General features: G+C 40.2%; 9 protein-coding genes across 29 annotated transcripts in view; 5 read left to right on the forward strand and 4 right to left on the reverse strand.

The window, feature by feature from the left end:
• The window catches only part of NEFM (neurofilament medium chain), a 4,551-nt gene extending 3,844 nt beyond the window's left edge, over positions 1-707 (forward strand). The window contains exon 3 of the mRNA XM_049831464.1: positions 1-707. This exon is cut by the window's left edge and continues 982 nt beyond it. Coding sequence (XP_049687421.1) covers positions 1-399 — 399 coding nt within the window. The 3' untranslated portion in view covers positions 400-707.
• A 5,955-nt stretch (positions 708-6,662) lies between these two features.
• On the reverse strand, positions 6,663-11,531 carry NEFL (neurofilament light chain). The gene is made up of 4 exons (XM_049831218.1): positions 10,405-11,531; positions 9,596-9,720; positions 8,333-8,652; positions 6,663-7,244 (listed from the first exon to the last, which is right to left on the reverse strand). The coding sequence occupies exons 1-4, from the start codon at positions 11,455-11,457 to the stop codon at positions 7,066-7,068; spliced, it is 1,677 nt and encodes a 558-aa protein (XP_049687175.1). The 5' UTR covers positions 11,458-11,531; the 3' UTR covers positions 6,663-7,065.
• A 40,499-nt stretch (positions 11,532-52,030) lies between these two features.
• On the forward strand, positions 52,031-383,110 carry DOCK5 (dedicator of cytokinesis 5). 3 transcript variants are annotated; one of them, XM_049831223.1, is made up of 54 exons: positions 52,031-52,131; positions 69,818-69,901; positions 78,809-78,849; positions 79,872-79,927; positions 80,736-80,832; positions 84,667-84,815; positions 85,664-85,799; positions 85,942-86,099; positions 86,794-86,875; positions 87,637-87,766; positions 88,480-88,552; positions 90,069-90,211; positions 90,820-90,945; positions 91,494-91,618; positions 91,995-92,093; positions 92,245-92,317; positions 93,182-93,285; positions 93,963-94,155; positions 95,565-95,662; positions 96,616-96,705; positions 97,838-97,938; positions 100,354-100,488; positions 101,231-101,342; positions 102,499-102,569; positions 103,566-103,672; positions 104,122-104,258; positions 104,978-105,073; positions 105,996-106,094; positions 108,855-108,949; positions 109,990-110,068; positions 110,612-110,712; positions 111,793-111,851; positions 112,336-112,490; positions 114,122-114,207; positions 114,752-114,908; positions 115,462-115,502; positions 115,613-115,703; positions 116,582-116,701; positions 118,037-118,126; positions 118,923-119,027; positions 120,353-120,494; positions 122,939-123,020; positions 123,218-123,302; positions 124,089-124,175; positions 124,646-124,822; positions 126,910-126,993; positions 127,809-127,946; positions 128,054-128,220; positions 129,010-129,187; positions 131,559-131,697; positions 133,192-133,307; positions 135,313-135,802; positions 137,732-139,123; positions 383,100-383,110. In XM_049831223.1, exons 1-52 carry the CDS (start codon positions 52,089-52,091, stop codon positions 135,412-135,414), a joined length of 5,634 nt encoding a protein of 1,877 aa, XP_049687180.1. In that variant the 5' UTR covers positions 52,031-52,088; the 3' UTR covers positions 135,415-135,802; positions 137,732-139,123; positions 383,100-383,110. The 3 variants fall into 3 exon arrangements, with proteins under 3 accessions (XP_049687180.1, XP_049687183.1, XP_049687181.1); XM_049831226.1 differs by lacking the exons at positions 137,732-139,123; positions 383,100-383,110 and adding an exon at positions 145,172-145,234; XM_049831224.1 differs by lacking the exons at positions 137,732-139,123; positions 383,100-383,110 and adding an exon at positions 141,642-141,886.
• Positions 142,315-145,392, reverse strand: GNRH1 (gonadotropin releasing hormone 1). The gene is made up of 3 exons (XM_049831250.1): positions 145,118-145,392; positions 144,334-144,429; positions 142,315-142,347 (listed from the first exon to the last, which is right to left on the reverse strand). The coding sequence occupies exons 1-3, from the start codon at positions 145,256-145,258 to the stop codon at positions 142,315-142,317; spliced, it is 270 nt and encodes an 89-aa protein (XP_049687207.1). The 5' UTR covers positions 145,259-145,392.
• On the reverse strand, positions 148,570-157,466 carry KCTD9 (potassium channel tetramerization domain containing 9). Of its 2 annotated transcripts, XM_049831245.1 has the most exons (12): positions 157,356-157,466; positions 156,328-156,449; positions 155,632-155,675; positions 155,356-155,452; positions 154,803-154,861; positions 154,096-154,224; positions 153,387-153,454; positions 153,197-153,292; positions 152,578-152,727; positions 152,097-152,202; positions 151,689-151,822; positions 148,570-150,870 (listed from the first exon to the last, which is right to left on the reverse strand). In XM_049831245.1, exons 1-12 carry the CDS (start codon positions 157,401-157,403, stop codon positions 150,754-150,756), a joined length of 1,170 nt encoding a protein of 389 aa, XP_049687202.1. In that variant the 5' UTR covers positions 157,404-157,466; the 3' UTR covers positions 148,570-150,753. The 2 variants fall into 2 exon arrangements, with proteins under 2 accessions (XP_049687202.1, XP_049687203.1); XM_049831246.1 differs by lacking the exon at positions 154,096-154,224.
• CDCA2 (cell division cycle associated 2) lies at positions 157,763-180,689 on the forward strand. Of its 3 annotated transcripts, none has more exons than XR_007509853.1 (17): positions 157,763-157,978; positions 158,902-159,488; positions 160,034-160,164; positions 160,783-160,933; positions 161,737-161,939; positions 162,920-162,998; positions 163,849-164,084; positions 164,466-164,553; positions 165,071-165,291; positions 165,738-165,816; positions 166,473-166,525; positions 167,520-167,660; positions 168,378-168,552; positions 169,076-169,290; positions 169,694-171,846; positions 172,334-177,533; positions 180,110-180,689. XR_007509853.1 is itself a non-coding variant. In XM_049831227.1 (15 exons), the coding sequence occupies exons 2-15, from the start codon at positions 158,963-158,965 to the stop codon at positions 170,531-170,533; spliced, it is 3,138 nt and encodes a 1,045-aa protein (XP_049687184.1). In that variant the 5' UTR covers positions 157,763-158,010; positions 158,902-158,962; the 3' UTR covers positions 170,534-172,327. The 3 variants fall into 3 exon arrangements, 1 of the variants encoding a protein (XP_049687184.1); XR_007509854.1 differs by lacking the exon at positions 157,763-157,978 and adding an exon at positions 158,001-158,068; XM_049831227.1 differs by lacking the exons at positions 172,334-177,533; positions 180,110-180,689 and having other exon boundaries at positions 157,763-158,010; positions 169,694-172,327.
• Positions 260,216-404,231, reverse strand: EBF2 (EBF transcription factor 2). 13 transcript variants are annotated; one of them, XM_049831236.1, is made up of 18 exons: positions 404,101-404,231; positions 401,322-401,478; positions 400,260-400,323; positions 399,908-399,963; positions 399,460-399,533; positions 392,867-392,935; positions 296,590-296,671; positions 285,804-285,921; positions 285,600-285,613; positions 285,259-285,268; positions 283,884-284,014; positions 283,183-283,309; positions 274,114-274,202; positions 272,908-272,973; positions 272,622-272,799; positions 270,999-271,184; positions 268,854-269,021; positions 260,216-260,328 (listed from the first exon to the last, which is right to left on the reverse strand). In XM_049831236.1, exons 1-18 carry the CDS (start codon positions 404,229-404,231, stop codon positions 260,297-260,299), a joined length of 1,752 nt encoding a protein of 583 aa, XP_049687193.1. In that variant the 3' UTR covers positions 260,216-260,296. The 13 variants fall into 13 exon arrangements, with proteins under 13 accessions (XP_049687193.1, XP_049687198.1, XP_049687196.1 ...); XM_049831241.1 differs by lacking the exon at positions 270,999-271,184; XM_049831230.1 differs by lacking the exon at positions 260,216-260,328 and having other exon boundaries at positions 267,842-269,021.
• A 39,648-nt stretch (positions 404,232-443,879) lies between these two features.
• Positions 443,880-484,481, forward strand: PPP2R2A (protein phosphatase 2 regulatory subunit Balpha). 3 transcript variants are annotated; one of them, XM_049831244.1, is made up of 10 exons: positions 443,880-444,074; positions 446,603-446,677; positions 474,545-474,642; positions 478,005-478,170; positions 478,736-478,848; positions 479,124-479,301; positions 480,254-480,418; positions 481,020-481,189; positions 482,029-482,120; positions 483,445-484,481. In XM_049831244.1, the coding sequence occupies exons 1-10, from the start codon at positions 444,068-444,070 to the stop codon at positions 483,722-483,724; spliced, it is 1,344 nt and encodes a 447-aa protein (XP_049687201.1). In that variant the 5' UTR covers positions 443,880-444,067; the 3' UTR covers positions 483,725-484,481. The 3 variants fall into 3 exon arrangements, with proteins under 3 accessions (XP_049687201.1, XP_049687200.1, XP_049687199.1); XM_049831243.1 differs by lacking the exon at positions 443,880-444,074 and adding an exon at positions 444,501-444,561; XM_049831242.1 differs by lacking the exon at positions 443,880-444,074 and adding an exon at positions 445,891-445,942.
• Positions 484,482-490,773: 6,292 nt separating this feature from the next.
• Positions 490,774-505,268, forward strand: BNIP3L (BCL2 interacting protein 3 like). Of its 2 annotated transcripts, none has more exons than XM_049831249.1 (6): positions 490,774-490,967; positions 496,572-496,758; positions 498,254-498,326; positions 500,147-500,250; positions 501,040-501,189; positions 502,461-505,268. In XM_049831249.1, the coding sequence occupies exons 1-6, from the start codon at positions 490,877-490,879 to the stop codon at positions 502,507-502,509; spliced, it is 654 nt and encodes a 217-aa protein (XP_049687206.1). In that variant the 5' UTR covers positions 490,774-490,876; the 3' UTR covers positions 502,510-505,268. The 2 variants fall into 2 exon arrangements, with proteins under 2 accessions (XP_049687206.1, XP_049687204.1); XM_049831247.1 differs by lacking the exons at positions 490,774-490,967; positions 502,461-505,268 and adding exons at positions 491,549-491,641; positions 502,111-502,454.
• The last annotated feature ends 28,770 nt before the right edge of the window (positions 505,269-534,038 follow it).

A 534,038-nucleotide genomic window follows, 5' to 3' on the forward strand; every position in this document is an offset into this window, starting at 1 on the left:
GAGACCATCACTGTCACAAAGGTAACAAAAATTAGTGCAGAGGTAGAGAAGGAGTCCAGGAAAGAAGACATTGCAGTGAATGGTGAGGTGGAGGAGAAAAAGGAAGCGGAGGAATCCAAAGAGAAGGAGGTTGAGGAGGAAGACAAGGGAGTTGTCACCAATGGCCTAGATGTGAGCCCAATTGATGATAAGGGTGAGAAAATTGTAGTAACCAAAAAAGCAGAGAAAATCACTGGTGAAGGTGGGGACAGTACAACCACATATATCACAAAGTCGGTGACGGTCACTCAGAAGGTAGAGGAACATGAAGAAAGCTTTGAGGAGAAATTAGTGTCCACCAAGAAAGTGGAGAAAGTTACTTCACATGCCATAGTAAAAGAGATTAAAGAGACCGAATAAAATAAATCATAGCTAAATTTAAAAAATTAAAGAGCTTGGGTTGGTGCAAAAGGTTAAGCCATATGACAGCTGCAAAATGCATGTGAGTGACGGCTTCAAAGCAGAACGGGTTCTCTCATGGAGGCTCCAGACACACAGTATTTTACTTTTTTGTGCAATATAGGGGAGGGGGGGGGAATGCATGCAGGCTCAAGATGTACTCCCTCCACAGAGCTTGGGGATCTAAAAAAAAAAAATAATAATACTAATAATAGTGCATGAGATGAAATGTGCAAAGGAAGCTTTTGAATTTCCTGAGCTGTTGGAGGGACATATCTGAGGAACGACTTAAGATGTATTATGCAAAGAACCAACTGAGCCAAAAACAAACAGAAAACAGTAATAGAATATTCATGAGAACCAGAACTCTCCTAGCCTTAAAAAAAGCTACTTATAAATAATTATGTTTACCTCACTGGTGCAATTAGGGTGGACTTTTTGCTCCTGGGAGAACCTAGTTGACATGCACAGTATGCAACCTTTTGTTGTTTGATGTAAAACAGTCACAGCAGTTCTTGCTCAATAAAGGTCAATACTGAAAATGTGACTTGTCTGGTGACTTTTTTTTCCAACTCCAATACTTCCCTTAAGTTCGATACTTTGTCCTGAACAGGAATGCGGTTGCATGGGTTGAAAGGTTGCTTGAGTTTTTCCTTAGTGTCCTCATTGAGAAAGCAAGTTTGAATTGGGTATGATGAACCAATTTCCTGTAACACAACACAAATACTTGAGGTGGTTTAAGCAAATACTTAAGAGCCATAGCCCATCCTTTCCAGGGCAAAGATTCAAAATCTGTTGAATTCTGTTGCCTGGCCTTTAGGTGCTTAGAGGGGCTGCAATTGCTTTTGCTAGCAAGGGGGAGGTCTGTAAGCCATGTGCTGCTAACATCACTCACCCGAGCAATCCTACTCGTAGTAAAAGTGTTAAACTCTGCTGCAAGTATAATTTTCTTCCCTGCGTGCTAGCCTCAATGTGTAAGGAGAGCCTTAAAGATGTGGCGATTTCTAGATCGTTCCTTGATCTTCCTCTGAAGAGCTGCTGACTGGTTCACAGACAGGCTATCTTCTATGACACTGGTTTGTCGCTTAAGTGTGCAAAGACCCATTAAATATGCTCAACCAAGACGCCATGTGTTCATCAAGAGGGGATAGCTTCTGCTTATTTTTTCCCCCTCCTGCCTTAATTATATGGCAACATCCTTATCAAGTGTCTGCCTCAAATGATCAACAGGTGCAATCTGCCTCTAAACAGAAAATGCCAAAATTGAGAGCAAATAAATTCCTGGAAAAAGGAAACTGTCTCGGAGATTATACTGGTATCATGTATCAAAAATACTCCTAACTCATTTTTTACATATTTGTCCATTTGAAAATAGCTGTAGAAATGAGACCCTTCCAGAGTCTGAACTGAGGCTGGGTAGGGCTCGGGTTATACCTGGCATGACTGAGAGATAAAACCAAATTAAAGCATTTTTTAATTTCCAATAGAAAGGCCTTCTGAGCATTGGCCTATGTCTACTGCCACTTCCAGGTTGGCTTTATTAAGAAGAAAGCCAATTAAAGGGCCCTCTAAAATCCCACTACGTGGAAATTAAATGGAGATAAATGAAACAAAGGGAAAAAGAGGAGGGCCCTGACTCCAGTTTGGGTAACTAATATGTCTTATTATGGGATTAATATTGTGTTTATTTCCATTGCATTTCAAAAGGAAAATGAAGAGCACTCTACGGCCTTACCTCCCATAACTAGCAAAGAAATGCAAATAAATTTTAAGCCTGGGTTCAGTACATGGACTGAACTATGTTGACTAATTAGGGTTCTGATCAAGATCTATGATTTGCATATGCCTTCCAATTCTTTACCCTATCAATAATTGAAGATCAAGTAGTTTTTACTTGAAAGGGTTCTGCATGTTCTTCACCGGAGAAATTGTAAAAAGTCCACAGCAGATAAGCCTTTCAAATAAATCTGAGCGTCTTTGTGTAGCAAAGTAATGAATGTTTCTCCTGCTGATATCAATAATGGAAATCTGTGCTCAACAGCTTGCTGCTTGAGTGACGTTTAATTAAAGCAGAGTTAGCAAATTAAATGGCAGCTTCTCTGTAGTGAGCTTATTTGTGAAAGTTACATGTGTAGGTGACACAAAAATAACTGTACCTTTATGAATAAGAAGTTAAGTAGCCCAGGCACCCTCATCTATTGTCAGTAAGTGTTTGCACCAAGTGATGGTAAAATGCAGAAATGCCCGCTGGTTTGTGAGCGTTGAAATGATTTTTTTCTTGGGTCTAATAAAAATTTTCAAGAGAACACCACCACTAAACCCAAAAACTAAAGCAGAGACCAATATTTAACATAAAACTTTCTGTTTATGCGTTCCAAACAAGTTCTAGAATCTGCTAAAATGTCACAAACTGCAAAGCCAGCAGGCTACCACCCCTCAGCATAGAAAGTCAGGCATCTTCAGCATCGAGATGAAGAAGGGTCACCTTGTACAGTGAATTAAATTGCAATGTCAGCGGGAGACTCAAGAACACTGTTAACGTGGGCTTACGCAGGTGCAAGTGGGATCCCAAACTGGCTTGCTATTTTTCATGTTATGCTTTCTTTTCAGTTCCAGTAAGATACAGCTACGAGGACCTAGAGATTATTATTTGTGTTGGTTTAGTTCCGCTTGCACATCGGCAGTCCAACCAGGATTGTGGTTTCTTGTGCAAAGGGGCTGTATCAACACTTCTGCCCAGGCTACATTGACTTTCCTGAATGGTTTTGGGAATTCACTGCATCGCCTGCGTGGGAGGTAAACTCCCGGGCTACCCACTGGCACGCTGTATTTCAAAATATCCTCATTTCCCCCTGCTTTTCCACCCAAAACATATTGCAGCCCTTAGTTATTACCCACAACTGCTTTTTTTTTTTTCTCTGCTTTAACACACAAAATAGATTTTGAGTTCAGCCTATTTCCTACTGCAAATGTTTCCATCAAATCCTAAGAGAAATAAGCAACTGGTTAACGCATTTCTAAATATTTATAAAACTATAAGAACTGATTAACATTTAATGTTGCCAAGAGGTTTTGTCTACTGACATCTGCAGTCAAACAGTTTCAAAAGATAGCATAATTCCAGGGCAGAGATGCATAAATAGTATGTTATTTGCCTGTTCTGCACCAATTACTTCTTCAGACTGTGCATAACCAGTGAAGGGATTAATTACTTTCAGACACAGAAGTTCATTAATCAATACGAAAGACTCCATGAAGGGAAAAACAATAATTAAAGGAAGTTCCTGTGAAGATTTATGCATCTTATTTAAGGTGGGCTACCAAGACCCCCATGACTTCAGGAGCTGGAGGGCTCTAAACCAGGATCTTTTTGCCATACCGGGATGTGGAGATGCTACGAGTAAGAAATGTTCAGCATCCCAGAACTAAATTCCAGGTGGAAACAAACTGGGAAGTGTTACAAAACACAAATAGGTTGCATCTGCCAGGGAGCTGAGTCAGGCACTAGAATTTTCTCCAGGCATCAGGGTCTGTGCTTTTCCCATTCGCATGCGGGCTTTCTTCCTTAAACTGCCCTGAAGTAATCTAGGAAGGCGGCAGATGATGAATTGTCAATTATTTAGTTACTAGAAGGTAAGTTCCTAGAATCTGGGTGTTATTCCTGTACAAGTTTTCCTCTTGCTGAGTGGGAGTGTGTGTGTATCTCAAGAAAAGCATTCAGGACCTCCTTGTATTTGTCTTCCCCGTGATGAGATCGCAGCCTGATCTAGACACCGTCTGCCCAAATAGCAGGAGAAAATTCAGGGACAGACTCGCGGCTTTACTTACTTGCAGCTGCAACTTGGGTTAAAGTTTCTATCGTGCCTCCCTCTGCCTGCTTTTACTGCATTGCGTCAAAGGGAGCTTCTGGATTTCCAAAGGTAAAACAAGTGTTGGCAGTAGGATCCCCACAACCCTGAGAGCATTTCAGCAACGCAAACGCACGCTTCCATCCTCCCTCCCACCAGTTTACCTTAGCAGCAAGGCAGGACTGGGGGTGACAAACCAGGCTGGACGGTCACTGCAGCTTGTCACTCTCTGCAGCTCATTGCCATGGCTGTGACTCACACATTTCCCGTGGAGTCACAAAATCTCTTCTTTAGCTGCAATACATTAAAAATAACATAAGGAATGGGGATCAGACGGAGATACACTGCAAGGAGGAATGTGTTTGCTGTTGTATCTCTGAGCGTGCTGGTTTGAGAGCATCCCTAGCAGCCTGGTTGCAACACCCTGGAGAGCTGCAAGCTGTATTGCTTCCCAGAAGAGACAGGGATACAAAGGACTGAATGAAGGAGGAGTTTATCTGCAAAGAGAGACATGAAAGAGGAGGCAAAATCAGGTATCGAAAAGTTAAAAGGAGCTCAGAGCGCTTGCAAAAGGGCAGGATGGGGCAGTGGTTTTAATATACACCAAACTGTTTAACAGTGGCTTGGCTTTAACGGCTGTGATGAGTTCCGATCTGGTGTATAACGTGGTTTTTGCTCCGTACGAGCAGAACCTCTCTCCCAGCTGAGGTGCCACGCTAAGAGTCTTCTGATAGGGCACTTAGGTGAATTTCCAACTGCCATCTCCCAGACTCAGTATTCTGCTGTTTGAACTAAGGCTATCGCATACCAAAAGGAGCAGCTGTCCTGCAACCCCATCGACAGCTTTTAAAAGCGCTGAGCAAACAGCATAGTCGAGTCTCTGGCCCATGGTACTGCAAGTACCCCCCGTGGCTCACCACCGTTTTCCTGGAGATAGAAGATAAAATCTGCTCTGTAAGAATAAGTCTGCATAAACATCTGTAGAAAAAGCACCATTAAAAACAGAAGGGAAATGTGAAAAGAAAGACTTAAGAGATGTTGAAGAACGGGAAAATTATTTATCTTTGTCTTTTGGTTCTCAAAAGCACCAAAAACCTCAAGAAAGTGGCAGGGTGGGGGTGGGGGTGTGGGGGTGAGGGAAGTTAAGCATTTGGAAATGATACTGGAATTATTACATATGCATACAAGCTCTGTTTCCTGAATGTTTTTACCAAAGCTGCTTTTTCTTTTTCCTGCTGTTTTTCCTGGGAACACAGAAGGAAAGAATTGTTTTAAGTGCTTACCTCATCCATCATCTTCTTTATAACTCTTCCAACACTGAAAAGGCAGGTGCTTTTGGAACACACCTAAAATTTGTACAAATGGGCACTTCCTTTCTCTTTGAACAGAGCCATCAAGGAGAATCAATGCAAATCAACTGATAGCATGAAGTCAGTGGATGAAATTTAAACTATGCAAAATCCTATGCAAAACTCCATCTAGCTACATGAGACTGTGAAGTTTTAGTGCAGCCACGTAATGCCTCTTTTAAGATGGGTTTCCATGGGTTTATCTAAAATGGTTTAATGTGCAGCACTTGTCTAGTACTTGCCCTTAGCACAAGGTTTAACTTTATGCACCAACTTCAGCTAATTGAAAATAAGTAGGCTCAGACCACAGGATATTAACATTGCTTTCAGAATTGCCAGGCTTTGCTGCTCTTTCAGCTGTTCCTATTTCATGCCCAATCACAGATCAGACCTTTCTTTAGCTCACACTCAAAATTTTAAAAGGCCCTGACAAATTCTCAGAAGAAAATGAGCCTCTTCAGTCCACAGTGGACTGACTTTAAGACAGCACCCTGGAAAGGCAGCTCATTCAAGTAGCAGAGAGAATTCACCCTACATTGTCCTTTCTTCTTAACACCTCACCACAGCTTTTTTTTTTTTTTTTAATATACAGACATTGCTCCAAGTCTCAGCTACACCCCATCGTTCTTTCAACACTGATCTGTCAAACATTGGTAGGAAGTTGTTCAATGTCTAACAGCCACGCCTGTGTTTGGCTTCTGTATTGGTTTGTTAAAATTTCTTCTTTTTCCGAAAAGGTAAAAAGGAGCTTGTGCTTGCATGCATACGACAGCCCAGTGAGACCCACCACAAAGCTAACAGCGCATTTGGACACCAGTGTATTTTTACCATTGCAAGCCTTCCATGTGAAATTTTACAGCCCCATCAAGAAATTTTGCCCACCTACTAGTCCCCCAAGCATAACAGCTAGAGACAGAAACCAGTATCCCATATCCTGGTTACACAGGCTTGAAAGATGAATGTGATACACCACTTTATCAACCTTTTAAGTGCATTAGTGACACATGACACGTACAAGGAATCAGTGTAAGCATTTCTGTAACTTTATTGACTAGCTTTATTGCACATACTTATTGAAGCCTCCGTTATTTTACCCACCCAAGGTTTCCATAATTATTTTAAATGCAAGTTAAAGATAACTTTCATTCCCATGACTTATTTTTTTTTTCCCCCCATTTTAAATTTTAAGGTTCTGAATCACCCAAGAAAGACATAACCCCTGAATTCATACGTGTAGACCATGCGGCATTCAGGGAGCAAGCCAGTGGGTGCTCTGCAAGCATACTGATACTCTGCACAGAGAGAAACATCATAGATCATTAACTTTAAACCTCAGTGGTCACTGAATTAAATATGTGAGACTGCAATTTTAGCTCAGTCAATCATCTTTTACTCTGTTGACCTGATGAGAAAGGTAGACTGCCTAAAAATCAAGCCTTCTTCTTCACTTCACTCTCTTCCTTTCCTGCTGCTTCTTTCTCTTCCTTCTCCTCCTCACCAGTTTCCTCAGCAGCTTCCTGAGACTCCTCCCCTTCTTCAGCTGCTGTTTCTTCCCCTTCTCCTTCCTCTTCCTCACCCTCTTTGGCTTCTTCAGATTCTTCTTTAGCACCTTTGAAAGACAAAAAGAGGTGTTTCACATCTATGTACTGTTCCTAATCCCAATTTAAGGGGAGCCAGCACACCTGCACCCTTCAACCCAACACATTTGGATGGCAGCCAGCTAAACATGATGGAGCTGGCAACTGATTTTGCATGAAAGCAGGGACATTTATCTGGGACTTGCAAGGCAGAACAACAAATCTACACAACCAACTTATCCTGGACTTCAGAGGGACTGAAACACTTCATAGGTCTTTTCAAAATCACAGCCTTGAAAAATATTGACTCTGGACTCATTGTTTTAAGCCTTATCCAAAGGCTTGAGTTCAAAATGGAATCTTGCCATTGCTCTCCAATTGGCTCTTTAGCTATCATTTCATTATAATTAATCTTTACAACTAATAAACTCCTAGAATACCTCAATGGCAACCAATGCATTTCAGGTATGTTTAGGTTAAATCCTCCAGAGCTATGCAACTGAAGTTGGGGAAAGGCAACCCTGGGTCATATTCCTTCTCATTTTCTTTAAAATGAGAGTCTGGCAAATAAATTATGGTGCAGCAAGGAAGTGGCATATGCTTTACTTGAACAAGAAAACTACCTAGACCTCATGCAACAGATATTGCTATCCACTGAACCCAACAGTTACATCCACAGACATCAGCTGATGTTCCTATTATCACAGGCTACTCTCTGGAAATTAGTATTTAGCCCAGGATGTCCTCATCCCTTCTTTTTGAGGATGCCTGTAACAGCCAAGTACTGTTTGCTGCTGCGTGAATATAATATTACATGCTGTTGAAGTATTATCATTCTTGGGTTTGGAAACTTGAATGGAAAAAACCCCACCCACTGATTTCAAAGGGAATATAATCAGTCCTACAATCCACCTGGTATTGAATGTTTACCTTATCTTCCATTCAATGTTCAGGCTTTCCTGCTTAAATGCTGTGTGCTTAATCCCATGATCCTCTGCTCACATGAGCAGACAAGGAAAGAGGTCTAATCACTAGACTTAATCATCAGGATTTCTGGGTTTTACCCCGTATGAGCAGGGTGAAGCATGAAAGAGAGGGATTTGAAAGTAACTATAAGTACCTTCCTCCTCTTGTTCAGCCTCTTCACCTCCTGCTTCTTCCTCACCTTCCTCTTTCTCTTCCTCCTCACCTTCTTCTGCAGGCGCTGCCTTGGCTTCTGCCACTTTAGCAGCCTCAATTGTTTCCTCTATTTCAATCTGCTCTTCCTGAACATGACTGGAGTAGTATGTGGGGAAGGAACGGGTTGTCATCAGGTAGGAGCTGGACTGGAGACCACTGTAGGCAGACCTGCCAAAAGTCGGGGCAGTCTGGGTGTAGCCACTGGTGATGCTTCCAACACTAGTGAAACTGAGTCGGGTCTCCTCACCTTCCAGCAGTTTCCTAGCAGACAAAAAGCAAGCAGAAATGACTTAGTTGTGCTGCAGCAGTATTCAGCAGATTCAGCTAAGGACCGAGATACTATGATGTTTTGAGCAGCACAAGCCCTAGAAACTGCACACTTAAGAGTGCAAAAACTAGCCTATAATGAATAACTATGTGGCAATGCTACCCTATCGTCTCGGAAAGAATTGTTTCAGATGTGTGCATTACTAGTGAATTAATACTTTTCCTTGTTAGAAGAAATAATGGGGAAAAATTCTCTAGGATTAGGTTCCTATAGCAGGTGAGGTTAGAATTGTATATTGGTAACCTGTAGGGTTGCAGAGAACGATGCAGATCTAACAATTTGATGTTATGTTCAGCTATTAGACAGGGTTTATAGCCACTTTCTCAATATTCCCCCTTGTGGCATTCATGGAAATTCCGTTTCGGCGTTTGCCGTTTCTAACAGTATCTGGCACAAAACGTTAAACAGCTATTTAAAAGCAATTCTGCTGTAAAATACTTGCTTTGCAGGAGATTGCTTCTGCGAGTTGGAAACAAAGCCCGTTCTTAAAAGCATGTAAGAGGCTTCCAATTTTGAGAGCACAGCCATCCGTATTAAGAAGTTCCACTGACAAAATCTCTACTGTATGTACAGAACAGGTATTTTTATCTGTAAAGATGGAGAACTGAGATCATGTATTGCTGAGCTAAGAGTTCTGTATGCATATACATACACACCATTATACTCGCTTAGGTTTGCTCCACTGAAGATTTTGCTTTAAGCAAGCATTTTACCTCAAAAGCACTGCTTCTTCCAATAGCAAGACAATGGAGAGGACCCGATTAAACTGACACTCATCTATGAAAATTTCTGCTGGAGGAATGGATAAATAAAATGAATTCTCTTGAAGAGAGAGCAGGAACCTGATCCCTTACTAAAACCTTCCCCCCATCCTACCTATATGCTGCAATTTCAATGTCCAGGGCCATTTTCACATTGAGTAGATCTTGATATTCCTTCAAATACCGAGCCATTTCACTCTTCGTGGTTCTCAGCTCGTTCTCTAATTTGTTGATTGTATCCTGTTGGAAGTAACAATATCGACAGGGTAAAATTCTTAGTTCCTCCATGCCTAGCAGTAACATCTTGCAAGGAATTTCTCCAATCCTATTAACTTAATCTTGCTCTCGCAGACAGAAAGCGAACGTCTCCAACTCCACCCTCAGCCAGAAGGGCATATACATATACCTTCCCTGGCAGGGTTTCCCCACCCCTATACCCGCTCCCTGCTGTTCCATCCTTATTTAAGGTCAAGAGCCCCGTTTTCTGCTGTGTGAGGACTAAACACCCCTGCACCCACACCCTGCTCTTCCATCCCCATTTAAATGTCAAGAGCTCAGTTTTCTGCCGTGCGAGGACCAAACACCCCTGCCTGTACCCGCTCCCTGTTGTTCCGTCCTTATTTAATGTCAAGAGCCCCGTTTTCTGCTCTGCGAGGACCAAACACCCCTGTACCCACAGCCCCGCTCTTCCATCCCTATTCAACCTTACGAGCCCGGTTTTCCGCCACCCGAGGACTAAAGCAGGCACGCAACTCGTTTGGTTTCAAGCCTCTACTTGCTTTTCCCAGTTTTAGCTTAAGGACGTGCCTTTTTCCAGAGCGACACAGCTCAGGATTTGCGGGCAGGCAGACGAACGACGCCCGGCGCGCCGCAGCGCCCTGAGCTCGAAGCAACGGCCCCCCCCCCCCCCCCGCCCCCCCTCACCTGCAGGGCGGAGATGTCGGCGCTCTGCTTCTCTTCCAGCTCCTGCAGCTGCTTCTCCAGCGCCTCGTTCATGCCGCGGGTGGCCTCGATCTCCAGCGTCTTGGCCTTGAGCAGGCGGCGGCTCTCGGAGACCTCGTCCTTGGCGGCGCGGACGGCGTCGGTGTTCTTGGCGGCGCTCTCGCTGAGGACGGTGAAGCGGCTGCGGAACCACTCCTCGGCGTTCTGCATGTTGCGAGCCGCCAGCTTCTCGTACTGGGCGCGGATGTCGCGCAGGGCGGCCGAGAGGTCGGGCTTGGCCGACACGTCCATCTCCACGGAGAGGTGCGCGTACTGGATCTGCGCCTGCAGCTCCGCCAGCTCCTCCTCATGCACCTTCTTGAGGAAGGCCAGCTCGTCCAGCAGGCTGTCCACCCGCTTCTCCAGCTCCGCCCGCGCCAGCGCCGCCTCGTCCGCGCCCTTCCGCACCTCCAGCAGCCGCGCCTCCGCGTCCTCCCGGCTCAGCACCTCCTCCTCGTAGCGCGCCTGCAGCCCGCGCAGCGTCTCCTCCAGGCTCTCCCGCTCGCCCTGCAGCGCCTGCTTCTCGCTCGTCGCCTCCTCGGCCGCCAGGCGCAGCTCGCGGATCTCCTGCTCGTAGAGGGCGCGGAAGCGGGAGGGCTCGGCGTGCTTCTGCCGCAGCACCAGCAGCTCGGCCTCCAGCACCTTGTTCTGCTGCTCCAGCTCGTGCACCCGCTCGATGAAGCAGGCGAAGCGGTCGTTGAGGTCCTGCAGCTGCGCCCGTTCCTGGCTGCGGATGGACTTGAGGTCGTTGCTGATGGCCGCCACCTGGCTCAGGTCGAGGCTGTCCACAGAGTGCAGGAGGGAGCCCGAGGCGCTGGACGCGGCGTAACTGCGCCGCACCGACACCGAGGAGACGGGCGCCGACAGGCTGGAGTACGCCGAGCGCGCCGAGCTGTAGCCGCCGCCGCTGCGCATCGCCGAGACGTGGAGCCGCGGGCTGTCGGCGTACCGCCGCTTGTAGGAGGGGAAGAACGGGTCGTAGCCGTACGAGCTCATGGCTGCGGGAAGGCGGACGGCTGGAGGAGGGGGGGGGGGGGGAAGGAGGCTGCCAGCGGCTGCTCTGCGGACCGGCGCCGCCCGACTGCCCGTATTTATCGGCGGTGAGGGCGGGCGGGCGCAGCCGCCGGGCGGGGCGGGGCGGCGCCGCGCTGAGGTACGGCTCGCGCCGCGCTGAGGTACAGCCCGCCCCGCGCTGAGGTACAGCCCGCCCCGTCCCTCGCGTAGCTCCGCGCCTCAGGGCGGGCTGTGGCGAGGCGGGTGGGTGGGTGGGTGCTCTCCGTCAGTTTGTGCTGGCGTGGCCCCGTCGGTAAGTGCCCTGGGCATCGCCATCGCCTCAGGCCCGCTTCGGGCTCGCCGGGGGCTTCTCTCGGGCCCCTCTTCGGGCCTACTTGGGGCCCACCTTGTTTCAGGCCTAGCTGGTGCTTTCCCCCCCAACCTGCCAGGCTGTGCGTAACACCCCTCTCTCCTCATCCCCCGCTTCCCCACAAGCGCCCCTGGCAGAAGCCCTGGGGAGGTCGTGGCGGGGGTCTCCGGGAGGCTCAGTGCCTCAGCGAGGCTGGGGTGCGCGCAGCCCTCGCTGCACCTCAAAACCCTCAGACCGCCTACGTAAAGAGCGTGTTTTTCTCCTTCGATTGGCGGTTTTCGCAAGGTGTGTGTGCTCTTCGAGTTCTCGCTGCCCTGGCCGTGTCCTTTGTTGCAAGTGGTTCCTGACAACCAGGTAATGACGAGAATGCAGAAACAAATATGGCGTGTGGTTTGCAGTCCTAGCAGAATACATTAATATCTAGTTACCTAGCTTTGCTTCCTCCGTTCCTTGAAATCTCCAGAGGCAAGCCTGTCTGAGACTTGGACTATGGAGACTGAATGTTTATCTTTGCCTAATCTGGCTAATCCAGGGACTAAAGCTGGGCAGCAGCGTCACAGCTATGTCTCACCCAGATTATTAACCACTGGTTGATTAAAACAAAGCAGTATTTACATAGTAGAGATTTATCAGAAGCAAGCGGGGAATGTATTGAGCACAGACTTCACTGGATGCTCAAGAAGGCAACAATAATTTGTCTCTCAGAGTCAGAAGGGCAAATACATTACAAACCAAACTCTTCAAAGTTTTCTTGAGGAAGGAATAAATGTAGGCATGGGTTGGGGGACGTTTATTAAGAGAGAGATACCACAAAAATGCTTGTTGCTTCCTAAAGAAAGGGGAAGGACTTAGTAACATGCATAAATTAATCTGTATGCCTGTCACTAATTGCAATGGTACTTAAGTAGTTCTGGCACAAAGGTGTTTGCTTAATACCAGTCATCTACGGAAGGTAGAGCGGGGTTGACTTTATCATGTTTCCTACTATCTTCTAGTGATCTCAAACAGAACGTTACCTGTTGTGTGGTGTCATTTCCATATGTTTCAGGGTACTTGAATATGAGGGATATTGAGCTGTGAGGGGCAATGGCTCATCAGAGGTACAAAGCTGCAGTCTCTTTTTTTCTTCTGAGCTCATGCTAGATGGAATGAACTATACTAAGAGCTAGTAAAGGCTTATGCGTGACTATATCACAGTAGAGCTGATGAGAGATGTTACTTTGCAAATCTAAAGCATCCCCCCGAAGATCAATGGAATCGCTCTTGATTTATAAGCACTGCAAGTGAGGCTTCTGCTCAAAATTTTATTCAAAATTTGCGATTTAAATTTCCATAGCAATTGCATTCATGCATGTTAGAACAGCTATCCATTATTCAGGCACTGAATATGCAAACTATAGCAGCACAGGTTTAGTTTTGTGTGCTAATACATTTTAGCTTTATCAGAGATTGGTTTTGTCTTTTGCCCCAAAGAGGTAGCTTGTGTGGCTTGCAGAGCACCCCGGGAAGAAATGAGCAATATAGACATTATCGCAGATGGGAAGATGCACAGTGGGCTTGGCCAGAGGTTCAGTGAGCTTCTAAACACAAATTGGGCTGGGATACTCAAGTAATGCAAACTGGAATACCTTGTTTCATGCCAATGGATTTATGCCCATCTCCCCTACATTCAATTTGAGTGTAAGATGTAATTATTAATCGTATCATTTATTATACCGTGTATTAATAAATGAATATACCTCAGCTTCTAAAAATAGCTGCACTTCATGTCCCAGGAAAATAAGCTTTGTAATTGTAGGCTGTTAATATTCTTTCTCATGTTTTTTTAGAGAGGGAAAATGAGCAGAAAACCCCTTCCTCTCTGCCAGCAATGTGTGCCAGAAGATGGGACAGTATGTCTGCAGACAGCCCTGCAGTGTTGAGTTTCAGTATGACTCAGAGGTAGGGATGAAGCTTTGTTACTATAAGGAAAAGAAAGCTACTACTGAAGGCATCCTGCTTCCGAAACTCGTATTTCCAGGTACAAGGTAGTGCTGACTGATTTCCCCATTCTCTTTGTCTCCCTTTTGTTGCTTTTTGCCATTATGCAGAGTATAATCTCTCCCCTTGATATGTTATTGTTAGAAGAATCATTGAAGTAGTAGTGAACAGAGGAACGGGATAAAGACTGGCTTCCAACTAGAATGAAATGGTCTGTGCCATTTGTCTCATTTTTGTTTAAGACTGCATTGAAAAAAGCAGGCAGGCAATCACTAGAGATGAGCTGAGTCACCCAGCAGCTTAGCATTATGTCCCTTTCCATGTCCTGAAGCTAAAGCTGCTCTCTTGCTGTTTTAATTAATTGTGAGTGTTGTGATTTCATCTAACGCAAACTTCAGGTTAGAAGAACCCCAAGTCCAGGTTCATCCCTTGAAAACCTCCCCTATGCTGGCTGACCTAAATAATATGGATTATCATGATGAGTGATACAGAATAATAGTAGTGACGTGCTAAAATGGCAGGTGTGCAGTCACATACTACTGCTGCATAAGCAAAGCAAGCAACTCCATGAAAATACATTCCTGTTTGTACATTTTCCTCTGCTACCTTCTATGTAATTAGCACGTACTCGGTCTAGGAATGGCATTTCCTCAAGGAAGAGTTTACGTCTAGGCCCTGTGCTAGGGCCTCACTGAGCACCAAGAAGTGAAAATTCCCCTATGCTGCAAAACACTTAGGTGTTGAAGTCTAGTGGGGTTTCCCTTTTTTTTTTTTTTTTCCATCACAGAATGGTTTCCTCAGCAGAAAGTGTAACAAGTACGATTGGGGTTGAGGTGGATGGCAGAATGAAGGCTGCACTGTCTGCTCCTGGTCTTATTTCAGGAGTATAAAATTGAGAAGACTTAAGTCAGAAAAGCAAAAGCATTGTTCATACTTTTTTTTCTTTTGTTATTGTTTCTACTCTATAAAGGCACAGCTTTGGGAGAGTGGGGAGTCAGGCACTCCCGCTGTTGCAAATGTTATGTAGCTCTGATGTGTTGCACGGCGTCATATTTTTTTATACAGTATATAAAATGAGATCGTAGGAGCTGATCTATGCATGGTACCTATACTCAGAAAAACAGGCACCTGAGAGATACTATGCACAGTAAAGTATGATTAAGGCATTTCCTTTCCCAGTGTTCTGTAATGGTTTATAAATTTACTGCAGATTTAAAAAGTAACATATTGGCATTCAGTGGCACCATGTTTTATGGATTGATTGATTTTTATTGATAAGATTGATAGAGCAGTTATGAAGGAGAAAGCGGAGAGCTGGAACAGGTCCATTGTAGCAGTCAACACTTTGTGCCAGTATTTAGTGCTACGGGAATGCAGTAGAGCATGCCTACGGCTGAGCTGTCCCTATAGGTCCTTTTATTGATCTTACCACAGAGAGGTGAGTTGCAAAAACTGAAAAAGAGAATTCTCATCAGAGCGCCTGGGAACTACATCTGAGAAAAGTCTGGTTAAGGATTTTGGAGTTGCCCTACAATGCCTTCTGTGCTTATAGCTACTTCTTTCTTTAAGACTTCTAGGAGCAGGGGAAACCCTGAAGAAATTTCTTTGGGATTTATTCTCATGTGTGCTAGAATTTCTACATCTGTCTGGGCTGGTTTTAAGTTCTGACCCTATGCTGAACACACTTGAGAATTGCTGTTGGATGTCACTAATATTCTACCTATCCAGGGAATATTTGAACGTCACAAGCAGGAGCAGTGGGTCCCATTTACTTTCCCTTTTCCTGAAGTTAGGAACTTATGTATATGTCTAAAATGATATCAGAATCTCTGAGTGAGTTGAATTGAAATGTGCAAATGAAAATGCTCTGTTCTACTTTGATTCTCTTAATCCTGCCGCATTTTTCTTTTATGAATTGGAATGAATCTTGCATTTTAGGAAGCCTGCTTCCTATATTCCAAACAGCCCTTTTAATATGAGACAACACTAACATGAATTTTCAAAGCCCACGCAGAATTTTGTCTGCAAGGACTGAAATGCAGTATCTGGAAGACGCAGAAGAAATGCTAATAAGTATTTTAACTTACTTCTTTTGAACTGTTATTTGCTTTGTTTGTGCCATATATAGTAAGTGCCTGAGCAGCTTTTATGATTTTATTATCGCTTACACCAATTTTGTTCTGCTGTGCACAGTAACATTAATTTGCTCACTTTGAGTTTGTTCTGCCTCTTGATTACAAGAGCCAGAGGAAACAGCCAGCCACTTCTTTCATCTGAGCTCTATCAATGAATGTCTAATTAGAAGGTTCATTAGCTTTGTTTACTCTTTGGATCAGGACTCCAAGCTAGGCCACAAAACCTGATGGCAGATTCCTCCTTGCAGTTTCAAGGGTTAGTTCTTAACTCCCAGAATCAATTAAATAGATGTTCTGCTTTTGTTTGATTCCAGCAATTAAACATAAACAAAAAGGTTCTTGGACAAATAAAACTCCCCTACCCCGCCAGCTGCAAAGCAATGTATGTGGTTTGAAAAAGCCTACTCAGCCCATTTTGAAAGAGATCATTTACTCATTTGCAAAGTCTCAGTGCTTTGAACAGGTCTTCTGCCAACATGAGAAGTAAGGGGTTAGACTCCAGAGACCGAGGGCCACATCAGAAACGTGTTGTAAGTTGGCACTGGGCTGTAGGCTTCACTGAAGTCCTGCCACTTAAGGCTGCCTGTCTTAAAGCTGTCACCTGAAAAGTGGTATTTTATGAATTGTGACAGTTCTCAGCTGAATCAACTTCTAATGAATTGCAGCAGAGATTCCTTTTCCCGCCCTTCACATGATTTGGTGAGTTAGAGAACAAAATTCTTACTCTGTATTCATTACTTTTAACTCATCAATCTTAATGGTTGTAACATCCAGTTTACACTGGATTGTGCAAGATTGGAATCAGTCAATCGGATCTTACGGTAGATCATGGAGCAACCAATAGATGTATCGTGTAGGTATCCCATAGCAGTAACGTGCCGTGGTTGGAAGAAAGCAATAGAATCAATGTCTGTCTCTTTACCTTGCTGGCATTTGTAACCTCTAGCATGTTTTTTTTTTCCCCTTCCAATGGCTTATCTAAGTCACTCATTATATTTTTTATTTTTTTGCCTTGGAAATCTTTTCACCACATTAAAACGTTCTTCACAATGTGGTTGTAATAGTTTTCAGTCTTCAGTGTGCCTGAATTACTGTTCTTACCTGATTCCTTCTCAAAGTAATATTAAATTGAAGTGAATGCAGTTGTTTCAGCTGACTGAAAGCAGAGTGCTCTGCCCACATATCTAATATATACCAAGCATGATGATTCAAATGGAATTTTCACATGTCTCTGAATGCCCAATTCCCATAGAATCCCAAAGGAATTTGGACACAAAACTCCTTCAAACTCCTTTGAAAAATTACAGCTTGTTACAATTGTTTTTGCAGAAAAAGATGAGTTACATGCCTTGTGTCATGCATGTGTAGGGCAGCTGAATATGTATGCCTACAAATCTTAATTTCCCTGTGCCATTATACAGTGGTGTTTTCTACTTACAGGCTGTACTCATGCATGTTGAGTAATGGACTCAGTTAAAGACTTGATGTTCTCATCAGTACAGTGAACTACCTGAACATTAAGGAGCAAAGACAAAGTGGACCCTAAGTGTTGGTATGCCTCAGAGAGTTGCTCTGGGAAACCAGCCCTGTGACTACTGCAAAGTTTTAAATGCTCAGTGAAAATAGCTATGTATATATAGTTTTGTTTGAGGGATGTATGCTGTAAGAACATGTGCTTGAGCAACTATAAATGATAGGAGAAATTTCATATCCCTCATATTTTTGACGTTGAATACTCATATCAGCAGCAATATCCAGAGGCAAGCAGTGTAAATATTTCCCTGTTTTCCCATTTCTGCTGACCACATACTGAAGTTAGTTCTGGTGGTGATAACAGTGGGTAGAAGAGAGGAGACTGCGTTTACAATACAGTTGAGAGCATATGAAGGGCTCATCATGCAGTCAGAGACTCTTATTTCTGTCCAAAAACTTTCCAGTATGAATGACAAAGATAAAATGTGGGTCAAAAAGAGTATTTATTTGTGGACTGCATACACAGTTAAAAGGCAGAGAGATCTTATATCGGTGGTCTGCAGGGAATTTAAGCATAGTCTGAATTCCCGATTACCAGGGTAAGTTCTTCCTTTGATCACAGAATCTGGATGAACAATTGAGGAATACTTTCCCTACAACTCAGTTTTTCTTTAAACCTTTCAGAGATTTTTCTCCTTGCTGCATATGCAGCAATAAAATTTATGTGGGGTGTACACAAAGCCACCTCTACCTTTTAGTATGTGTATAATCTTCCCCCACGCACATGTGCAAGCATTTCTTAGCAAGATATAAGCATCCCATTATTTAATAGTCTGGCAGGTACTGCTGACCATAAAACACAGAAGGAAAGTGAGCAATAAAACTGTCTCACTGTTGTACTGCAGTGTGGTGACTGGTTAAGTTTCACAGCAGTGAGCTGAAGTTGCTCAGCTCTGCAGTATATGAATAAAAATTACTAAACTTCTGCAGCCAGTGCACCTAATTTCCTACATCAGATCTTCTTGCATGCATCAGATTATTGGTGTTATATTTGCTTATTAAGGGTGATAGTCAAGGATTTATGCATATGTGGGATAGAATACGAAATGCAGGCTATTGCTCTGGTTTTACGCTAATATAACTTAATTGAAACACTTGCAGAGGTCTGCAGGGGTTTAATCTCTGGCACTACTCCTCCTAGAGAGAAAATGGCTTTGCACCACTCTAACGCATAGATTAAATTGTAAATTATACAGTGTGTTTGAGAGGCTCTCATGGCATATATTAGCTGTGAGAATTCAAGTGTTTTCTTGATACTACTACTAAGGGCAGATGAGAAGTTGCTGCTTTTTCTATTTGTTTGTGCAATTTTTTGAGGGAAATAGAAATATTTCACTTCCATTAAAACTGCTGTTGTTTGTTTGGTTTTTTGTTTGGTTTTTTTTTTTTTTTTTCATTTTGAGTGTGGGGAGTGAAAAGGGAATTGCTCAAAACTGGAACCCTGCAACTGAGTCACAGGCAGATCTTGTGGTCTTTCACTGCTGAATAATAAAAAAGATATAATTTTTCAGGGTTTGGAGTTTTGACAAGCTCCCAGGCTTTTGTCTTACATTACTACATCTGAACAGCTATAATGTTATGTGACAGCCATTGCCTTCTATGATTATGAAGTCTAAGATACAGTTAGTCCCATAGTGTGGGAGAATCAACTCAGCCTGGGAATAGTCTCTGTTTTGCTGTTGGTAGCTAGAGCATGATACGTGTTTCAGGGAGCCCTGTGCAGGTACTAAGCAATGCCTTCTACCTTTAGGCATTCCATGATCCTCGCAACAGAAGGCAAGGCTTGGTTAGATCAGGATCTGTCATACTCAGTCTTCTAAAATTTCTACTCTCCTGATGATGAGCTCTTAGACCGTTCTGTGACTAGTGGTAAAAACTTAAATGGTGAGCTAAATTTGGCTGTTCCAGACATTTTGTTTGTATCTTCTAAGCATTTGCAAACCGTTTACAGGAGTAAGTCTTTACTGATTCTTTTCAGTTGGCTTAATCGTCATAATCAGATTTTTCTTGTTTGTTAAATGTACATTCATTAACTCTGTTCACAGTCTTACCCTCTGTCTAATCCTATTCCCAGCGTATATCTTTCCTTTATACTTAATTGATGCCAGTAGCAGTTCAGAGCCTATGTTTTTCTGGAGATCCTTAAGGACTTTCAGGTTTAGTATTTTCAGCACTTGTATTGTCACTATCTTAGACCCTTTAGAAGCGCTCAGGTTAGTAGAAACTTGCAGCATAAATCTGGCTTTTGTATAAAAAGAAATGTATTACTGAAATAACAACTTCAGAAGCACTTAGAATCTATAACTAACCAGTCACAGTCTGTTTATTCGGCATTGCCAAAAGCTAGTCAGTCATTTGTTTTAGTTACTCCAAAGTCTCAAAGGGCTGTTGTGGCTATTGAGCAGATGGTTTTAAGTGTTACTTTCTAAGTGATTGTCTGCTTCGTCTCTGACAGTAGAAATGGTGAAATGTGCACATACACTGGCCCCAGTAATTAACCAACAGGGTGTGGGAGATAATTTGGTTTACCTAGCTCATCCATTGCAATTGGAATGAAATTCCTGCAGCAGCTGGAAGAAGTGGAGTTTCTAGGCCTCTACAGTAAAAAAAAGAGATAAATCGTCAAGGGTCTGCTGGTTCTCAAACACGACCATCAGAACTGCCTAGAAATGGTATTAACTTTGCTTTTCAAGGACAATAACCTGGCCATTTATTACGAGGTAGGATAAAGCACTTGAGATGGTGCTGTAGAGAATAGCTCTGAGTAGACAGGATTAGGAAAGATGAGGTAGCCAGATATATCCTTTTAGCTCCCATTTTTTTGCTTCTGTTGATGGAATCCATAACAGGATGTTTGTGAAGCTATAATAAGCATATTTCAAATACTGAAGCCAAACATGAAAAGTCACGTTTCACCTTTCAATGCAGCAGTCTGCACTACAGAATAATGCAGCTGGGCAGCAGTGTAAAAGCTGTTAGTTTGCAGTGAAGAGTTTTACGGCTAGATTCTCACTGCCTCCTGGTTTGTGCCTGATTGCAGATGGGATGACCTTTGGTAAAGCTGAGAGAGCTCTCTGACCTACAGCACATCAGTATAATGGTTGTATGTCCTTCAACAGTGCTCTTTTCCTGGTATACAGGTATCGAAATGATAAAATGGATGGGTACAAGAAATGGTGAGAAGACAAGAGATTGTGGCAAAGGGTTCTCAAGTATGTAATTCACTAAACCATCAAACCAGGAGTTTTTGTGCCAGTTTAAGTTGCTATGCTTGCATCAGTTCATGCATTAAAAATACAATGAAGATTATCTCTTCCAGTTCCATGCTTTGAACTGGAATTCCTGGAAATTTTCACTTGGTGAAGGATAAAACCACAGGATAAAACAGTTAACCTCTTTGTGTTACTGCACCACATACTGTAACGTTAAGGAGAGTGTATTGCATCTTTCAGCAACACCTCAGAAATGGTATTGAAGAGTTTATATGCTGTCACTGTGTTCAGAGGAACAATCCTTTGTGCATACATTTTTGTTGTATTGTTGGGAAATGTTTCCTTTATGTTCATGGGCTAAAGATCCCTCTCATATCATGAGAAAAACATATCTATGCGTGGTCCATAGACACAGACCAAAAATGGTTGTAACCAGATTTAAGGAAGTCCTTGTGCTTTGTGTAATCTTGGGCAAGTCAGGCACTACTCCTGAAATGCATTTGCAGCTCCTTTGCTCTGGAAAGCAACGCCTTAAAGGCTGAGTCTTCGATGCCTCGGATTTCTAGCTAACATTTTTCCTTTCCTGCTTTTGCTTGCCTCATTACATTGCAAGTGCTTAAAAGCAGGCTCACTCTCTGAATTTATGTAGATGCAGTATCTAGGAGACTGATGTGGCTCTACAATGTGTGGCATAATCAATAAAAGTAAAGCATAGAAGTAGCACTTCTTGATCACTTAAGACAGGGGTTTGTTATCATAAGGAGGAATATGCTTGAAAAGATTTCAGTGAAGACACTTGTACAAGCTCTGATATGTACTTGGGCTTTTGAAGTAGTGGGAAAAAGATTTCAAGATAACTTTTTATGATTTCAGAAAAAGATACCTAGTTTGTTTGTTATATTCATTGCATGTTCAACATGGAAAGCAGTTTCATTAATTCCTTTTGGTTTTTTGCTTCAAGAGTGGCTAAATGCAACCTATTTTTAATCTTTCTTTTTCTTTTGAGTGTGTCCATGAAGATAACAAAGAGGAAGTTGTCACATTATCCACAACATCTAGGGACGTGTGTAACTTTCTGTAAGTCTGGGATGCTCTTTCTATTGTATTTATTCAAGTGATTTGTAAGCATGACAGTGCTCTTGTTTCCACTAATCTGAGCAAAGGAGAAGTGGCACAACCCGGACTATTCCTGTAACAAATTTGATCTTTACATCTGGTAACATCTGAAGTTTAGGTTAAGACCAGTAATTCTGGAGATCAGATGTTCAGAAAACTGATTAGGAGCACCTAATGAGTCTGCAGATTTTGCTGAAGAAAGAGAAGCTGTTCTGTCAGCTTGCAGCCCTGGAAACAGCTGCTCCTGCAGCACTGCACAGCCAGTAGGAAGCAAATGCCTTTATCTGTAGGCACAGCACAGTCAGAGAGGTGAAGGTGCATTTTTGGGCTGTCTCCTCAAAGTGCATATGTGTGGGATAGCTGAGGGGGAGGAAAGAGAAAGGGAGGAGTTATTTCTTACAGTAATGCAGCCTGATGAGCAAGACAGGAGGCAAGCTATTGAGTTCAGTGCCCCCTGAGGTTTGATGATGCTGTGTTCAGAGGCAAAAAAAACGCATTGCAGATTTCATTTTGCCTGGCCAAGACTGTACAACTGCATCTAGGGCTTGCCTTGAGGGGCAGAGTTACTATCCATATAATCTGACCTAAATAATTCCTTCAGGAAGCTTGCCATGCCTCAGAGCAGCCTGCAGTGGATTGAGAAATGCTGGGAACAGTGGGAAGGGAAAAGGCTGAAGGAAGGTTTAATTCTGGATTTGCAGTTCCCTGGGGGAAGACTGCAGTAGTTTGGTGGTCTGTGTACTCTTCCAGCGCCTCCTGCTGGGAATTTATCCCCATAGAGCTGCAATTTAGGGGGACAAGGGAGGGCAGAAAGGGAGCAAAAACTTTTTCTTCTGGACTTTTCAGGGAAGGAGGTTGAATCTGCCTGCATGAGGTCTAATAAGGGCCTAGGATTGGTGTGTCAGGGATAGCAACAGGGGCGGGTGCAGCCCAAGGGAAAAACTTAAGTGAAGTTTCTCTGGGCATCCTTAGGGAGGGATGGGACATGGCAGAGGGGGATTTGACCTTTTGCAAATGGAAAAGGAGGGAGCAAACTCTCTTGCATCAGCCCTTGGCAGTGTCCTCTGCCTGCCACTGCAGGGACGTGATGGTAGGACTCTGTGCTGTGTTCTCTGTAGTGGGAATTTATGGGTTGATAGAGGCTTGCTATCAGCAGAGAGGAGAAGGAAGAGGCAGAAGGGATGGTTTGACTAGCTGCTGTCAAGAGGAGCGTAGAGAAAGCATTACTCAGTCTGCCTCCTCCCTCCTCCCTCTGGGAAGCTGCCGCTTCTGCAGCAGGTCCAGTTTCTGGCAAAAGTTCAACACTGCACCAACTTTCAAAGAGAGAGGAGAAGGGAGGGAGAGAGGAGGAGAGGCCCGCATAAAGGAGGAGCTACCATGTCCCAGGCTCCCTTTGGCCAGAAGCCTAACTGCTGCAAGCAAGAAAAGAACCAGTAAAAGCAAGCCTCCTCTTTCCTGTTCAGCAGCAATGCCTGCTTTGCCCCAGCTTTCATATAGTTAACAAGCTTTCAGTGGCATTATCACCTCCAGACCTCACCCCAAGAGCTAGTGTTTGTGGTTTATACTACATAAAACTCTTCCCCCAAGTAGCCAATAATGATGCAACAAAATAAGGTCATTGGCGTATCCATGAGATCACAACAATTTTCTCCCAGGGAAGGTGGTTTTATTTTCCTAAGTGTTCTGAGAGAAGGGCCCAGGTAAAATTTGGTGACGGGAGGGGGAAGAAAAAAGTCCATTTACCGCCCCCCCCCAAAATCAACAACACTCAAGAGGAAGGTGTTAAATAAAGAATAGAAAGTAGGATGGGTACAGATAAGAAATCAAGACAAACCTAGCAGAACATGAGTAAATAGCTGAGGAGCAAACAAGAGTGGGCTTTGTACCAGCCGTAGGTCTTGTCTCCTTCGCTCTCTTACGAAAGTGCCTTTGCCAAGGACTAACTTACAAGGCACTGTCTGTGGACACCAAGTGCTTCTCCCCACCAAGTCCAGATGGCAGGAACTGGGCCCACTTCTGCAGTGGGAGTGGGAAGAACCTGGTTTCCCAGTCTGGTCAGCATGAGGGGATCAAGTTCTCTGCCTGCCCTTGCACACTGAGCAACTCTTGGGTGACTGTCAAAACAAAGCATGAGATTCTTTTCCCATGTGCACCTTCATATGTATGTCCTGTAGGAGAGCAGCTTCAGTTGTGTGGGTCTGGACATGCAGTAGTATTTGGTCATTTTTTTTTCTCCTTTTCTGTTCTATGATGGTTATTAAAGTCAGTGGTATTTAGCTATGTGAGAATGAGATGGAGTGCAGGAGAGGCAGAGGAATCAGCTGCTCTGCTCCTCCCGGTGAGTAGGAGGTGGATACGGCAGAGAGGGAGTTAATTGCATTTCTGGAGCTCTGAGGGAGTGCGGTGGTCTCTCTGGATTGCAGTGGGGAGATGGGAATATGGCAGCTTTGCTGATGCTCTCCCTGGAGCCAGGCTCTAGGGAACAGGCTCCATGGGTGCTCTGGGAAGACAATGGCTATGGAGGGAGCTGTGGCTCTTGTAGTTATCTGCAGGGGGATTTTTTGGCAGAAGGAGACCGGCTCTCCGTGGGAGGGGGTCTGGCATGGCTGCAGTGTCTCTCCTGCAGCTATTGCTTGTGGGGAAGGGCAGGCCTTGTGCTTGCAGCCAGGGAAGGGCGGTGGCTGCTGACATGCTTCTCTTTTGCCGCAGAAGGATGCTGAGTCACTCCTGCAGCGCCTGCTCCTCCGTTTGAACTTCCAGTCTTTCCTAGCCTCCTGCAGTAAAACTGATGGAGACAGCTCAGACTCCTCTTTTCCTCTAGCCAGACTTTTCTCTCTCCCTCCTGTCTCATTTTTTTGCCTTTCTGGGTCCCAACCAAAAGAAGGCATTGATTTAAAATAAAAATGTATCACTGTAGCTACCATAAGGTGATGCTGAATCTATTTCTCCATTGGTGATGGATTTTCCTGTTCCTCTAGAGAGCAGCAATAATGTTTGATGAATACAGTGAATGCTGCAGCAATTTTCTTCTTTAAAGGAGCCCTCCTGGGCATTGAATTAGCAATGATTATCCACCAGGCAGACATTTCTTGGAAGAAGGGCTGGGGTGGGGGAAACATGATTTTATTGTGTGTGTGTTTTGCTGGAATAGGCAGCAATAAAGCACTCTGTACTGCTGCTTTCCACTGCCTCTACTGTACAAGCTATTCCTTTAACTTCTTTTTCTTCAGAGATTGCTACAGAACATCGTAGTAAAACTCTCAAAAATCACCCAGCATGCAGCTTTGCGGAGGATACTCTGCAGGAAAATAGGAAGGTGAAAGATCAATCTCAGTGCAGGACTGTGCTTGTTTCACAGAGGCAGAGACTTGGGGAGAAACGGGTACTGGCTGAACACTGATGGCTGGCACAGAAAAAACTTCCATCAACATTTCACTGTTTGTCCTTTCCAAACATTAGTGGCAGTTAACATCTGCAATACCGGATAGGAATTTACTAAATGAAGGGTCCTGGTCTCCTGAAAATCAGAGCGCTTGTTTGAGCAAGCTTTCTTGTCAGTGGATGATGATTTGTTGCTTACAGCTCTGTATTGAACTATCCTATAATCTTACTTCCTTTGTATTATTACAAGGAGATGTTAGCACTGCGTTTTAAGATTAGCTCATACATCCTAGTCTAAAATCCTGCTTTCATTTGTTCAGAACTTCTATATTTAATATTAAAAAGAAAAAAACAAAGCCCAACTTTTGCTTTAGAAGCTCTTTTGCCTCCCCATGTTTTAAAGCAGGGTCTTGAAATTTAATAATGGTGAGCATTATTGCACAGTTGTATCTTGTTTCATTATGATGGGTTGTGATGAAGTCTTTTAATTAAGTGATCGTGCACATTTTTTTTCCAGAACACTTGTAGATTTATACAGTAAACTGAAGTTTATCTATTAATATACTTTTTTTTAATCCTCTTCTTGTAGTGTTTGACCCCATGGACTGTTAACAGCATGCAACCCAAATTCTATATGGAGTACCTTTAAGTTTTTATATGTTTTTTTTTCCCCATGGTGATCTCACTGTAGTTAATTCTAAAATACCTAAAATAGTGAAATACATGCAAGAAGCAACATTTTACCATTTAACAAACCATTAAAAGCCAGTTCCTCCTCCTCCAAGTTTTAGGACAAAGTAATGCCAATTGTGGCCAGTCCCACAATATATCTGGCTCATTAGGTCTTCCTGGTCTGAAATCTAACTATGAGCTTAAAAATAGTGGTGATGAGACCAGCAGGGTACCTTAGCTACACACACAAAAAAATCTTGATCATTAGTCCCTGCTGCTTCTAACTAGCATTTATTATTTTAGTTCAGTGGCCACTGCTAGCCACAAATCTAAATCTAGCCAGCCGTCCTTGGCACAGATGTGCTCTAAATCTCATCGAGTCCTAATCCTAACTTGTTTGGGAACATGACTTTTGGGGAGAGTTTGCTAGAAGAATAAGAACTTGAAAACTTGTTTCTGAGCTCTGAAGTTCTGGCTTCTAGTGAGCTGCTGGTCAGATGCAGGAAAAACATTTTCCTTTTTCTCAGTCTGTGTTCCACAATCTAATCTGCTGACATACTTACTGCTTCCTTTTTCAAATCTGTTTTTAGCTCAGCCATTCCTAGCTGCATGTCTTCAGGGGTATGCAGATGTTACATAATGAATAAGTTATTTTTCTTGTAGAAAGACAAGAGGGTTAGAGTGGAGGCTTGGAATTAGGAAATATTTTTTGTCAAGTCCTGCAATTTTCATAAAGTTATTTATATAGACAGAAGTATCTGTCTGTTTCCCTGCAACATCAGTTACATCAGGCTTCAAGATTTCATTTGAATAGCTTTAAGGGGATTACTCAAGTTAATAAGGAGTATGTGTAGGAAGGCTGCCGGTCTTCCCTTCTCTGTGTGTCTCTGTCTTCCTCCCACACTTACCATTAAAGTCTCTGAGGTTAGTAAACTGCTTTAGAACATTTGGAACTGATGCCTGTGAATCTTCTCTGGTAGCCATTGGGCAGATCATTCCTAATGCACTTTGTGTAGCTACAAAAGGAGTATTAAAGATCGGGCCTTTGAAATGCAATAGTTTTATCAAATAAATAGAATTAAAGGATGGAGGAAAATAAAGGGGAGAGGAAGCATCAAGGTTTTTCCAGCGATTTAATTTCAATGTGTGTTTGTATATGTTTGATTGACTAATAACAGAGTAAAACATTGTCTTATTCTGGAGCTTTTAATCTACAGATCTCAAGATGCATCACAAACACTAATCAGATAGCTTCAAAGGAGATTTGGGTTGTTCTAGCTAAATATTAGCTAAAGAACGTTTAAGTGGTACTGACAATGTTTTCTCAAGATGGTCCTGTTGCATTTGCTCATTATAAAGACCACGGTCACCTAATGGCTTCTCATGAGTTGCTCCAAAATTACGCCACTGCAAAGTGAAACCAAAATGAGGACATTTTTGTTAGTGTCTTATGTTAATACATTTGATTATTGATTCTGGTTAAGAATCTGATTAGTGTCTTTCCGAGTGGAAAATACTAGCTGTGTCTTTCCTGCAGTCTGACAACATTCGGAATGATTATGTGCAAAATGAAAACTTATTTCCCCAGGCTAGTACTCCAGATATGTAAACCCATCCTATTAAAGGAGTAATTTACTTAACAAGGCACAAAATTGGCTTGCCATCCCATGAATAATTGGAATAAGTATCTGCCATCTGAGCCCTTGCTGCAGCCACTAATACAGATTGAGATTTGCAAGGTTTGGCCAGACAGTGTGTTAAAAGTGCTCGCATGTACAGACTAAACTGCCTTGTGGGCTGGGGAATTACAGATGGGCCTCATCAAATCTCTGAACATGCCCAGTGCACTTGTATGGCAAAACAGGCAGATGTGAACAAGGGGTGAGCAGGAGGTAGAACAGGCCATGTTTATTCTAGCCTCTTATCAGCTCGACTTAGTAGAAGCTTTATGTTCTGTTGGGGTCTGAGGATTCTGTGTGTGTAACATCCTGTGTTGTGGAACAGTATATATATGATCAGCTATGTACCCTTCACACTTTATGGGATCAAGGGTCTGGAAATGGAACAAGAATGTAGAAATTACAACTTTTCATTAAATTAATCTTTCTAATTTCAGTAATAAAAAGTAGCTTTGTTTTCCATAAGTCATAAATCTGTTATGGTCAGGAAGGAAAGAGAATACAAAATATACCTGGGCTATGGCTCAGTCCCACCCTAGCTCTTTATCAGGATAATATTGCCTAGCTTAATATCATAAAAATGTTTAGCACAGGGACCTAAGTAACATTTCATCCATGTCTGGATTTCTTCTGTGTGACTTCACCCTGTGAAACATTTATCTCCCTATCTTCCACCACTGCAACCCACACACCAGAGACCCACTCTCAAGGAGCTGTGTTTAAAAATGATTCACTGCATGTGTTTGGATCTGACACATTTAATTATAGTGCTCCATCTGTATGAGATAATACAGAAGAGCAATTGAGAAGAGTCAGAGAGGTGCTAGGATTCAGATTGGATCCCAGATGTTTTGTGTGTGAAAGAATGATAGAGGTTAAAAATTGGGGAGTTTATAAATGGGCATCAGGAGGCACATGGTGATTGAATGTAATTACTTCATTGAAAAGGAAGGAAGCATGAATTAACAATACAAAGTTAGGGGTCTGTCTATCAGCATGTTAAACAACAGTCATTTGTTAACATCTAAGGTTACCTATACATTATGGATATGACTTTGTTACTTCCTGCTGCCTTGCTCAGGGCTAAAATTTGAATCTGTGAGCTTCAGAGCCAAAGATGTCAATGTAAGTACTTCAAGGTAATGAACTTGGTCCCAAGGCTGGTGTTATCAAAGATTTATTTCTGTCCATCAGGCAGTCACTGAACAGACAGCTTTACAAGTTTGAGTAGTGAGACCAAATCTTCACCCATCCTCAGAAAACCCAAGTGTGAATAGTAGTTTTAGGAATAGCAGCAGTATTATATAGGGAAGCTTGCCAGACAGTAGCACCCTCCTCACAGGGACATAAGCATTGCTTCTAGACCTCATGACCCAGACATGACAAGAGTCTGGCAGACACTTGTACATTAGTTCTCACCAAAGTTGTGTGTTCATTTGGGGCTCTGGCTAAATCTTTCAATTTACTATTGTCATAGCAATAAATAAATACAGACACTCAGCATGATTGTTTTTGTTTCAGACAGGTTGTCTTCCAGTTCTTCAAATGTTACCTTCCATGATGAGATCATTCCAACCAATACTTTTCAAGATCTAGTACTTAGAAGTCACATCGCTGGACTAATACGGTATCTAAGTGGATAGGTAAGTGCTGCAGCTTTGCTGCTTTTCTTGGTAACATACTGTGAATTATTTATGCCAACTCTTTGTTGTCCCGGAGGCTTTGATGAAGGGAGAAAAATGCCTGAGTATGCAGCTTCACTTATAGACCACAGTAAAATGGTTTCTAAAACAGATGTGTCAGCAGGTAGTAGAGTTGGTTACAAGCTGTTGTAAGGATAGGCTGACCACCTACATGGATGTCATGTATTAGCTGAAAGTGCAGCAAGAGAAAATTTGCTGGATCCTATCATAGAGGATCTGTTATTACCTGGGTATAATAAGTATATTTTTCTCTCTCTTAGATCTCTGTGAATCTGGTGTTATATTGGCAGTATAGCTTGGGAAAACGATCATGCACATCTTGGTTTAAAGAAATACATAAGCAGTAGCCTGACTTTAGAAAAGAATGTAAAGCTGTTAATGAACACTTTTCATCAGAGCATGAGCCAGCTGGCTCCCATTTCTGTAGTATCTGAACTTCACAAAACTTTAGTGCATGTATCCTCTGTACACGTCTCTGTAATGGCACACCATTCCCTGTTTAGCAGTTGCGAATGGCACACACATTTATGGACTTCCAAAGAGAGCTAGTCACGTAACACACTTTTATGCATTCCTGCGAGTGCCACAGTGCATCTTTTAGCAATTTTGTACTTCTGAAGATCTTTGTAGTAAAGGGTGTAAGTGATTTTCTGAGGATGTCCATGGGAAAGCAGCAACCTGAATTTAGTTACATTGTTACCCAGAAATACCCTGTTGTTATGATATCTAACTAATGTCTCTAATAAAAATGAGAGAAGACAAATGGGTGTATAGCTACATTCATCACAGAGACAAGGTAAGTGTATTTAATTGTTTTTATGTATGGTATTATTGTGAAAGGCAGGTGTCGTCTTGTCCATTGCCCCAAATTCTGCATGTCTTTGCTTATGCACCTTCTATTACTACCTAAAACAATTGCCTGTAATAAAGTAGGCTGCTGAAGAACATGTAGATTCTATTACATATGCAGCTACTGCAACATTTTTAATTCAATTTGTTAAGGGATATGGACATCAGCTCTATTAAATTATCTGCCTATGAGAAATGTGGGATAGAAGGGACCATTAGCAAATGCCATATGCTAACCTCAGCCCTGTCCGCACCATAATATAAGTTATGAACAAAGGCATATTCCCATTTGTAGTTACCTCATACGAAAGAGACTTATAGGGTCATCACATCCATTGTTCATGCAGACTAAGGGATGAGGTTTGGGCGAGGGAAAGAGGACACAGACAGATGCAAAGCTGTGTGATGGATATGCCTGATTACAGCATGAACAATAGCTGAGGAGAGAGGATCGTGCTGAGCTTGCTGCTGTGAACTTACTCAAAATTTAATGAGCCCAATCTGCCACCTTTGCATCCAGCAGGAATTTTGTCATTGATTGGAAAGACAGCAGAATAAGGCCCAATATCAGACATCAGGTAATGTCATTGGTGCACAGTTTTGCTGCTATTCTTTTTAAGAGATGCAAAGCCACTGGTAACAACGCTTGCACATGCTCTTGTCACTGCTTCACAGAAAGGTAAGCTAGGGTTACAACATTTTATCCTCTGCTCTAAAATGACTGCTGTACAGTTACACCTTGAGAAATACCCATCAGCTGTCATGACTTTCAGTTCGCTTCTCCCATGTAGTGGCCTAATTACTAGTCTACCTTCCTGCCCAGAGAGTAAAACCTAATCAAAGGGTTCTGAGGCTCCTCTAATTAGTCCTTGCCTTCCAAAAGCTGGGAATAAAATCCAGGATTTTTTACCAGCAGACGCCCGTTCTAGCTATTCGATTATACTGTTTACTTCAAAAGCTTTTTATTGGAGTGTTTCAGTCCAGTTTAGACTACTTCTTTTCAGACCACCTTATCTTGCTTTTCTTTTAAGAAATATTCAGTATCTCACATCATAGTTTGCTGGCTTAGGACTAGGCTTTTGTGTACCTCCGTAGTAGAAGTAATATATAACGTCAAGAAGGAAGCTGTCTAGAACATAATTACTTGCAGTCTTACTAGTAACTTGGAGTCATATTTAAGGTTAAATTTCACTCTAGGTAGTCATGAAGGCCAATCTGATTAGTAGTGTTTGTGCACAGAAGTCATCTTTGATATTAGATTATCGCTGCTTTTTCCCTATCAATTTTTTCCCAGTGTTCATTGATTAAGTGTGCTGCTCCAGGCACAAATACATAAATAAATAGAATCACGTCCTGAAGTCCTGCAGCTAATCAATGGGCTGGTTTTTAAAAGTTTGCAGATCACATTACAAGGGCAAGTGCTATTGCAGGTTCAGCAGATGTGGCTGCGAGCTGTGATTTTGCATGCAAATGTGATTTAAAAATAAAACAGTGTCTCCCTGAATTTCAGCTCTCTGGTTTCAAAAATGGCCTGTTCACTCAATGTTTTGCTAGAATGCATTTATTTAAACACCTTTATATGTGATGAGGCTGGCACAACCAGAAATTTGTTCCAGCTTTTCTTACTATTCTGTTCTTTGCACAAGGCAAAAGGAATTTCACGTCAGAAAAGCCTACTTTAGCCCATCTTCACTGATCAATATCATTGGACACAGTGCCCTAATATACACTGGCAAAGCAATTAACTCTTATTATTTTGTCCGATTTCTAGCCTGAAGGGACTAGGTGGAAGCAGTGTTGACTCAGTGCAGTTGTAATGGAGATGAGCAATTCAGTGGATCTTTTAACATGCCATAATAATGATTTTTTTTGCTTTTGTTTGATGTACAAAAGTTTTTGGTTTTGTCAATATGTCTCTCTCTTTTCCCTTACTGACATTCTTACATGTGGCATTTTGACATTCTAATAATATTCTTAAGGGTCCTTCCAATATTAAGATGATATTAAAAAGCTGAGAATGAAATAAACAGGTTTTGAAAGTTTTGTAGGAGGAACTGTACAAGCACAGATTCCCACAGATACAATGTTTTAAATTGATAAGGTAAGTAAATAACGGAAGAAGTTTTGCCCAAAATGGCACAGTGCAGTAAGGAAGACCAATCTGAACCTGGCTGTTATTTCCAGTTATCCGTTAACTGATGCTACTGTCCCTCCTTACAATCTCACATAATAATGTACTATCCATATAAGAAAGCAGACTCCAGTGCTGACTGTGATCTCACCCGTGAGTGTTTAACTCCATCTTTATCAGCAGTATGTCCTAATATATTACTATATCCTAAAGTAGTTAAAGTGGGACTCTTTTTATTGATTTCTATAGACTTTTAATTAGGTCCTCACACAAACCTGCCTGAATCTGTTAGAGTTACTGGGAGCTTTGTCAACAATTCCACCCAGTTCAGAAGAATATTTATGCCCCTAACTTCTTAAGTCAGCAGGAGACTTGCTGTAGAACAGGGGACATCTCTGTGCACCCCCATCCTCCTATGGAAGGGTCATACATGCTTAGAAAATTTTGAGCTGTCATACCAGTGCTTTTAAGTCAATATCAGCAGTGGCTGAGGCCCACAGATACTAAACTAACCTTGTGTTCTAAATACCTGTCTATTAAATACTGTGTTTCAGTGATGCTTATTTCTGCATACCTAAGTGCCCTTACTTACTCTGTTTTCCACAGCTAATACTTCCTTATAGTTTACTCTTTCACATTTATAACAAATATGTTCTTCTGAAATGCAAAACACTGGCAGAAATTGTTGTGTGGAGAGAATTCTGAGTAGAGTCTGTATCTGTGATGAATCTTTATTTTAACAAGTGGATTAACAAACATGAAGGGAGAAGCTTTTGAGGAAGAGAGGGTGGTCTTTTTCTCATCAGGCTGCTAATATACTCATTCTCAACCACAACTGCTTTGAACTATCATGTTCCAGTATACATTTTAGCCCAAGCTTTTTATAGATCTTGTGATTTTTAAAGGAAGGGGATATCTGACCACAGACCACAGGATTACTGTAAGAAAAGTTACAAAATGTTACATGAAAAATCAAGAATCATCCTGCAGGATTTAATTTTTTAGTACCAAGTCACCATGGGCCAAATCCTGCTTACTTATGTTATAGCCAATGGGTGTTTTTTAGGGATAGGTTCAAGAGGGATTTGGCCTCATCTCTTTCACAAGATCATTTTTGTCTAGCCTAGCTGGGGCATGTCTGCACAAGTGCCACTGTCTGCGAGTTGTCTAGCGATCAACAGTGACAGCAGAACATGACACTGTTGTGTGTTGGCAGATAACAGCAAACAAATTGACCTTATGTATCACACATGTCAATAAACCAAAAAACTCTATTCGTTTGAAAATAACTGCTCTTTCTCTTTTTTCCTGCTTTCTCTCCTCTTCCTGCTCCCCCCCCTCCCCCCCTTTTTTTTCCAGTGGGTAGAACCAATAGTGTGTAATGTAGACATCTCAGTTTTGATTTAGATAGTCTTCACGTACCAAGCTACAAATCTTCTGGGTTTGAGTGCCTATTCTGAGGACACAAAGCCAAGGGCTGCTGTGTGTTATTCCAGGTTCTGAGACCAATAGTCCAGTAGTTAGTTGTTTAGTACATCACCTGAGCTTGGGGTATCTTAGAGCAGAATCCTTTGCCTTTTATGTCCTTTATTCCTCTACAAAAGACTTACAGAATTGAGGATGGTTTATTTTGTGCAATGCAGATTCACTCTTTCTCTACCACATTCTCTGTTTCATACTTGTCCTATATGCTGTATACTCCTTCCTGTACCAGTTACCTCAGCGTACTAGCTGACTTCTTCCTGAACAGTTCCCATTTCAAATGGAAGTACATAATGTCATGTCAGTTCTTTGGGATTTTTTGTTTTCTTTTTAGAACAAGGATAAATAAGGAAAAGGCTAAAATGCCTAAGAGCCTGCATACCTGCAACTTCAGGAGTTCAGCATTGAAAGGCATCTACAACACATTGTTCAGAAAATACTAGGCAGACAGCGTACCTAGTGAGTAGGATCAGGGGTATCTGGACTCTAATGCCAGTACCTTTGTGCTTTTTGCTAGCATGATTTACAGTGCCTTAAATGAATTAGTACCTGAGCTTTACTGGTCTTGAAAGAACACCTATGCATCATCTTAACTTTGACAGAGCAGGTAATCACATCCAGGAGAATTAACAGACATGTAGCCGTAAATTCTGGCATTTAAACTTCAGATAAGGATTGGAGGTGAAAAACTGGGTTGGGAGCTAAGTAGATGCTGTAGCTTGCAAAATATATCCTAGGCATTTGAGCAGAAATCTGGAAATCACAAAGTCAAAGTGTACAGAAGTTGTTTTTAACTCAGATGATCAATAGTTCCTGCCCTAATCACTTGTTTGCACTCCCAAAGCTTATTAAAGAAACCAGGAATATTTATCTCTAGGTCTCTTTCCTCCAAACATTAGATCTGTGTTCAGATAGACCCCTTTCCCATTCAGCTTACTAGTGAAGTGACCAGAATTTCCAGTGGTCAACTCCACAACATTCTCATAGTGAATGCCCAGAGGTGAATTATCTAGTAATGGAAGCCAGCTTTTCAAGTATCCAGTCAGCAGCTGAAATGGAACAAAGTAAGGGTCTCAAGCAGAGCATCTTTAGCCAGCAGAGGTTAAGGGCGCTATTTTTTTAGTGTCGACAGTAGGAACAAACCAATTTCTAGTCCAGTTAGCTTTGTCCGGTCCAGACTAGAGGGGAAGCACCAGTGACAGAGGGCCTTTGAGGAAGGAATAAAACAAGATGAGAGAAACATAACCTTATCTTTGCTTTCTTCTCATAAATCACTAAATGTAATAATGTGTATCATTAGTTGCTGTGAATTAGGAACACTCTGCAGAAATCCTCTTTTTACCAGCTTGAAGGTCTGGGACAAAACACCGGTTCTGTGCTGTAAGTTTATATTGGTCAGTACCAAATAACTCCCTGCAAACATCCTTGAACTCTGAGTTAGTTTGGACCTTGATTTTTCTGCCTGTAAAATGTAAAGAATCTATATATGCAAAAGTAAATGTGTATGTGTAGCCTGGATTGCAAGTGCTCAAGTGCTCAAGGAACCCTCAGTTGTTTTGTTTCCTTTCTGTTCCAGCCTACAACATCAAGTCCTATATCCAGCAGTCTCTGTTACTAGACAAGGGGTTTGCTTTCTTTGGCACAGTTCCTGAGAAAGGTATCTGTAAATATAGGTATAAAAGTTGTACAGCAGACTGCTTTGAATCTCTCTCTCTCAAATATATATATACACACACATGTCTTCATACTCACCAGTGATTCCACTGGCTTGACTGAATCATTGCTAAATTACCTGAGTGTAAAAGGAGAATCAGACCCACCTGCTTAGCAGAAACCGCTGTACTTTATTTTCATTCTGACTGAAGTGAGAAGGATTCTGTGCTTCAGCTGTCAGCAGTGAGACAGTAGATATCACCCTTGGAGCTGCTACAGACAAGCAAGAGCACTGAAAATCTACTGACAGATTTTTATTTCTGTTAATGGGAGGTTTAGGCATTGATGTGAATACAAAAGAACGTAGTTTTCTCTATTAGGTACACATGCCTGGCTTATGCATAAGGGCTCAATGTCACTCTTGTTTGCATTTTCAAAGGGGATCTGTTTTTCTTCTATAACTGGACACTTTCTGAAAGGAATGTTTCACTGCTTTCCTCTGCACTGTACTATGTTTGGCTTGATTTTCTTTTCTTTCCCACAGCCTCAGGCAATTAGGCTGTTAACATAGTTACTTTTGATGAGGAATGGGAGGAAGGCAGAATCTAGGCTCTGAAACAGAACAGCAAGCTGTATGATTCTGCAGTGCATCCCTCTTTTCCATACTGCATAGTCATTAATAAAGTCCCATAGGCTTCTCACCATGTGCTCTCATGCTCAGAATCTGGGCTGCCCTTCACAGGGGAGTAAGGATAATGCTGGTTTGGCTCTTCCCAAATTCAAATAGGTCTAACCTCTGGGACTGCTCTAATTTATTGTCTACAGCAGCTCTCTTGCAAGCCAGTGACAGACAACCTAGAATAGGTGAACCTACAAAATATTTTGTGCGGGTTTCCTCAGATCCTTGCACAGTAGCTTTATTTAGTGGCAAGGAAGAACAGCAATCAAAGATAAATATTTGTGTGTAATAGATTGATTTGTTTAGTAGTCTGATGCAGACAAAATTTTGATCTTGGAAAGAAATTCAGGTTGGTTGTGAAATTAAAAGTCTAAGGCATTCCTTTAGAAAATGTTTCTCTGCTTTAGCTTCAGCAAAGTTCCACTTTTCCTTCATTCTTCTGACTGAAACTGTTTACTGAAGTTGACCTGGATTTACAAATAGCTGATTTTTCATTAAAAGTTTAATCAAAGCCTGCAAGAGAATTTGTGTGGAGCCTGTGCCTCAGTTTACCATATAACCCAGATGGGCTTGGGAAAATTGCACTGTCATGCTTGCCTGGTATTGGATCTTTGCAATGGAGATCCAGGAATTAAGATTCTCAGGCAGGCATTTGCAAACCCTGTTCTCTGCAGCAAGCACTGCCTATGTGAAAAACAACAAACCAAGATATTCTTTACATATACATGCACATATATATTGAAATTTTGTTTTGAGGAAAGAGGGTATCTATAGTGAATACAGATCACTTATATCCTCTACTTTTCTAGCTTAAATACTGCACAATTTGATGCCTGCTTTTTTGAGGCAGTTTGCTCTAACAGGAGTTAAGCTTTGTGTTTGTCGACAGCATTGCAGCAAAGGGGATGAAGTAAGCTTGAAGGGCAGAAATGATGTACTGCATCTTTAATAGGGTGTGTCCAATCCACTTGCTGCAGTCTTTGCTGCAGTGAGGTTTGAATTGGGCTCTGACTGTCTGTCTTGTTAACCCTCATTATTTAATGATAATTGGAGATAGTGACCATATTCAGATAGAGTGCTAGTATGGCTGTTAATCTGAAACCGACAATCAGCCCCTGAAGGGTGGGAAACTTTGTACAACATATATCCCCAGCCTAGTCACCCGTGACTTGACTTAGTCCAAAAAAACTTTTTCACCAATTCTGTGCTGCTTTAGTGAGTTAAAAGGTTCTCTTGTACATAAAAAGGAGCTAGCCAGAGATTTCAGCATTCCGTATGCTGCCCTGTTAGTAACTTCACATGGTCATCAAACATTTTCTGCAGCAGTTTCTGAATGTTGCTAAATCAATTTGGCACGTAGAAGAAAGAGATTATCAGGCTGCTGAATTTCCTTGAGATTTTTAACAGTCCCTTAACCTCATTCTACATGTAGTCACAAAAGCCGCTGGCTTTTAAAAGGACTGAGAAGCAGTTTTTAGAGGGTGAAAAGACAGAAGTGGTTTTGAAATTGTATACTCTGCCTTCACAACTGCAATGCTAGCTCTACTGTGCTGGGCAGTCATTGATGGGTTATTGCTTTAGTTACAGGAGGCTTTCCATAGTATCCTGAGTGCTTGTTCTCTTCATGTAAAAACATCCATCCAAAACAGAAATACCATATTTAAATCTTGTGAATTTGTGTATTGCAAACTTGGTAGACAGTGTTTGCAGTTATTTTTATGTAAAAAGATGACACTTTCTTAGCTGACGTTGTAATTTATTACTACTCTGACACAAAGTGCTGCTGTAAGAAGAGTTCCAATGTCACCAAATGTTACTTGCTGTTTCATGCTCAAATGTCCTCCTTTTTTAATTGAGGTTTTGAACATAATATGTATCTAAGACTTGATCTTTCTTCTAAGAAACTGAAGTAATGGCAGATGTTTTGTTAACCTAAATCGAAAGGTAATACTTAACCAAAACAAAACTATAATTTAGGATATTGGTTTAATAGCAACTTGCACATTCTTACAGATTCATGCTGCTAGCTCATTTGTATACATGGGCTCCTGCAGAATATGTGGAATCCAGATAAAACTGATCAGGCTTCCTGCTAATATTAAGGACTGATTGCAAGATCAGCCTCTGTAATTGTAACATGGCAGATATAATTTCTGCTTGTCTGTGAAGTGTTCACTGTACTTTTGGCACTGGAAATGAGATAAGTTGTTCCATTTCTTCTGATGACGTGAGAATTCACAATTCTAAATCCTGTGGAGACTTAAGAGAAGATTGCAGAAAACTATAAGCAGACAGAATTTCACTTAGAATTATACAGCACACATATTTTCAAAGAAAGTGCAGAGCCAGACTTCAGAGCTTATTGAGCGATGTTACAGAGCAAACAGTTTTAGATGACACTGTGCATCAATTACATGAAGAGTGAAATGCTGCTGATTCATCTGTATCTTTACTTTCATTTCCATGAGCTCTAGTGCCACCAAGTGCCAGTCCACAGTAAGAAAGCAGCCCTGCCTGACACAGACAACTTCCAAGTGATCTTTTTCAGGGAATGCAGTGATCTGCAGCAGGTGGGATCAGAGCTAAAATAAACTCTGACACATAGACATATGAAGTCTTGAAGTTGGGATTTACAGCATGGATTCTTCCAGAGCCTTAAAACTTACTGCAATTTAGCTATTAATAACAGATTTAGCCACATTCTCAGCTTAAATTTGTTGACTGACCTGATAGAAACAATGATTCAGCAGTTAATATACCAGACATAGATCCTACAGCACAGTTCAAACCAAAAAAGTACCAGATGCTTTGTTCGTGATCATGTCCTTTTCCTCACAAGCCAGAGATTCAGCAGAATCGTGAAGGTGTGGCCTGAAAGCCAATGTGAAGTTGCTGGGCTGGATTTTGCATGGAGGGGAAAGAACGGGAAAGGATCTTACTCTGTTGGCCTTTGAAATGCTAGTTCTGCATGTGACAGAAAAAGAAAAGGAAAGGAGAAAGGATACTAGTATGAAACTGTGGCAGCCTTAAAGCGGTGGTGGATGAGACAATACATCATATGAATGCATTAATCTTATGTAATCTTAGAGAAGCAAGCTTGCCAGAACTGACGTAAATAGAGAGCTGGAACATTTTTAGGTATATACTCTTCTTGATTCTCAAGTGGACTGTATCTGCCAGGACTCACTGTGCTGGTATGTTTTTTTTCTATACCACTCAAGGTGATCCAGATTTGTCCTGCATTCTTTCTGCTGTGTTACGAGAAGGGAATAATGCCTGGGTTTTAGAGCTTGGGTGATATAAACTCTTGCTGTTCTTTTCCCATTAGTAGAGCTTTGCTGAATTGCACCATCTCTGGCAGTGCATTATTAAGAGGTGGGTCTTTTTTAGTCCTTGATTTCTTTTGAACAAAATTTGGAAGATTTTATATTGGCTAATTATACTACTACAGCAGTCTATGTACTATGTACTACTACAGCAGTCCTGTTAATGACTGGAATACTTATATAAAAAAATTAAACATATTGACTGCAGTATGAGTACATAGCCTTGAGTCTTTTGCAGGAGATCCCCCTCAGAATGGAGACTCTAGCCCGGTGAAGAACTGTTCCTTACAGTGTATTTTCTAATCACTACTTGCATATGAATCTAACTAACATTTCCTAACTAGGCAAAAACTGGAAGTAGCCAACTGATAGATAAGGCTATATGAATTTTCCTTTTCTACCTTAGAAGAAAGAATGCAGACTCCCTTAGCCCAGGGAAGACGACCATGCACTTCACCAGGAGATCAGCCTGTTTCCTGCAGTGCTGAAACAGTTTCCATGTTCATAGGGCTGGGGGTGGCTTCATCAAATTGCAGACCAAGTCTGCTTCTGCCTTCCCTCCCATAAAACAATACATTCAACTGCTACCTATGAATCAGTCATCCCATCTGGTACTCACTGAAACCAAAGAGAGCTGAATCACCAAATTGAAAAGATTCAGAGCTGGTCCCTTAACTGATGGATTTATATCTTAAGATGTGAGAAACATTCAAAGGCCTGAGCGGTGTCAGTATGTCATTGAAGGCAGCAGAGTGGTGCTGATTTACAGCAACTGAGATCCAGCATTCTCATTTGCTTTCTAATGCAGACTTTGGACTAGTAATTACAGATTGCACACAAGCACACGTAAGAAATGCACGTATTTTCTCTTAGGACAAAAGGCAATTTTGTGGGTTTTTTTCCCATTTCTTAAGTAGTTTAAGTAAGTCTCTGTATCTCAAGACTGAACTAATGTTCCAGGCTAAAGGCTGTCATGTCTCTATTTCTGTTATTGCATAGGCTTATAAAAGAACATGTGCCTGATTCTGGAATCCCACGGTACTTAATCCTCCACCCTGAAAGCTGGTGTTGGATCAAGCACTTTGTCTTACTCTGATTAGTCTTTGATGTCAGTAAAGCAATAATGTAATCAAGTCTTCCTGCCTTTCTTGTGGTGCAGTTTTGAAGAACAAATTAGTTAATGTTCTTAGACTGCTGTGTTAGAGATAAGTATTATTTGGGCTGAATTACTTGGGCAGGGTATCGACAATCTGTTCCTTTTCGATGTCTATACTGAACTCACTAATTAAAATTCAGATGAATAGGAAGACAGAGGGAAGCTTTTTCTTACCTACTACAGAGAGTTACTAGTTGCCACCAAGTAATTTTACTTTCTTTTGCTTGGTTGGTTGATTCTGCTTTGCTACAGGCAGTGCATATATTTCTAAAAGCCTGGCAACAGTGATCTGACGTCAGTCCAGGCACACTCCTGAGCAACAGAAATAGAGTGGCTTGTGAACGTGTTCCCCTTGTGAGTGAGCTACATTATGCTATTGCAGGGATAGACTGTGTCTTAGGATTCCTGGCTGCATAGAGAAGTGAAAAACATGATGCTTGGCCTGGCTAGAAAGGGGAGTTATAAACAGTGCTGGTGTTGGATGCTTGGTACGTGCTACGTGCTGAGGGCATGGATCTGAGCACAGCAATAGCTGTTTCCCTACAGGAACAAGTGACTGCTTGTCACCTGATGGCAACTTCTGTGCATAGCAAAGTGGCAGGGCCGCTGTCTTCATGGAGCAAAATACTATTCTATGCAAGGCAGTGGTTCCCAGTTCCTGTAGGACCTGTGAAGCGAACTACTGTAGTGAGTTACCACTCAGCCAGTTGGCAGTATTTAATCTCACTGACTCCTGGTTCTTCTGGGCTCCCAGTTACTCAGAATAGAAAGTTTTACTAAAAAAACTAAATGTATGACATCTTCAGAATAAAATGGGATTGGCACAGTATACAGGGGGAAGCCTGCAGAGGGTATTTATTACATTACTGTGAAGATTGTCTTCAGAGTGGATTTTAAAAATCCAATGACCATTTGATAACTTTTAAAATTTTAGACTGCCACATATGGCTTTGAAAAGTTAAGGTGTGTTGAGTTGTAGTTCATGTGCATCTCTATAGAGAATCCTTATAGAATATGACTCTGCAAAGGCACTTTTTGTTCTCACGCAGCAAAATACCGAGAGCGTAACTGAATGAAAATTTTATTTCATCTTATTTCTCTGTATTGGAGGAGGAGGTAGTTTTTCATGTAGAAGATTAAATCTCTTCTTGTTTGCTGTTGATATCTGCTGCAGAAATATTTGAGGCGGGCAAGGACTTTAGTAGGAAATAACTTTGCAGAAACCGAAATACTGCACACTAACTCTTCAGTTGTGCAAATTGCTCCTTCTTCATGGATTTATGTGGAGCTGTTTTCATTTGCTTTGCTTTTACTGCTGCCAAGGAACCAGCCCATTGGTCCCAGATATCACAAACTGTGCTGTAGCCTTGCCATAAAATAGTCCAGGGCTGTGTCCGTTCTGCAGCAAAGAGCATTCTCTCCTACCAGAGGTTGGGCTACTCCCTGCTGAGTCTGGGCTAGCGCTATTGTTTTCCATGTTGATCTCTTAGTGGCATCTAGTGTTTAACATATGTAATAGCATCTTCTCGCAAACGTTTGGGGCTGCAGTAACCTTGAGGACTTCCCCTGAGATAAAGCATTTGTAGATCTCTTTTTATGGAGAATATCCACTCCCACGTGAGGGCTGTAGGCTTAGGCCCTTTGAAGGAAAGCATTTCTAATACCATCCTACTCCTCACATCCCAGTGCTTGCCTTTGATTTTGGTATTTAGTGAGTCTTTTCTTAAACTTTGATATATTTGTCATTAATTCTCACTCCTAGGGATTTAGGATCTCCACAGCCCTCAGTACTAATCTCCATTTCCCCATAGCAGAGATTTTTCCCTACCAGTACAGTTGTAAAAATTGCCTTTCTGGAGGGATGACACAATCAAATGGATTCTTTGTTAGAACAAACATCATGCTATAGGAGCATCAAGACGCCAAAGAGTGTGTCTGTAAATGTTACTGGCAGAAAGTCTGCATTCATGTTCTGTACCCCTTTTGTTAGGTTTGTATGGGAAAGGGAGGGGAAGAAGGCAGTACATAGAACAGCCATGAACAGCAGTGGATAAGTTAAGAGATACCCTAAGGGTTAATGCCAGAGGTCTTCACACCCCTAGACTATACTGCTGTTGCTGTTCTATGTCCATCTGAATCTACATCTCCCCATCACGAAGCAAATGTCTGTGACTTTTTTTGTAAGGAAGCAACCTCCGAACCAAGGCAAAACAATCATTGCTTTTTATAAAATGTATCTGAACTCCTTAGGAAAAAACACTCTACTCCTGCATGTAACAGGGTTCCAACTTAAATAGGTGTTTTTAGCTTTCTGGTATCCTGACTGCCAAAATCAGAGGCTTGATTTTGTAGTAATACTTTTCATATAGACTTCCCTGGAGCAGAGGAAGAAGAGTACTGCTTTTAAAAAAGGAATTAATTGATTGCAGTCAGCTGAAGACAACTCCTAAGAATTATTGGAAGCTCATTTCCAGCCTTGGAAATTTTGATTAAATCTGACCACATTACCCCCTGCTGAGGACACTTTCGGGAACAAGCTCTTCAGACATTAAAGATGTAAGAGATACATTAAATATAAAATAGTCGATATCCATGATTCAGCTGTGATGGATAGATACCACAGGCATTGCAAGAGGGCTTCTACTAATAGGCACTTTGGAATTAGCCAGTGATTCTTAATGAAAATGCCTGCCAGCACTTCCTCCTTTTAATCTTTCACATGATCTCAAAAAGGAGGGAGGAGCAGGATTACTGGCACAAAAGTAGAATATAAATTCAGGGTTTGGAAGCCTCTTCGTACTTGTTTTATTGCAGTTGTGCCATAGTGGCTCCAGTTGATGGTTCTGGTCTATGTGATAGCAGAGAAGCAGCAATAAGAAAGATAAAAACTCAACCTGGATTCATACTGGTGTAAATAAGCAGAGTTTCTGTCTAAGATACTAACTTCTGGCTAGAGCAAAATGTATCCTTCATTGATTAACACTACTTGCAGTTCATGCTGTTACACCAAGAATTTTGCTAAAATATTAATCTTACTAAAGTTAGTCTGACTATTAAGTACTGACTTTGTCTCTCAGCTCCTCAAATGTTGGCAAAACACCTTTCTATCTGTTTTTAGTGCTAGAACAAACTTTCATCACAGCTTTCCTTGGCTGTTCCATGCATTGTAAATGTAGAATAATTATGCATTCAGTAATCTTTTCCTTTATCCTTAGTCTTTTGCAATGAAATGTCTCTTATGTGTAGGTGAAGAATGCTACAATAGCAGCAATAACATGGTTTATTCTTCTATCAGGAAATTAACTGAGCTCTGTTATATCTCACTGATTATAAAACTGGTTTAATTTTCCGTCGTAAATGGGAACAATATAACATAATAAACCCCACAGCACGTTGGCATTGAAATTAAGTATTTTATCAGCAATACATTTCTACAAAACATTTATCTTCACAATAATTATTCAGTCAGATAGCACAAGGGGGCCCAGGCATATTCATGGTGTGAATGGTGTCATAAAACAGATACTGCCCTGGGGACACTTTTTTGCTGTACCAAATCTAGCAGAATTCTATGCTTCCTTTTCACAGTTTCAAGCCATTCAGGGAGCTGCTATATGCAATTGCTTACATAGAAAACAGTATTACAGTGTGAATATGTCTTTTAATATCATTAGGAACAAGGGGCTGAAAACATAAGCCTATGACTGTTTAGTTCTGTGGAAATCAACAACTAGATGGAAGAAAAGCCGTCAGTATTACAGCTTTTTCAGAGACATGTACCAGTTTGAGAGAGAGGAGTTTAAATCAACCCACCAGTTGTGAAAGTGATCTTTCTTGAATTTATGGAGTTCTTCCTCCAGCATTAAATGCTCTTTAATAAAATAGCAAAGAATAAAATACAATGATTGAAACAGAGTGTGGGAATTTGGAATCCCCAGGCTATGTCCCAAGCTCTGAAAATTTGTTTAACACAAAGACTGAAAAAAAACCCACAGAGATTTTGCTTTTCCCTTCACAGCAGTTAGCCATGGAATATAAACAGCAATGCCAACTCAACTGTTCTTCCTCTATGAGTTCAAGTCTCCTTTTAAAAACCAGTGAAATCAGTTCCTTTAAGCTCATTTTCTTTATTTTCCTGGGCCTGTTCTTTAGGCTGATTTACTGTGAAAAATTGAAAGGAAGTGAAAAATGGAAAGGAAGTGACTTAAGTATTTTTGAAGGAAGAGTTATTTGCTGTTTGCTTTTCATCATTCTTAATTTGTAAAGCTCAAGTCAGTAGCTGAGGGAGTTTAAAATAACCCAGAGTTTAAGTAGATACAAGACTCAGACAGATACATAGATTTCCTTCTCTCTAGTGATCTAAGGATGAGTTGATAATGGTCATTTCTTGTGGAAGTTTCTGGTCTGTTTCGGTCACCTACTAAAGAGATCTTGTGTCTGCCACTCTGGCAATAGGATCAGAACCTCAGTTAATGTAAACTGTAGAAACACTGACATTGGTGGAGAACTGCTCATTTACAGCAGCTGACTGTATTCTGCTGTTTCCTTAAATCTGCTGACTTTGCTCACGTAGTTTTATGGCAGGCTTCATTTGGGTAGCTCATACCTCATCAGATCAGTTGTTGACAGGACAAGGTAATAGAGATCTTTATCTTACTTCACAGATTTTGTAATAAAAGCTTGAAGTACTGAAGGTCTATTTCTGTCAAACTTTCTGTTATTCCCTAGAAATAGTCACAAATTCCAGTCCGGCATTTTGATTATGAAATTTTACCTAAGGCCTCTGACTTGCAAAACCTTCATCAAACAGGCAGCAGTCTTTCAGACAAAGGGAATTGCAAGATAACCTCTGTCTATGCCTTCTGCTGACCTTTTTAAAAGAAGCTCAAAAGCAAGATAAAACAACTTAATATCCAGCTATTGGGAAAGGTCTTGGCATCATGACTTGAAATACATCAGTCAGATGATCTCCAATTGAAATTAATGTCACAACCCTTTTTGATGTTCCTGAGACCAATGTTTGGGTGAAAAGCAAGCAAAACAATTTCTTTCAATGAGGCTGTACTGATTTACATCGAATGAGGATCATGACCACTGAATGAATTACTAATATGAATAATAAAGTCTGTCTTCCAGCAGTTATTCATTCCTGAGCTGAAGAGTTGAATTTGCTGCTGGCCCATGAGGCTCTTTCTCAGTGCATGTGGCAGCAATAAATGGACTTAAGTGAATTATAGATGATGGAGATAGTTAAAAGCAATTTTACAAGCGAGATCTCTGAATGCTCTACCACTTGAGGTATCACTTCCCATTGTGTTTCATTTCAGGAATATTGGATTTGGGACTCAACAGTACCTACAGGAGTATCTACACGTTGAGTAGGTGGAGATAAGTAAGCGACGGCATACATTGTGCTGGCATTTGCAGCATTGAACATACTCTTAAGTGTTGCAGCTGTGGTTTTACACCTTGCATTTTCTAATGAAGCAAATACCCTACTGAGCTTTGCAACTAATGCAAAAGTTGATTGCATGATTGATGCTTTGATTTGCATGGATAGAATTCATGCCTGAACAAAGGGAGAGATTACCATCTGGATAAAATGCAGACTAGATGGGAATATTCTTCTATCTTTCCTTAAAAAGAAACAGATGGAGGAGGGGTAGAGAAGCTAAGCTTTGAAATTTTAATAAACTCAGACATAAAAATACAAAGCTATTAAAATGGAAACGCCAACTAACTGATTACTCAGAACCTGTTCTTCTGACTTAAGGATACATCAAGGCAGAAATTTTCAAAGCTGCCTAAGGGCTCTTGTAGTCCCCATTCCTGTTTAATTGAAAAGGAGTCAGGTTTCAGTAGTCAGATGGCTTTGGAAAAATCTTCACAAAATCATGAAACAGAGATGATTACATTTCATCAAGAATTTCTCCTAAGAAAAAGTGATAAACCTGTCTAAGAAACTATTACCTTACTCAGCACCGTATAACCACAACTCATCAGCAGCAAAATTGTATTAGAATCAACAGCTCTACCCCATTTGGACTGCAGAAATGCAGGGCTGACGTGCAGGGAATCCAGGAGAACTACATAGCACTGTGTCTGCAGACATGTCCCTTCTAGGGGTACCAGTCATGCCAGTTGCTGCTGATAAGGGGAAGTAAAGTCCTATTGACCTCCCCAAGAAATCTGTGCCTGCCTATTATTTGATTGCAGATCTTGAATTCATTAAAACTGGGAGATTTTGAACATTGCTGAACCCAACTGAGTAAGCCATGTGAAGACAGAATCTACCCAGCTTCTGGATTTGAGCTGATAATCTTGTGTGGCACAGTGCTGGGGACATGCAACGTTGGGTCTTTATTAACTTAGACATACCCTAGCAAATCTAAGCCTGAATGGCTTTCTGCGAAACTCACCGTTCCTACATTAATTTCAACAGGAATTAGTTTCTAAGGTAGTTTTAAATTCCTACTAGGCACCTTTCAGCATCATTAAGCATCTAAATACCTTTACAAATCTGTCCCCAAGACATATATCAGTTTTGGACAGGAAATCTCCTGTCCAAATCATGTAATTGCTTTTCGTATTTTTACATAAAAGCAACAACTTGTACATAGCATCTTCTCCATTACTTGTCTTCTCAGAAACATTGTTTACCCACAGTTCTGCTTGTTTGTCAGTGTAGAATACCATGAAGAATAACGGTGTGTTATCGTATAGAGTTAGCCTCCTGAGGAATTTGTTACTCTGTCCTATTCAGAGAAATACTATATACCCTGCTTAAGAAGCAATTTGTACTGTATATAAATAAAATAAGGGAACAGCGAACACCCATTCATGTTAGACCTTGGGTCAATGAGGTCTGCACAGAGCTGCTATATATTTCTTCCAATGAAGAAATTATTTCCTTCCATCACTGCAGGAAGATGGAACATACTGAAATATATTTGCAGAAGACAGAGATCTTGCAATAATGCATGAGATGGTGTTGGTTACACAGTCTTTCGCTTACTCTTTAGCTGTATATAGGAGACAGTACTTCCGTACAAGTTTGTCATACCTTAGCTCCATGCGATAATCAGAAGGTAAGTTGTAGTAGCTGTATACCCCTGGTTTAGTTAGTGAATGGTTTGCCCTTTCTCACAGCTGTGCTGGTGCAGAATAATGCAGGAAAAAAATAGTGTGCCAGTGAAATTTATGGCAGGTAAATAGTGGTTTTGTTGAAAAATTGTTTACAAATATCCCTGTTACTTTAACAGAACAACAAAATGAACTGACAATAGGGTAATCCAAACTAAGTAACAAAACTAGCATTATCATACAAGCGTTTGCCTTATTTGGGTAACAAAATGTGCAGTGAAATATTCAGCTATAATATATCTGGGCTATGAGATTTTCAGATAATATGTTAAATATTGTTCCATGATAAAACATGTACAGGCAGATGGAAAAAATCACTGTTTTCTCCAATCTGCGGTGTATGTATGTATTTGCATATTTAATTGCTTATCTTGCTTACTCAACTGCTTTTTCTTTATGGTTTCTGCTGGTGATTGGAAAATAAGAGTCCAGTTCTTAACCAGACCTGATCATTCATCGGCTAGAAGGACTGTCTTATTAAATTAATTAACAGATGGCTTTAGTTGTAGCAGTAGTAGTTTTTTAGTTGGTGTGCTAAAACTACTCACTTACTGTTTTGCTGAACGGCATAGTTATTTTATATTTTTCTCCATGCTGTTTCCATGTCCTTTCTCTTGCTTTAAATGTAAACCAACCACTTGATGCAAGTGCCATCTTTTTTGTTTGTGTATGCACAGAACCTAGCTAGATAGGATCCAGGCTTGTGACTAGAGTTCTTAAGTGTTATCACAGGGAAAACTTTTTTTTCCTTCTCTTTTCCATTCATTCAATGGAGGCTACAATTTAGCTATTGTAGTTCTTATTTGGAACACAGGAGGGCACTAGAACTACGTTTCTTAAACTTCAGTTAGGCCACACAAAAAAAGAGGTGCAGTTAGTAGTTCAGAAATGTTTCTAAGACACGGGCTTCTTTTTAACGACCCTGTTAACTTCACATTTTGAAATGCTAAGTTTAGATAAAGGTTTTACTTCAGCAGTCTGATAATTTGCAAATATGCTGTTCTTTCAACTATGAAGTAAAAGACCATGGGGTAATACGACTTTCTTAGTGCACTAAAAATGTGAATGAACCTTAGCCACCCAAATTCTCTCCAGCTCTGAATCTGTAACCTGACCTCAGGTTGTGGCTTTGATGTGGTATTTACGTAAAACGAGTTAATCTCTGATACAGCCTCAATTAGAATTTAACTACCTATCCTGCTCCTCTTTGAGGCAGAGAAGAAGAGGGTCCAGACTGTGCACCATTAATGGTCCTGGTTAAACAACACTTCAGCATTAAAAGAAAGAGAGAGGGAAAAGAATTTATTTGGTAATATTATAAAATTAAATAAAAGGCTTTCTGAAATAAAATCTACTTCCAGTGATATCTGAGATTGCTTCCTTCATGTGCCCCTGACATTTGCAAATCATTATATTTAACGAATCATTCACCAACTTTCCCTACTTCAGTAATAAAACCAGCTACTCTAGTTACTACTTGTCTATCTTTCATGCTTTCCTCTGTTTTTCATTTGCTGCCAAGAATTTGCTTTACCTGGGTTGGAAAATACTGGCACAGCTCAGCCAGCTTAACTACAAAATCAAGATTCTTAAAGTAAAATCAAGGTTCTAGGCTGTCAGTAAGACTCTTGATCAGAGAACCTCTAGCCAAAGACCTTGGCAGCCCGAATACAGGTGGTCTTTCAAAATGTCATTTCAGTGTCTCCATGAATACTTTTCTTCTTTAATAATCTGGCCTCAGATCTAAGCATGTTGTACGGCCCCTCTCTTGTCATCTACAAGATACTACTCATCGAGCTGTTTCTCTTCTTGGTTTGGGATGATGCCACAGAAAGCCATGGCTAAGCATAAGTAAAATGGAAAGAAAGAAAACTATCTTTACCAGAAAAGAAACAGATGTTTTTCTCTTTTTAAGGAGGGTCATTGTAACTAAATTTGGAATTTAGCACCTTGAATTGCAGTGAGAAATGTTTAGCTCAAAGCACTGAAACTTTTACAAGACTAAGACTTCAGGCATTGCTAAAGCAGCCCTCCAGGGGCGGATGGAGTATTCCCTGGACAGAAGGGGATGCAGGGCGATGCAAAAAAAGCAGTCTTCTCTGCATCACTTGTTCTGCCACACGCTGCAAAATGGCCACAGAAAAGCCACATCCCATTTGTAGCAGGGAGTATTTTGGAATCCAGGTGGTCCAGGATCAGAGCAGAGACGCCTGTAACAACCGTCACCCTGTTTAATTGTCTTGATGGCCTAGTTACATTGCTCTTTGTGTTAAGGTCTCAAAGCACTTTGCAATGTTAAGCTTCCATTAAAAAAGTCTGGGTGAATCTCCCAGAGTGAAAGGATTTGCAAAATATCTAAATATTTGCTCGTCATACAAGCTTGGACGTCCCCATCCTGTGGTGAGGGGCCTGGCTCTCTGCAGTGCCCTGTACTCTCTGTGAGCTCTCAGCTCTCTACAAAAACACTACAAGGACTACGTTTAGTGGCACTACTAAATCTTTGGCTAGAGGAACTGTAGGTTTTCAGATATGTGCCAGAACACCATCTGATCATGGTTGGCTGGGTTGAATTATTGTTTTATAAATAACAAATGAGTTAACCAGTTCCAGCTTGCAAATCTTTTCTTTTTTTCTTATAGCTTGTTCTACATATTGACATACTCTGTGGTGAAGCTTCAGGTGCCATTTCAGTACTGAAAGAGCCCATGTCCATATTTAACCCCTAAGCCGCAGTGTTCGCATGTTCAGTGGTTCATATGTACACATCTGAATATAGTTGGGAGCATCTCAGTCATGTCATCAGCAGCCCTTGGGAGCAGATAAAAACGTCATTTTAGAGAAGGGTTTGGCCGCCTGGCGGAAACTGGGTGTAACGTTACTGCACATCACAGCTAGATGAGTAACACACTGTGTGTGTAACAAATTCATGGGCCACGCATTCTTGACACATGACAGATCACCACGTATTGTTAAAAAAACAGTATATTGTACAGTATTGTACTATGATACTGTGGCTAATAGTGATAAAGTGTCCTTATGTTTAAAATTCTGCTTGCAAAGAACAAGTTTATTTGTTAAGGCAAATTACCAGTAATTAATTCTTATTTATATTACTCTGCCACTTAGAGGCGCCAGTGAAGATCAAGGCAAATTAAACTTACTAGAAACACAGGTGGGAGAGTCTATAGTATGGAAAGCTGTTCTGAACACGCAAGAGGGATGTCGGCTGGGAATTGGAGAGATACAGAGTGATCTGCCCAGGGCACCAGAACATCTGAGCAATAGAGCTACTCCTAGTGCTACTCTTTGTAATGTAAAATAATAAAAAATATTGTCTCCCCAGATTTTCATGCTTTAGTGCAATTAAACAGGTGGTTAGGTTTTAAGATATTCTGAATGATCAGAGTTCTCATTGCCTTCCATGGGAGATGGGCATACAGCAAAGATCAGGCACTAATAAAAATCAGATCTGGTTACTTACAGCCCCAAAGAGATGATGAGAACCTGGATCTCCTGAGTTTGGACCTAATGTCTTGTAAAGAATCTGCCACTGTGCTTTGCAATGGTGCTGCTTAATTAAGGGCATAAGTAGTAGGTGTTACTGAATATCCCTCTCCCAGACAATTTGCCACACCACAGTTGACCTAACTACAGAAGCCAGCCAGTCTGGTTCAGGCCCGAACATCAGACCAACCTTGCAGGATCCAGGTTCGTACACAGCTTACGCCTCTGTATCACCAATTTGAAATACTTTTATCAAGTCCCAGTTCACAGCGCTAGAGTCAAGTGGAGGTTTGCGTCATCGAGTGGCCGAGGCAATCTTATAAACAAGAACATTGCGTCTTTTGCAAAGTGCAGTCCCGTGACGATTTTTCCACATGCTTGGAGTACTTTTAAAATAACCTTTTGTTTTCTTAGTTATTAACGAATTACTTTTTTAAAAAAATAATAATCTGTATTTATGCCAACAGCGGGAAAGTCCCTGCGTGCTCCTACCTCGGTATATTCCGTAGCAATAACGGGAGCCGTTACCCGTAGCCGCCCACCCTCCCCATTAGCGTCTGTCTCCCTTTCTCCCCCGTGCCCCATTAGCACCTCGCAGCAGCCCCGACGAGAGCCGGGGTCGGTTCCCCGGGGCGGGGCGGCCCGGGAGCAGGTGATCCCCGCCGGGGCGGAGAGAGCCGCCTCCCTCCCTCCCTCCCTCCCTTCTTCCCTCCCTCTCCCTCCCTCTCCTCCGCTCAGGCTCGGCTCGGCTCGGCGGGGGAGGCAGGAAAGTTGGGCGGCTGCTGGGAAGTTTTCGTAGCATGGCGGAGCGGCCCGGGGCGCCCGGCCCCAGGCAGCGCGGCGGGGCGGCGGCGGCGGCTGCGGGCGAGCGGCCGCGCTGAGCCGGAGCCGAGCCGCCCGGGGGGGGGAAGCTCCCGGCCGCCACCCGGCATGGCCCGCTGGATCCCCACCAAGCGGGAGAAGTACGGGGTCGGTGAGTGCCAGCCCGGGCCGCTCGGACACCCCCGCCCCGGGAGCCCCTTCCCCGCTCGCCGTGCCGGCCCTTCCCTCCGCTCCTGCCTTTGCGCCAACCCCCCCCGGCCCCGCATCCCCTCCCCGGGAGTCTCCTGGCTCTCCCTCCCCCGGATCCCGGCGCTCTGCTTCCCCCGCTCCGCCGCTGCCGAGTCCCCGGTGTCCCTTGCACCGCACGTTCGTTTTGCTTCCCTCCCCCGCCCCGGGCAGAGTCGTTCCTTTCCTTTAGCGCACCCTTGACTCCTTCCTCCGCCACGCACTTTCTCAGTTCTTTTTTTCAGTTTGTGCTCTCGTCCACTTTCAGGCTTCAGCGGCGGGTGTTCACTCTTTGAACCCTTCGCGACGGAGGCAGTGGTGTGTGTCCAGTGCACGCCCGGGGAGCTCTGGGTTTCTGGAATCCTGCAAGTTCGGGACTGACCTTGATAATTGTGCCTCTCCAGCATGTTTTACAGTGGAGAGTGCTCTAACCTAGCAGCAAAAAAATGCCTACTGTTGTCCCCCAAAGGAGATGCGGCTAGAAAAAGTGATGACAGGATAAGAAGGTTGTAATGAGCGAATTCAGGACTGTGGGTGACATCTTTGCAGGGGATGGAAATCCTGACAGTCACAGGGGGAGGAACGGTAAAAGCTTGACTGATACCTTGTACCTTCTGCCCTGTCCTCTCCTTTAGGTTTGAAAGGAGATTGTTGAATGCAGGCTCGCTTTTCTCAAGGGGCAGATAACCAATGGTGTCGCTGATAAGCTCTCCTTTTCTTGAGAGTTTGACACTGAAAATCACACGATTTTGAGGTTGCTTGTGAGAATTGGGCAGAGAACAATAGGCAGGAAACCGCTAATGCCACAACTTCTGATAGTTTATTTTAATGAGGCGTGATCTTCTGTGCGCCTTGTGTTCCATAGTGGACTTCTAGATGTGAGAAAAAACGTTAAATTCATGCTTGCAAGGTGTTAATTGCCCCAACTCCCATGAGGTCGCTCATTCAAGTTCGGTCCATGAGTTCAAAGGTGAAGAACCTCATCCTGCACCAGTTTTCACAGAGTGAATTTGAAATAAGTTACCCACTTGATTTCAAAGTGGCTTTGCAGAGAGGCAGCCCGAGACGAGGCAGTTCTTGCAGGACTGTGGCTTAAGCTTCAGAGATACTATATGCAGCACAACCTTATCTAGTTTCTGCTCTGGTAACCGGGAGGGTGTGGAGTATTGTACACCCTGAACTTTGTTTCTTTCTGTGTAGGTAACAGCCCAAGCTATTTATATGGGAGCCCATATGTATGACTTGGTGAGATTACGCTGAGCATCAGGAATTTAAAAATTTTAGTATTATAATCAGGTAAACTATATAATGCTAGTATGATTGGCTGTGCTAGATTATGGTAGAGTTTTGTTAAGTACACCAGTGAGCAAGGCTCTTCTACCTCAAGAATGGCCTTGGGCAGTAGGATGAATCAGAGGCACTCCTCTGGCTTCCTTTTTATTAGCTTCCGGGGTGAGTTTTTTGTGCTGGCTTGAGCTAACTGCTGCTGCTGACAGCTCCTCTCCCAGAAAGGGCACTGGCTCGTGAATAAGCAGGGTGGAGGGAAAAACTGCCTCTTCCCTTACATTACTGATCAAAAAGTGTGCCGTTGGGAAGTATCCCCTTCCTTCTGTGTGTTTGTTCAGACAGCTGTGTGAAAAAGATACTTATTTCCCTCGTATGCAGACACATGGACCAAACTGACGGAGAGTCTGTAATGCTTCAGCTCTTGCATTTAATTTGCGACTGGGACTGATAGGGTTAATCCACAGGCAGTAAATTATTTATGCAGTGATTAGCTTTATCAGTCAGTGTTTGATACATGGCATTAATGGAATAATAATTTTGTCAATTTGATGTTTGCAGACTTGTCGGTTTCCTGTCTACAGTTGCATCCTGTGCTGCGTTCAAGCTTTGCACTCAGATACCAGTCCTCATTGGTTTTGTGCTTACTTTGAAGAAGTTAATGAGGATTGAGAGGAAAGTGTGAGCTTCTTGGGCCATTAATCTGCCTGCTAACCAAGATGTCTGTTAGTACCAATTATGAAGGTGGTTGTAATGAGGGTAATGCTGCTGATTTGTATGATACAGGCCATTAGATGGTAACAACTGCCATTCACCGGTAGCATGGATAAGTTGATAGTTCTGAATTGTAAAGATACAAATTCATTCTTTTCAGAAAGAACACACACACATTGTGGCTGTTAGCAGTCTGTGCTTTGGAACTACTTGCATTTATTTTAAACTCAGCCATGTAAATAATACCAACGCAGTAAGAAATTCCAGGAAGTAGACGATGTGATTCAATGTCACTTGTCTGATTTGTTCATTTCAGTTCAGAATGGTTTATGTCCTGGATTATATTCTACAGATTTGTTGGCTGTAGGTTCAAATTGATTTGTTGCCTTCTAGTTTTGTCCTCAATTGGTTAAACCTGGAGACTGCTACCTTTACCATGGATAATACAGATGGCATATGGGCTGAGTTTGAAATGGCAGACAGCAGAGAGTGCAAGATTGGAAACTGTAGCATTTTTAGGGAAGCATAAGTGAGAGACAAATGGCTTGCAGTTTCTCACTTGCAATGAATTTTCAACCCAGTAACAGATGGGATTTGGGAAGCTTCAGCCTTGTAAAGGGACAAAAACACTGCTGATCATCTGATGGGCAACATCTTGCCTTTTTAAGCAACAGGATTTTCTGGGTCTCGCAAAGCTTCCTTGCAACATGCTTCACCTCTGATTTGGGAAGAAAAGACACTATCTGGTGCATCTTCCTTGAAAGCAGGTCAGTTTCAGGGCCAAACTAAATGAAGTAACCTATTCTTGGTCAAGTGCTTCTCTCAAAAAGAAAGGGTCATTTGCAGAATGCCTTTCATGCAGACTCTTTTCAGTCAAAAGAGCCAGCTCTGAAGAATACCTGAATGACTCCCTGCAGTTTTGAACTTTTAGTATCTGTTTTAAAATTATTAACTTAGAACATAAGGAATCAACAATGTAATTATTTTCTTTTTCTGCTGGCAGTAACATGGGTTTGCATTAAGTGTTACCCTTCAGTTGTAAAAGCAATTCTTTCATTAGTCATCCTCTGTTCTAACATGCAGGTGTCCTTTGTGGACTGGAGAAGGCTGTATTAATGGTTTCAGTACCAAGTATGAGAGACTGTGGAGCCTGTGGAATCATAAGCTATTCTATTCTTCTATAAATCCAGGCTGCTATCAGAACAAGCTATCGGACCACTTTTTCTGATTCCTTCCTTCGGGCAGTAGCAGTGTGGTAAGCCAGGGAACTGACCCAGTTCAAAACCAATTCGGAAATGAAAAGTGCTGAGTTTTCAGCCAGGTGACTGTAATGATGGATCAGGTACACATGCTTTATATGTTACCTTTGACTGCGAACTAACAGGATGTGAAGTGTTTGTTTATAATTACGTAGTTTGATCTGTGTATGCACCTATTGTTCGGCCAGTCCACAAATCTGGTCTTCCAGAATAAGAAATTTTTAGCCAAAGTTTTACTGAAAGAGCTCTGAGACGTGAGGTCCAGAAGAGTTTGCATTTTGGTGAAGGTGCTGGCTTGCACCTGCATGCACTGGTATGACTCTCTCTTGAAATGTAAATTTACCCTTATTTTTGGGGTAGTGGCTGTTTCATAGAGCTTGTATGGTAGGAGTGGGGAAGGACCAGGCAGATTATTGTGACGGGTCCGCTGCAGTTGCAGGCCATAATGCATAATTCACTCCACATATCACAAAATGCTTTAACCAACAACAACCAACAACAAATTTGGAGCTTGCAGCAAAACACTGAAAGCCACAAATTGTGATGTTCTGCTTAGAAGGAGCAAGTGAAAGCTTAAGCAATATTTGATGCCTATGATCTCTCCAAATTGTTAAATGTGTAACTTAATATATTATTATGAGCCCACAAAAACTTCACTGGTCAGTGAGGTAGATCAATGCACTATTTGTATTTTAGTAATCTTTATAAGCTCTGAGTAAAACCAGAGTCATGTTTTGTTTAGAAAATGTCTTAAAATGTTGGGTTGAAGGGAAGCTAATTAAACAAAGCAGTGCAGTTGCTCTGTGGAAAGTGTTTTGATCTGGTGCATTTTTGAAGGCAGGGGGCTGGGAGGGAAAGGTTGAGAAACTTTTGGGCAGCTTTAATTCCCAAGATTTCCCTGCCTCTTCACATCCCATTCCAGGGATTCCCATTTTGCACTTCAAGTATGCAGATATATGGGTGGCTATTTGAAGGGAACGGCTCAATTTGACCTGGTTCCAAAAGAAGCATGGCCACTTGCTATGGCTAAAATACCTTAGCCATACAAAAGAAGTTGTTTGTTACAGTGGCAAAAAGCAGCCTTTGAGTTTCAATCTGTCATCTTTTATTTTGTTGTTTGTTTTCTTTTTTAATAGAGGTTTTGTTTGGGTTTTTTTTTTTGTAAACTGACAGGTAATTACCCTTAATAGTTACTGGTGGCCTTTTAAATCCATTACATTTTTTCCCTGCTGGAGGGACCGGAGCATAGGACTATTCTTGTCGCAAAGAAGTATTTACTTTGTCAAAATACCATGTGGTGGTTGAGTTACAATCAGCTGCGTCATGTCTTAGGAATGGCAGTAATATTTCAAATGTAAACCAGTGCCTGCCGGCTACATTGGTGATTTATGTGAGCAGAAATGCAAAGGATCAGAGAGGAAGAGAGAGTGCTGCAGAATAGGATTTTCTTACTAATGGTTTGATTTGTGATAACTTCTGATATGCTGGGCCATCAGGTCTTGGCTTCATGTTCAAACCTCATACATCTTCTGCAAAGTTGTCTCGAAATACAGTCTGTGATCAAAGGAGGTTCACGGTACTGATAGCAGTACATCATGTCAAATTAGAGCAAAATTCGTATTTGTTTCAACTTGCTGCTTGCCTTATGCCTACCATTCCTGCAGAATGCTTCTAACTTGAAACTTAAGTCCACTGTTGCGCGACAGGTTCCTGACAAGGGCTCTAAAAGGATGGAAGAGCCCATTCCTACTGCACTGATAGAAACACTCTATAACTACTTATTTTTCCTTCCATTTGCTTTATTCTGATTTGTGTCTAAGAATTGTCATATTGATGGCAATACCAACAAAACTTTAAATGGGGAAAAGTAAAAACTTGGCATAGTTGACAGCAAAAAGTTTTGAATCTTCAGAGTAGTATACAATCCTATTTCTGATTCAGTTCCCCAATTTTTACTGCTGTGTCTACAGTTTATTTCATGTGAAAGTTGGCTGTGTTACTACTTCTTGCTTCCATAGTCCTTTCTATTTTTTGTTAATCCATATTAGCCCGAGTCTGTCTTCTCTTTTGGTGATTACTACTCTACTCCTTAAGCAGTTCCCTGTGAAACTAATCCTGTGGACTTCAAAGGCATTGCTGACATGAACAAGACTTGTAACCGTTCCTTTTCTTATTCTTACTTTGAAAAGCAGTATTTCTAGAAGTGTCTTGCGACATCTGGGTGCTTTAGCTCTTGGGAATCCACCTTGAAACATCACCAACAGTCCTGATGTTTAGGAACTATCATACAGTTCATCATACTGACAATCAGGTCCCTTTGTGGAGGCTCTGAATCCTATCTTGAGGCATCCAGAACTGCTAGCTGCCTTCTAGAGTTTTGGCTGATCTGTCTCCTGCTAATTAGATGTGGACCTGATTGTTCAGAGGTGTCAAGATGCCTTAAGTACCAGCTTTCACTAGAGCTGGGTGTGCTGACCAGTTCTGAATTTCACATCAGTCTCTTGCATATTCTTGTGGTTCTTCTTTTGGCATAGGACTGTATTTGCTAGCACAAATGCAGATAGGAACTATGGAAATTAAAAGCAAAATAATAGAAGTTCATGAGCTGGAAAAACTTAAACCAATAGTGTATTGATCAAGAAGCAATAAATGTGTAATAATCTTTCTTTATCATTTCAAAGTTGAAAAATGTACACCCCTTCTACATGAAAACTTGCCAAAGCTCCTTTAATTGATAGTCGACCTTGCTTTTTTGCTATTTGACTTCACTTAAACTTGACTGGTAGGACATTTCTTTCAATTAGAGCTTTTAGGGAAAGAAAAATCCTATTTATGCTACCACGCTAAAGACACAACCATGGCCAAGCTTAAAACTACCTTAGTCTAAAGTCATAAACACATTTATCCCTTTGCTACCAGAATGAGACTGTGTTTTTCAGGTCCAATGCATTTAACTTATGATTGAATGCCTAAAATACTGTAACGAATTTTGGTGCATTTGCCAGGAAACATGTGCTAATAAAACTGGAACATAGTATGAATTACCAAACAGCTTTCTAGGTGGCCAGTTCATGGTTGCTTTCAAAAACGGAAGGTGTTACAGAGTGCTAGCTGGACCAGTTGCTTAAATGATAAAAATGTCTTTTTGGTACAGACTGTACCTCCTAGGAAGATCTCCCAGGAATAGAGCGGGGAGCATTGTTTAGAGGATTAATTGCTCTGGCAGCCTCTTGAAGCTTTCAGATGGGTGTCTGGCACATTGTCAGAATGTATCTAAAAAAAGTAGTGATTGTCCTGTGGAGATTATTCTTTGGCCACTTCTACTCTCAAATTTTTGGAGGTGTTGCTGCAATAGAAGTGGACCTCATTCTGGAAAGTGCTGAATCTGGGCAAAAAGTTCATTGAGATACAATGGAGATAATAATAGTTTTCTGCTCTTGGGAAGCTTGGTACTTTGATCCTCTGTAATAATAAAACAGTTTAACTTCAGCTCTAAAGTTCTAATAATGTTTCGGAATGTAACGAGCAAATAGTGGCCAATTAGTTCTGAAAGAGTGCTTTTTTTCTTTTTTCTTTTTTTTTTTTTTTTTTTTTAATGCAAGAGTAACTAGCTTAAATATTAGAGACCTGATTCTTGCAGCACCTCCATTCTCATTGCTCTGATAATGTAGTGGGGGTTTCAAGCTGCAGAGAGATGGAGCTTAATCTAAAGGAATAAAGTAGCTCTAGGAAATGAAGGGAAGGCTACAGTGTATGCTGCCTGGTTCCATATTCTTTATCTCCTTGCATCTTGTGCAGTTTAATTAAAACTGATATGCTTACTATAAATCTGGGAGTAGGTCGTTCTTCATTCTTCTTGACAACAAAGGGATCAATATTCTTGTTTGGCTTTTTTCCTTCCAGAGTAAGACCCTTAGTTCCCAGCCAAGATTTCCTGTTCCTCATTTCAACGCTATTCCCCTGTTTGCCATTTGCTTGTTATGTGAGATAGGTGGCAAGATAAAAATGCTTTGGAATTAAAGGTCTCTGGAAATGTGAGAAACTCGCTGTGCGGTGCCGGTTTTCTGATAGGGGCTTGTGTCATTTTGCAAACATGAATCAATGAAACCACAGGCATCCATTATGGGAGAGTAATCTGTTATGAAGCCCACATTGAATGAGAAGGACTGGAGGTACAGAGGCCAATCGAAATCCCTATGGTTATGCATATGAGAAATTCTACTTGTGTTAGCTCTGCCAGCATGAGTTAGCTCAAGTGCTAGTTCCCATAGAGGTGCTATCCAGTGGAGGTAAAGAGTTTCTTGGCAGTATATCCCAAGTTTCTTAAAATGCAGCGGGCCAAGCCATGCTATGAATTCTTCTCACGCAAATCGTGGGAGAGCACATGGATGGAAAGGGGAAGGTGTGAGAGGCCTGAGAACACTTGTACAAAAATTTATGGCTGTAGTTCAGGTGGGTTACGTTTGCAGCTGATGAAGTGGGAACCCTTTGTTTTATATTCTCTGTGGGTCTATCAGCTTGAGTTTAGCGTTGACACGTGTAGGTGTGACGCTAGCAAGGGACAATGCTGAAGTTTTCACTCAAGTGAACTTCATGGTGAAGACTAGCCTGTGGGCACAGTTGGGCTCAAGTGTTCTACTTGTTAGACCTCCTCTCATCTCTCCACTCCCTCTGGAAGTAATGCATACAGCAGAACTTATTAGATAGTAATACTCACAGTTCTGTACAGTAGTATTTCCAAGTTTTCTTTATACGTCCTTTGATGTTTTGCCCAGTAAGAACTAGGACAGTAATTTAAAGCCAGTGGCAAATTCACTTAATTATTTTGAAAGTGCCACGCGCTTTCAAGTTGCGAATTAGCTGAGTTGTCCAATTTATCAAGTGATGGTTTTGGTTTTTCACTTTTACAAATCTGCTTGAAAATTTCATTGCAGAAGTTACTCTTGTACTTAATGTATCCAAACACAAGTTGCATGTTTGCGAGCTTGGAGGAAAAAATGTGATTAGAGACAGACTTGGTAAAATTAAGTTGCAATTGTATGCATATTGTAAATGAGATCTGTTTCTTCACAGGCCATAAAAATGGAAAGATTCAAAATCGGAGGTTACTTTTGTGAAAACTGTATTTCAAACCTCTGGTATGTATATCCAGTTGTTAAAACCAGAATGTAAGTACCACAATACTCAGAAGGCTCTAGGTGTGAACCCCTTCTTTTGTAGAGGACAGCCCAAAGAGTGGTTATGTGCCCATTTTCTTCCAGGTCTCTTTTTCTAAAATGCACAATACTGAGAAGATGCATAATATTTTAAGTTTATTGGATTCCTGTGATACCAGTAGGCTAACCTGAATACAAACCAGATTCTGATTCAGCTAAAGCCAATGGCAAAACTGTTGATTTCTGTGGCCATATGATAGTTGAAACAGTGTTACAGGGTAAGAACAATTGCTCTAAAGGACAAGACTATGATTTAATATATTTTGGGGAGAATACTAATTAATTGTTCAGGCTAGATGTTACTGCTCAGATTTCAAAGAGGCAGAATAAAGCTTCAGGGCTTGGAAGATACGCACCTTACAATAATATCAAGCACCCTTTAACCTAATAAGATCTATAAGCCACCTGTCATTATGGTATCTAGTTCTTGTAGCCTCGCCAGTAGATGAAAAGGAGCAGTCTTGTCTTGTATCCTGCATGTTGAGAAGGTCACTGTGTCACAGTGAAAGCAGTTGAACGTGTATCTTGGTAAATGAATGAAGTAATTAAACACACTAGGTAGATATGTTTTGTGAAATTAGAGCTGGTAGAAGATGCAGCTTTGATAGCACCAGGATGTGAGGTTTCTCTGTAGCGTAGCAGTAATAACAACATTGGCAGCTGTTGCTGCACCTTTCCTCCCTGAGCCAACTTTATACTGCTCACAATTGAGCACCACTAAAACAGGGATAGCAATTTGGTGTCACTGGCTTCTTTTTTTCTGTGTCAACTGAAGGAAGGTTGGGCTCGATGAAACTGCAAGATCTTCCAGCAGCTGGGTTGAGAACCTTAAGTCAAGGACCACCTTCCAGACCCAAAAAGCAGTGTGTTGTCATCTTTTTACACTTGGAAGCTGCTTTTGGCACAGGAGTTCCAAGTTGGGTGCTCCTGCATCTGTTCACTCCACTTGAACACTGACATGCTATTGCATGTTGTTTAGTTTGAATCAGCCAGACCTGAAACAGACTGTAGGCTTAAAAACTGTTTTACACTGTGGCTAGCACTTCATTATTTTATCTTCCCTTTTTATGTTTGAACACTGTTAAGTGGGTAGCATTCTCACTGACTGCAGGAAGTAGATGGAGGCTGGTAATGAAGCAGGAACAAAAGCTAAGGGGATTCCTCTAAACCACACCCTAGGTAATCTTGCAGGCAGCCTTAAGTGGTTATTGTAGAAAGATGTATCAAGGCAACCTGATAGAAGTTTACAAAAGTGTGAGTCTTCAAGAAGAGAGGCTAGGCTATTTTCTTTTTTCATCTGTGTATCTGCAAAAGTGGACATTTAATGACGTTCCAAGGAGACTGGAATTGCAGGTCTAGGTTTTGGGGTTTTTTGTTCTTTTTTTTGTTGTTTGTTTTTTTAATCAAGCACTGGATTAAGTTGGGTGTAGTATATTCAGGAGCAGGTTGGCTCCTACACTGCTAGTACTGATTTATTCCTCCATTGGCTCACAGCACTCCCTCTTACTCCAGACATAAGCTGAGACGGCTAATGTAGATTAATTCTTTATCTGAGCTTAAAATCCCTAAGGGCCCTTTAGAGTGAAAATAATAAAAGGAAGTAGAGAGCCTAGTGAAGAAAATTACACAGCTAACGATTCGTGTATGTATTACCCATATGTAAAATAAAACGCATACTTTCTATTATGTACTGTGACTGTGCTATATGTTATTCTTGTACATGTTTTCAGGAAAATGGTTTAGAAAAATCGCTGCATGTCTGAAAACAGAGCTTTAAACTCCATGTTGAGATGGGTAGAAGGGAAAATTTGACTTTTGGAGATGAAGGATATTCGTGTAACTTTGGGGGTCAGAGCGGGTTATTGCAAATCCTAGAAGCTCTGAATTGAGTTGAATCTTTAGTCAGCTGGTGAAGTTCAGTGCATTCTACCTTAGCAGGCTTTTTCCCAGGGTGTCTGTATGAATGCCTGAGTGTATTTGGAGAGACTTGTTTTCTGGTGGTTTTCCTACTGTAGGTTTTCTCTGCTGTTAGTTTCCATGGCCTAGTTGTGAGGAGGAGGCAGGGGTGGGGCCAAGACTTTAAAGTTCTTCCATCTGGGCAAAATGTGGAGCTCCTTTAAAATGTGCACTTAGTGATGGGAGGAGAGAGATTTCAAGATTTTTTCAAGTGTCTATCTGCTTGTATACAACAAAGTCTGGGTTAGTACACCATAATGTGACAACCAATGCACCAAAGCCTCGCTGTGTTAGCCACTGACATAAAAGTACGTCTGGAAAAGTCACTGGTCATCAAGAAAACTTATTTTAGAGTCTCATCAGTGTAACAGAGGGTTTCTGTGTGGTTCAGACCAAAGAAGCAGCTACAGTTGGTCTGCTTCTACCCCAAGCACACTTACAGAGAGACAAAACGGCTTATGTTGTGATGACGTTATTACTGGTATCCAAATCAGTATATGTTTAGGATGTATATCTCTGTCCTATATTGCAATATAGATGCACTCCGAGAACAGAATCTCCTTTATTTTCATACAGCTACTGTGGTATAAACACTTAGCAATAAATATTTGAGGGGAAGATGACTAATGGGAATTCTGCAGATGTGAGAAGATGGAGATTATTTCTTTTTCCTTTACAATCAGTACCTCTCTTGCCTCAACAGTTCTGAATCATCTCAGTTTGCCTGATCTGAATCTACTAAGAAGCTCTAATTAAAATACATGGGCTAATTTGTCATTGGGTCTGCCACTTGCTCCAGAGCATTGTTGTGGAACTGACTGTGGTTTTAGTCTGTAGAGTTTAAAGCCATAAGAGACGATTAGATCATCTAGTCGGAGCACTTGTGTAACTCTTGTGAAGCCATCCATATTCCCATGGGCTGAGGTTGTTAAGTTGGTTTTTTTTCTAAAGCAATCCAGGCTTTAAGAGATTAAACCATTGATCCTAGAATCTGATCCAATGATGGAGAGAGAGACAGGAATATCCAGAAGTTGGTGATGGCATGACTGAAAGAGGAAATCTTCCCCAGTCCCAAATTTGGAAATTAGTTTCATTTAGACTGTTTGTGCAGGACAGTCTCTGCAAAACCTTAGATTATTTGCCTATCCCAGCTCCAGCATAATATTCTGTTATTCAGAGGAAATCAGAAAATCTTAGCAGGCTTTTGATCAACTGTGCATCTGGCAGGTACACTTCTTTGTCCTTGGCAGGTGAGCAGGTAACAAACACCCTTTGGTTTGCTTAGTGGAATAGGCTTAGGTTGGAACTGCAAGTGTTGGAAGCATGCTGAGGACAGTGGATCTTCCTGCTTTTCTCATGGTTCTCAAAAGAAAGGAATGAATATAGAAACTGACAGTTACAGAATCCAAATTAGAAAGTCCATGCCATATCCTCCCACATAGGCAGACGGTATAATTTCTCAGTCGATTTAATGCCCGTTTTTAAGATTATCCAGCTTAAAAATTTTAACAATAGGTAGAAGTCCTTCCAAGTATATTGCTGTTTGTGAGGTCAGCCTGAAACAGTAAGTACACAAGATGTTAAAGGTCCACCTTTAGCTCATCAGATGTTTGACTCTGAAGTCTGATGACGGCTGTTAATTAAAGCATTTCCATCTGCGTAATCCTGTTATTCTGGATTATTTGCATTCAAAATGCTACGCAGTCACTTGGAACTCTGTAGAATTGAAACTGAATGTCAGCATCAACCAGTTCAGGAGTAGTATTTTTTTTCATAACAGTCAGTTAATGTGCATGTTTCACAGTGTTGAACCATGACTGCCTTTTTTTTTTTTTTTTTATTAAGTAGTCTGACATATAAATCTTAATTATGCTGTTCTCAATTTTTCAGACACAAATTCCTGGGAAGTTACAAGAATGTTTTTGCTCAAACATCAGAAAGTCTTTGTTCCTATTAAGAATTAATTCCTTGGGCAGTTCCTTGTTTTTTAAATAAAGCCACTGTTTTTTTGGTTATATCTTGGCAACAGATAGCATACCAGGCTTCTCCAAATGGGGCTGTCCAGCATAAATGCCATTTCTTAATACAGTGTTGTTGCAGCATAAAAGCACATACTTCTGTTTCCGTACAATAGTTTTTGACTCTTCGGTTGAAAGATGTAATGAGATGAAGTCTGGTTATTGCAACAGCACTGAATGTGATTCTTTGTTCAGAGGAAGCAAGCCACAGCCCTCTCCTATCAGATAGTGGTGAGGGCAGACTTCAGAGAAGTGGGACATGGTATTTGGAAGCGGTTATCATGTCTTTTGTAATGGGTGGAGGGGTGGTTATTTTGAGCCAAGTTAGAGATAACGGATCTTGCAGTGGCTGTGTGTTTCAGGCCAATAATCCACATTTCAAATGCATTTAAACAAGTTATTGAGGGAAGGATTCAATTTCATTCTGCTTTGAATTACACACAAAATAGTATGGGACAGTTTCTGCCTCGTTCACTTCAGTTGCAGACATTTTAGCTGAGCTTTGCTTTGAGAACAGTTTTGAAAATGAGTTACAGTCTTGTGGTTAAAATGGGTCTAGGAATTAATATTTGGTTGTCGTCTCTGAATGTGCTGCAGATGAACAGGATGGCATTCAGCTTTTCTGTCCTCAGTTTCTCTGCATGTAAAAGAGAACAGTTGCTACCTTTCTAACGTGTTGGTGGCACTGTGTGAAAGACACCGCATTAATGAGGGAGATCACTTGTCCAGATGTGTACTGGCTCTTTAAAGCCATTTACATATGTGGCATCAGAACTGACTGCGTCACCTTCCTTCCAGATGAATGTTGTTGGTAGACACTGAAGAAGTAAGCCTGACACTGCTTTCATGGAAACATATGCCAAATCTCTCACTGGTTTCACTAAAAGCTAGATCAGGCTCAATGAGTTGCTGACAGACCTCTTGCAAATTAAGGCTTCTCCCAGGACTCTTCGACAAAGTGAAGCTTTGTGGTTTTTCAAAGTGTGTCTTGGGGTTTGGGGTTGGGGTTTTTTTGTAATATAATTGTGCTGCTTCTTATTTTCTGTCCCATGCATGACATTGAGGCTTCTTACTGTTTTAAGAGCCACTGTCTGGTGTTTCACAGATCAGGAACGTGTGGTGTGATTAATCTTGTGTCTTCACAGAACTGGAGGGACTGACATAACTAAACCTGTTCTTCCCATCATAATTCTGCCATGTGCCAGCCCGCATCAAACTCTGGCTTCTCAGAAACTTCTAGCTCACCGTTAGCTATTACTCAGAGCCCTGGCTACCCTGGAAAGTCCAGGCTATCTCAGGTTTCCTTTGCCGTTCGTGTAGTCCTTGTTTCTGGTGATGACTATTGCGTGATGCTTCCGAACAGAACAGTGTATCCCCCAACATCCAGTGTGCACACCCAGTTGTGCAATGCCTTTAGAGTTCGTTCTCCATCCGTTTTGAGGAATCACCTTCTGCCCTGAAGCATGAAAACTGCTTCTCCTTATCTTCACCTACATTACTCTGGCTGCTGTCACCGGTCATAAAGTTATCTGTTGCCCTTTTCAAACCAGCCCCAGTGATGACTCCTCTGACCTTCCCTCCTAATGAATTCCGTAGGCTGGATGCACTGTTGAAAAAAACATTTCTTAAACTTTCCACTAATCAAACTGGGGGACTGCAAATTAAATAATATGATAACATCGCCTCTAGTTATGCTCAAAGAATAGGATCATTAAACCAAACCCAGTATCTCCTTCTTACGGATCACGTTTTCCACTTCTGCCTCTTTATTTAGATCAAATTTGCTAGACTTCAGTGCTGCTTTTCATTCAGGATGATAAAAGGAACAGGATCACCATTCTAAAGTGAATTTCAAAGGACAAAATCTCAACTGAAGTTTAACTTGAAGTGAAAAGACTTTAACTTCAGATATTCCTGCAAATTTGGGGGCAAAAGCCTCTGTAATTTTTTTCTCCTTCTTCCTTTCTTGCTGCTCTGTCAGGGTTTTCTATGAAGGATTTTTATTTTTTCATGCCATGACCATGTTTGTTATGTGCAGCTTCATTTTTCTTTTTAAGTCTGAAAGAGGTCAGATTAAATACACACAATGAAAAAGAGGCTAAGCAGTTCAAATAACTGCAGATGGACTATTTCGGACAGGACTGACTTCAAGGAGCAGGAAGCATCAGTTGCAAACAGTAAAGCTCCCAGGGAAAATATGCGAGCAATTTGTCTTATAACCTTGCGCATAACCATTGGGTAGGAGATTTTATATACAGTGACCCTCTGTTGTTGCTTAATTCAATCTAGCAAAGCAAGATACTACAAATCTTGCCTTTTTTTTTTTTTTTGATACGCAGAGGCAGAAGCGTGTCCCTTTAGCTTGTAAATGCTACACATCGGGATCTGAAACCTTTCTGGTAAAGCAGGGGAAGAGAAGGGAAGGGAACTACAATGTTTAGTTCTCTGTCTTGTGGTTGTTGTGATCTTTGGTGAGTGGAAGGGAGCTGCAGTGTTTAGTTCTCCCTCTTCTTGTGGCTGTTGTGCTCTTTGGTTTTGAATTAACTGTCTGTGTTCTCAAAAGAAAGGCTTGTCTGATGCCCGCCCACCTTTCTGTTAGACACTTGGTGCTGCTCAGACTGCTTTTGTCTGAAGCTAAAGCAGCAATTTATGGAAGAATACAGACTGGTATTTATATAATGTCTGTTTGTCCCAGAGAAACCCAAGGCATCTAGCAACCGTATGTAGGAATCCCTATACATATAAGCACACGTGCATTTCTAAACAGCAGCCATTTCTCATGGTGAGCACAGCCATGAAACAGGAATCCCAAACAGCATTTTAGGACAGAAACTAAGGCAGTCCAGCTGTAACCACAGGAGGAGGCTTCAGTAGACAGAATGTAATCAGCCAAGTTAGAAATTGGCTAAGGAGCTCTGCTTTAAATCTTCTGAGTCTGTTGACAGTGCTATAGGATTATTAATGTTCATAGACTGCTTGATGCCTGGACTCCACCTGAGGAATGACACCTCCTCTGTAGTGCAGTTTCCCCAGAGCACGTTATGGGCCAACAGTTCAGCAGCAACTCCAAAGGAAACCTGGATTTTTTTATACATCCACACTGCTTCCTGCTGCTCCTTGGGGAGGTTTGGAGATGTCCCATCCAAGTAACGGATTGCAACATCCCCGCTTAACGTTAGCGATTTGGCAGGTTTACGGCAACAGAAGGCATGGCCGCAGGGAGTTTACTTTCCTTTGGGTCGGGTGCTGCACTTTTATGCTGACCTCCGCAAACCCTTGCAGAATTATTTTCTCTATCTGGCAGAACGGTTTCTTTTTAACTGAATCGAATACGGTATTAACCAGCTCTTCCGTCAAGTTATGATCTCGGCGTCTGTCAATACAAAGTAGTTCATAATGGATTACTCTGATCTACTCCTGTGTATGGTCATGTTTGGCCATAAACATTATCCACATTTTTCTGTAAAAATGTTGGTGGGATTTTTACTTTCAGGCCTATTCTGGGGCCTTGAAGGTGTCTAAACTGAATAGCCACATCACCAGTCGGTTTTTAATATCTTGGCTTACAACACCATTGCGGGGAGGGAGAGGAAACTGGAAGTTGCAGCACCTAGTGCCTTAGGAGCAAAAGTCCACTGACATTCCTGTAACCCTCTGGAAAACAATGTTAATAGGTTGAATGCGTACTCTGTGCCTGTGTATCTCTGCAGGCACTGAAGTTATGGTAGGCATGAAGTAGGGCCACCGTGAACAAACACTGCCCCTGCAGCATAAGAAAATAAGTATCTGTGATCAGGGTCTATTTCAGATACTGCAGGGAATTCAGATTGCCTGCCTACTTCTGTTGGATTATTTATAGTTACAATATTTTAAAGAAAGCTAGTATATATGAGAGAATTTCCGGTGTGGTAAGCCACAGTCATTTGTTTATGCTGGATCGTTGCCAGGAGGCAATATACCTCATCTTGGTGGAAATGATAGGCATTTGATGCGAATTTCCTAACATAAGAGCTCAATTTTAATTTATTTATTTAATTTTCGGAGTCAGTTCTTCAAATACAAACCTCTGAAGTCTGAAGAATTTTCCCAAAGTCCCCTGAAAATGTTTGCATGGTTTATTTGCCTTCTTAAAAATAAACATTGTGCTTACTTCACTAATACACTGGGGAACAGATTTGGCTATGTAAATATGACACTTATGTGCATGAGAAGATTGCATTGCTGTATTTAAGATGTGATCTGTACTTAAACCAGTGTTCTAAATAAATAAATAAGATAATGTCATTTTTGTAGAGGAGTGGCCTGTTCTGACTTAGCCGATCAATTCATTGAACCATAAGAAAGCATTTTCCCGACTGCTTTATTTCTTTTTACTTGCATTGGTTTGAAAGCAAATTCAAATTAAACTTTCTCATCTTGACAAGCCTCTAGCAGCTCTAAGGAGGGCTCTTCTGCTTTGCGCAGTGAAACTGTGCACCTCAAGAAAGTTCCAGAGAAAAGGCAGTTTAGAAGCATGGGTTTCTGGACTTAATCCTATTCCCACTGGAAATCCGATAAGCATTCAGATTAGCTTTGTCTTTGGTAGGGATTAAATTTGCAGAGAATCTCAAGTTTTTGTGCTAAGATAGGTTCTTGTCTGGGAAGAGCCTTTAGTAACAAATAGTCTGAGGCGTTTAGTATAGAATAGTGGCATTTTTTCTTATGACATCCAATTAATATTGTTTTGCCAGTGCTTGCGAGTGCCACATTGCAGTTAGTCCTGTGAAATGCCAATAAAAAAATGTCAGTTACCTAATGGATCCATAACCTCTGCCTGAGGTAACAGTGACCTTTGCTGGCCAGGTTGTCAGTAAAGTGGGAAGATACAGCTTCTTCATATAGCATCACATATGTGTATTCTTAAAGGTAAAAGAGAAACTTTGTTGGCTGTTAAGAATAATGTTTCTTATCCTTGCAGGAACTAATGGTAGAATCTGGAAATAGATATGCTACATACTTTTCTGGTGTATTATATACACAAGATAGCTTAGTAACTTTACAGTGCCTTTTCAAAACCATATTATACCTTTGACAGGTGCCATGATATCAGATTTCAAAATCTGATTACCTCACAGCTTTCACGATTGTGTTTTTCATCTCTCTCTCCCACCTTTTCCCCTTTTTAGCAATCTACAATTACGACGCTGTCCAAGATGTGGAGCTCTCCTTGCAAGTTGGCGATACTGTTCACATTTTGGAGATGTATGAAGGTAGGTTGCACATCACTTCCAAGTACTTTAGAGTGGTTTTTGAAAGTAAATATAACAAATCAGGATTTTTTTTAAATAACACAAATTTTAGATCTAGACTTTCAACTTCTGATATGCCCAAAAGCGCAAAGCGTGCTATGTAGTGTTTGCTGTATGCACTTTACTTTTAAAACGGTATTAAAAATGCATGAAGTACAGAAGTGGCAATCATATCTACACTGTTCCTGGCAGAGGTTTGTCAAGGTAAGATTTCAGTGATATCTCAAGGCAGCACTGCAAGAGAAAGAAACACTTACTTCTTGCTGTTAATTCCTGTTTTCACACCACACCTGTTTACCTTGGCTCCTCCTTGTGCCGGGCCAAGTGCTTGTATAGTCATGTGATGAACTGATCCAGCTGGAAAATAATAGTAATTTTTTAAAAAGTAGCTTTTAACCTGAATTAGTTCTTTGATCTGAGACAACGGAGGCAGTGGATGAAAGAAAAGGAGAGGGCAGGTCTAATTGTTTCAAAAGTAATGTTGGTTTAAACCATAATATCACGAACTGGCATTATGTGTTTTAAAAAGCCTCCAGTTGTGGAGCTTCCATGCCTTTTTTAGGCTGTTTCTCCCAGTACTTTACTGGGAAGTTTTTTTGTGAAAAAACATACATACCTTAATGTAAAACATCTTGAAGAAAGGAAAACAAAATGCCTATTTTAAACAAGATGAAAATTACACTTGTGTGTTTCATATCCACTTACCAAACCAGACTGTTTAATGAAGATTTCAATATCAGGAATGGAACACAGCCATTTAATTATTTTAAAGAATGTACTAGTCACTACTTCATTTGGAAGGCTCTCCAAAATTTAAAGATTCTTCCCAAAATATAAACTCAATAATTTTCACAAGCAGCATCAGTCTGAAAAAGACTCAATATACAAAAACTCTTTAGTATCTCTGCTGGGAGCACCAAGCTGTGTGTTTAGCAATTTGTTCTTAGCCAATTGTTCTCTTTCCACTTCTCTTTGACCTTGACACTGGAAACAGCCAGCCAGTTCCTACATGTCAAAGCAGATTATGTTGCTGATGTGTGTTTGTACACTGATGTGTGTGATAGTGGTGAGTGTGGCAGGGGGGTAGAGAGAGAGGGAGAAGAGGGAGAAAAGGAAGAAAATCCCTGTGTAATAATACTAATTTTTGAACTGGTTTTGCAAAAAACACAAGGAAGGGGGAGTGTCAGGGATGAAAATTGCCCTCATGAAGATGCATCTTGTACTTCCCAAAATGTTAGGGTATTTCTTCCTTTTTTTTTTTTTTTTTTTTTAAGCCACATCACTGTTTAATCCTAGTACTTGGTCTATAATCAGCTGTTTAACAGAGAGACAGTCAAGAATAGGCAATGAGTACCCAAATGGCATCCTTGTTTTTTACCTGACATGTCCCAGTCTGGAACTTCAGTGTGAAAAGATTGATTGTAAATCGTTTGGGAAAGTGAATGTGTTTTCATTGTTTTCATATGCTGAGCCACCAATGTGGCATCTTAATTTGTGACTGAGGCACCTAGGAATTACTGCAGTAAAACTAAAAACTTTTCTGGAAAGACCAGTGAAAAATTCAGGCCAGACATTTGTGAATCTAAAGGAAAATATGCAAATTGTCTCCAAGATGGTAACTTCTCTGTGGGTCTGGTCTTATTTCCCATAAATTCATCTTAAAAATACCAAATTCTGGTGTTCTGTCTGCTTGGGAGGAAATTCTCATGTCTTATTGTATCTATTTTTCTTTCTTTTGTGACGTCAGCTTTCAGCTGTTTCCAGATATGCGGGTTGTGTTTTTGAGAATTAGTGTTCTCACTAGAAGCTTTTCTGTTTTTTTTCTTATGCTAATGATGTATGATTACAAATACAACTCCAGTCTGATAAAAGTGGGGTTTTGTTCCACTAATCACTGTTCTTATCTGGATACACAACTCAATTTAGAAAAAGGTTCCATTTAACCAGGGTGTTGGTTTTGCAAGAAAAAAGGCTCAGGGATGCCTTGTGAAAACCTTTTTTCAGCCAGTGTAAGTTATCCCTGCAGCTCCCAGCTGAGGGTGTTCCTTAGGCTATTGGTAATATTCTTTAGGGGTTTAAGGCGGAGTTTTTCAGGATTGTCCAGAGGCTGTCAGGTAATGGTAATAGCCACTTGGAAAATCTTGCTCCTTGCTATTGTTCCCTACCTCAGGATGCACAGAAGCATCTTTTGTGAGTTACCAGAAGGTTCTCAGGGCTGTTGCAGCCCAGTTTTCCTGCTCTGTCAGTCATCTAGAACATGCCTCTTTTTTCCTCCTGGTTGAAGTCAGCAGGTACTCATTCCTCAGCCATGTTCAGCAAAGGCTGGCTGTGTATCAAACAGCCTTCACTTGAAAGCTCTTTATATTGTGCATCTGGGGTTTTGGCTGGCTCTGCTCTGTCTATAAGAATTGAAGTGCACAGTTTGTTCCTTGACAGTGAAGCAGCAAGGTTGAAGCTTGCACTGGGTTTTGCTGTTAACAATAAACATTATCTGATTCTCAACAGGCTGAATAGCTTTGAGACATAACACTGATACAGCTGAGCTACTAGGGGAGGTGTGTGAGAAGCAAAGAGCACTAAAGTGAATTAAAGTGCAAGCTAGAAGGTATGGATGCATTTTGGTGCAGGCCTCCATGGTACATGAAGGTTACAGTTATGTGGCTTTGCCAGAGACTGTAGTGTCTCTCAAACTCTTAAGGTGGAGTGCCTGCAGTCAGGTGCTGCTGTTGTACTGCCTAATGGCCTCACAATGAGAGAAAGTACCTTTAAATTGCAAAATCCCTGCTCATTTATGCTAGTGCATGCTATCAGGAATTAGAGGCTTGTTGCAAAGACTGGAAGTCCTTGGAAAGTTGGCCCAGTTTGGGGTGAGACTCTGGCATTGCACTTCTGTTGGTAAAGCTTTCTAAACAGATGCTTTGCCTGATGTTTATAAGTCTCAGTTACAACTACACAGTTAGGCTTGCATTGTGAGTGAAGGTTATCAGAACTGAAAACGCAGACTGAGCAGTTTGAACTAAAGGTTTCAAATATTTCTAGTACAAGCTCTAATTTGCTGATGTCCGATGCAGCTCAAATCCGTACAGGGACAACCTGAGAGCTGTTTGCTATTGGGCTGTATAACTCCATAGTCTAGACTGTGCAGCGTTTCCTTCAGTCCAGGAAAATGAAGATTGTGGCATACTGCATCTTTGTCGATCTGCCATTAGGTGCAGGTGTAAGTGGGGTTTGCCCTGTAGATAGGGTTTAAATTTGCACATTCAGTGTTTTACTTTGAGACTGATTTTAAATAACTTTTGAAATGTCTTAGTTGGGCTTCAAGCGTGCTTTGAAACACCATGGTGTATTTATTATACATGAAGATCTGGAGGATACCAGTTTTCTTAGACTTACCTTCCCTTTAAAACAAATACACATATACCCTCTGCAAAGTGCAGTTTTGTTAGTTTAGGTGTCTTGGACATCATACACTCTTGTAAACTGCAAAGCAAGGTATTTTTTTCCTCCTTTCTCTGGTTGGCTGTCTGGTTGCAGAAGACCATAAGGTCTTTGTACAAAATTACTTTTTCCACTTGATAATAAGGTAAGCAGTGCATGCTTATCCTGTTGTTTGCCAAATATTGTCAAGACTGGACATATGCTGCAAAATCCAAGAAGAGAAGGAACCTTGCTGCATCCAGTAATTTGAATGTTGCTTCAGTGCAGGATTTACTTACTCTCTGGGAATCTGACCTTGAGCAGTGAGCTGGGGAGGATAAATTTCTGTTTAGGGAAATCTTTTCTAATCTGCAGTTGCAAGCTGTGGGAAATAGCCAAATCGTGGGTAGAAGGAACGTGTGCCCACATACCATGATTCTGATCAGTTTCTTCTCCTGATGAAAATAAGTTTGTATTGAATTTGTTCCTATTTTCAGTCTTTTATCCTTCCTCTGACCCTTGTAGGTAAAGGAAGCAATTCCTTGTTTTATTTCAGTACAGTGCAGTGGTGTACGTTGTGGTACTGAGCAACAGTACACTACAGTGGAAGAGGAACAAAGACCTTGTGGTTAAGCATGTGACCTGGGATTGCTGTGTATAACTTTTTGTTGTCTAAACTATTGTAAGTTGAATAATTTTTCTTAGATTTTCTGATCTTTGATATATTGCATAAAATCCATTTAATGAAAGGTACAACTGGGGACCTGTGTTCTATTTAAAAACAACAAAAACAAAACCAAAACTTTATGACCTTTCTTTGCAAGTCTGCTATCCTTGTGGTCTTAATCAGACTTCAGTTTGAAAGAGTGTTGTAGTAGCTGAAACTTGCCATGTCATCTTCAACTGAAAAGCCCTTCTCCATTTAGCACATCTCTGCTTGGGAAAAGTACTCAAGAGAAACACTTAATTAGTCTTATCATTCCTCTGAAGCTTGAGGCAGATTTTGGTTTTCTTTAAGAAGAAATCAAGTAATCAATTGACCACTGCCAAAAGCTTTTGTTCCTTTTAAAATGATGGATAAGATTATTGAAAATTGGAGCAGAATTCTGAAAAAACTGCATGGGATACTTGCTGAAATAGTTTTGCGTAATAATATACAACATGCTTTTATGCAGTGATTGCAAAGTATTTTACAGGAATGTGGTTAATGCCAAGAAGCCATTTTAAATATGAGGAAGTGGTGGTGTAGAAGGGCTGAGGGACTGTGTCAAATGGAATTGAAATCACTGGAAAAATATTCTTAAGTTCCATGAGCTTTGTATCGCACCCTAAATAACTTCTACTTGACCATTCAATTAATTACAACTTAGATAAAAATAGAACCTAAATCTTCTCATCCCTAATCCAGTACTTTATCCATTGGTCCATGATCAATGTATAATCTTATCTTCATCCTGTGGAAGGAATGGAATATCTTCTTTCCTCCTAACTCACTACTGGAATATTGGGGTTTATGTGGTCAAGCTGATTTACCTTCTTATTGCTAGAGAAAGGGGACAAAACTGTGCTTGAAAACAAACAAAACCCAAACAAACACAACCCTCCCCCCTCAAAAAAAAACCAACAAAACAAAAAAGCCCCACCCTAAGCTATAATTTATAGAATCATAGAATACTTTAAGTTGGAAAAAACCTTTGAGATCATTGAGTCCAACTGTCAACCATGCCCACTAAACCATGTTCTGAAGTGCCTTGTTTACGCACTTTTTGAATACCTCCAGGGATGGTCACTCTACCACTTCCCTGGGCAGCTTGTTCCAATGCCTGACAACCCTTTCAGTAAAGAAATTTTTCCTAATATCCGATCTAAACCTCCTCTGCCGCAACTTGAGGCCATTTCCTCTCGTCCTATCGCTATTTACTTGACCGAAGGGACCAGCACCCACCTCACTACACCCTCCTTTCAGGTAGTTGTAGGGAGCGATCAGGTCTCCCCTCGGCCTCCTCTTCTCCAGACTAAACAACCCCAGCTCCCTCAGCTGCTCCTCGTAAGACTTGTGCTCCAGGCCCCTCGCCAGCTCGGTTGCTCTTCTCTGGACACACTCCAGCACCTCCATGTCTTTCCTGCAGTGAGGGGCCCAAAACTGAACACAGGACTCGAGGTGTGGCCTCACCAGTGCCGAGTACAAGGGGAAAATCACTTCCCTAGTCCTGCTGGCCACACTATTTCTGATACAAGCCAGGATGCTCTTGGCCTTCTTGGCCACCTGGGCACACCGCTGGCTCATATTCAGCCAGCTGTCAACCAGCACCCGCAGGTCTTTTTCTGCTGGGCAGCTTTCCAGCCACTCTTCCCCAAGCCTGTAGCTCTGCATGGGGTTGTTGTGACCGAAGCGCAGGACCCGGCACTCAGCATTGTTGAACCTCATACAATTGGCCTCAGCCCATCAATCCAGCCTGTCCGGATCTCTCTGTAGAGCCTTCCTACCCTCAAGCAGATCAACCCTCCCTCTCAACTTGGCATCATCTGTGAACTTGCTGGGGGTCCGCTCGATCCCCTCGTTCTGATAATTGATAAAGATATTAAATGGAACTGGCCCCAATACTGAGCCCTGGGGAACACCACTTGTGACCTGCTGCCAACTGGATTTAACTCCATTCACCACAACCCTCTGGGCTCGTCCAGCCGGCCAGTTTTTCACCCAGCGAAGAGTACACTTGTCTAAGCCATGAGCCGCCAGCTTCTCAAGGAGTATGCCATGAGAGACAGGGTCAAAGGCCTTGCTGAAGACCAGGTAGACAACATCCACAGCCTTCCCATCATCCACTTGGTGGGTCAGCTGGTCATAGAAGGAGATCAGGTTGGTCAAGCAGGACCTGCTTTTCATGAACCCATGCTGGCTGGGCCTGATGCCCTGGTCATCCTCCACATGCCACATGAGCTCCCTCAAGATGAACCGCTCTGTAATCTTCCCTTGTACCAAGGTCAGGCTGACAGGCCTGTAGTTCCCCAGATCCTCCCTCTGACCCTTCTTGTAAATGGACATCACGCTGGCCAGCCTCCAGTCGTCTGGGACCTCCCCTGTTGACCAGGATTGCTGACAAATGATGGAGAATGGCTTGGCAAGCTCCTCTGCCAGCTCCCTCAATACTTTTGATCCCATCTGGTCCCATAGGCTTGTGAGTGTCCAGACAGCATAGCAGGTCATTAACTATTTCCTCCTGGATTATGGGGGGTATATTCTGCTCTCCATCCCTGTCTTCCAGTTCAGGGGCTGAGTACCCTGAGCATAACTGGTCTTGCTGTTAAAGACTGAGGTAAAGAAGGCGTTAAGTACCTCAGCCTTTTCCTTATCTTTGGTGGCAATGTTCCCCTCTACATCCAATAAAGGATAGATATTCTCCTTAGCTCTCTTTATTGTTAACATATTTGTAAAAACATTTTTTGTTGTCTCTTATGATAGTGGCCAGATTTAGTTCTAGCTGAGCTTTTGCCTTTCTACTTTCCTCTGTGTATGATCTAACAAGATCCCTGTACTCTTCCTGAGTTGCCTGCCCTTTCTTCCAAAGATTATAAACTCTCCTTTTTTCCCTGAGTCCCAGCAAAAGCTTCCTGTTCAGCCAGGCCCATTGTCTTCCTCGGTGGTTCGTCTTGCTGTGCATGGGAACAGCCTAGTCCTGAGCCTTTAAGATTTCCTTCTTGAAGAATGTCCAGCCTTCCTGGACCCCTTTGCCCTTCAGGACTGTCTCCCAAGGGCCTCTCCCAACCAGTGTCCTGAACAGGCCAAAATGGTCGAGGGGTCTCAGATCCATGGTTCTATATAGAACCTTCTTTGCTAAATATATAAATATATGGAGGAAAAAAACAAAAAGAAACAAACCCCCCCAAAACCCCACCCAAAAAACCACCCTCACCTCCTCTCTTCCTTGCCTCATTATTCCCTTAAGTCCCTTTGCTGCCTTGATGCAGCTCCCTCTGCCAGTCAGCTGAACATAACTGTCTTGGATCAGTGTTGTCTGTCTTGATAGCTCTGAACATCATTCGTGCATTATAGACCATAATCTATATCCTTCATGTTTGCTAAGAGGTAGGGTCAGTGTTTTCAGTTTCAATGCAAGTAGAACCTTAGGAGAAGAGTCAAAAAACGGTGCTCTAGGAGCATGGTTAATTGAGAGTTGGGGTCGCAGAGAGTCTTCACATTTGGAACGATGTTTTTAGTGGCTAAGAGTCAGTGAGAAAGAGCAAGTTTGCATCCTATCCCAGAGCAACACAAGTGACATTGTTTGCACATCAGCATTTAAAATGGAGCAGATTCTTCTTCTAAAATGTTTAGTTTGTTATTTCCAGTAGAGTAACTTCAGGAGGACTGAAGGTGAGAGAAACTGTTGCTTATGGCAAGGAACAGGCACCCAGTGGAAAGAGTGCTTGATCATGCATAGCTCTTACATAGCCAAGACAAATGATGAAGGTGAGGGTGGAGAGAAAAAACCCTTTGTCTCACAGTTTGGAGGTGGTGAAAGAAGAGGGGGAGTGACTTGCCCACAGCTTTTCTTCTCTCCTGTCTGCTCATTAAGGAAGGCTCACTTGAGAACATAACAAATACAGCAGTTTTTTCATACGCTTGCATTTCATTGACCTTGAAATCAAAATAAATCTCAGGTGCTGGAGTGAGAAGAAATGTACGTCTGAAAGTGACATATGCTTCTGAGTCTTGGGAACCACAGTTACTACTTTGTATCTTACACTTTACTAGATCTTGTCAAGATAATATCGGGAAACAATATCTGTACATGGGCAAGCAGTTCAGGGTGGGTGGGTTTTTTTTTTTTGTCTTACCTAATAAAACATTCTCTTTCAGCTTTCCTTTGAAGGAAGGCATTAGCCCGAGTCACAGAAGAAAATAAAGAACCTATACAATGTGAAACTATAAGACTATTTGGATGAAAATGTACTTCATAGAAAAGAAAATTTTAAAGGAGTGGAATGGAATTGATCTTGGGACACTTGAATATTTCTCTTTGTCGGATACATGCTACATGACCTTGGGCTGGTAGTTCTGTGTGCATGTCTGTGTGTCTGCCTCATCTGTCAAATGATCATAGCAGTAGTTCAGTGCTGTGTATATAACTTGCAAGGTTTATGGAACAAGGATTGTCACTTTCAAAATGTATAGCATGGAGTGGCCTGCTTTTCCATTGAGCCCTATCAGTACAACCCAAATGGATCTCCAGAGTAGAAGTGAGGGTGTCAGTTCATGGTAGGAAGAGACACCCTTCTACTCTACTCTTAGGAGCCAAGCCTCCTACAAAAAGAGCAGAAGTGTCTTCGAAACAGTAGATCTCAAGTGAGCAAGATCAATAGATTCATGTTGTAGAAACGTGGTGAGAATGACAAATGTGTATTTAATTGCTGTAGACAGGAAAAAAAAAAAAATTTGTTTCCCTTTGACAGGCTGGTACCGAGGATACACACTCCGAAATAAATCTAAGAAGGTATGACTTCACTTTTCAGTGACTCTGATTTTCATTTCACACCTTGCCAGACCCCATCCGGTGCTGTAATCTGCTATGCTTCTGCTGTATTTCTTGTCTTAATACTGTGCAGGTCTCCTGATCACTATGTCCTTTTCCTTAGTGATAGAAATAAATGCCCTTGAGCTAATGTGTCAGAACCATTAACTGGGTACTCCTCCATTGTAAGCATGTGTAATGTAGTTTGAACTAGCAAAATTGACTGTTGCATATCTTCATACACTAGCTTATTGCTTTATTATTATGGTCTTGGACCTGTACGCATCCAGCATTAGTTATATGTAGTGGTTAGATTAGAGTTTTGATTTGACTTGGAAAATATTCCAAAATTATGCATGCATGTAATGGAGCCAAACCTCCAGAGGTTTGTGAAACCAGGCTGAAAACTGGATGGAAATCTGGTTTCCCTTTGCAATCCTGGCACCTCTCATGTGGTAACATCTTTCACAGTCTCCATTTTTCAGGCGTAAAGGGGAATGAAAAGGAAATAGAAAAGGATTGCAGCACTCCTAGAAGGTTTCTTTTAAATAAAGGAGACTTGGGACTGGTGAATTTCTACAAATGCTGTCATGTGTTGTGAGCTTTTCTAGAGAACCACAGGTCCAGGGCAACTTGACAAATTGCTCCAAGAGTATTTCGTAGCAAGGGCAAATGAGCATGACTGATAGTTTGCAAGAGTTTACATTTCATACAGGAAGATGAGTGTCATTACAGTGAAACAAGGAATTGACTTCTCTGAGGTGCTAATATAAAATACAGTGTTCAAGCATGCAAACTGATGCTCCTTACCATCTTTCTTCCTGTGATACTCGGGCTGGTGGACCTAACACATATCTGGTATAGGTAAAGAGTAAACATCAGTCACAGTTACTGTTCTGCTGATCATGCTGTTACCCCTTTCCCCTGCTTTCTGTTGAATGCATTTTTATCATGTCATATCCTATGGTGTGGTTTATTTATTTTATTTCTGTATTGATTTTCAGGGCATTTTCCCAGAAACATATATCCATTTAAAAGAGGCAATCGTGAAGGACCGGGGGTAGGTTGGCGCTTCCTGAGATGTAAAAACAATGGAATGCTATTTCAATTAAAAACAAACAACTTAAGTAGTGGTGGTTGTAATGAATGCTACTGGTCCGTGTGTGCAGCAGGGCATAGCACATGTGGTAGATTTCTGAGCTGCATAACTTCTTTTTTTTCAGAGCATTGTACATACAAAAGCAGTTGTAGGCATAGGTGCAAGAGAATATTATTTGCAAAAATAAGAAAGCTCTGCTAGACAAGTTACTAGTGAGTCAGGTCAACCAAGCTACATTTAGCTCCTCTAGGGACTCTTGCAACTCATAACACACTCCTGCTCGTAGCCAAGTAGCCAGCAGGAGTGTGGATTCCTTCCTGTCTTGGAAAACATTTGAGGAAACGACTCCTCATTTGATTCTTAGAGCTGATTCTGTGATCATTATAGTGAGAGGAAAACAGCAGTTGCAAAGGAACAGACTTTAGAAAGTACTTTTTTTTTTTTTTTGATAACTGTGGCCAAGTTACCGTTGCAAGTGGTGATTCTTCCAAACTTAATTTCTGTCTATTTAGCATGTTTCTGGAATGGATCCATTGAGAAGAACAAGACTGAAAGAAGCTTGAAATGTGTTTGCATTAAAAATGGGTAATGAATGTGTATGTATGTGTTGGAGAACCAATTGAGCACCTGAAGAATCTTGGTATTGTGTGTGAGTGAATTGTGTGAATATCAAGCCCTCTGAAATTTTGATTTATGTTTTTATCAAAAAAGGATGTTTTGCTAGTAAGTTTCAATCTCTTTTTTTTCTGTTTTCTCCTTTTTTTTCTAGACAACATGAAACAGTGATTCCAAGTGAATTGCCCCTTGGACAAGAACTCACTTCTACCCTGAGGGAGTGGGCAGTTATCTGGCACAAGTTATATGTGGTAAGTTTTCTTCAGTGCTTGGTATTTTATTACATGACCTCATATGAGATGAGACTGGGCTTTTTGCAGGGCATTCGAAGACTTTGAATAGAACGTCATGCAGAATTGTAAAACTATCATTATTGTAAAATTGGTCTTAAGAGAGGCTAAAAATGTTCTGCTCTCCACTGAACGGGATGTGTGATCACAGACAGAACTGTGGTTTGGTCTGCGCTACAGTGTTCACTGTATTTGAATAATTGTGTGATGACACAGCACTGATGAAGCACTCACTGGCACAAGTCACTCAGTGTCATGTCAGCTGGCTGGGGCTGTGTGTGTGAGTCACAGTTCACTAGTAAAATAAGAGTTCCTGTTTTGCCTGTCGTGTGTCTGTCCTGTATGGAGGCGAGATATCTGTTGTGCAAGAAAGTTATGCGAGAAGCCATGATATTGTTTTAACAGAATTTTTAGCAAGTGTGAACTCTGTTTTTCTAGAAGTATTGTAGGTACTTAATAGAATGATTGATCCTCGCCCCAGCGTGCCTACAGCTCAAATAGGCAAGATAGTCAAGGAATGGGAACAGATTTAGGGCCGTGTGTGATGGGGGAAGATTTGACTTGTCAGAAGTCACATAATATATTTAGTTCTCAGTAGGGTGGGGGAAAGACCTCTCATCTTCTAAATCTATTTAGAAACCTGACCATATGATAGTCACCTCAGAAAAATCAGAAGCCAAGGTAATGCATGAATTTGGTGGGTTTGCTGAGGTAGGTGCATTTTTGCTCAAAGAAACACAACTGGAATTCACAACGAATTGCCTTCTTTTGAAGGTGATTATTAAAGCACATTAAAGAGAGTCAAACTTGATTTTTTTTTTCAGTTATTAGAGAGTTCAGCCTGCATAGTATGTGCTCTGAGACTTTAATTAAGATGAGAGAATAGTTTTAAATTAGCTCTAACCATTCAGTTTACCCACAGCAAGCTTTCCTATTGAAAATTTCACTAGGCCACAAGTACGTTTTGTCTGTGTGCCACGAAACCACAAGAATTTGTTCCACCCTCTTAATTTAATGAGAAGCTATATGTGACGTTATTACTGTGTGAAAAGAGAGTTTTGTTCTTGGCTTTTTTTTTTTCTGAATAACTTTAGGATCCCAGCCTCAGAATCTATTTTTCTTAAGAGCAGAAACCTTTCATGTTCCTATGCTTAACCAATATAAGTCTTAAAATAGTCTTGGAAAATGCTGTGGTTTGAAATGGATTTGAGTTTATTTTATTTTCCCCTGCAGTGTGTTTATTAAAAAAAAAAAAAAAAAAAAAAAGCTAAATGAGGAAAAGAGGTATTTGAGGAGAAAAAGGGAATACAGGGGATTTTTTTCTTTGGCAGCACTTCATTTCACTACTTTAATTTCTGTGTGTTTCAGCAACCGTTGCACCAGTGGCTATACCTCCACTGCAAAAAAAAATATAAAAATGGGTGAGAGTTTTTAACTTCATTTAGTTAATAGGAGTTAGCTAATGTAAACAGCTGTAGAGATAACTTAGCTTTAGCTGTCAAGTTGAGATCTGCTCTGTATTTCCCTGAAAGCTAAGACAAGTTGTCTTTTCTTTGCAATTATTTTTACACAAGTTAAGAACACACTTTTTTTCTTTGTTGACTAAGTATGTCTCTAGTATCTTCCCTACAGGAACTAAAAGACTCATCTAGCCTCTGTCAGCCCCTTCACATTCACCCCAATCAAAAGGAAGATGGCTATTTATAAATCCCTTTAGATTTCTGTTCTTAGGGGGAAAATTACAAGTGGTTTATATCATTCATGTTCTTTGCAGAGACCAGAATGGGGGAATAATTGAAATGAGTCTCTCTTTCTGCTGTGTGGGAGCAGTTGGGGTTCATAGTTAAACATTAACAGCTTTCATACAGAGAACTGACGCTAGTCAGCTGCTGCCTGAATGTACCAGCAATATACCACTGGGCAATTCCGGCTAGCTGTTGGGTGAGATGTAGTCAAAAACCTCTTGACAGTCATTTTGGAGCTGCATAACCATAAAAGTTGTCCCAGTAGATTAAAGTTTCATGTCCTTTGATTTGTGGCACTTCCCTCTGCAAATGAGCTGCACTTGACACTCAGTGCAAGCCAGGATCATGCTAGTAACTGGCTCAGTATGCAGTGGTAAAGAGGATGAGGCCTGGGTTCCCTTTCTAATGGTATAAATGGTATGGCTGACACTTTTAAAGGCTTAATTACTTATCTAAGCATATATTGCTACAAATATGGTAGGTTGCCACATAGCTATCCACTTTGAAATTACAGCATCAGCCTTGGAGCCTGAAACTACAGGAAGGAGCTGTATAGGTGCGTGACTAATTTTATTAGGGTGGAACCAGTAAATAGCATGAGAAGTATTTTCATTAATTAAAGATAACAGTAGAAGTGGCAAGAGGAAACTCTTCACAAAGCAGGTTTTGATGTCCTGTTCAGTCAGTGCTTTATAATTACAGTTGCTGCATTCATAGCAAAAGATGAAAATGCAATGACTGCAGCAAACTGGAGGGAGTAGCTGGCTAGATAGTGGAGGCAGTGTCTGGGAATCCCGACACGATATTTTTATTGCATTTTTGGACAACCTCTTGCATGGTAGGTTCTGAGCAACTACTGCTGGGGTAGTCCTTAAAAGCATGGGATGAGTCAAGACTGTGTTGCATTAAGTTCTGGACAAATGTAAACAAAAATGAGTGCTCTGACGAGCAGATAATCTTCAGCCTTATTTGCTGATAGACACCAGCCAGAGACATTATCGTGTTTCCACAGAGCTACTCTGGTTTCCATGAAACTCTTGTCTGGAGGTCAGACATGGACATGACAATCCATGCGTGAGTTAACAGTGGGTAGAATATGAACCTTGAAATATAATATGCATACTGGCAGGAAAGCAGTGTATCCCAGATATCACTATCACTGCATTTTGTTGCTATTCTTTTTTTAATGTAATGGATTTTGGGTGTATGATGAGACAGGACAAGAGAGCAGGCAGCCATAGAAATGAGTCCATGGATTCAATTTGCTTAGTGTTCTGGCTTTAAAAAATAATTCCTAACACTGTAAACAGCGGTGAGGGCGGAGATTCCAATTAACCATGTTGTTCATGTTGTTAGTGTTGTATTCTGGTGACAAGGGGCCTTTTATATGTAACAAAGAGGCTGAAGAGTTCTTAAGGCTGGTGAAAGCTGTAGGAGGAACGGATGTGAGAAAAAGCCTATGTGGGCTTCAGTGTTGGTCATCTGTCATTACTAGTTATGTGTTGGTATCTCCTTTAGACTTCTAAAAGCAAATGAAATGTTTGCCCCAGAGTCTTACAATCTAAATAAGAAGAACAAATGGGAAACCTGCATAAAAAATTACTTGTCCAATGTCACACATTCTGAGAGTGGTAGAGGTAAAGAGAAAGAGCCTTTGCATATTAGGTTGGCATTGCTCTCTCAATCTGCTGGAACACAGTTACGATCATTTAACATCATCTCTCTGTCCTTTATATAAAAAGCACTCAGCAGTTAAAGTGCTGGAAAACACAAGAAGTCTATTTTTTGTCTGTGAGGTTTTTCTGAAATAACGTCCTGAGGAAATGGTGAAGACCCCGAATCTTGAGACACTTAAACATTGGCAGTGCAAAGTACTGGGGAATTTGTTCCATGGGTCTAATCTTGTAGTGTCACGTGGTGCCAGTTTCTCAGATATTTTTAGTTAAATACAAGTTGTATGGTAGACTCAGTTGAGTACATTTTGGAAAGGTTACTGAGCTCATTGTTTTCAGGCTATCACTAGCTTAAAATTGATCCCTTTTTCCTGTAGGATAACAAGACAACACAGTTTCGGCATGTCCAACAAATGACTTACAGCCTGATAGAATGGCGGTCGCAGATACTGTCTGGGACCCTTCCCAAAGATGAGCTAGCTGAGCTCAAGAAGAAAGTCACTGCTAAGATTGACTATGGCAACAGGTAAGCTCCAAACTATGTCTTGAAGGCAGGGAGGAATCCCAAATCCCAGTAAAGGCTCTAGATGGCTATTAATACAAAATGGTGTAAATGACCACACAAGGGGAACACTGAGTTAGACTTTACATTTTTCCTTGGAAAGGGGATAATTACAGCTTTCAGTTCCCATCAGAATGTGACTAGCCTGGCAGGTGGGCGTGTAGCAGTTGGTTCTTCATATGCCAGCAATCTCTTTGACTTGGCAGAAAACCTCACCTGTCTTAATTCTGCAGAAATGCTGGCGCATGATCATATTTCCTATGGAGGACAATTTGTGCCTGGCTAGCGGGATTTGGATGCTGGTTATGAACAAAACTGCTTTATCAGCAACTGAGTAATACGATTCTATAGGCCACCAAACCTCCACCTTTCACTCATTTGTACAGAACAGGGATTGTCTCCAGAACTCATTTATCTGCCTGTCAGACTTGATTCAGGTCAAATAAGTCTATTATGAAGAAAGCTTATGGCAAAGAATAATAATTAGCCATAATCTATAAGCCTGATAGATACACATACCTTTTAAAAAAAAAAACCAACACAAACCTTTAAGTGAGAACAAAGATGATGTAATCTTAGAATTAAGTCATCTGACTAATTATTTTTCCCTTTAATGGGAAAATGAAGGGTGAGGAATAGAAGTATTTTGGGACAGGAAAACCAACAATGTGATTATTAGAAGGAATGGAGTTGGTGTGCGTTGGCTGCCTAGTGCAGTCCACAGTCTCTTTTGTGGTTTGTGCTCTTTCAGTCACCTTTGCTTTTAAATATGGTGTTGCTTCTTTCGTCCTTGTGACTTGCATGCTACTCAGGATCCTAGGTTTGGACCTGGTTGTACGAGATGACAATGGGAACATCTTGGACCCAGATGAAACCAGCACAATCTCTCTCTTCAAGTCCCATGAAACTGCATCCAAAAGGATTGAGGAACGAATCCAGGAGGAGAAGGTACATCTCGTTGCTGGCTTTTTTCTCTTCAAGTAACTAGTACCTACTGTATTTGTACATTCTTCTTAAGGATATTGTGCTACTTTGGCAGCAGAACTAAATTCTTCTGTGTTGTTTTTAATGGGAGTACTCTTCTTTGCAGTCCCTGCAACAGAATTTGGACCTCCGAGGGCAGCCAATATTCAACACAACACATACGTATAGCCTATATGTAAACTTCAAGAATTTTGTCTGCAATATTGGAGAAGATGCAGAGCTGTTAATGAGCCTTTACGATCCTGATCTCTCCAAATTCATCAGGTAGGTTTTTTTGTAGGTTCATAAGCAGTTTAGTCATCACAGTGGTCGTTCTAAAGAAGCCAGTATAGGTTAGAAAGTAAGAGCCAGCAGATAAGTTTTTCAGTTCTGTTGGTTGCTGCCCCAGTGGTGATTTGGAAGGGGGTTATTTAATTTCAGATAAGTTAGGAAGTCAAGGTTCTGACCCCATGCGCTCCCCTTCTTAAAGCTGGACATTTCTGTGACACAGTAGTCAAAATCCCAGATTGTCTCTTTACGTTCTTAAATTTCCCTACTGTTGTCACTAGGCTTGATGCATTTGATTAATTGCTTCCTGGTAAATCATGTATATGTGTGACATTTGCTGTCAAGTCAGTATGAGTTCACATCTAAGGGTTGGGCATCTTGTACTGGTAGGAGAAGATATGAAGAACTTTATCAAGGAAGCATGTACATGTCAGGCACCCTCTGTCTCCATCATTGAAGTTATCAGGTGTGGACATGCCGTCAGTTATATAGGGAAGTAACTGAGAGTACCCATTCACATCGTGCCTGCCTTCACTGAAATGGGTCACTTCAGAATCACTTTGGTATAGAAGATTTTAGCACAATTTTTCAAATATTCTTAAAAGATCAAAATAGTTTTGAGCTTTTGCCCAGGTAATGGGAATGTTAGGTGTTGATTTATTTAATATCTTTTTTATTCCTTTATTTGCAGTGAAAATTACCTGGTTCGTTGGGGCAGTAATGGGATGCCTAAAGAAATTGAGAAACTAAATAACCTTCAAGCAGTCTTTACTGTAAGTTATTGCATTTATGTCCCAGAAATGCTTCTCCTACACTGCAAACATTGAAGTTTTGGGTTCTTTCCCTTTCCCCTCCCCTCTCCCCACCCAGCAGAGGGGGGTCACATGGCATTTTGGGGCGTTATCGTGGACACTTAAAATCTTACAGGCAGCCTCAGAGGAATGCTTCTGAAAATTTTTTTTTTTAATATGTCAAATCAAAGCAGTAGTAAAGGTGCGTTATTTTGCAATAGTACTGTCAGTGGGTGTTGCTTACCCATGCATTTCTGAAAATCCTATTAGGCACATCTCTGTTGGAGCCTAACTGTACCGAAAAACCTAGGCTTAAGATCATACTTGTTTGTTGTTCATAGCTTTGCTGATCCTACTCTTCTTCTTTGCAACAAGTTGTTAATGGAAGAATTGCACATGAATGGAATAATTTCTGACAAGTGGCAAAGGTGGCACAAACTAACTGCCTTGTCATCAGGATCTAGTATTTTGGCAATTAACGCCACTTACTCTCCTTTCAGTACTGTTGCTGGGATTTGTTATCAAACAGTAATGGGATGTTTAGAAATTGCTGTGTGGAAATTGCTAGTGTTTTTATGGTATGTTTTCTTTTTCCTAGGGCTCAAAGGATACTGGGTTTACTTTTTAAAAAAAGTAATAATTTCTTTATATATGTGTGTACAATCTAACAGAAAAGTCTTTCTCTGTCCTCTTCTCTTCCATTCATAAAGCAAATTGATATACCTGTTTTAAATAATTTCTAGGATTTAAGCAGTTCTGACTTGATCAGGCCGAAAATCAGCTTGGTGTGTCAGATTGTGAGGGTGGGGCATATGGAGCTGAAAGATGGGAAGAAACATACCTGTGGACTCCGGAGGCCCTTTGGTGTGGCAGGTATGACAAATTCAATCAATGGAGAAAATAGCATGGCCCAGTGGCTGGGGCAGTGGGCTAAGGAATTGGGAAGTATATGCTTATGTCAGCAAAACTTGCTAACCTCTTACCATCACCATCTCTGGCTTCAAAGTGGAGATGTTGATACTGAGCTGCATAGATCTTTTAATAAAAGTTGTATATGAAGATAAGATACTGTTACTACTGTTCACTTTTTGTTTTGTCACCCCCTAGAAAGATAACACACTGCCTTCAGTACAGTAGACTTTTCAGATCTTTGTCAAAGAGGGATTTGCTCCTCATGACTAATGGGATGACACTGGAGTTCTTAAAGGAGCCTTGGTGAATGAGACATCCAGTTCCTGTTCAATTCCCGTGATCTCTTGTGAAAAGACTTGCTGGAAATTTGTGGTGGAAGAAAATTTCAAAATAATCAGCATTTGAAATCTAAGTGTAATTTCTTTGCCTTGAAGTGCTTGAGTCCCATCTGTTTTTTATCAGAGACTATATTCACATTCACTACCATAGACTGACTTATGCATCAATGAAAAGGTGCTTTTTAAAAAGTTGAGAAGGCAGTGGTGCTCTCTATTGCTGTCATGAGTGGCATTGGCCCAAAATAAGCAACTGTTGTTTCCATTCTGATAGGGAAAGCTCCCTCTGTATTCTTTAGCAACTTGGCAAACCTATGTGATGAACTTGTGTTGTTGCAGTGATGGACATAACTGATATCATACATGGAAAGGTGGACGATGAGGAAAAGCAACATTTTATTCCGTTTCAGCAGTAAGTACTGGTCTTTAGAGTTCATCACATCTGGCTTGTTTAAAGCAGTTGTCCTTTGGAGAAGGACAGATTTGTATGGGAGCCTGGCAGTGTACCAAGGTCTCTACAAATAGATTAGCTTATGGCACTAGTCAGCTCTTTGAAGGAAAAGATTTTTGTCAGCCCTCTGAAGCCTTCGTTCCCCTTGATTTATATGTCTGTATGATAGGCTAAATTGCTTAAGGAGTTTTGGCAACGCAGCTCAAATTACTAGGTACCCATATCATCTGAGGTAAGAAAGAAGAGTACAGTGCAAAATCATGTTGTGGGGTCTGGGGGATGTGACCCTCAAAACTATTAGGGGGTTGAGAGGCAAGGTTTTCAGAAACACCTGAGCATAGAGAACACAAGTCCTCCTTGTCACTATTGTGCGGTACCCTCTGTATTGTCTGCCTCTTAATTTCCAGATTACCTTGTAAAGGTGAGTCGGAGGACAATAAAAAAGGGATTTGTCCCTCTTTCTGGGGAATAAAGTCAAACCTAGTGTGTTTTGCATTTCTGTATTGCTAGTTAGACTTGTGTGTTCTGCCTGCTCTCTGATTGCTCACTTTCTCAGCACGTTACAGTAACTAAAATGAAGCTTGTTTGGGTAAACTCAGCCATGTTGTTACAGTCCTAAAAACAGCGATCAATTTGGTGTAGCCATATATTATTACAAGGTATTTTCAGGGGAGATTGTGTGGGTTTTTAAGAAGGATGTCTCTTCCTTTGCAGAATAATGTTAGTCTGCTATCTTTCTTTTTTTTTTTTTTAACATTTTTCTTCTGTTCTAATGAGGCTGAATTTAGATCCAAATCTGGATGCATCTACAAGGATGGGGAGCCAGTGAAGACATCGTTTTCTATACACTTTGGTTCATTATTGATGGTGTGGGTATAGCAGTGAAGTCAGGTTCAAGATCCAAAGCTTGACAGACGTGTTTGTGACTAGGGATAGATTCATCACTTGTGAGATCTCACAGCAGTCATTAGTTATGTTAACTTATCACTAGTTAATCTACATAGTCTCTTAGGGACAGCTCTGAGGCACATCTGAAGATAGGGCTCAGCTCATCTGATGGGAGTGCAAGGCTCTATGTACTGAGCTGTTCCTGCGTGGTAGCCAATAGCTGGACTTGTTCTCACAGGTCTGCAAGGCAGTCTGTGGGTGGAAAACAAGAACAAAGTACAGCTGGCTATGTTTATGGTTGTCCTGAAGGCTGCTATTTCAGTATGATACAAATGTAGGTAGTCATGGAGGCTTTAGGTCAGTGTTACTTATCCTAAGCCTGAGCTAGCACTGTGATGTGTTTCCTGGTATGAGAGTTTAAATGTACTTCCATTGGGTTTGTGCAGGTGAAGAATTTAAAAAAAATTCCCATGGAATCCTTTAAAGAAAAATATATCTTTGGAAAGCAGTCAGCTGTTGGCCAGCCCTCTTCTTGCAGAGCACGTTTGATGTTTGTCTGGTACCTAGTCTCTATTGTTGTTCTTCTCAGGATTGCCATGGAAACATACATCAGACAGCGACAGCTAATCATGTCCCCACTGATAACTTCCCATGTGATTGGAGAAAATGAGCCCCTCACTTCTGTCTTCAACAAAGTCATCGCTGCAAAGGAAGTGAATCATAAAGGGCAAGGTACAGCAGTTGAGTGAGAAGCTAATGTAAAAACCTGGTGTGGGGAAGGGTTCCTCTTGCTTACAAAGGAAAATAAATGGCTTGTGAAAGTCCAGAGATCAAGGCTTATTGGAGTTTGCTACCTTCTCTGAGCCAAATGTATGGTCTTTGTAATGGCTGCGACCCAGCACATTGGGAGCTAAAAAAAAGATCAAAACAAGAGCTTCTCTAGGCGATGACTCATTTGCTAGTAATGTGATATTTTTAACATATTTTAAAATATTTTTAAGTGAACATGGCTGGTTGCGTAGTCTAAATGGCTTTGGGTTTAAACTGCATTATTCAGGATTCTTCTGCTCCTGCTTGTGTGTCTGGCCTTTACTCAAATACACTGGTGGATTCACCTCAGAAAGGTTTGTATTTTACTTCAGAGAATCTACTTGCCCAGTAAGGTCTTATTCAGCATTAGGGAGATAGAGAACTGGGCAAGTGAGAACCAGCTTGGGATATTTAAAGCATTGTTGCATGGAGATCACATGAAGAAACAGTCTTCTGTTAAGCATAGCCTTAAATTTCATGTTTTCATACTTTTTTTTCAGTAAAGGAGTGTTACCTTTTTTTTTTCTTAGGTCTTTGGGTCTCCCTGAAACTGCTTCCTGGTGATCTAGCACAGGTTCAAAAGGATTTTTCCCACCTTGTAGACAGATCAACTGCTGTGGCTCGCAAAATGGGATTCCCTGAGATAATCCTTCCTGGTAGGTCCCATATGCATCTATACTTCCATGGAGTGAAAGAGGTGGTTGAAATTCTAGAATTTCTGCTACGAACAGATTTATTTTAAAGCTGTCTGAAAACTTGCTTTCATTTTTCTTGAAATTCCCAGCTGATCATTTATTTTTTGTCAAAGAAGTGAAAACATAAGCTTCCTTTCTTATACTGAAAAATGATAGTGTGTGTACTTTTTGGAAGAAAACTTCTGTTTATTCAAAGAGACATTTTTGTTGCATATGTTTGACTCTGCTCTATTTAATTCATTCAAAGTGGATTTAGCCTTATAGAGCTCATTACATTTTAAAAGTTACATAAAGGCAGAGGTTTATAAAAAGGAGAATGGTACATTTTAAAAGATTTTGTATAATTTGAGATGAAGATGAAATGGTGTGATGTTGGGTGTCATTAATTAGGTGGCATCAGTAAAGGCTAAGAAGACGAGAAGGATAACCTGGTACCCAAGGATGTTAAATGTTAACCTGTAAAACTGTCTGTATGAGAAAGACAACTCATTAAGCGCTATGAATTTTAGGTGATGTTCGAAATGATATCTATGTCACCCTGATACAAGGGGAATTTGACAAAGGGAAGAAGAAGACTCCCAAGAATGTAGAAGTCACCATGTCTGTACATGATGAAGATGGAAATCTCCAAGAGGTATGATGTCCTCTGCAGGAGGTCACAAGGCTGCTGTGTTTGCTAGATGGTAGCTGTGGTCCATAGGATCTTATGTATCAACTGTATGTAAGAACTGTGTGATAATGAACAAAAGATATTATAGGTGATCCCAGTGACCAAATTTGAATACTCAGTGATATTTTTTTTAATTAATAAGGGATGTGAGCAAATTTTTGAGGATTCTGTAAAACTTTGGAAGAGGTGACATGTATTGAGTTCCCTTGACTGTGAAGCATAGACCTTGAGTAACTCTGACAGTTACTTGCTCTGAAAATTTCTGACCCAAGATACTTCTTGCTTTCATTCTAGACCTTACCTTTTCTTTCCCCCCCTCCCCTTGTCTTTTTGTCCAAAGAAAGCTATCCATCCTGGTGCCGGTTATGAAGGTGTCTCAGAATATAAGTCTGTTGTTTATTATCAAGTCAAGCAACCTTGCTGGTATGAAACTGTAAAGGTAGGAGTGTGTAATTTACAGTCTTGCTTCCTTTGTGTAGAAAACAAACTAATTTAAAATCAGTAGGCACATCAGTAACAATGTCCTGTAAATTGACTGGAGATAGAGAATGCTGGTGCTGCATTTTTTCCTTGTGTATTGTCATGTGCAGGTGTCCATTGCAATAGAAGAAGTCAGTCGTTGCCATTTAAGATTCACTTTCCGTCATCGGTCATCACAGGAATGTAAGTATCAGAAAAGAAGATCTGCAGGAGTACTGTGCTCTTATTACTCTCATTGAGATTTTCTGAGTATCCACCAAAGGCGTAATGCTTGCATTTCTACTTCCAGTCTTGTGGATTTTCTTGCAAGCAAAGAAAAATAATTTCAAAATTTTTACAGCCTTAAGAAAGGTGTGGTGCTGGTTTTGTTCTAAAACTAAGATTAGATAGGGAGCAACATGTTAGTCCCTTTGAAAGACAATTGTCAATGCTTGTTGCTTCTTTGGCTTCTCAGTGTATGGTGTTGTTTTCACTTTATTTCAAGGCCTTCACAAAATTCAGTGCAAGGGCTGGTGGGCTTCTAATGGTCTTCCTATAGGAGGATTTCAAATTAGGTTAATGAATGGCAAATGAGAAAGTTAGAGCCAGAAGTTTTATCAAAGGACTTCAGAGTCCTGAAACAAAATCAATAATTTGAGACGAAGTCCTTGAAAGGCTCTGAAAAAAATTCTCTTAAGGTACCTGGGAGATGCAGTGATATAATTCCACATCCATAGCTCACAAGCAGATTTGCGAAGTCCCAACCAAAATATCTATATGATTATATATGTCCATCCAGCAGCACAATTAACCACTAAAGTTGTGCAGCAAGAGATGCTTCAGAGAGGACATTTTTCTGTGTAGTTGCAGATACTTACTAAGTGCCTTGAGATGAGAGGAAAGAAAGAGGGCTCTTTCCACTGTGGATCATGAAGTTTGCTAGTTCCACGGCATTATCGTGTGATGCTATTAAATAAAGAAAAAGCTGCACATAGTCAGAGCTACATTATGGATCGTATGGGCATAAATAAGACAATTTGTAATAAAGATTTTTCTTTCTGTTTGCAGCTAGGGATAAGTCTGAGAGAGCTTTTGGCATGGGCTTTGTGAAGTTGATGAATGCAGATGGAACAACACTGCAAGATGGCAAACACAATTTGATTGTTTACAAGGTAGCTTGGGCATTTGCAGCCTTCACTTCCATTTAACTAATCAGAACAGCTCTCTTGGCTGATTTTTTTTCCTAGCAATGTAAACATCATAATTGCAGAGATTTTTAATAATTTTTCTAGGATAACAGGACAGTTGGTTGTTTTGTTGTTTGGTGTTTTTTTTAATAAGTCACCCTCAGCTCTCCTTTCACTGATGGGTTTTCTGACTGCAAGTACACAAATCCAGTACATCCTTGTATGTATCTGTATAGAGCACTTTTCCTGTAACATCATTCATCTAGACAGTGTGCAACAAACAGGCCTGGTGAACACCTGCTTTGGAGTATCAGTGTGTGATGGGCAGAGAAACCTGGTACCCTTAATCACAGTAAGAGGAAAAAGTTATTGCATTGCAGTAGAAAGCTGTGGAGTGGGGCAGGGGGGAACCCTCCTAAAGTCTGTGGCTTGAATCGCTCTGAAAAGAGCTTAGTTCATTGGCAGTATGAGCAACTTCTGTTCCCTGAAGTTAGAGACCCAAACAGACAATGTGAGTAAATAACTATAGACATGAAAAGGCATTTAAAGCTCTCTCTGGCTGTCACTGGGTTGAAGTGTGTCTGCAGATGAGAACTGCAAGAAGTCAGACAAGGTGTGCTCAGTGTGAGATAACCCTTGTCTTTGCTGTGTTCAACCAACAGGGTGATAACAAGAAAATGGAAGATGCTAAATGCTATTTAACTCTTCCTTGCACCAAAACGGAGATAGAGGAGAAGGAGGCCCCCTCGGGGAAAAACCTGCACCATCTAGCCAACTTCACACCCACTAAAGATAGTACAAAAGACAGCTTCCAGATTGCCACTTTGATCTGCTCCACCAAACTTACCCAGAATGGTAGGTTTTGCATTAGCAGCCTAGCTATCATGCTGTATATTTGAAGTAAAGGCAGCACTTCCTTTATGCAAAATTTTTTGCCATGTGTGGGCATAGTGCTTTAGCTTTAATCTTGCGGTTTCATGTGTCAATGGCAGTCCAATCCCAGCATTGTTGGCATCATGTTGCCAATACAAGCTACAAAGACGTTTATGCAGCCACTAGAGACCATGTCATGTGAATATTTTATCCAAACTACCAATGTTAAATCGAACAGGTTTGTCAGCAGGTATAGAAATGGCACCCATCAGTGACAGTGTATGTGTGTTTTCAGAATCATAAATGTTTAAGGTTACTTACCTTCTTTCCTCTGCCTATTAAGAATGTAGCAATTAGGACTGAACTCTTTAGGATGCTATTATGCATTAACTCTGCTTTGCATGTTGCCAAAGTAGTCAAAATGAAGAATGATGTATATATGCGAATAAATACAGTTTATGCTGGAAACTGCTGATAAATGATGTGAAGTTTCCACTAGATCTGGAAGGCTCTTGGTATAACATACTCTCCGGCTTTGGGAAAGAAGCTTGTGAAAATGACACCAGCTGTGGCTCCATCAAGGTGTACCTGTGTAGCTGCTGGGAGATGGGCATGAGCTGTTCTGCTCACTGTTTAAGCTTGGCCAGTTAGCTTAAGTTAAATGCCATACTGATACATCCATGTGCATGAGGACTGAATCTGACTTTCATTATCCTGTCTGATGTGCAGGCCAAGCGCAGTTGCATCCTTCTGCCCTCCTGCATGTAACCTCTGTTTCTGAATGTGGCATTCTTTGTCAAAGCTGTTAAGTTTCACATGTATTCTTACATCTGAAGGTAGTAAATTAATTTAGTTTCAGAACAGAGATGATATGTACATATTTCATTAACATGCAAGATGTGTGTGAAACCTGCCAGACTCCTTTGAAAGCCTCAGCTGTAGTTTGTAACTAAACTTGAGGTCCTGGGATATCCCAGAACTGTGATGAACTGCTCTGCAGCTTAATGTCATTTATACAAGAGGTTTAACTTTAAGAACCATCTCAAAGAGGCTGCTCTAAAGTAAACACAAGCATTAGTAAGAAAAGTCATGGACTTTAATAAAATTCATAGCTTGAGATACCTTCTCTTGAGTGAATGAGAAGCGTGTAAACATGTCTACCAAATGCCTTGTATTATCAAATTACACCCGGGTTTCCATTCATAGCAAAACTTAAATTTCTTGCCAAGACAAAAGAACTATCTCAGGGTAATATTCTGTGCATCAGTGTGACTTTTCCTTGTAAGCTGATTCTAAAAATAACCTCTAGTACTTCTGTATTGTTCTGCAGCCATTAAGTCAGCTTTGTTGTTGTGATCTGTTTCTAATTGCTGATGTTCTGTCCTTGCTAGTTGACCTGCTGGGTTTGTTGAACTGGCGTTCTAACTCTCAGAACATATCTCACAACCTAAGGAAGCTAATGGAGGTGGAAGGAGGAGAAATTGTAAAGGTATGCATAGAGATTTGGGTCTCTTTGTTACGCAAACACTTATGTTTGTGCTTGATGTTGACCTTGAAGGGTTGCAATTGTGTTGTACCCAAAAGTTCTCTATATAGGCCAGGAGAGCCATTCTAGCTGCTGAGCAACAGGAGAACAAAAGTTATACTTTGCCCCAAGAGCTCTCATTAGTGGAATTCACCAGAATTACTGAAGCTAAACGTTACCGGGATTGGGGAGATAGTGGTGACTTTATTTTCCCCTGTATCCTTACAAAATAGAAGATACATTCAAAACCTAACTTCTAATTTTCAGTAGTGGCTCTGGGCCTCCATTGTGATTCGGGACTTGCTGTCAATCTAGGAACAGAGTGCAGGGAAGGCCCAAAGAGCTTGTAGTCAGAGTACTGTGGGGAATAGACCTGAAATGTGGGGAAGTGCCACAGAAAATAGTCTGCTGAAGGATTTAGGAGGTAAGACTTCCTGTGGTTCCAAGTGTGGATCTTTCGGGATTATGCAAGGCCATGGTTTTACTTAACTGCTGAACAACTAAAGTAAAGGCTGTGTCATTGCAAACCAGTCTTTACATAAAATGTCCTGCCTTAGTACAGTGTATGTAGTTGATTTGGCCCAGTAAGCTTAAACTATATGGACAGAATTAAGTGTATTCAGTAGGCCTCTTGCTAGATAAAAAGGCAATAAAACATAAAAGTGGGGCCATTCAGAGCTGATAAGAAAAGATCCTCCTTGCTATAGTGAGGGAGAATAGTGTGATGATCATGACAAGCATGTGAATGAATACAGGACTAAGATCTCTTTTTAAATGTTCTTTCATGGACAGTTTTTACAGTCCAACTGGGCTAGGCTGGAAAGGGAAAAATGATCCAAAAGAGTAGGCTCTTGTGCAGGATTCCAGAAGTAGTCATATTTTCCCACCCTTTTACTATTTATTTTTTTCCCCTCTAGTTTTTGCAAGACACCCTTGATGCACTTTTCAACATAATGATGGAAATGTCAGAAAATGAAACCTATGACTTCCTTGTGTTTGATGCACTGGTGAGTGAGTCTTTTGTGGATTTAGGGTGTTTGTTTTTCAGCCACGTTTTCAGTCTCTTCCTCATGCTTCCTGTAGATGAGTGATGGGTATTTTGCTCTGAGAAATAAATTATATTTAAACACTTCTTAAGGCATTTTCAGGAGCTAGGACTGAGATACGCATTGAGCTTTTTAGTAACCACAGTGAAAACAGCAATAAACGTTTACATAATTTATAGTAATTTCTTCAGATAACTTCTTGCATTAAGGCAATTTACAGAAGAGGAAAACCATATTATCTATGTGAAGCACAAAGCGAAATGATTTGTTCAGGGTCATGGTGTTGGAGGATTTGTGGCTGTGGCGGGAGTAGAACTTATGCACCCTAAATCCTAGCCCAGTACTTGGGCAGTAGGGATGACTGCTCCTCTGAACCCTTATAGAAGGATTACAATGACTGAGTAAAGGACTTCACAAGGATTTTTCTGCATCTTTGGAGAGGCTGCTTAGTATGTGTGTGAAAGGTACTGCCTTTGGTGTGCAGTGCAGTTACAAAGCTCTGTGCTTCATGCTGATCAGCAAATACATACTTGACAGTTCAGGAAGAAATATGAATTCAGATGTGTCCAGCTGACATTGGTCAGAGGAGTGAATGTAGGGGGACAGGATGTCCTGGCTCTAACACATCATTGAAGTAACAGGACTGAGTGTTTGCTGAGTATAAATCATCAGAATCTTGAGTTCTAGCTTTGGAATGCATCGTTTCTTAGCTTTGTAAAACGGCCTTCAGCAGCTTTGTGCCTATTTGACCTGTGCTATGACAATGTCACAGAAAGACTGTGAGTAGTGCTGCTTCCTGTATCACTGTTGTTGCTTTGAGAAGTAGCTCACTTTCTCTCTTAAGATTTTCTATCCAAATGCTGCTATGACCTACCTTCCCTCTGAGCAATGATGTAGTCGCACACACCACAGTATTTAGTGACTATTAGAATATTAATAACGCTACCTGTAGCATTAATGCTGTTAGAAAAACAAACAAATGAAAACTATGACCCAGCAAAACACATGACATGCAATTAGAGACTGAGTTATGTTCGAGCTAGTTAGAGGTTGTGTGGCTCTGTACATCTGTTTCCTTTTGAATTTTTGGCAGGTATTTATTATTTCTTTGATCGGAGACATCAAGTTCCAGCATTTCAACCCTGTACTTGAAACTTATATTTACAAGCACTTCAGTGCAACCCTGGCATATGTGTAAGTATTGGTAACCACAGACCCCACAGGCTGTCGTTCAGACAGTGTCTCACTGATAGTTTCAGTAAACTACGCTAATGTGGTAAAGGCAGCATAGACCAGACAAGAGTGTTCCACCCTATTCTTCTGTGCTTTCAGGAGAGAAAGAAACCCTGTAATTACTCTTTTTACCCTGTAAAAAGTTTCCGTTTTAAGAATTTTTTCTGTAAGGAAAAGACACTGCTATCGTGGAAAATCCTGTGTCAGAGAGCGTGATTCAGACTCTCTTTTGACCTGTAGTTCTCTGTGTGTGTGTTGGCATTGTAAAAGCATATTCATGTTTTTCAGCCTGATTTCCTATTGAAAACAGGTTTAATGCAGTCGGTCTGTATACATCTCTCCCTTATAACTTTTGAGTGCTTTGGTCTAGTATTGCTGCTAAAAGACTGGTGGGTAGGGGTGGTGGTTATGGGTATATGCAGAAGGCAATGGAAAATATTGTTAAGTTGGTACATGGTGGGGGCGTGGAAATTGATGAAGGAACACAAATTCATAAGAAATCTGGTCTTATGGGTATTGCTGCTCATGGAACTGTTTTGTCTTGCCAGTACCTGTCCTACCCTTTTCAATCCACCCCACCCCAAAAGTACTTTGAGCAGAATAAAGTTTGAAAGAGTCTGTATACTTTGTGCTACAGTTTTAGGGGTATGTTTGAATGCGGTCACAGGGAGCAGAAGCAGAACCATGCGTGGCTGAAATAATACAAGTGACATTGTGGTCAATAGTAGCAGAAATAAGAGTGGTGTTCACCTCCACTGCCTGCCTACAACCAGGCAGGTTGAGGGGGCCACAGACTTCAGAAAAGGCTAAATGTCATGGTGGGGCTTAAACATGCAGATTACATGAGATTACACTTTTATATTGAAACTCTCTCACATAGACTGTCATTTGTTTAGAAGTTTGCAGTTCTTCACATTTGGATGTGTGGGTATGGACAGTAGGAGTAATTGTGTTTCCCTGTAGCGTTTTTTTATCTGTGGAACTCAAAGCAGTTTAAAAAATTCAGCTCACAATTGTTAGTTGTGTTTCATCAGGGAAGGAAAAAAGCTGGTGCACAGTTTATTTAGGTACATGTGAAAATTTTAGTCATTTAGGTCAACCTGTTGACTTCATGTGCTTAAAAACAAGGCATTTGTTTAAGTGCTACAGGTAGTCATGGCTTACATGCCTAAGGATACTCAGGAAGTTGGGGGAAAAGCCAGGAATAACACCCGGGTCTCTTGACTTTCCAGCTCCTTGATCTAGCGTGCCTCGGCGCAAAGGTCATTACCCTCATGGTAACAGGCAACTAAAAAGTTAAATCTGAGGCCAATAGGGAGGGCAAAACCACAAACCAAACTCCTTTTTCTCCTCTCAAAATCTCTTCTTACTTTTCCTGATACGCATGAATTCCTAGTCCTGAGTATTCAGCCTCTCTTGATGGCTGTCAACCTAAAGATAATCCTGTGAGGAAGCACTATTCCACAAAACTCTGAAGTCCCCATGTGCTGGCCTGCTTTCTTCCCTGACCTGGCCATGCAACTACTGCTTGCATATGATTTCCTTTCCTTCTTCCCTGTAACCTACAGAAGAATCATCCTTTTTATTTCTCTTCGCTATAAATAAACTTCTTTGTCTGATTAATGAGCACAATGTATCTTAGTTTTGTTGTTCCCTTGCCTTTCTTTCCAGCTTAGCTTGACAATGTGCTATCTGCATAATGCCAAGTGGACTATAACATCATATAGCATCCTTCATGTGCTCCACATGCCAGACTTAGACAAACTAGGGAATTATGCTGGCACTGTGGCAAATAGAGCAAGCAAGTGCAAAAGCTGTTGAATACTTGGCTATCACTTACTTGCTGCTTTGGGTGCTGCGAGTTGTTTAATGAAGGGAAGAGGATTTTGCCTGAATATTAGCTGCCATAGCATTCACAGAAGATCCTGATCTTCTGATTTGGCAGAGACTAGATAGCAAATACTCATAATGTGTTTATGCAACTTCTGTCTGCAGTTCTCAAAGCACTCAGTAAGTATTGCTTCAGAAAACCTTTGTGCTCCACACATGAGAATGCTACACATGGAGAAGGTGTCAGTCCACTTTCAATAGTAATGGGTTTTCCAATTTCCTGAACACTTCATTCTGGGGAAAAAGAAAAGCAGATCAAGAAGCTGGAGTTTGCAGACAAATTTGTAGACTTTTCTGAGGATTCATAAACTAGTTAGGAAAATCTTGCATCCCATGAAGCCAAAGATTTCAGAAGGCAATAGACTGTGAAGAGGAAGCCCTGTCTGTTATCTCTTTATTAGACTGTAGTTCCTGTCTGGAATAAGGAAGCTGAACTTACACAGAAACTTAACTGTGTCTATTCTCCTTTTTGTTTTATTTCCAAAGGAAACTCACCAAAGTACTGAACTGTTACGTGGGAAATGCTGATGACTCCAGCAAGACAGAATTGCTATTTGCTGCTCTGAAAGCCTTGAAGTACCTATTCCGATTCATTGTTCAGTCACGAATATTGTACCTGAGGTGAGACCAAGGTCACTGCCATCCTTAATGCCTCCTTTTGAAGGTCAGTGGAGTTACTTCCAGTCAACACCACTGGAGGGGATATTCTTCAGCATATCCTTTATCCTTGAATTATTAGGAAGAGTATCTTTCTGCTCTTTGTCTACAACTGGAGCAAGTAAGCTGAGTAAAAATTGAAGTACCTTATTTGAAGAGGAGAATCCTTTTAGTCACCTGTAGCATGCTATAAGCAGCATATGGTAGTGCTGAAAAGGAACCTGTTGTTTATTAAAAAAATGAAAACGTGGAATGACTTGCTCATTTTAAGAAACTTTGAGAAACAAATGCACACACAGTTACTTGTTAGGTGAGGTGAAGATGACACGTTGTCCAGTTAGGGGTATGGTCAATGACAGTGGTTTTACTGTAGACTCAGAACATGTTTTCAGAGATTTACAGTGAGTGTTTGGAATCCTTTCCTTATGTTCATGCTGGCTTTTTTGTTTAATACAGAATGAGCTACTTGATTCTTGGAACCCAAGCAGAATTTGATGCAATGGCATTTTAAAAACTGCAGCCCTTCCCTTATAACAGATTTCAGCAGGAAATTACTACAGGATCCCTAATGCCATTTTTACACTCATGTCTTTGTAGAAGAAGATTGCATTAAGATGTTGTTCCACAGGATAAAATCATATTTCAGCTACTATGACACTGTTAGCCTAGATTTATGTGTATAACTAGCTCATTCTGTTCTTTGTAGGTTTTATGGGAAAAGTGAAGATGGGGATGAATTTAATGATGCAATACGCAAGCTGTTTCTCTCCTTCAATGTCCTCATGGATCGGCCTTTAGAGGAGGCTGTCAAGATTAAGGTATGCATAATTTGCAGGGAGAGGTAATATCTTTTATTAGATCAACTGATACAGTTGGGGGGGGGCAGGCAGAAAAAAGGACAAGCTTTGAGGCACATAAAACCCACTCAGATGAGTCACACCACCTCTGAATGTCTGTTTTAATGAACTGTGTGTGGCAGGAAAGGAATATTTAAACCCCAAAGTTTATCAAAGGAAGATGAGAGTGGTGGCTTTGCTGAAAACCCTTCAGCACCTGCTAGGATGAAAGCTAACAACCAACGAAGGTGTAATCTACTGCAGTGTGGAAGACACTTAAACCAGTAACACCAAGCTTGAGGGTGATGGAGACAGAAATGTTAAACTGCTGCAAAAATCAGTGTAATGCCGAGAATGAAAGTAATGAAAAAACAAATGGCTTCTAAATGTATCTTAAATTTTATACTTCCTTGTTTTTCTGTTGTCAACTGGATTACGAACCTTCTGTTTATGCTCTGAGGATTTGCGGAGCAGCCATGCAATGAGGCTGCTAACTTGCTACAGGCAATGAGGCCTTTAGATTGCTTGCAGTATTTCAGTTCTAGCCAATGTACTTTTCTCTGCTTGAAGGAAAGATTGAATCTAAACTTTTAATTAGCACTTCGGTGATTTAAAGCCCAACTTTGATTCTCATGCAGTCAGAGTGCCTGCTGGCAGCAGCCATAGAACATCCCAACGAGACCTTTAGTTGCTGTTGCACCTAGTTGTCTGGATGCTACTTTTATGAAAGGCATACTACTACCTAGATAACTTATTACCATCTATGTGGACATGCTAAAGTATGCAGAACACTGAGTCAGTTTAACTGACTAGTGCTTTTCATGTCAGGCTATAAGCAGCTTAATCCCTGGAACTGCAGGATGTTTGCAAAAACTAAAGAACTTGGCTACAAATCCTTCCTCCTTCACCTTTTACACTCTGCACTGCAGATGTGTGATTGCTGGAGGCTCTTTGGATGCATAAATTTGAACTTAAGACAGTTGTCTACAAGTGTCCACATAGTTGCTCTTGACAAAGACTAGATTTGCCATGTTAGCTATGCGCATTGTTGTTGAGACTTTACACCCTTATAGAATGAACTAGCTAGTCTAACTCGGTTTCTGTGTGTGTTTCATGTCCTTGTTTTTTTTTTTTGCAGGGTGCAGCTTTAAAGTATTTGCCAAGCATCATAAATGATGTCAAACTGGTGTTTGACCCTGTTGAGCTCAGGTAACCATATTAAGTTTGTTTGTCCTCTAAACCCAGCTTGTCTGTTGGGAAGAATTTTGGAAACTTCCCTAAAAACAGCCACCCTGATTATGACATGATGGTGCACATACTGTGTATGAATTTGAGGAAGCGCTTGCAGGGCTTTAAAGGAAGTTAGTTTAGTTCAAAGGAGTCTATGCATCTCAACTGCGCTTTCTGAGGCGCTTTGAAATTTTACTGAAAACCAAAACTTGAGGACTGGGGAGTGATATGTTGAAACATTGTGCAAGTTTCCACCAATTCTTAATGATTGCTTCTGAGGTAAACCAAAATGTATGGCAAAGGCACAGCCTTGGTCGGGAAAATGAAAGTTTTATTTATTCAGGAAATTCACAACACTGTATGGATTTCTGTTCTTTGGTGTTCATAGCTTTGCCCAGAACCTCCCAACCATGCTTCCTTGTTCTGACACAAATAATTTGCTCGTAAACAGTAGACAGACAGCAAATGTACATGGAATTTAATTTAATGGAATCTCAGATTGAAATGAGTCATCACTCTTGATGAAAGGGGCATCTGGAAGGATGTGTTCTTGCTGTTGTTTATAGCTGTGTTTTAAGTTTCAGCAGTGGTCTGCTGAAGCTTTGCAAAATTCTGCTTTCATTTTGTATGAAAATAAGTACGATTATCTTATGCTGGCACTGGAGGGCAGATAGTGCTGCCTATTTATAAGCTTTTGTGATATATCTAGTGTGTCTTGGGATGCAAGCTTCATTTTAAGAGGCTTAAGCCTGCAGTTTCTGAATACTGTTCAGTTTTACTAAAAGTCCTCTGCTAAGTTTCTTGAAAATAAGTTAGGGCTCCATAGGAATTTGCATGGAGACCACTTGCGGGTAACGTGTCCACATAGTGACAAAACTGCTTGACTTGCCCAGGTGTAGGACAGTGTAAGTGTAGGATGGAATCACATTGGGTGAAAATGCTGACCATCTGCTTACTTTGTGTTTTGCACACTAGTGTCCTCTTCAGCAAGTTTATCCAAAGTATTCCTGACAACCAGTTAGTTCGACAGAAGCTAAACTGCATGACCAAGATAGTCGAGAGTGATCTGTTTAAACAGTCTGGTAAGTAGCAAATTGAAGTCCCTGGGTTCTGCATGGGGCCACGCACCCTTACAAACAAAAATGTCTTTCAAGTTCACAAGCCCTTTATGTCAGTCATCAGTGGTAGTCTACCATTAAATCCATCTTTAGAAATATTCCTTGCCATGGAACAGCTGAAACTTTTTTTGCTGTTCAGTCTTTATACAATGCCTAATGCTGTAGGATCCTGATCCAGTGTGTTGATTTAGAAAGAGGCAGAAGGTGAGAGTGCACTGTTTGATGCAATACATATAATTATAGGTTATTTATGACTCTCTCTAGTCTGTTAGTGGTAACTTAAGTGGATTTAAGCATGTTTTGGTGTCCAAGATAAAGTTATGAGCAGAAAGCTACTGTGTGGTATCCATGTATATTGAATGCTGAAGAACTTCCTGAGACAAATAAGGTGTGGTGCTCTTTCATTTTTTTAGAATGCAGAGATGCTCTTCTGCCACTGCTAATAGATCAGCTAAGCGGCCAGTTAGATGACAATTCAAACAAGCCTGACCACGAAGCCTGCTCACAGCTACTTAGCAATGTGCTTGAAGTCCTGGATCGGAAAGATGTGGTGAGCATAAACTGTCAAGGGTGCAAATTAAGGTTAATTCTTCTTTTGAGAAGTTATGGCAAAGAAATGTTCTCAACTTATGCTTTAAAGAATTACAAAGTTCTGATGTTTACAGAAATTGTGTTGCATTGCTGCATGGTTCTTTGAATCTCTTTGCACATAGAGTAGCTGTGTCTAAAAAGGAGCCATGAAAGGTTGAATTAGCAGTTATCACTACAGTACAGAAAGCAATTACTTTTCTTTCCAGGGACCAAAATGTTATTCCCAGCTACATTGGTGGCTTGTTGAATTATTGGGAGCAGGTCATAAAAGTATTTGGTTTCTCGTTTTCTCTGCTATGAAGTAGGGACAATGATCATTATTCAGTCAGGAGAATACAGTTACCTCATTAGTCATGGAAATTGATTCTAAGTTGCTGTGAGAAGAATAGTTTGAGCTGAAGAACTGTTCAGGGAAAACAAAGCCGAATCAAAGCACCAGCTTTGGTTTAGCTATACCAGGGTGAACTAATGAAGCTGGTATAGATCAATTACATTAGCTCTCCATCAAGTGTATACCTACAGTATTTGAATCGATTGCTCATGTGTTTTAAATCTCCATTTTTTGCATCCTCTAATTACAATTAACCACTGTCAGGGCAGTCCTCCCACACAGGGAGCACTCTATAGAACAGTATACATTAAGAACTGTCTCAAATTTTCATTATTGAATATCCCCAGGGGCCCACTGCTGTCCACATCCAGCTGATCATGGAACGCCTGCTAAGGAGAATAAACCGCACAGTGATTGGAATGAGCAGACAGTCTCCACACATTGTGAGAGCCTTTTACTTGCTTCAGTTATTACTTTGCCATTTGTTATAGTGGAATTTATTCTCCTGGGAGATTTCGGTGTGTAGCAGTGGTTTATGAAGTCATCTTTCCATTTCCTGCAGGGCTTCTGTGCCACTAAAACATGGCTTTTGGTGGTTTTCTGAGACCAGGTATTAGGATACAAATTGTCCTACTCCAGCAGCAGTTTGAACTGAGTCACAGTTGGCTGTGATTTCAAGTTCCTTTGGGCCCTTGTGCACAGAGAATTTGGTTTCAGTGCAGTTTCTAATACACAAGGAGTCTTTGCTGAAAAAATGCTCTTTTGTCACCTTAGCTGAATAGGATTAAATGCTGAAGGGTGACGCATCTCTAAAGTGTAGTTCTGACTACTGTGTGGCATCTTAGAAGGTGTAAGCAAGTTGGTATGTTTTAATTTGCCTTGTACTTCATGTACGGAAAGAGGGGAAAAATCAAGAGCTGGGCGAATATAGCGGTATCTTATTTTTTATAACTCTTATGGTCAAATTAATGCTACTACCAATATGTCAGCCGTGAGAATTACAGTTGGCCATAGTAAATCTGAAAATCATAGAATCATATAGGTTGGAAAAGACCCTTAAGGTAGGGTGAAGTGATTCATATACGTATCTATATTCCAATGTTTGGAAGATGGGTTTTTCTTGCAAACTGTGATCCCTGGGGAGAAAACAAGCTATAGCCAGACTTCATACTTGAAATTTAGGAAGTCTTGAGTGGTTTGGCGTAGAACACTAAACAGTCACACAGACTGATGTCAGGACATAGGTAAGCAGAATTGTGATCGGTGATACTTGATTAGGCAGAACTCTGAAAGCATATGCCACACTTCAAACTTACAGTGCTTAATACAGGAAAATAATAAAATGTTTTGTTTTTCCTATTCTAGGGTATTTTTGTGGCCTGCATGACAGCCATTCTGAGGCAGATGGATGATTTCCATTACAACCATTACATCAATACTTTCAAAACCAGGCAGGACATTATTGTAAGTCAGCCTGGCTGGGGGATTAGCTCGGTCCATAAAGAATTACACTCTGCTTCTGAAAGGTCATTTCAAGTTACTGTATTCAGTTTGGAGTGATTATACAGCATTCATCAGCAATGACTTATAGGCATCTAATGCCACAGCCGCTGGGGATATATTCACATCACCCCTGCTGGGTATACACAGTGGATGTTGCTGACTCAGTAATGCCCGAGAATAGCATTTGTGGCATTGAGTAAAAACATGTTTAATGAGTGTTTAATTCTGTGCAAGTAAAAGGTCAGGAGCTAGAAGAGTGAATGAAGATGAAAAGGAAAAGCATTTTCCCTCTCTTGCTCTCACTGTATCTCCTTGTGATCCTGTTCTCTTTATCTCATTCTTTCCCCTTCTCTAGAGTTTAATTAAATGCTTTAGTCTTGCTTCAGTGGGCAGCAAAGCAATAGTTCCCTCCATGTTAAAAACTGTGTACAATTCACGTCCCTAAAGGCTTTCAGTATGAAACCAGGTGAAACATTAGGTTGGGTTTTTTTTCGTGCCCCTAGAATTAACAGCTGTGCCCAGATTTTTCTCCAGACTGCCCAGAACAAGTCAGAACCATAACCACTATTTGTGCAAGTCTCTGAAGCATGACATGGCAACTGCTCTGGCTTTTTTGTCCCCACATTCCTCATTTTGCAACTTAGAAGTGCTTGCTTATTTAAATACTGGCTGGGGAAGAGCCTGGAGTTGTGTTCTTCCTGTAAAAGCTAGATCAAAACCCACAAGAAGGTGTTTGTAATTAATTTTGGTTGGCAAGGTGATCTCTTTTTCCCTGTGCAGTTGGAATTGTCTGCAATCTGTTGAGCAACATAGCCCCCTACAGGACGCACACATTTCTGTCACTTCTGCATCTAAAAGGCGACTCAGCTGCATTGTCCATAGAGAGCACTCATTGTCTAGTTTTAGAATTACTTTTTCTATTACCGGTATTTTTTTGTGAAGGAAAAAGAAACAAAATCAAGTAGCTTCAGGAATTCTGCTCGTGTTCACCAAGTACATGAGTGAAAAGGTTTTCAGCAGGGTTATGTAGAAAACTGTGTCTGAGGAAGAAGGGTGCTAGGAAGATAAATCTGATGGATTTCAGAAAAAGGTGGATTCAAGGCGGAATTGAAACAAATTTTATGTTGAGTGGTCCTCAATTCAGAATTTTTTTCTTTTTCCTCAAGAGCAGTTGAGCTTGTAGGAGACCTTCATAACTTTAGTTCAAGGTAAGGTTAAACAGGTGCTTAAAAGCTTCCCTGAAATGTAAACTTCAGATTGAAGCTCAGCTTGCAAGTTGAAGATGTGTTGTTTTACCATGTAGTTCTGCATCTTCTGACTCAAATAGGAGAATATTTCATTTGTGTTTCTGTGTGTATACATAAAGCTTCTACACGAAGACATATCAAGAGGGTGAATTATGTAATCATTAGAACCACCTGCATATCATTTAAACAAATACCGACTGAAAATACCAATTTGTAATTTAATTTTTACAAATCCTTAAACCTACAGAAGCAAGCCCACATAGGTGGGGGTATAGTAGTTGTTAACACCAATCGAACATTGCATTTTGGTTTACTGCAATAATTGTTTTTATTTATTGTTTATTGTTGTTTTTTATTTGCTTTGGTATTTTCAGCCCTGGCATTGCATCATTAATTGGTTGGTTGAACACTGTTGTAGGTTAATTCCTATCTTCAAGGTGCCCCTTGTCAAGTCCAAACCTTTCCATCAAGCTCGGATTTAATAATGCCTAAAAGATTTTTACTGAGGCAGCACCAAATGCCCATTTCTCTCTCTACATCGATGTTGCTTGCCAATTCTTGAGAGCAAGCTGTTCAGCTCAACAGAATGTTTTTTTGCTGGTGATCTTTGCAAGGTGGCGATTTCTCATGTGACCTTCTTTGTGTCCCTCTCATTTTTGAATGCTAATTTGCTGTCTTTGTAGAGAATAGAATCCATTTAAATGCTCATAGGTAGCATTTATATCTGTAGAGACCACAATATAGAAATCAATATTCTTGATATTACCTTCTTTTGCTCATCTCTCTTCTTTTTTCTTTTCCTTTTTTCTTATTCTACAATTCAACCTTGAGTTCCCCAAGTCTTAAGGTGTGATACAGCTTTGTTTAGAACAGTTTAGTGTTTGCGCAAAACATGTAGCTTTGTTTGGAGCAGTTTAGTGTTTGCGCAAAAAGTGTCTTTTCTACAGTAATGATCTAAACCATGTGTCTCCGGCGGCATGTTCACTGCCTCTTTTTAATTACCCTTCTTAAACTGGACTAGAAAAGACTTAACTAATTGGGGAAGTGAAAATATATTATAATTTCCATCTTTATAGAAGATACTGCATAGGGCTGTTACACTGTCATCATTCAGACATTTGGAAACAAGTGCTTGAATATTGGTTTTACGTTTTAATCCAGCTTGTGCAGCAGAGCTCCCTACAACACAGCTTAATTCAAAACAGTAAAGACTGATTTAATTAAACATATCAACATGTTCTGTGGAATTATTTCTCCTTCTGTAGCTGAATGGATGAGATGTCAGAAATAATTTAGTTATTGGAATATACCCACACGATAAGAGATCCTTCTTAGGAAGTACAGTGTATTGATTGCTATTCAGTGCAGTTGTTAATCAATGCAATTGCAAACATTTGCATTTCCCTGTATTTTTGTGTGGATAAAAGACTACCATACTGAACTTGATGAGCTGTGGTTTTTATTTTTCCAACAGGACTTCCTGATGGAAACATTCATTATGTTTAAGGATCTGATTGGAAAAAATGTCTATGCAACTGACTGGATGGTCATGAATATGATGCAGAGCAGGTATATAGTTGCTGCTATTTTAAGTCTTGCTACTGCTTTGGAGCCTTTCTGGTTCTGAAAGGAGGGTGACTCACACAAACAGGCTTGCAAATCACCAGAGTTACATAGGCTTATTTTCTTTTAGAGTTTCAGGGTGATTTAAATTGAATTTCAGTAAATTGTAGTGCCTGTGCATTTCTGCTGATGGCACTGGAAATCACACAATCAAAACCATGCAGTCTTTCATCCAGTCACTTAACTGCTGCAGAGTGCAACATAAATCAGAGAAGACTTTTTGATTTCAATTCGGGGGGAATTACAGGGCAAACCTAAAGCTAGTTGGACATAAGTTTGGCCTAGGGTTTAGTTTGCTGGTCTGTAAACTACAACTACCCAGGTTCTCTTCTGCTCTGCTGTGGACTTGGTTTGGTCTGGTGTGAGTCAAGTCTCTCCTGCTAAGTCTGTACAATTTGAATGGCTTTGGCTCGCTGTCTACTGTGCTAGGTAGCAAAGCGTGGCCAAAACCTGCTATCCACAATGCAGCAGGGCCTGTATGCCTGTGAGTTTAATGTTCCCACGGGCAGTATTAACAGAAGTGGGGAAAGAATGAAGAAACAACAAGCACGTAACTCCTGTTTGCATAGCACAGTCATGCAAGTCATCTTCAAAATGGAGGCAGCGTAAGCTCCACTGTGTTGTAGGGGCGCAGTGTGAAGAAGGACATGAAGTTATTTGAGTGCTTCAGTGATGAGGATAGGATAAACTTAAGAGAAGGTACCATCTGGAATGGCACTGCACTGTCAAAGAGATTGGATTGCCCGAAAAGTGTTTTGCTTTTCATCTGCCTCCAGTCAAGGTTTCTTTTGTTCAGAAAGAAGAGTAAGTTTACCTGAATGTCCCTCTACTGGGAAAGAGGTGAAATAGCATTCTAGAGGAATACCTCTCTTGTTTGGGAGCATCTATTCTTGTCTCCAGAGCTTAGATGTAGGAGTCATAAACCCGGAACTGCAATGTTATTTTTTCAAGAGCTACCTTTTATTTGATGTTTTCATCTCTTCCAGGGTTTTCCTTCGGGCAGTGAACCAATTTACCTCTGTACTCAACCGTTTCTTTCTGGATCAAGCAAATTTTGAACTCCAGGTAATAGTTACATTGTTTCTGGATTTTCTTACTACACCAGTCCTGAAAGGCAGGAAGAACAAACAAATCCCACTGTTAACAGATCTGTTGATAGGGAGCATGCCTGTAGAAAATGTCCATAGCCTTTTACAGAAAAGCAGCAGAATGCAAAGCAGTTCTGAATTACAGATCTGTGGTTAATGCAGCAATAAATTGCAAGCATATACAACTGTTGCAGGCTTTACAAGGTCAAGTTGAGCAGCATGCTGACTATAGCTGATTTGTGCTTGACTAGTTAAGAACAAAATGCTGCATGGGTGTACCCAGTGTCACTTGCTTTAGTTGGAAAGTACAAGCTAAAAAGAGGGAGAAATTTTAACTTGCTATATGTTTCTGGCTTGCCTGCTATGGCTGAGAGCACAGACTCATCTACCAGCTCACTCTTGGTACGGTTCCTCATTAACACTTACCTGGGAGACTACAGCATTTGGGTAGTAGCTCTGTTGTGCTGGTTGTTGCTTTTCCTTTGTCTTCTCCTATTTTAGACTTGTTTCTCTTCCACAGCTCTGGAATAACTATTTCCATTTGGCAGTGGCCTTTCTCACTCATGAATCCCTCCAGCTGGAGACCTTCTCACAAGCCAAACGCAACAAAATTATCAAGAAGTGAGTTTACATTTTAAAAGTTGCCAGGCCTTTTTGCTTTTAAGAAGCTTCATTTGTACTGTTCCAGACATACCCCATACAATCTTAGAATGAGATGAAGCATGCCATGGAAGTGCTTGATTAGTGAATGATGATAAAGGGAGGAGAGGCACTAGGACAGATGTCAGGTCTTTACACTGTGGATATCTAAGTCTGGTCAGACAGATCCTGAGTTGTTTGAGCTGAACTTAAGCATCTTGCCAAAAGACTCTTTCCACTGTAAGTTCTGTAATAGAAGGCTTGCCATAGTTCCAAAAGCAGTTGCACCTGATGCAATTCCTCAGCCATTACATAAGGTAGGTAAGCAAGAATGCTTAAAGCCCTGCAACTTTTTAGTCCCCTCTCTTTGCTTTTTCTGTTTTGAAAGCAAGAGCACTTCAGAGGCATTCATCAACCCAGAGGTAGTAATTTTTAGTAACTTGGCCAAATTCACAAAGACAATGAGCAGCTTTGACTTCTGCATTTAGCTGGGATCAAGTGCCTAAATATCTTTGTAGATCTTGACATAGAATTTTGTTAGGGCATACCTAGTTAATGTTTACCATCTTTTTTCTGCAATAACGAGAGCTTTAAGAAGCCTGGTAATTAAATATTCATGCATTTTCTCAATGTAAGCGGTTAAAGCTTTAGGGAAAAACACCAAATACAACAAAATTCTGGGTAGAATTGCGTGAAGCAGCAGGGCTGCAGCTTTAATCTGCTCTCAGGGAGTCTGCAGTCTTCTGTCATAATGGCACATGGTCATTCTCTTCCTCTGTGCATTAAGCATTGATGCTGGGCAAGGTAAGGAAGAAAAAAGATTAGTTGAACATCTAACAAAAGGTATGTAATATTGAGGAACTTCTTGGTAGACCCTTAGTAGGGAACATAGTCTGTGAGACCCCTTGGTATAAATGCCCAGCCTATTTAGGTTTGTGTGGTGTTTTTTTTTTAAGGAGAGGGTAGTAATATTTGTGGGTTTGCCATTAAATTTCTTCAGCAACTTTGCAAAGGTAATTTCAATGCATAAGCCTTTTTCATCTTTTTCTTTCTTTTTTCTAGGTATGGTGACATGAGAAAAGAAATTGGCTTCAAAATAAGGGATATGTGGTATAACCTGGGTGAGTTCCTTTATTCAAGCTCTCAAGCTGGGTTTCATATCTTTTATTTCTTTATAAAAGCTGCTCATGTTTAACATGGGGAAATACACTTAAGGTTCAGCTGTTTCAGGGCACAAAATCTCTTTTCCTTTTCCTATGAATAGCTCAAAAGCTGATCTTTTATCATGTTAGCTGCTGAGATAATTTCTTAGATTCCTTATAAAGGATGTTCTGCCATATGAAGGTCAAGAGTAGAATTTTTCAGAGAGCCTTTGTGATTTGCAACACTGCATGCAATTTAGTTCAATTATTTTCTTGGACTGTTCCTGAATTTCGGAGCTGTAACGTGTTAATTCTATCTTAAGTAGCCATTATCCACATAAAATACGCATTCTAAGCAGAATGTCTGTGTTTTATGGTCTTAACTTTATATGAATAATGTGCTTAAACATTTGGATATCCAAATCCTGCCATTAGGACATATCTGACTTTGACTTTCTTGCAGGTCCCCACAAAATAAAATTCATTCCAGCAATGGTAGGCCCAATCCTGGAGGTAACCCTGGTCCCAGAGCCTGAGCTACGGAAAGCTACTATTCCCATCTTCTTTGATATGATGCAGTGCGAGTTTAACTTCAGTGGGAACAGAAACTTCCATATGGTAAGGGAGCCTGGTGTCTTCAGTACAGATGTTCTGCAGTATGCATGGGGCAAGAAGGAGAAGAGAACATAAAAACTAAACAAACAAAAAACCCCAAACAAAACAAGCATTGTGCCAGACACTTTGGGAAGTTATTGTTAAGTGGTTTGTAGGAGGCAGGACTCTTCAGTTCTGTCCCTGACTGTGCCTTTGCGTGACTTTGATAATTAATGAATTCCTCTGTTTTCATACCTTCTGGATTTGCGGGTGTGTGAATACCCACATCTAAATTGTGAAGCAATTTGGAGACCCTAAGAGAGTACTCTAAAAAATGATGTCTGTTTACATTTATAATAACAATAAAAATTCCCCCAAGACAGATCTTTGGCTGTAAATGTAAGTTACTATAAAGAAAATTGCTGGACAGTCAAGTGTTAGGATTATGTAGTTGCTTACATACTGACTAATACCTCATTAACTTCAAATTTGACAACACGTTTGTGAATACTGATGCCACCATTATGGAAAGGAGAACACTGATACAAAGGACAGACACAATTTGCTTGAGGCTACACAAGTAACAGGACAGAGCAGGAAACAGGACCCAGATTCCCGAGTTCCAAACCTGTGCTGATTTCTCCAGAAGTTACCTTTTATTGCTACTGAGAAAGCACTAGAAAGTAAGGCAGGAAAAAGAGGAGCTTTGCTTTTGCCCTGAGGTTAAGTTTTCACTGCAGTTTCTAAGGACATATTTTTCCAGCTTTCCTCTGGGGATATCAGACATAAACATCTGAACTGGCAGGCAGGGGACACTGTAGTTATGCTGTAGACAGTCTTCTCCCTGGAGATGGGTAGGAGCCATCCATCCAAAAGGCAGCAACCTTGGCATTTCAGACTGTTGTCAAATGTGATGTGCATCTCCCTAAGCACCATCCTCACACCAGCTTAGACCCCAGCTTCAGTGTGCATATGGGATCTTTCTTCCCTTGGGGTCGTCAGTCTTTGGTGTGGTTGGCCCCAGGGTCTCAGGGGTTTTTGGAATCGGCAGAAGGAAGCAGGATGTGTGTGGCATGGATTTTCCATTCCAGTGGTATTTATATACTAGCTGCAGCTATAACTGAGACTATGTACTTGACCTGCGTGCATGTATAACAGGGCATATCTTCATGGCTAGACAGATAATCACACAGGACTTGGTTCTTGCATCATAAGAAGTTACTTTAATTAGTAGTCACAAGTGTTTATGATGGCCAGAGAGTTGTGACTTGCCCTTAACTGATGGTAGTAGGTCAGTTTCTTTAGGGTGAGTGAATCACCGTTCTGTAAGCTGGCTGCTAGAATGCTTCTCCATCCTAGCAAAACTGAACTGCTAATGGATGGGGGAGAAGGGGAAGAATTACCCCAGAGCGTGACTTACCAGTGACTGTAGGATGAGAGAGGGAGGACTTGTATTTCCTTGCTCCAATCTTGTCATTTTGGCTTTGTACCATTTGTATTCTGCTCCCAACAATGAAAGCGTCCTCTAGCTTGGCTTGTAAAACCAGTGTCTGATGGCAGGGCAGTTCAGAAATGCCGGCCACAAGTATTACTGATATTCAGACCACACTCTTGAGAATTGCTGTCTATTTGATTGTGGTTTTTTGCCTTTTCAGTTTGAAAATGAGTTGATAACCAAGCTGGACCAGGAAGTGGAGGGTGGCCGAGGGGATGAACAGTACAAGATTTTACTGGAGAAACTGTAAGTTTTATAAAGAACATAGAGGCTCTTTTTTACAGCTTAGTTGGCTATTTTTCTAATGCAAAGAAATGCTAATTCATTACTCCAGTGAATAGGGAGATAGTGCAGTCAACAGTGATCTTAATGCTATACAGGTATTCTGCTACTGATTGCCTTAAAATAATGCTTTTATTGTGGAGCAGCAACTTGCAGAACTACCCTATACTTGCAGATGAAACCCTAGAGGCAGGTACCAAACTGGCAAGGGGGTTGTAAGTGGAAAAGCTTGGCAACAGCAAGCTGACAGTTAAAGCAAAATCAGAGCCTTCTTTTAGCACCGAGAGTAGAACCCAGGTTTTTGATCAACAAGGCACGCTTTGACCTGCCTGACTTTGGTATCTCAGGTCTGCGGATGTGCTGTTTGGCACTGTGAGAGTCTCTGTTGAGGAAATGTATTTGACTGTTAGCTGAGTGGCTGTTTGGGTAATTTACGCTGAAGTTCTACTTACCACTGCTCAGAACCATAATTGAGTGTTCCCTTCTGTCTCTCTGGGTATATCTGCAGCCTCCTGGAGCACTGTCGGAAGCATAAATATCTGTCTGCTTCCGGAGAAGTGTTTGCTTTGCTGGTCAGCAGCCTGTTAGAGAACCTGTTGGACTACAGGACAATCATGCATGATGAAAGCAAGGAGAACCGCATGAGCTGCACTGTCAATGTGCTGGTATGGGGAAGGCTAGATATGGATATGGATGCTTCTTTACTGACCTGGCTTTTGTGGATTCTGAAGGATTTTTTTTTTTTTTTTTTCCCTTAGGATTTTAAGTAATTCTTCATGCCATTTCTGGTTCATGATGGGCCCAAATGAGGCTACCAGCTATTGTTAACTATAAAATTTAGAAAGACTTGCAGTGCACAATCAAGTGACTTGGCTGGTCCTTGTCTACATGGTAATCTGAAGCCCTGAAATACAGGCAGTAAAGATGGCTAGCTGATAGTTTGAGAAATGTGGGTTTAAGTCTCTGTTCTACTGCAGAGCCTGTATAACTTTGGACAAGTCACTTCCTCTCTTTGACTTACCCCTTTTCTAGAGGTGACAGTAGTCCCACCTTATGTTAAAGCAATGGTTGCAGGGACATATGCACCAAGGAGGCAAAATGACAGCAAAGATCTTTGAAATATCTAAACCTGATGCTTAAGTTACTTGTCTAGAGATGATGATGTAAATCCATGGCGCTTTACATCATGAAAGTTTGACTTTTTTCTATTCTTGGCAGAATTTTTATAAGGAGAAGAAACGAGAGGACATTTATATCAGGTACAGTGTTTCCCTTCATAACTGTATAGAAGCCTTTATTTCTCTTGGTGTTCTGTACACTGATACAGGAGTCCTTCACATCAAGTAACAATTGCTTTTCGTTTATTTAGGTATCTATATAAACTCCGGGACCTGCACACAGACTGTGAGAACTTCACAGAGGCAGCATACACTCTCCTCCTCCATGCAGAGCTGCTCCAGGTATTACACTAAAGACAATGTTAGTTTCCACTTTTAGGTTATGGGTTTTGAATGAAGTTCAAACAGCTCAGAATAAAAAATTCACTTTTTTTTTTTTTTAAGTGACTTTGCATTACCTAGGTTCTAGTAGTCATTAAGGAGCTTCACAATTTTGCAAATTGCACAGCAGCTAAATGGATGAAAGCAAAAATGTTACTAGCATCATTTTGTTACATACTCTTGGTGAACAAGAGTGCTATAGTGAGCTGGGGGAAAATGTCCATGTTTGGGGTCATAGTACAGTTTTTTTCCACTTCTGTGTGAACAGTATAACATGCATTAGCCTAAGCCATCTTAATTTGGATTTGTCAACCTCTTCATGTCTTCCACAGATGAATAAAGCATACACATTCAGTTAGTGTCTCTGCATAAGACCTTAAGCCAAAATCACACCAGTTTTGCAGACACAATTAAACTTTTATTAACATTTTAAAGTGATTTTGAAATGTGACTAAAAAAAATTACACAAGTTCAGATGGATTCTTAAACTGATTTAAAAATGAACTTCTAATGTAGAAAAAAATTTGCACGGAACTGAAGCTTTCTGGCTGCTTATGTGTGTAGTGGGAGAGCATAATCAGAAGTTATTGCTTACTGGCTACTTGTTATTCTAACCGTGCTGCTGAGATGCAGTGCCTTTGTGTGCATTCCTAGTTTACATTAGTCAGCCAACTCAGCTTATATCACTGCAAAACTTCCTTGCTCTCCTTTTTTATTGATGATGGATTTGTCTTGAATGCATCCCTGCAGAAGGTGAGTCTATCCACTGCGAAGCTTTGTTAATCTGAAAATGTTCCAGTTCTTTCAAGTTTGCCTTTTTTTTTTTACCTCTGTACTAGTGGTCCGAGAAACCATGTGTCCCTCACCTCCTGCAGAGGGACAGCTACTATGTCTACTCGCAACAGGAACTCAAGGAAAAACTCTACCAAGAAATTATCTCCTTCTTTGACAGGGGCAAAGTGAGTGTCCGCAGTGTTCTTACAGTTCACTGGTAAATACTTGTCGTAGTGAATGTAGCTGGCTGAAGTTGGTTTCAAGCGTAAAAGCAGCTGTGATTCCATAACGGGCCTTTGATGCTTAGGCCTGGCTTTTAAATAGGGACCACAGTACTGGCATGAGCAGGGCATGTATTTGTCCTGGTGATATTTGAATCCTTCCATTCCCTTGTTAGTTGAAGAGCATCTGAAAAATTAATCCTGTTCAAGATACTGGGTAGATGAGAAAACTATAGGTGGTTTCCTTTCGTCTTCTGGGTAATGGCTTTTGTCAGGTTTTTTGCACTGCAGGAAGTATGGCTTGTCTGGCTGATACTGAAATTGCATTAGTTGTATGTTGTGGTTTAACCCCAGACAGCAACTAAGCACCACGCAGCCGCTCACTCACTCCCCCCTATCCAGTGGGATGGGGGAGAAAATCGGGAAAAAAGAAGTAAAACTCCTGGGTTGAGATAAGAACAGTTTAATAGAACAGAAAAGAAGAAACTAATAATAATGATAACAGTAGTAATAAAAGGATTGAAATGTACAAATGATGCGCAGGGCAATTGCTCACCACCCGCTGACCGACACCCCGCCAGTCCCCAAGCGGTGATTCCCCGCCCCCACTTCCCAGTTCCTATACTAGATGTGACGTCCCATGGTATGGAATACACCGTTGGCCAGTTTGGGTCAGGTGCCCTGGCTGTGTCCTGTGCCAACTTCTTGTGCCCTGGCTGGCATGAGAAGCTGAAAAATCTTTGACTATAGTCTAAACACTACTGAGCAACAACTGAAAACATCAGTGTTATCAACATTCTTTGCATACTGAACTCAAAACATAGCACTGTACCAGCAACTAGGAAGACAGTTAACTCTATCCCAGCTGAAACCAGGACATTGTACTTTGGATAGATGGTTCTACCAGGGCTAAAGGAGACAAACCCAAGGAAGCCTGATGCAGGGGATGAAGTATTACTGTAGGAGGAGACCACCTGGGCTTCTCTCGTTTGCTGTTTAGACATGTCCTTCTGCCTCTTTGTGCCTCAGTTTTCCCTATCACAAGTAACAATAGAAACCTTGCTTTGTAAATCACTTTCAGATCTACAAATCAAAAGAGCTGTGCGACTGTAATAATTATCGCAAAAAATGTACAGCATGGAGTCTAAGGGAAAGTTGGCAGTGCATTAAAGTACTGCCTGATTTAAAATCAGCTGAATTTTTTGTTTGCCTATCTGTGGTAATGAATGCTTTTAACTGAGTCTTTCATTTTGCTTGTGCTCTTCTTCCCCCACCTGCCTCCCTTCACCCTCCATGGAGATGTGGGAGAAGGCCATTCAACTAAGTAAAGAGTTGGCTGACATGTATGAAAACAAGGTTTTTGATTATGAGGGACTTGGTAATCTCCTGGTAAGATTTTTTTTCTTCTCCATTTTCAGCAGGCTGCTGACTGCTTAAATTAATATTGTTGAGCGGGATAAGCCCAAAATACATTTATGTTAAAGACAAACAAACCAACATAACCTCCATGGTTTTGTAAAGCTTAATATTAGAAGAATGTTTTCATAATTTTTTTTTAAAGTGTGTGGTTTTGACCTTGTAATTAGCATGACAATATAATGTGCAGATGTTTAGCATTCTTGGTGTTAATCAAATAAGGTAACATTTGCATGGCCTATTTTCAGGCTCCATAAATCTCATCACCTTGTTATTTCTGTGGTAATACTAGCGTGTATGAACACAGAACTATAGACTCATCTTGGTTCTGAACTACATTTTTTAGTGGTTAAAGATGTAACCAGATGGTCTTTATGTTCTTTCATATGAGAATCATCTGCCCAGTTTTATTTCTGCCAGTTCTTTGACATTTGTCACCATTTGTGTCTGCTCAGTTTCAGAACATATTTATTTTTAATTTGTGTTGTAGTAGTTAAGGATTTCAAGTATCCTCCTGGAATCCTAAAAAACATGGCATTATTCTCGTGTCTGCAAACCAGGAAATGAAGTTGATTCTGGTCCAGACAAACCAAATATTTAACCGAGTAAATGGATAAGTATGAGTTACTGTATCAAAAAAACAATTGTAAAAAGTGTTCTGTACAGGAGAACTAATAGATCAGGAATGGTCACTGGGAGTGTGAGCTACAGTCTGGCAATGTCCTTGAATACTCCCAAGTGAAAATGCTGGTGACTTTTTCTTTTTCAGAAAAAACGAGCTACTTTTTATGAGAATATTATGAAGGCAATGAGACCTCAACCAGAGTACTTTGCTGTTGGATACTACGGTCAGGGTTTCCCCTCTTTCCTCCGGGTAAGAATTCTGCAGCACTCAAGTTCTGGAGTGGTGGGTACCCTAAAAGTCACAACTTTTGCAGAGCTTCCAAGAAAATTCAGATGCCAAACTCCTTTACCTTTAAATGACACTGAGAGATCTAAATTGCTTAAGTATTTCAAAGCATTTTGGCATATAAAAAGAGACAAGTAAGAGACTAGGTTTTTTGTATTACCAGCTTTAATAAAGTTGGTGGGTTGCAAGATGATTGGTATGTTCTTATATGGACTTAAGCAGAATCTACCTTTTGTATTTGTGCCCTATACACTTCCTCAGAAATATGATTGTTGCCGTTAGAAAATGTTTAGCTTGTAAAGAGTTTATCCCATTGCTTTTCAGCCTGAATCAACCTAATTTTCAGGACATGGATCATTTCAATGCTCAAGCACATTAGTGAGAGTCTGTCCCATGCAGAAGAATTAATATGCAAAGATGCTTCATGTTTGAGATTGCTGCTAAGCATTACTGGATCTGTACTAGCTATAATACAAGAATCTAGCCAAAGTGAGTGAGATGAGCAGGGTACATCATACTAGAAAATAGTCCTGACTATTATTTAAAATTAAGGAACATTTACATTTTCAGACTGGAGTTGTTGGAAGTTGCTGGCCTTAAATGGAAGCCAAGCTTAATGAAAAAGAAAAATGTTAACTTAGAACTGTGTAACTGGATGGCATAGAAGGCTTTCCCCTCCAGGTCATGTTTTTGAATCCGTCCTTTCCGGAAACCACCACCGCTTGGTGGCCAGTTTGGAAAAATAATTGCCCATGGTCTACTGTTAAGCGTGTAGTGCAAAACTGCCATAGCTGGCCATTTTGTTAGTGGTAGCTGAAGAGAGTCGGGAGTGGAACGGAGGTAAAACTCATGTCTTTGTGCATAGAGAGATCCCTCAGTTAACGCATACTGTAAGTGGTCTGGCAAGGGGCATGCAGTTCCCTGCATTAAAGAACTTTCTGGCACACATGTTCTTTTATTTAAAATCAGTCCCCTGACTGAGATTTCATGTGTTGAATGTGTGAGTTCTTAGAGTGCTAGAAAGTATGAACGTGTTCAATAACACTTGTATGTGGAACAGTGAATTTCCTAGACAAATGTGAGGTTGCCATTGCAGGGCCTTGCTCCTGAGAGTTGCTGTGTTCTCACTCCAGCCTGTTTTTCCTCTTTCACGTGTTCTGACTGTCTGTTAAGCTAGGGGACAATCCTTCATATAAACTAGATCTCTGAGACTACTCTGTGTATGTTTGGAAAGCTCTTTCTCATTGCTTTGTTTAGTGTTAATTCTCTTTTTCTTCTGCTACCCACAGAATAAAATTTTTATCTACCGTGGCAAAGAGTATGAACGAAGGGAGGACTTCAATCTGAAGCTATTGACCCAGTTTCCTAGTGCTGAGAAGATGACCAGCACTGCCCCTCCAGGAGAAGAGATCAAGTCTTCTTCTAAACAGTGTATCTTTTGGTTCTAATAAGTTTTGGCACATTCAAGATCTGCCTTTTTCCTAGAGTAGCAGAATTGGTAAATAACAATAATAAGCAAGGAGCTTACTGCTCCAGGGGGGCTTTGAAGGCAGGCACTGGGCATGAAAATAAGACTATGCAGAATTGCAATAGTGAACTTAAACATACTGAAAAAGAGAGACAGTTTGATATTGTCAGAGTTAAATGAGTTGCTGTTGGGATGAAACCGTAACAGATTGCAGGTCAGGATTTCTTGTACCTTTTTCTTAAGCAGGTGGTGCTGACTACTGTAGTATAGGTGTGATCCCGTTTGGTATTTCTAGGTGAAAGAGGTAAAATACAGGTAATGAAAGTTAGGCTATAAAAGTATGCTGTCTTCTTGCTTGCAGTTAACTAGCTTTTATGAAGGGGCTGGGTTTTGGTTTTTTTCTTTTCCCTAGAAGTCACTTGGTAAGAAGTGTGAAGTGATTAGGTTGATGAAAGTTGTTGGGGGAACAGCCCTCTTTTTTATTTTTTTTTTTGTTTTTTTTTTTTTTTTTTAATTTTATTTTGTCTTTATGCTGGTAGAACTCCAAACTGTGTGCTACAGCACACCACTAGGCTTAAGATCCTCTTTCTCTTAATTGTGAGCATGACTAAGTGCAACCTAGTGAAGATGCTTCAGATTCTTGTTTGTGATTTCCAGTCAATAGCAGGTGTGCTCCTGGAAGATGTACATCAGTAAAAACCAAGTTACTGGGCTTCTAGCCTGTGTTATACAGGCCAGTGTTCTGCAGGTCAGACTAGAGAATCTGATGGTCCATTTTGGCCTTAAAAGTCTGTGTACAAAGGCACAACCCAAGCAGTGATACCAGATGCTTCCCTTGCAATAAGCCTGCCAAGCACTAAATCCACATAGGAAATTAAAATTCGTTCAAGACCAAGCTTGGTATCAAAAAATGCCTCTTCTATTGCTGCTTTGTTTCAGCTACTTCCTTTGCATCTGTTTGTGTTTGTTGTAATGTTTTTGGCTCAAGATGAACCTGAACTGCAAACTTTGGATATAGATCTGAACTCTTGCAAAAGTTTGGGGGTGTTTGGTTCCGGGCCTTTGGCATAGCCCCATTATAAAGGGGAGCAGCTGCATAGCTTGGATTTGGTACAGGTTCTTCTCGGACTCTTACAAACACCTTCTGAAAAGATGAGGAGTTTGAGTGCCCAAATCACTGTTGTGTTAGGCAGGGGTTGATGGTTCTGTAGTTTGTTTTAATTTCATGCTTTTTTAACCTCTTTTGTCTCAGGCTCCTTTTGACTTTTGCTTAGAATCTGTTTCCTCACTCTTCTATGACAAAATGCCTTGTTCTTCCTGTGGTTGTTTCATAATAGTGTACAGGAGATATCAAGCGAGCTGTACACAGTCTCGGGGAATGCCTACACACTTAAGCAGGCTAGTCTTCCACCAGTTCTGAACTAGAAGCTGTATAGCAAGCTTAGCATGGCATGGAGCCTGAGCTAATAAGCTCTCCTGAGAGAAAGAATATATTAGCTTGGGCTCAGCGCTTGATCTAATGTGGCTATGCAGTTTTGGGTTCAGATTTGGCTGGTATCCAGCTGGCTCTTCAATGCAGACAGAATGACCTTGCCTTTGCTTTCAAAATACTGTTTAGAACTACCCTCAGTGAAATAAAGGATGCATGGGGCTACCCTATCCAGCCGTAAAACACAGCCACTTCAGAGTGCAATTGGCAGGTGATTGGCAGAAATAATCTCTTAATGTGGGTCAAATTGTTTATGCTTTACTTTTCCATACAGGTTTTTACTTCTGTAAAGCCTTCATTACAGTCCTTAAAACAGAACTCTGGAGGAACAACATCATAAGCTGTTGTGCTTGGGGATACTATTACTAACTTCTTTTTTTTTAATTTCTATCATGGTTCACAGGTGCAAAAAGCTGACGATGAAGTAGATATTCACTGATTAAAAACAGCCTACTTTATTCAGTTAGCTTTATTGATCTAAAAAGTGGGAGGGAGGGGCAGCTTCACTACACTGGAGAAATCTGACAAATAACAGTGGGGTGGTGCAGGAGAGAGAAGAGACAGGTGCATCCATTACAGAACATAGTACAGAATCTTGTTTTCCTGTCCTCAGAGTAGAAATCGGTAGCACCCAGGCTTCGCAAGCATTTCACCAGGGAATTTCAATAGTTGGAAGTACTTGTACAGCCCTTATCTTTTGGGGCTTTTAGTTCATGAGTAGCATACAAACTACAAGAAGCAATATAATGCCTGTGATTGTTGATGAACTGGTAAGTATTTTTTTTCTTCAAACTTGACAAGAGCACAGGGAATTGTTGAGAAGTCTGACATTTGATGAAAACAGGAAGGGTATTTCTCTCCCTCTCCTGTTTTCCCAAAAGGATTCATAGTTTTTCATCCTTAACTATAGCTGCTCAGATGTGCAATGCTTTATTGTGAAGCCTGTGATGAACCTGCCACCTAATTATAAAGATAAACCTGTTCCTGAACAGATCTTAAAGTAATTTCTTTTCCCTCAACTTTTCCTCTGTATTTTTCTCAACTAGCCTAGGCACAAGGTGGAGTGCCTTTGTGTCTTGTGTAAATTTGTTTCACAGTCCAGTTTAAACTTGGTTGTTTTTGAGAGGAAACAGAAGAACATTTATGTAAGGAGGGTGGGAGGTGAGAAAACTCACCGTTTACTCTGCTTCTTTCTAGCTACTACAGAGCAAATGAGGTACAGCAGTTCACACACTCCCGACCGGTCAGGAAAGGAGAAAAAGATCCAGACAACGAGTTTGCCGTGAGTACTTTGGTTTTGATGCCAGTCGGCTTGGGTGTCTGTGCTATGAGAAAATGGTTCTATGCAATTATTTATTTTGTTGGTGGCATTTTGAACAACACTGTTGCTATTTTTTTTCCGTCCGCTGTGGCAATGGAGTTTTGCTATTAAAATGTAGGAGAAACAAAGGGCTGCACTTCACATTGCAATCTTTACGTAAAGCCAGTGTGATAATGTCAAGGGGCTCTATAGCTGAAGTTGAAACGTTCAAAATCCTTGGTGTAGAATCCATAAATATTGTGCAGTCTAACCACAGCTTCCTACAGAGTACAGCTGTGTGTCTGCTAGATTGCGAATGATGTAGCTGTCCTTAAGGAGGCCAGCCTCTAACTATGAAGGATCAGTTCAACTTCAGGCCAACTTTTAAGATTTGCAGTGGAGAGTGAGTCTCGGGTGTACTGCTATAGCATGTTTCCTTGCTGCCTATGACGCGTACTGTTGCTTATGTGTAGTGGTTGGGCACGTTGCATATAACTGGCTAAATATGCCATAATCGCAGTCCTGCTAATACTGATCCACATGGAGGATAACAGCCTACTACTGCTAATGTTGATGCCATTTAAATAGTAGAGGTGGTATTTCTTGCCAAAAACACTGGGTTCCATCTCAGTTAGTGAAGGTGAAATCATTGTGTAGGTTCTGCCAGCTAGTCCTGGAAGCCTGGTTCTGTGCTCTACCGCAGAAGAGTATTGAATTGCAAGACCAATATTTTCCTTACGTCTTGGATTTTTTTCCTTCTTTATCTAGAATATGTGGATAGAAAGGACAACCTACACGACAGCATATTCATTTCCAGGCATCCTCAAGTGGTTTGAAGTCAAACAGATTACAACGGTGAGTTCTGCATATGGGCTGGGTCTCATCCCCTCCAATCTTTCATGAAATAGAGAGTCTTGCAACAGTTAGGACTACTAGTCCTTCCACTGTTGGATGTGGCACATCAGTAACTTCTGCTTCAGATAAAAGCAAACGTGTATCTTCTTCAGTGTGCTTGTCTTTTTATGCCATTCTGCAGACAGCTCTACCCAAGGCAGCAAAGGTCTACGTTGACTGCATAATGCTTGGCAGAGCGGTTCCTTCTGTAACATATTCCGCAGGCAGCAGCCAAGTCCTAAACTGTTGTTCCTGCAGGTTAAAGTGTAAGATCATTCTTGCATTCATATCTGAATGGCAAGCTGGTTAGCACAGGGGGTCCAAAATCCTCTGCTGGAAACTATTGGGCTGCCATTCATACATGAGGAGTTACTTAACTTCATATTCAGTGGAGGCGAATGAAGGTTTATTCTGTTTCTTCTTTCCATCAGGAAGAGATCAGCCCCTTGGAGAATGCCATAGAAACGATGGAGCTAACCAATGAGAAAATCAGCAACATTGTCCAACAGCATGTCTGGGACCGGAGTCTTCCTGTACATCCTCTCTCTATGCTCCTGAATGGGATTGTGGACCCAGCGGTCATGGGGGGATATACCAACTACGAAAAGGTCTTTTTCACATTTATCTGTAGCTCAGTCTGTTGACCTCTGCAATGTTCAAGACCTGGATTGAATCATGGGAGATTCAAGTTCAGTTTTCAGCTATTACTCAGATGTAGTGTGTTCTGTAGATGTATCTGTGTGTTTGGAGCTCAAAGAGGAGAAAAGAACAAAGATAAGAGATTTCCACTAGACTGCAAGGTGGAAACCCCCCCATCTTTAGCGTTTAGTTTTAGTTTAGTGCATTGCCGCGGAGATGAATGATCCAGCTCTTTTGGGCCTCATTTACAGTGGTGATAATAACATGAGCCTACCTCATGGGGGCATTGAGGTGCTTGGTCAGCCCAATGAACTGTGCAAGTAGCAAAGAAAAGCAAAAGAACTAGCGTTTCTCCATTGTATTAACATAGAATGGTAAGGCAAATGAGGATTTCTCTTTCCAGCAGATAATCTGTCTTTGGAGTCTTGCAGCAAAGAGCATGTATTTCAGGGAAAAAGCAGTATTTCCTATCCGGGTTTATTCAGCTGACTTCAGTTGAACAGTGTATGTTCTTTTTTTGTGATGTTTAACTTAAGCTGTTTATTCCCAGTATCTAATGATGGTATTCCCAGCACAAAATAATATTGCTTATTTCCATAAATTGAATGGATGGTGTTAAAACACATTTAATTCTTCTCAGATGTGTTCCAGTCACATGAAATGAAGTGCAAAAGTTAAATGGGAGAGGGTCTGATTTATTGGGGGTCTAACTCTGCAACTCCTCTGGAATCAGCATACTTTGCCAGGGCTGAATTTGGCCCTAAATCGTCCCATTTTATGAATTAAGGTTGACATAAAGTTTAGAATTACGAAAGTGGGAAAGCAGTTGAAACTAGGAAACACAAAAGTATCTGTAACCACATCTGGAAATACTCATTTCTGGTTCATATTTTCCTATTTCAACTGAAGATCAGTACAGAACATTTGGCTTTTGTGGGCGGCTAAAATCTTGAGTTTTAATTGTTTCATTGTAGCCAAAAGCCAAAGTCTGCGTTTTTAACATGCGCTTTCTTCTTGCAATAATTAAACACTTTCAAGAAAAATCCGCTGGGACCTACCCGGCAGTCCTTTCACAGGCTAACCTCCTCTTGACATCAGCCTTTTTCAGAATCATACCACTAGGCCTATAAACACTTGTGCATACAGTCGAGTTAATGGAACGCAGAACTCAGAAATATATGCAGAGGCTGAAATAGTTCAGAGACACGTTTTAAAAACAAATGAAAAGTTACTAGGGATTTTATCTAGGAAAAAGAAAAATTAAATTCTTCTCCCCAGGAATTGTGATACATTTCAATGCAATACACTGTAGCGCATAATGTGAATTGGCACATTTTTAAGGCTTCAGTCCAGGAAAGTGTACTTGTGTTTGTTCAACTTTAAACCGATACCAGATTCTGTTGATTAAAGGTAAACACATAAGAAGTGTAGACTAAAGGTCCTTTGTTGAATCAAACTGTGAGTCAAAAATCTCAACACAGTCTTTATTTCTACTGAATCTTTGTAACAAGCCCCGTGTGAAAATGTTGTACTTAAGGGCTTAAATCATAGAGCTTAAGGAAATTGCAGGCAGGAGATGCCCTGTTCACCTTTCTGCAGCTGAGGTTGTCTGCGTGTCATTGTGTACTGTAGGTCCCTGAATGCTAAAAATTAAAGAGACTTTTTGAAATGAGAACTCAAGAGATGAGATCTGCTACTCACATTTGAGTGATAAGTAATGTAACCTTGGTTATTCAAATTAATACTGCTTTATGAGAAGGGTATTGGAATTGAAGAAAACCCTTCAGATAAAGCAACTTTTTTTTTTACCTGTTTCACTGAAAAAAACAGTTTGGTTTGGGGGTTTTTTAAACAAAAAAAGTATCTTTTTATTCCCAGTTCTCAATAAATAACCATGGTTCTTTGTCCCTCAGCTTTATGTCAGGGACATAGCAAAATTTGTTTTAAATATGAGGAATAATGGCAATGAATTGCTTTTAAAGCACAGGGATCTTTCATTCAGAGTTAACTGTGAAAGCAACGTAATGTCTCTATCAGCTTCTCTCTTTGCTTTCAGGCCTTTTTCACAGAGAGGTATCTTCAAGAACATCCTGAAGATCAAGATAAAATTGAACTGCTTAAGCAACTAATTGCTCTACAGGTATTGTATTGGGAAAGAAGTGGAAGCACTATGTGTGAGTGCAGATGTTTTTCCAGCATCATTGTTTTGGAGGATGATGCAGATAAATGCTATAAGAACAATCTGGACATGTGTACAATTGGTTTTATATTTTAAGGAAACTGCTGTACTCTAAAATTGTGGTCTAAAATGTTCCACGTACCTGTGTTGCTCTGAAATGTTATTCTGAAATATTTGCCAACGTGGCATAGATTTTTTCCCTCATGAGTGTAACAAAATATCTGTTACTTTTCATGAAATCATCAGATCTAATGTTTTGTCAGTCTCACCATTGAAAGTTGTCTATTTTGACCTGCATAGCAATGAAACATTGCCCTGTTTTCTTGTAGTGCAAATTGCATCCCTGCAGACCAGTTTTTACATATTTCCACACAACAAAGCCCAGTTAAAGCTACCTCACAATCATACAGCTTTGGGGGCTAAGAAGTGATACTCCAACATTTAACATGCTTTTTTCCAAACACGGTGTTTTCCAAAGCAGGATATGGAACCTGAGTGGGGAAGAGGGAACCATAGCTATAGATGGGGAAAGTGTTCATGTTTCTTCAACACATGGAACTCAAACAAACAGTCAAGTTACTGCAGTGTCACAAGTTATGAGTCAGTAGCTGAGCTTCCCTACTGTATGATTGCTTTTTTTTGCCTCTGCAAACTCAAAACACGTTGATTTAAGTCCTTTGAGTGTATCTGAGATGTGTAACATACATAGAAAATTCCTTCCTGGAACAGGACAGGTGATTTGTCCTTCTGTAGCTTAATTTTGTTCCTCCTTTCAGATGCCGTTGTTGGCAGAAGGGATTAGAATCCATGGTGAGAAGCTGACAGAACAGCTGAAGCCTCTGCATGACAGACTGACAGCCTGTTTCAAAGAGCTGAAGAAGAAGGTGGAGAAGCGGTATGGTGTGATAACTTTGGTAAGCGTACCTGGTTGTTTAGTGTTTTGCCTTAAACAAACTCTTCCCTTTCCCACTTGTGAGTGAGTTAGTGTTACATGATTTATCGCAAGCATGTTTGTCTGCAGCCTCCCTCCCTCACTGAAAGGAAACAGAGCAGGTCAGGCTCTGTCGTGTTGCCCTATATCATGTCTTCCACGCTGAGACGGCTCTCTGTCACATCTGTGGCGTCTTCTGTGGTCTCTACATCTTCCACATCATCTGATAGCGCTTCTTCCAGACCAGGTTCAGACGGGTTAGTAATCAGCCTTTACATGTGATTTGCAAGAGTTGGGATATGCCTTTGCCGGAATTACTTACTCTTAAAAAAAGATCTATTCCATACACAACAGTAATACCTACACATTTAAAACTTTAAATGGAAGCCAATGTTGTTATTCCATTTTACAGATAGGGAATTTGAAGCATAGTTAGGGATAGTTCTGGGAATTGAACCCACACAACTGTCTCTGGAGTTGCAGTTACCTAAATGATACTGAAGAGGGCTGGAGGCAGTGTATTTCAGATGCACACTATTTCTGTTTCCCAGGAATGCTGGAAAACAGGTGTAAGATACTACAAGGTAATTTAGTTTGTGGTCTGCAAAGAGGTGCATAGTCATATAGTAGTTGTTCTGCTTACCTGTTTGCAGCTGCATTCATGGCATTAAAAGGAGCTGCCACACATGGAAACATTTCTGGATGTTACTTCTCTGTACATCTAGTTTGCATCTGTGATAAACAGGGAGTCTAGCTGACTTGCTTAAGGTCACACAGCAGATGTGGTGGCAGGGTTCAGCATAAAATGCAGGTCTGGCTCCCTCTACTAGTAGATCACACTTTACCTCGTACCTAAGACATAATCCTCAAAATTGCTAGGGTAACTTAGAAGCACAAATCTCACTGAAGATTCCATGGTCATAACTCAGTTTTTCACAATAATCTCTTATGCAAACTAAGAGATCACAGCTTTTTAACAGACAGTGCTTTAAATGTCTGATGGAGTAATGTGGCATGTTTTTTCACTCTTTTGGTGTGGGCCACAGATCTATTCTGGAGCCTCTCTTGGAAAGAAGAATATCAGCAGCTTCCAGAGCTGAGGAAGTGCCTGTGAAAGATGATGGTGATAACCGGATTAGCAAACTCAAGCGGAAGGACTGGAGTATTAGCAAGTCTCAGGTTATTGTAGAGAAGGAGCCAGAAACGGAACTGACTTCCAAAATGGTAAAAAAAAAAAAAAAAGCAATAATAAAATCCACAGCAGGAGGTTTTAGTGCTTCCGTTGCTTTCAGCCATGCTTGTCATTGGGAACTTCATTAAATAGTGGGAGAGGTTCAAATACCAAAAGCCTTGGTCATCTGAGTACTTCTTGCTTTTTTATTTGGAAAACTTGAGTCACAGACCGAACTGCAGTTTGGCTTAAAGTATAAACTGGAAGCATGAGGCACTGGTGTTTCATCTAGGTGCTCAGTGCCCTCATTTCTTGTAGGAGTGGAAGACTGCAAGAATTCAGCATTCAATTCAATTCAGCATCATGCAGAATTGTTCTGTTTTTGTTGGAGCAAGCAGATACTGCTAGCCCACTCAAAAATCCAGCTGGCAAGCCAGATGTTCAGCTGCTATCAGTCAGCATCACTGCACAAATCAAATGTACTGCAAGGTGAAGATCAGTTTGATAGACTGGGGAGTTGAAAAGAGTTAGGTCACCAGCTTGGGACTTTGAAAAAATGATTCTTCCAGTGTGTACCCTGCTCCAGACCTCCTGCGTGAGGGCAGGAGTGTTTACTCCTTAAGCAAATAATTTGCAAAAGAGGAATAAATCTATACCCCAACAGGAGTGTTGTAATGAGGAATGTATTGGAGACTGTTAGGCATTAAGGTTGACAGTGGGATTCAGAATGATCACCTCATACAAATGGATAAGTTTCAGCCCAAAAGTAGAGTTGCATGACCTTGGAGTATTATCCTGATTTATGCAAAGACTATGTTACACTGTCAGAGAGTATGCAAGAATTAGGCATCTGAGTATTTAAGCTGGTGGCTCAGTGATGCTAATTTGACTTAACACAGGCAGCGTAAATAATGAGAAAACATGAGTTCTTCTATTTCCCTTTCTCTCCCAAGATCTCAACTGAATCTGGCAGGAACAGGTTATGCTGCTATATATTCAGGAATTCTCATCAAATCTGAGTGATGCTGCCAGCACTTGGAGTCTGCAGAATATTTATAAAAAGGGGAACTGTGGTTCTAGAATCATGTCATTTGGTATTGACAGGCTTTCCACTCAAGAGGAAAATCTGGGGTTGTAAATATTAGTGGTTCAGGAGGCCTGGCCCTCTGCCTCTGGAAGAGCTGCTGTTGAATTAAATGGGTTTAACCCACAAACTGATGTCAGCTGCTGATCACTTTATTAAGTAAAACTAGAGGGAAAAGATCTGGGAGAAAGGCCATTTTTATTGACCACTTCACTAGGACAGTAAGGCATGTCTGTCCAAGACTTTGCATTGCAGAGAGCTGAGAGATGCAAAACAGAACACCCACCCTCCCTTCTCTCCCCATATCTCTGAGGGGAAATTACATGTGTGATCAGCTTACTGAAGCAAATGAGTAGTCAAGGGTTATATTCATGCTTAAGAATATTGCAAAGTACAGAGAAAGCTGTTCTTTATAGCTGGCCTGTTCCATCGCTGCATAGTGCAGCACAAGAATTGGACAGACTGATTTTATGCAGCTCTTGACTAAGGTGCTTAGGAGCTAGAAAGCCAGAGGGAACCAAAGGCTTGTTGTATGTCCAGCAGCTTTGGTCTTTCTAAGTTTTATGTTCACTGTACACCAATGGGTGGTCCCTTCTGCACAGTGAGAAATACTGAACTGCTTAATGATGGAGAGTTGATCTCTTAAAGAGCCCAGTGAGTTTAATTACATGTGTAAGTGACAGCCTTCTCTATAAAGCAATAAACTAATATTTAAAAAGACCATAATATTAATGCACCAGACTCTTGGAACCATATTCTGATGGCCTCATAATTTGAGTGAAGAGCACAGAGGACATGGGTGACACTGGAAGGAACTGGAACAACATCTCCCGAGTCCCAAATGCAACAGATTTGCTCTGTAAAGCCTGAAGTAGACTAGTTTCACAGCCCTAAGGCGCTGGATGATACTAGTAGTCCTGACTTGCACCCAGAATTTCATCTTTTTTTTTGTTCTTGGAAAGACTTCCCCCCCATACACACACACTCACACATTCATTCATTCACAGAACTGCTAGTCAAATGCAGCTGTTTTTCAGCCTGATGTCTTCCCTTCTTAGTTAATACACTAAGGTTGTTAAAAACAGTTTACTATTGCTACCCAGTTAGTAAGGTCTGACAGAAAACTAGATGTGTCATAGAAGCACAGTGTATGCCTTTTGACATGGCTTGGCTTAACCAGTGCAGTGGCTTCACTCATGTTTCACCTGAATGCACCTTTCTGTCTTATGCATGGCTTTTCTAGAGCATATTGATGCTTTTGTGACAGGTCTGATTATCTGATACGTGTGCAGCAACCTTGCTGACTTCTAAAGGTTTTGTTTACTCTTTGTTTAAACCAGGGCATGTCAGGAAAAGCACAAAGGCCAAAGAGTCTTCAATTAGGAGACAACAGACTGACGTTGCTTCAGGGTTCTTCACTCCAGCAGTCAACGCCTTGCAGCCCACCACCGATCACTCCCAAAACCCCAAGAACCCAAAGTAAGTTCTTTTACAGGGTGACTGCCACATCCTTCAGGGCAGTACCTGCAGTAGTAGGAATTACTATATATTTGCTGAGATAACCTCACTGGGGAGGGAAAGAAGGAGGGAAGAACTGCTCTGAAGTAGTTCACAGAAAGTGGCTCTAGGCTGTTAATGTTTGTAGACATTTTTGTCAGATAACAGAATTTGGCAGTGCTATCAAAGGCACTACAATTGTACTTGTGACTTACATATCACTTGTTAAAATGAGTATATCAGATGAATTCCAGAGAACAATTTTTATCTTTTTCAATTTCTTTCTTGGTTTCTGCTGTATTGACTTGTGGGAAGTTATATTAAACCTCAAGGCGAACATCACATGCAGTCGATGTAGATGCTTGTAAATGCATCGAGTCAGGTGGTTACAGCACATACTAGAGGAGTATCTCCTGTGAATTCACTGGATGGAACCGCATCAATCCAGCATGGTATTTCTGATCAGCTCTATGGCTAAATTTTCTGGGCAAGCCCTGAAGGCTTTATTAATTAATGAACAATAATTCCCATCATGTGGCAGAAAGTTTCAGGAGAAGTTGCTCTGCAGCTTGGAAACTCAGCTAATAAATGTTGAAAGAAACCGAATTTATCTTGAAGAATTGGCAAAATGAATACTATGTGCAGTTACCTTCCTTGCATATCCAGTAAGCTCTGTGGTTAATTTTGAAGCAACGTATAAATACGGCTAAGGTAAAAATACAACTGTAATATCACCACTGACAACTTCCTTGCTTGTCATTGCATTTCTCACTCTACTGCTCTTTTTTTAAAGGACCGGAAGTTCATATGTAGGACCTGACTGTCATTCCTCTTACATGCATATAAATTCAGAATCCAGTGTAGATAATGAACTAAACTAGCATAAAACTGCTGTGAGAGGATTAAAGCCAAAGAATATGTATCAGGCTGGGGTACGGGGTGGGGAGACAACCAGAAACACAAACAAATGCAGGAGTACTATATGAAGAAAGATCTGTGGAAGGAATGTGAAACCTTACTCTTCTACTTAGCAAGCAGTTTTAATTGCCATTAGTAGCAGGACAGCTTCCCAGGAATTCTTCTGAAGTTTGTGTACTTATCTACTCTATCAACTGGAGTTAAAATCAAAGTGAATTCTCAGGCTGAGGCCCAGGCTGAAAGGAAACCCCACTGAACATTGCAGATGTGATAATGGATTCAATTTTCTGTTCTCTCAGGCATGTATTTTTCATATAAGCTTAGATTCATTTGATGAAGATAGAACTGTTCTGGGCATTTTGAACTCAAGGGAGATACAACTGTGACTCTACTTTGACATACCGATTCAGGTTTAGCTGCTAAAGCAGAGAACTGTTAGCAGATGGAAAGCACAAGATATTAAATGAATCTCTCTTAAAATTCGACATGGTCAATCCCATTTCCCGTTCCTTTTCCGTCTACTTTAATGTCTTGTCTTGTTATTGTTGTTGCTTCTAGGTTTCCCCTCGTTGCAAGCTGATGGATTGGCAACTGCTGGCTTACAGAGCACCCCACCCCCACCTCCGCCCAAAAGCAAACCCTATGAGAACAGCAACCCGAGGAATTCTGTGGAGGTAAGGAAATGAGAGCTGACATTTTTTTGGAAAACAGCTTTTGAGAAAGAGACAACAGTGGAATTTTCCAAGCTGCTTCTAGGGTGGTGCTACTTGAAACTTGTCTAATCATTTTACTGGTTCACTCCCTGAAACCACAAAAGAATAAAAAGTTTTTTGCTTCCAGAGAACGCTATTAAGTGCAGCCCCTTTTTCTGAAGTGGGAGTTATGTTGTCCTTGGTTAGGCAAACTGTGTATGGGGGTGGGAAGATATATTGAAAACAAACAAGCACAATGATTGAAAAGTTTAAAAAACATGATCGATGTAAAATAGCGCAGTAATCTGGTCCTGAAAAAGAAGGGAAAAAATTTACACATTTTCAGAAATGATGTCTCTTTTTGAGTCCTCAGCTCAGAAGAATCTGATTTTTCAAGGTATGCATTATCAGTCACTTAAAACAGCCTGTATTATATCACCATCTTAGCCACAGCCTTTTTCTCAGTTTCATGAAGTTGGTTTCCTTCTAGGAACATCAAATTGCCACCTTTTTTTTTTTCCTTTTTTTTTTTTTTTTTTTTTGTTATGCTGTATCACTAATGTTTCTCTTATCCTATGGGATTCCAAACGGCTTACAGATATTTAACATGCAAATAGTGTGGTCATTGGGTCAGAATCATTTCATCTGCCCCTGAAATGTAGGTGCTTCTCATATGAGACTGTAATTCCTCACCAGTGCGCAGCAACAGAAAGCATCCTTCTGTAACTGTGAAAGGGATGGATGTCTTCCCCAGTCCAGTTTGCAAAGAGGATTTATGGAGTACCTTAGTGAGATGAACTGGAATTTGACCAAAAAGAATTTAAAGAGTGATCACACGTAACAAAATATGTTGCCTTTGACAGCACAGGAAGAAAACAAAACAGCTGATCACTTAATTCTGTTAGAGAGAGATACAACACTGGTATAAAGCCTTGAAGCATGGGATAAATAGGAGGTTTTCTACTTTGCCCTTCACTTGCTCATGATTGACTGTGCCTCTAAAAAGGAGCAGTATAGCTGCTGTAGGTGGCGTGAATGACGGAAATATGCCAGCTGTAGGGATGCTGTGGGAGTCACTGGTTGAAGAGGATTAATAAAAGAGCTTCCTTCCCTTGACTCTTGTAAGAAAACTAATTACTAACATGTTCTGGTTTGCAACATTGACCTTGGCTTGCAGCCAAATGGAAAGGATTCGAAAGTCTGTAAAGAGAGATTGTAAAAGTATTTTCTGAAGGGTATTGTTACTTTGTTGTTGTAAAGTTGACTCTGTCCTCCTCCTTCAGTTAGCATAGTCCTGAAATCTTGGCAGTTTCAGCTAAGCAAGAGGTGAGACACACAGGCTTCTTGTTCACCTGGCCTTTCACATCTCATTTGTTTACAGGATGCCCCTTAAAACAAGCAGAAAGCCAACTTGAAGGAAGCCACTAGTGCAGTTTCCTGCAAGAGCAAGGAACACCGTACAAGCCTCTGTGCTGGGCTGGAAGGCTGTGGCTTGCTTTAGTAGAACTCTTTGCTTGCTGCAATTTGATGCCATTAGTTTCACAATTCTGATTTGGAAGGATTTTACATAATTTTGGCCCCTATTTGGTGCAACTCATCAATCCAGCAAGATAAAAATAGTTGAATTTTGAAACCCTGAGGGAAATTAATTTATTGCCATTTTACTGATAAACAAAATGTGGGACAGAGGGGCAAATGGCTCCAACTCAAAGTCAGGCTTCGGGTCAGAAGCAACTAAAGTATTTCTGCAGCTAAAGTGTATTCTAGCAACTAAAACCTTTCTGCTTCTGTTATGTTCCGGTGATCTGTCCTTGGTTGCCCCTCTCATCGATTGCGTGTGGCACTGAGAGGCTGAATTCAAAGATTTGGTCCCAAAAGAAACATCAAGTACTACAGGACCTTTCAGATTTCTTCTTTGGTAAAGCAAAATGTCTTAACTTGCTTGTAATGGTTTATTTTTCTGTGTGTTTTTGTTTTATCTTCCCAGGTTGCTCCACCACTACCCAGCAGACGTGAAGCCAAACCTCCCCCCCCACCCCCAAAAACCAGAAAATCCAGCGTTGTCTCTTCAGATCAAGGATTGCAGTGAGGATCATCACTTGCTGGTGTAACAGCAAGCACCTAGAGTGAAATGGCTGCTTTCTTTTTACTGACATGCTGAGGCTCTCTGACCCTAAAGACTAGTGATCTCACCTGCCGTTCTGTTCACTCCCCTTGGAGTTTTCTTTGGGAAATACCAAAAGGAACTGTTATTCTGACTGTATTCCCTAACCTCTGGTTTACCTTGCAAGTACTGAGACACTAATTACTTAGCAGGAGTCATCACTCTCCTGGAATTCTTGTCTGTCCCAAGTTTTTTCACTGATGCAATTTCAGCAGCTCATTCCTAGTGTAAATCTTTCACAGTAGTGATTTGCACCAGTGTTCGAAGCAATGTAAGCCACACCGGTATGAGATGTGTCCTACAGTATTTTCACGTAAGTTCATTACAGCTTTACAGCTGTATTTATGCACCGATCCCTCCTTCTGTCCCTGTAGCATAGCCAAGCCCTGATTTGCATGAAGTGAAACAGATCGAAGCCATTCCTAAGTTGTGAAGTGTCGGCTCCTGAGATGTCAGGTGCTGGTGTATGATGTGCAGTCTCCTAAGATTCTTGATTGCAGGCAGAGACCTGAGTGAGCAGTGTTAGCAAATAAGAAGTCTTTTTTTCTGCTAGTCATTGTATGTATTTAAGATGAAGTGCAGACGTTCTGCCTTACACCATCTCTGCTCGCGTAGTGGCAGTTGCTCACTCCCAATGGAGAGTTTAGGTTCACCAGTGCTTTGTCATAATTTCACTGTTGATTCTGGTTTTAACACTACAGAGCAGTTGATATTCCTCCCTGAATTAAGTTACCTGCTTGGTTTGTGCTTGCATCTGAGACTTGGTACAATATTTCATCTTTGTGCTTTTTAATAGGGTGTAAAAAGTTGGATCTCTCTTGTGAGCATGTGAGTAGAAGCTGCATTGATGCCAGCACTGTACTGGTACTGGCAACTTTGAGAGGGTGGAGTGTGCAAAACTGGTTACACATCCTGACCTCAGGAACTAACACCCGATAGTAACTGTAACCTTTACTTTGGCTGGGCAAATTCACACAAATATAAATAATTCTCATCCTCTTTTTTTTTTCCTGCACCCATTTGTGGCAGTACTTGCACTTTGTTTTATAGCCTCCCTTGATCTAGGTTTTTAATAGCCACTACACCTTAAGGAGCCATTTAGATCTGGGATGCATGTGAAAGACTTGACACCTAGTTTCCTGTTGCTTGGGTTACTCCAGCTCTCTGCAGATTTTCTTTCCTTGGAGGATGGGATAATCTGTTTAAGTTTTATTTTAGTTATTTATTCCCTGCTCTGTCTGGATGTCAGCATCAGACTTTCTATTTGTATAGAGAAAAAAATTACATGATCTTAGGTTTTAATGTTTTTAAATTCACATGATCCATGTAGAAAAAAGCTGTTGCACACTGTTAGAATAGCCTGTCCTCAGAGTTGCATAGTGACTGAAAATTAAACACAAATATCATTGTTATTTATGGACCAGATGGGCCTTAGACACAGCATTCCTCTGTGCCTGAGCCACCACTGAAATCTTGCTGGTAAAAACCAAGACATCACCATTTGTGATTAATACTCCTAATGTTGGCAGATCCATTTTGCACCTTTCAGGGCTCCTTGTGTCTGAGCTCTGTTGGAAGGGCTGTAGCCCTGGGGTAGGGACTTGCTCTTCTGCAGTAGGCTTACAGGGAGTTTGTGCAGCACTTAAGCCAGAAGACAATTCAGTTTAAAATTCTCTTGCAGTGTATCTCTACTGTGTGCTACTTCTAGAAGACCTAGACAACTCCAAAGATAGTTACAGCAGCTCTTTTTTTTGCTGTCTGGAGCAGGACATTCCTAAACTGCCTGTTTCAGAACTAATGCATTGTGAAGAACTTCAGGGGTTTTTGTCAAGCTACATAATTGAAACTTTCTTTATATATCCCCCCCAAAGTTGTAGCTTCCTGTTGGTGCCACATTTCCCAGCAGCAGAAGAGCCAGTGAAGTTTGGGGTTTTCTTGATTTGTAAAAATTACTTTCTTGTCATGTTCAGGCAGAGTATTTTGCCATGCTGTTGTGCCTGTGACTGGCCTATTTATAAACATACATTTTGTCATGGCTGTTATTTTTCACTGATGTTTTCTAGGGAGGGGAAAAAAAATCCACTTCTTGTTCCCTTTCACTGTGGAACTCAGGAAACGTGGGAGTTTGCCTGCAAAGTTTAGATTCAAACTTTTTGGAAAGTTCAGAGTTTGTTAAAACTCATCATAAAGAGGGACCCGTTTATTTCTGAACCTATACAAAACTTTGGCTGTTTGGTTACAGCTTGCGGCCTGTTTATTTATCATCGGTATTGATGAAGATTCTGTGATGGGCTCTAATGAAATAATTTTGCTTGTTAACTGTAAGTGTCATTTAACTTCTGATATATCTGGTAGGAGTTGGGGAGACCCACTAAAAACCCTGCTGAGGCTGTTGCTCACAGTAGTAAATAGGAATAATGTTGGGTTGGGGTTTTTTTGCAGGACACTGCACTGTTACTCTTCTCACATGACTTAAATGGATTTCATTACCTTACTGATAAATTGAAGTTCATTAAACCTAAGGAAAGCTTTTCTCAGCAAAATGTTTTTCAGGGAGAACAAACCCAGTGAAACCCTAGGGGTTTTTTGTTCAGACAGAAGTAGTCCTTTCTTTTGTTCTTATACATTCCTTTGGCTTCAGTGTGACTCCAATTAAAGAAACCTGCAGAAGCTGCATTTGCTTTGCTGCCTGCATGGCTCTGTAAAACAGATTGCTTTCATCAAAGGGTCATATTGGATTCCCATCACAAAACAGGTTGGAAACATTTTGGAAGTTGCACTGCAGTCATGTCACATACATCCACAGTCATGTTTGCTGTAGCGCACACGCAGCTGCCTTCTGGGCTGTTGCCTTCTCAGGGGAAATCTTTGAAACCTTTCTGGACAACTTGACCATGGTTCACCCCCTCTCTCTGGTGCATTGTAGGACTTGTCAGCTCCATATTATGCTCTTGGACATAGATGCTGCTTGACTTGAAAACCACAGGGTTTTCTTGTCCTTCATTTTTTGTCCACTTCTTCCTCTTCTTGTAACCACTGTCTTCCTTCCACTGCACACATGAACTAAAGGACCCTCTGAAACTTTTCACTTGAAGAACTTTTTGTCTTTGGTGAGAATTTTGCTTTAGGCGGAACAGCAGGATGTGGTCTGAATTGTAGAAAAGTACATATTAATACCACCTATTGTTAATTCGGTGTCTTTCCCCATTCTACATCTGACTGTTACCTCATTCTTTGGTGCATTTCCTTTTCAGAGCAGGTTTGCTTTTAGCTCCTTTGCTAAGTCAGCAGAAGCAAAGGAGACTTTGCAGGAATGGCAGCTAATGGTTTGTCTGTTGTGGGTAAATAAGCTAGCTATCAGGTTTGGGTATTTTGGTTCCAAGTGACTTTTCTGACTATTCTTTCCAAACCTGTTTGGTCTGCTTTAATAACTTCAACTCGTAGATGTACCTTGTACATTCAGCAGGTGTATTTTTCTGGAGGAGGGAACTAGTCCATGCAAAAAAAAACTCACAGGAGGAAGTCTGACCTTGGGAAGAATTTTTCAGCTGATCTTCAATGACCCTTTACATAATGTTCTTTAACTTGAGGGGGCTTGGTTCTGACTGCTTTTTTTTGCAGTTTTATAGACTAGGTTTATGAACAGAGTACTTAGCATGTAAGCGGTTAATTATCCTCTCCGCTCCTTTTCTTCCTTGGATCATACAGCTGCCAGCCATTAGGAATAAGAACAGTTGCTGTCTCTCCTGTGTGCTGATCCTAGGTGCTAATACCTGAGCTAGCAAGATGCCCAAGTCACCTAGAGAGTCAGGAGAGCAAGCAGGGTGGAAGCTGTTACCCATCCCAGTGCTGGCAGAAGTCTAGGAAGCTTCAGTGCTTTGTGCAATTTGAGCAGTGGCTGAAACAGGCCTTTCATTTGTACTTCGATCTTTGGCTTTTACTATAGAGCCAGGTCCTTAAAAGCAGTGAAGATATCTTCCTGTATGCTCTGCCTTGCAATTGCACTGTCTCACCTGGCAGGTTCCTTAAACTTTATCTTGGTATTACTGTCCACACAGTTCAGGCTTTGTCTTCTTGCTGCCTTTGTTGTCTGGCCAGTTGGAGACTGTTGTAGCTGAGGCATCACCCTAACTGGAAGGAAAGGAACAGCTGATGCCTAAAGAGTACAGAGTGAGGAGATTTCCCTTCCCGAGATATTTCGGGTGTTTTCATTGGCAAATTTTCTATGCCAAAAGGGGTTTAAGGTTGGGAGATTTTTCCTTTCTTCGTGTTATTTTTGTTCCAGAGTCTGAAGTGCTGTAAACTGTTCCTGCTTCTCCTTCTTGCCTTTTGGCAAACTTAACTCACAAATAGTCGTTCAGTTTTCTTAAATGTATTACTGACTGTGGTATGCGAAGAGTTATGTTCTTAGCTGATATAAGTCAGCATAGTTTGCTTAGAGGTACAAGATGGAATTTCTGTACTGTGCCTAAATGACTTAGGGCTTCATGCCAGTTTTAGAAAAGAGCATTGTCTTCTGAGCGTCAGATTTTTAAACGCAGTTGGGCATTTAAGTGTGCGAATAAGCATGGGGCCTGACTGATTTTAATTAAGTGGAATTAAGTGCCCACACTCTTACAAGAAATCCCACCGGACCCCTGATTTTTCTAAGTGTTCTGCTCTTTCCTACGGTACCTACCTGACTTAAGTTCTGAGATTTAATTTTCAGAAACAATTTAAGGTCTCACTACTTAGTTTTCAAAATGAGAATCATCTTTCCATGTTAATTAGATGCTTTTGGAAATGTCATCTAAAGTCTCTTAAACTGAAGGGCTAAAAGTGGCAGTAGGAGAACAGTCCATAATGATGTCATCTCTGCATACCAGAAATGAAAGCAAACAGCAGCATTTCTACCCAATTCATAGTTTTGAATAAAACAAATCTCAAAGTTAAATATCCAGTCTGCAGAGAAGACAAAATCTAATCCCATTTCATAGCCATGCTGTTCAAAGCTAGTGTTAAATTTCAAGTCTTAGAGGGTTTTTTTTCTTTGGAGAAATATGCTCAACACTTGTTTTCTGGAGCTTTTAATTAAAATTTGTCATGCTGTGATAAATTCCTTTAAAAATGTTACAGGCTCTAATCCATGTCAGGGGAAGAGAGAAACAGACAGCTTTCCATTTCAGTGGATTACTGCATTAGGAAAGGACACCGATTCCAGTGAGAACAGCTCTGTGATCTGCAGTGGCAGAAAATACTGTAGAGTATATGCAGTGGTTTTTAAGAACCTGCATCTAATAACCTTCGCACTGTGCAGCCCAGTGTATGTTCCAGAGATTAACAGTGAGTTAGACTTGTAGTAATAATAGCTCAGATTTTTTCTCCTTATTTATTTTTATAATTGTAAATGGAAATAATAGGTTTAAGATGTGTGTAATTTAACTGTAATCTTTTTTTATAGTGAAAACATTCCTGACCCGTTACTGCTACCTTCTTTTAATTTTTTTTCTTTTAAATAAAAACTTCTCTATCTTATATTTACTGTTGCAGACCAAATTATCTAGTGGACCAGGGTAAGCTTTTCCTAGGACTACATCAGAAAGAAATAAACAAATAATATGATTTTATTGATTGCATGGCAGGAGAGGGGCTTTTCAAAAGCATGTGAGGTTCATCTAATTCTGCTGCTATTAACATTAAAGCACCTTTAGGACAGTATGCTGGGCACTATAGAGAGTACAGTACACAAAGGAGTATAGAGGAGCTTAACAAAAGGTGAAAAGCATCAGTTTATGCTGTATTGGTCTGACTTCTGAGTTAAGGCTGTCATTGAAATCCCTGGACATGCATGACTGCATACTTTGAACCTGTTTTTCACATGCGTAGTGTGCAGTTTTTTAAACAGGGGTGTAAGTCCTCAGCAACTCTGAAATTCACCCCCAATATGCATGGTGATAATTGATGTAGTTTTTCATTGTTGGTATTATAAAGGTTTAATGACATGATAAACCTTGGGCCATGTTTGTCTCAAATTCAGGAGAATATGGATGTTGTGTAACAAGTTTTTGTGAGTGTTTTGAGATCCTGGATGTGATGCTTTTGTTATAAAATCCACCTCTGCAGACTGCAAATACCTTCTCTTTTTTTTTTTTTTCTTTCTCTCTTTCTTTTAGTCGTCTGCAATTGAATCAGCAAAAAATACAGCTTTTAAACTGAGGAAAGAGTAGGAGCTAAGCTTTGGAAAGGGAGGCTGCATCTCGCCGGGTAAATAACATATGATTCACTAAGTGTGTAAAGCAAGGTGTATAAATTCTCGTGTTTTTTTAAATGTATTAACTGTTGTAAAGTTTGTAAATACCTTTTTAAAATAAATGTAGTTTTTATGAGTGAACCAGTAAAAGAAGAGCATATAAAAGTCTTTCGTACATGGACTACTGAAGTGCGAATGGAATTGCATTCCAACAGTAAGTTTATTCTTGTTTTTTTGACAAAGTTGTATTACTGTTTTATCCAGAGACTAGTGAGATCAGACACTGCCTTTGTCCAGGCGTTGTCTGCACATGTGAAACAAAAGCTGTCACGTCCAAGTTTTCATTGCAGGACACAAAGCAGACCCTATGCTGCTGAGTCCCGGCCACTGGACTGGAATGTGTTCTCTTCTACGTATAAGCTAGTAATCTACACAACAATTACCTTCTACTCTTTAAATGCAACTTCAGAGCATTTATTCACATAATGCAATCTAAGCAAAGGCCATTTGAAGAGGAATTGATTTTAACATAGCTTTGAAATTTTATTCTGGGTCCATTGTTCCACTCGGCTTTCTAGGTTTAAATCTTCTTTCGTCTAGTTTCTCCTTTCTCCTTCGATCAGACTTTCCTGTAAACACACATCATGTACTTTTTTTAAAGAGAAGAAATAACTTTGATGATGGAATTTTAAAGCCTGGTCAGATGCTAAAATATTCATATTGTGGTCTCCATTGGAAGGAGGATTAGAATGACATAAATCTGACCCGACATGATCTCTCTGCCACCTGCTCATGGATCTGATCATACAGTATAATGTAACTGACACTTATAATGGCCCTTTTCATCCCAAAGTGCATGACCAACTTTACATCTGTTAATGGGTCCACCACTGCAGCAGTTCTTGGAGTACAACCCAACAGCTGTCGAACACTACACTTTGACAGTAGTTTAGGACAAGAAGCATGAACTCGCACAAAGTGTCAGTATGAGGAGTGTCTCTGTGAGCTTAAGCAGTTGGCCAAAAGACCAGAAACAAGAAAGCAGTGCTCGCAAAAGTGTTACGGGGTCATTACGGAGTAGCACAGTTGCCCTGTTACCATTCTCTGTGTACCTTAGTACTGTTCAAATGGAAACCATCTTACTGTGTCACATCCTGCTGGATCTGGTCTCCTACTTGAATATTTATTTGTCTTCTCACCTCAGAGTTGAAAGCCTGAGGTGTTTTGGATAGATGCGCTGTCTGGTTTTTTTTTTTTCCCTTATGTGTCTTAGCTAGGTGTATTTTTGTTTGTGCTCACTACCAGCTTCTCCAGGAAATGATGAAGATAATTTGAAAAGTTTTTCCATGGGGTGAACCATTTCCAGACACCTCCCCTTTGATTGCATAATATTCCTGTAGCAACTCCAGGAATGTGTTACATTGGAAAAGCTGCATCTGTAAAAAGCTTGATTTGTTTTCAATGTCATTAGGCAGCTAGAAATAAGAAAGCCACATAGTTCAGACTGTGCTACAGGAATAAGACATGCAAACCAAGTGTGTGATGCAGAGGCGTAGAAGTTTTTACAGTTGTGTGCAAGATTACCAGCAGTTTCTGAGCAAACCTAAGAAAGGGGCGGGGGGGGGGGGGGGGGTCAGCTCTGCAAAAAAAGGCCAGGTTTCCCTCAGTAAGCAAGAAGTAGCAAGTACTCATTTCAAATATCCTGATAATTATTCTGGGGTCTTTTCCTGCCTGACACAGTCTCTTGCAGTAAAAAAATAAAAAGGTCTAAGCAGATTAAGTTACTGTTGCTGGCTCTTCATTCTGCAAGTAGTGCTGTTGGAAGCCAGAGTCATGGACACAGATTCCATTTTATGTTCAGTACAAATAGGGTTAAAGATGACCTAAAACAATATTTTTAGGTAGTTTCTGCATGAAGATCCAAAGGAAGTCAGACTGACCTGTGTTACTGAGTTTATGAGCCTTTATTCAAGCCAGGTTCCTCAGTGAAAGGCTAGAGTGCGTACTTGAAACTTTTGGTCTTGGCTTCAAAAATGAAGTACAGATTGAGTGTTTCAACTTTTAGGACAGCTCACTTCCCAGAAAGTGGTGACCATCTGGTCTGATCAAGGTGTTGCTATATTAATTAAAGAGCACATTTTTGCTTGGGAGTATTCTTTCTATGGCAGTTAGTTTGTATGTGAAGTCTGTGCTGTCACTGCCTTAGAGCATCTAATGGAAAATACATTTCCCAGTCTAGGGACATTGGGAGCAGCAGCTTCCATATGGCTTGATCCTTCAGCTGGCAAAGTGTGCCTTTGAAGTTAAGCATCTGTGAATGCTGCATAGATTTGTATTAAGGTAGAATCTGTTTGACTTTATTTTCTTTTTAATTTAGTGAGTAATGACATTGCTACAACGGGAGCATAAGAATAATATAGTCCTGTCCTAGGACTGTAACTCTGAGGTACCTGAGAATGATGCAGATAATAAGGGCAGAGCCAGTATTGCCACATGTGAACTGAATTTACATGCCTCCTCCACCACGTATTTTTCTCTTCCCTCCATGTACTTTCCCAGCCTGGACTGGTCCCTTAATTTTCCCATGGTGATAAAAGCAAAAACGTGTTACTTACCATGGCTTCCTTCAGATCACTGAACCTGGAATGCTGATACGAGCCTGGGCATTCAGTCTTCTGCACTTCCCCTAGTTTTTCCATTTCATTTGCAATCTGAATTGGGAAGTGATAACAGTCTTCATGAAAGGAGATTTTTCTGTTAAAGCAATGCTGCCCTAGTTACTGATGAAGATGAAACTGTTCCACTGCACAACTTAAATTCACCTCTTTCTCAGGTGCTATCTTGTGCTGCAGCAAACTTAAAATCAGGATGCTAGAACTGCTGTTATGAGAGACTACACATGAAGTATTATAAAGGATGGGAAAACCACTGGTGGACAGAACCTTCCTCGTCTGCTTTGTCATTTAGTTGCTTACTGTCTAATTGGTTATCACATGACAGCTGCCCATTGCCACATTCTCAGTGAAGTGGATGAATGTTGTCATAAAACAGTTCCTCAGAGTATTGGCTGAAATTTAGGGAGGTGATGAAATTGCGTTTAACCTGGAACTCAAAACTTCCATCTCTCCTTTAAAGCAGGCTGCCAAAGCTCTCTGTCTGCAATAGACAGCACTGTTCTTTATGCAAGGCTGTCAAATGTCATCTTGCCCTAATGCCATTTACTTTCCAATTACTACTTTTAAAAAATGTGTGTGTGTGTATACATATGTATGTATGTTTGAGAGGAAAGAGAGATAAGCATATACAGTAAAGCCTATGTCACCCCTTTTTTGCCTGCATCTTTTACAGATAAGGGATCCTAGCTAAAACAACAGGGTTGGTTTACAGTCTAGAACATACCTTTTGAAACGATTCTACCAGGTTTTCGGCGTTCCTTTTTCCTCCTGGTTGCAGGCCGTAAGACCAGTGTTGAGCCAAGCAGATTTCCACAGACATGACAAACAGGAGGACACTGACAAAGATCTTCCTGGACTTCTCCATCCTGTGAGAGAACAAAACATCTTCCTGGTCATAGTGACATCACAGCTCCATTTTTAGCTTATAGAATTATGAAAATGTTACATTTCTGGATCTCTAATTCTGATCTTCTGCACCCCAGTGGCATTGTGTCTATGTGTGAGCCACAGCTGGATTTTGAGCCTCTCAAAGTGTGGATTAACTCATTATAAAGAGATTTAGCATCTGAAGAATTTGGGTGATGAGCTAAATTAGGATTTTTGAACACCCTTTCAGCGTTTTAGGAATGTCTAGACCTCAAAGGTTCCATGAAAGTCCCTGTTGATATTTTACAGCTGTGTTCAGTTTAGTCTGTTTTCTGTTCTAATATCCCTGCTCCTTACAGAGCACTCTTTGCAGTCTCTTCTAATGCAACTTTCTTCTAATACAAGCATCTGTAAGCACTGAATAAATAAAAAGGGAATACGGGACGTTGTTCAAGCACATTACCTGCTTGCTGAGAGAGGTTGCAGAATAACTCCACCTCTTCTCCGTTTGAAAATGTCTTGCAAGTATACTTGTCACCTCACTTTTTATATACAACCACCGCAACACTAAACCTTTCACAGCAGGTAACTTTATCTAATTCTATCTCACAGGCTGCAATTTTGTTCTTAAAACTGCTGTAATGCAGCAAAAGTAAAGCACATAATTGGAACACCCCTGGTGTCGCTATTAAATTCAGCTGTTTTCTCTAAGAGCCATAAAAGTAACAGCCTTTCTTTTAAGAGCCTATAAATCTGACATTCAAACCTAGCCAACTGCTGTTGCCTTGTGGAAAATACACAATCTTTTTTTCAGTGACTAATAATTTTTAAGTAAAAGTTCTTGGGTGAGTTTGAATTTGTTGAGAGGGGCTTACAGGAGTTGAAATGGATGAGGAATTCAGGTTAGTCTCTGTATATCAAGCATGAAGGAAACAGTCCTTCAGTGCATGAACAAGAGCCTATGATTGCACAAGTGCGCAGAGCATTTTGCATGCTCCTTTCAAAGTCCTCCTCCTTAATGTTTAAATTAAAGTGCCTTGATATTCTTTGCTCTGTATAATGCAAAGTAGTGTTAAATTGATCAAAAGGACAAGTATATTGGATTGTAAACAGACTTTGTCACAAGGGAGTCTTTCGTGAATAGGACTCCCAGACACTGCTATTATTTTGGATTTTTGTATGTACGTGTGTGTGTATGTATACATGTTCTTCACTCCTGGGAGTTTATGCACTGCAGTTTTATAAAGAAGTTGATAGCTATTTGAATGCAGGAGTTAAATTCAGTAATTTTGACTACAGAAATCTAATTATTTTTTTTAATCCACCTGGCAGCTATTTTGACTTGCTATGCATTGTTTTATGTGCAATTGAATATATTGTGTTTAGTGTTCTTCAAACATCCTCTCTTCCTGCTCCCATGACCTTTTTGAGATTAATGGCTTAAAAGTAATAAGTAAATAATTTAAGGAGGATTTAGTGGCTCTAGCAAAGAGTAATTCTTCCTGCTCTAATGCTCCTCCTACTCATGGCAAGAATAGCCAACATCTAACTTCAGCTGATAAACTGATCAAGCTGTGAAAATAGTTTCTTTCAGTGGGAGAAACATTACCTTGGCGTAGGCACATCAGAAGGGAGATTTTCCTGTAAGAGTGTTTTAAGACTCCTCTCTTCCCTGATGAGCCTAGCAAAAATTAAGGTTATTTAAAGGTAAATAGAAGATTTTGTTCATCCTGAGGGACGATGACATTCAAAGAGAGAAGGGGGCCTGCTTAGCCCAATAATTGCACCTCTTACTAACCCACCATTTTAAGCTAGGTCTAATGACAGCCTACCCTTAACATCTCTCAACAACCATGTTTCTCCACAGGTTTCTGCTATAGCTACAAAGCTGACCTGCCGAAGTACGTCAGAAAGGGCACGTAACTGCACTGGTTAGTGAGCTGTGCCGTGTCTTCTCTTAAACTCTAGCCCACGGTCCTAAGTTACTTAAAGGAGTTGGGAGGTTAAAAAAAAAGATTACAGCTGGTTTTGTTTGCCCACAAATACTTTTATGGGCCTGTGTAACAGAAACCAACAAAATACTCTGGTTTTGGCAGAGGCAGAGTCTGAATGCAAGTCTGATCCAAGGTCTGGGAGTGCTTCGGTCTGGGCTTGTCAGGCAGGTGCCAGTTTTGTGCTCTCAAAAAAAGGCAAAGTGTGAAGCTGGGATTTTATCACGTGACCTCTCTTTAGTTTTCAGACTGTCATGGTTTAACCTTCAAAGTAAGTGCACTTACTTCTCTTCTGGGGAGAGAAACCTTAATGCCTGCCAGGGCTGTTAAGTACCTACCTGGAAGTCAAGGACTTGTCAGGAAAACCTGCGTTTGTGGACTCCCATCCCAGGAATCAAGACCTCTCTTTTATCAGAAGTGTTGGAAAGGCATATCACAACCTATTGAGTCTCTTGGGCTTTTTAGACAGCATTCCTAATCCAAAGAATTGTAATGGAGGTGAGAAACTGAAGAAATATTTTTTCCAATTCTGTTCTCAGTGTGCTCTACAGCACTTATGCTGTATTTGTATTATCACTGTTGTGCCACAGCGATTATTAGACTGAAATCATGAGTACTTTAAAGACCAAAGAAGTCAAGGACAGTGGGTTTTTTTCCTCTAGAAGTGCTTTAGCACTTCCTTATTAAGACACAGTTTAGCCGCTTGTGCTGGGTGATGATAATCTCTAATGTGGAGCATTTTAAATAGTGCACATACCTATGTAAATTGTGGTTAATGACTTCTGACTCCAAATTACTTTATTAAGCAAATATGAAGGGTGGGGACAAAGAAAAGCTGAAAAGTGTTGCAGATGAATGACAAGTCAAAAAAAACCCATGAAAGTTCTCAAACTGCGTGTATCAGAAACATTGCAGCAATCCCCACAGCACAAGGTACACTTACTTGTTTTTCTAGCAGTTAAGCTTTATGCTTGAAAGCAAAAATTTTTTTGCTTTCTGCCATAGTGCAAATTGCCTCTGCATAAGGAAGGACATCTAAAACTCAGTCTTCTCATAAAGTAAACACTTAAGCATGGATAACTGCTAGTTTACAACAAGTAGTCCATTTGAGAAAGCACTGGTTACATACAAATCCAGGCTAAGGTGACACTCAAGGTCTCACGGAAGGCAAAAACCAACTTTAGCTACAATATTTTTAAGTTTCTATATGAGGAACTATCAAGTTAAAAGTTGCACTGTCTTCTAACTTGCTGTCCTTCCCATGTAAGTCAGGTAAGATAGATTGTTTTTCTAAATTAAGACAACCAAGACATTTCCATATTTCACACTTTTATTAATGCAATTTAAATTAGGCTGGAACCTGCAATTTCTGAACAGGCCACTTTGGGCTATTCGTACAGCTTTGTCATAGCAAAAGAGGTACCTTAAATTCATCTGTGAATGAATGATGCCACATGCTGTGATTATTCAAAACATAGTGCTTCAGTGAAAGTTCAAATATATTTTATACACAGTGATTATGAAAATAGATTTTTTCCATACAATATTTTACCTCTGCCAGCTACAAAATATGATAAAGAAAAATAATTCATTTATTTCTCTAGCTCTAGGAATCTTCTTCTACTGCAACATATACATCACTCTCAATGAAAGCGACGAGGTGGGAGAAAGGACTCCGAAATCACGCTGAAATATTTCCCTTGAATCTACAGGTGTATTTTACCAAGGATATGGCACTGTCCTAGAGTCAGATCAAGAGGCCTGGGAATCTGGAGGAAATAAAATCCCAATTCTGAACCACATGGCTGTGGGATTTTGAGTCCCAGAAGTTCATGTCATATGCCTGAGTCAACGCAACTTGAAAATAAGGGAGAATCCTGCAATTCCCCCCAAACAAATCATACACTGGTCCTGAACTGATCTTTCTAGATTGATGGCAAAGCAGCATTTTCATAACAACTACTGAGACAAGACTTCTGTCCAGAGGGCAGGAGATCTGCACTGCAAGTAAAAGACAACCAATCCACTGAAGTAACTGTGGAACTCAAACTACTGCTAACAGTGTCACATTCTCTAAGTTTTAGGATACATTGGTTCTTAACTTCCAGTAATAGCTGTACTTCCTTAGATTCAAGGTTAGTTTTAACTTTGGGGTGTTTAAAGTAAGCATCTGAGGTAAGAGTTCTTGATGCACCTTTTTTTTTTTTTGGTATAGTTTCTTCATGTGCTTTTTGATTGTGTATAAAATAAAAGTGTTGTGTTAGATAAGAACTAGATTGATACTACAAGTGGAAACAGCTTATTAAATGAAGCGCATCACCACTTAAAGAGATGCTGTGAGGCTTTCTGCACTGCAGAAGTCACATAGTTCCCTACTTGCTCACAGGTAAAGCAGTTGTGGAAAGGGCACTTTGCCCTATGCAAGATGCTTTTACAGCCACTTGAAGCAGGCCCGAAGTGGAATACTAAGAGCTGGCTGGGAAAAGGATTATGCCCATGCTTTCAAGGATTCAGTGTACACGAGTATTTGCATAGTACATTGAGGGGAAACAGGTGCCATTTTATTCATATACTGGAGTAATGATGGGAGGTCGGAGCACGTGCTGTGGCCCCAGTGCCTATCTCTACTTTGGTGACAGTATTGTATTTTCCTATGTACATTTAATTCACAAAGCATGAAAAATCTACAGGTACTCCAGTTTGGAGTGGTTAGGACATTTGAAAGCAAAAGAATTTTTTATACCAGCGGTGATTGATAGTGCAATTTCACACTGGTTTGGAAAGGATTAAATAAGACATCCAATTTCTGAACAAGGATGTTTTAGCTATAACTAAGTTTGCTGTGTAGGTAGATCCCTTCAGTGGAAGCAGCTTCCACTGTTCATTTTCAAAGATCATAAAGCTGTTCTATACCTGCACTCAAAGTACTACAAGGCAATATATTACCTATGATGACAGTTAACTACTGTTTTCACCCCAGAAGAAAAGAGTACCTGAAAACATCCTGTGGACATTGTCTAAACCACATCTGCCATTTAATACACTGTGCATGAATGAAGAAACTAACTGAAAATACACTAGTCTAACTGTAAACCTGAAATTTGTTGCTACTATACATGAATAACATTTTCTATTCATATTGCAGCTACAGATTTAATAAATAGATTTGCATATATTGTGCTTTATAAATTAAAATGCATTCCAAAGTGAGGCAATGCTAAACAATCAATCTATTTAACTCCCCCCTCCCCAAAACAGGCCATACATTCTGGTTCTAGAACCAGCCCGCTTCCTCACTCTGTTCACAAAGGTAGAAGCAGCATCTGTTTCTACCTCTTAAACAAAAGCTCCCTCCCCCAAAAGTGATCAAAGAAGAGTTTACTTTGGCACTACCACAAATGTAAGTTATCTAATAACCATTACTTCTAACTTAATAAGGGGAGGAGGTGAAGAAAGTCACAATAAATGTTTGGATTCCTTCCTCTTCGGCATCTTCTCTTCCCTATCTGACGCTCTGAGACATGTGCAAAGGTGTCAGCATCTCTTCAAAGATAGCTCCTTTTACATTAGATCCCCTCAAATTAGCTTCCTGTAGATCACAACCTGATAGATCACAATTCTAAAGGGTAAAAGAAAAATAAATGTTAATTTTATATACCCAGAACTTAGTTCGAAACTTTACCTTAACTACATTTATACAGAAACCACATATACTTCCATAAATTTCAGCATAAACTTCTAGTCTATCACTCTAAACTAGAGTTTTAGTCACTTCTTGTTAGAGAGAAGTTCCTTTTTGCAGTAACAGCTGGATCTATTTTTAAGCTCTTAGACTTACTCTCTTTACATCAAATTATCTTCCAGGAGTTACTAATGCTTGCTGAACAAAGCTAGAAGGAAGCCACCTCTTGCAATCTCACCAGACATTACTCTGAATACTTCTCTAGTACTTGAGGAAGAACAGCCACGTACACTTGCAAAATGAGCTAGTTTGTAATTCTAACTAATGGAGACTGCGGTGTATCACGTGCCACGAGTCAGGTAAGACTCCATCACTACTCTACAAATGATGTCCCATGATCAAAAAAAAACCACCCCAAACCCACAAACCCAGGCACCTGCATTTCTCTTCAGTTCTTCCATGATGGCATGATCTTACACTAAGAGTTAAGTTTAGCATATTTCTGTGCATCACTTTTGAGATGATACAAGCCTTTCCTGTGGCTTTGAGGTGTTGGCAAATCCAAGACTTTAGACTCACCTTCCAAACTGAGGCTAGAATGAGATGTGGTTCCTTAGATCATCCATAACTCACTAAGACTGAAAAAAGACTAGTTCACTCTGTCTAGTTTGAAGCTGCAGAACTCAGCCAAAAGCCAGCAATCCCCAAAATTTTATCAGTTGACTAGTTAGTGTATAAAACAATTCGTAACTCACTTCCAAATCAGTTCCTGCCAAAGTTGCTCCTCTAAGATTACAGTTCTTTAGTTTTGCATTTTTCAGCGTTGCAACCCTTAGATTAATTCCTGTCATTTGACTGCCTTCCATGTCAACACCTTTCAGGTTAGCACCTAAAACACATAAAAAATAGTCTTAAGAGGAAATACAGTCAGAAACACAGTAGCTCCAGAATGGTGCTTCTTCAGAGACATCGAAATTGGTAGAGGTCAAGGTAGAACTTGGAATTTAATGATTATATGGTCACACACTCAGGCCAGTGTTTCTGGCCTCTTCTCATAAAAACATGGATTGTACAAACCACAGCCAAACCTTTCACAGGCCATACAGATTTACAAGCACATGGTTCAGTTTCCACAGAGCACCTAACAGGCAAAAACTTCTTACCTTCCAAATTAGCTTTAAGGCCTGATGGATCTTCAAAATTGCACCCTTTTAGAGATGCTCCTTCTGCGTTGGAACACAGCATCTTTACCCCTTGAAGGTTTGCACACTAATAGAGATAGACATGTCAAGTGAGATTCCTAAGTGCAAAGATGAACAATACCAAAAATGATCAGAGTATAGTTTTCATTTCTGTTTTGGAATCCTATTAAATCACAACAGCCTTGTTACTCTGAGGAAGTCTAAGAACTTGCTATGGTATTACTTCATCATCAGGAAGGCAGCTAGTTCTCACTAACGGCCCTTTTTTTCCTTTTTTTTTTATTTAAGATAGCTTCAAAAAGCCTTTGAAGTCATCCAGCTAGAACAATCGCAGAAAATGTTGAAGAACTACATGTTTTACACTTATCTGCTTGTTCCAATTCTTCTTCCCTTAAAGTAACTGAAGAATAGCCCAGACCTTCCGAGACGCAACAATTCTTACATCAAGCACTGATCCAGAGAGGTCAGCTCTTTCAAGGTTTGCACAGCACAGGTTGGCATGTGCTAGGTTGCAACGGCTTAGGTTAGCCATCTTGAAGTTTATGTATCGAAGATCTAGGCGTGAAAGATCTGCTCCACTGAAATTGAGACCCTAAAAGCAAAACAATAAATCCCAAAAAGTTACAGAAGATGAGGTGTAGCTCTGAACACAAAACAGTTAAGAGAATCATGTAAATGGACATGTGTGTATAAATCTATACAGAGCTACAGATACATACACACACACAAGACCATCTATTCTACTACATAAGACTAATGAAATGTAAATGCAAAGCTATCAAGCATTGTCCTTGGTTATGCTAGTACATTTTAAATTTAAATAGAATAGCTTAAAAAATTGTTCCTCCAGGAAACCTTCAACCTAAAGAAGGAAAGTAGCCCAAGCAGCGTGCTTGAATTTCTTGTCACTCTGCTGCAGCTTGGAATCAGAACTCAATTAAAAAGCCAGGGAGGGGGGGGAGCACAAGTTGTTTGAATTTCATGTTGTGACATGACGCTGCAGGATATTTCACCACCAGACACTGACACTACAGAGTGAGACAAAGTCTGCATTTTCGCACCTGACATCGCAGCTCTGACTTGGTTGGGGTTGCCAGTAGGAATCGGACAAACTCCTTCCGAGAGATAGGAGAATGATCCTCAGCTGGCTGTGAATTCTGTTGAGAGAGTTGTTTAAAAGCTAATACAGATAGGACTAAATTATATATTGCACAGGACATGTGCATTCACATATTAAAGAAAACAGATTACCTTAATAGCTATTTCTAGATGTTCAATTAGTGAATCGATACCAAAAAACCTGGCTTCTTCCAAAACACCTAACAAAACAAAGCAGTATTTGTTATTTACAGGGAGTTGTTAAACAAAAGGGCACTCTTCTTCCCTTACTGGAGAAGGCAGTGTATGGCCACACCAAGAGCATGCCAGAAAGTTTGGGTTAATCCATCCTTACTATTGGAGGAGCATCAATTCAATCGACTTTCCATACTTGTTATACCTTTTATACATTTTACCTACACTAACGAAGATGAATAGATCACTTGTTGAAGTTTAAGGAGTCTCAAAGAAATGCATAAACTAATAAAGCTGACAACCACATACATTATATTAGATTTAACTGGATAGAGGACAAGCAAGCTTGCTTGCAGCTAAAAGGAAAAAACTCAAAACGGATGTTTCCAATACCAGTATTAGGTTAAAGATACCAAATCCAGAATTATGGCCAGATATTAATGCAGTAGGGAGAATTTTTAATGCTCTCAAGATAAGTTTGAACAGTGTATCTTCATTAAACCAAGCATGTGGAATTGCAGTGCTTGAGAATAAATTCACCAAAGAAAAATCCCAAACATTTAGATGAGTATACAGAAGTCCCGCTGACTTTACCATGTTTACCTGAGGGCAAAGTTTAACTTCTAAAGAGTAATAATTTAGGAGATGTCATACAGGTAATACCTACCTAGCAAATTAATGCCATCATTTACAATGAGCTGTCCGTGACGCAAATAGTTCAAAATTGGCTCAAAATACTCTGGACTGCGGTCAATTAGGAATGCTCCTCTATGATCTTGCTTATTTCCCCAAGCATCTGTTTCCACAACATATATATAATTAAATTTGATATATTAATAGAAGAGCATTTGCTTCAGTTTCAGATTTTTACTACCAAAGGGTACTGGATTATGAAACATTCCACTGAAAGGGCGTTTCTTGGAGAAAAGGAAGAAAAGAGGAGGGTAGGGGGAAATCACCTTAAAACGAGCTCACTCCTGCTATAACTAAAACATTTTATCACATACATAAGAAACATTGCTAGAATAAAAGCAGCATTAAGATTTTAGTTTCTTAAAAGCTGTCTTGTACAGTGTTTGCCCACTGAGTCTGTTGACAAAACTGAGCAAGATGCACCAATATGATGAAAATCTACAAAGACCCCAAAATATTAACTATGGATGGAATTATATTTTCAGTTTGTGAGATGATAAGCACTACACGGGCAATGGAGAAATAAACAATTATTGAAAAAATGATTACACATTCTACTTTGATACTTTAACATACTTTTGATATTTTAACATCTGAACAAGAGTCTCAACTTGATAGTGCCTTTTGCCTACTTTGCTGATTTGTTAGCTTAAAAAATAAAGTTTACTTCTATATACTAACCTTTATCTTTAAACATGTGGGCCAACATACTGTCAGGTTCTTTATTAACCAAAGTGCTCCTAGAAAACAAGGCAGTGCAATTTTATTTTTACGTGGAATGTTTTCCTCAAGAGACAAACTTGCTGGCTGGAGTATATTTTCTGCCCTTGGTGTGCGATATGCATTCCAACAGCTACAGCACTGTACTGATTTAATTTCATATAGTGTGATAACAAAATACGTTTCGGACCTGAGGTATTGTAAAGGTGTTTTAAATACCAAGCACTTAGTTAACTGAAATAGTCCAAGGAGAAATATAGGCCTGTTCAGGCTTTTCGCCAATTTTACATCATATGTAAACTGTTTAAGAATTAATTTGTTGCAAAATTGTGATAGCAAATACAAAATACAGAGAAAGCTGCAGAAGTCAAAGACCTCCTACTCCACAGTAAGTTATTTTTCTAGCTCTTTTGCAAGAGCATCTGAAGCCTCACCCACTCAATGTACACTACCAGCTGCCACAACTACTGAAATCAAGACCTTTAAGAACAAAACCAACTAGCTGCATTTTTACCGTGTAGTGGTGAAGTATCGGCCTCCAACATTGAGTGTTAACCAATCAGTGTGTGATCCTGTTAGTTCTTCATGAGGTCTCCCATCAGCCTGAGGATCTACACAGATGTTAAAGACACAGTAATTATTAGAAAAATTGTGAATATTCCTGAATCCTCCATGTAGTAAGAGGTATCTTCTAAAAACACCAGAAAATAAAATTTTAGATTTACATTAAAGCAAAACACAACCTCTTTCCATTAAACAGAAGGTAGACATAAGAATTACAGAGACTTACCAATGAATGGTTCCCCTTCACAGACAAACAAAACATCATCATCCCTGAAAGGAGAAGGGATAGGGGGAAGAGGAGGAGGGGAAAAAAAAAAATTAATCATAATTTTTTGTTCATCTAATTGACAGTGGGGACCCCTCCTGATTAGCTTCAGGTAAATGATATTCAGTTGCCATTAGTTAGAACTTCAATATCTTATTTTTATCTTAATTTTGCAGGTTCCAGTGGATTGACTTCACTAGAGATGTTATCTGTATCAACCAGGTAGGGATCACTTCTGTTACTCAAGCAGTTTAGTTTTACAAAAGAGTTGCTCTTCTCCCTGCTTGGGGAGTATTCTATGAAGCCAAAGCAACGCTAGAGTTTGTCTCCTTCTCAAAATCCTCATCCGGGTGCTAACTAGAATAGTGGGATTTTCCTGGTACATGCATTGCACTGTGAATCAACACAGGAGGCTGTTAAAAGGCATAAAATGCAGCTTGTATCAAGTTCTGATTCATCAAGATAGAAATGCTTTGAAGTTCAAAAGACAGTATTATTTTTCCTTGAGGCATGAAAGCACCTTTGGGCATACTGGATGGCAACGATATCATCTGTTCTTGAGGAAAGCGCTGGTTATTGATTAAGGTCAGAGGATTAATAGGCTAGTAAATCTCTTAATCCGCATCCACGATTTGACTTTTATTGGATAAGCCTTACCTAATCAAAGCGATATCATCAATGAGTCCACCTTTTCCATTGTAAACACTGGTCGCTTTTATTCCAAGCTTATTACTAGCTACAGACAGCAAATCTGATAAAGTCCCATATACAGCCACAACCTGTGGAAGAGAGAGGCAGCGATAGGCACTGGCTTCTGCCATTTCAGACTTAGTACCAGGGCTACCAATATCTTCTTATGCGGGGGAGGCAGGTATCTGTCGTTCTTTACTAAAAAAAGCAATCAGAAAGACCAACTTTGATGTTAGAAACGTAGCTGCCTTAAAGCGGGGTGACTCGCACATCTCTCGCCCAAGACTCATCGTACTGAGGCGGCGGCAGCAGCAGTGAAAGGATAAGTGTTGGTACTATTAAGAATATTACGCTTCAATTATTTATTTCTCTAAAGAAATAGCGCTATTTGTTCTGTTCCAAGTTTTTCCCGAATTTATTTCCCTCTCTAAATCCGAAGGTTAAGCTATTGTCAAATTTACCGTCTTCACTCCAGAGGTGCGGATGGGAAAAATCAGGGATCACGGACAGCCCTTACAGCTGCATCGCACGGCCTTCTCCCATGCTAGTTGTGCACTGGCTGGGCCTAGAAATCTGTTTTCGCTCTGGAAACGTAACTACGTGGGTTTTAAACAAGCGAGCGGAGTTTAAACAGTTTTATTGATCGGCTAGCCAACAGAAAGCGCACAACGCGGCGCCAGCCAGAGACCTGACGCCCTGCGGGATTTAATTTACGTGCTTCCCACCGTCACCGAGGGCAGGTACGGCAGGACCCGAATTAACAACGACGGCGGGAGGGTAACTTTTAACAGCGAAAAGTTCTCGGCTCGTCGCGACTCCCCTCAGCACTCGCCGGCAGAAACGCCGGCAGCCGCCGGCTCTATTTTCCGGTGAGCTGACACCCTCCCCGCAGGGCCCTGGGAGGTTTGCGGGCACTGCGGCGGCCCGGGGACCGGCACCCCGAGGGCGGCGGGACCCCCCCTTCCTCCTCCTCCCCCTCCCTGCCCGCCCCTCACCTTCCCGTTCCGGGGGCTGCCGTTAACGAACAGCGTGACCCGCCTCATGCTGCTGCTGCGGCGGCGGCAGCCCCGCTCCTCCCGCCGAACCCGGAAGGTAGCGCTCGTTGACCGACGTGAGCCACGGCCAATAGGCGGCCGAGACCGGCGTCCAATAAGAAACGCCCTTCGCCGGAGTTGGTGGGGCAAGAAGGGGTTGGGAGGGTTGGGCGGGGAAATGGCGGCGGAGCGGCGGGCCGGCAGCGGCGGTGCCGGTAGCCAATCAAGGGAGGGATAAAGCCCTGCATTAGCATAAAGCAGGAGTTGAAGTAGAGTCGCCCTTGATTGGTGCGGCCCGTCACGTGGGCGCGGTTCGTTGAAGGGACCGGTTTGGTGGTTGGTTTTTTTTTGTTTTTTTTTTTTTTTTTTTCAAAATGGTAGTGCTGCGTGTGAGCAACGGTTTTTGATCCCTCCGCGCGCAGCGAGCCAAAGAGTCCCCCGCCCCCCCTGAAATCTCTGCCGTTCGCCGGGGCGGGGGGGGGCACGGGACCGGCTCTCACGATCCGCTTTCCTTCCCTGAGCCTTTTGGCAGGGATGCCCGGTGACCGGTGGGCTCGAGGGGCGAAGGCGCGGAGGAATACTCGGTGAGGCGGCCCGGTTTGAATGCGGGAGGCGGGCACGGCTGTGGTGGCTGTGGGGAAGCGCTGGGGCGGGTGTGAGGGCGGAGGTTCGCGGTAAGGTGGGGTTCGCCGGGGCGAGGGGGCGGCTGGGGGGAGTTGGAGTGCATTGGTGAGGGGATATAAAGGAGGGGGGAAGGCGGGAAGGGTGACTGAGGGGGGTGCGTGGGCAGTGAGGGGTATTGGGGGGGGGGGGGGGAGGAATGCTGAGGGGATTGGGGTGCCCGGGCCGGGGAGCGGCCGATGTGGGACACTGATCCCTCGCCCAAACAGGTCTCTCCTTTATGTAAACGGGTGGATGTAGGCACCGGCTTTCGGTGTGGACCTAAAAGAAAAAAAAAGTCATGCACACGGTCTTTAACAGCTTAATTCGAGTTACGCAAAGTACGAAAAATGCATGTATTTGTGGAACCAAAGTTTCAGACTGACGTTATTGAATTCTACATGCTTAACTGAAAAGCCAAGAAACTCGATGCAAAAAATGTTAGTGTCTTAAATTTTTCCAGTTAGTATTAAACTGCTAGTATTTGTTGCAACCCTTACAGCAAAACGATCACAGCATGGTTGTGCGTCACACGTTTTATACTAACACGAACGTATTTTACACTAACATGAAGCTTAAGTTTGGTAAAGAGTGAAAACATAGCCTTGTATTTCCTTAGTCGTGAAACACTTCTGTTGCAGGCTTATATTGCTGCGCATTTTTCTTTATAGTGCGAGCCTTTTGTGTCCTTTTCCCAGTAGCTTTCTGGAGATAAGACTTTCCCTTTCTGCCACGAAGTTAAAACACCTTGTTCCAGGAAAAAACTAGATTGTGTAGGAGTTTGAGTATGGTAGCAAACTCTTGCTCTTACCAAATACCTGTTAAAATCTCTTTTTCTTTTTGATAGGTACCTGTAATTACAGGAGATCAAAGGCTGACTAAATGTTTCTTAAAATAAATCACTAACAATGTACAGACAATCTAAGAATATAAATGCTCCCCTGGAAGTTAAAGAAAATGAGAGTAGTTACACTGAAGAGAAGGAAGAGGCCTCTTTCCCTGATCTGTCAAAAGACCAGAAGATTTGCAAAGTGATTAAATCAAAAGTCACAAAGGCATCCAAGAAGGAGAATTTAAGTGATGGGAACCAGGCGCAGTTGGAAAAATGCACCCTGAAATACACCAGAGGCCTCGAGAAGAAATCATACCACAAGGAGGATGTTGTTAGCTGTCAGTTTACTGAATGCTTTTTCGATACACTAAAAGGGGATATGGTTGGTGAACATACCTTGCCTTTGAACAGTAAGGAAAATTTTTCAAGTAGACCTGTTTCTTTGGGGGCTGAATGCTACCTGACACCTAATAGAGATGAAGCAGAAGAAAAATCTGATTGTGCCATATCAGAGAAACAGAGGAAAAAACCTGTTGATTTTAGAACTGTAACAATTGCTGAATTTGGGATTACTCAAGAAAATTTTACTAAACAATCTATAGGTAAGGATGGAGTGCCTAATGAGTGTTATCCTTCTCAGAGGGACATCTGGAGGTCATCTAGTCCAGCCTCTGATCAAAAGCTTCACTTTGGGTCAGGTTCAGATTGTCTGGCTGAGTTTGAATATGCCCAAGTACAGGACTGTGATATGATGTTGCTATAATTCCCTATTTAACTTTTTTTCTGTCCAGTTGATTAGGTGTCAGTGAGTTTCACAAGGGAGTAGTAAGACAAATTCTGCACGTATTGATAGACGGTCCCTTAGTTCCTCAACTAGCAATTGAAAAAGTAAAAGAAAGACAGCTCCTCACTTGGTATATAGTTTAGTTAATGTTTAACTTGCTTTTAGGAAGTTAATTTGCTTTTGCTCAGGAAGGTTTCTTGAGCTGAGCAGCTAACTTTGGATATTTTCATAAATAGCATAAATCACTCTTAAAAAAAAAAGGGGGGGGGTGGGAATTAACATTTTAGAGCCTTAGGTATTCTTACCAAAATAACTTTTTTTTTTTTTTTTCCCCTCCCCCCTCTTCTCCTCTCCTCATTTCAGGGAAGTCTCCAACTTCATTAAAATATAGACGAAGATCAGCAATTGGAGTACGGGGATCACCAGAAAATAACACCCTTATTCAATACCTTGCCCAACAGAGAAGCAACAGGCAAAAAGCAGCTTTTACACAGGTGAGAGTTTTTCTCTAATATGTCAGTTTCGTCCCCCCCCAGGAATCAACATACACTGGCAGAAAGAGAAGGCAAGTCTCAGGAAGAAGGCAGTAGAAGGAGTAATCATGGCCTTAATTTTCTTGACCTCCCTTGGACACCTTACCTCAGAATAACAGGGTGTTAGAGGTTTTGTTTGTGCAGAGTCTGGAGTCTTTTCTCCATGTCTAGCTTGCTCACATATTTTAACTTTTGTTTACCATAACCTTTACTATCCTGCATTTGCCATGCTTGATTTTTGGCTACTTAAATTGTTGATGGAAAGAGAAGTAAATACTAGCATAAGTGACTTGGTTTTTAATCAGACTTGTTCTTAACTCATACTAGCATAGACTGTCAGAAAACAAATTCTGGATATGGTCTAGAGGGACAGATTATGAAAGGCGGTAAAACTTAACACATCTCTTGATACAGTTCCTTTTTTGCATATTTTTACCATACAACTACAGTTGCAGCCAGATTAAATACAAGATTTGTTTCTTTGAGTTTGTTTTATGCCAAAGGACAAATACAAAGTAATAAAGCCCATGTCATCTTGGGGGAAAAAAAAGTCTCATGAGGTTTATTTTGTTTTGGCAGGTTAGTCCTTTTAAACGTGAAAACGTCAGGTTGTTGAAGAACAAGATAGATGTCTTTCAACAATCCTTTCAATCAGTACCAGAAGCTGAAGGGGAGACTGGCTTCTCTGGACTGTCACAAGTGGATGATGCTTCCCAGGAAGCAGGCTGTTGTAAGTTGATTATATTTCTGGTCAATGATTTATCTCAAACATCAGGTCTTCTTTTAGGCCAAAAAGTATGAAACTACAAATATATAATATAAAACCAAAAAATCTTCCTTTATAAGGATTGGCACAGGTTTTCTTGTTTGTTTAAACCCATCTTATTTCTTGGTGCACCCTGGGTTAATGGTTTCTCAGAATAACCCTGAAGAAAAATGATAACTAGTATTTTTTGTCACTGTTTCCTTAGTTTTACTTTCTAGATTTATACCCTTTAATTGACTTTTCACTAAGCATTAGTGTTTTCACACTTTTTCCATGAAACTGAGAATGGTTTTTATGACAACTGGTTTTAGCTGTTGTAACTGTTACCTCTCTTGATCGTGATGTGCAGACTTTTGTTTAATAACTTTTAAGTGCAGTAATTTTAGAAGTCGCATCACATTACTGTGGTGTTAACATCCTTATTTCTTAATGAAATATTGCAAAAGCAAGTCAGGGCAGTGCTGTGGTAACTGTGAGAAGATGATAGTGTACAACAAACTACAATGTTTTACTTCACTGGTATTGGTGGTCTTAATAACGTTTATATGAAAAGAATAACTTGCTTTGTTTTGAAGATTTGGTAATGTTATTTTCAAAGTAGAACTAAAACATGCATGTGTCGTCTTTTTCTTGACTAGAAAATTACCTAGCTTTTATAATTTCACCATCCTTTTGGTGAAGAAGCACAAGAAGAGCATTCATTGAAAACACTGAAGTTTGTGGTTTGTTGTTTGGTTTTTGTTCTGTTTTGTTTTTAATTGATGCAGCTCCAAACAAAGTACCTTATACAAAAGAGCGGAACTTGGATCAGTGGAGTGAAAAGTTCATGTCAGCCAACAGTGGAGCTGATTTGAAAGAAAACTTAAGACAAAATTTGACCAAAAGCAGTAAGTCTGATACCAGGATCTGCACCATCTTGTCTTTGTGCCAAGATGTGGCTGTCACTGAACCTGCTGCTGCTGTTTCAAAGGTATTTATGTAAGTGCGGGAAAAGAACATGGAGAAAATAAATAGCACAGCAAGTCTCCTTTGTAAGAATTTACATCTTGTTATGACAAGTCACAGGAAGCAAAATCTTGCATGGACGCTGATCCATTTGGACTGACTGACTCTTCTAAGGCTGTGCTCAGTTTTCTTTTACATGCAAGTGTTAAATGTGGATGCTATAAGCTGTTCTAGCCAATAAGATTATACTCTTTTCTGATAATCACATGGAAAAGCTTATTTTATTCTATTAATAAAATTTAAATATGTCCTAATTCTTTTTTTAATCTGCAGCTGTAACTATGTGAGATGTCAAATTCACAGATCTGGCAAATACAGCTTTTTCCAGATGTCAAAACCAACTTTATTGATCATTGGGATGACTTTGAATACAATTTTTAATCTTCACCTTCTATCTGTTCAGCAGTTATTTGATATTCCATGCAAAAAAAAGATGTACTTTGTATGCAGGTGGATAAGTTAATTTGTCTTCTATATAAGTATGTCTAGTGATACTTTTATTAGTGTCGTATAAAAACAGTGATGATGGGGTCCATTTTGCTAGGTGTGTCCTCTGATGCTGCTGGACCTAGCAGCTTCTGAGTTGTAAAACAGCTGTGATAATGTAACGCTTGTATGGAGGTTAGGAAGAAACTTCCTAAACTAGTGACTAAAATATACAGGTATTTCATTCCATCTTCTTTTCATTTCTGATGTCTAATCCTTTTAAGCATTTTGCCTTGGTGTTTGGGGAAAATAAATTCAACTAAAGTAGTGGATGATTGAGAAACCTCTGAAATCCATGTCTATGGGGATTAAAAAACTCTGTAGTTCATGCTATTTTAAAAGGCAGCATTTGCAAGCAGCTTTTTATTTCTTTATCATGTTGTGTGGGTGTGCATATAAATAGATGCTACATATATGTGTGTGTATATATTTATGTAAATCTTGTAACTTTTTCTCTAGAAATGGGTTTATGAGCAACACAATCCTCTTGAGTCGTTGGAAGCTGTTCTAATTAGAGATACCTTAGAAACAGGCCATGGTAAGAGGATTCATCACTATTATAATCTTTGTTATATTCTTATTAGAAAGTAAAAATACTTAGAAAATTTGTAGGGAAATGTTTCACAAGTAGTCATCCCATGTCTGTCGTCTTGTTTACAATGTATAATGCAGTATTAACCTGATATAACTTTGACATAAAGGCTGATGGGGTGGGCAAAAGGCACTGCAAATAATGATTTATTCAAGTGCTGCTGCAGAGAAGGCTGAAGTCCCAGTTTAAAAACTGAATTCAGAGCTTGTTCGGTACAGCATAGCATTAAACGTGTTTTTACTTTAGGACCATTCATAGGAAGGAAATAGCTTTTATGAGACGAGATGAAATATTTGGAAGGTGGGGTAGGGCCTCTGGGGTGTTATGTTGGCAGTTTGATTCTGATAGAAAAAGCAAGCTCAAACTGAGACACAAGCTGGGAATAATTGTTTAGAGTTTTCCTTAATTTTGCTAGTCAGACCATTTTTAGGGAAAAGTATAGTTCAGTACTTCATGCCTGTGAAGGAGAGAGGAATGTTAATGTATGGGGTGCCTCCATGTACATTAGAGAATACTCCCCACCCCACTTTACATGGATGAGAGAGAAATCCTTATGTGACATGTATTTTCCTTCATGCAATGCTCCCATTTTTCTTTTGTATGTTTTATAAATTCCTCAAAATATGAAATGTACATGTGGCACAATAATAGTGGAAATTTAGAAGCAAATGGATTTTTTTGTGATGTTGATGTACAGCATCTATGGAGATGTGCACATTTATAGTTCATGTTGCTAATACTAAAGTCTTCCCAATTTTACTTCAGTCTTTGTCATATCTGTCTACTTGCTTTAAAGATTTCAGTTCTGACCCCATCACTAAAGATGTTAGAAGTAATGTTATATCAGACCTAAGCAGAAAGAAAGTTAGTTTTGGAGAAGAACTGAGCCTGGAACTATTTGATGAAAGCAAGCCACCTATCACACCACTACAAACAGGAAATACTTCATTAAATGAACATACACAGAGTGGCTCCCATCTGCGATCTGTATTGAAGAAAACACCAGTGAAGCAACTAATGGATAGCATGAAGGTTGGTTAGCTGACTTATGTGGAGGTACTGATACTAAGGATGAACTTCTGCAGTCGTCATTGAACTGGCAGAAGTTGAATTGTGGTTAAAGATACTTTCTGACTAACTGACATGCACTGGAAATAATTTAATGCTGTCAATGGATATCTGTTTGCTCTTTGGTCATCTTGGAAGCTTTGTTTGAAGCTTTAATGTTATGAGATGATCCATATGTGTGTTGTTGAGTTTTATTCATTTGGAAAATGAGTAGGTTTTTTAAACAATAGGAGTGATTATTAAATGTTGCTTACAGAAAAAGTTATTTTCACTTTTGATTTAAACAAGGACAATTTTTTAATTAAATGGTATTGAATAGATGATTGTGTCACTTAAATTTGATAGGAATACTTGGACGATGCAGTTGATGTAGGAGGAGGTGAATCTCTCGCAATCTCCAATTGTGCAAAAATCTTGGAAGCATTGCAAACAGGTCAGATTCCCCTTTGTTTTTTACACAGGCAGAGTATTATGTGGGATCATAAGGTTTTTCCTCTTTGGTAAATGTGAAGAATGATATGCATTAACCACCACTGAAGTAGCTCATGTGTGGCATCCTACTGTATGAAAATAAAGTTGCCAAAGAAAGTAATGTCTATTTAAAAAAAATAAAAAATCCCACCCCGAAACTTCAGAAAGCCGCTAATACCAGAATAGAATCACCTGTTTTTCAAGAAATTTTACACTTGTCAACTGAAACTTGTGGAACAGTTAGGCATTTCTAGTCTTCTTTTTTTTTTCTTCCTTAATTCTTGATACTGTAATAAAGCTACAGTGAAAATTCTGGTTGAATCCACAGGACAGGTAAAGGTGGTATTTTGCTGTTTGTTTGGGGGATGTGTGACTTATTTAGAGAATGTTAAGACTCATAAAAAGACCTTGGAAAGTTTCTTCTCTATGAAAGTGCTGGTTTAAATTCACTAAGCAGTCTATGTATTTCATTACAATAGAGAAAACTGAAAGACATAGCTCTGAAAAGCCAAAGAGGAAAAGAGTTACTTTTGGAGAAGTTCTAAGCCCAGAAATATTTGATGAAACTTTGCCTGCAAATACTCCATTGCGCAAAGGAGCAACGCCAGTCCGTCATCCAGGATTACAAAGTAATAGCCCTTTTGCAAGGTCAAGTCTCATTGAAGAACCATTATCCCAGCCGAACTTTGATTGCAATGATGTAAGTTTTTTGTTGGTGTGGTTCGGGTTTCTTAACTATAAAAACAGCCTCTTAGTCTCTGTGAATGTTCAATTTTTGTTTAATTTTTTCCTCAGTCTGCTTGGTTTTGAAAAGAAATTGCTAAAATATTAAAATACAGTCTGCTTGAAGCTTTAAAATGACATTAGGAACTTTTGCTTTATGAATTCTAAATAGCATTTTGGCCTGTAGAGCTGTTTTTAAAGTTGAGTATTGGTAGCACATGAAATGTTTTTGCCTTGGCTTATTCATATACTTTTGATACTGTATTTCTTTTTGCCATATATAGCAAATGAGCTGCTGCATTCTTTAAGGTAAAAAAAAAAAGCAAATTGCCTGGCTGTTCCAAACATTGATGGACCAGGCGTTTTTCAGTATATATCTGGTATAGTATATTGCCAAAAAAATTAACTTTTTTTTGTTTAAAGGAATGTCTTGAGCCTCTTCAAGAGTTAGTGGAGGGTCCTCTTGCTGCAGAAGACCTCTTACCTGTTGAAAATGCAGAAGGTAACCCCAACTTGTATATTTGTCATTAGATAATATGTCTTTCTGCATCTGAAAATTGAGAGGTGACACAAGGGGGTTTTTGTTTGTTTGTTCTTATACAGAGGTTATTTCAATTGTGCTAAAATTTAAATGCTCTTGCTTTCTTCTAACAATCTTTGCAGTAGTTGCAGTGTTTACCTGTTGTTCAGGTTATCTGGATGTTATGTGACCTTGTGGTATTTTTTTGTGAAAGTGTCTGATCAAATTAGACTTACTGCTTTAAGCAATTTGGCTTACTGTCTTGTTTCTGATATTGCAATTTTGATGTCTTTAAAATAGCAAGCAAGACAACAACAACAGCAAAAATTGAAAGGGGGTTGTGCATGTGTATGTATGTCTGTCTATGAAAGCTGTGTAAGTTCTAATCATTTTGTTACCAAATCCTCACAAGTTTTGTTTTCCTGTTTTGTAAAGCAAGCTGGTTTTTTTGTTTTTTTTGTTTTTTTTATTTTGCCATGTTTGATAGTCCTCAAGACTAAGTTACTAGTTACTGGGAACTAAGATGACTAAACATGCTGTGGACAATGTTAGAAATTATGTGGATAATTTCCTCAAAATGTGATTAACTTTTTGTGTTTAAACTGAATCAATATTCTTATTTTCTTCATATATAATAGCAGAAACTGACAAATCTGACATGATAAAAACTCGTTCTTCTACTAAAAGGAAGGTAAGTTTCTTTAGTGGTGAGGTTTGTTTTGTGTTGTTAACGACTTCAGGCAGAATTGTTATCTTTTATATGTCCTGATGCTTGTAGGAGTTTTCACAGCTTCAGGTGTGAGGTTTGTATATATCCAGGTATATGGAAATATCTCATGTTAGTGCAGGTAATTGTCTTAAGGAAATCTCATTTCTGAGTGAAAGTGATTTTCCAGTTATTACAAACATTTTTGTTTATAGTCTGATATTTAAATTTACTATTTCTGTTGAATTTTCCAGGAACTTTCCCAAACAGTCTGACAAAATTTGGAAGAGATTTATTCATAGACTTTCATTCATAGGGTCAGGGGCTTCGCTCATGGGACTCTAAAAACTTAAAATCACAAAAAAATGAGAATGGAAATGAAGTTTTCTGTCTAACTTTTTTATTTCGTTTAATTTCTTGGAGACACAGGAACATGAGATCGAGGCTAATAAAGTCAAGTTTATTCTGTAACCTGTGATAAATTTTTGGTATCACTGAAAATGTGATTGTGTTCCCAAGTCCAATGCTAAAGATTTTCAGTATTGTTAACCTTTTTGTCTGCTAGCCAAAAGGCAGACAGCATATGATACATGTATGTCTTCTGGTTTCTGGAATTTTAAGGTGCATAGAATTTGTAGTACAACAATTTCTGTAAGAAGTGCTTTCAGACTTCAGTGTTCTACATTTCTAGTGTGCTTTCCTCTGAAAGGAATAGCTGAAGATGAAAATGTACTATTTTCTCATTAGAATGTCCTGGACAAATAGGACTATATTGTACTGTGTGAAGACTAGCTTTATAAATCTTAATTTCCAGTTATGAGTGTCTAGCTTTTATGACCTCATATATGAAGTAACAGAGACTAATTACAACGTCATTCTTATGACTGTTGGACTGTGGTGTATTTTTAAAAAAAGCAAGCTAAGGCATGTGCACATACACATGCACCCCAACAACTGAAAAATTCATGTTCTTCAACAGTGTAGCGCCATTTCAGAGGGGACTGATTTTAGCATCCCAAGAGCCACAAATACTAAGAATGTTAAAGATACTAAAAATCCAAGAAAGAACAAGTTTCAAAACCAAAAGAATATAACCACATCTGCTGCCAAAAAGACACCAGTAAGTGACAGCCCACTGCAGTTGGTGAATGCTAAGTGTCTCGTGTGTGTTTAACGTGATTATTTTGACCTTTATAGGAAAGATTTTCTAAAGGCGTGATGTTTACTGTTGCTGCCAATACTACTTTGTGCCTATCTTGTTTTCCTACACTTACTGCCCTACCCCTCTTTCTTACTGCTTGTTAAGGGTGACTAGAAGGCTTTAAATACTTGTAGGACAAAAAGGATACTTTATGGGGGGGGGGGGGGGGTGTCACTTTTCAGACTTCAGGGACATAAAACAAGTTTATGGTTCTTCTCTTACCGAGTGTATGCAGTACTAGTTCTTTGAACTCACCCAGTTATATGCTGGTTAAGTATTGTAAAGGTGTGAGACTTCTAAAAGATTTTTGCTTTTATGTATTGGAGGGAAAAGCACATATTCCTTTTCAAACTAAGCATGAATGAAGAACCTGTAGTTTTGAGCTGACGGACTAATTTCTTTGACTTCTATATTTGGTTAAATGAAACAAAAAATCAGATCTCATGTTTGAGAAGTAATTCTCCTTTGCTTTGAGTTTTTACGTTAATTTGTAGATGGCAGAATGAGTGGAACCTTCATTTTAGGGGAAACAATTGTTATCTATCAAAGTGCAGTAATGGTGTCACTTGTTGGAAAATATTGAATGGATCATTATAATTACATTGTACTCTATTCAGTCTTCTCAATTATTTTCAGAAAATAAAACATACAGGCTATGGGAAAAGAAGAAAGAAAAAAGTAAAAAAATCTTTATATGGGGAAAGAGAGATGGCTTCTAAGAAACCTCTTCTCAGCCCTATCCCTGAAATTCCAGAGTTTTTCTCTTCTGCCTCATCTCCAAACTCACCAAAGGCAAATGTATTTTTTTCAGGTAATATGGCTTTTAGTTTTGTTTTGCCTTGCTCTTTGTGTTGCTTCTAATTTTTTATTTCAACAGTTGGTAGTTATCTTGAGTTCTGTGCATAGGTAAAGAGCCCAGTATACATTTTTTTCTTTTAATTGCCTCTGTAATAGTAGAGTCCAGAGGATCTAACAGATTAATAATCTCCATCTCCAATTGGATACATTTAACTCTTGTTGGACTCCAGTGTAGAGCTGATAAAAAAACCCAAAACCAAAAAAAACCCCAAAACCCACAAAGCCTCTCTGTTCTTTGACTGGATACTGATGTTTTCATAGTCTTTAAAACTGGTAAGTTGGGCATCAATAGTGAAGTGATGTGCAGTAGCTTTCTGGTTTGTTTGGTTTTTTTTACCCTAGCTATCTGGAATGGTTACTTAGAAGGTTACTTTTATGTCAGTAAAATACTATAAAGCTTTTGTTCCAATATTTTAAAAAAAAGTTTTGTACATTCACAAGTAGAGTCAAGTAACCATGTGTTTATTCCCATTCAGAGGACCTATTTTTAGATGATACCAAATCTGGGAATGCTCACAAGGATGTTCAACAGAAGCCAGCAGTTGAAAGAATGAGAGGGAGAAATGTCTGTGCGGTTCATGTGTATTCAAGCTCTAAGGACCTGAACATTGCAGAAGCCAGCAGTTCCAATAATACAGTGTTTCAGGTGTCAGATGGTGATCTGAAGTCTGTTTCTGGCATTGATCATAAGGTAACTGATATGCTTCATGATACTGCTAGAAAATAAGTCAGAATTGTGCTTGATGTTGTTGGATCAAAAAAGTCACGTTTTGGGGAAGAAAAAAAATAAGAGTGATTAAACATTGGAACAGGCTGCCTGGAGAGGCCAAGGAATCTCCATCCTTGGAAGTAGGTATTCAGAACCCAACTGAACAAGGCCTCAAAGCAAGTTAAGTTTGGCCACACATTAGAGCAGACTGCAAAGTGCAGGATTCTATGTGTTCATTGGGGTTTTCCGAGAATAACTAGACTTGGTGAGGAAGACGGTAGCAGTTGTTTAGTTGTCAGCTGTTTGAAAACAGTTTTTTGTGGATTACCTTTTGCCTATATTTAAAAAAAAAAAAAGTTGTTTGTTTTTTTTTTTTCCTCCCCAGTTTTCAGACATTGTGCCAGATGCAAAGTGTGTTTTTGTTACATCTGACTATTTCCAACAAGGTAAAGAGACTGCATGTGTAAAAGAGGCAAAAGAAAGTGGTTCCTTGATAGAAAATGAGAAATTACAAGGAAATCTCCTAAATAAGGCAGAGCGGCTAAGTGGGCTAGAATTTCTGGAACAAGAGGACACTAGTGTACCTGAAGGTGCCCAAAGAACTCGGTGTCCGCCAAAAGATTCTATAAGAGGTAGTCCACCAAGGAGAAGAAGAAGTAGTAGTGCCATCTATTTTCCTCCTGTTGAAAAATTGGAAATAACTGGAAACGATTTTCCAGTTTCTTCCTTTAATGTGGAAGAAGTCTTATCTGTTCCTCAGCTAAAAAATGACTCCTCGGAGCCTTTTAGAAGAAAGAGTGATGACAATGGCGAAAGAAGAGTGAGGCGCAGCATGAGATTACATAAAGATGCAGAAATTGAAGGACTTGCGTGGATTCAAGTACCCAATGAGATTCCAAATAACCCTCCCCTGCTAGCTTCTGCTTGCAAAACCAGGAGAACAATAAGCACATCCATCCTTACAGAATCTGAGAATATTCACCATAGAGAACAAAATCTCACCCAGTTTTCAGCACCAGGGAAGGAGAACAATGACTCTGCTAATCCTGCTGATGGTCCTTGCAAAAGATGGAGGAGGAAAAGCATGTGTGTATCCACACCTCAAGAAACAACAACTTGGTCTCAAACCCGGAAAAGGAGCATAGCAAATTCTGTATATAGGAAGGTCAGAAGGAACCCAAAACACTATGAAGAAGTAGAAATACCTCTTGAAAATAACATTTAGCGAGGTTTCAGCTACCTCTGATTTTCTAAACTGAAGGTCAGTGTTAGATTCTTATGTTCTCTCCCTTAAGTGCTGTTTTCTCCTCTCTCCCACTTATATTGCCTTACTTATTATTTCCTTATTAATTTTCTGGATAACGTAGAAGTGATTTTCTTTATCTTGATGCCTATAATGCTTGAAGATCAGAACTGCGTGGAAGACCTCGCTTGGCTCAAAGCATTGGTCTGGTAGACAGTCATGGCAGGTAATCAAGAGGATAAAAAATTTTTCTCCATCACCTCTTTATTGTAGTCTACATCCTTGCTTATGTGTTTTCATAATTTAGTGCTGTCTATAGAGCAATAGCAATTAAACACTGCTAATACTGTAAAAATCTCAACAAATAAACAATTTTCTTTGCAACACCAGGTTCAGTCATTTCAAGAAGGCAAAGACAATTTTTCTGAGCTGAAAGGATTGCCTCTAGGGGCTAGTGAATTTTGTTGCAAGATACAGCAGCAAGACAAGATAGAAAATTTAAATAATGTTTATGCATGCATTTGTAAGGATTTTATCACAGTCTGGGATTTTCTTGTGTTTAGATAAATGTTTACAGTTGTGATACCTGCACATTAGTGTGGGATTTTTGCCCTTGAAACTTAGTCATGGTTGTTAGACTGGATGTCTTTATTCGACCATCTTGCTATAGTTGCTCCGCTTGCAAATGCACAATCAATATATGCAGTTGCTAAATGGAGACATGTCAGCAAATGTGTGACTCTCAGCTGTTTTAAGTAAAGAGGAACAAATCTGATAGTTCAAAAATATGATCTGTGGTGACAAGTAACTTTTTACATGATTGGGAGTTGATGCTAATCCATATTTTGCCAATAGGGCTCTTTCCTTTTTTTGAAAGAGCAGAATTCAAGCTTAAGATTTTGTTATATTTTTGAAGTTTAATTGAGGCAGATGAAACATGAATTTGATTTTAGTAGATAAACCACGATGTTGTAAAGTATGCCCTTTCAGCTAGAATTCCTTGAAGTGTTGATGTTTCCCATGTGCTTCATCATTCCTTATAAATTGCTTTTGAAATCTGCATGAATTTTCTTCCAGATTTCAAAAATATCCTAAAAAACCTCTTGAGATTCTCTGCAAATAAGGAAGAACTCACTTCTGGCTTGAAGGGGAGGAGTAGAAGGCAGGGAAGCCGTTACCATCTTCTGAAAAGGCTTTGCTTTACCTTCTGGGCATGGATGGGGGTAGAGTTCCTATACATAAGACTAAAGTTTGTGTTGGAAAGAGTTAATGAATTCTGCTTCTCTGCTGTGAAGGTTGGTCACTTAAAAAAAAAAAAAGGCTTTTAAATCTTTATTGTATATAACATTAATTTTAAAAAATTAAATTGGCCAAGGAAAGTGAAACATTCATCATAAAATAAAGCTGTACTTCATTTCTGGACACTTCCAATCTTTGGTGTGTGTATACTAAATACAGTGCATATTATTCAGTAGTTGACCTGTCATCTTACTGTTTTCATTTTTCTAGTTTGAACAATGTAATAAAAAGTGATGACTGTAGGTGGTCTACTTAAGTATTTGCTGTTGCTTTCATTTTTCATACTGTTCTGTTTCAGCCCTAGTCAAATACCTGTGCCAGCTTCAAGGAAATAGCTTTCTGTTGAAAATGATCTCTGCTGTGACCTTGTTTTTAACATTATTGATGTGGAATAAAATACTTTATGTACTTGGCTGCTTTTATAAAGCTTAAAAGCAAACAGAACAGTTTTCATTTTTATGCATGTTTTACTTTTCTCTACAGACATCGTCAGTTTTTCCCAAGACAAGAACTCCTAAGGCAATTTGAAAGAAACTTCACTACTTAAATGTTGTTCACCTTATGCTGCTTTAGAAACATTAGTGAAATTATCAGAACAGTTTACTTGATGTTTTATTTTGGGGTTTGCTTTTGTGTCACAATGAAAAGTTCTATATTTGGAAACAGAATGGCAATAGTTACTTGGGTTGAATCTTGTTGTGACAGCAGTGTGTTGGTTTACCAGGAGAGGGCAGTCTGACATGAGTTTTTATGGTTGTAACTGAATTTGAAAATAATATCATAATGTACAAAACCTTTGAAGAGGTACTAGCTAAGGTTAAAATCTAAAACTCCTTGAGATTAAAACTAATAATAGCTGCTACTTCTAACATTCAAAAAAAGATCAAACCAGCAACTGAATTACGCACTGACATTAATCTGGAAAAAATGAAATGCTTATCCACTGCATTCAGATACGGCTTTCTATATGGAAATCACATTGCACTTTTAAACACAGTAGAGCACTACAGTTGAGCTGAGATGTTAGGGTTTGCCTAACAGTTTTTAGAAACCAAATATAGCAGTGAATGAAACCTTTGAAGATGGTAGGTATTGGATACTGAATACCAGACATGAATAATCAGGTCAAGTAAAGAGTTGTCATGGAGGAAGAGGCAATAAACTAGTATGTATGATACTAGAGGGCTTAATCTAAACTGCTGCCTAGAACGTGCTTTTTGTGATGTTGCTGTCCTATGCATCAGTCACAGCAGCACTAGAAGTGAATTCTCCCTAGAGGTTTCTTGAGTGGATAGGCTAAGTGCACTTTAGATGTGAAGTGAAGCGTAAGTAAAGTCAGAAATAGAAGAGCAAGGGTAAGGAGAAGAAAACAAAGGTTGGATTTTCTTCCTGGCACAGCTTGGTTGAAAAGGGTTGTTAGGAATTATATGTAGATGCTTGATGGCAGTTTGCATGGCTTTCGTGAGGGTGAGGTTGGAACCTACAGAGAAGTAAAGAGGTTGCAATTAACGGGGCTTAATCTGGAGAGGACTTGAGAGGAGACAAGTCTTCCCTTATGTGGAAGGTTGTTTTAAGTGGGGATGTAATAATCTGTTCTCCGTATCTGTACTGAATGGGACAAGAAATAATGTGTTTAATTAGAGAAAAATGTCTGTGTTAAACATTAAGAAAAAGTGCCAGCAGCAGAGATAGTTGAGCACGGGAATACATTGCCTTGGGAAGTTGTGGAATCTCCATCAGTAGAGGCTTTTAGGAATAGATTAAACAAATATCTGTCAGGAATGACATATGATCCTTCCTAGGGGTAAGGATAGGGCCTGGATGGCCTCTTGAGGTCTTTTCTGGCTGTGTTTTATGATTGCTAGAGATTAGGGTTGCAGGAGGTGATTTGGGACTTGCCTAATAGTTAAGAGCTGAGATAGAATCTGTCATGGAATAGGGAGCCGGAGCATTGCTAACACTGGGGGCTGTTTAGCATGGGAAGGAACTGGGGAATTTGGGAGAGCGCTCTTCATGCAAGGCTAACAAAATAGTCTTAGTACTTTCAGATCTCACGTGACTCGCTGCTCTTCTGCAGAAGAGTATCTCTGTAGACTCCTGAAATAGTGTAACCTACAACTTGGTGGCCATGCTGTTATGCAGGAAGTGTGAACAGCGGAGTGAACAATGCTGTTCCATTTTCAGATTTGCTTTTCTAAAATGGAGTTAACATTAACCTTTGAAAGACCAGGAACTTTATTATCCCAGGAACTTTATAATCAAAAGTAGAACTTTCTGAAGTGGTCTCTTGTCTTCATTGCCATGGGGGGGTGTAGGAATTAAAATTAAGTTGTATTGCGTGCAAATGCAGATGGGTCTCAAGAGTCAAGATATTTTGAGTTTGTGGTTCTAGTTTTCAGCTGTTAATTGCAGCACTATCTCCAATAGATTTTAATGGTATTCTGTCACATTAGTTAGCTTAGTCACTCTAATACAACAGTTTTATTTGCAACAAAGTCAGAAGCATAAAACTGAGTTGTGTTTCGGTTTGATCGGTGAAGCATCACTAGGCAGTATGTTAGACTGGGCAGCTGGCTGGTGCAGTCTCCCATTGTGAAGGCTAGCCTCTATTGCCTTCAATTTAAGTCACTGTTTTGAATTTTTTGTGCAGTACTGAGGTCCATGTCAGTCTGTGCGTTATAGTGGCATCTAAATAAATCAATCTATGGTGTTGGCCACTCTCTCTCACCTCTCATTTACCTGCTCTTCTAAAGGGAGGCTTTTTCTCTCTTTAGAGGGTTGCGATAAAGATTACTTTGTGTTTAAAAGTACTTCACTAACGTTAAGTGCTGTATTGTATAGACTTTAAATGGCTTCAAGTATGTTAGTAGCTAACACTAAGCTTATATTGCTGAATAATTGCATTTAGCAGATTGCCATGTAATTATCATGCTCTGACTGACATAGAGGACAAGTGGTGGGTCTTAGGAAGACTGATTATTTTGCCAATCTGTAATTATGATGTTGTTAATAAGTAAGAGTAATTATGTGTCACTTCTGCTTGCACTACCCTATGAGGTGAAGTGTTGATATATTTTCAGATAGCTGAATATCTGGCAACTAGCAGTAAGGACTATTTCACAGTTGGAATGGTCTTTGCTTAAATTTGCTTAATGTTAGTGGGCTGAAGATACAAAGAACAGCAATACTTATACTTGAATTCTTTAGGAAATTTTAAAGGGAAAGTGTTAGTGTTTTCCAGGAATTATGCCAATATTTTGCCATAATTAAGATGCACATGAGTTACAGAAGTGGAGACGATATGACCAAGTTTTCTCACATGTGAGTTAACAGAAGTAAAAGTTGCTCAACCTGACACTTATGGTAAGCAGGGGAAAGAAAATAACCAGAATAGTATATGTTTTGGGGTTTTTTTTTTTTACCTTTAAAATAATCAGTTGTAAATTAAACTTCCTCTAGTTTACAGCTTATTTTTCTCTACTTGCTTCTGACTAATTGGGCAATAGAAGGGGATACTGAAACACCTAAATGTGCATATTAATTTCACTATTGTGTGTTCATCTTGTCTAGCTGCTGTTTAGAAATGCACTAAAACGTTTGTGCTCTACTCTTCCTCCTTCTCACTGAATCCTCTAGCACTCTTATAGTTTACTTAGACTTGGGAAGACTTTAGTGATGAACTGATCTATGCACAAGGAAGCAAACAGAAAAGCATTGTTAGATCTATGTACAAGGAAAGGAAGAGAGGAAAAAAAAAAGCCATTGAAGTACACCAAGCATAGCTTAAGCACACAGGAACAGGAGTGGGCAGTGAAAGAAATTTCATTTTCAAGCTGCTAACAGGTAGGTAAGCAATAGAAATAAATCTAAAAACAAACTGTAAGGTGTAGTTGGATATTCCTTCAAATTGCATATTTTTAAAATTAGCAGGTAAACAGTGCAAATCAAAATGTTTTAACTTGAAATAAAGTAAGGTCTAATTTCACTGTGTCCCAGTGGAAAAGATGAAGTTGTGCCTGTGACTTATAGACAAGAAGGCTAATGTATTAGTTTTGTAATTAAGTCCTGTAAATTGTGCATAACAGAGCAATTAACTACTTTAACCAAGCTTTGGAGGGGGAAGAAGAAAAACCTGTGTGTACTGGGAATGAGGGCATGGAACATATTCCCTAACTCAAACCTGAAAAACCTGGTGTTAGTCTTGGGTTATTTCCAGTGACCCCTTGACTCCCATCTTCCTGCCCCCTGCACAGATTTGGAACTGGTCAGCCATTTTTGTTTTTGGAAGGGAGAGGAGACAGATATAATGAATGGCTTTTATTGTGCAATATTTCAAAACCTTTTTGACTGCATTCGGATGGGATGGAAAATGTTCTACCCTGTGCTGCAGCCAAAATAAACAAAATATATTCCCTAAACCTGGATGTGTGTTTCACTCAAACTGGCAGTAGTTAGAGCTCTACTCTTAAACAAGAATTTAGTTTGACAATTTTTAGGCCTTGTTCAGCTGAATGTAACGGCCAAAGAAAATACTTGGAAAAAAATTAAATAATGCACATATTTACAGCTTGCAGGTGGCATTAATTTTTGTGGTTCATAGTATTTCGTTTTAAGAATCCCTGTTAGTTGGGCTATATTGTAGATTTTTAAAAAATATTTTTAATTGTCTTTTTTTTTTTTTTTTTTTTTTTAAATTAGGGGTTTTTTATGAGAATAGTCATTCTGAAGGAAAATACATTTTATGTAGCTCCCTGATGGGTGATAAATAGTTGTGATTCAAGGCTTTAAAAGTTTAGGGTCTACCAAGAAACTGAAAATTCTACAAACATAAGACCCAGCAAACTAGCAGTAAAACCTCTTGACAGAAGCCTGCTATGGACTGGCTTCCAACTCCACTAAAGTTTATTTTAAATACCCTCTTTATGGTGCAGGCTTAACTGCTGGTTTTTTAGCATTGCCAATCAGTTCAGTGAAGACCTTGCACTGTGTAACTGAGATAATTCATGTTGTGCAACATGTTTTATAGTTTGAACAACCATATTTATTAATAATAATAATAATATCTTTTAATTTAGTCACCGATGCCCAGAGGCGTCCAACTTTTTTAACAGTGAAGGACTAAAACTAAATTATCAAAGCAGACACCATGCCTGGACAACCCCCACCCTGCAAACAAATCTTTTATTCTTCACAATCCCAACCTACAAGTAAAAATCCCTTTGAACAAATAACATGCAAAACTCATAATGTTTTTAAGTAGATAAATGAGCATCATATTTTTAAAATCATTGTGATTAAATCATTAAAGATTACAAACGGGTGTCTCAAAGTCTGAAGAGAAGTTGCAAGAAGAAATAGTGATCATTGCTTGAAAGCCCTAATGATGTAGTAAACTAAACAAGCTAGGAATCAGAAAATAGCGCGCTTTGTTCCCTCTGTGGTATGGGTTTGGTTTTGTGCTGTTCTTGAATTAAGTTGTTTCTCAGTTTCCTTGTTCTTTGTCTTTATTTGCCAGCACTTGTAACATCAGGGTGAAAAATATGGATCTAATATCACCATCTATTAAATCAACTGAGTTATACTGAAGATATTTTTGAAGCCATGCTTCACTCTGTCATAAATAACCTGCCTGTGTCATACAAATGTTTGGACAAACAAATGCACTTAGGTCCATGTTCGGAAGGTCAGTAATGCTGAGTTTTGGTAGTAAATAATACTCACTAATGCAAATCTGTTAAGGTTGTAAGGGAATTCGTGTTTGAACTGTGACTTGGATATGTTGAGTATCCTCACGTGTGCTATTGAGGAAAAAGTAATTCTGTGGGTACAAATACTAATGATGAATAAAAAGGTCATTTCACTCTCAAGAAAAAATCTTAAGTACCCATGGTGTGTTTTGCAAGGAAAGCTTTGTAAGGTTTATATAAGGAGTAGGTAATGCAGATGTAGCCTATCTTAATGCTAAGCATTACATAATACAAGCTATGGAATATAAGCCTCAAATGTTCACTTTACATTTGTCTTCTGCGTCTCTCCCACTGCTTGCTTCTCACAGTAGACAGAGGTCTGTTGTACCTTGCTGAGTTTTCCTGCATCACTGTGTTCCACTGCCTCGGGTTTGGAGTATGCTGCCTTCTGGTCTGCCTCTCTTATCTTGCTTCTGTCTTCCCAACACTTCCTCCTCTTGCTTAATACACTGGTGTCCAGCTCTTGCCAGTCACAAAAACGACAAGTTGGTTCACAGAGTGATGATGCAAAAAGTAAAACGGTAGCACAGAGAATGTATGTATGCATACACAAGATATTGCGAGTTAAGCAAATTAAAGCATTGCTGCCAGGAACTTTTTCTAATGCTTGGCATAGTGCCTCTTAGTAGAGTCACAAAAAGCCTTAGTCACAGCCAGCTCTGTGGTGTTAAGTGCCTTGGCATTGCACCTTTGTATAAGAGTTAAAGAAAATGATAAGGCTATAGGCAGAATTAAATACGTGGTTTCATACTGACACATAGAATAGCCAAAGCCTTAAATTGTTCCTCTTTTATTAGCAAAGAAAATCCCTGCTTCTGAACATTTCTTTTTTCTCATTCCACTAAGGATAAGCAAGGGCTAGGGACTTGGGGTGGTAGTTGCAGAGAAGTCTTAAACTAAATCCGAAAACTTTCTGTTTCCATATTTTTAGCCTGCCTTTCTTCTGCTTTCAGTATTGAATGTAGTGCAACTAGTATGACCGTGCCAAAAGCTGTTTAAACAATATTAAGATGTTTTCTTCAAACTTCTCCCTAGGAAGATACTCTTTTTCGAGAGGAATGTTTTCCCTGGAGCATTACATCATGAATTGGTTCAGTTCTTGGAGTAAGAAATTGGACCAAATGGTGGAGAAGGTCTCCAGGGGAAACATACTTACGCTGTTAAGTATTCCCACCAGAAAGCTTAGAAACCGCTTACATATTACCATTCTGTCCACATTTAGCCTTTCACCTTACTGCAGCTGAACAGAGGGAACAGGGGGGTGGTTAGACTTTTTTAAGGAAACTTGAACCTTCTTTGTTTTTGTCATTACATTTTCCCCCGCTCTTATTGTATCTTGTGAACTGAACTCTGGTAATGGAATGTCTCATTTTTGACAGTAATGCTGCATAAAGATGCATTTGTTTTGTATGCAAACTGTTAATGAAACCTTAATTATGAAAGCTTCCTTGGAAACTCTGAATTTTGGAGGTTTTTGAGGATTAAAGTGAGAGGAACCTCTGAGAAGACCAGAGGATGGGAGGGATTTGGGTGGATTAATGGGACAGCAGCCATATGAACAATGTCTGAGCTGTAACAGTATTGTGTTTCCTCTTGTGTATGGACTGGTTCCCCATCAAAGATGGAGGCACTTGATATGGTTTCCTATATCAAATGAAAACCTCAGAACAAGGAATAATATACTCCTTTAAATTTAGTAGTGCAGATCAACAGATATTTTTTTTTTAATATGGTAGAATTATTCTTTGAAAGCTGATAAGCTTGCGATTTCACAAAGGTCCACATTTTGTTTTGTAGACAGTTAAGGATCTAAAAACATATTCCAGGTGCAAGTTGGATTTGGAAAGTTTTGAATTGCTCATCTTGAGGTCACACAATTGCCTTACAGGATATAAATGAAAATAAATACCAATGTAATAAAACTCAGAAGAATAACTTTCTGGACAAACATGTCCCAGCATGGGACACTTAGTGGTTCATGAGTGGCTTGAATTGGCCCATGGAGCTGAATTAGAAAGGAGCCTCCTGTGATACTTCTGAGTCGGGCTCCCATCAGTATTTTGGACAAACCATGTTCTACTGCCCCAGGTTTGTTTGATGGGCAAAGAGGATTTTTGTATCCCAAATCTTCTGTTTGGCACCTTCAAACACTCCTTAGAAAAACAAACAAGCAAAAGCTTAACTGAATTTTTCTCACTCAAGGGTTTGATATGCCACAACCATAAGAGGCTGAAGAGAAGGTCAAGCCCTACAGCTGCTTTCTCTGTTCCTATTTGATATCTAATCTTTGTAAAAGGTGAGGTTTTTTAAAAGAAAAAAAATCACAGGCAGACTTTAACTGTTCATAACAAGAAGGACCATTAAGCTGGTCCAGCTGCTGAGGGACTGGCACTGTAATTGGTGACTGGAAATTGGCACAGGATTGTAAAAGACTTCTGCCAAAACATATTTAAATTATGTAATCATATTAAATACACACTAATTACACTGTGCATATTATTGCTACATTCAGGTTATGAAATCATTCAATAACGAAGTGTATAGTAGATAATGCAAGATTGTAAGAAGAGAGAGACTGTTCTGAAGCATACTGAAATCAGTGGAAATACTCACGTTGGCTGTAGTGGGTTATAGATGAGAGCATGTAAATGGTACTACATTATTCCACGAGGGGAAAAAGGCACGACTCTAAGATCAGCACTAGGACCTGTTGTCCAGAACCCTGATGGAACCAGCAGTTTAGATGTTTCATTTCTGCCATAAAGCAAATGCAGCAAAGTTGATAACAGTGCAGACTTCTGACACTGGCAATTCCCAGTGCTTCTGAAGCTTCTAATGCAGCAGATGGGCTGCTTGGTCTGCAATGCTTACGCCATCTTCACAGCAAGTGACAAGTCATGTTAGTGTTCTTCATTGTTGGTGCTTCTCTGAAAATAAAGCTCGGTCACCTGCACAGCATAACCATCTCTGAGGCTGGACCAGAACTTCTACCAGACTTCCCTGTATACTCCATGCAAGATAGTAGTCCTGCACCAGGTTTTGGACAATTTATGCTCTTGGGAGTTTGAGTGATATCACCAGCAATGAAGTTTAGATTCTACCACTATTTTTATTTTAATTCACAAACTCATTCCAATTAAAAAATTGTCCTTCACAGCAGACCTTTTTTTTTTTTCATGTCTCCCAGAATATGTGGCTCATAATACACTTCTGCTTAAAAATTCTGAACTCTTATGAATATTTAGTAGAATGGCTACTTAATCTTCCTGCTGCTGCTAACAAAATGTAAAAAGATATATTTACTTTTGCTTCCTTTCTCAGCCATTTTTTCACTGCAGAACAAACTTTTTAAAACTGATTACACCAGATGATTTAGCAGTATGGCCAAATAGTCCCTGCTTGATTAAGATGGATGGTAGCTGTATTTAGAGAAATAGTAATTAAGACTCCCATAGCAAGCAAGGAAAAATAACAAATTAATCTAATAAGAGCTTATGGGGAAACTCTTAAATTGAAAAGTGTTCTTAAAATCCAAAATTCTGTGACACTAGTAAAATCTTAGTTTATTAAAGCTCACAGAATTATTAAAATCCACATTTTTGTTGTATTTGTTTTTATATTTTGATATTTGTAACTTTTCCTCTTAAAAATTATTAAAAATGTAACAGAAGCTTAAGACCTGAATTTTTCAACACAGAATAGACATTTGCAGTTAAATCACAACATTTCTTTAAAATTAGATGAACTATGGTCATAGTCTATTTTTAATAGTCTTTTTACCTGATACATGCAGGTGACAAAATGTCTTTCTATCACAAGAACATTTAATTTCTAGATTGCATTGTCTGTCTTGGTCAGGAATAGCCTCTCAAAATACACTGAAAATGAAGACTCCATGGTCTAATAAACATTACAGGGACTCCTAGTCCTGAGCTTGTTTTGCTCATGACATTCTAGAGCTCTCTTGATATTGCACAAGTCCTTCTATGGTTTGGTGCCTCAGTTTCTACATGTGGAAAATGAGATGTCCACCTCCTGAAGGCAGTGGAAAGTATATTTACAGTGTGCAAAACCTTTGACACAATCACTAAGCTATTACTGGTTTTAACTATTTCTGTACAGAGGTGAAGCGTTTAATGTCTTGATGGTCAAGAGCATTAATGTTATTGCTGTTCAGGTGCAACTGACAGAAAAAGCCCGAATGATTTAAGGGTGGTACTACTTTTAGAAGAGAGGTGGCTTGTTCAGCTTTTTAAAGTCCTTAAGATAATGTCTTTTATATCTATGATTGATTTATTTGATATTTATGCAGTTGGCAGTGGGATTTGAAATATAACATAAGCACTTCCTGAGATGTCAGTACTCCGATGTTAGTGGTCTGAACAAGGATGTAATTCATATCTGCAGGTGCTTACTCTGGTATCAAACACTTCAATAACATCATGCTTGTGGAATCCGGCACTCCCCAGTGTCCCATTTGTATCCTGATATGCCCACGTCTTTCCTATGTGTGTTTTTCTTTCTTAAGGAGCTCTCATTTCCTTCAATAGGATATGTTTTATTTCATCCTTTTTCCTGCATTTACTCATATTAATGTCACCGCATTCACTGGTAATAGCTCGGCTTGGAAATAACCCGTATATCCCTGAAAACACTGTGCCTGAAATTCAATGCCTGGGATACTTTATTAAGAAAGAATAGATGTTTAAGTGAAGGGAGGTAATCATTTCTTTTTGGACCCTAATTTGATCTAACCCATTTAAAGGTGCATCAAACATGCTCAACCACAGCCTGATGGCCCTCTGCATTTGAGAGTCCTGGGATGAAAGTTTTCTGGGTCTTTTCTGCTAAATGGCCATACAGTTTGAAACTGCATGCTGCCGGATAGATGAATTTACACCTTTTCTGAGCTAAACAGACTGAAGACACCTTTAGGCTTCTCTTAGGAGAATTTCTTCAGAATGAAAAGGACAGAAGTCAGGTGATGGGCTCTCGCTCGTGAGCAAGTTCTGGGAAAGGACTCTATCGTGGTGGTTAGATCAGCTGACACTCTTGGGACTGTATTTTCAGCTACGCAGCTGATAGGGAGTTTTGCTTGCGCTTTTTGTGCCATGAAATGTTATCTTTTTGTAACTCCTTTCCTTTGTCCTTTTCTCCCCATTTTGCTCGATTTATGAAAAGTGTGAGTTTAGCTTGCAGTCTGTTTAAGTGATAGTAGTCTCTTCACTTGCTTTGCAAAGCACAGTTGCATGTTTTGTGAGATCTAAGGATCTTTTGAAAAGAAGTGATAGCTAGCACTTCTCTGAAACTGCATTGTCCCTTTTCCAATTGCTTCGTAGACATAAGCCTCCTGTAGATAGGGGAAAAGTGTCTTGACATGGAAGGACTTGAGACTTACATAGGTTATAGGGTTGATGACCAAATATGACAGTGACAGGAGGGATATCAGAAGCTCCAAAATGCCAGAGCAAGTTTTTAGTTAGGAGTCCACGTTGGAGAAGCATTTTGATTGAATATACTGGAGTGTTCAGTGCATTAAATCTTTTTATTTCCTGTCATTATCTTGGTATAATCACAAGTGCCTTTTTTATTATTTTTATGGATGTGCTCATCAGCTGTAGCTTTTCCTGTCCCTGTGGGAGTTTCTCTGCCCTGAAAAGCTGAACTTCACAATATCTAGTAGAAACTAAATTTTTTTCCCAGCTGGTAAGTAGTGGAGCACCAGAGTCTCTAGTTAACAGTGCTCTACTTGGGGAAATTTTACAAGCCATAATCTGTTTGAACAACTCACTTGGGTAAGTTAGTGCTTCGTTGTAAACTCTCATAGGTGACTCATCTGGGAAATTGCAATGAACAGAAATGCTACAGAATAAAAGGTTTTGCTTGCAACTCGAGCTACCCCTTTGCAAGGTACAGGATCTGTATGTATACGTTTTACTGTAATGCCAGCCTAAGTTTAATGTTTGTTTGCAGCATGAAGTGATACGTGTTACTAATCTATAGCTGGTGGAGTAGCCCCACACTTACGGTAGAAGCAGACCCACTCATTTTTATTGCCGCAACATACATATTGTGGTGTCAGATAGATGTTCTTTCTGAGACATTTTTCCATTAGGCTGCATACAAACTGGATTGACTTAGAGAGAATCCTTGCAGTATTAGGCTGACTTTGCCTGAGACTGTATGCTTTGTTCTTATATTGTGTTTCTGATACACATGGAGGTACAAAGTGGGAATGAGTCCAGGAGAAAATAAACCCTGTAAACAAGCTTGTAGCCCTGTTAGGATTTTATGACTGTCATTCAACGAGCCATGTGGTGACAAAGTCAATGCAGATAAAATGGCCATCTTGTTCTAAAAGCACTGGCTCCTACTACTTGAAATAAAGAGAGCCACTTTAGCTTAGGCTGTACAGGAGCTATGACCCGAAAGCTAATTTCTCCAGCTTAATGTAATGGAAGACAACGGTGCAATTATGCTGAACCATGTTATGGGTTGGTATGATGAGAATGCCCTTATAAGATCTGAGAAGCACAATCTATTGGGGGTTATAAGATACTTAAAACCCCACAGATGGGGATCGGGAGAGGCATACAGTATTCATGTTATTTCACTCTCACAGTTTATAAATAGCAAAAATGCAATTTCCTGCTTTCATTCAGGGCAGCTGCAAGTCACACTGGCCTGCAGAAAATGGCCAGTTTGACTCACGTTTAAGCCCAAGTGCCACACACGTCTTACCTGCTTCAGCCAAAGCTTTACTTCAGCAAAGTGCTTAATATCTCTATCTTTCTCAAATCCCCCCTTTCTTCCCATCACCATACAATTTGGCTTTTCATTTTAAGCATTTTCTTCTATGATCCAGCCTAGCAAGTAGGTAATTCTTTGTTACCAGCAGGTGGGGACAGGCAATACAAGATGTTAGCTCTACTATAAAGGGGGAAGAAACAAAACAAAGAGGAATTAATTTCATTTCCTCTCTTCAGCAGGTGCAACAAGTCTGCCTGCCTGAATAAAGTGTATGTTCCTATCCTCCCCTCTGTGTAGCTTCTTCTTACTCTTTAGGTGTTTTTCTTTTAGCTGGCAGGACTTCAGTTAATCTCTCCAGAGAAGTAAGCAAATGCAATTTTTTTTTGTTTTGTCTTTATAGTGTTTCAAATATCCTAGAGCTTCTAATTCTGGGAGAGGACAAGTTTTCCCTTCACAATTACTTACTGATCATGCTGAAGGGAAGCAAAGAAATAAACAAGTACAGAAATCAAGCTTTCATGATTGCCAAGGGTGTGCACTTCCTTCTGTGATGTGCTGCATGAAAGCCACACCTCAAGACAGTAAATCTCTGCAGACAAAAGCTTCTTAAAGATTTAGCAGTTACTATGCATAGAGAAAAAGAACATTGGGACATGCTGGCCTCTGCCTTTCAGATAGATTTAACAAAGTCAGAGAGCAATGCACGCAGAGAAATGTATACACGTGCATAGAAATTGATAATGTAATGATTAAGTGACTGTAATGAAGCCAAAACAGATTAAAAAATTTCACTATTTTTTAACTCCCCCTTTCACAACAGAGATGTGCTAAAATTCAGAAAGCCAAATACTATATTCTCATTTTCTCCTTTTTTTCTGCTTGAATTTTGTGGCTATATGGCCTTGCGGATGCTTTTCCCAGCCAAACCCACCCTTTATCCCAAAGGAGAGTACTGGTGAAGCCAGAAGGAAATTCAAGACAGGGCAGGTGTGCTGTGACCTGATGAGTCACCTGTGGAGCAGGCTGGGCTCAGGTGCCTTTGATTACCCCTAATTGCAGTCTCTTCCTCAGCACTGGGTCTGGTGACATGGGGCTTTGCAGAGGGTAAGTTCTCTGAGAGGATTTTCCTTTTAAATTACTTTTTATATTTATCTTTTCCCCATTTCTGTGACCTAATGAATGTATTTTTGATACCTGAAAGCAGGAGGAGAGATGATGTAGGCTTTCTGTTGTTGAGGGACAAACTGGTCACCCTGGAGCTGGTTCAGAGCAATTCCTGCTTTACGCTTGGTGAATGGGATATGGTGTTGCTTTGTGTGTGAAGAAACTGTAGTTTTAGATAATAGTGATAATGCTTGTCTTCTACCCCACAATGGTTCTGCTCAGTGGGTGCTGGAAGTGGTCTGAATGGTGTGGCTCTTAGGCTTTTCATGAAATCTGTTCCTTGAAGTGTTTTTTCTGACTAAATAATGCCTGAAATAAAGAAAGGACTCCAGCTCTGATAGCAGGGTTACCCTTACCCTGCTTTGAGTTTCATTTGGTTTCACCAGGCTGCTTAGCCTTATTTTCTTCTTGGAAGGTTGTAGAGAATCTATGAAGTTTTGCTGGCCGCGGAGTGGAAAAACTCCAGTGCAAAATGCTCTTAGATACTATGCACAGCCATGATAAGCTATGCGGTGTCTCTCAGTAGTACCTTGATTCGTCTCCAGTGATTTTGCTCCAGTTTAAGTCCCCTTGGGTTCACAGTCTCTTTTGCTAAAAGCTGTCTCCTTCCAGAACAAGCCACCAGGTCCACTTTCACATTCTCCCCAAATTCCACTCTGAGGTCTCATTTCAGTCTGCTTGCAATTAGGACAGCAGGGTATTGGGGTGTTTGGTCAGCAAAGATGTAAGTCAAATGTGACATTGGCCTTTGAATGAATTAGAAACGTGAGTTTGAGCTTTGAAGGTCTTAGAGGGCATATTTTTGCTTCTGTGGTGCATGTTATCTGTAAAAGAGCAAAAGGTTTTGTAAAAGAGGCCTGGTTTGGTTTGGGTTTTAGCATAAGACCTGGAAAAATTAGGCAACAGTATTTTCACTGCACACTGCTGGGTTTGAGGTAAGCTGAATTCAGGCAACCATCTTGTCTTTCTATGCCCTCCTCCGCCTTTTGTGCTGCAAATCACCAGCTGCAAAAGGGGTCTATCACTTCAATTTAAGACACCTGGGTACTTGGTGTTTTGAGGGGGAGGGAAGCAAGCAGATACACATCTTATGGAGAACAACTTTTTTAGAAAAGAATTGCTATAACTAAGCAATTATATGTATCTGGGAAGTGAAAGTAATGAAATAGAAGGCTAAGCACTAAGCTGATCCAATGTTATGCAATTGTTAACATTAAATATAGCCTATAAACAGTTGGTAGCATGTACCTGTACTTAATCCTCTGCATACGCAGGAGCCGGATACTAATAAACAGGAACTGCCTTTTGTGGACAGAGGATGATTTAACTATGTCACTGTACAGTATTGATGAAACATCTAAAAGCCTACAGATATCAAAGTAGAGACAGCAGAGAAGGCTATATTTCCCATTTTGATTTGTAATGAAATGGAAACTTAGAAGTCTCTAACGGATCAACTTTGAAGGCCTCAGTGTTGCTCCCAGATCTGTAGGGAAGGCCTTCTGTGGTTATTTTGCCTCTTCTACATGGGCCTAGAGAACTCATGAGGACACATTTTCTTGTCCTGTTTGCAACATCACACCCTGAGTAAGGTGTGAAGTTGTGCTGCATTTTCTTACAGTTGTCCACTTCTTAACTTTGTTTCTCTCTACATCAAAATGTTTTGAATAAAGTTGGTAGGTACTTCCCTTTGGTTCCTTTTTCTTGCATTGCACTGAGGCACAGATGCACTCCTGCAGTGGTTTCAGTAGAATGGCTTCCCTCCAGTTGTACTGATGTAGCAAAATAGCCAAAAAATAAAACACTATGTAGAAGCACTAGAGATGCAGTTCCATCCCTACTGGCTTTCTCTGGGAACTCTTTTAAACAGTGTAATGTGATGCTGTTCAGTGATACGTGTTTTAGCTGAGCTTCTAAAAGCTGTAGAGCTGCGTTGGCCTGATGCTTTACTCAGACTAATTAGCCTTTCTGCCAAGTAGGTATATCAGCCTGAGCAGCGTGGTTTGCTAGTGGAACTAAACTGCTTCCTGTAACAGCAAGGTTTTTAGAACTAGTTCAGGTATCTCTGGACAGTTCTTGGATTGTGCCATGTGGACGTGACTACCATGACATAGGGCAAGTTAATTCACCTTTCTGTCCATCTATTTTCCCTTTTACCCTTTGCATGTTTCGTTCGTAGTCTCATAATGACTTAAACACGTGCTTAACTTTATGCACTGTGCATAACCCTATTGATGCGCATAAATCTTGCAAGAATAGGGCTTACACATGTGCTTCAGTAAATTTATTCAGTGTATAAACTCAAGCACATGGGTAAGTTTTCGCAGGATCAGGGCCTTGGATACAGGGCAGGATGGTCTTTTACTGTGTGCCTGCACAGTGCAATTTATCATAGCAGGGAACAAAACACATACATAAATGAGTGCAAGGTGTCTGCCAGCACAAATCCAGTTGCCTTAAATTGCAAAGGTGGAAGTAATCTTTGAGGATGGGGAGGGGTGGAGGGGAATGGAAAGTTATTAAAAGCAGAAGAGATCTCAAGGAACCCAACTTCGTTTCATTCTTATGAAGAAGCTTTGAATACAATAGGGAAAAAGCATTGGGAGTAATTATCCAAAATGGGTGGCATAAATCCGAGCAGAAAGTAATACATCAGTTTTAAAGCTACTCATTTCAAACTGTGAGTTAGATTTATTTGACCTGCATTTGGGAGCAAATATTAATGAAAGGGCGAAGGCAGCTTATGGCTCTTTCAGTTCTTTCATTTCCCACTAGATGTCTCCGGTGTAAAAACTAATTATGAATGTTCTTGATTTAATTTGGAAAAAAAATTGGATGAGGCTTTTCTTTATTATTTCTTTTAAAGTCTTGTGCTGTTGTGCAGTGTGCAGCTTAACCCTTGATCTTTCTTCAGTAACTACCTCAGCTTCAAGTATGACAAGAGGACACTTAGAAACGATGCAGTTAATGGAAATTTTTTTATTTTTTTATTTTTTTAAAATAAATAGTTGTCCAAGTATTATGAGAATCAAATCTCTATTCCCACCAATTCTTTGGCTGGTATCTGTAACATGTAACTTATGTCCCAGATCTGGTGACACATGTTCAGTAGTCTGTGAAACTTCCCTGTTTTGGTTTTTTTTTTTTTTTTTATTTATCACTATATTGGCATGCTGTATTTGAACTTGGACCTCCTTTTGGAGTTACTCTTTTCAAAAGCAGCTTTATAAGGAAAAAAATTGAGTGAATCTGCAGAAGTGTTTTCTTTTGTCTCACTTACTGTTTGTTAAAATTAATGGGGCTCTGAATAGGTACAAGGATCCACCCATGTGGATCTCGCTACAGAGTTGAGGCTTCATTCTAGAAAAAAGCAGAATTTCTGCTGGCATTTTTCTGTTGCCTGCAGATGAGAAGCCGTTAGAAATGCACAAAGTGGGATAGCACTTTGGGTAACAATGGTTTGGTATTGTAGAGTCATTGACCTGTTCACACTTCATTTAAAACAAGTTTGGTTGATTTTTCTTTCTTTCTTTTTTTTTTTTTTTTAAAGCATGGATCTTGGTACTATCTGCATGATATTTTTACCCTGCTGCTATCTGCTGAATATCTAGCTACAGAGGACTGGAGAGTTTGTTTGGAACAAACAAAAAATCCAACTCCACACTTGACCTATTTGAGGTAAGGAACAAAATCAAAATGTCAAGCTTGGACTAAGTGTGGTTAGTTCCATTCTTGTAGACCTGAAGTTAGTTATGTATTTGGTTTACCATTGTGCATGTCTTTTCCTAGTCCAAGTTGACAGATTGTCAGAGTCTGTGATCAGGTGTGAAATACGTCCATTGAGTTTGGCTTGTACTGATGATTTACGGTTTTTTTAGGGAAGATCTTCAAGGTGTGTTTTGGAAATTCATTGTTGAAATGTTTCCATTAGCACTGATGGTGCTATTATTACTGGAGTTTCATTGTCCTCATGTCAATTATTATCTTCAGCAGAAGAAAAATTAGGTCAGTACCAGATACTTCTGGAAAACCTCATATTTCTTTCCTGCACCATTTCAGTGTTTAGCTACAAGCCTGCTTGATAGTTACAGGTCTGAGCAAGACCACTACAGCTAATAGTTCGTTAGTGTGAGAACCAGGGCTGGAGCTCAGATACTACCAAGGCCTTTGCCAGGCCCTAGCAGGTTGGTGACAGCTCCTCAAATGGAATGTAGGGATGAACAAATTCAACAGCTGTTTTATTGTCCTTTCCAGTCCCCTCTTACACTCAACTATGCTCTCCCAAGATAGACATGCCATTAAACACAGTGTAATCACTGGCACAGCAGGTGTATTGAGATACAGACATCTAGCAATGTTTTAAATAAAAGGCATGAGTAATAATAATAATAATATAAAAAAGCAAACAAAAAACTCCACTGCCAGTCACCATAAGAAAAGGTATCCACTGGGAAATTAATAATTGCCCTCTGTGGACTATGTAGCATATGCTGGCTGCATCCTGCTGCCATTTTCATTTAAAAATGTTGAAGTTAAATTATAGCATTATAAGGAAACACACTTCAAAACCTATGCTTAAAGGTACAAAGGCAACAACAATCTAAACTGAAATGTCTTCATAGCTGTTACATAAATATAAGACTTATGATGGATGGCAAAAAAAAAGTGAACAAATGATTCTTCTCCCCAAAGAACCACAAATATTTTTTTTCCAATTAATGACAGTGAACCACAAACATTTCAAAAGAGCCGATGACATTTTTCTGATCACTTTATTTTACTCTGCTGTTCATGTTACTGGGTGCTGGAAGGCGATCTGTAGTGAATGAATGTTCTGTGGACAGTTCTGTGTTAAACATCTCAAAGATAATTTCCTAAAACGGTTGGGAAAAGGACTCGCTGTCCTATCTAATTCCAAACTCCTAAATTTCATCTCTCTGAATTTAAACTGTGTAATATTTGTGAGCAGTTGACTTCACTGAATATGCTGGAAAAGACATTTAAAACTTCTTACGCATTTTTCCATTTGCGTTTGCTTGGTTTTTAAAATCAGGCTGCTTAAGTGGGAATGGAGTTCCTAAAAAGTCTAGTCTTTCCCCTTTAACGGCTTCGCTACTGTTTGCTTGTGCTAATATGTAGTGGGGAAAGGTGATTCCTTCCAATCCACCTCTCCACTCCAGAAATCAAAGGCTTCCTAATTCAGTGAAGCACCTAGCCATGTAGTTACATTCCCATGGTGTTAAGACCAATCTGATATATCCTGCCTCTTGGCAACACTTCTTAGCTTGAACTTGGAACTGTATGAGCAGTGCTTGGCACATAGTCTGTTTGAAGCATAGGCAAAGCAAGCTCATACCTGCTTGTGAAAGGCATAATCTCAGCTGTGTGAAGTGTGGGGAGTACAGATTACACCATGCAATTACGGCTGAATCAGAAGCACTGTATCTGTGATTTATAGCCAGCATGGATACTCCACTTACAGGACAGACCTGTTACATGATGAAACTTTGGGTGGCTCTTTCAGCATGCATGGTGCTAGCTGGGACATTCCTGTACAGTGCTTTGTTAAACAGTATAGATGTACACTAAGCAGCTTTGTTTTCAACTACTGTGGGGGGTGGTTCTGATTAAATAGCACACAGTCAGCCTAAAACACCAGCAGCAGGGACCTGTCCTTCTTTTGCTTTCTTTCTCAAGCTTACATATTTCTTTCTTTCACTTCTCTTTCTTATACTAATTTACTGTACTGTATTTCAAATCGAACCCTGTTCTTATGTCTGGCCTTTCTGAGTCGTGGCGAGGTAGTCACAGGTCTCAGCACTTGCACAGCATGCTGCTGGGAAACCAGAGGACTGTGTATGCATCTGTGCTCTCTATAGCACTTGCACAATCCCCAAGCTTGACAGGAATCTGTGGGCACTATTATAATTAGATAATAGAATAATTTCATATGCAATTGAAAGTGCTGCAGGGAAAGAAGAGGGGTGTTTGGGAAAGTAGATTGTAATTACTTGAGCTGGAATTTGGCCAGGATACAGAGGTTAGTCTTGTGAAAAGTACCAAGGGACCTTCAATGAACACAACTAGTTAGGATCTCAGTTAGACTTCTGATTTAAAAGATGCAGCCCTCACAGCCTGGTGCCCCCACAGTGTACTCGTTCAGGACTGAACAGAGTTACCAGAAAAAGCCACAAGCAATTTTCCATGATAAAAGTAAAAAGGAAATAGAGGTGACTGGGAATGATTTTTGTTCTGCCCCAAATTGTCGTTGGCGTTTTCTCCAACGCTTTCCACATGAAACAAAAAATTTGATTTAACGTAAAATGGTGTGGGGAGGGAAGCACATCTCTCCTGAAGGGAGCTGAAATTTTAAGTCTAGTCGCTAAAGTGATTGTATGGTCACGTGAGAGACCTCAAAAAATTGGGAATTTGGTACCATTTTCAGTGGAAGATGAGCACAAACACTGTGTGACCTAATAGAAAATCCCAGCATAAAAGTTGAGCCTTAATCAGATGGAGCAATCCAGTAATGGTTCAGTTTTTAGTCATGGACAAGATGCTGGTGTCATTAAGGGAGACTCTGTGACTTTTACTCTCTGAAAAGGACCCTTCTTATTTTCATCTTTCCTGCTAGTCAGGAAGATATATACTCTCCAAATAATAGCAGTTTCCTTGTGCTGGAGTTATAGTGGCTTTGTGATACAATAAACAGCACCCTGTCATAAGTCTTGTATAAAAAATGGCCTGACATTTCTTTAAAAGTAAAGAGAAACACTACTGCAGTGATGACCTCTGTGCAAGGTCACAGATGTTTTGCATGGTGGGGGAAACTATGGTTACATACTTATACGCTAGGATATATTGCTTACTTTTCACAAAGCGTTTTCCTGAGAAATTACAGTACATTAAAAAACGTCGGGTGAGCTCCACTCAGCCTTTTAGTGCTCGTTTTTTAAATGATACAAAACAGAATAAATACAGCAGGGTGGGTTGCTAACTTTTTGTTCCCCCTTCCTTTCACTCACTTTGCACTTTTAAAAAAAGTCTTAAATGCCTAACCATCCAAATTGGATGGAATTTTGAAGAATAAAATGGAGCAGGTCTTGAGAAGGTTTGTAATTCAGCATAAGTTTGGAGAACTGCCTAAATGTTTGGATATTTATCAGGACATCTGCAGAAATTGAATTGGAGATCTTGCCACAGTAGTTTACTTATTAGATTTCTTGTACTTCCCAGCATGTGGGAAGTCAATGGGTGGAACTTACTGCCACCATCCACTGCTGAAGTGCTGTTTGGTGTGCGCAAATACTGTGTAAAAGGTTTGAGGTTTATGTCCTGCAGTGGTGTAAATGGAGCTACCTGATTAAAGAGGGCTCTTTCATTTGATGCTGATGGATCCAGTTGTCCGTTTGACCCCTGTATGTTCATAGATTGAATGCATCATCAATGGGGAACTCGCTAGGGTCACCAAAAACCATTTCCCTTAGGATGTTTTACTTTACTGGTCCATTCCCTTGAGATGCTGTGCAGCTGGGTTCCTGCTCCTGTGTCAGCTTAGACTGAAGGTAACAGAACTCCCTGAGCTCTGGGGGAATAGTGAAAGCCTTGCTGATTTACCAGCTGAAAATGTTCCTGGACACTTAAATCACATGGAAATAAGCATGCCAGGAATCCAGTCCATTCTGGCAAAGTGAGGATTCAGACTGATGAATTTAAGTTGAAATAGCTGTGATAATTCCCTTTTCAAACTGTCTAATCTTAGGTATTAGGTTAATCCAAAATCAGTGCTAGTTTATCTTAATAAATTGAGCTGAAAACTACATTGATTCAACAGCTGTTCTGTGAATACTTGGAGATCTCTGCAGTAACACCTAGAACTGGATCTGAGGTCAGGAGCCCTTTTCAGAAGGTAGAGCCTAGGTTGCCACACAAATAGTACCAGCTGAAAGACAAATGAGTATGAACGAAGATTTTGCTTATTTATCCAGGTTACCACAGCAAGTTCATCTGATGTATTAGCCCAAGTTTCTCCGTGGAACACATTCAGCTGCAGTACAGCAAGGCCATTTTTCAATTTCCAGTTCTACAGTTGGCTTCTTCAGGGTAGTTCATTGCCTCGTAATGAGTCTGCATTTGAAGAAAAGTGTTGTTTTATACATACAATAAGAAGCATTTCTTCCCCAAACAGCTTAGCACCTCAAGAAATGTTACAAAGGACACAGGAAACACAAAGGATGTTGTATTTTTTTTTTTTCCTAAGATCATACAGCAAAGCCAAGCAAAGAACACAGTTCCATAGGCTTCTGCTCTGGTGTTTTATCTGTTGGACGAGGCTTTTTCAGATGCTTTCAGCTAGTTGACAGGCCAGGTAGCAAAGGAAGGTGAATAAAAAGCAGATTCTGCTGAATAGCGTGTTCTTTGGTGAGTAGTCCCTTTGAACCTGATGGCATATTTGCAGAGTAAGGCCCTAAGTTAAGCAAGGATGTTCTTGTGTAAGCCATTTTGAGGCTTGATTCTGGTTCAGCAATGAGCAAGGAGTAATCACTGTTCTCTGAGTCTGTATCACTGTATACTCAGAACCGTTTCTGATTTGCTTTGCAGTCAAATAACGTAGAAGTTTTAGTTACCATGTGGGACTAGTAAAGCACATAACCGAAAACTAATTTGTCACAATTTAACGGTGTTATGCCCTTCCTAGTAGGGTAGAAAATTATCATCTCCATTGCCTGGAGACATAATATAACAGGGAAACATTTTCTCCACTCCTTAAATACTGTCCATTGGACATTAATTTATTTAATTGACATTCTGTTTAAAGGACAAACAGTGTTAAACTTCAGTATGCTTATTCTCAGAGATCTGTGGGTGTTCGATATTTGGCTAATCGGTAGTGATCTGGTCATTTCAGATGAAGATTTTTTCTTTAAATGATACTGTATTGTGTGCTCCCAGCATGTCAGTTGAGGTTAGTGATGCCCTTAGGAAGGGCTTCCCCTGTTTTTTATGCCAGAAGTGCTTTAGAAGTACCAAATAAACCGTATGAGCAAGCCCTGGTTAGTACTGCCAGGTGAGATTTAGGAGTTCTGTGCATTTGTATTCTGAGCCATGGGTATGTGGACAGATATTCCCAGCCAGTGAAGATCACACTTACTTTAGTATATTATTGCATCTATATGGTAATGTTCCAGACTTGGGTATGGAACTATGTTAGTACCCGGTTTTGATAGTTAAAATTTCTGCTTAGAGCTATGCCATGTATGGATACTACTTTGATTTGACATTAACTTGGATAGTCTCCTTGTTCTCCCTCAGATGCACTTGAAAACATACCTGTTGCAGCTGGATTTCTATGTGATTGACCCAAGTGGTCAAAAATGGCCTATGGCTTTGGGGGGCGGGGGGGGGCCTTCTTTGACTGCCTAAATATGAATGTCTGCTGGATTTTTATCAGTGCCTGACTTGTGGCATCTTCCTTCTATCTTCCTCATTCCTTATTTTTCTAATGTGGATACTATCACTGATACTATCCTCCTCTTGACCTCGTGTTGGCACCAAAGTTTAGAGGATCTTTACAAAAGATAGCATGTTAATAATAGTTAACTTTTAGTAGGACTCTGCGCTTACGAAGTTCAAAGGGTTTAATAAATCAAGGTCAGGTATCAGTTGCAATTTCTTCTGTGGAGAAACTGAGGCAGGGAGACTTTTTCTGGATTATATGGCGAGTGATGTAAATGTATTAGCTGTTTTTATAGGCAGACTTCTAAGCTGGTCTGATGTTGTGATCTAAACCAATATACATAAATCTCAAAAGGGTGGGATTAGGAATAACAACTCCTACAAGCAGAGTTCCTGCTTCCCTCTCTTGCTTGTCGCTCTTGTGAACTGGTGACTTGAAAAGGGCTGCCAGGCATAAAAAGCTCCTGTTTTATGGAATTAGTCAACAGTAGTCCCGTGACTTGGCATTGCATAAATTACGCTAAACACTTTCATCCCTGGGTAAACTGTAAGAGGAGAAGAAGAGCCAGGAGGTAACTTGAATCATGACTGTTAATGACAAAACTTTTAGCTGACTTTCCAATGTATGTTAATTTAGTGCCATTTAAAATTTTTCAGTTAGGGTTTTCACCCCTTGCCACTGCTTGATCCATGAAATTGCAAAGCAAACCCTTTGTTTGCCATTTGGTGGAAGAGTTTCGTCTGCTTTCCCATTCTCTTTCATCCCTCCCCATTCTTCCTCTCAGCCTGTCTTTCAAACTAAAGGAACTCAAGATGTGATCCAAGCTGTTCTTTGACTGGATTTTTCAGTCAACAAGAAAAAATTCTCTTTATCTTAAAAGCGAACAACAAGGAGCTGATAACATAGTGGAATAGGAGTTCAAAGACAATCCGAAAGCAAAGATACTGAATTTTCTTGAGAAGGGGACTCTGGACCCTTACTTACTCCTCTGATTTTGGCGTATATTTTTTTTCCACTAGATGGCAACAGACAGCTACCGACAGAGCCCTCTCTTCTCCCAGCCCGCAGTCTCTAGGCTAGGTTTCTCTCCTTTACCTTGGTTACTTTATTTAAAGGTATAGTATACAGTGACCTTTGCTGCCTTGAACTCTATGGAGAAATGTCTGAGACATGTACAATGTGCTTCCTTTGTTTAACTAGACAGTGTCAAGGTGTTGTACGCTCTGTCATTCAAACCCCCCTGGGAAGCTCACCAGTAGAACAAATTTTCTTATAGGTATTTTATCCCCTTTGCACATGTAGAATTGTTTGGAAAGGACTGTCAGTTCATGTGTTGAGGGAAAGGATGCATTTCCAATTCATCAGCAATTTAAGATATGACCTTGGGGGATGTCTCTTTGCTCACCTGTCTCTTTGCCCAGCCTCAATTTACCACCTGTAAAATGGGGATGCTCATGACTCATTTTTGTGAAAATCCTGTAGAAAACCTGGACTGTATTGTTGCTACATGAGTAAGATGACTGAGCATATGCTGGGGGTTTTTTTTGTGTGTTTGCTTGGGTTTTTTAGAGGGTCATATGAGAAGGGAGTCTAAAAGCATAGCTTGCTGAAAGATGCTGTGGGGTGGCAAAGTACCATAGTGTACATTTGAGAATCAAAAGCGTGAACAATGTGAGAAATACCTTTCTTGCAACTACCCTGGAAGGAATATCTCTACTGAGGCATGCACATCTTCCCAGCTTTTCTGTCATGAGGGTATTCCCAATTTTGTCTTCAGGTGGACTTCAGCACTGTCCGCTAGAGAGCAAAAGCTGTCTGTGCGATACATCTTCTGTGTAGGCCTGAGGCCATTATCTCTTATCCCCTGATCTACAGAATTGCAGGCTAGAAATGGAAAAATCTGCCTATTTCTGCAATTATTTGCAACTGAGATCATGTTGTGATTTTTCTTTACTTAGATTGAGCTGTATGCTATCACTTTAAAGACAATAGACTCTTGGGGGGGCGGGAGGGTGTATAGCCTTCAATAATTAGACTAGAAAGTGCCAAGGGACATGACAAATGAATCTTCACTGAAAGATGGGCTGAATATTTAAACTGAATGCACACAGCTGGTGATCTTGTTCTTCACCACGAGGCCAAAACCTGCTCACCTTATTCAGAAAAGTCATACTGACTGGCAGACGAGCATGCTGTAGAGAGTTTGGCCCACACAGTGATTTTAACCATATATCCACTTACACATGAATCATCTTGATATCAGAATGTCAGTTACTTGATTAAATCCATCCAGTTAGGGGACTGTAGCAGTCAGAGATTTTTGTGAGGGACTCTCGAGTCTTTTAGTAGCAATAGTTTATACTCTAGCCAGAGACCGTAGGCCAAGATTTTCAACAGTAACCCCTGATTATAGGTACTGAATCTGAGACCCTTAAAAAAGCTTAATATCCAAAACAAGGAAAGAAGGCAGCCTTAAAATCAGGCAGATCTGTTTATGTCAGGCAACTGATGTATGAGGCACTGAGAATCTTTAGCTGTGTTTTCAATCTCAAACATAGCGTGCTTATATAGGCGATGCTTTGGTAGGGCCCAGTCCAGACCTATGTAGATGGCATGTCTGCTTCAGTGTTAATCTCTACAGAACTCTTGCTGGAGATCTGGGAATGGATAAACATGGTTTTCTTGACTTTTCTGCATTAGATAGAATGCTTTCAGAAGAGCATTGTAAAATGCTTTCAGAGTTCTGTTCACAGGCTGAGCAAGGGAAGCTACCTCCTCTACACCTAAAGAAGAATACTGTGCCTTCAGGGCTCTTAACAGATGGTTTCCACCATTACAGTTACACTGTCCATTAAGTGTTTGTACATATGCTGAAATGAGTGGAGGTTCATGGTAACTATAAGCTCTGAAACTGTATAGTTACGTTAACTTTATGAGTGAGCGTGATCTTCACATAAATATACGTGTCCTTTTGTTGGGGTTCTAGTGACATGTGTATTCGATATGAGATCAAAGGTATAATAGTATCTTGTTTTCTAATATGGTTTACCTTCCGTTTATATGAACTAGTGATAATTGTTGAATAAGAAACCTAGCTACCATGTAGTTGCGCAGTTTTTCATTGTGATGCTATTCACTATTAACCGCTATACCACAGTGTGTTCTGTGAAATCAATAAAATAAGATTTCTATCTTGTTTGAAGCCAGTTAGATTTCTTTACTATGTAAGCATTGATAATGTGCTCCTGGGCAAATAGTATCCCTTGCAAATAACTTGCCAGGATGAATTATTTTACTCTACTAGTCTTCAAATTCTGCAGTGTGTTTACTTGTCAAAGTTTGAAGGTTGGGTTTTGTTGTTTGGTTTTTTAAGGACAAATTTTCATTCTCAGGTTCTTCTTGCTGCATTCAGTATGTGTTTGTAATCTGTGCCCTCCATAAGTACCACAGGCATTATGCTCTAAGAGAGGAACAACTCCTTTTTTGGTTGATAAATGCAGTGATAGTACCAGTGCAGTACAAATGATGCAATATTGACTTCATAACTGAAGTGTTCTATTTCTCTATTATGATGAAACGGCCCCCAGTGCAAAGAACTGCCCTGAGAGCTATGCACTTATTAAATTCTATTTAAGCTGGTAGATTATACGCAGAAGTTTGTTGGGTATTTTTTTTCTGTAAAGTGCATTTTGCATCTAATATCTAAAAAGCCGACCATCAGGAACAAGAATTTTTGCAAGAAAAATATGAATATCATAAGAATACACAAAAATTGTGATAAGCTTTAGTTACATTTTGTTTCTTTTACTCCAAATGTATACGATTCCATTGAAAAAATAAAAAAGAAGGACATTTCATCAGTAAGGCCTGATTTTTTCTGTCCTATTAATATAAGAAGAAATTCTTGGTATTTTTGCAGGTTTTGGCTTTTGAGTCTAACGTGCTTTGATTTTACTTTTTGGTTGCCTTCTGCTGTAACTGCTATTGCACTGAGTCTGAGAGTAAGTCCGCATAAATGAGCACAACCATGCACTCTGCTTTGGTGTAGTTCCAGGTGTTGTTGGTATTTTAAACAGTTGTTGGAGATACCTCAAAACTGAAGACAGGGCTTGGCGGAGGGGACACATGTTCAAATCACTTTTAAATAATTAAAAAGTACAAAGCAAGTGAGCAAAGGTATCAAAAGCAAACCCTTTCAATACAGTGAACTCTCTGTAGCACTTGGTGTGAACGCGAGAACCTTAACTTGGCCCCCTGCACTGCCACACATATGGTCTCACACATAATAATGTGACATGCTGCACACTGAGAAAATATTTTGTTGAAAATATGAGTAAAGCAGCATCTTTGCTTTTCCTGGATAATTAGTGGTGGAATATGTAGAGGATTTTCTTTCTTGGAGAGGTTTTGCATAAAAGCTACCTTGGTTTAATATGGTGAATACAGATGTATTAATTCACTTGCTTAAAGCTTTCGTTTGCTTTGTCTTGTCCATGCAATTACCACATTCTTTGGGCCATGGATTGTTGTCTTCACATTCAAAAAGGTTGGTTACTTGACTAGTAGTTGTCATTTATATTCACCACTAGGCTTTGTATTACCATTAGGCATCAGCAAGCTTGCCTAGTAGTAATGTCTATTTCTAGAAAAAGAATCTAATAAAAACTAAGAAACATACAGTTGAATTCTCTGGTCCTTTCTTATGTTTGACATCATGTTTTTTTTCCTTTGTGCCTCAGATTCTCGTCTTGAAAAACTGGGATTATTTTCTTTTCCCTCCCCTTTTAAAGGTCTCTGGGATTTGCAGGTGAAGTGTCATAAGTTTATCTCTGACGATCTCAGATCTGATTGTTCCTTTTGAGGAGGAAGAAATTGATATCTGGCCTGGATACGTATTGCACTGTAAAGATGTTTGTACTCTGAATTAAAAACTGTCAGGCTCTTGGAAAAGTGCATTAGAATCTGGATTTGCAGCTGGAGCCTGTGGGGTTGGGTGGTTTTTTTTTGAATCATGGGAAGGGTCTGGATTGAATGTTTGGTCTTGGTTTTTAACTGGTAGAGGTTAAGGATGGTGTTTTAAGGTTCAGTAGTTCAGGGAATGCTTTAGTTGCTCAGTAGTGTAGCAGTGCAGTGTTCTGACAGCATTTTCATTTGAGTATCTTCTGATGCTAAAATGTGGCTGTGACCTGAGGCCTGAAACAGTCTTTTGGGGTAGCGAGCAGGAGAGTAACTTACAGGGGATCAGATGTCTTCGCCTATGCAAAGCACCTTAAGACATCAAAAGTAAACTCTGTCAATTGCGTTCAGATTTATCACCCACATGCTGTATTGTCTACATGCACAGAAGGGAATTTGTTAGCATTATCGTTTACCTAGGTAGCGCTGAGAAGTGTGATATTGTGGAACATATGGGCTGCAATATCATGGCAGAGTAGCCTGTGTGAAAGATGCAGCAGCTCAGAAAATATTCTTGTTTTTGTCAGTTTAAATACATGCTGTTTAAAACTGAATTGAAGCAAAACATTTGGATTACTATGGCTTGAAGAAAATGCTTCACAACACCTCTCGAATAGACTCCTCCCTCCTTCTTATCTCCTGTTACATTTCAGTGACTACAATTATGAACAAAAAAACCCCAAGACTAACCCTGAAAAGTTTGTTACTCTAAAAAAACATTGGTCTAGTGCAAGAAAGTAACAACCTTGCCAAAGTGAAGTTGACGAGAGTATTCCTTCTGTGTTGTGAATGAACTCCAAATAATAAAGAGTCTGGTTCTGAAAGACCATGAGCCCTTTCTTTACTCAGTAACACTCAAACGAGTGGAAGTGTACCTTACATCTAAGTGTAAATGCACTATGCAAATGCTGCAATACTCATGTAGAGGTTCTGGTTCAAAACCTGTTGATTTGGAGGATATTCCATTTATTTCAGTATGAGTTAGATTGTTGCTTTCTGAGTGACTAGCAGGAAATTTTATGATATTAAGAGATGTTGCGTTTTCAAGTGTTTTAAGGGTCTGATCCGGTGTCATTGAAATCAGTGGGAAGCATGTAGTTCCAGTACTATTCTGTCACTTGTTCTCCATGCATTAGCAAAACTGCGATGCAGCTGAACCAAACTCTAGCTATTGTCACTTCTTTGGAGAATTTGTCTTCACATGCCTTTTGGATTATTGTAACCGACAAGTCTAAGACACTGTCTAATGTTCATTCTGCTCATTGCTGCCAATTATAATCAGAGCTAGTCAAAATAAACAAATTAAACAAATAAACATGTCAAAACATCTCAGTCATAGAGAAAATAAGCCAAGTCTGAACTCTATCAGTGCTGCAGTACAACCAATGTGCTGCATATTGTAAAATGTTCTATCACATTTTTCACCTTTTGTTGAGGAAAGGAAAGAAAAAGGTGGGTCAGTTTAGAATTACAGTTTAGTTCTACCCTGCTAAGGAGTCTGCAACTGAAACCAAATGAAACCCAAATGTTCCTTTAGCTCCTTCACCCAACCTAATGATCATCTGCTGTATGTTTTAAATGTTTTTTTAGGGTTTGGGGTTTTGGGGTTTTTTTAGTTGAGTCTTTGCTGTGAGAGTGCCAAGATGCTAAATCATTGTAGGATTTGGACAAGATGCAAGTGAAAATAAACCAAATGCGGATGTACACTTCAATATAAAACATGGTGCTGCTGTGACATAACACCATACAAAATGGTAAAATACTATGCAATTTAAATTAGGAAGTACCCCAGGTTTAAAAGAGAAATACATAAAACACGCTTTTGCTACATGGAGGGGACATTGTAGCCTAGAGTTGCTAAGAATCGGTGGTAATGGGAGGAGGGGGCAAAAAATTTTTTTTAGTGGTATGTTAACCTTAAAAATATGTTCTGAGGTTAAAGGAAAAAGCTGTCGCTTTAGACAGGTGGTTCTTGTAAAGAGGTGATCTTTTAAAGTGCAGTCTTACAATGTCAAAAACAACGTCTCGGCAGAGATAAAGCTATAATGCAGGTGATTGCTGGGACTCTTCTGTTGTCTGTCACATAGCTTTAAAATCTGTTTCAAAACTTGCGTTTGCAAAGGGACTTGCTTTTTTAATATAAGACACATGCACCAAATACCTGTTTCAAATAGTTAAGTGAGTTAGAAATGGATCCTTGAAATGCAGTGCATAGAAACTATGGCCTTGCTTTTACAAATCTTAGCATATCCCTTGTTATTCTGTGCAATCAAAAGACTAACTCCATGCTGGCAACTGGTGGTGGGACTGTGCCTGAATTTCTTGGGAAGAAACAATTGTCCATTGTAAATTGGTGTGATCCCACTGAGATCAGGTATGCCAAGTTTCAAAGGGTATGGGAGGCATGAGAGAGAGAGAGACATCCTGAACATAAAATTAAGGGGAATGCCTCAGCGAATGACCACAGAAGTTGACAGAGCTGTTTAACAAATACTTGCTTGCTCATCCTGAAACAATGTTGGGAAAATGTAGCAACAATTTGCTCAGCCTTGAAGGAAAATCCAGGCAACTTCCTTGAGGTGAGTTGGATTTTGCAAGGCAGTTTGAAGAGAGTGTGAATTCCCCACAAAAATATACAGGACTCTTAACTGCCAAGGTTCTTCCTTCTCTCCCTCCCTTCCTTTTCTTCCCCCCACAATGTTTTTAATGTACATAGGGTCTGGGGAGAAAAAGAACACTGTGCCTTTGAAATGTTGTTTGCTGAAGACAGTATATAGAATCTTGGTTATTAACAGCCTCTCACAAGACAGTTATTTTTGGAGTAGCCTCTGAGGAGGCAACCTCTTGGAATCGAACTCATTTATTCTGCGTTTCACTGTCCTGCCATTTCCTGCAGAGAGAGGGGAAAAGTGAAACCACATGTTTTGAGGAGCGAGCGTAGGAAACCCCACTGAAGACAAATGACTGCTCCTCTCCCCTGGCAATTAGTCAAACCCGGGCTGCGTGCCAGCCCAGGTGTTCCCGACTGTGTATAAATTTGCCAAAGAACAATGAAAATAGCAGCTGATTGTGCTGACAGATTCTTCTGGTAATTTCCTGTTGTTTGGCATCTTCAGGTTACTTTCCCACAATTATGGATCCTGATGAAGTCCGGGGCCTTCAAATCCACTTTTTAACTGGAAACAAAGTAATTGTGTGTGTATGTATGCACATGCGTAGCTCTGCTCTCCTCTCAAGCCCCTAGCCTTTTCTCCTAGTTCCCAGATGTTTTAATTTAATTCATTTTGCAAAATACATATTTTAATGAGTCTGAATTAAAAAAAACTATTTGCACCTGCATCATATAGAATTTCTTGGCAGTCCCACCGTGGCTTTTGCCAGGATTCATGCTTATTCTATCACTTAAACCTACCACTTGGAAGGGTTTCCTCTTGTGCCTTCCATTATCTTCTAAATCAGGGCTGCTCAAGAAACACTCGCTAATGGAACAGAGCCTTGAGCTGGCCACGGGAGGGGGAGAGAGTGATTTGAAAGCTTGAGATGCTGACAACAATGTGGTGTGAAAAGTGAGGGGTGTCTTCAGATACCAGGCATTGATTCTGGATCTGGGGGAGAAATGGCTGTCCCTGAAGAGTTACAGGTTTTATTGTCTAGAAAGAGAGAGGGAGAGAAAGGAGGGAAGGCAGACTTTACAGTGATCTTAAAGCTTCATGCAATCCAGTCTGTCAGGAAGTTATAAATACTCATTTGGGTTTCTTGAGCAACTCAAATGCTTTTTTTTTTTTTTTTTTTTGAGTTGGAACAGAGCTGGATGGGCACCAGGGGACATTAGCCCCAGGTCCGTTGTCTCGTTTCTTCTTGGTGTGCATTCCAAAGAGGGAGAACAGAGCACATGGCGGGGGGAGGTGGTAGGAGGGTGTTGCTGCAGTATGTATAAAAGGGAGGGGGAGAATTCTGTCCAGCCTTTCCTCTGTGCATTTCCTGCTAGTTTAGTTATTCCTAGAAGATCAATTCTAAGAGTAACCCCGAGTTTTGAAATATTTTGCAAACCTTCAGTGACTTCTTTTTGGGTTGGGTTTTTTTTTTTGTGGTTTAAATGTGCATTCCAGAGAGATCTGACTTTTGTGATTTAAAATGAATAGAAGTCCTGCCTTGGCTAGAGAATTTTCTACCTTTTTGTTGTCCTTAGGGGGAGGAAATTTCTCATTATTTGTGGGGCAGGTGAATAAAACTAAGGTTGATTAAAACCACCCTGCTTTTTAACTCTTTTTCTCAGAAAATTGTGGGTTTTGACTAAGTGAAAATTTCTGCCAAATATCTGCCTTCCCTTAAAAAACCAAAACCAAACAAAACCCCAGCCAGAAATCTCAGGTAGATTCTTTCGGTCTTGTTCCTTTGGAGGAGGGGAAGGATACATATTTCAGCAGGTTGAGAACCTTTTCTTTTCGCCTCAGGTTAAGGCAGCAGCAACTCCCAGCTGCACTGTGCTGGGCTACTTACAAATATGAAAGAAATTGTTGAGGGCTAAGGTTGTGTTCAGTATCCCAAAGAGTCCCCTTCTTTGACGCCACCGTGTTGATCCACTCATGTAAACAACTCGCAAAGTGTCTTCTGTCTCCCTGTACCGACTAGCCCACTAGATTCCTTTTAAACTCCTTGGCAGAGATCTCTATTTGTTCCAGAAGGTCCCTGGTTCAGATTCTGCTGACAGCCTTTGCAGGGACTATCACAGTTCCCTCAGTGATAATGGCTGTTACCAATGAGCGTCCCATGTGTATTACACTGAGCAGGTTAGGAAAAGGAGGGAAATAATGTTGTGAAACTCCCTCCTCGCCCTCTGGTTTTCATCAAAAATTTCTTTTTGGTGGAAATCTTCTCCCAGCTGGAGTGTCGCCTTCTGTTCAAATCCCTAAAATTAGACTGAGAATCTTCTCTCACTTAAACAAATCCATGCTGTCTGCTTTACGGTAATTATCCTTCTGTAGCAGTGGCAAAGACATGCAGGTTTGCAAAATTCTTTGAAGATGAAAAGCCCTGCGCGGCTCGTCTTGGTCCTCGCGCACATTGGTAAATAGGTGGAACACATGGGAAATGCAGGATGGTTTGAAATACTTCTCCCCATAAGCAGAAATGTACTACCCATGCTGTGAATCCACCTTGCAGTGACTATTTCAGGTTTTTGGCTCTGGGGAACTGCCAGCCATCTACCCACTCAGCCTGATTCAAAGTCTACTGAAGGCAATTAGAACCTTGTTGCTAATTACCAATGAGATCTAAAGTGTCTTGTGTTACTCAAGTCCTCCTGTCTGTAGGTCCCACTTTGGTGCGGATCTCTTCCATGTCTCCCATCCCCCTGTTCAGGGGTTGTGGTGACTCCATTGCACGGGGGGCTCTTGTCCCTGGGAAGGCTGATCCCAATTAATGGTCTCTCTGCATGCTTCTGCGAGATCAGGCAATAAATACTGCATGAATATGACATCTCTCTAATAGGACCTTGCTGTCTCCTAATAGATTTACAGTGAGTGAGTGACATGGAATCATCCAGCCTCCATAAATCAAGGCCTGTGTTCTAATTTCATACTGTTAATGGCATGTTGGGGGGCTTACTCCCGTTGGGCTAAGCACTGCTGGAGTCATGATTTGCAGTCTCTCGATAGCCTTGGGGAGTGTTTGTAAGCTCTGCAACATGTCAGGTGTGGGAGGTCTACCCTGTCGCTGGGACAGCTGCACTGTTCACACCATCACTAGGGAGGGCTCTGTCATGGCTGTCATTTAGAGGGGGTTTTGGTGGGTGTTTTTTGAACTGTCTATTGTTTCAGAGAGTTTTGTGGGGGTTTTTCTTTTTTCTTTTTTTTCTTTCTTTCTTTTTCGACTCACCCTTAGTGAGTCAGATGGACCTGAGACTGGATTGCTTCCATTTTGATGAAGCAGCGGGTAGAGGAGGTTTATTTCTGTTTACTATCTCCTGTTGATCAAGTCTCCCTCCCTCTGCCCCCATTTTATCTGCCTCTGTTTCCCTCTTTCCTGTCTGTTTGGAGGCTTGTTTTTCAGGGACAAGGACACTGTCTCCCAGTGCTTGTTCAGTTCCTGGTCCAATGTGACTACCATTTCATCTGTGTATTTATGATATTCCAAAGACTTTAAACACTGGAGCTGGTGGAGAGAACTGGAACGTGCATCTGTCAGGATCTACTTCTGCTTCTTTCACAAGCATCCTTTATCACTTTGGACAGGTCATTGGCAGCTCTCTGCTTCCATTTCCCTATCTATGACATAGAGACAGGACCTCTGTCCTACAACTCTGCTTTCAAACCTACAGAAGAAAGATTTTTGCCAGAGCTGAGCATTGTTTTATTCAAATTAAATGAAAACATACATGTTTAGGACCTGATCCTAGTCTGTCTCATGGTTCAATACTTTGACTATTAGCTTTAACCTTAAAAAATGAAACTTGATGAACAGTGGTGCATAATGAAGGCCCTGGGTCATAAATTTGCCCCTAGACTAACAAACCTAACAATCAGAGAGTTCTTGTGAAAAGAAACCACTTTAGCAGGTGGTTGGCAGAAGTTGAACCGTAGACTTCAGCACCAACACAGACTTCTGTGAATCGTGTGCTGAAGGTGTCGTTTTGTTAACTGGCTGCGGAAGTGAGCTTTTAAAGACCATTTCAACCAACCACTGCAGCTGAGGAGGTGACATGTTCTTTACAAGTATTTTACTTTCACCAACTGGGATTTTTATTCTCGTTATAATTCAGTGAAAATGTTGCTTTCAGAATGTCCCATGCTGCCCAAGGAATTTGATCACCCAGTTCCTAATAAAATGAACACAACTGGAAGTCTAAACCTTAGTGGTTGCAGTAAAAATTAGTATTGGTGTTTTGTTCTTTTTAGAAAACAACCTTGCTTAACTGGGAGATAGGGCTAAAGGAGCTAAGTGGGCGGCTTTGTCCAAATAAATTTGCTGTTTTCTGAGAAGTTTTCTGGTTTTAAATCATGCTTACCATGTAATTCTGAAAAACATGAAGGACTTCCACACAAACAGCAGGCTGGGTAGCTAAAGAGGCAGTTTCTCTTCAGAAAAATATCTTAAAAGAACCTTCATATTAAAAAAAAAAAAAACAACAAAAAACCCCAAAAAACCCAACACCTTTTTATTAGATGTCATATAAAATGCAGCCTTCTGGCAGATAGTTAACTTGTGTTTCTAGAAAGAAAAGGGGAAAATGCACATCCTTTCTATTATCTAAGACAATACATCAGATTATAGAAGATACTTCCTATTTATGACTATGAAAAAAGAGGGGATGATCTCTCGTCTTTCTTTTCCATATACTGTTATCTTTAGATCAAGCAAAGACTGTTGGAATAGCTGGGAAAGTATTATCCTGGCAAAAGCAGGGTTGGCATAGGCAGGGGAAGGAAGATCAGTGGGGCACTGTGTAATGTACTCCATAGGTTTATCATTTCATCTGGCTGTTCAGGATTGTGGAAATGCTGTCCAGCTTTTTTGTATGGCTACATCAGGCTATCCCCAACCATTGGCCTTGTCTTCCCTTGAATTACTGCCTTTGCTCTGAGAATGCACTGACGGGATTTGATTTTTCTTGCTGTTGCTGAGCATTCCTACTGTGGATTTTGAGAGTGGGAAAAGCGGGGATGGGAAAACTAACTGGAAAGTTACATTGCTGTATAGAAATTCTGACTGTGACAAAATGCAAAAATCTTAAATGATGTCTAGGTTCCACTTTTTTGTACGCTTTTCCAAATAAACTGCTGGACTCCTTGTAGTCTAATCCACTTCTACGGACATTCCAGGTTTATGTTACAATCTGCTTTAAAAAAGAGGATGTGGTAGTATGTTACTGATGTACTTTTCTCATGCTTACTATCTCCACACAAGAGTGAATTTATACGATTTGACTTAATTAAACATGAATCTTTTCTGTTATAAAATTTTTACTACTGCAACCAGACAGGTGCAATTTCTTTGCATGTACACTCCTAGAAGATCCATAAGAGTGTCATACTGGAAGAACAGATTCCATGGGGAGATTTATATTAGTGTAATTATTAGGAGTCATCTGTTGGCTTATGCTAGCATAGCTTTTCCATGTAAAAAAGTTACTAATGATTGGGCTTGTACAATAAGCAGGAATGCTAATAAAGATTTTTAAGTAGTGCTGATTTTGGTGTCATTTTGAAAACTGTAGTCTACTGAAAATCGGTGATATTTACTTCCCTCAGTGACTGCAATTTTGAAGCACAAATTTTCAAAATAAATGAACTTTTTAAGGAAAAAGAAAACTTGTAAGGGAAACTGAGTTGTTTAGTAGAAGGTAATCTCTCACGGTAATGGGAAATATCTGTCTAATATGAGGAAGTGCCATATCCTGCTACTGCTGCAGCATAAAAGGCTTGGAGGTGCAGACTACACTGCAAGTTGATTGTGGTTGGGGGATGTAATCAATTTTTGGTGGAATTGTTTTATGTTTAGAAGAAGCAATTTTGTCAAAATCTAAACTTCAGTTGCAAAAAGGTCAGGTACTAAAAACTTTTTTAAAGGAAGACTTCAATGCAAAAATAATTGCAAAAACTCAGGTTCATTTTGGATTTGGTACTAGCTTATTAATGTCTTTCAACCTTAATAAGATAGGCTGTTTACTGCAAATGAAATGTCCTTAAAAATAATGAAAACAATCATTTTCCCCTCTCAAACTAGTAGTAAGAATTTCCATTCCAGATCTGCTTCTTTCAGCTGTTGAACTAGGTGCATAATTTTCACTGGTTGTTGAGGGGGGCAGGGGGAATAAAAAAAAATAAAAATCAGTGTCCTGTGAATGAGACATTTCAAGGTGTGGTTGCCAGAGATCCCAGCTGAGGCCTGCAACTTCTGAAGTTTTGAAACAACTTTCATAAAGAGATCCATGTAGAAGACATTATATACTGCTAAATTATCAGAGGAATCATTCTAGCTTCGTATTGCCATAAGAAAGATCAGAATCTTTCCCCCCCTGTTTGCGTGTGTTAATGTTCCTCCACTACCTTTCAACCTCAAGCTTATGACCTCTGAACACGAGCTCAAAAATTAATGATTTTTTTTTTTAGTCAGTGCCTGCATTTCTTCAAGTCAGTTATCATGTGTCGCATGACAAATGAGCTTCTAGAGCACTGAAACTTCTAAGAATATTATTTTTCTTTTTTACTCTATTCTGTCTGAAAAACAACTTGCTGCCTCTTAGTCTTGGACAGAAACCTCGTGTACAGAAAATCTGTCAGGCTGTAGCTCAGTGAATTTCTTTAACTGTGCAATACCTTTTGGTTGTGTTTTTCAGATCTTGTCATTTGTCACCTCCAATATACGTATTTAGCTGCTGATTAAGAAGGTGAATATTCCTATAAACTTGAATGGAAAAAAAATAAATGCTTAGGTTTGGTTTGTTCTTGCAGTACTGCCTGCACTGATTTCCTCAGCTATAGCCACAGTCAGCCTTTCGTTAGCAGGGCAGCTGATAGTAGTGTTATATCATATGGTGAAGAGCTCAGTAAGGGGTAAAAGATGGCAGGCAAGCAGCAGTTGGAGTGTATGAGGTTTATTGGAGTGCTTGTGTCTACCGACAGAAGCTAGCTCTTGCAGAACGCTGAAGTGTTGGTCTCCCGGTAGGTTTTACATCATATACCGTGTCAATCCGTCTTTCTTCTAGAAAGAGTATCTGTTGAACTGGTGCTGGCTACTCAAGTGTGGCTGTGGGTGGGAGGTTTAGAGGGGTTACTTTAATTGAGGGAAGCATGAACCATGTGGTCATTGAAGAACTTATAAACCTTTTCATGGGTGTGGACACCGGACTTGTCATGCTGGTGAAACTTTATGCTAGTTAAAGGTATTCCACGTTCTTAGTTTTTTCCCTGCATTTCCATGTGGCTGAAATACTCTGTTCTGCTCAAGGGGCTGCACAGCATTGCTGGGTGGTGTTTAACAGCTGCTGCTTGTCACCCAAGGGGCAGCTGGACTTCACTTGAGCATAGAGGTTCCCTTGTGCGCTGGTTCTGAAAGACTTTGCGACTCCGTTAGGGATAAAAAAGATTGATGTTATTTTAATGGAAAATCTGGGAGCTAACATTTTTTTCAAAGTGAAAAATTTCACTGTAGGTGAATCTGTTCCAGGCAGTCCAGTTTGACATATCTTAAAGCGAATCAGTTATCAGTAAGGCAGGTGTTTTTCAGTGTATTTCAGTCTGGGTCCCTGAAAATCATTACTTATGACTGGAAATCTTGTTCCTGTGTTTTAAAATTCCACACACACACCCTCCCGCCCCCCCCCCCCCCCCCCCCCGCGCCAATATTTGAAGCTAAGCAGCCAAATGTTGGAAATTACTAGTCTCTTGGAAACACAGAAGATTTTTCAAATGGTTTTCATGTTTTTTGGAACAGTTTAAATTTGGCTGATCTCTTTTAGTAGGAATTCTTGGATTCCACTGGCGCCCCCCCCCCCCCTTTTTTTTTTTTTCTTTGCAGTTATGAAAAACAGGTTTGCTGCCTTGGGGGAAGGGAGCAGGATGAGGAAAGTGAGGCTGGGAAGAAGATGAATTTATTCTGACTTTATCTTTATTTCATTCTCCCAAGTTAAATTCTACACTGTTTCACTGAGGCCAGCTGGTTTTAATCATTTCAAGAGAACACTATTTATTAAGTGTCTGTTTCAGGCAGTGTCAAATCCTTCAGCTCCTTCTCTATTCTCCATTGTAAGCAAGAACATCAGTAGCCCAGGTGGGCTTTGAATAGCTTCAGAAAGTAGGTAGGTGAGAATCTATTTATTACTTACTGTAGATCTCAGTAGACAGAGACTCCAATTAAGGCAGGAAACTGACATACTTAGCCAACTCTTTCCAAGCAGAGGATGCAAAATGAGTGAATAAAAAATTAAATAAAATAACCCAAACTTCTCTGCATTTTCTTATACAGTCTGGAACCATAATTCCTCTGTACTTTTCTTTTCATTCTTTCTTTTCTGCATGTAGGAATGCAGAAAGCAGTGAGGAAGCTTGTTTTGTTAAGCTTCACCAAAGCACAGGTGATACTAAGTAGTGTAGAAGTCCATGATCCAGTGGATAACCTTCAAATTCATTTGCTATAGGACTTTATCCCCCTTTGTCCTTGTGCCTGAAGTAAATGAATTTATACTACTGAAACTGCTACAATTGACACCATTGTAACTTAAGATCAAAATCAGACTTACACTATCTCAATTTTAGCACCTCAGATAACATTTTGTATTCTTATTCGGTCAATAACTGTATTGAAATCCACAAAAGAAGCCTAAAATATTGAAAGACAGATCATCTATTGTAGTAACAAATGTGCAGATCGGAAATACACTGAGTAGCATGAGGAAAATAAAAATTGCCAGTGGGTTTTACATGCCTCTCCTGACATCTGATGTAGAGATGACAGAATCTACTGCAGCTCTGATAACTCCTGCTTTCATTCTGAAGAACTCTTAATTCGCTAATAGGAGTATTGGCCCAAGGTAGTTACTATAATCTCATTTAAAACAACTTGATTGGTAGAAGTAAGTTTTTGTTAAAATGTGTTATTGTTTTGTGTAACAGCAGATATAATTGGAATTTCAACATTTAGCATATCTGCTTTCATGCTAGGACTGCTTAAATATAGGAGAAGGTTTTTTTCATGCTCATTTCTATTGAATCCATGATTTTTCTATAGCTTTTCAACTGCTATTAAATTGCTTTGAAAACAAAGCAGAAAAAAACAGGGGCGGGGGGGGGGGGGGGGAACCAGAGGAAAAAAAACCCCACCCATCATCAAAATTTCAATATCTGGATGCTTTCCAGCAAACTGTTCTTGAATGAAAACAGTATTCTGTCTTCACTTTAACATTGGCTCTAGCGTAGAAAAATCAGTGCATTCAGTTACACTGCAAAAATCTTTAACTGTAAGGGGGGGGGGGGGGAACAAAGAAAAGAATTATCATAATCATTAGCATTTATATAGTGGCTGAGTAGGAATTTGTGTTTGTTAAAGCACAAAATGCAGCCGCTGGTACTTGAGGAGGAAGCGAACTCTAAATGTACTTTTTGATTCTCTTTTTCTGGAAAACTTGCAGGACTCTAAATTACTTGCATTAAGCCCTTATCTTGGCCAATAGTGCAATATAAGATGGTGTATATGTCTTCCTCCTAGCTCCTCCAAAAAGCTATTTCTTCAACTAGAAATAAATTTAAGGATATTGCATTAAAAGATTTCTTGAAGTGCTTTCTCAGACCTAAATTTTGGTGGTTTCTTTCTGCATGTGTTTTTCAAACATAAAATCTCTATTTTGAAGATAAGTCCATGACTCAGGATTTGAGTACTTTCCCAAGCTTTGAAATGCTTAAAATTCAGGTACAAATTTTCTGCCATTAGCAGTCTGCTTCAATCTGTGAAATAAATACATAAAAATAGGGAAAGCTGTAGAAAAAGCAGCATAAAATAAAAGAATAATGTTCAAACAAACTCATAGAACGACTATTTCAAGGCCTGGGGAAAACAAATCCTGATTTTTGGGGAGGTATTTAAGTAACTTTTGATACTTCAAATTGGTGTTAGTAAAACTGGGGATAGCTATCTTTAAAAAAAAAAAATTGGAGACAATTTTTTAATTGGTGTAGACGTTAACTGCATTGAAGACATTTGAGCTACAGCCACTGGCTTTATACTCTAGCCACTTTACTTTCCAGAATCAGGTGTAATCTGATTTTCAGGAATTTAAAGTACTGGTCATTCCCAGCAACTTCTGTTAAGAGTTGAAAATGAGCCCAGCAATTCTTACTGGAAAGTCTCCCTGTGACAGATCCCCAGCTGGTATCTGTTTGAGCATCGTCTACAAGCTGAGAATCTCCTGGAGCCCCTGTATGAGGCCCTAGCATTTTTATGCAACCTACTTTTTTGTTGTTGTTGTTAAGGGAGAGCTGGTGTGGTCCAGACACACAACAATATATAAATTATTGAAACACATCAGCATGTTAAAAGGCCTTCATTGTTCACACACCTCTCTTCCACTTGACATTTCTGCAACCTTGTGTCATTCTGTAGCATATCCTCTTCATATTAATAGCAATTTATCATTAATCCATTTGAATACTCCTTTTTTTTTTCCCCAACAGAAAGAGACAGAAAACATCTGCATATTGAGTAATATTAGCTACAGTTTGTGTCTCAAGTGAGACTAACTGACAACCCTCATTTATTATGACTGTGTAGGCTTAATTGGGTTGACGTAGGATTTGGACTTTGTGAAAGGAGAAGCAGTTTGAACATCTTTTCAGAAAAAATAAAACCACCTTTAGAGAGGGAAAGAGCAGGGAGAGGAGAGGGGGAGGAGGGAATGAAAGAATAAATATGTAAAATAATGATGCTGAGATATTCTGTTAAGGCCCAAACGTTTAGGAGGTGTTTTAATAACGATGCTTAAATGAGAGATTAGTTATTAAGCCATATGGTTTGTATTACAGCTCTCATCTTTTGTTTCCTGCTTATGCTGTCAAGCATTAATGTGATTGTTTTGATTCTTAATGTCTTAATGCATCATTCCTCCCAATGCATTAGGCTAATAACTTTGGTCCTCTTAAGGGCAGTGTCGCCATTCATTACTCTTCCTGTTTTGGCTGACCATAGAAGTTGAAATGAGGGACTCAGAAAATATCTACATGTTCCAGTGTTCATGAAGCCAGCACATTGAGATCATTGAGGAAATCTGAAGTGCATTAAAGGCTGCTGACTTCCACTATGCTGATGACATGCATGTAATGCCTAAGTTAGCCTCTCTCAAGGCAGTTTACAAGCTCTTCTGTTATAAGTGAATGTGATTTGAGTTTGTTGTCTTAACTCTGGACTAGGTTTCAGGTAGTTCTTTGTAAAACTTCAGGAAAATAACATGTTAAATTAATTGTAATTTCTTCCTGTTCAGGCAAGTGACTGCATCTGTGTGTATGCAGTGCATGGTTTTATATTAAAAGATGTCTTTTATGCATTGATCCAGGTCACCTTTTGGGTGAAGCATAGTAGTAACAACCCAGCAGTACAAGATGATTCTGGTCTGCTTTTCCAGTGCTGCCATTGTTGAGAAACTCTGAAGTCAATGTGCTCGGTTAAGCTTGATTTTTAAAGAGCATTTACAAAGCCTTGCTTTCAAGCATTTTCCCCAAATGACAGCTGGGATTTCCAGTAGAGTGGTCATCTCTGAGACTGGTAATAGTCCATATTGGTTACCCTTTGCAGCATGAGAATTTCAGTGTATCCAAGCAGAGTAATTTGGGGCTTTGGTGGAGCTGATTTTTTGAGGAAGAGGGTTTTTTTTGATATTCTAAGTAATGAAACAGGTAGTTTTAATTTGCAGGGTCTGCTGTGAAGCCTTAACCTTGAAATGATAAAGTTTTGATAAATGATAAAAGTTTTGATTAAATGATTAAGTTTGAATGCCTGTGTGTATGTACATATAGACCGAACATACAAAACAGACACACACAAAATATTTTGGCTGTTTGTATATATTTCATTATCTGCCTTTACCTCTTGACAGCTCAAATGCTTTGTCCTCCTTGTCTGATGCCCAGAGCATGATTTGCTTGAGCATGAATCATAAACTGTGCTTAGCAGTTGGGATTTTAAAAAAACCCAATGCATTTTCTTCAGGGGCATTTTGACTGGCATATTTTTCTAATGGGGTTATTCACATTCTTTCTGAAACCTCTCCTGCAATTTCAAATGGTGATAGCTTCATGTAATATCAACATTGGTTCAGCCTATGTTCTGTTGCAGAAATGATGCAGTGCATCATATGTGAAATCTGTAAATCACTTAGGAATCCAGTGGGATGAAAAGTAGTGCATCAATGTGAGATTATTGTCATTCTATGGTCACCCCAATTTATACAGTAGAAATAGCAAATGCAGCAAGGTGGAAGGAGGATGAAAGGTGTGACGAGCTGTTCACAACATTAAAATGACCAGTGTCCGCTAGGGAGTCTGTTATATATTCAACATGTCACTGAAACACTTGTGTGATGGGATTGCATTTGAAAAAGTGTCAATATGAAAGACAAGTAAATGATTTAAGTACAGGATATACCCAGTAGTATTGCCACACAGACTGAAATTTAAATACACAACAGTTCACATGATAGGAAGAGCCAGGATAGAAGCTTTAGGGAGACATAGCAAGTATGTGGGAGAAATGTTTTGTCAGGGAAATTATCCAGATGATTGGTTGTTGGGTTGGGTGTTTTGGGGGTGTTGAGCATTTTTTGCTTTTCTTTTTTTTTCCCCCACAAAATGTTTCCAGTGTATCCATAAATAAATTGAGTGTGTTAGATGCAGGAATGGAACAGACTTAGAGACACTTTAAGGAACTGAAGCTGAAGTATTCAACCTGTTGAACAGAAGATGAACCTCGGGCAGATAATACAACATGTTGTTGGTCCCAACAATTGTACGTGCTCAATTCAAAAGAAAGTGGGTTCCTGTATTTTGTTGCATCAGTGTTGGCATTTCCCATTTCTTGGCAGAACAATATCCTCTTATACAGGGGCAGTGGAGGTGAAAATGCTCGTAAGATGGAGAAACATAGAACCCAGTACCATCAGCACTGCCTCTCTCCCCTTGAGCCTGACTTACAAGCCAGCATTCCTTTCACAGTGAACGATGTTTCTGTTGATCTGATTCTACATGTAGTTATTCAAAATCTGTGATGTATGAGGGGTAAAAACCCCCCAAACTGTTTCATCATAAGTGAAAGTCTCCCCTTTCTAATTGGTCCCCCCCCCCCCCCGCCCAATGGAGATAATTCTGCAAATTCTAATGCAGTACAAAAGTGGCCTCCCTGTTACCTCCAAAGGAGAGAAAGGTAGATAGGAAGGTGTCTATCATAGAGGATTCACTTGAATCTCTTCAGGCTCCTCAGTATTGCAGGAGGAGGAGGGGAAGATCAGATTTGAGAGAGGAGAGGGTTAAGACAGCCCCAGAAGCACAAGCTGAAGTGATAGTTTTCCAGTTGGGGATAAGGGCTTGATCTTCTCACCAGCCATCTTCACACAGTTCATCAGTTCTGCAGAGCGTGTCATTTCCCTAAAGCTCTGCACTCCTTTTCACCCACAAAATTGAATCTTGCACAGGTGTGGGCAGCATGTATAGGATTAAAGGCTTGTTTCCCCTAAAATCTAGACCTGTCTGTTTAAATGATCGCCTTCATCCTGTGAGTCCTTGCTGTGTGTGAGAGTTTGAGATGGTTTGCTCAAGACAATAGCATTAAGTCATCTCCCACACTGAGTCTACATGGCTGAGACCCTGGAGAGAAATGCTGCAGACTCTAGTGGCTGATGTATTAAACAATGAGGAATATATGCCAGCTCTTTCCATTTGCTTATTAATAGGTTCTGTGTCTCACGCTCCAAGGGGATTGTCCTTTCTTTTGAATTGCTAGCAGGGAAGCATTCATGCATTCAGTCACTGTAAATGGAGAAAAATGGAGAAGGAAAGAAGAATGTTTCAGGAAAGATTGGAGCATGTCTTCAAAAATGTAAGATTAGGGACCTGACTTTGCAGACATACTGATACTCTTGTTTCCAGTAACTCGGTTCAAGTACTTGGGGTCTCTGAAAATCAAGCACTGACCATCTGTAAATTCTGTAATTTCCTGATACCCCAGTCCTATAGCAATTGCTTGAGCTAGAAAATCATTCCAAATCCATGCATTTGTAGGACACTACATTGTGAAACCCCTGCAATATAATAGTGCTTGCTTAGGTGAGCAAGTTCAGTAGGATATGCTGTATGAAGACAGGACTGTAGAGCTCCTAAATATTTTATTCTCTTCCTGAATTTTCAGTGATTTGTTAATATTCTTTGTGGCTGATACTTGTGAATACATACATGAGTTTTAAGCTCCTTATTAACTTTAAATCCTTGGTTTTCAGTAAATCCTTTAGTTTTGAAAACCTTATCTTTGTGGTGGTTGTTTCCCCAGAAATTCCTGGTGATTTAACGAACAATTATATGTTCATGTTGAGATCACTCCAATTTCAGTGTTTAAAGGCTTATTTCTGTCTATCTTAAAGCTTTTCTAATACAATTATAGGAAAATTTAGGTTGGAAAGGATGTTTGAAGGTCCTCTGCTCCAATCCTGCACTCAAAGCAGGGCCACTTTAAAGTTAGATTATGTTGTTCCCAGCCCATAAACAGATTTATACCAAATGAAAATAAAGGAGGCATAAGCATAAATAGAACACGGGATAAAAATTTGAAAGTGCTTATGTGTTCCTTTTTCAATAGAGATTTCAGAGATTAAAGTCCTTTGGCTCTCAGTGTCTTTTTTTTTACCCTGATTTTTAAAGGTGTCTAGACACCTAAATAACATTGTTAACCTGACCATTTTGGAACCCCCAAATTAATTTTCTTTGGGAAATGAAACACAGGCTCGCAGTCTACACACAGACTTTAGCTCGATGTTAATGTGGTAATTTCTTTAAGTTAAATTGTTGAAATTCTTCACACGAGCATGGCCACAAGTCTCTGGATGATTGTTCTAAATTTTTAGATGAATAGATAAACTTTCAGGTGATGTTAGTGATAGGTGCAAAACAGTGGTCTTAAATCTGGAATGAAAATTGGTAAGAGGTAATGTGGCAAGTGCAGGGCTAGCTTCATAGTTTTCCAACGTGTTCTTGCACAATGTTCTCTTGACAAAATGTGTTAAGAAACCCTATGCAGATCTAGCAGTAATTTCATTTACTCTGATCTTGTGTAAATGACAGCGGGGTCATGCATGGAATTAAGCTCAGAGTATTTGAAGTGAAGCTTTTATGAATGGGTGGTGTGATTTGCACTGGGCACTCAAACGTTGGTGTAGCTTTACTCTCCTGTGCCTTTGAACCACTTCATACCAGGCGATTGTTCACATCTACTTTTATTTGCTGTGTTGGGCATCCATGGGGTATGTGAATACAAACTGGACAAACCATGCATATTGTTCTTGATATTCCATTGGTAAAATAGTGACATCTAACAAAACAGGAAATCTGATGAGTTAATTAAGGAAGAATTGTCTATGATTTCATCTTACCTTTTATTTCCACCCCCACCTTGTGAAAGTCTATGCAGTGGAGCTGCCTCTTGCCCCTTGTGCCAGAATGATTAATGGTAGGACCACAGTGAGGTCAATTAGCTGGGGTCGGCTTGAAGCTGAAAGGTGGAGTGTGTTTCTTTATTGAACGCTGCATTCACACTCCAAACCGTGACCTGGACTACAGTGATTTATTACAGGGGCAGTGTTTTGATCACTTACCTTCAGTACCTTACCTTGGCTTCAGAAACCTGGTTTTCACTGTCAATTAAAATCCAGAAAAAAAAAAGAGATCCATTCAAAATCCGAAATGTGAACCCCAAGAAAAGGATGGGTAGCCTGATCACGGTTTTCAAAGCTGTCTTTGTAAGTAACGAAGAAATTGGATTACATTCTGTCTGTGAGAGGAAAAAATTAATCCATATCTGAACTTTTACAGCCTTTTTCCTAACTGCATTGAAACTGAGGAATCTAATCTGTCCTAACAAATTTTGAAGAGGTACTAGGGAAAAAACTCTGCACCTGATATCTATATGGATGTGTGGTAGAAGAGGCAGGAAACAACCTCCTATTATTTTTGAAGGGCTAAAAAATTCTGATGTATATATATAAGGTATTTGTCAATGAATAATGTTTAGCAGTTATGAGGTGTCTTTCAACAGACGATCTTGAACTCTGCTATATATATTAATGAAGCCTCTTGATGATGTGGTGAAACAAATCACTGCTTGCCCTTGTTGTAGTGGTCACACTAAGATACAGAAAGACTACATGGTAGGTTGAGGGGTTTTTTTGATCGTTAAAGTTGCTGACCTCCCAGGTTGCCTTGACCAGAGGCTGTTTGTGACTTAACCCAAGGACTTGCAGGACCAGTCCAAAAGTATGAATTGTTTGGAATTTGTTCATCTGTTCATTTGTAATAATGAATCAGATCTGCTACTTGGTACTTTTGATCTTGCTGGCTGCAAAGCACCTCACAAAGGAGGCCAGGAATATTGGTTCTTTTGAGAAGGGGGGAACTGAGGGACCAGGCAAAGTGTTTGGGTTTTTGGGGAGGTGGCTTGTTTTGGGGTTTTTTTTTGCGTTGATGTTTTGGGGTGGGTGGTTTTTTTGTGTTTTTCTCTTTTTTTGTAGCCTTAGTTTCCACTTCTGTTGGCTTATGAATCTCCAAACTCTTGTTCTCTTAAAGCTCAAATATATTCTCTTTCAAAATGTCCTTGCTGCAAACACTGTAGGAATCACTGAGTAGAAACTGTCAGAGAGGACTAGCAAGAGGAAAAACATAGTTAGTGGTATCTGGGGGTGGGGGGAGGAATGAGGGGAGAGGGCATTTTGTTTGCCTGAAAATTCTGCCTTTTGCACTGTTTATTCTCCACCCTCCTTTCCCCTCAGTTTGAAGAACATTTCAGTCACATTAATTTCACCCTATCTATTATAAATAATTGTGAACAAAAATCCACTGGCAGATGTTTAGAAAGATTGTATTTGATATCATGACTATGGCTTAAATGATTTCTAAAATCAAGATTCTGTTATGTTAGCCCCTGTATGCAAAAGAAGAGAGTCCTGTACCAAATGGCACTCAGAGGATGGAATTTTCTAGTGTGCGGAAAGGAAATACCCAGTTATTTTTGCCTTTGAAAGCCCAAGGTTATATTGACACAGCTATGAGAGGTAAAACCACACAGTGAAGGAAATGGGACTAGCCTAAAATTTCCAAGTGACTGACAGTAGATATGGGGGGTTCAGTCAGGGTCTCCTTTGCTGGACCACAGAACCTCTTGGAATTGTGGACAGGTGGAAAGCACAGAATTTAAAGCTGGTCTACACAGAAACCTGCTTTGTAAAGATCATGAAAAGTCTTGGGCGATGGTGTAGAAAAATGCTTTGATAATATAATCCAAAATGGTTTTGGTTTGTTGCTGTGTTCCTCTCATCCCCTCCTATCCCCTGCCTGAGCAGGGGATTTCTCTGATTTCTAGAGATAGAAAATACCTATTAGATAATCAGGTCCATGCCTCCCACTGATGCAGCATTACTCCCAGAAGATTATTGTTCCAGTGCATCATCCAGAGAGTTTTTAAATGAATCTTGCGATAGACAACTAGCTCTCATGGGGTGGGCGTTCCATATAAAACTGCTTTCCATTTGCATGGAAATGGCATGGCAGCTTTCTCACAATATACCACAGGTTTTTTAAACTCCTAGTAGAAAAGGATGTGGGCATCTATTGCAGTGCATTAGTTTTATTTTATTGTCAATATCTGTGTTACCCTTATAGGAGCAGAATGTCTTCAGTGAAAACAAAGCAGGAGTTATCAATAGGCAGTGTCTTACGGTACCCAGGCATACATTTGATCTACATCTGTTCTAATATTCACTGTCCTTTCGGGCAATTGTCACACCTTGTCTGCTTTATGTTACGAAGCGGGTTCATATGAGACAGGCTGCATAGCTTTGCAGTGCATTAATCTATCCTATCTCAGGGTGATGGGGTGGCGGTGATTGGTTACCTAAATCTCTTTGCTGTTTGAAAAATTGTGGCAAACATCCGATTTGCCATAGTGGACAGGCTGTTGATCCAGGAGGCCCATTGCCTCCAGCAATGTTCAATACCAAATCTTCCAGAAGAAGATGAACTACCCACAGTGCACCTGGAGAGCTACATAATACTGTGTGTTGTGACACGAGGCTGGACTTGGTGTTTGGAGCTTTTAATGTATTGACATAAAACCAGTAATGTTATTGACAAAGCAGCATAAATGCACATAGTGCTGTACAGGATATAGAAGAAAGCATAGCAGTGTTTCTGTCTTCAAATAGCTTGGGCCTTGTTTCAGTGGGACTGCAGACAGATGCAATACTGGTTTTAAGATCACATTCTAAGTATCAACTGTCCAGTGGTAATCAGGTTATGCCCTGAAATTTAAGGTTTAACTTTATCTTAGCTTGAAGAGATGCAAGCGTTGCTTGTTTATGAATCAGTTTAATTTATGCAGCTGATCTGTTTTCTTGCAGAATTTAATCTCTGTCTGTGGTCATCTGTAAATAGTCTTTGCTCTGTTGATCTTCCCAACACCTCTGTAATATAGTGATATGAGTCGTGGCAGGCTGTGGCCTTGAACTAAGGCTTCCTATCATCTTGGTAAGCATCTTAGCCTTTTGTCCCACCATCTCGTTCCCTAACTTATGAAGCATCAGCTTTTTCTTGGGTCTGAGGTACCTATTGTTAAATGTGTGCAGAACCTCTCCTGTATCACAGAACAAAATAAACAAGACAATGCTAATAGATTAAAGATGCCATTTAAGTGAGTTTCCTTTAGGATTTAACAAGAACGGTAGAATACCATTCAGATTCATCTGAGATGTAACTCAGGAGAAAATTCTACTAGCTGTGGGCAAGTAATTTTTTTTTTCAAGGCAGGTACAATAGCATTTTTTCCCCCTGTATCTTCATGACATTTAATTGTAAATTATTTCCTCTTCTAGACTTCTCTTAGGCTGCTCTTTCTATTGCAGAATTTAAAATATGAGCATTTAAAAAAAAGAAAACAAATTTAAAACTTCACCTCTCCTTGTAGATTTTGGAGTAATTTCTATGACACCCTGTTTTATTCCTATAAACTGCTATTGACTCAGTGCCTAATAATTTTTATAAGACTTTCTCCATGAGGCTTTGTAAAGGAGCAATGTATATTTAGTCCCTGGCCTGGTAAATTTTAATGACAATTTTGCATGCTTGACTTAATTCCTATTTTTCATGTCCCAGTCGTGCCTATCCCTCACCTTGTTCTTTTAGGGTTTGATTCTTGTCTTTGAGTCTGATCCAATAACACAGAGAAGCATCTAACTAGTCCCACAGATGTTAACAGAGAGGATTTTTCCAAGGCAAGTTAGTCCCCAAATCTCACTGACTTCCAGTGGGAGCTGATTCCAAGCTGCCCTCTTTGCCTTCCTTGTCAGTAGAATTCTGACACAATGACCAAATGGGCTATAAAGCTGAGGATGAGAATGAGATCTCTTAGTGCTAGTTGAAACCTTCTGAAGTCCTGTATTAAGTCCTACAGGATGGATGTGAAATAGTGTAAAAGGAAATAATTTTCCACTACTTTCTGTACAGAAAAAAATGTAATGAAAAGATAATTTTTTTTTTTTTCACCTCACTGAAAACAGTCCTACCTCATGGAGGTTACCGATGTTTAAATGCAAGTTGCTGTTCTGGAATGGGGCCACCATGCTTGGAGTCTTTCAAGATCTCACTGTCAATGGCAGTCTAATTGCCAAAGGGGTTTCAACTGTTTTGAAGAGATGCACCAGCTCAGTCTGTCTCCTATCTATCTATCCATTAATCATATATAACAGAACATTTGCAGTGTGAGTATGTTTGAACTTAGGAGAAAACCTCGCATATAGAGATACTAAAATGGTATCACTTCCAGTGCTGAAATAGAATAAGCCAAGCAGAGCCATATATTTGAACAGCAGAATTATTTTTTCTTTTGTCTGTGAGATGTTGTCTTTGTCTTAAAAAATACTGTAGCACATGTGAAGAATGATTTTTCATGAGTTGCAATGTCTTTGAAAGAAAATCTCTTAATAAGCTGGTTTATTAGGCAGAAACTTCACTTCTTGGGAGAATAAGTTGTGAAGGAAGTTAGTTATGTCATAACTGGCATTCAGATCTTCCCATGTACAAACCAGTAGATATATGACCTGCAATGTCTAGTTCTTGATGTGCACTTTAATAACAGTTAAACATGCTTCGTCAATGCCTTATGGCAACTTGATTCAGCTCTTCCCCTAGAGTATGGCTGGTAAGTTTTATATTGATAATATGGTTAGTATGCTTAATTCAGAAATTGAAGAAGTAGGATCTAGTTGCAAATTGATCCAAAAGACAATGAATGGGCCACTTCTGTTAAACTTACTCTTTTTGCCTCAGAGGTGACATGGAACAGCTACGAAAGCTGCATATATCTTCTAACAACCAAATGGCTGTACCAGTTTCCAGGCAGGATTGTCCTCCCATCGGGAGCTGGAAAACCTGAGATAGCTTAATTAATCCAGTCAATAGACTACTTGGCTGAGAGCTGGGAGTCTTGAATTCCAGGTTTGGTTCTATCACCAGTTTCTTCTTGACTCTGGGAAAGTTATTTCCTCCCTTAGTATTTCATTCATCTTTCTTGCCATTTGTTTATTTCAGGTGGCCTGACATGATGTTACCTAATCTGAGCCTCTGAATAATACTGCAGTGGAAGAGTTAATCCCTAGTAGAACGTTAGGAATGGAGTTGAAGTAAAGCCCAACTTGTTTTCATCCCTCTAGTGTTATATACTACTTGAGTAGTAAAACGCAGACCTGGGGTTCCAGATAGTCTCCTGTAATTGTTCTACAAAGAATACTACCGGTTTCCACTTCCAAAGAGTGTTCAGTAGCTTGCAAGCCAAAATTTCAAATTATTAACCCATTGTTTTCCATTGTAGCAAAGAGTAGCTTGATCGAATGCTACTGAAACACCCGTATGCTCTTAGGACCTGACCCTACATGTTTTTCTCATGTGAATATTTACTTGGAAATGTTACTGTAAATAGCAACAGTTCATGTGGTTATATGTCATTACATCTTGTGATATTGGGAATTAAAACAGCATTCTGCTGTTGGAAATAAACAAAAAGAAGCCCGAATAGTAAATAATACCATAACGAATTTTTCATTTTGTGACATTCCTAAAGAATTTCATTGAGGAATGTATTCAAACCATTGAATTCCATAGGATAGCCTACAAGCCCCATACTTGAAATAACCCATGGAAATGTTCTAATTCAAATCCTGTAGGTTTTAGAGGTGTATTTATATAGGTCCCTTTTGGGTTTCTCCCCAGTAATTACTATAAAACTTCCCCTAAAGGGGACATGAATATATGTAAACCTTAGTAGGAGCAGAAAAATAAAAATAGAGTTACGAAGCAAATTTTCAGCAAATACAAACTGTTCTCTCTTGAAGATAAATAAACCAGCTGAAGAACTGGTTCTCAGTTCATGAAAACAGGGTTCTCCCTCTTGTACAGATAAATGTTGCTTTTGCATTGCTGCAAATGAATTTTGATTTTATTCCTTGTTTTCTGAAAAGGCTCGGTATGCCAATGAACGTGTCTTCTGCCTTTGTGTGGGCATAGAAGCATACTTAAGATAGCTTCTAGCAATCTCTGCACATATATAGTGGTCTTGTTTTAATATTTAATCGCTAATTGGTGTGATGATCAAGGGACAGACGAGGGAGCAATCTGACATCTGATCTCTTGAACTGATTACACGCACTTTGCACTACATGTTGTTTATCATGGTCAGGCTAATTTCCTTCACTGAGTGCTGATTTTGTTCTGTGGAGAAATCTCAGTTTGGGGCTTGTGAAGAGATACTTTCCATTTTTGGGGAAGGATTCCAGTGTGCATTGGGCTACTCTTATTGACCAGACTTTCCAATAAAAGCAGGGCAAATTCTGTTGGATAAATGGAATCAAATATTATTCCATGCCTGTGTGCTCTCTCTCTGTGTTAAGGCTCTTTCTGTATTCTCTCTCTCTTGTGCTTTTATTCATTCCCTTTCTCCCTCTATTAGCTTTCTTCTTCTATTTCTCAGCAGAAATTTTAGATTTTAAAGGTCCTTTCAGTCTTAAAGAAACACAACCAAATGCAAACTGCTAATCCTAACATGAGAAGAAGGTTTTCTTTCTTTCATTATGATGTTGATGATGATTATTATTATTATTTGGAAGAAGGTGGTGAAAAAGAGAGAATTTGTCATTACTGTATAATTTAAAATTGCACAGCCTACAGCCCACAAAACAGAGCATGTAATTACACACTTACTAGAGGTAACAGCAGTGCTGATAATTATTCTTTACACAGGAGAATCTCGCTGATATCCCAGAGTCGGAAAGTGGGAACTACAATATCTTTAATACCATCCTTAGAGACCCTCATAAGCAGAGGAGAAGTATGAGGAGGCACACAGGGTCCAGAGCAATATCTTCATCGCGCCAGAATGTCAGGGGCTTTAGTACAGCAGAAATCAATAGATTCAAGTACATTTTTTTTTTTTTAAGGTACAATATTTTTTTTATGACCCTACCTAGAGAAAGTACAGCAAAGCCAGAGGAACAGCAATGGTATGAAACAAACATTTTGAATGGAAGCCATGTCGGTTTAGAAGAATAGTGAGCTAAGATTTATTCATTTATTTATTTATTTTTAAGACATGTTCTGCTGCAAGAGTGTGTAATCCATTTTTGGGCTGTAACCCTAACATTTCTTTGGCATTAAATATCCAATTATTTCTCTACCCTTTTTTTTTTTTATATTGCTCTCTCTAGCTGTTCTCTCTCAGCCTTTTTTTTTTAGCATTTTTGTCCCCTTGATTTAAATAATTACAATAATTCAGATTTCATCTTACATTTGGCATTTCTCTTGGTGATTCTTAGTCTGAGCTAGAAAACAATCTGATGGAGAATTTTCCCCATCCCTATATTTTCAGTAGTTAATTTAAATCAGAGTGTGATTTATGGGCCAAATACAATTTCCTTCATTTACTCTAAGTGGTATTTTATTTTGCAATTAATTAATTTGATTTTTAAGGAATAAAATGCTATTTACTACGGAAGCAGAACAAAACTTTCCCATGTTTTACCATTTTACTTTGCCCAGATGGTGCAAAGTGACAGGACTTTACCGGTCAATGGCAATTATTCATGGAGGGAGGTTCTAAATGAATGTGTTCTTATACAGGTGTACATTATAGATAGACAGAAAATCTGGTGGCACCTAATTTTCATGTGCTGTTGGGTCCAATCAGACTGCTTGTCTTATTGTAGGTGTTTGAGTATCCTCTGGGTTGCTCTAACTTAAGCCATCAAGTTAGGTCTGGTGTGGCTGCCCGATGTGAATCAGGGAGTCTTATCTTGCTTCTTGATGGTCTCAGTTCTGCCTGATCAAATCTCTGTGTTGGTGAGAATCTGGGTCACGGTCACAGGGAGTCAATGTGAATAATAATGTACATAAAGCAGTTGGGGAGGAGTCAGGGGACATAAAGTTAATTAAAAAAAAAATCTGTTCTTAATATCACTAATAACAAACTTAAAATGACATAAAGATCTCAGAAGTTGGTTTAAAAGAGAAATGAAACTCTTCCTTCTCCGCCTTTAGCACAGACTGCTAGCTATTATCACCTTAGAGTGTGAGAGCAGGGCTGATTTTTTGTCAGGAACTTTCTATTATCCTATATATTTCTCTTATAGTGTCTCTAGGAGGAGATAAGAGTTCAGGTGGAAAAACATGCATGTCCTCTGCTTTGGGATTCTGAATGAGCAGCAGGAGGAGGTTAGTGGAAAGGTCTCAATTGCTGGCATTCAGGCATTCTCAGTTTGAGTCCTAGTTCCAGCTCAGGATGCTCATGTGCCAGTGCTAAGTCACCTAACTGCTCTCTGTCTCAGTTCCTCCTGTGTGAAGATCAGTAATTTAGGTGGTGTTCAGCATGAAGGGGTTAGGTTTTTTTCTTTGAAGAAAAGCAAAATATATCAGATGCAAAGTGTCTTGAACAATCTGAATTAGTAAATGACTTAAAATAGCAAAACAACGGAGGAAGCCCAGCCTTGTAGCAATCAAGACACAAATGACCCTAATTTTTATTTGCTCTAAATCCTTGATGTGGATAAAGTAGTTGAAAATTTCAACTCTTTACACTTAACAAAATAGGATAAATGGTCCTCTGGTAACTGTAAAAGAGCAACTAATGTCTTGCAAGTTTTTAGGACTCTTCTTGAGGTTTATTAATAGTGATAGATCTGAAATGAATTGGAGTCTCGGAAGCTGGAGCAATATATATATATTTCATATATGAGTTAAAACCCCACTGGAGTCACTCAGAAATCTTATGTTTACTTGGTAGTTGCTTATGTTCCTCCATTTTGTGATTTGCAGGATAGGTCATAGATGAAAAGGTATTGAATATGAGAGGTCTGGATTCAGCTTGCGGCTTTGCTTGAGATTCCCAGGGTGACCTTGAGTAAATCACAAAACCTCTTTGTGCCTCGATTCTCCATTTTCAGAACTTAGTAATTATATTTGCCATGATTTTTTTAATGTTAGTTATTTACAATGTTCTCTGGGCTGTGTACATGTTTAATTTAACCTATGCCTGTGTAGTGCCTAGCACAAAGGGAGAATAATTAGTAGCAGCTCACAGGTGATAATAATGGATTATTTCTTCTTCATGTGTCTATAGTCTTATAAAAACATCAGCTAAATTTTCATGCTTCTATTTGTTAGGCAGAGGCCAAATTATTATTAGAGAAATAAAGTATCGTGGAACAATAAGGGACTGGGTTATGTAGTGTGTAGATCTGTGCAAGTGCTGCCTTTTCCATTTGCTTAAAATACAAATGCAACTTCTAGTAACTTTTGAATTGTTGTGGTTGGTTTCGATTGGCAAAATACTTGAGAACCCTCCCAGAAGAAGGTCTCCATGGGAAAGAGGAGCAAGTATTTTTCTTTAAAATGTTCCTCAGAAGTCATCTTGGGAGTTCTGCAAAAAATTCAACCAGTGCTTGGATCTGGTTTCTGTTATTAAGATTAGAGCCGCAGTCCTGCTCTCAACTTTCTGTTCAGGTGATAATAAGGTGTCTGCTGGCAAATGAGAAGGTTGATGTCCAATTCTTTGATGGTATGCTCGGGATGAGGTGGTGGGCACATGCCTCTGAACAGGTTACGTGAAAGGTATGTTCAGACATGTGATGGGAAGCACCATTCTCATTACTACGGTGTGGAACTGCTACCTTGCTCCTATTTTGCATCTCCTGGTGCTGGAGCAAGAGATAAAGGCCAAAAGAGTAAGTATCGTGCTGAGGGCAGGAGCTGTGACAGGTCTTTTGTCTTCACTGACTTCTTTGCATTTCAGAGTCAGATACGCAGCTCCACTTTCGGTCTGTCCCTTGATATTTATACCCTCGTCATCTTGGACTATGTGAAACCCCCCTGCAGTTCCATGGCTAAAGCTGATCCTTTTTTCTGAGACTTCCATTGAAGTCTGGTGCCAAAAGTAAGGTGCTATTAACATATTAATGCATGCATACATCAGTTGTGATAGTTGATCTGATATCTCTCTTTGCTTTTTCAGCTGGATTGTATCTTCGTGTTTTGTGATTCCCATGTTATATTCCTAATTATTATTATTTCACACTTCATAACATTTTGGTAACTAAAATGCTCTAGGGTTCAAAACTTGCCTATTACATTTTAGCCCAGAGGAAACTTTGCATCCAGTTCCAACTTCTATCCCCAAATATGAATTTATATTGGAAATTCTGATGAATCCTGCCTGGGATTGGTGCAGCTCTGATAGAATATTGTAAAACACTGACTTTGTTACACATTGAGATGGGGTATTTTCTCTCCCCCCCCTTCCTTTCTTTTGTGTAAATCTGTTTTCACCACAGGAACACATGCTGTCTCTTCTGGCTACAACACTACTTACTAATTCATCGATTCATCTTTAATGAGGCCCCCTGCCAATGTTTAAATAGCATTCGGAACAAAGAAAAAGGCAACATTTCCAAAACAGCTGCTTCTCTCCGATCTTGACATATCAGCCTTTCAGAATTTTAAGTAAATTTTTTTCCCCCTAAAGTTGATAATTTATAATTTAGGTGTAGCTTTACAATTAATTGTTTGCAGGAGGAAAAATAGGAAGAGATAGGAATAAAATAAAAAAAAGAGTAAAGTTTCCCTCAGGCTGTTATGATACATGAAACCAACATGATTTCTGTGGATTGCACTAGCATTGCAGATATAACAGTGGGAGAATTCTCCTTTGCAGCCAAAATAATTTGTTGTACATTGCAAGTTGGTACAAGGACATGACAGAGCAAAGTTTCCCTGCCCCTGTTACATACAGCTTTACTATGTTGAATAGCTTAACCCTTGTCATATTTGAGTTGGCTTCATAAACTACTCTTATCAGGAACGTGTGTTACCTTGGTCACTACTGTAGTTACGCTGGTTTCTGTTTTCTCTGAGGACTGCCTGAAAATGCTGTGTAATTGTTAAAGATCAGGAGTCTGCTATCATGAGCACTTGTGTATCACATGGAATTTTGAAATTCTGCTAAATTCATGTGCTAAGGCCTGTTTTTTAGAATTAACTTGGAATTTCTGGATGATGCCTGTAATAGGAGCACTTCTTACATTCAGGTGCTACCTGTTCTTGGAAAATGCCGTTCAGTGTGTACCCCACAGAGTTAACTTTAAATAGGTGGAAAGGTGAACAGCAGACAACAGGAGAGGATTATTACTCATGTCATACATGAGATATATGGAGGATGGGAGGCCCAGCTTTCACTAAGAGTCTCTTGCAGAGTTATCCCAATGCCTTGAGTCGGTTTGGTGTAACTGTGATCAGAATACTGCCTTTCTCTACAATGGTCCCTGTTAAATACCACCCTTTTAAAGGCTTGTTAGGTTGTCATTTACTAGAGACTGAAGTACTGGCAGTAGAGCAGACTTCCTCTGATACTGTCTTGCTTCCTAAAAGGAGAAGCCTACATAGTGGGTTTGGTCCCCTGAATTGGTATGTAAACTCGCTGAAAATCACCACTGTGGCTATCAAGTGTACATTGTGTTTTCTGTGCACGCAGTGGGATAAAAGCATGATGGCTGGCTTAAAGCGACCCTGTAAGCAGTCATCACCTGGCGGCAGCTTTTTTCTTTTACCTATTGGGCTGCATTCAGATTGGTGACCTAGAGGTTAAGGGCTCCACATCTCCTCCTTTAATTCTTCAGCCCCCTCAAACCAGTTTGTGTTCCTGTACCTTCCTGGTAAATGAAAATGTTTTATTCTTGTTTCCTCTCTCATGTTGAATAGCAGAGGAAGATTAAGGCAAAGCACTTGAATTACAGTTGGTTGTTATGACTTGGTCCCCGCTAAAAGTTTTTGAATAAATGATGTTTTAGGGAGAAAGCAAAGGATGCCAATGGGCTGGCTAAAATGCAAAACTAAAGAAAAAAACTTCTTGACTTTGAGTGGAGGCTTCATTTTCTGAAAAAGCAAAAAAAAAAAAAGGCGATTTTTATTTTAAGTTCTTTGGCTAAAATGAAATAGTTTTCATTTTGTGTTTTACATGTTTTAGAAGTTAACTGAAGCAGATATAGTAACAAAGTATAATTTCAATATGAAAACTCAAAATATATTCACTTCTAAGAAATATTTTAAAATATTTTGTCTGAAAACAAGTTTTGAGAAATTTATGACAAATTTTAGTTGAACCTACATTTTTCATGTACAAAACATTCTCAGTTATAGTAATAACTATGGCTATACAGTAAAATATGCATATGTTGCTCCCTTGTACAGAGTAAATCATGAGAGAACCGGTAGAGAATAGATGAAGCAGAATTAAAGATGACCATATACAAGCAATAGTGCTATGTGATGTTCTGCTTATTCTGCAGTGAACTCCTGAGGAGCAGAGTACAAGATTTCCATAGTCCCATACTCTATTTCAGGTTGCTGTCCTGTAAACCTGGCAGGTAAATCATGGCTCAGAGCTGACAGCTTTGCATAGTGGTATTGATGGAGAGAAACCTGTATTGGATGGGTAAAGCTGATCGTTATCTCTGCAGCAGTGTGACTTGATGTGCTCTGCAGTCTTTTCTATGGACTTCTTTCCTCTTAAATTTCTCCTCAGGTGTAAGAGGACCTGCCTGGCTGTAAATCACTGTCAATGTGCATTATATTGCCTCTTTTGGGCTTGATTCAGTATGTGATGCTGATCTTTCCCAACTTCAAATGGTAGGATCTGGCTTGGCAGCCCAGGCTGTAGACTGTCAAGTCTTCTGTTCCAGTCCAATCCCCAGCATTGACCAAGGCGGTGGAAAGCACATGCCATGTTAATGTGAGAGTTTAGAGCGAGCTGCATATTTGTACGGACCTGCTGTGGTAGAGATTCCCTTTCTCTTTTATTGCAACAGAATGTGTCTTTCCTTGACCACGACAGGTGTAGATAAATTGGTGCATATTTTAATACCCACATGCCATCCAAACCACACGACCGATGTTGGCAAAGTCATCCCAGGCAGAAGAGGGGAAATCCTTTGAAAACAGAGAGAATATTTTACGCTTATATTAATGTTGCACCTAATCTGGTTTCCAAAGGGCTGTTTCTACATTAAATAGCAGCAAAAGTCCTACAGCTTCAGCATGCCCATGCGCACACAGACTTGCCTAGAAACAACAACAAAACAAAATGAAGGCAGTTTGGAGGCATTTCCTGGGAAAAAGATTCATGATTCTGTTTCCATGGAAGCGACAGCACATCCCAAGTGGCAGTGAGAGCTGACAGAGCGCAGCTAGGAGAGTTAAAGTGCCATCTACTTCTTCCGAGCAGAGTAGGGGGGCAGAGGTGGGGGGAGTCGCTTTTAAAAAGAATACAGAAAAATTTAAAAGGACAGATGGACATATGGTTAAATGGAAAGTCTGGAGATCTGGGTTGGTTCTCAGCTCTGCCATAAACTTCCTGTGTCCCTTTGGGCAACTCACATAAGACATCTTCCAGCTCCTGCTAAAATCAATAATTGATTTCATTGGGCACTAAATCAGAGCCGTAAGCATTCTGGATAGTGTTCAGACTGGCTCCTTTGGCACCCAAGCAGTCTACGATGTTTCAAGTTCAAGTCCAGCTTAGTTTGCCTGTTGATCTTCTACTCTCTCCTTAGGAGGGCTTTTAATATATGCCTGTTCAGATCTTTATACAAAAAATGTTTGTTAGATCGAGTACTAGCAACTTCACAGAATTAAGGATGCAGCACCTTCAGGGAAGCTTTTATTTGTCTTTGGATCAGATACTTAAATTTGTCACTGCGTGTTTTTTTTTATTTATTTTAGATATGACTAAAATTTTGATTTTGGATATGATTTTAGATATAACACTACTCACGAAGAGCAGAAGTGTTAAAGAAGGAGAGGGGCCTGAGAAAGGGATAAGGATTTGGGGAAGAAAATCACTCCAGAGTGTGTGCAAATATTAGTGATTGCATTCAAAATTCTTTCTCAGTACCTGTAACAAGCCACGTCCAGAGACAGGAGAACAGATTGAATGGACTGCTGTTGTCATGTGGTAGGATCTGAGATTAATTGACTTTAGAAATGAAAGCACAGTGTAAAAGAACAGGAGAATATCAAACTGCAGCTTATTACAAATATCATACGTGTTTTTGTTGTGATCTCCCATGTTCTGCTTTCTAATTCTTCACTTCTTTCAACCTGAAAAAGTATAGTTGGCTTAGAAAACCTGTACTTTGTACTGTTTTAGGGGCATAGAGGGCAGGTTGCAACAAAATTCTGTTCTTTTGCAAAATTATTTTGTCATCATTTTGGCTGAAGCTTAGTTTGTCTGCTGTTTAAACAGCCTTTGACCACTGGGACAGAGTATGATGGAATCTCCATCTTTCCTCTTCTCCACAGTTTGACTGAGTGCCTTTTTGGAAAATGTACTTTAAAGAAGCAAGAGTTGGTGAGGTCAGTGCAAGGGCAGTTGGTGAAATTCTCTAGCCTCTGCTCTACAGGACATTGGGCTAAAGGATCTGATGGTACTTGCTGACCTTAAAATCCGACAAATAATTCTACAGGCTCCTGCGCCTGAGCAAGAACTTTTGCAGATCCCTACTAGTAACAGTGGGTTTGCACAAGGTCTGGCTACGAGGACTTCCTTACATAATAAGAATCAAACCCAGTCTGTTGGCAGTGCACATGCTACTCAATGCATTAATTAATATGACTGTTGAATTTCAGTCCTCTTCCAAAGAGCTTTAACGACTGATACGTAGATACAGCTGGTGTGCAGGGCCATATGCAGCAGGTGGGGCAAATAGTTGTAGTGCTCTGGGTTGCTGGTTGTTCTTTTTTTTTTTTTTTTTTTTTAAATGGTTTCTGGCAATGCATTACACTGAGGTAAGTGCTTTGTTTCTCCCTCAAGTGGCACTCAACTCCCCAGGGTTTCCTTGTGAATGCTTGAGGAGAACGTCCACTCGGGTTTATTTTTGTTATGCATGTACTATACAAGCTTTCGGCTGTCTTTGCCAAAGGAAAAGACAGGTTACTGCTACTTAAGAGAAATATTTTTAATTGCATAGTATTGATTTTCTTCTTTTCTTGGTGGAGTGTATGTTATGTTGTTGATGGATGTAGTAGAATAAGGGGCTGGTTTATGTGGATAGATTAGCACTGAAATAGCAATACAATTGAATGGGTTTTAAACCCATTCAGTTATTTTGGTGCAAGCCTGTCTGTATGTCAGCCACCCAGAATTCGGCTTTCCTTTTGATTGATATAATGAAATACACATAACTGAGCATTTTCCTCTTTATCATACTTTCTGCATTAATGCAACACCATAGCAATGTAAAACAGCTGTCAATATCTGTGAACTGATAGGATGTCTACATTAGTGTAGACAAATGTAGTTTATGTGTTAGATTCCTCCTCCTGTTGTGCTCTGTGGCTTTGGAGGGAAGCAGGGCTAGGGGAGATGGCCCTAGATTTTTATGTTGCTGCGCCTTGCAAAATAAAACAAGCTGTAGAGCCTTCAGCATCCCCAGATATACATCTCAAGGGAAAATGAGTAATTTTGCAAATGCTTGGATATAAACAGGTTAACATAGAACTGTGGAGTATAACCCTTTCCTTTATCATTGCTCTTACGTGTTATGATAATGTGCAGTTCAGAGCTGGTAAAAGACATATGCATGTTGATACAGGACCAGGGAGTTCTAAAATTGTTTTCACATTTATATGTAAAGCAATTACTGATTATTTTTTTTTCTCTGCCTCATAACCTGAGAAGTGGAGCAGACATACAGGAAGTCTTACTTTTTATTTCACTCTGGTAGACTTGTAAAGCATGCAGCTCTGGTGTACAGTGCAACAAGAGTCAAATGAAACTTGAATTTTTTTTTTTATTGCATTACTTGTAGGCCCATAATGCAGGCAGATACCTTTAGATTGGGGAAGGGGATAAGTGAAAGAACAGCATGTTCTGACAGCTGACTGTACAATCATTTCAAATAGATGTGCATGCATGATGATCAGTGTATCCGTCCTAACACATGTATGTTTCTCTCTACCCTGGTTGTTCTAATCTGTCATATTTCAGGCACTGGGGAACGCAATTTAATTTTTTTCACCAATTGTTACTTTGGAAACTGCTTGGTAAGACAATCCTCCAAGCCTACGTGTTCTTTCATGAAGTCTAATTAATTCATTTGCAGAGTGTGTGTTTCTCTCCGTGCTCATTCTGCAGAGGTGCTAAGTCTTGTAATCAGAGAGAAAGAACCTGAACAGATTTGTTTTCACGTTCTACATTTCAAAGCTGATTGAATCAGACCCAGCAGCTCTGTGCTGGAAAAAGAGAGATGATCTTGTAGACTAACAACAGTGCTTGGGTCAGGTCTATCCAGAGTCAAGCCCTCCTCATGCCTCATTTTTCCACCCAGCCCCTGGAACATGTGCTCTATACTGACAAGCAAAATCTGGACCTATTTGTGGTTGGCTTTGTCTGTAGCAAAAGGCAGGCCATGCCACAGCCATTTGGTTTGCTCAAGGAAAGTGTATAGTTGTCCACCCACAAGTGGAAACTGAGGGAAAGCCACGAAGTACATCTATCACCAGTAATTAATAATCCATTATCTGATGCCAGTCTGTGGCTCATATTCCTGTATAGGCATTTGGCAGGTGAATGCGATAGTTTATAGTTTCCATAAAGGGAGGGGACAGAGGTGAAGGCGAGCAGTGATGTCTGGCTGCATCTCCCATCTATCATGGGGCTTCATACTTGAGGTTCTAGAGCCTGCCATCACAATTTTGCATGAAAAAAATAGGAGGAATGACGATCCTAGATGGCTGTATGGAGTCTCTGGAGCATTTGCTTTTACTGGATCTGAACTCTGTTTCTGTAAGGGCGGCTGCCCAAAGATTTCAGGGGTGGATGGGACTCAGCACTGAGGATGGGTTGCTGTTGTTTGACCATCGTTTTTAAGGGCTAGGAAGAGTCTATGAAGATTTAATCTTCTGAAAGATACTGGTTTGACATGGTATCTCTGGGATGTAGTTTCATACTTGAATCCATATCCTTTAGCATTCCTTCATTTGGGAACAGCTGTTACTTCTAAGATTTTAAAGTCATAAACACTGCTATACTGAAGACATAAAGCTGCTTGTGTGGGGTTTATTATAGGGTCAAGGCCTCACATGTTTGTTTATTTTCTGCAGAAGCTGGATGTGCTGTACCCTAAAGCGCTTTGTTAGTCTCTGTAAGCTGTATGGCATCCTAAATGAATGTATTTAAATGTGCTGAAAGGCACCTAATCAAACAAATTAGATGGCAAAAAAAATACCTCTGAGTATTTCAACTTTTCAGGCACCTTCTGACATATGGACATGACTAGTATAAGTTTGACGGTACATGCTTATTTTAATACTTATAAAGGCATTGTTACTAAAGTAAATAATCTAGGGTGCCCTTCTAGGGGAGGAGGAGGCAGGGAGAGGAGACGGCAGGGAAGTGTAAGGCTGTACAGTAGCTCTAGAAAGAGAGCCCACATTGTCAGGGTTATGGTTTTTAGAGATCTTCCTGACCAGGCAATTTTTAATTTTTAAAGCTCAAGGCTTTAAAAAAATAGGGGGAAAGGCTGTTATTAACAATAATTTATTGTGGAAAAATATTTACATAGATAACATTTCACTCGGCATGTTAGGACCAGGAATAAAACCCATCTCTTGTCCTGTAGCTCTCATATATTATTCATGCTTGCTGTTTGGCTCTTTTCATGTAGAGATCTCAAAGCATTTTGCAAATGAAGATGTAAATTGTTATCCTTATTTTATACAGGAATGGCTTAGAGAGAGAAAGGACTGCACTGTAGGACCACCAGAGACCTGGAAGTGAAGTCTGGGTCTCTACTGTCCCAGTCCAGTGCCTTATTGACTGGATTCTGTAGATGCCATTTTTGTTAAGGATGAAAAACATGAATAGGATTAATTAGCTCAGAGGAAAAAGCAAGGTGGAGAGGTTACTGGCAGGGAAAGAAAAGGGAAACACAATGCCAAACTTTGAGGGGATTTGAAAGAGATGTAGAAAGCAGATGTTGGGTAAGGAGTAAGTGAGGAGACTTTTCTCTATGGCTGCAGCAGACTAAAATGATAGAAGCTGACACTAACAGGAATACAAGATGCGTGCACTCTGATTCTCAGTACTGTCAGGTAGTGTTCAGGGAGCTGGACAGAACTTCCAGAAGCAACTGTGCCCGTTGCTTTGTCAAAAGCATTTAACCTGGAGCCCTTTAACATGCCAAGGGGCAGAGGCACCTAACTTGTTTTTGTACTTTTGCAATTGACAACAAATACCTAACTTTGTAAATGGGAGAATTCACGCTTCAAAGCCTTATGAGTCTGCTGTTAAAATTTGACCCCTTGTCCTTGTGCTCATTCGCAAATCACCTGACATACACTCCGTGTACAAATGATGCTAATGGTTCTGCTTCTGAGTATTCATAATGTAGCCATCCAGGTGACAACATATCTTAAGTTTCTGAGACTAAAAATGTCACTCTGGGCCTGGAAGAATGTTTGATTTCATTCCAGGCATAAAGTAACAAATTGCCTTTAATGGCAGCATCACCAGAAATAGGCCTCCATCGCTTTTTCATGTCACTTTCAAGTGCCTCGTTGATATTTTTATGGATTTTTATTATACAGCTTGTTATGCAGCAAGAACAACCATGCCAGGTTCTTGGGGATCAGTATGCGGGGGGGCTAAGCTATAATAAGAACTCGTACACCCGTGGTTTTAATATCTTTTACTTCAAAGCAAGAAGTTGATGTGATCTTTCATCATCTCAGCTGTTGTTTACCAGCTTCCTACAGATGCTGTTTGAACTAACAAACCCCACATTTCCTGGTTGGAGTGACTAATTCCCTCGGTAGTTGCAATCCGTTCACTTGGAGGCTTAGTAGTCCTGATTGAATGATGCCACTAACAAGAAGGGGATAAACCATTTAAACATTCAGTATCACCTTTCAGTCAAATAATAACTGGCCAAATTAGTTTGGCTTAGCTTCTCAGCCCTGCTCCTTATTTACTGCTTTGAGGGAAAACGACCAACAAGTCAGGGCTGTATTTGGGGTCAATTTACTCCATGTATCAGAAACAGACAGACGTGTTCCTGATACAAGGCCTTCTCTTTGGCACTGATCTATGAACAGTGTTTTGTTTCCTAGCAGTCTTTTAAATCAGCTGAAATCTAGAAATTACAGATGAGGAAAGAGCTGCGAGGTCAGTTGTTCTGAGAAGATCAGAGCAAGTTCTTCAGTGCCTATGATTATAGTGTGTGAGTATCTGTAATGGAGAAACTAGCAGCAGTCGCAGACAGGTTCCCTTACTTTTTTCCCTCTACCTCTTTTTTTTTTTTTTTTTTTTTTTTCCTCCTTTTCCTCAGCCCATCACCAGAGTGGTCCTGCTACAGAAGTTGATGAAACTTTCAAATATACTGAAATAAGTATATTGTAATAAAAATGGGCTGAGATATTCATGTGCCAGATTGGTTCTTCAAACAGATGCTGCTTTTCCTTTCAGTGGACAGGATAGTAGCCAACCAGGACTTCTTTCCCTGTTATTTATATCTGAAGGCCCATTCCAATCTCTTTGTGTGCTTGCGTGCATGTTTATGGTAACAATACGTTGTTTATCTACGGAGACATCAGAACGTTAAGCCTGTGTACCTCTCACATAGAGTGTCCCTGTCCTAAGTAGCTGATGGTCTGAGCAAGGAAATGTTGGGAAAAATCTGGGAAGTGACTTACTCAATTTAGCAAGTAGGTTGCAGCGATGGGAAACAGAACGCGATTCTATGGGCCACTTTTTGTTCTATTGTTCTCTAACACATGCTGTTTGATGGAGTTTTATTGGTGAAGAAATGCTCTTTAAAGTTGAGATTTGTCATAGACTTAGATGGTGCAGGAATCAGTGCTGCATTGGAAACTGTCTTTCTATAAAGGATGATCTCACTGTAATGAGTTTGACAGTGCTATAAAGAGTAGTGGTGGACAGTAATCATCATGTTAGAATTACAGGGAATTTTATATATATATATGTATATGTATCTGAGTTTAGATAATATGAATCCCATGAAGGTGTGAGTCAGGAACTGTGTGATAGTCTATGGAGTGTAACTGTGCTGAAGGGCCATAATTCCCTTTGGCTGTTGTGAGCATACTCCTGGAGCCTCTGCAGGCTGCCCTCCTCCTTTTCCGAGCATTTATGTGGAAAATTGTAGGCTCAGAAACCACTTAGGCATAGTCAGCTGAAAATGCCCCTTTTTGGGTGCTAGCAGGTTACAATCAATACCTCATGTTCATAGACTCTTGTCTCCAGTGCAATTTTGCTGAACAAAAGTTTAATTGACCTGAAAGAGAAACTTAACTGATTTTCAAAGCCATCAGTGCACCTAGTAAAACAAACATTCTGTAGGGGAACTTCCATGTTATTTCTATGTTGACTTTCTGGTTTTTTCCCTTGCCAAAGAGCCACCTCTTAGAGCAAAACGCAAAACCACTGTGTTGGAGTCTACTATGCTCTTAATATTTCCTAATAAAACAGCATTCTAAAATGAAAAGGAATTTTTCTAAGGGGGGGGGAATGGTGGAGAGTCTTATTTCATACAGATCCAAGAATAATTTTTCCACTGTTCAGGATGCTTGGCTATTTAGTCTGCATCAGAGGCATGGGACCTTTATCAATCAAAGAGCCACTTTGTCATTAAATGGAATCTGTGAGTCGCACTGAGATTAAACTCCATGTAGAATCTGTGAAATAAGGGTCTGATTCTCAGTTACACTAAGGCTCCTTTGTGCACCTACAGTGGCATAAGGCCCCCAAGACTTTATTTTGTATCAGATCTTTCATAAAATCTATTCACCCAAAGTGCTTTAGGGTTAAAATTAATTCAGTTAATGAGTTAAATAACTGCCAAGGGAGAGAGAAATTAAGAGTCATGGGCAAGGGGGAAAAGAGATGCTTCCAGCTGAGTTTAGAAGAGAGTGTGAATGAGTTGAAGGGGAAAAGAGATGCAAAGAAGATGCACTGATGGGCAAGAGCTGCAGAGGAGAAAGCTCTTATGCCCTGGGGGTCAAATTATATGAAGGAAGGAGGAAGGGCTGGCCCTCTTTCTGCAGGAGAACTGCTACCAATGGAAGTTGACTTAACACATATCACAGAAGCAGCAATATAAGCTAAGGTTTTCACCTACTGTAGCTAGTTGCTATGAAGTCTGCACAGGCTGTACAAACATTCATCTTTTATTGTTTGTTTATAATGCAGTAGAGATTACTCATGGAGTAGATTTGTATTGCATCAGGCATTTTAGGAAAGAAAAGACAGTCTCTGACTAGGTCTTTTGACTCCCGGGATCATTTGGGCCAGATAGAACTGTAGCTGTTCCAGCTCCGGTAAAGAGAGTATCCTATCATTAAATTCTTCCCTGATCTCATCAAAGTAAGGGCTGTTGTAGGTCTGTGTGGATAATCTGTCTCTGGCACGCTATTGCAAACAGCTAAGTGGGGGCTTTTTCCTGAACCCCTGGATTACTTACCTACCACCTGCAGGATTGGATAGAGCTGTAGGGTCTCTCCAGGTATGACCTGCAAGCGTTTGTTCCTGTTCAGCTGGATCGACAGATAGGGGTGAGAACCACTGGGCTAAGAGATGCTTCCTTTTGTCGGTAGCAACATACAGCTTGTGACTATGCTTGTAAGCCAGATTTTGTAGCCAGTCTAAACCAAATGGTAGCCAGTGTTTATCTGTGTTCTCTCCGTGTCCACGGACTGGCTCACATCTGTAGAATCTGTAAGAGCCTAGAGTAGTGCACTTTCAGAGCTTGCCATCTTGTATTACTTTACATAAATTAAGATATTTATTTTCTTCTATTTAAATGGGGGTTTTTCCCCTTCTTTTTTTATCTTCTGACAATGATTTCTATAGATAAATTACTTCTGGCAGACTAAAAAGAATCAAATTGAGCATGTGTAAATTTTCCATTCCTCTCAATTGTTAAGAAAGAAAATTTCACAATCCCCACAAAAGCAATAGTTTTATTTATAGTTCTTATTAACCAGAACCAGAAGAACAAAGCTTAGCTGGGCACTGAATTATGCGGACAGGCACCTAGAAGAATCTACAAAATATTTAAATCATGCTGAGCACCACGTCTTGAAACTTTACCGGAGATGGTGGAGTTTATGTATCTCTTTCATATTACTACTTCATTGAAATCTTGGAAGTAACTGCTGGGTATTGTCGCACTAGAAGCACTGTACCAAAGGCAACCCAGAACTTGGAATGGACTTATTTAGCTTTTTTCAGAAAGGTGGATAAATTAATCTCTCCTGAATCTACATTCCTCTCTGTCTTTAGCAAGCCTTTAATTATACGTCTTGGACTCCTCTGGATCTGAATCTATCAATGGTCTAGACGACAAAGAATATTTGAACAGATGTTTTTCAAGTGAGCCGTTCTTTCCCAATTTTAATAGAATGTCTAACTTCATGCGAGGCAGGACTTTATCTTAAGCGGCTCTGAACCTAAAAGAAACTGTGCTAAATCAAGCTTTAAACAACTCACAGTTCCTAGCATGGTTAGACTGATGACGTTCCTTACACTTTAAGAAGCCTCTGAGGCTCACAAACAGAAGTTTTACATTTAATAGTTTGGATACTAACAGCCTTGATTCATTTCCCTCAGTTTTATATCATTGCTCTATCACGGTGCGATTATAGTGCAAGAAGGTGCCTTGGAAGCTTGGAGAATAGTAAATGCAGACCTGGCTTTGCTCAGCAGAACTTGTTCAGGGCTTTACAAGAAATTTTCAGACAAACTCATCTGACAAAAGTTGGTTTAAAAAAAACACCAACAAAAAACCACACACAAAAAACCAAAAGCCCAAGTGCCTTATTTGAGGAATGTAAATAATACACGTCCTGGATAGTCTCTTAACTGGGATATAGTCAGCCTTTGGGTGATGTAAGAGGGAATTTGCCCTCACTTAATGTTCACTCTGTGTGAAGTTTGCTGTTATGTCCCAAGTTATTGGAAGCTCTTTAAATCAAGGCAGTGAGAATGGATAGTGAGAGAGTGAACTGTGAGCTTTATTGATTGTATCTACACAGCATGGGGCTGAAAAACACCTCCCTTTACATGTGGGTGGGTTCAGTGTAAAACACAAAGAGGATTCTCCTGAGACGCATTTCTTCCAAAGTCCCACTTAGAAATTTGGGGGAAGGATTCCCAGGACATTGTGTGTTGCAAGTTCTGCTTGAGAAGGTCCTATAAAATAGCTCTGGGTAAGACAGACATCCACAAGAGTTTTCCTGCAGGCCCTAGAGCTTGGAAAGGCTCATATTTCCATAAATCCTTTTGTGAACCCAAAGGCAAGATTTGGATTTAACATGTTGACTTTGTGCCAGTTTGCCAGCTCTAAAACTAGGACTGGGTGCCTCTTTTGAGGGAAAAGAACAATTAAGATAATTTTTCTAGACTATATATATATTCTTAATGCTGATGCACTCATCTCTCCCATATGGTCTTGTTTCTTCTCATGCATGCCAGTCTTGTCTCTGTGGCGCAGGGATGAACATATAAAACTCGTTAAACCAGGGTCTGCCTCTAGTCTGTTGTTTTTGGATTCTTGTGCCTTTCTCTGTTTGATTTGGACATACCTAGAATCACAAAGTGTAAGGCTAAGTGAGTTTCTCTGCAAGCCTCATTTTCTTCTCATCTGTGAAACAGGGTAGATAATTTCTGCCTTACAGGCATGTAAATTTTAATAGTTTAGTCCCCAGTTCAGCAAAGCACTTGAGCACATTCTGTGGGAGTAAATGGGATTTTAATTCTGTGATTACCTTGTTTGGTGAACTAGGGCCACAATAAAATACTTTGAGATCATTGGAACTAGAGGTGTTACAGAACTGTAAGATGACATTATCTGTATTTCACAGTAAAATAAACCATGGTGATATTTTATCCCTACCTCCAACAAGTGATAGATGGGGTTTGGATCACCTTACACCTGTATTTTATATTTGACAAATAGCCTGAGATGCTAAGGAATAATGGTTTGGCTGACCGTTTTTGGTTTGGTTGGGTATTTTAAATGCAGTAACTTGGTAGCCTAATGTGCTTTTCTGGACATTGGGAATGCAGTTTCAGTTCCTTTCTCCAAGTGGTTGAATCCACAGTTCTTAGATGTGTGTGTCTGTCAGAATGGCCGTTAGTTTAGGATCAGGAGTTCTTAAGCTATCCTGTTACTGATTCTGTATTTTGCATAAGTAATGTTACAATATAAATAGTATCTGTAAGTGGCCAAACCCTAAGCTTAGAGAATTACACTAGTCTAGCTCTTTGTCTCAGTGGCTAAAGTATTTTCTGTGTTCTGCAACTGTAATGTCCACAGCTGGCTTGTTTCTAACACCAGAGCTGCCAGATGCAGAGGAGGAGAGTTGTAGAGAACAGCACACACAGAGGAAGAATACAAGCGATCCCCAGAAAAGGAAGGAGGAGGCTGAAAAGGAAAATGCAGTGGCTAGGCAGCTTGTTTATATCACCTCAGAGAGTTGATTGCATGCTTATCACACAGAGCACAAAGCTCAGTTGTCTAGACAATCGTCTAATTGTCTTTACTCAGTAAGTAGCAGCCCCAGTGACATTCCAGACCTTGACCTCTGCCCTGTCCAGCGCCAAAAAAGTGCCGTTAGGAATCATGTAACACTGGGTATTAAAGATTGTTGGAAAAGGCCATGGGGTCAACCTACTGTGGAGTTTTAGCAACAATGCTGAATATAGCAGACTCTCTCTCCGTCCTCCCTTCCTCTTGAGACTTGGGCTTATTGTATGAGAGTGTTAGTATGATTCCCGTGCTTAAACTAAGAGATGAGGCTGTGCTAGAACCACCTGGGGCTGTGCTGGGAAGGAAGAATGTACGAAGGCTAAGATTGCTTAGGCATACCATCCTTTTTATAAAGCGCTTGGGCAATCCTTGGTCAAGAAACGTGCTTCTAAATATTCTAGTTGGACACTGTGGCTTGGGGTGTCAGAGAACAAGTCTGCAAGGAGACTGCTACCTAGAGCAACAGGGTTGTAAGTGTTACAGCACTATAAATAACAACAATGGCTGTGGTTCAGGGATTTAGGAGACAGGAATCAGAGTGCCAGCCACTGCTGAAAATCTGCACAAACCTGCTGAGGGGATGGTGAGGGAAAAGGCTAAAAAAGTTTGTGATTGCACTAAGAAATACGTGGGCTTTCAGAATAGTTTCTGTATTCAAATCCCTTGTCTCTGAAGTGGACCCTGTGTATAACCTATCCTATATGATAGTCCTCATGGCTATTCCTGTCAAAAAAAACTACGTTCTGCACACCCTAGTCCACATAGCTGCCATTGGAAATGCGGTTTCTTGGCATGTTGGAAGATGAGGCTCTGAGCTTATAAACTGAGGGTCCAGTTCAGGGAGATAATTAAGCATATTGATAATTTCAACTCGACCTCACGTTAGAGGTGTCCTGAAATACATTCTCAAGTTAGACTGAAAATCTGTTGTTTAATAACAGCTATTCTTATTGCATGAGTTTGGTTTTCTATGAAGTATTTGAGTTAAGTCTTTTCTTCTAAATAATGAGAAATGAGTTTGTTTGGGCTTTTAAATGAAGTATATGTATAGCAATTCTTAGTGAGGTCTCCAACTGGTGTAAACTGAAGTAACTGTTAAATTCAGTGGAGCTATGCCAGTTTACATCAGCTAAAGATCTGACTTTCTATTCCCAGGCATGTTAAAGGTGTTACTGCGCAAATGACTGCAAAAATTATTGCTGAAAGGTTTTACGCTCAAAGGCAGATCAGGTATCTGGTCCAGGGAGGGTACATCCATTGCTGCAGAAGGAAATAAAGGAGAGAAAATTGTGAAGTGTTAACTGATATTTTTAGAAGCTTTATAATGACAGGTCACATTCCCAAGGACTATAAAGTGGCAAATCTAACACCAATTATTCAAGAGGGGCAAAAAGATACAGCAAGCAATTACGCTTTAACACCAGTTGTGGGAAAAATATTAGAAACCATTTTATGGGGTTTGGGGAGTGAACAGCTTGAAAAGTGTAATTTGATTAGAGATGGCCAATGTGGGTTTTTGATGTGGGTTTTAACTAACTTAGGATTCTTCAAAGCTATTGCTGCCGTGGGAAGTAATGGAACTTGATTGGGTGGCATGTACTTGCGCTACGTTTTTGAAGTGGCAAACTGGGATGCAACTACAGAGCTGCTCTTAGTTTCATTGAGCTGTGCTGCTGAACCTGTTTGAAATGTGTTTAAATGAGGGGAATGATGAATCCTCTTGGCCAGGCAGGGGGGTTAAAGCCAGATTTTGTTTGAAGAAGTGAAATGAAGTGCGCTTTTTTTTTTTTTTCTTCTCTCCTTCTACTTCCTGAAAGTCTTAAAGACCATAACACGGGGAAAAAATGGGAACTGGGCAAGCTGGACTCCCATGCCAAGCTCTGTCACCTCGGGGAAGCTACTCCAGGGAACGTTCTTTCAAATGAGCTTTTCTAGGTGTCTAACTGCAATTCAGATGCTTTCTTGAGGTCATACATAGATCAGAGCAGTATAACTGTATCAGTGGTTCTTTGCCTAGCCACACAAATCCTCTGTGTGAATCAGTTTGAAAATAAAATGCTGATGTTCTCTGTGTTGCCTTTTTAAATTGCAGGCTGCGGCTCAGGGAATGTCTCTTGTGGGTTCCGCTCTTGCCTTGGCCACTGAGCCTGTGAATCTGGCCAGGTCTCTTTCCTCTGCACTCTTGTTCCCTCTCAAACCTTCTCGGTAATAAAGAGGGGGTTGGGAGAGCCTCCTGCCACGTGAGGTACAGCAGCTAGCACAAGGTGTCCCCGGTCTCAAAGTCCCCAAGGCTCCTTGATGCTACTGGATAAAAAAGACTAATATTAATAATAATAAAAACAGCTTTAAACAAAGAAACAGATAGGATTATACTCCCGACCTACCAAAAAAGCAACTTAGGATCCAGTACAAGATATATTTACTTTTAAAAAAAATACGTTTCAGAAGAGATTTGTTGCTAATTTCAGGGATAAGGCCAGAAGTTACGTTACTAAACTGTGTCTCAGGCTCAATATTTACCGGGAATTTTTTCTCTTTTCCTGAAGTATCAAGCGTCATAACTACTATTTGCTTAGTACTTCTGAATTCAGGCTTTTTGGGCATGATTCTTCAACAGTACTTGCATGCTTTAGGATTTCAAGTTATGTAGGTGCTCTTGAGAATTTCTATTTCCAGTATTGTCTTGTCTATGTCTGGAACTGTATATATTTTAGCTTATTTTTTCCTGAAAGCAGAGGATGTACTGAGCAAGGAGGTAGCAGTGCCACCCCCTTTAGAAGGGCTCAGGTCTGTTTGAGGCCAGTAAATGCAGCATATGCTTTTAATGCAGACAAATATAAAATGCTAAGTCTTGGAGGCAATGCACCAAAAGTGAGAGTACACATTAAATGGAAGAGCCATGCAGCATACTGATCAGGGAGGGGACTTAGGGGCTGTGGTAGAACAGTCCTTCAAGCCATCATGCCATCATATTGCTGCAGATGAAAAAAAAAAAATAGTAGCATAGTGCAAAGCATCAGTAGGAAGTAGAAAAAACAAATTAAATGGATGATCATTTCGTTGTTCCATTTCTTCGGTGAGGCTTCAAAAATATGCTCGCTTCCTCGTAGGGAGCAAAGCATTTGCTCTGTGTGGGGCACTCGGACCCACAACAGAGCGCCGATTCCTTGGCTTGTCCTGGTATTTGTAACCAAGGACAGTCTGGTGCAGATGAAATTATTTCCCCTCAGGAAACAGAGGCCGGAGGCCTTCTGTGGTCAAATGGAAGTGTTCAGAATTACTAAATGGCCTGAAATGGTGGAGGTAATAAGAAAAGTGGAACTGAACACTTGAGGGTCGGGCCTCAGCTGGAGGCAGCTGGAATGGTGCCACCGCCAGCACCGACCGAGAGCCAGGACCCGAACCCGACCCTCGGAAATGGCCCTCGGTCCTTCGCTCTCGGCCCCCGTACCGCAGTAACACCTCGGCGGGCAAAGAACGTCAACTGCTCTGAAATGGGTTATGGACACAGTAATACGGCTCCCGTGTCTACTAGCCAGTAATTAACATACTGTTAATATCTCTTAACGTGCAAGGCTGCAATTTCAGATTTCCCATTGAAATGTAACGAACGTTATTTCCTGCAACGCCAGAAAGCGCCCTGCCTGCTGTGGGTGGTAAACAGCTGATCCGCATCCTAGGAAAGGGATGGCACCGGCTTGTAATGAGAGTCTGTAGGACTTGTCCCACTTAATGAGGTTATTCCAAGATAAAAGATGAATCCTAATTCCTGAAAACAAAAGAGCTAATACAAAATGGAGGGAAGGCTGGAGAAGGCAATGGGGAATCAATACAACTGCTATGGACTTGATCGCTTCTGTGGGTCAAGTCAGTTAACCTCGTTTTTTTCTTTATGCTGCTATCTGTTCACAAGGAATAATAAGTAGTCATCTTTTTACAAAATGCCTTGTGGTGCTTCAGTGATAGATGCCACGTTAGGTGTAGAACTATTAATGAGGTTCAGGACAAATAGGGAAACTGAATTAAGCCTCGGCTCCCCTCTCTGTGTCTGTGCATGCAAACTGATTTTTGCCTCCACAGTTAATCAGCCTGCCCTTAAGTACCTCCAATGATAGCCATTGCTTTCGATTTCAGAAAAAAACAAATTCTAGTATTTGAAACGTGTTTATTATTTTTTAAATACGTTACTGTTGCCTCGGTAGATTCTAATGTACGATTTGTTGCTTGTGTGTGCTTATATTGTGCTTATAGTCTACTCTCTTTATGGTAAGGTCTTTGCCAGGATATGATTTAGCCAATCCCTACACCAAGGAATTTGTAATATACACAGACAGGGAAGTTACAAAGGGACAAAGGGAAACTGAGGTACATGGAGCAGGGAGCATTATTAGCCTGTCATTTGCAACAGGTCTCTTGGTGGGGGCCAGCCAACAGCCTTGGTCCCAGATTGACAGTGTGTTAGACTGCGTGCTATTCACTGGATCAAAAATGTAATTCTTTGTTACGCAGAGATACCTGTTCTGGGACGGAATAATTGGAATATTGGAACCGGATTCCACAGATTCCATCTTCTAACTCAAAATTCTTCTTCAGCTCAGTTGTAAAGTCTTTGGGGCCAACGATTGCCTTCTGGTTTTTGTGATTATAAACACCTTAACACAATGGAGTCATGGTCCATGACTGGCTTCCCTAGGTGCTGCTTCAGTACAAATGATAACCACACTAAATTGCCATGTCCTGCAAGGAAGTGGTTGGGAAATGCTGAGTGACTGTGTGCTTATGTTATTATAAAAACAGAAATGTTTACTCATTATATTTAAATAGGTTTGGATCATTGTGGATGAAAGTGAAACAAGATATAAGCCTGCAATGACATGCATAAATACATAATTAAGTATATTTCCTTTCCATATGGAGAGGATTAGCTTCCTTGCCTCAGCAGGGAGTTGCTTTATTTGGTGTCTGCTTTGGTGTCCCTTTCTTTTTGACAGCTTACAGAGGTACGCTGAAAGGGAATTTCACTCACTGGCTAATGAATGTTGGAATAAGGACTTTGAGGGCATGTGGAAAAGAATAAGTGATTACCTCAGAAAACAGAAGTTTAGGGACCTTAAGGGCTGTCCTATTATCCTGACTTCTCTTTTTGACCTTAAGTGGGCCCTATGGGATGATACTGCCCACCTTACCAAGACTTATTGCTTAGTCATAAATCGAGAGAGAGGGAGAAAGAGATGTGTCTAGTAAATGCTGAAGTGTCAGCAAAAGCTCCTTAACTCAGGTTTCATAACTTGAGAAATATTTTATCACCCTTGTGAGCCAAACCTCTGAAAAATCAATAGAACTTGAGAGTTGCCTGTATTGATCTGAAAGGCTGAGTCTTATTGAAATATTCATGGCAGTATGTGTGCGTGTGTGTGTGTATGTGTGGCTCGGGGACTAAGATGTAGGTAGCTTTCAGAGAGTGAAACATCCTCATTTTTCATTTAAACTAGATTAAGACTATTAGGTGACTTGCAAAGCATATACTTAAAAGGGAATGAATTTGTTTGTCTTCCAACAAGGCTTCTGACAGAGAGAAATGCATTCTCATTATTATTATTTTTCTTAAATGACAAACTGTTGGGAGGAAGAAGTCAAGGAGATCTGATAAAATTAGCACCACATTCTCTTGGGGATCTCTGGGCTTGCTTTGTTTGCAAAGCCAATTTGGACACTGTGTCTTTGATCTTCACTTTCAGTATTTGAGCAGGCATGTTTAGTATCACTCATTTCACAGGAGATTTGGGATTCAAGTTTCTTCAACAATCTAAAAAGCAGTACATTAGAAGGGGAATTGTCTGCCAGTCGTCTTAGAATCTCAATACCCTTGATACTAATTTGATGTGATGCATTTCACCAGATGTGTCTACCTGAACGATGTTTTATGCCCAAGAGGTTTGTGCTACTGTAGAGTATTAAACTTGGCTCTTCCCCCGCGCTTCCTCCCCTCCCTTTTTCTTCCAAGAGCAATTGAATGAAAAGCATCCATAATTTTAATCTGCATATAGGTGTGACACGTTACATATGTTTGGAAGGAAGAGAGTGTGTTAGGCAGGATTCATGCAAAGAGTAGAATAGAACCGTGAAGAAAACTACTGCCAGTAACGCTTCAAAAATGTTTTAAGAAACTAATGCTTATATATAGGCTAATAGATTAACACATTCACTCAAACTCTTAAGACCTGCCTTTTTACTCCTTTCCTGCAGTACCTTTGTCACTTCTAGGGCATAGGTTCAAGTCTCTGCTGATCCCAGAGACTTCTACTGGGCTTTGGGCAAATCACTTAGGCGCACGATACTTCGAGGCATTCGGGTGTTCACGTGTCATCAATTTTCGTGTGTATCTCGGTGCATCAGAGCCATTTCTGTAAAACCACAGCAAGCAAATACCGCAGCGCTGCCCTGCCTCGCTGAACGCTTGTGAGTGAGATATTCAGTTACTCTGGTCATGCAAGTTCTTCAGACAGATCCATAATTACAGGAAAGGCTGAGTGGGGAAAGGAGAAATGGAGAAAAGGAAAGGTGACAATTATTCATTAAGAAAAACTACTGGCCATATAGGCTGCCAGTGGGCTGAAAATACTATTATGGGAATAGGTACCTCCATAATCTTTATGACAAAAGATATGTAATGCAGGCTATCAAGGGTTTGTGCTGTGTTGTTATGGAGTCCAGATCTTAAACAAAAGGGAAAATAAGGGCAATTAGAACTGATTTCTTTCTTAACTCTCCATCATGTGCAAATTCACCTATGGTTAAAAATAGTTATATGAAATAAAACCAAGCATCCTTGAGAGGCATTACTTCAATCAGTGGCTCAAACTAAGCAGAAAACCAGGCTTTGTGCATCTAGATCTGCTAGTATTGCTAAAGAGAAAGGGAGCGGCTCGTTCCCTCAGCCCATGGTAGTTGCATGTCCCCGAGGAGGAATGGACTGTGAATGTACCTGGTGTTGGTTTAGGATTCGTATTATCACCATTTGCTTCCCTCGCCCCCTTTAAAAAATAATAATAATTTAAATAAAAAAACCCAAACAAACAAAAAACCAAAAATGTTGCTGCTGAGTGGAGCTTACTAGAAAAGGGAACGTCTAAACTGTACAGCCAAATGTCTTGGAGGCAACGATTGCAAAACTTGGAATAGGGTTACGAACTGTGCAGCGCCTTGTGTGCTAGTTGTATATAAATACCAACTGCTGTTTGAACCATATTCAGTGACACTGTGTGCACGTCGGCATGCTGGCGTTCTTGAGGTGCCAGGGAGCTGGCACATGCGACACAAGGTTTCATTTAGTCGGGGAGAGCATCGTTTTGTTGCATGAATCTCATTTTTATCCATGTTACCATTATAAAGCTTTCCTGTAGTAAGTAAAATGAGAGGAGGAAAAAGCCCATACTTGCCATTCTTTATTTATTTCCATTCCTCAATGGCGAAGTAAACTGAATGTTTAAGCAACTGACATCAAAGATCTGATTTCTCTGAAGCTAAAAAGCCTATTAATCACAATTTTAAAGTGTTCTTTAATTACCCTGTAATAAAATGACACGCGCAGAGCGGGAGGAAAAATTGTATACTTTTAGAGTTCCTCATGCTTGTTTGTGTTTCAAATCTCACCGGAAATCCTTGTTGATCCCTCTTGCTTCTGCTGCTTAATTCTATTCTACCACAGCTATTGTTTATCGTTTAGCTATGTTAACCGTATACTGTGCAGTTCTGAGGCAGGGAAAAAGCGTGCAGGGAGAACAGGCCTGGTTTCTAAGCTGGTTTCTGGAGGATACAATAGCCATGGAAACGATCTTCTGGGAGAATGAGGAGGCTACGGAGTGCAGAGCTTATTTGGGGGTTGAAGGTAGCGGTGCCGCCAAACCCCTTTGCTCAGCAAGTGTTGTATTTAGGCTACGGGGACCATTCCCATCCTGTAAGTTTGATGTGTGCTGTGGTGCATCAGGACTTTGTGTTGTGTCCTGGGAGAAGAGGACCTTGAGTCCCTCTCTAAATTGCAAACTGCGAGATAGAGAACCAGTAGATGGTGCTCAAGATTACACAGCCCAGGCCTGCGTCCTGTGGGACCAACACAGCTCCTTCCAGTCTTCCCATGTCTGGGTTTCACCCTTGAAAATGGCCTCTTGATATAAGCACTGAAACAAGGAGATAAGCAAGTGACACAAAAGTGGTTTTGGTTAACACTTTAAGGGATGTGAGCTGTCAAAAGAGTTATCAGGAAAAAGACAATGTAAGTCTTTGTTAAAAACCTCTTTGTAAAACTATCGATTTCGTAAAGGAAGGAGAATGAAAAAAAAACAACCAGGGTGGACACCCAGCTCCTCCTTTTACATTATGAGATGGGTGGTCGGGGTCGTGGTGGCAGAGAAAAGCTTGGAAATATGAAGCAAATCCAGAGGACAACAAAAATCATAGGCCTTACAAAAAAATAAAAGTCTCGCAATGTATAATAAAACCTTCCAGGTGCTTGAAACCCTCTTCAAGTTTTTAATACTTGAGATTATTCATAAAACTGGGAACATCAATTGCCAGCATGGAAGCAGACTACACAGATGTGAACCCTGTCTCTTTGAGCAGTATTAATGACGCCTCCTCTTACTGGAAGAAGTGACTGGTAGCTGTAGGCGGAGGATGCCACAATCCCCTCTTCGGCATGCAGTTGATCTCGGCTGGTATGTTTTGGGCTTGAATTCCCTGCTATTGCGAAACTCAGCCAAGTAGGTAACATTCTGAGTTGATCTGTTTTCAGACCCAGACAGTTGTTAATGAAACAGTTGCTGTTTTGTTGACAGAACATTAATTACTTGATCTTAGGACTTGGTAATTGCACGGGCCCCCTCTGTATACATCACTAATTACATTAGCAATTATATGGCATTTTAAAGACAAAGAAATGACTACAGCAATTGCAGTGTCATAGGGACCCTGCTGGTAAATTTCAATCAAGTTCCTGCAATCTCAGTGAAGTGTTGAGATAAGTCCTTCTCCATCCAAATCCTGCAGAAATACCAGTCTGTTAGGGTATACTGCTGCAGCCGCTTAAACCGAACAGTCTCGAGAAAAGTAGGGGTGCTTGAATTTCTCATAAAGGTTAGTTACATTCTCAAAATTGGTCTGAAGCATTCTCAAAAGCCTACTTGCTGTTGGAAATATTTCTGTCTACTGTCAGCTCTATTAATCCTAGAAATAATTGAGTCGTGTCTTAAAAAATCATGACTTAGATTAAAAATAATCACAATTGTAAACATACTTGTCAATGCCTTTCTGAAAAGCTCCATTGTGTTTTGAAGGATCTTCCTTTGCAAATTAACAGGGCAGAAAGTTGCTTAAGAAGCTAAAATTCCTGTGCCTCCAGAAGTTGGAGATTTGCAAAAGACCTTCACAATCGGAGTAACTGTAAGCATGAGAACTGGCAATACAGCATATTTATAAAGTCACCATTATTTTGAAATATGAAAAAATGCATAGAGGCTCCTTTATTCTGAAAAAGAGCTGTAAAACCCCTTAATTTAAATAAGAAGCACCCTTACAGTATGCATATATATAATGTACAGAAGGACATATTTCAGTTACTGCTACCATCGTCTTTTCCGGTCCCACTTCCCTGTCCTTTCTGTCTTCTAATAGAGCATGATAACTTGAAAAATGATTGTAACTTCTTTGGGTCAGGAGGTGTTTCCACTACTTGTTTATATGTTGCCCTCCGTCGTGGGTACGGATTTTGAAGCTCTCACACGCCATTGCAGTGTAAGTAAGTAAAGTGATCTGTGCATGTTTGCGCGCTGTGCTAGGATGAACGTGAACATAAAAGAAATCCAATGCTTGTATTTTTTTTCCACTTATTTTGTAGCTGTGCTTCTGGTTTGCAGGCCAGAGGGGAAAGTAATTATATGGCCAGATCTATAGATGGTATAAATTGGTACACGTCCGCTGACTTGGGTTTACAGTAGCTGAGGATCCGGCCCATGTCTTGTCAAGTTTAGAGCTTGTAAACAGGGAGAGATGGTATTATTACCAATAAGCAATCTTTCTCGCTTGTGCTAGCTATTTATTCCCTCGTTCCGCTCTCCCCTCCCTTTTTACCATTCCTTAAGTGCTATTGGTATACGCATTTTCTGACCCATTCTACCCAGAATCACATTCATTAAAACCTTGACGCAGTATTAGGTAAAGTAGGTTTGAAGCTGCCACTGATTTTAATGGTGGCAAGATTGCAGCTAACACCTTTCATTGCAGAGACAGTTATGAACTTGTGTTCAAAACCAGGTAGCGACAGCCTCTATGTTGACAGTGGATTGAGTTTGAGAGTGCAGACAAAAATGAACCAGGATGAGTTTCCCCAAGCACACATGGTATAAACCTTGCAGAAGGATAAAATAGCGCGCTCTATCCACGTGTACACACACCCACCCTCACCCCCCCCAAGAAAAGCAGCTGGCGATGGACAGACTTGTGTTTTGTCATTCCCGTGTCTTTTTCTGTTATTGTTGTAACTGCACAAACACAGAGGAAGCAGGACAGCAGATCTGATTTCCCCTGCCCCCCCTCCCCGTTGTCGTGCTTCCCCCCAACCTTCTTGTATTGCCTCCACAGGACAGTATTTCGGTGCCTTCCACTTCGGGAGGGGGAAGTGTTGGGTTTCCTACTTCCCCTTATCTACACTGATGTTTGCTCAACACTGTCTCTGTCATGGCTGCTCTGTCTGCACCCTTTGCTGTGGCCACCAGCTGTCCGTTTAATCCAGTCCTGCAAGCGGAGTTAATGAGACATTCCTACTTAAATAACCTGGTGCGATTAAAGCTTCAGATCTTTGCACCTCAACAGCTGTGTGTTGTCACCGAGATAAATATTTTAACTGGTCTGGCAATTCCCTAGCTGCCCTGTGTAAGTGGTTGAATGAGTGGCTATTGTTTCACCATTTATTAAAGTGAAATTCAAGTTCTTACAAAACAGCCATCTAGGAAAGACCCGCAAAGGAAAAAAGGCGGGTGGGAGAGAATCTGCTTTTCTAGAAGGCCTTTCTTAACCGGGGCATCGTGCCGATGGCAATGTGGCCATGCCCGACTCTTAATCGTCTGCTCCCTAGGTGAACTCTGCTTTCACTGTCCACTTATAGGAGAGGTTCCGTTTATCACTACTATTAAGAGAAATGTTCCTTTGGTGATCTCGATACTGTACAAGTTAACGCCTATCCAAATACCTCGCCTTTGGAAAAGGACCGCTTTCTATCTTTGATGTCACAAATGTCATTAAATTCTTTCCAGAGCATGGCAGCAATCTTACAGAGGAAGGCTGAACAACTTGATCTTTGTGTAAAACTTGGTGAATTAAGGATTTAAGGTGGTTGCAGATTTCGAGCCTTTACTGGTCTTAACATGGGCCAAGAAAAATCTTTTCACACTGGCTTTTGAGAATTGAGCAAGACTGATAATGAAATAGGTTCAGCATGACAATGTAACTGATCCTAGAGATTGTTTTGGTTTTTTAATAGATTCCCTTTCAGTACAGATAGTCTTTTGTGATACCATCTGAGCTACTTGGGGCTGGAGGGAGTTTTTGTATGCTTTTTTTCCAATTTAGGAGTTCATATTTTTTCTGAAACTCTATTGCTGGGGTACTTCATGCATCTCCTTCCCTCACTCAGCATTTTATTTGGCATTTGCTCAGACTACAGGACAGCTCTGAAGGTCAGAGTGATAACATATCACAGACACATGCTGTGTTTGTACATCATCAAGTCCTTAAAGGAGGTGACAAATCAGTAGTGGAACACAGTAGATCTCCAGGCTTTCATCTGCACGGTAAACTTCCTCGCTTGAATATAACAGTAGGTCACTGTTAAAGACTAAGATTTCAAAGTAACCGTTGGTTTTATCACTAAAACTGTCACTTAATACACTGCTGGGATTTCCTAGGGGGAAAAAAAAAAACTGAATCAGATTTTAAGTAGAACGGGCCTCTGTTTGAGACGAGACGAAGGACATTGCACTAGGACAGTGGACAACTTAGGTTCCACTGCTGGGAAGAAGGTCACCTACTAATTGCGTGTTATCCCAGAATGAGTAATTGAAGCAGATTACCAGAAAAACCTGTTTTCTTCTCAGCTTTTGGTTGATAGTGCCTCATGTTTTCAGATGCTTTCACTGACATCTGGCAATAGTTTAAACACTGACTCATATTCTGTCTTCTGTTAGTCAAAAAAATGTCAGTAAAAGTGGCTTTCATCATCAAAGAAAATTTTCATTTGTTTGAACCTTTCCAGTGATTTTCATACAAGAAAATGGAATATTCCTGGTTTAGATAGTCAAGTACCATTTTCCAAGACACTTTTCAGCACTCTGGTTTATTTTTTTCTGATAAAATAAAGCTAATTTACCTTTTTGATCAATGCTCTTACAAAGGGAACAGAAATTCTCCATCTTATATACCCTTGACCAGGGCTTTGGCAGCCAGTGTATCTTAGTCTTTCTTAAGAACAGGTAGGATAGAGTGCAAGCGGAGCAAGGCGTCTGCCGCTTGGACTCATTTACTGGTCAGAGCACTGGAGCTGCAAAAAGAGCATTTACGCAACCCAGTGACTCAAGCGCGTACTCTACTGCAAGAGGGAGTAGATATACTTCAGACTTTTTTTCTCAGGAGCCAATGTGTCTCGTCTCTGCAGCACAAGCGTCGTTGCTTGCTCAGAGCTGTGCGCAAAGACAGTGCCTAAGACAGGACCAAGGAACAACCCCAAATTTAGTTCAGCAGCTGGAGTCCAAGAAAAGGCCGGTATCAGTCAGTTCAGGTTTGCTTTTTCAGTTTGTGCTTTGACCACTTGTATGCTACTAACAAAAAGGGGAGGTTTCCAAAAAGGAAACTACTGCTATCCTACCTTTTGACTCCTTTCCTTTCCCCATAGGACTAAACTCTCACAAAGGTGTTGTCCGCTTTGTTAATCAGCTGTAATAAAGGAATGGTCAGAAAAGACCATTACTCTCTTAGATTGTGACTGGCATAATCTCGGTCTGGCTCTACCAAACTGTGGGTCGACATCTTACAGACAAGCATGAAGGCTTGATTTGAAAAACTGTCACGTAGCATATGATTACCCTTTCTTAAAAGTGTTATTGCTGTAACAGTACCTTGAGTGACCCATAGAGATGATAAAGAATAAAGCATATGGAATACTCTGAAATTAAGATAATTCCCCCCTTTGTTTACAGTACAAAAATTTTATTTTTTGTTAGGATAATTTAAAGTTTAAAACTGAAGTAGACATAATTCATTTTACAAACAAGATAGTCTTCCATAAGTAGGACCATTAAAAACAGTAAACAAAAAAGCTATCTTTACAAAAGCTCTGTGCATAGCAACTTCATACTGTATATAACTGACAAAGCAAAAAAAACCAAAAAACCGACCAGCCAACCCCAAACAAACCCCAAAACTATACAGTAGGGAGAAATGAGGCCTTAATTTACAGAAGGGAGAAAACGGTCTTTAAAAACCATGCATATTGGAAGTGTGCAAAGAAATAGGGAGAGTAAGATGCTATACCAAGATAAATAATGAAATAAAACATACTCTTTCAAAGTTATGATAAAATTTGTAGTTACCTATCGCAACACTTTCATCATTCTAGTGGCAAAAAGGAAAGCTGTTAGGGAATAGTAAACAGCAATAACTAAAAGAGGACAGATTTGCTTATTACACTGAAAAAATCCTCACACATAAATTTTTACATTACTTTTCCTGTTGCTGGGTGTTTTGCCACTGCCAAAGTCCTTCTTTCATGGTCAAGGATTTCTGATTGTATTTATTTACACACGTTTTTTCTTTGTAAAGCTACCAGTAAGTTCTACACTCGTTTTGAGTACGATGATTTCCATGCATGACGAAAATCCATGTTCTAAACCATTCCCATGTTTAATTGTTTCATTTGTTTGGCTCAAATCAAACCAGAAGTAGTCATTTTCCATGTTTACATCAACATAGGCAGCTACACTTGTTTCTCTTCCCATAAGTACTTGAAGTAGCTTTCTAGGGAGATTCTCTTTTTTTTTCATTTGGACTCACGGCTCTCCCACTTGAGCAACTGGATGGAGCTAATAAAAATAACTGAAGGGTGAAAGGAATGTTGAACGTTTCAGAACCTTTCCTTTTTTTAGCCAGCCTGCCTTTTTTTTATTTCCCCTGAATCTTCCCGAGACTTCAGTGATCTTTTTTATGTGCCTATGCTGACTAAGCAATAATAAAAAAAGAAGAGTGGACAATTAAGAGAATAGTTTTTTTCCATGAACTGTTTCAGGTTTTTTATTGGAAACCTTCCTGACCGAGATTTTTGTAATGAAAAGCTTATTTGTTAAAAAATGTGAGAGGAATTAAGGTAGCAAGCTGCTGCTCTTCAGCATGTGGTCTAGAAATTCCTATCTACCTGGAATATTTGTTGGGTATAGAATTTTGACTCTAAGCAGAGATGATAGAATTTTAAAAGTAGCCTCTACAGAGAAGGGTGAAGGAAAAAAGATCCCCCATCTTTATGCTTTGGAGCTGTTTGGGGTTTTCTAGTAGGTCAAAATGGGGGAAGGTAGATGATGTATCAGAAATGAGCCTGGTCCATCAAGGTATTTTTCTGAAATCTAGGACTCGGTGTAGTATTCACTGAAATTTATGGAAGTTTTAATCCCAACTCTAATAATCCTTAATCTATTTTTTTCCTGTATGCATGCAGAATTCCAAACATGAATTTGGACCTCCCACTCTCAGCCTGCCGGTACCTATGAATATATGAAATAATTATTTTGGGGGTTTTTGTTCTGAATATCAATGATGAGGTTTAGACAGTGTGCCCTGTTGTGTTATCAAAGGTGAACGTACAGCAGAACACAGTTACAACTCCAGACTTCCTAACACCTGTGATTCTTTCCTATTTCAGAGATCCCTCGGCTTCAAGGCTCGTTGCCTCGCTGACCTCCAGTGATTGCTACTTCCTTGATGGCATGAAGGGCGTGCAGAGAACCTACGGTGTCAATGAACTCGCAACCATAATTAACAGTGAGTTATTTTATTTCATCTTTTCTGGAATGTAGACACTTCTACTAACCTGACCGTAAGACACTGACTCACTATATTGATGCTTCTTAAAAACACATTATTCTTACCAGATCTCTCTTTAAAGTTGCTTCTAATTGCCATTTTTGCTGATAAGATAAATTGGGCCTTGACTTTTTAGAAGACCTTTTAAAAACTGAACCCAATAGCATTGGAAATGCACCTAATGTAGCCCCTACCAAAACCAGGAGTAGTACAAAGCAGCTTCCCAACAAGTGCATCATCTTGAGGAATGGCAGGAGTAGCCCAGTTTCATTGTCTTTCCAGTCCCCTGGCTTCTCTGCTGTTGTGCGTTCTGGTTAAGAAACGCATCCTGTAAATCTCCACGTTTACTAAACAGGTTTCTCTCCTAAGCCGAACTGTACGCTACACTGAAAACTGACCTTGAGGGAGGACCTGCTCTCACGCAGTCCGCACTAGAAGTAGGCTCGCAGGCAGGCAGCTTTCCTGCACTGGGCTATCGAAGGGAATGATTTTTTACATGTTTGCAAAATGCACTCCTGTGCCAAAAGCCTGTCCGTTAGGTGAGGGTTTCTCAAGTCATGCACCACACACACCACCGAGCCTCTTAGTCACTAATCATTGCAGCTGGATTTGAACCATGGATCTAGATAGAGGCTTTCTAGTCTATTACTAATCCAAATGAGCTCCAAATCACCTCAGCCATGCAAGTTGCCACAGTTGTTCACCATCCTGAGTCCAGTACTGAATTGAACGTCTTCTATCATATATAAGGATTACCAAGAACACTATTTTACTTACCCATCGATAAAACTACTGGGCAAATGGACAAGTACAGTTTCAGGGGCCATAGATTAAGGGTTTATTTATTAACATAACGATGTTATTGTAGGAACAACTATTCATGCAGCTATGAATTGTGTGTATTTTAGTGGGGTGTAAGTAGTGTAGCTGATTATTTTTTCCTCTAAAAATGGCTTTCCAACAGTCAAATTCTTTTGAGTGGTCTCTGGTTTAGTCACATAACTGATGATTTTTTTTTATCAGACTTGTTCTCACCTTCCAATTTTAGGAGAGGAGATGCAAAGGAGAACTAAACTTTTTTTACACTAAAATGCAGAAAAATTCAAAGCAATTGATTACTTCTATGAACGTCAATATATAAATGGAAAATACTTACCATTTTTAATGACTCAGAATAAAAGTGCATAAATTATTCAAATACATATTTACCCTTTATAAATGCACCCTTAATATGAAGTATAACTGAACTTAAGGTGTTCTAACTACACGGAAAAACAATATGTTGGAGAACCCTTTCCCTCCTAATTCATACATTGAATCTATAAAATAAACTCAGTACCTCATGAAAAATCCAATTTGTTCAAATCCCTAAGTGCCACTCATTTGCCAGTAGGGTCTTTGAAACTTACCAGTTAATCTTAGTACCTGGATATTTTAATTGAAACAAAAAATGGAAGGGGAAAAGTTGAGGAGGATGAAAGTTCTTACGTGAATTAGTGACCTGTGTACCACAACGTATGTAAAAGTTTCTGATGATTTTGCTAATCAGAAAGAATCCTATACATCCTTGCACATGAATTCAGTAAGAGGGAAGAAGTGAGGAGCAATTGCAGCAGTAATAATATATCTCAAACTTATCACTACATTTTTGCATCATTTTTCTTCATTGTACAACTGGAGGAAAAAATCCAAAAAAGGGTTTAATTTCTACCTCTACATACAATAAGTTACAAGTTTATTTATTTAAATAATTGTAAAACATCTTACATTTTTTAAAGAGGTTAAACTATAAGCAAATACACACATACACCAAAGTTCCATCATTCATGTCAGTTTGTCCTAGAAATTCTTTCATGCTGGTACCCTGTTTTGTTGAATTTTTTTCTGCATAAACTAAATCGATATCTGAAAGGCTCCATAGAAAATAGAAACTTCAACTTTTTTCCCCTACAAAGTAAAACAAATTGTATCCAAAATATCAAGCTTGAATCATTTTGCCAATTTCTTTCTCCTTTTAATATTTTACAAATCTTAGGAAGGTTTCATGTCTTTCAAGAAAGACTTTGCATTTCTGATTCCATTCTGCCAACTGTTGTTCGTCCTGGCTCTTGGCTGATTCTTCACTCACAATGTTTTAGGAGTTGACGTAGTTGTGTCAGAAATATGAAACAGGTAAAAGACGCAGACTTCTATCTTGTCCAATCCATAAAAAATGTTCCTTTATTTTTTTTCCTGGGCCTGGCTTTCCCCCAAAAAAGAGCTTGTAGTGCTATTTTTTTCTTTTTAGTGGTCCATCACAATAAGTAGTTTTGTGCTGTAAAAGAAAAATGAAAAAAAAGAGGAAAAAAGGGAAGAGGGAGAGGAGCAAAGCTGCCTCTTCCTTACATCGGGGGAACGACAAGACCAGTCATGGCTGAAAAAGAAAATTGACAAAGATGAAATTCTGGCAAATTTTTATGTAACAAAATATATTTGAGCCCTTCACCCTTTTGTGACCAGTCATGTAATGCAGCAATGGCCTTATTTACAGGTTAAACTTTTAATGTTTTTATGCTTTAGTGAGAACTAAAATGGTGAGACTGACAATGGACAATGTGCTATTTCATAGTAAATTCACCAAAAGTCAAAGCCCATTGTGATTCTTAAGTGGATAAAGGAGATAGAGGATTAATTCAAGTGTCAGTACATGAATTTTCAGAAATGCCTAACCATTTTTGGGTGCTTATCTCCTGAGAGATGTCCTTGGAGATGGACATTGCTCAGAGCCGTCCCCCAAAAATTCAGACTTCTCATCCTTTCTCAAGCTGAACACTCAAAATCATTCTTGAAAACCAGAATCGAGCAGGGTCGTCTTCCGCTTCCCGCTCAGCCTGCTCATTTGCTTGCAGAATGGGTTATGCTGTGAGCGAGGAAAGATGTGAAAGCAAATGGGGATTCGCCCATGCGCTGCTTACGGGACCCAGCCAGAGACTTACAAGTCCCGATTCACTGGACAATGACCAGAGCTAGGGTTTGCTAATTTAGTTTCAGCGGAAATAATGGACCGGCCTCTCTTTCTCGCTTGGTTTACCCCGTATGTCTGCATCACTGTAGTCTTACCTGGCACATTCCCAGAACACTGGGCTTATGTAAATTATTTATTAGTCACTCTCACTGCCTTTAATTGCAGCTATATTCTTCATAACTGACAACAGCAACATTTGAAGCTGCCTGGAACTGGTGCTGTTCCCAAAGGTTTTGAGGGGTAAGTTAAGTTTATATGTATTTATATAACAAATGAGTGAGTCATATTTTCAAAGGGGCCTCAGTGCAGTGCAAGGTCCTAATCCTGCAAAGATTTATGTTCACTGAAATTTGTGGGATTATTCATGTGTTTAAAGCCCTGTCCTCTGAGAATTAATTTCACCCTTACATTCATAGTGTTTAAAAAAACGCTTAGGGCAAGATCATCAGCTAACATGACTCTTTTATTGGAGCTATGTTGATTTTAAACAACTGTGGATATGGTCTATGATTTAATACAATAGGAAAATAAATATTTTCATATTTTGTAACTGACTAGGGCTAGAAGTCCCTGCCAATTTTGGCAGAGAGCTGAAAGAGAAAGTGAAACCGAACAGCCTTGAGTCAAATATCTGCTTTTTTTAATTGCTTAGGAATTTGCTATTATTTTTCAAACAGACAATTTACATAACCGTAAGTAAAGTAAGGTAAATATTTGTATGCCTGTTTTCGGCGGGGAGGGGGGTGCATTAGAAGAGAGATTTTCTGATAACACTAAGGAGGCTGCTCCTTTCCTTCTCTCCCCCCGCCCCAAAACCCAAAAAATGATCCTAATGGTAGTGTCCCAGGCCTGACACTGGAGAGCCTTCTCACTGCGTATTAAGCACATGCCTGCCCTTCTGTCCTCTAGAAAAGAAAACTTGATTTCAGTCTTGGATTGATGCCCTCCTCCAGATTCTGCTGGGCTGTAGAAGAGGTTAGTGCGTGCCCTCAGCCGCTTGTCGCCGCCCCACAGGTATCCCAATGGAGCAGTCTGTGTGAGCAGTTCCCAATCTGCTTCAGGCAAAATCATCCAGGTTAGCTCAAAGAATTTAAATTGTTTGTCTAAGGTAACCTGGCTGGGTCTTTTGCCTGAAGCAAATAAAGGAACACTTACACAGACGGTGCCTGGCCGGTCCGTACCTGCGGTAATCTTTTCTCCCAGCATAGCCAGAGTCAGACTCTGTCTGTGACTGTTGAGATTGTCTGTGCAGAGGCAGCAGACCCTGGTATAGCTAGCATAGTTTAATTTGAGACATGAAGGCTCTGTTGCCAGTGTAGTTTAAACTCTGTTCCCAAGGGGCATAGGCCATATTGGCATAAATGTTTTTTCTGATACTATTGTTAGCAACATTATTTTCATTTTTTTTTAATCAAAGAAAACTTCTTCCAGCAGATCAAAGCAAAGACCAAGCCTGAGTTTCTGCCATATCTCTTCAAAAATATTTTAAGAATACTTGTAGACGCGGCATTTTGGGAAGTTCCTTAAATTTAAGAGGAAGTACATTTGTAGTGTATAATTAAAGAAAGATATTATGTTATCCAGCAACAGCAGAACTGCCATCTGCAATCAGGAGGAGTATGTTACTAACCCAGGGGTTCTGGTGATCCCTTTTTTTCCTCCTTTCCTCCCCTCCTGAGCAAGAAGCAAGTCCCTGCTTTCCTCTCCTTACTTGCGCACACACACACACACCCCCCCGCCCCGCTGACCCCAAGTCTGTTTTGTCATTCCAGGTTGTAAACCCGTGCTCCAGAGCAGAGAGACTCCTCAGAGTTGTTAGGATGGAACCTGCCAGTGGTGGACAAATTCAGGTAAAACTATATAACACAGAAAGCTCAAGCAAAGCCTAATTGTTTCACTGGCGTTTCATCCTAATGTTGCAACTTCACCTCCTTCTGCAACAAAGAACAAGCAGGTTGAGGAATACTGGCTGGAATTCTCACCTGTTTTTCCACAGCTCATCTAAACGGCTTTACGCTATGGTTCTCTCTCTTTTTACATACCCTCGTCTGTCCATTTCCACCCCACCTCCACTCCCCTTTGGGGCTGCACTGTCAAAAGCCTATTCCCAGCCTGTATCGCTTTTTATTGAATGTTTGTGAGGTTTGGATTAAGGTCTTACACTGCTAGCAAAGCTGTAATTATTTTTGCCTGTATTACTATATATTGAATCGATGTAACTTTTCAATAAAGGTGGTTCAATGCAGGACACTCCCTGATGAGTTGGGAATATAGAAACCACAGTCATTATCCCAGAGGGTCTTTTTTTTTTTTTTTCTTGGAGGGAAATGGAAAAAGAATTAGAGATGAGCCTTATTGTATTAACCTTGACAGCTTGCAATTATCAACTGAAACACTTGATTAAAATTGTCACAAGGTTGGAGAATTTTTTTATAAATAAATAATCAAACATGGATAGTACCCAGATGCTATGGTGATAGGCACCTTTAATGGGAGTAATTAATAATGATCATAAGCCTAGTGTATACAAGTGGCCCCTGAATACGCGGTCTTGCTTTGTAGTGGAAAAGAACTCTCTGCAATTCAAACAGCCATTTGGTAAGAACTGGGAAGGGGCTTAGTGCTGTGTAAATGTACACGTGTGTACATTTACACACTGACCTAGTTCTTCAGGTATCTCAGGTGCTTTGTTGGTGTCTAAATTATGACCCACTTAAAAAACTATGCTTTATAGAGAAGACAGGTGTTGAGCATTTTCAATTATTGTCATGTAAAATGTCTTGTGCTGTCATCTGGTTTTCCTCTTTTGCCACTAAGTTTCCATCAAACTCCACAGCTCTTCAAAGAGGAGAACAAAGGGCTACAGTAGTGCTACTCTGCACATCTTAAATGAATGTTCCTACCCTCCAACGCCAGAAACATCTCTGTGCAGGAGCTGTCCTGCATAGAAAGGTAGGTTTGCACATCACAAGCCACCGAGCTGTTCGTAGCTTTGTGTAATTTGGCCTAATAAAAGGTGGAACTTCTACCTGCAGGCTTCACCTTATTGATATCTCTGACTCTCAGGATGGCTGCTACTAGAAAATGTGCAGTTTTACTTCCAATAATAAGACCATGGAGATGTTTGTAAAACAATATACCTATTTATTATCTATCATTTATTATTATGTAACTAATCAACTGAAAACTATAAAGAAAGGATTTTCAGAGGAAAAGACAGCTGGCTTTCATTTAGCAGAAGACGTCAGTGGCTTGCATGAAGGGCACCATCATCTTTTATACTAGAATGTAAGTGAACTATATTACAGCTTCTGTGAAGGATGGTTCCAAGACAGACACTAAAAAATAGCCAAAAGCTTCAAGTTTTTCCTAAACAATTTCTTTTTATTTTTTCCTCCATAGGAAATTATCACTTCTTTTTTTTGCCCCAGAAATCTTTCTGTATTTAGATGGAAGATTTTCATTCATCCATTTCGTGATCGTCTAACCACAGACAGGTAAGATACTTATAAGCAAGCAGTGTTTTTGTCCCTTCCAGATGAGCTGTGACATATGATGAGCTACTAAAATTAACATCCCATCAAATGAAAGTTAAGTAATTAATAGTAACAGGAGGTATTTTTGTTTAGTTAAGTGTTGGCAAGAAGTTCTAAATATTTCTTAAGGTTTTCTTTATTTTGAAGCAGTCTGTGCCACTTGCATCTCTGCCAGTAAACTGGGGAGAAAAATGTACTTGATCCTTCCAATATATCAAATTTAATCAGATGACAGATATTTTTCATATATATTGACATCATGTATATATCATTTGCAGGCTTTGGCATACTTAAATCACTGTCTAGGCTCTGGAATCATTCTGATGCGGACAGAAGCATAGTGCTGAACATTTCTAGCGTGGAAATGGCCCAGTTATTTTTACCTGGTTAGAATCTCTGTTTGTTAAGATTTATTTTTAAATGCTGCGTTTTAAGTAAGTGTTGACTGGAGCTAGGCTTCAACATGGAACAGCAGGTCAGGCACTGGACTGGTAACAATCAGGAACCACTGCTTTGTAAATGTGTGAGCCAGCCATTTCATCCGAATCTCACCCCTTAGAAACTTCTCAGAGCAACTATTTTTCTCATTACCTGTTTGTACAGCCTTTTAATGTGAGGGGACTGGAATCCCCTGTGCTGTTGACACCCCTAACTTTGTCAAGACAAGATACTAATAATTAGGGTCTTCAACTCAAATACCTGTATTTCTTTTAGGGAATAGTGCAGATGTCCCCTTTGCTAAATTGAGGCTGTTCCTAAGGGTATCAGACTTCAATACCTTTTGGATTGGCTAGGATCCTGATGGTTAATGGAACATCTGACCTTCTGGGGCTTGCCTGCTATTCCTTGTAACTGAGCTTGCATTTTTATGTTGAGATGTGCTGAGCTGGCCAAAGGTAATCTGGGCAGTCAGCGGTCCATGCTGTTCCAGCAGTTTCCAATTTGCTTGCTTTTCCCATCAGCTGCCTTCCATCTGAGATGAGTTGATTAGGCATTTGTGTACTTATCATGCCGTGTTGCGTCACGTCACATTATATCTTCCCAGGGCCTTTTTTAAACTGCCTTGACATATGACATGAATGAAGCACACAGTTGTTCCGATCAGGATCACCTGCTCTCAATTTGGAGAGCATATAGAAGTGAGCAGTGTCCAGTATGGATTGCTGCTTGTTCTCTACCTATCATGTCCTGTTACATTGTAAGAATATATAGCAGATGGCAGGTGAAAGAGGTAAGCAAGAACACATGGCACAGGGGGTTATCTGAGGGTATTCCACATGTCTTGGCTGTGTTGTGCAGCCCAAAGCTGAAAGCCAGTAGATAGATATGCAAGTTTCATGCTTAGCTAATACTTTTGAGTTACAATATATTTTCTACCAGCTGTCCTACTGTCTCCAGCAGCTTTTAAGCACCACCAAGACTTGCCTCCCAAAATACGTTTTTGGAAAAAAATTTTCAGCGGTACAGTAAACTGCCTGGAATAATGGGACTGCTAACCTGAGGATGACGTTTGTACAGCTCCTTCTGTTTAGACTAGTTTTAATGTAGGCTTAAACACTGCTGTGGTTAATATGTGTGGAAGCTATATTCTAGATTTTCATTGCTGCTTGTAAGTAGAGGGGCATGCCCTGAGGTGCTGGTAGTATTTCTGATACTCTCATTGCAACAGGATGCAGTAAATAGGATGGAGACTGTATCACCAGGAAACTTTTGCCTTTGAACAAAAGATGATGTAGCCAATGTACCTTGCAAACATTACATTAAAGCTCAAAAATTCCCCAATCGAGGAGATGTTTTCCCCATGTTATGGGTGGGGAAATAGAGAGGTAACGTCAAAACATTTGCCTGATGTGCTTTGGGAAGGAGCCTGCATGTACTTACTGCTTGCTCTGTGCTTTTGCTATTCTATCTCCACCAGTATTTACTGATGCCTAATTTGATAAGTAAGTAAATAAATAAATAAATTACATTATCAGCACATCTATTCTAGGTTTATAGCACAGGGCAATGGCATAGCAGAGGAGATTAACAGTCTCCCATTGCTGCAGCACGGTAAGTCCGGTCAAGAAGCCTCTTTGGGACCCTCCTGTTGACTTTTTGGCCACATCTGTCTGTCAGCACTGTGGGAACGTTAATTTGGATATCAGGCTGTGTGTTTCTGGATCCTTTCCAACCCATGTGCTGCCCAGCTTGCATCAATTTAAATATTTCAGTTGGAAAGAAGAATTTGCATCTATGGCTGAAATAGTTAAATAGCTGCAACAACCTGGCACAACAAACCTTGGGCAGACGTGTTCGACTCCGCGACGCAACTACTGCCTTTGCCGTGAGTCACATCTGTTGTTGCTTGTTGTTGCAGTCTGACTGACAAGTCCTGATGTTACTAGGTACTGTATCTGCTGAAAACTTATTTAAATAACAGTTGTAGCACATTACTGTATTTATGTATCAGGGTGTCGAAGTACAAGGAGATATCCCAGAAAGACAAGGATATGGTTAATAACTTTCGTATCGGTTTATCCATGCCAAAGTCTCTGCGTCTCTACCTGCATAAGCTATTTCAGTACGTAATCATAACCTTAACTGACAGATTAATCCTGAACACCTCAGGAGTGGACTTTTGTCAGTAAAAAACCATGGATGTGAGGACTGGGTTTTTACCTTTGAGATTTTATGTTATACTTTAATAGTAAAGTTCCATTTTTAGAATCTCTTACTGATTACTACTTTATAGATTGGATAAAATAGGTTTGCAAACACTACATGGTATCAATGGCACTAAATGGTCTCTAGAACTTCACCTGTTTACAAGCAGAGCCTTGAGCAGACCAGACAGACATGGTAGGTTAAGGAAAAGTATTAAACAAGAAGTCAGTGTTTTTTCAATCTGTCCTTTTTCTGTCTCCCAGAAACAATGTTTGTGATTTTCTTACTGGACCAATCTGTGGTTAGCACTACCTTAGGTAACTTCTTAACAATTAGGCCTTTTCAATATAGCAGTCAGTTAGACAAGTTTAACTTTAAAGCAGACTTAAATCTGTTCTGAATGCACTGATGTGTCTTTGGATTATAGCACTCTCCAACTGGCTTAAGCTAAACAAGCAAACTATTCCTAAATTGATAGGCCTTCCTAGTTAAATGTTTAACTACGTCCGTTTAAAATTACATTACCTTGGAACAGTTCCCTATAATATATTCCTTCATCAGCTGATACAAAGAACACCTCCCTTCCTCCCTGCCACACCAAAAAAAAAAAACAAAACAAAACAAAAAAAAAAAAAACGTTAACTGCAGACCAGGTAGGGATGATCATACAAACCGTTAACAAAGATAAACCCATTTCTAAACAGTTTAGATAAATTGCTACAACTGTTGGGCCAAAAAACTGTCTATACATATAGTTCTAAAAATTGCTTCAAATTCTTCTTTTCATCTTCTTTAAACAGAGTGGAAAAGAAATTATATTCCCTGTCAACATGACACCTGTGCATTGCCAGGGGTAGATCAATGTCTTTCATTAACAGGGAGAAGATGATCTTAGAGAAGCACAGAGTTTCATGTAATTGAGGCAGGGGAAGAAGCTGTTTCAGAATTCTGTAAGTAAGTTAGCTTTTAAAAATGTAATTGTTTTTGTTCAACACACTTAGAATTTCCTTATTATATAAAATAATCACAGTTTATGTAAGTCCCTGTTGCCTAGCTAAGGATTTATAATGCATCCAAATCAACAGGTGTGGTTTGTAGGGCTCATTTTAGAATTACCACTGGCTCTTGGCATGGCTGAATTCCCAGAGTTGTGTTTTCTATGGTATCTCTAGTGAAGTCTGAAGGAGCCAGATGACTTCTCAGGCCCTATAAAGGCTTTTTTTATGGAGACTTGGAGCATATTTACGTGCCGTATGCCCCCCCACAGCCTGTTAAAAGAAAGAATTTAGTACAGGTTTCCATTCTTATCTTAATATTCACATTTGTTTTGCAGATCACCTTTAAAAAGGCTGTAAATGTACTATAGGGCTCAATTCCCGGTATGAGCCTAAACCTTGCAGCAGGTTTCAAGACACTGGCTGTTATGTACAGAGCTGTGTATTAACTCTGCAGGGCAGACGTTTGTTTTACAAGTCCCTGAAGCCTAAGGAGAAGTCATTCCTCACAAAAGAGCTGGTATTGAAAATGCAGTGTGGGTCAAATCCTTCTTCGTATGAGTGTCTGTCCTCTCTTGTTTTAAAACCAAATAGACAAATCTTGGAGCATTGCTTTAATCCAGTTGGATTGGGTCAGATTGTCACCACTGAGTCCTGTAATACCAGTGTAATGGTATTCAAATGATTACTGTGTTTACCCAGACTAACACAGTGTGCTTTACATTTGCAGGCTGAATATTAATTATACATTTCTTACCTCTAAACCCATTTCCATTGCCACTAGAGCAGGCGGGAGAAGGAGACCCTTGGGGTCTGATGACAGGAGCAAAGGCACTCTTCTGTTTGACAGCAGGAAAGACGGAAGAGGAGAATGGAAGGATGGAAGAAGTGCTGGAGGAGCCAACTGTTGGACTTGAAGACATTACTGCAAAAGAAAAAAGTGAATCCTCATCAGAGATGCAATTATAGAAGTTTGGTAAAACTTAAAACATCCACCTGCTGATTACTCACTTCTTTAAGAAGATCTCATTTTCACCTTGGCTTGGCTGTTTACAATAAGTCTGAAGTAGAGAGGTAGTTATATTGAATAGTTCAGAAAAGAGAGTGAGTCATTCTTTTAAAATTAAGGGTGAGGATATCAGAAAATGGTAAGTCATCAAGGGAGAGAGAGAGTCATTCTGAACAAACAGTAGAGAGGAGTGGCCTGTCCACTTACAGTCTGTGCTTTGGAAATTGGGAAGGCTGGTAATTCCTTTAACTTCCTCAGCCTTTTAAAAAAGAAGATTTCCTTGGTTGGAGTTGAGGGGGGATGTTTAAGCTGTTGGCTAGATTTTAATCTAAATTGGCTTCTTTTTAAAGAAGTATCTTGCAAAAAAAAAGTCCCATTATATGTCCAATAGCTTGTTAAGCAACTGTTTGCTTACCTTCCAAGAAAAATGTCAGCTATTTCTCAGCAAAACAAGGAACAAATAACCATATTTCATGTGGGTTCAAGTGAATCCCCAAGTCTCACAGAAGCGTTAAGTTTGAAATCAGAACAACACTACACTGCAGACCTGGTCCTTACCTTATTGAAGTCAATGGCAAAGCTCCAGAACAGGGTAAGTATCGAAAGTACCTGAACATTCTTTGAGTTGGATCTTAGCCTTAAATTACAGCTCAAACTGTGAGGATATTGTTTAGCAGGTTTCAGACCAGCAAGGAGCCTTCATCATCACTGCAAAGTGGGTCAGTATTTATGCAGATAATGTGAATGTAAATATAGTAGTATGTTGCAGGATACCAGGTGTTTTTCTGGAAAGGCATGATCCTGACATTATTGAGAGCTATACCCTCCATAAGTTACCGTGTAGGTAAATAATTAAATAATAAGTACGTCAGTAAGTAAATAGCTGTTTAACTGTTCATCCTCTTTTTTATATATATATGTATATATATATATATTACACACTTATATTCTTGCCAGAGGGAAATCAAGGCATGAAGAGTGACTTGCTCATAGTAAGACTAGTAACTTGAAATGCAGCAATACTAACTTCCGCAATTTAATTCCATCTTTGTTATTAAGGTAATATAGTTTCACAGGATGTGGACCTGTTGGAGCGAGTCCAGAGGAGGCACACCGAGATGATCAGAGGGCTGGAGCCCCTCTCCTGTGAAGACAGGCTGAGAGAGTTGGGCTTGTTCAGCCTGGAGAAGAGAAGGCTCCGGGGAGACCTTAGAGCAGCCTGCCAGTACCTAAAGGGGGCTACAAGGGAGCCGGAGGGGGACTTTTTACAAGGGCGTGTAGTGATGGGACAAGGGGTAATGGCTTTAAACCGAAAGAGGGGAGATTTAGGTTAGATGTAAGGAAGAAGTTCTTCCCGGTGAGGGTGGTGAGGCCCCGGAACAGGTTGCCCAGGGAGGTTGTGGCTGCCCCGTCCCTGGCAGTGTCCAAGGCCAGGTCGGATGGGGCTTGGAGCAACCTGGGCTGGTGGAAGGGGTCCCTGCCCACGGCAGGGGGGTGGAACTAGATGGTCTTTAAGGTCCCTTCCAACCCAAACCATTCTATGAGTCTGTGAAATTAATCCACAATTCAGATCTCAGTTATTGTTAATGCAGTTCATACACACAAAAATTTTTTTGTTTTTATATGGCTACTTGCTTAATCATCTAAAGTTGCGAATTGTACCTCATTTCTCACTGTGGCCTTTGCCACTTAGGAATCTATATAGGGATGAAAAATGGGAACATTTTCTAGTTCATACTAAAAAATACCAGAACACAAATCAGAACCTTTTACAAAAATCTTCACTAAATCTTGAGAATTTTTCTTGAAAGACATCACTTGCTGCATTTTTTGATGTGGTAAATTAAATTAAGCAGGAACAAGAATCAAACATAAAAGAAGCAAAGTACATACATCCATAGGGGGATCCTGTTGGAGAGCCGTTAATGAATCCAGGTGAGCCTGGAACGCCCAGGTTTGACATGGGGACGTTGCTGTAGCCGTTCATACTATTGCTGGAAGTGCTGTAATTAGACTGTTGAGGTGTGGAACTGGATGAGTAACCTCGGGGTGAGATGCTGCTTGTGTTACGAATATAACCTAAAAAAACCCCACATTTAAAAGCGTGTCAATGGATTTGGCTTAAAACTTACTTTCTCCTGTCTATTTTCTGCTTAAATAAATTACTTAAGTAAGTCCAGATTAATTAAAACATTTAAGCAAGTACCATTAAGCAATATAAAGTTTTAAAACAGTGTAGGAAACTAACTTTTTGAACTGAACTGATGTATATTTTTCTAATCAGATTTCATTTGTTAAAAATTGAAATTTGTTCTAAGACACTTTTTTAGTGTGTGCTTATCTTTTTCTGAGGTAGAATTTATAATATATGTGGGAAGTTCTACAATTTTAGGGAGGAGGTTATACTTTTCAAATTACTGATGAAGGACAAATAACGCAAGTATATGACTAAGGGGAAATTATAACCGATATATAGTTTGCAGCTTGACTTTGAAGGTACTCTACTTTGGGGAAAGAATACACTGGATAAGTAAAAACCATTTTTTGTCATAAAAAAAAGAATAAATCACATATTTGAGAACCAAAAGTTAGCCTCTTTTTTCTCCAGAAAGAGACCTGAAGAACGCTATAGCTATCAGCATTAAAGTACAAGGCTATTATTACAGCTGCAAAAGGTTTTTTCCATGGGAAAAGCTTTCATTAGAAAGATGTGATCCAATAGCTACTTGAAAAGCGGTTACCATTTGGATATCATGTCAGGTTATTTCTGCCCATTTATATTATGAAGTTCTAATTCAGGACTAGTAAGACCTTATTAAAAAGCCCAGCAAAATTATCTACATGATTACTTTTGACATGGCATATGTAACGTTAACTTCATATGACATGGTTTTACGGCCTTGGAGTGTTAAACACAGCTATTAATGCAGTCAACCACAGATTGTAAGTTACTGGAATTGAGTGTTAAAAATAAAAATATTTGAGAGTCAGAAAATGCCCAAAGTTTATATTGCTCCCATGCTGTATTACTGTTAATATGTCATTTTGTGGGATGTTGTCTTAACAATCAATAATATATCTGGAGTAAATGTAATATATGCAACATATGCAAGTTGTTAAAATTAACACTGAAGAAGCCACCTTAAAAAAAAAAAAAAAAAAAAAAAGAAAATTAACTGTGAGGGGGCTTTTTTCAGTTGCTGTCCTTGTCTTTTATAAAAACAGAGATATAACAAAAAAAAAATATTGAGGGGAACAGGGAGAGAATTCAGGATTAAATTGGTATCAAAAAATACTCAAAAATTCTTTCAGACATAGCTAGTCTGGTGACTGGAACCTAGTACAGACATAGTATCATCCAAAATGCCACCACACATCCATTTCTAATGCTGACAGTTTAAAGCCATCTTTCTGTTCATGAGCTGAGCAGGTAGAGAAATTGAGAAATGACTATGGAAGCAACTGTGATTGATTGATTCAATTTTTCAGTATTTAAATTAACTCTGTATTACTTACCTTGGTTGTTCGCCTGTGTTGACTCTGAAATGCTGACTCCTAACTGGCTACCATAGGAGTTAATTCCCATCATACTGCTGTGAGCAGGAGAGCTAGACAGTGCGGGGATCTGTGCGGGATTCCTTGGTACACTGTAGAGAGCTTCTGCGATGTCTGCAGCTCGTTTCAGAATGATGTCCTGCAGAATGAAAGGGACAAGTTCAGGAATGTGCTTGGAGAAATCTTCTAGTGTTTACTACTAAACCTCAACATATACCACTCCCCTGTTGAGAGCAGCCATTCTGACCTGGTTGTTATGTGGTGTTCCATACAGTGCTTCAACTAGGTCAGCAGCTCGTTTCAATAGCATTTCCTGGAGGATAAGCAGATGCATAAAATTGAGATTTTAACAGAAAAGGATTTCAATGCAAATAAAACCATGGGCTACTATTTTCTGCAGTGACTAGTGTGTGTTTATCCTGAAGACTGGGTCCCTTAAGGAGCTGTTATTTGCCACTTACCTGAAAAATCAAACCCCTTACAGTATCTCAAACTAGACATCCAAAATCATCAGTCACTTTGGCAAGCGTTGACGTGTGTGCGATAGAAACGTCAACCGGCCGGGACTGGGTGGTGTGCCCAGGGCTCCATCTTTTTCTTGGAGCTCTCCAGAGTCCTGAAGCTGCTTTAAGCTCCAAACATGGACACAATTTTCAGACATACCCAATTTAACTAGGAACTTCATTCCCTACTGAATTCCAATATACTACTCTTTTGCATAGGCACATACAGATCTGATTGATTAGTCTCCACACCCATTTATTTTTTCCTTAATAATAATGGTAACCAAACAAATAAAACACTTTAGCTAGTAGGTATCTTATGTTACTTCTGGTTGTAGGAAAAATATGACACAGTATACTGTCTGTCTGAACACAACAGTCTTTCATCATGCAGAGATGATAATATGTACTTTTGGTACTGCACTAAAATCTAGGAATATAGTTAGTCATTAATGCCACTCGCATTGTGCTAGGTGCCGCATCACCACAGTGTGCAGTATTACAGATAGATACGTAAAATCCTGAGTTGTTATAACACGTGCATACTGCAGTTGTGGCTACAGAAAAAGTTGAGCTTCAAGTGTTTTTAGGAAAAGACTCCCTTAATGTTAGACTTCTGCAACAAATCTTTTATGTCTACCATGTGTCGTTTAGGTTCAGAGACTTGCCAGTATGGATAAATACAAAGGACCATGAATATGAACTGGAAAGATAGCTGCAGTGGACTCTCATTTTAGCAGCAAAAGAAGTTCACAGACAGTGTTTGAGCTCCAGCAGATAAAAATTACTGGTAGCTGTGTTCTACATGATCACATTCTTGTTTGGACCTACAACTAATTGGTGAACTTCCATTCAGATGTAATTGTCATTTTAAGATACAATTTTGTCTCTTTCACAAGTTATAAGTCAAAGAACGTATTTAGTGGGCTCGGTGAAAAGAAGTATTTTACCTTAGCTAGTCTTTCGGGGTCACCAGGATGTCTTGGGATGACCTTTTGCAGTCTTTGGAAACCATAATCTATGGTAGGCTCATTTAAAGCTGAAAGGAAAACAGAAAAAACCCACCATATTATATGAGAGTATATATCTATCTTTGTATGACTCCAAGTTTCATTACCTAAGTAAGATGGATTTCACAGCTTCTCCACAGAAAGCCTCTCATTGCCTGGGCTCCTAGAAGGGTGTACATTGCCTACTGCTCAGGTGAGCCCCGATCACTCCGTGAGACAGGCCGAATACTAAGCTAAGCTTTAGAAGATCTTCTGTGTGAGGATCTTTAATCTCCTCTCAAAGATAATACTTACTTACTCTACCGCTAGGAAAGCGGGGACACTCAAGCTGCTAATGTGGACCGTGTTATGCAGACCAGGTCCCCTGACTCCACCCATTTAACTGTACAGCTGTTTTCGCCATTATCTATATAATGAACTGCATGGTGCTCCTGGACAATCCCTCAGTGTGGCTGTAATTTGTTAAAGAATTAGTGATATCTTTCTGCTTACAGCTAAGCGCTGAAAGAATTCTGTGCATTCATGCGTATATACACGCATGCCCACACCCCCTATGCCTGCTCATTCTGGTGGGCACAGCTGAACTGAATTTACATGCTCATTTTCTGCCAGTATTCCAGAAAATGCATTCAAAGGCAGATATGTTGAACCAAATGACAAAGTTTATGTGAATGCTGCATGCTATTTGCAAAACTTCTTACCGAAAGTACTCCAAAGGGTCACTCACACTAGTGAGTTTGGCTTACTGGATACAGGAACAATAAAATCATGACTTCTGCACTTAAAACTGCTCCAGTTTCCGATACAGACTTCTCACCATCTATCAAAGGCTGAATGAGTAATTTGAAAGATACAGCCGGGAAGCATTGTCACAAAATACTCCTTTAAGGCTGGGAGTATTTACTGTGGACAAAACTGACCATGGCAGTAATACAGCAAGTTATGGTACAAATGCAAATTAGAACAGGTCTTCTACTATGTTTGTTACACAGTCAGAAACCAAGAGTACTGTATTTGCTCATCCAATAAACACGTTACACACACGCCCCCAACATTTTGCCATCGCAAACTAGGGCACAGCTATTCATTAGACGCATTAACTTCTTCAATGGGCTATGGCTATTATGCATCCATAGCCACTTCACTGTAATGATGTTAATCTCTAGTGGATAAACCAAGATATTTTGACCCAGATCCTCAGTTAGTAATAGCTGGTAGAGCCCTACTGGCATCGCTGATGATTTCATAAAACTTCAGAGACTTCAATCCTCTCTACCATGAAATCATGGCAATAATAATCTAATTTCTGATTATACAAAATTAAACTCCAAATTAATACAGAAATCAAAAGTCAGTTCTGTAGCATTCTGCATACTCATTGGCTTTGCCTCTACTATATTAGGATCACTAGTCTTTACTCATACAGTTGCAGGTATGTTTTTTAGAATTTCCTCATACTTCAGAATGTGCCTTATAATTCAAATGACACATTCATGCTGAGAATCTTGCTAAGAATTCTATGACACATTTAATAAGTAACTTATATAAGTCCTTTAGCACTATCCTCAGTTCAGTGCTAGTTCTACCATTTGTGGTTCTTTCGGAAAAAAAATAAAAAATTAAAAATAACTCATGAAATCAGCACAGCTGAAAACACCTGATTGCAAGAGACGCTGATGGCACTTATTGAATCCTCCAAAATATACTCAGCACCTTACAGGATAACCATCTCGGACACCAGAAGAATGAAACTGTCAAGTGAGACAGACTATTACACTGATCCGGATTCTCTGTTTATCTGTGTCTGTCTCTGGTATAACAACATGAAGGTAAAAGGTCATATTCCCCACTGAGATACATTTTATATTTACTTTTTATTAAATAATTATGGCATGGCATGAAGTTTAAATATTACAAGAGATAATCAAGTGGGAATTGAGCAGAGAAAACCCAGACCTGAGAATTTAGTCTTGGCTATACTTAGAATGTCTTTGCTCTCCACTGGGAGCCATTCTGGTTTGCTTAAGGAGTTTAATAATACACATTTCAACTGCCACAGAATCTACATCCCATTTGGGAAGAGGGTTTTTCTTGGGGGGTGGGGTTTTTTTGCCAATAATCCTGAGAATTATAGGCCAATTCTCTCAAGAGCCTATACATCATTTCTCTTCTTGATTACAAGTCTAATCAGTTAAGTTATATATCTTAAGCTAAGCAAAAGCAATGTAAAATATATAGGAATTCAAACGTATATGTATACATAGTTCACTAAAAATAGCTAATGGGAATATACAAAATGCTAATTCGGGAAGAAGAAATTGGCTATTCTTCAACAAACATTTTTCCAATGGTTCAAGATGGACATTTTCATTCTGATAGATAAATAGCAGCAAATCATTTCTCAACAATGTTGAATTGTTCTAAGAACTTGGCCATCTTGAATCAATGTATATATTATGTCTTGCAGCACAAGAGGTTTTCTGTACAGATTGCAACAAAGTTGCATACTACTAGTTTTACTCATTAATGAAACAAAAATATCTCATCATGAAATACTGCTAAAAACCAGCACCCGACGTCTGTAGAAGTAAATGGTACCTTTTCAACTGAAGGGCAAGATGTAGAATCCACCAGCAAGTTTAAACAGCTTCACCACAATGCTACTTCCACTGAGAAAAGAGCAACTGGATCAGTAGTGATTTATCTATGTGTTACACAGAAATGTGCCAAAATTATATCCAAATGCTTTCGGGTTCATGGATTCAGAGACTGTAAAGGGGTCTGACACAGAAGCAGACTGCTTGTTATTTCCTACAAATCAGATATCTGAAATGAAACCCACAAGAAAACTGATTCAGGTACAGCAAAATCCCTTCAGCAACTCTCAAATCCAGGCACATGGTGTCTCTTGAATTTCCCAGAGCATAGTTTAAAAAATTGTGCATGACACGATATAATGTATGCAAAAAAGGGCAACCATCTAGTGAATAAACTACATTGTGGGTTAGTCTATAAACCTCACTCTAGCATAACTGTTGTAACAACAGAATTGTTACAGTCAGCAGTAGAGAGAGGTCTAAATGCCCCCCAGTCTGCCAGACTTTATTTATGACAAGGCTTAAACAGAGGATGGCACAGCGCTTCCTCTTTTATATTGTTCCTTACCCTCCAAAATCCACGCTTCCATTGTATATACAAGTCTCCAGCTATTATGACTCACTGGAATAGGAGAAAAAAAATTCTCACACTTGAGCGACTGATGCTGTGACATCTGTCTGCATTTGCAAAACCTGAAACAACAGCTCAGTCCCATTCATCTCAATGGGGACTAACTCAGATACCCAATGATAACAGTGCTGACATTTAAAGTATTAATTATTTCACCACACATCAAAGCACATAAGACTGTTGAAGGAAGATGATGTTATGAAGATCTGCACAATTTACCATGAGTGACAGCTCATTCTGATATTGCCAGCGTATGCCTTGGGAGATGCGCACTCTCCCTCTCCACCAGTCAAAAAAGGGCCACGTTCAAGGACCTTGGCGAAGTTCTGCAGCTCATCTTTGCTTTACTCCATGAAGCAAACCAAAGGGTAACAACTCCTCTGTTTGCAAAGTATGAATGAGAAGAAACAAAGCATGCATACCTCTAGAAATACCCTCAACCCAGAAAACCGAGCCAGAGGGAGTGTAGTATTTGCAGTGTGATGCCTCAACTTCTTAAAGATGTTAACGTAGAGAAAAAGGCACCAGTGGCCTTAAAGGCTTGAATTCCAACTTTGCACTAGTGACTACTTTCACCCAAGGCAACAGTAAAGAGATGGTTGGTGTTCACCCTACAGAATAAAAACATTTCCATGTTGCCAGCGACAGCAGCTCGCTTGCTATAATCATGCTAGTCCTGGGCTTGGGAGGTACATACGTCCCGGTCAGCCTGCCTGGGGGGTACCTTGTGGTCGAGAGTTGGAAGGACGCTGCTAGAAGCGTACTGCAGCGATCCGGTGTTACATTCGCTGTCTTGGTAACAGCTGTTCCAAACACCCTACTCCCAACACAGCGTTGCCTCCTAGTGCACGCGTCTTTCATAGGTTAAAGCGGCGGAAGGAGCAAATGCTTTCTGTCACACCAGTTCTGGCCAAGGGAACTCGCTCTGCCAATTCGTAGACCTCACTGCAGCCTTGTAAACCAGTACCCTCCTATCCTTGGTACTTGGCACAGAGACGGATACAGCGCAACCCGGGAATCTAACATATCCTACAGATTATTTTATATTGCATTGCTCTGACAAGTTAACCCCTGGAGGATTTCTGCTCAGCAAGGAAAATTTTGTTCAAAACCTCCCTGATATACACATTTCCAGGTTAGCATCTCTATGACAAAGTAAAGGCAGAGCTGTGATCAAACTTAAGATATGAAAGCCTACGAGACATATCCTCAGCTGGCGTAAACTGATGTACGAGTTATTAAAGTCGAGGGAACTATAATGGAACTACTTAGAGCAGCAGAGAATTTGAATTTGTGTAGTATTAGAAGGAGAGTATGGGGCTACTGCTAGATTAGCAGCAGAGAGCAAATGTCTTGTTACTCTAGGAAGAGCTGATGAAAGAAAAGTACTTCAGAACATGGAGATGTATGTGTAACCTGTATTCTCACCAGATTAAGGTACACACGGGGACTAAATATTTAGTTGTGGTGATTTAAAAATAGACTTTTTATCTCTCACTTTAAGTATATACTTAACTACTAAAGTATGTAAGTTGGTTCAGCAACTGCCATTAACATATAACAAGCCATTTCTCTAGATTTTTGCTGTACTCTGTGGTACACCATTAGATGTCCATAGAATCCTCTTGGCTTCACTCCTATAAAAAAAGTTTTCCATCTGGGAACCTTATGGAAAAGTCCACACATCACATTTCAGCGATGAGAGGAATTTGATGGCTGAGTTGCAGCACCCTGAATGATAGCACTTAAGAGTGGAAACGCTGACAGAACCATAACTACAGCAATGCTAGCACAGCACACTTTGCAAGGAGCCTATTATAAATACACATTACAGGACGCATATGAGCTCCCCTAACAGCTCCACTGTGGCATTTAGATTTACCCTTGAAATTTATATCTAATTTTTATATTCATCTTTTCAACAGTTTATCATTTTCTTCTTCAAACAACCTGTCTTATTGTGACTCTTTAAAAAAAAAAAAAAAAAAAAAGAAAAAAAGCTCAAGTATAATCAGGTCAAACATTAATATTTGATTGTATATTAAATATTGAGGGCATAGGCAGATACACACAATACTAAGATCATTGTTTTTCTGTTTCCATGTTTTAGAAGAGTGTTGGTGTTCTGGTGATTAAAGCCATGACTAGAACCTGAGACATCTATTCCCCCGTCCATCTTAAGCTTTCCTGTAAAACCACAAGCAAGTGACTGATCTTTCTTCATCCCTCTGTGGCAATGTCTCACCTAGAAAATGGAAGCACGTGTCTCTCTGTAACCGGTTGCCCATGTCTGATGCAGTGAGGCCCTGATGAACCCTCTGAGGTCTGGTTTTATATGAATAATTATTCTTGTCATACCTGTGAAGTACCTATAGCCAGCTACCCAGTATTTTACATATGACTTGACCCTTTGTGCTTTTCATCTGAGGTTATATCTCAGCACTTAATAGCGATGAAGGACTTAATACAACGACCCAGGTAGTACCAGGGCTGCTAGTTGCTGCTGCTGTTACTAGTTCTGACAGAACTACAGCTTCCCGTGCTTTTAGTTTGCAGGATTTTACACTTTTCAGTCTCCTGGGCTTGATGTTAATGTCTCTGCATTTCTTAGGTTTTTGCCAAGTGCAAGCTGAATGTAAAGGGAAGGTATTTAGAGGAGAAATTCTCATTTATAGATGCAACTACAATTCAAGAGCGACATGGTCTTATTTGCATCTCCAAGCCTACTGCATTCTCTGATATGTTATCTGCAAACTTTGTGACAGCTAAGAGAAATATATTGCAATATAAAGTACTAAAAGTATCAAGAAAATAATAAACTTCAATTATCATGGAAAAAACCCCCAGATTTTCATTATGATGCACAGGACTACCTTACCAATAATTATAAAATCTATTGAACTTTCCTTTTCAGTATATGATATTTGTCTGCTACACTCTACCCAACAAATAGCTGCACTTCCATGCTGCTGCTGAGTATATTTTACAGAGTGCTACGGATAAACACATGCATTCTGCGGGCAGTGGCGTTTAAACAACCTGGTTTCCTGAGGCTGTCTTCTGGTAGCTTCTCTGCTGTGTAACAACATAACTGAGCTCTTCACCCTTTCTGTCACTGGAGGATTAATTCAGATCTCTCTTACCAATTTCCATTTTCACAGAAATGTGCTGGAACTGTGCATCTTTGATGCTCCTACCTTTCTGATAAAATCTGATAGAAATCGGTCAAGAGGTTCAAAAGTTGTGGTGGAAGTTCTGAAGAAGACTTACAGGCAGAAGGACCTTGACTGCCTGAATATATCTTGCCTAGGTTAAAAATCAATGCATTTGTTCACAGCAGGATCCCAGCAGTTTTCTGACAGCACAGCCACGGAAAGAAAAAAAAAATGCCACCATGTTATTTTCATAGCTTAGAAGTTGTTTTTACTGCTATTAGCAGCAACAACCTGGGGGAATTGATTACACCGGTGAGCCTCTACCTAATAGCTGTGTTTATCATTTTGCCTGCCATGGTGGGAGAACTGCAGGTTCTTGAACAGACAGATTGAAAAGTTGTCTGTTCTACCCTCGCTCTAACAGCTCGGCATCTTCTGTGAAATGCTGTTTTGTAACATATGGCAGTAAGCACCCACTCACTCCTCAGAGAATGCTAACAGATATCCCTATGCCAATAACAGCAGTAAAACAGGGATAGTATATTTAACTTTCTTCTCTTCTGCTGGCTCCTACATGCATCTTCGTGTCCATTTTTTTTTGTGGAAGCACTCTAATTAACATGGCAAAGAACTGCACTGCAGTCTGACTCAAGTCCCCCCTAGATGGTACAAGCAAGTCTTGCACTTAAAACAGCTTTATAATAATAACACGACTTTTCTTCATAGAGGAATGCACATTTCTATTACACATCTCCGTATCACTTTGTTCCTAAAACTCTTTCAACACAGGTGCCAATGGCACACAGATGGTGGCCCTCAGTAATGCTTGTGTTGAAGACACTGTGAGAGCAAGGCCTCAAGAAGCAGAAAATGGCATAGAAGAACTTTATCTGTAAAGTTCTAAATCTGTACTAATAACTAAAGAATTAACAGTCTCTCCTTCTCTGAAGATAAACGCGTCAGGCCTAGCGCAGCCTCTACAAGCCCTGTAGCGCACATGAATCAAGGACACTGCTTCCTTCGCTTACGGAGTGCCGGACTCCGGTAAGTTAACCTGTCCCATCGCTTTAGAAACATGATTGGATTTGCATGCAGATTTGAATCTTTAACCTGTTTGATGGCTTTGCCAGTTCCCTCTCAGGAAAAGGAGATAGGTTTAACCTGCTCAGACATCAGATTCATCTCTTCCCAGAGACCAGTGAATCAATGCGCTGCCTTAGAAGAAAACATATTTCAAAAGCTTTTGGCCAGATCGTGATCTCACAAGCCCAGGAATAATTCCAGAACGACTTTGCACTGCGCTGGAGTTCTTTTGGTGCAAAATCAGAAGAAAGTCCTAATCTCTTTGAGCTTAATTCCAAGTCAGTTTCAGTCAATGGATGATATTTCAGTACCTTCAATTAACTGGGAGTCAGGCCTCTAGCATAACAAAAATAATCCTTTGTCAGTTAGGCTTATATTTCATTAGGGTACCTAGTATTATATACCTGTAATTGAAGACTTAATTCTTGCTGCAGGTTTCTAGGTGTGGCAGTTGGATGAATAAATACCTTTCCACATACATAACTAAACACTAATATAGCATGTGTACTAATAAGGGTTATATAAAACGGCATAGGGCAGTAACAGGATCTTCACAAATCTGGTTCTTTCTAAAGTCCTGAAGTGTCAGATTTTCCACTTTTGGAAAAATTCTAACTAATTCACTCAACAGGTGGTTAAGTTTTTACCTTAAAATTTTTAATAAAAATTTCTTAGACCTTCATTATTATTTTTGAGTTAAATTATGATTTAAAATTTGAGAACTATAATACACAAGGATTATTTAATGAGGATTGTTGGTAGTAAGAGGCTTTAAAAAATTAAATAAATCCTCCCATTTTGAGAAATCCGAATACGATTTGGTGGGAGCAAGTCATTCAACCTAAATATAAGTCCACCCTTTAGAACTTGGCGCACCATTATTCTCCAGCCACGCTTAATAGGCTTCAGAAACTTTAGCGTATATGTCGTATGCCATCATCATTACTACTGGTACTGAACAGTTCAATGAGATGGTCATCTGGTCCCATCTGACTTTTTTCTTTTGGATCTATAGGTAATGTTTTCCTTCTAGCAGAGGTGAATATAGGACACTAAAGAAGTTGATAATCCATTTAAGAATAAAAAAACCCCAACAGATTTATTTTCCACTCAGCTCATTGGCTTCTCTCGATACAAGATGCTCTCCTTGTCCTCTGGGATTATCTTGAAAATGAAAGGTTAACCCCGGCGAGAAGGAAATGTAAAATGAATACTATTATAAATAAAACATCTTCCAGTATGTAGAACAATGCTATCATGTTCCTGTACACTCAATATATCTATAGGCAGACCCATATCATAACAGCATGAGCTCTAATCTGGCAAAAATATTAACACATGTAGTAACAGTGCCTTAACACCTCTGCCTAACAATGAAGCTATCTCCTTACATGTCCAAATGTCACAACTAGCAGAGTGGCCTTCAAACAGCAAGAGGCTAAATAAATAAAGCAAGCAAGCAAGCAGAGAGTTGTCAATACTGATTACCAAAACAAAGAAGCTGTGAGCTCAAGCTCCTCTACCGTAAATCGCAATCACCTACCTGTGTAAATAAACCTGCCTGGTGCGCCTTTGCAAAACTGTTTGGATTTGTATGATAATGTCACTTCAACCACCCCGGGAATGTGACGTGGAGGTGTCTGAACTCGAATGGCATGAGGCGTGATAAGCTAGGAAATAACAAAAGGAGAGGCAGAATTATGACATGTCCGTGTTATTCCCCCTGCTTTCGCTTTTCACCCTCTAAATATGCTTTATGAGTAAATGCATGGCTTATTCCTATATAGGAGACACTATAGATCAGGCAAGTGATACATCTGGTCTAGTTTCTTGCCTCTGGGAGGGGGAGACACATTTTAGGATAAATTGTCAGCAGGAAAATAGTGCTGGTTTTGCCCATTGCTTAATCGCTGGCTTATTTCTGGACCCAGAGGGAATTCTTTCTCCTTCCCAAACTCTAACCCTTTCTTTATTTCTTTACCTTTACCTGTCTCCAGACACCTAGAGTTGTTCAATTCCATTCTGGGTATTACTGAGCAGTTGGTCTCAATAGTATCACATAGCAAGGAGTTCCACAGAGAAAACACGTTCCATTAATTTCCTTCACACAGGCTTATATGGCCCACCTTACACAGCACCATTTTTGTACCATTATTGGAATAGGAATTAACACTGTTCCCCTTCCACTTTCCTCAAAAAAGGAGTGTTTCTTCAAGTTTAGCAACGGTAGGCACCTCTACCTACCTCACTCCATACAAGCATGGTTCCGAATACAACTTGCAGCCCATCGAAGAAGTTATCTCCAATAATGATCACCATCGCTCCCCCTGTAGTCCAACCTTCACTTGGGCTGATAGCTTTGATGCACGGTGTGGCTAAACCAAACAAAAAGGACATCACAGCATCAGGTTACGGGTGGGTTTTCCCCCCCACACACACAGCTTTGAGAGACTGTTCGCAATACTGGGTGTAAACCCTTGCAGGAGATGGGTGCAAGCAACTTCTGTGCACGTTAAGCGGTCCTAAGTCATATTGAGGCAAACTGTAGCTTAGAGCGTCTTCACCTGTCTGCTCCTGGGAGTTTCCGCACTGCTGCAGCTTCACGGCTGGCACGAATTCCCTAGTGCGGACAAAGGCCTAGGACAAGTCCCCTCCAGCCATTCACCCATGAAGGCTGCTTTACCATTCCACGAAGCCCAGTAAATAAATAAATAAATAAATAAATGCATGTTTTCTGCCTTGCTAGTGTTAATTACTTGCCTATTCATTACTGGCACTTAACATTGTGTCATTAAAGCCTAATAGGCCAACTGTAGTGGGTGTAAAAATGAAACGCTTAAATGATTGTGCAGAGGCTGTTTAAAAAAAACCCCCACTCATTAGCATATGATCACACAAAAGCTAAACCCTGTGAAAAGAGGTAGATTAAGATTTATTAAGTTTATCGATGGGTAAAAAAGATATGGGAATATCAAATGTTTCCTCCAATTCCTACCAGGAGACAATTTCTAATAGTTTTCTTGATTTTATATAGCAGATTTTTTTTTTTTTCTTCTCTCTTCCATATGTTCAAGGCCTCTGGACTATACAGCCCATCAGGAACCCAATATGGTTTCCAGGCCATAACCAAAGTCAATCCATCACTCCATTCCCAATGTTGACAGGGTCAGAGGTGGAGGGGAACTTTGGCAGTGCTCCAAAAACATGAGACTCCTTTGAACAGCCAGTCAATCACATCCAATCAGTCAAGGAAAAACTGGATGGCTTCCTAGGCTAGGAATCCTGGGATTTTCCTTCTACCATTTCACTGCCCGCTGGGGGAGAATTAACACCGCTCTGAATTCTTTACTGATTCAATCATTTTCTTCCAGTTCATTAATTCTTCTTTTAGGTTGATATAGGGCACAGTTAAGAAGTGGGGCAGCAAAACATTATAATGAAATAATATCCTTGCTTGTCTTTTCTACTAACATCACTAGCTCTTCTCACTTTCACTAGCTGCAGGGGAGGGAAAAGTAGCCACAGATAGCATTTTCTGCTAATTTTGAGTACTGTCTGCTTGAGAGAGGTGGAATGTGTTGGTAATGAATGTACGGGAAGAGGGAGAGGAGGGGCCAACCATTTTGAAGCTTAACAGATACAAATATTTGTAATTGCTTTAATATAGTCCAAAACCCATCCTGTAGCCAGCCATGAGTCTTGCTTAGCCAAACAAACTAAAATCAATTAGTGTCAGTTTTCTCCTGCACATTGTTATGCTTTGCACATAGTTTGTTTAAGGGAACTAGTGACACTTTTTCATACACATCTTGTGTTGTAACAGTTCTGTTTAACTAAGATGTCATGTTGCCTAATTTGCCTGAAATCAAATCTATCCCAGCTGAATGAGAAGTCTGAAATTTAGATAATTCTTAGTGTTTCTGTGTTTTTCATCTTTCCAGTACAGACTAATTAATAAACTGGGGAGGGGGAGCCTCTTAGATGTAAAGAGGATCATATTTTGCATGCAGTAGACACTGTTTTCCTGCCTCTTCCTTCTCTAAACCCCCAAGGTTCTGTAGCGCCCCTTAGCTCTCCTTCCCTCCTGAAAACAAATAGAAATTGAGGAATGGGCAATATGCTTTTGCATTCATTTGCGTACTGTTCTTCATACAAATATCCTACCTTCTGAGGGGTCAAGTCTCCTTGCTCTCCGTCCGTGCTTGGAGTTGTTGTGAACAAACATGTTGTCGGACACTGCCAGTACGTGTCCATCAACATTCACTGTTGTTGATAGCACAACCTAGATATTTAGAAAGGGAAGAAAAAGGAAGGAGGCAGGTAAACAATTTACTGTGAAATTCAACTTGTTAAGGATTAATTATTCAGTTTAGTTAAAACCTGTTCTGTTTGTAAAATGGCATCATGTCCTGCAGTGTTTACTCCCTAACAAGAAGGGGAGAAAACATTTTCAGCCTTCATTCTATGCATTAATTCCATTTAACATAGCATCCTAAGGACGATATAAAGCTCTTACTGTATAATGAACCAGCTACTGCAGGTGGCCCTAAATTTAGTTTCCTATGATGCACTGTAGCATAGCTGATGGCAAAGAGGTCTATATATACCAACACTGAGGGCAGGCTGCAGAGCACCACAGCAATTTGCCCTCTGATACATAGATGCAGATTCAGAGCCATCTGCTGTACTGCGCACACATGCAAATGTATCCGCATCTGCTTCGAAAAGACAGGTCTCCATTGACTGAGCAAAATGGAAACTCCTACTACGTGAAAACAGTACCTAATATGTCTGGGTTTTGACATATGCACGCTTAGTGCCTCTTGAAAATCATCTGAGCCTGAGGACCCCAAATCAAGCAGCAGTTTTTAAACCTTAGCCTCCATGACTTATGTTGTTGGGCTCCAATAGCATACGAATTCTTAGAGGAAGTAACTGTATATGTTAATTAATCCCTCTTAGTTTTCCCTTTACAATACAATACCCAAAGCTGTAAGTCCTAAAAATCCTGAAATATCATGTGCGTTTAAACCACAAACTTTTAGGAAAAAAGTTAACAAACTGCATTTTAACTACTGGAAGAAGATGCATCTCCTTGAAACTTTCAGGTTTCGGCCATTAGTTGGTGTAAATCAGCTTAACTCCATTCAGCTGCCACACAGCTACAGTAATTCACAGCTCTTGAGAATCTGACCCTGGATGTGTTCATGAATTTTCACAGATACAGCTGTCATAGTCTACGTAAGAGAATGTCAAGCTCTAATTGTTGATAAAACTATATTCAGCATATAGCAGGAGAAACCTTGCCCTCCTACAGGATTATGCTAGCTTAAAGAATACTTTCTTTCTCGAGACAAGTTTAATTCATTCCAAAAGGCTCCTGTCATACTGTACGCTTATACTTCTCAAGCATTCTTGTCACAAAATGTGTTGCTTTTGTGTGCCAACTGATTTCATCATTGCACATTTGGGTGGAGTGAGACTCCTATCCAAAGTGAACATTTCCCGCATGACATAGCTGAACCCACTCAGATGCACTTCATTATTTTCCGTTAAACAATGGAAATAAATTTTAATCTCTCACTGGCCAGCACAGAGCACACTATGGCAACAGGGGAATAGACCTGAATTATTCCAGTGTCTGAAATATTTACGACAAGTGTTCAAATTGTAACCAAATGTAAATAAAAAGTATATCATATATATACAGTTACACTATATAATATATACATATCTGAACTCACATACACAAGGTATGTATGTGATAAACACACCCCCACATGCTCTCAGTATGAGACCTTTATAATATATGCAGACTTTAAGTATACACATATTCCCTGTTTGAATAACCGTTTGGGTGTAAATGTTGTGCACAATACAAGAGCCACATTTCAGTAAGAGTTGTAGAGATCCCTGTCGCACGAGTAATAGCAAGAAACAGTGCTCTATTTAGAAGATAAGTGCTGAGCATCCTCTATTCCCTGAGCCAGCAGGAATGGAAGATGCACTTTTAGACCTCTCTCCATGAGCGGTTCCATTTTTATTCACCTCTCCCATTCATCACAGGAGGGTCAAAGCCACTTGGCATTTCACGGGCTGGGACCTAGGGTAAAGAAATACAGCATTCACATGGACAGGACAAAATGCAAAGTTCAGATCTGGACCAGAACATTCTCAAAGTTTTGGACCTTATTTGCAGTAATCTCTAAGGAACTGTTGAAACTCAGCAGAGACCTTTGTCGTCTTTGCCACAACACTGCTAGCCAACTCATCATCAATGATGTGAAGTAAGAACATGTGAGATCACGGACATAAAAATTACTGAACTTCTTCACTCCAGTCATTCCCTCTTGCCTGATGAAGATGACAATCCGATTGTTTTATACTGAAGATTAAAACCCAACGTTTTACGGATAAAAGGAAGAGGAATGCGCATTCCACTATGGTCTCTAACTCCCAGGCCCTTCCCTTTCACAAGCCAACTGCTTTCCCCCAGTGAGTATTTCCTGGGTCATGAAGGGTGACCCTTTCCATCTGGAATCAATCAGTCAACTCCTGACAACTTCCTGAAACACCTCACTCCATTTCCTGTTCTCTCCCCCTTCTCTCTTTCCCCCTGGTTTGCTTCACTCTTCAAAACTGCAGGCCACAGCAGCTTAATGTTAGAGGGTCAGACACAGTTAGACTCCAAAACACTACACAAGAACACCTTTGACCTTCAAAAATCTTTACATCTTAGCTAAACAAATCAAGGTCAACGTTTCTTACCATTACCTTGTTAACCATTTCTATGCATTTTTGCCAATACCCTTCTGAACACATATTTATCAATAACACTTGTTCTCCTAACATCGTAAAACATTCCAGGCCTTTTTTTTTTTTTTTTTTTTTTTTTTTAAAACCTGTATTTAGTGCCGATGAAAGGTGATGTGCAAACTTCCCCGGAGATTTCAATTCTCAGATTTGTCCACAGCACTTGCAAATTACTGGCAGATGGTTTTGGTGCAATTTTTCTTTTCCTGATCTGATGGCACTTCTTCTTGTGTATGAGAATTTGGCTTCTATGCCTATTCAGTTGATGGTCTTCTACCTCAAATCAGTAGTTAATGCAAGATGTAATCCTAAGGGAATGATCCGAGAACATCAAAGTATGGCAGGTAGGCCATGGGTTCCGGTAATTGTAGCCGAGGGCCAAATTTGACACAGAGAGCATAAAGACTAAAGATTGTGTGCTGCCCCACAGCTGGATCAACCCATCACCTCTGTTGGAGTTTCAGAGGACAACCAAGCAAGCAAGAAATAGAGAGGGCAATGTGTTCTTCCTTCATCCATCCAAATGTAGGTTCCATCTCCAGGAACACTGAAGGAGTTACACACTTCTAAGCGACATTTTTGGCAGTTCTTAAGATTCTCTCTGCAAATCTGTGAGGGTCTTGTTATTAGCTAGGAAGCCACAGACATAAAACAATGATTCCCAAGCAGTACTGAAGAAATGCATGTGCTGTATCTCCACATTATTTTTGTTTCCCAGGTGGATTTCTCCAACGTAATCCCTGCTCAAAAACCACAATGAGGGTTCACCTACCATGACATTCAGACAAACCGTCTTTAGCACATTAAACTCAGGTTTTCCGAGCTGCACTGCCCCTCTCTCGCTCCCCTGCAAAGTTCTAAGTGTTGTATTTCTTTACAAACCTTTACCTGGCTACTACAAATTTTCCTCTCCCATTTATACATTATACCAGTATCTCTATATTCTAAAGTATGCTCCTCTTCAAATCACATATATGCAAGTAAATACACATCATCGTATATATAAAAGCTGTATCACTCATAGACACCTATTTAGACATATGGTACAAACATTCCAGGCATACAGGCATTTACTTACATGTAACATATCTCATCACTGTGTAAATGATCTCTCTCAAAAAATTCCTGTTACCATTCCAAGTGTGGAAAAAATTCTTTATGACATTGTACATCTGGAAACAATATTACATTCCTGATGCACTTTCCCTTATAACTCTCTAGTCACAGCACCATATTATTTTAACTTTTCAAAAGAGTAACTACTATGAGGATTTAAAAAATTATCGTCATTATTATTATTTTCCAGCTGGGTGGAAGAAAAGATGTCAGGCCTCATCCTGCTGTCTTCACTTGGACAGGGCTCCCATTGATGTCAATAGGCGTTCTGGTTGAGCGAGTAATACAGGAGTAGATGCTAGAATATAATGTGTTTGCTTCATAGTTGGATTAGGAATAAGATAAACAATGTGAAAAATGCCAGCAGCCTCTCTCTGCTCAAAACCTCCACTGAATTCTTTGGGAAATCCTCCCTGAGACCCTGAGCCTGCTGCAAACTCTAGGCTAACAGAAGAAACTATGCACATGGCCTTCATTTCAGGAATGGGGCCTCCTAAGATTCTAGGGGCACAAGGGTAGGAGATAACTCCTGGGTCACTGACATCTCGTCTCCTGCTATTACAGACAATCAAACCATGAGGCTACTTTTATAAAATTGTCTTCAACCATTTCAAGCTTTTGCCTTTGGTATTCCCCTTGTTTTTAAAGCCTGCTTGTCCTGATGGTTAGGGAACTTATGGTTTACAGCCTAAATTTATTCTTAGTCAGTTTATACTTAACGCTAGCTTTAAAATTATTATTTCCCATTCTGATCTACCTTAGGATACTTTTAGACAGCAGTTATGTCCCTTCTCAGTGCATGTCACCAAAGTATTTAAGCCAAGCTCTTGCCCATTCCCCAGTCACCTTAATGACCCCTTCCTGCACCTGTTCCAATTCCATTTGCATTCTCTTTTGAATATAGTTAAACCAGTATATTGTATTCCAAACAAGAAATCAGTGGGGTACAATGGTACAAATGCATCCTTCTTGCTACTGGCAAAGCTTACCTGAGACATAGTAGAATCTCATCTGCGGTTTGTTTTTAATAGATGATACACAACTCTGGCAACTCACTGTCACAATGGCTATTTGGTCTTCAGACGTGAGCACATTAAGCTCCTTGAGTGTTTTTTCTTTTGCAGTTGCAGTCAGTCCTTCCCTTACCCAGATAGAATCTAAAATAACATCGCCTTTTGTTGGGTCAGTCACTAGTTGATGAAGAAATCTGCCACCCAGTAATAGCTCTAGACTCTGCTGATACTAGTTGCATTTGTTTCACAATCTATACCTGGGAAATTAGTCTCTCATAATGACATTAGTCCGTGTAGTATCCATCTCTCTAACAACAGTTCAGCGATTTCTATCCATATCCAAATCTGACCGTAGGGTCTCTGGCACATTCTTTCACCATCAGTCTGAAAAGGATTTTGATTTAGACCAGTTATGTTTCATTCTTGCTAATCCCTCTTTATTTCTTACAGTCTACATTCCTAACTCACAACATTATCCCACCGCTCTTACCCATTTTTCTTTTTCCTGAATGACACGGTTCCTTCAGCGCTTCGTATTAGAAGCTAGCTGGGTGAATTCTCAAACACAGCCTGCTTTGCTCACGTGCCCGATGATGAACTGATCCAACCACTCTGAGGTCAGGAAGGAAACCTCCCCAGGGATACACCTTGTTATTTTTCCTTTCTTTTTCTCCCTAGAGCACCTAGAGGGGGATACCTGCCAGGAAACATTCCATGTCATGATTTCTGCTGAAAACAGAGGGCAATTGCTGACCTTTCTCTTTTTGTTTCTAAAAAAGCATGTTGGTTCAAAGATGACCATTGTTAGCATTGATGTTCTGCTGCCTTGTACCATTCTCTCGACCATGGCACTGTAGGATCTGTTTAATCAGTGTTTTACTGGATGAAGCAGAATTCACAATCAACAGGAGTCTAATGCGTTAGCACCAGGTCTCAGCTGAAGCATTTCAGCTGAAGTGCCTCATCTTAATTCCACAGAATTATTGTCCCCCATTACACACCGGTCGTTACCATTAAGTATCATTGGGCTTCAATCAAGTTCTCTAGGAGAAGTCCTCATTAAACGGAGGGCATCATATTTTTTTTTTATTCTGTTCCCAGGAGAATCACTCACTGCAAATACAGCAATGACAGTAATGACAATACCTATGTAAACTCAGATTTGCAGATTAGCTGAACTCAAATAGTCAGCACTAGGGTTTGAATAGGTGATTTTAGCATGCTTTTTGTTTTGGTTTTCTACTGACAATCTTTATTCAGAACTATTTTATTTGATAAATAACCAATATTTGCTTCAGTTAAATTCACAAGGACATATTACTTGATCTGTGTATGTATTTGAGCAGCCATCAAGTAACCATGAAAATATCTATTAGTTCTAGAAAGATTCCCTTTCCCTGTTTTAGCCACTGACAGACACTGAAGTAGTGAGTGATTCACAATAAAATTATGTTACTAGTGGGGAAAAAAAAAAACCACTAAAATAATGATCACACATCCTTTAACTTCTGAGGTAGAACCTTTTTTCAACAGTAGAAAATCTTTGTATTTGATTTTAAAAAAAAAGTTAAGAGATTTTCATTGTATCTTTGAAGCTCTACTTAATATCAAAGCAAATTTCAAATAGTTAATGTGATCACAAAGCAGCTGGTGTTGTTCTCCAAACTAAAGAATTATAATAAAAAAAAAAAAAAAAAAAAAAAAAAGGCAAAAAAACCCAAAAACCAACCAAAAACCTCTTCAGGCATCTGGAGCTGTATTAAATTTACAATGCAGAGTTAATGTAACCTTTCCATCCCTTTTTTTCCCCACCCCCTTTTTTTTTAATGAGTGTGATATAAGTGAAATCTAACATTTAATTTAGTTTAATATATTGTAACTATACTATAAAATGCCTAAATCTTATATCTAGAAGTGAGGCTGAGGCCAGGCTCAAAGACTGGATCCCAGCACCCTGGAACTTTGGTTATCAGCCAAACCAAGCCCAAACTGTGTAGCTTCACACCCATCTCTAATCAGAAGCATTAACTTGACACTTTTCCAGACATGAGTAACCACTCTTCCATGCTGGAAGAACTCAGTAAGATGCATTGTACAGCACTATTTCCATGTCTCTTATTTATATTTGTGTCTCAACAACAAAGCCTGAGTTTTGGGCTTTCATTCAATCTCCATTAAAGAGCAAAAATGTTTTTTGATGAGACCCTTTCAGTTCCAGGTTTCAGTAGCAATTTAAATGAGAACTTTGACATAAAGATTCTCCTGGTTTTTTTAAATACCCATAAAAAGAGTATCTTAATGCCTCCTGGAGATCTGACAAGCACTACTCCATTGAATATGAATATATTTGGTTCTGCAGAAAAACATAGGTACAAATTAAAAGATACTCAGCTGAGCATCGCTGCAGAAGTCTGTTTGCATAAGGAAAGTTAAATGCATGGAAATGTTTGAAAGAGGAGGGCCTTAGTGACAACAGCTGTACAAATAATTTACTAGGAAAAAACAATACCGGTTTTAGATGTGGCCCAAGAATAAAACATAATGAATTAAATCATAAAATGAATAAAGTACCCTACTACACTGTGCTTTTTAACCCTCCTTTTACTCTGCTCACATGTTCCTGTCCTGGTAGGACAAACAACTGTCCTGTCAAACCTAATAAACAATTCTGCACATAAATTGATTTGCCCGACGTAAATCATAACAACTAAAATGAAAATGAACATGTTCACAGTGTGCAAGCACACCACTAAGATTTGAAGTAATCTATCTTTTTTTCCCCACTTCTGACTTTAAGCGTAGCTGACAGACTATGCTCAACAAGCAGCAGGCAAAAAAGCGTTTGCCCAAATTTAAAAACAAAACAAAACACAAAACAAAAAAGGAACCCAAAAAATCAACAACAAAAAAAGAAGGATCCAGAAGACAGAGACAGTGGATCATTCAAGAACACTCTTGACTTTCGTTACATTCAAGGAAGTCATGCTTCTACCCTTAGAAACGACGAGGCAGGCAGAAAACAAGCTGTCTTTGCTTATTGTCTTCACAGTTCCTCATGGCTAATTTCCTTTGGAACATAGAGATTTTTGACTCCCAATGTGTAATATTTTACCAATTGAAGTACCTTTTTTATCTTTTTTTTAATACATACAGACCTCTGTAGCCCAGAACAAAGCTCGTCAACGGATGCATCCAGTTTTGAACAAGCCTGAATGAAGATCCTGCTTTCACTCAAAACCTCAAGCATTTTGCAATTTGTCTCAAAGGGTTCATTTTTGTAACACTGAAAAAAAGTCTTGTCAACAGTTTTGGTTTTGACAAAAAGTAAGCTAAACCTAGTGGGTTTGCCCAATCTTGATTAATTTGGGGGTTTGAACTTAAATCTCACAATGAAACTCAAAGGATATGAACTCATATGGACTGAAAATGCAAAAGGAGTTTAAGTAAGCCCTGCAAAACAGAACCAGAGAGTTTCACTTGGCTCTCTTTTTCCAGCTTGGCATGCTGTAAGGCAGAAAACCCAGATGAAGAGTCTGTCCCAGCTCATTTTCTTCTCCAATAAACTGCTGATTTTGGTACAAAGATCAAAAGCAAGGCCATACTTTCTCATGTACAAGAGGCATCCAGGTGGATGGGATGAAGGTGTTCCATCAGGAACCATGTGGGTGCTGCTGTAAGACTCATTTCTGTTTCCCTGTTCGATGTTTCACTGGAAACTTGAAGCTCTTTAGGCTCTACAACATCACGATTTGGGGTGTAGAGATACAGAGGTGAAACAAAGAATAAGGCTGATACTAGAGAGAGATTTCTGCCAAAACCCCCTAGATCCAAAATTCTCCTACAGTTCAGCAGGATCAAAATCTAGGATTTTAGTCTCACTCCTCACCACAGAGAGGGGACAGCCAGCGTGCAACTGAAATCAGATATGAATGTCTTCAGTGTTCAGGTGTGTTTGGATCCAGAATTTATATTTGGCTGTTACGACCAATATTATTTGTAATATGGCAGTGCCTAGAATCCCCAGGTGCTAATCAGGATACCCTTGTGCAAGATTTTTTACAAACTCATAACAAAAAAAAAAGAAACTCTGTATTTATGTTTCATTACATTCCACAATCAGCTATTCTAGCTGTCTGTAAGAGCTAACAAGATCTGTTTACAGGCTATAAACTGGGTTTTCCTTTACTTACAGATTTTTTCACGTTCTTGGCAGATGATATCCAACTGGTGTTTTTTCTTTATGGCAATTGCCACTTAAAGAAAAAAATCAGCACAAATTTCCTAACAATCAGCACCTCTTTTTTTTTCATGTCTTATCATCTCTGAAAACAGAGAATGAAGAAGTCACTGCAGCCTCTTTAAAACACTCGTGAAAAAAATTAAGTTGGTCAGGAATTTTTCTTTAAATTTACTTCCACTCAAAACAAAAAATTAACAACTCTTTTATATTTTTTTGCTTACATTTCTTTAAAATTTTTGGAGCTTTCAAAAGCTTTCGTTTTACAGTATTTCTCTTAACAGTTGATTTTTTTTTTTTATTATTATAAAAATATACCTCCTGTGAATTTTTCATTGCTAGTAAAAGTAACAAAAAAAAAAAAAAAAATCACTTGGCTATGAAAACATGTTTTGGTGGAAAGTTTTAAACAACTCTGTAAACTCCTATGGAGTTTTAACTTCATTCATAAACACGGAAACTGATGCAAGTGCCCAAGTAATGAAACGGGAATTGCCAAACCTAAGGACGTCACCTTCCCACTCCGAGGCTTGTGGGTCTACAAGAAAATCGCACATCCCTCAATAAGCTAAAATCCTCTTTGTATCAGGGATGTGACACAGTGAAGGTACAGTAATAATGACAACAAGCAGTAACAGCATTTACAAGGACAGCCCTGATTTTCATCAGTAGATTGCAAAGGCTCTGGCTGACAAAGCGTGCATGCAGCTTCTCAAATGCTCTCCTGAATCAAGACCACAAAGTTATCCAAGGTGAGCAACCCCATTTGCAGAGGTGGAAATATATACTAAAAGAATGGGAAAATGGCTCATTAAAGGTCACCCAGCAAATTAGCGATACAGTCCAACCATCTGACTCGCAATCTTCTATCCCTTTTGCTAGACCATGCTGCCTCGCTCTCAATTGCATGAGAGTTAGTTCTAGCATCACTTCTCTACAGCGTTCTCTGCCGTGCCATCTTTCACACTGCACAGAGACGTGCCAGTGCATCCAGGATGTAAAAGGCTTGAGCATTCCGTTTCCATTTGTGTGAGGGCTAAGTTAAGGCAGAACACTTATTTATTAAATGTAGTTTCTTAAAAGGTTAGGGTAGGAAAGATGGGAGAACGTGTCTGCCTTTCTCTTCACCAGTGACACACTTCACCTCCTTCTGTGTTTTTATTAGCTAGTATTCACAATACATCAGCGACAGCTATGATGAAACCAGTGGCAGATTTCAGAGCAAAGCAGCTGGGTCATTGTCCCATGGGTCTTGTTGCTTTGCTGCGTGAGATCTTAAAGTGACCATCACTATTTTGGCTTCTTTTTTTTAAAGAAGCTGAAAGGGAGGGCATGAGAGTGTTAAAAGGCAAAAGAGATGGAAAGAGATAGGGAGCGGAGGGAAAATGAGGAGACTGCTTGTGTACCACGTACAGAGCTACTTTGAAAAATTCTGAGGCATCTAAGTATCACAAACATGATCCCTGCTGTGGGCAGCTGTATGTGTGAGTGCTTTGCCCGAGGGTGTCAAATCAAATATCCACTGCTGGTTGGTACAGTACATCACTTCCCCTTGGGGATTCAAAGTAGAAAAAGAGGAAAAAGAAGGGGGGGGGGGGGGGGGGGGGGGGGGGTGGTAAATACAACAAATGGCGAAAAACTTTAAAAATATCTGATAAGGCTTATCATATACTGTCATCATATTTATTATGAGCAATGTAGGAGAGAGGAGAGGAAAAAGGAAAAGAAGAAAAACAGCAGACAGGTTAATGCTGAGCCTTGTAAGACTTACCTGGAACCGTCTCATATCTCTTGGGTTTCCTGCTGTTTTCAAGCAATTCTGATTGCACTTGAGAAAAAATTTTAAGAAGAACCTGGAAAGATAAAGAACCACGTCACTTCTGTTAACCATAACAAAACAAGTGTTATATTCTGTTTTGAAGTATACGTCATAGTGATTTACATGATGGTGTATCAGTAGAGCAGGACTGTAATAATTTATCAATACAGAAACAAAACAAACAAAACCAAACCCTAACAAACAGAAGTTAAAAAATTCAGGTAAAGTACAACCAATGTGACTGTAATCCACTCGGAGCTGGGCTGCTATCTGGTATAAGTCAACATATCTACTCCAATTTATGCCCGTTTCCTCACTGCATGTGTGACCATACGATTTTAGTCTCTTTCTTTATCTCTCCCTTGCATACAAGGTCTTTCTTTCGCTGTCTGAAGGGATTTTCCGTGAAACAATATAGAAGGATAACGTTATTGTAAAAACTACAAAAACCGACAGGGCAACTCTGAAGCAGATAAGCCTCGAAACTACTTAGAATGTATTAAAAAACAGAAACAAATACAGCTCCCAGAAGAAGCTGATGAGATTTCATCATGACGATGTTTTTAGTTATTAAGATTTCAGTAACTAAAGCAGAGAAGCAGAACTGCCAAGAGTCCGGATTATAATCTTACACAGATTTTGAGAGAGGATAACACAAACACAACCTGAAGTAATACATGACAGCTCATGCTGTCCAAGCAGATAAACCTATTAACATTGTACAAAGTTCTCGAGCCAATTATTTTTGCCCTGTCACATATGCCTATCTTTATGTGTTATTATTCTGTAGAGTTTAGCTTGTCATGTACACAAGTTGAATCTTCAGCATGCTTGATTGCCTTACCCAGCACTATGCACTAGAGCATATAGATTTTACAGTTTAGAAATACTAGGCAGGCATTTTTCTGTAACCTTTTCCACAAAATTTTGTGGCAAATCCAGGGAACAGAGGATTCGTCCCTTTGTTATCTCATTAATCTGGTTAAATTTGTGAATTTCAGAGGTAAAGAAACTACATGAAAAATCCTAGTTGTTGGATTAAAAACCAAACAAGCATGTCTTCAAAATTCAGACATAACAGGCAAGAAATTTTTTGGCATCCTCTATCGCAAGTGAAAATATTTTCTGTGATTCTTTTTGTTTCCATTTGTCGGACAAAATGGGTTTAACTGCAACAATTAAAGCTAAAAAAAAAAATATCAAAGACTTTAAAATAGATTTAGAAGGAAAAAGACTTGGATTTAAAAAAAAATAAATAGTTGAAGAATTGATTTAGAATACAAAGAACTATTTATTTATTTATTTCTCTTGCTGAGTGCTTTCCTTAAAAAAAAAAAAAAAAAAAAAAAAAATCCGCTTTTGCAGTAAGTTAAAGTCCCAGGTGAGCCAGGCCTATTTCCCTTTCTGTTACTATGACAACGATTTTTTACCGCAGTCCCTAAGTCCCTTCAGAACTCACACATTCATGCCTTGAATTAGAACTTTAAAGGAGAAAGATGTATATTTCCTAGGGTTTACCAACAACAACAACCAAAATAGTCCTAATGCAAGACAATAAAGCAGAAATCCACTCTCCCTTGTTATTGCTACTTTCTTTGCACCAGTTACATCGCGGTACTTCTCTTCCATCTGCCCCAAACATACAAAGAAATATCGAAGGATCTGATCCATTTGTGTTGCCTGAACAAACAAACCCCCTCAAAAACCTCACGACAATTGAACCCACAACCCCCCCCATATAACGTCATCTAAAATGACTGTCACACAAAATACATCCTTCCAGCGAGCTTTTTAAATTAAAACGGTTCTTTTTTTCCTTAAATCTCTCACAAACATTTTAAAAATATCTAAAATATTTATTTTCTCTGTGTGTGCATTTTGCAGGCTGTTATTTTTATCGCCATCATTCCTTCTCATTTCTGGCTTAAAGAGCTCACTGGTTCTTCTTGCGGCACAGCTTAGGGTGAAAGTACAGCGTCCTGCTGCGGTCTCCCCTCACGTTGGCATTCAGGTTCAGCGGGAGAGATGTGTCGGTGCTCGGCTGTCAGAGGGCAACTTCTGTGAACACAGCCCTGGTCACCTCCTTGTATTCTGAACTAAAAATCCTACCGAACTTCATGCCTCAGGAGTAACACTGAGTGAATATATTCTATCAAATGAGTCTTATTGACTCCTCATGCTAAAACCTGTGACCTCTTTTATCTGAATGATTCGGTAAGCAAGGTTTTATCTGTACGAATGTTTTCAGAAGGAAAAATACTACGCATGCCGGCACACTCAAAGATTCACAGGAGAATGCGAGCCAGAAACGTTACTCACAAACACTCCTTTTTATCCTGCCCTCTTCTTCCAGACACAAAAAAATATTTGCAGAAATATAAACAGCTTATGTTACTGAGATCTACCTATGAAAGGAAAAACTGCAGAATGGAACCAAACTATGTAATGCAACCAAGGCAAGTAACTTTTACATGAAAATCAATGAGCCACTGGCTGACTATTCTGGAGGATAACTGAACACAAAAATCCACATGAAGTTGTTACTTTCAAGGAAAAATAAAAGATCAAATTAATCGAGAGAATGTCCAGTTTCCTTTTTAAAATTTTTAAATGCTTGCATCCCTGTTCATCTAGATGAGAAAAATGATCACCACCAACTAAAGAATGAAGAAAATCAGAGCAAAGAAAGGTGCCTGTAAGAGAACTCGCTGCGTCAGCTGAACTGACTTTGGGAAGAGCTAAGATACTGCGGTACTGTATGTTTCACAAACCCCTACAAGGCAGATACAGAAAGGTAAAAATTCTAAATGTATGTTTAACAGTATTTGTGACTGAACTCGGCAAAGCTGCATGGCAGTGAACTAAATCCATATCTTCTGCTAACCATCTCCAGAAAATGGGGGTTCAGATCCCCAGCAAATGTAAAACAGCAGCATTTGTGAAAATTAACTTGGATTTCAATTAGATCTGTGCTGACTCATACCAACGGGTGTATCGTCTATTAAAAATACACAGACAACAAAACTCTCCTTCTCTCCGAGCTGCCTGCTTCCTACAAGATGCAGAGCATTCTCATCATCCACCGACTGCTTTGCAATAAACAGCATTCACCATGCAAATGCATGGAGCTTTGGGGTATTTAGCCAGGATATTTAACCAACAGCAATTTGGGGAGTCCCACTTGAGACAAAGGTGCCTGACTTTCTGGAATTGCTGAGCACCTCAGCTGCTGAAAGCTGCGCACCTTTAAGATATCACAAAATGGGCATCAGTAATTCCTCATCTCGCTTTCGAAAGTGCTGGCTTTGGTTTTCAGTACTTCAGCATAGTGGCAGTATTCATAGATATTGCCTGTGCCAAGAGATTTGTAGTTTCTTCGGAGCTCACTGGATATGCTGCACTAAGACAGTTTTCCCTCCCATCACCCTGGATTTCGATTTAGTTTTATTTAGATGCACGCACAAGAATTGTTGTCCTTCCTCTAGTTGAGCCACATCTCTTTTTCTCCTTTCAGAGTTTCTCCAGTCAAATTTTAGCTGCAACTGGGCATCTGCATGAAGTATTTGGTAGGTTGTTATATATACATATATATTTTAAATGGTTGCATCTGGGAAAGGCATTAATATTTATTGCAGCATTAGAATAAAAATGACTTGGGGGGAGCAAAGAGGAGGGAAGGTTTAGCACTAAATGAAGCTGATTTAGGGGTAACAGGAGAATTACAGAAAGGCTTTATTAATTTTTTTAAATGAGAACCTTTAGCCAGTTTTTGGCCTTAACCTACACATACATCAAAAAAATAAACCCCAGAATTTTAAAAAATTAGCTCATTTTCATGTTTCTTAGCTGGCCTTTGTTCCTTGCTATGGACAGCATTAGCTATGAGTTTAGCAGATAACTCTGATTCCAGCCAAGCAGAGAGAGCATGGCCCAGTCATCTCATAGATCAACATCTAAGGCCGCTGGGGGAAAACCTAAATACTTTTGAATGACTGCCACTAAAAATTCTGGCATTGCTATAGAAAACCTGATTAACTTAATGCACAGACATAAAATTAATTAAGATATAACTATAGACTTATCTCTTTTTTTCCTATTGCCTCTCTCATATAGTCAAGCTTTCTACCTACAGACTGATACACTTGAAAGAAGTCTCCAAAATGCCACCTTAAATATAACTCCCTCTTTTAGGATTTAGAGGGAGCTATTTTAAAAGTTACTGCTCCTCCTACTGCAAGTTACCATCCTGCCAAGGAGTTAGGCAGATGAATCATTTAAGTGCCCCCTTTTCACTTCACTACAAAGACAGCTGTGTTATCTCAGCTATTTTTCAGCCATACTGTGAGCAATCCTATCTGCCTTTGTGGGAAAGCAGACCGGGAGCACTCGTACAACCCATAATACAGTTGAGAGACAGCAGAACAAATTCCCCTGCAGAGGGCTGTCAATGGAAAGTGAGAAAGGGTAAGGGCAAAGTAAGTAAGGTCTCGCATCTCTCAAGCTCCTTCCAAAGCAGTTGCTGACCCACACTCCCACCTTGTCTGGGTATGCCTATATTATTAGGTTCTGTACCTACCTGAGGCAACTTAAAAATGTGGCTACAACTAGAAAGCATGTTCCACACCTCTGAGAGTGTTTATGCTCCATCTTGGATGACTGAGAAGAACCTTAATCAAATCCTGTTGGAGTCAGAAAAAAATTATCTTTCTTGGGGCTTCAACAGGACTAGACAGAAGCCCTAAAGAGCAGTCCCACATGCAACAGAAGGTGTAGTTTAAAAAAAAAAAAAAAAAAAAAAATCCATTAATGTTTTTTTTTAAACTCTGCCTCAAGACCTGGGACTGATTAGTCTCACCACATGGAACCACAGAAATAGATAATATGCTTTGTGCTTTTATAGTGTCATTCTATGGGACTTAAACTTCAATTAATTCTGCCTCACAAAACCCCTCTGCAGCAGGTGGTGTAACTCACCATTTTACAGACAAAGATGCCAGGGCCTGGAAACTGGGAGGGAATTGCTCCCCATCACATCGCAGGTCTGTCACAGAGGTGGGACTAGGACTCTCGATCTCCTGACTCCTGGTTCTACATCTTAACTAACCTTCCTATCCACCTTTTGTGCTTTCTTAAAATACAGGTACAGAATCAAGAGAGATAATATTGTTTTTATCTTGTGAGCAGCCTCTGGATACTCTTCGAAAATATCCCCTGTAAAACAACTACTGAGATAATCCTGTGTTGTTTGGGTTACTGTAGAATTTGGATTCATGGCCTCAGTCATTTTTTGGCATGAGAACATGCCTACCACCTAGTACGATTACGTTCACCAGCAAATCCTACGATGCTACAACGTAATGAAAATATAAAGATATGGTGGCCTGCTTAAATAATTAAAGTGCTTCCAAAAAGTCACAAAGTGAACAAACAAAAACTAGAACCTGTTGTTATGAATATCTTTGCTCCAGTTAAACAATATTAAGATTAAATATACTATGAACTGCAAAAGTATCATTACCAGCAAGGGCCTGACTCCAACTCCATCAAAGCTAGGAAATTCTGAGATCAGGGTCTCCCATCCTCCCCTTGACTCACCCATGTGTGTCTTGGCATTGCAAACTCTGAGATAAGTGTGGCAAGTAACCCTACCCGATGCCACAGCATGACAAAGTAGAAGGCTTTACTTGAAATTGCGTCCTTTCAAAGGGACTAGGTTAGATTCTGCACATACATTTGAAGGTCAGTGTTTAAAATCAATTAATTGCATTTATTTGATATCATCATCTTGATTTTAATGAATACCACGGTAGAAGACTTCTTTATAATCTGAATATTTATCTCTGGAGTAATTTCGTTCTATTATGTCAGTGTGTATTATTAGGGAGCTGATGAGAAAATTTCCTGCTCTTTTCCAGCAGTTATAGTCAATGTGGGATCAGGCATTGCACAAAGGCATTCTAAATGAACACACAACTTAGACTGTGTGAGAAATGAGTGAGGTTATTACAATAATCCAGAGTATTTATATGATACTCCACAAACAGCAGCTAATTAATCTTCACAAAACTCCTGTGCATAAAGTGTGAACCCAGTTTAACAAATGTGAAAACCAACATATGTAGGTCACAAGACTTTTCTGAGTTTGTCAGAGATCTACTGAGAGAGAAGGGAGCAGGAGTCAGGTGATACGAGGTCCCAAGCCTAGGCCGGGAGAAGAGAAGTTGGCTGTTCATTTGCCACTTGTTTTTTAATAGAAAGACTCCAGCTGCACCAAAAACCACACATGAGCATTATGCCTGCTCCTCCTGCCCCCAACAACGTCCTCGCTTCCTGACAGAAAAACGAGAAACACTTCTCTACCCTCTTGCCTTAATTCAAAGCAATTCCTTCAGTTACGGGACCACCAATCTGGTTAGACTTCTCTCCAGCTCCACACTTCTGCACACAGAGGACAACCAGACCGTGCAAGAGAATTGCTCAGCCTGGTGTGAGAGATGAGTTAGATGTATGCAAGCCTAAGGGAGACGGAGTAAGTAATCCTTTGAGGTCCCCTCCTCATAAATGTCTATGATTCTTATCTTTACGCTTCCACCCATACTTTCTGCCCCATGCAGGCCCTTACACTGCCATTACATCTTCCTCCTCATCTCACCTCTCTGACTGTCTCAGCTTCTAGGCACTGATCCTGACCCCTTTCTACAGGAATTTTTTCCCTGCACTCTACATTTCTCTTCCAGCTTTGAAATAGATGCTTGCCAAGGTAAAGTCCACTTCTGCAGAGCTCTAAAGAGCGCAGTTCAGGAGTAACTGCACTATTGTTAGCAGAATTGTAATGGCAAAAGCGAAGCCGGCTTCAAGATGTGAGGCTTTTGTGTATTTGTACTTGTTTTATTAATTCAAGGTGGTTTGGACCAAAATCTACAGGACACAAAGATCCTTTGCACTGAGGAGAGTCTAGGTCAGAAGTTTTCTGTTTAGGCCCATCTTTATTATTAAATTAATATTTAATCAATCAATATCAGCATGCTCATTCCAAGATGCTCGCAATGCAAAGCATATGAAGACACGCAGATCAGATAAGTGTAATAGAGAACAGGTGGAATTAGTGCTTTTATTTTAAAAAAGAAGAAAAGCTCAAAAAGGACTTTAAAATGCCACAAGACATTGTATCCCTCAAATAAATTGGAAACATCAGATAATCTTAAGTATCAAAACAATTCAGTTTTCCAAGGCTAACAGTCCAGTATCATTTACCAACATCTACTGTTCAACATCCTGCTTGCTTTCTCCCACACTTAGTCAATCACTCCAATTTAGATTTTAAGTTTAAAGTTTAAGTTTTGATGTGGGACCATTATTTAGGGCCTCTTTTTCTTTGCCTGAAACACCACCTGGAAACACCCTGGGAAGGCAGAAGACTATTACTATTAAGTGTCTGATTTGTACAGCCTCTGACCCCTTGCAGCACCGAGCTCAGAAAAGCTAACACTAGAGATGGATGTGAAAATGGAACAAAAAAAGGTTAGTGATTCAGCTAAGACAGGCCGACAGTTTAGACTACCTTAAAAGTCAGCCTTAAAATTAAAGGATGGCAGTACCCATCTTAACACTGCTTGTATTTATGATTTGTTTGCCATGCCAAGAGGTCCTCCTAATCACGCTCGGGAAAGGAACACTCTATGCAATGTATTAAAGATGATACAGGATGAAAGTAGTGGTATCCTGTATTTCAGATGGATCAAGAAAGAACATTGCACCTTGAGTCCACAGCAATGGTTGGAGCTGAATTCATGTCTGACTCCCAGTCTCACGCCTTAACCATAGGACAATTCTTCCTCAAATATCCCATTTCTCTGCAGCCGAGAACATCGTATTATCTGCTGGCTTTTAAGAGCTTAGTTTCCAAACTAATATTAACTGAATGTAAACCTGCAATATGTCATCCAACCCCAAAACATGTCAGTAAACTTGATATTTACATTCTGTACATTTTCTGGCTTCTGCACAATTTCCATCTCTAAAGTAGATTCTGTTCCAGTCCTTCTGAGCAGCAGCAGACACACACATCCACAACTGCAATTCACACTCATTTGGTAAATGCTTATTCTGTCTTGCAAAGTGATCCCATTTTCAAGAAACAAGGGTTGGGGGAGAGTGCACTGCCAGTTATACAGACAGTCATTTCTCGGTGCTGAATGCAGTTATTTGGCATGGCCACATTTGCTAGGGAAAAAAAAAAAATCTCCAAGGAAAACCTCCTTGTTTGTGCACTCTGATGAAAACCTGACACCATTAATGAAAATAATAATTGAACTCTATGGGTTCGAATTGAAAATGAAACACAACACTAACAGCGTGTTTGTAATTGCAATTGTTCTCCAAAAAGTCTTCGGAGGACTCTTTGCAATCTGAACAGTTCCCCTTTTCCTTTGGGTTTTCCTCCTTCCTCGCACACCAAAACTTTCCAGTAACTTAGAAGACAATGGCTAAAAGCTTATTTATACTGTAAGATCCATGTTATTCATGCCATTTGGCACAGGACCAAATGCCATAGCATAATCAAAAGTCAATAGGCAGGGAAGTAATAGAGTAGAGGATTGGGCTGACGGGCTGTTGAAAGGGACGTTCAGATAATATTCCCTGGTTTATTACAGTATCTATGGGCTCCAACTGTGCTAAGCATTGCACAGGCACATTGTGAAATTGTTATTGGAGAAAAGATACACGAAGGGCAGGAGGAAAGGCAGGCTTTTATACACCTTTCACCGATGGAGAAGTCGAGGCACCTAGAAATTAAGTGACTTGCCCCATAGCATAGATCAAGTTGCTCTTCCAGCCAAGAACCACATACCATTCCTGCAAGTCCATGTCTGTGATTTTACTGGTTCTTTTTAATAATGACAAAAATTTCATAAAGCTCATTGCCTTGGAACATAACACCCGGCTGGATTTTGAAAACATGGCCAAATTCTTCTTCATCACGCTTATCTCAGCCTCAGCAGTACACACATGGTTTGGTGCTGGACTATATCACACAAACAGGCCTGCTGATGCTCTGCGATACTGGTTAAGTCTCTGCATTCTGTGGTATCACTTTGTCCTTATGACTCTACACAGGTGCAAATTTAACTCAAGTTTTACTTTGCAAACCCTGTGGATCCCAGAAAAGGCTTACGTAGGTATTAAGTGAGCACGGGATCCAATCCCCACTCATTTTTGTTCCATACCCAGAGAAACCTACGATTCCTGTATCTTTTGACTCGTCTATCCTCTTACCCCATCGCTCTCAAAATGTTCCATACCCAGAGAAACCTACGATTCCTGTATCTTTTGACTCGTCTATCCTCTTACCCCATCGCTCTCAAAAAATATCTGTCTATTGAGCCATGCTAGGCTGAACAGTGAGCACCAATTACACCAATGGCCTTTTTGCTGCTGCTGGGTCTGCTGGTTTTTACTATTTCTGCCAGATGGCAGAGGCCGGCACATAAAAACTCTCTACCCTGCAGTTAATGCAAAACTTGGTAATAACTTCCGTGTGACTCCAAGGGATCAGAAAGTTGCGCTGATGCGAGCGTTAGAGACGGAACCAAGGTTAGGCACCTATTTTACACCTGCCAGAGTGGATATCACTCAGCTGAAAGCTCTCACTCATTTATGAAGGCAAGAGTATTGCCTGTCCCTAAACTGTTTTTGTATAGAACGAACACGCATTCATTTGCTAAAAAGGCAAATTTACATCCCAGCAACTTGGGTCCATACACATTTTGCCTCCTCTCTTTTCTGAGGTCTATTCAGTTGGTAGATTTGCACCTATTGTACTTCTGGGTCTAGTCACAGATGACCTTGAATCTGAACATTGGTGTAACATTATATTCCTATGACAGATTTATAGATTGGCAGATAGGGGTGCATTCAGTGCATTCCTTCCCTAAGACAGGACAGCATCCAATGTTTGTTAGCATCATTAAACTAAAACTGACTTTTCACCTGCTCCCATACCATATGCAGCTGCAAATTTTTAAATTAAACTATGAAGCCATGCATAAATTTACATATATTACAGACTAGCCTCTCCATTTAACATGCAAATGTACTCCAATGTTTCAGAACACCTTCTGTCGCTAATTAATTTGCTGAATTATAATTAGACTAATCCTGCATAATTAATAAGCACAGATTTTTTTTTAATTTCTAAGCAGCTTGATGAGATCATTCACTTCCTTCTATAAACTGCTAAGTAACTGTTAAAAAAAATCTGGAAAGAACATATGTGAAAAGGTATGTTTGATGTCGCATACAAATTTAAACTAGCGGGCGAGCTTCAAGAAAGTCAAGATTAATATAGGTATACGGTTGAAGCAAAGAGACCGTCAGCGCATTATTTTCAGGGGCAAGGACCAAGATCTACTGTCTATTTTATTCCTTTTGCTTTTACCCATCGGACCTTCCAAGATCATAGACTGAGACAGAAAAGGATTACAGAACCGTATGTAGCATTAGGAGATGTTATGATATTAACACACCGTTGTATATCAAAACACTCTCCCTGTACATGCTGCGTGTGGATAAGCTCCTTTGATGGTATTTGGAATTGTTTTCATTTCGGCTGCCAAAACCAACGGAGATCATTCTAGTGAAACAATTAAGTGCTATTAGCACTGGATTCATTCTCTAATGATTAAAATGAAGGGTCTTGCTTTAATGTTGAAGAGCTTGGATTCAGAGAAATATGCATACCAATACATTTTTTAAAATGTGCAGTGTTACAGGCTGTAGACTAGGGAGTCTACTCCTGATGCACAAAGCAGCCCTTGTGCATGAAACAGCCAAGTCCTAAGATCTCACCCAGCAATTTAATCGTGCAAAGAAAGAGGGAAAGAGCATCCAGAATATCACAGGATATTTTGCAAACAGGAATGCAAACAGTAACATGAGTGTATTACATTTATAAACTTCTATGCATACTGTCTGTAATCTCATTTGCTAATTACTGTATTTATTTATGTACTTTTTGATGTATATTTCAGCTCTATTGCTAACATCCTTGTTTAGTCTTCACTTCAACCTTTCTCAAATGCAGCACCCACCAATATCACTGGGTGTTTGCTTCAATTGAGAGTAAGCAAAATCTGGAACAAGACCTCACAATTCAACCCAAACAAAGGAAGCAAGAAGAAAAAAATGAATTCCTATGCTAGGAGATTGCTGAACCACTTAAAGCCTTCAAGTGTGGCTTGTCTACTACAAACAATATATATAAAATACTTAGCAGACACTTCTGCCTGAAGTCTCTGTTGTTTTTTTATTAATTTGGACAAGTGCCCTTCTTCAGATAAATATATTGTTAAAGCCGACTTGGGTTCTGTATATCCATGCATAAATAGAAAAATGTAAAAGGGACCCAGCTTACACAGGACAGGCTCTTGACAGTGGACGCTAGCCCAGCCACTTTATAGTATTTCCTACTGGACAGTCAATGGGAAATCACTTTGTTTTTTAAAGAATGCAAAAGCAACAACTTTTTTGCCCAAGGAAGACTGGAAATTATCCTGCTGTGCTTTAACTCATTGTAGACCTCCTCAGAAAAGATAGGTGCTTGTGAATGGCACATGTTTCAGAAAGACCTCTCTTTAGGATAAGAAACACTATCTCAAAATTAAAAATACAGAAGAATCGCACACTTGGAATCCCGACCACTCACAAAGCATAGCAATACCAGGAGACCTATTCGTTGGGATGAAAGGACTCCAAACACAGAACAGCTCTTCTAACAATTCTGTGTAACATACCTACAGACAGCCCCAACATACGTTGTTTTCCTAATAGCCACTGAACATATCACCAGATGACAAGGGAAGCTAAAGAGGAACGAAATGAGTAATATAAACAGAAAACATCTTTCTGTCTCATACATCTCTGTTTCTTATCTTCCTATGCCACAGCTCAGCATAAAGAAAAGATGTAATGAGTTTAAAAAAAAAATAATAATACAGGACTGGGTCTGTATTTTTCCTCTCCTCGTTTCTGCCTGCACCTCATTTTGAACCATGGATGAATTGGCCCAAAGATATATAGGTCACATGGCTGAGGCAGAAATAGAATCTGCATCTCCAGAGCCACAGTGCTGGGTACATGAGCGAGTCACTGAAATTATTTAAAGCTGCTCTTCTTTTGTCAGAATGAGATACTTTGCAGCCACAGCATATGGCCAAAACCAAATGTCAGCATCCACATCTTTCAGAAGATTTCTAATGTCCAGGGCTTCCTACCATTTCGCAATTCTTTGACCATGGAATTTGCCAATACTGATATGCTTTTGCACTTTGTTGTTTCAACTCCTGAAAAAAAGATCACGTATGTGCATGTATGCCTACATAGAGAGAGATAATTTTGCTTTAAAGAGACAAATTCTGAACTCTGAAACCCACCTTTTTCTATGTTTTAGCATAGCACCTCCTCAGAAATCAACTAATTTTCTAAAGGAAAAGAGTTAACGTTTTAGACATATATGCACTATCTTGTATTTATGAGGAATATGAAAATTTCTAGTGTGCAGCAAATTAATACATTTAAAATGATTCCACCTTTCACAGCAAACATTTCATTCATCTCTGCTTACCAGCCTCCAAATTTAATTAACCTTTTCAGTACCCTTTGATGTAGCACATATGTGCCAGAGGCCAAAAAAGCAGCAGCATTTTGGGGTATGAACTCTGTTAATTGGCAATGGGTGAGCCTCAAATAAGACAGCAGTTTAATTTGAAGAACCACCCCACGGTGCCTTTCCAGGACCTTAATAGGGGGCTGCAGTGAAAGTGCAGGGTGGTGGTGAGCAGAACACGGGCAAATCTACTTCCCTTCACTTTAGTATCTCTGCTGGGGTTGACGCTCAAGGGAACTTGACTTTGCCTGTTTTGACTCCTCAGTTATTTCAGGGCAACTGTCTTACCCTAAGAAGTTATGATGATTATGAAGATACACAGCAAGATAAGATATGTTTTCAGTGGGCTCAGTATGAAGCCCTTTAGAAAAAACACTGTATTAAGTCACACTGTACTAAAAACTCTGTACTGAGCTGCACATCTCCAGAATCCAATGGGTCCAAACACCGGCACACAATTTCTCTGGGCTCACGATTCAAAACCGTGACTATACACGCACACCCCACACACAACCTCAAAGCACGGGCTTCATGGAAGAAGAGCCACTTCGTGCAACTGCACACGGCGTCAAGCCTCAGTGTTCAACAGCAGCCTGGATTTTCAGGGAATATATCACGAAAGCCATGCTCCTTTAAAGAGTCTTAGATTGGGCACCCAGAAATCAAGACAAGGTAAAATTCAAACACTCGGGCAATCAGTTCGCTATGAACTCATGGCTGCAGCAAGTTATTTTGCCTCTGGCAAATACTTTATGCTACAGGAGAAATTGCTTCTCTTCACTCCATCCCTCTCTCTCTCACATGCGCATACACAGACGCACCCCAAGTTGACTGTGCAGTCATGTTAACAGGAGAGGAAAATTGCTTCCTGACCTTTCCAGTGATCAATTTACACCCTGAAGCATGAGATTGGTTTCATTTTCGTGTGTATATGTAATACCTATTCCCACATCGCTTTAGACAATGCAAAATTTGCCGTTCACTTGAGCGGGTGCACGTGTTCAGATCTGGTTTTAGCGGTGGCCTCCTTCAAGGCACCTATCTGGTAAGCGAGCTATTCCTTTTGCACAGCGACCGGTGGCCATGCTTTTGTGGTGAAGGTCATAGTTTTGATTTCCCCCCTTGATCACTACAGCATCTCTCTGTGTATATTCATAAAGTTGTTACAGAGCTTTGTGTTCAGCTACAGAGCCCTAACCCTCTGGCTAGAGCAAAATCCATTCCAGGGGCTTCTGTAAGAGAACCGAAGTTAACACTTCGTAATTTCAGCTCCCAACCTGCCACCTAGTGAAAGCGAACAAGGCTTGTAAAATGGACCAAACGCAAAAAGCAAATATGCGCTTACTGGGCCTCTTCACATGGCAGATACAGACCTGGCTTTGGACTGCACGCCCTCGAGGGGAATCGCAGGAGGCTGCAGAACGTGGACAGTCTGGGACCAGCTCTTGACTGACCAAACTTTCTACCCCTCCACGCAGCTTCTGATCACGTGACTCAAGCCAGTAATTCATAAATACCCTGTGTAATCAACAGCTTCCTACGCCTGACCGGCGTGGTCATTCACGCACTGGGTTGTTTGTACTTCTTTTTAATCTCATTATGGTAAGACTTCTGCAATGCTCTGCTTTAGGAGTAGACTAATGAGCTTGTGTGAGGGCTCCAGATGTTTCCAAACGCAGCGACTATGACCTGTATTCTTCATTCACTTCAAATTCTAATATTCTTCCCTGATTTGTGGAGATCATAGGGACAGATTCAAGTCGATGCTTAAGTAGATATTGCAAAAGCCAGATACGAGGCTCTTTCAAGAGTTTGGCAGCGTTAAAGCTGGATACAAACCCCGTACTTAACTGACTTTGAAAGACTTCTCAGGAAGAAAATCCAATTCGCTTTATCTCTTGGAGACGTACAACATATTTTTATGCTTACGTATTACATGTTTTATATGCTCCAACTGCAGGCATACACACATCCATGCAGAGCATAGATTGTAAGCCGACAGTTGGCTTATTGATTGGAAAATGTTCGTGTTCTGATACTTTAAATCACGAGGTATCGTTCCAGATGCATCATCATAATGTGCTTTCTACTGAAAAAAGTCTCTTGGCAGTTCCCAACTTTAGGACTTCCTGCCCATGTCCCTGGTGCACCAAGAGGCTGATGTGTGCAGTGAATTTTGAATTTTTTCCTTCTCAAGTTCTCCTGCAGTCATAATTTCTGAAGAAAAGTTTTAGAGTGCATGCAACATTTGCTGAATGTTTTCTTCATTTATTTAATCCAGATGTTTGCATTTTAAATAATTGAAAAGCTGCTATGGTAAATAGACATCAAGGGAGGCTAATGGGAGTAGCACTGTCATTAGAAAGAACTTGTATGATGAGACATTAGACTAAGGAGTCAGTCCCTACAGTGTCAGGACAGGTTATAGGAATGAAGGCATGTAGCTTGTTGAAAAACATTACACATCAATGCAAGGCCATCCATGACACTTAAAGAGACTGCCGAGCAAGGTTTAACACAAATTACACAGAACTTGTAATGAAAAGTACACTGTGAGCTTTCTCATAATAAAAGCTTATGTTTCTTCATATGGTTAGATTTAGTTGCACACAAAAATAAAATTAAAAAAAAAAAATTTAAAAGGGATTATTTCCACTTCTCCACTTTGTAGACCCATTCACTAAGCTCATTTAACAGCAAGGGTGGTTTCTGAAGGTCCCTAATGGAGTACTGGAGTTGCTGCATAACTTTATTGTAAGTAGGGTTGTTTTGATTTAAGATTTTGAGACTGACAGCGCAATTTTCAGTCTGAGGGTACCTGGGCTGCTCTTAAAGCACTGTGAATTTGCAGCTTGACTGTTCAGCTGTCCTAATTTGTTAAACTCTTGTTCCATCTTAATTTGAACCTCCTAAAAATCAACCTTAACCTCACTTAAGTCAAGGCAGCTCAAATGGAAGTAAGATTGTATGCAGATTTGCAGCAGCTTTGTTAAACTGATTTTTAAAAATCACTTCTTAAATTACACTCCTAAAACTGAGGATGGTGACCAGTCTTGTGATCGCTGAACCTTCTAGGATTCCTTCCAGTTATTTTCCCTAAAATTTTTATAAAATACTTGCAGCCGTATCTCAGCTGTGTAAACCAACACAGAAGTTGTTACACAGCTATAATGATTTGAACCAGGTAAAGACTTGTTCCATGGAAGTCAGCTACCATATATTCCCTCCCCCCTCACGGCACAACTGTGTTTTCCCCCAATGTGCAAAAAGATCTTAATGGCTCCACATCGTGATGTAATCCCTTGTAAAGGCTCCTTTGGAGCTGTTAAGGAGTATCTACTGAAATATCTATGGAACAGTTATTTTACAGGAGTTATGGTCCACCGGGCCCCAAATCCATCTTTTGTAAGAAGCTGTCAGGAGAGAAGAACGTGCTCCATAAAAGACCAGAAGATTTCCAAAGATGTTTTTCTCTACCAAGAAAATTAACTCTGCAAAGTTTCTTCATGCATAAATGTGTAATTACATCTCTGATGAATGCTATGAAGTTGAATAGCATCCGATAAACCGTTCTGACTTGGGTTTCCACTGTGACTGCCAGCATATGCTTCTTAAAGGGCCTATATATGAAACTGTGCATCATTGTTTCAAGAAGACAATTACAGTAACATTTGCCATGTGAATTCTTATGGCAAAAAATTAAGTTTAATACCGAAATTTAGGGTTAAGCGATTTTACATAGCTTACAGACACTAATTTCAGCAAAACGTGTTTTCCTGGGCACCCAGAAGAAAAATGTTGCATCTCTTTCTAGAAGATCAGCATTTACTATAGAGATCAGCTAGAAGACTTGCACATCTTAATATACATGCTAAAAAGATGTGCCATAGCTTTGAAGCTCTTGGGGTTTAAATCTACTAATCACACTCATAAGGAATCATCAAACCAATGAATGTCAAGGCAGAAACTCTGATCTCTGCCAGGACACTTAGAGAGTTTTAGATGATTAATCAGTTGCTCTAATAATAGATCCCTCCCTTTTCTATTCCCCCTTTCCCTCTCCTCTCTGCCTTCCAAAAAAAAATTTTAAAAAAATAATAAAAAAAATTAGTCAACAATTTCAGTTTAAATTCTGGTTTTGCAATAATTCAGTGAATGCCAACATAATTTTTTGTTGCTTAATTAGACTACCAATTTGGAGAACAGCTTAGGAAAACATTCACTATAATTCTCAGAGTGAGGCATTAGAAACCATTTAATCTGTCCTATGTAATTACTTTGTCCTTATCTATTAGTAAGTAAATTATTAGGGGGAAAGCGTCTTTTACACACAACAGAGAGTTTCTTTCTAATAAAAAAAGACTGCTCTTTTTTTTTTACTTGTTGAGTAAGCTTATATTCCTGAGCACCTGAGCAAAAATAATAGTGCAGTTGTTATGTTTGGCAATGTTTTTACTTTAGCATAGAAAATGACAAAGCTTTGAAAAAAGTGAAATTGTTTTTCTAAAGGGCTTTTCCTCTACCATTCACTGCCACGGTTTGGTTTGGCTCAGCACGACTACGAATACCATTGTAAGAAGCTAGACTGGCAAGCTGAGCTGGCTAACAGTTGGGGACTTGTGAACATCTTTCCCTCTTAATGACAGAAATTATTTTTACTAAGAGACTATCCAAAACGTTTAAAGAGGGATCAGGGCCTCACTGTCCCAGCAGTTATAAAAGAGAAGGAGACAGAACAGTCCCCTTCCTGAACCTCTAGGGATCTAACAATGAGGGGAAATTGGTTCCAATACCTTGCTTCGATCCAACAAAAGTTTCTGTTTTACAAAAAAATGTTCCCATCTCAGAACATTTGCAGCTCTGTCGTTAGAGCCTGCAGCTGAAATCAGAAGTGCAAAGTGAAGCTGACTATAAGTTGTTATTCAAAAACAAAACTCTCCTGTTTAATAAACTCTCCTGGTTTCTTAGAACTAATCCTCTCACCATGAGCATTTTGTTCCTTTTTGGGGTGGGAGGGTGGTTTTCATTTTCCTACAGCATCCTGTAGGGAACTCCCTGTTTGGTCTAAACTTTGGGCTAATGTTGCAAACCCTGCCTGTTGCAGCCTTAATGTGAATCTACCCGTTTAATTAGCATCCCCAGTGGTAGTTAATATTGGTTTTGTAATAGCTGTTTACAAGAACAAATCCAACTCTGACAAACACTACCACCCCAGCTTAATTTCAAGCAGTCTTACTTGAAGTTAGCAGGAATTCTTTGATCACTGAAGTAAGACTTAATATTCTACTGTAGCCAGGGTTGTGTGAGTTCTGATATCTGCGAGCTCCAGTGCATACGCTCTGCAAACATAATGATCACCCCAAACTTTGCTCTACATTACGTCATCCCCTGTGAATCACAGGAAAATAATAGATCTGACCATAAAACAGTAGCACTTGGAAGAAAGTAGGATGGCATTTATGATTCAGAGCTTTTGTAATAGGAATTTGTTTGATAATCCTGGAGATCAAGGATTTGTAAACATCCTAAAAATCATCACAGCACAGTTCAAAGCTACGCATACTTCCCAGACTTACACGGCCCAGCAATCCTCAGTACCTCCTCGGGGACAGTCAAGAACACATCCTGTTACTATACTTTCAAGTGCATTCTCCTGGTCAGATAGATACTACCCACTAACACGCACCAAGCCTTGCCCTCCTTGGCCTAGCTGAACTTCTCAACAGACAGAAAATGATTGTACAACGGGGGAAGTCTGAGACAAAACTCTCAGGCAAAAGGTACTTGAAAAGAGACAAGTAACAACAATTGCATTCACTAGAGACTGAGAATTGCTGCCTACGGGGTGAAGTGGTCCAGTCCGCGGAGTACTCTTGATTATGTAACACCAATAGATGCATGAGAGCACGCTTTTTTTTTTTTTAGGTCATATGACAGAAGACTATATACGTATGTGAACAAAAAAAAGCGGTGATTGCTCATACAAGCGCTGAACCATGCTCCACTTACAACTGTTTATCATGAGCATAATGAGCTCAGAACTTAACTTTAATTTACAGTTCAAGCTCAAGACCTGAGAAAGCTGGGCTTCCAGGAGATCGCAGCGTACTTGAAATCTCAAAACTAAGTAATGGTAAAGATTTCTTCCAGAAAGTACTCCGACTGCCATTAACACGCACACACACACAGAAAAAGCTGCTGTAGTACTTGGCATCCACCAGCATTTCACGTGTACCTCAGAGCTATGCACAGGCTAGCCAAGGTTTGCAGAAGTGCCCAGTGATTCTCTATAGTGAGTGCCCAGTTTGAGACATCTTCAGAGGAGCCTAATTTTTTCCAAGTACTGATCACCAGACTCTTCAGCGTCTTCAATTTAAGATCCAACATTTCCAGACACTTTTACCCCATATTTTTGTGGCTGTTACCAGAAGAGTTCATTTTATTACTCAAAGATACTGAATTTTTGTGTGTGTGCTTGTGTGTGTGTGTGTATGCAAAGAGAGAGGCTTAGAGGGTTAAGAGATATAAATCACTTCAAATTGCTACTGTAATAAATGTGGACAAAAGAATAAAATTTGTCACCAACCTAATATTACCATCAATGTTTTGTCTAGCTACATTCCTTCCAATTTAAAAACAGTTCAATACCCCTTTTACCTTCAAGTAGCAGCACTTAATAAACAGTGATGGATGCTTTTTATTCCCTTTCCCCCCTTCCTCCTATTCCAGGCTTTCCTATGTCTTTTACAAGGGGATTGTTTAGCTTGGGGGAAATGTAGATCCTCCATCTTTCTTGCATTGACATGCATCCCTCAAGGAATGACGACCATATTTAATTCATAACCCCCGTTGGCTACACAAACATACAACTTCCCATCAATTAGGCAACACAGAGATGCTGTTAAAAATCAATGAGCTTATTATTAAATATATTTTCTTTTCATGTAACAATAATAGTTACTGCTTCTCCATTGTTATAGCTGTAATAGCAACTGGTTAAGCAGCTCTAAAAAAAGGGGGCTGATTGCTTTTTGATCAGCCGGTGTAATATCAGAGTATCAGAACAACATTGTCCTTGCTGTACTACTTGACACAGATGCTGAAGGATAAAGGTGACAAAAAGTGACCAAATGGATGCTTCTTGAATAAAATCATCTAGTATGAGTGGAGCACAGCAGTTACTGAATATTTACCTGATTTCCATAGCCATACACAAAGATTCGGAGAAGTACAGGGCACCGAACATCCATCACACACCAGACCCATCAAAACACAGATAGGCTCATATTTGTGTTTTCACTGTGGTGTGTTTATTAGAAATTATTTGGATATTTTGACACATGCCACTACTGAGGGAGCTCCCTGCCTACAACAGAGATGTAAAGTCTGTGCCAGCTCATGCAAAGGTTAAAAAAAATTCCACACAGACACACACAAAAACCCACAGTGCACAGATTTTGGCAAGTACATCATATGCTGTCTGGCCACAGCTGATCTGAAGCGAGTCCCCTGTAATTATGGGAGAAGGTGGAACAGGTTTCCTGCTAATTGGAAAATTCTGCAAATGGCACCACTGAAGTAAATTGACAGTCGTTAGAATATTAGCAAAATGAGGGAACTGATTAGGAAAAAGCTCAGATGTGGACTTTTTTTTTTTTTTTTTTTTTTTTTTTAAATAGTGCCTGAATCTACCAACAAATTGATAACAAAAGCTGAACTTCCCAATAACAGCTGTTATTTGACCTGGAAGCAAATACACTTCTGCATATATGCATACATCCATGCATAGGTACTACATACATATACCCACACACATGCGTATAAATGTGTTAAGCGCATAAACACATCCATACAGATATTATTCCTGTCACACTTCTCACATTAAGACAGACACACAGAATGTTTGCTAACTTTTTAGAAAATACATATTTTCCCAAAATATTTACATGCAGTAGGGGAGAAAAGCTGCATTTAAGAATACCATCAAGAAGCATGTTCTAACGAAACTGTACTCACTTTATCCTTCAAACAAATCTTGCCAGATATTTGTTTACATCCTTAAATCTTTAAGTGATTTGTTCCTAGGGGAAGCTGGATTTCTATTGTAAATTTGTTCTTGATTGACTGCTGTTGAGAATTCTAGTAGCAACTTCTCTTCGTGTTTTAAACTGTACAGGAAGCACAAAGTGGGATTTGGCCACGACTTTGGCCATCCATCAACGCTTCGGTATTTGTATTCATTATTTTTCAGTTACTAAGAGCAAGGGAAAAGCAGACGTGAGGGGAAAAATAAGACGTTCTAATTAGAGACACTCCTACAAATACCATCAAATCCACCTCTCTGTAACTTCATTATGAGTCTCATTTCTTTTCCTACAATCCTCTGTTTAGTCTCAAAATAATCTCTGAGGGCCTGATCCTACCACATTGACTTTATTGGGAGCTCTAACTCTCATAATGCTAACAACTTGTTTTGACACAGAATGAGCTCTCTCTGGTCGCTGAGGCCTCTCATTTCCTATCAGCTGCACCAGTACAAAAAGATGCTCAGTTGGCCGTTGGCTTTAAGGGGGGAGGATGTTGCTTGATTTTTATCTTTTTTTGCTTTTAAACAAGCTTAGATACTTACTCCCTTTCTCAGAGAGAAGACCAAAAGATGCTAATATAATTTAGCCAAAGATTCCTGAAAGAAATTCCTCCAAAATCCTGTAAAATTTATTAAAAAGTGAGATTCTAGGAGTAGATTAGCGATATTTTTAAACAATCCAATGGAATTATAGAATAAACATACAACTGACTATGAAATCCTATAGACAGTCTAAGAAAACTTCAAGTTATCGTTTCAATAAGACCTTTCCTCGTAACAGCTACCACAGAAATTTTTATTACATCTAAACCAATGCAGACTACGCACGTTTGCTATGAATTTGAGATTACTTTATTCATCCCAGTGATACCATAAACCTAATAAAAACTCTAGCCTGGATGATTATATCACACTAAGAACCAAAATAACTACATAGTATTCTCCATGCCTAACACAGTCTAACCTTGAATTGATTTTAAGTATAACATTTTCAGACTTAAGAGATTTCTCTGTAATGTAGCACTTGTTCCTCTTACTTACACATTTATGACATTTTATTTGCTTCTGTGTGATTTTTATTGTAGACTTGGTGTGTCTTTTATTATACTTCACTATTGGGGGGGTGGAATGTTCTTATTCCTATATCTTATTCAGTAACAGAAATATTCATACCTAACATACAATTTTACTTAGAAGAATAAAGAACACAAACAGAACTTTAACAAAGAATGAGGCAGGCAGATCCTTAGTTAATTTAAATAAGCATGTATTTGTGGGCATGGGAGAACCTCAGCTGTACCTCCACATCAGGCACGATGGCTTTATAGAGCAATTTCAACAGAATAATATTAGCTTTATATCCTGTTAAAAACCTACAGGACTTGCATAGCGTGATTTTTTCTGTATATTTTTGGTTGATCTGATTAGCAGACAGCCTACTGTTTGTATTTCAAGTATCCACGTTTATTTTCACATATTTATTTAAACAAATCAGGGAGTCAAAATAATGCCAGATCTAGTCTCTTCATAGTGGTCCCTAGATGACAAGAATACACAGCAATTCCCAGTCCTCATGCTATTTTGGCCACTTCAGCATCTAATATCCTGCCCCAAAGCCAATTCAAATCAATGGACTGATTCTTATCAGCTGCTATGGATTTTGGGTCATGTGTTTTGGTGCCAAAATTCAGCTAAATATTTTCTACAGGAGCAGATCTGCACGCTCACAGAGGTAGCTTGAAAACCTACATAAAGCAGCATGCAAAATGGAAGCAGAGAGGGTTCCTTTTGAAAAAATACTAAGAGAGAAAGGGTGTGAATAAAAAGGTATTATGGTTCAGTACGTTATTTTCCTTCCTATTGCTGTAGATGTTGAATGTACTGTCCCAGTTTTCAGCCCCCACAGAAGGAATTCTCCATAGGTTCAAGAGATACAAAGATCTTCAAGATATTTGCCGTCAGTCCTAGGAGTAGGTGGGCTTTGACAGCTTCTATAGGAGTAACTAGACTCCACTACACACAAACCAGGTTTTTCTCTCCCACCTTTCCAGGGTTTTTTCAAGTTTTTGCTTCATTTTCCATTTTTGGTGTGCTCCATTTCCTAGTTTTCATTCATTCCAACAATTCCGCTTCATGAAAACAAAAGAAGGGAGGAGGGGGAGAAGGGAAGGGGAGGAGGAGAAATCCTACCCAAATTTTTTTTTTTTTTAAAAAAAAAAGGTCCAACCCAGGCAGTTTGTGCCAAATACAGTTCAGGGTGGTTGGGGAGAGGGGGAGGGAAAAAAAAAATAAATAAAAAAATCAAGTCACTTTCAATCAAGTGTCACACCTTTAAATAGTGGTTAAATCTTTGCATTATGCAGCTCATCCCTTTTACAACATGGGGTTCCCGTAGAGAATTCCCTGTTTACACTGGGAATTCCTCCAGGAGAGCATCAATAAAGCTGAACAGATGTCAGGGTGGAATGCCAGCGGCAGTGGCTGTTGTCAGGGGTGGTGGGGAGAGAGTCAGGAAACAATAAGAGGCGGCATCTGCTGCACAAAGCCCTTGCGTGTGGGTCAGGTTTTGCCAGTGTGTTGAGATTCCACCCTCTCCTTTGTCTGGGCACATTGCCTCTCTTGTTCCTGGATGACAGGGGTTGACACATGTCACCCAACCCTATCAGAAAGGCTATTTGTTTGGCTCTTGCATATGCACCAGTGTTTTTGACCTCCTCTGCTTGGAATACATTGAACAACCCTGGAAGGGGGAGGCGGGGAAACCTGGGGGGGGGGCAGGGAACAACAACAAAAAAACACAACAAAAAACCCCAACCTCACAGGTCCTCCCTGATACACAATTTCATTATGCACTTTGTGTCCAAAGTGAGAATGGAGATGCCCTTCTTTTAATTAAAAGCGTGATTGATGAAACTTAACTCACAGGAAAACCCAGGATTTTAAGTACTTCTTAAAGATAAGTCCACACAAATATTTTAATCAAATTTTGTTTTATAATGAATGTATAAAAAAATGAAAGTTATCAGCCTATAAAGAAAGAAAACAAAAAAAACCCCAAACAAAAAAAAAACCAAAAACCCGGCCTAAGATTCAGGAGTAAATTACAATATTCAGCCAAAGGACCTGAGCTCCAGTTTGACTGCAAATTTCATCACAACCTTAACTAAAGGCTTACAATAATACAGACTTTTGAAACTCTGTGCCAGAGCTTATACAGGATTTGAACCTCAACATGACTTTGTATTTGGATCTTCTGATGGCTTATATGATTAAAAAAAAAATTAGAGAATTAAACAGTAGTGTAAAAGCAAAAAATAATACATAAATAAGGAGAGCTCTTACTAGCACTAAATATGGAAACAGGAGGTTGTTGTACGGTAGACAAGCAGCTTGCATAATGGGGTCCCCTTCCCCTAAAACTGGTTAATTGTGTATATTTGAAGATCCACAAATAGGATTCTGCCAAAGTCCAGGTACTTACTCTTCAGAAATAATAACAAGAAAATAAGGATAATTTGGTTACCTTTTCCCCTTTACAAAGAACAACTTGTTATTGTACTATCCTTCCCCTCAACTCATATTTCAAAGAATTATTTTAAACTAATCTCTGCTAAAATTAAAAGCTGCCCAAAACAATGTTTACTGTTTTGATTGCCTTTAAAACTCAAATTTCCCTCAAAATAATAAAATACAATTCATAAATAAAAAGCAATTATTTTTAAGAAGTGCAGTAAGTCTTCACTACGAAGTAAACCCTAAGAAGTACTTGGTTTTAATTTTAAATTGTCAGGTTAGGAGCTGCAAACAAAGCCCAAAGGCCAGCTTCTCAGCTGACGGAATTCACTCCATTACTGCTATGAAGATCTGCCACTTATGGTCCAAACGGGAACGCTGCAGGCCGTGAAACTAGTTGCAATAAGGTACAGCACAACAGTGAATGTCGGATAGTCGAGGGTTTTAGCTAAAATGAAATGGTTTGCGCTGAGATTTCCACATCATCTTTTGTCTCCTGCTAATATCCTAGCTGTGAAAGGGAGATTTTTTAGAAAACAGAATCTCAAGTTACAGGGAAGGAAAACCTGATCTTTCATCCAAAGGGATTTAGAGATACGTTACAGACTGGCACTCTGCAACTGTGCAGAGTCAAACTTTTGAACTTTCTTCTCTCCAAATTTCTTCATTATTTTCAGAAGTTCAAAAAAGAAACACACGCATGCAGAGTTTAGATGCTCTCTGACTAAATGCTTAGTTTTCTATGCACATTCTTTTCAAAAAAGAAATCCCACTTTTTTATCTTTATATGCTTCAGAGGTTCAGTGTTTGGGGTGGGGTTTTTTCCCCCATTTGACAATTAGAAATTATTTTTGGCTGCTATGTAGCTAGCAAAGGTTAATTGGTCTTGCTGCTGTAAAATACTGAATTCTGATCACTTGATTAATGAGGTGTCAGAAGCCACAAGTAACCAACACTTTTTTGAAGGAAAAACACTGAAATAAAATGTACTTTTAAAGATTTAATGTTTCTCCCACTCCTCTTCCGACCATAGAAAGGCAGCTGTTTCAAAAGCAGTTTTAGTTTTCAGCATGGTCAGAAAAAAATAGAATTAAAACCAAAAATCACTACTGCAAATCAAGTAAGCTTAGAGAGAGAACCCACAAAAATTTTTTATGGGGTGTAGCCCCTTTAATCTCCGAGACCATGAAATGAGAAATTCTTGGGGCCAGGTCTCTGGCTGGCACAAAAGAGTAAAGCAATGCAGTCTTACATGAGCTGCGAGTTGGACCAATCAAGCGTGCAGCGCACACTTCCTAAATTCCCTACCTGTTTCCTTCACTTCTATTTCTATCATCAATAACAGCACAGAATACATATATTTGGATGAATCCTCAGCTAAAAATCTTTCTTTGGGGAATTTAAATAGACTCCACGCAATTTTCAGGAACATAAGTTTCATGTATATTTGTCTTATGTCTGCCATGAAAAAAAAAAAAGTGGTAAATAGTATTATGCTCCCATTTGACTCCACTCAGGAGCAAACTGATCCTTCTCTATTTGTGGTATAGATGCACTTTGTCACAATAAACCACTGTATATTATGTTTATATATGTCCTTCAGGCATGTCACAACAGTTTGGCATTCTGAGTTGCTCTACCACTGTGTACATTAAATAGTCATGTAGTTACATTAAACAGTGGGGAGTTCACACTTCACAACCACTCAGTGTTTTAAAACAGATGTGGGCTGTCTGCTGTCAGACTGTAATAGAAAGACTTAGGAGGATCTTGGTGGGAATTTAACCTCCAGATGATTGAACGCTCCCCAGCCTCTTTCCACTAGAGCTCCCCTCCTCCTGGAACCCCAATTTTGAAGGAGGAGGATGTAAATAAATAAATAACCGGGACCTACAACTTTGGTACCACCGAGAGCAGAGCCGGGAAAGGAGGGGGGAGAACGGGCGATTCGGAATTCGGAGTACTTTGTGGCTCAGAATATTTTTGAGTGGGGTGGGCTAGAAAGAGTACCCAGGGATTTACTGACAGGAGAATTTTTGACAGTTGATGGACAGATGAATTCCGTCATGGAAGCGTTAGTCGAAAGCGGCAAGGCCAGATGGAAACTCACAGCTTGTCTTTAATATTAATTTTCTCCCCCCCTCCTCTTCTTTTTTTTCTTTTGCAGGAGATCAGAATTCCCTAATTCCCTAAAATGTTTCAATGCATCTTGAGGTATTATTTTTCCAATGCCTTTACCCACCTACTCTTAATAAGAAGTGCTTCTTTGTGTTAATGTTATTTTTTTCTCTTTCCTCTCTCCTTATTCCCCTGCCCCCCCAAGAGTCAAAAGAAATCAAGGAGAAAGAAAAAAAATAAATCAGTATAGCTACACAGCTGTTAAAAAGTCTGCCTCGGTTAAAATACACATAGATGAGTAATATCTTAACCTTGTACAATATTTTAAAGATACAGATGAATCTGGTATACTTAGCGAGTTTTAGCCACAAAGAAAGAGAACCAAATAAACACCTGAAAGAAATGAACAATCAGGAAGAAAGCCCTAATGACATCATCTATTTTTTAATAGAGGAAAAAGCCACAGAAGCCAGAGTGCAACTGTATGTCACCTTCCAGAGAAGGTTTTTCAGCAGTTGCGCAGAAAGAATTCTCTTTTGATTACAAAAATTTGATAGGACAGAGAATCAAATATCAGCCAACAAAAGTAACACATTTCTAGATTTTTCGTCCATATTTGTTCACAAGCTTGGATGTCAGAACATTTCTCTCAAAATCAAAATCAACTCCCAACATCCCACAGTAGCCCTTCAAAAAAAAAAAGAAAAGAAAAAGAAAAAAAGAAAAAAAAAAATCTTTTAACAGCTTCATTTCCCCAATATATACTTGTGAAACTGATGTAAATAGACAATGATGGTTATACTGAAAAAAATTTATGCCACCATCCTCCTTTTCAAAAGTCCTATATTCAGTTGGGAATAAACCATATGGTTCTATCATAATTCAGCATGTAGGATTCTATGGATATTTACTCAGTAGAATTCCAAGAGGAAAGCAATAAATTGTTTTTCCAGCTACTCTAGTGAATTAAATAACATAGATGCAAAATTAGAAGATAGGTATACAGAAGCGTCAAAAGACCTGTAGAAAGGATCTCCTTCTCCAGAAAACTTACTGGACTAACCTTAAATGTTCCTAACAAAAGGATGCTCATTCTAGCTTTGCAATCTCAGTGGGCAAGTTCAGAGATATTCTCTGGGAACAGTGTTGCTCCAATCTAGCTGCATATTAACAGGCTTGAAGATTATTATTTCACATTGAAATTAGAACATATGCACATCTTGTATATTTGTTTTCTTCTCAATCTTGGTTATGTGCAAACATTTGCAATGTAAGATGATTGATGTGCAGTATGATGCCCTTTTGTAATTGCAGTAATTAAACATTTGGCCAAACTGCTAAAATCAGGGGTGATGATGGAACTCTAGGTTGGGGGAAGAACAAAACACCACTTCACTGCTGCAGGCACACTCATTTCCAGAGATCTGTTTGAAGCAGTACTCAAACAGAAGTAATTGTTTGCACAGAACTTCCAACTTCAGCAGACGTTCCCTGTAACCAGAATTGCAATTTGCACATTACAATCCAAAATTTGGGAAACGTGCAAGGATCACACATAGATGATGCAAGGAATAATTATTCAAATGTAATGTAAGCACCATGCCCAGTTAAAGCATTCTTGCACACATGAGCTATGATTGTTTCATCATGCACGCAATATCTTTGCATTTTTGCTAGACTGACACCCCTCCTCATAAGAACAGTTACATTTACTTGCTGCTTCACTCCAGCGTGATTCTGCCCTCCCTGACAACAGATTCCGAATCCAAGAGTTGCAAACCTTCACAAACTTACCCTGTGAATTTAAGGGAACAAAACAAGCTAGAAAGAAAACACAACAATCTAAACTGGATCTGAACCAAAGAGTAGCTCAGACTGTAATATCACATCCCAACGCCCATGGACTGTGAATCTGGAAATGAATCCAAACCTTGTGGCTCAGACACATCCTTATCCACAGCTGCAGTTTTCACATAGTTTCAACACAAAAACAGCAACATTAGCCACCCACGCAGGTCAGGAAGTCCTCTCAACCTTATTAGCAAATCTGGTCCTATTTTGAGTCTGGAAATGTACCATCTTCCTTCTCCAGTCATCACCCTATCAATCGCCCCAACTTACACAAACTTTTAAGATTTAAAGATTTTTGCCTGTACCGTAACGTGAAGGTTGTGAATTTTGTCCTTCCTCCATTGTTAATAGAGTACAACTGCCAAGAACCTTAATTAGAGATGAGTCCCGCTGTGTTACAACACTTATCCTGTGGGCAGCAATCTCACAGATCTATTTAATCAGTAAACTGGGATATCCCTACAAACAAAGTACCACCAAACCAATGGACGATCCCTAGTTAAATGGGCATCTCATCACATACTGTCCTTCAACAAGAGACATCTCAGATCGACAGCTGCCCAAACTAAAGCAGTTCATTTTAAGCATCCACGCCAAGATCTGCAATTGTAAAACTGAGACCAATTTTGTCACAGTCAGAATTGCACACGTCTTGGATAACAGAGCAAGGATCTCAGCTGTGGAAACATTTCTGATTCTGGTCAATGATAGAACCTTTCAGTTGCTGATCTAGATACCATTCAGCATTAACAGATCATCCTAAATTAAAAGACTGCTTCTTAACAAACCACTGCTTCTTTGTCAGCAAAGGATCTTTTAATCATAAAATGGGTGATTAAGAAAAGGTGTCTGACCCATCTTCAGCACAGGATACGGTCTGTGGAAAAAGAGAATGAATCAGGAATTATTCCCCTAGAGCACGGCTATTAGACGGGTAACATAACCAAACCTTCATCACCCCTGGTGCAGTGGGCATAACAAGGCAGAACAGAATCATCAAGCACTGGGAGATGGCCGAGGGGGGGATTCCCAGAAGAGGTGCAGCAAAGAATCTTCCCCTAAATAGGCCATCTGATCACATAAGGATCAGCAACAAAGTCAGCACTTTGTTCAGATTTCAGCTTAAACTGCTGGTTAAGCCACGTAGACACAGACAGCTTCATGGAGGCTGCACGTAGCTAAACCTCTCATCCTGTGGATCACAGCGATAACTCTTCGCATAGCAAAGGCAATTAAGCTGAACACAATCAGCGTACACAGGGCTCTGGGGTAAAAGCCTCACAGTTGCACAAGTTTTTATGGCCAGTATGCGCATACCATCTTTTGTTTTAAGGGAGGGGATTTGGTCCTGTTATGCTGCCATTTTGAATTCTTCCCATGGGTGCAAAGGACAGTGCATCAAATTGCTGTGCTTCATCACAGAGATGGCTGCATTTCAGTACTGCTATACATACAGGACTTGAAAGATGACTTTGCAATTAAGAGCTATAATAGACACCAACAAACATCATTAACGTACATCTCTTCCCTTGAAGGATCCCAAATTGTTTTTAAACTTCAACGATTTTAAGTTTAAATCAACCCTCCTCATCAAAATGTACCAAAATAATTTGTTTGCATGGAAGAAAGAAAAATCCCTAAATCCCTATTATCTTTTCCAGTGACACCATCTAAACTGAACTTTCAGGTCTTAGGCTTTAAGGACCAGTAAAAGAATCTGGACAGAGAGCTAGTGACAGACAGAAGGAGGGCTGACAAAAACCCAAACCATTAATTCTGATCCTCACATTATGTAAATTCCCAAGCAATACGCCCAAACAAGTACAAATCTTCTGCATGTAATCCTTCAAGAGCACAAGGTATGCAGCTGCACAGACCTTGTCCCTAATTCCATCACTGGTCGTAGCCGCATGGCAGTGGCTACACCCTCGCTGAGCCTTTCTCTCCCAGGCATGGGACGGAGCTTAGCCCCAGGCTAGTCATTGCCTTCCTACTCCCAAGAGTTTCCCATGGGCAGTGGCGAGACAATCAGAACTGTCCAAATGTCAAAACACAGCCTGCACCAACTAGGACCAAGAAACCGCTCAGTCCTAATCTCACACCAGTGTTTGTCTCACCTTCCTCCATCATCATAGCTCAGTTCCCACAGCTTCCGCAATGGCTGCCCACCCTCTGAAGTTATCCCTTTGCACACTACAGCGTGAATCCCAAGGTAGATTTTTTCCAAGCCTGTTCTATTTTCAAAGACTATTTCTATTTCCTTTTTATTTTATTTTTAAATAAATTGCTGCTTCTCTTTTTTCTCAATCCCCTTTCTTTGACCTGTATTCCTGCGCCCTATACAGGGCGCGGACACTGCAAGCAGAGATTGAAAGTCAGTTTTCTGTCTGCCCAGCATTAACGTTGGTATTCATCGGGTGATTTTTCGGTTGAGGTGGGAAGGGTTTGGTGCTCTCCTGAGGACTTATTTTTGCCCTCACATTAATACCACGTGACAGCTCTTGCCTGCCTGATTGCTGTCCTCCACCCAGAGCTGGCTGCATTTCAACAGGCTCATGTCTCTCTTGCAAAACACTTTTGGGATGACACATGCCAAATACTGTAAGGTATACATTATTATTATTAGATGTGGTTATATATTATTAGCAACAGGAATGTGTCTTCAGATGCAGTCTTTCAAAGCATTTGGTAAACAGCCACTAAATATCAACCCTCTACATCTCTGCGAGGTAAACAAGAACATTTCCCTCCAGACCCTGTTGTGGTTGTTAGTGGAAGGTAGAATTGAGGCACTGATTTTCTTCTCCATTTTGTTGGTTACCTTATAGAAAACCAGGTCTTTCAAGTCCTGTTCTCTGACTGTCACCACCTCTGTAGTAAGGAAAAGGTCCTGTGTAGCAGTAAGAGCTCAAAACTCCTTCAGGAGCTCCTCAACTCCTGGAGTCAAGGTCACTGTTCACTGCTGCACTGAGCAAGCAGTAAAAAAAAAAAAAAGTTAAGTTCAGGCATAAGCTGATGCAAGCAAACACAAGGTGATTGCCCATCACAAAATTACTGACAGAACCATCATTAGAAATAGATATTTACTTGAAGAAGGAGGGAATAGGAACAATGAGAAAGCAATTGTCTTCGGATCACAAAAAAAATTCTCTTAATTGTGCTGTAACACACTCTGCTTTTGGTTTCAGGCCCTGTAGCATTATCTTACTTTTCTCTTTTTTTAATAACTGTGAAGTGATATTTTAATGTATCTACCCACAAACCTTGATGAAAATGTGCTCTCTGTAATGGTGATATTTACAGTGCAGTCAGTCAGCTATTCTATCAAAAGCTTCAGTTTGCTCACTAAATCCTGCCCTGGTCAACAGCAGATCAGCAACCGTTGTTTACAGACTTCTCATCAGTTAACTTGCCCTTTTCTTAATTCTGCAAATCAAAAAAATCTAGTCCTATTTTCTGCCTGGTTTTATGTTCTGCTTTGTTGGGCTGCCTTTTTTTTATTTAAAATGATGTTTCTATACTGCAAGATCATCTCATCAACCCCAGCCTCAGAGTGTGAGGGGCTTTAAACATTTATATTACATCTTCTGACATCTCTGCCTTGCATTTACATAGGGTTTGTCATTCACAATCTTCTAAGACTGCTTTCTCCTACGTTATTTCCATCTGGTCCAAAGTTTTAATCCAGGGTGTAGAAACAGACCCATACGCTAACACCTTAAACCCTCAGGCCTGGGTCACTGATAAATTGTAGTTGGCCATAATGTCCTCTCCGAGTCCTGGGACAGGACCGTTCTGGACACCCAAAGACTCTGAACACAAGTTAGTGGGAGAAGATCCTGATTCCCATGTTATTAATGCAGAAAACTATGTCTAGAAAAGCACTGACCAAGTTAGTCCTGTTGAAGTGCTGTAACAAGGAATTCTCCCTTTCTAATCTCACTTCTAACTTCACACAAGCCAGCAATCAATCTCTTCGATGACAATGCCCCCAGATATTTGGGAGAGGTCAGATCAAAATCCCAATCTCTTTCTCTTTGTATATTTTTTTTTTAAACTGAAGTAAATAAACAAATTATGTCTAATAATTGTATTAACATTCCTTAGCTATAATAAGGAGGTTGTGGAAAAGGGTGGGGGAAGAGCAAAGAAGAGAAACTTGAGAGTTCACATGAGAAAGGAGCAGTAAGAGGCTAGCTTCAAAATTAGGAGACCTGTGCCAAATGCATTACAAAGAATCCACAGATGCATGCATTACAGAAAGCTGAAATCTAGAGTATGATAAGCCAGATGTCTGGGCATGCAGTAAGTGGTTAAGGAACTAACATTACCCACAGTTATGGCTAACCATCTGCAGTTCCTAGGTATATAAAGATGCTTACTGTTAAATATCAACAGGTTGTACTTCCCAGCCTGTGATAAAAGATTGCACATGCAAATGTCTGATCTAACTATCAGAAATTTCCCATTCCTACCTCCTGCTGCAAGCCGCTCTGCTTCCAGGGCAGCAAAGTTTCACAAATCCCCTTTGCTAGGGAAGCACATCTTATTTTTCTACGTGTAAACAGTTCACAGATACGATGCAATAAGATGATCTTCAAAAACGTCCGGCATACTACTTGCTTTTTGCAGTATTTGTTGCTGCACATCCTGTAGGTTTCATAAAGCCACTGAGCTGCACTGAGGCATTCCTAGGCCTGCCATGCAGGCTGACAACCTCAGAGATGCACGATGCCAGCAGAACAGCCAGCGTAACAGGCTGCTCATTGAGGACCCCTGACTCCAAGATGGATGTTATACCTTTTGAAAGAAGGGAGGCAAGATTTACACCACTGACACTTCCCCCGGTGACGACGGGACACCTGCCTAAGGCAACAAATAACAGAGAAGGGCAAGTTAAGGGATTTGGTGAAAGGACTGTGAAAGCCCTGTGTTTGTGAAACCGAGACTGCATCCTCCATGTAGGATGGAAGGAACGTCAGAACGTGACCCAGTTTGCAATCTTGCACCACGGTATTTGTAAGTTTGTCTATAATTCTCTTTAAAACAAACCAAACCAAACCCAAACTCAGAATGAAGACAACTATACTCCCTTCCCAGGCTACCTAGCCAAAGGCTTCAGCATTACCTTTCCTAAACATTGGTGCAGAGTTCTCCTTTATACTGCCCTCTCAGTAAGGGAAGAAGGTGAAGAGTCTGGGCCTCCAATGTGGTGATAGTGCTGTCTATATGCATATCTCGCCACTATGCATCTGTTCGGCATTTACAGCGGGTTTGCACTGGTAGTTTTACAGCTGTTTAGGCATGTAAGTAGCATCTATACTTAAAAGACTCCATAAAGGGAAGGGTGGGGGGAGAGGGGAAGAGCGATGAAGCAGAAATGGAGAAACAGAAAAAGGAAGGTGGCCAGATGCTGCTTTAAAAGCAGAGATAACAACCCTTTTAATGACCAGGATTTGTATCCCTTAAAAATGCATTTGATTTTTCAGATTTATTTCCTTATTTATTAACATTATCCAGGAACTGACATAGGAAAAGGCAAGCGTTCTCAGCTAATATTTAGGCCACTTGACAATGATTTCACAAAGAAGTTCACAGAGTTCAGCTGTGAAATCCTTAGCCCTGGCATCCACTTGTGCTTGTATTTGTGCAGCACCTTTCTCCGTTGGCCAGGTTTGGTGACTTTAGCTCTTCAGGGCTGCTGAAGTACCAGCGACGGCTATTCAGCTCCCACAAGAACCAGGCATGACCCTTGCATCTCATTCTCTTAGGAAACCCTTTAAAATCTGGGAGTAAGGGCAGAGAATGCACAGTATTTCACAGGACTATCCATATGCAAAAGAATCTAATTAATGTAACTTCTCATTCTAAATTCAGGGAATTGACAGTGTAATATTTTGCAGGATACAGGCTTTAGTTAAACTTACTACATACAAGAACACGTAGAAGAGATTTTTGAATGTGCTAATACTAAGAAGTTTGGTTTAGATGATCAGAGACTGATCCTGCAAACCTAAATTAGGCAGCACTTCCAAGGAGGACAGTCAGAGTATCAGCTAAAATACTAGATCTGTGCATCTAGATCCTGGAGATGTGCCAAGGGCCTTCAAATTTGCACAGGAGTTAGGCATGCAAAAGTCACAGGGTACCCCCTATGGTAAATTCCATAACATCCATTAATTGAGTACCAAAACTATCTAAATGTTAAGGGTTGAGAAGGGGTTGTTATTGCAGAACAGAGAAGCCTTCCCCACCTGCCAGTTCTTAGTTTTAGAGTCCTCTAGGGTTTGAGAATGATGGTTCTGGCAAAGCAGAGTGGCAAAATTCATACTAGATAATAATATAAGACAAATATTTGGATTAATTTTTTCAACAATACCCTGAAATATAAAGGAAATATTGTGCAACAAGCACTCATAGTTAAGAGCAAAACAACAGCTGCGAAAAAGCACTACAAATTCCTTCTAGAGCTCAAAGGACAATAAAGACTTTCTGGAGTCAAGATATTTTATACTTGAGCAGAATAGTAAATGATGCTTTGACACCAAAATATCCTTATTTTCTGTCATAATGGAAAAAAATCCAGAGTCAGATGGCCAAGTCCTAAACTTCAGCAGTTAGAAATAAAATAGGAAAAAACCCTACAACGATTTAGTTAATAGTTAATAATTCCTTTCTTAAAAGTAATATGAAGGTTTGATTCATTATTGTTGCATAAGATGACTTAAGATCTTCCTTTAAAAACAGACTGCTTAATTGCCATGATTACATGAGATCTAAGCTCTCTTGACATCTCAGCTAAAAATATCTATTAGAAGAGTTTGCACAAACTGATATCACAAAGCACAAACGTCTAGTAAAGAGGTCAGAGACAATCAAATTGTCCATAATTTGGCTTCAGTTCACCTGATCCAAGCTTTTGAGGCTAACAGCAGCTGCCACAGTTTTCATTAGTGTCATTAGTACAATCTAGCCACAGATATTCAATTGTCTGTCCAAAAAAATCTGGGAAGGCTAGACTGATTTCACTGAATATCAACAAAATACCAGATATACCCAAGTTTTTTGAATCAGAAAATCGTCCAGTAGTTACATAAAAACACGGATAACCAGAAAGCACAAGGATCGGCACACCAAATCAAATCTTACGCTGTTCCATATTCTAAAACAGTCAGTTCCAAGTGCCTCAAGAAAGAAGTATAAAGACAGAGCCCTACTGCAAAATCTGCCTCAACCTACTTATTCTAAAGGCTATTAGCAGTCAAGTTGGGCACTAAAGCACACGGATTTCTTTCTCTTAAAAACTTTGTCTAACATAGCACTGACTAGCCCCATTGTCCACATCAGTGCCACAGTTCCATAGTAGGAAGTTGCCAGCTTTTATCGTAGCATTGGGCCATTTAACCTAGTACCTGGTCTCTGACCTGAGCCAGCAGCACGCGCCATTACAGCCAGAGACAAGAAAGTCAGCAGCAGCTGTGACAAGACAACGCATCGTAAAGCCATACAGAAGTTGGCTTTAGCCCTGAAACAGGAGCTTTGATATCTCTTCACAGATTTTCTTTTAATAATCAGTGTAACTTTGATAAATTGCACCTTGAAGGTAGTTGGTGGAAGGGCTGGGGGGAGGGAACAGATTTAAATCCATATAAGTATTTCTCTTATTAAATCCCTGCTTTGTCAATTAAACTCACTGTTATCTTTGTCAAGACAGTTGTTCAACCTCTCCGTGTCTTGCTTTCCTCATCTGTGTTGCAAGTGTCACAATAATCCATGAAGTTCTGCTTGTGAGCGCTAAACTGATTAAAAGTCAAATAACAAGTCCTTTGTAGGCAAAAAGGGTTACCCACCTTTACACGTGTGAATGCCTAATACATCAGTGAGTATGGCTCTTTGCAACTGCCTTGGTTAGGTCCCAGGGTAGTGAAACAATTTTCCTGGACAGGCTCTTAAAAAAGTCAATAGGGCACAGTACAGATTAAGTTACGAGATGAGGGTCTAACACCATGAATCCATAAACCACAGCATAATTTGGTCAAACGCAACTCAAAGACTGCCATTCATTTTTGCTGCTGTTTTCAGAGAGCTGTGGTCTTGTGCGGCGCTGCACTTTTGTTAGTATCAACTGTGAAGTAGAGACAAAATGCTAAAATGGGTCAATAGAGAATCAGGCCCATCAGAAACCTACCGTGACATGTATAACATACATATTTAAATACGTAAGTTAAAGACACGAGATGTCAACTAAAAGTCATTAAGTTTGTAGCATCTCTAGGGTGAAGGCAGTTACACTGCCAGGAGGGCACTGCTTAATCCCTGGACTATTTATTCCCTAAGCTACAGCTCTGTGGGCACAGTATTGAAGGAGTGTGGTTGAAGTCCTAGCCTAGATTTAGAAGGCCCAGATACTACTCTGACCATATTTCTTATTTTATGTGCCCAAATCAATACGAGACAAATGTCTAAACATCTTCAAAGCTCACACCACTTGGGTTCACCCACTGTGCAGCCGTACAACAGGAGTGACAGGACTTCCCATTGTCACTGGGGCAATCTGAAGCCAGATATATAGAGAAGTACTCAGAAGCAACTGTAATGTGGGCCATAACAGGACTTTAGGGAAAGAATACAACAGCATTACTCATCAGATGAACTGCAGAAACAGAAACAAAACTGTAATTAGCCTGCCCAACTGCAGGGAAAAATGGGTTCATATTCACAACAGTTTAAGCAAATAAGCCTACTCTGTAATTAGGAAGAACATACCCACTGTCAATTGCCACAATGTGGGCTTATTTAAATAATACATGATAAATTTTGATTGTGAAACCATATGCCTAGAGTTAGGCATAAATACTCCACTACAGAGAGGTAGAAAAGAACAAAACCAATTGAGAAAATAACAACAACAAGAAAAACCTGTAAACAAGACTTTTATATCCTAGTCTCTTTATAAGGCATCCAGAAGCAAAAACCCTGTAGTCCCTGAAATTACATTAGCTCTTCTTCCTGAAGAGATACTGTCAGATGATAAATGAGCAAATCCCTAACCCCACCTCAGACCTAGACGTTGAATACTGCATGATCCAGAAGAACGTGGGGCCGAAATACACGAGAGGCAAGAACAAGTTATATGCAAAAATATGCTCCCTGTAGAATGCAACAGTCCGAACAAAGCCTAGACCTGCCATTCTCTACAGATTCACAGAGAAAAATTGTTTCAAAAAAACATTAAACATGAATGCACCTTTCAGCATTATTTCCCCTCATTTTTTTCTTTTTTTTTTTCTTCCTTTTTTTTTATTCCTCTCCCCCCGTCAGCCCCCCCTCTTCCAGTTTCTACATCTGTACTTTATTCAATGAACACATCTGCATTCTTTCTCTCTGTTTTTGGCCAGAAACTCTATCCAACCTTTATCACTGACACCTCTCTGCAGTTTCAAATTCCAACCTTGTGCCAAATCCCCATTTCCTGCTGCTTAATTTCCATTCATTTACTCTTGTTTTTGCTTCTTCTGCCATTCCCAGCATGGACCAGCTCCAACCCAGCTTCTTCTAATTTTTTAAGGAAGGCTCCCTATTGAGTGCTATTGGAACTTGATCCTCTGCTCCAAGCCAATGGCTGGCTATTGTTTATACTACCTAACAACAGTTGCCAATATTACTGCTTTTTTCCTTTTCTTTATTTCACTCTTTAAGTGTATATCCTAAGACCCAGGAGAACTCCTCTCCACATATGGTGACCCATTAGGTCTGGTTTTATTATTACTTCTGCAGAATCTGAAGTAGCCTCTTTATATATATAAAAAAAAAGTTTAAAAACAAAAAAAATCAAGAAGAAAGTCTGTGGTGTCTTGTTTACACAGGTCTGTTGATCTGGCTCTGTTCCTACCTGTGGAATAAACTGGTATTAGGATTGTGGTCTTGAAAGAAAAGTCATCCTCTTAGCAGTTCAATAAAAGACATGTTTCATGCAGGTGAAACCCAAAAGCTAAGCTGCAACAGAACTTAAGTCCTCACTATAACTGTCAAGAGTGCAGGAACTTTCCAAGTTCTAAATTACACAGAAATATTCTGGTGGGTTTGCAAAATGTCTCTCCCCCTCTCACACATAAAGGAAATACTTTTAACAAATAGGAACCAGAGTCTCGGTGCTCTCATTCACCCTAAGCAGATGTCATCCACCAACAGATAAACAGAGGATCGAGTAAGGGACTAAGATACTAAGGCAAAAGTAGCCCTGAACAAACACTGGGGTTACACATGAAATGGTGTTTCCCTCAAACTGCAAACTGAAAGGGCTGCATCTCTCTTTCATGACTACTGGGGTTGGTGCTTTTCTTCCATACTCATTGGCTCTTCTTCTAGATCAGCTTCTCCTTAAGACCTCCTTCCTCCAGGTCAGCTTATTCCAGTAATCCCTATACATTTTCTTGGACTCCCACTTCAAAGTATCCTGTCTCATCTGCTGGAAAAGCTCACAAACTTCTCCAGCTCTCCCTAAGCGTTCTTTTCAACTCTTGTAGGAGCTGACCACTCCATAAACATTTTTATTCAAGGACTTTTTAAGCTTTAATAAATATTCCTGGCATCACTGTTGGAAGCACCCATGCCTTCTTCCCCTCTCCAAAATAACTCCTGCAAACAATGAGTAATAGTAGCACTAAGGCTGCCTGCTCTCTCCCCTCCGGTGTAATTCACAGCTTCAGCTTCTCTCTTCTTGCAGCTTTCACTGCCTTCACCCCTCTTAGATTTGGGCCCTTCTCCTTAAACCTAAGGACTCTAGATCTGAAGTTTGGTGTCAGCTAACCATTATTATTCAAATCTCTGCTTCATTGCAGACACTAGAGGACCTAATTCTGAGGGCACTCAGGGGGACTCCCACGTATTACGCTTTGGTGGGAGCTGTGTTTTGCAGCTGGCAAAACTAGATCCCGCTGTCTCCCTTAAGCTTCTCACTTGACCTCACTGTGAGAGACTAAGAGAGAACTCAAGCAAAAAGCTATGTTAAAAAACACATCCAGACACAGATGAAAGTTTCAGGCCCACAGAGCGCAAGGAGAGCTGAAATGTGCTCCAACACATTCTCCTGTCCCTGGCTCGTGTAGTGCTGGTGTTGCACCTCAGACTTTCAAAGGGAGTTTGCCTCCTTGTAAGGTTTTATGACACAGATGTGTTGCACACTTTGCTGAGCTACATTCTCTTTTTATTTATTCTATTTGAAGTAATAATAGCAAATTTTAAAAGCAACATGCTTCTTCACAGTTTTGGTCCTGTTTTCACATTTGCTAGCAGTGTTGTGGGCTACCATAGTGCATCCCACAGCTTTTTCACGTGCTCTACCCAAGGGCAATAATCATCCATCCAAAGCAGGATCTAATTCTGAGGAAAACAGAGTTTCAACTGCTAGACAGGAAGTAACACAGCCTAGCGGGTAAGGGATAAGGGTAAGATTTGGAAAACCCGTTTTCTAGATGCAGCTCTGAACAACACAGTCAAATAGGATATGAAGGGCAATGTCCCTTTGATGAAATCGGAGTAACATTACAGGACTGTTTCCAGTTCTTCTGTTGATCTATCCTGTAATCCTGCCACTTTCTCTTCCAGGTCAATAGGCGTTTGTCCCTATTGGGACTAGGAGCTCATCTTGGCAAGTACCGTCTTCTCCTAAATTCCTAAAACCAGGATTCTTCATCCTCTTATTGGTGGGTCAAAGACACTACAGCTTAGTGCTTCAAACTCTACATTGCAGACAAACTCATTCAGGATCAGTGAAAGGCTTCCACTGACACGAATGGCCTTTGGACAGCATCTTTTGAAACAGATGTTAAGTGGCCTAGTTAGGAATCAAGTACTACATGGTCCCAATAAACCAATGCTGAGCGGTCAACAAAGTGGAAATGATACCTCAAGATTTCATCATCTTTCAGCCCTGAACATCTGAAGAATGTCACATTAGAAAACCCACCCATTCAAAACGCAAAGGCACTAATGGAGCATGTTCTGAGGTCCCAGGTTTTGACAGGCTCAGATTAAACCATTCCTTCTCCTGCAGATGATGGGATCTTAGCTTTCTTTTTTGGAGAAGTAACAAAACCAGCTAAGTACATTCTTACCCCCTGTTAATTAAGACAAGGGTAGCTATCAGAAATTAAGATCCTAGCAAAGACAATGCAGTTTTGCTATGAATGAGTTTTGGCAAGTCTAAATAAAGCTTCATTTTCTGTAATGTTATCTTGACCTGCCAACAAGTGCAAACGTTACTAGCAAGCTTTCTTTTCACTCAGAATTTATCCTGCCACTTGAAATTCATGCATCTGTCTCCCATTTAGTTTTATGAAGATATTCTTCTCAGTTTTGAACAATCCACTAACATGAGGAATTTTCTCTAAATCTGTGCTTAACGTTTCTTAACGCATGCTTCATTTGTTATACAGCATGGCCCAATTCTGACCGAACCCCACCCCAGAAGCAGATGCATTTCCCTGGTGCGGAGCATGCACACTCTTTTGAGATGCGGGGCGTGAACACAAATAGTCTTTTATTGCCTTCTTTCACTGACTGCCAACATTTTAATTGCACAGGAAGCAGGTAGAGCTAATGACTGCTGCCGAACTGTAACAGCAGCAAGATAGTGGTAACAAAAGTGTGTACACACATCCCCATGACTGAAGCTAAAATGATTTACTAGTGATCCAGATCATATGTAAACTCATGTCTACTACAACAACCAGCAACCAAAAGAAAAAAAGGGGCTATTAGTCTGAACCAGAGCATTACACCAGTTTTTCCTCATCAGAGGATTCTACCTGACCCAGAAGTAGGGATCACAAAGGTGATACATATTTATTCTCAAATATTTTGTAGTTCTAACCTTTGTTTAGTCCAAATGGCTTAGAAAAAATTAAAGATGTCATCATAATGATTAATAGCATTTTAACAAATACAGCAACATATATGAAGAGTTATGTGCAAAACAAAAGAAAAAGCAAAAAAGATAGTTACAATTTGTTACATTTTTCATAACGAGCAGAGGTATCAAAAGTACAAAAATATTTTATTATCACTTTTTAAAATAAGGGCTTTGATTTTAAAACAAAGTTCTGTTTTAAAACTCAAAGTCACACAAGAACTCTAGTCTAAGTCACCTTGAAATTTCCTATTTTTAGTATTCCATTTTGTTGAAAATTTTTAATTTTGTATCTCTCAAATACTTTAACTGATAAACTTAAGAGTCAATTAATAACACAGCTCTATTCAAAATGCTTAGTAAGTTCTGCTTAATGTAACACCCATACACCAAAATCAGAAAACTTTGCTGTCAGATAGGAAACAGACGGAGGACGAGACTTGCACAAGAGAATCTGTAGCAGATTTAACCAATGACTCAGATCTTCCACACCCTTTTACTGAGAACCTTTACCCACAAAACCAGCCATTCCCTGTAAACCTTGTACAGGATGACATATGAAGACCAAAACAGCAGGTATCAAGATTCTGGCAAAGATTCTGCAAGTTTAATGCTAGCCAGTTCTAGAAACCGTCATTGTTGGCTATGAAGCTTTACAATTACAAATGTGAGATTATTCACTTGGAGACAGATAGCTGATACATCCTGAAGTTAACACTGAACCCAAATACAAGCGGAGGGACTGGTTTTTGTCCTCAACACGGAGCTCCTTCAGAAAAGCCAGCTGACTACTTCATACCTCAGTTTCCCCATTAAAAAAAAAAAAAAAAAAAAAAAAATTAAAAAAAAACCCGTGGAGTAATGCTATCATAACTGAGACTGGGATTTAGGGAATATGCTCTAATCCTAGTGCTGCCACTACCCCGCTGTGAAATCCTAAGGAAGTTGTTTCACATGTCTATGTGGTTTCTGTGCTCAACACCCTGTGTTTATACAATCTGTTTTGAATGCAAGTTCTCTTTGGCAGCAACTGTCTTCTGCTGATGGTGAACAGTACCTAACACAGACTGACCTGATCCCAGCTTAGGCTCTGAGCACTGTTGTAACACAAACAACAGAAGTTTTGTAAATTTTGATGGAAAACTTGTAAATTACTGTGGATCATAACAGGGGTGGAGGGATGAAGGGGGGAAGAAGGTACAATCCAAACACTAAGTATAACAACATTAATAAACCCAGGCAAATAGATGTCACATATTTTGTTGATGACTTGTGTGTCAGTACAAATTCCATTTTGTAAGAACCCTCTAACTTATGACATCATTTAGAAAGTATTTTTGTGTTTCTTCCCCCTCCCAGATCCTACGGCAGGCCTGCTACTCTCTTGGTAGCTTTGCACCGCTGGCGGCCTGTAAATCTTGCAAAGGATAAAAAATAGGGGTATCAATACAAGGCACATATTCCCCCCAGTGCATTTAAGCCCTTCTTAAACCTCCAAAAGGAAACAGCTTTCAGCTCACTACAGCGCACGACTGCAACACAGGATATTTTTCCAGCTCACTGATATTTCATAAATACCATTTGTTGTCATGTGGTTAAATTAAAAACTCAGGATATCAAACATCAAACAGTATGTTAATGTCAAGTATGCTTGAATAAATACTAAAGAGTTCAACTGACTGAAATATGTGGACTACTAGCTAATTAAGAAAGAAGCAGGTGTGAAAAAAACCTAATTTAAGCAATTTTTTTTTTATAATTAATAATGTTTACTTGTAGTTCCCCTTATAATAAGGCTCCAGTTTAACCTCCAGAGAATTAATAGCTGTAATCCAGCATTTTAAAAATAATAATTGAACACGGCATTTTTAAAAGGAGATCAGTTTTCAAACCTGGATAATCTGCCTGGCATATATTCAGAGAGGATTTTTATTTTAAATAATGATGAAGCTTTGTATCAATTGGATCAGTCACCAAATTATTCCAGCAAATTTAAAAAACAACCCAGTCCAGTGTCCATCACGCTAATACCTGTAGGAATTACAGGAGTAACAAGGAGAAAACTGTTTGGTGCGATTGCTGCAAAAGCCATCCACTAAACAAACAAACAAACAAAAGAAGACAGGTAATTTGGAGACTGAGTTTTCTGGTGGGTCTGAAACTTCTCAGAGGAACAGCGTCTCTATGACATTATAGTCTAGTTTTACATAGGCAAAAAAATAAAAAACAACATTAAGATTTTTATTTGAACTGTTTTGGCAGCATACACACAGCCAATCAACTAATCCAAGACTGTATTTAATGTAGAATTTCTTTCCAAGAAGGCAAATGGAAGTACGGGAGGAGAAAATGGCTACAGATGTAAAAACAGACCTGGAATATTTCATTGACATGACATATCTACTGCATTTAATTAAAAGAAGAATGTATGGGAACAATGCATCCTACTCAATCCGGGTCGGGGGAACAAAATAGGACTGGATTAGATAGGACAACTCTAATCCCTAGAGAGATTCCCATATTTAATGGGAGCGCCACATGTTTGATATGTAGGGAAGCAAGTGGGTGTTCCTGGACTTGATCCACTATTCATCATAATACCACAGCCTTGTTCATTCCCAGTGAGGAGGCTTAAAACCATGAAACCATATGTAGAATATTAAAAATCATTTAAAGTTAAAACGAACATTATGAAACCATGCACTCCGGCTGAGGCTTCAGTCCAACAGCCCTCTGAGTGCTCACTGTTCCTGTTGATATTGGTTAAGGGAGTAAACGAAATCACACGCACACATACACGCGTGCACACACGCCCCCCTTTATAGCTGCAATGTTTCCGTGCAGATGATGGTTCCTTACTAATACTGTAGCGAGCTCATTATCAATAATTGATGCGACTTTAATACCTACAGCATCAATGCTTTAATTTATAATTAAAGATCAGAAACTCCAGTTCTATTTTTCCACTCCTACAATCTGGTGTTTAAACTTTTTTTTCTGACATTAAATTGTTTCTCAGACACAGTCAATAACTTTACTATATTCTCATTGCCATTGAATTAATCATAGCTCTGCCCTAACCACATGGAATTTAATTTCCCATAAGAGAAATGTTTACTTTGGTTTACTTTGTTGGAACTCAACGTACTTATACAGTCTATAAAGATTTACTGTAACATATTTTGCTAAGCAACATTAAAGCCTGTGCTGACAGATCTTGTCTTACATTACTTCACTTACATTCAGATCCTTAATGCTTTTGCTATACACCATTGCACCAATAAGGCATCAGGACTAGCTTAGATATGCATGTTTCAAAAGTATATGAAATGCAAGAATCTTGGGGCCATATTCTGTCTCAAGTTGATTCATAGCCAACTGCTCCTTACTTTGCATGAATTTTTATTACAGTCATTGTAGCCATTGGGATGAATGAACAGAAGACAAGAACTTTGCTATTTAACTCCTTGTTACACGTTAATTTGACCTAAATTGATTGCATCCGAGAAGCTAAAGGAAGTTTAAACTAAAGATAAGATAACACCAGACAAAATAGTCCAGGGACGGTGCTCGGAAGATTTGAGGATTGTAACCTAAAGATGTGACGAGTCCGTTCATTCCTCCAAGCCTCTCCTTCCCTGTTCTCCTCTTTCATTGATTTGACCCATTTATACCAAAGCACCTCAATGTGAAGCTCTTGCACTTTGCATATATGGATGGCCTCACCAGAAGGAGTTTTAAGATGGAGCTGACAGCACTACCACCAGCACCAAAACATACAGGTATTGCTAGATGGAAGAGCCAGCACTACAGCTGATATCACACAAGCACGGCCTAACTTCAGCATAAATCCCTGCCCTGTAGTGCTCAGTTAAGTATTCAGAGATTCTGTATTGTAAATGCCACTGAAGTCCATGGGCATCGTGATAGATCAGTGCCAATGAAAACCGAATTTGAGATCCGAGAAGCAGAAAATTCCCATAAATATCCAAACACTGGAAAGCAGAGCTACACATACACAGTAGGCAACCCTATTACACAGACTGCATTCAAACATCACGCTTTTGAACGTTAAGCAACAAGAACTAAAAAATTTACTGTAGCACTGTGCAAATTTGGTTAGGGAATTCTGTTCGGTGCCGGCAGGCTTTGTCAAATGCTTCGGCATACTACCTGGTGGTAACTGTAACCCGGTCGTTCTGATCTTGCCTTTCCTATCTGATGGACTGTCTCTACAGTATACATTTAGTTCACATTCTCACTGTGAGACAGACTTGTACCCCAGGATCCAAAAAGGACATAGGCAGCAGGAGAAGAAGAAGGAAAAAAAAAAAAAAAAAAAAAAAAAAAAAAAAAGGGGGAACTAGTGAAAAAGAAAGTCATGACTGTGTTAAGTTCTGGTGAAATCAGACCTATCATTGACTGCGGATGTGAATTCAGTTCACATGCGTGCATGCGCATATGCACATTATGGGGGTGGGAGTTGGCAGCTGGGTGGAGTAGAAAGGAAAAAGTGATTTTTAAATATATTTATTAAATCACTGCTGAGAACAGAGGGGAAAAGAGGAGCCTGGGAATCTGCAGCTGAGGCTCAGCTGGTGAGAAGACAAAGAGAAACCAGACTGTATGCACTTAGGAAAGTCATTTTAAAAAAAAAAAAAAAGAAGAAAGAAAGAAATCCCCCCCCAAATTTTCACACACCCCCCAAGAAACAGCAACATTTGCCTTAAAGAGACAGTACGGGAATCAGCTATACAAGTTAATATTAGGACCCTGTCTTGCAAATATTTTGCACCAAGCCAGCATTTGGTACGTCCCCACCAGTTTTAAATGGAACTACTCACATTAATAACCTTTTATGGTAATTAAATGTTTATTTTGGGGCATGCTAATGCAACCACTTGCTACAGATAAGGGGACTTCCTCCAAGTCAATGCAGCTGCTCCCTGGGCACTGGTATGGCAGTTTACCAAGCCCTCGCTTAAGGGACTGGGCCCACTCTGATTGAGCCATGCCTCCAAGACAGTCCCAAACGAGTTTCTCCTCACCTGCAGCTCCTCTGGGAAACCAGGCGGTTCTAATCCTTTTCCTGACACCTTTTCCTTCCTGGTGTCAACCAAGGACCCTGGGGAGTGACAGCAAAACTTTATTCCTTGTCCCACCCCTCCACCTACACAAACAAGGAATGGGAAGAGCAGACCAACAGCAGTCCTTTCCTCGAGCCCTCAAATAGCGTTTCAGTTGAAAAAGCCGGTTTTCCTGATGGTCACCTGGATGCTAACAATTAGGATCACATCGGTGCAATACCTCAGCGTCGCACCAGGTGGCTTCAATAATCTGCTCCAAATACTCGCTAGACGCGATCAAACACTGGTTTGTGCCTTCCCCCGGTTTCAGCTTCTATCTGAAGAGTGCAAATGCTCATAAAGCAGAACAGTTCTGGTGCTGGCTACCTGGAGCGCTTGCGAGACACGTCAAGTGTTAAACGCTCTGCCTCTTCAGCTAGCTTGCACATCAAGTTGAACAGAAACAAGAATCCTATAGGAAACCCTCTTCAATCAAAACTGCAGTGTTTCATGGACAACAATCAATTTTAAGGGCAATAGTTCAACATTCCATTTTTCTCATTTGATTTCATTCTTTGGTCATCATACTATTTTTATTACAGGTGGAATGTAAACGTAACATATAGTCATGCATAGTATACAATTTATTTATTATTCAATGCTTATTATGTTGCAACATGACACTGAAATTCAGCCAGAAGACTGGGCTGTACAAGGAATAACTTCTCTTAAAATCAGAGCTGGTGAAAGTTTGGGGTTTTTTTTTAAACCACTTGCTTAATAGAAAACACCCTTGAATGAAACTTTTCATTAAGGGTGCTTTCTTTCCCAAATTTTTCCCATGTTTGGCCAAGAGTTAAGACAGACAGTATTTTGTTCCTTTTTTACTCCTTTTCCTGTCTTCTTCCCTAACCTCAATTTTCTATATAAAAATTCCAGAATAGGAAAATAGGAAGCAAAAATAATTGTTTAATAACCAAATTATAAACACTGTATTTTGAAAACTTCTCAAGTTTTTTGAATAAAAAAATATAAATTTTTAAAATATATGCAGAATTTGCCACTATTTGGGAATTTTCCCCACGAAAGTCAACTAAATTCCATTTTTCTTTCCACCATGCATACATTTGAATCCAAACATACAAGCCCAAGACTCACAAGCCTGGATGAAAAAAAAAATAAAATTGCAATATGACTCTCATTTCTCCCCATCTGCCCCAGCCTTCTGGGAACAGGAGCCTCTCAAAGCACCACAGAAGCAGGTGTAGGCGTATTTTAAGTAACAGAAAATCAGTTTAATTAAGCTCTCCTCAGACCTGCAAACTGGGAGAGTTGCTTTTCTTTCCCTAATAAAATAGCCCACAACAAACAGAAGTGCTCATGGGTCAGTTCTCCCACAGTTTCACACCTCTCGTAGAAAGGACACAGTGCTCAAATAGGGAATGCTTTTGAACCACTTCTATTCTTGGTAAAGGTTGTGGGGGCAATTTTTTTGGCCCATCTGAGTTTGTGGCTTGAAAAATCCCTAGACTTCTCATCACAGACCAGGATCCTGATGTGCCATGCATCCTGCAAACTCAGGAGAGAACGGTCCCCACTGACACAACCATTCCAACCAGAATTAAGTGTTGTTAGCGCTGCAGTGGAAAAAATACAATTAATTAAAAAAACAAAACAAAAAATCTCCATTTCTCTTCAGTATGTAACTGCAGCAATCTTTGAATTTCTCCATTACAAGTAGAGAAGTGCTATTACTCTTACCCATATGTGGGAAACTGAGGTGCAGCAAGGCAAAGGCTCGGCTTTTCTAGCCCAGCTTATTCAGTTGTTTTTTAAAAGCTTTCTAGACTCTACATGCATTCTTAGATAGCGCAGATATCCACAGTCACAAAAACAGTCTACAACAAAATGCAACTGAAACCAAAGCTGTTTCTTTCTTTCATGTTGTCCTAATGGCTGGCCTTCCCTTTCTTTCTTGAGAGAGCTGCTAACAGTTGCAGCACACCTATAATTAGGCACTCTGCTTCACCAACACACACGGGCCCTCATCAGCAAGAGGCAGCTCTAGTGGTATAAAAGCCGCTCCATGCCCACAACTGATTCAGCTTACAGTATCTCCGAGGGCTAACCGTTTCTACACCTTTAACTGTATTTGCTGAAACGTGATAGGAACCTCTCCTCAAATACTGCAGCTAAACTCTACTTGTAACGATGATCTGTAAAGGTTTAGAACTAGTGACTTACCGGTTGCATCCACTTGGGGTGTAAGGCAGGAAAGGGGCTGGGGGGGGGGAATCTCACTCGCGTACACGCAATGAACGGGTTCTCGACAGAAAACCTCTAGGAACATCCAGGGGCAAGATGCAAGCAACACACTAGTGGTTCTGGATATTGATTTATGAACCCTGAATGATATTGTAGGAAAGTCCAGAAGGAGTAGTTTACAGGAAAGATTACTGCAGGCAAATGGTAGTTAGCATTTTAAATCACTCACTAAAATTGGTAAGTTAATGTATGTCACACTTGCTGAAGGTTCATGAACCAAAAAAACCCTCATCTTCTATTTGTTACTACCTCTAAGCCAAGAGATATACACATTTCATGCTGGTGAAGTCTGCTGTAATATTTACAGTTTTCTGACTCACTGACTTTAATTATACATCTGGATTTTAGAATTATATTTGCAAAGTCATAAACACAGACAACCCATTTTCCTTACCCACCTTCCCCTTTTTCTCCGGGGGAGAAGTGTTAAAAAAAAAAAAATATCAGCATTTTTCACCTTCCCTTTGTTCAAGAAATTGAAAAATAACTTTGGTCTTCAATATTGTTTGAGCCAAGTCTTTTTTTTCAATTTTTCATAACATTTCTGCCTCAACAAAACCTGAAAAAAAGTTAAATAAAGGAAAATGTTTTTGAATAAGGTTAAGTGTCTGGCTTAAGCTGACAAAACCCAGGAAATTGGAAGTTAAGGCTGATACTAACAAATTCTGGCTCTTATGAAAAAATAAAAGGCAAAGACAAAATGGTATGAGCTATAAATAACGCCTGCCAGAACTTTTCATCTTTAGGATCAAGCCCACTTGTACGCAGATGGAAGTGCAAGTACACACACATAACCCTACTTATATTATTTAAATGTTGGTTTGTGTACTTAATTCTTACCAGCTTCATAAAACACATAATTTATGCCAGGAACCAACACTGTATCTAGGGTAAGCATGTTAACTAAGCAGTTCTGTAAAGGGTTCATTATTTACCTAGAAGACCAGAAAACCACCGATGGAGATGTTTGGTCTCTCAGGTAAATAAGGATTTAGTCTGCAGGAATGAAAAACTCAGATACCTTTTTTAAGACTCCTTTGATAAAATACTGAATATATATGATGTTATTTTTATAATGGAGCATAAGCTCAAGTTTTTCTTTATGTTAGGGCCTCATTACATTGCTTTGACGATAGTGAAGTGGCTGAAAAACAGAAGCAGTTGTGATTTAAACTTTCAGAAGAGTAAGAAGTGACCATGGTAAAGGGAGAATGTATTTTTTTAAACTATATTAGTTATATCTGTCGATTTCTTCAGTTAATTAAGAAAATTTTTTGGCATGTCTAAATGATTACACCTCATTAAGTGTAGTATCTTTAAAAAAAACCAAAATCCCACCATCCGTGTCAAAATCATTCAAAATAAAAAAACTACTGTACCTCCTCTATAAGATACTCTTGAGATCCACTAATGAAAACACATCAAGAACTAGGGAATGTTACTAATAGTTTAGCAAATACAGTACAATGACTACACTATGCTGCTATCTCAGCATCTATACTGAGATAAGGTTCTCCTTTGCAACAGCAAATCATTTAGACTCCTTAAAAATCCAGTCTCAGTTCCTCTTAAAAGTCTGGGGGTTTTTCCTTCAAGGTACAGAAACCCAAAGCATATGCAATGAAAAAATAATTTATTCAAGCCAGCCTAAGATGAACTTTTATTCTCAACTCCTAAGTCCATACACATCATGCTTGAAAACAGGATAGAATACACATGCAGTGCACTAAGAGAAAGGGCAGAGGTGTTGAGAGTATGAATGGCTATTAAAGAAAAAACAAAACCAAAAACCCAAACCACCACTAAACCCTGAAGAGGCACACTGTATAAACTTTAAATCCAATATACTCTTCTGTCCTCAAAAGAGGAGGGGAAAAAAATTTTTTTAAGAAATCTTGGCTCACTAACTGAAATCTTAAACTGTTGACTAAACTTTCTGCAAGTTGTATGCTCACCATACGCATTTCTGGATATTGGCAAAAAAATCTGGAAATGCTTATAAATCCTAAATTGCAACATCAGTCACAAACAGCTAGTCTGCAATCAGATTTGTTATTATACAGTCTCAGGCTGTGCTCTACTACTCCGAACAATACTTGGGAATTCAGAGAAGCAAGTGTATGATCCATAACCTTATATGTGTCCAAATTAAAAAACTGTTGCCAAGGAAACACCCAAATATCAAAATTGAAATATAGCTTGGCCCTTAATGAGTCCAAAAGGAGCTGTAGGAAGTTTACTCAAGTTCAGCAGAGATTTTGGCTAAATGTGGGGAAGACATTATTAAAAGAGATCCCAGCTCCATGGTGGAGGCAGAAGAAGAAACAGAATACAATTTTGCAATGTAACTATGTTTAAAATCCTCTATTACATTTTTCTTCTCTAGAGACAATTGCGAACGCCCTAAACGCAATAAAAATGTGAACATTACTGAAGGGATGAAAAAAAAAAAGGAAAACATGCTTTTAGGGACAAAACAAAAAGAAGGAAAACTTGTAATGTTAGCACAACGATGCAACCTTAAAAAAAAGGTACAGTTTTCCAAGAACTGCATTTTTCTGACATCTTGCGCATATTGAGGTCCATGGAGACTTCACATTTTCCACACTCAGCACTTTGAGGGTCAGAGAGGTCAAGGTACCAGTATTCCCAATGGATCGCTGATAGTTCATCCAGAACAATCAAGCTACTGGCTGTGCCTCCCCCCTCGTTACCAAGCTGACACCGGGGTAGAGAAATAGCCACTACCACTGCCACTAGGAATGAGAAATCCAGAGGCAAAAGATTAATTTGAGATAGTCTGTTTCTTTTTGATTTTAGTGGTTTAATTCTTTTAAGTCATGACCCACATCCAGCAAAAAAATACAAATAAAAGTTTCTACCAATCTCCAGCTGAAAGTAACTCCATCCCAAACTGCTCCTTGGCACCTATGAAAGCAGACGATGGGAAGAATTTCTAAATTTCTTATACTTTATACCATGTAAAGTTAGAAACTCTTGTAAGTACTTTGGGACGGGAACTGCCTTTTTTCTGGACCATTCAGGAAGCACCTAGAACAAAGAAGCTAATGCTTTGAAAATTCAGCAATAGCTAAATTAGTCTATGATTCTATGAAAAATACATACCACCCAAACCAACATTATTATTCGTGTTGAATCGCATATTTCCGGCTAAAAACTAACAGTGTTTGCTCGATAAATTAGGCAGGAAATTTACTTGCTCTAAAAGAAATAATGATTTAACCAAATAGGTAGAAGAGCAATCTTTCCACCTTTTTTCACAATAAATTGTTTGCATACTTTAACTAAGAATCCGTATCAAAATCGCTGTTTCTATTCTCTAGCAAATGTATTTGTGTGTTCATTCAGTATGTTCACTTACTAATTAAATCATGTTTTAAATATTCCATCCAATCCATCTCTGTCTGAAAGATCTTTAAACTTTTTATGCAAAGTAACTGACTGAGAAGAGGCACCCAGTGCACATGCATGTTTTTATATTTACCTAAATAGTAATTTTGACATGTTGATAGTTTTTTCCAAAGTAATTTCCAAAGAATTAAAAAGAACCTCAAGCATTTGCTAACTGCCTTACATCATGTTACTTTAAAAAAAAAAAAAGAAAACAAAAAAAAACAAAACCCCCCAAAAAATTGGCACCATACAAAAATAACGTATATTTTAAAAATACCAGCAAGCCATGGATTTGTATTTAAACAATAATGGTTTCTCATTAATGTTTTTCAGAGTTTACATAGCTACCAATGAAAAGTAAAAATTTAAATGCAAAAAATGAATTGATGCTTCTGGCTTAAATCTTTACAAGATTTTTAAATAATACTTAAATCAATATCAACCAAGACCAAACTTGTTCTTTCTGATTCTAACAAGTAAACTCCTCATAAGATAAATCACATTGCATCATGTGTTTCATAAAAATAAATTATTTTTTTAAATAGGATGTGGTTAAAATTGTTAAATCATTATTGAATATAGTTCTTAAAAACCACATGCAGTTTTTCCATGTTATTTCCCCACTTCAGAATCAAAATTGGTATAATTTAGCCAATTTGGCAATCTCCCATCACAGACTGCTATTAAACACTATTCAAGTGCTAAGCTTTCTGACTTCCATAAAGGTTTGTAGGCCCCAATAGATGCTGAATGGCTATTTGACATCTTTAGAAGCACTCATAATATTCTGGGCAAGAGACTTAGGAAAATGACATAAAGTGGGAGTTAGCTGCAAAAACATACAGTCTACTTCAGCTGAACACGGCTATTATTTGGGTACGATTCCCCATATTTTCTTGCATTTGTTAGTTATTCTTATAGGGTTTCCAGTGCTTGAAATTTCCAGGCTTTGTTTATTTAAAAAAAAAGGGGGGGGGGGGAGACAGAAGTTTACAGGAAAAAAAAAAATATAAATCAATTTCACCTTCAAAGTGTCTTTGCTAAAAATGTAAAGCCTGATTTTTATTCTTACAATTCTACAGTGATAAGAATCATGGTTCCAAGAAGAGAGAAGAAAAAGAAAGGAACAAAAAAACAAAAATGGTTGTTGCATTCTCTGCAGCTACTGTAAATATTTTATGAGTGGATACTTCAGAGCAAAGTATCAAGATAAAAATTCTCTATAATTATTTGTCTAACACACTGAGTAAGGATTTGGAGTTTGCCATAAGTCCTTAATGCAAAGGACTTGTCAACATCAGCTTGTTGAGACATTAAGAGGATTTCTTTAGGTGCCACCTTTTAAACTCCAGTATTAAGCCGCAGCTTCTAGTAAATTTACCCTGTGGTAAGCAATTCCAGATGAGTTCTAGTGACAGGCTTCAGTCTCAAGGTACTTATTCATTGCACATTAAAATCTCATGTTCCCAGGACTGGGTTGTTTTCTGACTGATATCCAATTAGGGAATAGAGAAAAGAGGCATTTCCAAAGCTAGAGTTGAACAAAATAAGCGAGAGCAGTAACTCACTGATAACCACCATCAGCAGCTGGTACTTTCTGTTTACTAACAAGAAGGTAAGCTGGAAAGAGATTAGCTCAAAAACAGTAACAGCTCCTCAGAAATAATTGCCCAATAGAGCAGGATCAACATTTCAGCCATATAACCATCTTCAAAACAAACAACAGAAAATGTTTGTACATACTAAACAATCAACTTTCAGTCCATTTAAGATCTTTCTTGCCAATCCATACGTGAAACACTCTCAGCACTGAATCTCAGCAACCCAGACTAGTTGGACTTACTAGTTGTAAGAAAAGTACTGTAATAACCATTTCATAGACAGGAAAACTAAGGCTTGTGGCAGCGAACCGAGTAACCCCAAGTCACTGAGGAAGCTTATGACAAAGTACAAAATTGACAGCAGGCCACTTAAGCATTAAGTTTTAACTTCAGATGTTCAGTCTTCTTTCCCTCTTCCGCACCAGATAAAATTATCGGTCCCACCAGAACAAGTATCAGCCTCTGACAAACACTGGATTTCAATGCCTTTCTATAATGAATTAATACAATACATAGATAATGGCATAACAATACTTGGGGGTGCTTTCCTCTCTTGCCACCAGCATTTTTAACAACAAAGAGCTTATCAGCTTAAGCAGATATAGTAGGTTATTATTCATATGGAACAAAAGGCTGTAGATGCTACACAAATCCTATATGAATGGCTAGGGAATCAGGCAGGTGTCTGGCTTCACTGCGGCAACACACATCGTGCCTCCTTGCCGCTAAACCAAACAGGAGCTATAGCTAGGTAGCAAGGATCAGAGCCCAGCATCAAAAACGTAAAGATTAGCTGTGTTGCTGCTGAATTTGATGAGTACTTAGCTATCAGCTTTGCTAAGAATGCAGAGGGTTTCCTAAGTACCAGTACAGCAATGGGAAATTTTAGTTCACGTCTTGCTTTGGAAACCAAATGTCATTCTCATTTGGGAGTTGTCAAGGACCCAGCCTCTGTGAGCATTTCTGCACGAGAAACACTTGTGGCACTTTACCCCCACGAGCTCTGTGATCAGTTAAGAAGAAAGCAATACTGGTATAATGACCAGAAGAAGAGAAAACCCAAGAGTTAATCTGCCTCTCCTCTCATGCCCATTTACCTGTCCTCTTGGCTAGTGACTTCAGAAAAATGACTTTGACCCATTGTCACTTTGAAGTAGCAAAGCACCACGAAGCCCATGCAGCAGCAAAGCCAGTCATCACAGGCGAGTGGGCAGGTCAGCCTCAGCCCCAGAGTCATCGGAAGTGTCTGTCACTGAACTCTTGTCACACCATGGAAACCAGAGTGAATAGTTACGGATGCACGGATCTTCCCTCTCTCTGTGAAGGGAACATTTGATAGAGAGACAGACAGACGTGCCAGAATAACTGAGACACGTTTGCCTGAAGCTAAACAAGAGTCAGGTCTGCAGGCCTGCTGCAGGACCATTGAAATAAAACGTAAAAGCAGCAATCCTTTCAAGCAGCAGCAGGCAGTCTTTCGTTTTACGACTGCTAAATGCCTGGCTTTTTCCCTAAGCAATTTACAGTGCAGCCGCGTGTCAAGATGGCTGGTGGGAACCAAGATGCTCCAAGTTACTCAGAATAGATCAGGGATTCTACTGACAGATGCCTGTGGTATTTGCCTGGCTAATTTGCTTTTATTATGGTGAACAAGGCTTCTGTTAAATGTTTGCTGTCTACTTCACGTTTATTATGATGGGGAGGTTTATACAGGTGTTTGTAGAACTGTGTCTACTTTTGTAATGGTGGGGGTTTTATCAATGTTTGTATTAGCCTACTTTCATCATGATGGGAATGTATGTTTTTAATAGCCTACTTCACTTTAATTATATTGGATGTTTTATTTAAGAGGTCCTAACAGCCTCCTTTTAACACATTTGTGTGAAGGCTTTTATATTCAGCTGTTTTTATTAGGTAGGAAAGTTGTTGTCCCTATACCTGCAAATACTAAAAGCTTTCTACATCCATAGACTGTTCCCAACAAGATTTCAATGTAAAGCAACCCTTTGCAAATATTTGCAAAGCACTGGCAGAAATTTAAGCATGCTTGGCAATATGCTGCACAAACACTGGTTGTCCACAGGGTTTACTATGCAAACTCATAAGCTAACGCACTGAAGAAGACAGACTCAGGAACCAAGTCAACCAATACAGTATCAAGGTGGCAACGTGGCTCATCACAAAAGTTGGTGTTAAAGGTTTTTTTGATAGAAAAAACTGGGAGATCTTCTCTAAGTTCCCAAAGGTGTTTAACAAATTGGGAACAGGAAACAAGAAAAAAAACTCATGAAGACTGCTGGAATGAACAACAGCAGTAAAGAGGTAAGAAATAGGTCTTGGTGCAGCAAAAGGGCATGATAAAATGGATCAGGAATTCACAAGGGTCATATGAAACCACGAACAGTTTTCAAACCCAGAGGAATGCAGAGTAAAGTTGTGACGATGGGAACGGTTTTTACTTGATTGGGGAAGGCAGGAAGTTGTAGTAACCCATGTACGAAATGACCAAGTCTCAAACTAGAGAAGAAAAAGGTCAGCTTTAAACAGAGATCTACAAAAACAGTGAGACAATAGCAGGAAAAGGCAAAACAAAAATTGAGAGAGATGAAAAGAGAAAAGCTGAAGGTGGTATCAAGGCATGGGCACAAATTACCAGGTGAAGGATGCCACCCACAGTTATCAAGAAACAAGAAATTAAGATTGACCTTAAGCCTGTAATTCTTTAAGGTAATGGAGCGCTAAAACTTCTTGGAAGAGAATCTGGCATCATCGTCGGAATAAAAGACAGTCAAATTTACCTTGCAAGGCTATTGCCATAGGCGTACAAAGCTATGATAGTGTTGACCACGCAGGGAAACAGTGAGCATATGTAAGACACAAGACAACAGAGGAATATCTGAAGACTGGGTAAGAGAAGGCAAATGTTGGAACAAAGTCAAATTCTGTAAGACCAGTCTGAGAAGAGAAAACAAACTCAAAAAAGAAAAGTTTGACTGACTTTGCAAAAAGCAATGAGGATAAAGATTATACAGAAAGGAACTGTTGGAGAATATAACATCTAACAAGCCTGATAATATAGCACCTAACAGGTGGAATCAAAAAGCAGCCAATCTAATCCATTAAGTTTTACACCCTGATGGGAGGCAGAGAAAGTATCTTAATCCTTATTGAACAGATGGGAAAATGTAAGGCAAAAATACAGGCCTTTTTTTTTTTTTTTTTTCCTCCTCTCAAGTCACAAACAGGGCAGACCTCATCTATTCCCTGATGTCCTTTTCTTCATCTCACTACTAGACAATGCACACCCCTCAGAGCAATGCAGAACACTGAGAGTTCTGATTCCCACCTTCCTGATCTAACAGTTCAGCAATAAGACCCCAAAACTACAGGCACTGGCTCACTTCCCAGGACTACTCATGAGAGCAAAGTTAAGCACGTGTTTTCAGCGTCTCCAGGATCAAGGCTAAATTAGTAATTGCCTCTGTTTTCACAAATATTTTTTTATGAGTCAATCAATAGGAAAAGCACAACGCATCACAGATGTTAGATTTATTACCTCCCCCATCCAAAGTAAAAAGCCCTTAATAGTCTCAAAATCTCAATCCCCTACTGGCATTTGGAGTTATCCGACTAATCATAACAATGCCTGCATCACCTTGCACTGGAAAAGAGACTCAACTCATCATACTATGCAAAGCTTTTGACAGAGAGCTTTGCAACATCATTTTACATCATTTTAGAAGCTTCACAGCTCATAGAGAGCAAGTCTTATTCTCATTAAAGGATGAAACAAGTGGCTAAGGTTTCTGGGGACATATCCAGACGAGAACATTCAAATAAGACTTTAAAGCAAGCAGAAAACCCTACTTCAAGGTAGGAAGAGGTGGAACATGAGTGAAAGCAGAGCACTAATTAAACCAGAATGACCAGCCAGCTATATCAGTAGCCCTGTCCGAAGAGGCAGGTGAGGGTTTCTTTTTTCTTTTGATCTAACATTTGAATTCTGCCGTGAAGAGAAAAAATTTTGTGTAGTACAAAGTGCTTAGCCCCAGTCAAAACCACACAGCAACGAGCTTCACAGGTTAACTGTGTTTTTTCAGCTAAGAAAACAGGTCTACCTTCCAACATGCTGCATCCAAAAAAGCATCATACAAGCTGTCCTGTCTGACACCCTCCCCTCAGAACATGAAGGGAGAGGTGGAAACATTACTTATAGAACACAAACTGCCCTCAGAGCTAAAAACCATGACTTCTGAATGTGGAACAAACCCTGGCCTTACAGCCTAAGCTCAAATGACTGAAGGAGGATGTGACGGAGGCATAGTATGTCCAGTGTTCACGCAGCCTCACACAGAGAGCAAAGGGGATGCTGGTGTGCCTGCGGGAGGTTACTAAAACTTGGGCCCGGCCCTGCATCTCGCATTGCCATATATCATGGATACTTATTTTCACAGTAGTAAAAGGAGTGCATCAATATTTGGCCTGAAGGTTATAGTCCAAACCCCACTGACTTCACCTAACCACAGGACACCCTGTGGCTATATTATTACTGTTTGTAATGCATAAGCAGCAGGAAGCTTACTGGGCTGGGCACTTAACCACAGATGCTCTGAAAATCTCGACAGGTGAGAGAGAGATGAAAGGGTGAAAGGTGTCCTGGCCAGCCAGTCTAGCAGGCTGGTCACAGAGTCAGGAATACAACATTTATTTCATCAGCTCCCTGCCTCAACAAGAATATGCCACCTGTGAAAAATCTTATCAAACCATCTCTCTGACACACACGCTTTTCAGCATGTCTTTTCTTCTAAAAATCAAAGATATTTTTCCCTCCCCAAAAATCACCATCTGAGCACCTGTATTACCATTTCCCTTCTTTCACCAGATCTAACCCTGGCTTTTCTTACTGATGAAAGCTTGGGTACATTTGCCTTGTTTGACCCTTGACTGATGTTCTCTTACAAAAACTAAGCATCAGTGGTTCCTCTTACTTTATTACAAGATGGACCTACATTACCCAAAGCAAAAGAAAACTATAAATAAATCCAAAACCAAAACCAGCAGGAAAGGGCACAAAATCAGATTTACTTATGCAAACCTTTGTTTAAATGATGTTAAAAAAAAAAACAAAAAACAAAAAAACCCAACAACAAACAAAAAATGCCACAAAAAAAACCAACCAAAAACTAACCAAAAAAACCCAACCCAAAACACCCTCTGTGATGAAAACTGTGATTAAAGTCGCACCGGTGAATATTTCACCTGCAAAAAGAAGGCAGGGGTGTACATTCATTTGTGTGTATGATGGGAGGAAGAAAAATTACAACTATGAGTACTGTGCACGCATACACGCTAAGTAAAAGCAAACCCCTCATTTCCTCCTCTGCACTGAAATACAGTCAGACACTCCCAGTCCCAGGAGTGCCACCCCCATAGACCACCAAAATAAAGAACAAAGGAGGCTCATTTAGATCATATTCAAGGAAAATATCTTGTTTACTGATCATCTTTATTTTTGGAGGAGGACAGCAGCTGAAAAATCTGCGCATTACCGAGAAGTTGTGGAGTGGAAGATGTTCATTTCTGTTTTCTTGCTTTGCAGGTGAGAATGGGGCAAGGGAGGAGAAGGAAAATTCAGACAACTTTATCCTAGCAAACGCAATCAGAGGGGCTGTTCATAACATTGCTAAAAAGAAAAAAATATTAACATTTCACAAGTTCCCCTTGTGGCCTCCCTTGCTCCTCCTCCCCCATCAAAAATTCATAAAGGGAATCAGCATTCTTTACCGAATGGGTCCCTGAGGTGCCATAGACCTTGTTGGAGAGAAAGGCTATAAATATCGAATTATACACCTCATGGGAAGAAAGGGTTGAAGATTCAGCTTCAAACCCACTGCGCTGTCCCCAGGGGAACTCACTCCAGACTCAAGGTCCAGCGTGGCAAGGAAATGGGTCAAGTGTGTCAATTTTGAGATCGCCGACCTTTGACACCTTTAATGATGCCCGGAGTCCACCTCCTTGACGTCCTGCTGCCCCCGGTGCACCACAAACTTTCCAAAGTCCCTTCAAGTAAAAAATAAATAACTGAGTCAAATAGCATTGAGAAGCTGTGCTAAAGGCTACTTCACAGAGGCTTCTGGCCCATTAAGGTAAGCGTAGCGCTCAGATTTTCAGGCCGTCTTCACTTATCTCTGTACCACTGCAATACAGTGGAATTAAGGTCCACCACACTTTTACCATCAAGTCCCCTATGTAGGTTTTGTTCTAGGTAAAACATAAACGCCACATTATTAGATTGTACCAGATTCAAAACCAAGCAGCTCATCTTTTTTTCTTTCTTTTACAAATATTTCTGATTCAAGTTGCAATAAAAGATAACAGGTGTTAAACAGTTAAAAAGCTAAACAAGCACCTTTAAAAAAAAAAAAAAATCAATAAAAATCCTGTCTGTAGGCACAATCCAACTAATGTTTACTATTGAGACGCAGGAGGTCAGAAGAGCTGCCTACAGCTCAGCATTAAGAATCTCCAGGATCTGGCCTCTCCCCACATTTTTCTCATCTTTGGCTTAGACTGGTGATAGCATGAGCCACCCATCCTCAACAGCAGAAAACAGAAGAAAAACAATACTCCTCTACACAAGCCAACCTCAGTGCATAATAGCTTGCATCACTGCAGTATATTTCATCTTCACAGATTTTTAAGAAAATAGGGGTGAAGGAATATCTTCAAGTAGGGCAAGCAGAAGTAGGAGTTACTTGCCTCCTATAGAAATGTAATCACATATGGGGTGGAAGGTATTTAAACCCAGCTAGGTCATAGCACAGAGGACAGATGTTATTCAATAACCTCATAAGGAATCATAGGTAGGAAAATGCAATGACCCAGTTCCTAAACTGGGATCTGGCTAGGACACCGGGGCCAACAATTCCCCTTCCAAAACAAACCATCACAGTGTTGTAATGCCACAATATTATATTTTCAGCATACAATAAAAATAAAATAGGGCTTAACACACTGTGGTTCCCTGGAAACACATGAAAAAAACCAAACTACTTGAAACCTGCCTTCCACCAAGCCAGCCACCACCACACCATTAGGGACTGGGGTGTGAGCGGGTGGGTTGGGTTTTTTTCTCTTTTGCAGTACAAATTCAACAGGCAAGTGAGCATGCAAAACCTGGAAATGTCCCAGGCATAATTGTGTCTGATCTCTGATTCGGGAATTTTCTGAAGAAAAGACGCAGAATTCAGCTTTGAGGGCTGTGTACAGACACCACTAATAATTTGGCTTACAGTTCACCAGCGCCACAGTTCTACTGTAGGAAATAGGTTTAGACAACATCATTCTAATTTACAGCTGCTATCATTAGGATGAATTACAAGGGAAAAGATGCCACAGTGAGATGGTTAAGACAAAATACTACAACTCAGAAATGCCAGGTTCCATTCTCAGCTCTGCTACAGAGTACTAGCATGGCCAAGTGATTCAAACCCATAGCTGTGTTTCAGATCCTCAGAAGCCTAATCCTAATCGCAGCTGTCTTTCTCAATACTAATGAAACACAGGTAATCAAGAGTAACAAGCAACAACATTTTGTTGTTGTAATATATAAATATATGCATATGTATTTTTTAAAAATGAATGAAAGTCTCTGCTTGCTTTCTTTAACATCTTCTGCAGTCCAGTTCTCCTGTGAATGGGTTTGTCCCCTAGGCAAGAAAATTTCTGAGCCCCCAACCAAATTACTTCTGTGCTGCAGGAAGGAAACTCATCTTTTTATTGGGTTATGTTGGGTTGCAGGAGGACAGGCTTGACTCCCCAAGACAGACAAATTACAATTGTAAAGGTAAAAATAATTTAGAACTCCAAGAAATATACTGAGCTAGAAAAGGTTTCTTCCTCACACAGCCTTCCATCCCCAACTTGGACAGACTCTCTCATTATATTCCATTGAAAACTCTCTGCCAGACCAGCTCATATAAAAGTATAAATCCCACTTATCCACCATCTCAGGGGAAACCAAGTTCCTTTGGATAAGCAGGGTTAGAGATGATGGGAACTGCGAGCCTCCCAGCACAGAAAAGGCCACGCTCCAGGTCCCCACCCCTGAGGCACAATGAAGACAAGACCAAAAGACTTTGCTGACTGGCTGGATTTTTAAGGGATCGTGCTCCAAACAAGTTAAAAATTTAGTGGGTGTACATACACACACACACACTCACTCTGCAATCCCAAGGATGTAGCTAAATGTCTGTTAACCCTCTTGCTCCCAACCTTAGTGAAGCGAATGTAATGCTGAGGAAAAACAGATGAACATCGGTCCTTGTTTATTCCCAAGCTGGGTGCAAGAGAGGCCGCAGCCAGACAAATATACTGTCTCACAACAAGGCTACCTCTATTGACCTCTCGTCATTCTGAGTCTACCAGCAATATGTTACTTAGTTCTAATGCAACCGTTACTGCATTTATGCATACCAATTAATGTTTTATATGTAGTTTCTGTGGTCTCTTATTTTTTTGCAGGGTAGCAGGGGAAAGGAGAAGAGGAATGTGTGCAGTTGCAAGCATCACATTATTAGCACATCTGAGAGGGAAGAATTCTCACAACACCAAAGGGGAAACACCCTCCAAACTCATCACCATCATTTTTTCCTGCCATCTTCTAATCTGAAAGCACTGAAATTTTTAGCCCACATCCAACATTTACATCCCAGTCCCATGTAACACTACACCTTTACAGACAGCCTTCCACCCAAATGGAGAAGAGCGCTGTAGTGCACCTGTCAACCTTCACAGGTCAAAAGCAGCCCCCATGCACTCATCTGCATTGGGCCTACTACACGTGCAGACATGATCCGAATCAGATGTCCCACACACACATCAACCTGCACATCACATACACAGGGAGTAAGGTGCGTTTTGGATGCCTTGAGTCACTGTGCTTGCAACATGAAGCCACACACCCCATGCCTGCTTATTCAGAACTAAGAGATATCTTTGCAGAAGTCCAGAAAACTGGCATAGTTACTGCTAGATGAAGGAGAGTAGACAGCCAGGCTTTAAAATGCATAAAGATTTCAGTCACCTATAAAGGAGATCATTTTCTCCCCTGTATGATGGTGAAAGAACAGAACAGAAAAAGGAAGGAAGTCTCACCAGTGCAGAGTAGTTGTGGATACAGCAAGGTCTCCTACCACTACATCTTATCAACCTTACAAGACTACAATGTGCTGCGTGCTATACGCAGTACAAAATCTATCTGCAAATAAGTTCTTTTTAACGGTTATCAAGGTAACATTTCTCTAAAGATTATATATAAAGAAATGTTTTAACATCACAGGTCAGAACTCTGATGACATACTTTGGCACAAACCCCCAGTTTCCTCCCTTCTACTCCGTGACTTCCAGCCACCACAAATCCATAGTCCCTGTGTCTAGTCAGAACCACAGAACTTGACTATACCCCTGTTTGCTTCCAACCTTGTTATCTCTCGCAGGTAACGTGAATACAGAGTGTTTAGGTCACACATTGCTAGGTTTAGAATACACTACATCACATTTTTATTGCAAAAACAACAACAAAAAACACACAATGCCAGTTTTGTCTAAGAAGTTCAAGGTCTGCGGCAATTATTTGCCTGTGTACTGGTTTGGTTATACGTGCAGAGTGAGCTGGAAAACAAAGAACGCACTATACAGTTAACAAAGATTTATCAGTTCTCAGAAGAAAAAGGAAGGCAGGTTGACAGGACACAAGCTATGAAAGGTACCAAGAGTAAATCTAATCAGCCATATTCAGTAAAAATTTAGCAAATCTTGCTTTACAGAACTGAGCTAAACAAAATCAGTTCCCCAAATAAGCGTTTCCTATCTTTATATATTCTAAATGTGACAAGATGAGATTTGGGGCTCTAAACGGTCTTCTCAGCATCTGAGTTCTTCCCATACATAATGGAAAAGTGCCACCTAAATTAGCACTTCTCACAAGACATCTACCATATCAGAGAGAAGCAGAAGTGAGGCAGTGAGATAGATATCAACCAGAATTCCGAGTCTGAGTATCTAGAACAAAGAAGAACATTGTAGCCCAATCTGAATTTTATGGCTTAAGCCCTCCTTTTGATTACAGGCCCAAATGGTTCATGAGTGGATAGAAATGAAGTACGCAGAAAGGATTCTTTACAAATCAGTTGATTAATAATGAATATTTGCAGTCTCCTGCATTCACCTATAAATCAGCTCACAGATAATTAATTTAACATTCACAATAATACATGTAGGTTTACCAAATATAGGCCTCATTATACACATGAGCAAACAGAAGTACACAGAGCTAGATATAAAACTCCAGAGATCTATAGTTACAGAACTTAAGAAGCTTGTCTGCTAGTTAGGATTAGTATGGGAGTCCACATTCAAGACCCCCAAAGTCCTCCCTTTTATTTGTTTGAAAGCCATACATCAGAATTCGCTAGGGTGACCCTACGAGGAAACGAGAAGCAATTAAAAACAATTCCCTGCTCACTTTCTCTGGGTCATTTATAATTTCATAAACCTCTACTCAATCCTTCATCAGCTTTGTCATTTCCGAGTTAGAGTTTTTATTTAGTCTCTCCTCATATGAATGCCGTATCATATCCCGATCAAGTAAGTAAAGTATGTATAACAAATACCTCAAACTGTGTGGGATATTTCTACTTCCAATAGAAATAATTTTTCTGATATCCCTTCAGCTATAATTCCTAATTCCCCTCTCTGCACGATGCTAAAAGCAGAGGTCACCAAAATGACGTATGTAACAGACAGCTTCGGAACCAAAGCCACCCTTCAAAAACAGAAGCTGGCTGTATCGAACCAAAGGTGCAGGTAGCTGAGAGGAATAAATATTCATAATAGAGAACAGACCAAAAATTCAGTTCTCTCACATCAACGCTACTTCTCTCATGCCAATGTTATTTGCAGAACAGAGTAATTTTGTTGAAAATTTTACTATATGCCTTCAATTTTGCCAAGTCAAAGCAATTTAGAGCATTGGAACTGTGTTGTTTGCCCACAGTTAGAAAAGCTCTCCACTTTGTTCAAAGGCACATTTTAAGAACAGTCATTTCTGTAAACTCATCTTTCCATGGACAATTCATAACTGCCCTGTTTTCTTCTCTTTTGCTTATAACACTTCCCACGTTGCGTTTCAGAGTGTCATTAAATGCCCTTTTATTGCTCCCTCGTTGTAAGTACTTGAGTATTAACCAGGGCTTTAAGATTTATAGCCTATTTTAAACTCAGATAATGATGTTTAATTTGTTATTGGCTATGTAAAGGTTAACAAAGAAATAACTCAAACTATTAGCAAAGGAATAACGCATTACGACAGGGCAATTAAGAGCTGTATCTGGCACTGCATGAAAAGATTGATCTCATTTCAAAAGGAGCTCGATGATCCGCATTGACAACCCATGAAGTACAAGGCTAGCATGCAAGTTCATCCTTTACATACTTTATATATTGTTCAGTTGGGTTTCATCAGGAAACTTGCATGAGTAACACGCTGACAGACGCGCTCTCACAAATCTACCGGCAAGGTTTGAAAGAAGTTTCTGCCCTTAACAGTTCATACTGCTCCTTTTCGGGGGGTTACCTCTCTCAGAGCAGAGTTGGCAGAACGCAATAAGCAGCATTCACCTGGGGCTGCCTGCCTGTAAAAGCCAGCTAAGCTTAGCTTAAACACACCTTCAGTGGCATGTTGAGCTATGTCTTTGTCCATAACTTGAGTAAGATGCAGGCACACTTCACCAGCTCTGCAGTGAAAAAGAGGCACCATCTGAAACTAATGTACTGTAAATAAACACAAATCAAAGCCTTAAGTGAGAAGATTTCAAATTGATTTTATAGTACTGCTGCAACTGTACCCCAAGGCCTTGCTTTTAAACTTCACTGCTGTGGACTCACTGATCACGTTTTGCTGGGGGCGGGGGGGGAGGAGGGCTTATTTTATTCAAATTCATTGCACTGTTACAATCATTCTCATGTAGATAAAGTCCCTTTTTTTTCTCATCCTTATTCAGGCTGTTGGGCAATTGCCGGAAACACTTTTTGGAAGAGTTTGGGAGAGGTTACTGGATGTAGGCCCAGCAGCTTTTGGAAAAACAGAGTAGAAAACATGCAGAATTCATGGAAGAAAGACAAGCAGATGCTGCTTGAAAAGATGGTTATATTCTTATGTCAACAAATTAGTACATGAGCAGCCAAAAAGCCCACACAGAGGTAACACAAGCAAATGTGTCCTTAAGACATTCAAGGGAAAACACAAACTCTCGCTGTAGGATCTACACTAGCAAGCATACTATTAAGACCCTAGTTAGCAATGCACTTGAGACCAATTCCCATAAACTTTGGATCAAGGCAGTGGAAAGGCTGGGTACAAAGTAAACCCAGGCCCGAAACTTCTACAGCTGACCTATATTTTTTAATAAATCCTTGCATTTAGAAACAATTCCAAACCATCTTCCATGGGGCTGAAAAATATGGATGGGATTGAAAAAACATGGATTCTGCAACTTTGGCTCCAACAACCTCTATTTTATTTCCTTAAACACTTACCCAACATTGCAGCCAAGTGCAAGTTCAACCAGTCTTCCCAACCACTGTTTGGGAGAGGAATAGACCTCCAGCTGGTATAAAATGGACTGTGACTTCAACAGCTTTAAGACTATTTCCACCAAGTCCACGGTCTAACTTGGTATTGTTTTTAACACCCCTTTTTAACAATTTTTTTTCTACCTGCAAGCCCTACCTCCGTATCTTTTCTGACACCTCCACCCAAATTTTGCATTTCTTGGCTCTAAACTTGCAAAAACATCGGGGAGGTGGGAGTGGAGGGGGGTGGTGGTGTGTGGAGGGGAATACTTTCCCTGAAGGATTTTAGCATAAATTCTAAGCAGTCTTATTAAATTCTGTGGAACCTTCCCATCCTACCCTTCCCCCACCTTTTTTTGCTTTTTTCCCCTCCTCCTAACTCTTACCACATGTTGTAAAGGCCAGACATGAGTCAGACCAAGCTCCTTAAGCAGTAGGGAGGGGGAGGGAGAAGGTAAGCAAAGCAGAGGGTTCCTTTATCAGCTAAGAGAGGGGCCATTTCCCAGACTGCCCATTCCACACTCCAGTGCTACCTCGCACAGCACCAGAGCCTGGCAGCAACACAGATACACCCATTAAAAACAGTCCTGCCAAGCAGCTGAAAATTGAGGACCAACAAGAAATTCATAAAAGCGGTATGAAAATGGTGGAATTCCTTCTTTTATTGGCCAGTAAATTTCTAGCAGGTCAATGTGTCCTAAATGACAATCAGCTGAGAGGGTTAGGTGCATAGTTCCTGGCTGTTCTCAGATCAATGCCATAAATGGAGGCTGAGGATGAAATAAACCTTATGAGCTATGTCACACTTTCTTATTGAAACAAGGTGAAATCTAAGGCTCACAGCTATGGATTGCCTTATCTATTCTCTCCCATTGCATTTGTGTTTTATTTCCTCAACTTGGTCTTGCAATCTGTTGCTAAGAAGACTTTTTCAGCAACTCTGCCAAATACAACAGGCTTTGATCACGGATATTGCCACATCAGACAACATTTGACCCTTCAAATCCTGTGGTAAGCCCTTCTAGAAAATCCTGCAGTGCACGATTACAGAGTTATTGGTTAGTATCAGTACTCACCAGGCAGCTAACTATGTCCTTCCTCAAATAAAAGTCTCTTTTCTCAGTATCATATCCATACAGAATATTTATAAATCTTGATAATCGTGAATTCTGTAATATTGTCTGGGAATGAATGCCAGAGGCCAACTACACCTCAAAATAATACTACTTCTTTGTCTGCGGTCTTTCCATTTCATTGAGTATTCTCTTTGCTTAACTTACAATAAGGTACGCCCCTGTTCCATGCCATGTACTATTTTATATTCCTTCATGTTACCTTTCTATCCATTTCCACTTTTACAGTGTTCCTCTAGGATGAAACATGAAGCTCATTGTGCCATAAGTCTCATCAGAAGTTTCAGGCTAGAGAGAATTTTTATCCAACACTTCTATTTCTCCCTATGTTAAACTGTTCAAGCTTCCAAAAACATTTCTCAGTTACCTTTGATTTTTTTCTTGTTGTTGTTAAGTCATCAGTCTTTAATTTCAACATATTTCTTATCTGTTCCCATCAGTCCCACTGAGGCAAATGGGCAGAGCTTAAATTTCCATGGATAAGTGCAAGTGATGATTTTTGGATCATAAAGTGCAATTCAGTTGGCATTAGGTATTGCAGTGGTAGGAAAATCCCCAGGAAATAGAATCATCCAGATGGATTTCCTGCAGAGCCAGCTCAAATATCTTTGTATCACATTTGCAAGTGCTTCTGGATCTGGGAGGACTTACTTAGTTGTGTACCACGCAGAAGACACAGAACAAACTTAGGCCTGAAAGCTGGACTATCCTGTCCACACAGGCTTGCATCCAAGCCAGTATGTCCTTCCAAATCTAGAAGTGCTGGAAAATGTGATGCAGAAGTACAAGTGTCTCTGCCTGGAACCCATGCAGACATATATGCAGTGCATTTAATAGTGCTTCCAGATCAGCGCAATCCTTGGCCCAGCAGGATTTCCGAGCGCTCTGTGTAATGGAACAGCTTACCAACAATCCAGATAATCTCACTCACAGATATATGAATGAACCACAGACAATGCTATATTAAAAGACAAACTGCCAATTTCTTGATTAAAGGAGAACAGGGTTTCAGTATCCAGCAGCAGAAGCTCTATTACCTGCTGCATTTCTCCCTAAGGCTACAGGAGAGAAGACTGCACAGGAACAGCACACAATATTTTTGCTGCTTCTAGGATATTGGTGTTAAAAAAAAAAAAAAAAATATATTGATGAACTACTTTGTCATTGTTAACAGCATTGCTGACAAACTCACAGCAGGCCCACTGAGAGGAAGACAGCAGCGTGTCTACTGAATGCCTGTTGTAGCTGAGACATGTGCTCTGAATTAGGCAAGGTGTGTAAATTATGACAGCCAGAGCTCTTTAGAGAATGCCCAGGTCTGAAGGATTCTGGTGCACTTTTGTTGTTGCTGCTGCATTTCCCTGTAGTTCTTCTCTCAAAAGAAACCTTGCTCCTTGGAGAGAGCATTAACAGGCTCCAGCTCCTGAAGTGTCATTTGACAGAACTAAAATTGAAATGCTAAAAAGAAACTCCAGTTTCCTTTCCTTATTGCATTCATTATTTTATTCTCTCTAACTGTAGCTTAACCTCAGAGGAGAAACAACCACCACACTAGGCTGGGGGAGATGGGGGAGGAGGAAGGATGAGACAGACAACCAAAAAACATGGTTTCCTTTACAGAAAATCATGCATGAAACTAGCACCCTGGTAACATCTGGGAAGACCTTGCCTGCAACACAGACTGCCAGATGGATCCCAGAAAGCTTCATTTCCAGGAATGCCCCTACCAGGCCAGTAACGCTGAATGTTGCATCATCATTATTGTTATTTGAAGGAGATCAGGCTACACCGCACTCGGTCATTAAAAAAATAACACTGAAAGAGACCTTGAAAGGACATCAGTTCATTCTCCTGCCTTCAGGCCTATACTCAGAGAATCATAGTATTTGAGAAGACGTACAAGTCCATGCAGAACAGAAGCAGCAGCAAAGGGAGCAAGATAGAAACTTGTAGGCTGGCTAGCATCTACGCAAAACAAAATCTAGAGGAAGAACTATGGCTTTCTGCTGACAAGGCAGAACAGACAAATGGAGTGAGCAAAAAACAGGCTAATTGTTAAAGGTACATTTTTCTCTGAGTGGACCTGAAGGCATTTGCTTTGTTGACCTGTTTCAGTCCCTGGGCTACATGCATTTTCTGTCGAGATGAAGAGATTGGCAGTCTAGAAAAGCAACACAAACTGTAACACAGCTGTGAAGAACCAGGGTCAAACCCAAACTTTCTATGACAAAGAATTATGTAACCCTTTCAAGATGAGATTATTGACCTCTCCATGAACATCAGCCTTAGCATATAGTCTCACATTCTACAGACATACATTCCAAACGCACAGATCAAAGTCCTAATCATACATTAATTTTGGCACCATAAAGCTGGCTATTTTACACTTTCAAAAGCAAAATCCATTAACTCAATTCAAAAGTTGTAAAGAAGGTGGTTCTTAATTAAGAAAGATGTCCTGAAAGTAGCATACAACCATCAAAATGGTAAGCTGGTAATGAAAAAATTAACTGAAAAGTATTTTTAATACTACAAAAAATACTAATTAAACTAATTTGAGAAATACTGCTAATCAATCCTACTCCTTCATGTCCTGCAATTTTATCTTTGTTTTTGTCTCTGGATTCCCAAACCCTTTTCAAATTCTCTACCAAAAAAATCTGAAAGTCACAATACAGTTATCTCCGTTATTAGTTACGCTCCTTCCAGGAAATGTTTTGACCTCAAGTGTTGAGTGCAACTGTTCATCCTTCTAAGCATTTACGGGCAGGAAAAAACGTTGGGTTTTTTCCTTCCAATAATTGAAAATACACTTCCAAGTTTCAAGATCTTCTTGCTAAGAGAGGAAAACTTTGCATAAAAAAGTACCAGCCAACTTTCAACCATTTCTAATCACCACCATTATCATGCATTTGAGTGGAATTTTCTTTATATCATCCTAAGAGATGCTGAGCTGTTTACTGAAAACAAAAAGATTCGATGAAAGGTTTAACCATCAAAAAACACCACTTCCTCTTTCTGTTGAACTAGACTTCATACTTTGGCTCTGAAAACATTGTGCCTCTGTTCCGTTCAGTGTGGCAGCGTGTGGGAGGACTGGGTGGTTTTGAAGTCAGTGCAATCACGGTCATTTCAATCCCATTCTGCTGCAATGCTCAGAAATGTTCTCATTTTGAAATAATTAGTGGTTTATTGCAGGGAAAATTAACCAAATGAAACTTTATCAGCTGTTTAATTAATACTCAGTTTGCCAGTGCTTTTTGCCAGATATCACTGTATTGGACTTGTTCATTCAACTGCTGCTGCAGGGAATGAGCTCAAAATGCCAACCCAGCACTGGTGCCTCCAGTGAAGTACACATTAACTCACATCTTTGCCAGTCAGCCAAGATGCCCCCTCAGGGAAGAGCAAAGGGAGGCACAAAACTGAGGAGCTATCGTGATAGATGAATGATGTGAATGATTTCTTGTGTCAGTTATACAGTGTTCCAGGAGTCACAGCTACGGCATCGGATACAAACCCACCTCCCCTTAGGACCTAAGCAAGAGCAAGTAAGGAGACAGAAGGACAGCAAGGGAAGACATATCTTCTGTTTGGTAAAGAATAGCCACCACTACCCTATTCTCCTAACCAACTTGACATTGTATTAAAAAAAATTTTTTTTAACTTATTTACAGTTACATTACTCTGGTAAAAGAACTTTAGACATCAGTTGCCTTTAAGTCCTATTTGGAATATTTCCCATATAGAGATATACCAGCTGGACAAAATTTAGGCCGAGATTGAAAGCTGGGAAAGTATTTTGATCAAGACAAATTAAGACTCGCATCAGCTCAGTTCAGGGGTTTTCTCTGTGCAGGATTTTCCTCCATGCTCAAAAGGCATGAAAGGCACTGAATTTCCAACACTATAACCTTCTACCTAAACTGGTATTTACCTCCAGTTTCCCTGAGTTCTCTTTAATACTCCATTATCTAAACATCTTCTAGTCATGAACACGTATAGTCAGAAAGCTAGGCGAGTATTAACTGTCCTCCATTTCACCAACGAGACACAAACCACCTGAAATGCAAAGGAAGGGCACAGGCTTTCTGTGCTGCAGTCAGCAGAGACAGCCAGGCTTCTGGGGGAGGTGAGGCAGCAGCAGGGAGCTAGCTAAATGAGCTGTATTGACTCACCCACTGAAAGATTCTTATCTACCACGAGTCAGCCTTTTTGAATACCACCTTAGTGACTGGGACCAAGCTGCAGACTTGTGACTCACCCACAGGACACTCCTTCCAATATTGGATCTTGTTATTTCCAACTTTTCTCTCTTTATTCTAGGCCTAAACACACCAGGTGTCACTATCTGGGAATAATGGGTAGATTGAGTCATCTATCCTTTGGAATGGAACTACAGAGCACCGAGGTCTGACAGCAGACCCTGCTGAAGTACGTGGTCCGAATCAGCCCTGATATACATCCCCTGCTTCCCAGTCACGGCCCGGTATTGGGTGATGACATTTTGCAGTGGGAGGTCACAGTGCATTCATATCCTTCCTTCTAAAATCATATCCTGCCTTCCCTGTCACAACAGATGGGCTACAGCATTCCTACCTGCTCACCAAAGTAGCTTGCAAGTCCAAAATAAGATCACGCAACACATTTCACAGACCTTCTTTACCGCCCACTCCTACTGTAAGCCATGATATTACTGTTCTGGTTTAACAATCTGTAATGTCATACAATAACAAGCCAGGCTAAGAAGGGTCTATTTATTAGTACCTAAATCAGGCTGAAAATCTGAAAGTCAAATTTTTCATAAATTAAAATTGTCATTGAAAAAGATGAACTTTTGCATTATTTTTCTTTCACAATTTTCTTTCTTTTAGTTCGTTACAGGAGCTAACTGAAGGCTTCCAATTGAAAATGACTACTGAAATTGAAGCAAAGACATTAAATGACTTGGTTAAGGCCAGAAAGGGAAACTGTATCAGATACCGAGATTGCAACTCCAGAGTTCCTGGCTTAAGCTCCTCTGGTTATTCTGTGTCTTCTCCTGCATTGGATTTACGAATGCTGCCTCATCTCTTCAGAGAGCACGGCCACATCCTACCAAACGTGTTTTACCAATGGCTGGCGTGATAGCATAACATTTCCCCTTAACGGTTCCTATAAAATACCACTGTGCTTGCAGTCACCTTAGCGCTAAGAGCAAAAGACAAAATCTGACACTAGAAACATTTTAAAGCAGAACAACTGGTCAAGTAAACTTGTGCAAAAAGAGGCCAAACAGCTTCACAGAGGGAACTAGAAAAGAGCTCAGCTCAGCAGTTCTTACAGGCACTGCCTCATGAATCACAAGAAGGGTGCTGGGAATCAACACGGTATATTATTGGCACTACACAGCTGGGTGGGAGAGGGGCGTAGAGAAAGGTTCAGAAAGAGAAATGCGAATGAGACAACCCATTCAACGTAGTTATCGGTGCAAAGAGGAAGAAGAAAAAAGTCAGACAGGACTTCCTTAGGAGTGACTCTTCAAAACAGGAGTCCAAGCCGTGACTCTGAGAAGAGAGAAAGAATTTGGCAATCCTACACAAACTCCTTGTAAGATAGAGAGCGCACCATAGGGAGAAGGGGGTCACAGCACGCAGGAATAATAACCAAATGGGAAAGCTAGTCTCTGTGAAAAAACACGTACCATCCAACGCACCAGGCCATTACAACAGGTAAAGGAAGATGTAATATTTTTATTGTCTAGCCATAACTCTATAAATATATTCCAACTTGACAAAGTCTTGAAGAGGAAAAAAAAAAAGTGAGTGTCTGCTGTTATTGGTCTAATGAGCTAACTCTGAAATATGAGCTAAAGACAGCTCCCTAGCGGCTGCTGACTACTCCACGAACTGAGAGGAAACCTCTTTCAGAGTCCATCAGTGCAAACCGTTGCTGACAGCTTAGGACTACACAACACACAGATTTATTTCACAGACAGCCACAGACAGGAATTTAGCACCCCAAGCCGGCCTCCTGCTTAGCAGAGAAGGTGTTAAAATGCAACCACGCAGAGCCTGGCCCCCCTCCCCACACACATTTTCTTCCCTGACCCCCTCCTTGAACAAAACACAGTAGCAACTAATCAATTTGGTCACCTGCTCCAGGCAGCAAAATGCTCACCAGGTTCCCCCTTTTCCATCTCAGTCCCCCCCCACCACCACCATCCCCCCAAAATCATACAGCAACCCCTAATGGAGGAAATCCAACAAGCCGAACAACTGCTCCCAGTGCCAACCAAGTTCAGCTGCAGTGCCTCCAAAACTCCCAAATATTTTGCATGACCTTTCATCTTACAAATTAATTTATTTCCAAACAGCAGCCAACTCCTTTTGTACCTGACAGCTTGCAATCACTAAACTCACCCAAAAAGATTTGAAGGACGAGAAATTGAGAAGTCATATACCCTGCTGATACTACCTAACCTGAAGGATTTCCATCTTTTTTTTAACTTCGGTTTCAACTTTTAAAATGTAAGCCTTTATTATTGTTTCCTTTATAAATTTATTTTAAAGATTAAAAAAGGATTTGCAGAGTTTTACATCATTTCAGTCTAGTAATGCGTTGATAAATTGGGAGTTGAAAAAACAGGTCAAACTGATCACTGCAGGTTCTTATACACACAAATACTTGTACATATATACAGAGAAACTTCATTTCTATTAACACAACTGTAACAGCTCTGAGACAGCCCCCCAAACCAGAGGAAATTTGACACAGTTGGCAGTGTAGCTAGTACTGGTTAGATATACAAATCTTGCCTGCTCGCACATCATGCTCCTATTTTTAGATTTTTAGGAAACAAAAAGCCCTTATTAATGGCTATCTTCTTGTTTGGGGAAAAAGGGAGGGGAATAATTCTGTTTATATTTCTCAATCAGCCTGCTGGCTTTCACACAAAGCACTAAAGCAATTACACTGGCTAGTGCACTAGATGAGAGATTTAGCAAACATCATTAATATTATTATTCATTTACTTAATTTGTTTCTTTCTTCTTCCATTCCTAGAGACAGCACACCGAGGATCTAATACATCCCTCTGCTACTGAATGTAACTCCCATTAATGTTGGACACCTGCCTTCGGGGAAGCAACGCACCAAGTTACAGCAGGGGAATATATTAATAAAGTACAGCAAGAGATTCCTTAGCAGGGCCACACTAGGGAGAGCACTGGATGACCTAATCGAGATGGAAAAGACCTAACTTTTTAAAGTCTGATTCCATTGACAAAGCAGCCCAAAACCTAAAGATTCAAAGAGAAAAATACCATAAGCACATTCTGAACACTACAGGTTACATTTTCTTTTTGGATACTGACAAAAGAGTCTTCAAACTGACTTCATTCTTTCTCCTGAAAAGAGGTCACTAGTGTTATGTACCATGAGATAAGATGATTTAGAGCAGAATTCTTAAATTCAAAAGCAACAGGCTAGAAATGCCTTCATTTTCAAAAGTTTGTAAGAGCCAGCCATTTCTTAACGTCAACTGCTGCCTTTAAGCTGATTTTTCCAAGCCAGCTATTAGATTTAGATTATAATCTCCATTCTAACGTCTTAGGCAACACAGAAGATCTCAGTCTAAATAGTGATGAGCTGAAGCTTAAATTTCTAACATTCAAGACCTTGGTCCATAAACAGGCCGGCTTCAGAGAAAGTTTTCGTTTGCTGGTTACAAAACGGTCTGCAACCAGCAACAGTAAGATTCAGCCCTTCACAATGCTGTCGCACACATACAAATCAAAACCTTTCCTGATGTCACTATGAACAGCTTGAGATGATCTCCTGGCCATTCAATTAGAAGCTGCTAGCCTTTTACCACTCCAAGTGATTTCTGATGCATGTTAAGAAACTCTCTTGCTGGCCCAGAGTAACCAGGCACAATATTAAGCAGACTGCTCAACAGTGACAAAGTGTATTTGCATTCCAAGGTGAAATCTATTAAGGGGAAAAGATGAAGTGTGAGATTTCAGTGCAGACAAGGTGATCAGATAATGACAGTATCCTACACAATACAGGATATGATTACCATTTTAAACTGAACTATTTGTTTACTTTCACCTCCACCCACCTACCAAGTACATGAGACTCCAGCTTTTTAACACAAAATACAGGGGTGAACATCAGGGGTAAAGCTTCACACCACTCAGGATTTAGCTTACATAAGCATCCAGCTGAAGCCTATGAGTTTGAAATATCATATCGGAAATCTCCTCAATATAGACTCTTCCCCCTTTTTAAAATCGGGTTTATACAAATTGCCCTTTCCTATTTCTCTAAGCACATTTACAGCCATTTAGGTATAGTACTTAATTTATGAAGAGGCGCATTCTCATCGGGAGACCTCAGTCAAAGAACCAGGTTACGGCTGAGACAAAGGCTTGAAAATAAGATACACCATAATTCCTGCCACCACAGGTGAGCATTTGCTTTGCCTGCTCACAGCAGAAGGCAGTAAAGTCTGCTGGGCAGAGCACTTCAGCAAGGCAGCTTCTGTTGATTCTGTTCTTCTCCCCAAGTTGAGTTTTGACCCTCACAAAACTCGGTTCTTTTTCTTTTCTACTCTCCTCCTTTGTAGCTCTAGCATTTTTCAGAGGTATATTCTACTAGTACAGCCTGAGATAACGTTCAGAGCAATAAAAGGGAATACTCTGCTACCTTGACTTTTAGATCAGATTCTGCTCTCAAATACAGACTGAGAAGAGCAATGAACTAAGGCAATTAGCACAGGCTGGTTCCATCACACCAGTAGAGGGAGTGAATTACAGTATCTTGGTGATCCGCTTTGCCTTCTTCCCACACCGTAAAACAACCTCTTGGGATCTCCCCCTTTCGCCCCAGAGCAAATCCTAACACAGACAAACCTGGAAACGTAACTGAAGCCCAACACAGGCTTCAGAAAAGGAGGAAGGTTCACAAGCCAGAGGTTCAGCTTTCCCCCTTCCTGTTATCTCATGTCACCAAATTGAGAAAAAAAAAAAAAGAAAAAAAAAGCACCACTGCTTTTTGAGTCCTTCACACAATTTAGATCTCTACCCAGTCCTTTCCCCAGAGTCAGGATACTTCAGCCTGAGAGCCTTTTTTTGCCTAGTATATTTACTAGTTCCACCTGTACTTCAGCCCTTTCCTTCTTACCTAGGGTTTAAGAAAGAATTTCAAATGGGAATTCCTTAGTGCAATTATTCCGGCTCCTTACTGACTTCTTCAGCCTCATTTTCCCACTTCCTAGTTTAGAAACGTCACAAAGCTGCCACAGTAAAAACCAAAGGCTAAAAGTCTTGATTTTTCAGCCCAAATCAAATATTACCAGATTTAAAATTTTCTAGTGCAGAGGATTGATTTAATTTTGTATTTTGCACACACATACATGTGCACAACATCCAAGGAAAGTAGACACTGTTAATTCTTGGGGCAGCGTGGTTTAAAAAAAACAAATCAAAAGCACTTCCACAGAATTGGGGGGGGGGGGTGGGGGGGGCTTGCAGCACTATGGAAACCCTCTTAGAGGCTTAGAAATTTAATTTCTTACGGAAACTCATTCCTAAGGATTTGATATCTCAAAAAGCAGCAAGTGATACAACTTTAAAAATCAGTTGGAGAAAATGGCTAAGACTGAGATCTCACCCACAAAAATGAGACTTTTACATTCAAAACTCTTGCTTGTCTGATTGCTGGCCTTGTTTTCTTATTCTGGATCTGATCACTCCCATGAACCAACTTCATTTCCCCAGGTTTCTTCTCCATCCCCAGCCTCCTTTCCCATTCCACTTCTTCATTGTTGCCCCAATTGCCCAAGACATTTTCACCCTATATTTTTCTAAGCCTGTTCAGCTACCCATATAAAGCAATAGGAGATTTAAAAAAAAAAAAAAAAAAGACACAATGGGGAGAGATGAAGCTCATTACAATATATAATATTAACTTGAGCAAGGGTAAATCTATCTTATACTTGAAAACATTAGAAATGCTTGTAGCTCTGGCTACAATATAACACACAAGATCTGTGCTTCTCTCCAGCTTTTCCAGGCTGGGGAATTTGAGTGGGCCGATTCCTCCTTTGGGCTCCCAGTACTCCTCCCCACCAAAGTCTGCAGAGCAGCATTAGGATATATTGCAGAAAGGCTCAGAATAACCACCAGATTCAGGAGCAATACACCGGACATGAAGGGTAGTGGTTTAGGGGTTGGTTTTGGTTTGGTTTGATCCACCTCTTCACTTTACCCATCAAGATGTGATCTTCCTATGATCGCATACTTTTCTTCACTGCAATATCGCCAAGGGCAATATTGCCTCCTGATAATGCAGTCTTTGTATGCACCTACAGAATTAAGAGAGATGCAGGGGAATTGGGGGGTTGGAGGGAGATAATTTCAAACCAAATGTAAGAAAGAAGTACCATGCAGAGCCGGGTGGTGTGAGATCAGAAAAGAACTTCTCTCTGATCCATACTATAGATCTCACCTCCTAGTGTCCCACTTCCCCTACATACACATAAGTCTCCCTTATGTCAGCACTGTATATTGATGGGGGGAGGGAATCAACACCAGCATCAAGGAACCACCTCTTCCACTATTGGCAGTACAGTAGTATTAGGAACGTCCGCTGTGCTAGACGCTCTATATACATTGGCCGCAAGACAATTTTTGACTCAAAGAGCCTATGATCCAAACCAATCACAGCTGAACAGCAAGACCTTCCTACTGTGAAATTTAAATTAAAAGGTGTTAAGAATAGTCATTTCACTCCCATAGTCTTTACCAATTAAGCTAAGTGTTCAATATGGTCAGGTTGCCCTCTAATTTTGATTTGTCCCCCACCCACATGTTAATGCCAAAAATTTATTTTAAAAATTAAAATCATTGTTGCAATTTGCTTAGCTTAATATAAAGCAGGAGCATAATGTCCCCTCATGAATGCTACTGCAAGTGGCTACATAGCCTGACCCTTACTTATAATCCCCTGTAAATTCACCCAAAAAGTCATGAACTACATAATATTAGTTCTTACAGACTGACATATTTCCCTGATCTTTCACGAGCCACATGGGGAAACAGTTTTCGCCTGATCTGAATGAAGAAGAAAAACAGTGATCCTAATCAACCGTTTACCCTTAGTGGCTTCCCTAAACAAATCTGGGAAAGAGCTTAAAGGCTTGGGAATATCCTCGACCCTGCTTGATGCACTGTAATAACCCTACCTAATTATACTGATATAAAAACTAATTGGAAAGATAGCAAATGTCAGGGTAAGATGCAAATTGTAGGGTGTTAATTGCTGAACAGGTGCTGGAATAGAATTAAATGAGCATCTTGATTAGGAGAGTGGAAAAAACAAATGTGGACCCCGAAATCAAGTTGGCCACGTGAATTATTTAGCAGCCTCCTTGTACCAGCAAAAGGTCATGTTGATGTGACCTCTGCTTTGTGATGGGTGGGGTGACAAAACAATAGTGAACTCCAGGAGAAAACATGGCTTAGGAGAGAGATGAGACTATACAACATAGGAAATTTTCAATGGGATAAGGGAGGAGCTTTTTTAATTGGTGGGCTTCTAGGTGGTAACATGCTAGTAGAAAGTTTTCCATATGGATCATTGCAGTAATACAGAGCCACTAGTCTTAAAGCCAGGGGAGTCTCCGACTGCAGGAGACCATATAGGTGCATAGCACCTGGTCCTCTTCTGACCTCGCAAGCCCAGAAACAAGGTTACTGCCATTTACAGCAAATATTTTGGGATATGAATGTTGTTCCAAACAAAAATGGACTAAAAGCCAGTTTTTGCGTTTGCACAGAACTTAACAGGATTTACACCCACAGCCAGAAGTTCTTCAGTGCTACTACTGCAGTAGTAAATTATTTTTCATGCAGGCCCTCAGAAAACCATCTCATATTTCAGTTGCCTCTGAATGACCAGCAAACAGATTAGATCAAATAACATCAATTAGAACCAGCAGTCTAGAAATCAGAGACCCTATCATTAGCAGTTATCATTTGGGGCACATGAGTAGAATAATTTTCATGAAGGATTTAATCCAGCTTCAGCTATCCCTAATTTTGAACCTGAGACTACTTTTTGTTGGTGAAAAAAAATAGAATTTTGCATGTGCATGCTGGGGGTAGAACAAGGTTTTATAAAGAAAACCTTTTTCTTTTAAAAGACCCTACTGAAATGTTTTGCCAATTAGAAGAAAAGTTACGAAGAATTCTGGAAACCAGTTTTTTAAAAATTACTGAAAAGATTTAAATGGTTTTTCAGTTAGTTCTATGAATTACTTTATGATATCTCACACTGGTTCAAACAACTGTGGCATGGGGAGAAAGGAGACCTTTTTCACTGAGTTCACTTAATAAACAAACGCATCTCAACGGATGGTAGCAACCACTATTAGGTGCTAGCTGAAATGATCACATTATTTTAAAAGTGGCTAGAGACTCAGTCCAGAGCAGGACTCTAATCCATCAGGCACTGTACAAACTCATAGTACAAAAACCCCTGCATTGCAGAGCTTCCAATCTAAACAGAAAGGACAGAGAAGGAATGACTGAAACAAGAAAACAGGCCAGTTGTCCTGGACAGGCTTAAAATATCAGAAGCCTAAAAGAGATCTTAAAATTAGTACAAGCAAGAGCCCAGTTTAAGGCTTTTAATACTGCCAATGGACTGCAAAGGACTCGCACCCTAAGAGCTAGATCTTAAATTTTTGCCCCATGCTAAAAAACTACACTCTCTCTCTCCTTTTAAGTATTGCATTCCCAAATGTTCATGCAACACACTGCACTGCAGTTGTCTCTAGAGTAATTCTCCAATAAATAAATTTCTATATATCAGACCCTTTTTGCAGAAGACAGAACTCAGCACGGAGTTCATACAGACAGTAAGACATTGTTTCCAATATAACTGGCACCAGGTAACGGATGGTGTTAAGGCAGCAGTGAGAATATGACCACCTGTGCTTTTGACAATTCCTCAAGAGGAAAACTAACTTGCACTAGATGACAGCCTAAGCCAGTGACAAAAAGAGACACTGTGCGTAAGAGACCCAGCTCCCTTTTCCCCACCCAAACGCTAGAAAATTCAATAAAGATACCTGCAACAGTGCCAAGTCATAAGAAAGGCAGGTTTCTGCTCTAAGAAATGCAAGTAAGGGAAAATGCTTACTTACAGTGCATGCTCTAAGGTGGGTCTGCACACAGATAAAGGACTTGCTGCTAACACACTGCAGTCAGAAAGGAACAGATACCCTTTCAGAGGAAGGTGAAACATTTTACACAGATCTTGGGGGCAAGGGGAGAAGCATGCTCAAGACTGAAAACTTAGATTTATGACACCAAGACCTGAAGTTCCCTTTGTATCTAGGGGATATGATATACCATGGGTGACAGGAGAATAGAGTGGGTACCGCATTGCAATGCTCAGTCTCCTGGGATAAAGACACCAATTCATTAGCTGCACACCATCCTTCTTAGGGCCTCCACTGCTAGAGGAGGTAGCTGCCAATCATGTTCCATTCTGCAGACTTATATTTAGTGCTTGCAGTGTGGGCTAGAAGCAGCTGCAGGGAGAAACAGACTCAGTTACTTTTTCAAGTTCAGATCTATGTCTTTGAGGGGAAGGGCTGCAACTCAAATCAAGTTGTCTCTCCAATGACTTCAGCTTTAACTTTGCTGTCCAGGGCCACTACAGATACACAGGGTGTACTTGAAATGTTGTATCGGGGGGGGGAGGGGGGCGAGGAGGAGAAGGCGACAAGAGACTCAATTCGTGTAGGGTTAAGCTGAGCAAAATCCTGGTAGTCTGTTAAAAATCCTGTAGGTATTGTACATGGGTATAATCGCGGCTGTGCTGCAGGCTGTTTTATACAGCTATGTAGAACTAGTATGTTAACAACTACCCTGTCCTGCTCTTTGCCAATGCTGACCCTGTCCCAAAACAGCTCATAGAACTATATTTCTTATATATAGAAAAGATAACGTACATGAATGAGACAGTTGTTTGGTTTTTTTATTATTTTAAACACTCATACTAAAGCTTGCAGGAAGATAAAACTTCACCCACACCTGCAGCTTACAGTACTGTTCATGGGAAGTCTTTCACATGCCAAGGATCTGAAATACAGAATATTACTGAGCTCATAAAAACTCATTCAAAACCTAGAAAATGCTAGAATTAAGATTAAAGAAGTAACTCTAATTTAAATCCTTTTTGACACATACAGCACAATCCTTAATTATATTATGATATAATGCCTCCCCAATGTGTCAGCATGTACCTTGTCCCCAGCCCTGGTTTTACCTGCTCATTCTAGCTGCTTCTTGCCTCTTTCCCCAGCCTCCAGCTAAGCCCAACCTATTATCAGGTCCTAGTCTTCCTAGTCCAGTACAGAATTCCACACCAAACCTTAAAGCCTAGTTCTCTTGACCAGAAGTACTGTTTCCCCACATTGCAAGTAAGCCATCAAGAGTATGCTCCCAAACTATGCACAATATATATCCACAAGTGTTACGGGCAAGCCTTAGCTAATATAAACTACCTTAGCTGCATGACAAGTCACATTAGCCAAGGAATGGGAATCCATGCTGCTCTAAAATCAGCTTTGATCTGTGCAAATAGAGAGCATTTATCTGCTGTCTACTTTTCTCTTGCAAAAGCAGTGCTCTCAAGTGGAGCAAAATAGCCATCCAATGTACAAGTGCAGAAAAAGACAGAACTTCACATATCTTCAAATATAACGCAAAGATAAATTTTGCCTGTAAAAAAAAAAAAGAAAAAACCCAAACAAAAACAACAACAAAAAAACCCTGAAGCTACAGAGGAAAATAAAGGGGAATGCAGTCACATTGCCAATCACAGAAATGGTTAAGGTCATGGCTTCTGAAGGGAAACTATATTTTAAGCAAGTTATCAGGCAGGACTACTATCCTGCTTGTGGTGTTTGGCTAAACAGAAAGAGACTGACAGTGATACTTTTTGAAGGCACCGAAGTAAAGCTAGAAAATGAGAGAACCAGATGTCCCTGAAGGAATTCTGGGAAATGCTTGAGATAAAGGGGAAGGGGGAAAAAACAAAACAAAACAAAACCCACCAACCTTTAACCAAAACATCCCAGAGGATATTTTTTTTGAGGTTCTATGTCAACAAGTGACACTGACACAACACTGTATACTTTTTCTCCCCTCTTTAGCAGGGGAATTTTGACTGACCAGATATTTTGTCAACATCAAGTAGAGTGATTTATACTGGCATAGATTCAACCTTAAAAGTCATCATTATTTTTCTTCAAGGTACTGAGCACCCGTGTTCCTAATGAGAGTAGAGGTTTGGGGCCGGGGGGGGAGGAAACTCACTCTTCAAGTATTCTCTCATACTCCAAATTAATATCTAGCACAACCTAGTTTGAAGACCCAGCAAAATTTCTAGTAGCTATAAATTCAAGGATCATTTAAAGCTGTCCAGAGTAAAAACTTAAGATAGATCTGTAAGAAAAATGACATGTATGAAGGAGGTAGGCCTCTTCAGCTTTACCAATCATCCAGAAGAGCACTTTTTGGTTTAGATTCATGTCAACATGAGAATCCTAAGTTTGACCTTTTCAAAAAAGGAAATTTCAAGAACTGCCGTTTCTTACAGAAAGTTTGCAAAGGTGAAACAAACCAGAAGCCCAGATGGGAATCTTAGCAGTTTCATTTTTCTTTTTGGGACTTAGTTTCAACGAAATATTTATGTACCTGCTTCTTCATGTTGATGCTAAATAATATCAAGTGCTAATTGCTTTGCTGAATTGGGACCCATTTGCTGAAATAGCTTTTTATCAATGTTGCATAAGAAAACCTAACCGCATCTCTTCAAAAATAATTAAATCCAATTTGTATTGGCATCAACACTCTCGGCTTCAAGTCTAATTTCTTTATGCCATCAGCTAATTTCATCTGTTCACTGTGTACTGGCTTTCAACTGCTTTAAACGCCTCTGTAATTACCCTCCCTATGCCACCTCTTTTCAAACATTCAATGATCTTCCTCTAAGGTTTGGCGTTTTGAAAAAGAATGTGTGTGTATCTGGCTAATGCAAACGTACCTTGTGCAGTCATGCTTTTGCAACATAGCTCTTGGGTACAGAGCCATAAGAGCAAGCCAATTATTTCTTTCCTTTCTGACATAAGCCTCTTGCACAGAGCTGCAAAGATCAAGACAAGGACCCAGCGGGAAAATACGGTAGTGGAAAACTCTTCCCCTGGAGCAAAGGAACAGACCTAACTAGAGCAAGTGAACACCTACAGTAATCAGGTTAAAAAAACAGCTTGGTGGTGCGGTCAGCAGCAACAACAGAAAGCATAAGAAGAGCGCAGAACCGATGGCACGTCCTGTGGAGAAAGCTGACTAGCTCTTTGAAGGAAGCAACAGGAATACAAGGGAAAGACTGTCAGAGGAGCAACTTCCTATCAGGCTACAGAGCCTGAATCCTGAAAAGATTTGTGGTAATTGACAATATCACTTTGCTTCGCTTGGGATTCACATTTCCAATGAGAATAGTTACTCTACTCTTTTTTCTTTAAAGGGATGAAAAATCCATAGAGCAAAATTTTCTGCCTTTATGCCAAAAACTGAGCAGAGGGAAAAGGGCTCAATATTCCACAGGCTGCAGAGCTGCAGTCACTTCACTCATTAATTGCCCCAGACCATGTGGGTATGAAGTTAGGAAGCTTTGAGCTGCAAAGCTTCTATAGCCCAGAGTCTTCCAGCTCAATCACTGGGCTACTTTTTTAAATTAATTGGTACTTAACCATGTGTATTAAACTGACATCACAGTGTCTAAACATGTGAGAAAAAATGTTCTTTTCAGAACGAGGTCAGCGTGTGTGGACTGACTCTGCTCCACCTCAACTAGCTACCAGCATACTCAAAACATCATCTGCTGTGGACAGACACCATCAATGTGATTTAAATTGCCATCACGATTAGTACTACAGGATCACCTAGCGCTCCGAGCCAAGATGAAACTCTCCTCGCCCTCCTCCCTTATCCCATCTTGCTTGCCAAATAGTCCCCATTTCAAAGGTCTTGCAATTTAATGAGACACATCAAGGTAGGTTAAGGGAGAAGCAATTTGTTTGAGCTACTCTGCAGGCCACAGGAAGGGGAGTGCTGGAAATGGACTTCAAACATCCTAATTTCTATCCCTTGCACTAGAGCATACTTTGTTAATACGAAGCGCTGACTTGATAACAGGTGTATGCCTCTGAGGTAGGACCACAGAAGACCAGCTCCCCAGTCTGATCTGTGAACACTCATTTTAGAGCTGTGGCCTTCAGAGTCTGGTTTTATATAGCCTGTTGCCCCAAATTTACTCTTTCTTCTACATGACCTCTTTTTTATCAATGCAGGCTTAGGGCAAGAGCTGAAAAGGAGGAATTATATGTACTGATTTCACTGATCATTACGGGCTACCTGTAACTCAGTCTTTTCATTTCATCTTGCTTCGGTGGGAAACCTAGGATAGGAATGAGTTAGAACAATTCCTAGAGTTTGCTAAAGGATCTTGAATAAGCAGAGCAACAAGACGTTTAAAAAACACAGGCCAAAAAGAGGACATTGGAGTACAGATATTCTGAAATCAGTTAAAATTTCTCATCCTATTCTATTTCTCCTCCCCTTGGAGAAATACTCATCTTACAAAAAAACCTTCCCTTGGAGTTCTGCTTACTGACCGGTAAGATGCTATGCCCTATATAAAACTCTCTCCAAACTGCATTAATTTCCCTGAGAACAACTGCTCATGGACAGTGGAATGGCTTTCATACATAGTCATTACAGAGCCTGAGCTGACGGGCACATTTGTATTGTCACCAACAGCTTTACTCCTCTTCCCAGCTGTAGGCTACTCTAGTTTGGTACCTTGGGTGCAGTGCAACAGTGGAAGGAGAATCTATGTAAAGTACTGCACTGCCATTTCCTACAGCCCACAGAAAGCTACCTGCTGGAACAAATAAGAACAGCAGGGTGTCTGTCAGGCTGAGGCTGGGCTGACAATCCTAGATGGTGTTTCTACCCCACACATCTCCTGAAAGGTACTAAGGAAAAACAGGATGCTGTTGGACAACAGTTGGTTCAAAAACAGTAGACTGGTTAAATGTGGGACTAAGCTCAGTTTTAAACACTCATGGAATTAAAAAGTGCATGTGTACTTGGAGAATTATCAAGTGGCTTTAGACTCCCAATTTAAAGCAATAATATAGCTTGATTTTAAAGAGCAAGGGTAAGGGCTGCAAAAAAAAATGGTGGAAAAATAGAAAGTTTTCTTTCCCATCTTGCAAGTCTTTTCTGGAAATGCAGACTGGTTTTCAGTCCTTGTTTTTTTGGTTTGGTCCCATCCATCTGTCCCCCACCCCCCGCCAGTGAAAATACATTTTAAGTGCAGATTAAAAATCTGATTTTCATTGTTTTAATTATCTCAATGAAAATGTTTTTGCTAGATGTAGTGCCACCTGGAAATGGAACCTTTTAGAAACGTCTCATAGTTGGACCTCAGAAAAAAATATGGAGGCACCCAAAATTGTTAGTTTCTTTTGATTTTTTTGTGCTAAAATATATAAAACCAGTTCCACAGTACTTGAATACAGCCTTGCTACTGCTTACACTGAAATTAAAGGAAGTTTTGATGTGGATTTGCACAAGATAAATCCCCAAACCCATAACATACCATACAAGTAGAAGCCCTGGTAGTTGTTGTCTGCTGGAATAAACAAACAAAAAAATCCCTTCAGCATAAGAAATGCCATCATCTAGTGAAATCAGCTTTATGCCATCTCCTGTCAGGTGTGACAGCATTTGGGAGTTCATGAGAGGGGCAAGTGATTAAAAGCCACCATAGGGCAATCGGTTGCCACTTCATTTTATTTTATTTTATTGAAATAGCCTTTGTAGGAAAGATACAAACCTATGTAGGAAAGAGCAACTGCTTTTGCCTAATGGGTTCACAGTCACCAAGACTCAAATAAGCTGACTGCTTAAAAACAACTCGGGAGCCACAGTAAAAGATAGAAAATTATTGCTTCCTGTCATGACCAAATATTAAACACAGCACACACCTAATGGCTCTATCACTCCCCAGGGAAGAAGCTTTATGAACAATAAAATCCCAGCAGACTTGCACTGTTTGGACTTAGAAGCCTCATTATAGGCTCACTGATCCAATACAATTTACAAGCTCAATGGACTTCACTTGAAGGAAAAGCCACCAAACATGGAGTTATAAATGGAACGCCCATGGAGAAATAAGCATTTATTTGCAAAGGAAATTAGCAAAGAAGAGGAGATGGAGAGGAAAGGAAAGGGGAAAAAAAAAAAAAAAAAAAGGCAGGGGGGGAGAAAGATGGGTTGGATGACAGCAGCACATTAGAGATCCAAATCAGAGAAAAAGATGGGAATACGAATTACACTTGCAGAGAAGAAATGCTGTTCCAGGACCTGCTTACATGATCCATCCTGGAACACACAAGACTTGGATTCCACTCCTCACTGTGTCACAAACTGTGTCTCCTATGTAATCTTGGGCAAGTCATGTAAGCTCTTAATATCTTTAAAATTATAAGCCCATCTCCAACTGACCTAAGCACGTTTCAGATATACGTTATTTGCTTTCAATCTCAACCTTGTCTTCATTTTACAAGGACTTTGGGTGATGTTCTGAGCAAGACAAATTATTGCATACCCTATCTGAAAGCAGGAAACATTACACATTAATTGGGAGGCCTTCTTCAGATGTGAAGCACTCGCTGCAGAGATGTTGAAATCCTGGGATGTTTACAGGGTAGAAAATATATGAGATCCCACCAGAAACAGATGGTGAAAGAAACACACAAGCAAGGGATGGACAGAAACAAAAGGTTCAAAAGGAAATCAAGAGGCAGTAACAAAAAAGGTTAGGTCAGATGAAGTGACAAGTCCATAAAACCAGGTCTAGACAGAGGCCGAGAGGAGTGCAAAAGTGATAAGGAAGAGTATTTCAGGTCAATAAATACACAGATGATGCTTTCATTAGGATGCAAATACTCTGAAATATTGGCATTTTCAATGATGAGTGCAGATGGATCCAGGCAAACGCAGACCCATTTTCAAAAAGTTGAGTTGTAGAGATCCCATGTCACACACCATTACTCTACATGCCCAGAATTTCTTTTGTGCTGTTTGCATAGTGAATTTATCCTCAACTTCTATTCCCAGAGGTGCTTTAGTTCATGGGAAACTTATATTCCATTCCCCTCTCCACTACTACCAAACTCATTGATTCTACTGGCTCCTTACACTGCTATCTCATCCGTCCTTCTGAGACCCCTTATTATCAGCTGCCTGTGCAGCCATTTAACCTCCTCACTTGCTGTTTATGAGAACACAACACAAACTGAATCATATTCTCCTTATTGCAGGGACAAAGCTTCAATTTAAAAGGGGACAAGGATTTTTCCACACTGTTTGAACTTTGCTCAAAACTTTGCATTGCTCAGTCAGGATTCAGCCAGCCAGCACCATCAATGTTTTTTTATCTCAGCTAAAGCACAACTAATCTTAACAGGATTGGAATTCATCCATGCTTGCTGTCCAAACTGCATTAAAGCATCATGAAAGCTTATCTGATTTATGCAGAATTGCTAAAATCCTTTGGGTCTTGTCTTGATTGGACTTATTTTCTTAAGGCTTCCAGGCAGTAGTAGCAATAGTCAGATTTTATTTCTTTAAATTATATAATATGTCCTTGCTCAGACTTAACCATGCTCCCCTTGCAGTTCTGAAACCAGAACATGTACTAACTATTCCAGTTACAGACTTAGTGGAACTAAAGAAATCAATATTGGTTAAGACTCCCACCCACGACATTTTTCCCTCTAACATATCCAAAAAGGCAAGCACTCCATTCAGAGGGCTCAGGTGAGGTACTCGGGACAAAATGGCTGCACAGCTGCACAAGGACAGCACATGGCTAGGAGCACGCATGTACAAAGAGCTAGTGGAAATGAGGTCCCAGTTCTGTTAGCTTCCTAATAAATCTTTGCCTGAAATCAACAGTGATTTAAACTCATCTCATTTATTTTTTGCTTAGTTTCAGAACCAGTAACACCTTCAGCCCAGGCAGTAGCAACTAAACAGCCTGGGGGGAGAATAACTTTTTAAATCACTCCAAAACAATCTCCACCCTAATGGCAATAGTTTTCCACATTGCCATAGTCTTTCCACACATCAGTTTTCAGCATGTGTACCTTTGTGTTATCAGTAAAAGCTAGAAAAGCACACACTTGCATTTGGTTTACTGTTAAAAAGAGACTATGTGAATGGCTAGAAAAATACAGGGAGTCTGCAATGGAGAGAAAGGAACAGAACCCAGGACGTCCACAGTTCAAACTAGTTCCTAAACCACAAGTATGTTCTTCATTTTTCTAACACACTCAAAGGATCTTTAAGCTTCTTTTGACTCACCAGCTTTCTGGAAAATCTGTTGTCTGTCAACATTTAAAAGAAAAAAAAAAAATTTAAGTGACACAAGCTACTCTCTAGTTTACTCCATTTACAAACTTTAAGTGATTGTACGCATCAAAGATTTCAAGATGCTTTGGACAGCAAACTACTAAAGAATTTTTCTTTTTGCCGGGGGAGGGGGGGCAGAGGAAGAAACAAACAAATTATGCACTAAGAGAACCACTTGTCAAATGGCTAGGATAGTGCACTTTAAGTTACTGACTCCCCACAAACATCCAGTCTACTAAAAAATTCATAAAGAGACAGATGGCACAACAGCAGCTCTTTGCAGGAGAGCAGGGTTTAGCAGTGAACAAAGGACTTTGACTCCGTAGGACAAGAGAAGAGATCATTGTGGGTTTTGGAGGCTTGGAAGGGGGGATTGGAGCATGCAGGGAGCTGAGGAGGGCTGCGTCTATCTGTGGCTCCCAGTTTCACCCCACAGCAGCAACAGATTTGAGACATTTATTCTACCTTGGCAGGCTTACAAGGAGTATGCAGAACAGAGTAGAACAAGAACAATCCAACTGCCATGTAGATGAAATCCTCCTTGCAGTAGAAACATGAAAAATAAAACCAAAAACTCCTATTCAAGGATCTGAAACCACTTTCCACACCTAACACTCTGCATTATGGGGGAAACTGAGGCATGGAGTTATGTGACTTGTTTAAAGTGACAGGGCAACTCGGTGTCAGTGGGAACTTGTTCCAGGCCTCCACATTCATGCTGTTCTGCCTCTAAACATTAGGAAATAACTCTTGTGTTACACAGTAGTTTTGGGGATCAGCCTGAAAGGGAGACAGAAGGCATAAAGTCCTTTTTAGATGGCTGAGATAAAGAAAAAAAGGAGGGTGAAAAAACAAAAAAAAAAAACCCAACCAGGATAGCCAGGAGTCTGCATTTATTTCAAGCCAGATCCTTCAAAATGAAAAATAATCTATATGTACTTTTGCCTCTTTTAGGGAGAAGGAACTGGGGGAGGGAGAGAACACAAGAAGACATAAGGCCCAGTCATATTAACACGGACATCTCACACAGAGCACTTTAACACACAGCGTGGACACTATAGGGGCATAGTCAGAATGTTTAAGCCTGGCAACAGCTGTCTTTCCTAAAGTGAGTTTTAGTGCTTGTGAAATGTGCCAGCCAGCCAGCCTGGGAGAGTTTGGTCCTCTGTTTATCTATACAGCAGGTAGGGCATAAGTGTCAGCAGGGAAGAAAATCTCTATCTGTGCTGCCCCATTTCTGCATTGAAGGGATGGACCCCTACGGCACAAGAATGTAATCCAGTCTCTTCTGCTTCTTTATAGAGATGCTAACAATTGTGCCAGCTGTGTTCATGCTTCGGGGTTTTTCATTAAAAATAATAACAATAAAAGCCTAAATGTTTACAGCATGTGTCAGCTGACCAATATTGTAGTTCACCAGCTACTGGAACCACTGTGCCAAGTGCTCAGCTGGTGCAAGTCAATGCAGCACTGCTGACCCAGCTGCAGATCTGGACCCATGCCTCCACCCACTGGTTAGTGCATGTCTCGACCCAAAGTAATACTCCACACAACCCCCCCATTCATCACTACTGCCACTGCCCCAGTAACAACTGCAATAAATAAATAAATAAATAGTGGTAACAAAATACATTAGATTATTTACAGGACAATTAGGAAAAGTTTAGGTTAACAGTAGGAGGAATTGAACCCAGGATCGCAGATCCTTAAAGCATCTGAGCTAAATGCCCTCATTCTATCAGCTCAAAGACAGCAGAGCACTCAAGAGTCTTCACACAGTAAAACCATAAAGACAGCCAGCTCCAGCTACACACAGCATAGTGCTTATGCTCGCATTTTGCAGTGGTATTCCAAGTAATTTCCCCTGTAATAACAAAAAAGTCTGTCCCATCCCAGTTGCATTGCATTGTTTAATTGAATTAAGATGTTTCATTTGAATTACATAGAAATTCCTTTTGACTATTTATCTCTTGGGGGGGGGGGGGGGGGGGGGGGGGAAGGAAGGCTGTTCAACCAAAAAGTCACCCAGTTCTCCCCAGTACCCTGGAGCCTTCAATTTGAACACAGCTTTAGTAAACTAGGTAAAGCACCAAGTAACAACTGCACAAAATAACCTGCTCTAAAGAGCTTAAATCTTCAAGAAAAACAAAGAATACGGAAATTAAAAGTAAAAAGATCATTCCCACCTGACAAATAGAGAATTTACATCCAAAACTATACAACTCCCCTAAAATAAAAGAGAAAATCTGCAGTAAAATGAGGAATTAAATTCATTTGCAGTATCCACAACCTCTTAATCATAAGACCAAGTTTCCTTTTATTTGCATAAGCAGGGTGGGAAAGGTAGCAAACTAAGTAATTACAATGTAGGTGTGACAAAATACAGCTTTCATTTGGGAAGTATCATCTTTAAAAGAACTTACTTCCAGCCTTCTATCTGAAAGCCACCCCAACCCATCCACTTCATATCCCCGCCTACACTTTCAACAAAGAAGGAAATGTTAGTGTGCAAAGTTCACACTCTAATTTCCAGGAACGACAAGGAACATTAAGAACCACCACTTCAGCCATGAGAAAAAGAAACAAAAACATTTACATTTCTGAAGTCTCATAAACCTACCAATTCCATAGGTACTAACTTCAAAAACAAAGCAGGAAGACAGGATGAATAGAAATTAAGAGCGCTGGGAATCCACCAGTGCTATGACCCACCATGGGGACACACTAGAACCATTTTAGCTCTGATGAATTTTGATCTTGTATGCAAAGTTAAAGTTTGCTCTAACATTTTGAGAAGTGAACGTGGCTTGTGTTGTTTAAAAAACTTGAAGTGCATCTTTTGCAAATGCTTCTGCACTAAACATCATGTAATCTCCCATATATGTTCAGGTGGTCCTTTCAGTCCTACACTCCAGTGGAGTTATGTCTGTTTCTGCTTTTTGACGCCTGCAATAGCAGCATTGCAGGACTTGAGCTGTATCATTGCTGTTAAAACAGAGGCAGCATTCTGAAGTCAGATTCTGATCCAAGTTACACTGGAATTCTGACGTGGAACATTGCAGGAACATAAATACTCTAACGTATCCTACAAATCTTTGTTGGTGGAAGACAGTACACAGTAAATTTCAGCAAAGAAGCTCTCTTTCATATAGCAAAGTGCTAGTTTCCAAGAGTGAACGGAAAAATAACTGTAAGGTCCTTTGGATCTAAATCTAGTCCCCAGAGCAAAGGTCACAGCAGAAATGTTTTATTCAGCATAAGAACTTTTGGAATTTGTTCAAGGAGAAGAAAAAAACCAACAACAACAACACGGCTGACATTTTTTTCCCACTGAACTATTTCTTGCTTTTTAAACAGGGATACAAGCTTCCATGATTTGGCAAACACCAAATTAATTGTACCTCCCTACAGCAATAAACAGGTAAACCAACACAGTAATCTAAGCGTCAGTCTCTGGAAGCACAAAAGGCAAGGAAGTAGGGAGAAAAATCAAATCAAGGGGAAAACCCTGTACTGCTGATGGAGTTACGTTCATTTGCAGCAACTTATAACATAGACCCTGAACTCAGATGAATTTGGTGCATGTTTAGTTCAGTGCAACACTGGATGACTGGTTATAACCTCAACTGATCTGAATGCTTAATTAGTCTTATGACGTTTGGAGGATGCATCTATAGAGTGGTCAGAAGCGTGCAATCATAACACTGACAGGCATACCAGATGCAGCCACTTACTTAGCTCAGGCAAAAAAGAAAATAAGTCGCAGTAGCACAAAGACATCAGTGTGTATCTCTACCCAGGAGCAATGCCTCTCCTTGCTTCTCCACCACCCTTAGAGGTACCCAAAGTAGTTAATTTAACTTGTGCCCACTCATGATGGGGGTATACCTCTGAGTACCATACAGAGCTGGCTTCATCTTGGGCTCTAAACCCCCCTATCTTGCAGGTCCTTTGCTGTTGAGGGAATCTGCTTGCCACATGTGGGCTGCGTGTAAGGTAAAGCAGCTTAGAGATGAGTAACACAGTGCCCTTCCAAATCCTTTATATTTGAGTAGGCCATTGCCATTGCACGAGTTACAAATCACAGAACTTGCTAGACCTACGCTACATGCAGCTCAACCTAAAACTGGGTTCTATCTCTGCTCTCCCACCTTATGATGGTCACGTCCTATAGCTCTGAAGATGTTGGTCTTTTCTATGTTGTCCAATCAAACCATGTTTTAACCATGTAGGTCCACGCACAGAGCTGGAATTACAATGCAGATGGCACCTCCCCAGTGCCAGCCACAATTTTCTCACGCACTCTTGCAGCAGGAGCAATGCATATTAATTAATCTAGCCTCAAAGGGAGAACCTAGCACCTTCAGACAATCAAGTTCTTCTCTGGCCTCCATTTTCCTTCTGTTCTAAATGGAAAGTTCTAATCCCGTTTCACTTTGCACACACTGTTTAGACATGGCTCTGCATAAAACAAATGTATTTTTGTAATCCCTTCTCTCTCCATTTTACATTTTTTTCCACTTCTCTAGAGACATGCTAGAATGTAACAGCTGCATTGTTACATGACAAATTTTTACATTTACCTATCCATCTGAAACAATAAAAACCCCTTCATTTCAATTATTATTTATTTTTAAAGAAAGCTTGTAGTTAGTTTTAAACTAAGAAAAAACTAAGGCAACACCAAACTGTAAATCTTACCGTGTTTACTGGCCTGCATGACTGCAGATGTTTGCAAGCTGAATTTCAGAAATTACATTCCACCTGCTACCACGTTCTTAAGCATAGATGTTTTCTTCTAAAGATGCCATAAAGACCCCCTAAATAAGAATACTGCTGCCCAGATTCCCAAGCTAGTTCAGAACACACATGACTCCAGCAGAGTTTTCTGCTTGTTTGAAAGACAGAATGATTAGCTTGAGAGAGTGGACTGTTTAGTTAAACTCCTAAGTAGTTGTACTTACTGCTGTGGAAATGTCTGAGGATGACAGACTAGACAATTAATTCCTCTGCACACAGACATGTACAGCATAACTTTGTTACTATATTTCCATTACATGTGTTGATGTAGTACACAGGATTATCCCTCCTCAAACCTTGTTTAACCGGGTAAAATGGTGGAAGAGAAATAACTGGGAGGGAGTTAGAAATAAGAGGGAGTCATTTGCTAGATGCTGCACTACTGATTAGTGGTAAAACAAGAAAAAAGATTTAGCTTTGAGTTCAGCTTCTATTCACCACACTGTTCACTAAACCATGCCACCTCCAGACAGCAGTGCACATCTGTAATCATTTCTTTTCTCTGTGGCCTAGACCTGATTTAGTGACTGCCTTTAAAACCAAGTGAAAAGAGGTTTATTGGGCTGTATCTCTTATTTCTCTCGTTTGTCTTATTATGGCCCCTACTGAACTCCAGATTTCACTTGCAATTTTGAGACACGCACACACAGAGATGAAAGGCAAGAACTGACACTCAACAAGAAACTGCCAGACTGAACCTAGAGGATGCTTCCACACAAAATGAATGCCTATAGGCAGAATGCCTGTTGCTGTTAGCAGGGGAGTTACAAATAAAAGTTCTAAGCTTAGAGCAAGTTAGGAAATGTTAGGACTCATTGACAACACAGATGACTTGTGATGCACATTTTTTACACACAGTTGTTAAAAAGAATAACCCTGTTCTTTCTAATAGTTTCACTTCCATTGCATTTTATATCAACAGATCTCAAATCCCCACAGAAAGCATCAGAACCTTCATTTTGCATGAGAATGGACAGCTTGAGCAAGATGACAAATTCAGTTAGTGGTAGGAACTACCCCCTTCATGGTCTTAACACATAGGCTAATATATTGCCTTACATCATGCTGCTTCTCCAGCAGTAAGTCAAGTTTCAGAAAATTCAGACTTCAGATTGGAAAGTTCCCAAATGCAGATTCATACCAAACATGAACACAGCCAAAAATAAGCTAGAAATTTCATAGAAAAGGTCAAGATGGCATATCTGGGACTTCTGCTTCTAGTCAGGAAAATGCCCCCCACACCCACACAAACATCCCAGTTTGCTGGAATTTCCCCAGCAACTTTGGCCCCAGCCACAACTTGTAAGTACAAAATTAAAAGGGAAAACTGTGTAGTAAAGGGAGTGGAAGAACCCCATCACATCATCAAAGTTCCAAAATTATTTAGATTAACTCTGTGATGAAAAAATGAAGGAAATAATTGTAGATCTTTATTCAAACCAGCGTGACCATTCTGAATGCCAAAACAAATTCACAAGAAATACATGCCAGACACATACAGACATAAAAACTGAATTCCACTTCAGCATCAGCTCTCCACTGGCCCCTTGTACCAGCGGCTTCAGAGAAAAGAAACTCTTTAAACAGTTACTGTAGAATAATCTGGGAGGAAAAGGTTTCTTCCTGGCTTTTCCTTATTTACTGTTCTCCTTCTGGAGATCTTGGCTGCGTACTTCTTTTTGAAACAGCTCTGTCTATTCTTATTTTTCCTCTTTGAATCTTGCTGCACTCCAGATCTCAAACAACACTTTGAGTCAGTGAGTTCCACAGGCTAGTTTTCTCAGCTTCCACAAACACTCACAATTTTTAATGTGCCAGTTCATGATTTAACAAACTGCTGCTCTCGCCTATTTATGTTATTCACCTAGAAACTTGCAAGCAGAACCTAGACCTGGATCTGGAATGTGTGTGTGTATATATATATACACACACACACACATATATATACACACATATATATACATATATACACACACATATACACATATATACACACATATAGACAAATATATAAATATTTAATATATATAAAATACATATATTTTATATATATAAAATATATATAAAATATAGGAAGCTGCTGTTCTACATAAAATTGCTTTCAATCCCCCAACCGTCAGGTTTAATCCTGCCTAATACGTTGCACTTCTACCTTTACCCCTTTCTTCCTCCCCACATTTCTACAAAAATATTGTTATTTTGTTAAAGAAAATTACTGAAGCTTCCAGGTTGCTCAGAGCTTTATCTGTCTCAGTAATGCAGTTGGATCATATCCCTGGTGAATATAAAATATTCCAGACGCGTACATGGAATATCTGGTCACAATGAAAATTATACACAGAGAACTTAATTTAAGAAATAAACATCAACAATTTTGTCAAGGTAAGCCCAGATGGACTAAAGCTAACCAACTCTTAGGCTGGCATTTTTTTAAAGAATCATGAAGCACAGACATCCCCAAATAGCAGACACTGACACATAACCATCAGGACAGACGCTCAGCCACCTCAAAGCACAAACAACAATTTGGAGTTGCTTCTGCGGGAAAATGAGGATTCATTTCCTACCTGTCAATGATCACGGGGTCAGACGGAGTCTCATTTCTGTTGCCACAACTTTTCTTCTCACAGCACCGACTAGAGAGAGAAAGAAAACCAAAATTAAAGAATCGCTGGGACAGTTGATAACAAAGCAACCAGCTAAAAGTCTTGTCTGCAAACCTTCAGGACTCAATATATGCCTAGAAGAGTGATCAAGAAAATTCCAGCTAAGCTTTCCGGAAAGGAGAAGAACTAAGGGAATTGGGTGCCCAAGTCCTGGTTGATTCCAGCTGGAGTTTGGCACTTGGCTCCCCATAGTCTTTTTTTGAAATTCCCAGCCAAAAATGAACAGCAATATGGTCACACTTTAGACTAACGTGCTATTTATAAAGGCTTAATAAACGATTAACAGATGTCATAATGACGTTACAGGCATGAGTATCGTGTTATGTATGGTTAAAAGTCCATCAAAAGAAGGTGTTAGAACTGACTATAAGCAACCTAATGATTTGTTATATTCTAATAACTGATTTGTTGATTATTAAATATCTAGTAACCCCTAAGTTTCATACGCCCACAGAAAACTTCAACACTACAGTAGCACCAATGAAAAAACAGAAACTGAACATACTTAGATCCTACTAAGGATCTGAAGAGATGTTTTTCAGGTTGGCATTTCGTCCGTAAATCCCTTTGCAACTGTTTCAGTGATGATAAACCCTTAAGATTAAGCATGTGTTTATACAGATCTTAGACTGCATGGCCACCAAAATGATTGTATAGAAATGAGAACTCTCTCTGATGAGCTCACAACATAAAATAAATATATTTATCTGACTTGATAAGAAAACACAAAACAATGCTGTCACCCTCAGGAGCTTGCAGCAAGATACGTATTGCAGAATAATATCCATGTTATGTCCACATCTATGCGTGTGCATGCACATATACGCAAAGACAACTGCGTGTGTATAGATGTGCGTGTGTGCACGCGTGCACAGCTGTGTACGTATATACACAAATACATCAGGACATGGTACAGAAGAATACAACCTACACTTAAGAACTACTTGATGTTCTTCACTCCCAGCAAATTAAACCTTCCTGAGGAAAGAACAGAACCACTGCATTTCATTTTCCCATTTTTTTAGTAATAATAAACAAACAGAAAAAAAAAAAAAAGACACATGTTGTGATTTGATTTCCACTGAAATACTCATTGACATGGGTGATGCTCCTTGCATGTACACCAGCTGAGTACAAAAGTTTGACAGACTTCAGAAACAGTCCTTTCCCTGAAATTCTCAATTCTAAGAATTTGTAGCAACGTAGAAGTCTGTTAGAAGAATTAAGCTGTCTTGATGCTCAGATAGTTTGTTCCAACCAAACCTAACATGGGAGGGGGAGGACAGAGACCTCCTAAACTTTAGGTAGACTGTATCAGAAGTCCCACATGCCTCAAAAGTCACCAGATCAGATTCTGCCTTAAGTTATACAAATGCCTTTCCAAATTATGTTTTTCACGTTCTGCTGAGGTTGTTCAAATTTACACATATGGAATCAAGAAATTGTTTAGGTTTTTGTACCGTGCTGAATTTTAATAGGTGCTGAATACATTTGCAAAATTCTCAAGTCAGTCTGAATCCCACAGTTTTCCAACAGAGGAGCAATTCCAAGCAGAGTGATTAAAAAAAAAAAAAAAAAAAAAAAAATTAAACGCTTGAATTCACTGAAGACAGTACAAAATATGAAAGAGTAGCTTTTTTTCTTGAAATGCTTAATACTCAATTATAAATACCCAAAATAAGCATTCAGACATAAAACCTCTTTCAGATACGAAACATTTCAAATGCATGCATTTTCTCTTTAAGTTACAGTGTGTCCCAGGAACTTCCCATTTGCAAGTTGAAATTGCCCAGCAAGATGAGATACAACTAGCAGATCTATTTGAATAGCAGCTCTAACTGTTTCAACATTTCTACATTCCCTTTGCCTCAAACCTGCACTTATTCATCGATGCTAGTCCTTTTAAAATAAAAGGATACACTAAATATTTAAAAATCCCTGGGGCAGACCCTCTAGCTGCTGTAAATTGTCATAGCTCCATCGACTTTAGTGAAGCTATGGTAATTCACACCAGCCAAGAATATCCTACTCTCTCCTTTTCCCAACTTTGTTTTAAGTGCATCTTTAATGCATTTCACTGCCTAATGATTGTTTATGAAGAATTGCATATTTTTGTACTGAAAGCCAAGATGCGAGATATTTTCTAAAGAAAAAAAATAAACCTCCAAAAAGGAGAAAACCCTCCCTCAGAAGAATATAAATTTGGCATGCAATTCTGACACTTCCAATATAACAATGCATTGGAAATAACACTGGGAATAAATGCCTTGCTGGTTCACATGCCACTATAATAAAACAACAAAAAGAACTTGATTTTTTAAATATTTTTGTAGTGTTTTGGTTTGGGTTTTTTTTACAGCTAGCTAAAACAGCAGTCATTTCCTCTCTTTGCAATAATACTAAATGAGATATCCTTTAGTCGTGTAACTTGTGCAGGTGGTCATAATATTTCTACTTGCACTATACCACAGTAACATTCAAGCAGAATACACCAGCAGTACCTCCACCACACCTCATCAGCTCATATACTCTTCCCAGAGAGGTTGCCATTTCTTGGCATAGTACGTGTTTTAGGATGAATTATGCGAGATTGGAGTACAACGCGGCTGGGTTCTGAAATAAGCACACCTTGGTTTATTTTAGTTTGCACAATTATTGCAGTTAGGAACTTTACATTTGTAATACCTAGAAATTTTTCTTTTAAAACTGTGGCTTACAGCTAGAGTTCTCCAAATATTTTACAAATATCTACATTGTTATCACGCTTGGGTAACAGATTTTTGTTGAAGTTCTACATTTTTTTTCCCTTTGATCATACTACTTTTTGAGCCCAAACATATATGAAAAAAATTCTTGATTAGGGAAAACAGTCACTCACTTCCAGTGAATGACTACTTCACACGTAAATCAGAGTCCTTTAAAGACTGACAATGTTTCAAGCCCAGCGTTTTAGCAAAAGTATCTCTCGAATGTTTAAATCCCTGTTTCCAAGTATTTCATTGCAGTATCCAAGCACTAACATTTCCACTGGGTTTGTTTTACAAGTGTTGTCTGTAACAGAATTGACTTGTTCCAATTTAAGTCAATGGTAAAAATCCCAAACTCTGGTGGTCCAGGATCAACCCTACAGTATTCTCTTAAAGCGAATTATTGGCACAACTTCACCAATATTTACACTGCTGCTACAATGTTGTACTAGGAACATACCTTTAGAGATGCTCATTTGCTTAAACCAAGAATATCAAGGCCTAAGACTTCTATTTTCTACACCTTTTCTTATTATACTTTCCCCTCTAACTAGATCTACATGGGAAAAATAACGGTTTACATTACAAACAGTCCTAAAAAAAGAAAAAAAAAAAACAAACACAGAGACCAAAAAGCTACCACAGACACCACCAGATCTACAAACTGAATACTCCAGAAAGCTCATGTCAAAGGCAAACTGGCATCCTTTCCGTCCTCACACTTGACTAAAATGCTTTTAAAATTCAGCCCTCAAACTTCCCTCCCCTTGCTCCCCACCAAAAAAAAAAAAAAAAAAAAAAAAAAAAAAAAAAATCTGTCTCTAATTTCAAACTCAAATAAGCTCACAGCATGGTGGCCTTTGTTTTGTTTTCTTCTCCCCAACTCCTCCCTGCAATTGCATAACAAAAGTGTCTAAATTCACACCATCTGGCCGATAAAGACACAGGCCCCAGTGGCCGCCTGGCCCAGCTGATTAGAGCTCCCGTCTAGTCTGAGCCTTGTGGCGAAAGTCACAGCTGTGGGGCTTGCTTGCACTCAATACAACTCTGTTATTAGCCAGCTGTAGGCCCTGAGACTACTTCTGTTCAAATTATAATACCTTTTAACCCTCTGAGCATTGAGGGCATAGGGGGTTGCTGGCAGCAGCATAACAACTAGTTTCCTCTTAGTCAATAATTGGAAGAAAAAGAAGAGGAGAAAAAAGTTATTCCAGGAGAGGAGACTATTTACCTTGATTTCCAACCATTGGGGGGAAAGAGACTGTATTTTAGACAGACCCACCTAATAGGAATAGTTCCCATTAAGCTGTAATAACCCAAATGAAAAATTTCAGATCTGCAAATAAATAGAGCCTCTCACTGAACGCACTAATTATTGAGAGCTGAGAGTTTAACTTTCAATTGGTATGACAGATTGTTGTAGCCGTATCAATATTTAGACAACTTTCCTGCTAAGCATGCATCTGTCACTGTCTGAGTGGAAGATGCGGAGTTCCGGATGCACTTGTCTCTATACACCAAGAATATCTGCCTGTGTGATTACACACAAGAAAATACCAAAAAAAAAAAGCCTACCTTCAACTAGGAGCAGACAGGCAGACCCTTCTTTTTAAAAACAGTAGGCATCAATTTGGACAGCAGAGTTGGTACAGTGCATTAAATTTTTATATACTGTTACTAATGCAAACTAAACTAGGGGCTTTAAAAATTGATGCTGCCACTTAAGCAGCACACAATGAGGAAGATTTGATTATTGTACTTAAAAGAAATAAAATAAAATGTCAAGTTTAACTGGAGTTGGATCCATTCCCTTGGCATTATTCAAAGTGATAAGTGTAATGCCTCTTCAGAATACGCAGCATCCTGTTCAGAGACACTTTAGGAAAACACGACATTTAAAAATCAAATGTCTCGATTAGGTTACACAGCACTTTTGATTTTGTTCACTAATCTGTGTTTTACATGGAAAGGACGTCCCTGAGTTGTAATTCTCCCTTGGCTAATCTATCAAGCAGGAGAGAGTTCAGTATAATCAGAATAATGGTTTACATTTGTAGAACACTACCTTAAATCAAGCACGGAATATGTTTATAAGCATCAGTGGAGGCCAGGTATACAAAGGCTGAACAGAGCATTTGATACTATAAAGGCATGGAGAGGAAGCAGGGGAAAAAGCCAAATTCATTTTATTTTAAAGTAGATTTGGATGGGAAAGTGCTGGTGTTTGCTGAAATATTTTAACTTCTAAAACAGAACTGCACTCTGTACAAGAGTGGAGAAAGCTGAAGTATGCTAACTGTTATTTTGTTATCACAAACCGGGACCCAACTGCATAGCAAGTCAAAGATTTTTCTTCTCTAATGTCCACCTAGTTATAGTGAAGACTTCCAACAATAAGGACAGCATATATATTTAAATACGTACGCAAGTTCTAGATGTGCCAGAAAGTAATATATGTACCTTTGATCTTTGCTACTACATCTACAGGTCCTCGTAGAGCGCACCGTATGCGTATCTCATGTATGATATACACTGTGTTTATGCATGCATATGTGAATGTTGGTCAAAAGTAACAATGATCATTTTCTTAATTAATGAGAGCAAAGCCCAACAGATAAACACTGTACATTTACTTGATTCTTATTACATTTTAAAAGTAATGGAATAGTTGACGTAATTGTTAAGTACTGAAACTGAGACTTTCCCTTGACAAGAAGTCTGTCCAAATAAGCTGCTCCTACTACTATATTAACTGAAAAGGCTACTTTAAAAAAAAAAAGTAGCAAACTGCAACATTAAAAGAAGCAACATTCAAACAGCTTAACCCCCTCCCACTAACACACACCAAAAAAAAAAAAAAAAAAAAAAAAATCACAAACTGTGTTTAATAAAGGTCAGGATTGGTTTTGCCTTTCATTTTATGAAAGAACATTCTATGCACAATTTAACACATTTTAATATAAGAACATTGACTGTTTGCATTGTTACATGATTGAAAAAATTTAATTACATGAGAACAGGAAAAGTAATAAGTTACCATGGAAGCATGATGTACATACATAAGATACATGTAACTTCAGACTTATACAGATGTTATTAAAAACATCCTCAACTCATTTTTGCCTCTAATTTATAACTTTACATGCTAAAAATAGTGTCTTTTTAAATTGAAAAGTGGAAGTCCCCCAAATATTGCTTACATAGTATAGAAAAGAAGGATTTGTGTTTTGGTTTGTTTTGGTTGGGGTAGAAACAAGCAAAACTAAAGAACATTCATGAAAATTAAAATATTTCACCAGAGAAAATTACATGAAGAATGCCTTTTACTTTCCAGGCAAAAATCTAAGTTAATCTGCTCATTCTCAAAAGGTGAACAGAAATTTTGTAAGAAATAAGCATATGAAAAGTCTTGATTTAAACAACACACACAAAGGCCTAGTTTAAACAAAAATAGCGCAGCTCAGACTGTGGATACGGGGCAGTTAAAAAAAAACAAAACAAAACAAAAAAAAAAACCCACCACACCACACAAAAAAACCCAAAACAAATATCTGTACTGAACTGAAGTCAAGTATTATCCACATGTAAAAAGAAAGTCCTCCTACACAAAAAATTTTTCTGACTCAACAACAAACAAACAAACAAAAAAATCAAACTCTTCCTATCTACAACTTCATCATAAAGGCCATTTTGGCATCTATGGAAACAAACTTAACAAATAATATGCTATTAATAAAGTCATCTTACCTGCACATGACTTCATGGGTAAGCAAAACTCTGCACATTTCAGGATTCTTATTCTGTCCTTCGTAAGTTATGGGCTACAAAAATTAAGACAAGGCGTAAGCCAGTAGCATCAGGGTGTTACTTATTTGTCATAATATTCAGATCTGAGATGAAGGCTTTTAACCATTGCTTGCAAATAAATATCTTCCCCCAAAGCCTTTATGAGCAGGGAAAGCAGCTTATACATAAATATTGATAAAAAATGGATAAAAACCTACAATCCACAGAGGGGAAAAAAAGAGACTTAGGATAATTACTTCTCAATTGCCCTCAAAAATAAGGTCTGCAACACAGATGAACAGGAGACAAAAAAGAACCAGAGGAAAAAAAAAACCACGCAGGGCAACCTTATGAAAAAAGGAAGGATGAGGCAGGACAGGATAGCATGGCACATATTAGCTATGCTCACCTGCTTAGTGACTGAATCAATGAGTCTAACATACAGATCCTGTTCAGTCCTGACACCTAGAGCGAGAGAGAAGAGTAATAAATAATGCTGTTACATGCATCTTCGCCTAAACATCAGAACAAACCCATGTAATCTAGTACGTTACTAAACATTCTTAGAAAGACCATTTAGTTTTGATTCCTTTAGTGTGTTTCCCAAGCCCATCCACAGCAGGTAAACTTCAGAGCCCATCCCTACACTGAAGGGACATCATGCAAGGGAATTTCTGTGTATTTTAGAAATCATACTGACAGCACCTACAAACCTTGCCTCACTGTACAACCTACAGAAGGTGACTGGAAAGGGGACTCACCATTGCTATAAAGCAGTTGGAGTTTGTAATGTGTGCCGTTGTTTGTCTTTTCATTGCCTTGCTCCTGAAAGAGAGAAGTAAAAAAAAAATTTCTTCCAGAACTTACACTTGGCACATTTAAAATGCAAAAGCTAATAATCATGATGGAAGTGACAACAAAGTTCATTAAAATTCTGAGAGGTGAATCCACTGATTGGGATATATTAACCTTCTGAATGACCCAGGACAAACTACAAAACACTGCTGACATCTTTTCCTGTAGGAGTTCAAGAACTTCTTTTCCTCTCTTATTTGCTATTAAGCTCTCAACTTTTTCAAGGCAATACACTGGGATGAATTTGTACATTTCAAGTCAGTTAATATAAAGCAGATTGATAGTAGGAAAGCTCAGTGGGTTTTGGTTTTAATGTGTCCATTACTTTGCAATAGTGTTATTTTGAGTCATTACATTTATTTCCTGAAGGTTGTGTTAGAGGAATGTTTCTTGCATGTTTTTTTTTTTAATTGTAATTTCCTAGAAGATAATTATTTATGAGCGTCCTTCATAATTAAAAAAATCTTGTCCATGACTAAGAAAGTAATTGTAAAACAATGTGAAGTGGTCAACACATGGATTTAAAATCCAAAAGCAAATGCTTTTCAAGTCCTGCCATTGACTTTGGAGTCTTAGGAAATACATATAATCAAGCTCAACAGACAATATGACATATTACAGGTCAGATTCCACTTCTGTTAGGGTACCAATAAAACTTGGCACATCTGGTAGGTACCAAAAAAAAAATCCAGAAAATCACGTTTGTCCCCATGAAATTTTTTTTATTCTATTTTTAGTGGGTGTATGAAACTCCCATTGCATTCCTGATACAGTAGAGGCTCGCAAGCCTTTTTAACTACAGCAGCACACAGAGGGCAACATCTCTACCAAAGCACCTGAAGGCTTGACCAAGAGCTGGTTGTATTTTGCTATGGACCACAGGTATTAAAAGTTAGCAGCTCAACGGGGGAGGAGAAAAGATCAAATTTAGAGAGGGAAAGAGGAAGAAGAAAGATAACAAGCCTTACTTTATCATTTTCTACAAAGTCCACAAAAGCTGTCCTCTCTATTTCCACGGGCTGCCCCTGTCTGTCGTAGAGAGCCAGAACAAAGTGAAAGAAATTGGATTTCCTCAAGTTGGAGGGTGGCTGCTTTTCAAAGTGAGCTCTGGACAAAGCTACTCCGCTGTGGAGGAAACATACGGGATGGGGTGTGGGGGGAGAGACAAAGACATTACCAGGTTGTGCAGTAGTCACAGCAAAACAACAACAGAAAAGGCAGAACACGTTCGGAGAAAAGCCGGGAATCCTCCGTCCACCTTGTGCGAGTGCCACACGAGGTTACCAGGAGTCACTTGTCATCACCGGTGCCGACCGGGGCTCTTTCCAATGGCCGCGGGCACGCTCGGCGGCTCCGCTTTCCCAGCAGGACGGCGGGGAGGGCTGGAAGCGGCTGCGGCCGAACACGGAGCCGGGCCGGGGAGCACCGGGGGGGGGGACAAGGGGCGATGCCTGACTGGGAAGCTGTCACTGTAACGCTGCTTTCGCTTGGCCCCGGTCTCTTTATAGCTACGCTCCGAGGACAAGAATAATTTGCAGAGCCCGAACGTTAAGAGATGGGTTATTGCTAAATGCAGTTAAGTGGTTTACTTCCTCCTCTGCCTATTTTCTTCTCGCCTGTCACACTCATTTCTGGGATGCAACGCGCAGGGTGGGAAGTAGATGGAGCATATCAGAGAGTCTGGAAGTGCTATCTGTACATCCCAGCATCGTGCACTTTTCCTGTAGCAGAAGACAAGCGACCTTAAAACGTTTCCTACCAGCGGACTGTCAACTTGAGGGCACCTACGTTTTTAGGTAAAAGACAACTAGTTTCAAGCAGAGCATCCACTTGCCTCGGCAGCGAAGTTTGGCAATGCAGTCTTTAGTCACTGACCTATTTGAACCGATGCCCGGGTCTTCAGTTTCTGACTTAAATGGAGAGAATTTAGACTCCTGTTTAGTAGCCCTTCCCCAAATCTTGTCCCTGACTGCAGAAAATGCAGCGACATTTCCCACACATTTCCTGGTTTGGCAAGATTCAAACACTTTTGCGTATCCACAATATCCCTAAAAGCAGCTACATTTCTTAGTGAAACTAGTTGTAGCTCCCTCTCCCTAATGCCAATTTCTACCTGCTGCAGAGAAAATAGGTGCACGTGAGCACCTCCATGTTACTTAATAGACAGATTAAGTCTATCTGCCTGACAAGTTAGGAGTAGTAACAGCTTCGGATTTCAGTCCCCAAAATAGCTCCACTGCACTGGCAAAAGTGTTTGACTCTTTCGGAGAACTACAGATGTTTCCCTGTGTTTTCCATTGCCAAAACGGTACAGCGTGAACTCACCACATCCGCCACAACTGCACCTAGTTTGGGGCTTCCCCTCATTCTGCATTTAAGAACTCTGATTTCTTGGGTTTCTTACGGATCTCTGAAAAAAACCTGGCGATGCCCCCACCCAGCACAATGCGACTGTATCTCCACCGCTCCCGTGAATTAGAGGCTTCTTAAGAGCAGTTTCCTTTTACTTTCGGTTTCCCCAGGAATAAACCTCTCCCACCCCCCCCCCCCTCGTATTTATTAAACCGTCTATCGACATTCATAAAACTCTGATAACTCCTCCCATAGCGCTTGGAAAACCTTGCTCACAGATCAGGCCGTGGGTGGGGGCATGGATGTACTATTTCTATAACGTCCCTGTTTCATCTGAAGTCCCATCTGCTGTTACATGCCCTTCACCTTGTCTCTATACTAAATAAACCCCAACTTATTCCCGGGACCAATTTAGCCTTCCCCTTCCCCGACGCTACTACTTTTTTTTTTTCTTCCCCAGGTTTGGTTTGGGGGTTTGGGGTGGGTTTTTTTGTTTGTTTGTTTGTTTTTTGAAAGGTATCCAGAGAGCGAGGAGGAAAAAAAATATTTTACCTAAAAGGGTTTTCATCACCTTACCCCTACGGGGAAGAGACTGGAATAACGGTCCTGTGCCGACTTGGCTGGGAAGAGAAAATAAAAGGCGGGGGGGAGCTAACCCGCCCGACCAAGTAAGAGACAGACAATCCCCCAGTTCGGTGTGTCCACTAGCATTTCAGATCAGCAGAGATCTTTGGTCCACGCAGGCAGGTGCTACACGCAAACCAGCGTGCGGTTTGAAGGGGGGCTGAGCAGGAAGCCCGCAGGCACTGCCAAACTGTCGGCGCGTCTTCCCTTGCTGCGAACTCCCTTTCTTCCCCCAAGCCGTGCCCTGCTCGCTGCCTGCCTGTTTTAGTCAGCCTCGAATCCAGGGGTTAAGATTTCGCCAATGCCTACGGTAGCTACAGAGCTACTTGAATTAAGTAAAACAAGATGGGCCGGGGAAGAGGGGGGGGAAGATCTACATTTAAGTTAATTCTAACTTGGTCCATTCCTATTCGGCTGTCTTACCCAGAAAGCGGGAAGGAGTAGTCTGTATCGCTAGGTACAACCAATCCACCCCCACACGCACCTCCCTTGTGCAGAAAAAGAAAGAATGAGCCGATCTCTCTGTCATCTGATCCCCGCACTGGATTTTAGGACTCTTGATGCTCTCCGGTTTTGGAGCGCTTCTCCCTAGCTCTAAACTGTACTACCTTGAATTTTCACTGACTAGAGGAGACGGGGAGGGGGACAGAAAGGGAGAAAATAAATTTAATAGCAAATGCAAACAACAACAGGGAGTAAAGAAAAGGTTTGCTTAAAAAAAAAAAAAAAAAAGAGCGGGGGGAAAAGTGGGGAAGAAATAGTCACGGTTACCTTTGTGCTGCTACGTTTGCATCCACAACCCCAACGTTTCTGACCCAGGACCTGACGGAATCCATTTCAGAACCTAGAGATTTATCTTTCAGAATTGGTCCTCTTCCTAAAGTATCTTGAATCCCAAACATTTAAAAAGGCTATTCCAACTAGCAACAGTTTCCTTTTGGGAGATAAGGGAGGAGAAGGGGGGGGGGGGGGGGACAAAAAAAAAAAAAAAAAAAAAAAGACGCAGCCTTTGAAATTGACACACACAAATCCCAGGAAAGCGGCGAAGTTCAGCTTTAAAACCAACTTCTTCTGCTTTTAAATGCTACGTGTTTCTAATGCCTTCAAATAGGGAAAAAAGTTTTTCCTCTTGCAAAGTAAAAGTTATGCTGATTCAGTCTTGCCTGGTATCATCATCCTTCAAACGCAGGAAACTGCATCCAGAAACTGATCGCTGTTAACAAGGATCACCTGTTTCTCAACAGAGGGAGAAGGATTGATTGCAGCCTAATCCAGGAAGGAAAAAAAAAAAAAAAGAGCGGGATAAAGTGTAAGAGAAAGGAAGAAATGGAGCTAAAGAGAGTCTGATTACACACTACGCCTGGGAAGAGCCGGTCCTTCCCAAACCAGTCACCATGAATGGGTTACAGCAATGGGAGCAGACATACCGGGAAGGGGGAGGAGCCTCTTCCCAAATAAGGGCTTCACATTTGCATAGCCTCCCCCGATTGGAGGGCTGCGGGCAATCCCGCGGCCGCTCTGCCCTCGCCTCAGCCCCCGGCTCCCAGCAGTCCGTCCCCCTCCGCTCCCCGTCCCCGGGGCGGGGGGCGGCGAGGCCGGAGCGAGCCGGCGGGGAGAAGCGCGCCCGGCGCCGCGCTCGCCCCGCTGCAGCCGGAGCCCGGGCGGACTGACTCTTTAATTTCGGGTCCTAGCCCGTCAGCCCCGCACCAAACCATCCTGCCACAGAGCAATTAAACCGGGCTACAAGCAGCAATCTCGAGGAAGCTGCTCCGTACCGTCGTAATAAAGCAATCGCACAGGTAGTTGGCTGGTTCGCTTTCGGGCGCGGTATTTAAAAATACAGCCGCTCGGAGGGAACGAACCGGGTCGCGGTCGCAGTGCCTGCGGGGGCTCGGCCCGCAGAGACCGCCCGTACGAGCGAGAGCGAGCGAGGGAGACGGCAACGCACCCAGAAGAGCCCGAAGTTCTCCCTGTACGCGAGCTGTCAGGTCTAGCCTTAAAACTTTTTACAACCTCCTCTTGTAGGCGAAATTTCCCATTAAAGGAAATTGGAGCTCTCCCCAGCCCAGCCCGCTGTGAACCAGGACGATACCTGCATCTGCATTTATTTTCCTTTTTTTTTTTTTTTTTTTAAACCTCTCTGCTTGGTGATATTTTCCTCCTGGCCCTTTTGTATTCTGATCTGTGTACGGATCTGCCTCTGAAATCTATATAACACCAACGCGAAAACAGATTTCAAGACAATGAATGCAAATCTGTGCTCAGAGACCATCTGCCAGATGAGGGAATCAGATGTTCGGTAGTTAAAGGGACAGCGCAAGGATTTCCTGGACTCATTATGTGCAGCTCCTCTCTTTAACCTGCTTTATTTTTTTTTTTTTAACGGTATAGAACTATAATTTCCATTTCAGAATAAATCCTAACTCCTTCCATCCACCTTCAGCTTCATTTCAAAAAGCCACCTTTCTATAAGTGCTAGATTATTTTCCTGGAGTTTCCTACAGTTCTCTCAAAAAAATGGCAAATTAAAATCTTCCCATAAAACTTTCATCAAAACGTATCCTTAATTCAGGCACGATTGAGGGCACAGCCGGGACTCCGAATTATTCTGTCTACATAAGTGACAGACATGGTATTGGATGAACTAATACATCTCACACAATCTTTGTTCAAGGAAATTTACCATGCTAACCCACCTCCCCAAATTGATAAATATGCAGGAAGTGATTTTGCCAGGTTAGCAAAAGGCGAGGCTGGCGGGTTTTTAACGTTAAAGAAAAGCAACAGCAGTTTGGTGGCGTTATAGAGTGGAGGCCAACCTTCCAAGAGAGGATCTTAGCACCTTTGAGATGCGGTTTCTCAGTACAAAAAAAAACCCAATCCGACCAAACAGGGTAAGATATTAAAAAAAAAAAGTGAGAAAACAATAACGATGTAAATGTACAGGCGATGTAAGGCATATTATGGTGATTTTTATTTTTATTTTTTTTGGCCCTTTCGCAATAGGCGTGGGTACATTCCCTCGAATAAAAGCCCCGTCTTTGTACTAAGGTCATTTTTGGCAATGCCACTCCGACCGTTTCTGCATTTATTCTTAAACCTGGGGCAGGGACGGAAGGGGAGGGGGCGGAATTCCCCACTCGGTCTAACCTTGGCCGAAGCATTCATAAGGAGAAAATGTTTCCTAATACCCCAAGTCCCTCGCTCCTAGCGATAAAGCCGAGTTTGTCGCCGTAACGCGTTGAAGGGACCCCCGGTCGGATCCAACCAGATGCTTCTTCAGTTCCAGCCCAGGCGCTTGAGAAACCCCCGTGGGCGGCCGGGCGCGCCCGGCGGGACCGTGCCGGCTTCGGGAACAATGGGGACTCGTGTGCCGCGGCCCCCGGGGAGCCGGGCTTTTCGGGATTCATAGCGGGTCAGAGGGCAGCGGCGCAGGTCAGAGGAGATGCACTCTCTTCGCCCCAAACAGCTGCCACCAGAATTTTGCACTTCAGGGACAACCGAACGGAGCCTTCCCCTCCTGGCCCAGCGGGGGCTGCTCGCCGTGGGGCACCCTCCCCACGCCGCGCCCGACGAGGCGGGGGGGGGGAAGCGCTGCGGGCGGCAGAGCCCCGCGTCTCAGCGGCTCCCGGTCCTCAGGAAGCGCTTGCAGGGGGGGAATTTTCTCCCCCCGACTAAGTTTCTCTCCTTTTTTGCAGCGTGTCTCAACAGGACCGGAGTTCTTAAACACTTCTGAAATTGTGAACTCACCTCGATTGCCCGTTTCGAGCACTTGGTGTAAAGGCAGTTTGGGAAAAGCCCACCTCTCGGCCCCTTCTGATGTAAACTCGCTGCGTGAAAGCAGCGTTTACACTAGCGCAACCGCCGCTTAATTCGGGGTTGCACTTCAGAGGTTTCTGCGGTTCGGCTAAGAGAGCCGGTTCCACCGGCAGGTAAAAGGCACCATAGAACTCCGGGAGGGATGAGCGCGTTGGCTCGGGAAAAAAAAAAAAAAAAAAAACCAAACAAAAACCCGCAAGACCTGACGAGGACACCTCGGTGAAGAGAAGGAAGCCTCCAGCAGCGCATCTTCCGCGTGGAACTTGCGCCCGCTCCCAAATACAATTTAAAGACACGACTAAGAGCACGCCGAAGGCTTGGGGAAAGGGTTTCTCCGAGCCGAGCGGCACCGAGAGGGGAAACGGCTCCACACGGGGCGCGGCGCGGAGCGGCTGCCGCGCACGAAGGGAGCGCGGCGCGGAGCCGCCCCGGGGCGGGCGAGGGTGCCGGGCCGCGCACCCCAACTTCCACGGACGCCACGATGCGCGGCTTTCATTCGCGTGAATCGCTCGGAGCGATTTTCTTCCTCGTCCTAAAAAGAAGAGGGGGCGGGGGGGGGGGGGTAAGGCAACTGGTTCGGTGAGCGCTGATCGTTTCCTTCTGGAGGAAGAGCTGTTCACCTCAGGACTGCCACACTCGTTGCCACTTGCCGGGGTCAAAATGACAGGTGAGGCAGTTTTGAGGTGGTAAAGCGAGATGCTCGTCTCGGTTCGGTTTATAGAGACGTCGTTTTACACACCGGAGTCAACTTCGACGACTCGACACATCTTAGCGACTCCCAGCAGGAAGAAACATACATGCTGAAGATAATACTTAAGCTCTTTAAAAGCATCACCTTCAACTACTACTGTTTCCTCTCACGTTTAAGGAGAAAATGTCAATGAGGAAGTTGAACTAAGCCTAAAGACGACACTCAGAAGGAAGCGTTTCATTCTTGTTCCTCTTCAGTTGTGAGAATTCACCACCCCTTCAGGTGTCTCAAGGGAACGAATCGTAGGTTAAAATTACCTATGTCAGAATGGAGAAGGATAACTAGTCTTTCTCTCTTTATCCTGTCATCTCCCTGGAAGGTTCATTTTTCTGGTACACCTGTACCAGGAAAATAAATGTGCCCGTTATAAGTGTTCCTTTAAAACTTTAAGCTGTTAACAGCTTAAGTCATTTGCAATGCAAGTGATTTGCGTTCAAGCACACATCAATCACGTCTTTGGCAATATAACAGTATTTGCCAAACAAAGTAGTCCCCGAAAATAACTTTTGAGAGCCTAACATAAGCATAAACAAAATATCTACTTGCACGGGATACCCTGCAACAGAAACATGGCTACAAGAAACAGGAACAGGCTGTGTTCCAACTCGTGTAGTGAGAAGGGTATGGAGGGTAGTCAGAGCACTACATACAGAACTGGATTAGAAGTCTGCTCCGACAGATGCAAGACTACTCCTGATTTGCAAGACCCTGGGTTTACCAGAAATAACATACATAGCTTAAGGAAGAAAAAAAAAGCTTCTTAAAACGTTTTTAATATGAGAAGTTCAAAGCAGTTCAGGTGCATGCAACTAAATCATGAAAGCAAATCGAGCTCTTAACTGTGAATGGAAAATGCAAAACAAGGACTTAAGTACTGAAGGGCTTTTGGCTATATTTATTGTAAGCCCGGTTTTAGATTATCAACATACAGGTTCTCTCAGAAGAGAACTCCCCCATTTGATTTCTGGAAAAAAGTTTAACCCCCAAGTATAAAACAATTGATCCTCTCCACACACCCCCCACACCCCTTCCATGCCATTAGCAAATAACCAGCAACATGGTTTTATAGCTGTAAAATCATGAGCTATACCTGGTCTCTCCCTCTTTCTCTCCCCCTTCCCTCTTGCATCATAAAGGCACTATTTACTGGAGGCACCTCTCCACACTGATCAGCGCTCGCAACTCTCCACGCTGATCAGCGCTTGCAAAATGTGCAAGTTTCAGAGACTCTACTGATCACATTTATAAGCAGTGAACAAAGGAATGCTTTCAAACTTACAAATGCATAAGAAAACATTTAATAACTTCTTCCCCACCTCATCTTTCCCAAAAGAGAGAAAATACTGTATCCATCAGATCCTCTTTTGAGTCTCCCATTCATTCCAGTAAGTAGGTGCTTTTTTCACTAGAACAGAAAAACACATCTGCTAGGTTTTATATCCAACTTTTTTTTTTTTTAAAGATACTTTTACTGCCTTTTGCCTAGCATGGTTTTTGGAACACATTAGCAAATAATATTTTACCATCGGGAGTGTATGTTCCATTTTATTTTATAATGCAGATTTGAGAAGTCTTAGAGCTAAAGTTTGTTTTTCTAACCACATGGAGGTTTGAAGCAACAAGCACACTCAGGAAAAATACTTTAAGTGGGTGTATATTTGTGCTGGGATCCTCTCTCTCATTTTGCAGTTTATGGAAAGCAATCAAGGTCAGCTTTTCAATATGTCTTTGTATATAAACTATCTAAAATATTCACCAGGAAGAAGAGAAGTTTAGGTTATCATAGCCTTTCTAGTTCCAGGTACATACTTATGACCCAATTCCAGCTGTCAAGTAGAGCCTCCACAAGCAACTGGATAAATGCAGACATATTGGAGAACAGAATTAAATTCATTCATTAACATATGAACCAAATAAAAAGTGGTCCCCAGTATTACAAACATTCTTATACTGGCACTTAACCTATATTAGTCACTCGAGTGGTCTTACAAGAATTACTTGACAATATACATATGCTTAACCTCATGCTTAAACATCTGTACAGTGAGGGCCTGATTTTTATTTCTTGACTCAACTCAATGCAGCTCTGTCTTAAACAGGTGTCTAACTTTAATTACATGAATAGTCACTCTGAAGTGATGCCACAGGGACACTTTGCCTGCTTAAAAGTCAGCAAACCTTAAGCAGCTTGCTAGATAAAACCTAGATTTTTGAAGTGTTTAAAAAAGCAAAAATTGCAAACACCTGTAAATTTCTTGAGTTCTTTCCTGTAGCACAGTCTAATATTTTAATTTGGACACTCTCAAGCTACAGTAATACAAAACTACTTTGATGCAAACTCATACTGTAGCAGAAATATGCAAATTGTGTTTAATTCTAAATTTGCCAGTTTTGCCTCCGCTTAATAGAAAAGGGGGGCACATATCTAATGCCTATCTTCTTGCACCGTTTTGATTGGCTGAAAGAACAGCCTCCAGCTCAGGCTAGCTACCTAGAAAAGCTTCAGCTTCCAAAGTTCTGTCATCTTCCAGGCATATACATACATATATATGCATATATACACACACACCAGAGTCTTCTCAAAGAAATATTTGTTTTCGAGAAAGAAAGCTTACTGATTTTCATCCTCACATAAAACTCAGATAAGTAAGCAGACCCACCTCTGGCTTTCTACTAACCTTTCACTGTTTGGATAAATCCAGAACTTCACCACACACAAAACCAAAGAAAGTTACAGGGTTTGGTTCAACGCCTAGCACATTGTTGGAAACATTTTTACTTCAACAGGGTTTGGATCAGATAAATTTTATGTTATTGAGAGATCATTATAAGCTTGATTATACCATTTGATTTTCTTATTTTAAGATGTTTTTCTAGCTAAATTTCAGTGTTCATAAAGATTGCAAGGTACTTGCAGACAAACTCACCTAATCCATGCAGCATTCTTGTTTGATGGGCTGAGAAGCTAAGGCACAAGAAAAGTCACTGTACAGAAGAATAAGGGTCCAACATGCTCATCACCTGCAAGACCACCTTTCCCTCACTGGACCATTTTTCTGATACGGAGTTCATAAGCACTAGAAGAGTACCCAGGTCACGTAACACACATGCACCAAGAACCTTGGCTGGTACGGGCTCAGGAAAGGCTACGGAGGCAGCCTACTTTATGCTGCTCGAGGGCACGGATACATTGCTGATGCAGACTATTTTCAACCTAGAGTTACATAAATTAGTGCAAGCCAGTTCTGAAAGTGGATTGAGCTCTGTGATCTAAAAATAAAAAACCAGATTATATTATTAGGGGCTGCAGGCTTCGTCAAGGAAGAACCAGCTTTAACTCTGTATAATATAGAAGCTCACTTATCGCATTCTGAATCCCTGACTGGAGCTTATTGGTACAACCATAATACAAATTATTAGGATTAGGAAAATATCTCTTGGGGATGGTCAATAATCAAAACATCTGCCTCCTGCAAAGTTTCCTGTGCCTTCTTTTAAAGCATCTGGTACTGGAAGCTAAGATATAACACACAAGAAGCCTAATCTAATCTGACTATTCCTATGTTCTTTCCATAAGGCAAGGAAGAGGTAGTTAAAAGCTCAGTATATCATAATTAGTGCTTCACAACCTTGGAGAGACAGTTCAGTTCTTCTCTGAAGTGTATTAAATAACATGAAGAAGGGTTTGTTTGTTGGTTTATGTGGTTTTTTTTTAATTCGGTGGAACACAACTATTAACACACTTAACTTCATAAAGCCAACTGGACTTCTACCTCAGTACATGGCATTTCAAAAGCTGCCAAATTACACAACCAAATTCTCATCCTGCAAACATTTGCACTTGTATTACAAGCAGTAAAGCTTATGGTATGCAATACCAACTGCTCTCAACAGATCTTTCCAAGGTTAGGGTCCTATAACTAGTAAAATTCTGAGCTTCTGTTTTTGAGAGTTTATGACATTAGGATCTAGTTTAGTCTAAACATTATCTTCTAGGAAGTGAGAAATCTACACAGAGTTTTATGCCTTCTCTGCTATTTAATTATAGCTTACCATTTGAACTGTTTCTTTCATCACTGATTTTAAGTATTCATAGGCAGGCTAAACATCAATGCTTTGGAATTTACACACACCTAAATGGTTCTGCTGCTTAAAAGGATTTGATCAGCCTGATTGTATGGCATCACATTTCCATCAGCAGTATCAGTTGGGCAGGGAAAAGTAACAGATTTTACTAAATAACCTGACAGTATTAAAGTATTTCAAGTGAGAGCATTGCTACTTTCTTTTTTTTAATAAAAAAGTTGTACCATGTGCCCTCCCAATTCAGCTAAGCTACTACAACAGAAAGATAAAGAAAAATACAGTTTGCAAGCTTTATGCCCCTGACAGACATAATGTAAATTTGTATATTTAGTAGGCTTTACAGTAAATCTCTATATAACAATCTTGGATGTGGCTCCTCAAGCACATTTTCCATCACCAGAAACTAGGAGCAGCAAAGCTGGAACCTGAGGATGGAGAAAGAAATCTGTGCACACCTGTAGAAGATGATGGGCCCAAGACTGATTGGCAGTATTATGCCTGGGCAAGCAATTAATTCTCTTCTAATAGTGTTCAGGAGAAAAATCCAAACACCATTAATGCAAAGCATAAGAAGCAGATCTCTTTCTACAAGCTTGAGGATTCAAGTCAGTCTAATTTAAGAAATCTAGCCGAGGGCATCAAATTAGAATAAGTTGATAACAGACAAGTACAGAAGTCAGGTTAGACTCACGCTGGTGAAGAATTGTTAGCACAACACAAAAATACACCGTTATGATGCCCAGGCTGTGCAGTGTGTAGATTCACCCAGTGTAAACTTCATTGCAAGCCATGATATATTTCAAATCATAGCAAGAGCTACAGTAAAACATTATATCAGCTCAGATATGTTTCTCTTTACTTTGTGCTTCTCCTGCAGATGGAACGATTGCCACGTTAGCCGTGACTCATCAGAAGATGCCTCTATTCAGGATGATCCTTTCATGACAGGCAGCACTAGCTTTATGGATTCGTTGTGTACCAGTTGACTAATATGGGGTGGGAGGTGAAGGGGAGTGGAAGAAAACCAGTCCTCCACATGCACCCTCTCCTTTAGCTACTTGCTAAAGATAAAAAATAAGCCTTTGCTGATTCCAAGTCCACGGGACATCAGTGACAACAGATGAGCAGGTTCAGAGAGTTTAAGAACACCACCCTAAGCAGACACAGCTTTGTTGTCCACATACATTCGTTGGCTTTAGGGAAGGAAAACACCCTCTGTTGTTTTCAAGAGCATGTGTTCAGAGCATCTGAAGACTAGAATATGTTGAAGCATATGGCATATGCTTTTCTTTCTTCCATTAATAATCTGCTCAAGATCAGTTTTAACATGAACAAGCTCCAGCATTCATTTGAAAATATTTCCATAGCCACGTCCTTCTAGCAAGCCTATTTAGGCATTGTCTTGATGCAAGTAAATATCAGAAAAATAGTAAGTTACCATTGCGATGGATGAGCTAAGCAATTTGCTTACAGCAAGCATATGTCATACATCTTTAAGACTTTCCATCTGCTTGCCATCTCCACCAATATATTGGAAGAGCAAACACCACATGATGGTGCTATCAACTTACTTTGTGCTTGTATGCCATCTTAGTAACTAAGGTCTAATCTAGATGAGATAAAGCTCCTTTACTGCACTGCTCACAGCCCAAACATTAGAAGAAACAACAACAGTAAAGAGGATAAGGCAGAAGCACAGACAGGAAAGCCAGGAGGAGAAAATGTAACTTCAACTGAGAATACTTAAGACCACACAGTATAACTACTAAGTAACAGAAAGACAGCCACTTGCTTTCAAAGTCTTGCTGTCTATTTACCTTCCCTTTCACTACAGCCCCCTGTTTGGTCAAAGCATTATCCAAGTACCTATAGGAGAAAGGGAAAGGGAACATCAACCTACAGGAGCGACAGCATCCTCAAATATGGGCCCTGCCTTACACTTAGTCAAGAACATAGAAAGTACCTGATGCCCTACAGGGTTGTGCCCCGATGGCTACAAGATTTGAGACTCTCTGGAATCTCTGACATGTGGTTGTCTGGGTTGTCACTTAAGATAAAAATCTTCCAGTGGAGGCCTAACACTAGCTTTTGCCCTGAGCTGTGCACAGGCACCCTTACACCCAGGATTTGCTACGCTGACCTTGACTTGACTGCGCCAAGAGCATTGGGCAGGGGGCCAGGTAACTAGAACACACACTGTATGGAGGGCCAAACTGCAAAGCAGCACAGCATGTACAACCTCCAGAGGGGAAAACCATTTTACAAGATGGTTTATGGCATCTTATTTTTCCCCATGTAGAATATGAATAATGTTAATGGTGACAGAGCCTACAGGCAATAAAAGGCCTTTGCAGGTATCAAACAGATTCAAACTTTGCTTTGGCTCTCTGCCAGCTGCTACAGTCAGCCAGCACTTCCTAGTTAAGGCTAGGACCAGTGTCCATTAAGTAATTACACAGCCTTACTGGTTTCCAGTGAGAAAAGATAGAAAACCTATAACAGTCCAATTAAAAAAAAAAAAAAAATCACATGAAAACCAGAAAGGAAGAAGTTGGTGTTTCATGCATGCCTGCCACTATTTTAAATATATATTTCTAATGGATAAAGAAATCCTTATTATTCTCACGTTCAGCTGCTGAGGGTCAAAACAAGAACATAGGTTGGGAAGCCAGACAATGAAAAATCTCTACTTTTATTATCATCCCCTGTTCAAACAGCATGTGAAGGCTTAAACCAAGAGTCTAGGGCTCCCCTGTGTTAAGATGTTCATAGCAATTTGTAAAGGAGTTCCAAAACTTGAGTGTGGCAAGAAATAAGACTACAAGATGAAATAAGAAACAAGAATTTTTCCTGGGCATTATTAGTCTTGCACAGCATGCAGCTTAAACAGATTTGGCCAAGTGGTAAGGACCTACATTTCAAAGCAAAAAACCCCCACATTCCACTGTTTCCACTGACATTCTTTTTTTTTTTTTATCAGCGTAATCAGCATATGACACCACCAATTAGGCAATATACTTTTGTATTGGTATAAACTAATAAGCCACCTTAATAAACACTTCTCAATTCACATCTCCAAATCCAAATAAAAGCAAGAATCAAATTTTCTTCAGTGATCAGTCCAATTTGGAAGAGTGCTTTTTGAAGAACTGATCCAGTTATTTTCTTCATGTTTTCCCTTAAGTTTTCATTTCTTGATTTTTTTTTTTCCTGGTTTTGTTGACCACTGCAAGCTAGTTTCCATAAAAGTACAACTCAGCAATAGTGAAATGGGTTGTTTCTTTATTACTCATACACAAGTTGACAAAACCCACTTCAATGAATACCCAAGCATAACACACACTTATCCAACACCCCCGCAAGTTTTTCTTAGTCAGGTTGGCATGCATGTTGAATGCCTTCAGTCAAAAAGTATGAAGCAGCCCTACAAAGAGGGGTGTTTGAAGTGCTTTTCATTTTGGGTTTGGTTTTTTTTTTTTCTCTTTTCCTTCTCTTTTTCCCTTTTAAATACAAGCATGAAGGCAAGTTTCTCAGCACCTGCACTAGGTAAATGCTGTTTTATCACTCCTATTCAGTAAGAGGGGAAGTGGGAGCACACAGAACTCAAAGTTGAAGCAGGTCAGCTGCAGACATAGGATTGGACCTCAGGAGCTCCTGGATTCTGGGACAATGCTATCCACAAATATGTGAAAATATTTCCCCAAGGCTCAATTATTGGCACATTTGCCACATACCCTGCAAAATAATAACATTTAAGAAGTAAGCCATCAACAGCCAAGACACAAACATCTGTTTTAAAGAACATGCTGTGGGCTGGGAACAAGACAACCTTTGCCTTTCCACCAAGTATTGGTTAAATGAGCCAAGTACATTCACTTGTATTTACAGTGTTATCTAAAAACTTTGTATAAGTGTACTTATACACTCTAACATGTATACAGTATGCATGAACATATGTACATTTATAAAAAATTATATGCGTTTAGCTTGCCACTAGAGGCAAAACTTCAGATGTTGATAAAATGTTAAGAGTTCTACTCAACAGTTGGAAAGTTTCCACTTCTGTACTTTTTGTAAAACAGGGAATATAGTTTACAAATCTTAATAGTTAACAGAACCACTGTTTTACACCTGGCTTTATTATTTTGTAAGGTAGGAACTAAATATTGGATCATCTGACATGTTTTAACACCTGCACTGATTTCCTGTCCCCCAGTATCTTAGGTACATTTGTTGTTCATAAGTACACCAGATAAAGAATTAGGGAATGGACGAGGTGTGAAAGTTTTGTCATCAGTTTCAGCAGTATGAAGCTGCACTCGGACATCTGATCACCAACTTCACAACACACACCAGCCTTAGACTTTGTCATAGTAGAACCCCAAGCATAAGACCAAATTTCTCTTGTGCTATTCAGTCAGATCCATAAAGTCCATGTATCCAAGAGTTCAGAATCTGTGTAAGTCAAGAAATATGGGTTAGAGGAACTAAAATGGCATATGCCTCTAGGTTAAATGTAAAAGCCATAGTTAGTAGAAAAGCAGAAGTCCTTACTGACCATTCAGTTGACAGATGCCAAACAAAAGATTGAAAATCACAATTCTATTTTTTAATCCATATAACACAATTTAAAGCTCTTCAAAACAAAGCAGATGAATTCTGACCTGCATTTTCACCCCACCCTCCTACAAAGCTCATCTTCTGATCAAGAGAATTCCTAGGAAATGAAAGAGAGAAGATTACCAATCTTGTTTTAAACTTTCCAAAGTCTGACGAGTTTGGCAGGCAACTTTCTTCTCAGACAGTGATAGATGATCTAGAAGGAAGGGCATGTGCAGAGAGTGGGAGAGTTGAACTAAGCCTACACCACTGGTGGGGTAAACGTGATGGTAAATAGGCTTGTAAGACAGCATCTCTGATAGCAGTGGAGAAAGGCCCTTAAAGAGGAAAGATCTTGGAAAAGGAGGACTGATGAAGGAACAGGAGGAGGCCGTGTAGTTGAACCAATGACCTAAATTGATCCCACTAGTAGCACTTTCAACAAGCTGGGAGAAAGCACGGGGAGCATGGCAGCTGTTAGCATGCCCACAGAGGCAGGAGATCCCAGTCCTAGAGCAGAAGCCTCGACAGTTCAGGTAGAAAGATGAAAGCCATATCTTTAAAATACTATTAAGATGGGAATATGGAAGCTCATTCATGGTTCAAGTCCTCAGGTCAAGGAACAGGGCTTAGCACCATCTCAATATGGGCTGCCCACTGGTGCACATCTCCACTGAGCCCATCACTCAACTCCTTTGTACAACCTCATTAACAACACTTAAGTGAAAGATGTTTTGGTGCTGTACCTCTTAATTTTGCAAAGACTACATGAGTACTTTAAAGAAGTAAGATGCAAGTGAATTAGGCACTATATGCGCATGCCACGACTGAAGAGGCTGCACAGTAAATAAGAGGAGAACAGAAGGTAAAATGGTATATTCCCAATTTACTTATCAGAAACAGAGGTCCATGACATTTAAGCCACTTGCCTGAAACCACACAGGAAGCCAGCAACTCAGCCCTACTCTCCCAATTCCCAGAGCTGTTTTCCAGAGCACGACTGCATCCAGTCCTTTTGAAGGACAGGTAAACGTTATTTGAATTGCTTAATAACTAGGGTTGGGTGAAGCAGGAGAAGAAAAGTGTTCTAGAAGAGAAAATAAAAGTCACTCCTATCAAGAAGTTTATTTTACATTCCTGATTAATTATGCAACAGATTAAAATATTAAACATGTGATTTCCTTTCCCAAAACAAAACTAACACAAAAGACAAACCTGCAGCTCAAACGAAAAAAAAAAAAAAAAAAAAACCACCAAAAAACAGAGTATTGCACGTACCGTTTACCTGGGCAATGCCACCACCTTGTGGTCTATACAGTCACACCACCACTAGAATCTTCACGTCTTCAATAGTATAGAAACCTAATGCTGCCTTGCTGTTCTCTTTTGAAAGAGCTTTGCTTCGACTGCACTCATGAACAACCTTAATAGCTTCGTCTGGTATACACCGATGGAATTTAATAATCTACCATTATTTAATCATTGTTATTACAAAGTTGATACCCATTCTCAGAACAGAGAAAGCTACACTTGCTGAATGAACCTAACACCTCCTACTTGTGCAACCCTGAAAAAAGGCCTTCCTAGTACTGTTATTCCGGCATAGATGCCTTCTGTGTCTTCTGAACCATACATACTGTACTCCAACAGGCTTTCCCATCTAAAATCTTCTTTTTCCTTACAGCATCTTAAGGTCAAACCGATTCCTATAAAATCTTGCCACTCTCCCCTTTTGAGCAGTGTAAATATACACTTTACTTTCCAAGTAACACTTCATAGAAATGTTTGCTCAGTCTTTATGTTCAGAGCAGAGACTCAGCACTCTGCCGCTATTTTCTTGCCTGGCATTACTGATGAACAGTGCTGCTGGCTACCCAAGAGGGTACAACATTTCTTGCCGTGTAGCATGGACACATGCAGGACAGCATCTCCATGGATGTAGACTGTGGAATTCCTTTAGCACTAGTGGCAGAGTCAAATAAATAGCACCACAAAAGTTAATCCTCCACAAACTGAAAGTATTGCCATTTCCAGCCTGTTTCCTACCTGTCACAGAACACTGGTGCCACCCCCTGCTAGTCAGCCACTACCTGCGGACAGGAAGCACTTGGTTAGCTGCCACCCTTGAAAAAATAGAAAGCAAACCAACCAACAAACCCAACCAAAACCACCCCAACAAAAACCACACACAAATTCCTGTCCATCTTGGCAGTTCTAGTGGTAACCTCTCTGATGAATTTAAGGCACATATTTTGGCAGTAAGATTATGGACTTGCTACCAGTTTCAAGTATTATATTATCTACAATAAACAGTTTCTCTAAGACAGTACCATGCTCTGTATAACATGCATGTACATTCAGCAGGTTGGATAGACTGCTTTCATCACAGCACCAATGCTGTAGGTCAGTGGGGACAACTCTGCCAGTCACTAGAGCAGGAGCCCAGTTTTACAGCCCTTACTCAGGAAAATTTGTCAAGACATGATGACCTCAATCAAAATCAAGTTTCACAGAGCCTGGTACATAAGAAGCCTTCCTCCACACTAAGGCTCCTTGCTTCTCCAAGTACAAATGGTAGCGCAGACTTGAAGTTATGCTATGTACAGAACCAAGAGAGCGCACTAACTCCCACCACCTCAGAGCAGTTATGCATAAAGTGGAATTACCTTCTGGATTAGACCCAGTTTTCAGTGCCCACATGGACCACACTGGTAACAAGTTGGACCAAAAAATGGAGGATCAACAACCCCAGGCTTTGCTAATAAGGCATTCCACAACCTGAGGCAGGTCAATCTCCTTTCCTCTGCCTTTTAAATCAGCATATCTTGCCTTTGCAGTGTGACTAAAAATCCTCAGGTGACAGACAAAAAAGAAAAAAAAAAAGTAAGTATCAAAGTTACCACATTTGGCTGCAACACGATTATTTATTAGAAAACTCAGTTCTACTCTAACTAGCAAAAGCATATTGAGGTTGCCATAAAGAAATAAAAATACTTTGGATATCTGGTACTGATATAATCAAGACATCCTGTATGATGCAAACCTAGGCTGGTTTCCAGGATACTAGCTCACATAAGCATTTACAGCAATTTTTCCTGCAGTGACCAACACAGAACTGGTTCAGGGTAACATCAGAGCCAAGAATACACCTTCCACAAAATGGATATTGACAGCCTGCAGTATCCTCCTCCGAGGCAGAATTACATCCTCCATTTGGATTACAACTCTTTGATGCAACACATGCTGCCTTGCTGGTTTTATACTTGTTTTACTAGTTAATTTTGCAGTTCCACTATTCAGTTTAGCTTACACTTGCCAAATGGTCATAGAACTCAGAGTTTTACATCATGGTCAAACTAATTCCAAAAACATCAGAAGCTACTACCTTTCCTCTTCTTTTGCCTTGCTGCTTCTTTCAGGTCTATGTGGAGCAGCTTCAGACCTCTGCTAGTGAAGTAACAAAGGATACACTCTATGGAGAAGGATGACTGGAATGTTTTATTACAGAATCAGCCATTTTACAACTGTTCTCATTTTCTCCAAAGCAGATCAAGACAAACCAGGATTTCTGGACTGGAAACATCTGCTTTGGGAGTGATTAAGAACAGTTACAGAGTCATTCCTGTCACTTTTCTTACTCAGATAAACTCTAGGGTCCCATTTCTATAGGCATTTGAGCACCCTCTTCCCTTGGGTTCCTTTTGAAAGTTTTAGCCCATAAAATCTTTCTCCCAAATCCCACTAGCATTTGCTACATTCACACACTATATTTAAGCCTCTTAATCTAAATTACAAACACCATAGCCTCTTTACAGCATTCATAGTACACTTAACACAATAGGAGCCTCATCACCAACATGCATTTGTGCAGTTATTAGCATAAAAAACATTTGTGGGGAAAAAGTTAACCTTATGGCATAGGGCTTGAATTTCATTTGCAAACATTGTAAATATCCAACAGAACAAGTAGTCAGAAGGAAATGCTTTATCAAATGCAACGCAGATAACAGTAAGTCTGACTTTTGCTATATGCTTACATTTTTAATATTTCTAGGTGTATTTAAACCTCGGGGGGTAGGGGTGGGGAAGAAGAGACCACATCTTGGATTATGTGTTTGAGGACTTGGCAATAATAATAATAAAAAAAAAGCCCAAATCTCTAGTAGTAACGAATTCACCAAAAAGGCGTCCAATTCACACAAAACTAAGAGCACAGAAGCGTTGGCCTCAGACCCCTTAGATGCAAAAACAGTGCATGAATTCAGATTACAGTCTCTGAAAACTCCTGCTCTACTACTTCATCACACACCACAGCTAAACAAAGTGTACAATCCTTGGGCTGAAAAGACATTGACTTGCTAGCATATGTCTTCACATTCACTAACTACTTGTCTTGCTACATGATAACCCACGAGATAGGTCAAATCTTTTTTGTGAAATAATTCTTGTTGCAATCAACCAGGTTTCACTCCCAGTGTTACTGTGGTCCCTTACAGACACATAATTTTTCCCAGAGGAAAATCACGAACTACCCCACCAAGGCTTTCAGACTGGTGCTTCTATTTTGCTGGGGAGAGAAGCAAAGGCCCCCTTCAAGATCCAGGGCATATGACTTGCTTGCCTTGGGCCTGCCCCTGAACCAGAGTTAAAAGGGAAGACATTCAAAAGAAAACATGTTTTTAAGTCTTGCCAGCACCCCAGATATCAGGTCAGAAGCAGATGCTCTGGGAATCAGTGCAGAATTTTGTGACAAGCAGTAGGATCATAAATTTTGCACACTACAGAATACAGTCCAGGCCTCAGCGTGCAGCTGCATGCAATATATGGTCAGTGAGATCTGCTCAGCATGTGGTCCAAGTCTACCACTTCTGTTCAAATGTAGTGGCACATGCTGCTGCTTCTTACTGAGGTAAAAAAACAGACGCTATGATCAGAGGGCACCATGCAGTGTTCAAACCATTCAGACCCATAACACCTCCTCTCCAGAAACACACCTTTCTCCATTCCAAAGAGAAATAGATACATCCCGTTCAAAGCCAAAAGAGCCTTATCCAGCCTCCAACTCCTCCACAGCTGTCTGCACACCAAGACCAGACAGATTATCTGACACACTTGGAAATTCCACACTCATCCCTCACACAGTCCTTGCAGCAAGCATTAAAAAAACATTTTCTTACCTCAACAGTAAGGATAAGACTCATCAAGGTAGGAAGACATTGATGCTCATTCCATCCTTGCTTTCAGGGGCTATCTTTTCCAACACCCTCCAGAGAAGTATGCTAGTCAGAACTTAAGAGCTTAATGCAGGAGAAAGTTTCTGTAATTCACAGCAGCCCCAAATTAAAAATCAATACAACAGCTCATTCTGACTTTTTCTAATCTAGAATCATTACACTGCAGTGCCAGGAACAAGAAATCTCTTGTGCTTGGCGCTGCACACACATAACACAGGGAAATATTCCCAGCAACAACCAACTACGACCACTTAGCTGCTTTTTATTTGGACACCTCTTGCATGTGCTTGATGCTATACTGAAAACGTGACAAGACATTGCCCATCTTTGCTAACCACCTTCATATCCCATGGCTCTGCAGGGCCCTGATGCTTGTTTGAGAGTCTCAGATGATGCATTAATATAGGGTAGCTTAGATCATTATGTTTTTAAACAGAAACTACTCCGTCTGGATAAGTCTTTAATGCCTTCTAATGAAAGGCTAAGAAAAAGAGTAATTACTTTACAAACCAACTTGTTATGCCTTATTATAAGAAGGAGACATTAATTATTGTAACATTTCTGTATAACACATTAGATTTTTAGATACATGTCTCAATAAACAACTTGCTTAAAATATTTCAGTGTGCAAAAGTGAAACATATGGGACAACTACCCGCCTTGGAATACACTTAGAAATCAGACATAATTAGGTCACAGCCATACTGCAGCATATTCAATTAGGTACAGTTCAGACTCTATAGTTTTTACCCTGCATTTTTTAAGTGTCTGCAATGACTGTAAATATCTAAGTCTCTTTATTTTCTTTTGAGGGATGGAAAGAGAAAAGGAAATAAGTTTAAAAGGATTTGCACAAATCACCTAACAACAGCAAGTACATAAAACAAGTGTTGCAAGCCCAATCTTGTCTGAAGCAACTGAGTGCCAGAATTTAAGCTGCCACAAAAGCCCATGATGGTGATTGCTGAACCTTGTCTTACAAGCATCACCTGAGTATTTGAATCTTTGCTCCTTGCTACTATACAGTGCAACAGTAATGCCCTCATTTATACCAGATTGGACTTCCCTGTGTTCCTCCTCACACTGCCTCCTGTGCTTAAAGTGATAGCACTCCACAGATGAGCTGAACAGCTGCCAAAGCACAAGCTGTTGAATAGCTAATTCAGGAAACTTGAAACAGTTTGCAGGATTAAGGCCCCAATACATATTGCTCCTCCAACAGGGTGTCCAAAAAAGATATCATTACATATCTTAAGTAATAATTTCATACCTCCATTTTCCTCTCTACCACCCCCCATCATCTACGCATGCTCAGACAAGAAGACAAGAACTGGAGTGTTGAGATTGCTCACATAAAAAATTAAATCTAGAAATCCCTCCCCAAGAAAATGCAAGTAGACCAGATTTGGTTTGAAAAAGCAAGAACTGGGTTAAAACAAAACAAAGAACTTCACACTCTGGAGTCCACTGTGTCTACTACATCTCCACAGAGCAGCTGAAATCCTGTACCCTCTGTCAGAGAAGACCATGCTACAACTGTGCTACCTTTACACCTTAATTCTCTGTGTAATAACACCCTTCCTTCTGTTTGGCATGGACAGAGCAAGAGACATAACCCACTGATGTTAATCTAAGTCTCAAAACTACTCTAGCACAACACCCTCTCTCCTAGCACTATCACACTAGCTAGAAAGGAAGCAGGTGGGGACGGGACACCACAAACAGGAAAAACATGTAGAAGTGATGGTTTATGCACAATGGAATAATAGTTTAGATTTAAATAGATAAAAACACAAGGTACAGTAGCTACAGCCCTACCTGTAGACTATTTTTCTTTAATAAAAGTATCTTACATTTGTCATATGTACTGAGAAAAAGATCAAGCTAAACCAGAGAACCAGAACACTTGTGAATATTTATGAACAAACTCCTCTTCCTGCAGGCCTTGGTGCCCTATCAAGACATCTATACTAACACTCTGGAAAACCCTTCACTACTGATTATTTCACCACTATACCAATTATAATAAACCCAACTGAACTGGCAATCCTACTACACGTAACACCACAAAAAGGGACAAAGGAGCTATTATTACAAAAAAGAAGGGGCAGCCTAGCCCCAGCACAGCCCTTCCCAAACCACGGCAAAAGCCCACCAGAAAACACCACCATTTAGGCAGGATCACAGGCTGCAAACCAGCAAGAGTCAGCTACAACCACAGAAAAAAACTTCAAGCAACACACCCCACCACAACAAATTTAATAGTCTCCTACCTGGAAAACACCCTCCTAGGGTTGATTTTTAACAGGAAAGACCACCCCAGGCAGCCAGGACTGCAGCTCAAGCAAAGAGAACAGTTTACCTCAGCAGCCAGGGACCGCCCTGCCTGGTTCTGGAAGGTTCTGCAGCCCCTCAGGGCTCCGCCCACCAATCAGCAGCTCAGTGAAGACAGCTGAAGCAACTCACACCTGAGGTAAATTTTCCCTCCCTCCCCTCACAGCCTTTAAAGCTACTTTTCCCCACGCACAACACAAGAGTAACATAAATATATTACTCACTTTTTCCTCACAAAAAAGAAAAAAACCCACCAAAAATGGGGGGAGGGGGGTGGCAGCCACAAGCTGTGCTTTCTTCTGAGGAAAAGGCACTCGCAGGCATAGCCCTACCTCCAGCGCTTGGGGTTGGTTCCCACTGCACCCCCTCAGGAGGAAGAGGCATATTTTCAGCATCTTGTCTTGTGCGTTGCAGGTCCCAGGGTGGGAAATGGGCAGTAATGTCAAAACATGCTTTTCAACTGTAGAGCCTGCAGCGACGGCCTAGCACGTCACCCTTACTCCTCAGTCCTAAAATGTGGCCTCTTCCCGTACCTAATACACCACATCCCTGTCAGGTTTCAACTCTGACACACAAAATGGCACCAAGTTACAGGGCAAGGCCTCGCTGCAGTCTGCAGTGCCATGTGAACTGCCCCATCAGGTACATACAAAGCAAACATATTATATACATCCAGCAAGTAAGGTATATCCCTGAAGAAGGAATTTTTCCTGATACCTTCCTCAGATGTGTCAGGAAAGATGGGGGCTGGAAGTGCTGCCCAGCTCTTTCTGATGTTTTTACAGCACTTAGTGTAATGGGGCAGTGATATTTTGCATCAGGGCCTTGAAGAACCACTGTCAAGCAAAAATATTGTTTTAAGGACCAATTTCCGGAACCAATTTCAATTTCAAAACTAATTTATTTGGAAGGAAGAGAATTTGAGCCACCTCATGTCTAGATTAACAAAGATCCAGTAAAAAATACAGAGTTTTATCAGCAGATCAGAGGTACATGTCCAATTCCTGTTTTCACAGCTGCAAATGTATTCGCCAGATTGCAAAGGTCAGGTCTGTGAAATTTTCCATAGGTGGCAGCATTACTGCAGGGTTTCAGTGAGAAATACAGATGAGCAGTATGGTTGCTTCAGCATCAATAGAAACCTCCCTTATGGGAAAAACCTTCCAGGAATTAATTACTTTTCTACAGTGCTGTCACCCAGCACAGGCATCCATACAAACCTAGAGGATGAATTGAAAAAAAAAAAAAATCCAGTAGAAAGGCTGTAATTGCATCCAAACAAGGCTTAATAATGAACTGGATATGTGTATTGCTAATTTATAGCTTTTAATAGGCCTGTTATTACCAATAAAGCCAACCTTTACTTTCAGAGATGTATTAAGAGTTATTATGAGAGCAAAAGGGCATATTTTTGCCGTTAAGTGTCATCTTTGGGGTGTCTTTGCCTTTGGAAGAGTTCAATTCTTTCAAAGGATAGCGATGTTATATGAAACATGCTGTATGAAATGGGTCACAGGTTGGATCTCACATCCCTTCATTATATGCCTGTATTGTATTCTATGGGCGTTTAATAATCGGTGTAATCCCTGTGAGAAGCTATTTGCAACCACCGCTAGGGTTCATATAACGCACTGGCTTAACCACAGCCTGAAGCTCCGTCCATAGTGCGTATAACAGAGCAAGATTCCTCAGATTGCACTGCTAGCACATCCCACACCATGCTCTACGGAAAATATAGTATCTTCTGTATGCTTGTGAATCACTTATTCATAGTTGTTGGGGGGAAAGGAGGAGATCAACACAGCCACTTTTTTTTTTTTTTTTTACAGAGCTGTTTCACATGTAAATAAGCCTTGCCTGAACCAACAAGATCGACATCTCACAACAGTACATCAATACTCTCAAAATATTGGTCCAACAACCAGTAGGTATTCTTAGAGCCAAGTAACCCTGTATAGTGGGTTGGATTTGACTTATGAGCAGCCCTTTTTTGGGAGTCAAGATCCAGAAAAGATTTCCAGGGCTCATTCTTTAGCTTTTCTGATGTCCCTATAAATAAAGGGATAGATATGGGACAGATAGAGGTGATGAGGAAGGGAAGGAGTATATCATTTCAGTCATCACACTTCAGCTGCTTGGAAGATAAACAATCAGTGGATATATTTCACTGCATGTCTAATATGAGAGTATAATGTAACGTTATCATTTTTATGGGTCAGAAGATCTCTCGGGACAATGGGGGAGCAAAATAACGTCTCTTTTCTCAGTTGAAAACGTGACACAGCACAGTTATATAAAACATTTCCCACCCAAAATTGAAGGGTAGCAATAAAACAGCTGTGATTCATGAATCTAGCTCTGATTTAGAAGTTAAACCAGCAATTTTATTGAAGACTTCTGTAAAGACAAGAAAAAAATGATAAAATGCTTTTTCTACTCTTCAGCTCACCTTTTCCAACCCCTTTCATTTCCCATTGTATATGTTAACACAGAAACCTACCTGAAATACAAGAATTTCTGAAGTCAATCTTTTCACAGCACTGGAGAATAGTCCTGAGAGGTACAAACCTCACTGGAATCAAGACCTCTATTTGCAGTTTTTTAAACCAGTTAAATACTCATTTTGAGTTTCAGCATTGCAAGCAGCTGCTACATGCCCCTAACTTCCATATCATAGGCAATATATTGCTCTGAATTTTATCATCACTGCACAGTTTCGCTGGTAAGCATTAAACAGGAGTTACCTATATTTTAAAAACTGAGTAGCAACTTTAGAAAGGCATACTCTGTCTTCTTCAAAAATCTTGCAAATATGTACCTTTTTCAGGTTAGTGAGTGAATTAGGCAGGCAGAGGTTCTGGAGTTACAGAGCCCACTCAGAGAACATCCTGCCAATAATGAATTCTGACCCCTCCAAGGCTGGGACTGACTGTCTTTTTATTGTGTTACCTGCATAGCTGCTCTCACCAGGCACCCTTAATCAAACTTTTCTGCTTTTTTGCATGGTATTTTTTCTTTCACCACTAATTAGGTGAGCAAAAGCTCCAACACCAATGCAATTAAGTATCACAAAATACACTTTTTGGTAGGTACAATTTAGTTTTCATTGTGACACTTGAGTTGGTTGTACTGACATTCACACATCTCCAGGGCTATGGCTGACTATAGATGGTGAGGCAAACTAGGGGGGGTTACTCCCCAACAGAAGCACACTTGCAACATAACTTTTAACTGTAGACAAAGCCAGTGTCCCACTGCAATCCACACAGCAGTAGCAGAAGATGCTATGAGCTGGTTTTCCTCAGCTACCCCAGCCTCTGCTAAATCAGCTTCATATGTGCATGTGATTCAGAATTCCTGCTTACCCTTTCACATCTTGTTTTTAGGATACTGGTAAAAAATGTCCCACAGGAAGCTGCCTATTATCTTACTGCTGCTGTTTCACATCTGCCTCATCTGGTTATGCTTTTGCTTCCCTCTCCTGGCTGATTCCATCCTAAAAAATAAGGAGAAAATTGTGAAGTATAAACCAATAATTTAAGAGAAGGCTGAAGAGAAGACCTGTTGTAGCCTGTTCGACAAGCCGTGTTGGCTCATCATTTGACAACCAAGACTTAGAATAGAAATTATCCAGAACTTGTGAACTCCTACCTCAAACCTCCTTGCCATCCTGATATAGCTAACACTCTGTCCACATACCAAATGTTAACCTTAGGTACATCAAGGACAAATACCCTGAGTTGCTCTGAAGAACTTGGAAGTATTCCTGGATGATAGTATTAACTGAAATGCCACATACCTTTGCGAACATATAAATGGGAGAGACCTGACCAAGCTTGTCTAGGACTTATTTTTGAGGGGCACCCAAAGCAAATTTCAAAGGGGAAAGGGTGGAGTTTTTTCCACTTAAGTTTTCACTTGAAGCGCATTTTCAGTCAAAGAACTTTGTCAAGCCCCTACCTCAAAAAAAATCACAACTTCACAAAAATGTAATATTAACTGGAAACCTCACATAAATTCTCATTTTGACAATGAATATAAAATATTTGTACTCTACAGGCCTGAAAGTTATAACTTCTCTAGGCTTCCCTCCTGTTTCATAGCATTTTAACAAACAGCCCACATTCCCACTAAAAATAAGGGCACATTTGCATTTTTCCTTTAGATATTCCTAAAAATTAAAAAACTTTTTTTTTCCTTTTCATGACTCTCCAACATCTTCCTTCCAGTCAAGCTCTTCTCTCTAGTCTCCTCGCCACTTCAACTATTACACTGAAATTCCCTCTTTTAAAAACTGACCTGAAACAAATTGCTTTCCTATGATAGTACATTTTCCCAGTCTCTTTTAAAAACTCTCCCTAAAGCATGGGAATCTCTTCTACCATGACCCATTAATACTACAAAGGGCAGCTAGTATCTGTCACATTGATTAGATCTGTGCTCTGTGAGGTAAGCAAAATTCAGGGAATGATGATGAATTGATTTTTTTTTTCTTAAAACAAATTGCAAAATGCAATGAGCCCACAATTAATTGTTCTATCTAGTCCATGCAGTGAACTTAATTCACTATTTAATTAAACAATGAATTAATGCTGTTAGCAAAACACGATATGGGTCATGCCATCCAGTTTTCCTCTTCTTCTCCTCCCTTCCTCCATGCATCCACTCAAGTTTTATCTCCACAACAAAACAGAAGCCTCTCTTTGTTATAGCTGCAACACTAGCGTCATTGACTAAAGTACTCATGTGTCCAAAAATAACCAAGCAAGCGTCCATTCTGCTTGGAGCCATGTAGCATCATGTCCTCACCCTTGGCACATCCCTCGAAATTCTACACCTTCTCAGATGGGAATTAAAAAACAAGATCTTGACTACTTGTATACATTTAAAGGGACAATGACTTCACATGTTAAGTATTTCTAAAGAGCTTAGGATAACTGCATATCTTAGCAACAATTGTTCAGAGTGTTATTTTCTTTGTTCTTGGCCAAAGTCCACAAAGGGTGATTACTCCTCTACCTTGAATTTCCCAGGTAGTTTTAGATGATGTTTTCATTTTATTTTCTTTTACAATTTTTCTGACATCACACAAAATCCTATCCAGCATACATTTTACACATAGATCCAAAGGAATTTCAGGTTTGTCTTAGTAAATAGCAATTATAGAGTTATTCGTGTAGCAAAAAGAAGTCAGGCTCCTCGATGTTAGGTGCAGTAAGATAACCCAAATGCATGAACCTAGCTAAAGCAGCCATTATTGTTCCTGTTTTTAGAAAAAAGGAAGGAAGAACTTAACCTTGATTTTTATAAACTATAGATCAGTCCCTTTTTGATCTGTGCTGCAATCTTTTTCACTAAACAGATTTCACAATCTGCCCCAGAAATGGCTGCATTTCAGTGCTACGTGAAGCAGATCGTACTATCAGTACAACTTGTAGTGTAAAAAAGGCAGTTTCAGCTTAAAAAGCATCATATAATCATTGGTACTGCAGATCACTAGGGAATGAAGCTTGTTTCCAAGATCTGCTAACTTTTGTTACCCTTTTTGTTACCTTCACCAAACCTGGAATTATTTTTTACAAGATGCAAGTGGAAACACTAGCCTGGATTATTTTGTTTTGTTGATGTGTATCAGAACAAAATGAGGAACAATAACAGTATTTAACAGTGCATGTAGGTGTACCCTCTTTAGGAGCCCTAGAGACATCAGACATTGGGAAAACAAAGGTTTGATGGTTTATTACTGCTGTCAACAGAAGTCCTAGGCAGGTTGGAATGCTCCTCGTGGAGATCTTGGTTTGAGTTGTCTCACGGCCAAAACCACATTTCTAAATGCAGGGAGTAACACTGGATAAACATCATTCTGGTTCATGCAAATTTATGACTGTCAGGTTGGGCCCTGTGGATGGTATTTTCCAATCCACTGTTTATTGCTTCCCCAGCCTCCCCCTCAAGACCAGTGTCACACCAGTTACAGAGGAATTTCATGATGCATCCAGAATTAATACATTTCAGAATTCTCTTACGGCAACAGAGCTTTCCTGGTAAATAAAACACCCATCACAGTCACAACAAAAGCAAGGTAGTTATTCCACAGGAGTCCCATTTTATTTAGCACACTCTGCATCACAAAATCCAGGCTGTGTGGATGGCAAACAAGACACTGAAGTCAGCGGCTTCCTACGACTTGGGAGGGAAGGAGTGGCCAGGCTCTGTGGAACTGTAAATTTGGCAACATTGCATGAAACTAGTGCTACGCCCAGGCTGCTTGCAACAGTTATGCTGATGCTGGCACTACACAGAGAAATCACAAGAAACAGCAAGCAGAGAAGGAATCTATTTCAAGCAGCTGCAGAAAACACCTCTGCAAATTAACACTGCAGCTTCATTTTCTGTGATGGCTGTTCAAATTTCTTGTGGCAGATCCAAAGCCCAGTTGTTTTGTACTCATTACTGTTCTGAAAGGACAATAGAGATATAGTCCTTTAAGCAAACAATTGCCTCCTTATGCAAACGCTGAGCAAAAACATGGCCAAAAAATGAGAGAAGAGGAAAATGGAAGTGGGTACATAGATGACTTAAGAAATAAAAGGATCTTTTTGAGCAAGAGAGCAGAGAGATAAGGGTGCAAAGGAAAGAGGAAAGGAATACGTAATTTGTTATTTCTTCTTGCCTCTTCCATGAATTATCAAAGTGATCTGAGTGACCACAGATAGATTTTTCAAGTGCTCAAAACCTGCAGCTGAAGTCAGGTCAAAGAAGGATTTCACGAAACACACAGCACCTTGCAGCTCAGCCGACCTCGGTCTGAGCTCCTGGCTGCTCAACCACTCGGAACATCTGCAAAGCTCCATCTTCTCCTGCTCTCTTGGTAGGACACCAGGCAGGAACGTCAGACGACTTCACTTCCAAGCTCTGTGGCTGATCTGCTAAATGACCTTTGCCGAACTACGAGTGGTATTGGTGCTGCGGCCCTGCTCCTACTTCTAATCCCCTGGCCACCACCTTGCGAGGCGGGAACTGCCGGGCAGCAGGTCATCCTCCCACTCCTCCTTTAAAGGGGGCCCGGGTGACCGGGCCAGTCAGAATGACTGATGTAGCGGAACAGGGACGTGTCACATCACATGCACACTGCCTATAAAATCCGCAAATTGCCGGTAAGACTGTTTGGTGGTGTAGGTAGGTGGTAGAGCTGTGGTTCTTTGTGGTCCGGTGCTTTCTCTGAGGACAGAGTGAGTTTTTTATGTATACTTTAAACTGAAGTAACGGTTAATGTGTTAAAATAACCCGGTACACAGAAGGTATTGGATGCTTGCTTTTTAAAATGACCTGATTTGTAGAGGGTCCAGGTAAAACAAAGTTTTGATTGCAACAACTTTGTTGTGTCCTCATTCTACTGAGGATCCCTAAAGAATGTGCCTGTCAACACCCATAGTGTTAGGTGATAGCAGGCAGAAAAGATTTTATGAGTTTTACATTTTATTCTTATGCTGCGTGGAAGGGAAAGTTTTCCAGGCTTTGAAATGCACTTCTTTACAGTGTAGTGAAAAACTAGGGCCTTTCTAAACCCTTTTGTTGTTGTTTGGCAAAGTACAGAGAAAGAAAGAAAGAGACAGCCTTTGCTGATGATGGCCAGCAACAAATTTAATTAGGGCACTGGTTTGCAGTGTGACAGACCAAGTTCAAGATCTCAGACAGAGGCAAGCAGAACATGAGCTAAAATTGAGTCTCTTGTGGCAAACATTTACTAGGAAAAATCAAAGTAAAACATTGTACCTTGCCTTCTTACATCATTTCGTGGAGATTACATCCTTTCTTTAAATAAAATGTTATAATTAGCTTTGTCTCCAGGTATGGTACAATACAATTGCCATCAATGTGTTTGAATAAACTCACCATTGTGTTCACAATATTGATACGAACTGCTCAAACACACTCTGAGAAACCAAGCACTATTTTGCTGAAACCCAGATGTTCCATTTGAAGCATTGCAGGCTGCAGCTCCATGAACTTTCACGTTTTGCCTATAACTGATCTATTGTTCCTGCACCCTTCCTTCTTGTGTGCCCATGTAACTACAGAACTGTTTTGTGAACCAGAGCACTGAACTTTGCTACTGTCAGAAACATCGATGCACTCACAGCCTCCCTTCTGCTGAATCTGGACTGCCCAGGACTGATCAGAAGAATCAGAGTTTTGTTTCCGCAGGGTCTGTGGAGGAAGAAGTGTCTGATCCCTTTGGTATGGAAGCTACTACCTTGCTTAGCTTAGTTTAGAAACAGGGATCGTAAAGGCTTGTGGTGTTTAGCAGCAAGATAGTTATCCTGGCAGTTTTGTGGGAAGTCAGGTATCATGGGAACCCCATGTAGTTGCTAAGTGAATTGATGTTCTTGGTAATTTCCTGCCTGCCATTGGAAAAATGACTTGATAAGCTTGTTGATTTCACAGAGTCCCTGCAGAGTCCAGGGAACTTCCAGTTTGTGGGAAATATTTCTAGTTGCTGTCCAGTTTGGACTGTAACCAAGTTTTGGAAAGATGAAGTTTCTCTCAACCAGAATTTTTTTTTTTTCTTTTTGGGTAGAGAGTAATTTTCTGGCACTGATTATTTATGTGCACTCTTTTGTGGCTCAGATTTTCCTGGAAAAACAGCTCTGTATTTTCAAAGAGTATCTGTCGTTTGCCTTCCATTTCTTATAATTTTCTGCAATTATGATAGAACATGGAATGCGACAAACTGACTTATTCTAACCTTGCAGTTCTCTGCCTCAGGACTATTCAGTTTTGGATTCAGTGTCACCAACAGGAGGCAAGTAGATGAGGCTCTACACACAGCAAAAGCAGAAACGAGCAGCTTTGTAAGCAGGACAGCTTGGAAAGTCTGGTCTCCAAGACATATATGCCTCATAGTTGGATTCTCTGCTACCTAGCAGGATGCAAACTTTAAGGCGTTTCCCCCAGATGAAACATTTTAACACCACTTTTCCAGAGTGGATTCTCTGAGTTTATCAAGGTGCAAACTCACTGTGCACCCTCTGTCAGAGCAGGCAAAAATTGAAGCTCTATCTCATTTTCTTGAAGTTGTAAGCAGTTGAATATCCCTGAAGCATCCATTACTACAAAACCTAATTGGAATTGATCATTGAGTCAAAAGCTACTATGGGGAAGTGGACAGACATAGAGCACGAATATGTAAACCTCACTGCGGTTTAAGCAATGGGCACGTAACTGTAAAGGGAAAAAAAGGAAACTGCAGAAACGTAGCTTTACCCGGTGGCCTGGCTTATGCTAGGAATAATACTTCTAGCTCCATGCAAGCTCTCAATCTGCTGTTAAGCAAAGTGAAAGGAGTCAACCTGAACCACTTTTTAATAATTAAACCTTGCACTAGTGGCTCAGATGAACTCATTTCACTTTGCATGCAACACACTAGGCAAATGTTATGTGATTAATTATTGCATCTCAGTGCAGTGACTTGTTAGACATCAAATGGATCTTGTATCCTCGTGTGACAATGCTCTGAATTCCACACAGTTTATATGGATGGTTCTGTTCAAAGATACCTGGATGTCTTTTGGATCTACCTGTCCCTGTTTCCTATGCTTCACATTATTAAATAGATATGCCATGCAAGTATTAAAACCTCTATAGTTCTTACTTAAAGACAAATGGTGATACTTACACCTATATGTGTATATACGAATCATGACCAAGATTTCCCTCTTTGTACTTAAACAAAACATCCTGCTCACCTGTCAACACCTGATTTTAAAGTTGTCAGCAGGGTCTGTACATAAAGCCTGATCTAAATGTCACTGAAACTAACGAAGATCTGTCTATATTGACTTCTGCGAGAGTGGGCAAAAGGCACAACATACTCAAACCGTTATTACTTTTTGTGCTATGTTAGTGATAACATTTCTAGTTCTGAAATAAGCTTTCTTGCATATTCACTTTAAATCAACGCTGCAGCAGTGATTATATCAAGAAAATTTCAGGTTTGTGTGCCCAGTCTTTGCTTGTGTCAGGGAAGACACCAGCTCCCCCCTCCAAGGACTCTGAAATCAGTATTTGATGATAGAATGGTGGGAAGGTGGGAGTCCAATTATAGATCATAAATGGCTGAGGTGCCCCAGTGCCAAAAGGTCTTGGGGTTGTGCATGTTCACTCTAAGACTTGACTTCCAAGAGGTAATGAAGCACATCTCTCATGTGTTTGTGCAGCTGGGGTAACCAACAGCTAAACAAAGAGCAGTGAAACACAAGCAAAGAGATTTTGATGGAGCTAGAGAATATACCAGTGCCTTATGGGAGGGGGAGTGGAAATCCACATTTCCACTTTTTTCTCCTGCTTACTACTTAAGCTGCTTGCATGCCAGGAAAGATCAGCTTTAAGTCTAAACCAGAGTGTTAGAACTGAAGTCTTTTGGAAAGACTAGCTATTAGCCAAAACTATGAGCATTTCTGAGTCATGTTTAAACTACCCTTTTGAGGGTATATTGGTTTTAATCAAACAACAGAGAATATAAATAGAATAACAATAATAAAAATGGACAATTTAATCTCATGGTTTAGAAGCAGGAACTTCTAGTATTCTTCTGCATACCTGTGTTTCCCAAGAACAGGATTCATGTAGTTTAAATTAATTGATAATCAACTTATCAGTAAAGGAGTTGCTTACTTTTCTATTCCTTCATCCCTCTTGGAGTCTTTTACAAGGTAACTTCTGGTTTAAAAAATAAAAGCTTTCTTCGCTGCCCCCCCCCCCCCTCCCCGGGATAGAAATACCCAGATCTCTCTGTTTACTGGCAGAGAAAGCAAGAAACAAGATCATGTCAAAACCAGTATGTACAGGGAACCTCAAAGGAAAATTTGTTCTATGCCAGGTAGTGAAGTAAGTGCTGCGAAGGTAAAGGCACTGAAAGGGAAAGGGGGGAAGGTCAATAAGCAGAGTAATTCAGGGCTTACTGTTGTCTAGGATTTTTAAATAGTCTCTAGGGTAGGCCAATTAAGTATCACTGTTAAACAACTTGCCCTTTTCCTATTTCTCAGGGGTTCACTCTACACAGGTACTTCAAGCCGTTTCTTCTACTGCAGATCTTGAATGAATTGCAGTTCTGGGATCTTTGAAGAAAGTGATACATTTTCCTCCTGGATAGCAGCAGTTGTCTGTGGCAGTAATATTGAGCCATATTGGCAGGCTTAATTCCAAATAACTGTTTCTTTCATTGGTATCTTCTAATTAGCTTCCCACTTGGCAAGCTGAGACTGACTTTGTCTAAAGCATGAGCATGTAATTTAGTGATCAGGGTTCCGATCTTGAAAACCACATGAGAGTTAATTGGTCATCTGCACGCACTGGAGCTTCCATGCAGAGTAACTTGCACAGTGGAGACGAAAAGAAAATGGCTAGGCCTGCTGCAACTTTTGTTCTGTTTTTACTTCTCTGAGGATCAAAGATAGGATTTGGATGTTGAAGGGGAAGGGGAGGAAGTGAAGTAGGGGAATATGTGGAAAATATATAAGAAGGGATGGAGAATCATGGGAAAAACAGATCCTGCAAACATTGGAAGATGTATTTGGACTAAGTAGGGAGATTCCCACTGGTCAGGTGGATTCTTATAACTAAGCAATCAAAGAGAATAGAGTTCTACACACGTAAAACTTCACGGTTAAATTCAGGGTAGCATGTCATGCTCAGCACAAATGATATGCAAACCAGGACAAAGTATCTTTAGGTTCTCAAAGTGAGATGTCTTTCAAACTAAGCCCAGTTTACAAAGCTTTTCAGGGCAAGGATTAAATGTGTGTTTTTTTAAAATAAAATTAGTTACAAATAACAATACTGAGAAAGTTTTCTAAATTTCAGCAACAGTTATCAGCATTTTTGGCAATTCAAAATGCTTGCAGCTAAATGAAAAGCCAACAAGGTTTGGTAAGTAACAGGCAAGTGTTTAATGAGTTTTCCTTCTCTAACTACGTGGTGGTAGAAAGTTGTCTCTCAGTTCTAGAAACATTTCCATAGGCTCCCCTGGACTAGCATGAGTTGTGCATGCTCAGTAACTCTGAAAGTCTAGCTGTAAGCACTTGTTACAGAAAAAGTGAGAAACCTGAGGTGAAGGCATACCTTTTAGGAGTCTGGACTTTCACCTTTCCATGCTGCTGTTAGTAGACCATGTTACTGCATGTTCTCCCTGAATAAAAGTAGGATGATAAAATTGTAAGTCTGATTCATCACTTACACGGCCGTTTACATAGATACAGAGAATCCACACTAAAAAAAGCTGAATCTCTGCTGCGACTCCACGCAGGGCTGTCACACCTCCAGTCTCTATGCTTCTGCAGTATTCCCAGCCCAGCACCATCATCTGCAGGTTCCAGGGCCCTTCACATCAGACACAGCTGAACGGCTTGCCAGACAGCTGCTTCTGGTACATGGGGTCTCAGGGCACAAGACTGCCACACTGCTCAACAACCAGAGTGTGTGGCTTCTAATGAGGGCCTGACACACAGAAGAGTTCTCCTAAGGAACATACTCGCCTCAGCCATAACCCCTTCTCACACGTCTTCAGTCCCAGGTGCACTCCCTGCAACCCAAGGGAAAAAAGTTAAGAAATCTGTTTACAACAGGGCTAAATGCAGCCACAGCGCATACTAAGGATGACAGACCACACGATGCCTGACCACAATTCACACCAGACAATGATTGGTTGTGAGGCTGCATTTCCTTATATCCCTGGTAAAGCATCTGTTTTGCATTGTTACAAGTGAGAAAAGCAAAGCCTATACATGCGCAGTGGTGACGTGGGCCCCCAAAGGTCCCTGGCCCTCGAAGCAGGGTAAGGAAACGGCCTCAGACAATAGCCAAGTTGATTTCAAGCCTGCGTGCCATAATGTGTTTTTAAAGCATGTTATAAATGTTTTAACTGAAAGACTGCTCCTATGAGCTAGTTAAGCACTATCATTCCCAGTTTATTTCCAATTAAAAAAATAGGAACAGAAAGCATTTGCTCCAGGTCTCCAAGGGAATCAACAACACAGCAAGGATTAGAACTAAGGATTTCCTGTCCAATCTGTAAACCACACCTCTCTCCTGTTTACAATGCTAACTTATTCCCTAGCAGAAAAGCCATGTGAATGGAACAATTCATTCTGCTATTTCGGCCTCCCTTCCTTCCCTTCTCAGTTCATTCCTGGCATTACCTTCAGATCCTTACAAACCTGTTACCAGAAAAACTGTGTGACAAAGCAAAGCAAGCAAAGAATGTTTCAGAACAGTTTCAGCTGCTAATACTTGAATGGTGCTTGCTAAATTAAAGAAAGTTTGAAACACTTTAAAAATAGCCTAGAAATATTGTGGTCTTGTTAACGAAAAATGAAACCAAAAGGTAAATGAACTCATACATCAAGGAGTAAGTTAATGAATTACTAAAGCCAATCATGCTAGTTACCTAGCATGAAAAATATCAGCTGAATTTCTTATGTCTTTCTATGATTCCAGGGTTTAGGACATCAGTCTGTTCACACCCTTTAAACACCACGAGAAATTAGCAACACCAAGCTGATTGAAAGTACAAGACTTGACTAGAGCCTAGGATCAAGAGCAAGAATGCTTGAGTTCAAAGACTACGGTAGCATTGTATTCCAAATTATATATTTAATCATAACTTACCACAATCCATGGTTTTTAAGGAACATTTCTCCTGGCAAAGGTGGATAGTTGATGTGATAAGTTCATACACCCTGCTAGCACCACACAGAGCTAGCATTAAGTTCTTACTGAAAAACGCTAGTAAAATTACAGGCTTCTTCAAAGTACAAAACCATGATTCCAAAGAGCTGATCGTGCTCTTTTTAGATCGGTTGGCTTTTTATGTATGTTTCAGTAGCAATGGCTTCAGTAATACATACAAGGTAACTACAGGGCTTGAGCTAAGACTTATGTTTACATATCCTTTTTGAAATAAACCTGCGCAGGTGTAATTCTTTGAGCTCATAGTGAAGGATAATAGCTTGTTAACTTAATTAATGCTTAAAAGTACTTTGCCTTAGTAAGAATCTAACCTATAAGATCCTAAACCCCACTGTTAAAAATAACAAGGAAATCCTATAGACAGCAGTGTTTTTAACACACTTGCTTTCAACTTCCTGCTTTTGTTAAGCAAAATTGTTTCATAAAAGTCTCTGAGGCTTCTCTCTCACTTATTTAGATCACCTATGTATGCTTATTAGTAAGGAAGAATGAACACTTCTGTTCCCTCAATAACACTGCAACGCTTCCCCAAAAAGAACCATTTCTGTGTATACGCCATGAAAATTTGGAGGTTTAAAAAACCCACAAAACCAACCAACCCCAAACGAAAGCTATTCAAGACCCTTTGCAGTTCCCTATCCTAGCTCCTCCCCTTCCTGCAATGTGCCTCCTAAAGGTGGTGATGACTAAGGCTCTTCTCACCTCTGAGTTACTCTGTGCTTTTTAGAGGTGCAGCATGTTATCAGTTAAGTTTGGTTGTGAAGGGGCGTTATCTCCCACCTCCCCATGATAACCTTTTGTTATAATTGTTAGTATTGCTGTTATGTTCCTCTCATTGATCTCAATGTATTAAAAGTGACTGAAGAATGTTAATTATCTGTGTTCTAAACACTAATAGAAGAAGGGAATCTTAATACTTTTAAAAGTATTCTCTGAGTATGGATTTACGGCTTTTGGTGTATCTTGATTTTGTCACTGGTACAAAGAACTTGTGTTTTCAAGCCAAAGACTGTGATGTGGTTTCTCTGTAGAACAGTGAAAACTGGGGCTAGAAAAGACTAAGGCATCTCTTACCCTTAGGCAGGGAGCAGCTCTAGTTAGACTATTCCCAGTAGGTGGTTATCTAATCCACTCTTAAAAGTGCCTGGTAGTGGATGTGCTGCAGATTTTTTTTGGCAATGTAGTTCAGTGTTTAATCATTCTTGTTAGAAAAAAACACTTTCTGAGTGCCTTGCCTTGCATTCATGGTGCTTAGTTTAGGATGACTGTTCTCATTTTGTTTCTTTTTTTGTTTGTTTGTTTTTTTTCTTATTGCTAGTAGGTTTCAGAGTTCCAAGTTATGTCCAAATTATCCTGAGGTGGAAGATTCAAAGTGCCAAATTATCCTGAACTATTGTGCTTTGTTAATTGCAGCTACTAAGTTACAGGAAGAGCTGAATCTAGGTCTTGTGAATCTCCTATCTTCTCCTATGGCTGCAGTTTAATTTCAGTAGGATTCTTAGCTTCCCATAACAGTTCTCTTATTTTTTGGCTGGACTCATCCTCCCATAGAACTAACTACAGTTTGTAAAAATTGTAATAAGAGACTTAAAGATAATAAGAACATAATTTTTCTATGCATTTCAAGTTATCCCTCTTTTCTTAATTTTTAACCCCAAAATACTGGTATGCCTGCTACCCTCCCAAACAAGCCCTCCTAGTTGAAAAATATTTGCTTTCCTCCCTCCGAACAGGTGCTTCCTGTCCATCTCCAAGACCTTTTTTCTTCTTTTCCAGAAGCCTTGTTTTCCTTGTATCCTTGCATGTATTTTTGCACTTGCTTGAAAATTCAGATGCATGAATCCTGTACAAATTGTGCTTAAATAATCCATTAAGCTAATATTTTGCAAATTGTGGTTTCAATCATTGTAATTTAGACCTGCTCTAAACAAATCAACTTTGGAGCTGGTTTTAAACCTGTCTTGCAAACTACTGCTTTAATGAACATATGAAATGCTTTCCAAGCCTAATTAGCTTTTCTGCTTGCTTGCACCAGGCTAAAGTTAAGAAAAAAAGCCATAGTAATTTCTGAAAAAAAATGCTGAGGCTTCCCCTTGTAATAGCAGAGACTGAATCCAATGAACTTCACAATTTTGAGATGACACAAGCTGCTTGTTTACCAGAATTAGTGAGCTTCCATTGCATAAGTTTTCTCAATGATGAGTAGTTCCGGGCGCTCAGTTAAAGAACCATTGGATAGTACTGTTACATTGTTTTGTTTGGGAAATGGCTCTCTAGAAAATTACTTGCAGTTGCAAATTGAACTGAAAGTTATGTACCATATCTTCTTTTTATCATTGTTAATACTTAAAACTGCCCAGTGACTGATCAGGGGAGGGTGACATTTTATGCCATTTCAGAGTATTTCCCCAACAGTACAGATGCTAAGAGCAGCTAGAAGCTTTAATTTCATTTTTTACCTTTCCAAAAATAAAAACTAGTGACTTCAGTGGAACTGTTCCAGTGAAGTAGGGTGCAATATATGTCTTTGTAGTGTTCAAGTTTAGGTTAGAGAGGGAGGAACTGGAAATGCTTAAACCTTTGTTTAAACCTTGCGTTTAGGTAAAAATATCTGGCCCCTGGCAGTTGGGGCTTTGCAGGTGGGACCTGGTTAAAATGAACTTGTGCTTGGTAAAGCCTGACTGTCAGAAAAAGCAAATGAAAGTTCTGCATGCCCACAGAAGATTTCCTGGCATGGCAGCTGGCACACTGCAAATAGCATTAAGGACCTACCTGCTTGAGTGAGGCTGGTGTTGGTGTAACGTGAAAAGGTTAGATGGGTTGGGACTTGCACCACACGTAGTTTACCCTGTGAGTTTGCCTGAAACTCATTGCAGAATCAGGGTCTGCCTGACCTTTTGTTAGGGATGAACTTCCATGTGGCAGTATTAAGATGTGACTCAGCACTGTTTTGATAATGTTTGTTAATTAAGTGGCTACACACGTAGAGGTAGAGACAATTATGTGAAATTAAGAATGGGGAAACACGGGGCGAATATTAGCAAACATTTTCTAGGAGTGAGGGCTGTTAGACTGTAAAATGCTCTCCCAAAAAGCAATCCAAAAAGCAAAGGAAACCTCTTGCTGAGAGACTTCAAGCTAGAGAAAATGAAGCAAAGAAGAGAACGCTGTAGGGAATTACATTGCCCTGATGTTAACCTGCATGTGACCTCAGATGGCTCAGTTATTACTAAATTCCAGTGGTAATTTTGGTGATAATTACTCCCTTTATTTCTAAACTGAATTGTTGTAATTCATTATAGTCTTGTCTAACGGGTCAAATTACTGGGAAACTAAAGCAGATACAAAATGAATTGCTGATAGAGTTGTTCTCTGAGGCCGTAGTTGTTTGATCAGTGATTTGACATTTATATATATATATGTACATATATATATTGGCTCCCAGTCACATTTTACATTTTGATCTTTAAGTTGTTCTCACTTCTACAGCTCCTGATTCACGCTGCTGTGAGCTGACCGCTCTGCTGAAGTTCACTGGCCTTTAACAAATACAACCAGAAATGCTTTTCTGTGGGTGGTTGTCCCTGTATGTCCCTCCCGTTTCCTGGAGATGTTCTTTAGTCTGAGCTGAAGGTGTTTGTCTGTAGAGTAAGAATTAGTAATTAAAGCATGACTGGAATAGTTAGATGTTCATTAAAGCTTTGTGCTGTTGGTGGTTGTGTATGACTTTAACATAATACAGTTGTTATCTCCCCAGAGCACCTGAACAAATGCTTAAACTCCAGTGAAATCAAAGGAGCATAAGTACGTGCTAATAAACTTCGAATCAGACCTGCAAAATGCACTCTTGCTAAGGTGCACTAACCATTCATACTAGTGTGAATACTTGTGTTGTCTGAATTAACAAGCAAGTGAACACCTAAGCAAAGCTTGTGATTCCCAAGATGTCTTACTAATTACCCTGGCTGTGATTTAATGTTAATTATTTATTATACTTCATTATACTCTGTAGCTCAGTTAGTTCAAAACAAAAACCTGAAATGTTGGAATTATGATCCATCCTTCTGGCACCACGATATTCAATTTTTTCTAAGTAGGATTTTGTTTTAATTATAAGTTATGTGCTAAAACTTCATTAATTGATATTACAGAGCTAATTGCAGGTCTTTTGCCCCCTCCCCCCCCTTTTTTTTTTTTAGCAACAGAAGTTCTTGAAACAATGGTCATTATACCATGTGAGGGCCAAATTCTGCAGTAATTGTACAGAAGGCAATGGATGAATTGGACTTTATTTGCAAATTTTCCGGCTAAATGGTTGCAGGCCAATTCTGTTTAGGGTTGAAAAGGATTTTTTAAGTAATCCTGAAAAGAGAAGAATGCCAGCTTTCATTGCAAATTTGGTATCAACTAAACATGGCCACAAATTTGTAGAATTGAGTGAATTTACCCTTGAGCTCTGGAAAATGTGGACCAGGTGTTGAGAGAAGGGCCTTAGTGCTGTAGTGATCCAAAAAGAGCCTGTTTTGATTGTGGATGTTTTCAAACATGCAGCGTGTTTGCCTTTAGAATTTTTTTTGGATTGCTCTCAAAACGGACTAAGCAAAATACTCGGTTCCAGATATTCCCAGATTTAGGAGAGTTGCAGTTCTTTAGAATGCCCCGTATGTGTTGAGTGCTCTTTCAAACATTATTGTTGTTTCAAAGATTGATTTCTATTTGCATGTGCAATCTTTATTGGGGATGTAGAGGTAAACCTGCATTTGTCCAAAGTAGCCTATAATCCGGCCCAGTTGTGGGTTTCTGGTGTTTACTCTGAAACATCGGGAGCCTGACTGCAATTTGTGTGTTCAATTTCCACAGTTCTGTGTTTTGTGCTGTACTTGACTAGGAATTCACTGGTCTTTTGTTTAGAAAAGCAGCCTCTTAGGTGTTTTGAGCTGGAAATACAAAAATTAGCGAATGGGATGATTTAGGAGACTTATTTCGAGGCACATCGGGAGTTTGTGGCAGCGCTGGGTTTGCCGGATGAGCTCATGAATCTCCCAGCGAAATCTGGATTAGCAAGCTCTACCCAGCCTGAGAAGAAAGCAAGCGTTTGCACAAACATCTGTGAAGGGAAACTGATGACTTTCACAAGATCTTAAATAGATTGTACTGAATCAATTATCCAAGTCCTGTACGTTAACCACAGCTGAGACTTTAGCTGGGACCCAGTGAGCTATAAAGGAGCCTTCCATCCTTTCCGAGCCAGCGGGAGTTGTGCCAAGCTGGGCTCGGCTGGAAGTCTTTCTTTGTAGCTCTTGCTGGCTGTCAGTGTGAAAGGTGGATGGAGGCTAAAAATGGCTCGGGAGCATGGCCGGGTGTACGCAGGGAATAGCAATGAGAATGGCAAAGACGCACTTGGGTTCTCCAGTGAAATAAGAGACCGAGCCTGCAGACGGTATGGAAAGCATCCAGGAGGGTGGAAAATGTGCATCAAACAGGTTATGTGGCTACAACGCGCAACTGCTGCATGAGGAAATGGCAGGAGAAGGAAGCGAGGGAGTGGAGAAAAGGAAAAAAAAGAAACAACAAACCCAAACCCCAAAACCGAACGATGCCAAGCGGGGGGGGGGGGGGGGGGGGGGGGAGATTCAGCGAACGAGCGAAACGAAGGCAGAGCCTGCAAAGCGTCCTGCCGAGCGGGCAGGGGACGGCGGGGGTCGGGGCCCTCGGTGGCGGCTTTCCCTGCCGCGGACGAGCCCCCGGAAAAGGCCCGGCGGCCGCCGCCAAACCCGGGCGCGGAGCGGAGCGCCGGCGCCAGCCCGCCGTGCCGGCGGCCCGCCATGCCGGCAACCCGGCCCGGCCCTACGGGGGGCGGCGAGGGACCCGCCGCGCCGCGCCGCGCCGCGCCGCCCCGCCCTCTCCGGAGCCCCGCCCCGTCCCCCTCCCCGCCGGCGGGTGACGTCACCCCCAGCTCGCCCGGCGCCATTTTGAAAGTGGAGCGTTCGGGGGGGGGCCGGAGCGAGGCGCGGAGCGGGGGCAGCCCCAGGAAGGGAGCCGGCCGCACCCCCGCCGCCATCCGCCGCCATCCGCCCCCCGCCGCCGCCCCCCGCCCGGCACCGGCGGCCCCGCCGCGCAGCGCCGAGACCGCCCGACCCGCCGCCGCCGCTATCGCCAGCCCAACATGGCAGGTAAGGGGAGGCTGCCCCCGCGGGGCACCGGCCCCTGCCGCCGCCGCCGCCGGGCGGGGGGGGCGCAGGTGAGGCTGCGGCAGCGGCCTGCCCGCCGGACGGACGGACGGACGGGGCTGCCGGCCGGGGGCAGCGCCGCCTCCCTTCCCCCGGCTGCCCCCCGCTCGCCGGGGGTTTCTCCCCCGCCGGCGGAACGCCTCGCAGCCTGCCGGCGTGCCGACTGCCCCTGCCTCGCTCGCTCCCTCCCCGGCCCCGCTCTCCCGTTCCGCCTCGCCTGCGCCTTCCTGGTCTTCTATTATTATTATTATTATTTTTTTTTTTTTCCCTCTCCCTTCTGGGAAACCGTGGTTTCTTCCCACCCACCCCTCCTTCCTCTCCCTCCCTTGTCGGGGGTGGTGGTGAAAGCCCGAGAGGAGCGAGGTGGAGGGGCTTCCATGGGGGAAGCCGTGTATTTTGAAGTTGGGTATGCAGGAGGCTTGCAGACAGGGTGGGTCTTTTGCCTCCCACCCCCACCCCAACGGGCTTTTTGAATTTGTATACGTGCTCGTATGTTGCGTTTGTTTCTCAGGTGGAGTTAGTGAGGACTGTGCAAGAAGTGCTGCTGTGCACGGAGAGGTGTTCCAGGGTGCAGACGTGCTTGTGTCGAGAGTACAATTGCACCCTTCTGTAGGGTGCAGCTTTTGAGCGTCTGCAAATGAGAGTAAAATTGGGTACAGGATGTCATTAAATAACACAGGTCTCGCTGTGTTTTCTTTCTCATTCCTTCCTCTGCTTGCTCCCCATTTTGCATCCTAAAGTGCTTTTGGTAGGCTAGAAGCGTGTATGCATAAGGTATCTCTTCCTCTGTAGTTTTCCTTGCGATTTCTTCATTTGGAGATACATTCATCCCCCTCCTCTGCAAATGAATTGTCTTTTCAGCGCTTTGCGTTTGGACGAGCAAGCATGAGAGGCTGTACTAGGTTTGTGCTTTGCCTTTTTCCCCTACGCTATATGCCCATGCTCCACCCTTCTCTTTTTTTTGTTTTAGTCGGGGGGGAGGGGGGGAGTGCCAACTTGATTCAAGTAAATGGTATGAAAAATAGAATTTTAGGCTTAAGTAGAAAGAGCAGTGTGGGGGTTTTTTGGTTTTTGGTTTGTTTGGTTTTTTTACAAGCTGTCCCCTTTAAGTGCTTCCATGGTGCCAACTGCTAAATGACAAATGAAGAGGTTGGAGAGAGGAAAGAAAATGGGTTGTACAGATTTTGGGCAATAGCAAACCTTTCCAATGTATCTGCAAAAAGCATTTTGACATCTCTTGCATAGGTGGGTGCTTGTACTTGCCTTCACCTTGTCAGGTTATGTAGTTTGCGTGTCTGTAATCCTTCAGAAGAGAAATTAAGGCAAGCGAAAAATGCAAACCGGTCGCTGATTGTGTTCCAGCACTTCTCTTAACATTCCGAGACGCTTGGTCCTTTTTGGAAAGATGGTTTTGGTGATTCTGATTTCCTTGTCTTTGACTTTTTTCCCTCTGTAACTTAGCGCAGAAGAGGGAAGAAGTCCCTTCTTTATTCTTTGTTATCCCAACAGCTGTAACAGAGCTCTGGATTAATGTGTAAATGCCATCTGTTGCTCAGCCTGTTTGAATTGTGTTGAGGAAAAGTTCCATTTTGACAGTGGCTTTTAAAAAAAAAAAAAAAAAAAAAAAAAGGCAAGCCCATTTCAGTCTCTTCCTGTATGTACTCAGCCCTGCAGTGATTTGCTCAGAATGAAATGCAAAAGAAATGGGTGGTGATTTTTTTGTGTGTTTTGGTGGCAGGGTTCAAATGAATCACTGCCTTCCGCCGAGGCAGTAATGTTCCTGAAGTTTTCTCTTCGATCCGTTTTCTATGGTAGTAGAACTTGTTAACATCAGATTGCTTGTTTGCTTTTCTGCTCGGATTTGCTGCTTTTTTAAGGCTGATAATTGCTTTCGTTACTTCTGCGAAGAGACTCTAAAATTGTGGTAAAATTTTTTTTCTTTAGCCTTTAGTATGTAGGCTCAGTTCAGCGTTCTTGTAAAAGAAGGAAATGAATAGCATGCTTGGTTTGTATTGAATGGATGATTGAAATTTTCCAAAAGCGTACAGCTTTTTCTGACGGTTACGGTTTGTTTGTGCGTGTGTGTTTGTAGAGGGTCCTGACTTAAAAGTAGGAAGGAGTGCCGTGTGAAATAAGATGTTCACGTACTCCTCGTTTTAAATGCGCAGCTAAAGTTAGCACTAGCAATGTTATTTGGTCCAGCGAGGTTTTGGTGATAGAGGCTTTTACCACTGTTACTGCTTACGCTTACACTGTTTTTGACAAACGTTGCATTGAATGCTGGCAAACCACTAATGACAAAAACAATATCTGTAAAGGAAAAAGGTGGGGAGGGGCAATTTGTAATTGTGCCGACAGCATTGCTGAGGAAGTAGGCGTGTACAATGTTGTCTGAAATTTTCAGTTGGTAACTATTGTGTGCTCTTTGTGTTGCTGTGGGGGGTCTCATTTTTGTTGTTTGTGTTTTTTAGGAGCTGGAGGAGGAAATGACATTCAGTGGTGTTTTTCTCAGGTGAAAGGCGCTGTAGATGATGATGTAGCAGAAGGTAAGAGCAATGTTTTTTTACTGAATGTTTTCTGAACTTTTTAGCTACTCCTTAGGCAGGGACATGTGAATGCAATCTCACTGAAGTATCTCAGTGTTGCTGTATGCAACTTGAGCAAAGTAAGTATACATTTAATGTGCATTCAGATACCCAGATTCAGGATTAAACTATGGTTTGAGAGTACTGTTCAGCACACTTTTAAGAAGGGCTGAATCCAGGCTTCTTAAATACTTTGCTGGAATTGTTTTCCAAGATAGTTAAGATTTTCCTGTCACTCAGCTTTTGATTTGTGTTTTTTCCTCATCTGCAAAATGGGGAATGTGATACTTGCATTCCACAGGGAGGTGTTGTGAGAATTAATTAATGTTTGTACTCTTTGAAGATCTAAGTACTAGATAAAGATCAAGTAATTTTCCCAATCTTCCCAGCTTCTATTAAGCAGCAGCAGAAGAAATCTGAATATTTGTGCATGCTTACTTACCAAGAGGGGGTTTGTGTTTGAAATAATACTGGAAATTGCCTAAAACTTTTCGAAGCTGGCAATGACAAATGTCATCTTCCACCAAGATGGCTGCCTCTGATGGTGACTGCAAAAAAAGTACTTGTTATTTTCTTTTACTGGGATTGGGGATCATTAGAGGAATCATGCTCTTTCTCTGTGCTGCTCAATCGCTGTGCTAGAGAGCAAAACTACTTCTGCGATCTTTTTTGAGGAAAGTCCCGCTGACTTCTAAATCTCTTTGGCCGTAAATTCCTGTTTGCACAACACAGCCTGTAAGATCATGAGTTAAAATTTTTCTTTTGCAAGCGGTTGGCCTTGTCACTTATGTAATTCCTAGGGTTTTTTTCTTTTTTTTATAGATCTTGAATGCTCTGACTTACAAGTGAGATTAATGTTGTATTTAGAAAAGCAGTAACTACAGTTTCCATTATTTCCCCATTTGACTTGTGGTTCAAATTAACTTCCAAAGGCCCCAAAATCAGTATTAACATAAGTGACTTGGTTTTATTTATTAGCTGCAGCATATGGCAAATGATGCACTTTCAAAGACTCCTGTCGTTTACAAGCTGAAAGATGGCTTATGGAAACAAGAAAGCTGTAACTGTTTTTTTTAAAGTTTAATTTTAAATTCTTCAGGAAGTATATTTTAAAGCTTGAACTCAAAACTACTGTTAAAGGTAGTATAATTTTTTTTCCCCAGCAGACTTAAAATGCTGTAACCTTTATTTTAATTATATATCAAACGAAATCCTTAATTAAGTACAAATATTGAAGAAGTTGTGGTTGTGTGGCAGGTGCTCGCAAATAATTCTTCATTAAAATAGACATGGTGACACAAATGTAATAGTAATGAACTTTATATATGGATATATATATTTACGGTCAAGTGGCTTTTACAGGGAACTGGAAATGCAGAAGTCAGGAAATAGTCTGTCCTTAACTTCCTTAGCTGTTCTGAAGTATTGTACTTCATGTTACGAAAGACGACTTGCTAGCCTTATGCTTCCTGACAGGTTAGCAGCTGTACTGTGTATTGCTGGAGTCATAGTGGGTGGAGTTCAGGGAAGCCTTCACTGTAAGCAAGTTAACTAGCTTCAGTTTCAGCAAGCCAGTCGGGATGGTTTCCAAAAAATTGTAAGAATGCCCATTTCTGATTTTATGGAAGATGTAGCCTACTGATTTTGTGACCCAAAGAGCAAAGAGGAGTTTTGTTTCATTGCCAGCTATGGCTGACTTATCCTAAGTCTTAAGGTGCAAACCCCAGAGCCTTGATATCCTACTGCAAGACATGCTGAAATTTAAATGCTGAGATTCTGGAGAGAGGTCCCAAGGTTGGTATTATGCCTGATTGTAATGAATTTGTTGAGCTGAAATTCTCCCCTCTTCCTGTGTGTTCAGCTCCCACAATTCACACTGGAAATTGTTGAAAGCTAGCCGTCTAATCAAAGTGCAATTTTAGCTTCTGTGAGATCCTTTTGAGTTTTTGTTATGCTTCGTAACGTCTCCCTGTGATACCGTAGGAAGGGTGGTTAATGTATCAAGCTGGTCGCATTTTTCCTTTTATTAGCTATATTTCTGGCTTTAAGGTTCACTTTAATGAAACGGAGCCCTGTATGGTTCTTGCAAAAATTGGAACAGCAGCTTTGCATGCTTCTGGTCCTCCTCCAAAATACCCAAGGACAAGTTGACAGTGGCTCTAAGTGTAGTCTGAGGACCTTTTTTCCCTCCCTCCCTTTCTGTCTGCTTTCTTGTGGCAGGCACCATGGTTAAAGCTAAAGACAATCTTGCTGTTCAAAACTTAAATGATTGTTTAACCACTGTGGACTGCAAGCTGACAGGTATGGACTCTAATCACGTCTGTGGCTGAGGACAGTATCAATTTGTGTACGGTAGTACCTAGGGTGTGGATTTGGATTTGTGGTTGTTTTTTTTTAATGGCTTTAGAGCTCAAATTTTGAAAACTTAACTTTTGTCATGGAATGCTGAAACTTCACTAAAAGTGAAGAAAACAAACCTGAAAGAAATGGGAGGTTTCACTTTCTGTTTTCTTCCTGTTAATAACACTGTTGCAATATTTATATTGGAAAGCTCACTTAAACTAATCTAATAGAAGGGTTAATAAAAAGGCATTTAATTGCGTTAATCAGTAGAATGCAAGACCAGTGGTCTCTGTACAATGTTGCCTAGAAAAAAGGCCAAAGGAGAATAACATTTTTAATACAGTAACAGTGGCAGCAACTTTAAAAAGCTTGCTAAGAATGCTAGTAGGTAGCTTCCAGTATATTTGAGGTCAGATCTGACCTCATAACCTTCACATAATATGTATAACCTATAATTTGTTAGATACTTGGGTTAGAATGGCTGTCTATTACAAAGTCAATATTTGGTGGCTTTGATGGCTGAAACATGAACTCTGATACATACAGTTTTTAATTTTCTGGCTTTCTAAGCACTCTATGATAGATGGATGTGACAATGTTTCTTTTAGAGCTAATGAGGGTGGAAGGGAAGGAGGAGGGAAAGCTGTTACTAAAGCTTGAGGAAAGAAGATGGCAATGAGTTCGTAGCTGCGGCCTGCCTGTGTCATTGCGCTGTGGCAAAGCTTTTCTAGCTTGAGGAATATGGATGCGAGGAGCCGAGAAGTAGCCTCTCTTCTCTGGGTATGTATGGAGTTTATCTGCGGTTGGAAGATGTGCCCTGGCCCTATCCGATCACAAAGTTAAGCACAGAAATTGAGTTATAAATTGAAGTCTGAGTGTCAGCTTCGTTACAGTTGGGGTTGTTAATTTTAACTGATGGCAAAAGTTTGCCCTTTTCTGATTTAGCAGTCCATTGCATAAGTGTTGTAGCTTGTGCTGTCTCTGATTCTGAAATTAGCTGATTCTTTGCTCAACAGAAGTTTTCCTCCCTTAATTTCACATTTGTCTTGCTGGAGCCCAGTTTTACAACCTATCTGTATTCGACTTGTTTGTGTACTCTGGAGAATCCAGAGCCAAGAGAGTAGACTAGACAGGACTTATCCAGTGGAGAACACGGAGTCATTGGCCTTGATAAGTTCAGTGATCAGGTTATCAAAAGCATCTGTAATATATGGACTTTTTTTCTTCTGTGCCATCACTGTTTCAGTGCAAGTAAGACTTAGCTGTCCAGAAACACTCAAGAGCAGGCATTACCATGCTTTCTTAATGGAAGTTTTCCTTTATGGGAATGATTATAGAAAAGGATTACGAAGATTTTTCTGCAGCAGTTTTGTTGTTTTGGGACTTGTTTTTACTCTTCTCCTGTTATGTTCTCTAAGATGTGGCATAATGGCAACTCCAGTTGGAAACAAGTAAGAGTTGCGAGTTTAAACTGTCTCTGAAAACTTGACACTTGCTTAATGGAATGAGTTTGTGCTTCAGAACAAATTAAGTCAAATTTGTTTAATTACTTGGCAGAAGGAAAAGAGTCAAGCTGCTCTATCTAAATGTTCTTTCAAATGTAATCCAAAGATATGTAGAAGTCTGATAGTCTGGGTCCAAGGCTGGGAGCCAGGAATTTAAGTCCTAAGCTTTAACCCCGAGTGATCACCCCGCATCTTTAAGTTGTTTAACTATTTCATGCCTAAATTGTCTCTGAAGGAAATGCTGGAATATCTGCTGTGGGTGCTGATTACTGACGTAATTTTAAAATTGGATGCTTAACCATTCTGTGCTGCTTTGTTAATAATCTAGGACTTGTTTCATGTTTCCTCTTTTATAGTCCAAACATTTCTGTAGTCTGTTTCAGTTTGTGCAGATGATGAACAGATGAAGTCTCTTATATTTCTGTCCCTAGCCAGCTCGTGTGTGTGGTCAGAGATATAAACAGCATTTGACTTTTGCCTTGTTCAGGAATGCTTTCTGTATTTGATTCTAGGTATGTTATATCTTTCAAGTGTAGTTTCATGTTTATTTTTGGCAGACTTCAAAATTGCAGAGCAGCTATGGGAACTGTTGTTGCTTCAGTAATAGTAGTTTGTCTTCAGTGCACGAAAATAGTTATCTTGGAGTGAGGAAAATTGGAGCCAGGAATGAGGACTGTTGTAAAAAGCAGTTTATCACAACCTCCAGTTCACCATCTTCTCTTGTCTTACCAGAAAGCTTTCTCGTTGTCAAGTAACATGTATCTGTAATTTTGGATTAGAGCTGCTGAGCCTCCTTCAGAAAGTTGGTTAGCTCTGTCCTACCAGACTGTTATTCCCGGTGGTGCATCTGGTTCTGTAGGCTTACCAACAACTGACTAGTAGGGGCCTATACCTTATTGATGGAGGGATGTTGCTGGGATCAGTTGGGAAGAAGGGCTTCTATTGAGCTGTGTTTGTGGGCAGGAGTCACAGAAGAGAAACAATGGCATTATTATAGAAATCACTGATGGGCTCTTTTAATGGGAACTGATGGAATAGCAGGGGAGGAAAAATTCTCAAAGAAAGGTAGCAAGGGTGTGAGAGGTTGTGATAATAACGCTGAAGAAAGATTGGGGTATAGTTCTGGGAGGGAGCTTATTTTGGGTTTTTGAGGGCTGTGGTTATGTTCTGTATGCTCATAAGGTAACACCAGTTAGAAGGAGCAAGGACCAGTAATAGTTTGTTTTTAAGGGGTAGTTTGAAATACGCTGTAGATAAATAAAAAGACCAAGGTTGTAGTCCTATTCTGTATTCCTAAGTCTGCTTCTGTACTTTAGGTCTTTTAGCTTCAGCCGTTTGTAGAAAGGCTGTCTGTATCTAGAGAGAGAAATAGGCTACTGTGTTCTAGGAACTGCTGGTCTAGATTGACTAAAGTGTGCATTTAAAGTGTGAAGTCCCCCAAAACAAAGAGCATTTAGCAAACGGCTAAATAGCAAGTGGCTGTTTAGCTCCCTAGAGGTTGGTTATTCAGTACTCTCTCTTGACATGCGTTTGGTAGCTAGGGCACTTCAGCTTGTCACTCATGCTGACCAGTGTTGTGCTGTTAACTTCTGTGATGCTTTTCTGTTCTTGGAATCTTTTTGGCTTAAATTAAAAATTAGTTGGAAAAAGGAGTGAGTTTTTTGTGTCGTAAATATGGCAGTTATAGTGATCAAGCCGTCAGACTCCAACACTACAAATGAATGCAGTTTGGCTATCAGTGGCAATCCTGGTGGATTACAGCTCTTGATCAGCTCTGTGAAACTTCATAGCTTTTAATTTTAAAGGTGCTACCTAAACGATTCTGGTTTGGGTATTTCTACCCTTAAAAATGGATTTCTGTGGTAGCTGTAGCTACATGGAACGTGTTTTGGAAGAGCTAAAATGAAGAATAAAACTCCTAGTGGATGCAATGCTGAAGTAAGAGTTAAGAGCTGGGTGTTTCTAGCTGTACCGTCTCTTCCCCCCACCCCCCCTTTCTGTTCTCTTCTGACTTGCCTATTTAGGCCATGGCTACATGTTTGGCAGCATTTCTGCTTAAAGAGGCACTCCTTCCCACTTTGCTGGCACAAGTGTTCATGTAACTGCACAATGAACTTGTTTGCGAAGCTGATCCAGCTGAAAAATACTTAAAATTGTGGTTTTTACTGGATTATTTTTCAGCTGAATTGAACCCTGATCTGGTTCTCAGTGCTCTGTGAGTGCTTGTGCCAGCATAGTGTGGAGAGTGATTGAGTGGCTCAAAGGAACACAAGGAACTCTGGAAGAGGGTTGGTCTCTTTATAGGACTTTATGTACAGTCAACACAAGATGCCGATCCTACTAAGTGCTGTGCTACTACAAATGGTAAAATCAACTGATAAAAAGAACTTTAAACCTTTGCTGTTCAAGAGATATATACTTTGAGCACGTGCTATCTGAAGGCCAGCAATAGAATATATCTAATACCAATACTGTAACAGTAATCTTAAGAGACTGACCTAAAATACTGGCCAAATAAAATAGTTGAAGCTTTGGTATGGTGCACTAACGCTTGACAGAGATCCTGCATCACTGGTGATCTTCTTTGAGATGTAAAGACTGAAGTTGGTCCAAGTTTGTGCTGCTATTGAAAACAAATGGACCTGTAGATTTTTACTAGGTTACATTGCAGTCAAATCAGATCCCTGAACTAAAGGCTGTGTGGATGTGCAGACACTAGAGGTGTAAAGAAGGGGTGATGAAAACGTGTGTCTGAGGGCAGGTGGAAGATGCAGTACTACCTCATTTGGTAGCAGCACAGATTTCGGCAGGCAAAAGTCAGTTGTCAAACCGCTATTCAGTGTGACAGTTCTAGATTTTTTTTAAATTGAGTATCGCGTACACATGTGCAAACGCACACGCAGGGATACACGCACACAATGTCATTTATCACTATGTTGTAAATAATCTTTTTGATGTTTTTGCGCGGCGGAACTAGTACACGTGGAATAGGTTATCTTCCTTCAGTGTCCACACAAGCAGTATGTGGAAATGAGATTTGTTTAGCATTGTTACTAGCTCTGTTAGTGAAAAGAGCTGTGTTAATAGCAGTACAGTTTAGTTTCTTGGAAGTTGTTGTAGAAAACAATGCCACTTAAATGGGAGATGGATTACTTACTGATTGCTTTACTGTAAAGTAAGTACTTTAAAAAGATAATCTGACAAGTGATAATCTTCTCTTATCGTGTCTTACCACTCTTAATATGATTTGAAAAATCGATCCTTTGTTTGGGGTTTTGACTTCGCCTAAACTAATATATTGTCTCACATTTAGGTGCTGTAGAATTAGGCCGCCTTTGTTTTAGATGCTGTTTAAGTGTGCATACAATTAAATCTGCTATGTACTGTACCTCTTGTAGTAAAAACATCAATTACTAATGGTACCAAGTTAAGGATACCATTTGTTCTTTCCTCTTTAGGAAACACTGTGTTCCCAAAGCAAATTCATTAGTATAAGATGCTTTTATAACTGCCTTAAAGGTGTTTTCCAGACCTTTTTCCATATTTTCAATGCTCTATAATATGCAGTACCGTAACTATGTCCACAGTGTTTTTGGTATGGAGCAAAAAGTTGTGCAGAATAAGTCAGTGTTCAGTAATCATGTGAAACTGAGGTTTACCCTTTTAAAGAAATGATTGAAATGAATGAAAAGTCTTGGCATAGGTACTCACTTCTGAATGTGAATAGAGACAACAGTTACCATGTTTCTATGAAAATAAAAGGAGAGAAATACAGGAAGTATGATACTTGATCCAAACCACTTTAGAATAATCTCTTTCAACAAGCAGCGGTAGGTCTTACAGTCAAAATAACTACATCTGGACGGTTTTCTGGATTTTAAACTTGAGTGGAATATATGTAATTATAGCTTTGCTATATTGCTTTATAGCTCAGTTATGCTCTTACAGCATGCATTAGCTAAATGCTACTTTTGTAGGGTTACTATGTAAGCAAGCTGGAAATAGAAAGGACTTTGTTGTTCTTTCACGCTGTTACATGAGCCTTTGTGAAAATGGGAGGAAGCCTAAAAAGGTGTCTTGTCTTAAGAGGTAAAGTACTGATACTTTGCGTGTGTGTGCACTTGTTAATGATTTTATATAGCAGGACCCTTTATTGAATATGCTGTTGCTGACTTTCTGGCTCTCCAGACAGGACTGCTTTAGGACTTTGCTCTGGGCAGCAGGTAGCATTACATGATGGTGGTCTTGCCTTGTTCTTTTCTGTGACTGGAAGGTTTTAAGTTGTTACATTTGCTATTAAAATTAAGATGCTGGCTAATGAGAGATCAGGTATTGATACTGTGAGTGGATAATGTTACTGAAAAGAATTATTTGAGGCTTCTGTGCATGATTGCAACTCTGTTACAGAAACAGAAGTGGCTGTGAGCTTCTCTCTTCTAACTTATCAGGCTTTTGTTAAGCACTGGAGGAGAAATTATTAATTTGGTCAGCCGTTCTTTATAAAAATGTATTTTCCTCTTGGCAATCTACAAGTGATAGCACCATTAAGAAAACCAGCATATTTAGGTCACATGTTAAACCCCTTAGGCAGTTACGCTTGCATCTAATTTTGGCAGAAAATTTTAGGGTCAGGAAGGGAGGGTTTAAAAGAGTTGTAGGAAAGATTGATTTCCCAGGTATATAGAATGCATTTTGTGTGGAAATATTTCTCTTTGCATTTTCAATTGCAGTTCTTAAATTAATGCTCTGGGAATAATGTGATCTCCAAACACACACAGTTGTCACTCTTATGTTTTTGAGAACTTGAGAAAAGATAATTGCATATATTCAGGAACAGTTAAGGTAGTTGAGACTTCAGACTATAGTTGCTTATTTAAGATTTGGAGTAATTTCTAATATAGTCTTGGCTGTTAAATGCTAGTAGCTGTAATTTCCTTTTTCCCTGATGAAAATAAAAAGTATTCCAGGGACCACTCTTAAAAGTAGTGATTTCAGCTGGCCTTTCTCCTGTTAGTAGAAGGTTAGAAGATGATTCGCAGAAATTATGACCTATGTATGTTTGTGTGTAGTGCTTGTAAGTGTAGTCTGAGGGACTTACTTTTTTCAAATAACTTAAAATTTTAAAGTAAATTGGTCCAGCAGGCACGAACTACATACTGAAGTAAATCTTTAGCTTCAACTCTCATAATGATTTTCAAAGACACTTGTTGGAGAGTTCCTGGAGTTTTTTTCCAATGGAATTACATAACAAAAACATAACTTTGCAGGTACTGTTCTTGGTGCGTTGTGTAAGGATTCATTTATAGAAATATTGGAGATTTAAAAAAAAAAAATATCTTGGATTGTCATTTAATAATTGCCCCATTCAGCTCGCTTTAGAGTGCAGCGTGGCCTTGGTACAGAAAGAGGAATTAGAATTCAAATTGCATCCTGACTTGCCTGTAGGTTCATTGTCGCTTTAAGTAGCTGCTGCTTCTGAAAAAGATGGTCCTTCCTTGTATGTTTACCAGTTACTGCTTTGAGCTGACCCAGGTGTTCCCTTAGCTGCAGAGTGATCGCTTTGGTAAATGGACCTGAATGAAAATTACATGTTTTGGATTATTTGCTCTCAGATTAATTTTATCCTGAATTAGGTTCCTCAGACCGATTTGTCAAACTGTAACAAACGTTTGTGGTAGAATAGGTAGTGGTGCTACAGGAATGGGACAAGAGATGCGAGAGGTGAATGGATGGATTGCTTCTCTTGGAGAAACGATAAGGGTTTTAAGGTTTTAAGGCAACATGTGAAACTAGAGCGTTGTGAACAACTTGCTTAGCCTCTTCCTCAGCCTTTTCATGCTTGGAGTTGATATGTGCTTATTCACAGACTGCCTTTCATATGGAAAACTCTACTTTTGGTGAATTGAGATTGATGTTTGAGGACATCTCTTCTAAAAGATCAGTATGAACAAACAGCAATTGAAGCCCACAAAGTTTTTCATTATGCAGTGTAGCAGTGAGAAAATGGCAGTGCTTTATAGAGGTAATAGCAAAACATTCATAAGCTGTTTTAGTGGAATGTGGAACTGTCTGGGAATGGCTTTTTGACCAAAATTTTAAAACTTTTTATGTAGTCCTTCTGCCTGTTCTCAGTCTGTTCTTATCACAGCTTCATGTTTTTGTGTGGTTGTTTTGGTTTTGTTTTGTTTTTAGCTGAATTTTACTTTCTTTTTGTTTTCAAGAAATATCCAGGATCTTTTGTTTTACTCCAGACCATTTTGGAAGTCATAACCAACTCTTGAAAGTGGTGGGGGCTGGTAACATACCAGTTCTGTTACTGGAGCAGAACGCATGCTGTGCTTAACACAGCAATTTTGTCTCTGACAGTATTTAGATGCCTCAGAGGAAAGTGCAGTAGGAAGACAGAGAACATTTAAAACAAACAAACAAAAAAACACACTTGGAGATTCTGCACATCAGGTTGTTGGCTCCCTGCAGCTTGTGGATTCTTTTCCTTGATTTGACCTGAAGAAGCTCCTACCAAACCTAGGAATAAGACATCCGCTTGTTTATGTGGCATTTCTCATCTTTCAGCTGTTTCTGAAAATCAGGGAAGCATGTTCTGAATTGTCATTTACAACTGTGCTACTAGGTCATCTCTCTGTTCTGTTCCTCAGTGTTCCTGCACAAGGGTTATTAAGCATGTATGTTGTTAGAAAAAATGACATGACTGAGTGATTGCATCCTGTGTAGGAGCACTTCTGGCTTAATCTTTCCTTCTTGCTGGTTGCTATCATTTTGAAGAAGTCATCAAGAGAAGATCATGTATGCAGGCCTCTTTGGTCTTGTAAGCTCATTTATGTATATCTTGAAATTCTTTTTCCACAAGTTTTACAATTATGTAACATTCAACTGGAAGTTGTCTGGCCCCCTCCAATTCATGTTCTTTCTAACCAGTGTCTTTTGACTGAGGCTCAAGTTTCTTACAGAGCTGTTATTACTCTTTTACTTTTCCCAAGTTGAAAGTTTAGTTTTAAATTTAATTATCGTGGTGGGGCAGGGGTAGGGAGATTGACAAAAAGGAAGACTAGAAATGGAGATAACTGAAAGTAATCATCTGGAGTTGTTTCATCTGGAAGGTCACAAGTCATTTAACGCTTTCATGCTTTGTTTTTCCTATCTGTAAGACTAGTGTGCCTGTTTCCCAAAAATGAAGTTCCAAAACTTTTGAAAATCACTGCAAGTAACTTTGAGACCCGTGCAGGACAGTGATACTGCTAAATAGTCTTTATCTTGTTTTCAGCTGCTGTACAGCTCTGCCAAAATACAAGGAAAAGGTCCTAATCTATAAATAGAGAAGGTGAGAGAGGTAAAATAATTAACTTAGAAATGAAGGTCAGTATTTTGCTCAGATTAGTAGACAATATATATTTTTAAGATGTGTTATAAGTGCCTACCTTGACAGAGTTGTCAAGATTTGGAGATTCCATTTTGCATCATTTAGAGAAGTGAGTGTTAAGAATCTCTGAAAGTCCAGGCTAGAAACTAGTATTGGCCTCTGTTTAATAAAAATTTTTTCTAAGAAGCTGAGGCATGTATGCTTGGGCCAGAATAGAAACACAGGAAAATACTTGCCAAGTGGGGGAGGGGGGGGGGGGAGAGGAGGGAATGGGTAAAGGGAAGACTATTTTTTCAGGTTCCAAGTGCCACTAAAAAATGCATTAAGTATTAAAATGAACTGATGAAAGAGTGAATGCCCATAGTGAGTGAAGGAATTGAGAAATTTTTATTCCACGGTCACTTAATAGTCAGAACTGTGTATTCAACTCTGCTGGAAACTTCAGTTGTACTTGTGACCTTCACAGGCGCTGTGCTGTCCGGCAAGCTGCCTGAAATTCATCTACTGAGTCTGCCTCCCTCTCTCCTTCCCTCCCTCCCTTCTGTTATGGTAGGTAATAGTGATTTTTGCTCTCATTTTCCTTGCTTAGAAGGAGGCATTTTACACATCTGAGGTACAATAGTCTCTTTCTTGCATTCTACACGTGAAGCTTAAAAGCCTTAAGTTTTTGGCCTTAGCTTTTGCACCTGAAATAAAAGCTTTGGTCAAAGAGTGTATGAGAAGAGTCTGAAACAGCATGATAGTTTTCTAGGAGTTGTTTTTTATATCTACAGGAGAAATGCACACCAAGTCACAGAATTCTAGTAGCTGATTTTGAAAGGCATTGCCAAACTATGGTATTTTTCTAAAATACGGCTACTAATTTTTAACTTGGAGTGTATGTTTTGGAACGGCTTCAGCAAAAAGAGAAAATCAACATATTCCAGTGCTCTTAATCTGTAGTGTGCTCAGTGACAAGAAAGGCACTGCCTAAAGGCTTCTGTTATGTACATGCAAAACAATAGCACAGTATGTTATTTCCAAATATATTGTTACTTGCAAACAGAAAACTAACCACTGGCTTTTCTGTGCTGTGCAGCCTATTGAAATTCTGGCTGTGATTCCAGCAGAGATTTTTTCCATAAATAGCTCTCTACTACTTCGGAACACAAACAAGCCCCTGAAAAGATCTCAAGTAAGGTCTTCTAAGGGGACTGTGTAGCCTATGTTATTACTGTGTATGTTGGGGGTAGATAACTGTGGTGGATGTGAGGAATGGTTCTATAGGTTGAAGTGGGGGGGCTGTCAGCAGGAATTGAGAAGTAAGTAAGTACTGGTTCAAAGTAGTTTCAAGGACTCATGAATAATCACCTAGCTTGAGCATGGGGAGTGGGGAAGCATAATGAACATAAGTAAGCAGAAGCAGGTATGTTTTCATTTTAGTATTGAGGTTGTTTTTTGGTTTTGAAATAAAAGCCATTAGGTAATGACTTTATGCATTAGGTAATGGTTCAGGTAAATACAAATTGAAATAGAAATGACTTATTCTTTCAATGAACAGGCATCCAAATTAAAGCCTCCTTTTAAAGTTTTGACTGATTGGATGTTTGGTTATGTGAACTAATACGCAGCTAATTTTGTAGTGCAGACTTTTCAGTGCTATGTAGGTGAACATCTTATTGAATAAGTAATACAGGGGCAACTTCTGTGTAGATATGTTCAGTTCTGACTGGTGTAGGCTGTCCTGAGTAAGGTAATTTGTAGCCTTGGAGAGAAGCTTGTAAACATTCTGTGAACTAGAAGAAGAGCTGAGTAAATATTTCTATGTTTTGCCTAGATCACAGGGCTGACTTTCTGCTAGTCCTGTTGCTTGTAAATATTTTTTTAGCAAAGCAGAAATCCCCTTTTAAAGGGAATCAAAGAGCATAAACATAACTTTGGCATTTGTGAAGTCCATGATCTGAGTGGTAGACTCTTCAGTGTCTTTCTCAGCCCCTGGTTATCAAGCAAATGTGTTTATCAGCTGTCACAACAGAATGAGGATGTATCACAGAGGATAGGGCTGACAGGACCTTGGGAGCTTGTTATTATGTATGTTCTCCACATGCAAATCTTTCAAATACATCTATTACTCCTGTTGGACGTTTATTAAAAAAAACCTTCATCTGTGGAGATTCTACAGTCTCAGAAGCATATATTTGAAAGCTTAGCTACCCATAGCCTTGAAAAACTTTTTTCATAATGTCTAAAATCACTTTTGGTGAAGGAGCACCTAAAATTTCTGTGTGGGGATTGCACACTGGTCTTGAACAGAAATTAGCCCTGATAGCCATAAAAGGCAGTGACTTCGTGCCATTAACTGGATGTAACTTAGTGGGAAGAACAGCTTAACTGCTGACATATTTTTTTTTTGAGGCCTAGATGGTACTTCTGAGCTTGTTGAGATTTTTTTAATGAATGTTCTTTCTCATTCCTCCTAGCCATATTGTGAACAGTTCCCTAAGCAAATGGAAGTATAAGTACAACAGCAAAGCACTTTTGCTACCAAGGGGCGATTAGCCTGTTTTTGGAAAATAGATACATTGCTAACATGTTTATCACAGTGAGAAGAGCTAAAGCTTGAATAAAACTTAGTCCAGTTTTTTTTAATGCATTTTGGGGAATCCTTATACTATGTATAACTTGCCTATCATAGTGTGTCTTACAAGAATTATGGAGCACTTCCATTAGCATTATGTATAAACCCTGAAGGAGCCTGGTGAGTATGTAGTACTGTGACTTAGCTATAAGAATACAGGTTTTCCAGAGAGCAGTGGCTTGATGGGAGTTGTGGTCTCCTGAATCTTCACTCTGCGTGTGGTTAGTAAATAGGATGTCCTTTATCTGCAGGTCAGCAGGAATGTTTTCAGAAATGGCAGTGCTGTTCTACTCCAAATAGAGGCTATTTAATTTCTCTATTCCAGCATAAAGTTGATTCTGGAAAATCAGTAAACCTGAAATTTTTTTGTCCTCAGCAGTGCAAAAATTGAGATGTCACTTTCTTGGAAATAAGATAGGCAAACCAATTTTGCTGTAGCTTTATTAATGATAGGTTGTAAAAGCTCTGCAGGCAGAAAGTATGTTGGAACAAGTCACGTACCAGAGTACTAAGGCTAGACAAATGCTGTGTTAGAGCAGAAATAATCAAATCTGTTATTTATAAGCCTTTTTGTCTCAATTCTCCTCGTACTGCTCAGTAAGTCCCTCAGTTTTGTGAGTGATAGTGACAGAACATTCAGGCACCTCTAAGGGGATCTTATATGAAGCAATTGTGGGCACGAAGTTAGTTCCTGATGGAGTTAATTTTGTTCCCCTATAATTAGATATGTATGATCTCTATGAGATTGTACAAAGGACAAAAATTATGAGTAACTCCCCAAGTAAATTGTATGCATAATACTAAAATAACTTAACCCTTCTGTCATCTTTGTCCAGGAAGACCTCTCATAATCAGTCGAAGTTTTGCTGGCTGAACAGTGTTTCTGTAATGGAAATATAACTAGTGTAGGTTGTGTATGGTACTGCTTAGTACAATTACTTTGTTTAAAGGGATAATGTATGGTTGAAAGGCACAATCCCTGTGATAGTAGATGTTTGAAACAGGAAAATTCAAAGGGGAGGAAGGCCTTTTTCTTTCTTGTGTCGTTTAGTCAAGTTATCGCTATGTCTGCCAGTAATACCTAAAGTGCTTCCTCGGTAGCATAAACTGTAGAAGCAGAGAACCCTGATACTGCCAGTTTCCCCCTTCAAACGAACCATAGAACTTCATATGCCTCTGGGTTTACACTTTAGCCAAGATTTCACTTGGGGTTAAGAAAAAAATTGGTTTTAGGTAGAGTTTTATTGCTGCATCACCAAAGAACATGTGTTTGTTTCCAATTTTTTTAGTGTATTTAAGCCACTTGAGGAAGGCTTGGTTATATCACTGTCCTCGGCTGTTAGAAAATCTGTTGGTTGCCAGAATTCTGTGGCACTTGATTGAAGCCTAAGGTTTTGAGCTTCTTTCTTTGCATCTGGCAGGGACACTTAACTTTTCTAGGTCAAGTGTAACTGATGTGTGCTGTGACAAGAGTGGGGCACAAGCACACCTAGGCCAGGTATCTAAAATGCCAGATGGCTTTTTATTCGGTAGACAATGCTTTCAAAATGAGTAAGTAAAGAATTATGGTGCCTTTAGGGTTTTAAACAAGGTGTTGCTTAGAAAGTGTATTTTCTTTACTTCATGTTTCTGTTCCTCTTGTTTATATTTTGCATCAAAAACATCCTTTCTGAGGGAGTGTTAGATGGCAACTTAATTTAGGGGTGTATAGCCTCTGAATGTGATGTTATGCAGAGGCTGGAAACTACTGTTCACGATCTTTTTTTTTTGATAAGCCTAATCTTGAGTGAAGAGGAGTTTTCACTGCAATTGAAAGGGGGGGGACTGATGCAAAACTAGGTGTGGCACATCCTCAGTAGGAGGGCCACTCTTTTCCCCTTTCCCCACCTGAAAATAGATTTAAGCTTCACAGCTTGGAAGCTCTTAGCAGCTGAATTTTGTGATGTTCAGAAAACTGAAAGACATGACAGCTTTCCCATTGAACAACTGGCTGGTATTTAAAAACACTGCAATGTTGGATTTGCTGTTGATTACTTTTTTGTTTAAAAGCAGAACAATTCTGCTGGTTGGAGTGAGAAAAGCTTGTGGACAGACTTGAGCTTTGCAGGGTTGTTTTTTTGTTGTTGTTGTTGGGTTTTTTTATTGTATAGTATTGCAGTGGCTACAAAGAACAGACTCAAGGAGAAGCTGTGACCTTTAACTGCTTGTTCCTAGTTGTGAATAAATGTTGTAGTTCTGCAACCTGCGAGGTTATTCACCCGCCTTTCTGAGGTTATTTAAAATGGGTACCAGGAGTAGGTCTGGATTTCTGCCACTTATGCCTCTTATGTTTATGATATTAATAAACTGGTGTCAAATGTCCTGGGAACGGGTGATGCAGGTTGAAAGATCTTTGTTTCAGCCAACAATAGACCTGAATTAGTGTGACTAGGAAAAGCAAATAGGCACTTCCTGTCATATTTTAAGGAATACTTGAGTTTGGGGAAGCATGCATATTAAGAGATTTAAACTAAATGCTCATCATTTGCTTTTTGTCCCTAGTAAAATGTTCCCTGTGTATGCATCAGTCTTCATAAATATGCTTGCAGTACTAATAAAGTAAGGTAGAATCCTATTTGTTTGAATAGATTCTCTAGGGTATTCTTAAGGGAAAAACTCTAAACTTATGTAACGAAGATCTGAAGAGGGGAATTGTTGTAGCTATTGCTTTCGTAACCAGGTTTGTTCCCCAAGTTAAAACTTGGACACCTCTCACAAAGACTAGAAACTATTTGGAAAAAAAATATATCTGGGTGGTGCTTCAGACCACCTTGAGGTTCAGTTGCCTTTCATAGGGTATTGTAAAAGTCCAGAACAATGCTATTTGTGGTTTCAAGGCACAGGATGCCCTTGGAGACTCAAGGGAATTCTTGTCAGGTATTAAATAATCCCTTATTATTGAGTTTGGGGTATTTTCAGGCTGATCTAGTTTGTGTTGAGTTGAAAAATGGCTCTGTCTTGAACTGGTAATGTCTCCACTTTGCAGTAATTGGATAGTGATAGTCTTCCAGAGTTGTGGAGGACTATAAGAAGCCACATGCGCACCGCCACCCACCCCTGGGAAGGATCATGGGATATATAAGCTTAGGCGTATGTGTAAAATAGACCCTCAGAGGTCCTAGTAATATGTAGGTGAAGGCACCTCCCAGAGGACTTGGAAACTGCACCAGTAGGGCTACAACTAACTTTTTGTTAGTTCCACAGTGTGTTATGTTTTTTACATCAACTAATGCTGGAGCTAAGTTAACCTTATTAGTTAAACATGCAATGCCTAAGTGTGGGCAGCCAAGTCAGCAGTAGTTTTTTTGTGGTGTTTGTTTCTGGACTGATCTGTTGTAAATGTGTTTGGTTTCCCGCTTCTCTGAATGTGACTAGATTGACTGCTCCTTATTCTGTTCTCCCAACTAGATGATGTCTAGCTTAGGGGCAAGACAAGGTACTGGGAGCTCTGTTGGTCTGCAGCTTCTTGTGAACTAAAGATACTGCTGTGGTCAGTCTATTCCCTTTCACCTCGTGGAAGAAGGGAATTTGCCTATTGGCTTCCTATGCGTGTGTTCTGAAAGGAACTGCAGTAATGTCTTAGGGTTTAAAAATAGAAAGTAATTAATCAGGGTGATGAGGGTTAATGGTTTCTATCCAGAAACCAAGCAGCTTTGCATTTGTTTATGAGAGAACATTCTTCTGTCTGCTGTTGTTACGAGTTTAATAGGAGGGGTTTTTTCACAGTAGTTTTTGAAGCACTTTATTAATAACTACTTAGGGGTTAAAAAAACCAAAACCAAAGCTATTCAATTCTCTCATCAGATTAAATTATTTCAAGGCACCTGTTCAAGATAATTTTCAGCTAACATATACTAGCCCCATGGGGTTTGGTTTTTTTTTCTGTAGGTTTACAATGAACTTTGCATAAAAGGAATTATAGAATGCAGTGCCAGATTTGGTGAGCGGAAATAAAACTTCTACAGTAAGGTATAGCCCAGTGGTTACAGTAATTGTGCTGCAGGTATTGCTTCACCAGTTCTATGGTGATCACAGTTTTAAATCCATTTAAGGTGCAAAAGTTTTCGCAAAGCTCATACTAATTTTTAGTGTGAATGCTTTAACTCCCTTCACAAAGATCAAACTTTAAAGCAATTTTATGCCATTTTAAGTGGTAAGAAGCACAGACCAATCAGTTCGCACTAGTGTATGACACATCTGTTTTCAGAGTGCTTTGACTTGCTACTGTTTGTTATCTCTGTTTTTCTCTATGCCACCACAGGTGTCTTGGAGTCATGTGTACTGGAGACTTTGAATTTCCTACTATAGATGGAGACAGGAAGCCAGTGGTCTGAGATTTAAATCAATTTCCTTTCTGTTCTAGCAATGCCAAATTCTGACCTTTTTTAGGGAACTGTTTTAAATGTAGGCTTGTGGAGACTGTGTACGTATAGACAGGAATGCAGTTAATCAGCATTTTGGTTGTGGGCTCAATAGGCTTTTGCAAATAAAACTGCCGTCTGGAGATGTAGTTACTCCCAAGCTTTTCGTCCGTCTGTGCCGTGCCCTGCCCTGCCCCCCAGCAGATTTGCTCGTATAATACCTTCAGTTCAGTCTTGATGAACTCCATTAGGTTAGCAAAAAACAAACTGCATAATGTAACTGAAATGTGTTAGGGATCATTCACAAAAGTTAGTGGTGGTAATGTCTGTCGAAGGTGGTGATTATAGTGTTCCCCATAGTGATTTCTGCTACCTCTGAAAGTTGCTGTTGTTTTAGCATGCTTGTTCATTGGCCTCTTGCCTTGGTCTGAAAATGGGCTGTGGGGGAAACAACCGATAAATTTGATGGTGGGAAACTTGACCTGAATGGAGATGTTGAGGCTTACTAATGTTGGCCCACAAACAGCAGTTGCCCAGTGAGGCACAACAATTGTTTACCAAGCACAAGAATTAAAATGTTTAGTATGCTACTCCCTATGCAACTTAGATGGTAATATTGAACATAGAGTGTGCTTTCTATGAATTATGTTTAAATGAGGAAGCTGCTTTGATATCATGGTTAACTTAAGATGACTTAAAGATTTCTGAGTGTGTAAGGAGCTGCTTTTCCAGATGAGAAGCACTGTATTTTGGTAGGTGGTGATTCTGTTCCCTGTTTTACTGTTACCTTGGTAAAATACTTCATCTGCATGTTCATTATTATTCCAACTTGTAAGGGCTTTTGAGAGTCACTTCTATTTCAGTTCTGTTCTCTGCAGTTCTAACGCCATCTTCTCACTATTGCTTTGCAGACAGAAGCAGCTTCTGTTGCGTAGGGGAGATGGATTTGGAGTTGTATTCTCCTCTGAGCATTGAGCCTAGTAAAGCTATTTAGGAGAATTACTAGTCTTAGATAAAACCAATGGCAACAAGATTAAGTCTGGTGTTGCTGTTTTATTTCAGTGGGAGGAAATGGAAGTTTGCTACTCAGTAGCTGTTGTGTTTTCTAAGAAGTCTCAAGGCTTAAAAAGTGTTGTTTGCATAAATTCTCAAAACTATAGAATAACATTGTTTTGAGCTTAGTACTGAAGTTGCGTTATCTCTGGACTATCAAAGAACATGTTGTAAATGCATCTGTAAATTCTAAGCCATCCTAATGCGTGTGTATTCTATGAAACAGTTGTCTTGCAGTAGTAGTTCTTTCCCTTAGCTTGTATTGTTTTTGCTTCTATTTAAAAAAGTGACTGAATCCAAGCTCCTACTTCTGAAGGCTGGGGATAACAGAGTTCTTACTGTCATTGCTAATATGTAGATATGACAGCATAAAGAGTAATTCAGAAGGATGTGGTGTACTTAAGGATACTATGTGAGCCCTGCTTACCTATCAGCCCACAGCGAACTGAATCAGAGTTGCACGGTAGGCATCGGTTATGTTAAGGTAACTTAGGAAGCTACAGGAAAAAGCTTTATCAAGAGGGGTCCAACCTTTATTTTAGGCAACTGAATAGAAAGTTAAAAATAAGATGTGTAATAATAATGATGAGTAAATCGCTCAGGCTTTCAAATCCCTAGTTGAACTCCTAGTTGAACTAGGACTTGCCTGTTCTAGACGGTGATATTTTTCCTCAAAGATTGGCAAAGTTGGAGAGAGAAGGGGAGAAGAAATAGTGAATGAAAGAAAATAAGTGGGAATATAGGAAAGCCCAAGAAATAGGGGGAAAGTGTGGGGTTCTAGGACTGCTTGACAAGGTTTATATTTGGTTATTTTACTTACGGTGAGTAGTTCATGCAGTGAACTTTGGATGTGATGTGCTACCTCTATTTACGATTTGGAGACTCGTATCTTGTGTGTGTGTATTACACATAGATACATGTGTAAATAGGACTGGGAGAGTCTCAACACTTAAATACATCCTTACCAAACAGGACTAGAATGTTTTCAGAATCAGTGGGGAAAATGATGAGTTCACGATTGCATCGTTTTTGTTTTCAGCATCACGAGACCTGGAGCACCTGGAATGAACGTGGATGCTAGGGAACACTCTGTAAATCTTTCTTCCCTGTGCGTAGATTTCCCAGATTTGCCCATGCCAACAAAACCAGCTTAATTACTGTCTGCTGCTTGAACTATGTCATAAGCTCCTGCATGTTTGCGTTGTAACGCTGGTGGGGCCAGCAGCAGTGTGAAGCTAGCTGGCCATCATACAAATTCCACTCCCCTCCCTGTTAAGGAGGGGAGCTCCTTGTGTGCTCTTTGTATGGAGCAGTATTGCAGGGCTGGTACTTAAGAGAGAACGAGTAACCAGCTGGCTCTTGCAATGCTTCATGGGCACAGGAGTGAGAATTTTTGCCACAAGGGTAGTCCCTTTCTTTGCTTCTGTGTTGCATGTATTTCATCCCATCCCCATATTTCTGAGGAATTAATACATTTTTAATGCCCTCCCCTAGTAGAGAAGAGATCTATTTAAAGGACTTCTGGAATGAGTCTTGAGAAGTAAATTGAACAGTAGGAATGCCTTATCCCAGCTGCCTTTGGTTTTGTTGCCTAGTGACTTCTGAGAGATGGAATGAATGCAGAGAATTGCTCTTGAAAGTGAATGAAGAAAAGGGAAATGAAGTCAATAGTAAACCCGGTCATGGTAACTTTAAAGTATACAATCCTTGTGTTCTCTTCCCCTCTCTACATACATAAATTAGGGATGAGGCTGGAATGCAGAGGGTGTTTCTTTTATACCCCCAGTACTAAATAGTGCTTGCCATTTTGCTCTCTTACTCTTTCCCTGATGCGTATAGTTGTAGTATCCTCTGGTATCTTCTCTGCAAACACGCATGTATAGTCACTCTTAATCTTATTTAAACAGCCTTCCTGTTCACTTCAAGATTAACACTTCACTATCTAGCTTCAGAGATTTAATACACAATATATTGGGACTCTTGATAAGTGTGGTAAATCAAAATCATGCAAACAATGGAGTGATGCTGGGATGACTCAGACATTCAGAGTGTATTGTGTAGCTTCTTAAAATATATGAAGCCTTGGAAGAGCTTTTGTTTTCTCTCTAGTGTTTTTGGTTGGTTTTTCGTGGTTTGTTTCCCCAACAATGAAGTACATAAGTCCAAAAGAAAACCGTTACTGGAAACAAAGTCCAATAAAAAGTTACAATTTTCTGTCATTAGCTGTGACTTGAGCTTGAGTTTTTGGAAGTTGCATCTGTTCAGCAGTCTGAAGCAGGGATGTTTTGCTTCACCCTGGATTAGAAAGGACCAAACAATGCACAAGTCATTTCCAGATGCTTAAGGTCTGCAAGTTCTCCTGAACAGATACTCTTGCTCAGTTTTGAGTGCATTGACTTTATTTTTAGAGATAACCTAGGAAGAATGGCTCAGGTATGCTCAGTAATTTGTGTGCTGAATTCAAATATTTCACTGTCTTTATCCCTTATGCTGTTTAACCTTTCCTGTGCCGCTTCCTCAATTTTAGGCCCTTTGAGCTTCCTTGGATTTTAATAATAATCCTAAAAGTTGGTTTCTTAATGTTTCCCGTTCCAGGCAGCTTCTGAAGTATCCTTGGAACGATCAATTGATGTTTAGTTTGATCAAAATAGCTGCTTCTATACTTAAGGCTGGCAAACTGAGGAAGTGGGCTCCACATTTGGTCAGTGAACTGTCTTTTTACTCCTTAGGACAGAATTACCAACCTGCAAGTAATCTGTTCTACATTATGGATGAGATTTGTTTGAGTGCTCCTTTGGAAAATTCCAGAAATGGTATTTTGAGCCACTGGGAAGGTGTATAAACAATGAAGAAGTACCAAAATGCTTTTTAAATACTACAATTCTTTGTTCAGACCTTGGAAACATCAGGAGATTGCTCCACTTGTGTAAACATACTGATTTACTTGCTCTCTGCTTAGGCAGCAGATCAATGTGATTCCAAAAACTTGCACAGAAACCTTTCAGGTCTGGTGAAATAAAGACGTTCTTTGTTCACTGCCATGACTGACTTGCTGCTGTAGAGTAGGTGACATGTTTTGCCTACCAAGCATGTTTTATAAGTAGAGTTTATATAAAGTTCATGGTACATTAAAATAGATAGCCTCTTCTGTACTAATAAAATACCTCTTATTCTATTATTGGAAACAAATTTAATACAGAATTGCTTTTCAGGTTCACAATGGGCCTTCTGGAGCTAAGTCATTGGATTACAGTATTTTTTTTTTTTGCTTGTTTGGATTGATAAAGCTGTTTTATTCCCTTATTCCATAGACTTGTTGACAGGAGTAAAACTTCAGTACAACCCTTTCTCTAATGTTTCAGAAAACTTGCTCGTGATAGTGCATGTGTGGTTCTTAGTTAGCATTCACTGAAAAGTGTGGAAGACCCCCAGAGTGTGAAAATGTTTTTTAATATCTGTCACTGAGTTTTTCTTATTTCAAAAGTTGCTTTCCTTTAAAGGGGGTAAAGGCATTTGAGATCTGTCAGATGCCTTTATTCATCTATCTTTGAACAGTATAATCTGCCTATCTTTCAGAAGCGCACTGGCTCAGCGCCGCAGTTTTTCAAACCATCTGTATCCTGCCTCACATGACAGGTGAAGTGCTCAAAATAGCAAAAGTTGGTGTAATAAATATTGACTTAAGAATTCTGAAATTGTGACTTATCTTCAGAAGCGCAGTAGGAAACAAGTTAGGTTTGTGTTGGGTGGCTGTTCTCTTGAGAGATGATTAATGAGCAGAAGTGTGTGTCTGCCACTGGTTAAGAATTGCTTGTGAGCTTCTGGTATGTCTCCCTTTCACATGGTGAACTGTGAAGACGTTACTTTAAGCATTATCAAAACTTTGAGATAAATATCTTTCCCCCGTCCCATTCTCTGTCCAAGGTAGACACCTTGTTTTGATTCCTTTGGTTCTTCAAGTTCGTGGCTCCATGTCTACCATGGGAAAAGCTTGTCTTGAATCTAGTGAAGAGAATTGTCCAGACCTTGCGGTTTCTTGATTTCTATTGGAGCACTTAAAGTGAAGATGCATCATTGAAGGAATACATGTAAAGCTTGGACCAGGTAATGAAAATAAAGATCATACGGAAGGAAAAGCAACCTTGACAGCAATTGCAAGAAACTAGATCGTAGCTGCTGTATCTGGGAGACCTGTCAGGAGGTTTTGAGTACTCCTGGGAAAGCAGACTCTGCTCTGTTGGCGTGTGCTGATAGGTCAGAGACCGGAAGCCTCTCTTCAGAGTTTGGTGGGATTTTTAAGATCACTGGCTCGGTTTGGCTGTAGTGTTTTGTTTCTTTGAGGTAGATAGACAACTATACAGTAGTTCTTTTGATTCATAGTGTTTCACTCAACCTGCTGCAAAACACTTTCACTCGGTGATGTACGTGTGCACCAACAATAGATGGACTTCAGGTTGTGTAGGTGATTTTTTTTCCCCCACCCTTTGCTTTCAGGTCACTGAAAACCATTATTTGGAAGTACTTAGTAGTCTCGGAAGTGTTTCTACAGTGTTAACAATAAGTGTCTATGAAGGGATATTTAAGTGGAACTAAAGGACATCTGTGCAAAGAAGTACACGTAAGCACTATACTGACCCCTGAGCTGTCTATCCCAAATTATGCAAGAGGGAGGAACTTAGTACAGGTATTTGCAGGATTGTAGGTACACTACAGGAATGTAGATATACGTTTCTGTCCTGTTTTTGGTTTTGTCAGAATGATGTCTTCATCCTGTGTGTTTGATGATGCCCTGTAGTGTTTTAAAACCTCAGTACTTGAAATGTCACGCTTCATCTTGGTGTCAAAGATGTCTCAAGATGCTCGGGGTGGTGGGGGGGAGAAGAGAGACAAATCTGATCCCCAAGGCTTGGGTGACTTTGTGGAAGCCTGTTAACAGATAATGCTATTTAACTGTAAGCTGTGAGGGGTATGGTTATCAGATAAGGTTTTGGTGGTTATTTATCTCTGATATTGGTGCTTTAAGAAGAGGACGTTGAAATGAATTCAGCAGTAAACAACAGAATGCGTGATAGTTCCAGAAGCCATTGGTGTTGGTGACAATAGAGCACTAAACGTCTGCTTCTCCCTTAAATATTCTTCCCTGGTGCTCTTTGCGTATAGAAGGGATCATTTACAAGCTTCTGGACCGTGAGAGCAGCCCTCTGTGTTTGCAAGACTCCCACCTAGAGACTGTAGCAAAAATAGCATGCACAAAAGGGAGGAGGCAGAGAAGGCAGCATGTTCTATAGCTGCTCTTTTGCCCGTTGCGGTGCTGAAGGACTAAAATAACCCTACATGTAACTATCACGGGGATTATAGTTACATTTGAAAAGAAAAGGATAACATTGATTATTTTTTTTTGGCAACGAGGGTGTTAATACAGATGAAAATACACAAGCGAATCAGTGCACTGCGGAAGATGAAATGCTTCCCCTGTCAATTCTCAAACACTATTAAATCCGCCCAGTTCAACACCAGTGCCTTGATGTCAGTCTCTTTCTTTGACCAAGGTATGGGAATACAATATTCTTAACGGTGAGTTATTGGATTTAAAATGTATGATTGGTTGCTTTGCTCTCCAGTACTGATTTTTGTATAAAATAGGCATCTCGTCCCTGGTTTGGGACTAGTGAAGTAGACATAATTTTTCTGCCTACTTTTTTAGCATGTTTGTTTTGTCCTTGGAAAGGGAACAGTTCAAGATTACAGTGTAGAAGGCATGTTGGATTCTATAGATGTATCTTGAGTTTAAAAACTATTCAATAATTTTCTGTTATGATTACTGTTAAGGAATGTATTTTGTTTCTAATTTAAAATTGATCCAAGTATTTGAAAAGATTTTCTGCATAGTGTTCATCTGGCACTGGAGAGTTTTGAGTATCCTGTCGCCACAGACTAAACCTGCTAGACTTTTTGAAGGTGTGGGGATGTCAGTACCGAAAGTTTGTTCATGCAGTTGAGTCCATAGACAAAGGAGGATTTGTATCAGCTTGGAGATCACTGATGTCAGGCTTGGATAATCTCAAAAGTGAAAATAAATGCAAAAAGTAATAATGTCTAGAATGGTTACAGAAAAGTGGTTAGCTTTCTGCTGTATATGAGACTTCTATAATTATTAAATACAATATATATTACAGCAGCAGACCTAAGAAAATGGAGGTTTTATCCCTTAATTTAAGGCTTTTCTGGCTTTTGTTGCTGCCTGTTCTAATCATAAGGCTTCAAGCCTAAGGCTTTTGACCTTGTAGAACTTTTCAGTGACTTTCACCAAATAGGTACTTATGATGAATTTATCCATCTGTTCTTAGGTGGATATATAAGATTTTTAAGGCAAACTTTTCTTTGGTGTTCTTCCACATACATATACATTTAGATCTGCTGGTGACTTGCTTTATGATCTTTTCTGTTTTAAGACTGGCATAGCTTGCAGTGTTAGGTCTCTCAATGTTCTTCAAAATAGTAATTATTCTGTACACTTCTCACTATTGATTGAGAAGGTGAGTGATCACGTTTTTCTTCAATTACGTGATAACTTCCTTAAGATCTTAGCAGAGGAATACAATGATGTGGTTTGCATTGTATGCAATAGACAAAACTAGACTGCTTGGTTTGCATTTCACTTTTTCTGCATACTGGATTTGATTAATTGTATGTTATCTTTGTCCTGTTCACCTGTGAAAGGTGGATACTGAATGCCATATCTTCATCTGAATGGTATGCTGTCTTAAGTCTTATAGATGCGAGACAAGTCACTTAATCTTGTTCACAAATACGTGAATTGAATGAATGGCTAAAGTAACTGTAAACTTCCGGGGGGACAAGAAAAAATTATGTGCACTCAAATCAAGGTTTTTCTATTCGTGATCTGAATCCAGGTTTATCTACATACAAGCTTACATCATATTTATGTCCTTAACACAGTGTTCTTGAGAAATTTTAGCCTGTTTGTTTCAACAGTGCCAGATAATCACAGCAAGGGAGGCTGATGGAGATAGGATAATCTTGTGTTTATCCTTTGTTATATGGCAGTTTGTGCTGTATATATAGAAAACACAACTGAGCTGTACATACCCGTTCGTGCCAAGAATCTGACTCTGCATCTTTTGCCTCTGAGGATTTTGCAGCTGAGTTTGGCCTGCCTGTCCAGGCTATCTTTGCATTGTGCAGTTTTCACAGGTATGCTGCATGCTTGTAGCTGCTGGGTAATGCAGTTATTAAAGAACAGCTTGCTCATGTCCTCAGAGGCCACTGCCTGTGTGTTTGGGACAACTCAAGAATGATGTAAGTTTCATTTTGGTATTAAAATGAGTAAGAAGAAAATCCTGCATGTTTTACTACTTCAAAATCAAATAACCCTATTGCTGTCTATGCTAAGATAGCTTCTGTGATATGCTGCACTGTAGTGTCTGTTTAAATTCAGACTGAGTAGCTTTTGTTTAGCAGTAGCTTTCAGTCTGTAGAGCAGGTACCAGCCCTTTTGAACTCTAAAGCAGAGAATGAAGAAACCATCCAATAGAAAACACAGATTTATTGCTCATCTACATCAGACTGACATGAAGGCAAAGTAGCCTGAGGACTTGCATATGTAAAAATCTTAGGTAGTTTCTTCTGCAGAAAAGTAGATTAGATAGTTATATTGCAGTTTGAAGTTGGCAGTCGAAGAACGGTTTGGCTTCTGATTCTACTATTCGAGAGTATGAAGGGCATGTGTGTGTTTGAAAATGGGAATTGGTGTGCCTGAGCTTAAGTTGTAACTTGTTCTTTTTGCTGTATAAACAGATCAATTTGATACTAGGCATGACTTGGGTTTTTTGTCAATGTATATTCAGAATTTAGTCTTAGCAATCCATATAAAAATACTTGTGATAATGTAAACCTTCCTCATCCAGAAGAGGTACTCAAGTTTTTTTAGACACTGTTGAATTTATTTCCTTATTTTTGGTAGCTGTTTTTGTTCCACATCCTTGCATTCCTTAGACACTGATGTCTGAACATCTCCACCCTAATATATTTTGCCCTTAAGTTGTCACATGTGTAGAGTCCTTTAAAAAAAAAAAAAAAGCTTTGCGATTATATGGGTAATGATTGTATCTAAATCTTTTATCAGAAAGAATGGAGAAAATAAATGTAGCAATATGTGTATATACAGTCTCTGCTGTTACAGTACATACTGAAAATTATTTCTGTACTAGGGTAGCAGTCGTAACAGAAAAACAGATCAAAGAAGTGATGATAAAAAACCTTTAAAAACAATTTAGGGCACAACACTGAACTTGTAACTCTGGCGTGGTGAATTAGTAACTGGTTTTCAAATGTACAGCTTTAAAAAAAATTACTTCTATATTTTTGAAGAAATCCCTACTTGTATTTTATAACAGAAGTATACTTAAACTGAATTTAAGTATGCTTTTTTTTTTTTACTTGTAACTTTCTTGGCCGTTTAGTATTTAGAAGAATTATTGACTTGTGGGGTTTATTTTTGTTCCTATGCAGCGGATATAATTTCCACAGTAGAATTTAACCATTCTGGAGAGCTGTTAGCAACAGGAGACAAAGGAGGTAGAGTGGTCATCTTTCAACAGGAGCAGGAGGTAAGTGCTAACTAATTAAAGTATATTTAAACTTCTCTGTTGCTGTTCATTCTCTTTTTAAAAAGAAAAGGAGCATGCTTTTATAAAAAACGTTACACAAAGTGCATGCCTGTGTAATAAGTGATTAAAGAAATGAAATTTAAGAGTGAAGACATTTAGAACTTTCTGACACTGTTAGAAATTAATTTCTCTTTAAATACTCTTTAGCTGTGGTCTAAAGAGTGTCTAAAGTGAACACAAAAAAGGGGGGATAGGACTCAAAAAGACCTTGGGGAAGCTGAAGTTGGTTGTTTTACAATGACTCTCGTTGGCTGTGATAATTACTTCAGATTTTACTGTAGTTAGGGAAACAAAAGTTGCCCTGGAGTGAGTATGTATGTAACTGTGACCTAAGATGTCTTTTTTCCTTCTGCTATCAATCAGATAAAATCGTAGTAGCAAAGGTATCTTTTCATTTTATACTTGTTCTTTTGGTCTTTGCAGAATTCTACAGACAAATCTTCTAATGCTAGGAAAGGGCCTCTCCCACGTTAAAGGTGGGAAAGCTGAGATCGAATGCTTGATTTTTAACTAAGGCTGTAGTTTGAAGTTGACTTGGTTAGAATTTATTTCAGGGAGAGGATAAAAAGGCACTTCTGTCTATCTCACTGCCTCGAAAAGTTGTGCTGTTAGTTCTTTCCTTGGCATTTCATTCAATTTCAGTTTTAAAAATCCTGAAGCCACAGTTCCCCGGAAGAAGTTGCTTTCTGCTGGTACACAGGCAATTCGAGCGCAGTGCCTTCTCTGTACAAACGAGTCGCAGTGGTCAGTTGGTGCCATCTCGTGGGGTGTGCCTGACTGACCAGCCTCTCCCGAAGTTCTGTGGCCAGAGTCAGATGAACGTGGCATGTAGAGTGTCCTTACTGTAATCTTCCTGTAGTTTCAGGCAGAAACTCTTGTGGTGTTTTTCACTGGTGGTTTTTTCTTTTTTAAACCTTGAGTTTGTTTGCAACCTTTAAGGATCCTTTTAATGTAGCTTAAAGCTTATAAATAGCTAATTGCCTGTTCCAGAGTTGCCTTTAAATGACTACTTTTGTTTTTGATGCATAACCCATGGCTCATATCCTTATGATCTGTGAATCTAGGTATAGTAAGAATCACCTGGGTTATCAGATTTAAGTTGCACGGAATTGGTTTTGGCATGATTTGACTCCTTGGTGTTTAGGGAATGAACAATGGGGACTGGATTCCCCAATGCATTAGTTATGCCATATGCGCTACTGTCTAGAGCAAGTTTTATATGTAAGAGTATCTAAAAGACAATTAAATGTTGTGGTTGGATTTATGTACCACCTTCTACCATGCTGCATTCCAGAGTGCTTTACAGACCATACACACAGGAAGGAAAACACTAAAAAGCGAGTGCTCTGTATAAAGTTATACAAGCTTCTGTAACTTCACCTGCTGCCAAAATGCTGCCACCTCTGGGTTGGAATGTGGCAGCCCATCTGCAATGCAAAGCAAGGGGTATTACATAACGATCAGGCAGGAAATGAATACTGTATCTAATTGAAACCGAAGGAGGAATTTACGTAGGCAGCCTGTAATTACCTAAATTGGAATTTAACATGAGGCACTTGGGCCAACACCTCTTCTTGTTTTGATTTTTTTTTTAAATTTATTTTTTATTATTATTTTTGAGTGCTACGAGCTGGTCTGATGGTTTAAAATTTGCTTTTATCCCAAGGGTGGACTGCATATATTATTTTATATATATTATTGCTTTTATATATTGTTCTAGTCCTGTAGAGTTTTACTGGAATACACAAGAAGTATATTTGACTCAATCATTATGGTAAGTATGGAATTGAAGGAAAGTTCACTGAATCACGACCAGCATTTCCTAAAGCACAATACTTTAGACGTCGCCTGTTCTAGCAGTGACCCTGCTTAACTTGTTAGGTCTAACTGAAACTTAGAACAAAGTTCCTTCCATTCTCTAAGGTGGGAAAGCCAGTATAATTGATAGGTGTGGTACAATATTCTTGTGCCAAATTTTACTTCTAAGCATTTTGTCTACTTGTCCCTCCCCCACAGCTTCTTCTAAAATGTAAGAATTCCTGCTGGCTATTAACGTCAGGGTATGAAGCAAGAGAAAACGATGCAAGGAATGTGAGAAATGTGGGCTAGCAAGGATCATATCAAGAAGTATGTTTTAGTGAGGTGTTAAGGGATGAAATGGATGGAAGGACATGAGACATACAAGAGAAGGAAGGAGCGAAGTAGCTAGTGAAGACCATATCACAGGAAAGGCATCTGATGGTGCAACCTCTTGAAGAAGGTGGAACAGGAATATATCACAAAATTAGGCTTGAATTAATTTCAGGTACACCTAGTGAGTGCTATTTCAGAAATAATTCCAGTTTTCTGTCACCTTACCCATTGGAGGGAATTTCAAGTTTGGTCCATGCAGCGCAATATTAGTGCTAGGAAGCCCCTGCCTAAACCAAAGCTTTTAGAAAGTAATCAGGCAAGTTTGGAGGTTTTTGAGTTTTTCAAACAGTTCTATCCTGAGCAGGTTAACTGCAGGTGTGACTTTTAATGTCAAAGATGTATTCAGCAGAAGTGTTAAGCTTTTTGCCCCCTCATCTCCAGAATAAGGAAGAAAAATTTTCTTAAGCAGTTTAGAAGGTCTCGGGGAATGTGGAGATTATGAACCAGAATAGTGGAGCTAGCTGCTCGTATCAATTGAGAGGCGACATGTGGTATTTCCATAGTGTGCCTAGCAAGCTGAACTTACCCACAGAGTAGATTTGCTCTACGTGTGGCTGTGTATTACTCTTGGGGAATATTCTCTTTAAAAAAACAAAAGTGGAAAAATTAGAGGTGAGAGAATGATGAAGATTTTTGAGTTTTTTAAAAGAAGAAAACTTAAGATGCCTAGAGTGTTTAGGCAAAATGTTAGTTTCTAGGTTCAGTTGCTTGGAATTAATATGAGAGCTTGCTGGAGATACTATTCACATGGCTGAGGGGAGTTTCTGGAAACTTTGAGAATCAAAAGCTGCTGTGATAACTGTTTCTTCTCTGATGCTTTCTTAGCCAAAATAGTAGAAACTCTAATCAAGTTCTTGCAAAAGAGGTGATCCTCATTTCATCTGTTCTGCAGGCTCGTTGCAATAAGGCAAGTTGTATACCAAAGGATACTCGTGGCAAATCTGGCATAGGCAACAATAGGGTATAGAAGTCTTAACCTATTCTTATGCTAATTGGCAATCTGCCTATGTATCTTGCTGCATAAATATCTAGTTCTGGCTTCTGCCAGCAGCCTTGAAAAGCATTCTGTACATTGCATATGTATCTTGATCATGTAATTCTCTTTTTAGAACAAAACCCAGTCTCACAGTAGGGGAGAATACAATGTTTACAGTACCTTTCAAAGCCATGAACCAGAGTTTGACTACTTGAAAAGTTTAGAAATTGAAGAGAAGATCAACAAAATTAGGTGGTTACCCCAGAAAAATGCTGCTCAGTTTTTATTGTCTACAAATGGTAAGTCATGCCTTAATAGTTAATTTTGCATGGTAACCTGTTGTTACATTGGTTTGCTATTAGGATTTTGTCTAATCCTTTCTACTTTCAGAAGGCTGGAAGCAAGTTGGTTTTAAATGCAAGTATCTAGGGACGTGGCTATACGAGAGTTACGCTGTTTAACTCTACTGTTGTTCTGTCTTTACCTGGATACAGAAGTCCCACAACATGAGGTGGTACTCTAGTCATTTTTTATTTGGTTGCTTTATAGCAAAGGGGCTTAGCTAAGCTGTCATTCAGTACCTTTGTATGTGTATAACTAACTGTGTGAGAGCTTATATTAGTCATTCATAACAATCCTGGTTCTAACTGAAACTTGCTATAACTTCTATAAAAAGAACAAACTGTGGAGGAGGTCTTTTTAATGCTTTTTATCTTGTTTTCTCCAAGCAGTATTTTTTGTCTTTTTTTGGTACATGTAGGTGGTCTTGTCTTGTTTGAAGGCTTCATGTTAAAAGTGCATCAACTGTGAAGACTAGTAGCTTTGCTAGAACTTTGATTTTAAACTGTGGCTGGTTTATTTCAGATAAAACAATAAAGTTATGGAAAATCAGTGAAAGGGACAAAAGACCAGAGGGTTATAATTTAAAGGAAGAAGATGGACGGTATAGGGATCCTACTACAGTTACAACACTACGGGTGAGTAGTTTGCTCTCTCTGAATTGGCCGCATTCAAGTGATTTCTTCTCTCCCTCCCCCCGGGCACACAGATTTGCCTGTGGCTCAGTGAGTACCTGCCCTGTCAGATTATCAGCTTTACATTTTCTGTGATGCCAGCTGGCAGACACATTTACTTCTCGGGTGATTTTGAGATATTTTAATTGGCTTGGTGTACTGAAGGATTGTGATTGAGTGCCAACGTGTTTGTAGTACGTTTGCATCTCAGACTGTCATTGCTTTGTATTTTTTTGCAGGTGCCAGTATTCAGGCCCATGGACCTCATGGTTGAAGCTAGTCCACGAAGAATATTTGCCAATGCTCACACGTATCACATCAATTCCATCTCCATTAATAGCGATTATGAAACGTACTTATCTGCAGATGACTTGCGGATTAACCTGTGGCACCTAGAAATTACAGACAGAAGTTTTAGTATCTTTTTTGCGCTGTTTTATATGATGGGAACAGCTTGGTTACAACAAAACTGTTGGATTGTATTTTCTTTCATGAAAAGCTTTTTATATAGCGTGTTTCTCGATTTCCTGGTTATTCCTCCCTAGTAGTTGTAAGGACTTTTACTTCTGGAGAGGTGGTTCAGCATGAGCGATATAAGGAGAACTAGTCATTTGAATGGTGAAAACCAGACTCTCTTAAAAGAGAAAAAAGCTTAAGGTTTCAAGTTAGATGAGCAGTTCTGGAAGGGGGCATTACAGTAAATTATAGTTTGAAAATTTTCTTGAGTTGCAGTAGGAAGCAAGTCAGAGGACTACCATCCTTGTCTCAAGAATGTTTGTTTTTTTTTTTTTTTTACCTTCTCACCTAACCATCAGCCCCTCTCGCATGTGCACCTACAAATGTCGCAGGCAGTAGGATCACAGGAATATGTGTTCAGTCCCATTGCTGGGAGCAGAGATTTGTGGACAAATCAGCATGATCCTGAGCAGAAATCACACATGCCTTTATAATGTAGTAGTGTAATTAGAATTTAAGCAAAGTAAAGTTCTAGGTGAGAAAACTTTGGTGACATGTATCTAGTATAGAATTAATTACTGCTGAAGTGGAGCAAAAAATTAAGCAGGCTTGTGCTGTTAAGAATTAACTTCAAACTGATACAGAATGCAATGTTATGGTCTTGCTTTCGCGACAAATTGTGGAACTTAATTTTAACTTCTATCCAGTTTTTGACTGGGTCCCACAGCCTTTGGTGTGGAAGTTTTGTCCTGCTTCCAAATTTCAAGCATTATTTTGCTTTTATTGGCTTGTTTTAATTCTGTTTGGCTATTTCAGATATACTTTGGTGAACTGAAGAAGCACTGCTGAATATATTTAAAGCTGAAAAACATGTTATGAAAACTGGGGAAAATTTCTTAACAAAATGCTGTAGATATTGTAGATATTAAGCCTGCCAACATGGAAGAGCTCACAGAGGTGATAACAGCTGCAGAGTTCCACCCAAACAGCTGTAATACATTTGTATACAGCAGCAGTAAAGGAACGATTCGTCTCTGTGATATGAGAGCATCAGCACTCTGTGACAGACACTCAAAATGTAAGTTCTGTCCTGCATTGTTGATTGTCTTTTTGTGGAATAGGGTGTCTTGCTGTTAGATGAAACTAAGCACTCGGAATCTGTTAAACACTGAAGTGTGTGTCTATATTTGTGTTAGATTTCTGTAGTGTATTGAATAGATTTAAAATCTAAATAAATCTTAAAAAGAGATTTCATATTTTGCCAGAGTAAAAGTAGTGAATAAAATTATTAGCAGCTTAAGCTGGGGAGTCTACCTAGACAATAGGACTAGGAATGGCTTTCTGCAGGCTTCAGGAGGTCAAATACTAGTTGTTTAGTCTGTACTTTATGCTAGAGGTCTATGTGTGAATGAAGACTTTGAATATTAGCGAGTAGTTCACTTATTTAGAAGCTGACTTTGACTTGCTATGAAAATAAAATGTTTCAGCTTATGGGAATTGTATTATAAGGCCTTCTTGTTGAAAGTTATTGTATACAGTGCAGGCAGACTAGCCCAATGTGGCAAGCTGAATGAGAAAATGTTAACATAATTTGGGTGTATCTTCTAAGAGACTGAAAGAAAAGAACATGGAAGAGACATAAATTTACCTCTTGAAATGCCTATCTTATTTTTATACAGTGTTTGAAGAACCAGAAGATCCTAGCAACAGATCATTTTTCTCTGAAATCATCTCTTCCATATCTGATGTCAAATTTAGCCATAGTGGTCGATATATGATGACTAGAGATTACCTGTCAGTGAAGATCTGGGATTTAAATATGGAAAATAGACCTGTGGAAACATACCAGGTATTTGGTGAAGATGATGTAGGCTAGAAATTAAAACCTTGAAGGATGCTGAGTCTTAATAACGGTCTTGATGTGGCAGTTAAATTTTTGTCTATAGATCACTATGTCCAGGCAGAGCATCAATGAAATTTGTGGGTTGCACACACGTGCTAAAGGACCTTGCTATTTGCAGGCTGATTGCAGAACCCAAACCCCTGTCTGGTTATGAAAAAGTCTCCCTCTTACACAATGGAAGTGTGGAGAGGTAATCTTCAGCCATGAGATAGCACAATCTCTCTTAGAGTCTTCAGTTGACTTTCATAGTCTCCCGTTCTTTCCTGGAGAAAATAGGAGGTAAAACATTTCCTTTGCAAGAAATGTTTTTAGCTGGCACTGAAAATTTATGTGGTGTTCTCTTTTTATAAGAAAACCTGTGAAGGGATCCTCTTCGTCAAACATAGGAGGAAGATCAGTCACCAAAGCATGATTTTTAGAAAGTAGCGAAGTCTGATAAACCATTTCACGTATCTCAAAAGGTAGTGAGGGTATGACAACTGCTCAGAGGGGAAAGCATTCTGAAAAATTGCCAAGTTTTGGGAGATGTTGCTTTCCCCACCCTGAGTGACTCGCTACTATTTGAGTTCATTTGAAATTTCTGTGGAGCAGAATATGGTAATTCATGTGTCTGTTCATTTTGCTCTTTATCGATACGGTCAGAGGAGGGAGCTGTGTGTGCTCTTACGGGTAGGGTGTAAGCACTATCAGATACTCAGTTACTTTTCGAACAGAATCTATGAAGGTTATTTTACAGGTATGCAAATTCGGTATTTGTTCAGTTTATCGAACTAACTCTTTTCCAGGTGCATGAATACCTCAGAAGTAAACTTTGTTCACTGTATGAGAACGATTGCATTTTTGACAAATTTGAATGCTGTTGGAATGGATCAGACAGGCAAGTTTAATTCTTCTCTATATGCACTTAAGACCTTTCCAGGTTATTCTTAAAACTGGCAACTTGAAGTATGGCCTTAAATATCTGTCTGGTTTTATTCATGGACTGGCTTGGATAATATTTTAGTACTGCAGTAGACTTTAACGTATATATATTAGCTCTTAACCCTTGATGTTGTAGCATAGGATTATAGAGAGTTGCCTTGGTGTACTAAGGAGAGGTAGAATTTGACTGGAAATGGAGTTTTGTCACTTTGCCAGAGTGAAATATTAATCAAATGTTCCAGCTGCTTAAACTGGAGAGATGGGCAAAGCTGTAAAATTAGAGATGGTTTTCTGCAAACTTTTAACTGGTGAAATACTACTAATACCCTAATCCACTAGGTTAATTATTCCTAGTGGTGGTGTGGTTTTTATTTTTTTTTTCCTCCTGCGTCATCTGTTATGATCCGACTTTGGAATGATTTGTATGGGAGTAAGGCCCATGTACTCAAACCTGGTTGTGTGATCGCGTGTTCTACCTGTAAGAATCTGCTCCAGGCCTGTTGGGGAACCTGTGTGTGTGTTCTGTTTAAGCTGCATTGTCAAAAGGTAGAACGCTTGGGAAAAGCCTTCTAGGAATTTTCTTCCTTACAATGAGTTGTCAAGTTTGCCTGGCTCAGGCATGGTTGACTAGGCAATAATACCACTTAAGGCAGCTATCGCTTTTGTGTTAATGATGTCATTAACTGCTTATTTGCTAGATGTATATCAGCTCATTGTATCCCTATCAGTATCATCAGACATAGTGTTTTTTGGTGTTTTTTTTTAAACTTAGCATCTGTCTGCTCAAATACTTTTTTGAGGCAAAGGAAGGACAGGGAAGTAAGTAGGTGTATTTGTCCTTCTGAAAAGCTGGTCCAGAATAAGGATCTCCTATAAGGTATTATCACAAACTAGTTATGTTAGTACCTAAATTAATGCAACTTGTGAGTAACTGAAATTACATGGCTAAAAATCCGATGTATTTGGCTTTCATTAGATCACTTCCCTGTGTGTGCATGAGAAGCAAACTGAATGATGACATTTGCATTGAAGTGCTAGATAACAAAGTATGTACCTTAAAAGGTCCAGTTAAGGAGAAAGATACCTTTTTATATATATATATATAAAAAAAAAAAAATTCAGATGCCTTAGTTTCACTTGAGAACGTAGAAGGTATGGGCAAGGTTGCCTGCTTTCTGCTACATAATAAGGCATGACCTTAGTTGGAACCCTGAGGTTTTGTAAAAAGGGGAGGTTCTTTTCAACTGAACTGTTACTTTCTTCCTTCCCCCTCTCTGCAGCATTGTCATGACGGGATCTTACAACAACTTCTTCAGAATGTTTGACAGAAACACAAAGCGAGACATCACCTTAGAGGCATCCCGGGAAAACAATAAACCCCGTACCGTTTTGAAGCCACGTAAAGTATGCGCAAGTGGTAAGCGAAAGAAGGATGAAATCAGTGTTGACAGCCTAGACTTCAATAAGAAGATTCTACACACAGCCTGGCATCCTAAGGAAAACATCATTGCTGTAGCTACTACAAACAACTTGTATATATTTCAAGACAAAATGAATTAGGGTTGGCATTCCTAACTGAAGAGTCCACTTCCTGCATAGTTGAAATAGTTGAATCTAGCATTTGTACCTGTAAACGAAAGAGAATGAGAGGTCCATTATGGCACCCCTTTCCAGTGTTTAAAAATGTGCCATATGACAACACACTTTTATAGCTACATGGAGAAAGCTCTGTTGATCCGTCACTGCGTTCTTCTCCATGTCTGCTAGCCATTTAGGTGAGGATAGGGCACTTTTTAATTTAAATGACTACTTGCACCATCTTGCCTAATGGACTAGATTGGACTGTATCAACATCGGTTTACTCCACTTTTTATGCCTTCCATTGTGATGACGTCAAACACAGGGAAAGCCTTCAATCATGCTATGGGATTTAATTGTGTAACCTCATTACTGTATCATTCGTGGCCCCCTTTTTTTATTAAATACAGCTCATTCTTGCTGTGGCTTGTAGCATTCCTCCTCCTTCTGGCCTCCTGGACTCCCCCTTTCCCCTTCATCCCCCTCCACCTAGCCTTGGTGGTGGTGTATAGAAAAAAAAAAAAAAAAAACAAAAAAAAACCCACAAAAAACACACACACAAAATAAAGCACATGAAATGGGTCCGTTTGGGGTCAGTGGTATAGGGGGTCTGTGTTGCAACAAATGTTTTAATAAACAGTTGACTGTAATCACTCCTTGCCGTGTCTGGCACCAAAAAAAGAGAAAATAAGGAAAAAAACAAACAAACTACTGAATAAAAGTGACAAAGAATGGAGAATCTGTTTTCTTTTTTTTAATCTACCTCTTTATACAAATACTCTGTGTTTTACCTTAGATGCATGAAAATAAAATGATGTTTTTTGTAATGATTTTAACCAGTATTAATTATTTTTCATGGGAATGAAGAGAGGGAGGGATTTCACAAGTATCTGCATTCATTCATGAATGACAAGAATACCAGCCATAGTATGCGTTGACCACTTCCATTTCAAAACCATAAACTGCTGTGAGATTTTGCCATGATCTGAACAGGTCAGTTACTCTTCCAGTGTCCTTAAAGGCTCTTTTTTTAAAAAACTATTGCTTCAGTTGGAACAGGAATAGAATTTTCAGGTTTTAAAATCCATTTTATGGGACTAATGTCTTAATGTTTAGTTTCGTCCTGCTTTCTTTACTGCCTTGTTTTAGGATACAATACCTTTAATGCCTTGTTTAAAGTGCAAAGTCCCCTGTGGCTTTTTAAAAAGTTGTCTGAATTCTTGTCTGGCAGTATGATGTTATGTAGTACAAAATACCAAGTGATTACATAGATAATTACTACACTGCATTCTGAGATGCTCTATTTTCTGTATTTTATTGCTATCAGTAACTGAGTGGAAATGTAGTTTTACCATGCAAGTGTTTCTTCTGGCTTTTGGCTTTGCAAAGTTACTGCACTTACAGAAATGTTAAATGGTGCAATGGTCAGAAAATACGTGGAGTACAGAAGCTGCATGAAATAAGTGTTCATAGTTACATGAGAGATTTAAACTCTTCAGCAAATAAGGCTTATCCAAAGACGAACTAGATATTGATGCTTTATAAGGCTCATGAGTTTTTACCTCTAGATATTTTTGTTAATTGTGCTTTTAGGTTTATTCTTCCTTCATGGAAATGTTCAGAATGAAGTCATAGTGAACTTACTTTGACTGGGAGAACTTTTACTTTTCAGTTACCTATATTTAAATTATTCCTGTGGCGTAGTTATAGGTAGTTATTGTAATGCCTCTATTATTTGATCAACTAAGATACTGTTTCTGCTGTAAAATTATGGCTGGGTTAGAGGTTGTTAACAAGACTACTATTGCAACCGTACTCTAATTTCTTTCAGTCCTTGTGCAGTGGTTTGAAAATGTAAAAAATCTAATCTTTATTAGATCTGGTTCTCTTAAATACAGTATTTGTCTTGTAACATGCATGCCTGACCATGAGCCTTTGTAAGGATTTTACCTTTTTTTTTTCACCTGTTAGCCTTGTAAAAAAAATTAACTGCCCCAGGGACAGCAACTGTTTTCCAATGGGTGAATAAACTAGTAGGCCCTACTCGTACTTACATAGCATGTGACTAATTTTACTCAAATGACTATAGTTGCTAATAGTTAAGGAAACAACTTGTTGAGTAACATTAATCACGTGTATAGGTGTTTACAGGATCAGGGCCAAGGTTTATTCTTTATCTTCTCGCAAGGGCAAAGAGGTAATTAGACGCTTCTTTTGCATCAGAGCTGGTAACATTCATCTCCATTTTGCAAAGAATGGCGTAGGTTTAATGACTGCTATTTTGGGAAGATCGATGGTCGTGGTATCAAGACTGCTGCTCTTGTGCATATCTATATCCTGAACGATGCACTGAATACCTGACAAGTTGCTTAGCACAGACACAAAAGGAAGTGAGGATATGAAGACGACACAGAACGGAACAGGTAGATTTCACATAGAACCGAGTGCAGCCTCCTAGCAATACTACATTCAAGCAAAACTGCCTCTTGGACCTCAGCTGTGCATGTTGGGATGGAATTGGGGGTTTTAAAGCTAGTCTTGGGAAAGCTTTGTGGTTTTTGTCGGTAGCAGTGATCCCTGGCATGTCATCTGAGGTTTAATTTACCCTCACCAAAACCAGCTACTGACTTTGGTGTCATACTATCCAACTAGATAATTCTCTAAGCACACTGTCCATTGACATATGCTGTAAATCTTATATTTTATTAATAAAAGTATGCATAGAAAACATTTTGTCAGGTTGCTTTTTATCCTCTTTCCTGTCCTCCTTTTTCTCTATTTACAGGTATCTTTGAAATTGCTGATCTCTTCCCTACTGCATGTTGAACATACCCCATTCTGCTAGCTTCCGAGTTGTGATTTCTGGGCCTTACCCTAGACAGCTTGCCAGGCTGGGTGGGTGCAGGGGTAATTCTGCAAAATTCTTGCAGAAAAGCAGCTGCTCTGTTCTAGCGGTCTCCTCCAGAGCCCAGCGAAACCAATGCATGTTCTCCATTCTTGGTCCTTGAATACCAGCTAAATACAGAAAAGGAGTTCTGTTCCCTAGTGTCTTGTCTTGAAGCCAGTGATGCTACCTAAATGCCAACTACCACTTAAGTGGTTAGTATCTGCAAAATTACAACTGTATTCTGAACCACAGTGATACTACTGCCGACAATTAACGTTCAGTGTAAGTTGGTTGTCTGACTGGTACAGTGCTGCGGTATAGGCAAGTTCTGTGGCTGAAGTGCCTTCACCATTCTCCTGCTGAGAAGTGCCTGCTGCCTTGAGAATGTGTTGGGTATGCAGCAACACCCTGCTTTCCCTTACTGTTCTGTTGAGACAGGAGTGTAACTTCTACTCCAGCATTTATTACTTAAATACTTATTCTTTTATTCTCGGCCTAATTGGAAAAATCTCAGAGCTGATAAGCAGAAACCTATACTTTTCTCCCTCTTGCAGAGGGGCTGCTGGATAATGGATTACTAATTTGGGTGGGGGTGTTTTTTGTTTATTGGTGGCTCTGGAATTGGTTGTTCTTGGGTATGACGTAACTAGGAAGTAATTCCATGTGCACTGGTTTTCAGCTCTTCATCTCGGGCTGTAGAGAAGATGTATAATCTCCCAGTTCACGACATGACACTTGTGACTGCAATCGAACAGAGGGAGATGTTTCCTTTTGTGCTTTCCCATGCAATCAGCTGTCGTAAATTGGAGGACTGGCACATTGAATCAGTGTGTGGAGAGCTGTGCTGCAAGTGAGGTTGCTGCATAATGACTGTCAGTGGCTTGAATGATTTGTCTAAGTTTGCTCTTGGCAAACATTTTACTTAACCTAGTATAGAAAGGTTTGGGCTTGTAAAAACAAGTGGTGGAAGAAATGCAGTAGTGGCTGGAATAAAAACAGTAAGTGTTTCTTTCTGCTGTGATACAGCTGTGAGAGACTAAAACAGTGTGACTTCCCTTTCTCTACAGGATCTACCCTTGAATTTTAATAGTCTCAACCTTTTGCAAACGATCTGCTGTTTCTTTTACAAGAAAAGAGCACTTGCAGTTTTTTCTGATGGGAGTTTTTCTGTATGGGTGCTCTCCACTAGGAGGCAAAATGTTACCAAGGAGAGGTGGGTGCTTCAAAAATGCAAGGGATCAAGGTTGGATGTTGTGACTATCCCTTGAAGTCATCTTTGGAAGCACCAGTTGTCTGCAAGGATTGTCTGTTTGATCAGTTGTTGCTAAATATAAAATACAACAAAAGCATTTCCAGTGCACATCATCGCTACCTCCAGCGTAAAGAAACCAACCAAGGTGTTTAGGGAAAAGACTGCCTTTGTGTTTGCTGGGGTGGCATCCATCTTAGCAGCAGGTTAGCATTTTCTTCAGATTTGGGGCAAAGTAGTACTAAATGAAGAAACCAAAAGTAATCACAGTGTGTTTAAGACTTCAGATCATTCTTTACTTAAATTGCTTCAAACATATAGATATAACACCTTGGAACCATGAGAATAAAACAGTGGTGTTGGCTTGGCTCAGCTCTGTGAGATAAATTTTGTTACTTGTTTGATTTCAATCAACTTAAAGGCCTTTTATAACTTTCTAGAAGAAAAACCTTTTTATTGCACTTCAGTATGAAAGGCCTTTCCCAGGAGTTTATGGCTATTGTTTCTCTTCTATTAACATGTGGTTTTCTGTTCCTCCAACCTTGCTATTGTCATAGCATTTTCCATCCAAGGATTCAAATTACTTTACAAACATTAATTACATCTTTCAACTGCCTTAAGGAACCTGTGTAGTGGTTAGAGCGCAGGGCTGAAAGTCAGGACTTGTGAATGCTATTTCTGGCTCTGCGTTGACTCACTCTATAATCTTGATCAATTTATTTCTGACTCAGAAATTTTAGTAGTCCCACTTTACTGATAAATATTCATGCCACAGGTATTAGAGCAAATGCTTCCTGAATGATGGAGATGACAAATACTCATGATGCTAGCCTGTGATTGTTGGGGTTGCAAAGTAGGATAGGATTACCTAGGCAGGTTTGCTATTCAAAATCATAAGTAGCTCATTGTTCTAATTCCAATCTAGAATGTATCTGCAGCCTTTCTAACCTGTAAACAGCTGTTTTATTAAATTATTTACATTACTGCTTTCTTTTGACTACATGTAGCTAGTTCTCTTCCAGGGATATCCCAGAGACATCTGTATTTTCCACAAGATTAAACGTTTGGTACAGTCACGCAGGGTATGCAGTCAATTTGGTAAGAAAGGTCGGCGTTACAAAAGGCGATTTCAGATGTCCACACTTCAGTATTTGGATGCTTGTCAACAATAGCATAGATGAATAGAAGATGAAAAACCTCTGAAACCCGTATTCTAGTACGGGACAATTGTGACAGCTGTACATAAAGGCTTTTTCTCTAGCTTGAAATACTCCTGACACAAACAGAAAAAAGCTATTTCTTTGCCTGTGTAATGGGGAGGTAATGGAAGAGCAAACACTAATGGAAATGCATCTGTGTGACTTCTGTCTCTGAAGGTATTACTGTTACTGAACTCCTACTATGGGTACAGTAACATAAAAAACCACAGTTCATGTTCTCATGGCTGCTGATGGAAGGGGTTTATGATGTAAAAGACCCCTTTACTGCTGTTGGGAAGCAAAACGCTTATATGTATGTGTGAGATGGGACTTAAGTTACGATGTTCCACCAAAAAGACTCTAGGCCTCAAAATAAACATTAAGTGATGTCAAATGGAGTGAAGTTAGTAAAGGTGATTTCTCAAGCTGTGAAGGCAAGTTAAGTAATCATTTGTGAGGAAGTGAGTTTTGCTAGTTCTTTTTGTTAGAGAATGTGAGTGAAAGAGGATATTAGAAACAGAAGAATCCCAGTAAAGGTTCTGCTCGCTGCCCTACCAAGTATCTATGAAAAGTTGTTCTGCCTTAAGGAATTGCCTGATTTTCAAGAAGAAATTGACTCTTACCTTGAAATGAATAATTTAGAACCTTATTTTCTAGATATGACCATTACATGAAAGCTACTTAGATAATTGGCACAGAAGCTACTCACATTATGACTGAAGAAACCTCAGCAGGGTAAGGTAGATGTTTGCATCTGTATCTCACTGCATTTGAAAATCTATTCCATGGAAATTCAGTGTTACTCCCATTCTCAGTACAGCAGTATGTGCATCAAGAGCCTGAGGTTGCCTCTTCATTTTCATGCTGAAACTGGTGCACACTAGTAATTTCACTTTTTGTAGCTATGATTTTGCACCCCAGTTAAGAACAAGTCCAATTCTGTTACAGAGGTGCCATCTTCTCCATCTTAACTGTGTGCCGAGAATTAAAAGAACTCCTATGCGTGAGGTTGGTTTGTCTACTAAACGCTGTCATTTCAGGTGGGTATTAATCTTAAAAACCATTAGTTCTTCCAGAGCGCCTTAACTATATTTCATAGACCTAGTAGTTAACTTAAACTTATCTGAGGCTAAGGGAAGACTGATGAGAGGGGAAAGAAGTGTTCAGAGACTCGTACCATTGCGCCATGCAGGTTTGACAGGTTACCTCACACCCGCTCTGCTAAGGGAGGAGGTTTTGCTGCAATCTCTCATGTGGAAACACGTCTGAGCTGGAGGCCTGATGGGTACCGCGATAACAGTGACTGGGGTTTGACGGGTCCTCTCTGCAAACAGAACAGGCTCCACGGCCTGGAAAAGGGCTTCAAGGCCTCGGGGGCTCAGCCTCCAGCCAAGGTGAGGGAACGCCATCAGCCGTCTCTCCTGAGACGAGGGCGCTGTCCCATGGCTTCCCGAGAGCCGTGTGGGGAGAACCAGCTCCCCCCCCAGCCCGCCTTTCCCGCTGAGGTGAGCTCTCCCTCTTCGCCGCCCCCCCGCGCCTTTTTCTCCCCTCACAGACCGCCCGCCCTTTGCGCACGCGCGGCGGCGGCGGGACGTGCGCAAGCACGGTGAGGGAGCGCCATGGTGCGCGGCACGCGCCCCGGGGCGGCCGAGCGCCTGCGCGGCGGCTGAGGGCGGGAACGGTGCGACCCGCGCCTGCGCAGTGGTGAGGAGGCGGGGTGGCCGGGCCCGGAGCGGAGTCCAGGTTTGTTGTTGTTGTCCCAGCCTCAGCGGCTCCTCAGTCGCCGCTCCTGCGCCGCCATGTCCAGCCCTCAGGAACCGCCGCAGCAGCAGTACAACAACAACAACAACCCGCCGGCCGAGGGGACGCACACCGAACCGGGCCTCAACAGTGAGTGCGGCCGCCGTTAGCGTGTGGAAACGAACGCGAATGGGGCGGGGAACGACGGACACCGCGGGGGGGGGGGGGGGGGGCGGCTGTCTGTGAGGGCTGCCCCGGGGGCCGCGACCCCCTTCCCCCCCATCTCCCTTTTTCTGAGCCGCGATTGGCGGAGGACGGGGCCGCGCGAGCCGCCGGGGGCCAATCGGCGGCGGAAGGGGTGTAATTGGTTCGGTGGTGTCCGCCCGGAGGGGGGTGGGGGGGCGGCTGTGAGGGAGAGGCGGGCGGTGAGGCCTGAGGGGGCGCGGGGTGGAGGGGGGGGACACACGACGGATAGCGCTTCGACGGGAGTTGCCTGAGGGGGAGTGGGCTTGGGAAAGGGGCTGGCGGGGTGTCCGCAGGGCTTGGGGTGGTGGGGGCTGTGGGAGCCGTCGGATGCGGGGCTGGGAGAACGGAGGGGGCTGCGCGGAATAGGGGGGGGGGGGGGGGGGGTGCGCGGCAAAAGCGGGGTGAGAGCTCGGGATGCTGTGGGGTGGGTGGGAGGGAGGGTCGTGGCCGGAGGGTTTTGGGGCCGGGCTGCTCCTCACGGGAGCGTTGGTGGCTGAGGGGAATCGGCCACAGCGAGCGACAGCCGGAGGAACGAGCGAGCGCCGTGGCCGGGTGCTAGCCGAGGAGAGCAGGAGCAGGTTTGTTTCGTGGTTAAACTGAGTTTATTCGTGTGGCTGGTATTAACAGCTAAGATGGGGATACAGCAGGGTAGGGGGAGGAGCGTGACTGTGGGAATGAGTTTATTCAGGGGCTGAGTCAATACCACTGACGTGAGCTATTTTCCTCTATATCCGGCATCTGTGTCAGCTGCTCTGCTGCATCCTTTTGTTACTAGGATAACACTAGTAAGGCACATCGGTGGTTTTTATGTAGGCTCTCGTACTTACTTGGCAGATGCTTTTCCCTCGCTTTAAACAGCTGCTTCAGTGTGTCCTTTCATTTGTTTGTAATTATTAAGGATACTGCCGTGGAAGAGGTGAATAAATTGCTTTAATGATTAACTGCTACCTTCGTGGTTTACAGTGAAGTTAAACTGACCACGAAATATATCGGTTGGTTGATCCCCCGTAACTCAATGGGAATTGTATTAAAGAAGAATAAACTGTGCCCATTTCATAACACTGCTATTGTGTTATGGTAGCACTATGTCTTGTGATAACGATGGCAGTTTACAAGAGTGTTCACCTGTGTTAAATAGGTATTTTAGTAAATTATTCAGGGCTGTTAGCATACTTAAATAACAATTTAAGCTGTCTTAAAGTTGTGACGTGCATAGTGCATAAGTTGATGCTTACTTTAGAAATTGTGATCTTTGATGCTTCTGTATTTTAATATTTCCTTTTTGCTTTCTGTTAGTATGTTAACTTACCCTGTGGGACACGTTAACCTGCTGTAAGATAGGAGCAACAAGCGATGAGTGCACTGTAAGCCAGTGCTTGATCTGCCCACGTAGATCTTATTGCTGGATAAGCACGTAAAGGCTTAGCAAAATCAATGTGATTACTGAAGGTGGTGAGCACAAGGTATGAGAGGAAATGTTTGATAGTCTGAACAAAACAAATGCAGCCAATCGGCTCCATGTAGGCTTAGTGCTGCTTTCAGATGTTCAGCCGCTCCACAATGCTTTGGTGTTATAGGTACATTTTCTGCCATTATATAAGCTTTTGAGTGAACCTTTTCAGGCTAATGAGCTTAGACACTTACTCATTTTGTTCTGTATGTCATTTGTGCGTGTTTAGGGCCTTTCATTCAAAGATCCCTTAGCACTTGAATCGAAGGTCAGAAGACCTGGGAATAAAACTGGTAACTGAACCTATGCTTTGTTGGGTTCACCAGAACAACAACAAAAACCACAACACAACAAAAAACCTGCTTGCTCTGTTACATATTGACAAAAAGAAGAAATCCCACCTTAGGCAGGAACCCATCTACCTCTGTCATGGAAAATCTGCTTAATAATTACCACTATGGGAATCTGAATAGCTTTCTTTTTTTCTCTCTCTTTTTAGCTGCCTTTTTTTTTTGTTGTTGTTGTTAATGGTGTACTTCATTGTAGAAGTGATATTTCTTAGCTTATTCAAGTTGACCGTGGCTCAGACTTGTGAGCTACTAGTTTGGAGTATTTTATAATGTGTATATATGTATATAATCTATATACTGTCCTTGATATCTCCACCCCACCCACCCAAGTGAAATCACAGGGTGAATAAACAAGATGAGGTGCATCTTCCCCCACACATTTAGCTACTGTTGTTTAAACAGTCCATCAGTTATGGAAAAACATGCAATTAAAGTCAGTGTATATCAATTCATAGTGAAATAGTTAGCCTTAGAACATGGCTAAAATTCAGATAATTTTGGACAAAAAATACCCTCCATAGAAATAGTTTTGGCTTGGGTTTTTGGGGGTTTTGTTGTTGTTGTTTTTGGTTGTTGTTTTTTTTTACCCCAAATTGTGTGGTCATGTGATTTGTGAGGGAGGACAATTTTGCCGTATTTCTTAATTCTACTGTTCTTCATTCTACCATGTTTTTTGTTTTACTGTCAAGTTGGAAATATGGTAAAACTAAGAGTTCTCATGTGGGTGATTAACGTAACTTCCTTAGTTTTGATAAAAGCTTGGGGCAAAAAGCACCCTTTGTTGTGTGGGCGGTTTACTCTCAACTGTATTCCTGTGCATCTTTTTAAAGAAGCAGAGATTTCTGTCCCTCTAATCAGAGTCTTTGAAACTACTAGGGCTCTAGGGCTCCCTCTCCCAAACCGGTTGTGACTGCCAGTGGGAGTATGTAGCATGTTTTAGCTTGATGTCAGATTATGCTTCCTTGAATGTATTTTGACTCATTAAAAGTGAGGTCAGATGGAGAACGTGCTGCTTGTCATGTAAACTACTGCTCGACTTGTTGGGACTCTTTACTCACAGTTTAATTTGAGTGTTCTTCCTAGTATGGCCACAACGCATTTTAGATAAACGGCAAGTTTTGTCAGTCCGGGATAAACGTTAATAAAGATTTTATTTGTGCATAATCTTAAGCGCTCTGGAGGTGTGTTTAGTAGCTGCATACTAGAGCAACCAGTTCTGATCATCTTCCGCTGGGTTTTTCTCTGCCCATGCTTGGTGTCAGAGGACGACATCCCCTTGCACCTTTGCCCTCTGTTCTTTTCACATTGTTTGTCACTCACTGCTGATTTTTATTTTTTTTTTAATGATAGATGTCTCTGCAGATCCTGAGCATTGTAATTCTCCCAATAGATGCTCTCTGCTCCGAAATGGCTACTGCGGAATGTACGGCTTTCTGCCCTAACTGTCTCCCAACTGCAGCTGCCACATGCTTTTCTGCAGGTGTGGCCTCTTGCTGTGGAGGTGTTGCTACAAGGCAAATCTACCCTCCTGATGTATTTCTTAGCGTGGTCTTTTTATTTTGAAATTGAAACACCAGCAGTCATCATAAATCTGAAATAACATGGTCTCTGTGTCTCATACTGACTAGTCTGAGCAAAGGCTGCCTGCTCCCAGTTAACACTTCATTATCTGAAAAGCTCTGTGTGTAGTACAGAGTTGGTGTACCTCATGTGGTTGTGCTCAAGAGCTCTGTGCACACCCTGAATTCCTTGTTTGTGAATACAGCTTGGGGAAACCAGACTGTAAACCACCAGGTCTCTTTAAGAGTATGATGCTTCCATGGTCATCAGTATAATGGCGTAGTTAATAATCGGTACTAAGGATAAACTCTGTTTCAGCTTCACAAAATCAAGTTGAAAATAGGTGGACTTGTTATGACAAACATCCATTCCTGTGTCATTGATACAGTTCCCAGAGCCAAAACTTTGCTATAAAAAATAAGTGCAGGTACTCTAAGGTGCATTTCAGAAGTCAGGAAATCAGTGTTAAAATTTAGAACCTGTACAAATAATGTTTAAAAAGTAGTTTCAGCTGTTGTATGTGTATCTTTAGGCTTTCTCGTCTTGAGTATTTTTACCTCAGTGGTGAAGATGTCAGAACTTTAAAAAATAAAAAAAAAATATCAATGAAACACAAAAAAACCTGAAAGCACTCAACCTCAGGTGGTATAAATTAAATTACACAGGAGTTGTGATGACATAATATACATGTGTGAAATCATTATCTGACTGATAATGGGAAATAATGTCAAATTGAAAACAGCATGCTTTTGAGAAATTGGAGATCTTTCCCTCCATAATCATGGCTAATAAAGTGGCTGGATGGACAAGTGATTCTTGTTATATGTCTTAATAAGAAGGTTGGAACTGCAATTCGATAGGGTATGTACTTAAATATTTGGAACAGATAAAGCAGTAGAATTCTATCTTTATCCCTCAGGACATTAAATGGTATGTTTATGAATTAAGAATATTTTCAAAACCTGTTTGTTTCCATTTGTTTCCAATTGAAATGTCACTAACAAACATACTGGTAAATATTGTTTTGCATTTAATTAATCTGCACATAAAATGCAAATGAAGACATTTAAAACAAGAATCCTCAACCTAACTACAGCGTATATGAATTTTTTAGCAGATGCTTTTATCCTTATGATATACTCTTGCTCTTTTGTCAAATCTCAGTGCCCATATGGATATCCCATAGGTACAATTACAAAAAAAAAGGGGAAAACCCAGTAAATCTCAACTTGTAGGCCATACAGGCTTACCTGGCTAAGGAAAAAAAAAAGAGGCTGAAGTGATGGCATTGAAATTACTAACTGTTATTATATGTGAGACCTCTGGATTTCTCATGCTACTCAGTTCATTTTTTTTTGCTTATTAGCAGTGAAATCTTTTAATCTAACTGCAATGAAACGTATGTTAGCATGGTACTTTACGTGTGTAAGGAAACATAATGCCTACCTCAAGCTTCTGGTGGTTTGAATAGTGGTAGGACCCATTAAGGTTGTGGTAGGATAGGAGAGGTGGCAGATGGCATTGAATGGGAGATGTTTGTTAGAGGGCCAGGGCAAAGCTGAATGAGGCCTGAGAAGTCAGGCTGGCTGACTGATGTGTATAAAAATCAGAGTTTGATTTGGAGCCTTTGGAAGTAGAGGGAAGAAGGAGAACACGAAATTGCAGAAGGGCGAGTTGTATAGTAGGGGGCTAGGGGCCGAAAATCTTGTTTGAAAAAGGAATGTAGAAGTAGAGCAGGGAAGTGTAATTGAGTGTCCTGGTTTCGGCTGGGATAGAGTTAATTTTCTTTCTACTAGCTGGTATAGTGTTATGTCTTCTGACATTGAGTGCTACATAGGTAATTGAAACTTCAAACTGCAGAGAGAAACTTGGCATATTAATAGTTGAGGAGAAAGAGGATGTTTTATTTGACTAGCTCAGGAGGTAGGTAGCAACAAAATGTAGCTTTTTTAGGGGTGTGTTTGTTTATGAAAGAGGAAGAAACACATCACTCCTGTCTCCAGTACATGTTTACGAGCTTTCTCCCAGCAGCAGTATATGTTATCTTAATTCACCATATTCATGTTTTTTTCTGTGTGTAATTGATAAACTTAAGATGGGTTTTAGTTCCACTGCTTTTAATGAAATGACGTCTGGCTGGCCCAACAGGTTCCTGGGTGGAGTTACAGATGAACGGCAATGGCAATAGCAATGATAATGGCAATGGGAAAAACGGAGGTCTGGAACATGTCCCTTCATCATCCTCCATCCACAATGGAGACATGGAAAAAATTCTCCTGGACGCCCAGCATGAATCGGGACAGAGCAGTTCAAGAGGTAGTTCCCACTGTGACAGGTAAAGAAATATTTGCTGTCCCCCATGTAATTTATTGCAGTTTTTATCCTCTAGATATTAATGGAGGGGTAAAGCTTTTTGTCAGGCTTAAGTTTGTTATGTTCCAGTATTTGGAGTAGTTGCTGGCTCATGATAACTGGCTATCAAATAAGATGTCTGACTTCAAAAATACATCATTGCTACAGAAAGCTAACGAATCCAGGAGCGGGAAAGTCACATCAACACCACAGTTAAATTTCACATTGTCTTAAATCACATATGGTATAAAAAATACCTAATTTTACTGGCTCATTAATAATAGTGTTATATACGCATGCTTTATATTTAGTCAAGCATAATAAAATGTACCACTGGACTTAACAGAAAAAAAGTTTCTTGGAATTTTTACTCTTTGCTTTCACTATTCTACTTTTTTTTCCTGTGGAGGGAGAATATTACTTATCTAACAATATAATCGTTCGAGGCACACGTGAGCATTATGATATTCTTACATGTTCATTATACCTTTTTCCTATGAAGTTTTGGGGCAGTTTTGGAAATTCTTGAGAGGTTTCTATATATAATTTTAGCTGTCCTTCTGCTCGTGCCTCCTTTGGTTTTGCTGGGTGAATGCTGTCTGTCTGTCATGTCTACTATGTAGCTTATATAAGTGGTTGATCAGATATTAAAGCTATTTAAAATTAGTTAGGCCTGATTTAATTAGCGAATGTAGTAGACTGAAAATGATCCATACCAGTATTTCAAGTGGAATGGTTACATTTATAGAAAATAAAGTTTGTTACGTCTGTGTTGCTAAGAAACTAGTTGTCAGTAGTTTAGTACTTTGCAGTCCAACCAGGAATGTTTGCTAGATGATGGTTGCATAGTTTCTTGTACTAGCCTAGGATTTTTTCAGTCCTTACCCACGTTTTAGGTGAATGAAGACACATTTCTTTTTTTTTCTTTTTTCCTTTTTTTTGTTTTTTAAACTTAATTTTCCACTTGTTAACTTTTTGGTAATTCTTTTCCCCTTTTGACAGTTGAAGTAACGTACAAGAAAGGGGAGGTACAAGTGAGGCTAACGAGGAGAGTGTGTGTTGTTGCCAAGCATTAAAAGGTGTTTTGGTGTGTAATGTTTCCTCTTGTAATGATACAAAAAGAGGTACAATTCACAACAGCATCAGTGTTTTCTAAAAGAAGGAAGTGATCTACAACTTTTGTGTAACAGTCGAAGTTTTGGGCAATGCTTTCTTTGTTTCGGTGGAAGGACGGTCAACCCTGTTAAGAAAGGTAGGATTATAAATGGAAAAAAAAATTTGAAAAAATGAGGAATTTTGCAAGACTTTCTAATACTGATATTTGTGATCTGAAGGGTAGTGTAGTCTGTACCTCATTGGAATAGTGTGCAGAAGTGCATGTGGAAATGATTCAGCTGAGATGCTATTTACACTAATGATTCTTTAGGTGGCAGAGTGTAGTATGAGAAAATGACATAATGAAATCAATTTTTCTTTAGCCCTTCACCTCAAGAAGATGGACAGATAACTTTTGATGTGGAAATGCACACAAGTAAAGACAGTAGTTCTCAGGTATTTTCTTCATTAACCTTTAAAATACATCAACTTTTGAAAAATATATTTTAAAGTTGTGGATGTTGTATATAGATCATGTGTTTATATAGATCAGTACTGGGACTACTTGAGAGGTAGAGCAAGCTCTCTGTTATGTCAAAAGATCTAAAATGTTATGTATTTTACATGTCCAAAAAATGCATTAAACTACTGCTTGCTAGCAAGTTCTTTTTTTTCTATTTTGAGACCCTAAACTTGGCTATTCGCTGCAGTACAAGCAAATGAATTATATAAACCTTATTTATTCAAAATTTGGAGGTGTCCCTTAGTCATTTAGGTAAGGCTGTTTACTTGTCTTATACTTTGTTCTTGCAGGTTTTTGCTCATTCTTTTTCAATGGAACTTTATACAGTACCTGCCTGTAAATAGGTATAATAAATAATTTTTGCGCACTCAAGCTTTTGTCAGTTTAACTAAATTATCTTTTCTTTTAAGGGTTTGCTTTCAGAATAAGTTTTTATTAAATTAAAACACATTCCAGAACAATTACTTTTAACAACAAGGCAGGGTTAGTAAACTTTGTTTAGGCTTACATTCTTTGTTAATTGAGATTTGACTTGTAGAGAGTAACAGCTTTGGAGTGAGGGGAAAAATGAGGCTACATCTCTAAAGCTGAGAAATGCCCTGTTTAGTAGCAGTCATATTATTGTTTTAACACTGCTTGCGCTCTGTGTGTCAAACCTGTTTGTTTTTGAAATGTTTATATTTCTGCACAAGATTTCAGGATGTTCAGTTTATTGCTCTACAGATAGTCGGCTCACATGATAGTGAGTAATCTCCGTAACACAAACTGAGAGGATACTAATGCTGAACTCTTAGTTTGATCATTTAATAGAATTTGCTGTCTTCAGCAGTATAAATAAAAGCATTCCTGGAAGAATGAAACCTTGCATTTAATTTTGTCAAAGACCTGACTGAACAGTAGGACTGGTGTGGTTCTGCCCTATACAGCCAGAACGATCTGAATTAAGTTGTTGGTTAGGTCTGCCATCTGACTTTCGTGACTGTCATATTTGATTACTTTTGGTTTTGGTATGGTTCCCGCTTTAATGTTTTAAGTGGTTTATCTTATTTTACTAAGGGTCACTCAGGAAAATGTTTTAATATGAAGGAGGAGTTTGTACCAAAGTCAGTGGCCTTCTCTAGTCTTTCTAATTATTTTTTTCCTATATGGTAACATTTGCATCTAATGATGTAATGTTAAATCTCTGGATCAAGACAATTGTCGTGAGAGCTTGCCTTTCCCTACTGCATCTGGGACGCACCCAGTAGAAGCTGCTAGTTGCAAGTAATACAAATTCTAAATGACTAATAATACCTCTAAAAAAAGTCAAAATACTGTTTTTGAAACCTTTTTGTTTGGCTGTCTTTCTCTGCGTTAGCCATGTTCTGTACGCTGTAAATGGAATGTCATCAACTTAAAAGTTTTTGCCATTCGTAAAAACTTTGTTTAATACTTTTTGCATAATGCTGGCTTCTTACATTTAGGATTAAAATAATCTTTTTTTGTTAGTTTTAAAAAACTAACCAAACAACTTGCAATAATATGGAAGTCTTAGATGTAGTAATAAAATTTGTGGTGTACTGACTTCTGCCGATCCTCCTATTAGCATAATAAAATCTCTTCTAAATAATCAGTAGTCTGAGACCACTTGCTCCTTTATCAGCTGCCACCATTTGGTGCTTATCATTTTGCCACTGTTGTTGTCGCTCTCAATTTAACACCATAAGGAGGAGCTAATTGAGTGTTATAAGGCTTGTCCCATGTATATTTTCAGTCTGAAGAAGAAGCAGTAGAAGGAGAGAAAGAGTTGGAAGTTTTGAAGAAAAGTGCTGACTGGGTGTCAGACTGGTCAAGTAGGCCTGAAAACATTCCTCCCAAGTGAGTTAAACTCTTTTCTTTAATGAATATTATTTTATATGAAGGAGAGAAGAATCATAAGTCACAACTGCATGGAATTAGTCTGGCTCTCCAAATAACATCATCTTAGAAAGAGATAGATTTCTCTTTGGGAAGGCTACAAAAAGTCAAAAAAATGAAGTATGAAAATGTTAATAGCAACAGAATTACCTTTTTATTGAAAGTAATATAAATCCACAGCAAGCTGATTACAAGGTTTCTTGACATAATTATTGGGAGAGCTGGGTACTTGGAGCTGGGATTCATGGGATTTAGTTTTGGCTTATTGAATGGAATAATGTTGAGCAAGTCTCCTAAATTCTCTGTACCTTTTTTTCTTTCTCTGTAAAATATGTAATGTTCATCCACGGAAGGGGAAACGTTGAGATCCTTGAATGCAAAGCATTTTTATTAAAATAGAGGATGCTGTCTAAATGTAGCAGACTTCTGTATCTCTGTTTGGAACAAAAAATGAGGCTCTTGCTAACAAATCACATCCTGAAATTCCCTCTCTCGGACCTACCTTTCTCTTCAGCTACTGCTCCCTTTGTCTCTATACTGTCTGTGTAAGTGGTCTCTCCACAATACCTCCTATTATTCTCTTTGATTCCTTACTCTGTGTAAGGGATCTGTTGCTTTGATCTCTAGCTCTTTGTACTTTTAAAAAAAAATGTTCCTACAGAGATCTGTGCATTTGTGTGGGGAAAAAAAACCCCAAAGAAACAAAAAAATCTTGTTGAATTTTTCCCCCCCCTCCCCCTCTTCTTTCAGGGAATTTCATTTCAGACATCCTAAACGTTCAGTGTCTTTAAGTATGAGAAAAAGTGGAGCAATGAAAAAAGGTGGCATTTTCTCTGCAGAATTTCTTAAGGTTTTCATTCCATCTCTGTTCATATCTCATGTTTTGGCTTTGGGACTAGGGTAAGTATTAACCTAATTCTCACTTTAACTATTGCATCTGGCTTTGCTTTTCCCCTTTACTTGTGTGTTAGGTGCTTGCTGAAAAGGGCTTTATCTTGAAAAACTAGAATACTGTTGCACCTTGCTCAAGATAGACTTGGTGCGCTTTTTGAAATGCAGGAAAACTTTGCAGCAATTAAAACTTTGCAGCCACTAATGTGTTTTATTTCTAGAATAGACCAAGTTTCTTGTATTGAAAATGCATGGATTGTCATGAATTTGCAAATTATCTTTGCAATTATAACGTGCCATTTGATTATCCACGCCTTCTACTTAAATGCTTTAGGTTATAATGTAGGGCAAGTAAGAATAGAATAGCTGGAAAACTGCTGTAACTTTTACTAACCATTACAAAAACACATTGTACAAATAATGATGCTGAAGTTCTGTGTGTATGGCACATACTCTGTAATTTTCAATGTCTTAATGCTGCAGTCCTGTGATATTATTGAAAGTCAAGTTTTGAATACTTAAAGAAAGATACATGAAATACTGGATGTGTCCCGCAAGATCAGCTACGACTCTGCTCAGCAATGTTTTCATTGCCGACATAATCTCTCAGCTTGCTTAAGTCCTTGCGTTATGTTTATCCATTTTACGTTCTTCTGTGATGAGGGCAAAGTCATGTACTCAAAATATGTTTTTATTTAGCTTTGTATTTGTTTCTGGGGCGTAGTTCAAGCATCTTTCTAAATTCTTGTAAGCTGTCAAATAAATTAGGAGGATAGAATATATGAGAATATTTTGTAAGATATTTGTGCTATAGCAAAATCGTGTATTTCTGCGACGAATTAAATCTTGCCTGGATTTATTTGTTAGACGTCAGCATTTGTGTAGATCCTCAATGCTCAGTGTTCTAAAGCTCACCCCCTCCCTTTATAGGCAGTCCTTCATTTGTTTTACCATCATAATGTGGGAATGTTGCTTGACTGTTAAGAGTCCCTGTGTCGGGTACTCTACAAACAACACAAAAACTTTTGGACTGTGGTTTTCAAATGAGCTTGGGACTGGAAGAAACCCACTTTTATTGAATGTTAATGTCGTCGGTCCTTCTAGGCTTGTCTGAAAATCTCACTCCTTAAGTAATTTTATAGAAGAGAAGTGAAGTCCTTGGAAGAATCTCATCAGACTTTCTTGAAAGACAAATTAGAATAACGTGAGTGCATGAGGACTGTTTGGAAAACTGGGAGTATTTCTGTGAAATACGATATGCCTTATACTTTTTATTTCAGCATCTACATTGGAAAACGACTGACCACACCTTCAGCCAGCACTTATTGAAAGATGGAGTGCAAAACCTGGAAATCCACGTGACCTGTGAAGGTGTTACTGTCTCATTTAGTACATTTGACTTGAGACCATTTTAAGCATGACCCTGACTTCACCCTTTCCTTACACATCCAGGTTTTTGCTAACTCTGGAATTCAGTATTGTGTTGGAACTCTGTTGAGGTGTGTCGCTATCCACATTCTTTCCCTCTCCTCCCATTCCCCTGCCTCTTGGCCTGCAAGACACGTCAGAGTTGCTGAACGGAGTTTACAACTGTCTATATGTTGCAAGGGCTTCTCTTGATGCAAAATGCCACCAGCAAATTTTAATTTTATCAGTGATGCTGTTGCCTCCTTAGTGCAACCTGACTTAAATAGCAGTTGTGCATGGTATAAATGTTGACTGTATTATGGTGATAAAATTAACAGTCTCTGTGGAAGAACATTATTGATTGGAGTGAAAATGAATTTTTCTATTGAAAAACAAGCTGGTTGTGAAATAAACTAAGAAATCACTGGCAATAAAAAACAGTTTAAATCGGCTTTTGGGGGAATTTACTTGGCCCCTTGTATTGGCTAACACGATTTGATTTGCAGGAGGCAAAGACTGCATAAATTTTGAAGTAGGATAACTAAACCATCAGCATATTTTAATATTAGGTAATTGTTGTAATCTTGTCTTTTCTATGAAGTCAGCTCCTTATTCCTTGTAGGAAAACCTGTCTGATGCCTAGAAAATATTAGAAAAATTGCATTGTTTGCATGTGAAGAAGCTTTTCTTTTCCTTTCCTGTTTTCTTAAGGGAAAATTTAAAATGTGAAATTTCCCTTTTAAAAGTAGTTTTAAATTAAGGAAAAACCCAACAGCTGTAGGTGTAGTTAGACTCTGTATAAAAGGATGTGATTCTGTTTGTTGTGGAACCATTTACAGTTATGATGATACGGCAGTTTCAGAAAGTAAAGCGTTTGACTTATCTTTAAGGGGGACAATCTTGCAGGTATGTAAAGATTCAGAAATTGTAAAGCTCTGAAATGTCTTCTGCAAATGAGTTTTCAATATTCCTATCTCTCATTGTTTACTGTACAATCTCCTTCGGGGATACATGGAATCTGAAAGTCACTTGTGATGTCTCATGTTAGATAGACTTCTCACTAATGTTGTTGAACTTTTATCTTAGGGAACATTAAGCCTTGTCCTCCTTCAGTGACACTTCTTTTCAAAATGTGAAGCTTTAGTACCAAATTGTTACAAAGCATTGGGACAGTCATGTCCTTAAATAGATTTTATTGGATTTCAGAACATGTAGCATGACTCTGAAGGATAGAATACTCTTTTTTTATATATATATGAATATATAAAAAAATATGATATAGACTTTAATACTAAGTATTTAGGGAACCAATGCTAATTTTAAGACTAGCACAAATCTCATTTAAATAAAAACTTCAGTAGGCGGACTTGTAGAAAATGATAAGAAAATACAGTCAGCCAGTTTGGAGAGAACAGCTACCTATAATTGTTTGCTTGCATCAGCCTTTATAAAGCTGATTATTTGATATAGCAGTGATGGCTTGAAACAGTTGATGCATAGAAGCTAAATCCCAACTGAGATTTGGTTTAAAAGAACTTAGCTCCCAGGAAGTAAAAAAGTTAAGTATAAATCCACTGCTAAACTGTATTTATTTCTATTCTCTACTTCTGAATGCTGTTAGAGAATGCTTTCAGGGTGAAAGGGCAATCTAACAAAATTCTCTTGAAGACATCTGCTTTTTTCCTTTTAGTTGTGAATACTAGTGGCACTTGAGTTGCCTACAACTGCATATTTGTTTCAAGTGTGGATGTTGGGTTTCACCCAAAGGTGGGGGAGGGAAGGGGGAAGTGGTGAAGGGTGTTTTAGATAGTATCAAGTACATCATTTTACAGTCCTAAAACCTGAGGGAACGGGAGAAAGGCTGAAACACTTCCAGTTCTAATTGCAGCACTTTGTTTTGTATGGAAATTGGAATAGTGAAAAAATAGATTTTTACGAAGTAGGGAGTACTTTTAAAAAAAAAAAATCCCTTTCTAAATTAAAAGGTAATTCTTCTTCAGAATATCTGATAAATAATATTGCAAGCTTGTGGCTAGAGTATCATCACAGCTTATAATATTTGAAGGAGCCGTGAAGTAAAAATTGTGAAAACTATAGGTGAGGAATGGATACGTGATCACTGTAACACTTGCTAGGATATAATGCAGTATTTATTGATACCCTACTATAAGCTTTGGATGACAGTCTACAACTTCTAGTTTTACAATGAACAGAAACAGATTGTTGTATAATTTGAAAAGGGGTTTCAACTATTGATAGTTGAAGTTTTGTTAAGATAAATGTTGTTTAAAAAGCTTTATACCTGTTTACAGTTTTGGAAAAAAAAAAAATGCAGGCTTCATTTTTCTTACATTCAGCAAAAACTGGCCTAATATTTGTAAATAAGATCAAGAAGAAAAATGCATAAACTCGCACATTAAAAATGCAGCAGGCTAACTTGACTGCAGCAAATGCATATTTACTTACTGTTTTAAAAAGTGAAAGCTGAAGATTGTTAGAAATTCAAATTTTTTAATTGACATTTGTTGAAATATTGGAGTTAACTGAGCCAAAGTGATTATGCATTCTTCATAAATTAGTTAGCACTTTGTAACATTATATACAGTTTACAGTACCTGTATAAGTTGTAGCTTATAAACATTTTGTGCCATTAAAGCTCTCACAAAACTGGTTGTCTGAAATTACTTCATGCTGCGCCTTTCTTCTCTTTTTCTTTCTTTTGTTTTCTTTCTTTTTACAGGACTGCTTTGTATAATGTTTTATGAAACTATTGTGTCCTGGGCTATATGAACATTGAAGCTGCTGTTTATAGACTGGAATAATTTTTTGAAAGATTGCTTGGATGGGTTTTGGGGTTTTGGGTTTTTTTGGGTGCGGGGGGGGTGGTGGTTTTTTTGGTTTTTTTTTTTTTTTTTAGTGACTTGGGATCATCTGCTTCTTTTCCTGAAGCACTTAATAAAAACATTTCCGTTGTCAGCAATGTGTACCTGCGCCAAGTCCTCCAGCACCTTGTCAAGGAACACTTGTAAAGCAAAATAATGTAGTGGCATATGAAATGTAAAGTAGAATTGATGAGATTTTGTATAATTGGTCAACCCTATTGTACTCCTTGTATTTCTCTTCTGTTTCCTAATTCTGTTAAATTTGCAGATTAAAGAACAAGGGACGTAAACGCTAGATGTTAATGTGCCTCTATATTCTTGGTTCAAGAGCACTGGTTATTTCTAGGAGTGTCATGTGAAGAGTTGTTCATTCTAAGTGTGAAACATCATTGTTCTGATACTGTTATTGCCCACTTTATTTACCTAATGATTCTTTTCCATGTTTTTAATGTAAAAATCCAGAACTTTTTGAAAATAGGATTATTTTTTTTTCATGAGGAATAAGATACATAAAATTAGAAATCCTCCTTTCAGAAGGTCTAGATGTCTGGGTCTTACAATGAAACTTGGGCTTTAAGTTTTTAATTAGTACTACTTTGAAACTGCTTTGGAGATCAGGGTTGTGGGGTTTTTGAGCAGATTGTTTCTCTGCAGCCAACCGAAGTAAAGACATTTAGATAGTAGGTGCCACAGGAAAAAAATTTAATTGTGTGCTTCAAAACTATTTTAGTTGTAATGCAATCTTTTGCAAAAGAATAAACCCAAGATAATACTGCATAAGGCATCAGTATCTTTGCACTAAGACTGTTGTGGTATAAATCATGTTTCGATGGAGTTTGAGGACTGTCTTCAAGTTTCTTTTTGTTCTAGTATGTGAGTGTTCTGGTAAAGAATGAAGAGAAGGGATTTATTTACACACTTAATTTAGAGCAGCATAGTGATGTTGCATATCTGTTCAACTTAAGTGCAATGTAGCTAGACAAGTGAGTTGCGTAGTGTCTTGCTTTCCTCTGTAATGGGCACCAAGAAGTGTGTTTCATGTTACATTCTGGGAAGGTTACCTTCTACCTTAACTGCAACGCACCTAGAGATTTAGCTCAGTTAGCTGTTCACCTGAGGCTGACAGGATGTTGAGTCCTACTTACACTCTATTTTCAAACTTGACTGTATACATATGAAAAGATTAGAATTTACTTTGAATTCATTGTTTTATGAAAAAGTTCTATATAAAAGTGTTATTTATACATTTGTGTGTGTGTGTGCATACATGTAAAAATTCTATCTAAAAATGAAATCCTGATTCTGTGCAAGTTTTTGTAGGATCTTTGCCTTGTGCTTAGTTATATATGAAGACTCCTTTGTGTTTTGGGTCTTGAAAACCAAATAAAATGCTAGGACTCTTGAACTATGCTGTATAGTTCAGTCATCACTTTAAAAACAAAACTAAAATCTTAAGATACTCCTGGAAAAATCTCATGCTGCATACAGCATCGACATGAAAAAGAAAAAGCTAAATTAATTTCTGTTTCATTAAATCACTCTTTGTGTCCTGCACTGTATGTCAGCTTGGCTAAGCACAGCTGACTCAGCCAAACTTTTGCTTGCAGTACTTAAAGCATGATTAATCTTGACATTAGGGGGAGAGCCAGTGGTGGTTTTCCATTAAGGAAAGTAAACATGACTTAACTTTTTGAGCTGCTGCCAGAAAATTGAGAGTATGGAAACTAGCATTTTGTATTTTAAACTATTTCCTAACGCTTTTCCAATAGGATTGTGGAGTTTGTTTAGAGAGACTTTTTTTTTTTTCTTTGGTACAGTTTGTTTAACTCGCAGTTTGTTATCTAAAGACAAATACTGTAAGTGCTTATTCTGGTGTATGTAATGAAAGGGAAGAATAGTGAGTCCTATGACTGTTTCAGTTGTTATCGTTAAAGTATGTAGTTTAGATCACGGAAGGATGCATATATCCTTGCAAAGATTTCAGTGTATGGAGTTGTGCTGGACCTCCCGCTTGATTCAGCTGTTACAGCCTTTAACTTGCATCTTTCTTTGGACTGAAGTTTAAATTTCACCACTGGATCCCAGAATGCCTTGATGTGGTAGATGAAAAAGCCTTTGACTTTCAGGTGCATACTCCTTATAGACTGGGTCTCCTAAATAAGTGTTTCAATGAAAATCTCTGTATTTTAAGACACATCTTCTCTCGGAATTTTCACAACCTTTTATTACTGACATGTAACGTGCATCGAAATACGTGCTGGGAGACAGTAATTTATCTGTGACCAATAGAAAAATGTGTGCAAAATCTTCAGCGAAACATACTTCTTACCCCTCCTTTCCTAATAAATAAATAAATAAAATTCCTCATTTACTTTAAAAACGTTTCATGAGCTTTTGACCAAACAAAATTTAAAAGGTGCATGTGTGGCGTTTCAAATGGAAGCTATACTCGTCATTCTACCAGATTGTTTTGTGAACAGGAGCAAGCAATTTGGTTGTCCTTCAGGTAGTGTAAAGAGCTTTTGTGGCACCATTCTGACAGATCGGCAGCTGGAACAACATGCCTCCTCTGCAGCTTACTATTGATCGGAAACCTCTTGCTTCTGCATTCCCATTATTCACCGTAAAGTTCACTGCTTGGATGCTTCTGTTCTCATCTTGCTTCATTGCACTCCTCTTCCCTATGGTCTGCCCAGTCTTCTTTGTTGAGTGCTCCTTGTGTTTCGTTCATTTGCTTGGGTTTTCATGCTGCTTCTCATTTCTGGTCAAATAACGTGAGCGAGCACAGTCTTTTTGTGTACCCACCTATTTCATGAAGAGTTTCAGTTACTGAGACAAAATATTGCCTTGTTTTGTTGTGTGTTTCCTGGTTCCACAAGATCTGCCCTTTCTTCAGGTATGTATGTGCTCACTGACACACCTTCAGATCTTGCACTCTGTTAATCTGTGGTTGATCTGTGTAACTGGATCTGGTAAAGCCCAGGAGGGCGTGTGTTTAAAAGTCACTGTTTTGCTTTCACCTCAAAGGAATTAGGTTATATAGAGAGCAGTCTGTCATGTTCCTAGGTAAGAGGTTGTGATGGTGGCTTAACAAGTAAGCTAAATTGGGTTTCATCTCTGAACTTGGAATCATCTTCTGGACTTTTCTGTTGGAGGAGTCTTCCTGAAGGCTTGGAGGATGCTTTGTGAGCAGCGTTCACTTCTAGTGGTGCTAAATAAAACATAATTGCTTACAGCTCTGAGTTCCACACAGAAGGGAACTTGCAGAAATAAGTTGCTATTTCTGCCAGTGTTTTGCTTGTTGTTGGAGATGAGATGAAGAAGCTATAGCTGCGAATACTTAAGTTTCAGGAAGTCTAGTTAGGTGGTGGTGAGAGGGTGGTGAATCAGGCAGCATTGACAAAAGTCCTGGTCATCTGCCTGGTGTTCTGCAGTCTGGTTCAGACGGGCAGAGAGGTCCGTAATAATCCCTACCTGTACCTAGCAGCATAGCAGAACAGCCAAGGTCTGACTGAGCTGTGGAAACTGGCTTCCTGGGACAGCGTGGCAGGGTTTGGGGTGGCTGTGCTGTGCCAGTGCTGGGAAAGAACAGAGTGTTCCTTTTCCTAGGGTTATCTAGTCGGCTCTAGTTGCAGGATTCTGCTTTTTAAAAATACAAATATTTTTGTGAATACTGATAAGGTAGGAACAAATGTTCATGTCAGTCAATAAGAGCAAGATGGAGTTGGATTTTTCAGCTTGATCTTTGCAAACTTGGAAGTAAAGTGTATGTGACTGCTATCTAAAGTTGAAGCAGTTCTTGAGTATTTTTGCAATGAGAGTGACAAAAATCTATTTGCATTCATAGGCTTTTTAGGTGCTGCTGAGTTAGCTGGGTTTAAAGATGTGTGCCTAGAGTACAATCTTTTGAATTCTCACAGAAAGTGCCTGTTTTTTCCCCTCTCGTATGAGTAGGCTATACCAGTACCAAAAGACTATACAGACTTGCTTACTTGATGTACCAGTTGTCATTTTCTTTCAGAGGGAGAAGCAATTGACAATTACAGCTGCTTCTCTAAGAGCACTCACTGTCTGCTAAGTAGAAGAGATCTTTCTACCAATTATTTTAATAGGTTGCTTCATCTTGTGAACAACGTTATGTGCCCATTTCCTATTTCTCCTCCTAGACAGCAGCAGCAGTGAAGTATATCTGGTGTAAACACAGAATGCACTTGAAAGCCTCAGTTTACAGCACTGCCGCTTACCCTGATCTGATGTTGGGCTTTGCTTCTGCGAGCTAAGAATTGGGTCTTGTCTAATTAAATGAGCAGAGATACCTGGGGAACGTCAGAACGTAGCCCAGCTTTAAATTCTCTGCTGCCTTTTCACAGGGTTACAGGCATGACTGCGCTGTCTGGCTGGAGATGGATTGCTTTTAATGTGCTTGGGATAGAAATACAAAGACTGTTAGATGCACAGTGTCGTAACAATGAGTTAAAATGATCACTGGCTTAGAATAAGAAGCTTCTTCCTCCCACTGAAATTGCTGAACAAAAATATGAATCTCCAGAACCAGCATGAAGTTCTTATGTGAATCACTGCCAAAAGCCTAACACTCAGAAATGGATTTTTGCTGTGCATGGTTGTTTTGCCTCTGCTGTGTTCTGTGTCTGTGTGCATGCACGCTGGAGTGGGAAAGGGGAAAGAATGGAGGTGTGGCAAGATAAGCATCAACAATAAAAGTGAGTCCTTTCCCAGTGCTGTAACATTTTCCTATAGGCTTCCCTGCTAGGTGAGAAATAACGGCTGCGTGAGAAACTTCGCCAATTGGCTGGTAACATAGTGGTATGATAAGTGATGTCACCCGGGCAGGCCTATTCACAAGCTTGTGTTCTGGCACTTTGCAGGCTTGGGCTTTTATTTCTTAGCAGAAATGTGTGTGAGAGAGAGAGAGAGGATGATCCTGAAAGGTGCCATGTTCCATTGCCTTCTGCAAAAGTGAGAGTTGCTTGTAAATCATTACTGTTCCTCTTAGGAGTGCAGTCAGAGCTGAGTTAATGTAAAATTGGGGGGGTAAGGGGATGTTAGGTTTCAGTACTTCTGCACAAGAGTTAGGGGTTTTTGAAGAGTTGGCAAAGAGCTATGGAAATATGGTGATGAATGCACAAGGAAGACAAATGCAATGGCACTGAAAGTATTGTGTTAGTCGTGAGCATTTATGAATAGGTAATTAGATGGGGGGGAGAGGGAAGGCACAACGGAAGATATTTTCTTCCGAGGCTGCGTCTGTCTTAACCCTCTGACTCGGGTTTTGTGATACTGAATTCTATAAACATGGGAAGATGTCTTTTTTGCCCCAAAGCGCTTGTATGTTGTTCTTGATGTACACACCTAGTTGAGCATGCAAATTTGCATGCATAATTGACACACCCACTGAAAACCAAAACAGCAAAAGCTATACGACTTCACTGTTTACACCTTTTTCTTACTAGTTTATTTTACTATTTACCCTTTCTGGTGAATTTGACCATTTTCTATTAATATGTGGTTTACTTTGAATTTGTTCTCGAAGTGTTAAGGTTATTATTTTTTTTTAAATTAGGCTAGAAATGTGAATTGTGGTTTTGTTTTTGAGAATGAGCACTTAAAGAAGCAGTCTCCTCTATGCCACTGACTTAATATTGGCTCTGGGGAAGTCTTTGTGACTTGGTCCTCATCTGTAAAATGGAAATACTAACTCACCATAGAAAGGTGTTAATGACGTCATTTAAAAGCAAAGGATTTATACAATCCTTTTGTGTAAAGGTCTCAAACAGCGATGATATTTTTTCCAGATTCTCAGCCAGTGTAGATAATTTTAGTGTCAGCAAATTGTATGCTGATGTGTGTGCTCTCTGACCTGTTCTGGTTTGATTAGTTTTTGGATTATATGGTATGTGTCTGTCTTTGCTTGTAAGGCCAGATTTGATGACCCGTGAAGCAATTACTAAATTTATATTCCTATAGAAGAATATTCCTGTGAGACTCAAATTTGTGTGCAACTCAATTTTTGGTGAGCTGCTTTTGTGGGCCATATCTTAGTGAAGTAATGAGATGATGGTCTTTAATTTTAAATTACTGAACTGGACTCACACGTTAGCATGTGAAGTCAGTAATATTTAATCTCTGTTTTAGAAGATAAAGTGTTATGTGAATATTTCACATCCAAATACAGTACAACACTATTTGTTCAGTGTGATCAGGCAATATGATTGCCATATGAACTGTACCATGAGGGTCAGGATCTGAAAACCTGTTGCCTTGTTTCTGCAGTTAATTAATACATGTGAAGCCTCACTGGAGAGCGATGGGTCTGTGTTCAGTGTCTGTGGGTATCAGCTTATTTGTGTGAACCAAACTCTGGGATTGTGGCAGATTCTGTTGTGCAGCATAGCTGAAGCATATAGACGTACTTGTGCACTCGAATGTAGGTGATACAAAGTGGGATGACTGATGCTGTCACGTTAAGATCCTTTCTCTTTTGGTGCGTACACAGACCCTGTTATATAATCTATTCCCTACCGTTTTTATCAACAAGGAAATCTGCATTGTTCTCGAGGCAGAATCCAGTGGCCTTCCCAGACCTCCTATGGAGAACGATGAAAAAACCTCATTGGTAAGCCTGAAATGCTTTTATCACATGTAGTGGGGCAGTGAGCCAGAAACCTAATGATGATCTCTAGAGGTTAGGCGGAGTGATTAGAATATTGGTTGGACAGAATAATTTAAACCTGCTGAAGGCTTTTCTCCAGTGCACCACTAAATACCTTCTTTTGACTTCAAGAGAAATGGGGCTTGATTAACATTCAAATGTACTATGCTGGCACCACTGGTTTCTTCCTTAGAACTATGATTCTATTCAATCGTCTGCTGCTGCTGCTTCTTCCTGAAGTAAGTTTCTGTCTTTTTGGTCAAGCTTCTAAAAGCTGGCTAAATGTATTTGATTTTATCATATCTGTCTGAATTTGCTAGCAACCTGGAAAAACAGCTTTTGGATGGCTGAACTATCCCATGCAGGACTGTGTTGGCTGTAAGACCTGCTCCCTAGAGCATCGTTGTGCTGTCAGAGGGCTCTGCGTGTCAGATAGTGTGCTAGAGCTGGGTCAGGCACCCGAGCTGCTGGGGGAAAGCTGTGGCAAAGAGGGTCGGGGCGAGGAAGGGGTTACAAGGGTCCTGGAGGAGCGATGGGTGCTATCCAGTGTCCTCGCATCTGTCAAAAGAGGACTGGTCTAAAGTATCGGGAAGAGAGGCCGAGGCTTCTAGGCAGGCTGGGCACTGGATTAGAGTAAGCCAAGTTGGTGCTGTGCCTCGCCCTTTACTGGGAGCTGTAGATTTCAGCAGGGTCAAGCAAAGGCTTATTTTCTGAGGAACGACTACATGAAATATAAGCAGCTCTAATTCATCAGCTGCACTGATAAGAGACGTGGGTCAAGTTCCCCGTGTACAGGCCTTCTTTTGTGGGACGTAAGTGCTGCCCAGGCCTTACGCCAGATCTCTGCTTGGAAGTGAACCTCACTCAGATCTCTTGTGAGGCAAATGCAAAGCTCTTCTCCAGTGTTGTGACCTCCCAAGCGATTCTGGGTTGCCATGACCACGCAGCACATTAGTGGCAGAGAGCCTGATTCAAAGCCAGGGTGAGTCTTTCCACTGGCCTCTGCAGGCTTCAGAGTGAGGGACAGAGCATAGGAGTCTCAACTGACAGCTATTCCTTCTGTCTTCTTGTTAATGATCTGCATTCCCCAGCCCAAAGCAGAGATTTAGTAGCAGTCTGGCGCTTGGGAGCCAGCACGCTAACACGCTTCTTTCTGTGAGCTCTTACGCTGCATTGAGTTCAGTTCTGTCTCCAGATGCTCTCCACACAGCTCTTGAACATGCTGTGCTGCAATTAGTCTAGCAGGTGCCCAGCACTACAGTTTATTATTAGCCATCCCTAATACCGTGCTGCAGATGCACATGATGCTTTGCAAAGAGAGGGATGGAGATTCCTTGCCCCAAGCACCCATTTGCCTTTTGTTCCCGAAACCTCTACTCCCTAGCAACTCAGTGCCTCGAAATTATTTCTTCCCCACCTCATGTGTATTCTGACAGATAATTAACCTTTCAGCAGCTTGATTAACCAAGAACTCCTGCAACCTACCCTTCCTGGTAAAGCAATAACTTCCTAGAAAAACACACTTTTCTCTCCTCTCAGCTTGATTGTTTAAAAAAACCAACATCAGTGGACACTGATTCTTCGTCGTGTGACCTTAGTGTGTGTTGGTCCTGTATAACACATGAAGGAAACCCAACATCTGGCTTGTGGCTGAAGCAGATTATAATTTTGAAAAGTTTTAAAAAACCCAAAAAAAACCAACAACCAAACCCAAACACCTATAACCTAGGTAAAAGTGACGCAATATTTTCTCACAACTGTAGAGGTATTTTATTGTTACTATTTTGAATGTTTAAAAGGAGGTCTGCAGGTGTGTGGTTTTTTTGGTTCTCTTGAGTGGGGGGATACTTATTTGAGATAAAAGAAAAAGTTTCACTCAATGCATAGATTACATTGTGTTTCAGTTTGAGGATAAGTACAGGGCAGTTTGGCCCAAGATGAAAGGGAATAAAATGAGTAAAATCTGTATCTATTTGAGTGGTCATATAAGCAAAGAAGAAGGTGTTGTACACATTTGTAGTATCAGGATCAGACAGGGAAATAAGGAATAGGATTTAGCCAAAAGACAGTTCTGTAAAGCATTTAATCACAGCAGCCTGAACAGCCTTATGTTTTACTCGTTAAGTCATATTTTTTCTATCTGTGTGTATTTTTCCTCTCTAAACATACCAGGGTGGGATAACACAAATTTTTACAAGGCCCTTTGTACATAAGTTGAGTGTAAAGCTCTTAACAGCTGTCTTTGTGCTGAGCTGTAGTCTCTGGCAGCGTACTGGTAGATGCGTATTTTTGGATTAATCTGATGAGAAAAGCAATGGCCAGCCTAATGGCAGGCATAAGCTAAGGCAGGCTTTCTTTAGACGTTGTCTAGATTGTGAGATGAATCAGATCCAAGCAGGTTCACAAAGCAGTCTGCAGAGGGAGGGCTAGCAGCTAGGAAGTGGCTGGTGTCTCGGTGCAGGTAATGGCTGGTAAAACCACAGTAGAAGTGCATTTGAGTTTCTGTCCTGCTTGTCAGTCCACTGGGAAGCCTTTGTTTTCTTCCCTTCAGCCAGTTTCTTGGTAACCATTTAAATACAGTGACACGTATTGCCCTTTATTTTTCCTTGGCCAGGTAGCAATCAAGCAGTGTGTTTATATTGCAAAAGAAATCACTGTTGTCTTCCCTGAGTTGCAGCTATATTTATCCTCCCACCCCCATCGCTCCAAGGACCTGCATTGTTCTGTCCCTTCCAAGAGGGACGCGCAGTTCCCTAGACTTAAGCAATAAGCAGCTTTTCGTTTATGTGTTTTCACAGATGCTTGCAGACAACTCCAGCCTGAACAGCATCTCGTAACTATTCTGTGTCAATTAACGCCCTGATCTTGCTGTAGGCTGTTCTTTCACTGGTTGACTACTAAAATACCTGATTCAGAAAGGTAGTTTTCCAAGAACTTTATAGGAAAAATTATAGATAGATTCCTATAGATTAGAACCTGTTATGGCCTAGGTAGTAATTTTAGGGCACCTTGGGTTTACTGAAGAAGCTCAGCTCTTTCAGAGGGCTGTTGCAAAACTAGGCTGTGTGCATTGCTAGCGCACGTGCTTCTCTCTGCTTTCTGTATCAGCAAAGCAGTACAGACTCTCACCACCATTTCAGGTTGTCTCCAGGGTTTTAACGCTCCCTGCAGCTGAGGTCCACTGTTTAGTGGTGGCCTCCTACCTCTTTCAGGGTCTCTGTCTGACAAATGAAGGGGGTGGGGAGATACATAAATAAACATAAAAAAGCAATACCTTCTTCCTTCCCTGATTCTCATCTCTATTTCCTTGCCGTGGAACAGAGAGATGAGAACATCTCTCTCTTCCCATGTGCCAGGAAATTTGATGCACAGTTTGCTGGAGGCAGGCACACTAATAGTCTAGGCCTCTGTAAGATGTCTCGAGTTGGGAATCTTAATTGCTAAGTTCTTTTGAAATCCTTGCTGTAAAGACTTTAGGGTTTTTCCTGTCAGGATGGGCGTCTGGCCAGTGGGTTTCTATTCTGCACCCTCCCTTTAACGTCAGGATCTTCAGAAGAGCTGTTCATGACAATGGTGTTGAGTGTTGGGCTGCTCTCAGCTGTTTTTTCTAGGATCAGCTGCCTGACTTTCCCGATTCAGAAATCATAAGAAAAACAAACACCATGGCAGGAAGTTGCTGCCCTCCAGCGCTGCCGCCTGGCTGTCAGACCCAATATTTCCAAAGTGCCACAGTAGATCCACCCATTCTGGTATGTGGCTCTGTTTGCACTAGCTTGCTCGTTCTGCTATGCACTCCTTGATCAGACTGGTGTCTGGTGCCGGCCTCTTGTTGAATTTATTTGCGCTTATGTGTTAATTCAGGGATGAAGGATTTTTTTGTTGTTGTTCAGGTCTATGCAGAACCCCATGGAATTATTAAGAACTGCAGGTTTCAATGCCTCCCCATCCCATATGACAGGGATGAGCTGACAGAAGGACTTGTCCAGCTGAGAACCTCTCCTTTGCCTGTGTCTGAGCGGGCAAAGGGAAGGAGGTCAGTACAGAATGAGTCATAGACTGGATGAATTGTTCTGGCAGGGCCTGACCCCGATGTATTCAGATGTATCGAGGCATAGCTGAATGAAATGTAATGGTCTGAAGTTCTGTGATGATCTTTGCCTAAATTAGGGTAGGGTTTTTTTCAGTGGAAGGATGGTATTTAAGTCCTTTCTGTTTCTTTATCTAAGGCTTACTCCCTTCCTGCCCCTGAGTTTTAAGGTTAGATGGCCATGCAGGTGCTGCCTTGTTCTGCAAAAAAAGAAACCTGCATATTTGCTCCATTCAGAAAGATACCAGGCAAATCAGATAGGTGTACCCCAGAGCTGTTCACTGTGGGGTTCAGTAAAGGATAGCAACCCCCAGAGTGTTTCAGAAGTATGTTGTGAGGAGTGTAAAGGCCTTAGGTGATTTCAAAGGGTTGCTTAGAATCTCTCTCCCCCCACACTCCCCCCCACCCCCGGGAAGTGAAACCACATTTGTCACTAGGGTGGAAGAGGTCCTTTTTTCCTCACAGATAGAGACTCCTGCAGGAGCACTAGTTCATTTTGTTAGTTCTAAGAAAAGGAAGACACTTCTTTTTCTCAGCTCAGGGGAGTAAATAGCAAAGTGTGGCCATTTACAGTAGTTCCTCTTTCAGGATGACTTCCAAGAGTTTTACTGATGGGATGCTATAGGAAAGAGAGGGCAGCTTGAGTTGAAGAGGGAACACGCAAGGTAGGAAGCTTCAGTGGCCTAAAGTAGGAGGAGAGACGGCATCCATCAAGGTCAGCATAGCAGTAGGAGATAGTCTGAAGGAAGAGCCAAGTAGAAACAGCAAAAGTATCTGGAGCTCTGTCAGCAATGGCAATTTCATGTATTGAAGCAAATGATAGTTTTAGGGGATGAGGAGTTTGGAGCAGGCTCAGTCTGACCGTAGGGACTCCCTAACACCCAGTGCAATAGGTTTGCACTTCACAACTAGAATACAAACAATTGCAATGAAAATGTTAGTATCAAACTGATGGTAGCACAGACAGCTCAGCAGAGTTCAGGTTTGGTAAAGACGGTCTAGCCTCGATCACAGAGTGTAGATGTATAACTGCTTTCTATGGCATGGTCCTGGCTGGGACTTCTGAGCAGTAGCGCACGCTTGAGAGAAGCGTGGCAAGGGACAACTGGCAGCCTGGTCAAGTGTTTGTCCACACAACAGGAGCGAAGCGTGGCCAGCAGCCACGTTATACCACCCGGCCTGCAACTGTCCTGGAGAAGAGAGGTCCCTCATTGTGTCTGGGGGCCAGTCATCAAAAAGGGGTGATTTGTGATGCTGAGGAGAGTGGGGGAAAGGACTCTGGCTAGTGTGATAAATGCGTAAGAATGATCATAAGCTGGGCCCTTTTGGATAATTGATTAATTACTCTCATTTTATTAAGCAATGTATTAAGTAGGGTTCAGTGCACTAAAACCTCATTAACTAGGGCAATCAGGGACAAGCACAACGAGCACATGCAATTTGATTTTCACAAGGGTTGCAAAACACCCTCATGTATACACAAAACCCCTTTGAAGTCCCAAGTCATCACATCCTGCAACCTGGAAGAGCAGCACAGCTAAACTGCTCCACCTAGTACTGTATGTCTTGCAGAAGGCCTTTGCTGTCAGGACCCTGTCTTTGGAAGTTAGCGGGACTTTTGCTTTGACATGTCTATGGTCAAAACTAAAAGCTGCTTGTAAACTGCTTTAAAACTGCAGTGAAAGGAACGCAGCTGTGTATGTGAGGAGAGCTGTAGGAAGAGTTCAGAGGCCTTGGCAGCTGAGCGATTTAGCCTGCATCCTTCATAGGAAGGAGCAGGTTAGTTCTTCGGGTGAGTGTATCAAATGGGCATGTGTCCAAAGTCCCATGCTGGCTTGAAATAAAGTGCTGCTGAACTGAATTTGGCTTGGAGGTTCTGACTGGGTCTGGGCAGTGGGTAACACCGGAGTCAAATCCTTAAGAAAGCTACACCAATACACATCCTCCCAACTCATTTTAGTGCACAATAGAGCACTGCCAGATACACTCGCAAGCCAAAATGGGAACTGGATCTTAAGTCCCTAGCGAATCTTTGGCTGTATTGTCAGTAATTGGGTTGGCAGTCTGTTGTCAACCTTGAATTTTGTGGAGATTGGGACCACTTTTGTTATCGTACTGGAACTCACAATGAAAATGTAGTTTGGTTTAGTGTGCAGTATGGGCTCAGTGGACCATTTACCATGGCCTCATAGACATTACTGCTTTGTAGTTGGAGAACCATTGCCTTAATGCAGTGCTGAAAGGTAATTTTGCTGTTATGGTGATGGATACGGCACAGTAACAAGCGTAGAAAATAGTATCTATTTATAGACCTCTCATCAGGATATATGAACTATAGCATGAAACAATTTCTTAGCGACAATCTGAAGATTTGTGTGAGAACCGCTGACACCTTGGACTACGGCCTGTGGTGGTGAGGTACAGAGAAGCAGGAAAGATGGATGCAGTATTTATGGTGAAGGCAAAGTCAGCTGACAAATTGGCCGATTCCTTTTTTCCATTTGGTTAGGAGTGACAAATGGTTTAATTTATATTACTTCCTTACATTAAACTATAGCATGGCCAACTGCCTGGAGATGAATACAGTCTATGGATCTTGCAGATCACATTTATTTTAATATGTTTGCTTTTTAAAGGTTCGTAGTGAATTTTGCTTTTGGTTCTAGTCTGTTAGGTCCCTGAAATGCAGTGTTTGCAAGAAACCTAGCTGAAAGGATTACAGTGCAATTAAAATTCCTTGTCCTTTTTCTTTTTCCTTTCTGGCACTCCTGTGTGTAGGATGGATTGTTTCTGTCTGGAAGATCTAATTAAGCTTGCAACACTGAAAGAGACGGTAAAGAGTTAGAGGTGGCCTTTTCACTTCAGTGTAGGTGGAGCATGAGAGCTGCATGATATCTTACTTATTTCATGTTCTTATATAATCTGTACTTCATGTGACAATTTGAAATACCATAACCATAGGTAGGAATGATTGTTTAACGGAGTCACATTGATTTACAGTGCTGAGAATGTGGCCTGTACTTTCCAAAAATGGGATTAACTGACTCTAACTAGCTTTCTACACAGAAGAATGCAGAGACCTTTCTCAGTATGTATTAACATTTTAGTGGGCTCTGAATCAGTTCTCCCAGCCAGTGCTAAAAAATAAAATCAGATGTTATTTTTAACTGTGTAATAGTGGATACAGAAAATAGCTAGCTTCTAGGAACAGGAGGATAGTTAACAGAAACAGTAAGCATTGTTTTCATTGGATTTGGCTTCATTTTCTTCTTTAGATTTACCCACTGACACATCAGAGTTTTTGTTAATGTAGCTGCTTATCAAAAGCAGCCACTGATTAATCTCTCTGTGTAAGTTTTGGTCTGTGCTGCGTTGACGAGCGTTCAGCACTCTTAATCCAAGCTGGTTTGAATACTTATGCCACATAGACAACCCCACCCCTTGCCTAGGACCTGTGTGTAGCCTTCCAAACTGACTTGGATGGGGTTTTTTGAGTAGGTTCAAATAATGCCTTGGCCTATTGACAGCTCCTCTTGACAGAACGGAAATCACATCAGCAGTTACCTGTTGAGGAAGAGGAGGCTACTCACAAAGGGGACGCTAATCTTGTGGATCCGGTGTCAGGGGGGAACTGAGCAGATGTGGTTTCAAAACGGGCTCAGGTGAGGGGTAGAGGCTGTATGAAGTGACGGAGTGTGTGCTCCTGCTAAGGATCTCTTAAGTGGCAGCTACAGCTTTGTCGCTTTGTGCCTTTGTCCTTCACTTACCCCCAAACTTTGCAGATCGATCTTCTGCGCTCTTTAGAAAAACCTGTCTCTGAGCTTCTGTTCTTCCTCTGTAAAATGGGTATAACGGGATTTCTTTCCTCCCTTGCCCTCACTGGACTGCGAAGATTTGGGCTTTGTGCAGCGGGGACTGCCGAGGACTCGAGGCACACGCAGCACCAGTGATGCCCCAGTTTCAGGTCTGTCTTGCCACCGCTGCTAATTGACAGCAGAGTGAGTGCCAGCTCCTCAGGATGTAGGGTGAGCATATTTTGCTGTGGAAACTACTTGCATAGGCTTTGTGGCTAAACTAGTACGGCGGTGTATCCTCTGCTGCTGTTTTTGTTATTTCTCACTGACCTTGTGATTTATACAAGACCTTATGAATGATGCACATCCAAGGGCATTTCCCTCACGTTTTTTATTTCATGTATTCATTTAACTCCAGCTTTCTGCTGCGCTGTCTGAGAGCAGAAATCTCTTCAGTAGTATGAAAAACAGGACAAAACCAAGGCGAAGGTAGATCCCTACAGAGCTTGCAAAGGCCTAGGCTTGATGATTGGTAACCAAGGCAACAAGGCCTCTTTTGAAATAAGTGCTTGCTGCAGACCCCCATTTTCTGCGGAGAACTGGTCAGCATTAAAAATTAGAAAAGACAAGGTAAGATCTATTAGGCAAACAAAGCTGTCAGACAGGCAATCAGAAGTGCCTGCCATCTAGCTGACTAAATTGAAGCAGGCACCATGTGGGGGACGACTGTTCGCTGCTGGTTTGATCATTGCTTTGCAAATGGTTAGAAGAGGCTGGTACTGCGAATCAAGAAATGAAAATATAGATTGCAAGGAAAAGTTTTTATGTAAAAAGTGGCCGCAGTCTTTTCTTACACTGTAAATCTGTGGCAAAACTTGGACTGCAACTGGTGTAATAGAGGCTGCAAATGTAGCCCAAAGCCTTCACTGAATGGGAAAATTCCTACAGGTCTGATTTTAATTGCTTGATTTGACACGGGGATAAATGGGAGGGAGACACAAGTGACCGTTTTAAGCCACTTTTGTGCTCCCATCATCTGTTAAAAGACCTGGGGGTTAACAGGTATTATGGCTGCTTTAATTTACATTCATAATGTAATGTTCTTTGGCTGATAGTCTTGTTTCTTTTCACTTAGTAGCCCTTCAACATGCCCTGCATCTCTCCTGGTCAATATTTAAGTTGTGATTTTAGTCTTTTAGAAAATGATCTGTGGTGTAGGGAGAGGATCTTGTGTGGATGCATCTGAACCAGACCTCTGTTGTGAGGTTGCTTGCAGTTGCAGGGGGCCGAGCTCTGTCCCAGTCAGTCCTTCTGGTCCACTATTCCCCAAGGCTTTTCCGCTTTTGTGTTGGGACATTTGGGTCTGTAAGAGATGAGCTTAGTTTTGCCTCAGCACGTATGGAAACTTTAATCCCTGGAGCTGAACCAACAGCATTGTTGCATTCATTTCAGATCGGCCACGTCCAGGACTCGTGTGTTGCTTAAGCCTTAGTTGTGTCGAATCTTTTTGTAGGGGTTAAGTCAGTCACTGGGTCCAGCTGTGCAGGTAATCTTATGGCAAGGTTTGAGTCTGATCCCGAACATGTGTGCTGCAGGATCCCTTGCAATGCGCTTGTCACGCTGCTGGCCGGTGTGATCACATCCATCCACCAGCAAAACTTCTAACGTGTTGGAAGTGGACAAATCTGTTCCAAAGCTCTACGCATGATAAACTGTCGGAACAAAGGCATTAGTGGAGGGGTCTGTGGCCACAGATGTTTTTACTGCCCAGTGCTTTTCATCATATAAAGTGAGCCCAGCCTTTTTATTGTGCAACCGTGGGTTACCTGGAGAGCGAGTGGGTGGATGGTTGTCTATTGTTTTCAGCTGGGCCTCGTTTCAGGGTTGTTTAAGCTGTTGAAGCTAAAATTAGGTGATCTACAGTAAGTATTATGGGGGGGCGTGTGTGTGTGCGCGCATTGGCGAACTGGAGCTGATCTGTGTTTGGCAGAACCGAAGGATGAAGAGAAACAGACCCTTGCATTTCTTTAAGAGCTCTTCCTGCCTTCTGAAGAGCACCCATTCCGCATTCTGTTGCCATTGCTATAGTAACTTTCTGCCTCCTGATTTTGTTATGAATGGCAATGGGAAAAGCCTCCGTGCAGGCTCCAGCTGATACCCTGCTGTTTCAAACATCCTCAAGGCTTGCTTTCATTTTTAACCCATGAATGGATGGTGCTTTTTAGCTGGGGGTTCCTTTGTGAGCCTGTGTTTTCTTCCTTTTGTCTCTGTGCATTCAACAACACGCCATATGGTCATTGTACACAAAGAGGAGAAATTTGGAGCAAGCAGCTTTATACAGGCAAAGGTCTGGAGCTTTGGAGGAGGGAGCGCTGGGCGTCTTTGGGAAGTGGCAGTTTCTAGTGGTTTTGCGAGATGAACGACAGCCAGTGGGGTTCAGCAGCTACCAGTGCTGGGCTCTGAAGGCTGACTTTGTCTTCTTTTATCACAATCCAGGCATCCCCTCTCCAGACACAATGCAGCTCTTTTCCTTCTGCCAGCACGCTCTCCCCTGGGACTTGCTGCTACCATGGAAAACAGCATAAAGCACGGGTAAATCTATTCTTTAACCAGTTGTGAGCAGCAGGTCAGTATTATCGCTGCCATTTAACAAATGTGTAGATGGATCCCACAGAAGGGAAATGGCTGGCTCAAGTCAAACAAATGAACATCAGAAGTGGGGAAAGAGCTCAGGAATTTGGGGATGCTGGCACATCAACAATTTTCATTTAGAACATTACCAAAATGACGTGACCTTGAAAATGACCTAGTGCTAGAGGCTATACGTACACAGATAGCTACCAAAAAAAGGATGCTGGAGGAGACGGTCGCAGGCAAGAGAGACACTGAATTATTGTCCCTAATAAGATGGGTTTCCAGAGACAGCGTTCCTCGGGTTCTCATGTAGGAATCAAACCCAGCTTTCCAACTTAATTATCCTAGAGATAGTGGTAACCATTTCCTCCCAGCACCCTGCAATTTATCCTCAGTTAGAGCATCTTTACTGCATGTCCAAAAAGTTTATCCCCCCATGCTGCCCAAGGTGCTGTTGAAACAATTTTCAAGATTTGCCTTAAGTTGAATTTTGCTGCTGCTTGTTGAAGTTCTAGGGCGTGAATATATTTCAGGCCCACAGAATCTGTCCTACCTTGAATTGAAAGAGAGAGATCTTTTGGAAAATGATGTGATTTAAAATCCTGCTCCTCCGAGCTGACTAGACTTTCATGGATTTTCAGATGATGGGTATACTGTTTGTGCTAAGTTGTGCACACGTTCTTATTAGAAAATAATTGCTTACCTTAGCACTAACGTTTCTCAAACCTGATTTTTGAGATGCTGATTAATTAGTGTATAATGCAGTAGACCACTTATGTAATTTCATTTTGTTACTGGGTTTTTTTACTTTAATCCTCATATCTGAAATAATTTTCTACTCACTAAAGAATTAATGAAGCTATCATCTTTGCAGATAATTAGTATTATTGCCACTTACAGGCACAGGTGAATGCGGTGACATGCTGAAAGTCACAGAGCAAGTCAGTTGCAGAGCCAGGCGGGGAGCCTAAGTTTTCATTCCCCCTCTGGTACAGCAGACAACTGACAATGCTCCTTCTCTTGGCAGGTTTTGGTATGCACTATAAGAACAGAGAAGTAAGTGTGCTAAAGTAGGCTGGTTTGCTTGTAAAGACTCACTCAAGTGTGTGTATTTATTTCACTGCAGTACCTAGCCAAAGAAGCCTTGCAGGTTACAGTCCTCTGCCTAACTCTTACATTTGCACACATTAGCAAAGCAAACAGGAAATTGTAGAGCGGCCAGTGCATATTTCCCACTGTAATGCTAATTTGTTGGCTTCTGTTTGGGAAAGAAAATGGTGAGTAATTTGAGGGAGATTTTGTTTGTTTTTTCCTCTGTAAAACTGGAAAAACTGATCCAGATGAAAAACTAATTGGGGACTAATGGACCTGGGGAGAATTCTGCCATATTCTGGGGCTCAGACTTAAAAGTGTGGAGCACTGAATCCTGCAAAACACCTGAACGGTAGCTTAAGTCTCCATGGGAGAACTGCTCTACCAGTGCTGCTGAGGCCATCGCGTGTTTCTGAATCCAGGCTGGTTGTTTGCAAGGAGATGCACAGATCGGTCAGGAGATGCAGGTGTGATCTGTTTTCTTTTGCGTATCAGTGTTGAAGCTGCTGAAGAGTAATGTGTTTCTTCCTTAGAGCATTGTTGTCAGAGTTAGATACTGAAGCCACGCTCATTGTTTGGAAATGTTCTTACAGTTGCAGAGGGGTAGTGTTGGCAATGCTGCGATCCCTGGGGCATTCCCTGACTTTGTGTGTCTTCCAGATGTCAGCTCAGCTAAACTGGCTTGGGTCTGGGCATTGTCCATGCTAGTGATTTGTACTGGTTACAGTGTGAGACCTTTGTGAATATTCTTTATCCAATGTGTGAAGTAAATATCTAACCTATGCTTAAAATGGATTTGAACACTTTGTCCAAATGTTTAAGAGAGAATTTCTTTCTTTTTTTTTTTCCCTCTTTTTAAAGGGTTAAAATATTCATGCTGGTTCTTGAAAAACTGCAGTTCTTCATTTTGAAGTCAGAATGTCTTTCTATGCAAACATTTCCTTTTGATCCTATGAAAATTACAACTCAACCTTAAAAAAAACTGCTTAGCCCCCCAAAGAGATGTTTCATATCAGATGGAAGGCAGGTCAGTCTGAAATTTTACATTTTGATTCACTGAAGTTTGTTTAACAAATTGTTTCATGCTGACCTCAGATCATTAAAACAAAATCCCAGCATACAATGGGGGAGGAAAGGCTGTTTTGCACAGAATGCAACACAGAGCCTGACCTCTTGGTACTGCTCTTCTGGAAGGAGTTATTAATACCCTGCATTTTCACTGGATTACAACAGGCTCTTGGGATGATTTTAAACAAATATTTCCACATATACAGCCCGTATTGGAGGGCATGCCACTTTTACTTTTTGAAACACCGGTACCAAATTTATGCGGATGTTAAAGCAGCATCTCAGATGCTCCCATCCTCCCTTACTGTTTAAAGGAGAGTATGCAGTTCACTGGTGGGGGAAACAGCCTGTGTGTCAGTCCTCATCCTGCCCCGGGAAGGTGGGCTGTGACACCAGCATATATCTCTGGCTGTGCAGGGATAGCCTGGCAGAGGAGGATGAGGAGGTCTCCATGTGCGGGTGACACATTACTGTTCCTTTCAAAAGCAGCAGCTGGCAGCCCTCTGATTAGTATGCTACAGATGGCAGCAAGATGCAAAGGGCCTCTCCCATCCCCTCACCGGAGCACCCTCCATGCTGTCACCTCCCTCCCTAATTCAAGGGAACTCATTGCTGCTTGCTGGGGTTTCCTTTTCTGACAGTCGCAGCTGCAAAGCAATGAGCTGCGTCTAGGGCTTTGGCCTGTAATGCGTGCGAAGGGCTCTGAGCCGGCTCTGGTCTTCGGGAGCGATGTAGTTGGCAGGGATGAAGGTTTTGTCAAGAGTGCCTTCTGCAAGGCTATGGGGAGGAAAGGTGTAGTCCATTCAGGAGTTAATTCTCTGGGTGGTCTGGGAGGCGCACAGTTTTATGAAATAAAAGCTTGTAATGCAGTTTAATAAGATTAGATTTATTTAATAAGTGCAACATGAGGATGTTGGTTCATGTTAGCAGCAACTGCAACATGCCCAGACATAATGGGTTCTACAGAGCAGCACAAAGGGGTCTGGCTTTTGCATTGCTGTTACTGGTTTTAGTCCTCTTTCTTACCACTACTGTTATTTCTGGCTTTTTTTCTGCTTCTGCCCCTGCCTAGAAGGAAGGGCTGAAGACTGTGAGGGCAGAGTGAACGGAGCAGTGGTGGTGGCTAGGAGGATCCCCAAATAGGGCTGACTGCAGACAAACAAGAGCCTGGACCAGTGTCTTGCTATTGCTCCATGTCACAGGCTGCTTCTGCAGTTTTAGGTGGGCCATTTGAATATCTATGCCTCAGGTCCCATGTGTACAGTAGGGTTAATAAAGCTGCCTTTGTCTGTCCTCTCTGTTTAAAATGTAATGAGATTTTCAAAAATGACAAATGATTTTTGGTGCCTCGTATGAGTGCTTAGCTGAAGGCTTCTTCAGAAGTGACTGAACTCTTTCCTGCTGGGCCCTATGGCCTGGTGAGGTTTTCAAGCTGTGTCAGCAAAATGAAGAAACTGAGCAATACAGAGACAGCCCAGGGCAGGTTTCTGCTTGAAGCTTTTTCTTCTTAGCTGAACTTTTAAATTCAGCAACACCAATGCGTCTTAATAGTTAGCATTGGTTCTCCCAGACATCACACTTGGAGGGAAGAGAAACCTTTGTAAAAACAAGGAAGAAAAGTGAACTTGATTTGATTTTTGCTTTGAAATTTCCAGCATGAAATTTTTGTTTAACTATTTGTCCTTCACATTCTTCTTGCTGCCATTGAACTGAATCCCAGTTCAGCATGTCCCCTGAAACACTGGTCATCAAGAATATCTTTGCTTGAGACCTTTGGAAACGACCGGGTCCTCTGTGCCTGTTTATAATATTCTGTAGTACATGACATGCTGCAGTAGTAATATGGAGCATATTGGAAAGCTTTAGTTCTGTTTCACTTGAAAGTGTTGCACTACTTGCAAATCTATTTGCCTTAGTAGGGTTATTCCCTGTTTTTGCAGTTGAAAATGGTATCAGCTGGTGGCCCAGCTTAGCCACAAAGTTCATTAGCTTTCCAGTGTAGTGATTCCATCTTCTGTATTATTGTCTCTGGTTGGTATTTTTATTGCAGAATGAAGCATGACAGCCTATTTGCCTTTATCAATGGACTTCCCCTTTCTCTCCCCTTGAGTTCACAAAGTCAGTCATTGCGTGTGTGTAAACATGATTAACAGGGTATTCAGAGCTGTATTCTAAATGCCTACCTGTGCAGACTGGTGCGATGTGTTTAAAATAGGCTCTAAAGCCATCACCAAACACAGAGTGCATGAGGTGAAGCTGCTTAATGCCGCTTAATGGTAAGATGCTTTTGTGCTATGAGCTGGCAGAGCTTTCATCCAGTGCTGTTGATAAACAGGACCATCAGCATAAGTAACGTCTTCTGAACTCACCTGGGCATTTTCATCCAGCATCCCTTCTTTAGCTGGACCCTGGGTGCGCCCTTCCTCTCTTTTCTTTTAACTTGCGTAGTTCAGATCTCTGCAGTGTAAAGTCTTGAGTCTCTGATAAGAGGTAGGGGAAACATTTCTGTGCTCATGGGACGTGCGTGCGTGCATGCGTAATGAATATTCTAAGCACAGTTCTGATCCAAGTGTTGATTACATCGCTGCTTGTGAGTGCGGAAAACTGGTTTCAGTGTCCAAGGAAGCCTTCTCTGAGCCCATCATCCTATATTATGAGTGCAGCATAGCAGATGATGTCCCAGGATATTCTGTAGAGTCAAGTGTTTCCATTCCAATAAATGGGGAGGCAGTTCCACTTAGTGGGAAGTGCTACAGGAATTGCCCTGGAATAGCAGGGACAGGAGAGAGCAATTATAGGGCAGTTGAAAGGGAAGGTGAAGCTGGACTGCATCTTCGATACAATAGCAGCATGTTAAGCCAAGTAGTATTTGTTTATTGTGAGTCTGGAATACTTCTCATGTCGAGTTTACTGCTGACTTGAATTTTTAGTGCTATTGTGTCCTGTCTTAAAGGAAACCAGAAAGCTGTAACACTCAAAGTCAAATGAGTGAATCATTCGTAGAGCATGATATGCTTTATGACCCTTACTATTATTGTTGCCATCATTATTTATTAACATAGTGCTAGAAGGTGTGTGAAGCCATGTGGATCACAGCTCTGGCATGCTTGCAATGGAAAGATCTTATCTGGAGAGATAGAGAGCAGTCTAAGAGGAACCCAGTGACAGGACATAAATGGTAATATTCACCCATTCTTCTCCTTTGCTTTTTGACTGGAGCTCCCTTGACTTGGAAGGTCTCTATTTTAAGCCATGTTGCAATAGTAAAGATTGTCGTTGTCCATTTTGGGTCCTTTAGGAAAAATGCTGGCAAAATTGTAAATAATTTCCAGGGCACGAATCAATAGCTATTTCCTGTCAAGTCCCAGTTCCATACAGATTTTAATGGTGGTAAGCCAGTAGCTGTCATATTCTTAGAGAGGTGTTCAGCGGAGATGTTAATATTTAATGATGCCTTTTTGTGGTTAGACGGGTGAGTTCTCTTAATGACGCTGTCTGGAAGAAGCGTACCTCAATTCTCAGCCGTAATCAATCCACACAACCTATTGCAAGGCTTCAAAATGTCACAGGACATTTAGGGACCTTATAATGAAATCAGCAGTTTTGCTGGAACTTTTGTCTTAAATACTAAACACTTCAGAGAGATCCCTATTGCTCCTATCCATGATTATCATCCTGGGAATAGCTGAAAAATGTCTGATTTCAGAGCAGGCTGGTACCTTTCACATGCATTTATTTTATAAAGACTGAATTAGTAAGGAGAGATTTTGAAGGCAGCGAGGCTCTCCACTCCCTCTGGAAGTCAATGGGAGTTGTGTGCCTAATTCCCATTTGTGCCTTTGGAAAATCCCCTTCTAATTGACTAAATATTTGTACTATTGGCTGTGGGCACGGTGGCACAATGTGGCTTTCAAACCATCTGTTTTCATGGACTAAAACCCACTGGCAACAAACCTTGATTGGCAGAAATTCACCAGGGCTGGTTTACGTTAGTTGAGGTTGCTGAGGACAAAACCATAAAGCAAAAGAGAGGCATAGGATAAGCAGAAATAAAAAGGACCGTGGAAATAAATGAGCTTTGTTTCAGCATTTGAATGGATGTTACTCATGTATCAAAAGACTTTCTTCTGGTCTTTAATGTTTCTGAAATAATGTGTCTCGTCTTTGAGTGCGCAAAGCCAAGAAAAGCTGTCAACCACTCTAGCAATTATCATATCCCAAAGGAAAGCTGGTTAGTGATTTCTCTGTAGACAACTTGGTCTTTCAGTTTTTGTGCTATGCTAGAACAATTCCAACCTAATGAAGCATTTTAGGGTTTAGTTTGATTCTCAATGTTCAAGGAATATTCTGGAAATCAAGTTATTCACTGCCACCTCTTGATACTGAGCCTCCACCTTAGAAAATGAAAATTACAGGGTCAGATGCAGGGATCAGCAATCAGTAAGGCAACAACCAGAGAGAAGAAAGATGGCTTTTCCAGCTTGCGGTCAGGCAGGGAAGTTCACAGGCTATTGCAGTGGCACATGCAACGAGTTGGTATTTTTAAGGGCTGCATAAATTTGTAAGCAGTGATGGTTGCAGAGGTCAGCACAGGCTATCCCAAGCCCTTGCTCTGAGCATCCTTGAAATTTGGTTATGGATTTATATTCGGGCTCCGTTCAGCTTCTCTTTGAAAATCACTTGCTAGTGTATTTAAGAGTGGTCGTTGGATCTCTGCTTTTAGCCCAATGCTCCCAGGCATCATTAAGTCTTTCTTCTACATTCAGTAAAAGCAATTACCTAACTTCACGACAGAGTGTCCCCTCCGTGGACCCAGGTGAAAGCATGGTATCAACTTGATTTGATTCTGAGGATAAAACTCTACTCTTAATTTGTGACCCAATGAAACTTAATTGCAAGATTGTCATTGACTTCAAAATGTCTAGTATTTCACTTGAATTTTCTCCTGTCAGCTGTGCTTCAGCTAGCCTAAGCCCATGGTTTGGCACATATACCTACTTCATTTGTATGGATAGCTGCAGCTTTCCCTGGTCAGGCTTTGACCTGTGCTCCTCAGGGCTGTTGGAGGCATTGTGCACGGCACCTCCGCAGCCAGGGACAGGTAGATCTCCCCTGTGCAGAGGGGCTTGTTATGTTCGTGATTATCTGCCAGATATCTGGATGAATATCTAGTTGTAATATCACGCAATGTCATGAAAACCCTGGCCCTGGCTAGATCTTAGGGGCCGTGTCCTATGGGGGGTCCAGGCTAGAGTTCTGTAAGCCATGCCTTAAGATGGCGTGGTGGCTCGTACTGGTCTCTTTGCTCATTTTCACTGGAGAATGTAGGTTTTGTGGAGTTCTGCTTTTGCAAATACCCAAATTTCAATGGGATCCTGCCTTGCGTGATAAATTTTGCACCCACTGGAAGTATTAATAATTAATTATTTGCAATAGGAAGAGCCCCAGATTTGGAAGTAGTTGCTGTAATTTATTTTAGTAATGGCAATTTAATGGCAGAATATACTGCTGTAATTTCTGGCTGGGTTCTTAATCTTGAAATCATGAAGGAAATTCTGGATTTGCAGCAATTGCCTCACCTTAGGATGGTAGGCAAATAAAGCAACATAGAGCCTATATTTCATTGTTTCTGAATCAAACCATGTCTGGTTGTTCAGCCTTACCCTGCATGTGTAAGTAACTATGGCAATGAAATGTAATAAAGCGTCATTCATCATTTTATGCATGAGAAGTAAGTTGGCACATCTCGGCCAGACAGAATAGGAGATCAGAAATCGCTAGAGCCATTGATGCGATGCAGATTAGTGAAGCAGTCCTATGCTCCTGAGTTTTTCCAGGCAGGCCACAGATGACGGAGCACTGTAGCGTGGAGGGAGTATTAGCACGTAAGTAGAGAGACCTAACTTTCCACTTGTTTGATGAGAAGCCTGCCTACTTCATATCTTTGTGTTCACATTTTCCCCTCTATATCAGTATAAAATTATTTTGCAAAAGGATCCTTGTGAAATCCTCGTGCTCTTCATGAGGTCCTTTTTCTTGTCTTGCCAGGGCAAATCCCCAGGCAGGGATTGTCTTTTGTCATGTGGTGCTGCAGTGCTTAAGGTAGTGAGTACTTATGTCACTTAGGACTTTTGAGCACTAGCATAAAAGAATCTTAAATTAAGCCAGTTCTGCCACTGCTTTCCTCTGCAGTTCTGGGCAGGCTGTGCAAGCTCTCTATTCATCACTTTCCTTTTTCGCAGTGTTGAGATATTACTGCTAGAAGTCACTCGCCCAGAAGTGTCCAGAGTGCTACGATGTTAAGAAAACCTGATGTTGCGATTCCTTTCGTTCCTTTTATTATATGATGTGTGGATAATGTTAGCTGATAAAATTATCTAATTTTTTCATGTAGTGCTAAATAGTTTATCTGCAAATAAGTGTTCAAGTTAGTTATTCTGCTATGCATACCTGTATCACTGTAATATTGCAAGAACCAATTAATGCTCGTTACAGGGTTGGAACAGGAAATCTGCTGCAAGGAGAGTGAAGGCTAGAAGGGTAATTCCAATTGGCCTGATTTGTTTCTCAGGTTGTGTTTATGTTACTATTCAGCATTTCTCCACCTTTGTTGTTAACAGGGCTAAGTATGATCTGTTATCTGAGAAATTTTTCTTATTGATGCTGGGTTTATGAAATTCAGATGAGGGTCAGTGTTATTTTCAAAGTAATCTATGTGGTCCAGAGTGAAAATAGGTGCCCTATGGGATTATTAAGCACACACGGATCATCAGTGTCTGGTGATTTTTCAGCAAACTTTGGTTATTTCCATGCTTAGAGCGTGGGCATATCCAGTTGCTGGTTTAATATATTGCCACTCAGGAGTTGTCCCATGATGACTAGCTGGAAACAAACTCAAACTGAAATGTAAGTTGCGTCAGCCTATGCTTTTTTATGATAACAAGGTTGGTAAGGAATCTCATATATATATGGCTGGGAATTCTGGAAACTTAAAGAAGACCTGTGTGTCATATCATAGAGGCTCAACAGGGCTCATGCAGACAATAAGTTTCTATGGCTGGTCCCAAAGTCAGAGTGATTTTGGGGGTCTAAGTTCTCGGTGCACTGGCTGGTTGAGCTTTACTCACAGCACTCTTCCTGTGGGAAAAAGAACGTCCTAGGAATAAAGCTGTGGAGTCATGTAGGTGTATCAAAATGTTTCAGTTCAAGTATAACAAAAAGATTGAGTAGAGTTTGCTACAGCTGGACATTTCTCAAGGTCTGATACTTGAGTTTCACAGGTTGGAATAGAAACATTTGAGATTACCCCAGTATTTTTCAGTGTCTGTAAAAGGACCGTAAAGACATAGAGAGTACTCTACAAACACCCTGTGAAATATCCAAAAGGGAGAATACAGTCAAAGGAGGATTCCTTTCAGTAGTTCAGTGATTTTTTTTTTTTTTTTTTTTTTTTTTTTTGGAGTGCCTGAGTTTCCACATGGGTGATTGAAATCATCTTTGGTTTGACTCAACAGATCAGTCTGTGGTAAGGTGGTAAGGCGTCTTTGATAGACTTCCCGTGAGCGCAACTGGAGCTGAACACAAAATAACTGAAGACACTGCTGAGTGTGTCCTCGAGTGTGTGGAAAGAGGAAACACTTGGAGGCGGCTGTTCAGTATGTGACTGTTGTCCATGTTTTGAGGGTTTATTGGAAAAGAGAGTCAGATCCGTATGATAGGAAACCTCAGCTTTTGGGAGTGACCTTCATCAGGTCCGAAATGTTTGGAAGTTGCAGTCTTGTCTGCAGGATTTTGTTCTTGTCTCAGTCGCTTCAGAGCCTCTAGGCTAGCTTATTGGCAGATGATTCTCTTTCCATCCCTCCACAGAGGCTTGTGTCTGTGGCCATCTGAGCATCTTCCAAGGATGCGCCAAGTGGTGAATGAGCTTTATTTAAGGCTATCCCTGAAAGCCACTGCATACATTTCAGCAAACTGCAGAACGTGTCAACACAATCGCATCAAGGCTTTCAGCTTGCTGGGGCCTCTGTCAGCACTCTCTGCAGCTTCTGCGGACTGCCTGATCAGCAATGCTATGACTATTAATATTTATAAACCTTAAATAATACAGGACTTCAGCGTACCTGAGAGACCATATGTTGGCCTCCAATCCCCAGCCAAGCACCTGAGATCAGTGTGGCTACAACCCTGGCTGATCCACTGTTAAGGTCCCAGAAGGGGAAGGAGGTGGAGCTTTTCCCCTGGAGGGCCTCTGTCATTGCATTTCTCCTTCCTTCATTAGTTACCAGAGCACATCATCTTCATCCTTCAGGGCCAAGCTGCAGGCTTATTTCTTTCCTTTTAGTCTCGAGTCTTTTAACACTGTGCTGTGCATTTATTACAGGGCTTCACTTCGTTGTGACCTTGGTTTGGGGTTTTTTCCACCCCTTAGTAAAAACGCATTGATTTGGGTGTGGTTTGCAGGGAGAGAGGGCTCTGACATTTTTTTTTGTTATTTATTTATTTTTTGCTTTTGGTGATTTTTTAAAATTTTTTTTCCCGGCCTGAATCTTATGAAGGTGCTTGGTAACCATTTGGACACAGATGCTTCTGAATTAACATTTAATATATGCATGTGCAAAGATGCATATCGATGAATAATGCATAGTAATAAACACCTTGGTGATTGGGTTTGGTTCAGAGCAATATTGCATATGGATTAGCCTTAAGGACCCAGAGTAGCGGTGTTAATAACACGTATCAGGTGGAGACAGCCAAGCTAAACCTATTGTGTGCTGCACCACTTACCTTTGTGATAAAAATGTCTCTCCTCCCACGTACACAGCCTCAGCTGGACTCGCAGGGCCGTTGGGTGTACTCTCCTGAAACAAGCCCTTCGGAAATGACTAAGCCAAACCACCCTCCGCACCGCCAGCCGCCGGAGCGGTTTATTTAGGTACAAACCCGAGAGAATAAGTTAAAAAAAACCCAAAAAACAAAAAACCAAACCAAAAAGAATCCCTGACCCATGTACCAGCCACGAAGAGCAGGAGGGTGTGTTCGAGCCCAGCGGCTCATGCAAGGCGCTGCGTGGCGCAAAGGGGGCTGGCGGGGGGGCGAGTGGCGAGTGTCTGGACGTGGCTCTGAGCCCCCCTCGAGCCTGGTTTTGAGCCCCCCCCCCCCCCCCCCCGCCCCGGGCTTGGCTTTGGGCCCCGGGCCGGCTCTCGGGGCCGGGCGCGGGTGGTGCT

The sequence above is a fragment of the Accipiter gentilis genome, chromosome 28, assembly GCF_929443795.1.
Source record: "Accipiter gentilis chromosome 28, bAccGen1.1, whole genome shotgun sequence".
NCBI lineage: Eukaryota > Metazoa > Chordata > Aves > Accipitriformes > Accipitridae > Astur > Astur gentilis.

Bases quoted from the DNA above. Each gene is read 5' to 3' on its own strand.
- NEFL (XM_049831218.1), bottom strand. From the start codon at position 11,457: ATGAGCTCGTACGGCTACGACCCGTTCTTCCCCTCCTACAAGCGGCGG. The intron at 9,721-10,404 runs GTGAGGGGGGGC...TACTTCCAACAG, and splicing joins CCGACATCTCCGCCCTGCAG to GATACAATCAACAAATTAGA. The intron at 7,245-8,332 runs GTACTTATAGTT...TGTCTTTCAAAG, and splicing joins GGCTGAACAAGAGGAGGAAG to GTGCTAAAGAAGAATCTGAA.
- DOCK5 (XM_049831223.1), top strand. From the start codon at position 52,089: ATGGCCCGCTGGATCCCCACCAAGCGGGAGAAGTACGGGGTCG. The intron at 108,950-109,989 runs GTATATAGTTGC...CATCTCTTCCAG, and splicing joins ATGAATATGATGCAGAGCAG to GGTTTTCCTTCGGGCAGTGA. The intron at 115,704-116,581 runs GTATTACACTAA...CCTCTGTACTAG, and splicing joins TCCATGCAGAGCTGCTCCAG to TGGTCCGAGAAACCATGTGT.
- GNRH1 (XM_049831250.1), bottom strand. From the start codon at position 145,258: ATGGAGAAGTCCAGGAAGATCTTTGTCAGTGTCCTCCTGTTTGTCATG. The intron at 144,430-145,117 runs GTATGTTCTAGA...TTCCCAATTCAG, and splicing joins TGGTAGAATCGTTTCAAAAG to ATTGCAAATGAAATGGAAAA. The intron at 142,348-144,333 runs GTAAGTAACACG...GTGTGTTTACAG, and splicing joins GTGATCTGAAGGAAGCCATG to GAAAGTCTGATCGAAGGAGA.
- KCTD9 (XM_049831245.1), bottom strand. From the start codon at position 157,403: ATGAGGCGGGTCACGCTGTTCGTTAACGGCAGCCCCCGGAACGGGAAG. The intron at 154,862-155,355 runs GTAAAAATGCAG...CTTGTTTTCTAG, and splicing joins CGATACTTCACCACTACACG to GAGCACTTTGGTTAATAAAG. The intron at 152,203-152,577 runs GTAAGAATTGTT...TATCTCTATTAG, and splicing joins TCTCTGGATCAGTGCTTGAT to TGTGCAAACCTTCAAGGGGT.
- CDCA2 (XM_049831227.1), top strand. From the start codon at position 158,963: ATGTACAGACAATCTAAGAATATAAATGCTCCCCTGGAAGTTAAAGAA. The intron at 159,489-160,033 runs GTAAGGATGGAG...TCCTCATTTCAG, and splicing joins TTTTACTAAACAATCTATAG to GGAAGTCTCCAACTTCATTA. The intron at 164,085-164,465 runs GTTGGTTAGCTG...TAAATTTGATAG, and splicing joins AACTAATGGATAGCATGAAG to GAATACTTGGACGATGCAGT.
- EBF2 (XM_049831228.1), bottom strand. From the start codon at position 404,231: ATGTTTGGGATTCAAGATACTTTAGGAAGAGGACCAATTCTGAAAGAT. The intron at 400,324-401,321 runs GTAAGGCTTGTT...TCTCTCTTTCAG, and splicing joins ACTTTGTAGAAAATGATAAA to GAGCAAGGCAATGAAAAGAC. The intron at 296,672-392,866 runs GTAGGAAATGAA...TTATCTTTCCAG, and splicing joins GACCCCGTGATCATTGACAG to GTTCTTCTTAAAATTTTTTC.
- PPP2R2A (XM_049831242.1), top strand. From the start codon at position 445,906: ATGTTCCTGAAGTTTTCTCTTCGATCCGTTTTCTATG. The intron at 478,849-479,123 runs GTGAGTAGTTTG...ATTTTTTTGCAG, and splicing joins CTACAGTTACAACACTACGG to GTGCCAGTATTCAGGCCCAT. The intron at 479,302-480,253 runs GTATCTTTTTTG...AAAATGCTGTAG, and splicing joins AATTACAGACAGAAGTTTTA to ATATTGTAGATATTAAGCCT.
- BNIP3L (XM_049831247.1), top strand. From the start codon at position 496,592: ATGAACGGCAATGGCAATAGCAATGATAATGGCAATGGGAAAAACGGA. The intron at 498,327-500,146 runs GTATTTTCTTCA...GTATATTTTCAG, and splicing joins GTAAAGACAGTAGTTCTCAG to TCTGAAGAAGAAGCAGTAGA. The intron at 501,190-502,110 runs GTAAGTATTAAC...CTCCCTTTATAG, and splicing joins GTTTTGGCTTTGGGACTAGG to GCAGTCCTTCATTTGTTTTA.